A 576,716-nucleotide genomic window follows, 5' to 3' on the forward strand; every position below is an offset into this window, starting at 1 on the left:
TGGTTTTTCTTTCTCTCAGAGAGAAGTTCAATTTGTCCAATACAGGAAGAGTAAAGAGTTTAATTGAATCTGTATTAAAAACCTGACTTGCATAGGGACACTGCTGTGCAGAGGGAGGGTGCACAGTGCCCCTCAGTGGAAGCTGTAGTGTGACTTTCTCAGGTTTGCAGAGCTGACCTGGCAAAGGCTTCTTCTTGATCCCTTTCTCAGTTGATGGCCAAGCCCCTACCCTGCCCATCAAACCTCTTCATTTCATTGTAACCCCCTTTATATCAGGAACCTGCAAGACCTAACTGGTTCCAGCAACCCTGGTGTCCACTACTACCTGTGCCAAATACATTCACCTTGGCTGATCCCTCTGACTTTTAATTATTTATTTATTTATTTATTTATATTTTTTATTTTCTGTATTCTTTGTTTACAATCCAAAAGCTTTCCCCTTTCCCAGTTCCCCCCTCCCCATATGTCCCATAAGTCCTCTTCTCTCCATCCATTCTCCTATCTTTCCCCCTCCCTTTTCTCTGTCCTGGTATTCCCCTACTATGCTGGATCAAGCCTTTCCAGGATTAGGGCCCTCTTCTTCCTTATTCATGGGAATCATTTGATATGCTAATTGTGCCTTCAGTATTCAGAGTTTCAGGGCTAATTAATATCCACTTATCAATGGTTGCATTCCATGTGTATTCTTTTGTGATTTCATTACCTCACTTAGGATGATATTTTCCAGTTCCAACCATTTGCCTAAAAAAATCATGAATTCATTGTTTTTAATTGCTGAATAGTACTCCATTGTATAAATAAACCACATTTTCTATATCTATTCCTCCATTGAGGGACATCTGGGTTCTTTCAAACTCTCTGCACTTGTCTCATGTGGCCATTACTTTTATTAAGTAAATGTTGAACCCAAATTTGCTCTTGCTTGACCACAGTTTTGTCTGAGCACAACTTAGAATTTCCTGGAAAGCTTGGCCAACATGCAGATTCCTAGCCTTGACTGGCGACACCCCCCCTCCCAACATGAAAACCTTAATTCTATTTCTTAATTCTCCTTGATGAGTTCCTTTTTAAAAAATGCATATGTATGTGCCTGTGTGAATTTTTGTACACCATGTGCATGAACCCTCAGAGGTCAAAAAAGGGCATTGAATCTGGGAACTGGACTTAAGAAAATTGTGAGCCATCCACTGGGGTTACTGGGAACTGAATGCAGGTCCTCTGGGGGTGGTGGAAAAGCAGTGAGCATTCAAACACTAAGCTATCTCTCCAGCTTATGAGGACTCTTACAGAAATGGCCCTCTATGTTGTCTTTTCCATGTAACTATTGCCTGTATTATTTATTTCATTGAAGTATATGCAGTCATATAATTGGAATATATATGTATATATATTCCAATTATATTTATTGGTCATTTGCAATGGAAAATTTGGAGGGTGGAGTATTAAGTCTGCTGAAATGTTAAGCCACTTACCATCCTATTCCATCAACTCAATAGATGAAATAGTTTTTATATTCATTATAAGTTTTTTATTAGGACAATAAAACCATATTGCAGAAAGCTGGGAAGATAGGTAGAAAGATATAATTTCCCCCAATTTGATGCAACAACTGTTTCCATGCTACTATGGTCCCTCTGGGTCTCTGCGCAGAAGCATCTGTAAGTGTGTGCTTTGTCATTGTGAGCGTTCACACCATTTACTGTGATGTATAGTCAGAGAGCATAGGCCAAGATCACAGGCTGCTCTGCGCTCCATCCTTCTCAGAAGACCTAGCCCACAAGACTCCTAGGAAGAGATTTACTACCCATGGCTCATCCCAAGGCACCCTGAGCCCTCCTGCTCCATGCACAATAAGTTAAACCCAAATTCCCACTTTACCTAAGCCATGGGCATCCCTTGGGCTGCTGTGCATGGCATTTTTCAATTTTGCCCATGTGTAATGTCACCTCCTGCATGGCACAAGATGAACAAGATTTTGTCACTGCCCCAGAGCTCCCAGACTGGTTGGAGTGGGGGGGGGGAGACAGACACATAAACAACAATTACCACATGGTGAAAAATGTGTAACACTAGAGTTCGGCAGAAGGCAGATCCCTGGAGGCGAAGCCCAGCCGCTGGCTGATCCACATTAGAGTCTCGTGTTTCTCTTCTTCCCTCAGACTTACTCCCTGTGGGGGAGACATGGGACTTGAAAGGATTAAGATCCCAGAAACTCTGTTGTGTACAAGATACTCTATTACATGGGGGTATCACTTTGTTATGCGTGTCATACTCCCCCTTTGACATTTTATTATATTTTTGTAGAAATTCAGAAATATCTGAAATATGCAGAAAAGGACAGAAAAATATTAACTAAATTTATGTCCATGTACCAGAAAGACTTAAACAGGAATCTTTTTACTGCATTTGTTTTCTTTATTCCACTAGGCAGCTAAGAACCCCTGCTGTTGAAGTACACCCATCTTTGAGCCCCCTCTCCCCTGGACCACTTTTCCCTCCTTTTTATCCTTTCTTCTAAACTAAACAAAACACCATTTTGAAGTTGATATGGGCCCTGGCTGTACTATTATGCTGTCAGTTTTTAAGTGTCTGTTAAAGTGTTAAAAACACATGTGCATGCATACATGCATACGTAAGCATATGAACATACACAGTAATACATGCCTGTTCCTCAACTTACCTCTCCCCTGCCTATTCACAGTACATTCTGAAGGCTTGACCTATGGACCAAGTTTTCAGCTAAAGATTTATGTGTTGTTGCTTAAAGACAACCGTGATGCATTTATCCAATCTCGTTTGGGTAAACATTTCGGTTGTTAAAGAAAACATCCTTCTTCCAAGCTCTTAACACATATACATAACTGTTCTCTCACCTGGATCCCTAAAGGAAGACTACCTGAATGTTCAGAAGTGTGGGTTTTCAGTTTCAGTAAATGGTCCCAAATTGCTCTGCAATGTCTTTGCATACACTTGGACTCCACTAATAAAGTGACGGTGCCTGCCATCCAGCACTGGCGTTGTCACACAATGCAGTTCTATGCACAAGAGACACCATGTAACTCTGTAACTGAATTTTCTATTTCTCTTATCACTAGAAAAGATTGTCAGGTACTTATATCTTTACATGTAGAAATTATATATTCTGCATATGGCACCCTTTTTGCTTAGATCCATTGAAAATGTTTGTTTTTTTCTCAATCTTTGTCTATCTCTTATTGTTATGTTTGGAATATAAATATTATGGATATTTATAACCTTTATATATTATAATAAATTTATATTTATAATAAATATAATATACATAGTGTGGATATTTATAATCTTATCATGGTGTAGTTGTGCACTGAACATTTTGTTGGTAGAATTCCCCTCTCATGGGACCATAAATACAGTCTATCCCCTAATCCTTGTATTTTCTGACAAGAGATTTAAAGTTTAATTTTTAACCTTAGTTCAGCAATACAAATGGATTAAAATGTTTTAAAACTAAAAATCATAAAATTCAAGCATATACTTGATGCTATGATGCAACTTTGATGCTATACAATGATAGCTATGATGCAACTGCTTCTGTGCCAAGAATTGAAGCCTCGAGGTGAGAGAAATCCCACATTTGCTTGCTATCAATTATAAATGTCCTGCTTTGGCTAAATTCATCATTATTCTAATTATTATGGCAATCATATTGTTGCTTCTTTTTTTATTTTATTCTATATATTTTTATTTACATTTCAAATGGTTTCTCCTTTTCTAGCCCCCCACTCCCTGAAAGTCCCATAAGCCCCCTTCTCTCCCCCTGTCCTCCCACCCACCCCTTCCCACTTCCCCGTTCTGGTTTTGCCCTATACTGCTTCACTGAGTCTTTCCAGAACAAGGGGCCACTCCTCCGTTCTTCTTGTACCTCATTTGATGTGTGGATTATGTTTTGGGTATTCCAGTTTCCTAGGTTAATATCCACTTATTAGTGAGTGCATACTATGATTTATCTTTTGAGTCTGGGTTACCTCACTTAGTATGATGTTCTCTAGCTCCATCCATTTGCCTAAGAATTTCATGAATTCATTGTTTCTAATGGCTGAATAGTACTCCATTATGTAGATATACCACATTTTTTGCATCCACTCTTCTGTTGAGGGATACCTGGGTTCTTTCTAGCTTCTGGCAATTATAAATAGGGCTGCTATGAACATAGTGGAGCATGTATCCTTATTACATGCTGGGGAATCTTTTGGGTATATGCCCAGGAGTGGTATAGCAGGATCTTCTGGAAGTGAGGTGTCCAGTTTTCGGAGGAACCGCCAGACTGATTTCCAAAGTGGTTGCACATCTTGCAACCCCACCAGCAGTGGAGGAGTGTTCCTCTTTCTCCACATCCTTGCCAACACCTGCTGTCTCCTGAATTTTTAATCTTAGCCATTCTGACTCCTGTAAGGTGAAATCTCAGGGTTGTTTTGATTTGCATTTCCCTAATGACTAATGAAGTTGAGCATTTTTTAAGATGCTTCTCCACCATCCGAAGTTCTTCAGGTGCGAATTCTTTGTTTAACTCTGTACCCCACTTTTTAATAGGGTTGTTTGGTTTTCTGGAGACTAACTTCTTGAGTTCTTTATATATATTGGATATTAGCCCTCTATCTGATGTAGGATTGGTGAAGATTTTTTCCCAATTTGTTGGTTGCCGATTTGTCCTTTCACCATCAAAAAGACACCATATTGTTGCTTTTAATTGTAGTTATAGGAAATATCCAAACAGCCTGAAAGTGAGTAAAAATATTTACTATTTAAATATCTTTAAACTCTATTGTTTAATTTTGTTTGTATTTTTCAAGCTAAGTATGAGTGTAATTCTACAGTAATACTCTTCATTATTTCACCTTCCTCTTGCTTCCTCTTGTATCGAAATGTTTGAGACTTTGTGGCTTATAAATTGAAGAGGTTGTCAGCTCAGAGTTTTGGAAGCCAAAAGTCTAAGTGGGGTAGCCTTGCGTGTTTGGTCTCTGATGAAGGTCCCCTATCATGACAATTGACATCACAGCACAATGACATGTGAGGGGAGAGATTGCTAGGTGAGATAAGAAACCAGAATGAGCAAAAGCTGGCCTTGTTCTTTTCATAGTCCCAACCCTCTGAGTAGAACTAAGCATGGTCCCAGGGCAGTGCTTGTAATGACCCATCACTTCCCTAGATGTTGCCTCGTAAGGGGTCTACTGTCTCCACCCACTACATGGGAAACAGGCCTTTGACCCATGGAACTTCCAGGGATGACCTCAAACCACCACACATCAATCTTCCAGGCCAGCATTCTTCCCTCAGGTGTTCATCCTGTTGAGACTAGTTCAAGTGATAATGCATAGGCTGTTTTCAGGACAATGTGTTACACTGCCCTGTGGACACGCCACAGCTCATTTCTGCATCCTGCTGCTGTCAGACCCTCCAGCTGCTGTGGTTTGAGGGCACAGAGGGCTTAGTTGCATCTCTCTGGATCTCCAGACATCACTAGCCGTTTACCCCACTCTGTGATAGGTGGCATCTTGGTCATGGAATAAGCCTTTGCGGATGTGTGGGCTCTTTTCTGTATTTTGTTTTGTGACATTAATCTATTTGTCTCTTCTTGTATCATTGCTACTCTAACTTAATTAACCAAACTTATAATCACTCTCAGCCTAGGCAAGGCAAACTCTCCTCCTTTCTTTCTTCTATTTCTTCAAATTTCCTGGATCTTTATATTTCTAGCTTTTAATTAGCTTTTCAAGCAACACACATGCACACACATATATGCACACACACTTTTTTCTTTTAATTGGAAACCATCTGGGTTTAATTTCAAGTACATTATGAAGTTGAGATATAATTTTATTCTGTTCTAGTTTTCTTCTTATAGTGACAGTCAATTGTCCCAGATTCATTTATTGGCTGTTCATTGATTTATTAATATAGAAGCTGTACTTTTCTTTCACGTGTATAGTTGATCCTTATTATTCATGGATTCTGACTACGTCTACTCACTATAATTTATTTGTAGCTCCAGAATCAATACTCCTGGTGTCATTGTGGTCAGTTTCTGATATGTGCAGAACAAGGACATTTTTGAGTTAAATGATAAGTATTCTCCAAGCTCTGTCAAACAACTGGACTTGTGCCACCCTGCTTCAGTTCTCAGAGCATAAAAAAGTATCCCTTCTGGAATTTTAAAATTTTTTCAAATTTTATTTTTCATAAATATGCATATGAAGTGTGTGTGTATGTGTTGTGTGTTTGTGTGTGTGTGTGTGTGTATGTGTATGTGTATGTGTGTGTGTACATGCTGTGGGCACATGTGGAGGCTAGAGAACAACTGTGTAGTCAGTTTCTTCCTTCTACTATATTGTAGGTTTCAAAGGTCACCAACCTGTACAAGGATTTCACTTACCTTCTGAGCTATCTCACCAAATGCTTTTTGTTGGTAATTTTATAATTAAAATAACCTCCAAGCATAGTGTTAAAGTACCATGTAACATTTTATATATCAAGAAAGCTATACTGTGCCCTATGGAGAAAATTCATAAATTTAAATACCATTAAATGAATCTGTATCAAGATCCATAATGCTATGGGTTCAAAGCTAACAAGTCAACAATACACATTATAAAATTCTTTAGACGCACACAAACAATGCCATGTGTTGATAACCAATGAAGTTATTGTTATGCGCAAGGCCCTGGGTTCAGTGCCCAGTACACACATTCACAACACACACACACACACACACACACACACACACGATACAGTCTTACAGGAACCTACCTGTAATTTTTGCTATAACCAATGGCTCAGTTTAATGTTATGGTGAATTTATAAAACATAACTACAATCAATATAGAGAATTGATTGCATTTGATTAAAATGTCTTTTTTAAAAATCTCTTTACTTTCAATATTTCTGTGTGGCTTTAACAAACATCACATAGCTTACACCCCCTCCCCAATCTACTATGACAACATTTTAATTTTAAATGATAGTTAATGTGGTCATCAATAGTGACCCAGATTGACTCATCTCTCCCATTTCCTCTTGCATGTTGTATTTCCCTGATTGTTTTATTTTATTTTCCTGTTACATTCTCAAATTCTATTTATTGATTTTATGCTTTATGTTTACACTTTATGCATTTGATTTTTTCCTTTGGTAGAGGTATTGCTCTCAAATTTTAACATAGAGCTTTACACAACAAAGACTAAGAAACTATATTCCTTTCCTTCCTCCTCAAAATAATGAGGATAGCATATTACTTTTGCTTTAAATCTGACTGAAGATACAGCCCAATATTAAAATGCTTGCCTAGCATGTGCAAGGCCCAGTGCACACAGTCACAGCACGCACGCGTGCACATACACACATGCACACACACACACACACACATACACACATGATAGATAAATAGATAGATAGGTGGATAATACTAACACTTGGGAGGTAGAGGCAGACAAATCTCTGTGAGTTCATGGCCAGTCTTGTCTACAGAGTGAGTTCAAGGCTAATGCTATGCAGAGAGACAACATCTTGAAAACCAAACACCAAAAACCCAAACCAAACCAAACAAACAACAACAACAAAAAAAACCCCACAAAACCCCACCACTATCAACAACTGAAATTATTCATTTGAGTATCATCTCAGTATCTGTTATTGAATGGTCCTTATTAAAATTTGAATCTGACCTAGATCTGCCCCCATAGACACTCTGGTGCTTCCTCCCCCTTCCCTATCCAGTTCCACCCAGTTCCCTCCCTCTGTTTACCTCCAGCATCTATTTTACTTCCCCTTCTGAGCTGAATTCAACCATCCTCCCTTGGGCCATTTTTGTTCTTTGTCTTCTTAGGGTCTGTGGTTTGTTGCATGGTTATTTTGTACTTTATGGCTAATATCTACTTATAAATGAGTATAGCTCATGCATATCCTTTTGGGTCTTGGTTGTCTCACTCCAAGCAGCCACTTTGTGTAGCCAGGCAGGGTAGGACTCCCAGTAGAGAGATAAGTACAGAAGCCCACTTACAAACCTTCCACACAAAATGTGTCCTACCTCCATGATGTACAGGGACAAAGAACAGAGACAGGGGATGGGCAACCAATGGCTGGCCCAAATTGAGACCCATCCCACGGACAAGAACTAATCCCTGACATTATTAACAGTACTCTGTTAGACTTGTAGACAGTAGCCTAGCACAACTGTCTTCTGAGAGGCACCACCCAGCAGCTAATGGGAAGAGATTCACACCCAAACATTAGACGGAGAGTGGCAAGTCATATGGAAAACTTGAGGGAAGGACTAGGGAAGAGGTCAGGGACTCCACAGGAAGACCAACAGAGTCAACTAGCCTGAACCCTTAGGGTCTCCCAGAGCCTGAAACACCAACCATAGAGTGAGCACAGTCTGGACCTCGTCCCCCTGCACATATGTAACAGATGTGCAGCTGGGTCTTCATGCCAGTTCCCTAACAACTGGAAAGGGGGCTGTCCCTGAAGCTATTGCCTTTGGGTTTAGTTCCTGTAACTCAACCACCTTGCCTGGTCTCAGTGGGATAGGCTGTGCCTAGTCCTGCAGGGACTTGGTGTGCTGGGAGGAATGTGTGTGTGTGGGGGGGGGGGAGGATACCCAGGGGAGTACACCCTCTTTTTAGAGGAGAAGGAGAGTGTGGAATTGGGGGGGGGGAGGAGGATCTCTGTGAGGGAGTACTGGGAGAAGAGGGGGAGCTGATATTGAGATGTAAAGTGAATAAATAAATTTTTAAAAATTGAATCAGAAATGCCTCCCACAGACTAATACTTTGAAATCTTGTGCCAATCCACCTAGTCATAGTATTTAGGGCAGGGTCCAATTTTTAGAATACAGGGCGTGGCTGGGAGAAGGAGTCACACAAGGTTACAGACCCTGCTTCTTGGTCTGCTATGAACTGAAATGTCCCACCTTGCCTTCCCCTCTGTGACCAGACTGAGGTCCTCTGAAACATAAGCAAGTAGATCTTTCCTGCACTTAAGTTGGGTTGTGCGAGGATTTCATCCCATTGCTACTCACTGGAGTAGCCTTTCTAGGCTGTGAAGAATGAGTGGTCTCAGGCCAGGAGCTAGGTCTCAAGAGGCAGCTTGAGAGAGGAGATGAAGTCTAGTGCTTGGACAGAGTTGTATCTTCACCACCTGCTTCTTCCAGCAGGATGTATGGAGCTGATGCTAAATGCCAATCCCTCCCAGTGTCACACCAGGGACATAAAGAGAAGGCTGGCCTTCCTTGCCACCGCTGCTCTGTCTTCAGCATAGCACTAAGGGATTGCTGTTCTCCCAACTCTTTGCCCATCAGCTGATGGACTTGCTGACTAGGGACTTCGAAGTTTGAACATTTTAAGCAATTTTAAAAATGTGAAGGAAAATGATTCAAACTCTCCCTGGGAGTCCTGTGGGTCCTCACAGTCACTAATACCACTATTTAGAAATGATTGGTCACTACTACCCAACGCGGGGCCTCTAGGTCCTTTCCTTTCTGTTTTGTCTCTGTGGATTATGGATGAAATTGGCTCTAGAAAGCCTGCTGGTTCCTGCCTGGAGCTTTAGGTTGGAGTTAATTCCCCTTCAAGGGCAGTGCCTATCAATGAATGTGAGTTTTGTGCCAGCCCTTGGGCAAAATGCCTACACATTTGCCACATCACTTAAGTTGAAGCACACAAGGCAGAGCCCTTTAAAACCAATTCATTGTCTGTGTTTTGTGGCTTAGGAGACAGAGAGACTGGAAGGCCAGCGACTAGGTAGATCCTTGCTTTATTCCACATGGTTAGATTCAGCTCTGCACTTTTCTCCAGAGCAGGGGCTATGCTCATGAAGGAGACTCGGAATTGCCAGGGAGCTGCTAATACTGCATCCTGCTGGGTAGTGCCCATTTCCTTTTTCTGCCCCTCCATGGGAGTACCCAGGAATCTCTAAAATCACCCTGTTCCCCAGAAATTGCAAGAAATATGAACCTGACAATACAATCACCCTGACAAAACCTCCAGAGATGTTTAACTACAAAGGTCAAAGATCAAAGGTCAGTCCAGATAGGAAGTAACCAGAGCTAAATAGCCCCTCCCCAAGTCACCCTTCTTTCTCTGCTCTAGTTTGGCAGACTCAAGACTATGTCTCTGACCTGCTTCTTTTAGCCTCTCCCTTTCATGCATCAGATACTGTAAAACTGGAAGTTACCAGGCAGGCAAAACTGGCCCAAGGACCAGGTAACTTCCTGGAATGCTGGAAGCTGTAGTTCTTGGAAAATAACATAGCCACATTGGAAAATATGGTGACCTTATGGTTTTGTCCTTAAAAGCCCCTACAACACGTGCTGGGAATACCAGGAAGTGTTCTTGACCAAAGTCTGTCCTGGTCAGTATTTAATTAAAACTTGCTTCAGCTTGTAGAACTGGTCTTTCTCTTGCAAATCTCAGAATCAGCAATACATCTTTAGATTTTTGATTTTCCCAGGCTTAGGAGCTAGCCTGGATCGACTCTTTCCAGATGGACACTGAAGGAGAACCTGAAGGTCAAGAGTCTCTGCAAGAGAAGTGTTCAGACTGAGAAAGTGTGCAAGAGGATCAGTCAGTTCCTCGGGGGTCTGGTACTGCATCCTTCACTCCAGGAAGCTGGAGCTGAGAGCCTTTGTAGAAAGGACAACAAAACGAAGCTGAAGTAAAGTGCCTCCTCTCCCCTACCTTCCTGCCAGCTCTGCAAAAATCAGAACCCTCTTCCTGATTTTTTAAGTGCCAGAACTTTCTCTCTGCGAAGCTTAGCAAGGAAGAGACACATATAAGGGAGGAGGTATGCCCAGCAATGTAATCTTTCTGCCTTCTCTTCCTCGATGATCCAGAGCTCTAGGTGTAGTTGTTATATTGCATTAGTTGGGCTGGGCATCATTGTGCTTGATTGTTCTCTACATTTTGATCTGTTGTGGTTTTCTGTAATGATCCTCATCTGTTGTTTCTTTGATTGATGGGAAACCTATACTTATCTGACAGACAGAGCAGGTTATATTTATATATAGGAATATATATATAATATATACATATATATCATACACACACACATATATGTTATAATAGTTTAAAAAAATAGAAGCCATGAATTTGAAAGAGAGCAAGGAAGGCGGTTCCTGGGAAAGATGGGAGGGAGGAAGGGAAAAGGGGAAAACAATGTAATTATTTTTTAATTGCAAACAAACTTGAGAATGGGAAAAAGAGAGGCATGTACAGAACACACAGACAGGAGGGTTTGGGGGATATGACCAAAAATCATCCTCAAAACCAAACCAACCAAACCAAATAAGAAAAACAGAAAACCAAACCAAAGCAGCCAACCAACCAACCAACCAACCAACCAACCAACCAACCAACCAACCAACCAACCAAAAAAACCAGCCAGGTCACTCCAGAGCCTCTTGAATGTAATGCCGGCATGGTGGTACATGCGTACGATCCTGGCATTAGGGAGGCAAGACAGACGGATCCCTAGATCTCCTTGGCCATCTAGCCTACCCAACTTGTTCCAGTGGAAGTTCACAAGGTGCTGTGTGTGTGTGTGTGTGTGTAATCTGTCTGCAAGTATGTGTGCACAGGTGCAAAAATGAAACCTCTGGTGCTGTCTCTTGTCCCACCAACCACCTTCAGTGTGGCTCCTGCTCTTCATTTGCTCTTTCCCATCTTCACAGATTATGGCTGAGAGGCCAGTTCTTCATTCAGAACAGTGCTGCCCAGAAGGATATTGGGTCATGGTACATTTTATATTCTTGCTCTGAAAGACATTGAGGCACTCTATCTAAGACTTGTTCATAGATAACAGGATCTGGGTCTGGAGGCCCAAACCCTGTGCTTGCTATGGGTTTCTGGCTTTCTGGTTCATGTTCACACTATCTATGATTATAATGATGCCCCAGTCTGTATATCTAACCTGGAACAGGGTGGGAAAATGTAATGAAGGTGTCAGGAGTTTGGGGGAGGAAGTAATTCATTCTTCAATCCCAGGGAAGCTTCATGAGAAACTGCAAGTCTGGCTCTCCCTCAAGAGCTCAGAGCCCGAATATGGACTGGTTTTCCAAGGCAGGAGGGAATTCTACCAATGCCTCCTTTGTTTTAGAAGTCTCTGTATTTTAGAGATTTACAAGCCATTAGGGAATGGCTTAAGAAGTTAATAACCTGTTACCATTCTGGAGAATTGCTGTTGATGTTGTTTATGGCTGTTTGGCTTATGAAAGTAAATACATTAAGATCGAGGGGTAGTCCTTACTCATGCCACTTACTGAAGGCAGATCATCCAATAATAAGCAAATATCATTAATCTTAAACTCACACGGGGGAGAACTTAGTTCGTAAATATTAATTGTACTTGTGAGCTTGCAGTTTTTAGAAACCAAAGTGCAAATGACACAATAAACTTTGTGCCACTGGTTATTTGCATGGAAAAAAAACCAAATTAATTGGGAAAGGCAGCCAGAGAAAGTGACACAGGACACACAGAGCTCATAATTAGGGTAGCTCAGACAAGGCGCTGGAGTCTTCTCTTCTCCCACCAGGGAATGGGTACATTCGATTAGGTTTTAATTAGCATGGTAGTGTTAATTTTAATTTTATAGATGACTTTTAAGTCTATAGGACTTGATGCTGGAGTTGGAAGGGTTTTTTCCTTCTCTTTCTATTCTTCCTCCCCTTCTTCCTCCTCCTCCTCCTCCTCCTCCTCCTCCTCCTCCTCCTCCTCCTCTTCCTCCTCCTTTTAAGTACTTATCCTACAAATAAACAAGGTCAACTGTGCTGGGAAAGGAGTTCAAGGTTGCTGTGTGTGTGTGTGTTTGTGTGTGTGTTTGTGTGTATGTGTGTATTGTGTGAGTGTGTGTGTGTGTGTTGTGCGCGTGCATGTTTCTATGTTTATAAGTATGCTTCTATGGAAAAAAGAGGCTAGAAGTCAACCTCTGGTGTTGTTCCTCAAGAGACATTTTATTTTTGACACAGGACCTCTCACTAGGGCCTAGATCTCACCAATTTTCCTAGACTGCATGACCAGGGAAGTCTAGGGTGCCAGTCTGTCCATTTCAGTTCTCCAGAGCTGGGATTATAAGCACTCACCACTATATCTGCTAGAGCTGCTGGAGATTGAACTCAGGTCCTCATACTGAGGTGGCTGATACTTTATCAACTTAACCATCTCCCTATCAGTCCCCTCTTGACCCCTACTGTGTTTGACTTGAGTCAGAGAAAATTAGAAAATTAGAAAAATAGAAGAGAAAGTGAGAAATAGCCTCAGTGCATTGGCACAGGGGGCAGTTTTTCTGAAGTTTTTCTGAACAGTTTTTCTGAACAGCTCAGGCTCTAAGATCAACAATTGACAAATGGGACCTCATGAAACTGAGGGCTAATATCCAAAATATATAAAGAACTCAAGAAGTTAGACTCCAAAAATAAACAAACGCCCCCACAATTAACCCAATTAAAAAATGGGATGCAGAGTTAAACAGAGAATTCTCAACAGAGGAATGGCAGAGAAACACCTAAAGAAATGTTTAACATCCTCAGTCATCAGGAAAATGCGAATCAAAACAACTCTGAGATTCTACCTAAGATCATAAACTCAACTAACAGCACAGGCTGGCAAAGATGTAAAGAAAGAGGAACACTCCTCCATTGCTGGTGGTATAGCAAACTGATACAACCGCTCTGGAAATCAGTCTGGTGGTTCCTCAGAAAACTGGAAATAGTTCTGCCTGAAGACTCAGCTATACTGCTCCTGGCCATAAACCCAAAAGATGTTCCACCATACCACAAAGACACATGCTTCACTATGAATAACAGGCTTATTCATGCTAGCTAGAAGCTGGAAACAACCCAGATGTCCCTCAACCTGAAGAATAGATACAGAAAAATGTGGTTCCTTTACATAATGGAATACTATTTAGCTATTTAAAATGAGGACATCATAAATTTTGCAGGCAAATGGAACTAGAAAATATCATCCTGAATGAGGTAACCCAGACCCCAAAAGGCATACAAGGAATACATATCATGTATTCACTGATAAGTGGATATTAGCCAAAATGTACATAATACCCATAATACAACTCACAGACCATATGAAGTTTAGCAAGAAGAAAGACCCAAGTGAAGATGCTTCAAGGCCACTTAGAAGGGGGAACAAAATAATCATGATAAGCAGAGGGAGGGATGGATCTGTGTGGGAGGGGGAGGGAAAGGGAACACAATCAGGTATGGGGGAAGAGAGGAGGGAAATCTAGAGGGCCAGGAGAATGAGTGGAAATATGCAGCTGAGAGGGGTATAGGGGACAGGGGAACCTGTAGAAAGTTGCAGAGAAAGAGGATGTGAGAAGCTCCCAGGATTCAATGGGGAGTATCTTAGCCAAAATGCCCAAACTGGGGAGCTGGAGCCTCCTCCAGTAGATAGGCAAGGCCTCTAGTAGAGAGATGGGGCCACCCACTCATCTTCAAAGTTTTTTGACCCAGAATTGTTCCTGTCTAAAGGAATGCAGGGACAAAAATGGAGCAGAGACTGAAGGAAAAGCTATCCCCATGGGCATGCACCAAACGTAGACTATTACTGATGCCACGTTGTACTTGTAGACAGGAGCCTAGCATGGCTGTACTCTGAGAGGCTCTACCAATAGCTGCCTGAGACAGACACAGATACTTACAGCCAATCATTGGAAGAGGTCAGGAACTCCTATGGAAGAGTTGGGGAAGAATTGAAGGAGCTGAAGGGATTGCAGCTCCATTGGAGAACTGCAGTGTCAATTAACCCAGACCCTTCAGAGCTCCCAGAGACTGTCATCAAAGAGAACAGATAAGCTGATCTGTCACCCTCAGACACATTGTTTGGCCTCTGTGGGAGAGGATGTGCCCCATGCTGTAGATACTTGATGTTCCAGGGAATGGAGATTCTGGGGCCTGCTGAGGTGGGGCATAGGAGAGTTGGGGGGGCACCCTCTCAGAGGCAAAGGGAAGGGGGATGGGGTGAAGATCTCTGGGAGGGGGGAACCTGGAAGGGGGGCAACATTTAGAGTGTAAAATAAAATAATTTAATAAATAAATCAAATAAAAAAAAACCTATGAGGTATTCAGGGAAAGGAAGGCTGTGGGAATAGTCAGGAAGAAAAGAAAGCTGGGGATGTTAATGGCTTCTCAGTTCACTCACACACTCTAATTACGGATTCATCTCCCAGTATGTGCTTCCCTTCAGCCAAAGAAACCTGACACTGCTCCACTAATACCTTCTCCAGGCCCCCTTCCACAGTGCGACCTAAGCCTGTGTCATTCCTGGTCCACAGAGGAAGCCCTGGGCTGTCCTGGGCTGCCCTGTCTCCTGTCTTTCCAGGTTTGTTCTCCAACCTGCTAGCCCCATCTCTCCTCTGAGCCTTCACAGATGCTGTTCCTGCTGCCTGGCAACCTCCGTTTTAGAAAACCTCCATCCCGCCCCCTCCTGCTTGCTCCCAGAGTCCTTTGTTTCCTTATTCTGTAGTTCACTGTAATTTTATTCACTGTTACCCATGTCATTACTTGGGGGTGGGGGTGGAGTTGTATCCTTCATCCAAACCCCATAAAAGGAGGAATGATGTCCCTCTTACCCACTGGCAATGCTGTGACAGGCACCACCCAGATTTTTTTTTTTTAAGTTTTTAGAAAAATCGATGAAGGGGCAGATTCCAGAGGCCCTTGTGTGTCATGCTATAAGCTTTTAACCCGAGCCTGTGAACAATAGGAAGCCAAGAGAGAGATTTAACCAGGCCTGTGATGAGCATGGCATGGGTCTGCCTGACACAGAAAATTAAGTTTAAAATATTTTCAGTAATTTTACTCATTCTCTGACTTCCCTGGCATGCCTCTGTGGCAATGTGATGATGGGAACAGAAAACGATTTTCCTTTCTCCAGTAAAACATAAAACCCATTCCTGCAGGGCCTGACGCGAGCAGAATGAAAACGGAACCCACTGGCCCTGCCCAGACAGGCCTGAACTGGTTAGCAGGGGAGCAGTGGGTCACTGACAGCAGAGGGGACTCTGGTTTGCAATTTTAAGGGGACATAAAATGCTGGCTGGCTTTCACAGAAGACCAGGCTGAGCTGCAGAAAACTGTAAAATCTCCCTGTTGCAATATAAATATGGGATGAAAGTTGATTAACCAATTTTATGTTGTTATCTGAGCCTTCAATCCATTTGCACTTGAATTAAAAAGACAGAAATTGAGTTTTGGCTGGACAGGCATTTTCCTGCAGGCGATATACTTAGGAGAAAAAGATAGGCTTCAATTCTCTCTTTACCTGAAATCTTTATCTGGTGGAGGATTTTTCTGGAGTGTTGCTCTACTTGGCTTTTGTTAAAAAGCTACCAGGGCAGGGATTCATATATCATATTCATACCAGGGAAGAGATTACCAGGGTTTCATATGGGGCATGCAGATTTTTATAGAAAAAGGATCTGCATTGGTTTATTTCTTAACTGGATTGTAGCATCTTCTCCCCGAGGTACCTTCCATAGCCTTGGGCCATCACTGCTCCAGGTCCTCAAGGGTGTGCTTCCAATGTGCCCGCAAAGAACTTACTACCCTGCCAAAGTTCTCCATTTGTTCATCGATAAAGTTCACCCCAGAGTTCTTTGGCGGTCATCATCAAAGCCGTTAACGATCCATTTATACGTGGGTATGTTTTTGATCTTGTCATCCTATTCCCCTTGTCATTCTTCTGTGCTGACACACCAAGCCCTGCTGGATTTCCCAGGCTCCCTGCATAGGCATCCGAGGAACCACATATATATTCACTCCTGTTGATACCAGCCTATCATCCCCCATCCACCATCGTTTCCAGCTTTTAAATGTATTTATCTTTCAAAACCTGATCAAGGCAGCAGCAGAGACTAAAGCATCTTTATGTTTTTCCTAGTAGTGTGACTCACAAAATCTAGTACTGTATCAGAACAGGCCAATTTGGTCAGATGAAAGAGAAGAGATGAGAAGAGAGAGAGAGAGAGAGAGAGAGAGAGGGAGGGAGGGAGAGAGAGAGAGAGGCACGCTTGTGGAAAGACATATGGTCGTCTCTGCCCACTGGCTTCTGTTCTTCAGTTTTGTCTCCCATATGTTGTTTGATGTCTAGCCTCTAGACATAAAACTTGAGTGTGATTTGTGTCTCTGGTTCTGACCTATGGTATTGGCTTTAAATTCCAACATCTTGGAATTCTTGGAAAAATTTTTTCCTTATTTGCCTTGGACACTCGCTTCTTACTTTAAATGGGTGTAGTATTTGCTTTGCCCTCACCTTGAGAAGGGATTAATTTCATATAATCGAACAACTCTCAGTTGTTCCCCATCCACCATTAGCAGTCAGTTTGGCCTTTCAGGCTTGTGCCCTTGACCTCATGCCATACGTTAAAGTCCTGGACCAGTTTCTGTTCTTGAGCAGCCCATGAGTTTGACACCTCTGCCTAATTCTGTTATTCTGTAATGGGCTAGCCTTGGTCAGTGAGAATCCTTCATATTCACCTTCCCAAATTAGGAATCAAAGCCCAGCTCTCCTAAAAAGACATAAACGTGGGCATAGTACTCAACCTCAAGAAGCCTGCGAGAAATGAAATCGATGACTTTGGTTTTCATGAGAACTCCGCCGAGCATGTCCACTGAAGTGCTGGGATAACTTGACTGAAGCTTTCTTGCTCCTTTTCGGAGCTCGGTAGCAGTTAGAATTTTTCTGGTGTCCTGTCTGAGGTGCCATACATCTGATTCCCTTCAGAACCAAGGTTTAGAGGGTGGCAGTCCCTTCTTGACTGCGTTCACTCCTGTAGAGACAACACAGTATCGCTAAACGACAGCTGATGCTGTGATGAATTCAGATGGCCCTAGGGCTCTCACTCCATCGAGTCTTATTATAACGTGTGGACTAAACTTTAGAGTTTCCAACATTGTTCAGGGAATTTTCACTTAAAAAATCCTTGACCTGAGTCAACGGCATAATCCCGGGAAGGGGTCTAGGAATCTTTCATAGAATTCCCAGCAGCTTCTTCTCATGAAGCCAAGCAAAAAAGACTCTGGGCGGGTACAATGAGTGGGTCGGACAGCACCCTCTACTGGCCATCAAGACACCAGCTTCTAGTTTTGTTGCTGATGCTGATTTCCCAAGTGACCTTTGAAGCATCACTTCCTCTGCTGGTTCTTTAATTGACCAATAAGGGCACTGGGCCAAAAGATCTCAACTATCGTCTGAAATGCCTCTGTGGCCTAATTACTATTAGTGAGTGTCCCGGTAGCATTCCTCTACCTGTGTGCATCTTGTTGAGATGCTGACCTGACAACATTGTAAGATGCCCAATATCCTACCGGAAACACCGCACCAGGTGCTCAGTACCCGCCATGCAGCGTTAATAGTTAAAACCTGAAAACTTAAAGCACGCGTGAGCGTACGCTTTCATGACGTCTAACTCCAGGAGCTTTGCCTCACTAGAGGGCCACACTGACTTAGTTTGGATATTCCCCAGGGCAGACTCTGAAACAAGAGGAATTTACTTGGAGACTGCCTCGTGGAAGACATGATGAACAGGGGGAGGTGAAAGCCAGAAAGGAGAAGGGAGCGTTAAAGAGGAGGTCACTGTTACCAGCAGCTAGATGCAATACAAAGGGTTGTCTGCAAGCTGAGGGCACACGGATCAAAAGCATCCCACTGTGTGTATATGGGAACCTGTATGCCCACTCATTTATTGCCTCACAACCCTGGATTGCTGAAAATCTTTCTTGGCATCAACTCTCTGGTTCTTTAATATGCTATTGCTAAGGTTTATTCAAACTGCTATTGCCAGGAAGGCTCCCAGGCAGGCACACAGAAGACACTCAGACATAAGGCCCTGGGGATCAGTGACCGCTGGGGTATGTAGAGGTCTGTGGTATGCTGGAGTTGGCTCATTTGAGTTCAGGTTCTTTTTTTTTTTTTTTTTTTTTTTTTTATTTGGTTTTTTCGAAACAGGGTTTCTCTGTATAGCCCTGGCTGTCCTGGAACTCACTCTGTAGATCAGGCTGGCCTCAAACTCAGAAATCTGCCTGCCTCTGCCTCCCAGAGCGCTGGGATTACAGGCATGCGCCACCACTGCCCAGCTTCATTTGAGTTCTTAAGAGCTGACTGTCAACCTTTGAGCATTTTCTTTCTTTCTTTTTTTTTTTTGACAGCTGATTATTAAACATACACATTACTAAAAATTGCATTTAAAGATGTGTAATTAAGCAAGTGATATGAAAGGCAAAGGTAATAAAACCTCAAATCTCATCTAATTATTTTACTATGTTGTTACACTCTATGCGCCTGAGGCGGTTGTCACCTAGAAATGCCTTTTTGAGAGTTTTCCTGGGGAGACATAAACAAATATCTACCCACGTCAGGTGGGGAGCCAATGACAGACCAGAGAAATGATTCCACACCAGTCCAGTTTAATGAAACTCTTTATCGAGTAACTAAAAGCAGTATGAGGGAGGGGTTACGTACAGGAGCATGGATGTCTCTGAAAGGCAGCTGTATCACTGAGATGCCTACCCAGCCGTGAACCAGAGTGAGAAGTGCGGTTCTGTATCTCTCCACAGAACATGCAGGCAGCTCCTAGGTCAGCAGTCTTGAGGGCTAGTATAACCTTAGGAAGGACAAGCCTTGTGAATCTGGTCATTTTCAAAGATTTCCTGACACTTGTGAGTTGTTTATATCCTGAGTGTTAGGAAGCTCTGCCTAAGGTGGAATATTTCAACTCAGAGGGAGAACTCTTATACCACACATACTCATATGCTGCAAATGCATATGGATGTGTTGAGGCACATGGACATCAGCCATTTGGGGAATATTCAGACATGGAAAGTGGTAAATGATGATGTGGATTTTATTTCCTGTTAAATGACCACTGATTAAATGTTTGTCAATATCATTGGCTGAGCTGTTGCTAATAAATACAGACAGAGCACCTCTTGTTCTCTAGAACCAAGGCCCTAAAAATGCTGCTGCCCTGGCCATCGCTGGGAAACTGTAGACTTCCTATGGCCTATGGACTCAGGGAGGAAGCCTTCACACCCCCTTTTGTACTGGTCCACAACATTAAGAAGGCTTCTTTGAAGCCTGCCTCTTCTCTGACTTGACTCAGGTCTATTCCACACATGTAAAAGGGGGAACAGATAACATCACACGTGGAGTGTGAGAAAGACGGTATGTTAGCTGTTGGTCTCATTTCCTGCAACAAAACACCTGACCAAAGTGACTTGAGAAAGAAGGCCTTGTTTTGGTCCAGTAGTCATACTCCTCTATAGAAGTGAAGTTATAGTGTCAGGAGCTGCAGATGACTGGTCACATTGTGCCCACCACCAGGAACCAGAGGACTGGACACATAGACTTGTGTTCAGCTCCATTTTTTCCTTTTTATGCCGTATGGGACTCCAGCTCGTGTAATGGCCATGCCCATGTTTACGGTTGTTGTTCTCACCTTAATTAACCTAACCTGGCTCATCCCCCACAGTCATGCCCAGAAATTTGTTCCCATAGTGATTTTAAATCCTGTCAAGTTGGCAGTCAACAGTAACCATCACAGATGGGTGTTAGATTTTTGACTTCTGTAGAGCAGAGAGGAGTTGCAGTGCATGTTGGGAGAGATTTGTAAGCCAGCGACAAGGGGTACTGTCCCGAGGAGCTGGAGAATGGTGACTACATCATAGGTCTCTTGCGTTGTAACCTTGGACATCTTGAAGACCAGTGCAAAGCCAGGTACACAGTAGGAGTTTCATATTAAGTGAATGGCTTTAATCTGAAAAAGGAAATTATAGTTTTTTTTAGTTCTTCATCAAGAATGACCTCTCCATGAGATTTGGGCTCAAGAAGAAACATGCGGCCTGAATCCTCCCCATCGTCTCGGCTTCCAAGTCTTTCCCAAAGGCCCCAGCAAGACACTTGTCCTCAGTCTACAGCGCAAGCCCGTGCAAGGCATGCTTTTCCTCTTCCAATTACTCAGCTCCTCTGAGGCGATCCCTTGGTGCTGTGGAATTCTCAGTTCTGCAGGAGCATATCATCACATCTCAGGTCTGGTGTTAATGGAAAATATTCTCTAGGAAATGGCTTTCCCCTTTAGGGATGGCCTAGCTTCTGTCCTTGGGAACCACTGCATGCTCCGTACTAGGAGAACCTGTATATTTCCCATTCAGTGCACTCTAGGGCACTGCAGGCTGGAGAAGTTCATGTGACCCTTTCAAAACATGAAATACATGGCTAATTTGCAACATCATTGGGTCCCACTTTCCCTCACACCTCAGTTGAGTTCATAGTTTTTACCTATACACTTCCTTTTTCTTGTAATCCCCCGCGCATGCACGAATATCACAATACACCCCCACTTCCATTTCACCCCTCTTATTAGATACTTCCTTTATCTTTGTTTATTCATTTTGTAGACTTTTCAGGACTCATTCAAATGTCTCAGTTCTAAAAAACAAAACCTTAAAATGGATGTATGGTAGAAAAAGTGTATTTCTGTAATGAGAAATATGTGTCAAACCTAGGTCTGTCTAGGACTAGAGGGTACTATAGACAACACTTACACGTCTTGAGTTTGCATTTTCTTAGCCATAATATGAGAGTAAGGCTCACTAACTCACCAGTTTATTGATAGAATTAAGTGATTTACAAATATATACAATACATATTGCAGATGGTGTCTTCTATATAAAGGGGCTATCTTCAAGTCCACAAGAATCATTTTTTCTTTGTTTCCAGAGTGTTGGGATTACAGGCATGATCCACCATGCTCAAGCGAATCCACCATGCTCAACCAAATCCACCATGCCCAAATCATTAATGAAAATGTTCTGCAGGAAGAGACCTTGGAGTTGTACTGCTAGCACAGGGTTGTCACATTGAGGGTCTGACTCATTTTTTTCGTTGTTGTTCAGGTTTAAAGAAAGTTCTAAATGATCTCAACTCTACCTAGGTATTCTTTGGTGAGTATGAATACCCACTCTGCTAGGTCTCGAGATTTTCAGTCACTTGCCTACTTGATTTGATGAGGTTATACACCACCCTTCTGCAATAGTGGCACTCTCTGCATTGATAAAATACTTTGCATTACACCACCATTTTCCTGGGATGCCAGGGCCATTTCTAACATGCAGAGGAGGAGTGAGTCTGCCTCCCAGCATCCGTGTCAGTGGCTTACGACTGCCTGTAACTGTAGCTCTGATATCCTCTTCCAGAGTTCACAGGCATCTTCCTTCCCTTGTGAATGCTCCCCTCCCCCCATACACACAATTCAAAATAACATAAATCTTTTCTTAAAGGTTGCCTTATGCAGCACAAGGCAGATGGATTTCTTTTGAGCTCGGCTGCCTGCAGAGCAGGTGCTACATGTACAGAGGAAACATTTCTACCTGCAGCATCCACAGCAGGGCTCCGCAGGCCTTGCCAAGAAACCAAGAAACGGCAGGCTGCTTTCTAGTGTCCTGGTTTGCTCTTTATAGTGTTTTGTATTTTAGAGGATTGATATCATCATCATTATCAATATTACCATCATGACCAACATACATTGTCTTCATCATTGCTTGTTGTCACAATCAGTGTCACCATCACTACCATCTCTATCTTATTCTCTCCATCCTCCTTTTCTTCTTTCTCATCCTCTTTCCATTTCATCCTTCTCATCATTGGTTAGTCTGGACCATATAGATCCTCTTTTAGTTTTTCTTACTTTAGACATCCCCCCCCTTCATTTTTTGTGCCTTGAACATCATTTGTTCAGGTCTAGCCCCAAATCTTTGCTTCAGGTCAGCTTCTTAAATGCCCCAGAATATGCCCTGTCTACTCATTTTTATTGAACTCTAACATATGCTCAGGTCTGTTGTAAGCTCATGGTTTCTAGGAATCCTCTTCCTCTCTTCAGAGCTGCCTGAGCACCTGGCACACATTTGAGTTTCGGCATCCATCCATTCCACTCAGTACTCCCATGAGTCTGTGGGGTTTTGTATGCTGGGGAAACTGATATGCTCTCTGGGACAAGGAGCTAGACCTCTTGCACTTGTGCCTACTCTGGTCCACTCGGGTGCATGTGGTGCTCCCCAGTAGCTCACTTGACATCCAGAGCGGTGGATGTCAAACTCAGGTAGAGGAGTATTAGCAGGGGACTGTTTGATAACAGCATTGAGGAAGAAAACATTTCTATGTGGGGACCAAATGTGTACATGGTTTGCGAAGATCCTGGGTGATTATAATGGATCTGATGGTAGTTTGTGAGCCTCTAACTTAAGAGATGCACCCCTAACTTAAGAGATAGCAGTGTTAGTGAGGCTGGGAGTTAACTGGTGGTTTCTGGGAGTCTGATCTCCCACCAGACTAACCGGATGAGGATTTCCAAGGATGACTGAGCTCTGAAAATTCTAGCTAAACAAGTGTTCCAAGGGTGTTTTCTCATCTGGTTCATTTGAGACAGCTGAGTGAGCTTCAGACCCACCCAATTATCACTTATTGTATCCCAGGCTATCTTCTTCTCCAGCTAGTCCTGCATCAATTAAGCTCCTTAGAGACCCAAACTACAGCGCTTAATGTTGAATGGCCCTGAGAGCCGAGCTAAGGGTGACTGCTGACTGTAGTATAGAAAACAGGATACAGTTTTGTATGGTGAAGAGGCATTTCTGGGATGGAAGTGCTAGAACCTTCTTACGAAGCTAATACTCAGGATTCTTTCTCGTTCCTCAGCTCTATAACAACGGTCCTGTTGTTTCAGGGACAACCCAAGACTCTCTTACTCCATGAGCTCAAAGCATTGTTGTCATCAGGGTGTGAGCTCCCTTTACTCCTTCTCATGTGGCTTTACCTAGAATTAGTGCCATCCCGGAGGGTGAGTTCCAGGAAGTTCCTGATGCCGAGTACATGGGACTCTTGCTTTTTCTTCCCTCCCTCTTGAACAAGGGATTTATTTTATCCACCCAAAATGGAAAATGTTGACTCATGCATAATACCAGTTCAGTTCTCGGCAACACTAATAAGAATTAAAAACACTGGGGCTGGGAGATCTCGAAGTGGTTAAGGACACTTGCTTCTCTTGCAGAGAATCAGATTGGTTCCCAGCACCCATGTGATGATTCACAATCATTCAGTTCCAGGGATCTTGCGCTGTCTTCTGACCTCCATGGGCACCAAGCACACACATGGTACAAATACACACATGTTGGCAAAACAGTTAGACACATAAAATAAAGTTAATAATCTAAAAAATAATGAAAATGGCACTGCAAAGAATATGAATAGATGTTTGGTGTTTTTGCATAGATGTTTGGTGTGTGTGTGTGTGTGTGTGTGTATGTATATGTGTGTGTGTGTGTGATTCCTTTCTGCCCGAAGGTATACCTTATTCAATTTTTACTGACAAGATCACTGAATGTTTGATTTTTATAATTTTTTTCCTGAATGAATAGAACTATTAACTTCTTAGAGTAACTATCTTTTAAAAACTATATTCCAGACTTGCTCCAGATTTTTCACTGTTCTCTCTGCATATCTTCTTTCATTGTCATTAAAAATAGAAATGAAAAAAAGCATTGTTTTGTTACTTTAAACACCTCTGAAAAATATTTAATATAGTACACATATGCAGAGAGTTTGCTGTAAATTGCTAGCTCCACGATATAATGCAGACAATTTAAGACATAGACAGAAGACAGAGCATATATTTCATTCCTATCAGAGGAAAATCAAAACAAAACAAAACAAAGGAAATTATCAAAACCCAGTGTGGGTGGCATTGTGATGGAATTGGTGCACATATTTTGGGTGACTGTTTATCAGTGCACCCAAGAGTCATAAATATTTTTACATACCTTTACCACCAAATAGCAGTTTGAGGAATTGCTGCAAAAAGAAAGGCTTTTAGAGGGGAGCAATTCAGATGGAGCTATCCGAGTAATTTACAGAGCTGAGACTAAGAAATAACTTCAACAAAAAACAGGAGCGGGTTTATGTAAATGACTGTAGATATGTAATGGAATACCGCTGCAATTAAAAAAAAGCCAAAGACAAAGTCGAGGTGGAAAGTCTCAGTGATGGGAAGTATAACGCTAAAAACTATCCTGTGCACACTTGGACTAAAATGATACAAACTGATATCTCTACTTACCAAGGAAGAGAGGCCAGAATCAGAAAAATGTGAGTGTATTTGCTTTGCTCTGGTGGTTTTAAATGTGTCTTACCTAGGCAGAAGCTCCCCATGGTTTAAATCCTTTTAATAGCTCTGGGAGGCAGCTTCTATTACCTGCTTCTTGAATGAAGAGACAGTAAGTGTTTTGTCAAATCACATGCTGAGGAGAAAAGAAGAAACCTTCAGTGACCATGGAACCTTTAGGACCCAGGGTCTGGAGGGTGTCTTCAGGTCACTGGGCTATGCCATGGGAGCCTGGAGTTCTCTTTTTTTTAGATATATTCTTTATTTACATTTCAAATGTTGTCCCCTTTCCTGGTCTCCCCCCAAATAAAACCTCCCCTATCTCCCCTCCTCTTACTTACCAATCCACCCACCCCCACTTCCTGCTTCCCTGTCCTAACATTCCCCTAAACTGGGGCATCTAGCCTTCTTAGGACCAAGGACCTCTCCTCCCTTTGATGTCCAACAAGGCCATCCTCTTCTGCACATGCTTCTGGAGCCATGGGTGCCTCCGTGTGTACTCTTTGGTGGGTGCTTAGCTTCCTTAACCTGATGGGAGTTCTCTGATCCATTAAGTGCTCTCTCCACAATGCAGTGCTTTATCACAGGCCTAGGTTGGCAAAGCCCTCCCATCGTGGGCTGGGATCTCCAAAGGGTAACAATTATTCACTGAGGAATTTTGTTATAGCGATAGAAAAATGACTGACAGACACCACGAGGTGAACAGAACATGAGCTCAGTCACCTACGGGACTGCGGGGAGAAGTGTTTCAAGACCATAGCTGTGGAATGACTCGCTTGGTGGCAATTGATGACTGAGGGTCTGGAAGATAGACGTTTAAGTACCAAACAACTCAGCACGCAGTGAGTGCTTACTTAAAGCACGGGATGCAGAAGAGACATACTGCATCTTGGCACTGAGATGCTCTTCTGAGTTCCCTCTGTGGGGCCTTCTGCTTCAACAGGACAGCTTCTCTGTGGAAGTGGATTGATCTACAAACCTGGCCAGTGATCCTGACCTGGGAGGCCTTCTCAGAGAGCAGGCTTGCTGCTGCAGAGCAGAGTGGGCATTGTCCTCACCAAAAGGGCAGATCCTTTAGAAGCCAGGAGTTCCAGTCACAGGTTGGTAATTGCCCCGCCCCCTGTTAGTGCCTCCATTCTTGGCTTGCACAATACGGTTCAGTCTCATGCTCATTTTTTTTTAATCCCCCTCAATGGAGCCTGGCACAGGACGGCCATCTGTATTAGGATCTTAGCAACCATGACTTTCCCAGAGTGGCTATCCACACCTCCATGGCTTCAGTTCAGCCCTTCACCAGCTCTTCTTCAGATAATTACGATGCCCCGCCCCCAAATATATATATTTCTTTTACACATATGTATCTATATATCCGTGAACACTATGCTTCCTCTCTCACATCCAATGCTGGTATTGTAGCTGTGATCCACCACACCTGGATGTTTTACAAACCCTAATAACTGCCTGTTAGTCTTTCTATCCATTGTGCTTTTTCCTTTAGTTAGTGCTGGCCCTGTTACTTAGTGACTTAATAACTTAGTCAATGCTTATTGACCAAATGAGCACAGACTGGGGGAGCGTTCCTTATCTGAAATGCTACAGACCAGAAGCATTTTAGACTAGAGAGGAAATTTAAAAAAAAAAAAACAGTATTTGGAAATATTGCACAAATGTTACGATATTTGTATATGTATTTTGTGGAGGGGACCCAAGTTTAGTCACGAAATTCATTCATATTTTATTTAGACATCAGACACATTTGCTTGAGAGTAAATTCCTATAATATTGTCGATAATTTGGCACATAATTAAAAGTTCAGCAGTGTGCAATTCTCCATTTGTGGCATCATGCAAGGGTTCTAGAACGTTCAGTTTGAGGAGTATTATATATAGATTTATTCATTTCTTTCTATCTATCTATCTATCTATCTATCTATCTATCTATCTATCTATCTATCTATCATCTATCTAATCTATCACCTATTATCTGGATTTGTGGCCTAGATCAAAATAACCAACATAAACAATGTAAGGAAAGAAGCATTTATTTTCACTCCTGGTTTCAGACCATTCAACTGTCACTTGCTTGGTTTCATGAGCCCAGGAAGAACACCAGTGGTGTGGGAGTGGGAGACAAAGATGTTTTCCATCTCATGAGTAGGAGAGAGGCAGAAAGGGCCGGGAGTAGGCACTCTTCAGGACTACCTCCCAGGCCTTTCCTTGAGGGGCTACTCATACCTCGCATTCTAAAAGCCCCCAAAGCATTGTCTGTGGCAGAGAACAAGCTCCCAACACCTGAGCCACTTTGGAGACCCTTCAGATCCAACCTGAACTGAGAAACAGTAAGTTTTCTAAGAACCATTGCCACGGGGATGAAGGATTGCCCACCGGCAAGCACACCAATGGGCGATACGTTCTTAGGAGTCCATCCGTTCATTCAGGATCCATTAGTGACTCCCTTTCTAACCTTTCCCTCAGTTGTTCCCGGCAAAGCTGGCTCCTGAGCCATGACCATTTCTGGGAGCAAAACTACACCAATTTGACTTAGTCTTGGAGAATCTGGACTTCACAGTTGTCAGAAGGTTATTTTAAAGAAAGTTAAGTAAACTCCAGAGCTCTGGTGGGTCTTTCTGTGTGTGAGCAGATGGGGTGACAGAAGCTGGAGGAAGGGAGAGGGAGGAAGGCAAAAGCCTAGGCATTATTTGTGAGACAGCAAAGATGAGGGGATGTAGTGGCCTGTATCTTAAGCTCTTGTAGGTTTCTCTTTTCAGCATGGTTAAGGCCCGGCTACCTTGTCTGCCTTTGAATTATGCGTCTATTGTTACAAGAAACTTTCTAATCTCAGCTCAGCTTATTTGAAGGGGTTTTTGGCTTAGTGTTACCCATGCAGCCTCCACTGAACAACATCTAGTTCTTTCTCTCTGGGAAACCTGAAATGCCGATAGGCCTCTCCATATGCATCTCTGTCACAGCCACATTGTGAATATTAATGGAAATACTTAAGCAGGTCGATTGCACATTGAGAATATGAAATATGTGTGTCACTTGAAAACAAATGATTGTCAACATAGTGCCTGGGCTGAATTAGTCTCTCCCAGATTGTCGCACCTGATGGGAGGGGGGGTCTAAGGCAATGCATTTATGTCAGACTTTATAGATCCCAAGGTCAAGACCAAGATGTACAGTTTTAGGAAGGTGCTTTCCCACTAATGATTTGTTATCATTAACTTGACTCGCGGGTGGATTTATAGAGAGGAAAATGTTAATAAAAGGCCCTCGGAGCCCTGCTGCTGCTTTGCTGAGTTGTCATTTCATTAAGCAAATTCGAGACAACGTAATTGCTACAAGATTCTACATATCTGCAAATGAACTTGTGAATTTATTTGGGAAATGAATGGGTTTTAACTTGGCTTGTTGAATTAATTCTGTCTTTTCTTTTTCCAGAAGATGTTCTGACGACGAGTTTCTAATAGCTCCAGTGGGCGTCCCCAAACAGTTTATTCTCAAGCAGATTGCAGACGGATAAATTCTGACTCTGTCGTGTCAGGATGCTGTGACCATATCTGGGTCTTAGTCTCCTCACTCGTCCAATGGGATAGTAATACGTAATTCATGTGGCTACTCATAGGTCTGACGATGCATTTGAAAAGCGAGTTTGCAGCGCTGGAGAGAGAAGTCAGTAAAGTGCTTACTGTGAAAACCCAAGGACCCAATTCCCACCCACATTTAACAAAACAAAATGGGTGTAGTGATTTGCAATCCCAGAGCTGGTGAGGTGGACACAGGAGGATTCTCGAGGCTTGGTGGCCAGCCAGTCTAGGCAACTTGGTGAGCTCCAGATTCAATGAGAGGGCTCAGTACGAGAACAATAAGGTGAAGAAATGACTGAGGAAGATTCAAAGCCAACCTCTGGCCTCTCCCTGTCTTTATCAGTAGATACATATGCACCTGCACACTCATGTTCACATGCATATGTAAGAACATATACACATACAGAAAGGTTAGTGGGCAATAATTAGCACCAACTATTTCATAGTTTTTAGATTTATGTATGTGTGTGTGTGTTTGCCATAGCATGTAATATACCTGAGCCATAGTGTGTGGATTTCAGAGGCCAGCCTGTAAAATCTCAGTTTGCTTTTTCTCTTATGCTAGTGCTAGGGGTGGGACTCAGGCAGCCAGTCATTACCACCTGAGCCATTGTATCAGCTTTATTCTTTTATTCCAAAATGTCATGATTGCTGCTCTAAGGACAGAATACTTAAACACATGCTCCCAAGTGTGAATGTGTGACCACCATGTGCAGTGTGAGGGTCTCTGGGAGATGTGACTGGGAGAGAGAGGACAGATGTCATCGAAGCAGAGCTGCCTCAGGCTTCAACCAGACAGAGGCAAAAATCCAGATGCAACTCTGAACACAGTGGGACTACTTCACAATCATTAGTTCCCTGGATCACCTTGTGTTTCAAATATGGATATTTTTGACTGTTTTATAGTATTCTAATCCCGTCTTTTAAAATCTGAGAGAAGCAGCTTACCTTTGAGGGCAGCATGCACAGGGTTTGATGCAAACCCTTTGGCACTGTAGTTCCTTTGATTACTTTCTATTTGTCGTTCTTCTGGCTCATCTCCTTAGAACCTGGAGGTAATGATATCACCACTTCGTATCAATGCCCCCATTAACTCATTTATTCAACAAATTCAGCACTGAGGACTTTAGGACTCCCCCTCCAATGATGAACAACAAATATTTGCTCTCATAGTGTTTACATTTGATTGGAGGAATAAATGGGATAGTGAACATCTCAGAAAGTAAACTTCAGAGCGTCTGACAATGATAACTAGTACTGGTGAGCAGGACAGATTAGAGAAGGAGACCTTGATGTGTCAGTACCTATTGGGGACCATCCATCCATGCAAAGTAGACTGACTGGCCGGGAGCCATAGAGATGGCTCAGCAGTTAAGAGCAGTTCTTGCTCTTCTAGAGGACCTGTGTTGGGGTTCACACTGGAGAGTTCACAACCATCTATAATGCTTGCTCTAGAAGATCCAATGCCCCTGGCCTCCTTGGATACCTGTACTCATATGTGTACATGCAAACACCTCCCACCTCCCCCCCCACACAATTAAAAACAATAAAAATAAATACTTTGATGTAGTGTTTGTGGGTAGTATTTGAATGGAGACTAGAAGAAAACGAGGTGATACCCATGCAGAGATATGGGGGCTGGGTGGGAATGCATGTTCTAAGGTGGAAGAAGGTGAGGAGTATGAGCAACCTCGAGGAGGCTGAGGTGGCTGCTGTCATGCTACTGAGAGGCAGAGAGCAGGCGATGAACGCAGAGCAGGCAGCAGATGTGAATGGACCTCGGACCATTCAATGTTGAAACTTTGGCTTTGATCCTGCTGTGCTTTGGCTAAGTCCCCATCTGGTGGCATTACTTTGGAAGGGTATGGAAACCTTAGGAGGTGGCATCTATCTGGAGGAAGTGAGTCTCTAGGGGTGGCTTTTAGAGGTTACTTAGTACCCCTTCCTCTTATCTGTGCTTCCTGGCCACTTTGACCTGGACTGTTTTATTCCCCTGCCATAGTGGGTTTATGCTTCTGAAGTGGAGTCATCTTCTCTGTCAAGTATTTTGGTCCCAGTGATGCAAAAGTAACTAATTCAGGCCCTGAGTATGGAGGCGAATTAGGAAAATTCATCTACAGTGCTTGAGGGCATTGATTCAGATTGGCAGGGCCACCTTGACTGACAGCACTCCACCACTGAGCTACAGACCCCTAGGAATGTGACTAGGGAGACTGGAGTCGGGGTACTGAATCTTTCACTCTATTTTATTTGAATTAACTTAAATTTAAAAATCATTACTTGATTCAGATATTGGAAAACTTTCATAACCGCATTTAGAACAACTCGAATACATGAATCTTCGTTCTTTAGCTGTCAGTTTAGGGGTACCTAAATATAGACCAGGTATTTCTGATAAGAATTTACCATCTAAACTGAAATATGGCATAATTACTGAAGACATTGGATTGCAAAAGCAGAGGATGACAAAATTAGGGTTAAAAAACCCTCCATTGTATTTTTAGGCTAATGTTGAACTAATTATATTTTGAACACATTTGGGTTCAATAAAGTAAAATAACAAGGATTTTACCTGCTCCTGTTTGCTTTCTTAAAAATGAATCTACTAGAAGATTTTAAATTAAAGACATGATTCACATTCTATTTCTATCAGAGAGGGTTGACTTAGGAAAAGTATCCCACCTACCTGGTAAGCACATATTAATAGGATACTTAATTCATTCATCATTAATGTGTGGGGTTCTTACATGGGACAGAGCACAGTGTACAGAAAGGAAAGCAAAGGGGTTCTCTGACCTCGTGAGATTTCGAATGAAGGAGACAGAAAATTATATATTCTGCTTTTAGGGTTTGGATAGGAAGTGCCATGCATAGTCTCCTGGATGCTGACTGCTTGGTCCTCAGCTGGTGGCATTCATTTGGCAGGGAACAGAGACCTTAGGAGGTAGGCTCTAGCTCAGGAAATCATATGTACATGTTTATATACATACATGTATAAACATACATGTATAAAAAGAATTAATGAATAAGGAGGCCATGCACTTGAAAACAACGAGGCAGCAAAAGCTAAAACGATGAGCAACCATGATGGGAGAAAACAGCTCATTGGCCAGGGCCCTTGGAACTTGGGTGAGCAGGGAGGAAGATTCTCTGTGAAGGGGAGGAATTAATATTGCCACTATCGTGTTTGTCCAAATTGACACTGAAGTATTCCCTACCCACCCCTCACCATGCTGAGGACCCTCACTGATATCTCTGTTCTTCTGGGTAAGGCATTTAGCTATCTAGAAAACAATTTCCATGAAGAAAAAAAAAGCAAAGCTGGACCTTAGTCACAGGTTTATGTGAGGTTTCTGCTCTGGGTCGGGGCCACATGAGCTCCTGGTAAGGACTTGAAATGTTGGTCCTTTGAGAAATGGAAGAGCTGGACAGGTGCTGGTTTCAACAAGTTTAGATGGAAAAAAAGAGAAACAAAACATCAGGGAGACAAATAGGAGCTGAGTGTCCTGAGGTCTGGATGAATGATACCCATGGCAGAATGGTAATTAACCCCCAAGGGCAGAGACCCAGTGAACTCTTAGAGGTGATGAGATGCTTCGGTTTTGGCTGAGTAGAATGAACAGTGGAGTGCTCAGGGAAGGAAGGGAGGTGGGGACCAATTACATCACCAATGGGTCTGGTTTCTTGAGTTTTAATTCATTGAATCAAGGGTCTGAGCAATAAATGAGATCTAAAGATAAACCAGGTATTCCCAACAGAAGTCTCTCTCTCTGGAATTAAGATTGTCTGTAATTATAAAATCCCTCTGTGCCAGCATCTTATGAGAGACTAGACAAAGGAAAGGACATCTTCATTATGGTTTTGATGTTTATTATATGTTGAAGTCCTAATACTTTGGATGGTTAGGTTAATAGTATATATTGATATAAATTTTATCTGGTTATTTTTAGCTAGGGAGAACATGTAAGTGGATAGAAAATTTTAAATGACAGATATGACTCCCTTTGTCTTTTCCTGGAGAGCACTGTTGCTTGTGATCCTGATGTGTCTTAGGGTTTTACTGCAGTGAAAAGACATTATGACCAAGGCAACTCTTATAAGAACAACATTTAATTGGGGATGGCTTATAGGTTCAGAGGTTCATTCCATTATCATCAAGGTGGAAACATGGCAGCATCCAGGCAGGCATGGTGCAGAAGGAACTGAGAGTTCTACAGTTTCATCTGAAGGTTGCTAGTAGAATATTGAATTCCAGGCAGCTAGGACTAGGGCATTAAAGCCCACATCCACAATGACACACCTACTCCAACAAGGCCACACATCTCAACAGTGCCACTCCCTGGACAAGCAGATACAAACCATCACATGATGTAAGGTCTGCACAGCACAGTACAGCACAGCTTTCTTCTCTGAGAAGTCTTTAGAAGACTTTAGAGTGAGCCTTCTAGAAACCCATGTAGTAATGCTGTACACTGCAAGTACATCTAAGGTGTTGGAGCCGCATTGGATGCTCGACCACAGTTTTTTATGACATTAAATCCAGCCTTCTCCAAAGGGAAACATAGTTCCAAGTTCACGTGTGCTTGATTTCTTTCCTCCGACATCCTTTGTTTGCTACTCTAGTGTGAAGTAGAAAGTCTAACTCTAATTTTGAAAATCACATATGTAGAATGTCTGGTTGGTAGTCACATGGAATAGACAAGGTCCAACCTTGGATCATTAAAAAAAAAAGTCATTGTGTTGAATCCTTGCCATGAGTACAGAAAGGAACCTAGTTCTCTCGTGTAACACTGATGGGAATTGAGATGTAGAGAGAGTAGTGATTTATACAAGGTCTTAAGATCAACTGCCTTTTTCATCATTAGTTCTCTTCTAAATGGGATCCTATGGGACAAAGTTAGTCCTCATCCCTGTGAGGCCAGACAGAAATGAACCACCATTCTTATAGTTCATTGTTGAGACAATAAAATCAAGATTTATTAAACACTGACCTTGGGTCAAGAAAAAAGGCTGGCGATGTAGTCCTAGCCAGGTTAGGAATCACTGTTTTCTTCCTAAATCTGTAACATGCACGCACTTCTCTTCCTGGAGGAGAAACTTCCTGGAGGCCACAACTGCACATCTGGCTTTCTTCTTACAAAGAAGCCAGCGGCTACAGACTTTTGCTGCTCTACTTGAGTGTGGGCTGTGCTGGGTTAAGTTGTGCTGGGAGGACTCAGCCATGGATGATCTTCTCAATGGTTCAGAGCTGGGTAGTAGAATCTGAGGGGTCTGCCCTAGTTACAGGACCTCCCACATTGTATTTCTAAGCACATGTCTTGCCATCTGGGTCCTGTCCTCACACTAGCCTACATTCATTGGAGCCAAGTCATGTTACACACACACACACACACACACACACACACACACACATATTCAGGTCAATATTTTAAAAATGGACAATGGAGTACAGTGGCTGTGGACCAGGGAATGGAAGAACATGGGTATGGTAGCACATAGGAGGCCGGATGGGCTGTTGGTGCTCGTCTGCTGTTCCCTGTGGTTATAGGCTTGCTGACAGTGTTTCACATCCCTAAAAATTACATTCTTTATCTGAAAAGAAATCATCTCGAATGATAGCAAGAGTTGATATTTTGTGTGGGTCTGCAATCTATGAATGATTTTTATTGCTAATTTCCATTTTCTTATACTAACCATGTTCTTCACAGTGTTAGATTAATTTATAAGAATATAGTTGAACAAAAATATTTTACTTCCATGGGACAGATTGTCAAACTGGAGCTAAGATGGTCTTTTCTAACTCAGCTGAGACCACGCTACCTAACACTACATCCTTTATCCTCTGATCCCACATCTTCATCAGAAAACAAACAAATAAACAAAAAATCCAAGATTGTGTGTAACTTATTTTATTTGAGTATCTGTGCTGGCTAGTCTTAGGTCAACTTGACACACAAACTAGAGTTTCTAAAGAAAAAAAACTTAATTGAGAAAATGTTTCCATAAGATCCAACAATAAGGCATTTTTAAAATTATTGACCTACGAGGAAAGGCCCAGCCCATTTTGTGTTCAATCCCTGGGCTGGTGGTCCTTGGTTCTATAAGAAAGTAGGCTTAGCATGACATCAGAAGCAAGCCAGTAAGTAGCACCCCTCCAGGGCCTCTGCATCAGCTGCTCCTCCAAGTTCCTGACCTGTTTGAGCTCCTCTCCCGATTTCCTTCAATGATGAACAGTGCTTTGGAAATGTGAGCAGAATAAATCCTTTCCTCTCCACCTTGGATTTTGGCCATTGTGTTTTTGACAAAGCAATAGAAATCCTATCTAATAGTCTATCAGAAAATAAATCAGTAAACTGGAAAGTAATAAAGGGAAGGATAAGAGTTCTGTGATTCTGCCTCTGTGGTCCCTACTAACACCCCACAGATCCACATTGAGTCTCTGTTCCATCACCCCATGGTCCTCATGTCACACCACGTACTCTGTCTGCATGCAGATCCTCCACCTGTGGAATTTACTTTTCCTAGACTCTCTAATATATGACACCTAGGATTCTCAGTCCTTGGATGGGAATTCAAATCTCTGAACTCATCATTTTCTTCGCCTCCTTTGTCCAGAGATATTAGAAGCAACCAAGTCAATTTCATTGTGTCCATCAGTTTGCTGGGATGTTTGAAAGTATCATGCATACCACAAGCCAGCCAAACAGTTCCTTGTATTTGTAAGCAGATGATGAGGAGTATCTGATGTGATATTTTGTATATCTCCATTGTTGATCATACCATGGACTACCAATGCTCTCTTTACTACAGGAAATGGGTCATTAATATCTTAGAACAGAATCATAATAGAGAGTTAATTCGTGAGCCATAAGGGTTAATTCAGAAGAATTGTCTTTAAATTCTCTAATTCTTGATAAAAAACATGTAGTACAAGGAATGAATGAGCCCTTGAGGACTTTTTTTCTAGCTATATAACATATTAGTCAAGACTGGTCCCACAACTTTTCGCTAGCTGTGTAGGAACTGGAGGGTGAGGATCAGAGGTGGGTAATGTAATCCTGACTTGTAACAAAGAAAAAGAGAACTGGGTGTGAGTGAGCACAGGGAATCTCTATCCCAATGTTCATGAAAGAGGATTCACAAATCATCAGCCACTGCAGGAGAAGATGCCCAATAGATAACATCTCACAAATTATTAGTATCAGTGGCAAACATTGGCAAGGATGAGGGATGTGTGAAACCTTCTGCTCTGTTATTTCTTATATACATTGATGCAGTCACATTTAAGAGCAATTTGGGAACACTTAGATGTTATGTTTTAAGCTTGTAGTTCTACTTCTAGATATATGGACCTAGAATAAGGAGAGATATGTGCAGGAATGGAGATCACAGCATCATTTATGGTAGCAAAGTTGGTACCCACCTAAATACCAAGAGGAAGATCCATGGCAGAAAATTGATATGTATTGTGCAATAAATCTCCCCAAATACCACTTAACAGCAGGGAAGCAAGTCACTGAGGATATATGTGGTATGATATAATTTATATGATAATTAAAATGTAGGAAATAGAACCATAAATTGTCTTTATGTTCATACTGTATTCTTATTACCTTCAGGTGTGTTCATTTAACTGCCATATACAAGTCCTTGAGTTTTAAATTTCAATAATTGTAAATTTTAAATCCTAGAATTTCTACTTCGTTCAATTAAACACCTGCCTGTTTGTTGTCTTTATCTTTTGCTATTTTCCAAAGTGTTTTCAACTTCCTATTTTCCATTTCTTTCAATATTGTCTCTTTTATATGTGCATATATTTATTCTATTTTGATCATTTTGCTTTAATGTGGAAAGGATTGACTATTTCTGCAATTTTTCCCAGGCTTTCATCCCCAGTGTTTCTTCTTCCCCAATCATAATACATTAGATTTTTGCTGTTTTCTTTCGGTTTTCACTTCTTAATTTTATAACTAAGGAGCTTCACTGGAAGTTCCTTTGTTTTTCCACAGAAAGTTTTGCATTCTTTTCTTCAGGGTACCTAGAGGCAGACACCATCTCTTCAGGGTACTCAGACACCATCTCTGGCTTTGGAGTGTGTACATCTCTGAGGAGGAGCACCTTCAGAACTCCACAGTTACATTCTATAGTGAAAGCAGTCAGTACCTCCCCAGGGAGACACATTCAGAGGAGGGAGGGAGGACTAGTGATTCTCTCCCCACCTCACGCCCATCCCTGCAGCCTAAAGCAAATACTTTCCCAAGGTCATTGCCGGAGTGATTGTTTCCTGGCTCAGTCTGTTTTGGAAGGTGCAGTCCTGGAAGCTCTCCACGTTCAGGGGAGTTATCCACCTTCTGTCTGATCAAGGCCACCACTTCTTATCTCCTTTCCCCCTTCCCATCCACATTTCTATTTCCCCCTCCTGTTTCCCCATTCCTCCTCCTCTCCTTTCTCATCTCCTCCTCCTCCCCTCCTCCCTTCTCACTCCTCTTCCTCCTACCCCATCTCTTTCACCTCTTCTCCTTGCCCTCCATTTTGCCATCTCCTCCTCTCCCCTCCTCCTCTTCCCTCCTCCTCCTCACCCTCCATTCTCATTCTCTCCACCTCTCTTCCTTCCCCACTCCATTTATTTAGCTTTCTGTTATCCCATTTTTCCTCCCCTCTATTTCTCTCTTCCCCCTCCTCACTCTTTTATTTTCCCTTCTTCTCTTCCTCAACCTCATTTGCTCCATCCCCCTCCCGCTCCCCCCTTCTTCACCACTCCTACTCCCACCCTTATTTTTCCCTCCTCTTTTTTCTCTCCTAACTTTTGCTTACTCAGGGTCTTTTCTTGTGGTTTTCAAGGACACTGTATACCAGTACATTAGTATGGTCCTCACTCTTGTTTGCTGATTTTATTTCACTTTTAGCCACTGTACTGGCTGGTTTTGTGTGTCAACCTGACACAGGCTGGAGTTAACACAGAGAAAGGAGCTTCAGTTGGGGAAGTGCCTCCATGAGATCCAGCTGTGAGGCATTTTCTCAATTAGTGATCATGGGGGTAGGGCCCCTTGTGGGTGGTACCATCTCTGGGCTGGTAGTCTTGGGTTCTATAAGAAAGTAAACTGAGCAAGCTAAGGGAAGAAAGCCAGTAAGAAACATCCCTCTATGGCCTCTGCATCAGCTCCTGCTTCCTGACCTGCTTGAGTTCAAGTCCTGACTTCCTTTGGTGATGAACAGTAATGTGGAAGTGTAAGCTGAATAAATCCTTTCCCCCCAACTTTCTTCTTGGTCATGATGTTTGTGCAGGAATAGAAACCCTGAAGAAGACAGCCACTATGACTTCCCCTCTTTTAAAAAAGGAGATTGTTGATCATGGTGGTGGGAGATTTTTGTTTTTGTTTTGTGGTAAATACTTTGTGTGAACTGGACTTCCTAGAAAAAGCTACACCTGTGCTGATGACTCTACAAGACTGTCTGACTGGTGAGAACTTGGATTGTGGGGAGGTTGGAATGTTGTCCATCTTGAGTCAAAATGAACCTCAATCTATTTTTAATTCCCTTAAAGGTCATTTTGCACCTACTGTCTTTGTCTGGCCCAATATCCTTAAAGCTATTAGATGAGACCTTTGGTGCTCATTAGCTTAGCTAAGAATTTCAACAGATAGCGTAGGGTTCTATAGCAGAGAATTCCTGGCTTTGCTATGCTCTACCAACATGATGTTTCCACGTTCATGTATGACCACCTTCATGTATGACTCTCCTTTGTCTGGGACTGTGGCAGTGTGTGTAACTGCTCCCATGCTGGACCATATTACTCAGGGCAACACTAATCCAGGGTTTCAGGTGGGATTCACTCAGATTTAGCTAAGAATAAATTCTTTCACTTTCCCTTTGAAGCCAGAGATGTAGTTTTCATTGATGTTTGTAACAGGACATTTTAGCTTTTCATTATATCTGTTCTCCAGATTATCTAAAGCTGAATCCACCCATCTATTCTGTATAGTGTTTATATTTATAGATACATATATGCACAAAGTTATTAAATTTCAGATATTTAAGACATCTGGGCATAATAGAATATTTAAGACAGAAAGTTGTTCTGAAAAGGATAAAAGTAAATGGGTTTCAGAAAGAGAGATATAGAGGCTTCAAAATTATCAGTAATACATTTTTTAAAAAGAAATCATAAATAAAGATAATAGAAGCTACCAAGATGTCTTATGAAGCTGTGCCCTTGTGTGTGTACCTTGGGCTTATTATATTATTTGGAATATGATTCATTAAAAATGATACACAGGTAGATAAATAAGGGAAGGAAAGACAGAAGAAAAGAAATACAAACCAAGGTAGAGGTGGGAATGGGAAAGTGGTTGGTGCCATCAGACCCGGGTGCTAGGACCCCTCTGCTGCCACAGCCCCCCTCCCAGTGTGTTGCAAGCACTGTCACCACTACCCACTGCCAGTGCAGTCTTCATGTCATTCTCTGCTCAGCTGTGTGCAGGGACAGTCACTGGCAGAGCCCCAGTGACACACTTCACCTGTGACACATGGGAAAGGAGGGTATCTTGGTATTTGACTGTGCATACTGAGACTACGTCTCACGAAGGGAGATCTTTTCAAGGACACCGAGAAAATAGAGGTTTAAATAACAGATAATTCATTAAACCATTAAACCCTAAAATCTACCCTGCCTATGACCAATGAAGCTTTTGCTACAAGATCTTGACCACTGACAAGATCCTGCACAAGACTCCCTTCCTTCTTTTCTGCCTATTCTGCTTTGTGCCAGATGGATAACTATTCTCACCCCTACAGTATGGGTGGCAAAAACTTGGACTCACTGATTCACAAGCTAGAGAGACAACTCTAAGATTCAAATTCAGACTGAGTTCAGATTGACTTGAGTCTGGATTCTTTCTTCTGAGGCTTTTTTTCCCCCCAGACAAAACTAAAGAGAAACATGCTCCATGCACATGCCTGCTCCTTTCTTATCTTTTTGCCCTCATGAGCCGTTCTATTCTGTACTAGTGTGTGCTTTGCCAGGAGGGCAAGGTTAAAGAAAGGACTGTCTTTTTCTTTGTTGTACTGCAGCAAGCTTACTTGATAGGCTATCTGGTTTTAATAATGGGGATGTACTAAGAGATCTCCTTGGATATCATCACAAATAAAGACTTATGTAGGAGAGGCATTTTCCCAAAGCCAGCTATAAAGTTGTTTTTTTTTTTCTCTCTCTCCTGATATGGTGTGAATGAGGGAAAACATCTTATCTGAGACGTTAGGAGCTTTTCAGATTGCTCTGTTTAAATATATAATTCAAAGTTTCACAAATAAGATAGGATAGTGATCTGCTGTTTATGATTATGAATGTGGAAGGGGGTGTGGCCATCATGGGACTGTTCCTGGGCAGCCAACCTGTGTTTTAATGTCATAGAAATAGCCTGTGTTAAGCACTCAGCCTTCTTCATACTGCTTTGGCTCCAGAAATTGGTTCCACATTCTCAAAATTAAAATTCAATAAGGAGCATCTTTTATTTCTCCCGCTTTTATGTTGCAGACAGAATATACTCCGGTGACAAACGCAGGTGAACTGAATTTTGTTTGGCCCTGTAATGGCCACATCCAGTAGCAAAATAACGTCTTGGCGATCAGAGATGAAAATAAGTATAATGTCTGATCCTGAACTTGAAACGGCATAACAGTTGCCAAATGTCTCTCCATTTAATCACATACCTGCTTTTCTTCCTTCTCTTGCTTCTTATTTCTACTAAATCTTCATTTACCTGTTAGAATCATAGGTCATTAGGGGGCTGCTTCAGAATATTCTGAAATGAAAGGGGCCATATTTCATTCATCAAAATTCTACCCCCAGGCTCTTAAACACTCATTTGAAGCCTCTAGTGTTTGTATCCTAAAAACCCAAGCTGTAGGATACATATTAGCCTACCTCATTTTTTAATGGAGAAATCCACAATCTATGGATCCATTCCGGAGAATGGGATCTTGCCTAGTTTATAAGTCACAGTAATAATAATAGGCCTGTGCATTTTTATGTCCCTCAAAATTCAGTATCTGGATAAGTTATTCCAATTAAACTTATTAGAAGATAGATTTTAAATAAAATTACATTTGTTTATTGGGTGTGCATGTGTGCCAAGGTGCATGTGTGGAGACAAGAGAACAACTTTTTGGAAGTCAGTTCTCTCTTTCTACTTTGTCAAGCCCCGGGTCGAAACTCAGTCCTCACAGTAAGTTCCTTGACCTGCTGAGGCTTCTCATTGTCCTCAGAAATGAAGGGAATCTTAATGAAGATGATAGAGTGGATGAAAGCCTGAACGTTTAGGGCCATGAGAAGGTAGCTTAGTGTGGGGGTGCTTTAGGAGAGTTGAACAAAGGGTTAGCTCAGGAATTTTGGAATCTGAAGGCCTCTCTCAGAAGCCAAGGTGAAAACTTAGTTGGAGAATTGATGGAATTAAAGGGGACAAAATGGGAGGTCAGTGGAACTTAGGCCAACCTCAAAACCGCAGATGGGCCACTTTAAGAAGGGTTATACCTTATTGAAGTAAAAAGAGGGTGATTCATACACACACACACACACACACACACACATGGTCCTTCCTCCAGGACTTAAAGAGCTTATTTAGGGGAAGATATCCCAGGTAGTACCAACTGGTCAGGAGAGTGAGTCCAGAGGCACTGGAGCCTCTAAGAAATAGGACCCAAAGCCCCCAGATGGACACCCACCTCTGGAGCTCTCCTACCCCTTTGAAAGGATCTTCATGTTCTAAAAAGAAAAAAAAATGGTTCCTTTGTTCTTTTTTACTCTGTGTGTGGCTGGAGCTTCCCAGGTCCCTGTCAATCTGTAATTTATTTTCACTCTGTCAGCTGCCCTCAAGATCTGTAACTGCTGGGGACTTGCACTCTCTGGTGGCTGTCTTTCAAATCCTTACCTCAGATCTCTGTCACTTTCTGTCAGGAACCCTCGCCATGACTACTTGCTCTCTCTGGATCTGGCAGCGACATTGGCGAGAGATCTCCAGCTGTCACTAGTCGGTGGTCCATTTGTCTTTAATGGTCATGTCACCTCTTTGTACGAATGACTCTGTTTTCCAAGGGCTATTTGCTCAGTCTACAGAATGAACTAGGTGGCGAGTAGCTGAGCTGACAGTCACCTATCCCCCTGTATCTTGGGCTCCATCACCTATAGGTTGAGAACAGCACACCTAAATGCTTAGAAGGTCACTTTTCATTGTCTCAGCCTGGACTTATCTTAAGCATCACTGTTCTCCTGCATCCCTAAGGGCTTTGATTCACAGTTTCTCTGTGTGCTCTCACCCTTCTGCCCACAGAGGAAGATATACAGCATTCATAGACCATCACTTATTAAAAATCTATTACAGACTCAGAAGCCAAGCCAGACAGACATCCTTGAGCTCAAGGCTAGCCTGATCTGCACTGTGAGTTCCAGGGCAGCCAGGGCTACATAGTAAGATCCTGCCTCATAAACAAAACAAGACAAATATCTTATGCAGTCGGTTCTGTAAGTGAAGCAAGGGATTGTAAGGATCGTCCTCTGGCTGGTAACATTAACAGTGGACTGGTAACTGTTCATCAACACTTTTAGTATAAATTAGTCATTTTAGTGCAGAGAGATGGGATAGCCAGTTGGTACCCCGTCTTGCTGCTGACTACGAGAATAAGCTGACTGATCAACAGGGATGCCAAATGACATGAGCCTACAGTGCGAGAATTTGTATGAGAGAAGATGAGAAATGGAAATAACTTGGAGATGTCAAGCCAGGACCAGGATACAGGTGTGTGGGGAACATACTTTGACTTACAGGACAGAGGTCCTCGAACAGACTTAAAGGTATTAAGGAATAGTCAAGGAGGTTGATGGATGTATGGCAGCGATAGAAGCTGGAATATAGTCTTGAAAAAAAAGAGCAAGAGAGACAGAGTTCCCTTGAGAAGAGAGAAATAGTGTGAAATTCTGTGATGGGCTGCAGGTTGAGGTATTTTAGATCATTTAATCTGGGAACATTTGTCTACATAAGAATAAGACATTAACAGCACATGGGCACATTTGCATGGGGAAGACTTGAACTCCAAAACAATGCTAATCTGATCCCTTTATTGCTTTCTCTGGAATTCTTGCTCTGCCTCTAAATCAAAGGACTTGTCAGGCTGGTAGAGCCCAGTCATGTCATGATTGGCTTCAATACATTTAGGCAGTTATTAATTTTGTACAAAACCCAAGAACAGGCATGGGGTGCCATCTACCTGTTATCCGAGTACCCAAGAAAGTACAATTAGAGGTTGCTAGTTTGAGGCAGGCCTCTGTGCCATAGCAAGAGCTTCTTTCATGAACAAGGGCAAAGCAAAATTATAAATCAAGCTTGAGAGTGACATACAGGGTCCTGACTAACATGGCCTTGTCTCCCCCAACTCATGTCTACTAGATCACCTCTGGTTTTCTGCCCAACCATGTGGGCCCCCTCTGCTCCTAGCTTTTCTCAGAGCATTGGATGATTTTTGTTCCCCATTGCCTGTGCATGTCTCACTTGGTAAACCCCTGTCCTTCCATGCAACTGGTCCTCTGTCCCACTGCTAAGCAATTTCCGTTGCTAATCACTGTTCTTTCTGGCCCTGAGTACCTTCTGTCTAGAAGCCTACCTCCCATCTTCAAAGCTCCAGAGACCATGATACTGAAGAAATGATACTTTATATCTAACCCAGAAGTGTCTTTAAGAGTCCTTATCCAGTGCCATTCCAGGGGACCCCACAACTCTGGCTTCTGTCAGAACCACTGTCCAATTGGGAAAGGACTACAGGTAAACTTGGAACTTTCCAGATAAACTGGCAAGTGTAGAGAATCTATGGAAAACTTACTTTCAAGAAGGAAAATGACAAGTCCTGGCCAACTGTAGTTGAATAATTGAGAAGACAGCCATTGGACTGTCTTTACTTAAGCTTACAGGACTTGGGAACTTGGCTTCTGTGGCTGTGTCAGCAGAGGGAGACAGCCAAAAGAGACTGGATGCATCCAACGAAATCCCAATTAGGCTCTGGCCCCAGTTCCAGAACTTCCCCTTAAAAGGTTTGGTAAATGGAGACTCAACAGCCCAGCCACCTGTCTCCATAAAAATACAGCCTTATGCCAACCATCCATTTATTTCCATTTTTCATACCATTTGTGCCATGCACCTGCTCTGGGCCAGATTTCCTGGAGGCACTATGCCTTTATCTCCCTGAATCCAAGGGATACACCAAGAGTCCGAGAGTCTCTCTGGATGCCACACTTGAAATCTGACTTCATGTCTGCTCTTTGTAGATAAAAGGGAATGTGTGCCATTGAGATTACACAATGCAAGAATACAGAGAGAGTTTTCAACAACAGAAAGGCCGTCGTACAGCCGCCTCCTGCAAATTGAAACATTCTCTCTTGGCGGCAAGACAGGAGCTCGGGAGATTCCTAAAGTTTTCGAATCTTAGAAGGTTCACAAGGGCCTTTCCCAGAGTTGCATAAGTAATAAGTGATCTCTGAGAGAGCAGAGACCCTTTCACGAAGGCGCCTGCAAGCTACAGGGAACTCAAGTTGGACACAGCTTTCGTGAGTTGTCACCCATCCTGTGGTGGGCATTTTGATGATTCAGCTGCCTTTGAGTGACCACTTGTTAGCAACCACAGTAAACTTAGTAGCTCACCAAGTCTTATTTGGTTGGCATTGTTTCTTTGATCTGTCATCAGACCTCACATGGGGGATTACCAGATGCTTGTTCGTGTCTTCCATAGAAAAATTATACAACATAGGCAAGAATTCAGAGTCAGATGAATATGCCTATAAATGCCGAAACTTTGTGCTTGTAAGAGACCTTTTATCAGCCAAGCTAGACCTGTAGTCTGGATCCTTTATGTAAATATCTCCTTCTTCCACCTCCAGGATCACTGTCACCTTGCATCCTAGCAACCAATTGGAAATGATGATGTACTTGGTCCATTTGTAGAACAAGATGGATACAAAACCACAGAACCCCCCCCCCCCCAACTCATATGGTTAGCAAATGCTGCAGCTGACATTCAATTAGATGCCAAAGCCTCGCCTCTAAAATACTAAAATAAGAGGGGGATCTTGCAAATTTAGAAGACCTGAATTCCCTTCCTTTTCTATCCCTTTCCAATTTTGTAACCTTCCATGAGCTCCTTCAGTCATGTAAAGCTTAAGGCTAACATTCGGTAAGCAGATGTCTGCAAGTGTCCTGTTCACAGTCTAACACTCTAATAGTCAGTTTGTATCACAGTCTAGATAGTGTGCTGGGGACACTGGGATGGGGTAAGTATGGAATGTGCAGTCAGGTGGCCAGAGGAAAACAGGTAGAGAGAACCGTGGAGAAAAGCAGTGCGTGGTTCCATGGGGCACACAAAAGGGGCCGTCTGTTATCCTTGAAGATTTTGTGGATTCATCCAAGAGGATGGGCTGATAGGTGTTGGTGATCAGGGTGGTGCACTTCCCACCGATGGATCCCTGCTGACATCACACCTTTCCTTTTTTGCAGGTTTTTCTGATTTCTCATTCTTTCGGGCTTTGCGGTGACTCGGTGGGGGAGGCAGGAGGGACGTCTCCTTTCCTTTCCTAAGAAGCTGATGGCAACAGAGATTTGTTTCCTCCACTCATCATGACTGTGCACATGAGCAAGACTGGTACATCTTGTTGCCCATCATGCACTGCTGCACAGCCAGATGCTGCTGAATCCCAGGTCTCCCAGCTGCCTCGGCACAGGCTGCAGTCACGAGGCAGGAGTGGAGCCTCCTGGGCTTGTGCTTGTAGAACGTCACCTCATTTGCCCACCAAAGATATCCCTTGGGGCATCCATCTAACTTGCCATTGGCCCTGTGAGTTGGAGGAAAGTTCTACAGATTGTAAGATTGTCCCCAATGGGTGTTTTCTGCCTCTGGTTGCTAATGCATGGGGCTCTGAGTGAATGGTTTCTCTGCTTCATCAACATTTAATATTTAGGAACAGGAATATCTTATTTGTCTTGCTAAATGTGAATTTGGGAGGGAAAAACCTATCCTTGGTGTGATTAGATGGAAGGTTCCTGGCAGGAGTGGGCAGAGAAGGAAAGAATTTTCTCACTAGACTCCTTTCCTTTGAAGATGATATGCTGATATTGCCCCAAAGCCTTTCTTGGGAATTAGGCAGTGTGCTGATATAACCCACACTGATGTCAAGAACATGGAGCCTTTTAAGTTTGGAACCAGAAGATCAGGGTTCAGCCCAGAGTTTAATTGATAATTAGCTTTGGTACATGATCTCGAGTGCAGTGTATCAGTTTCCACGTTTGTCAATAAAGCTAATCATGCCTTCAGCACAGGGTACCACTTGCAAGTGCATATGACTCACTTCTGCAAAGGCCACATTGTATTTATCATTTCAGAAGGGTATCCCGTTGCTTTATAAATTAGAATAAGAAATAAGATATACAGACAAAAATGAACATTTTAACTACTTAAAGAGAGATTTTAACACTCTTAAGCATAACCATCCTTATATAACCATCACCATTGTTCTATTTTAACCCTTTTCTTGTTCTCAGCTGAAAATCTGCACCCACCCAGTGGTAACTGTCCACAGTTCTAGTAACTGTTTTCTGTGTCCTCTCTCCATGAATTCTGTTCTTACACACAGGTGGAGTTCTCATAAAGCATTTGCCCTTTTATATATATTTTACCTGAAAGTTAATTCACATTGTAGCATGGACAAGAAATTATTCTCTAAAGGTTGATTCATACCTTCTTGTCTGTATGGGCCCCATTATGTTTGTATAGTCTTCTGTCAATGCTATTTGAGTTGCTACTATAAACAGGGACCCACAAATAGCTATTTGAACACATGCTTTCAATTCTTGAGACATATGTCCAGAAGTAGTAATGGGTCAGTGGTAATCCTAACTTTAATCCTTGAGATGATTTTTCTTCTCTTGTAAGAGGTGTCATCAGAGTTATGAAGTATCTAATTATGATCTGATTTGCTTCTCCTTAATAATTGGTGAAGTTGAGAAATTTGCCAAGTGCTTACTGACCTTTGCAGGTCTTCTTTGGAGGAATGCCTATTTGACTTACCTCATTTAGCTACATAAAAGAGAAAGTATACAACGTGTATAGCAAGACTTCTACATCTTACTATTTCCCTCATTTCAGCCACTGATCCTCTGATTTATTAGTCAAACTTTTCTTTTCTTTTATATATATATATATATATATATATATATATATATATATATATATACTCTATATTCTTTGTTTACATTCCAAATGATTTCCCCTTTCCCATATCCCCCTCTCCATATGTCCCATAAACCTTCTTCTCTCTACCCATTCTCCAATCACCTCCCCCCTTTTTCTCTGTCCTTATATTCCCCTCCAACGCTAGATCAATCCTTTCCAGGATCAAGACCCTCTCCATACTTCTTCATGGGAGTCATTTGTTATGCTATTTGTGCCTTGGGTATTCAGAGCTTCTGGGCTAATTAATATGCACTTATCAGAGATTGCATTCCATGTGTATTCTTTTGTGATTGGGTTACCTCACTTAGGATGATATTTTCCAGATCAAACCATTTGCCTAAAAATTTTGTGAATTCATTGTTTCTAATTGCTGAGTAGTATTCCATTGTGTAAATATACCACATTTTCTGTATCCATTCCTCCTTTGAGGGACATCTGGGTTCTTTCCAGCTTCTGGCTATTATAAATAAGGCTGCTATGAACATAATGGAGCATGTGTCTTTATTGCATGCCGGGGAATCTTTTGGGTATATGCCCAGGAGAGGTACAGCAGGGTCCTCCGGAAGTGTCATGTCCAGTTTTCTGAGGAACCACCAGACTGATTTCCAAAGTGGTTGTACCATCTTACAGCCCCACCTGCAGTGGAGGAGTGTTCCTCTTTCTCCACATCCTCGCCAACACCTGCTGTCTCCTGAGTTTTTGACCTTAGCCATCACCAACCCCTACATCTGATAGAGGGTTAATATCCAATATATACAAAGAACTCAAGAAGTTACACCCCAGAGAACCAAATAACCCTATTAAAAAATGGGGTACAGATATAAACAAAGAATTTTCACCTGAAGAAATTTGGATGGTCAAAAGGCAACTAAAGAAGTGCTCAACATCATTAGTCATTAGGGAAATGCAGATCAAAACAACCCTGAGATTTCAGTCAAACTTTTCTTAAGTATCTACTGTGCATCAGACCCTGGCTAGAATTCTGGGGACATTGGAACAGGGGACAGTGTGGTAGGCAGTGTATGGTGAAACCATACAGGGAAAAGATGCTGAGAGTAAGTAATAGACAATGAGAAGAAAGGGCAGACATTCTAGGCAGGAGGACAGAATGTGAAAAGGTCTGCTTGTAGGAATCTAGGAAAATGTCATTTATGTGGGAATCCAAGTTCATGTAAATAGTTTCCTCCAGGTGGATACCCATGAAACTACAATTATGTACCAGATCAAAGCTTCACTGAGCACAACATAGATCTGTATGGTGATCAATGCTGATTAAGAGAGTCCTGTTCCACACCCAGATCTGCCTCCTCCAATGGGCATGTTGCTGTTCAAAGTCACCTTAGGCACTCTCATTCCCAGAAAGCCTGCAACTCATTCCAGAAATGCTAGAGAGAGAATGAGGAGCTATGTGCATAGGTGAGCCCTGGTATTGAAATCTATATGATGGGACCATGGAGGTTGCCACGGCAGCTGCCCTTCTGTGAAGCCTTGTTCTACAGAGCATCACTATCTGTGAAATAGACTCAGCACAGAGATAGGGCTGTTTGCTTCTGACTGAAACTTCACTCTCTGGACTGATGCCTCTGTCTACTTCCTACTTCCAACATGTAGGATTCTAATTCCCTGGGAAGTTAAATTGATGATCTGAGTTTCTGAGAGCACCCATGTATTGAGTGGAAGACAACAGTTCAGGTTCCATTGCTGAAATGATCAGGCCTCTGCTTTGGACAAGAAGAGCCAATATTACATTTCTACCCTCTGGGACTGTAAGCCAATAGAGTTGTGTTGTTTTATGGCACTAAAGTTTTGGTAAGAGTTGTCATAGCAGCAATAAAAAAGCAGAGAGTTGGAGTTGGGGATCTTTAAATGTCTCTTTAGTTAGAAAAATCTAAGGGATCCACCATTCTTGCAATGACATCTTTGCTATGAAAACACCAAATAGTAGCCATGTTTTCTGTGCAGGATGTCACAATGACAAGTTGAACATTCTAGAGGCACTGCAGTTTCAAAAAAATAAACATTTACTGAACAGTTAGTTACCTAGTGTCCAGAATTTTACTAGACAATTTCACAAGCGCCAATACACCATTTCGCTGACATTCTAAGAAATGCCACTCTTATTCTTAAATACACTGCTCAGCTTTCTGCCTTGGGGACATAATACTTGAGATGGCCAACTTAAAAGGAGGAAATGTTTATTTTTGTCACAGTTTCACAAATGTTAACTTCTAGTTGTTTGGTTCCATTGAGTTGGGTATGTGATCGGACAGAACCTTGCTGTTTTAAAAACAAAAATCCCAGTCATTCTATTTTACCAATGAAGAATCAGGAACCAGATGCTGGAGTGAAATGTGTTAGCTCATAGAGGCAGAGAAAGCACCCAGTTGACCTTCCTGCTCCACCAACATCCCAGAAGGAAATAGCTCCTTCTCCTTCTCCGTGCTGTCTAAATACCCTCAACGGATAGCCCCTTCTTTCTCTTTTCTGGGTTTTCTTATGTTTACTCCCTGTCAATTGGTTGCTTGTTCAGGCTCTTCCCCTATCATTGTCTTTATTTAGTTCTTGATCACAGAAAGCTCTTGAGTTAAAGGTGTGTCATAGGGCTGAGCTACAGAATGTATGCTGTCACATAGCAGTCTACCTCACAGTAGTCAGAGAGCAAAAAGAGGAAGGGTTCAGAGTTCTAATACATTTTCAAAGGTATATGCCTGTCACCCAACTTCCTTCTGCTACACCTTATAACCTGAAAGGTCTACCACCTCCCAAGAGTCCATGGGGTTTTGACCTATGAGTCTTTAGCATATGAAACTTTGGAGGTCATTTAAAATGGAAACCATCAATTTACACGTGAAGTATAAAATAGAGCCTTGTCCAGAGTATAACTTGCATTTGAAGTGTTTATCCATCTTCCAAGCTCTAGTTTGCCCTTCTGCCTTGTGAAAATACAATATAAAAGACATGAATTATAAACCAGAAAACAGGTCTTTGCTGGACTATGCAGTAGGCAGCACCTTAATTTTAGATTTCCTAGTTTATAGACCTGTGAAAAAGTAATTTCTATTGTTCCTATAAGCCTCCTACTGTATGACATCTTGTTATGGCAGCTGGAACACTAAAACAATGGCTCTCTCCCTTGAAGCCATTAGAGAAACCAACCCTGCTGACACTTCATTTGACTTCTAGACACTTTTTTTTTTTGTGGGACAATACATATTTGTTTAATTACCTCATCCGTTGTGCTTTGTATTGAAACTCGAACAAATACAGTATCCAAAGTAGCAAGGGACTAGAAAGAAGAAGTTGGTAAAGCATGTTGGCTTCAGAAGGAGATGTGAGAGGGTATCTCTTAATTGTTTCTCAGCATCAGGTGGACTTCATTTCTACCCAGGCAGAGCAAAGGATGCACACAGGACAGATGAAGGAAGACCCTTCTTGGTCAGATAAGAAAGCCTTTCTTCAGTGCCCATTTCTCTTTGTCTCCTCCCAACTGCCTAATATTTATAAGCATCTCGAGAGCTATTGTCATGGATCACTAAAGTCCTAGGTCACCCAGTTACCTGTGGCTTCAGACGCAAGCCAACAGATAAGCTGCCTACAAACCTTATTGGCCCAAGAGACTACTGCTGTGCTCAAGCTTTCATAGCCCAAGCTTATGTATCAACCTCCATTGCTGCTGTAATAAATGACTACAAACCCACGAGTCCCTCACCTCCTGTCCTTCGTTTGCAGAGAAAGCATGAGATGCTATCCCTCAGTAATTTTCGGTCACAGGGCTGCTTTGCCAGCCCTTTACAGGCAGATCTAATTTAAATCACAATTGACGGATCCTGGGCAGTATTCTCACTCTCCCTTACCACCCTTGATTTCCCTGACATCCGTTATGATCTTATTGTGGTTAATGGGAGGGGGAGATGAATACCACACAGCTTAAGAGAATAAGGGAGCCTACTGATAGGAACACAGGAGGGTGTGGTAAATATTGGTTCTCCAGAAGCAATGAGGTGGCTAAGAACAGACAGCTCTGAGAAGACACCGGAGGCTTACTTCTGCTATCAGCATGTCTGCAGGAACCACTATCCAGGACACATAAGGAGTCCATCCTCCTTTATAATGAGAGGACTGCCTTGGCTGTAGTGGCAGCTCCTGTAAGTGGCTTCTGGAGAAAAATCTGTGTCTGGGAAGAAGAGCATGGGAGGCCTGGCAACAGGAACTCACTGGTGTGGGGCTTCCTTCGTACTCTTCTCTGCAGATTCTGAGTGTGCTGAGCTCTTGGCCTCCCTGAAGTCCCACCACCACTATGAAAGGTGTGCTCAGCCTTTTCCAAAGATTTTGACCTCCATGATTTATCTGGTGTTCTGATGCTCTTCTGGGCTCAGCGTGGGAGCCCTGAATTCCAGGGGTTCAGGATCCTCCCTGGGTGAAGAGTACCATCCCATGCAAAAGGACAGGAAGCCTTCCTGTGGCCAGGTTGAGGCTAGTCACCTCAGGAAATGTTGAGCAACCCTAAACTAAAGAAACAAATACATTCTCTAAAGCCCTAAAACTTGGATCTCTATACATAGATGAGAAGAGCTCACACAGCCTAACAGCAGAAAGCCTCCTGCCTCACCCCAGTTGTCTGCCTCCGCTTATTTCTCCTTGATGGGTGTCCATAAAGCTCCCATTGTTTGGGCTGTCAGCTCAGATAAGACCTGGCTCTCGCAGGCTCATTCCCAACTCACGTTTCCTTGTAAGAGAAATAAGTCCGTAGCCACTGTAGGCTTTCTAGTCATGGAGAAGCACTCACTGCTGCTCTGCTCACTTACTCTACCCTACCTGGGACATAAAAATCACCTTCAGCATCTCCTTCATCCAGTGCTAAGATGCTGTTGGTTATCCTTGTGGGGAAAAATGTACCCACATTGCCTACTCTGTCAGTTTTCCTATTTATCACTGAAAAGCTGGGCTGGTACAGTTGGTTGGTCTGTCATTTATTTGACCCAACACACATTTATTATTCTTCTACCAGACTTGCCTTGTCTCTCCAGTCTTAAAAGTATATTATTGTATGGGCTAGAGAGATCGCTTAGCAGTTAAGAGCACAGCTTCTGTAGAAGACCCTCATGGGATCCAGACAGCAGCACACATCTCTCTGCGACCTCAGTTTCAGGGCATCTGATAACCACTTTGGCTTTCTTCAGCATCAGGGACACCGGTAGTATACATACATATATAGAAAATAAAAATAAACCTAAACATGTCAAAATATTAAAACATATTAATAATACAAAATGGGCTTCACGGTGCTATTTCGACTCCTGCATAGCACATACATCACACTGTTCACAATTTTTAAATATTGCAGTCTGAGCATATTCAACCTCCATCACCAAGACACCCTACTTCTCAAAAGCTAATCACTTCCTGTTTCCTGTTCTCTCTCCCTCTTTTTCTCCCTGCTTCTCTCCTTGCCTCCCTTTCCACTCTCCTGTCTCTTTTCTTCCTATATGGCTTCTGCTGACACTCCCAAATATCCTCAAGTTTTTGCTTTGTTTTGTTTTTTGCCTTACCCTTCCCTCTTCAGTTAAAATTTGTGTGTGTGCCTATTTCCTCTTGTGTCTAACTGAAAACTTCTCAGCAAAAGTTATTAACTTATTTCACATAAATATCTATTTAGAACAAGCCATGCTCCAGGCACGGATGGTATCCCTCAGACACCCTGGGATATGGGCGTGTGAAGTGTCATCATATCCCTTTTCTCTGACATGACATTGGGATGGAGGACATTCAGAAATTTTCCCAAAGATAGTGATATTTAAGGACTGTCAAACTTGAATTTTAAACCTTGATCTAACTCTAAGCTTTATGCTGTAGGTTCAAAAAAAATGTTGAAATTCTGTCACCAGGTCTCCAATTCCAGTCCATTGAATTTTGAGTTTTTATTTTGCTAATTAATACCCGTGTGATCCACTTGTTCACCTGTGATTGTTTTCTGGAGGACATTTCTCATCTGAAGCTTGCCTGGCTTTGGAAGCTTCATAGTCCTTTGACTGGAGGATACCACAGATAGCAAGTTGGCCTCTGGGTAAATTGGGGTTTTCAGACACCTTTAGCTTTCTAAAAATCTGGCTTGTAACAGAAACCAGACAAAGTCAAGTTCTCATGCTATGCTGGCCCTGGAGGGCCCAGAGCTGTACCTCACACAATCTAGGGCTACAGAAACTTCTGTGTGGTGACAAGGCCTTGAGTGCAGCTGGGATCGATCTAGGTACAAGTATCTTATCCTATGAGGAAGAGCAGCAACACATGAATGTGCCCAGTGGGTTGTCCATAGTAAAGTAAGTTGGGAATGCTCTTGGGAGAATGAATTTCCCCATAAAGGTCAACTTCTCAGCTGTTAATGCAGTATTGTGTTATAAGTCTAGGATACATTTGTCCCTTTCATTTTCCAGCCTGTGTGAGGCAGAGACTTCAAAACAATGAGAGTGTGGGTTAAGGCTACAGATCGTTTGGAAGAATGCTTGAATAGTAGGCCTACAACCCTGGGTTCAATCCTGAGCTCCATATACATGACTTGTGGTGGCCCACTCCTTTAATCCTGAATTAGGGACATAGAAATGGGAGAAACAGGGTCTTCTTTGGCTACCTAACAAGGACAGCCAGACAGATACTGACTCATTAAAATATAATTTAAAAACTACTATAAAGCTATTGTAAAAGAGGAAAAACAGTAACAAATATAATGATAATTGTTATTTATCAGGTAACAAATTAATCTGCATGATGCTACAGTATAAATCCAACAGATGCAAATCACCTGCAGTCATGGGGATGACATGGGAAGTGACATGACAACTCCTCATCCTTTGTGCTTCTCTAAGGCATAGAGTAAGATAATCTTCCCAATCAATGGCTCCTAATCCTGTTCTTCTGAAGGCTAGGGCTTCCAAACCATAGCAAATACACTCTCTTTGTGTCATTTACGATCCACTTTCAGAACAAGTCACAGCTGGATACCCAGAACCCAGTATTGGCTTCCTAGAGCCCAGGTTTGGGGCACATCTCTGATATTTACAAACTATCCTGTTAGGTCAAATACCAAACTTTTCTGTTCCCAGTTTTTATTTATTTATTTTACTGACCACAATGATCTTCACACCACAATAATTTTATCAAGAGATAAGATGGATTAATTCGTGGGTCAGAAGGTTTTCTTTTTCCTATAAAAAGTCAAACAAGAAATACAGGCTATTCAGGTTAAATAACCTTGGTTTCAATTACTAAACTCTGCTATTGTGACTTTAAGTCAGTCATAGACTATGCATAAATGAACACCTAGCTGTTTCAGTAAAACCTTTTGGAAGAAGCTGATGTCCTTTGTTGGCAGACCCCTGCATCACTGCCTGTAGAGCACATAAGACAGAACCTGGTACAAGGTATAACACAAGAAAATGTCTTTACTAGTAGTCCTTTGTGGAGAACTGTGAAAATCCTCTGCCTGACTGTGAAGATGTCCACAAATGTGGAAGAAGCCCAGGGGACTCTGAAAGTCATCCAACACCATTTTTTAACCATTACATGGATTTGTGGAGGATGCTGATGTTCAGAGGAACTAAGAAAATACAAGAGATGCCTGTAGAATAATACAAACCAGACAGAATACCCTCGTTCTCTCTCTCTCTCTCTCTCTCTCTCTCTCTCTCTCTCTCTCTCTCTCTCTCTCTCTCTCATCACACACATATGTATGCATGTATGTGCACATCCTTGTGTGTACTGGGAAGGTGGGCACATTGATATTCTTGCCCTGAAATATCTCTGCCAAGATATAATGAACTAGTCATCATTTCTCACTTAAATTCTTCACCTGTAGGTGGCAGGGAAAACCCATCACCATTAGACAGGTCCTAGTTGAAACCATTACCCTGACGTAATTACCATGTGTTTGGTCTATACATGACTAGGATTTTCCTTTTGCCTACTTAAAGTCCTTTGGGTAGAGGACCCAGGGAAGGGATTTGTGCAATAGTTCTCATCATCTGGCTCCTTCTCTACCAAGGTATAGAATGTTTCTCTAAAACCTTTTCCTTGGCTTTCAGAAGCACTGTTTGCATATTTCTGCTAAACTGTATAGCTTTGCATTCCCTGTGTAGCCCTCAGGAAAATCTTATCAGTTCCCACAAGACAGCATGTTGGGGGAGGGAATTAAGATGTCCCTTCTACATAAGTGTTTAGGACACCCACCTGGGGTGACGACTTAAGATCTAGAAGAAGAAGGTCTTGGAAGAAGAAAATAGAGACAAGAATTCTGTGCTGGCTACATATGCTTACCCAAATAAAAAGAAATAAAAAGGAACCCCATTCTTCAACAAGCCTCTAGAACTGATTCCTGAATGAATGACAAGTCCTCATCCTTTCAGGATGAGGACTGAGCTTCTCAGTGAATTCAGAGTTCTAGATCCTTTTATTTTTCACTGCGGTTTCCTATATTTTCATTTTGAAGCAGAAGAAATGGAAGGTCAGGGTAGAGGTCCCTGGCTTTGAGTCCTGCAAATAGCAAGGGACATTTCAGGTCTGGAGCCAGAGCTCCCATCTAGTCCTGTGCTGCAACACTGCATCCCTTGCCCATGCATCATGCTCCAGTTATATCAGTCATTGTGGCATCTATCTGCACTTCTTACAGCTGCATCCCCAATCCTCAGACAGTCCTGGAACACAGGGGGCTGTTGTGTGTACTTGTCAAATGGATCACTGCTCTCAAAGGCAATTTCCCCTAACCAATGGGTTAGATCGGTCTGGAGTACTGGGACAAGAGTAGTCTATTGTTTATTATGACCTGTGATAAAACAATAGCTAAAAGGGGAAAGGACAGAACATCCCACTATACCTTGTAGACATTGTGTAAGAGTTGTTCTTTAGGCTGGATGCTCTTGTGAGCTGAATTTGAATGCAAGAGGTTGCTTTGGGATGCAATCAGAGATGTCACATTGAGAAAACTGAGATAACAAAGAGAAGACAACAGCACACCTGTGCATGAACAATGCTCTGGCTTAGTGGCTCTGCCCCAGGGGGGCCTCTGAGAGACTTAGACATTACCCCATCCAAAAGTGATGTCTTAATCTGTTTCACATTTGTTATTACAGAACCACGAAGTATTAATTACTGTACCATTAATCATTCTAAGCTAACTGGGTTCAAGTTTATGTTGACTCATGCTCTAGAATCTGAGAAGGACATAGTCAAGCAGCAGCATCTATACCTACAGAGGCTTTTTGTAGTTTTAACTCTCGGTGGAAAGCAGAAAGACAAGTGGGTCATGTACAAAGGGGACAGGACAGGGCAGCCTTGAATTATAACAACCTACTTTCAGGTTAACTATTCAGCTGTGTAAGAAAGCTAGAACTCATAAGGAGAGAAAGACATGGACCTGTTCATGAGGACATGCTCCCACAACCACACAATTTCTCCTAGGCTCCAATGCTCCTTCAAAGCCCAATCTTGAGCCCAAGTGTTAGTGGGAACAAACCATATTGAAAGTACAGTGGGTGAAGAACAAGATATTGAACCCATCACTATAAAAAGGCTGGTTCTAGGGATGATACCTTCTAAGCACAATGATCTACCTGGATTAGAGCTGCCTGCCATGATGCAATCTGAGCTGATACTGCCTGAATGTCCATTAGTGTGCCTGAAAATAAAATCTATGGACACTGACAAAATTAATGCTTTCCTCCTCCTCCTCCTCCTCCTCCTCCTCCTCCTCCTCCTCCTCCTCCTCCTTTTCCTCCTCCTTTTCCTCCTCCTTTTCCTCCTCCTCCTCTTCCTCCTCCTCCTCCTCCTCCTTTTTCTGTTCCTCTTCCTCTACTTCCTTTCCCCTTTCTTCTTCCTTTTTATAGGTTCAAGGTGGTTGAGGACTTTCTGGTAAGTAGACAATGGGTTGGATGCTTTCTGATAAACAGCAAATAAGTTTTACCTAGCTACAGACCCAGGCTCTTTCAGTTGGGAGTTGCTGAGTTCCTATCACTTGTGTGCAGAGGTGTAGTGACAGAGAGTCTCCTTGGTGGTTGTAGCCCCTTGGCATATTGCTAGGATATTACTGCTCTAGTATATTCCATTACAATATTCTGCCTTCTGTTCAGAGCCGTTAACTTTGCCTCATTATTATTTCATTGGGCTGAGCTTTCGTGAAACATGGCCTTTAATTTGTTTATTTAACATTCCTAGTCTGCACTTGCCGATAGAGTATAACTGATTAATTAATTAATTGTGGCTGGCCGTGGCTCATGCTGGATCATGACAATATTTCAGACGCTAATGGGATCTTAGGCAGAAGGGGGTGGAGATGGAGGGGTGTCAGAAGCGTGGTTGGAAGCTAAGGGCAGAGCTGGGGTCAGGTTCCCCAGATCTATGCAGTCTCAGTGTTAAAGTCAACTGGGCTGGCTGAGGCAGGTGGCAGGCCAGTAGCTGCAGCCTTCAGGAATCCAAAATGAATCTACTAGTCAAGTCAGGTGATCTTGGGGCTGTGAGTTCCACAGAAGGTATCAGTGGGGAAGCCAGCTTGTCCTGGAGATTTTTTTGACTGTTTTGCGCTGAGGATTGATTAAATTATTGGCCATTAATGATCAGCCCAGATTTCTTTCCCTATGCCTAGGGATTGGTGCAAGTTTCCTTGGCCAGATGTCATTTCCCTAATGCATAAAAAAGAGCCTCACGATTTGGAGATTAGGAGCTGTGTACAATAAAAACAGGACCGAACACCAATATTTATTAATTCACTGCAATTATCCATGAAGATAAAAGAAGTATTTGGAGCTATCAATCAATGTAACAGGCCTCCACAGTTTAGCATAACTGATACCATGTTAGAGCTAAGATTATGACCTTAAAATCCAGCATGTAGGCCCCAACACCTGTCAAACTGTAACAAAGTTCTAATCCATCAAAGACCCAGTCCATAGTTTCAGGCACATCCCTAAATGTACTAACTTTGCTTTTTGACATCTATAGTTCTGCTAAGTGAAGTGAGACAACCAGGATATCAATGCATGAAAGACAATGAGCTGTAAAGCTTGGGCCTGCATGATTTGGGTAGGTTCCCTGGGTAGCTGTTGGCTGGCAAGAAAGGCTATCTTTTGGCTCTAATATTATCCATGTGGTGGTCTCTGGAAGGCTTGTCTTGCAATACCAGGACTTTATTTTATATCCCAGTTATATATCAATTCTGGGGCAGAATAAAATGGCCACCACTTAATTTTGGTTTCTATGTCTAGAAAAAAAATATAATGATTGTACATAGCTTCCAGAAGTCATTTTGCCAAACAAGTAGCCCAAGTAGATGCCTTTTATAGAGACGGTTACATGTCAAAGGACAGGCAACATGGCCATGGTAACCACTGCTATCACTAAAGCCATGTTTGTCTCAGTGATGAGCTGCTCTCCCCATTGGGACTAGCTGAGAGACTGAGTACCCTTCCTTGACTGTGCTGAACCTATTGATCATTGGGGTCTGTCGAGGAAGCACATATCATGATTTATGACATTCTACCTTGCTGTGTGGTTCAAGAAGTAGTGGTCAAAATATATCCCTCTCTTGATGTACAACTATATAAAGATGAACCAGGTTTTGATTAAAACAAGCAAAATATTAAAAAAGGTATTTGGTCTACTTCAGACAAGAAGAAGGAAGAGGAGGAGGAGGAGGAGGAGGAAAGGAGGAAGAAGAGGACAAGGAGGAAGGAGAGGGAAAGGAGGAAGAGGAAGAGGAAGAAGAGGAAGAGGAGGAGGAAGAGGAAGGAGAAGAGGAGGAAAAGGAGGAGAAAGAAGAGAAGGAGGAGGAAATAGAGGAAAAAGAGGAGGAGGAAGAGGAAGAAGAGGAGGAGGAAGAGGAAGGAGAAGAGGAGGAAGAGGATAAGGAGGAGGTGGCAGAAGCAGCAGCAGTAAGAATGGAAGACAGAAAACTGAGCCCCACCATGGTCATGGCCAACTCTTCCATGCAGAATATGCTTTTGTTTCACATGAGTATTCAACTATTGAATTTATGTTCCCAGTACTGGCCTGAGCCCCAGCATACTACCCTGAATTTTGCTGGTTTTGTGAGGATCCATGGCAGATGGAGAGAGCAGCTTCTGGTGCACAAAGGAGGGAGATATACACTATGACCTGGGGACAGAAGAGGCCCTGCTGAGAGGTATAAAAAAGAGATCTTAAAGGAAAATCTGAAATGTCATCGACAGCAGGGAGAGGAAAGCCATGTCTGAATGAGGGAATAATGAAGAAAACGTCTGAAGGAGATGGGCAGGGAGAAAGCCTGTGGTTCTGGGGCATCCTTCCCAGACTTGGGAAAAAGAGAAGGTCTTGTAAAACCATGTTTAGTGAACCTGTAATTAACTTCACCTCAGGAAAGAGGGAAATGCCAAAATGAAAGCGATTTTTCCAGGGCACAGATTCCTCCTTGGACTCAGCCCCAGAGACTCAGCATGTCCTGTCTGGCTAGGACATTCCATTAAAGCCCAGCTCTGCAGGGATACTGACTTTTCCCAGTGGCCCAGCTTCTTAATGGGCACAGTGCCTGGCACAAGGTCATTCTGAAATAGATATTTGCTGAAGAGCACATCGAAATGAGTGAGTCCATTGCTTTCCAATTTTGCAGGAGCCTTGAGCAAGAAATTCCAGTCCCTTAACTATGAGATTTGCTGGCTGGAAAAAAATGGAATTTGTTACGTATAAGACTGTGGGGAGAAGAGCAAGTGAAATGTCTATCCACACTGGAAAGTTCCTGATACACAGAAGCTGCTAAGGCAAGTGCTCTAAAGTCAGGTACAGGCAAAGATGGACAAAGACCATCAGAAAAGTGGTGTTCTCTCTACAACACAGCCATCTTTCCATCTGTATTCATCTTCCCTGAGACTGCAGGGCTGTAGTTTCTGATGCCACTCCCCTCTACAGCTCTGGAACACTTGTCCTGTCTGTCCCCAGTGTTTTCATCCCCAAAATGGAGACATAGACTTGTTTTCCAGAAAGTTCCATTGGGCATGGAAACCCCTATCTACCCTGCAAGACCTGAGAAAAGAGCAATGTTTATTTCCAGTGTGCTGGGCAAGAGAGGGGTGGAAGTCAGCAGGGACTAACATAATTATCTGTTTATCTCTGAGATGTGACCTGTGGATGCTTCTTTTCAAACACTAGTATTTAGCAATGCTCAGCTGGGCATAAAACTTCCATCTGCTCCTTGGGTTGGTAGTGGACAAAGTCTGGAGGGGACAGAGCCTCTCAGTCTCAAAAATGTCAATTGTTTGGTATTATCTGGAGTAATTCAACTGGTGGATAAACCAAGGGTAACTCAAGGACCAATTGATTTGTCTTCTGCTTTTTAATTGGCACAGATGGAGGCATTTTTAATCCTTATCAGAGAAGTCAGCAGAGACATAGTAGGATCTAAAATATGAATTTAGAAAATCATGAACATATCAAGGGATACTAAGTAACTGATTTGCTTTGGGTGTTCTTGCACAACTAGGAAATGATTAAAAGACACTGTTTGTGGAGTAGGGTCAACTTAAAGTATCCAAAGCATCTGCAAAGCTTTAGAGATTGTGTATTGTTGGAAAGGTGTTATTGCATCGACCAGGGGAGAGGTGAGTGACTAAGTGGAGGAAAACTGTGATCAGAAGGGTTTTGTTTGGTTGGTTAGTTTTTTTCTTTGTTTTTTGTTTGTTTGTTTGTTTGTTTGTTTTTACCTACATCAAGTGAGAGAGACTCGTTGTGGACATAAGAGAGACACCAATCCCTGTGAATAGGCAGCGACAGACAATGGAGAAGACAGGAAGTCTTTATGGGCTACTCAGCTGGGGTGGTGGGAGGTTGCTACATAGAGGCAGCAGAGGTTTGAATAAAGAGAAGGGACTCAAGGTGCAGGGAAGGGTACAAAGTGGGTCTAACATGAGAAACACTGGACTGTAGTTGGCCCTGCCATGGGGGGTTGGGGCTGATCAGTAAACCATCAGCCTGGCTGGGCATCAGCTGGTTAGATAATCCCAGATTCCACTTCCATCTTTGTCACAGAGTGGGTGGGCCACCTGCTGTTAATCACCCTCCATCTCAGTCCATCAGTTGTTTAATTTGCAGTTTGTTCCCTGTGTCTGAGTGAAGACAACATGGAATAGAAAAATTAAACATTTTCGTTTGCCTTCCTCCTATTCTAAACTTTTTGGAAATGACTCGCCATGGCCAAGTAGCATTAGGTATATGCTTAGGAAACCTCCAGAATCCTACGAACATAGTACTAGATGTGACGAGCCAGCATCATTTCTGTTCTTCCCTCAAATTGCTGACTGCAAGTGTGCGTCAGAAGGATGGCAGCATGACACAGTGTGACCGCAGCTGCACCCACTAGGTCATGCCAGGAAGATGAGCCAAGTGGGCTCCTGTTCCTGTGATCCTGAATCACAGTTCTGACATGCTGCCATGGAGTCAGGGGCGTGCTACAGCTGCTCCTTTTGTAAAAATGTTCCTATGAATGACAGGGAATTTCTTGCAGAAACACACTTTGGTGAGCCGATTGACCCCCCAAGGATGTCTTTTCTGGAATCCCTGGAATCCATGATTATGAGACCCTATGTGGCAATGGGGAACTATAGTTGTGGGCGGCACTTAAGTCAACAGCCCTTGAGGAAGATCATTCTGCGTTACCTGGGTGGGCCAGGACTGAGGAGAAGGCTTGGTGGGTAAGACACTTGCTGTGCAAGCCTGACAACCAGAGTTCAAATCCCCAGTACCCTCATGAGATGCACATGGGTCTGCGATCCCAGTGTGTTTCTATAGGAAAATGGGAGATAGAGACAGTAAGAAGTTGGGGGCAGGCTAGTCTGGTGTGTATACAAGTGAACAATCCCAGAATTTGTCTCACACAAGGAAAAAAGGAAGGCCTGATAATTGACGTTGTTCTTTCTACCTCCCCATACACATTTTCTGCCCCCCCCCATATACATACTTCAAAATGATGACTATGATGATGGTTGTGGTGGTGCTGCTGGTGGTGTTCGAATGGGCTTAAAAAAAATCAAAAAACAGAGGTTCTTTAAAGAATAAAAAACAGAGACAAGGGCAGCACATTAGAATGACTTGGTTTTCTTTTACTGGCTTTGGATGTTTAAACCAAGGAAAGTGAGTAAACTCCCAGCGAGAAAGGGAAAGAAATGGGTTCTCCTTATGAGCCACCAGAAAGGGACACAGTCCCGTTTCACCTTCATTTTAGGCTAGTGAGATCCATATTGGGTTTCTAACCTATAGAAGTGTGTGATACCAAAGGCATGATGCTTAAAGTCATCGCGACGGCTGTCACTATAGCAGTTCTAGGAAAGTAATATACTTACATTCCACCCACTATACTTGGTTCTTCTTGAATGCCTTTAACTCAATGCACTCACTCATCTGTTCATGCCTTGATGTCTACATGTCTTTATTCATCCATCCTGGCCTTTAGGTTGCTAACTTGTAAATTGCAGGGAAAAATACTATTGGATGACTTTGAGGGTTAAATAGATAACTAAAGGCTTAGTATGTTGACAGCCATCCTGCAAATGTTTGTGAGTGTTAATTGCCTCTATTTTTATTGTTCCTGTTGTTCAGTCAGCAAGAGTCACTGGCACCAGGCTTGTGCCAGCTGTGTCTGAGATCAAGTCCTTGTTCCTGGGCAGAAAAGCTAAGCTCTGAAGGATGCTCTCGCCGAAGTCTCACTCAGTAATGATTTTAGTCTCACTGGTCACTATTCCCTTTAAGGCAGACTAGTAGATGTCACTGGTTAGTCAAACTTTAGGTTCCCTATGAATGAAAACAAAGATTTTATTTATTTTTTTAAATTGGGAAACAAGGAAGATGGAGTCTCACTAGGATATTGTCCACAATTTGTCAAGCATTTAAACCAAAGAAGGAAGTTGTAGGGGAAAGGAAAAGATAAATTATGTTGTCTCACATAATCTCTCCACCGTACTACAATTTCAGGAGTTTCACTCCCACATCAGTGTGATGAAACAAAGATATGAGATCCCGATATTGATATGGGGAGAGGCAAAATAGAACCTGGAACATTGAGTCACAAATCTACATGTATCTAGCCATTGCCTCATGCCCGGTGTTGGGGGCTGGCTGTACGCAAAGGCAGCCAACTGAGGTCCTTCAGAAGACATTTATGCTTTGTCCCCAGCTTGCCTGCAAGCAAATGCCTCACATCCAGCCTCATAAAGTGTGGAATCCTCTGCTCTTCCACCTCCAGCCTTCCAGTAGAATGGAAACAATATCATCTTACCCATCACCATTCTACAACCTGACCAACTCCATGGTACAGGAAGCATTAATCATTTCAGGGAGCCTCTTTCAAAGGGAAAACATTCTTCACTTCCTCCTTTGAGAAGTCCCCTGCTTGGCTGACCTTCACTGTACAGCTTCAGAAGGATACAGGGGCTGCCCTCTGCCCTGCCTGTCATGCACCTACGTCTTCTCACCAGTATTCTGTAGGTCACAGAAACCCCTTTGGATGTTGCTGTCTACATTTCAGAACAATGTTTTGATTCCCAAGAGTTCCCTGGAGAGGTGTCCCATAGAAAAACAAAATACCCTGAGTAAAACCAAAAATGCTGAGACCAAGGATTATCTCTGGAGATTCCACTGATCTAAGTCAAGGTCTGCCACCTCTTAACTTATATGATATTGAGAGATACTAAGAATGAGATAAAGAGTGGGTCAGAAAATAAAGTAGGGCCTTTACTATCATATGAAAATAATTAGCTGACTTAATAGTAGTCTCAGCAGTTGAGGTGAGACAGACATCTCTAGAAGACAGTTTTGCTTTGCAATGCCAGCAGTGACTGAGGACAGAGAAAAGCCTCGCATATGTCTGGAATCACAGCACAAAGCACAGGTAAGAGCTTCACATGCCTTTTCAGAACTCACAGCTATTTGGGGCCAGAGTGTAGGATCTTGAACTCCAATGCTAAAGGTTCACCAATAGCTTTGTAAGTAGAAGAAGAAACTCTAAAGAACCGTCATTTAAACATGATCTCAGGATCCTAGATTGGCCTCTGTAATCGACCTGTGCTCCTGACCACAGGAAGGCTGTGACATGATCTTGCCAAGCTGCAGACCACTCCCACACATCTTCTCTGCCTTCCTTTATGCATAACCACCCAACACCTGCTTCATAAAGGTCTTCTCCATGAGCAGCTGGGGCTTCTGTAATTTTCCCTGGCTGGTCTTTTGCATATTTGTTTTTCGTGGAGCTGAAGCAGAATTGAAAGGAAAGACTGGAGAAAATAGAGTTGACTTGATTAAGTATGTACTCTGAGTCAGGCAGGCTTGTGCTAAGGGCTTTGTAATGATTATCCGATTACCACCTTAAAGCAAAGCTATTATATCAAATTTACAGATTAAAAAAATATCTAAGGATTAGATTATTTTGCCTGAGTGTAGTCGGCTCCTAAGTCTACAGTCAGGGTTTAGCTCAGATCTGTTAAACTATGAGGATAGCCTGTGTCATTTTCACTATCTAAATGAGAAACCTCCAGTAATTCCAGTAATCCACATATTTGTCCTTATAAGTCTTGGAAAATGGTTGTTTTTTTTTTATAATGCCTTTGAGGCAATACAAAAACCTACTATTCCTTTACAGCTATCAGATAAATATTAAATTATCTTTGATTAAAATTTGGTTTGAAAAACCTTTGCCACATTCTGATGCTGAAAACTAGAATTCTAGGCATGCAATATCTGGTGTCTCCCTGTTAAATAAAGCATTTAATTAGCCAGCACATTAAGGTCCTAAACATTTTAGAGGAAACAGTTTTCCCTATAAAAATGTAAGGAAGACCATATGGAGAAGAATTCATAGTGTATTCACAGAACACTTGGAGGCTGAGACTATCCAGTGATGGTGGATGACTTCTAGACTTCATTTTGCTCTTGTTTTCTCTCTCTCTCTCTCTCTCTCTCTCTCTCTCTCTCTCTCTCTCTCTCTCTCTCTCTCTCTCTCTCTCTCTCCCTCTCTCCCTCTCTCCCTCTCTCTCTTTCTCTCTCTCTCTTTCTCTCTCCCTCCCTCCCCTTCTCTCTCTCCCTCCCTCCCCCTTCTCTTTCCCTCTCTCCCCCCCCCCCTCTCATTTTTAATGCCTTCTTTGAGAATTGGAGAGGAGATGAGTCAGGGGAAGGGCTCAAATTATTCCTGTGTTTTCAGTTGCCCAAGGATGATAAATGACAGAAAAGTCACTGTGTGTCTCTAAGGCCACAGCAGAAGCCAGAAAGGAGAGGTGCGTGCGCCGTGTCTTTCATTTACTTCTTCCCCAGGTAGGCTATTTGAGGGCCAGTCGCAGGAATTCCAAACATTGAACTGGAGATGCATTGGGGATGTTATAGTGAGGAGGATGTTCAAAACTCATGGTAAAGGATCAGCAAGTCATGGTGATGGGAGGATGCGCTTCAGTTCACTGGCAACTTTCTTTTTACTCTCATTTCTCTAAGGGACAAAGATAAGGCATGAGTTAATCTGCCTCCTGTTGGTTGGGTGTATGACACCCAAGGCAGCTCTTGCCTTTCATAGGGAGGGCCAGTGAGGGATGAAGCACCCACACTTTATACTGCCTCAACACAATTCCTACAGGGTAATCACAATGTCATCAAACTTAGAGATAAAATAGCCAAAGTTCTAGAAATGTATGACTGCTTAATAGCTATATAGTTTAAGTGATAAATGGTACAGCTAATCTTTAAGTCTGGGAAGATACTTTCCTATCAGAAGGTAGGGACTTATAGAGGCCATAATGGGTTTCAGTTCTTATAGGAAGCACAGCTGTTGATCATTCTTCAAAGAACTCTGTCCTGATGAACAGGCAACATGATGGATATCCTGCTTCTACTGAAGACTCCCAGCCATTGCATCCTCAAGAGAGGAAGTTGTTATTTGTATCATTCAGAGAATTTCCTGTTTAAAAAATAAGTGTTCTTCATCCTTCAAACTTCAAGGGAAAGAGGATTGAGTGATTGAATGTAACAAAGTAAATCCCTCAGAAATAAATGAACATTTCATATTGCGCTTCATTTCAGTTTCATGAGCTCCAAATAGCACTTCAAGTGATTAATGTTTTCTTCATTAACCGTAACTAAGCCTGAGCAAAGCCTCTCTCTTTCCTCTAACACATTTTTGTAAGAAATTGAGGGTAGTTCCTTTCTAACAGTAACCCTTTGGCACCTGCTCAGAGAGTAGAGAGAGTATGGGGCTTGCTGACAGATTGGCATGGGATTCGTTGTTGGTCCTGTGACTTTCTCGATGACCTTAAAATAAAGTCCCCCTTCTACATTATAATAGTAGGATATTCATTGGACCCTCAGAGAAACCTGTTTGACTCCTACATTGTTTGTTCCTCAGGAACTGTGTCACTTGGTATTTATATGCATTAAAATTGGGCAGTGTGTAGGACTTTCCATAATCAACAGAATGTACTAAAACCTTTTGAGAAGCTACAGTGTAAAATTTCCAAAGTAGTAACTTCTCAGCAGGGCATGGTTGTTCATCCACAGGGACATGATGTCAAGTTCAAGAGGTGCTTTGCTCCAGGATTCCCACTGGAGGATTGGCTAGTGAATGGGGCACAGGGTTGTCACTAAATGGTCTATTATGCAGAAGATGGGTAGCTACCACCCCTCAGTAATTGTTCATTTTCCAGTATTCATAATGTTGAGATAAGAAGCTGTTTTAAATCCTTGAGCTCTGATCTGCTTCTCAGACTCCAGCTGCCTTCCTGGAGAGCTCAAGTGAGGGTACTCTTTAGAGATGACACACTGAGAAAAGACCCTGAGACTTCTGGAAAGAACTTGAATAGGGAATCTGTGTTTGTTTGTATGTTTGTTTTCCAGGCAGCTGTGGCTACCTGGCAAGAATCAATTAAAGGAAGGAGAGCTTTGTTTAGACCCACAGTTTCAGAGAGTAATAGTTCACTATGGCAGATGTATGGGGCAGGTTGTAATGAGCATTTTGGTTTCTTTAAATACAGAAATATTATGAGAATATGTTTTTGTTTTAATCCCAGGTGTGGGGATATGGGACTGCTTCACAGCAGGTGATTATGATTTGCCTAATGCTCTACCAGGGCTGTAGGCTTGCCAGCTATGGATAGGTTCTGCAAGTGTGTGACATTTGACATTCTGGGGACTTTGCAAAGGATACATAAATTCTAGAAGGAGCTGGTTGGCCAGTTAGTTGTTGGATGCTGTTTGCTGCAGTTTCTTTGGTTTGTCAAGTAGCCATGCTCAAAGAAACAACAAGAAGAAACTAGAAATCCTGACAGCAAAGATCAAGCTTGCCCCAAGGATCTCAATGTCCCTAATAAGCCGGATGTCATCTAATGATACAGTTGCTCCTTTCCTCTCTATCATTTTTTTTCTCTCCTCTCTAGTGTTAGGGTGTTGAAAGGGAAGAAAAAGAGGGGTGGAATATTTTTATTTAGCTTTTCTTTCACATTTCCATACATGTGAACACTATATCTTGATCACATTTCTACTCCCCACAAGAACGAAGACATATCACTACCTTCCTTTACATCTCCTCCTCCTCCTTGTAACCCACTGAGTCCATCTGTTGCCTTTTGGGATGGTGACTAATCTTGTTGGCTTGATCTAATGTAAGTCCTATACAGCACAACCATATCTGTGGTAAACTCGTAGTGCAGTGGCCATGTCATGTTTAGAAGACAGCACTCCACAGCACTCCTACAATACTTCAGCTTATTATTGCTCTTTCAAGCCACTAATGTTTGAAATAGTTAGTAATAATTAGATCAAGAGCATCCTCTAATGGAGATAGAGTCAATAAATAGGGTTATTCTGCAGAACCCCCACTGCTTTATCACTCAGGTCCTCTCTTTGGGTCTGGGGTTTCAACCCACTACTCCCTGGGTGAAAAGTAGTTGACAGTTGATATTAAGTGTCTGAAAGTTCTCAGTGGATTCCTTGTTGAAGTCTACTCTCAGTTGACAAGAGTCATCCAAACTCTTAACTCTTAAGTCATCCAATCCCTTCCCTTAAACAGGTGTATAATGGCTAATCTATGTGGTTGGAAAGAGAGACTTCACCTCAAAATGAGAACTCAAAGGGTCCTTGCACTTCCCTTGCTCTTCAGGGTTGTTGAGACAGCAGCTGTGAAACACTTCCCTTTGTTGATTCAGCATCTTGTGGCCCTTCCAGGGCTTGATTCTGTAGAAAGATGCACCAACAACTCCCTGGATATGATATGAACCTCAGTCTCAAACTCTTCACTGGATAACCAGACTTGGCATATCCATCTTCCCCCATCTTTTTCAAGTTACCTTAGGGTTTTAAGGTTTTGGTTATAACGAATATACTTTGGCCCAGAATGTCATCGTTGGTGCATGCACTAAGTTGTGGTCTTTGCTTTATCACTGTCTTTTGGTCTCTAATCTTTGTTATTAGTTGCTTTGACAATCAAGGTGAAAACAATAAGCCTTGCCCTAAACATAAAGAGAGACACAAACATTTGACTGTAACTCTAGGAAACTTATAAATAGCAAATAAATATGGGGAAACATTAATCTTCATCAGATGCAAAAAAATCACAAATTAAATCCACCTTGAGATACCATTTTACACTGACTAAATTAGCAAAGCAAAGTAAAAATAAATTTGAATCCACAGTACTGGTGGCATTGTGGTAAACATTGGTCCTTTTAATCTGATGATTTAAATATAAATTTCTTAACACTAGAAGAAAGCAATATGGTAATACAAGGTGGAAGCTATAAATATGTTCCTGCCTTTTGGCCTATTAAAGGTATTATAAGAATCTATCTGAATAAATTCATTTAAGAGAAGAGTTGAAATGTAAATGCAGATCTCATGAATTTCACCAGGTTACGAGTCCTAGATGTAGCATATTTAAGTATATAGTGGATAACAGCAGCTTAGAGCAGAGTCGGAAGATAGAGCTATCAATTATTTAAAAAAAAAAGAGTGAAATTGGCATCTCTTAAAACTTTGCATTCTGAGACATCATCCCAGGATCCAAGGTGTTATTAAAAGTGCAACCCTGCACCTGAATCCCAAATCATCCTGACCAAATTGTGTGTATTGAACTTGCACACTTGTATTTATGAAAAATCTCTCAAAGTAACTCTGTGCCTCCCAAACATGATCACCCTTGTCAAAACTTTTCCTGTTTATCCTTTTAAAGAGAGGTGGAATTAATTAGAAGACAGTATCTTTTCAAGTTTTCCAGTGTCGTTCTCTTATGTTTTTATAATTGTTAGGAGAAAAAAAGTCATCTTCCTGGAGCACTCCAGATAAAAGTCATTTTAATTATGGGTGTTGTAATAGACTCAGATTAAGGTGCATGGCTTTAACCTCCTCTCTGTGAGTAGGTTAAGTATGAAGATAGAAACCTTGGTTTTAGAAAAGGACAGTCATATCAAGACAAATCTTTCTGGTAGTAGATATTTATGGCATATTTAAGAATCTAAATGTTCCAAGAGCCCATTGCTTCCATATGTACAGCACTTCTAGTTCCTGTCTTGAGGCTGAGATGCCTAAGGTGTAGTTGTAACTTTGTCTTTGGTTTTGCAAGGAGCCTTTCTAACACCTGACAAAGAAATACTAAATCTCAAAGCTTAAAGATACTGATTGCCCTTTTACTCTGAAGAGAGGAACATACAAAAAGGCTACTGAGTCGACTGGGAAGACAGGCAGAAATTAACAGCTGGTGCTACCTCAACCCATAGAGCTGTAGGCATAAATGAACCAGATGCAACAAAAAGTTATGAATATTTTAGTCTCAGAAGTGTGTTTCAAGGATTAAGCATCTATGTGATAGCATAGGGCATTTCCTATTCTTTAAGGAAGAAAAGGTCCTGCCATTAGCAGAAGCATGTTTAACTACAAATTCTGCATTGGAATGATATTGGACAAGAAGACTTTTAAAGGTTAGCCCTTGATGCTAATTAGTGTTCACCTGATACTTATTCCAATTACTGATGGTAAGGGCTAACCACTGAATTAGAGAGCAGGTACATGTGCACATTTGCGCATGCACACACACACACACACACACACACACACACAATCAAAGATCTCAAAAATGGCAAATAATTAGTCAGAAGGAAACATTGCTGAACTGTAGGAGGCATGTGTTGATGTGGATGGAGCCTAATGGCAGAGACAGGCTTCTTTTCTTGTCTTTGTCATGTCTGGAGAAGATGAAACAATATTTTATCCATGGTTTCCTGAGCATTGGGACCAGGTCAGCAGAGGCTGGATGCCTGTGGTGGCTTTGACTTCAAATAAAGTTGTGCCAACTGTGGTGTTCAGAGCATTCTCAAAGGTCTTAGTTTTCCTGACAAAAGGAGCAGGGATTTCAAAAAGATATTCTAATTAAGAGTGACTCTGAAGACTGAGGCTTCACTGAGTGGATTAAGAGTAAGAACAGATGAAAAGGGACTGGACAATGAAGGTAAATCTCTTTAAATGTCACCCTGTTTATAGCAGCAGGGTAAGCAGGGTAGCAAGTGCTTCTAGTTAAATGTGGCTAAACGGCAAAAACAAAATGTCGTTTTATTTTTACATTAGACCATGTATTTGATTTTATAAACTTGCCATTATTTTCTGAATATCTAGTAAAATGCGAGCCTCATTTAGACTGAAGTTCCCCTAAGTATGACCCTGTTATTCATGTGGAAGAGATAGACAATCACATGACAGCTGTGCCATGCTCTTCAGGTCATTTACGTGGATAGGCATGCATGTATGCCAGTATCTTCTCCTCCGTGTGCTTAGAGAAACTCCAACTTCTTTAAAGACCTACTTGCGATGCACTATTTTGTATCATAGTATAGAACTGAATATTAATATCGGGTGAAACTAGGGAAATGAAAACACCCTTTATTGAGTTTGTGTTAGTTGATTACTCATGTTTTGGTGTCTCTCAAAGCTTTGTGTTCTGATTGGCATCACCCCAGTAACTGGAGTTGTCACTACTTCGTGTAACCTTGTGCCCGAATCCCAATTCATGAAATGCAAACACACAAGCAGAAAATTCCTTTGGGCCAGGACTATATAAACACACTGTAAGAGAATGTGCATGCACACCCATGTATCCCACAGGCAGTAAGCAGAGAGAATATACTTTTACAGAGATTGGCACACATGCCTGAAAAAGACCAAACAGGAAGTAGTTTTATAGTGATGGACTATATGGTTTTATAGTGATGGTTTATGTAGTTGTCCTGTTGTATCTGCTCTACTTTGCCACTCAAACAAGAATGAAGCTGTAAATGAATTAATCCCTAGACAAGGCTGTATTTGAATAAAGCTTTATTTATATAAACAAATAATAGATAAGATCTTACACTGCCTAGTCCTAGTTTAGAGCATCGACCAACCGATGTTATCAACGAACATGTTTTTTCCATAGGTCTGTAGAGATGGGTCAGTGGATCAGAGAACTTTCTAGGCAAGCATGGTAACCTGATTTTCACATAAAACGTTGGGTGTGGCTTCCTGCCTATGTCCCCAGTGCTGTGAGCAATAGAGTCAGGCTCTATGGGATTTCTGGTTGACACCCTAACTGTAAATTCTATGAGAAACCCTTTCACAGAGGAATGAAGCAGACTGTGAAAGAGCAGAACACCTAATGGTACACCTGAATACATGCACAGAGGCATGGCCACCATGACACTAATGTGGTATGTATAACATGCACACATGAACACACACACACACACAGACACACAGACACACACACACACACACACACACACACACACAATCTCCTCCCAGTCAATGTTTTTCTTAAGGAGAATCTGCCCTAAGAGATGAACCAAATAACCCCAAGATACTCAGCAAACTGTGAACCAGAGTCTGATGGCAATGGTGCTCCCTAGATCGTGCATATCTTATAGACACTGAGCAGTAGTTCACTGGCTGCTTGCTCTGCAGGCTGAATCAATGGTGCTGGGTGGGGAGGTAGAGAAGTCTCCAGCAGTAATAGAGGCTTATCTGTGCTTCCCATGGTTTCTTGTGTGTTTAGTTTTCATAGGTGGAAGAACTAAGAGTCTGGTGTGTGTGTGGGTGTGTATGTGTGTGTGTGGTGGTCTCTTCACAGCCATAAAACACTAATACTCAATATTGCCTAAGGATGAAGTCACTCCCTTGGGCTGGTTTGGTAGCTGCAAACTTTTTAGTCTAGAAAGATTATAAACTTCAAGGGGGGACTTAAAGGTACTGAATATGTTAAAATACAGCATGCTACTTATGTCTTGGGTATTCAGAGCTCTAGATTTTGAAGCAACACACACCTTTTTCTGGGGTTCTATTTTATTAATAGGAAAAAGAGGGACTTAATTAGAGGGTCTCACATGCCCATTTTATTCTCAAATCTAATGCTTTTTCTAGAGCATTCCTCTCAGCGTAGCACTTCTCTCATTTCTGTACAGCTTCAGGAGTTGTTTAGAACTTGATCAGGCCCTGGGTTGGGTGGGGTCTCACCTGGGTACCCTTATCACACTTCTCACACTTCTCGGTGCTCAGATAGCAGTCTTACCTCTGTCCCTGGTTCTGGAGTGACCCAGAGACACGAATGGCTTCCATGCTTGTTGGATTCGTTGTTGATTACTGTGACAGAATTGTTCACCTGTTCATAAGGCCTTTCTATGTTTGGTAACTGAGTGGTCTTGATTATAGATTTTTCTCTCCCTGGATTTTCCACCTCTCATCAAACTTCTTAGAACACATTTTTTTTTAAAACAAGTCGTGCCTAGGTTTGGGCATGTGCAAAGATAGGAAGATGGTGCTCTTCCTTGGATGTATCTTAGGAATATGTATTTCTGCTATCTATTGAGAAGTTCCCAACCACCAGGACTCCTACTGTATTTTGGTTCAATTTTCTCTGCAGAAGACATGTCATAGAAAGTATGAAACTGAATCTCTGGATCTGGCTTCAAATACCAATGGCCTTGCAACTCTGGCACATGTATTGTATATACAAGGTCTGAATCAATATTTTAACACCTTGCCCGATTCTTAACAGAGAAGACAACATCTGTGTCATCTTTCACATCCTTCTTTAGATGGTCTAATCTCAGAGTCTGCACGGGAAGAACCTAAGAAGCAAAGCAGTCCATATATCTGAGGCCCTCTCTGGATCTACTAAAGCAGATCTTTGGAGTAATGTTTAAGTATCAAGTTATTACATTCTTCAGATGATTTATTTTTACTTCATTAAGTATGTATGTGTGCGTATATATGTATATATGTATGTGTGTATGTACTTGTGTGAATGTACATGTGTATCTGTATATATATTTGTGTGTATGTGGTGTGCATATGTGTTCCCATATATATGGATGCATGTTTGTGTACAAGTGTTCATGTGCCTGGAGCACATGCTAAGCCATTTCCCCAGCCTGCCTAGGTCATTTTAGTAAACCATAAGATCATAGTCACAATTCTTAATAATTTAATAATATCAGTGTGCATCTTATAATAAAATTACAATAGTGTTATTATTTTGATATTTCCATTTAAAAGAAGCATATAAGAATTCTGTATGAAGAAATCCCAAGTGCAATAAAATAAGAAAGTGACTAGGATGAAGCATGCTGTATTTCTTTCTTTTTTTATTATTATTATTATTTTCTAAGTTCTTTGTTTACATCCCCAATGCTTTCCGCTTTCCCGGTTCCCCCCTCCCCATATGTCCCATAAGCCTTCTCTCCACCCATTCTCCATCACCTCCCTCCTTTTTCTCTGTCCTGGTACTCCCCTACAATGCTGGGTCAGGCCTTTCCAGGATCAGGGCTCTCTCCTTACTTCTTCATGGGAGTCATTTGATATGCTACAGGAGACAGCAGGTGTTGGCGAGGATGCAGAAAAAGAGGAACACTCCTTCATTGCTGGTAGGATTGCAAGATGACACAACCACTTTGGAAATCAGTCTGGCTGTTCCTCAGAAAACTAGACATGACACTTCAGGAGGACCCTGCAATACCACTCCTGGGCATATACCCAGAGGATTCCCCGGCAAGCAATAAGGACACATGCTCTACTATATTCATAGCAGCCTTATTTATAATAGCCAGAAGCTGGAAAGAACCTAGATGTCCCTCAATGGAGGAATTGATACAGAAAATATGGTATATTTACACAATGGAATACTACTCAGCAATTAAAAACAATGAATTCATGAAAATTTTAGGCAAATGGTTGGAACTGGAAAATATCATCCTAAAGTGAGATAACCCAATCACAAAAGAATACACATGGAATGCAATCACTGATAAGTGGATATTAATTAGCTCAGAAGCTCTGAATACCCAAGACATAAGTAGCATGCTGTATTTTAGCATATTCAGTACCTTTAAGTCCCCCCTTGAAGTTTATAATCTTTCTAGACTAAAAAGGTTGCAGCTACCAAACCAGCCCAAGGGAGTGACTTCATCCTTAGGCAATATTGAGTATTAGTGTTTTATGGCTGTGAAGAGACCACCACGACCACAGCACCAGGAAATTATTTAAATGGGGCTGGTTTACAGTTTCAGAGGTTTAATCCAATGTCATATTGGTGGTTATCATGATAACAGGAAGACAGACATGGTGCTGGAAAAGTAGCCGAGAATCTACAATTGGATTCACAGGAAGCAGGAAAAAAGCAATGCTGTTCCTGCCTTAGGCTTCTGAGACCCCAAAGGCCACCCCCAGTGACACACTTCCTACAAGGCCACACCCACTCCAACAAGGCCACACCTCCTACTCCTTCTTAAGTAGTGCCACCCCTTGATGACTAAGCATTCAAATAAATGAACCTATGGAGGCCATTCTATCAACCACTACACAGTGGGAGAGAAGCATAGTGATGACTTTTCTTTTAATGAAGCAACTATTCCTTGGGGAGGAAAATTACATTACAAAAATTCCAATGCCTTGGAAATGTGAGGTAACAAATGTCAAGGGAAAGGCTGTTATCACTACCTCTTAGTTTCTTCCTGATCTTAACAGACACAACTCAAAAACCTATAATTTTAAGTCTCAAATGACTGGAATAGAGCGATCATCTTTCATGTTGTCAGCTCTGTCTGGTGGATTTTAGAGCATTATTGCATTGAACTGTTCACTAAAGGCTGTGCTCTATTTAATGGTGAACAGGGCTGCAAAGGTTTTATTATAGCAAGGCTCCCAAGGAGTGTTTGATATAAGCTCATAGTAGGAAACTTTCAGTCATTCCCATTGAAAAAGAGGTGGCGTCAATGACTAGATAAGACATTTCCAGAAGGAACAAAATTCTCCCAGTGATATAGCAATTTTGCTCCCAGAGATTTTAAAAGCCCAAGAGATTTTAAAAGCTAGGTCTATACAAAAACATGAATATAAAAGGCTAAACACATAGCTTTCAACAGGTGACTGGGAAACCATAATCTGATATGGTTAATCAATAGAATATTACTAGGCCATGTAAATGAATAAAGTACTGATGTATGTTATAGTAAGGCTAAATTTTTAAAAGAAAATGCTAAGTATAATAAACCAGATGCTGAAGACTATAAGGTGCATTGTTCTATTCATATAAAATCCCCAGACGAAGCAAATGCATAGAGGTAGGGAAATAGATTGCGGAAATAGATTGCTTGGGCCTGGAAGTAATGGTGATTAATTATTAGTAAGCACGATATCTTGACTTAACAGAAATGATCTAAAATACAATAGCCCTTTTGTGTTCTCCCTACCTTTCAGCGTGAGTCAGCAAGGCCCATGAGACTATCATTCAATCACTGACCTCTCTTCACACAAAGACTTATTTTGCAGAATTCAGGGGAAAAAAAAGAAACCATGTGGAATTACAGGAAACCAGACTCAAGAAACTGAAGTTCAAACTAAATTTTGCCCTATGATTTTACCTGGATCAACTTACCTCCCCGAGAATAACATTCATGTCACTCACTGTGGCCTCCTCTTCATGTTGTAATAATGCCTATAGATAGGTTGTCATCAGGAGGCCCTTTTTTTCTAGCTATGGAATAAAAGATGGTGAATGAGGGATGTCTTATACTCACCACTTAAACCAGCCAATTGCCATATATACCCACTGTGGACCATTTTGGTGACAATATTCCATATTTGACGATTCTTGACCTAGATGTCACAGACAAGCCAGCATCAAGTCTTTATCTCTTTACCACGTCGCATGCAGATAGCTCTGTTTGTACAGCCTTTCTCCAGCCAAGAGTTCTGTGTGCTCTCTTAGTCACTGCATTCTTTTGTAAACCTTATAGATTTGTAATGTTGAAATTTTGATTGTTTTGTACTGACTCCCCTCCTTCTTGCAAGTCAGAGGAGACTACAGGCAGTTGATATGGCTATTACTTTTTAAAGGTCCTATTCTTGTCCCCTGATGCCTAGCGCCCCTGTGTTCTCATCCAGAAGTGAAGCAGACATTAGTTTAAACTTCAAATGTTTCCTTCCTATTTTCTTCCCTGCACATTAATAAGAAACTATCTTTTCAAGGAATTGGCACAATACCAGAACCCATCTTGCATTCTCTACTTGTATAAATCTCAAATCTCCCCATGTTATCCTTGAGGAAATGAGTCAAATACTGGATAGATTCCTTGTCCTGTATGCTCCAGATGTCTGATAACATGTTCCTGGGAAAGTGAGTGGCTATGAATGAGACCATCTTCTGATGTAGATGTTAGGACACTTCTTTTCTTCTTTGAAGTTCAGGAATTTACACAGGTGGCTCAATAGTGGTGGGGTTCTGTACACATGCACAAAACATTTAGTGGGCTGTGACCGCACCAGTACTCTTGACCAAATCTCTACCTTGATACTGACCAAGTCATAGCTACACTACTAATTCTACTCTTGAAGTTGGATGATCTCCAATATGAATGATTGAGAAGACTTAGCTTGATGGTTAGTTAGGACACTGTCATTGAGGAAGAAAAGATTATCTCATCTTCAACAACATTCTAGATTTCATCTCAGCTCTAATGCTGTCAATCACATTTGCAAATTTCATCCAAAGAGTCATTTTTGGTTGTTGAATGCTTAGTCTACCTCATGTCAGGATAGATATCATTTATCTCTCAGTAATCTAAGCTATCAATATATCAAGTGCTAAATTAACATTGTTTGATCATCTTTTCTATATATATATATATCATATTCTCTATAACCAATACAGGATCTTTCACTGTTAATGCTATTAACTTTTGGGGTTAAATAATCAGGTAGATGTTCTGTGCATTTTAATGTCTATAGTGACATCCTGAGCATTTAATTTGATAACACCTTCCAAAACTGTGAGGATTATAAAAGTAATGCCAGCCTGTTCCATGGGACAGAATTCATGCCTGGTACTGTAAATGTTCTCACTGCCTCTGGCTAGGGAATTTAAAGGCCCCAGGAAAACATAGTGCTCTTGTTTGACTTAATTATCATGTGGTCAAACTGTTTTCTGTTATCTGTAGATTTGTAGTTTTTCCCTCCTTTGTCAGAGAGGATTCTTATTGTGTTGATTGACAGTTGATATGGAGATTTACAGCTGTTCAAAGTGCGGAGAATAAGCCACACTGAGAACTGAGCCGAGATGGAACATCTGGTCAGCCTGTGGTCCCAACTCCCAGAGGTCATCTGGGAAGAGGGGGAGAAACCAATGTAAGAGGGAAGAGAATGAAAAGAAGTGCTATGCACCTGTTCCCTGAATAGGACATGGCTGTTGCACTAATGAATTTACAGCACAAGATCTGTATAAGATCAAATCACTTATAAATTCCAGCATGGAGTCCAGAGAGTCTTTGGAATCTCCAGCTCCAACTGAGGAGCTATTTCTGGGAGAGGAAAAATCAGTTGGGTTTAAACCCTTACGTTGGAGTTTGGCCATTGATAGGCTGTCCATGCTCTGGTGAGTGACCTCACATGAGACCTCTATTTGGACTCAGTGTGTTAAGTTGACTAAATTTACAGTACCAGGCACAATTTCCCTCCTGATAAGTAAAACTCCAATTCTTAATGATTGAAGTGTGTCCTAATTTTCATTTTCTTTAGGACAGACGGCAAGAGTAAGTAAAGTAAGTAAAACTAAATAATCTGGGAAGAGTCCCCAGTGTTAGTTAACCAAACCTGTGCAGTAGAAAAGCTCTTTCCAGGCTTCCTTCTAGTTAGGGCCAGGCTTCCCCATATTGCACCTTAAGGAATACCAGTGGTCCCATATCCTGTGTGAATCCACTACCTGCTACAACCCCAGGAGCTTGGCTATTTGGCTCTAATTTGCTCATTTCAACTGTGGTCTGGAATCTAGGGATGTTCAGTGCTATGTCCAAATACATCTTCCAAATTTATATGTTGAAACTGAATTGCCTATATTCTAGTGTTAATAGAGGAGGGTGTTTAGAAGATGGTTAAGTCATGAAGAAATTAGGTCCATCTAATTCTGAAAAGACTCATCTCTTGCCTTTGCACTAGATGAGATGATAGCATCCAAGGTCCAGTGTATAAATATCTGGCCCTTACAGCTACCCTACATCCAACTTGCTAGTGTCTTGACCTTGGGCTTGCTAACCTCCAGAACTCTAAGAAGAAAACACATATTATTTGTAAATTGCTGAACTTCAGGTACATCCTTTTTTATTGGTTGTTTTATTTATTTACATTTCAAATGATATTCCTTTTCCCGATTTCCCCTCGGCAACCACCCTATTCCATCCCCCCTCCCCCTGCTTCCATGAGAGTGCTTTCCTATACACCCACCCACTCCCACCTTATCACCCTGGCATTACTCTACACTGGGGCATCCACAGGATTAAGGACTTCTCCTCCCATTGATGCCAGATAATGCTATCCTCTGCTACATATGCAGCTGAAGCCATATGTACTCTTTGATTGGTGGTTTAATCCCTGGGAGCTCTGGGGGGGGGGGGTTTACTTTATAGCATTACAACTGGACTACAACACTGAACAAATGGAAAATGGGTGGGTTTTAGAAAGTTGGTTGGCTTTTCAGAGTCTGACATTTCAGTTCAGCTTTTACATGGTAATTTTGGTTTCTGTCCCAATCCTCTGATGCCCATTAGATGGCTGACAGCGTCAGGTTTCTCTGTCCAGAATTCAAACAGTGAGAGACATCCTTATATAGCAATTAACAGTGATGCTTGGAAGGGGTAGCAGAAAGCTGAAAAAAAATTAATTGAAAATTTAACCTTCAAATCAGAAAGTGCTTAGACCTTAGGTTTCCATTTGTAAGCAGCTTGGGTTGGCCGTGAACAGCTTCTCGTGTTATTTAAATGTCTACACCATGTCTGATGAATACAGCAGTGTTATTTTCCAGTCCAGTCTCCTTAATAAATATATGTGTCAAATATCTATTCCTTCCCTTGAATGCAAAGACTTTTAATTCCCCTTGTTTGCATGTGCTAACTAGTTGTATAGCAAGATTAACAGCTCTGTCTTTTTTCTTTCTCAAATTTTATAAGAAAAGCCAATGGGCTTCCAGACAGAGTGAAAAAGGTGCCTTCTTTAATTTTGCATATTGTTAGCTGCAATCCAGTCGCTAATGTTTGTTTTATTTCCATCTGTCAAAAGTAATGCCAAAATACGTTGTGTTTGCCTTGAGTTGGCTCAATTAATCCTCTGCTGGAGACAGTTCTGTCATTTCATGTTTGGTTAAGGCCCTGATTCAGTAGCCCCCAAACAGAGAGCTTGTCTCTGCCAAAGACAGCCAAGATTCATTTCATTACAATGCTCTGGAAAAAAAAATCCACTTGACAAAGACAAAGCAAAAGATGGTAGGGCCCTTTAGTGGAATGTCCACCTGGGGCCAGCCTTAGCTCAGCTTTGAGTGCAAATAACAGAGTCCTGGGCTTTCTCCACTCAGCTTGCTCTAGGGACACTGGAAGAATTGCTACAGGGTCAACCTAAGCAACTGAGTTTGTCAGGATCCAGCTTGGGACAGATGCCCAAGTCTGCTGTTGTTATGCAAGTCCAATCATGGTGTGTTAGTTTGCTTGGGCTGTCAAGACAACTGACTGGGTGGCTAAAACTAGGAACACTTGCTTTCTCTCAACCCTGAAAGCAGGAAATTAGGGTGAAAGTGTTAATGGAGTTTGGTTCTTTGCTCTGTGTGTGTGTGTGTGTGTGTGTGTGTTTGTGTGTGTGCTTTGAGGTACTTCTATTCTTGGCTTGTATGTAACTGTTTTCTCTCCTTCTATAATGTGTCAAGTTTTTTTCTTTCATAAGGGCACTATTCAGTCTGAACTAAGCCCACCCATATACCCATATTGTGTTTTAATTACCTCCTTAAAGGATCTATCTCTGGATATAATTATATTCTAAGACACTCTGGATTAGGGATTCAACACATGAATGGTTGTCATAATAGATGGTGAGCAACATAAAGTAAAATAAAGTTAATTAATTAAGCTAAATTACAATGAGGTGGGAGGAAAAGATATTAGGTCAAGAAATTCTAAAAGGATCTGTTGCTTTCTTTCTCTGTGATACTGGAGATTAAATCCAAGACTTCCTGCATACTAGGCAAGCACAGCTACATCTCCAGCCCAAACTCTATAGCTTTTAGTCGATCTTCTAACTCCTCTTCCATCTCTAACTGAAGTCGGAGACTGTCACCAGCTCTGAAGTCATCAGCTTTTAGAGGCTGTAGGCTTTTGAGTGGGTATCTTTGGCATTCAGATCCCAACTTGACATTGTTTTGGCAGGGTGGCCTGTTGTTCATATCATGTACATTTCAGGTGCCATATACTGGCAGAGATCAGAGCGGCAACTACTGCATCCTATGTTGTATTGCTAGGGATGCTGTAGTGTAAGAGGTAGGTATCACGAAGGTGAGTGGCATAGCAATGCTGGGTTAATATGGTGTGCCTGCCCTGAATATGGACATGCTATCTGTTGAGAATGTGAAAGTAATAACAAAACTGATGGTCTGTGGTAAAGTTGCCCTTGATCCACTGCCAATGGCTCCTTCCATCTATGAACTCCGCGATCACATGCCTCTCTGTCTTCTCTCTCCTATCTCTCAGGACATCCTGAAATGAGTTTCTCTGCCAAAAGATATGTCACATGACCGCACATCTTAATTTTTGTTTATTTTGTTCACAATTGACAAACTTCACATAAATTATATGTGACAGAGGAGATTCATCTATTAATATTGCTTTAAAATCAGAAAGCCTACTGGTCTGTAGTTGGAGAGTTCCTTTTTCCAAAATGTATTCAAGTTACTACCAGTCAGAAGGTTTGAACACCTCAGGTCAGCTCCTAAGGCTGAACCATGCTGGAAGACATTCTTGGAGTGAGTCAGCAACTAGGGAGTCAGGAACCAGGGGCCTCAAAAGGAAGGTGCTTGGCTGAGTTCATACTATTTGCTATTCTACATCCTTTCCTAAAGTAGTCACCAGTCCCCTGGTATCCTTATGCAAAGGAGCTTCCTATAGAAGCATGTCTAGATCCTGCCTGCAGAAATGCGGACTTACTAGAATCAGAAGAACAGAGAGTTGGTTTGTTGTGATCAAAAGCACAACCAAAAGCAGTCCTAGCTACAGAAAGACAGAACTTGGAATGCTGTGTGCTTTTTTATTTTCTCAATGGAAGATTTCTGTCTTTGCCCAGTTTCAGAGTCCTAATAACTCAGCTTTTAAGGAGAATATTCTAGTTGGAGATTTTCCAGATGACTTATTCAATCTAGATTTCCCACAACAGAATAGATACCAATGGTTTGTAACTGCCAGGGTGACACTCAATGTCCATGACCACTTAATATAATGAGCATATTTGTGAATCTGAACATATAGTAAGAGAAGAATATGAGTTATTATAGGTTGTATAATTGTACTAATATGCACAAGAACTATACTGGAAAAACACATCATATTGTGTCTAATTACTGTTTAAAAGCTAGCACGGTCACCTAGGAATACACTGGGGAAGAACCCTTTTCTGTATGGTGGGTGGTAGGTGCTTCATCTACTCTGCCTACGTTACTGAAATCTTCTACCTGCATCTCATTGGATTAGGCCTGAAAGTTCCATAATTAACAGAACAGATTTTATGGGAGCTGAGGGTGAAGGGTGGGATCTAATTTAGGATTTAATGAAGGTAATCAAAGGATGGTTTAGCACGGTTGAACCTAATCTGAAATGAAAACTTTATGGAGATTTCTAGACAGTTGCCATCCTGTAATTCATATAACCTTTGAATAGTACAAAGCAGAGCCTTAATAAAAACCTACCTTTTTTTCAATCTCTCTAACAAAGACATGGTAAAATGTTCAATTTTTACTTGCCAAGAAAATTGTTTTCGCTTAGCTGGATTTTCTTTTCCCATCCAATATCCCTCTTCTCATCCTGTTCTGGACGTACTGAGAGTCACCCCATGATAACATTCCATGGGGGGTCGGGCTCATGATTATAAGTTGCATAGCTTTGTAGGCTTTTGCTAGGACAGATCATTAAATTTGTAAAATGTGAATAATAACATCCTTACAGAGCCACTGTTAAAGGGCATTCTGTTGGTTCCAGCCTGCTCTAGGATATGTCTTCTCCTCTGATTTGTTCAGAGGAGCTGTCTGACCCCTGCTCTCTTTAGTGGTTCAAATTTCTCCTCCACAGCTTGAGGCATGGTAGTATGGAGGGGTTTGCCTAGCAGCTATTATTTTTCAAAGTGGGAGGACACAAACAATAAGAATAACATCTTCGCTGCACTCCTGCAGAATCCATGCCTTTTGCTGTTTCACAATCCAACCCTCACCCAGGGCTTTGGCTGGAAAATGGCTTCACACTCAAAACTGCAAAGAATCCACTCTGAAAGACTCTTCGGAATGAGCTGGGGTGGATGATAGGAATTGTGTGCAGCTTTGGGATTATGGGAATACCCTTCCTTATTCTATTATTCTACACATGTCCTTTAATGGTTTGCAAGAGAAAGGAGCACGTTTTCAAAGCCTCAGGAATCATGCCATCTTCATGTATGTAAACCTGACCTGCAAGCATGTCAGGAACTAATTCTGCTCATTCCAGCAGTTTTGACACCATGTATGAGAAATTAAAACATCAAAAAAATACAATGAGGGGTTAAAAAGTAAATTCTCCTTAAAAAATATCCCCATATAGTGGATCCTGGGTAGAATGATTTTTCTAATTCCAAACTTAAGAAGCATAGACTGGCAAACCAATATGAACAGGATAAAAAGATGCCCTCAATGTTTTAAAATATGTCTGGAGTGAGCAACCTCAAACTTTATTTAATCACTCATTTATTCCCTCTAAATTGTACATGTTCTGGGCCACTGGGAAGTTTGGCACGCTAAGCACACAGTCTTTGTCCTCGGAGTGTTTGAATCTTCAATTCATTTTCTGTGAGAAGTATATTTTTAGGCTCAATAGATACTAGTTTAAAAGAAAACTAATAGACAAAAGAAAACTAATAGTGAAACTTTTACATACAGGAAAGAATGCAAACTTACCTTTAGCCAATAAACATACATACACACACACACACACACACACACACACACACAGAGAGAGAGAGAGAGAGAGAGAGAGAGAGAGAGAGAGAGAGAGAGAGAGACAGAGACAGAGAGAGAGACAGAGAGAGACAGAGGCAGAGAGACAGAGACAGAGAGACAGAGACAGAGAGAGACAGAGAGACAGAGAGAGACAGAGAGACAGAGAGAGACAAAGAGAGATAGAGAGAGATGGAGAGACAGAGAGAGATAGAGAGAGATGGAGAGACAGAGACAGAAACACAGACACAGAAACATACACACACACACACACACACACACACACAGAGAGAGAGAGAGAGAGAGAGAGAGAGAGAGAGTTTATACAATTTTAGCCAATCAAGATCTCTAACAACCATTAAATGTATTTATTTAATGGTCAATTCCCACCTGGCTATTCGGTTTTATGTTCTTGGACAGGGCAGCCAGCCATTGTCCTACTTAGCTGTCAACTGGGCACAAGCTAGAGTCATTTGGGAAGGCGGTCTCAACTGAGAGATTGGCCTGTGGCGTGTCTGGGGGGATTGATTACTACTGATGTAGGACTGGGACAGCCTATTCCTTAGCGAAGGAAAAATAGAAGGCAGTCTTCTGTGGGGAAGTGTAAAATTACTAGATGAGCAAAAGCCCAGTGAGCCATCAAGCCGCACTTCTCCATGAGGCCTGTTTTAAGTTCTTGACTTTAGGATCTTCTATCAACTATGATCTATAACCTGTAAGCTGAATCAAACCTTTTCTTCTATTAACTTGCTTTTACTCAAGGTATTTTATCACAGCTAGAGAAATGAGCCTGTAACAGCCATCCTGCTTCCTGCTGTGTGTTCTCTGATATTCATCAGATAAACTCGAGCAATGATAGGACCTCTACGTCTCAGAACCCAGTCCCCAGAGGGAAAGAACCATCTCTGGAAGGTGCAATGATGGCGCTGGCATCAATGCTTATAATAAAAGGTACTCATTATGTTATTAATCTGAAATGCCAAAGGACATAACAGAGCCAGGTGCAGTGGTAGATGTCTTTTTTTTTCTTCTTTTTTTTTTAATTTATTGATATATTTATTTACATCTCAAATGATTTCCCCTTTTCTGGACCCCCACTCCCCGAAAGTCTCATCAGTCCCCTTCCCTCCCCCTGTTTTCCCACCCAACCCTTCCCACTTCCCTGTTCTGATTTTGCTCTATACTGCTTCACTGAGCCTTTTCAGAACAAGTGTCCACTCCTCCGTTCTTCTTGTACCTCATTTGATGTGTGGATTATGTTTTGGGTATTCCAGTTTTCTAGGTTAATATCCACGTATTAGTGAGTATATACCATGATTCATCTTTTGAGTCTGGGTTACCTTACTTAGTATGATGTTCTCCAGCTCCATCCATTTGCCTAAGAATTTCATGAATTCATTGTTTCTGATGGCTGAATAGTACTCCATTGTGTATATATACCACATTTTTTGCATCCACTCTTCTGTTGAGGGATACCTGGGTTCTTTCCAACTTCTGGCAATTATAAATAGGGCTGCTATGAACATAGTAGAACATGTATCCTACATCAGATAGAGGGCTAATATCCAATATATATAAAGAACTCAAGAAGTTAGACTCCAGAAACCAAACAACCCTATTAAAAAATGGGGTACAGAGTTAAACAAAGAATTCTCACCTGAAGAACTTCGGATGGCAGAGAAACACCTTAAAAAATGCTCAACTTCATTAGTCATTAGGGAAATGCAAATCAAAACAACCTTGAGATTTCACCTTACACCAGTCAGAATGGCTAAGATTAAAAATTCAGGAGACAGCAGGTGTTGGCAAGGATGTGGAGAAAGAGGAACACTCTTCCACTGCTGGTGGGGTTGCAAATTGGTATAACCACTCTGGAAATCAGTCTGGGGGTTCCTCCGAAAACAGGGCACCTCACTTCCAGAAGATCCTGCTATACCACTCCTGGGCATATACCCAAAAGATTCCCCAGCATGTAATAAGGTAGATGTCTTTAATTCCAGAATGAGGGACGTAGAGGCAGGCAAACTCCTTAAATTTGCAGCCAGCCTGATCTATGAAGTAAGTTCTAGGATAGCCATTGATACACAGTGAAAACCCTCATCTGGCATCAATAGGAGGGGAGGTGCTTAGTCCTGTGAAGGCTTGATGCTCTTGTGGAGAAAGAAGATGCTAGAAGGGTAAGGCAGGAGTGGGTGGGTAGGTGAACACACTTGTAGAGGCAAAGGGGACGGGGAGTTCATGGAGGGGAGACTGGGCAGGGTCCAGGGTCCATAATATTTGAAATGTAAACAAATAAAATGATCAATAAGTAACAAAGAATAAAAAACAAAGCAAAACAAAACAAAACTTCAATGCCACAAACAAACAAACAACAACATACAAATAATCTCCCCCCGCCCAAAAATCGACAAAAAAGAAAGAAAACAACCAAACAGATGAACTGCTTTGTTCTCAGTGTGTTAATGGAAAGCCACCTGCCACAGGTACTCACAACTGTATGCAGTACAACTAGGCAATGTCTATCTGGGAGTGGAAATATGTTTGTGGCCATCGAAGACACGGGATGCTTGATAAGATGCAGGAGGTTAGAATACAAAACACTATGGAAAACATTTTGCAAACAACAACCATCAAATGAATTGATAAGAAAGCTAGTGCTGACGGGTTCAGACGCTCAGTCCATTATCATCAAGGCTGGAGCCTGGCAGCATCCAGGCAGGCATGGTGCAGGAGGAGCTGAGAGTTCTGCATCTTCATCTGAAGGTTGCTAGCAAAATACTGGCTTCCAGGCAGCTAGGGTGAGGGTCTTAAAGCCCACACCCATCCACAGAGCCCAGCTGCCAAGACAGACTCAGCGGAGGTGAGAGGCAACGGTGGCAGAGGGCTGCCGCCAACGGAACCGAGGCAATGGGGACCAGGTAGGTCCTGCACCTGCTATCACTGGCCACAACCGGCTAGCCAGGCTGTGTGCGGCTGAAACCCCATTAGACCTCTGCCTCCTGCCAGCCAGTTACTAAAGGTGCTCCTCCATCTTGGCTCCTGGACACCAGAGAGATCTGACAGCACCAGTTAGCAGACATAGTCCCAGGCTAAGATCCCTTGGGTCTAAGCCTGTCAGGCTTTTGCCTGCACCCAGGCCCTGGGCAGCTAGGTGGGCCATCTGTGCTCCAACCTGGTTGGGGGGGTCGTTTGCCCTGCAGACTGCCCAGCACTTGCAGGGACACACCTTGCCATCTTGGCTACCTGACAGAACCAGTTAGCAGACATAGCCCAAGGCTAACATCACTTGGGCCTAAGCCTGTCAGGCTTTTACGTGGATTCAGGGCCTGGGCAGCTTGGTGGGCTGTTTGTGCACCAACCCGGTTGGGGGATCTTTTGCCCTGCAGAGAGATCAGTACTTAGAAAAGGTCCCCACAGCATCCGCCATCATCACTCCGTGAAGGAGCAAATGAGCAACACCAGGTTCACAGAGACAATTTGGGGCAGGACACACTAGGGCTCCAAGGGCACCCAAGAGGAGGGCAGCATATCAGCAGTCTTTGCCAGGGGAAACCCAGTCATCCAGAGGTGCTGAAATAGCCTTACATAAAAAGAAAAATAGTGCTTGGTGATATAAGGAAAACTGCAAGGCACTCACATTACGTCATAGGATTAGGGGATCAGCCACCCAAAGTAAAGACAGAGATGGCCAGATGGTCCACAAGAAGACTAGGGCCAATGTGAGAGCCTGTCCTGAATGGATTTCCCTTCTCTTCCTCCCCCTCCACTCTCCTATCTTTGTATCCCTCCTTTCTTCACTGTCTTTCTTCCAAGAGACATGCATTAAGTATATTTGTCATAGGCTGCAAAGGAAAGGATAAGAGAAAGGAAAGAGAAACGGAGAAGACATGTGATTTACTTCAAGTTTAGTTGTTTTTTTTTCTTTTAAACACAATGTCTCTGTACCCTAAACCGGCATGAACCTCACTACATGGTCTGGGCCAAACTGTGAGTGAGTTTTCTGCTTCAGCTCACCAAGGGCTCCACTTGCAGGTGTATATCTCCATGCCCTGTTTTAATTTTAGGTACGCTTGAAGACGAGGAAGGAACAGTTGGAAAAACACTATCAAGAGTGTCATTAGTCTTGAGTAAGGCTGGAAAGAAAATTAAATAAATAAGATTAAAACCATCATTGTGTTATAATGGAAGGTAATAAAGATTCACAAACAGAAGGGTGTGGGATACATTAGAAAATGCAACAGCATGTATGGTGTCTTCATAGGAAAGCATGCAACCAAAACCACTTGCGGTCAGCCACCTACTAAGGTTTGAATATGGTCCCCCTTTCCCCTGCCCAATTTCAAGTATTGGAAAGTTAATTTCAATAATCAGATTTTAAAGGTATTTGGCAGTGAGGCTTTTTGGAAATCACTGAGTCATGAGAATCCATGCTCATGAACGGATTACGGCACTCAAGTATTAGTGGGTTATCACTGGACTTGTTCTCTTGTAGAAACAAAAATGTATTGTCTCTTATTGTTTTGACATGGGAGCTACATGTCTGTGCCATGGTACCACAATCAGGACCTTTCCAGGGGAAGAGAAGATGCTAACATCATGTGGATGGTCTTCCTAGGTTTTAGAAATATGAACTAATAAGCCTTTGACATTGAATTATCCAATCTCTGCTAGCTGGGACAATGAATGTGAACGATGCTGCTGATGTTGTTTCAGTATAAAATGTCCCTTAGTGGTTCATGTGGATGACCAAGGAGTTCTCCACCAGTGACACTCGTTAAAAGACTGTGGAAACTTTAGGCTACAGAGCCTTGCTGGAGAACATGAACCACCAGGAAGGACCTTGAATTTTGTCACTTAGCTGCATTTTATGTCCATCTTTGCTTCCAGACTGGAGACGTCACCTCGGCCTCCTATTTCTATGCCTTCACTGCCATGACAGACAGTATCCCCTCAACCTGTAAGACAGCTTGAATCTCTCCTTCCTTACATATTCCCTTTGCCAGAAGTTTTGTCACAGTGATTAGAGAAGTAACTAACAAACTGTCCTTATAGGTAAAAGACATATACACTCACACACATTCACACATATACACACATTACATACATACTACATACATGCACTCACAATACATATACATTACACACATACTACATGCATGTACTCACACATATACAACATTACACATACACATGCACACACATGAATACATACATAAATACATTATACACACACAACACACATGTGCACACATACACACACATTACACACATATATGCACACACATTACATGCACACTCACCACACATCCACAGACGCTAACACACACCGATTACACACACAAACACCACACTTTGCAAACAGCATCTTGAAAACCTTGCCAAGTAGGCTATCCATCAGCACTTACTTGAAGTAGGCAGAACCTCCCATGAGCTATCCATGAAAAGGAACTGATTCAAATGAGTGATTGGAGAACGGAGACTATGGTATGAGGAGTTCTTCTGAGGAAATCATACAGTGACCACAACGGTAACTGTTCATCCAGTTGGAAGACTTGTGCCTACGTCATTCTCGAGAGATGATGCTCAGTCACACACTGACACAAATGAAATGATGAAAGACAGGGCACCAAACCAGCAGCCTGCTAAAGACTCATCTTAATGAGTTAATAGGAACTCTGTCAAAAAAAAAAAAAAGAAAAAAAGAAAAAGAATTCCAATATAAAATAACTAATCCAGTGTCAAACTTTTAAAGAGGTACATTTCTTGCAGATGGCTGAAAAGTGTAGATCAGAATATAAACATAATATATATAATTATGAGAGAAAATCGTCACTGCAGTTAGTGACTCTTGCGTTGGGAGCTATGTATTGAGAGATTGTCCCTGGTTTTTTTTTTCATGTGCTCTGTAATCTCAGCCTTTAATTTATAAAAGAGGAACCAAGGTACATGTGTTTAGCATTCATAGATAGCATGTTCTTAGTGCAGATCTGTTCACACATGACAAAGACATTGGCCTCAAAGACCTTGTCTAAACCTTCGTTGCATAAAAGGATGCATCTAAATCTATAATATGGGTTTCTTAGTTTTTCCAATATATTCTTTTATCATCCCATTATTATATAAAGTAAAAAAAAAAAAAAAAACCAAACAGAAACACATGTGGCATATAAAATTACTTACTAATTCAGGTGCCAAGATTATTCAGGGCTATGGCCTCTTACTGGTCCTTCTAGTATTCGCAGAGTACTTTTGTCTGTACAGCCTGAAGGCTAAGCTTCACTGAGGCCTTCCACACTGTTACCAGAAGGGACAGAGACCAAGAGCTGCGGCTCAAGCTCTGCTACCCAGAGGAAGTCATGCAGATGTGGCTATGGCCAATTCTAGGCTGTGTTTCTAAAACTCTGACAGTATTTCCTAACAACTCTCCATCTTAAGATTTCTATATTGTGTTCAGTATTAAATACTAGCACTGAAAAAAAAACTGAAAGACACAGGAAGCTGAATTTAAAATGTTATCCAAGAAACGCAAGAACACGGGAAACAGGGCTGGAAACATTGGTTTAGAATTTATTCCAAGCCAAATAATATTAAAGGAGACGAAGAATGTCATTTTACAGTTCTCAGTGAGGATCAAGCAGTCATGAAAATTTATGTGCTGAATAATACTACATCAAAATATATAACTCTAGAAATGTTAGAAATAAAAGGAGGAATTTACAGAACCATGTTTACTTTAGGAACAAAACAATCCTCTAACTGAAGCAAGTAAGAGAGATTGGAAGAATTAAATATGTGAGTCAATCTATTGTTTATTTATTCTTTTTATATCAAGTCTAAGTATGTAGCCCAGGTTAGCCTCTATTTCACAATCCTCCTTGCATCAGCCTTCCAAGGGTTGGAATTGCAGGTGTGTGTTTTACTAAAATAATTAGCTAGGTTTATATAAGGTAAAATGTTCTTTAAACTCCCATCAACACTTTAGAAACGTCTACCTTCTTCTATGCTGCAGAATGAGCATAATGAATTTTTGCTGTTGTTGTTTGTTTGTTTGTTTGTTTGTTTTCAAGAAAGTTTTTCTGTGTAGCCCTGGCTGACCTGGACCTCACTTTGTAGACAAGACCGGCCTCAAACGTAGAAGTCTGCTTGCGTTTGTCTCTAGAGGACTGGCAATAAAAGCATGCACCACCATGCCCGGCTGCATAACAGATTCTGTAAAGTAAACAGTTTATAAGATGGACTATGTAAATAACTAAAGGTAAAAGCAAATAACAATGAACACAAAAATTCACTCAAAACAATACTCTAGTTAAAGAATAATGGTGTCTACGCTACCAAGTGTTTAGACCTAAGAAGGTAAGAATATGTTCTAGTGATACATGCAATACTGTCTGAGCTGCTCTTCAAGGGGAAAGGCAAGACAGTTTCTTAATATGTGGGAAACAACAAAAGTAAACTCTCCAGTCAATTTGAGACTGAGAAACCCAAAATCAACTCAGGGGAACAGATAAATGCAAATGGAGGAGATAAGAACAGAAATAAATTGAAATAGAAAATAATTAGAGAAGAGACTAATGAGATAACTATTGCAGGAACTGGTATGTAATCTCTCTCTCTCTCCCCCTCCCTCCCTCCCTCCCTCCCTCCCTCCCTCCCCCCCCCCCCCCTCTCTCTCTCTCACACACACACACACACACACACACACACACACACACACTCTCAAGGGAGTTAACTGGGAATCTGGGAGGAAGATGTTAATAAAATTAAGAATATCTTAAAAAGGGACATATATTATTTTATAAGACTAATTTACTAATTTAATAAAAAATCTTATACGTATTTTTAAAATATGTATAAGAACAGAAGACATTAAAAATCATAGTAGAATTTCAAATTTGCATTAAAGTCAATAGAGAACAGGAAAGATATTACAGAAGGTGGGATCAAAGATTTACAGGGAAAAGTAAGAAAGACTTTGGGATCTTCCACACCCTCCTTACTAGAGTATTTGGAACATTTAGTTTTGATGATTCAGAATCTCTTTTTAATTCCCCCCTTACAATATAATGTTTCCTTAAAAAGCCACTGAGCACATACTGGTTACCTCTGTGTACTCAGGCAGCCCAGCCTGCCACACTGGTCTTGTATCAACCTTAAAGCATAACTATTGCCCCCACCCTAACCTCCATGGTTTCCTTTTAAGCTAGCTCTGCTCCTCATCTTCCCTTCCAGATAGTACCCTTTAAACAGGGCTCTTCTGATCTGATACTGAGTGAAAGGCACTAAATGACAGAGCTTAAACACGTGACCCACCCACCCCCAGAGAAAGTGCGGCCCCTCCTGCTGTCCAACAGATCAGGACTGTTTTATTTAAAGTTTATACCTCTTATGAACCTTAAATGAAAGTACAAAAGGAAAGTCTATAATGGGACCTCCTACTCTTTGGGTGGTAATAAAGAAAATAATTGTCCCATACTCTCTCACAGTCAGGTCCTCAGCCTGAGGTATACATCCTTAGAAAGCAGGTGATAAGAATACAAAATTGCAGAGTCCTCCATATAAGTAGCACCTAGCAGCCTGGCTTCTGATGACCCACATTATAATACTCACTAAAAGAGCAACCAACAAATTTCATTGGAAGCATATAAAAATGATTGAGAGCAGATATTAAGTTATAAACGGTGCTGTCAGAGACTGTGAAGAATCCTCTCTCTCTCTTTTTTTGAACATCAGTTAAGACTCGACAAACCTTACTCTAATACCTCAAGGGTGTTTTTCTCTGTTTCTTTATCATTATTCACTTTCTCTTTTTACATGATAGATTGATTTAGTCATTTAAGTGTTCCTGTATGTAAAATCACCTTAATGAGTATCGACCAAGGGACACATTCACACAGCCAACTTTGGGGTGATTGGTAGAATATCAATGTGGTGAAGCCACTGGGTTTCTTCTGGAACAGATCCTGAAAAATGGGTAAATATTACTTTCAACCACTAGCACTAATGGTCTATTTAAAGGGATAACTTGAACAGTATATATGAGAAACGAAGACACTTGTTTGTAATTCTCGGGTGCTAATATGACTCTCATACAACCAGAGTTCTCCAAATCAAGGAAAGCCAGTGTTTGTACCTTCTACCAAACTACCTTTTCTACATCAAAGAAGAAGTTCCATGGATACTGGAGGCCTGACATCTCTGTTTGGTACTTTCCATGACAGAAATGTAGTTTCTATAGAATTGTCATGACAGTCTGGAGGAAGAATAGGATGACTTCTGCATAGAAGATTGTTAGCTACTAAGAAGAAACCTTATTTTTATTTTTATTTTTATTATATATATATATATATTTTATTTACATTTCAAATGATTTCCCCTTTTCTGGTTCCCCACTCCCCGAAAGTCACATAAACCCCCTTCCCTCCCTCTGTTCTCCCACCCATCCCTTCCCACTTCCCTGTTCTAGTTTTGTCTTATACTGCTACACTGGGTCTTTCCAGAACTAGGGGCCACTCCTCCATTCTTCTTGTACCTCATTTGAAGTGTGGATTATGTTTTGCATATTCCAGTTTTCCAAGCTAATATTCACTTATTAGTGAGTGCATACCATGATTGATCTTTTGAGACTGGGTTACCTCACTTAGTATGATGTTCTCCAGCTCCATCCATTTGCCTAAGAATTTCATGAATTCATTGTTTCTAATGGCTGAATAGTACTCCATTGTGTAGATATACCACATTTTTTTGTATCCATTCTTCTGTTGAGGGATACCTGTGTTCTTCCCAGCTTCTGGCTATTATAAATAGGGCTGCTATGAACATAGTGGAACATATATCCTTATTACATGCTGGGGAATCCTCTGGGTGTATGCCCAGGAGTGGTATAGCAGGATCTTTTGGAAGTGACATGCCCAGTTTTCTGAGGGACTGCCAGGCTGATTTCCAGAGTGGTTGTACCAACTTGCAACCCCACCAGCAGTGGAGGAGTGTTCCTCTTTCTACACATCCTCGCCAACATCTGCTGCCTCCTGAGTTCTTAATCTGAGCCATTCTGACTTGTATAAGGTGAAATCTCAAGGTTGTTTTGATTTGCATTTCCCTGATGACTAGTGAAGTTGAGCATTTTTTAAGATGTTCTCTGCCATCCGAAGTTCTTCAGGTGAGAATTCTTTGTTTAACTCTGTACGCCATTTTTAATAGGGTTATTTGGTTTTCTGGGGTCTAACTTCTTGAGTTCTTTGTATATATTGGATATTAGCCCTCTATCTGATGTAGGGTTGGTGAAGATCTTTTCCCAATTTGTTGGTTGCCGATTTGTCCTTTTGATGGTGTCCTTTGCTTTACAAAAACTTTGTAAATTTATGAGGCCCCATTTGTCAATTCTTGATATTAGAGCATAAGCTATTGGTGTTCTGTTCAGGAACTTTCCCCCTGAACACAAAATTCAGCATCCTTTCATGATTAAAGTCTTGGAAAGAACAGGAATTCAAGGCCCATACCTAAACATAGTAAAAGCAATATACAGCAAACCGGTAGCCTACATCAAACTAAATGGAGAGAAACTTGAAGCAATCCCACTAAAATCAGGGACTAGACAGGGCTGCCCACTTTCTCCTTATCTTTTCAATATTGTACTTGAGGTACTAGCTCGGGCAATTAGACAACATAAGGAGGTCGAAGGAATACAAATTGGACAGGAAGAAGTCAAACTATCATTATTTGCAGATGATATGATAGTCTACCTAAGTGACCCAAAAAACTCCCCTAGAGAACTCCTACAGCTGATAAACAACTTCAGCAGAGTGGCAGGTTATAAAATCAACTCAAGCAAATCAGAAGAAACCTTTATCTGAAGCCAGAATGCTAGACTTCTTTTGAGCGAGACTCCTCAACTTTACATATCAACTGCTTGCTTTCTAAAGCCATAGACCAGGTTAAAGATGTGAGTTTGGGAGAACTACGAACTTGACCTTTTACCACCCAAGAAGTGCTTCAGTTCCTGCCTTCAGATTAACTGCCTTGCTCAGTGGTGGTGGCACACGCCTATAATCCCAGCAATCTGGGAGGCAGAGGCAGGCGAATTTCTGAGTTTGAGGCCAGCCTGGTCTACAGAGTGAGTTCCAGGACAGCCAGGGCCATACAGAGAAACCCTGTCTCGAAAAAACCAAATCCAAAACAAAACAAACAAAACAAAAAAACCAGATTAACTGCCTTGAGTTTCTGCCCTAACTTCCCTACAATTAACTGAAAGATGTGAGGTGAAATAATTGCTTCCCTTCCCAAGTTGTTTGTGTTCATGGTCTTTACCACAGCAATTGAAAGCAAACAAAGACAAAGATGCTTATTGCTTTGGGGGGAGCATGGATTTTGATGCAAGGACTCATGGTAATCTGACACACACTCATAGTCTTGTTTTATGGTCTAGGCAAAAATTGAAAACACAAAACCAAAACATTAGCAAGTTTCCTTGTCTTGAGTTAGGAAGGATAGCACACCAATTTCTAAGGAATGAGTCCTGGCTTGAGGAATGTGACACAGCAGCGACACTGTAACTTAGGATGGGTTTTGAAAAACTTCTAAGTTCAGTCCCAACTCTATGACAAAGAAAAATCCAAACTTTTCCAGTTGTTTCAATCTGAAAGAGTAGAGTCAATGCTCTCTAAATATGTCAACCTTTCAATACAAGGGCAATAGCAAAGAGAGTTGGAGTTTGGGATGGGTTTGGTATTTTATAGATCAATATTAAAGTCTCATGGAAGTTTAGTTTTCTGAGACGTTGAGCTTCCAATATCATTAACTGTAGAGAAGTTTTACTCCAGCAACATGCTTGTTCTGACAAAGCATAATCACATCAAAAAATATGATTTGGCCAGAACGCAGACATGCTCTGAATTTTAGTATGATCTGTACACACCTTTAATCCCTAACAATGTAGGTAAAGTTAGTTTGGAAAAGGAAGCAGCCATGATTTGAAGTGGTGAATCAGTGAAACAGCAGACAAGGTGAAAGAATTAACAGAATGAGTCAGAGATCGAATATGCCCAACCCTCAGGAGAACAAAACAGGGAAGAAAGGCAAATTAAGGGACTAGTGCAGAAAGCACGAGAAGGAGGAGGAAGTTTGACTGGGACAGTTTTAGAGACAAGTTGCAGTTTAATACAGAAAGAGCCAGAGAATAAGAAGGAATCAGTAGCTTAGAACAAACTGCCAGTTAGTCTGAGGTGAAGCAGAACAATTTGGTGAGAATCTACGAGAAGCCAGCTTGACTCAGTCATCTTGGAGAGGAGTTTTGAGACAGAACAGCTGAGTTAACCCAGCCAGCTGGAGTTCCAAAAGAACTAGAAAGGGTGACCTTACTCAGCAGTAAGCCTCTGAGACATCAATTACATCTGGAGAGTAAAAGTTACATTTACAATGAACCGTCCAATCACAGGGATGGTGAGAGGAGCCAGTGGAGGGAGCCAGAGTACTGACTTCTGGCTTGTGTACAAGACCAGCAAGAAAGGAACAGTCCAGCCCCAACATCATGCTTCCTAAAAGCCATCAACCCCTATCTCCAGATATAATCTACCCACTGGGTAAGAGATGCCCCCGTTTAAGAACAGCCTAGAAGCCTATTTCTCAGAACCGCTGGTGACATGTGGCCTTTACAGAGCTTAAATAATAGCTCACGAAACCCCCTCTGACTATGCTGCATGTCACCCAAATCATGACACTTTCCATCATTTGGTTCTGGTTTCAAATACTAGAAATCTGTCTTCTTGTGTCTAAACTGAGTAGCCATTAGCTGCGTGGAAACTGTCTCCAACAATAGGTCAATTAATGGCTGCATTTTAAACAGCTTCTTTTAAAACAGCAATTAATTTCACACCGCATTTTGGATATTTCTCCCATGTACCTTATCTATTTGAAATCACTGTTATTCTGGGAAGATACGGAGACTATTATTTCTGAAAGCTTTACCGATCATATTCTGTTTTTTTTTTTTTTTACCATAATGAATGCAGAGATAGAATTAGGTTTTAATTATGGCTGGCACCTTTTCACTGGTAGAAATAGACTTTAAAAGGCTGAAAATGAGAAGATTCCGTCCTGAAAGGAGAGTTGATAAATGCTCAGAAGGACTATTTATCCAAACATATCTTCAAATCCAAATGCTATCCAATCAGAGAAAAAGAACAGACTCCAAACACAACATGGGCTATTTCTGTTTACTTATTAATATTCCTTGCGCTTTCCTAGTCTAATGGGTTCAGACTATCATAAGCCTTTTCCCTGGTGAAAGAGAAAAATATCAAGGAGACCGTTTTCACCCGTTCTTTAGGCATTACCTCAGCTGTAGCAGCATTATCTTTGACAAGCGTCAGATCTTCTGCCCTCCTATTTATTTTCCCAACAAGCCGCAGAGAGAGCATGAGCTACTTTGGTCCAAAGGGCAACGAGCAATAATTTTTCACTGCTTATATTATCTGAGTTTAGGAACTGGGCAAATCTTAAGTTCAGAGACCAAAAGGAAACTGGGTACTTTATGCTGACCTTGCCTGGACCTTCCTGAAGATATCTGATTTCATGTAATTCCTATAGGTATGGTCTAAGGAATCTCTCAATGCTTTTATCAATTTGGACTGGGCAAATCATGTGCTCTAAAGGGTTGTGTTGTGCACTGTACAGTATTAAAAGCATTGGCCTCTACCCACTAAATGCCAGAAGTAGCCCTCTTCCTTCAGTTTAGATGACACAAAATGTTTTCAGACATTGCTAAACATATCCCCAAGGAACAAACTCACGTTCAGTTAAGAATCAGTCAAATATACACAACTAGTAGAGACAGTAGATAGTACCATGATAGTTAGGTAGGCACATGATCAGGGAGCCTTGAGTTTAACTATTTATTTATAACTGATTGTAAGAAATAAAGTGGTCAGGAAAGAGAGACTATGTATGTTTTAAATTTTAATTATAAATGTCACTTTGTTCTCCAAGGTGGATAGAGCCATTTGCAGTGCTCTCAGCATTCTGTATCACCAGGCCAAATTTATTTTTGGCTAATCTAATAAAAAGAAAAGCAACAATTTTCTTGCTTAAAATTGCATTCCACTGATAGCTGTTAAGATGAATATGTTTTCTTATACTTCTTGACTGTTTTTTTTTTTAAAGATTTGCCACCTCTTTTCTCCTGACTCTTTCCTTTTCTTTATTGACTTGTCTATTTGATAATTTCTGCATACAAACATGTTATATTGTTACAGGAGAATATTCCTGGAAAAATATATATTCCCGTAGCTTTTGGACCTTCGTGTGTGTCTCTAAGCACATCCAGATTTCAGACCAAGGGTTGTTTCCCAAGCAAACTGATGCATCCTCATCTGCAGACTGGATTGATTCTGAACTTGCAAAGTCTCCTGCAATGAGTCTGGTATACAGCATATACTTTAGCAAAAATGGCTTTTTCCCCCCTCACATGCCGACTTGGCTGGCACTACATGTGACGCTTAAGACCCCTTTCAGCCATTCACAGATGTTCTATACTCTTTATTTCCTGTCAGCTGAAAGACAAGTCTGACTCTGCTACACCATATTCTGATTTACTGCTTCACTTAAAATTGCTTTGCTTTATAAATCATCTTAGCACATACAAAGATGCTCTCGTTAGAGAGCTTCAAGTATCAAAGATAAACTGTGGGTCTTTCTTGATGCCGTAACTCCAAAGCTACTCCATCCTGAGGCAGTTTTCGACATTAAAGGCTTTCCCTGCGGGTCTTTTTCTTGTGATTTGACACAACCATTATTTTGTGTGTAAACACATGTTTGGGTCTCTTCCATGGTGATTTGTTATTGGGTCTCTCTGCAGGGTTAGGATATGCACACCTGAAAGCCAAGCATTTAAGTGGTCATTTGGCACTTCATAGTATGCAAACTTTGGGTCAGTTTTGATTTAGGGCAATCACAAACAATGCTGAGGGGAACATCTCTTCTTGATTGGTTCTTGGATGTTTCTCCAGATGCCATGTTCTAGAGACCTGGTCCCCAGTATGCAGTGCTGTAGGACTCAGTGAAAGTGGTACCTCAGAGAAGTCAGACCATCTGAGGTATGCATCTGAAGGAGGCATTTGTACCCAGACCTTATCCCATGATGCCTTCCAACTATTATGATGAGTGTCTTGCCTCACTTTGAATTCCCCGAAATAGTTTTCCTGGTCATAGGCTGAAGAGCAACAGAACCAAGGACCATGAGCTGAAACCCATCAAGGTGCAAGCCAAAATAAGCGTTTCTTCTTTAAATTTGATTTATCTCGAATATTTTGTTACAATAATGCAAAAGTAAGACGACAGCCTTATACCTTCCTGTTCATTTACCTAAAATAGGACTGAATAAGTGAAATGTTTGGCACAGAAGTGTTTCATACAGTTTACATTTCAATGAGCACATTATTCTCCAAAATGGCCACATAGGCCATCTTTTAACACTACCAGTATTCAATGGAATGCCAGTCAGAATTACTTAGAGTGGTGACAAAATATCTGGGAAAAATAATCAAAGATTTACAGAGGTTCTGGTTCATCCCGATGTATGAAGTGTGGTAGAGCCAGGCAGCTTCAATCATGGGAAGCAGGATGGCTTCCACCATGGTTTAGAAACCATGGTAGAGCCAGGCAGCAACCGTCATAGTGTGAAAAGCATGGGAGACTGCCAGCTCCCATCAGGGGCAGCCAGGAAGCAGAGAAGGCAAGTCCTGTCAGGCTGTCTCTTTTCTCTGGGTTATTTTCTGCCATCTCCCCGGCCATGTAACGGAGCTACTTTTCACTCACATTTGGTGTTCTCCCTTTATTCCATCTCTGGGAGTGCTCATATAAATGCATGCAGAGGTGCACTTGACCCATCTCCTGGTGTTTCTTGATGCAGTCAGGATAACTATGGAGACTCACCTTCACCAGTTTAGAGTTCTAGGCAATTCAATGGAAATATTTTAAAAATTAATTTATATTCCAGTGATTATTGTCAAGATGGGTATATTGTCTATATTTCTTGTGCTTGACTTTTGTCTCCAATTTGAGATTTGCTTCCTCTTTTCTTGTTCCCACTGCTGCATCCGTTGTTTTCCTTATTGATTTATATGAGTTTTTAATATGCCCTGCATATTAATTCTTCATCAGTTATACACGTTGACTGAGACTTGAAGATGCCACGCAGCAAGCATTTCAAAGGGCATCAGGTTAAAAAGCTGCTGTCTGAGATAATTAGTGAGCCCTTCCCAGCTGCACTGTTCCTGTCTCCTTGTCTCTGTTCTCTCCATTAGGATCTGGACATCCAATTACATGTTAACATCGTCCCTCCTCAGTGATGGTGAGCCTCTCTGAACCTCAGGATTTCTAGCATCCCAGAGTGTGCCCCACCTCCCTGCCTCTGAGCTCAGAGATCATGGCCTCTGTCTGCTCAAAAGAAGGACAACAATGGCCTTTCTTCTGTCCCACCCAAGCCTCTCCTTCCCCAGGGAACTAACTCCAAGTATGCAATACAAAGCACTGTGTGCACAGAATATTAATAAATCTTGTAGGCTGGGAAAAAGTGGACACATAAGTTTGCAGCACACTTAACTGAACCAAATGAAATAACTTTTTTCATGGCAAGCCATTGTTTTTCTCTAAGAGCCTTTGTTATGCCAACCTGCTAAGTGACCCTCCAAGAGGGGTTGGCATCAGTACATCTCCCAAATGCATTTGACACGACAGGACTTCTCCCTAGAGCATCTCTTAAGACCAATCACCGTGGAAGATGCTTCAGGGCATTTTGTTGTGATGCATGCAACAAGGATACACTTTGACAGCTGTCTTGTGTGCTCTCTGGAATGTGTTTAAGGGGAGGAGGGCATTCTGTGTCGTATTTGCCTTCTGTATGCACAGGGTATGGTGGGTAATTTAGAGGGGGTTTTGTATGTGCTTATATATGGATGTATTGTGTGTGTTCGTTCAAATGTGTAAAGATGTGGGTGTATGTGTTTGTGCCCATGTGTGTATAACCTTGTGGACACCAGATATTGATAGCAGATACATTCCTCAGTTGCTCTGTTTTACATATCGAGGCAAGGCCTTTTATTTGAACTCAGAACTCAACAGCTTTTCTTCTTCTTGGAAATACTCTCTTTTTTCCTGAGCACAGGGCTGCCATGCCTACTTAACTAACACTTACATGGATGCTGGGTATCTGAACTCTCGATCAACTATCTACTACTGAACCATCTTTTGAGCTCATTTTTGCAAAGCCCTTGATTGTATTTAGAATTCTGAGCATGTCAGTGAGGACATCTCTACAGAGCATTAACTAAGGGAGAAAAGACCCACCTTGTATGTGGGTGCTGCTGTCAGATAAGCTAGAAACTCTAAATAAAGTAAAGGCAAAAGGGAGAAAGCTAGAATGTTCAATGGACCCCCTCCCTCTACTCTCCATCTGTCATGAGGTAGAGGACTTGCCTCGTTTACCTGCTCCATAGTGTTTTACTAAAAAATATGGCGCCAAAAAACCATGGAGTAAGCCCTCTAAGTCTGTGAGCTGAACTGAATGCTTCTTCCTTTAAATTGTTTTTTATTTTTTTCAGAAGTTTTGGTCACAGTCATGGTCAACTAACTGACACAGGGGTCCTGGAGCATCACACATAGTAGACATTTCCTGGTAAGTGCCAAGTGCCAACTTCTGTCAAGACCTGTGTGTGCACTCGGGTGAGGGCTCCTTGAAGATGGGGTGAGGTGCCTTGTGTGACCCTAGGCAGTCTTGGGCACTTCTCCTCTCAGGGGGAAGTTGGCTGATGATACTAGAAGGGAATGACCAGAAAAGTTGAGTAAGGTAATAGGTATGTCAGCACAGAGCAGGTACTCAGATGTGCAAAAGCTGTATGGGTTGTTTGTAATTGTAGAGTTGGCACACTGCAAAGTGTCAGAGAAACCCCAAATCCCAAGTGCTCTCTGATGCCCCCAGAGAGTTTTCAGAGAAACAGGCAACAAACATGTAATGTGGAAATGCTTCAAGAGAAGAGACTCCAGTGCTGTACTTTTCCCTTTCTCTGTGCTTTCTGTCAGCTCCTGAAGTTGCATCCTCCCTGATGGAGCAGCTCCTCCCTCATCAGCCCCAAACACCATGCATTTTCTTTGGTATTTGCAGAAATGCTCCCACCACTACCTCTTGAGATGCCTGTCTCAGGAGGTAAGTATCACCTCTTTAGTCCAAAGCTTTGGGGTCCTCCTGACTCTTCTCTCTCTCAGCTCTTGCAGTAACAACTGCTTTCTGCAGCTGAATCAATGTGTTACTGGCTCTGTTCCCAGTGTTAAATCCTCCTGTTCAAACAAGTAGTGCTACAGTTCAGATCTTCACTGTCTCTAGTGACCCATGGGCTTAAGACTTGGAGGCCAGCCTACAGCACTTCTGGGATATGGTGGAACCTTTAGGAGGAGGGCTCCAGTGGAAGGAAGTTGGGCAGCTGAGGACATATTGAAGGGGATCTTGTGACCTTACTGCATTGTTAGCTGCTCTTGACTTCTTGGTTGCCATAATGTAAGTTGTCCTCTCCATTGTGGTACATGGAGCCACCAATGGCCCAGAGCAATGAAGTCAATTGACCATGGACTGAACTTCCAAGACTGTTATCCCCTTTTTTTCTTTTCAAGATGATTATTTGAGGCATTTTGTCACAATGATGGAAAGCTGAGCAGTGGGGGCAGGGGGGAGGGGAACTAACCAACCAACCAACCAACCAACCAACAACCAACCAACCAACCAACCAACAACCAACCACCAACCAACCAACCAACCAACCAATCAACCAACCAACCAAAAACCAAACCAAAGAGGACCTTTATTGTTAAATGAGGAGGCAGAAATGGCCTTGGAGAAAGGAATAGATCAGTGACAGTCTTCTGAATCTAGATACTGGTTCAGCCAGGCTGGACATGGATGACCTGCACGAGATCTGCAGGAAGTCTGAGCTCTCAAAGTGTCGATATAACCCATTCCCAAGCACAATAACCTACTTATATGGATTGATTTATTAATCATGATACATCTCGTCTGTGTCCTCCTGGGATTGCCTGTTGAGATGTGTTTTCCTTTAAAGCAATGGAAAGTCATCAGTAATTCATTAAAGTGTTCAGGTGATGTTGATTGCTGTTCTAACGATCATTACATTATAACATTAGCTTATAGGTATTAACATTGTCTGTTTTATGGGATGTTGTTAATCAACTACACACAATTGCAGAAGAAACTAAACCCAATAGCTTGATGCTTGGTGTCTGCTTGCTTCAGGAGTTTGGATGAGGAAAGAGGACGTTCCCAGGATATGGCCCAATAATGAGGAATTAGACACTTGGCTCATCTTTTACTTACTGTAAGCTCCTGAACCATTCTGATAAACTCCCTGATCATGGTACCCAGTTCTCCGAACTGTGCATAATAATAATGCTTCCTCATAGCTGCTTGGCTGATTAAACAATTTAATAGAACTTAGTTCACTGTTTTTGAGAAATACCTACCATTGTGTCCATAAAGACTTCCAGATGCTACACATTTCCATAATCTCTTTATTTATGCCCAAGTCCCAACCTTTCCCCTCCCCCTTTTTGGCTCTTATCCTAATTGGTATCTAGAGAAACAAGGAGGTAGAATTCAGCTTGGTATGATGATATAAGCCTGAACCATTCTTGGCCCCGTGGAAGTATTTCACAATTATCTGCATAAATCTATTTGTTGGCTCACAGGCTTGTGAATAATAAAGACTGGAAACTGAATTTGTACACCAGAGCTAGCTATATAAACTGGGCAAGGTGGCTGTGTTCCGTGGCCCTCTCATCAGCTGGAGGCAGGGACAATGACCTTCATCTTACTCTAGTGGATCTCCGGCAAGCTTGTTGACTTGTAACCATAGTCTGAGATCGGTCCCTAGGGATTCCCATCCAACAGATCTGGGATAGGACCTGATAACTGTGTTCCAAGAAGCTCCCGGGGAGCCTGGGTACTACCTAGGTGTCCTGAGGAATACACTTTAAGAAATTCTGTATTCATATTCATTGAATCATGGCTCTGTGTGCATGGTGTATGGCTAGAGTGCATTCAAATTTGAATTCATCCACTGGGAGGCCTTTGTGGTGGGATAACATGATTGATTTGATGTCAATAAATTTAGGCTTGAATTTGGGGATTTCTAAAGGCAGTTGTGGGAGGTTAGAGTCATGACATCATTCTTTCCTTCGGTGCATATCTGTTTTGTTTTGTTTTGTTTTGTTTTGAGAGTTTTATTTAATGCGTAAGTGTGTTTTTCTAAATGTATGTCTGTATACATGAACATTCATGCTGTGCTCTGAGGCCAGAAGATGATGCCAGATTTGGAATTTCAGATGGTTTGGAGTTGTCTTGTAGGTGCTGGGAATTGAAGCCAAGTCTTCTGGAAGAGCAGCCTGTGATCTTAGCCAGCAAGTCATCTCTCCATCCCCTATATCCAGGTTTTAAAGGAACATTTTAGGAGAGTCTTCTGAGAAGCACCTTGCAAACTTTCAAATATCTTCTGAATGCTACATTTTTAAAGTAATATATTGGTCTTTACATTGTTTTTACAAGGTCCTCATTTAATGTTTAACAAGAATTTTTTTCTAAATAAAAGGTAATTCATAAGGGGTTATAATTAAGGGAGCCTACTCTAGGAACCCCTGAAAACTACAAACCCAGAACTCAAAAAGGAGGAGAGGTACTAAGACTCATTTTGAGCCCTGAGGGGACAGATGTAAGAAATGAGTTCTGAGTCTCAGTCCCTTAACTCTCCCAAGTGTCTCTTCTACTAACTGCTCCTTCTTGATCTCCAGTGAAAGGATCCAAGACTCCAGTCTCTGCCTATGCTTCTATTCTCCTATCTCTACTTTCTAGGAAGAGTCAGGAAGTGGTTCTCAGCCTTTCCTTGTTCCATCGCCATATCACTCCCTGTAATGGGAACCATCCAAACTTTCTGGAGCTCAAGCCTTGTGATTTTCAAGGGGTGGATAACAGGAAAAGCCCACAGTCACTACATCAGACAGCAAAGCTCAATGTTTCAGAATACCTGTCCTCAGTAAATCCCCATTGTCTCTCACCTTCTCCCACTTCCTAGTATAGAAAGGGTGCTAAAGGGAATATGCCTTCTTGGGTGATGTAACAAATGTGTGTGACCAAGAAGTAGAAGAAACAATCATCAGTTAAACACCCCTGTGTTTCTGCCCTTTGGCTATGTTAGCCTATAGGATCTTCATGGAAGCCCAGTCCATCAAGGTTCTTGGTGTGTTCATCCTACTAAATCTAAGCATTAGAAATTCAAGAGTGCTTCTTCCTCACTGGAGGACTCTGAACCCTTAGAACAGGCAGATATGCAGCTATGTTGTCTCCCACTGTCTGGGAACTGATCTTACTGGAAATGATGGGTGTGAGATTACCACTCAGCAAACAAACTCATATGGCCTGGAGAGGAGAGAGCAGGCACCCTGGCCCCGCCTTCCTGATTCTGTGATCTGTTCACACCACACTTGCGTGTGGATAGCTTCTTTCTCCTTTCAGGAACCAGCTGAGCCTCACTGGCCTGCAGGAAGGGAGCTGGTACTAATGGCTACTCCCTGCCTTTCTTTCCTTTGCTTTGTTTTGCTTTGCTCCCTCTCTCCTGACTGTCTCTGGGATTTACACTCTCCTCATTCGAATCCAATTGCACGATTCATCAACATTATTGGAGAAAGCAGTTAGATACAATCGGGGTTGGGGGGATTAGTATTTGCAAAGACAAGTGGTATTGAGCTTTCTACCTCATCAAGGGGCTAAATGCACACATGTTAGCCACACACCTTGACTTCCAGAAATCCCCTAGAGCTGACTCTGGTGGTGGGTTTTTCTTCTCGTTCTCTTATATGATCTTTACATTTTGCCCACACTTGTGAAAACTAACGGCATCATTTTCATGCATGGACATGGGCCCACCAGCTGACAGTGGTTTGCAATTCTTATTACAAATATATCTTCTAATTCCCGAGCTGGAATTGTAAAGCTTTTCTATAGTGACACTGAACCAAAATATCGAAATTGCTGAAGCCTTTAAAGAAAGCCGGCTAAAGGTTGCAGAACGCCTTTTCAGTAATGCTGCGGAGAGACTCTGCAGAATACAGATAGATGTCTTCCTGCCTTTGCCTGTCACCTCACATCACCCGGGGACTCAGACTCCAAACTTCCACTGCCCTTGGCAGGGATTGATCCAGGAGCAAAAGAAATGAGGAAAAAAGAGACAGGGGTGGGGGAGAGAAAGACAGGCTTCTTTGAAAAGAAACTTCTGCACTGTTTTGATGGCTTCTACTCTCTGGGTATGGCAGAGACTTTGTAGATTGGAAACGGAAAGGATAAGGAAGGCAGATGTGTATCAGAAGCAACCCATGGGTCTCTTTGATTGTTTGGTTAGCTGGTTGCAATAATGGGGATTGAGCCCAGGACCTCATGCATGTACTATAAACTGCACCAACAGCCCTAGGCTCCTCCCTCTTTGTTGTTTCCCACTCCCTTTTCCCCCCTCTGTCTTTCTCTAGCATCTGCATTCCCTGGTCCTGCTCAGTGTGGCATCTTCTCCAATATACTGTTCAATAGCTCACTATAACCAATAGCTCACTATTCAAAACCAATAGCTCACTATTTGTAACCAATAGCTCACTATTCATAACTAATATCTCACTAATCATAAAGAGCATCTCTTCTTCCACTTGTCTCCTTCGGGCATCCACTTCTCACTCCCGAGTGTCTATCAAAGAGAAATAGATGCAGGAAAGTGATACAACTTGGATTCAAGGTTGACCTAGGACTTAGAATTTGGGGCATGACATTTTTTGCTCTTAAAGGATCACTGGTTTTACCCATCGAATGGGTAAATGGTGTGGGTGTGTTTCCTTTTTTGAACTGTCTGTAAGTTTAAGGGACTGACCGAATAAAGATAAATAAATGAGTATAATTTATGTGGTCTAAGAATTGAATCTAGGACCTTACATTGTGTTAATGTACATTCATAGTTCTTGATTGACTTTTAAATTACTGCTATCACTATTATTATCATTATTATATCTTTCTCTAGCATCTTCATTCCCTGGTCCTGCTCACTGTGAGAGGGAAAAGGGGAGAGGGAGAGGGAAAGGGAGTGGAAAACAACAAATTATTACTGCTATCATCATATTATCATTATTTAGAGGTAAGATCTTGCTATGTAACCCATGGGGCCCCAAATTTGTGAATCTCTTCTTTCAACTTTCTGGATGTTTGGACAATGCAGGGTGCTACCACACACAGCTTCCATTTGCATTTATAACAAATAGTTTCATTGAGTGCCACCTTTGATGGCTGTCTTCTTTGAAGATGGGGCTTTTTGGGAGACTACTTGGGTCCATGGATTTTGGGGGAGGGGAGATCCGTTAAATGTATGCTGGAGTATCTACTCCCAATGTTTCCACTCTACCTACTCTAAGTAGGTGTGGGAAATGGGTGCTGGCCCCCTTTGAACTCCAGAAAATGAAAAACGTGTTGCTAACTCTAAATTAGAATGAGATGCTAACACTTTCAAATGGGCGTGATTCTTGGGAACTTAAAGTCAAAAGCTATGCAATGTAAGGCCAAGCATGGCATAATGAATTAAAAGGCAAGTAGTTAGATGATAGTGGATTTGTGCAAACAACCTAAATGTGAGGATAGGGAGAATCAAGTTCATGTCCCAATGTCTCTATAAATGCAGACGGCTTTATATAGCTTTTGACTTTGTCTGTCTGGGCTGGATGTCCCTCCTGGGCTATAGAATGTTCTGGTTGGATTAGGATATCTCCAAGGTCCCTTTCAACTTTACATGCCTATTATCTCATGCTTCTGCTCATTAAAAAAGAATTGTAAGTTAATTGAAACAGGGCTCTATTGGCAGGCTCTGGAGAAAACAGTATAGATATCTATAGGTTAAATAGAAGGGAGAGCAATGGCAGGCTTTCCCCCCAGCTTATATTATGGCAACTGTAAATCAGAGCATGGAAAATAGGTAAGAGTAGCCATCTTGCTCACAACTGTTTTGTATACTCTTTGAGATACAGATAGGGAGGAACATTCTGCAAATTGGCTGTATGAGGATCAGTTTATTCTAGAGAAAGCATAAGTTAGGGATGCTGGAGACAGGGATAGGCAGAGAGAGCACACTTTGGTTCTAATCAGGATTAAGCTATCCATATAACTCAGCATTCTGTTGACTATGAGGAAAATGCCAATTCAAAAATGAAGGAACTTGCTGTGACCTCAGTGTCTAGGATCATAAACCCCTTTGATCTCTTCTACTGGTCTGGGCAGTGCATGCTTTACCAAACATTTGCCTTGGAACATGGATGGGCCAACCTGAGGATGGATAGCCAGTGTTTGGTCTCTCCGTGTTCAATGTCCAACCTGAAGATGGACAGCCAGTGTTTGGTCACTCAGTGCTCAATGTCCAAGCAAGAGGGAGGGTGGGGCAAGGTTCTTGCAGGTGAAGTAGAGAGGTTGTTTTTGGGAGCTCAGTGTTCAATTTCTCGTCCCTGCACCCTTTGCATACCTGGTGTGTTACCTTTAGTGTCATAGCAGAGCTGAGTATCTTAGAATTTCCACAGAGTTGAGTTATGACGATGAAAACATTCACTGATATTAATGATGATGAAACCATGTGGAATATGAAGGCTGGGGGGGAGCTTAAAGCCTTGGGGAGCGCTGAGGGCACTCTCTAACTTTTCTAAGTATTTCCTGGTTCTGGAGGCCTTCTCTTTCTCCCTTTGTCTCTGTTCTCTCTCATCCTGGGTCCACCTTGTTCATTTATGTCTTGTGATTCTGTTTGCTTTTCTGTTTCTCCTTCTTTCCCTTCCTATCTTCCACTTTCCCACATTCTTGCATCCTCAAGTTCTCCATTGCTGTGACTTGCCTCTGTCTGATTTGTTACTTCCTTTATTTGGAGCAGCTGGCTTCTCTCAGCTCTCCCTGCCAGGTCCATATCCATTCCTAGCTTAGGACAGCTGTGCTGTGACCTCTAAGCCCTGCGGTAGCTGCTGCCTGGTATCTCAGATATGAACATCAGAAGGAAGTTTTCACATCTGTGATTGGCCATTAACCAAGCCCCATCCCCTACATACCACACACCACATACCACACACCACACACACAGCACTAAATGAGGTCCACTTAGCCCAGAAGCATTGATGTCTCTATCATTCCCAAGGTGACACTTTGAAGAGTCATGGAAGCTGATGGGCAAGAAGCTTAGATTTGTGGGCTGAACTCCCTTGATCTGTTGTTGCCTTTCCTCTCCAGGAACTCAACTTCCTTCTGCTGACAGAAGGTGCATGTGAATGCCACAGTGGCCATCATCCATACTGCAGTTCTTAGTGAATGACAATCTTGTGTGTCCCAATACCAATTTCTTCCAGGGACACCCTTTGGTCACAATATCTATTCCTGCTCTCTGTATTCAGAGAGCACATGGAGAGCATTTGCTGTGCACCTGAGATAGTGATATTGCTATCTAAAGACCAAGACTATGGAAATAGGCTTTCAGTACTGTGCTCTGTTCCCTTGGTAAAAATCATACAGGCAAGAGACATCTGATGATACCAAGGGATGTGTGGGCTATGATGTCAGTATTATGATCAGGGCCAGGTACCCACCCAGAGCCAAGTCTGAGAAGATCTGCTTTCAAGCAATGGAATCAAGGGAGGCATTTGATATCCTGTTAAAGAAGTGGATGTATCCAAGGGTTAATGGGGGAGGTCTAGAATGTTCCTCCCTTTCTTTCCTCCTAAGAGAACACAACTTTATCCTTCAGAATCCAGCCTTGTCTTGAGCCTCCCTTTTCTACCATTCCAGGAAGACCTTTCATCTGGCAGAAGTTTGGTCCCTTCATTAGACAGAAGCTGTCTTATCTTTGACATCACATAGCCTCCACTTGAATTACAACCAACTATCAGTAGGGGCTATTTATTGTAGTGCCTAGAATCCAACCACATGCCAGTCAGAGTTTATACCACTGGGTGCTAAAAAACTCATAGTAGGAATTGTTAAACTCTGATAGGTGGATGGATAAGAATAAATATACAAAAAATGTGCCAGGGATTATCTGAGCTCTGAGGTGCCGAAGCTTTCTTTACCCACACAAGTTCCCTTAAGAAAACTATGTCTACACAGTGTCCTGGGAACATGCTCCACCAGTCTCTTAGACTGGAAGGAGTTCCTCTTTTCTCCGGGGAAAAAAAATCAAACCCATCCTCAAGTTGGGTGTGTTTTGTCTATGTGTCCTGCAAGCTAAGGCCCAAATTTTGAGACGTAATCAATTCCAATTGATTGGCAAAATCTGACTCGTATGCTCTGGGCCAACTTTGGATGGGAAAGTTCATTAAAAGCAGGCCTCTGGCAAGGCCGACACCCCTCGATGCTGCAGTAATCAGGGCTTCTTCATGCCAAGTAGCAGGATCTGCCCTGAAGAGTCCCTGGCATGGTTTTGTAGGGACTTACCCATCTGCAGCAGAGCTTTTTGTAAATGAGTAATTTGACCATGATGGAAATCCATGAGAAGATTTCCAAGCACGGCTGGAACTGGATGGAGGGAACCGATCGCCGGGAACAGGTTGCTCTTGCTTGTGGGATGTGGAGATCTTCTTACTTCTCCTTCCTGTGCAGATGCTGCTCCCTAGAGCAGAGTTATTTCTCTTGGCATCACACTGAGGAATGCACTTTCGCCCCTGGCAGGCAAAGGGACTCATTGGGAACAAACCTTAAGATCCTCTGAAGAGGAGATACACATATCTTTCCCCTGGTTGTTTGCTTTCAGGGGCTCCAAGGAACCAGGAAGGTGTAAATTTTCCATGGAGCAGCAACTTCTGGAAGTCATCAGCTCTGGAAGCAACTGACACAGGGCTCCTGCCTGAGCTTGCCAATCCCAAAACAACAGGCTAATTTTAACCAATACTTATGGGATGCCCACCACGTGGCAAACACTGTACTGGGTCATTAATGCATGGGGGCACGTTCACCTGCTTCCCAGCACCAACCAGAGCTGGTGTCATCGAAACCATGCTTTAAAAACAAGACATACTTAATGAAATGCACTGAAAGTCCTAAATGGAAAATTTCAAAGTTTATACTTTTAAGAGGTAAGGCTTGGGTTTGGAAGGAGTGTTCAAATTTTCATTTTACATTGTAAGCACTCGAAAATTTAAAGAATGGATATTAAAATAGTTCTTATATAAATTTCAGAAAATGAAGGTAAGAAAGAAAAACTACCGCCAAATAGATATGATTAACATTTACATTTTTACCTGTAGAGCTACGTTACAGGGCAAGCATGGCTTTGGCCTAGAGTCAGTAATACTTTCTGCCCTATTTGGATTTCCGAAGCCATGTTCCATATAAACTTGGTCATAGAGGGAATGAGGAGATCCAAGTTTAGGAGAGGTTGAGATATGGCATACGGTGAGCCTTCCAGAGCTGATGGTTTACAGTCAACTCGTTCATGTTCATGGTGTTTATTTGCTTATTAAAGTCTCCGAGAACTTGAGCTATCTTACAGAAACAAGTGAACTATCTCTCCTTCCTTTTTAAATGACCTTGAAGATGCATCCAACTAAATTTATTAGGAAAATAAATACTTAACTTCTTGTTTTCATTTGGTTCTCTCTAATCTGTTTGACTCTCAGAACCCAGATGGACAGGTTTAGTCCTATGACGGAAGGCAAGGGAAGAAGGACTATTAGAAGTATACAGAAATCTCTTTGTCTCTGTCTCTGTCTCTGTCTCTGTCTCTGTCTCTGTCTCTCTCTCTCTCTCTCTCTCTCTCTCTCTCTCTCACACACACACACACACACACACACACCTTTTAAAATAAATAGAGTATTGAAATGAAAGCACTTCATTTGACTGTGGAACAGTCAAAGTAAATGCAGAATCATGATTTGACAAAAGGCCTCCACATCTACCAGATGTGGTTTTGTTTTGTGATTTTTGTTTTTGTTTTGTTTTGGTTGTTTTGGGTTTGGGGGTTTTCTTTTATATTTTGGATTACTTTTTTTTTTTTTTTTTTTTTTTTTTTTTTTTTTTTTTTTTTTTGCAGTTGCCTGACTCAGGAGTGCTTCTGGTATGAGGCAGTGCCCGGATGGTCTGGATATGAAGCATTGTAACTGTTGTGAGCAGGATTCCAGCAGAGACTCATCAGGAACTCTGGTCCTCAACCCCAGAGCTGCACTGAGCTGTCTGCACTGAGTGTTGACACAGAGCAGAGATTATCTATGGCCCTGGAAAGTTTCTGTTATGTTTCTGCCCAGGTTTTCTGTCACCTGCCCTCTTTCCCCATCCACAGTGTGTTAAGGTTCCCTGCAGCGGAATGAACCTTTGCAGCTTTCTACATGCTAGCTTCCATATTCAGGGTTCCCACTCTCAATCTGCCTGCAACCTTTCTTTCACACTCCAGAGTGGTTCCTCTCTGTACTTTCACAGCCAGGAGTCCAGGCCCTGGAAGTTCTTCTATATCATTCATGAAGTCCCACCTGCAAACCAGTCCTGACTGTTATCTTTGGTTTGTATCTTTAACCTCCCAATGCTTTTAGCTTCCTGAAGAATTAGAAATCTCCAACTGTGGGTTTGGTTTTTTTTTTTTTTTCTGTCTTTCACTGAGTGTGAACCAGACTCTAGGAAGCATCTAGACATAGTGTTGCTTTTGACCCTTACCTTGTGGGCAGGCATAAGAAGGTGTCGAGTCAATGAGACAGACTCAGGGAGTCAGGCAAGTGGCAAAAGTAGACTCATTCATCACAGCAACTGGGCAAACTTTTATATCCACCTCCTAGAATCTCATAGGCTCTCAAGTAGCCAAATGTGGCACTGTATCTTTCTCATTGGCATGTTCTATCACCTGATTCAGCGCCAGCAGTCCTAGTCATGCTGGCAGATTCTAGGTTTGCACAGGGAAGAGGTGTCAGAGGTACATGCGCCAGCATTGTGACTGGGCCAGCTTAGCTAAGTTCCTTCTACATTACATAGGGATCTCAAGGTGGTAAGACAGCTAGTATCCCAGAGATGTATTGAGGTAGAGATGCTCATAATATAGATCTGAGGCATTAGAGATCTCAAGGCACTCCAGGGAAGGAGCAATGAAGATAGGGTTTGCAGAATGATGAAGGGTTACTATGATGAACATAAGTATATTGATTTGCAATAGAAACCAATCAGCTCAGCAGGTGGTTGTGGTTGAACTGAACCTCTAGGGTTCAATTCCCTATCTGAGGAATCTATGGCATGAGGTGGGTTTAAAGTCACAATAAGATGAAACCTGAGAGATGGGCTGGGGTTAGAACCTGAGCAAATGGCACGAATAAATGCAGACAACAAAGTTTCTCTCTCTACACTATGGGAGCATGAGCGGAGGTTCCCAGGGAATAAGGAAGATCTTGGTATAAGACAACTGATCAACCAGAGGCTTCCTGGGATTATGGAATGTTGCTGAGACTATTCTGAGATAGGACATGAATGGTTGCTGGCTCCGTGGACTTGGATAGGACACTATCCAGTGGAATTGTGTGATCGAGTAGGTTTTTAAACTTGTAGCAGACAGAAAATAGAGAATATAAGAAGCTGAGAGGTCATGATACCCTAGCCCTAACCATAACCATAACCCTAACCCTAACCATAACCCTAACCATAACCATAACCATAACCATAACCATAACCATAACCCTAACCCTAACCCTAACCCTAACCCTAACCCTAACCCTAACCCTAACCGTAACCCTAACCCTAACCATAACCATAACCATAACCATAACCGTAACCGTAACCATAATCCTAACTCCTAACCCTAACCCCCATGGGCATGCAGCACCAGTGACCTGCTTCTTCCAGCCAGGTGCTCTTCCTACTCCTCACTCACCCCCCCCCCCATGCCAGCACTGCCACCAAATTATATTTCTGTAAATATCCATAGACTGATTAGATAAGAGTCCACTGGACCTGGCTGTGTTCAGAAAGGCCCTCAGCCACTCCTAAAGCCGTGTTTTATTAATGTCCCAGGTTCTTAATACAATCAAGTTGACAGATCAATGAGCTGACAGCTACATCCTTTGATGTCTTGTCTCATACATGAAATGAACAGTGGTTTATTTTGTTCTGTTTTTAAACCAGGTCTCAAATGAAGTAGAAAAGAAACAAAGTACAGGGCAGTCAGAGTAACTTACTGTCAGTGCAGACTAGAGAATACTGTATCTGTAGAGAATTTAGCATCAGTAGCAATAAGAATATTTTTGTCAGTAAAATGGGTTTACACATTCAGCCATCAAGATTTCTGACTAATGAAGGCTATTGCCATTTGGAGAGCATGCAAGTTACTACTTGTATTGCTTCTTTGAGTGATCTGCTTAGCATAGATTTGAAGGCATTTGAGCTACTTCCTTAAGAATATCTTTAAGGTCTTCAGTACCTTCTTGCCCAATACCCCTATTCTTGGCCTGGACATTCAGATTCCAGAATAAATTGCTTTGCAGTTTGGAGAGAGCCTCGCAGATTCTTGCCAGCCAATCTTCCAGCACATAATTGTCCAGGCCTCTAGCCAGGAGGAGACATAGCTTCTCTCCACCAGAGGGAAGGCACTCCTAGGCTCTAAATAAACCTCATAAGTCATGCAAGGCTCCTTGCTGGAGCCAGAAATGCTTGGCCTTTCTCAGGGATAGCAGGGATCTTCGGCTCCTGCAGAAGATAAAGTATGACTCTTGTGGGTGCTGTGTCAGGGCCTCTGGGTGTTCAGGCCCTGTAATGAATGGAAGGGGTTTGGGAGAGCAAGGGAGGGCAGTCCTTCCTGCAAGTATCATTAGATGAACTTCCTCCAGGTTGAGCATAGAAGCTGGCAGTTGGCCCTACAGAACTCAGGGACAAGGATTTTCTCAGCAAGGGCACTGAGGCAGGACTATAAATTGCCAGATACTCAGTGTGAGGGGCTAGCAACAATGGCTTTACTATGCTTATAGCTGCAGACCTCCTGCCTTCTGCTGATCACTCAGATCCTGATTTTGCCTTTGGTATAGGGATGGTGGTCAACAAGGTAGGCAAAGCACCCAGATACAGTGCAGACACCCAGTGACATGGTACCCACCAGGAAAACATTCCAATGTTCTTCCTCTGTGTACTGGCTGGTTTTGTGTGTCAACTTGACACAAGCTGGAGTTACCACACAGAAAGGAGCCTTCCTTGAGGAAATGCCTTCATGAGATCCAGCTGTAAGGCATTTTCTCAATTAGTGATCAAGATGGGAGGACCCATTTTGGGTGATGTCATCCCTGGGTTGGCAGTCTTGGGTTCTATAAGAAAGCAAGCTGAGCAAGCCAGAAGAAGCAAGCCAATAAGTAACAACCCTCCAGGGCCATTGCATCAGTGCCTGTTTCCTGACCTGCTCGAGTTCCAGTTCTGACTCCTTTGGTGATGAGCAGCAATATGGAAGTGTAAGCTAAATAAACCCTTTCCTCCCCAACTTGCTTCTTGGTCATGATATTTGTGTAGGAATAGAAACTCTGACTAAGGCACCCTGCTTTTAACTCTGCCTCCTGCACCAAACAGTGTTGGTTCTCAAGAGAAAGTCCTGACCTGGGGCTGCAGCTTACCTAGCATTGACACATCTAACCTGGATATTTAGGCTGCAAAATAAATAGCTTTGCAGAATAGGAGAACCTTGAAGCTCTACATCCATCTCTCGGATGCCACGTGGACCCAGTTAGAGGTCAGAAACAATGGCTGTGCCACATTTTTGTTGCTCTAGTCTGTACCTGCAAAACCAGCTACTAAAGAGAAAAGGTTCATTTGGGTGTGCAGTTTTGAAGGTTCTGTCCCCAGATCAGGCAGCGACATTACCTATAGGCTTTGGGTTGAGGGAGGAGGCAGTATGTTGTCATGCAAAAGAACATGATGGAGCTAAAATACTAGAGATGATACTTAGAAAAACCAACCAAGCAAACAACAAAAACAAACAAACAAACAAACAAACAACAACAACAACAACAACAACAACAAAAGAAAACCAAAAGAAAAAAATGAAAAAGAGGGACTTGGGTTTCAATATCCTCTTCTAGGACAGGTCTCCAATGATTTGAATGTCCCCTTACAAAGTCCTGTCTTTCTGAAGATTCTATCATCACACAATATTGCCCAGCTGGCGACTAAGCCTTTACACATGGTCCTCTGGGAGGCACTCCAACAGTTTGTGGTCTGCAGATGTGGCATTGGCCTGTGATGGCTAAACAGGAGTCATCGTTGGATCAGTCTGTTTCTGCGGCTGTTCTTTCTGATAGTCCGATTGATTCACACTCTTCTCTGTCAAGCAGAGATTCCCTATCTCCTAGCAAAAGCTTGGCCTTGATCCTAGTATTTTGGCCATGGCAACAAAAACAAAAATGGCTTCTCACAGTTGCTTGAAATTTTGTGTCCTGATAACCGGTGAAAATAAATAGGTTTCAATGTCACCAGCTATTTATGCTCCCCTGTGTGTGAATTGCCAATGTGAATCCTCAGGTCATTTTTCTGTTGGTGTGTTTGGGCCTTTGCTTATCGATCGAGGCATTTTTTAGGTGTTCCCATTATCAATCTTTGGACAGCTATGTATTTTGAGTATGTTTTTTTCATTTAATTTTGCAATCCAATATTTTGTTCTTTCCTTTCATAATATTTGTGTTCCAAAGGTCTGATGTTATTCAATGTTATAAATACATTCCTCTTTCTTCTAGCCATTCAATATATTAACTTGTTCAATATTTGACACTTTAATAATTCTGGAACTTTGTGAACGGTATTAGGTAGGAACTAGGTAGTAATCAAATTGGTTATGTCAAATGAATAGCCAGGGGCTCTCAATCATTCACTGAATTGTCTAACATCTCTCAGTTGATTTGAAACACATCCTTAATAATGGAATATGTTTCTGTATGTGTTTTCTATATTAAAGGGATACAATATGTGTGTGTATATGTATACAACACTACAATACATGACTTGTAATTTTATATATCAATTCTCAATTTAATTATAGTGGAAATGTATATAGGAGATGGGTGATACTGGTGCCATTTTAGGCTTTCCTATAGATTAATAACATGCATTATCACATATTTTTGCTAAGTCTATGTTACTTAGTAATATGAAGTGGACATGGCTGTCTGCCACTTGACGGTCAATATTCACGAGCCATGTTTGAGAGGAGAGAATCAGATTTGTTCAAGAGCTGGCAATGTTGCAACTATAGAAAAGGCCACTGCCTCAAAAGTGAACATTATGGAATGAATAAAGGAGCTTGAAGGACCTTTTTAATGAGTACATATTAATTATCATGATGTTTTGTTGTAATTTTTATCTATATTAATTCATATATAATGCATTTTGATAAGACCCCCTCCCTGTTTCTTTCTCTTATCTTCCTCCTCTGCTGATCCCTTTCCCAACTGGCCCTAAAGCTTTCATGATGTTTGTCTTTATTTTTAATATCCTGTGAGTTGGAAGAGGAAGAAAATACATCTAAACAACAGACTACAGAGCTGCTGACTGAACAGGAAGCTGGGGGATAGGGGTGTCTTCATCAGCAGGGACTTTATCAGGGGACCCAAAGGCCCTTAATACTTATTCTATGAGACATGACAATGTAGCCTGACTTCTTGATGTTCAGTCTTATATTTTGCACACAGATGCTTTCAGAGAACTGAAGACTAAGGAGATATGTTATGAAGTATTTATACATCCTGGGCTCTGTAGCTTAAAGAAGGGTTCAACAGTTACCGTCATAACTGTGTAGGTAGGATAGGGTTGGGGAGCCTTGGCAGCCTATAGAATTCTATTAGTGACAGATTCTCAAAGCAGCTGATCTATTGTACATATTTGGTGGTCACATAGCTCCTGTTTATTGCCGGGGCTTCTTGCTTTCTGGAAACTCACATTATCCAGTAAGTGAACAAACAGTGTTTCAAATGTCTTAAGGCTTAAAATAATTAAATTAGTATCTCCTAGTCTAGATTGCATCCTGGACTAGGACAGAAAATGTGTGAGTAGAAAAGTGATTGATATCCAAGTATAGCCTGTAGCGCGGTCAGCAGTATTATACTGATGTTAATACCTAAATTTTTTCCAAGCCTTCCACAGCTCTAGAAGATAGTAGCATAAGGGAAAACTGGGTGCAGGGCCTGTGAGACCTTCCCTGACTGTAACCGCAACTTTTGAGTAAATCGCAATTACTTAAAGACAAAGGATTTAGTCAGACATTTTGTAAAATGGCATGTAAATTTCATGTGACAATGGGTATGCAGACATAAGCTCACTTCCGAGGTCTGAGGGTCTCAGAAAGGGCAGAATTGGAAGTGAGTGGCTGTCATGGTTTGGCCCAGGGAGTTTGGAGGTGTGGCCTTATTGAAGATGTGTCACTATGGATGTGGGCTTTAAGACCTTCTTCCTGGGTGCCTGGCAGTCAGTCCTCCACTAGCAGCCTTCAGATGAAATCATAGAACTCTCACCTCCTCCTGTACCATTTCTGCATGGATGCTGCCATGCTTTTGCCTTGATGATCATGGACTGAACCTCTGAACCTGTAAGCTGGCCCCAGTTAAATATTGTCTTTTTAAGAGTTGTTTTGGTCATGGTGCTGTAAGACCTAACTAAGACAGTGACTCCTGTAAGACTCAACATTGCTTCTTCTTTTAAGAGCTAGTGGAAGGTGGACCGTGACCTCTCACCTCCCTCCCTTGCTTTGGAGATCTGGCTGTTTGCTCTGGCAGGAAAACCTCAGACTCAAGTTTCTTCACTCTCCTGAAACTCACCTGCTCAGTAGATGCTTAACAAATTTTCCTGCTGAGCAGGCATGAGCAATCGATCCATGATTGTGAACAAGCAAGGGCCTTGGCTCAGAAGAAAATTGTTTGAACCAACAAACTGGCCAGCTTCTATCCTTTGGTACTTAAATTCTCAGTGTGCTCCTCTATAAAGTAGGGATTACAAGCTCACTGCTGCCAGGGCTACTGGGAGAGCTGAATTCAGAAGCATGTATGGAGAGCCTTCCTTTGGGTATTGGGCTGTTACCAGTGCTCGGTGAGCACAATTCCTCCCTCCCCTTTTGCTTCATTTAAATCCCATTCGCGTGGATACAGCTGCACACCATCCCTAGCAACCACCTGAAATCTCATTTCACCTTCATCATCTTCTTCTTCCTACTCTCCTATCACTTGGTGCTTACATTTTGTTCTGGGTACCAGGACAATAAAGAAAAAAGAGATACTTTCTCTGTAATTCGAAGTATAATTCCTCCAGGATGGTACTATATGTGGAAGAATTATTAGTAGGCTCACTGTTGCAAATAAAATGATGGGAAAGAAAACAAATAGTAGCATCAAATTTCCTAAAAATGTGGGCACCGAGTCCTGGCAAGCACTTGAAGATGCCTCTGCTCTGTGTAACGTGCAAAGCAAAGAGTTAGAAGCAGGAGTTTATAGGTCCCACAGCACATAGCCCTGGAGAAAGGGCACCGATCTTCATATGGCAAAAGGAGGCGTGGGCTCCTGGAATTGTATAATGTACCCTTTCCAGGGGCAAGGATAACCCAGGTCCATATCCTGGCTCTGCTAAACACATGTTGACAGAGTGATTTATTTTAATCCCTTGAGGCTTAACATCTATGCCTGCGAAATGGGGACAGGAGTCAATGAATCACTAAGATCTATAGCATCCAATGAAGTATAATTTTTTAATGAATTTCATTAAAATTAGTTGCATGGACTATATTGCTAGGAGTCAAACTCTGAGAGAACAGCGTTCAGAGTCCAGCATGTTAATGACAATCTACTTCTCAAGGCAAGTGGTCTTCACGTGGGCTTGGGTTTTATGATTTTGTTTTATATCTTGCCTATTCCTCATGTATATTTCATTTTGCAAAATCTATTACATAATTTAAAGAAACCCAAGGCAATCGTTCTGAGAGCAAGTTTATGTTAACAAGCTTATTGAATGGGGGGAACAGAGAAACCAAAACATCATCAATCAGCAGATGTACCAACAGCAAAAGACACAAAGACTCCATGCAACATTAGGCTTTTGAAATCCATTTTCAGCTAGGTGTCTTGGTGCACAACTGTAATCCCAGAACTTGGGAGAATGAGGCAGGATGACCACAAGTTCAAGGCCAGGCAACAACAATACCCCATTCACAGTCAAGTGAGCAGGTAGTTAGCATGTCCTCCTATGTCTACCCCTGCCACCTTGGCATAGAGATGAGGTTAAAGTTCAGCTTTGCAGTGTCCCCAGTATGCTGCTATAGCTCTGGTGCTGGGACAACACTAGAGGTATTATTTTGACAGGTAAACCATCATGTAATATTTACTTTTTCTGCCTCTAGAGGAAGAGCAACCTGGCCTCTCCTCTAATTGTCTTTCTGTATGCTCAATGCCCAAGCTACCAACTTTCCTCTCCTATTTGTTTCTGTTTTGCAGGGTCTTCTTGCTTGTGTTCTCCATTCTCCACAACAGCAGCCACTCAACACATGCTCCAAAACTCTTCCCTTTTCGGCATGTTTAGTAATGGCGATAGCACAGGCGGGAGCTGATGTGGGTGCACATGCCCTTTACCCTGCTTCCTTGGCTTCCTGGCTCTTGAAAGCCATTTTTTTTCTTTCAGGGCTTCAAGTGTCCCACCCAGTGAACACACATATTTTTTGGTTAATGCTATGGATCTCAGTGGGTGTCAAAATATCAAGACCCTTGAGAACATTGCAGAGGAATACCAGGAAGCCTTGTGTATAACTGCCTCTCTTAGAAATGACTGTGTAAACAAGACCTGAGCAATGACAATGTCAATAGACATTCTATCACACAACGGTGAAAATCTCAGGGTCCCACCCCCCAGACAAAGAACTATAGGCACTTCATGATGCTAGGTGGAGCAGAATTAGCCTGCCCCAGGGATGAGCTCACCAACTGATTATTCAATACAAAACTGTCAGTCCTGAAACCCTATATGCACAAACCGGGTTTCTTCTAATTGTGTTCCCCATTCCCCTCAAGAGCAGGCACTTGACAGCTGTTCTAACACGGTCTTTCCTTCTTTGGCAATGATTAGTCTCAGTTTCTCAGTCCTTAAAACATACAAAAATATAGAATTAAAATGAATTTAGTAGATTGTCTTTATATATTTGCTTATATCTATCTCTATCTTTATCTCCATCTCCATCTCTCTCTGTCTAATATATATATTAGATATGTTTTAGATAAAGCAAAAATAAGCAAAAACAGAGGCTATCAATTTGAGAGTTGGGGATACATGATAGGTGTTAGAAGGAAGGGACATAAGAAATACTGGAAAGGAAGGGGGAACTAACATAAATATATATATATATATATATATATATATATATGGAGATGTAGAGGAGATGTATATATATGCATATATATACACATATATATTAATATGAAAACCAGAAGCACCCTGAACTTCTAGCATAAGACCTAAAGACCCAACCATTTCAGAACTTCTGTCCACAGAACTTTCTGATGTCCCTCACTTAGTTCTGGATTCATCGGCAGAAAGGAAGCAGTTTCACATGCCCCCATGTCACCCCCTTCCCCTGCCATGGTCTATACACATCCATTTACCTTGCCTTCTGCTCAGCTGCTTGGCTTCTAGGTAAAGGCTGAGCTCCCAGGTACAGCATACAACTAGACAGAAGTGCTCTGGGGAGTCTGTCATTTATGAGCCAAAGGTCAGAAGAAGGTCACAGCCTCTTTCTCCTGCTTCCTCTCAAAGCCTCTGAGAGCAATCTTCCTACTTCTATTGCTGGTCCCAGGTCACCAAAGCAGAGAATTCTTCTTGTTCTGTGCCCGTGACACTTGACACAACTTGCGACATATGGAAATCAGCTTCTGCCTGCCTGCAGAAAGAGTTTTCAGTTTTCAGGTCCAGCCAGTGTTGGAATGCAGACAGGTCTCTCTCGTGCCCTGGAGAGTAGGTTGTGCTCACAACAAAGCTCTCAAGTAACTTGTCAAAATCAGAAAAGGGGGGGAGTAAAAGACCACCTGGGGCTTGTGGCCTTAGGAAGTGGAGAATCCACACAAGTGCATGCCTGGGAAGATGGAGTCTGCTACTCTTTCAGCCTTTCCATTACTGCCTGCAGGATGCCTCACTAATTAGACTGCCTCCCTGTGGCCTGCCATATTCGTTTGATCTATCTGTTCTGCCTGGGCAAAATTTAAGCTGCGTGACCTTGGACTAGTGACCTCCTGCTCTGAACCAAATGGCATCACCTGCTAAAAGAGAGAGGGTGGGGGAGAGGATAAGGTCTTTTGAGATAATGGAGAAGTAAGAGCTAAGGCATATTGTAAGGGAAGAAAAGCCATTTCGTCTGTCCTTTGCTTCACTTGTGTCTGTACAGAGACTTCCTAGAACAAAAGACAGGTTAATATGAGAAAAAATAGATCTTTAATATAAGACTATGTTCTATATGCATGGGAAGTAATGGCGTGAAATGAGTAAATCACTAGAATAGATCTCTAGGAGCTATCTTAGACTTCAGGCTTGAATACATTCCTCTTTGAAGCACAGGGATGGGGAGGAGGGGGCAGGGCAACCCTTCATTGAGACAAGATGACCAGGAAAATAAAAGTGAGGCTTGTTATGCATTCCTATGCTCATACCTTCTCATGGATTCACGGTCTGCAGTGATCTAGTTCTTTCCTCCAGTGTAGAGAGGATAGCATCCTTCTGGTGAGGTCCTTTATACATATAAATATATCAGCCAAAGGAGTAACTTTCCCAGGGCCTATTGTGTGGCATTTCAAAACAGAGGCTCAAAATAATCTATATACCAGTGATATATTTACAGAGTCTCTGGAGTCATATCATGCCAAGGCATGCTTTTAAAGTTGGCTTTCATTTTCTATCTGCCCACACCTCTCCCATCCCCACCTTGGCACCACCTCTTAATTGTTTAGCCAGATTGACATTGGCTACTTTGGGGGCATCATGCTAGATTCTAAGAAAGATGTTAACTGCTAAATAACTTTAGCTTTTTCGAACCTAGAGCATGTGTTTTTATTCCCCTGTTTGGTCTTTGGTTCTGTAAACCAGTGTGCGGTTTAACTGGTAGAGAAGTGATTTAAGAAAATACAGAACACAATTGTAAGAGGTGAAGGTCCATTGCAGTGTTTCATCCTGTCAAAACAAAGACAAAACATACCAGTGATACAAGCCCTACTGTCATATGCTCCTTCCCATTCCCACTGGAGGTCCTTGCCACCCTGAGACCCCAAGATGCAGATTTAAAGTTAAGTGACCTCCATCTCTACAAATTGATGGTCACTGGAATGAATCTCATGCTTTACTATTAACTTGTCTCCAGTCTGTGTTAGGCTTGGGGAATGGAGAGGAAAGTTGCTAGATAAGAGAGAAGGGTGCTGAGGTGAATCTCTTCCAGGGTAGAATTGTTAACACAAGGAGTAATACAGAGGAAGACATAGAGAGTGGAAGCAGATGTGTGGGAGAGATTTCAACTGTACAATTAAAGCATAGTCAGCTTCTTACAGGTTTTCAATAGATAGGAGAGGTCCTGTGCCACGAGGTGGCTTCAGGCTAAGTTAATAAATAAGTCATAGTAGGTGATTGGGTTGAGACTGATTCCCAGGCCACAGAGCAAAGGATGAAATATTTCAGTGGCACTGCATGTGTTCCCTCTCAGCTCTTCATATCAGGTGGAAGGGCAGAGAAGATGTAGAGTATGGCCAGCCTGTGGATGTAACTCTAGCAACCACATCTTTGGGTAAGACCCTGATCCTGATTAATGTGCAATGTCTAGTGGCTTGCCCAAGACTTAGAATGCTGGAGATACTTCTACAGTTATTACTTTGTGGCATTGTTATATTCCCCAGCACATGTGGCCTCTCTTTGTGGACACAATGTAGGTATTTGATGATTCATTATTGTTGTATACATTTAAAAATCCTAAAGCAGGGAGGTACGAAGGAACAGAACACAGGGGACTAAGTCTCTTTGTGCTTTTTGAATTTGAGACACAGTTTCTTATTTTTAAGATTCATAACATTAAAAACAGTAGTCTGACGCTCCTGTCATGGGAGGTAACATCTGTTCTTTGAGTGGGCTCTTAAAGGCAGCATCTCCTTCCTTTGTTAATCTCCCCATTGCAGACCCATCGCAAGCTCACCCATCTGCTCTGTACACCCCAACCCAGCGGACAAGCTTGATGCAGAAAGCCTAATAACCACACATCATCAAGGTTGTGCTCTTGTGGCTGATAGATGAGGTCAGGGCACACTTTGCATATTTATAATGTGTTTTTCCTAACTTGCTACCTCATAACAAAGGAAAGACCAAATCACATCCTCATTAGCTTCAAAGAGAAATACTGATGTTTGGGTTTTTTTTTTTCCTTCTTTTTCTATGTTTCTTGCATTGGCAGGAGATTTAGTTTTGCTTAAAGGAAATTCAGATGACGCTAATGAGACCACAGTGTCTTAATTTGCATATTAGATGAGATAAATATTGAGCTAATTAACACCTAGGATGAATTTTATTGCTTGGTACGTTGTTATGTGGTGATAGTGACTCTTTGCAACTTACCCAGGAGGAGAACAATTTCAAAGGAGACTCAAATTTCTGCACAAGTACTTGGGGTCAACCAAGAATCTTTTTAGGAAATCCCACCTAGGATTTGTATCTTTTACTTCTAATCTATCATGAGTCTTCTTTTGGGCCAACTCCAGGCCTATTGTCAAGTGACACCAACTGAGGATCTGCGTATAGACCAGAGACTTGCAGGGGGCTAGGGCTAGAGATGTTTGCTTCACCTTGAGTTCTGGAGCAAGGTATAGAAATGTATAGATAGGTTGAAATGTTTACTGATTCTAATAGGAAGACAGACTTGTAGACTGACGAACTAAAGAAAATATATCCATTGCTGTTTGTCATAGCCCAGGAAGATATATTATTGAGAACCATTGGAATGGCATAGAGGACCACTGTGATAGAGCTTTATAAGAGAAGAGATATACAAGGTACAACACTTAACCCATCATAGACAGCAAGGAATTAATAGTAAAGAAGCAGAGTGGTGAATAGGCAGACAATTACTATTTGGAATGGTTAGAAGAAAGAAGAGGTGCTAGTTTGCTTTGTTACAATGATAAGACACTGATCAAAATCAACTTGGAGAAGAAAGTTGTTTTTGTTTACAGACCATCATCTAGGAAAACCAGAGCAGGAGCTCCAGGAAGGAACCTGGAGGCAGGAACTAGAGATCATGGACACAGGCTACATGCTAGATCCCTCCCAGGCTCAGCTTTAGCCAGTTTTCTTATATAACCCAGCCCACCTGCCTAGGGGTGCCACTGCCCACAGTGTACCCCCACATCAATTAACAATGAAGAAATTGTCCCCACTCACATGTCCATAGGCCAACCTGATGAGGCAATTCCTTAATTGAGGTTTCCTCTTTCCAGGTGTGACAACTTGACAACAAAGATTAGCTGTAACAGAGAGATTCTAGCTAAATTATCTTAATAGGATTCCTGCTGAAGACAGGCCAGGATGATCGTCAGCACTCGAAAGATGCTGTTACAGATGCCCACCAGAGTTTCAAGGGTATGGACTGGAGTTTCCAGGGTATTAAGTCCAAGGGCAAAGAACCGCACAAAGGATAGATAGTTGGGTATACAAACAAGAAAACTGACTAAGAAAAGGGAAACCACTCTGAGAACAGGAGCAGGTAGGTAAGCAAAGGAAAAGGCATATATTGTAAAGAGCTGGGTCATGAGATTAATGACCACTTATAGGTCGTGTACAGGATACCTGCCACCTGCCTTCTCTCATGTTGCTGTTTTGTTAGTTTTGTTTTTCTGGTTTTTGTTTTTGTTGTTGTTTTGTTTTGTTTTTACAGGAAGTCCAGGTGAAAAACAGTTTGCAGTATTTTTGGTCGACTGTCTTCTTTCATATGTTAATTTGACTCTGCTCTCTCAACAGTATTTCTGACACCGTGGTATAGGCTTAGAGACCTGACCAGACATCAAGGATGATCGGATGTCAAGGATAGATGGTTCTTGCTAAACTGACCAGGTAAACTTCTTGCCTGACACTGAATTTCAAAAGTTGGCTTAGGAGAATATTCAATAGTTTACCCAGAGTTTGGCCAAAGCAAGAATCTTCGATATTGTAACTTAAAATGTGGGTTCACTGAAAGAAACTGACAGTGGTCTCCAGAACAACTCTGGGAGGATGTGAGGACTTGAAGAGGGTGAGCAGGCCTTGAGGTCCAAATGGAGCTCTATTCAGGGAGATGGGGACACTAAAGGGAGAGACACTCTCTACAGTTCCTTAACTAGTCAGGCTACCATGGCCAGCAGCATCAGTGATGGGAAAGAGAAAGCCTTCCCTCTCAACCCTGAAAACAAAAGGAGTTACCTGTTATAGCTGTAGATTTCCAGGAGCATGGGAAGTTTCATACCAAGTTATCTAGTCTGACAAATCCTATGTGCTAACGGAACGGAGACACAAAGATGTAGGCCCACTGACTCATTTTACAACTGTAACAGGAAGGATGGAAAGGCCACACAGCACAACTTCTTTTCCTTTCAGTTCTGTGTGCCAGAAGGAAAGAGAGGAGAAGGAGAGTCAGAGCAGCAGAGGGGGAGAGAGGGAGAGAGAACGACTACATGTGTAAGGGGGTCATGTCCAGATTGCTGGGAATGGAATAGAGACATAGAGGGTCTTCGATCTAATAATCAATGCTGGGTGTTGATTGTGTGCTCATGCAAAATGGAGGTACCGGGCCCTTTGAGTGGAGGAGGTTAATTTCAAGAAAGCAATAGTACAACTTGAGATCAGGTTTGGGGGTCCTTGCAAGCACAGCCCTGTTTCTCTGTGGAGTGTACATCCTTGTGAATGCTGGTCCTGTTTAAAATATGAGCTTTGCTGAGGGGGAAAAATAACCAACCAGAGATAATACTTCCTGTTTAGCTCCCTCCAATGAACTGAATGAATGTAACTGAATTGAAATAAAATTGAAAAAAAAAAAAAACCTAAATGCTGGGCACCAGGCTTGAGGCCTAGTCAGTCTGTTTGCAAGCTTGCTTTTCAATCCCTACTTCCTGTATTGGTTCCCAGCCTTCAACAATGCTTGCTCAGCTTTCAACTTCCTGAGTGTTAATCTTTGCACTGCCTTTTGTATTTTAATTGCTTTCTCTCTTGCTTTTAATGAGCAATCAGGGCTATTTCTTTATTGAGGACCTGCTGGCAAATTTCAAGGCAAGAGTGTGTGTATAAAAGGACCAGGTGAGATCTCAGGCTATGGGTGTGATTAGCTGTGGGAAGGCCCAGAATAGCCATCCATCTAAGGGGAAATGTCCACTTAACTCACAGCCTTAATTCAAAGGAAATGTCAAGTCCTCAACTATATACTCTGTGGCAAATGAATGAGAGATTGGAAGGAAGGTTAGAGAAAATTACTGAGACGACAGCGACAGCAGGGAAATTAGCTTTAGGTAGGCGTGTATGCCTGTGTGTGTCCATATGCGTGTGTGTTTAGTGTCTGGCAGTGTTCATTAGAATCATCTCCCTAGCAACAAGTAAGCAGGGAATACAGGCAGTAAGTATTGTAGATTAAATGGGAGGAGAATTCTAATGGGTTGTATTGGTGCAGGCCATGCTTCATAGTAAGATTGTCTAGAAGAAATGCCCAACCCCCCCTCCCCCATATCTTGTTTCTTTTGGTATTTGTTTCTTCAGATTTCTGTGCGTTTCTCCAACCACTCTTGCTGCTCCTCTGCGATTAGCTACTAATACTTGTGAATTGGTTGACTGACAAGAGGCATGGAGTTGTGTGGGAGGGTCCTCAGAAGAGTTTCTTCTCTACAGGGCAGTCAAGCACATGCCTTCAATTAGTACCTTTCTCTTGGCTGGAGATGGTCACTATGACAAAGGTATCAGGCTACAAAGGGACACAGGGAATTGTCCTAGCCACACCACAGATGTCACACATAGCCCAAGCTCTCAAAGACAGCTGAGGTCATTAAGAGCAAGCATGGCTGGGTGTCTGTGCCATTTTTTATGAAGCTCCCCAGTGCCCTGAAGGGCAAACTTCTTGATATAAAACTCTTAATAGCCATTGGCTCAAAAGGACAATTTGACTGCTTTGATCAAATGAGCAGATATTTTCTATGAGTTAATTTTAAACAAGGGAAAGAGAAATCAACAAAGTAGCAAATTATAATATTTTATAAAGGGAAGTTCCCTACTTTCACTATTCCAGAGCTATAGAAAAATGAATTACCTCTTTACAAAGAAAAATGGACTGGACATTTGGAAAGTCCAAGTATCCTATTATACCAACTGCCAACTTGTCACCTGTAGGCATGTGGATGCCATCACAAAGTACCATAACCTGGGTGGGTCATGCAGAGAAACTTTCCAAAGTCTTAGAGACTGTAATCCCTGACATCAAGGTATGGGCAGGGTTGGTTTCTTCTGCGCCATCTTGTATTGGTTTACACACAGCTCCTTCTCTCTGTGTCCTCAGCTGTCTTTCTATCTCTGAATGCCAGTGTACTAACTGCTTCTTCTTAGAAGGACACCATCAGATTAGTTAAGGGCGTGCCCAGTGCCTTATTTAGGCCCTTATACATTTAATTACTTGTTTAAGATTCTATCTGTGAATATGCCACATTTTGAAGTATTGGAACTTGAGGACATTTAACACGTGAACGTAGAGAACACGATTTAACCTATAATCACCATCATGCCTTCTCCCTTCCCATCTCCAAATGTAAGTTGTCCAGGAGTAGAAAAACATTGAGAGATGGTTGCAAATTCATACATCATGAGACACACCTGTGGTCTCGCTTCCCAGAGGCTCTGCCATTTCCCAATACTGTTTTAACATAAAGGACCCTTGAGTTAACACAGTAAATGACATCCAAACCATAACAAAGGCAGAGCCTCTCTAGGCTAAAAAGGCTCCAGAGAGGACAGAAAGGCAGGCAGGCAGCTGAACTTGCACCCAGACCCAGACCCACCCCTCTGCTTTGCTAGCTCTCTCCATCCATGCACATTTCCCAACAGTCCATGCCCAGATCCATGCTGGGCTTAGAGGGTCAGTCTCTATAAACTGAGCATCAAATGAACTGAGTGAAAATAAAGACCTAGGAACAAAACTCACACTCAACCCCAGTCGGCTCATATGTTCCTGTTTGAAACAGTCCCTCCCCTCAAGATGAAAATTCGTATAGCCTTGTATCATAATTTAACTTCCATAGGTATATTCATGGGTATTCATTGTCTTTATGGTCATTCTTTAGTAGATGTGGAACCTGTGAGCCTTTGTTTCTTACCAAAGCAGTTATCTCTAAGAGTGGAAATTCACCTCCTGCTGTCAGGCCAAAGCTGAGAAGAATTAAAGCTCTTGATCTGCAAATTGATCAACTATTAAAGTCACAGCGTGGGCTTTGTTTAGTTTAGTATCTGCTTTAGTGGTGGGAATGGCCGTCCTTCACTTAAGCTATCTGAAAAGTGCTTCTTGATGAGTTATGGCATAGAGAGTCCAATTTGTGGGAAAGATAACAGGTGCTCTTGGGGAGCATTAAAATGACATTGTTGTGAAATATTTATGCTAATGAATGACTGCACTGATCACTTAGCTGGTGGCTTAGGGATGGCTGTTCTTGTTTAAAGAGTAACCTTCTTCATGACTTTTTTTTTAAGGCAAGAGAGGCTATGGCTTCTCCCACTTTCTTCTGTTGTAGATGCTGTAATACATTAGTTCCGTCCTCTAGCAAGCTGCATGGAGCCACAGCTATTGCCACTGTGGAGATAAGGAAAGAAGCCCAGAAAGTTAAGTGAATTATTTGAAGTGATCCAGCTATTACATAGCTTGAAAAATGGGATGTTCCCCCCACCCAAAGAATACATATTCCCTCCTGGCCATTTGATTCTACTCGAGGGTTGTCAAGTGTGTTTTCTGTGGTAAAGAGAGGGAAAAGACAAAGGGTGGAATCTAATTTAGATATGAGGCAAAGTAGGGACCCATGGTCCTGTCACCATCCCATCTCTTGACACACCTGATTTCTAAAGATCCCCATAACAGCATAGTAGTAGGGACTCATGAAGGAAACTGGGGACAGTTAGTATGTGGTAACCATTGTCCTATGTGCTATTTAAGGACTAGCTACTAAAATATATATTTATTACTATTGCTTATTTTATGAACATGGATGTTTTGCCTTCATGTATGTATATATATATATATATGCCCAGTACCCTCAGAGGCCAGGAGTAGTTGGATCCCATGAAAATGGAATTACAGATGGTTGTGTGCTTCTGGGTGGTTTCTGGGAATCGAACATGTGTCCTCTGGAAGAGTGGCCACTGCTCTTAACCACTGCACCATCTATCCATCCAGCCCCCATAACTAGCTTTTTAAACTTTCAGAACAACCCAATAGAGAACATTTTTTTATTTTTAAAATTTAAAGATGTATTTTTATTTTGTGTGTGTGTGTGTGTGTGTGTGTGTGTGTGCATGCGTTGGCAGGATTGGAGGCCAGAAGAGAGTATCAGAACCTGGAGCTGGATTTGCAGGTGATTGTTCAGTACCCGTAGTGGGTGCTTGGCAAAGAACAGCAATGCTGTTAACTGCTGTGCTAAGTCTCTAAACCCTAGTGTGGAACATTCTCGAGAGGATGAAATTGTTATATAAAGACATTAAATGAATCACTCCAAGTCATCAGGTAGCCAGAGAATGAACCTGGGATTTCAGATTACTCGCATCTCCAATCCAAACATTTCCTGTTGGATTGCCATGGTAGGGACAAAGACGAAAAGAAAGAAACTTCTTATCCAATATGTCCACATGCAAGTGATAGGGAGGGAAAGGAACTACGGAAGGACAGTCCATGAGCATGTCTATCTAGTGTGAGGGTGTCAGAGACCACATTGGTGTCCAGTGTGGAAGGAAGGCCACACTCTAAGATTGAAGGGAGAGTTAAGAGGCTATCTCATTTTGTGAGGAACAATAAATACTGTATTCCATGGAGCTCTGTGCTTTTGAGGGTCTTACACACCCCACATATGAAAGAATATAAAATGGTCCTGATATTTTTCTTAGATATTATCCACTCTTTTCTGTTTAAGCCTGCCTTCCAATATCTTGGAACCAGTCATGTGTTTGTTTATTTTATGACAGTCTGCAATAAAGACAAGCTTGGATAGCAGCTGATGTAATCTACTTTGAAAACTATCATGGGAAAGCAAGAGAGTTTATGTTGTGTTCTATTGCCTGATATTTGAGAAATAGCAATCATAGCTTAGATCATGGGTCACATTTTTGGTGGGACATTGAATACTGCTCCATGTCTACCTTGGGGGAAGTACAACAGTGTTACACACAGGCTGGGGCACAGCTCTTTCAAGGGAAATTCAATAGCGTTAAACAAGATAGATGTAGCCTCTGTACTGGAGGCTTCTGATAGAAGACAAAGTGATTCCTGCTATCACAAAGGACTATAAGTGGAAGGCAGAGGCAGAAAGAGAAAATTACCCCTAAGCTCTTATGAGAAATACAAAATGGTACTAATCTTGAGATTAGCCCCAAACAAACATAAACAAGATGACCATAGATGAAATGTTCAGTAATGAGCAAAAAACATGATGCCAGAAATGGAGTGTCTAGTACTTATGCATCACAAGGAACATGCATATCAGGTGTAAACATTCATTGAAACTTTGCCAAGGCCTATTAAAGTTGGGGTAAAAATAATGGCATTGCTTCATAGAGCCCACATTCTAATGCCTTAAAAGTGGCTGGATAGGAGCTGTAGTCCCTGCTGTCTCTCCCCAACCCCCACATGGTTGCAGGTTACAGAATGCTCCCTGGAGCAGCAATTTTCAAATGGGGGACTTGTTAGAATGCAGACTCCAATTCAGTAAATATGGGGTACTCGGGAGAGCGATGCATCTCCTACGTCCTAGACCATGCTGCTGATTGCTGGTCACACTGTCCATTCTACTGGCTCATCTGTTTCAATGTGTGAGGTTGAAATCATTCCAATTCCTCTCCACAGACTGAACCTTGCCATATGTAACAGCTCTATGCATCCTCTGAGAAGCCGGATGGAGGTGAAAACAGCTGACTAGAGTATAGACGAGAGTGAGGCAGAGTCTTCTCAAGTCTTCTCAGAGTCTCCTGAGTCAGACTCAAGTGCTGGCTCAGGAGCAAACCTTTCTCTAGTTCTACCAATCCATTTTATGCTAGATTTGAGGGATAGCTTCAAGTTACATGGAACATTGAACTTGGTCCAATTCAACATTTTTTTCATCATTTTATCCTTTCAGGAGCAACCTTGTAGTCCTTGCCTTCCTCTGTATCTCAACAAACACGATTGCCTGTGTTAATGTTATTACATGGATATAAACATGGATGGCTGTCATTATTCTGGCTGACCTGAGCATCTTGGGAGCCACTTCCATCCCCAGACTCCCAAGCACCTAGCTACATGCTGGGATTTAATGCCTAAGCCTTCAGCCAAGGAGGATTGAAGCACATGGTTTTACACATATGTGTTCTGCTCTTCACCATCTTGTGAACCCCCTGAGGTCACCTGCAGGTGGATCTGAAAAAAGTGGTCTCTGGGACGTGGAAACCTGTCTGAGATGAGGAGCCTCTCCCCTTTCTCTCTTAGGACATGCTCTGGAGCAAAATTGTTCTAGCAAAATTACATTAGTCACATAGTGTAATGGACTATCAGAAGGAGGCTGTGTTTGGAAATTAGATATTGATGCACAATGAGGGGAGAAAATGAGAGCTTCTGCCCGCCCCCCCCCCCCCCAATTTGGCCAGACACCAGAAACTTCTGTTCCCTAAGAGGGACCAGGAGATCAAATTTCAGCACAAAGAAAGGGGACACACATACCCCTAACAGATGAGTTTCCCAGATGACAAATGCTGTCTAGGGTAAATGCTATTTGATCTAAAATATGGACTACGAGGACAGTAATTGTTTAATCATCTGGGGCCTTTAAGTATTCAGTTGTTGCTGCTCTCTTCACTCTAGCACCATTACCTATGAGCTGTCCACCTGTTCCTTTGCCAAATGGGCATGTGTGACCAAGTTAATGAGGCGCTTAGCCCAAAGACCACATAGAAAATAGGGGACACTCAGGCTGCAACAAGGAGAGGACAATAAACAAGATACTGGGATTTAAAAAGTACTATTTTGTGAGCATTTTTATTTTCAATAAAATGTGTCTCTGTGTATATGTGTGCATGTGTGAATGTATGTATGTATGTATGTGCACATGCATGTGTGCATGCATGTGTGTGCATGTGCATCATGACATTATAACATCAATGGTAGTAGCACACAAATACCACTTGTTTATTTCTCCAATGAATACAGCTGCAGGGCATACACATGCTGGAAACCAGAGGACTCTTAATTAAATGTCTGCGGATCTTTAGATTTCTCCATCGTTAAGTTTTAATAATTGGCCTGCATTGTGCCACCAGAGCAAAGTGGCATGTAACTTCCTGTGCTTGCACTTCTTTTAAAGTGTCCCCAATAGTGCCCATTTCATGTTCTGCTTATATAAATGTGGTTGTTGGAAACAGCATGACAAATCTGGCTTTCCCCCACCCCCATCTTTAAGAGAAACTCTTAATAAAACCACTAAACACTTCAGGATGCCTGAGCTGTGTTTAAAAGTCATTTACAGATAAGGAAGAGTCTGTCATCTGAAGGAATAGAATAAATACTGGATACCTTTATTAACTGTCTATATGTTGGGGAGAGATAATGGCTTTTACCTGAGGTAAATGGTTAGTTATCCGGCCCCGGGGACACCTTCATTGTGACATACCAGGAGTGATTGGTTGTGGGGGAGGGATGTTTGCATCTCTTTATTGGCAGTATCATGAAGATCATGCTTATTCATTTGTTCCATTATTATATATAAGACGTCAACCACCATATATACATATATATGTATAGATATAAATACATATATAAATATGGCCATGGTTGACATCTTATATATAGTATATAGCATATTTAGTATATAGACATGTTCTGGGAGTGCATGGGAGACCAAATGACAGTCATGACCGTAACAGAGGCTGTGTCTTTTCAGTGATTTCAGTTTAACCTGTGGACAAACACTGAACAACCACGTGAGAAAATCTAAGGTGCCAGCATGGCAGTAAACAATAGTGAGTTGGTACTAAAAGATTGTAAAATAGTGTGTGTTGCCTGGGTTAATGACTGGGGAAGCTACTGGAGTAATTATAATCATTTTTATTGTTTTTTAAACTGTCGAAGGATATCTCTTCACTTTCCTCACTGTCTGAGTATATCATGACTTACTGTTTCTTTTGTCCTCTGGTCTCCTCAACAGATAAGCAGGGATGAGGTGACTGACCCCATGTCACAGTCGCAGACAATGGAGCACAGAGAGGTCAAGTGGAGCCGCGTCTCTGGTGCGCGCTAACATTTCTGATGTCACTCAGCCTTGTGGAGATGGCTTCTGCTTCTGTTTAATCCTTCTGGGGCATGCTTCACCTATACAGTCTGGTCAGAGATAGCTGTGACTAGCCTTTTGAGCGCTCAAACTCTGAATGACTGTAATGAGATACTTTTTACCTGCTTTGTCAGCTGCCCCTCCCCCCAAGTCCCCATTTCTAAAAGTTGGAATCTGGCTGTCTCTACAGGATTAAGTACATCCTCTTCCACGGAGGCCAGACAAGGCAGTCCTCTGCTAGATATGAGCCCGGGACCTCAGACCAGCCCTTGCATGCGCTTTGGTTTGTGGCTCTGTCTCAGGGAGCTCCCAGGGATCCAGGTTAGTTGACACTGTTGGTCTTCCTATGAGGTTGCCATCTCCTTGAGCACCTTCAATCTTTCCCCTAACTCTTCCATGGGGGTTCTAGACCTCCATCCAACATTTATCTGTGGGTATCTGCGTCTATCTCAATCAGCTGCTGGATAGAGCATCTCAGAGGGCTGCTATGCTAGGCTCCTGTCTCTGCAGGATGTCCCAAACAGACTGGCTAGGGTGGTGGGTGGGTCTACCTGGAATAGGTGGCTGGGTAGGGTTCCAAGCTGATTAGTTTTGGGGCCCCTGAAAGTTTAAAGAAGGAGGCAGGACACTCTCATGGTCCCACAAAGGGATTTCAGGGACCATACATGTCCTTCACCTCTGTGGCCTGTCTCAGGTGGACCAGCTGGGGTGAAGAAGAGTGAACCCAACTAACTCTCGGACATGGATGGAGCAAGCCCATGCAGATGAGAGCTTCAGAAATCTGAGACAGTTAATAAGCCACTTACAAGTGCTTACAGGGGGAACATCTGGCACAGTGCTCCTGAAAAGTCCAGACTTTTAGTGCTTTGGGACCTCAGCCTTGTTGACACTCTGAGCTGGGTCATTTACTGTGAGTGCTATCTCATGTATTGTGTATTACAGAATGCTTAGCTATCCTCTACTCTAAATCTAAGAACAACAATGACAGCAACCAAAAAAAAATGTCTTTAAACATTACTGAACATCCCCCAGGAGCAAAATCACCTCTGTTTAAGATTTCCCTCTAAGTCAATAAATGTTCTTGGCAATGTTGCCAGCGGGGCTCTGCTGTCCTCTCTGTTGGTGGTGAAACTCGGGCTAACTGTTACAACATTGGTGGCTGTGAATATGGAGTTTAGAAATCACATTTGTTCCAAGTCTATGTAAGAGTCTGCCCTATTGCCCAGGGCTTGGCGGGCTAGGGAAGGCTCTTGGACTGGTTTGCTGAGAGCTTTGATCTGTTCCCTCATGCTTTATTGCTTGCCCTTGGCTGGCGTGGCTTATTCAGACGGGCAGAAGTGCCCCGTGCAGAACATGAGCGAAGTGTTGGATTTAAATCCCTTTAGGCACGCCCTATTAATGCTCTTGTGTGTCACACTGTGAGCAGATTCATTCATTCTCTAATGTTTGCTGAGCCCTGTCTATGTCCTGGCCACGATGCTCAGTGCTGGGTACAGAAGGGTGAACAGATGACACCCTACCTCCTGCAGCTCTGGATTTGGTTTCGTAGCATGAGGCAGACAAGCACAGCAGCAAGATCACAGCCATCGACAGCTGCTTCAGATGCCAGCTGTGTGTGCTGGAGACACAGAATGAGAGAGGCTCCTGGACGAACTGAGGCCTGGCGGTGAACTGAGGTGGCTGTGGGACTCTGAAGGGAAGAGATATTTCAGGCAGAGGGGACAGCCAGCATGAAGAACCTCAGGTGAGAGAGAGAGAGAGAGCTTGGGTCTATTTTAGGAAGGGAGCAGTGTCTTGGGGCTGCATTTGTAGAGATCTTTCCACTGTAACCTGTGGTGATCATGAGGAGTTCCACATTCACTCCATGTATAGATCTTCAGTATAATGATGTCTGCAGCCTGGGAAGGATATTTGGTTTTCTTTTTCTTCCTCCATCCTTTCCCCTTCCCTTTTTCCTTCCCTTCTTTCCTTTCTTTCTGTATCATCTCATGTATCCTATGATGATCTTCATCTTTCTATGTAGGCGAAGATAACCTTGAACTTCTCGGAAATTTTTATTTCCTTGTTGAAGCTTGCCTCCACTTTCAAGTGTTGGAACTTCAGGAGTCCATGAGCGTGCTTGGTTTATCCAGTGCTGGGGATGGGACTAAGGGCTTCATGTGTGATGCATGTGTGCTAGACATATACTATATTCTTAAGGCCTTTTCCGAAGCCTTGTCTAGGATACTTCTCACAACTTTTAAGTCCATGTGTGGTGTGAGCATCTGGAGTTGTGGCAGCATCTTCATGCCTGGCTCTGGGACACTATCCTCCCAGGCTCTGTGTCATTCAAGGCTTACCTTTCAACCACAGTGCTTGGGTGTTCAGACTGGCTTTTGCCAGTGTAAGTGGACATACCTACTCATGAGTAGGCTCTCTCACTATCTCCATTCTGTTGAATGGATTTCTGTCTCTGTGATTCCATGCCATGGGTATGCATTGGCCTGGAAAGGCCTCTTGTCTTAGGCCTCCACACCAACGTTCCTCCAGAGACACAGCCTTCATACCATCTCCCCCTTTTGTGTTGCTCTTTTTCTTCCTACACCGCATACCTTTCCCTGGTCTTATAGTTTACATAGAATGCCACCCATTCTGTCATGAGAAGTTTCTTTAATATGAACATTTTTGAACTGAGCTAGAATACTGGTACCAAGCTATAGAATCAGGGCTCTGGGAGATGGCCCAGCTGGCAAAGCGCTTATTAGTCCTGCAGGTAGAACTGAGTGAAGAATGTCAGCACCAATATAAAAATCAGGTGTGGTGGCTTAGGTGTATAATCTCAGTGTTTAAGAGGCTAATGTAGAAGGGTGTCTGAATCTAGCCCAGTTCTGGAGCTCCAGATTTAGTGAGAGACTGTCTATAATAAATAAACATACAAACAAATGAATGAAAGAAAGAATAAATAAATAAATAAATAAATAAATAAATAAATAAATAAATAAATAAATAAATAGAGATAGCCAGTCGTGGTAGTGCATGTCTTTAATCCCAGTACTTAGGAGTCAGAGGCAAATGAATCTTTGAGTTTGAGACCATCCAGCTCTACATAGTGAGTTCCAGGACAGTCAAAGCTACATACTAGAGAGACCCTGTCTCAAAACTATTAAAATGATGATACTACTACTGCTACTACTATGTAGTAAGACTAAATGAGAAAGGCATCCAACATTAAACTGTGGCTTCTATGTACATCTGTACACACACACACACACACACACACACACACACTGCTTCTTAAATATGGAGCTGTTGAACTTCAGGTAAGACTATGGGTCTCCTGAGATATGTTGTATCTGTGTGTACTGTGGTGTGTGGTGTTTTGAGAGCCAAAGATAAGATAGAGGCCACAGCCTGTGCTTGATACTCAGAGCATGGTGGCAGAATTATGTTCTCTTTCCTGTCCTACCTTCCAGTCTTCTTCATTCCCTCCTGCCCTTTCTCCCCTTTTCCATCTTTTACTTCTCTTGCCCACCTTGCTGAGTAAATCAGGCCCAGATCACTTGAGGACATGCATCCTTTGTCTCCACGGGAGAGCCTCCACTCTCAGCTTCATGTAATTGTCAGCAACGAAGTTGGAAAATACAGACGTCTAAAGCAGCTCTCCGCACCGCAACATCTGCACCAGACAAAACTCAAAAAGCCCTCAATCCCCAGTCATGAATGCACTATAAAAACAATGTGGCAGAAATGAAAATTGTTCCATCATAATATTTCACAGTTCTTTTTGACAAAAGCCAAGCCGCCCTCATGAATACACATTTCCCAGCACCTTATGCATTATGCATCAGCCTATAGCAGGGGACCTGGGAATTGCCAGTCCCTAGTAAAGGGCCTTTGAAAGTGTCTATTTTGTAAACAAATGGAGCCCAGACCCAGCACTTGGGCTCTTTAGGTAATTTAAGACTGACTCCTGCTGCCCAAGTGGGGATAGACTCATTTGTGGGTTGTAAATGGCAAAAGAAGCTTCAAGATTCTCTAGATGGGAGTGGTGATGTTTCAACATGTGGGCTTCTAATCTATAATTTCAGAATATCTAAGATGTGCAGGCAGAGAGGCTGGGAAAAGTCCTGCTGGAGCCACAGTTAAGCCAAATGTCACCAGAATGCCAAATCGGCCTGCCAAGACTGTCACTGGCTGTAGGGTCAAACAAATTAGTTAAGATGTCTCACTCTCAACCAGGTTGAACTTCTGAATGGATCTGATGCTGGGGTGACTAAGGCTGTGTGGGCACAAATATGGCTGAATTGTCTTAGAAGGGCTTTCAGGAGACATTTTTGTTTGCCTTGAGCCAACATATTGGAATTTTACATTGCATGTAAGATTGTCAATGGGAGTCCCTTAAGTGCCTTAATAAGTCCCTGGGTTTCAAACATAGGGAGCCTGAGGCCCTAAAATTTTAAGGAATGTGTTCAAGGTCAGGCAGAGAGTGAGCTGGCAGTTTGGGGACTGCTGGAAGCCCTGTCACTTTTCCCCAGTACCTCCCACTGTCTCAATCACGGATTGGCAGTGCCTGCAAAGACCAGAAGCAAAATGGTTGCTGATTGTGATGATTTGAGAAAGGGCAGATTGGGATTCTTCAAACAGCTCTAAAAAAGAATATCATCCAGGGCCATTTTGTGTCATTTGCAATCTGTCCTCCCTGGTAGACTCGTTTTAAATAGCGACAGACAGAGGACAGATATTGACTGTGTCCATTATATCTGTTGCACTAACAAGATGGTGATTGATTCCTAGCTATGTGTATTTATTTCATAAAAAATATTCTGTTTCCATTAGGATACAGAAGGGTGTGAATAGAGGGCAGAAACTCAGAATTACAATGTGTACTATTCCATGTCCTTCTTCTTAGTGGCAGTCACATGCTGAGTTCTCCAGAGTTCAGGAAGTGAGATGTCTGGTTTGCAGCCCAGTTGAGTCATTCAACTTTCTGTGGGTATTACAGGTACAGGGTATAAGACACAGTGAAACCAGTTAAGAAGCCTGTTTCCCTAGTGAGGGCCCTACAAGCCCAGGCTTCCAGATGAGGGCTAAAGGGAAGCAGGGTAACCCCAGTGAGAGGGAAGAGGGAGGTTCCTCATTATTGCTCTGGTGCTCGATGCAATCCAGCTGGAGGACCCACTTGCAGATTGATGCAGTTTGACTAATGAAAACATCAACACCCAGAGCATTCTCTGGCATGCAATAAGGACACATGCTCCACTATGTTCATAGCAGCCTTATTTGTAATAGTCAGAAGCTGGAACAAACCCAGATGTCCCTCACTGGAGATATGGATACCAAAAATGTGGTATATTTACACAATGGAATACTACTCAGCAGTTAAAAATAATGAATTCATGAAATTCTTAGGCAAATGGTTGGAACTGGAAAATATCATCCTAAGTGAGGTAACCCAATCACAAAAGAACACACATGGAATGCAGTCAGTGATAACTGGATATTACCCCAGGAGCTCTGAATACCCAAGACACAATTCGCACATCAAATGATTCCCAAGAAGAAGGAAGGAGAGGTCCCTAGTCCTGGAAATTCTTGATCCATCATTGTAGGGGAATACCAGAACAGAGAAGAAGGAGGTGGGTGATTGGAGAATGAGAGGAGGGAAAAGTGCTTATTGGACTTGGACTTATGGGGAAGGGGGAACCAGGAAAGGGAAAATCATTTGGAATGTAAACAAAGAATATAGAAAATAAAAATTAAAAAAAAAAAACATCAACAGCTGAGAGCTGATTAAGAAGAAGTAACTTGGTACTCTTCTCGGATACCTGCAAAAATATACTTAGTCAGTATGGCTGCACCCACACTCTTTACTGACCCAGAGAACAAACAAGCAGACAGGGTTGAGATGGAAGAAATTAAGATTGCCCATCTACCGTTAACATTGAGAGCCTGCCTACAAGTCTCTAAGCCTTGAGCAAGTGGTTTTCTGGCTCTCCATTTGGTTTTGTTAAAACTTCCTATTATCTCTGACTCAGAAGAGGGGTATGCCTGTGTGTGTGTGTGTGTGTGTGTGTGTGTGTGCGCGCGCAAAAAGAAGCACGTGTGTTTCTGTTTTTTGTATGCTGCTGCTGACGTAGGAATTATACTTGTAAAGCTACTGGGCAAAAATAGTTTGTGTAAAAAATTGTCCATTTTCATATCTCAGCATCTTCAGACTATTCAAAAATGCTCCCAAGTATTTGTAAAAAGTAATTTAAATTTCTACAACTGGCTCAGTAGTGAGTAAAGAATGTCCCTGGGTGTCATAAATAGTTCTTTATTTGGTTGTAAATCAAGAAACAATTTCTTCTGAATTAGGAAAGTAAAATATTCTATTTGGGTACATTAGAAATTCAAAAAAGTATACAAATGAAAATAAAGTGGAAACGCATTCCATAAAGATAATAGCTGTTTATAGCCACATTCCCTGCATTTTTGACCAATGAATTGTGTCTATGGATTATCTGCTCTGGGCTCTCAACTTATGCTGTTTTCTTAACCTTGTTATTTGTGATGTTACCTATTTTTTCAGCAAAAACAATAACAATAAAACTAGAAAGACTAGCAATACAAAGGGTGTGTTGTAAGATTTATCCCAGGTAAAAAAATCTACAGAAAATACCCTAGCTAAGATGAAGAAAATTCAACTGGAGTACTTAGTCTCTCATGGGTACTCATTATAGCAAATGTTGTTGAGTAGGATGCTCTTCAATGCCTTCAATGACCCCACTACAACTCATGCTGAGGTTTAATTCCCATTTTGGGAAATTAAGAGAAAGGCCCAGGTAAGACCTCTAAGAGGCAAGAAGGTCATGGTAGTTTTACACTCACGGATGCATTGATCAATTCATGGATTAGAAGGTTAATGGACTATCTTCAGAGTCACTCTCTCAAAGGAACCAGTTGGCCCTATCTCATGAGTGTATTTTTCTTACTACATAATGACCTGTATTAATGAGGGATGCTGGAGAAAGTCACCACTAACAAGATTAGCCTTACCAGCTGTGATGGTCCATCCTGATTTTCAACTTGATAGTGATTTAGAATCACCGTGGAAACAAATCTCTGGTGATGTTTGTGATTATACTGGTTAACTTAATTGACATGACAAGAACATTAATTGACATTAAATGTGGGTGATACCATTCTGTAGGTTGGTGTTCAAGACCAAATAAAAAGTGAGCTGACTATCATTGGTCCCTGTTTCTTGCCTATAATCCAGCATTATCAGATTCCTCAATCTTTTGCCATCATGATATATTCTACTATATCCACAAACTGTAAGTCAAATGAAAACTTACTTTCTTAAGTTGATTTTGTCAATTTTGTTGTAGCATCAAGACAAATAACTATTACAAGAAATTGGTATCAGAAGTAGGGTTACTAATATAATAAACTCAGCTCTATGGTTCTTAGATATTTGAAAATGGCTGTGGGAGGGATACGAAAGAGTTTGAAATGTTGGGAAAAAGAGCTCTAGCAAAAGAGATCCACAGGGTATTCTGGTGGTAATTTGCATTACCAGAATTTTGAGACAAATTCTTTTAGCTCATTGGATTTCAGGGGTGGAGGAACAAGATTTCTGTTGGGAACTGGACCAGGGAGCATTTGTGTGATATTCTGGAGTCTGGCAACATTCTTCCCATGTCTTGAGAACCAGAGTAAAGTTAAATGCAGTAATAATGAACTAATTTGTTTGGTGGAAGTAATTTCAAGACAGGAGAGCACTGAGTCTGTGGCATGACTACTGTTTACTGCTCTCATCAAGAGCAAAAAGTTTATCAGAAAGATGCTAATAATGTGAAGTTTAGAGAATAACAGAGTATAAATAAATTCAAGCCTATAGATAAATCAGGTTTGAAAGAATCTGTAATGGTTAAAGACATTTGTTCCGTTAAAGATAAACTTGACACACTGTATTGGGACACCAGGAATGATGTCTTGAAAGCAGATTTTACTCATCAAAGACTTCATAAGTGAGAATGCAAATTCATTTGAAAGCAGAGAAACTAAACAGAGTATCAACTGAAAGTGCTCTTTGTTCCTCAAAAGCAGTTGTCCAAGGAAGTGTTTCTCCAGAGCTACTGAAATTGTAGTCTCTGAGGGTCAGGCTGCAAGCCAAGCTGACAGCAGAGTTTGGAAGCAAGATTTATAGTTAAAAAAGGATGCAGATTGAGGAGGTCATGAAGTCTTGTATCATAGTTTCACGTGTAGGAGGGTCAGAGACCCTGTAGAGAGGACATAGTTTAAAGTTGTCAGGGTGAAGCTTAAGTGATTACAGAATATTGGAGATGCCAAATCATGGGGCCTTCAGTGAGGAAAGCTTTAGGCATGGAATAAAGCCAGCCTAAGATGAAGGCTATGAGTGCTGTAGGCAGGAGAGCTGGAAGGGTGGGTCTACCTAAGCCACTTGGAACCCAGGTGATTGTGTCATGATCCTCGGATGCTGAATGTAGAGCTTTGGGTTTGATACTTTCTCTGCTTTAAAGAAAGCACAACACAAGTGAAATAATTAGTGCAAGCATTGCTCATTATTCCTTCATTCTTTCATTTTAGAATAGGAATGCTTATTTTGTGCCACTGTATGTTGGAAGTAAGTATATAACTTGGTCTTTCTTTCTTTCTTTCTTTCTTTCTTTCTTTCTTTCTTTCTTTTCTTTCTCTTTTTTTAAATTTTGAGGTTACTGTTAAGACACTGCCTTGCATCTCAGTTGAAACTTAAATTATAAACAATATTGGAATTATTAAAGACGATGGGAACTTTAAGTGTTGGACTTCATGCACTTTATGAGATGGCCATGAGCATATGAGCACAGGGGGCCAAAGATCCATGTAGCATAAAAATAATGTATTGGGGCATCAAGTTGTGAGAGTTCATATGGATTGTCAGCTTCGTAGGATTTAGAATTACCATGGAATAAATCTCTGGGTATATCTGTGAGGAGTTGTCTAGATTAAGTTCATTGACATGGGAACACACATCCTAAATCAGATTTATGTGATTCAATGGGATGTGGTCCCAGCCTGAACAAAAGGAGAAACTAAGCTAAACACTGGCACATGTTTCTTTCTCTTTTCTGACCATGGATGTGATGTGACCAGATGTTTCAAGCTCCTGTCATCATGACTTCTCCTTATGGATTTTACCATTACCTTATGAGTCAAAATAAATGCTTTCTTCATTAAGTTGCTTTTTCCAGGTGTTTTGTGTTAGCAACAGGACAACTAACACATCAGATGTGATCTTGGGCCTCTCAGCCTTCAGAAACCTAGACAAACAAATTTAGGGGTGAGTATACCAGAGATTGGACTTACAGCCTTTTCATGTTCTAGACATGTACTCCAAGACTGAACTACAGTACTAAACCTTTAATTTTTACATTGTTTCTGCTAAGTTCTCTATTTGGACTTGAACTTACTTTGTAACCAAGGCTAGTTTTGAACTCATGGTCCCTCCTGCTTCAGCCTGTGTAGTACTTGAGATTGGAGAGTTGAGCCAGTATCACAGTGTCAGATTAAATTTTATCTTCTATGAACAGCTCAATCTGCTATATCCAGTGACAGCAAGAGCAAACAGAAAAGACAGCTCCTAGATAAACTTCTCCATGTCTCTTGTTCTCCCCCAATTCTGCCCCAAGATTTTTAAGGGGAAACTGCTATGAGAAATGCCAAGAGAGTTGAAAGAAATTTACTATGTATATTAAATAGTACATGGTGTAAATCTGCTCTCATATCCTTCAGTTGCTCTTTTTAGGGTTTCAAAAATGGGATAATTTATTTTGTTAAAAATCCAATAACTGAGCAAGAAATGATTTTTTCCCATTATTACCTTGAAATTCAAAAGACATCCTCACATGCTCTATGGCTTTGACCTGTGATATCTCATGAGTTGTGAAGTGTGTATACTGATCCCTGCCCAGATGGCAGCCTCCTTGAGAACAGAGTTGGTTTTGTCTAGGTCTCTGTTTTGAGCATCTGACAGCAAATGTACACTAGATGTAGTAGTGGGCTGTCTTCCTCTATCCTTCCTCCTTTCTTCTCTTCCCCACTGCTTCTATCCTTCTTTCTCTGTGTTTTCTATTGTGGTAGCTATAACTGAATATAATCCCATATACATACTAGGGAGTGTCTTTACTAACAAATTGTATCCCTGTCCTTTATTTGTTTTAAAATTCGAGATAATGATCTTGTTAGGTTGCAAAGTTCATAACATCTGCTTGAGAAGCTGTAATGAACCAAGATCTATGGAAGTCCTGCAGGAATCGGAGATATTTCAAGGTCAGGGAATGATTAGATGTGATTGTAAATCTCCCTTAGGGATGTTCAAGGGGATTCTTTTCTGCGTGGTGAAACTTTTGCTTAGTATAAAAACACCTTGAACATTTGCCCTTTGATTGTGGATGAAAGCTCTGATCTGTCCATCATCTGAAGGTCCACACTGACAACGTTCCTAACGCATTGCCTGGGCATACCCAGAGATCCTTTGGGTTTCTGCAGAGGGCAAAGGAGATATCTCCATCGAGTCTTTACCTAAAGCATTCTCCATGAACATTTCAGGTCTGATTTTGCTGAGACTCAATTACCTCTAGCCCTCTCATGGCCCTTCAGACTCAAGGATCTAGTATCAAGAGGTAATTTCATCAATCAATGCCAGGCTGAGCACTCTGTGATCTTGTTCTTGCTTTACATTCAGATGATTGTACCTGCCATAGCTTCCACTTCACAGTCAGAAGGGAGAATAACTTGTGAAAGTTTTCTTAGCTCCAGAGAATTTGAGGGCTCATGTGCTCTACCACATTTACCCTGCAAATGAGATCCCCAAAGTCCCCAAAGAAAACACCCTTTCCTAGTGGGATTCTATGTCCATCAGTAAAGGCTAAATTCAAGTTGGGAACCAAGACGTACTTCTGGTCATCACTGAGTTTGAGGTCCCTCAAAGGCCTTTGGGCATTTCAACATTCCCTTCAGATATAGTTTGTTAAAACAACAACGACAACAATAGCAACAGCAACTAAACTGAACTTAGGCTTTTAGATACAACCAGCTAGTTATTCTGAGTTCACCATTTTGACTTGTTTAAGGTGTTTTGAATACTGGGTTGTTGATACGCTGTTTAAACTCTTGTGGTTTTGTTTTTGTTTTTTGTTTTAATTTGAAGAAAATAAGTTCTTGTCCCCATCAACTTTCTCTTGAAGATTTTCACACTGTGTGATTTTGCAGGTTTGGAGTACTCCCTGAACTATCCTGTCTGACCAAAAACTGACAGGTATTTGGCTGGGTTATTGCCATAATTAGACACACCGTGTGTGAAGTGCCCAGCAGAGCATCTGACACACAGAAAGCACTTGAGGATAGTTGTTATTTATCAGGTAATGAATTTGCATTCAACAGCGGCTCTTATAATGAAACACAACCAAGTGAACAGTGCTGTTTCTGAACTCTCACACTCTTGTATGAAGTCTAATTTGCTTGTAGTTAAAACGCTAGATCCACATTACTAATATTCTTAAGACTGGTTCTTTTCATCCATGGTCATGATCTCTAGAGTATACTTCTTAGCACAGAATTCTTGGGTTTCTGTGATAGGTGATGGCTCTGAATTGGCATTGGGTTTGGCTAGCAAAGAGTTAAACCCATAATATCTTCAAAGGATAGAGACTTTAGTGATTACCAGTAAATCACCATGCAAGACAGGATAAGGTTCTCATTTCTCTTAACCCTTTGTGCTTTCATTGCCAAGATAAGAGGGCACAAGGAGACTATTTGTCACTGACATAGGAAGTGTGGAACCCCCTCCTCCTTTCCTTCTCTTCTTCCTGGCTCTAGATACTTCCAAATGGCTCAGTTCCAGGCATGGCAGTTCACCCAGCCTTATGGGTTTGGGGAACTCAGGTACCATTTGTCAGGCTTCCCGAGGCAGCAGCTTTCCTTTAGCATGCCTGATAAAATGAAGCATCAGGGTCTGGGTGGCTTTTACAGCATGCATTTAGTCCTTACGGTTCCACGTACTACAAAGTCAAACATCAAGGGTCCCTAGATTTGACTCCTAGTGAAGCAACAATTCCTAGTTTGTAGCTATTCCAGGGCCTTTCTATGGTACATGCTATAAAGTTATCTGTACTTTTTTCTTTTTATGAAGGCTTTAAGCCTATAGCAAGGGTGCTATCCTTAGGATGCTATCAAAATCCAATTGTGACATTTGCAGTTAGGATTTCAGCATGTGACTATCCCATTTGGTTGATGGGAACAGCAAGAAACCAACTAACCTTGATGAGACTGATCGCATCTGTGGAAGAGAAATGGTTGCCCCCACAGAGGTTCTAAACACTGACTCCAGCTGCTGTGAATACATACCATTCGTGCCGCCTCCCTGCTCTCTCTCAAAGGATCCATTCCTCCTGCCTGGGATAGTTTCTTTTACCAATCATTCCCCATTCACCCATCTCAGTTTTTCTGGTCCTTCAGGTACAGCAGCAGTTATCCAGAGCAGGCTCTTTACCTCTGCTTAATCAGTTGCCACATGGTCCCAGTTCCCCCTTTCCCTTGCACTGGGCTGTGGGGACACAAACTGCATACTCCACCTTGTGTTATTCCTCATCCAGTTGTCTGAGTAGAGCACACTCTGAGCTCCATGGGTAGTTGAATGATGAACATAGGGTACAGAGGCAGGAGACAGAATGAATACACTGCTTCTACTTCCAGTCTATAACACAGACACAAACCAAGAGAGAATATAAGGACTCAACCCCCAAAAAGTGAAAACATTGCTCACAAACGCTCAAATGAATATTTCTACCACAGTGGCTTGAGGGCTCAAATCAAGGAAAAGGGGGTTCGGATGGCAGTCAGCAAAACAGGTGCTCAGAACGCTGGGTGTGCTGCGAGGGTCTTCCATCTGCTTTGCCATTCTCTGTGCACACACACACAGGTCCTGGTGGAGCCACTATGTCTGATGGATGCAAACTTGCTACCTACAAATCACAGAGTTAAGCATGAACCCGAGTGGCTAATGATCATTTTAATTAACCTACAAGACTTTATGCACGGCTGGTATTCATGCAACCTTTTGATCCTAGACAGGAATCTATTAAAGCCTGTTGAGAGAATGAAAAGACAAAATCCAGTGAGCGTTTTTACCTTGGTGGATATAAAAGTTGGCAGGTTCGATAACTCTAAAAGTGATCTATTTGCCAATAGCAATATTACATTAAGTTGGGGAAACATCATTCTCTTAAATGCAAGCCTATTGAGCAGTATGAATAATGTCTTAAAATTACATGTGTCCAGAGCCTGTTGAGGCTGGAAAGAATGGAATCCACATTCCTGCTTTATAAGGAACACATTTTCTGCAGAGCAGAAGCACCAGATTTGTTTGGAGTTAGAAACTATCTCGAGAACCTAATAAAAAATCATGGACTCCTTCCTAGAAAAATGCTCATGACTGGGCATAGAATGCTTGATGTCTCTCAGGGGGTTCACAGACCTCTGAGATAGTTGTCTGTGGAGTCTAGTCAGGAATTATAATGCTTGGGATCCTTGATGGTATCATGCACAGGTTTCTAATTGTGAGTGTAAGCAGCCTTACCGAACAGCCTATTGAAGTTTTTCAAAGTCCTCATTTCCCTGATGTGGAGTGTATGTAGATCCTGGCAGCCATCTAGGAGGAGGACCTTAGCAAAGGTGAGACTGGAGAATTTTGGAAGATACTCCCTGATTTTCTTTTCTCTCTTCCTCCACCTTCTCCATAAGCAGAATTGTCAGGAGGAAAGGCAGAACAATGAGACTGGATCAGAAACATGAATGCCAATTCAGAAGATTCTTATTCTATTAGCTTGGGATCTTGGCCAGAAGTCTTTCCTCTGTCAACCATTTCCTGACTTGTATGTAGTCATTGCTAAGACCGGAATGATATGATGGGTATGCACTTTTTCTTTTTCCTTTTCCTTTCCCTTTTCCTTTTCCTTTTCCTCTCTCTCTCTCTCTCTCTCTCTCTCTCTCTCTCTCTCTCTCTGTCTCTCTCTCTGTCTCTCTCTCTCTCTCTCTCTGTCTCTCTCTTGTAAAATAGGAAGGATAAGGTGGAGAATATGGTTTGATTCTAGGGTTCCCTCACAAAGGAGGTCCCAGACACTGGCTGCACCATGTCACTCCTTAATACCTCATACAAGATGGTCACAATTCTCCATGTTGTTCTCAAGGGTTGGACATTCTGCTAAAGTGTTACTACATTCACAAAAAATCTGCTAGAAGTGATTACACCCCATTGTCTAATAGATCAGAGTACATGGTCACTTGCCTGGTTTGGCTTCTAAGGAGATTCTGAGTTAACATAAATGTCCTCAAATTGAGGTGTTGCTTTGATTTTTCTCTTTTTCTAGTTAGAATTGGAATATGACCCAGGGGGGAAGGTGCTATAGAGCTCTAAGGTCTTATGTTAACAAGGGACCAAAAATGGGTCTCATGGGACCTGACTCTCCCAAGTCTCAGTTTCTAGTCTCTACTATGAGAATGTTCAACTACAGAGTAGAGCTAAATTTAGTACTGGATACTGGTACATACAGATTGTAGTCATGGCTGTCGAAGACTCATAGGATGACTTTAGGCCAATGGGTAAAGGCCCTGGGGGTAAAGGGTCTTGCCACAGAAGCCAGCCTGGATACCCAAGTTCAGTCCCTGAAAGCGAAAGCATGTAAAGGGAGAAGGAGAGAACCAGCTCCACAGAGTTGTCCTCTGATCTTCACACATGTATGTACTAGGGCATATATGTCCATGTGCTCATTTCTAAGCTATGTCTGTCTGTCTGTCTCTCTCCATCTTTTTGTCTCCCCCTAAAAATTCTGAGAACAAACCAAATTAAATATTGTAGGAGACCCTTCAGAACTAAAGGGATAGAAGCCAGAATAATGGGAGAGCAGCCTAGAATCAAGGTGGATGCAAACTGGAATGGAGCAAAAGCACAAGGCCTGCCTTAGGCATTATGTGCATCTCTGTGCACTTTAGCCCCACCAATGTCATAGGATGATGTTCCCCACCTACAGCAACTAGCTTACCTGGAATGTCCCCGTGTATTCAGAGACACATCAGTTCCTCCAAAGGCAAATAATAGGCTTCCCTATTTTCATTTACACTGCAGGTACCTCAGTCTTAGGATAATCCCCATGAAAAGACTGCAGTGATTCTTATAACTCTTATAGGGCTTTCTCAATTTTAACCATCTCATGCCCTTATGGTAATCTTTGAGGGTATCCAAAGAAGCTTCAATTTTAGATCTAAATCAATAGGTTCCTTAGTAGGTTCTTGCTGAGAATGTAAGAACTGTGATCCTTTTCTCTTTTTTTTGTGTATGTCTGCATATGGTGAGTGTGTGTGTGTGTGTGTGTGTGTCTTATGTCATTCTCCATTGCCCTCCACCTTAGTTTCTGAGATAAAGGCTCTCATAAAACCTGATCCTCATTAATTTGGGTACAGTAACTGGTCAGCAATCCACAAGGCTCCTCCCATCTCTCCTTCTGCAGCAATGGGACCACAGGCACAACTGTCACCATGCCTGAGGATTTTATGAGAGTCCTGGGAATCAAATTCAGAGATTCAAAATTCTATGGCAAAATTTTTACCAGCTGAGTCATTTCCCCAGCCCCTAGTTGTGGTTTTGAAGCTCATGTAAACAAAGCCTGGCATTCCAGCTCATAGGGCTTCTCAGAGGTACATGCTGAGTGAGTACATGCATGGGGTAGTGCTCCAAATTTAACTATTCTTGATTAGAGCCTGAAAGGATTCCTTAAATCTAAGTAGTTTTCCTAACCTCTCAGAAAACCAAAGCATGATTTTGGGGTCTTGCCTCACCTAAATGCATCCTGTAGAATTATCTTTTTCTCATGTCAGTAGCTGCATGAAGTATCTGCAGTTTCCTTGAGATTCTTTCAGAAATAATTCAGCCTATCACATTTTTGCACAACACATAACAAAGGGAGATTTCTTTCTGTTTTTTCCTTTTGGAAAATTCAGCTACATTGTGCCTGAAGCTATCCAAAGTTCTGAGAGATATAGTGGTCAATGTAGCAATATTATGCCTTAAATATTTTCTATCTTTGATGCTGGCATCCACTGGTTTTTCGGGGTTGGCAAGTGAACCCAGTGTAGCCTTCATGATACACAATTGTCTGCTACTGAGCTATATTCCCAGTCCTCAGCTTCCATACTTATTAGAGGCACATTTGCTCTTTGTTGGGCCAGGACAGAAAAACCATGATACATTTTTGGTGTGTGACATGGGGATTTCATTAGATTGGAAGTTCCTAGGAGAGGAAACAATAACATTCTCTTTATTTCCATTTCCAACTTTTGAAAAGACCTCTTATATTGATGGGTAATATACGTACTAGAGTGACAAGATGCTGGGCATGCCTGAGATCCCTTCAGTCATGATAGGAGTCTGACCTAATGAGTGGAGTAATCCCTTGATTCATTCAGCATGGAATGGCTTTCTTGGGAGGTGGTAAACATTATAGAGATGATTCAAAAATGTAAGGAGGCAGGGCTTAGTTGGAGGGGGTGGTTCTAGGAATTGTGTTCTAGAAACAAAGGAAATGTTATTGTTTCCTTTTCTGTAATTTCCTTGGATTCTTCCTGCCCTCTCCTCCTCTGCTTCCTTTCCACTATAATGAAAGCCCTTTATTATGAGCTTCTGTGGCTATGATCTACCCAAGCTTATGAAGGCAAGCAACTGTGGCCTGAATCCCCGGAAACCAGGAGCCAAAATAAATCCTCCATCTTTAAGCTGTTCTGTCAAGTGTTTTGTCACCGGGGAGAGCTAAAGTAACCACACCACACACTGAAATTTAGGATAAGCTCCCAGTTCATTGGTTTGTGTCTAAGCTCTGCAGGATACAATCTGCTTTTCCCACCCTCTCACTGGGCTAACTGTGTACTGTCCTCATTGTCAATTGCTTGTGTTGGCTGCAGACACTCGCCTGCCTCAAAGATCTCCCTCTGTGCTCTTCCAGACTTGACTCCTTGCTGAAGGCTCAGAACGGAAGTCCTTTCTCTGGGGGATACTCTTGCTATGTTCTCTGTGTGTTGTCAGGTTGCTTTATTTTCTGTCTAAATGTCATCGCTGTCCAGGCTGTAATATTTGAGAAAAGAGACTGCATTGCCCCTTCCCGTTCCTCTTTAGTGCTGGACCTACAGTAGTAATGTTTGCTTCTGGTTTCTGCCGGTTTGCTAGGCAGACAGATCTGCTCCCTGGTGAGGGTATGCCCTGCCTCTCTGCATAGTTTTGTTGAAATTTCCAACACATTTCAGATCCTGAGAAAAGGTACTTGTTTTAACAAGGCTTCTGGGCAGAGGTCATTGCTTTAGACGAGATTCCTTTTCTTTCTTTTTTAATGAACTTAATCTGTTTTAATATCTTTTCCAAAGCAGACTACATTAAATGACCCTGACTTGGCTGAAAGCCTTTTCTTGAGTGCTTTGGGAGGATTAGAGGAAGTTCTTTTACAGCCTCTTAGCATGATTGGCTGCCTTTTCTTTTCTTTGGGTTACCAGGGATTGAGAGTTGATCCTAATTAATGAAGGTAGAGCCTCCAGCCTTGCAGTTTTTGCTTTTGGGGAAAGAGGTTCAGGTTGAGCTCTTTAGGGAAGTGAATATGCTCCCTTCCCAGTACCTCTTGATCTCAGCCTGGCTGGCCTTCAGTTTGAGATTCTCCTTTCTCTGGAGTGCTAGGATTACAGGTGTTCAGCCTTGAGACCCTTGCCAGAATGTGTGCACAGGTGGAGATGCTGATGCTCCAGTTGGGAACGGCAGCAAGCACCAGAGAAGGGGAGAGTATGTCACAGACTTGACTTGAAGGAGAGTAATGCTATCCTAAGAGTCACCTCTGGCCCCAGAGGCCATCTTTAACTAAAACCAAGAGGCATGCCATACTGTACAAATTAAAACTCAGCAGTGACATTTTTTATTGTCCAAAGATCATAAAAAGGGAGCAAAGCTGGGACAAACCAATTAGCAGAGTAATGACAATGGGAAGTGCTCCAAAATAACTTTGTTCCTTATATTGCAATCCGATTCCTGGCTCAGTCTTTTTGGGGGTGGGATGAATCTGTTTGAACTTGGAGAGAGTCACAGGGAAAGGAAAGGCCCACTTTAGGTTGTGTCCACTGGGTCGTCTGTGGGTCTCATTAAGCTGAGGTATGTTCCCTTGTTATTTCTGGTCTTGGAATATAACTCTGCTGACAAGAATAAGAGAAAAGGCGGGGTGGTGGTGGTGGTGGTAGTGGTGGTGGTGGTGGTGGTGGTTGTGGTGGTGGTAGTGGTGGTAGTGGTGGTGGTGGTGGTGGTGGTTGTGGTGGTGGTGGTGGTGGTGGTAGTCTTTTCCTTTTGTCTTTCTCCAGTGGCACACACTGAGGTGCTGGTGGTGTAGTGCCTATAAGGACTTTAGAGGAAGATACAGTCAGCAGGAGAGCTTCCCACTGGATCAGGATTAATAGATGGAATGGCTGAGGGTGACTTAGACCCACTCCTGATTTCAGCAACTGGTGAATCCTTTTAACCGTAATATGCTAATTTCACAAAGCAAGCAGCAGAACCGCACATATCCTGTCCCTGGTCTCAGAGAAGGAGCGCAGAGTACTGAAAGATTTCAGAACAGAAAGCAGAATGTTTATGTCCAAACATTACAAGGCCAGCTTGTCCTCAAGGCTTCGCTTGCTGCGTTGCTGATGAAAGGCTTCCTCAGAACGTAGCATTAAAATATTCTGTTCGGCTGCCCTGTGCTCCAGGAATACAATCAACAGCAGCACTATTTTTAAAGGCTCATTGGGCTTTATTAAGTAAAGAGAGGCTCCTTCTTGACATGATTTTGAGGATTTGCTGTCTTAGCAGTGGGCTTGGGTGTTGCTATCCTGGCGGAAGTTTCTCCATGTATATTAATAGACTTGGTAGCTTCTGGTTCTTAAACAATACTTTAAACATCCTTTTCAGTCACTTCAAGCTCTCTAACCCTCACTTTTTCTTCTGGATAATGGTGATTAAAAACTTGCCTCCTAGTTCACTGTGAGGATGAAATGCTCTGCTATCATAGAGAAGTGTTCCCTGGCTCCCATTCATTTATTCACTGAATTCACCCAGGGTCAGACCTTCCATGCTGTCAGAGCATATGCTGGGGACTTGCCATCCTAGCGTCTCTTTTGGTTTGTAGACACCAGTAAGTTCTAAGACGATATTGACTGATTAAAAATCGACATGCTGAGATCCAGGTACTTTGATACACTTTCTTACACACAGTCACATAATCCATCAGCTCATGCCCAGGATTAAGAAGTAGATACAATGATCCCTCGATGGAAATGAAGAACAGAGTCTTGGCCAAAGGAGGAATCTTTGCGTCTGGATAGATTTATTCAAATCCCAGATCCATTGCTTACAGGCAATGTGTAGTAGGCAAGGTACTTACTCGCTGAAAGCCAAATTTCTACCATGTGTAAGGAAAGATAATCCAACCCATTGCAGAAGGCTGCTGGAAGCAAAAAGCACCATACAACCTAGACTACGCCCAGAAGAACATTGGGCTTATGCACAAGGAGTGTCTCTCATCAGGAGTGGTTGGCATTGAGGTACTGGTCTCATCTCTAGCTTGTCTTTAGTTCTCTTCACTCAGGGATCTCTCTACTTGCCTTAGGTCCTTTTTCAAGCTCTGTTGAGACACAACGATCAAGGCAACTTATAGATGAAAGAGTTTATTGGGGGAGTTAACAGTTTCAGAGCCTGGGTCCATGACCCATCAGGATGGAAAATGTGGCAGCAGGCAGGTATGACACTCTGCTGGGACACTAGCTAAGATCTTGCATTTGATATTGTGATCTCCAAGTAAGAGCCAAAGAGAGGAGGGGGAGAGAGAGAGAGGGGGGGAAAGGGAGGGAGGGAGGGCGGATAGTATTGAGGACAACTGAAGAGAAAGGGAGATTCTTTTATATAAATTTTGATTTAGGAGCCTGTGTTCTCCCAGTGACAACTTTATAAAGTAGATGAGAGTATCCTTGTGATGCACATGACCAAACCATAGTAGACCAAGCTTAGATATTTGTCTGCAGCAGCATCCCCAAATCTAGATTCTAAGTGAGATTTCAGCTTTCCCAAAGACACTACGTCTTTGCAAAATTTTATGAAACTCACTTTCACTGGTGGTTAGAGGCAAATAGTTTTATTCCAAAGTACCTATGAAGAAAGGTTTGTCCAGGTCGTCTCCATGGGATTTCATTACTCATGGGGGCTATAGGACAGTGAATGAGAATTAAGACAGGTTGTAACTTTGAGAGCTCCATCTATTACTTCTGAGCTATGTAGCTTTGGGCAAATCATGGCTTTTCTCTATGCCTCCGCTTACTTGTCTATAAAACGAGGACATTGCAAGTTGCTACCTCAAGAAAAAGTGCTGTGAAGATTAAACAAAGGATATATGTATAGCAACCTGCATAGCATCACGTATGGAGATGATATTTCTTGAGCACTTAGTGTTATAATAAAATCTAAACCCTTTGGCAGCTCTGACATTCTAAGAGCCCGGTCCTGTCACTTCAGCCAGCTCTTTGAATCAAAGATCTTCAGCAGCTTCTAAATAAACGTAACACGGCTGCTACCACTGCTACTCTTTTTGGAGATGTCTATTAGAATTATGATTCAATTGTCAGAAACAAAATATTCTTAAGATGTCTTCAACCATACCCTCAAATTATATGACAGTGTCTGGCTTTAATACCCATCTAAATAGTTATACTGTTGACAGGTTTGGAGAGCCACGTTTGCTCTTCCATTCCTCTCATTAACTTACATAGCAACATCATAACTCTCTGAAAGGATTTAGGGGGGAAAAAGCACGCTGGCATATTCCATCTGAATTCATTTCATATAGTGTCTGTGTCAGAGCGTTTGCATATGAATGAGATGCCTTGCCTTGATGCTCCCTCATTAACATGGGAGCTTCGCTGTGACATGCTTAAGAGTTCAGGTTCAAGAGTTTGAGGGGAGAGAGGGAAGAAAGACTGGAGGCTCAGTCCATTGGAGATTTAACTGTAGCAGCCTGGTGGATAATTCCAGTCTTCATTAGGAGTAGAAGAAGTTCCATCTTTTGCCTTTTGGGTAGAAACCCAACCTCCCCTTTCTCCCACTCTCCGCACCAAATAGAAACCTGCATTATAGCAATGTGGCTTAGATTTTTTTTCCCATTAGTACTTTGTGTACATAAATGTTTCCCTCTAGCCAACAGGGCCTTCTTTCCTGTCTGGCAAGTCTTAAACAATTTAGCTGAATCACAATATCTCTCAATCTTTGCTCAATTTTTCCAGGCATCTATAGCCATTTCTTTCTTTTTTATTTTTAATTTTTTTATTATAATTTTTTATTTTCTATATTCTATGTTTACATTTCAGATGATTTTCCCTTTCCAGGTTCCCCCCTCCCCATAAGTTCCCTAAGCCCTCTTCCCTCCTCCCATTCTCCTATCAACCCCCTCCTACTTCTCTATCCTGGTACTCCCCTACAATGCTGGAACAAGCCTTTTCAGGATCCAGGACCTCTCCTTCCTTCTTCTTGGGAGTCATTTGATATGTGAATTGTGTCTTGGGTATTCAGAGTTTCTAAGCTAATGTGCACTTATCAGTGACTGTATTCCATGTGTGTTCTTTTGTGATTGGGTTACCTCACTTAATATCTATAGCCATTTCTTCTCTGGGCCCCAGCGTCAAATGGGCACATATTCACTGACCGTGTACTCCATGTTCTCCAAGTTACATGCATCTTTTGTTTTATTTTATAATTTTTTTTCAGAAAGCATATGTAGCCCAGACTAGTCTTAACTCTGCTTTTTAGCTGAGAATGGCCTTGAACTCTAGATCTAATTTAACATCCAAAGACTTGAGACCAAACGGGTGAGCTACCACACTTAGTTGGGTCTTGGGTACTTTGAAATGTGAAAGACCGCGGAAACAAGCTACCTTCCTTATGACTCCAGATCCATGGGTCAGCATAGAGTAGCAAGGATTTAATAAATGTCTACCAAGGAAATGATGTAAAAAGAAGAAAACTACTGTTAAACCGTGGCTTGTCAGGCAGTTGCATTTTAGAGCACGCGACTTGGAGGTGAATCTTATCTATGTTCAGCTATGGCTCTTGTCAATGTGTTCTAAACTGAAAGGACATTACTCTCAGTGGTTAAAGCCTAGGGAATGACATAGCACCAGCTAGAGCAACAACAGGCAGGAGGGATGGCACCTTCTCTGGATCCAAGGGACCTGTAATGACTGATCATTGTATTCTGCTGTACTTAGGGCAGGGACATGAGATAGTAAAGGAGGTCTCTGAAATGGAACTGTGTAGGTTTTACTTTCATCTCAACCACCTGTGGGACCTAGATCAGCCATGTCACCTTGCCTAAATTTTCAAACCTTCCTAGAACTCAGCATTCTTATCTGTACAGTGGGTATAATAAGGATGACCCGAGGCAGAGGGATCCTTTGTGTCCTGCCACACAGCAACTCAAATATGTCATAGTCTGTAAGTGTGAATATCTTGATCCTACAGAGGTTAATCATTGTTAACTACTTATACAACTTAATTGTTTTGCTTCTCACCTAAGTCCTGAAAAATTTTGCTGTCTTCATTTGGAATATGTGAGAATCTCTGCTGTTAAAAACATAGGTGTCTAGCCAGTGTTTACTGAGATCCTATTTCCTGTGCTCTGAGTGATTGAATTCCCTGGTCAATGTCACATACTGCACATCTCTTATGCTTTAAACACTTGGATATAGACATTGTACCCTTTTTCTCCATGATGTTAACTTCTTTTGATGTCAGCTGGGCTGTCCCATGTGGGCCAGATCAGTCAGTGTAGGAGATCAGTGGAGTCTTGGGGCTTCAGTAGAAACAATAGCAAAAACAGGATATAGGCAAATACATGAACAATTGAGTCCTGTCTAATTGTATTAATTTCATGTGGTTTCTATAACAAGTATCTACAAATTTGGTGGCAAAACAATGCACATTTATTCTTTTCCAGTTAGAAAGTAGAAGTCTAAAACCAGGTTTGCCAAGCTAAAATCAAGCACAAAGACCTGGCTCTTTATGGAGACTATAGTGGCAAATCGATTCCCCTCCTTCTCCAGCATGCAAAGATGGCAGCATGCTTGTCCTAGCTCCGGCTGTTCCATGATCTGCAAGGCACAGCATCTGGCTGTGGCCATCACACCACTTGCTTTCTTCTGTCTCTGCAGTTCCATTTCTTGCACACCTTGATAGTAAAAATAAATTTCCCATTACAAAAGCTTTAATGTAATCACACCTACAAAAATCCATTTTGCCATTTAAGGAGACATTTATAAGTCCTTGGGATGAGGGCGTAGATAACTTGGGGACCATTACTCAGCCTATCACACCAGGTAAGACACTTCAGCTAAAAGCTAAGGACCTCTGACCCATGAGTATACACAGACCACTACAGCAGATTCTCAGTACAAGATTTACTGTGGCCAGAGACTACCTGGAACATTTTTAAATCTAGTTTATATTGGATAAGGACAAAGAGACAAGTTCTGGATTGTCTTGTGATCATTATCTTGAAGAGGGAAAGGAACAGAGCGGCTTGGACTGTTTACCAACCCTTTGGTCTGAGTGTGACTGTTTGGCCCAGAGATAACCCCTACCAATTGTTGACAACAACACCATTTTGAGAACCCCCCACATTTAAGACCACAGAACAGGACAGTTGTGTTTCATTAAGGGTAGAAACACCTCGTCTAATTGAAAGCTCACAAATGTTTTTGGAAGTGACGTTTCTTTTCCTGGTGGTTGGAGAAGTGTTCTGAGCCTCCTAGATCTCCTCAGCATACTCAGCTACTGTTGGTGATGATGCTGTCCTAGTCACAGGCTGCTGTGACACCTTGATTGACCTCTGCAGTTTGCTTCTGGACATAGCAGCCCCTCATTGAAGTTTCTGAGCAGTTGGAGACCACAATGTGTCTTTAATGTCTTGCTTGGGATAATGGGAGGACTTGGAGTCCAGCTGGCTGCCTGTGGGAGCCGGCTTGCTCCTTTACAGATGCTGCAGCTAGGTGACTTTGGAAGTATCTAGCCGCTGATTTGATTACTTCAAGACCACACAGAGGGCTCTAACTTCCTCACCGAGAATTTCAGACAATTAGTGGACAGGAAGTGCTCCAAATTCCACTTGGCAAACCTCCCTCTCTTTTTAACACTTCCCTGAGTGGAGTCCTGGGGGACTCAGTCCTGAGACATCCACTATCAGCGTGCAGAGGAGAAAGAAAAATCGCCATGATTAAACAAAACCTTCTTTATATTTCTTCCAGATAGAACTGTTTGGGGATCTATTTGTTCTGCCTACTTGAGCTGATATCCCCTTTCCAAAGGTTGTGTTTTGAAATTCCCCCGCAATACCCCCTGCTCTTATCTTATCTGCAAAAGTAACAAGACACCTCCCACAGCAAGGGTTCCTTGAAACAGGTGTCTCTCTGGCAGTGCAGGCTGGCACATCTGTGAGAATGCCAGCGACTAGGCATAGCCAAGTTAAATAGTCACACACGGGCCCTTGCTGGCTGGGGTGTAGGTGGGCAGTGGGGTCCACAGATGAAATCTTGGTAATCTCTTTCTGCTCAATAGAAAATCTATTAAAGCCGTGGATGCCATCCATTTAGCTCACTGAACTTGAAAGCATCCTATCCCTTGTCGCAGCTTGTATGCAATAGTGGAGCCACAGCAAGATGTGGAGGTGAGGGCAAAGAGCCGGGCTAAGTATGTTCAAAAGGCTTTTAAATATGACACTGGCTACAAAGCTTGGTAGGAGATGCTGGGTATGTGGCTTTAAGTAGGCATGCCCCCCCCCCCATTTTTTTAAGTGAAGAGGCAGAGGCTAACAGGGTTTAGGGAACTTTTACTAGGAGTCCAGTTTGCAACACGCATGCACTGTGCCTTAAAAATCTCTTCGGCTTTGCCACCATGCTTTTCCACAGTGCTGTTTCCTGTCCGTCTGTCTGTCTGTCTGTCTGTGTACGTGTGCACTTGCACGAGCATGCATGAACTTATGTCTATGTGTGTACAAGCTAAGGCAAGAGGTAGACTTCCCATGTCTTTGTCAATTCCTCCCTACCTTATTTTTGAAACACATCTCTCTCTGAACCTGTGACTCATGGTTTTGGCTATAATGGCGAGCAAGCCCCAGGGATCTTTTTGTTTCTTCCAGTCTCTGCCTCCCCAGTACTGGGATTACAGCTATGCTTTGTACCTGGCTGGGATCTGCACTCAGGCCTTCACCTCTGTGGGGCAAGCGCTTGCTTTATCAACTGGTTTATCCCCCTGTACCTGCCACCTTCTCTTCCAGTCTCTTTATGGACAGATTTAAACGTAAGGCCTGAAGTAAGACCTGCATGTTTCTGTTCTGACCCAAACATGTTGGGATGCACATTTGAGAATGGAGTCCTTCTTGGGGCTATGAGTCTGTTCGTTGCTTATGGGGTTTCCACATTCTTGGGGTCTGAGATTAGATACCATCACAGGATCTGGTTGATAAGTGGACAATCACCTGGAGACTCTGTCGAACAGAACAGAGGTTCTCAAAGGGCAGCCTCTGATCCAGCAGCATCCAGCAACTCAATGGAACTCAATGGAACTGCAAATCCCTTTGTAAATCCGCTATACCAGCACTGGGTACACCCGCAGAATCACCTACATATCAAAAAGCTCCAGTGGCAGGTGGTGTGCACTCTAAACAGTATCCTCCTAGTTCGTGCTCTTCCATTCTCAGCAGCCCCTAAATCATCCTCAGCACACGTGAGACACAGCATGGATGGAAAGGTGCAGGACCCTGTGGAGCCTCCTCCTGGCCTGTCGAGAACCGCGAACCCCGCGAACCCATCAGCAATGGCATGCATGGGTGGAGGGCATCCTTCCTAAAACATACACTTGTCGGAGAGTGCCCTGCATGCCTTGAGATGCGTGGGGGCATTTCTGGCTCCAGGTTCTGTTCCTCGCTCCTCCAGGTACAGAGTTCCTGGCTGGCACATCCTAGCTCCCGGATCTCCGCTGCTTTTCTCTTTTCCGGCTGTTCCCCTCCCCCTCCTGGAAGCCTTCTGACTTAGGGAACGCTTGTCCAAGCCCTCCAAACATGTGATTCCAATCATTAGCACCTTGTAGTTGGGATCCTTGCCTGGTAAATCTCTTTGTTCTCTCAAAGTTCAGGAGAAGGGAGGGGCCCCGGAAGCCTGAAGGAGCTCTGCTTTCAGCCTGTTCATCTGCTCTGTGTAGAACAAAGCTGGAGTGTGGGGAAGGCGCTTTGATCCCAGACAATGAGAGCGGCTGGATTAAGTGTTTGGAGAGACCAGACAGCTCTGGCACAAAACAGATCAGTTACTTCTCTCCCTCTTTTTTTTTTCTTTTTCTTAAAGATCCAATTCATGTTCTGGAAATAACACTAACAAAGAGAGCTGAATGTTTGGAAAGAGAGAGTTCTTCTCCCCCCTCCCACCCCGAGTTTCAGGTGTTACCTGAGGCAGGTGATGATCAATCCTGTATTCCCTAGCAAGCTCTGCTCCTGGACAGGAGGTGCCTTGATAGTAGACGGCCTGTATACGGGGACAGCTCATGACATTCAAAGGTCCCCAGGGATTCTGAGGACACAGAATGGCAGCTGGGACTGAAAAATGCTAGAGGCTGGAAGGGACCTTGGGGAACTTGTCCACATGTGTTCAAGATAGCTGCTAGGCACAGAAAACTATGAGTTTAAAAATAAGCAGAATAAAATAAACACTCCCCTGGGCCTGGAAGATGGCTCGGCAGGTAAACTTACTCCAAGCCTGATGAACTGAGTTAGCTCTCCATCACCGGGATGACAGAAGGAAGAAAATTGACTCCTGAGAGTTATCCTCTGACCTCCACTGTGGCATGTTCACACCCACTTATAACACACACACACACACACACACAGACACACACAGACAGACAGACAGACAGACAGAGAATAAACTTAATGAAAAAGTTAAACATTTCTGCACAGAAGACTTACAGCATGGGTATGTTGCATAACAAGGAATCTCTGTTATTCTGGGGCATCGATTTCCCTACAAGATTCACAGCAATGATAACACTCAAGATGAGCCGGGCGGTGGTGGCACACACCTGTAATCCCAGCACTCTGGGAGGCAGAGGCAGGCGGATTTCTGAGTTCGAGGCCAGCCTGGTCTACAGAGTGAGTTCCAGGACAGCCAGGGCTATACAGAGAAACCTTGTCTCGAAAAAAAAAACCAAATCCAAAAGACCAAAAAAACCCCAAAACAAAACAAAACAAAACAAAAAACCCAAAAAAATCAAAACAACAACAAAAAAAAAAAAAAAAAAAAAAAAACCCACTCAGACCCCATATTTCAGATGAGAAATATCAAGGCCCAGGGAGGCTAGTAAATTATTTAAGTCACAGAATTAAGTGTCAGACATAGAAGGTTAGCCAGGTGTCATGGCTCCTGGTACAGCCTCTTCATCACAGAAGAGTCCCAGTCTACAACTGTCCCAGACTATTTGAGGCAATAATGGAGTGGTGTAGGGAAAGCCAACGTTTTCTGAGACAGGACACTGTCTTCACCGCAGTTTTACTTAAGATAAACTGAACACAGTGTGACAGGGCTGACAAGGGCTGGCTGGCGGGCGTGGCAGGGAGTAGGCATTGCAAGGGGAGACCTGCAGGGCTGAGCTGCCAGATAACCAGGCAGAGACAGCCTTTCTCACAGATAAGGGGATCTTCGAGTTGTGTTTGGAAGCACCAAGGACAGAGGAGAGAGAGAAGCGGATCAGGTTGAGAAGCGTGCCGTGTGCAGACATCAGACTATGAATGGGATGAAGGGGAATGGGGGTTCAAGGATGCTTTTGATTTCTAGGGTTTCAATTCTGGCCTCTCAATAACTGCTGCCTTTACAGAAGCCTGGAGTGTTTCCTGTGCCAGATAATGGAGAGAGAATGAGAAGTGAACATTCCCGGGGAGGCTCTCAGCCCAGAGTCTGGGCTCTGAACAAAGTCACCCACAGAAAGCACAGGCCGGTCACTAGGGGTCTCCGTTTGCCGCTCGGTTCTTCTATCCACCTTTAACTCTGGAAGACTCAGTTTCTCAGAATGCCCTCATTACCCTTGGCCTGCGTGCTTCGTGCTCCTCACCGTCCAAGTTTGACCACTCCCATTCGTGATGCCCACAGCGCACCTGCTTTCAAGTCTAGTTTCCATTTCCTCCAGGAAGTCGGGCATGCTTCTCCAGGAAGTCAGACATGCCTCTTCAGGAAGTCGGACATGCCTCTCCAGGAAGTTGGACATGCCTCTCCAGGAAGTCGGGCATGCCTCTCCTTGAAGTCGGACATGCCTCTCCAGGAAGTCGGGCATACCTCTCCAGGAAGTCGGACATGCCTCTCCAGGAAGTTGGGCATGCCTCTCCAGGAAGTCGGGCATGCCTCTCCAGGAAGTCGGGCATGCCTCTCCAGGAAGTCGGACATGCCTGTCCAGCTGGCATTGATTACCTCTTCCTCTCAAACCCCTGAGGCAACGGTGGCTTCCTGCCTCACACTGTGTATAGGTCCTACCTCCATGTGGAAGGAGGAATTCCTTCCAGGTATAGATCCCTGGTAATTTGGCATCTCTAGCACCTTGCGTAGGAGCCAGCCATGGAGAAGCATTATGTAGCTGAACGTTTAAATGAACATACTAGGAATCACTTGTTCAGGCTCCAGATCTGAAGTGTGTGTGTGTGTGTGTGTGGTGTTAGGGATTGATCCTAGGGTTTTATACACACTAAGCAAGTGTTCTACTAGTGAATTTACACCTTCAGCTACTTAAAAGGGTTTTCTTCTTCTTCTTTTTAATGGCTGGTGAGATACAGCAAGTGAAGGCACTTGATGCACAGGCCCGGGGACCTGAATTCTATCTCTGTAACCCACATAAAGGCAGAAGGACAGAACCATCTCCACAGTTGTTTTTTTGACCTCTGCATGCATGCCATAGCATGTGCTTCCATGCACACAGGTCACACACACACACACACACACAGTTTAAAACTGTTTTCAGAGATTCTTCCTGAGTTATCCAGGTTGGTCTCAAGCTGGTTATCCTGCATCAGCCTTCCAGCTAGCTAGGATCTCAGGTCAGCACCACAGTAGCAGCTCAGACATTTTGTCAAGTGGGCAATTGTGTCAAGAAAATGAATCACTGGGAAGAAACTCCTTGGAGAGCTCATCTAGACTTTAGCTCACCTGCAGAAGAGATCTTTAGTTCTGGGACACTGGCAGTGGTCCATTTCAGGTTTCCCTATTTGGGCATGATGAAGATTTTTAAATACTCATCTCTAACACTTCTCTCAAAGCAACAATTAAACACACTTTGGACCTTATGAATAGTTAGGGTTCATGACATGCTATCTTCAAATATGGCAAGGCATTAAGGAACACATCAGAATCAGGAAGATCACACTTATCTTCCCCTTGTCCTGTATCTTGAGGCTAAGAGCATCTTCACCTCTGAAGACACAGGGTAATAGAGAAGATTAGGAACACAGAGACTTTGCCAAATGCCTCCCACTGTGTTGCCGACCAATCTACTTCTTCATCCAACACAGCATCAAGACGCATAGGCTCCTTGGCTGCTTTGTTGCTTCATTTGTAAGTCTCCTTTGTCATATAACATGTTCAACATGGTACGCTTTTCTCCTCTTAATCTGTCTTTTGTTACAGGAGCCTCAGCCATGAACCTGAAATGGGATGCAAAGATATTATTTTCCTCCTCTTCAGTATGTTCCCCAGCATCTGATCAGGAAACACCCAGAATGTGGTCCTAAAACATCTAAAAAAGGCCTGGATTCAGCTGCTCTTGAATTCCAAAGGCCTGATAAGCCTGTGATTTTTTTTTTTCTCTTGGTGCCAAGTCAGCTCTGCTTATCGACTGCTATTTTAATGAAACCTCCTGGTACCAACTCAGGAAGGATATTTTTATTAGATACGACTGGGTGATTCTCATGTTGAAAGCATTTGGTGTAAAACATGAACACATCCAGTCCTCAGATATCCTTCCAAATATTTCCTTTGAAATCGGAAAATTACCAAGGAACTTGTGATAAAAAGATGAAAAAAAGGAATTAAAAGGGGAAAAAACAAAACCACCCCACAAAGATGACGTATGTGATTTGCTTCCTCTTCGCACTCCTACATGGGTTGGGCGGTGGATATCAACATATGGATATAGGCGTGTGGATATCAACATATGGGATATGAGATTGGGGATATCAACATTTGGAGAAAAGGAGATACCTGGAGCTCCACAGTCCTAGCCTTTCCTATAGACATGGAAACCTATAACACAGGCTAGTTGCATTCTTGACTTCTCTTCTCCTAGGACTTCTTCTAACTTCCCATTAGGGCTTGAGTCATGTGATACAAGTAAGAACAGGTGTGGCTCACAAGCAAGTCCTTTGTGCTAATTCCTGATGTATTGTATCAGAAGCTCTACATCGTGTAGGACATTGCCAGCTATCCGTACCAGATTTTGGTCTCCCTTTGGACAAAAATAGTCTGTTAAAATCATTTGCCTTCTCTAAGAACACAGTAGCGACAGAGGATTACAGTCTGGCTTCTGTGGCTACCAGGCCAAGTTCCAATACTGACTTTATGTTTTAATGGCTGGATGTCCTCCGGAAAGTTATTTTAATCATTGTGCCTGAATGTCACTCATTTCATAGGGCCACTGTATGAGGATAAATCATGTACTATGTGTAGCTATATCTGGTAGGTCTATGCATAAATGCTATTATTGCTGTAATGGTAATTATAAATTATCCATCTGTCTGGACAGGTAGGGAATAGAAAGGATGGGGTATTAAATATTTTCAGAGCTCTTCCGCAGTGTTACTACCCTGTAGGGAGAGACACTAAGCTTTATGCCCTCTAGGTGAAGATCACTGTGCTATAGTGCCAGATCAGGTACACCTCTATATTGCAGCTCCTTTCTCTCACTCCTCCCTCCATTCTAGACTGCTCATCTTTTATCTGGGCAGAAGGAAAACAGAGGTTGTTGTTGTTGTTGTTGCTTTGTTTTAATTGTTTTTTCTTCTCTGCTGAGCTGAAAGGATTCAATGCCCCATGAGAAGGAACTTTTTGCTACTTTTGAATACCTGATATGGTGTAGCATAGAATCAGAGGCCAGAGAAGGGACAAACACAAATGGTTTGGGGAGTCTACTTATAACTAGCTCTGAGATAGTTTATTTACGATGCAATCTACAGTGTTTCTAAATTCCTGAATCCTGAATATGACAAGCTTAATCAACTTGTCTAGTCTGGCCTTGTGGAAGCCAAAGGAATTTCTCAAGGCTTTTGTGATTTTTTTTGTCAAAGAGTTTTGGTCTCATGACAGAACAAAAGAATTCCTCTTTTTAGGATCAAATGCACATAAAAGGCAGCTGGCGTTGGGAAGACATTTTTCTTTCTTTTTCTTTTTTTCTCCCCAAGCACAAACACTTTGGGGATGGATTATGATTCTCAACAGATCCAACCTCACAAACCCGAGCATAGATATTTTCAGTCTCACTTTACAAATGAAAACGAGGTTATATTAAGGGCGTTAGTGCTTTCTTCTCCCACACAGCAAATTACCGAAAGACTCATTATTCCAATGTATGTTGGTGGGGCAACAGACCCTGTTCTTTCTTTTCATTAAAGTGGATTGGAGTACTCATAGTCAGACTCAGGCCAGTTTGTGAAACTGGCATAGGCTCATCATTGTTGAATTGCAGGGTTTTTGTTGTTGTTGTTGTTGTTTGTTTGTTTGTTTGTTTTTGTTGTTGTTGATTTTTGATGACATCATAACTTGTAAAAGGTAACTAGAATTTCAACTTACTCACTCTAAATTTTGACCCCAAGTTTCCTACAGAATAGACATAATGGAACACATATCTCAGGAGCATTTTAAGGCTTTTTGCAAACCTATAATGAGTCAGGGCATAGAGGTATATATGAAGCTGCTCTTCCTGGAAATATATGTTCTGGTACCTTGGTTAAAATTTGCTAGACTCCAGATCTTATTAGGAATCTGCTCACAATTATGCACTGTCCCAATTTTATCTTCAGAATTGAATTAATTAGCCCAAAAACATTTGCATGTATAATTTGTTTTTTTCTTTAGATGCACTGTGATAACAAGCTATTCTTTTACATCATTAAAATGGAAACATATTATATTTTCATGCAAAGCAGAATCTGTTATTTTTGAAGTGTCTATTCCTCTTGTCTTTAAAATATTCAAAAACTAAGAGTGTGTCAGACAGTAGGTGCCCTGGGCCTTTAGAAGTCAAACTTTCAGCTCATGTGGCTGTGGGTGGTTTCATCAGCAATGGGTTGAAGTTCCTCCACAGGAGTTACAACTTCATTAATGCACTCACAGAAGGCTAGTTCTTGATTTGAAAATGTTAGATATAATAATGGAAAGAAGGAAGACTGGAAATTGTCTTTATGATGTCATTTAAAACCAAAATTTTATGTTTGATTTCTGTCTTTTGACCTTGGAGACTGGAGAAGTCGTAATCAGTTTAGAAAATGCACCCACTCTGATTAACCTCATTGTCTATAAAGTTATAGCCCATGAAACAGCCTCTTCTGATGCATTTTATTAGAAGACATTATCATTAAAGTAGATTTTTAAAGATGTTATTGATTATAAAATGACAGAGGAGAAGTTTATCTAATTATTCAATATATATTTTTACTCCTTGATAAATGAAAGGAAATAAGGTTTTATTCTCCAAAAACTAGGGGAAGTTCTCACTTTGACTTACAGATATACATCACTGATTTTCATTTAACTTCTAGAACAACAAAGATTTTTTTTTTTTTTTTTTGAGTCAGGACATCCTGTCCTCAGGATGACCTTGGTCTTGAATTTCTCATCTTCCTGCCTCCACTTTCCAAGTATTGGAAATATGGGCACCAGCTACTTCTCCTAGCACAAGAAGGTATTTTATATGATGGCATTTTAACTATGCCTCTGACTCAACTCTACTTGTATCCTAAACAAACAAACAAACAAACAAACACAGAATTTTTTTGATGCTGGGCATTGAAGTCAGGATTTCACAAATACTAAGTTTATGTTCTACCACTGAATTATACCGTTTCCCCTGTAACTGCCCACAGTTACATCGAACAGGTTACCTGGAAGGGAAGCTGGAGATGAATGGGAAGGTGGCAAAAAAGAGACAGAGACCAAGATAACACCTGCTATTGAAGGTCTCAAAGTTTAATGAAGAACTCCCAATATATATTGGCAGGGGGAAAAGTCTGGAAGTTTCCTAGTAGAATCAGTTCAGGTGCTCCACAGGTGGCTAGTGCTTTTCAGGAAACTGCAGGCCCTTGAAGAACAATAGGCTTCACCTTTGTCTGAGCACTCCACCCTAGGTGGAGGGGATTATGGCTGATACAGGAGTTCCCACTCAAAGGCTGGGAGAAGAACTTCACATATGGTCAATATCAAGTTCCTGCCAGGTGGCATGGTACCTCAATAAGGCTCTCTACATCTCCTCCCATTTTATTAGTTTTAAGAAGATAACCAAGTGAACAGTCATCTGTCAAAGGACGATGGGCATTAACCACAGTGGGGGGGGTGAGGGGGAGGGACGGTGTGGGGGGAGGAGTGTGGGGGAGGGGTGTGGGGGGAGGGGTGTGGGGTGTGGGGTCTGTGTGTGTGTGGGGGGAGTAGTGATCTGGTCCTCCTAAATACTCTATGGTATCTTTTTATGGAGGAGAGGGCTTAGGCTTCCTTGTCATTTGTTAGTCTAAGGAACGCCTTTAAACACCAACCTCTATGCAACCAGGTGGCCACGAGTGGTGCATCTCAGGTTCACTGCTCCTTCCTGCACTTGATTCCCTTTTTAGCTCCTGTAGTTCATTAGTCAATTTCTGCAACTTAATTTCAAACTCCAATTTATGTAGTTGCATCTCCATCTGAGTATCATCTTGTACAGTAAAGACCATAGGCGGAGCAGAAGGTGCGCTAGGAGGCCAATCCTCACCATAATGTTTGCCAGATCCTTTGTTTGAATGAGCTTTCTCCTCTAATGTTAGCTCATCAGTAGGATCTCTATATCTTTCTAATTTAGGGTTGAGAGGACCCTTTTCTGAGAAAGTCTTCTCTGGCAGGAGTCCTTCTTTAGATTCCTCAAGTTCTCCCTGTGTGCTAGCTGATGCATGTCAGTTCTCTTCATCAATAACATCTTTTATAAGTGAACCATGGCCAACAAGAATCTATCTGATCTATAAAACTTTCTAACCATTGTTTTTCAAACCCTTCTCCTTTCACCTGAAGCAGCTCTTGAAGGCTGTGGACAAATGCCTATAAAGTTCCTATCCTACTTTCCGCTTTCAACCCCTAAGTGAGCTCAGCGCTGGGTCAACACTGTCCCACTTAGCCTGTGTCCTTCTACACCTACAACAACAGCTTAAAAAATGAAATTTTAGACTAGCACTAGTATTTAACTCCTATAGTTGCTTACCGTGCAGTATACCATCTTTTTTCTGTTTTCTGCAAAGCTTCACCAAGGTAGAGTTGGCTCTCTTTTTGCCATGGTTATCGTGGTTATGGGTTTGCAGAAAGTAGAATCTGCACTTAGAGTTCCCAGGTACAACAGAGATTAAGCTGTAGGAAAGCTGTGTATCGTGGAATATCAGCAAAGGCCTCAGTCACAATGGGACACAGAAAGAAGGCCTCAGATACAGTTTCATACTACTTGAGAAGTCTCCAAATAGAAGGACTCCCAAAAGAGAAAAACACAGCTTACAAGAAAATAGCAGACTCTAAAGTAGAAGACTTTCCTTTACCAGATATTGCAGAGAATGCACAGAATAGTGTTTCCAGAGGGTCTCTGCCAGTGAAGAAGAGTGATCTATTCCAGAAAGCAAGATTGTCTGGTAGAAGAGATTGTCAGAGCAGTTCTGTCTGATTCACCACAGCTCTCTGAGATAAAAGAGGGCAAATTGGAGGAGCTAATTGACAGAGTGTTTTTTTAATTGTTTAGACTTCATTTCCAGTATTTGCTTTGCCAAAGTACTACTGTAATAAAATGCCAATAAAATAGGAGTGTGGCTTAACTTTTAAAAAAAGGAGATGTAGAGAGCCTTATTGAAGTGCCATGCTACCTGGCAGGAACTTTATCGACCAATGTGAAGTTCCTCTCCCAGACTTTGAGTGGGAACTCCTATATCAGCCATAATCCCATCCACCTAAGGTGGAGTGCTCAGGCATTGGTGAAGTCTAATTTTCTCCAAGGATCTGTAGTCTCCTGAGAAATACTAGCCACCTGTGGAGCAACTGAACCAGTTCTGAGAAGCTTCCAGACTTTTTCCCCTGCCTATATATATTGGAAGTTCTTCATTAAACTTTGAGACCTTGAATAGCAGGTGTTATCTTGGTCTCTGTCTCTTTTTTGCCACCTTCCCATACATCCCCAGCTTCCCTTCCAGTTAACCTGTTCGATGTAACTGTGGGTAGTTACAGATTGGCACCTGAACATGTGGCCGGACAAGGGAAGGTCTCCTGAGGTGACCCTGTCTTGGCGAAGCTTCGCAGAAAACAGAAAAAGATGGTATCCCACATCGTGAGCAAATACAGGAGTTAAATACTGGTGCAAGTCTAAAATTTCATCTTTTTAAGCTGTTGTTGTAGGTGCAAAAGGGCACAGGCTAAGTGGCACAGCTTTGACCCAGCACTGAACTTGCTTAGGGGTTGACAGTGGAAAATGGGATAGGAACTTTATAGGCATTTGTCTGCAGCCTTGAAGAGCTGCTTCAGGCAAAAGAAGAAGGGTTTGAAAAACAATGGTTAGAAGGTTTTATAGATCAGATAGATTCTTGTTACCCATGGTTCCAAGAAAAAAGAACTTTAGATAAGAGAACTTGGGGAAAAACTGGGAAAGTGTTAATAGCCACCAAGGCAGATAATACTAACTTCTGCCTCTGGATGGTTATAAAAGATGTTACCTATGAATTAAACTGACATGCATCAGCTAGCACACAGGGAGAACTTAAGGAATCTCAAGAAGGACGCCTGCCAGAGAGGACTTTCTCAGAAAAGGGTCCTCTCAACCCTACATTAGAAAGATATAGAGATCCTACTGATGAGCTAACATTAGAGGAGAAAGCTCATTCAGACGAAGGATCTGGCAAATATTATGGTGAGGATTGGCCTCCCAGTGCACCTTCTGCTCTGCCTATGGTCTTTACTGTACAAGATGATACTCAGATGGAGATGCAACTACATAAATTGGAGTTTGAAATTAAGTTGCAGAAATTGACTAATGAGCTACAGGAGCTAAAGAGGGAATCAAGTGCAGGAAGGAGCAGTGAACCTGAGATGCACCACTCGTGGCCACCTGGTTGCATAGAGGTTGGTGTTTAAAGGCGTTCCTTAGACTAACAAATGACAAGGAAGCCTAAGCCCTCTCCTCCATAAAAAGACACCATAAAGTATTTAGGAGGACCAGATCACTACTCCCCCCACTGCCATCGTCCTTTGACAGATGACTGTTCACTTGGTTATCTTCTTAAAACTAATAAAATGGGAGGAGATGTAGAGAGCCTTATTGAGGTACCATGCCACCTGGCAGGAACTTGATATTGACCATATGTGAAGTTCTTCTCCCAGTCTTTGAGTGGGAGCTCCTGTATCAGCCATAATCCCCTCCACCTAGGGTGGAGTGCTCAAACAAAGGTGAAGCCTATTGTTCTTCAAGGGCCTGCAGTTTCCTGAAAAGCACTAGCCACCTGTGGAGCACCTGAACTGATTCTACTAGGAAACTTCCAGACTTTTCCCCTGCCAATATATATTGGGAGTTCTTCATTAAACTTTGAGACCTTCAATAGCAGGTGTTATCTTGGTCTCTGTCTCTTTTTTGTCACCTTCCCATACATCTCCAGCTTCCCTTCCAGGTAACCAGTTTGATGTAACTACAGGCAGTTACATTCCCCCATTGTTTACTGTTACTCCCTGTTGTCAATGCGTTCAACCATCGAATGAAAGATGTTCATTATTTTATTTTGTGATTTGGTCCTGTCAATAACAACATTGTCATACTTCTACCAAAGGTCAACATCTTCAGGTTCAAAAAATGATCTGCTTGTCTCTTTCCCTCCAGCTAAGTTTCTGTGATGTTACTCATGTTCTCTGTCTTCTCTCTGGTCTAGAGGAACTCAGAGTAAAAAGCTTGAAGGAATATGACTTGACCTCCAGTTGCCAGTGTGTGCAGTATGCACAGAAGAGGTGGTAAAGGGTGATTTGGGGGGGGTGTTATTTGGAGAATATGATTCCCAGATGCTAAGCATTTGTGTATTCCAAGAACATGTATAGAGAGGAAATAGTTGAGCTTGTCTTATCTGTTTTTCTTGAGCTAGAGTTGAGATCCTTTGGAATAAGGCACAGAGTTACCACCTATCTTGATTGGTCCTGGTATTGGAGGAAGTAGACTTGCCTGTCAAGAGAGGTCATCAAGCAGGGCTGAGCACTTCCTGGTGTTGGGTGTTGTGGGATGTCAGTGTTACATAGATGATCAGACCAAATGACTCATAAATTCCTTTACAATTTTTCAAGCTATTAGACCCACTGTTGTAGAGGTTTCATCTCAAATCAAAACCTTAGGATCTCTGGTGTCTTATGCTCTTCACCTCCAGCAAAAGATTTCCCTACTTTTTTTTTTCTTGCTCATTTGATCCAACTGATCTCCAAAGATCTCCAAGGCTAGATAACCTTGATAACTTTATTCTGTCCAGTCCTATACCCTGAGCTCCATCCCTCCTTCCTCACTATTCCATGTACTACCCTCTCCTTTCCTCTTTAGACTTGCAGCTTTTCTAAGATTATGGATCTCTGCCTTTGATTGATGCCTGATTGATTCATTGATTTGATTGATTCACTCAACTTAACTTCACTTCTTCAAATAGCAACAACTATTGTAGAAGTCAAATCTCAGACTTAGTTCTTGCTCTACTGGCTTTATTTAGAAGTAGACTGTGGGAAAGAAAGTGAATTTGTTTGTAGACCAGCCTGCAGATTCTGTCTGTATCATGTGCTAGCTATGATATTATAGTTAAATCTCATTGGGTTTCTCAGTGTCTGTCTCACTATGCTACAGAATAACCTGCCCTTTAAAAACCCTTGTAAATAGTAGAACATTAAACATTTTCATATGGATCTAGGAGATTGTACTGAATGCTCAGTAAATGGCTGCTTCCAGCATTCTCTCTTGCCTTCTTGTCCTAGAATCACAATTAGAGTAGTTGTGCCTTTAAAACCATCTCTCAGCTTCTTGCACATGTAGTCCCAAGGAAGTGTTCATGAACCATGAAAGACCACTCAGGAGTGGACTGGTAATAATCATACCACAGAGTTTGTTCAAGCCAACCTGGACTTACCTCATTGCTGTCTCCCAGGACAGTTCCAGTGGAGGAAAAACCCTGAACATTCATCAAGACAAAGTTTTATAGAAAGCAACAAGCAAGGGGAGAGGGTTTCTAGCCTGGCAAACATCTAATTGGTGTGCTACTATGGCCTTTAGTACAATTGGCTGGTGTTGGGAGCCAAACCATAAACTTAACTTCTGAGTTCTTCCTAAATTGTGATTGTTAGGTAGAGGGCAGGCTTGTTGGGGGTGAACCTGGAATTGCTGGATTTGTTAGAGAAAGCTAACCTGGAGATGCTGGATTTGTTGGGGTTAGCCTAGAAACTAGAGCTAGGCTTGGGTTTTGTTGGGGGTAACTTGGAAACTAATGCTAAGTACTGGCCTTGAGTTCAAACTTAAATTCTCTAAGATAGAGTCCAACCCTCAAAATTTGGCCTCTCACATGTGCTTTAAGCATTTTGAACATTTTATATGAACCATAACATGAGAAGTTTATACCAAATTATACCTCTTCCTTAATAGGGAGAGTAGAGTTCTACTCAAATTAATGTCTGTGTTGTTCTTCAGAAGAGAAAAAAAAAGGCAGAAAAGGCTTCTCATTGTGGTGTGAACTGTAGCGAACCATCTGTTTTTGAGTGCCTGCCCCACACTAATATTCTTGCTGCTGCCAGTAACTGTTGCAGAAAAAGTTGCTGGTTTGTAAGAATGTGCTTGGGTCACTTTGTGGGTAAGAGTGAACAGACAGACTGCCTTGGTTAATCCATTCTTTATATAATAGAACAGAAAATTTAGACTGAGTTAGAAAATCAGCCTTGCCATCACAGTTGTGCGCTGCTGTGGTCTAGATGTGGCTTGGCCCAGAGGTCTCATGTGCTGTCGGCAGGGCATGTTAGTCAGGGTTCCCTAGGGGAGCAGCACTGATAGAATGAATGTATGGAGGAGATTTATTAGAGTGGCTTGTAGGCTGGTGTACAGCTAGTCCAACAATGGATGTCTACCAAAGGAAGGTCCAGAAGTCCAGTAGTCATTCAGTCCACGAGGGTGGATGTCTCAACTGGTCTTCAGTAGATGCCAGAATCCTAAAGAAGTTGGCTCTAATGCCAGTGAAGAAATGGTCTTGCTAGTGAGAGCAAGAGCAAGCAGGCAGAGAGAGAACACGCTTCCCTCATCCATGTCCTTTCTATACGCTGTCAGAAGAAGGTGTGGCAGATTAAAGGCAGATCTTTGGTCTTAAAAGATCCAGCTTAAAAGTGGGTCTTCACATTTCAAATGATTTAATTTTAAAAAAGTAGACCCAGACACTTAGATTTTTTAGTTACTTACTGATTTTTGTCAATTTGACAACAAAGACTAGCCATTATAAGGTTCTCCATTGTAATGGTGTTAAATAGTGAAAGAATCTTTGAGAGGCAGAAAAGTGGTTAGGTCAATAGGCCATCACCCTCAGAAAGGATTGTTGGTTTCATGGACTTAACTCTCACTGGAGCAACCTGATATTCAAAATCCCATCTCCTATTTACCACACTATCTTTCCTGCAGATGCAGGCACCATTGTGAGTCTATCTCTATGAGACCCTCAGCAATGTCCAGCAGAAGACAACATCATGCTTGAACTTCCAGAACTATAATTTAACTACAACTCTTTTTTTTAAAAAAAAAATATGAATTATCCAATACAGGTATTTTGTTACCATAGAAAATGTGTTGTCTGTGGGCATAATATTTTCTAAAACAAGAATTAGCAGACTATTTCTTTTAAAGACCAGATAATCAATGCTCTAGTCTTTATGAACCTGATGATCTTAGTGGTAGCCATTCAACCATGTTGTCCCTTGAACGTGGTTGTGAATGGGATCTTAGGGAATAAGAATAGTTGTCTTCCAAGAATAGTCGAATTACAGGAAACAAAAGCCAAGCTCAGCTGTGGCCACAGGTAGTAAGTATATGGCCACTGTAGCAGATATTTATTCAGATTTAACATGAGTATAACAATTTCAGGGAGATTAAATAGGACAGGGTGTTTGAAGTGTATAGACAAGCCAACTTCTGAAAGTGCCTTACAAAATTCTCCTTTGTGTTACATGTTCTGTATCATGAGGAGCTAGGAAAAAGTGTACACTAGCACCCACTTCCACTCCTCTAATTTTTATGAAATTGTCCTTTGGGGGGAAATAGGCAAGAAAAAGCATGTCAGAGGGAAAGGGGGAGAGGGGGAGAGGGAGAGAGAGAGGGAGAGAAGGGGAAAGAGGGAGAGGGGGGAGAGGGGGAGAGAGGGTGAAATGTATTTGCATTCTTTTTCTCTGCAAAGTCCAACCACAAGGAGCATTAAACAAATCAGATGACAAAGCAGAATATGAAAAAATTGACTTGGTCTGGTCCCAAGTATGCAGGAAGCCTGTGGTATTGGGATCAAAAGCAGAAAAACCATATAAATAACGAAAATGTTTTCTGCACATATATGCCCTGGCTAGTCTGTGACTCCCATATAATTTATCACAGGCCAACTTGAAGTGAAATAAACATTTCCTGAGTTTCATGATTGCTCTGATCAAGAACAAAACCATTATAAATGTAGTAACATAAATAGTGGCAACTAGTGATGGTTGCAATTGCTTCTGTCTCAGTGAGTTAAACTCATTACTCTTGCTGGTCTGGTTAAGAAGGAACCTAAAGAATTTTTGATGGGGTCATAGTGGGGCTTCTTCTTGAACAGTTCCAGCTCACACAAGATGGGAAAACCCTCATTCAGAAAGTTCTGGAAAACTGAATAAGCAGACTTCATCTTTGCAGCTTCTTGTTTCAGATGTGACTTCAGTCAATGATCAAACACCCTGCATTTCCCTCAGATTTCCTTATGCAAAGCTAATATGGTTTCTCATACCTTTAGAGACTTTCTCTGTACCCACTGGAGGAAGGTATCTGGCTTGGGGCGCCACATTGAATGTACCTGCAGTTCATTTATCTGCCTGGCTCCTACTGAGTCTTTACTGCTAGCTCTGTTTTCTGCCTAATAAACCACAGTGGACCCCAGCAATGCTCAGTTCTTCCCTTTCTCTCACCATAGCCTCCCATCAATAGCCATGACCTGTAGGCAAGAGCTTCTAAGGCATCTTTCAAATCTCTTCTCCCTCCTGTATGTCACACTCCAAGTGACAAGAGAAATACTTCATCTTAGTCTCCCTGCCTTTTCCTCCATCTTACCTTTTCCTTCTTCCGCTTCTGCCGCTAGCAATTTGGAGGTGTCTATTTTCTAATGAAAGTAGCATTTTCAAACCATAAATACGTCCCCAAAATCCCAGAATCCAAGATCCAGTGTGGTGACAGGATCGCACTGAGAGGTAGAGATTCAAAGCTTATGAGCTGACATGTGCAGTGCATAATTTCAATAGGTTTTGCCCCCTCTGAAAATCACATTGAAATATGATTGCTTTGCAGAAATGTTAGGAGGTAGAAGCTAGTCAGGGCTGGGGGGTAGAGCCCTCATGAATGCATTTATGGCTTTTTGAGTGATTTCTTCCTCTTATGGGATTGAATTGGTTATCAGAAGAGGAAAAGGTTTGTCATAAAATCAGGCTGACAGTTACACTCTTTTCAAATGTCCCCACTTGTCTTTTATTCTGTTATGGGTTGGGGCAGCAGGAGGCTCCTTCCAGATGTGACCATTTCATCTTGAGCTTTTCAGCAGCTAGCATGATAAGCTAAAGCCCCCTCCCCTAGTTTTTCTTTCTCTTGTGTATGTGTTTCTAGTGTGTGCCCAAGTATGTATACGTCTATGCATACCCGTGTCTATGCATGGGGGCCATAGAAGGGTATCTAATTCCTACTTCTATCACTTTCTATGCTATTCCCTTAAGACATGATCTCTTACTAAATCTACAGCTTGCTGTTATTCAGGTAGGCTGACTGCCAAAAGACTCATAATCCTCCTGTCTCCACATCCCTCAGTGCTGGGGTTAAAGGGACCTGAGTCTCTATACCTGGCATTTTGAGGAAGTAAGGAGGATTCAAACTCAGGTTCTCAGGATTGTCCAGTGAGCACTCTCATCCTTCCAGCCACAGCCATAGTTTTTCTTTATAAATTTTCAGCGTCAGGTATTCTGTGATAGCAACAAAATTGGCTAATTCGACAGCCAGATCTAATGAAGGCAAACTTGTGCTTTCCTGCTTTCGGTATATGGGTGTTTGTTGAGTGAATTCTTGGCTATGGAGAAACAGTGATTCAACCTTCAGACCTTCCTCCTTGTGATTTCCAGCCCAATCTGCTTTTATGGAATGCTGGACAATGGAGCAGACCAACGATGCACTAGAGAGAAGACATCTTTTCTTTTTCTTCTTGCTACCCCTTCTTATCAGATTTTCTATATACCCCATAAATTATTTCTCTCTCATCAGCAGACAAGTGATAAAAGTAGTCCAATATACATTAAAATTTATCAACATTCATCTGTCTCCCTTTTGGGGGGAAAACATCCCACTTTGAATACCTTGGAATATCTAGGTGTCAATATCTAAAGTGAAAAATGGTAGAAGCACCAATAGCTAAAGAATAGTAGAAACTATTTTCATAGCTAAAGAAATCAAGAGTTGATCCTGTTTTCATCTGTAGTCACATGTGTAAGTGTGTGTGTATGTGTGTGTGTGTGCTGACATGCATGTGTATACATTTGTATGCTGAAAGCAGAAGACATACTTTCCTGTCATTTCTCAGGAACGCTCTACATTTTTTTCTTCTCCTTGGCCTGGTACCAATTCAATTACACCAGCCGTCTAGCAAGCACTATGCAGGAATCTACCTGCCTCTGACTTTCTCCTAGTCTTGGGATAATAAGGATGTGCCATATCACCTGGCTGTTGTATTTTTTAATATGGATTTTATGGATTGAATTCAGCATGGCAGGTCCAACATCAACTGTCTTCTCAGCCCATGGGTAAAAATTTGAACTCTAGTTTATCACAACCCTTTTCTTTATCAGTTAAATTGAACCCCACTTAATAACTTTCTAACTATTCAAGATAATGATGTCACATTCTTAGTGGAGTCTGGAATAAAATATCTATTCTTAACAAGTCTATTTCCTTTCTACAGGTTCTACCTGTTTAATCTACATCTGTACTAGCAGGGACATAGCTCCCAGTTCTATGACTTGGCCACTAGAAATGAAATTCAAAGCACTTCTCAGGGTGATTGCATTGGTCTGACGGTCACTCACCTGTCTGAGTGGCCCTAGTCAGGCTGAGATGTGCTCTGGCCTTCGGCTGGTGACATTTGGACCTGTCTCCCTGTCTATCTACTCCCAGATACTAGGCTTGCAGATGCCAATCACTGCTCCCTGGGGCTGATCGGCATGCTGTGACATGTGCCTGCAGTCTCTCTAGACAGACGAGGAAAGATTGAGTTGACCCAACATCATCTGGCTGGATGGATGCTCATTTTTCTTTTCCTGACTTTCTTGTTCCTGCCCATTGCTTCAGATGTGTCTCCGGGCACGTCGCCCCAGCGTGATCTTTCCACTCTCTCAGACTCCTCAAGGCACTTATAAATGTCAGTCCTGACCTTAACTTCAGTCACAGTGGTGCGTGCTCTCCGTCCTTCTATGGCGCCACTTCCTCCATCTCCCTCCTCTCCTCCCTGTAAACAGTTGTCTAGGACCCGCCGTGTGCCTCATTCTGAGATATTTCTGGGCACAATTCTTGATGAGCGAGGTTGCTTCTTTCACCCTGAAGATATTTAAAGCATTGCAGAGAGCTTTCCACGGGAATCATTAGTCCTTGGAAAGGGGTCTGGGCTGGGTAAATGAGAGATTGTTTATTGTACGACATTTTTGTTTCTTTGCTTAAAGTCTAGTTTTGCTTCCAGGTTTATAATAAGCCATACACCCCATTTCTCTTGCAGGAACTCCAGCACAGGCATGGTTCGGTGCAGTGACACATGCCATGCCTGCATCCATGCTATGCACTACCATATGGTGATCCATGCTTCTGTTGCCTCGCCCTTAAAATCACAGCTACTTTTTGACCAAGGCTGGAAGAAGGGAACTGCCATTTAAGGTCACTCCCAGGATGTCTCCTTCACATCCTGTGCACTGAGCCCTTCAACAGCAGACTGAGGCTGCGATTTTCTTTTTAGCCAGGACTGCTTTCTGATTATGGATTTAGCCATGTGTCCATCTATTTCAAACAGTTTCCCTGTCTTGGTGACAGACAAAGAACTAGTCAGCCCTGCCACTTACTTTATGATGCTTTGTGCAAAAGAAGGCCATCTTTGGAGCTTCTCAACATTTCTCCCAGGACTCCTAAGGATACTCAGGAGTTTGCAAAGGATACTTACCTGTAAACCTTCCTGGACATCCTAGGATTCTAGAGATGCTTATGCAAATGAGCCTCCCCTGTGACTCTGAATCACTATACTACCAAGGAGCTTTTCTCACAGTAATCAACATCTCATCTTAATTGCTTTTGTTTATGGTTCAATAAGTGCATCATTTTGGCAACACCAGCTCACAGCAATATTTTAAATTACCCAAGGCTGCCCACTTTCATTTATGAACTCTGCTTTGCATCTGATGAGCACTTAGGTTTTTAACTATTTATTTCCTCTGCCTGACAGGGAATGAAGAATATACAGCTTATGGGAACAATTAAGTGTGTGTGAGGGGGGAGGACACTGAGGACTAGGGAACCATAACCGAAGTATGTGGTATGCAAGGCCAATACAAAAGCAATGTGTTTTTAATAATCAGAGCATGCAATTCATCTGCATTCCCTATAAAATCAGTTATTGATTATTATTGAATCTGCTATTTCTCAGTTTTCTACCTCAAATCAGACTGGAAAAAAAAACCCTGGAGCAATTAAGAAAACTTTAAATGCTATAATAATGGCAAATTCAGCAAAAAATTAAAAATGTAAGTTGCCTACTAAGTTAATGTTTGACACATAACCCTTTCCAGAATCTGAGGTGGGGGTATTGGGTGCAGTGATTACTATGAATATAATCTGAGACAACACTGTGAATTTTTGCCCTTGATTTGAGTAATTATCTTGCTTTGAAATAAATTCCAGATGTCATTATGCAGGCAGAGGAAAGTCAGAACATGGAAGGCCACTGGGGATCTATGGGTTATCACTAGAGCTATGCTATTAATCATCTCCATGAAACTGCTCATGTTGCTATAATAAACCATGCCTTGATTTCCCAATCTGTCCAATTGACTACTTATCATCTTATTATTACATTCATTGTTATGATACTGGGTTAGGTAGCTGAAGCTGGTGTTACCAGGTTCTTAGCCTCTTATTCAAGAATGAAACAGAATCTCACACAAATTGCAAAGCAGTCTGAAGAGATTTTATTCAAAGTAAAACAATAGAAAAGATCAGAAGACAAGTGCCAGGGGGCAGCCGCCCACCAGAGTGAAGATACTCAGGGGCTCTCAGGTTTCGCCTCAGGCTTGTTTCTATAATGTCTAAAGGAGGAAGGGACTGGTTACCATGGGAATTTATTTTGGGTCATATAATCATTGTTATAGTTTGCATATCCTTTTCTATGGTTCTTATTATTTCATATTATGCCCAATTCTGTGTAGGCATTAGGTGAACTCCTTAAAAGTTCACTTGAAGACAGTTTTACCTAATTGATTATGCACCCCACATCAATTCAGAATGGATTGACTTCCTATCTTCCCTACAAGGGGATGATTGGGCAGATTCTAAGTTTCTAGCTGTCAAGAGGAGAAGAGATGTGTCTCGTGTGGCTTGGTGCATGTGGGAGTCTTAGACTGGCAAGCGCTTGCTAGATGTGATGTTCAGAAGGAAGAGTGTGAAAAACTCAAGGCAAGTAGAATCCTACTTTGTTAAACTGTTCCTTTTGCCTACCTATCTTGGTTATATTTACACACAGGAGAATATTAGCTTGTGATTGGTGAGTCATAAAATCACAATTGTGGTGGATTAGAACAATTTGCCTTTGTACCAGTGGTTTCTATGATAAAAAAAATTTGTGAAGACATAGTAACTGAATCCTCTCTTTCAGGGACACAGAGGGATAAATCAAGGTGTTTAATGGAGAACTAGCTGAGACTTGGGAAGGATATGCATCCGAGCTTCCAAGCTTCTGTGGTAACTGGCAGAATTCTGTTCCTTGCAGTTGTCTGAGGGTTTCATGTTCTTGTTGGCTGAGCAGGAGGCATTGTCAGTTCCTAAACAGTTACTGGGCAAGAACTGCTTCAGTTTTGTGGGATGAGGGCCTCCTTGCCTTGACCAGTGCCTTCCTTACAGCAGGTAAAAGAGAGAGAGGACATTGAGAGGGGGAACACACTGGTCTGGTTTGTTTGTTTGTTTGTTTGTTTGATCCAAAAGTAGTGCAAGGAATCAACTGCAGTGAAACTCTCCCTTCAATTCCTTCAATTCACCCTGTTTTCTTTTGAAGTCTTGATCCATTTGAAGTCTTTTGAAGATTGATCCATTTCATAAGTATGAGCCAATGACACAAGCAGATAGCATGATGTATGTATAGTGATTCTTTCCTTCCTAGTTCCCAGGCTAAGAACACTGAATCAAGGAGTCTTCAAGGCCACATCTTCACTGGGGCTGGAGAGAAGGGCTCTTCCTGGTTTTCTGGACTATCCTGACTTAGTTTGAAGCTCTCACTTCAGTCTCTGCTGCCAATGGCAAGTGGAATTTCCCTAGCCTGTGTCTGTGTCTCCTCTTTTCCTTATATAGACACAAATCATCAGGTTTAGGATCTGCCTAATCCCATATGGTCTCATTTTAAATGGCCACATCTGCAAAAAGTGTTGCCACATAGAGATTCGGGGATAGACATAGCATTTTTGTGGATATTGTTCATTTCACTATTGCTGTGACTTTTCCCTTTGGCCTTTGCTACCTTACTCTAAATGAAATATGCAAACCACCCTTTTTAAGTCCCCATGGTGAAAGATAAAGCTTCTTAAAGGCAGACATGGAAGTGGTCCACTAGTCAGAGGACCAGGCCGATATCTGGTGTCTTTTTGCTGCAAGTTTCTCATCTGTAAAGTACTACTATGATACTGCCTAACATTTAGTATTGTTTGAGGACTCAGTGACATATATAGTATGCAGAATTATGAGAGTAATTTCTGGCCACTAGCAAACACTCCAAAGAGGTATGAGTCATAATTCAGCTTTTCTTTTATCCTCCCCTATCTGTTTATTAGTTATTAGTAAATATCATTAGTAAATGTTGTGTTTAGTGCTTGTTTCTCAAATTATATTTAAAGCTATTGATTAATAATTTTGACTATAGTCACAATCAATTATGAAGATGAAACAGAAACAAATATCTATAATAGGTGCTTTCATATACTATAGTTTATGATAAATAAATTAAAATGGATTTCAATTATGTATTAAATTATTTAGAGCATATAGATATGTGAGAAGTCTTTATTGCTTAATATATTTATGTAGTGCTTGAATATTTTTATTTTGTATGAATAAATGAAATAACTTCATATAGTTTTGGTTATCTACCTCTATCTTTTACAGCTATGCTATTTCTCTTTTCCTCCTTGGTGTCTGTATTTGCTTTACATGACTTAGTTCTGATTGGCTCATCTATATTTCATTGAGTGACTAACAATGAAAGGACAGTAATTGATTGCATGGGAAATCACCTATTAACTGTATACATTATTATCATAATACTCATGATACCGCTTCATATTTGAGTTCCTATCCTCAGCAGGATTCTATTATTTACACCTGGTGTGTCTCAGCTCATTTAATCTCTGGGACTTGGGTGACATTTCACTGATAAGATAACAGGAGGTACAAAAGCTAAAGGAATTTGTGCAAGGCCACAGAGCTTCTCCATGGCACATGTGATGTTTGAGAAGTCTCTGACTTCAGAATTCTTGTCAGAGCCAGTTCATTCTGTGGCCTCTTAGTGTCCATAAACACGGGTAGACTGCCACACTGTACATGGATCCAGTGATTGCCATAGATGGGACATGGAGGGAATGAAGGAAGGACGGTCACATGGGTACAGACACAGAATAAGGAGGATTGGGGACTGGGCTCTCTCTGATAAAGAAACCACATCTGACAGGGCAAGCCTGTGCAGATATTCCTCTATCTTGTATTCTTGAAGAGGCTGTCTTAGGTTTAACTACAATTTGATTTCCTTGATGTGAAGCCCCATGGAAAATTACCCAACTCTATTCTAGGACTCCAAGGTCAAGATGCCCTACTAACTTAGCTTCTGTCAAACTGCCTGACTGTGTACACCCCTCCCCCACTTCTGGCTAACTGCTTATGGTAATGTCTGCTATACTGCTTGCTTGAGCAAATCCTTCCCCTGAAGTTGCAGAGTGTGATATCTAGATGTGGCTTTTGCCTTTCCCTAAATACCCAGTACTATGCTCGAGTCCAGAATACTGGAGAAATGCTGAAATGAAGATTTTCAACAGGTTGTAAACTATGTGGTATTCTCTTGTGGATTTCCCATAACAATAGCACCTCTGAAGTTCTGTGGGTTTATTATATACTATGGCACAAGGAATTGAGGTTATTGCACGCAGATGATTAAGGAGGCAGGATTTATGGTATACAGCACATAGAGGACTAAGATTTAGCTAGTCTCAGTAGAAGAGGTCTCTGTAGGGAGCAGTCTTTAGGCAGAAATAAATGGTCAGGGGCAAAGGGGAGAGGAAACTATGGTAGACAATTTCTGCCCATGCTGTCAATGTTCACACATGGACCAGAGGAAGCATGGTTATCTCTCTGAGCCTCACCCAGAGAAGACTTTGCCACTCCTATACTGGTGAGTCATTGGGGGTCTTGACATCATGGCTCTGCTTATGTCAATGATATCTATTCACTCAACACTGTGCTTGCTCCCTACAGAGAATCTTGTTGTAAACCTGGACTCAGACTGAAGGACATGTAGACGCTGTGTAACTACTGAGTCACAGATTCGGTGCCTCTGAACTCATGCCACCCAAAAGAACAACAAAAGATGATTAACACAAAAGAAATGCTTCCTTTGTTTATGTTCAATGAATACTACTTACTTGTGTCTGTATCAAACTGAGGCCTTTCCAGGCATTGGGTTTTCCCAGGGGTCCCTTTATTATTTCTTATTGATTGAGAGCACAAAGCCATGCCTCCATCTTCCTATTAAGAAGTTACAGTGCCTTCTTCACACATTTCCAATGACAGAAGCTTTTCTCCTGTAGAAGAGGTTATTTCTGGCACCTCCCGACTTCCTGTCCCCATTTGGACTGATTGCTTCCTTGCCTCAAGCTTGTCACCCTGAAATCTTTCTTGATTGCCCTTCTGGGTTTACATTCCATTTCCCCTTGGCTCTCCTGGACTTCTTTTCTATTTTCCTCGGATTTCTTTTTCATTTGGCTCAAGTATATTTTCTGTTTTATTATTGTTTTGAGGAAAGCACTCTCTGCTGAAACATTGATGTCCTTATATGTATGCAGGTAAGGTGTATAATTGAAATATGCTTTCCATCAAAAGGTAGAAACCGATGTGAATCTGATTACTGGCCCATTGAAGATAACACCTTCCGTCTCTCTAAGCTTTTGAGGATTTGCTCATAGTCTGGGCTGTTTTTGGATTCTTGCCAAATGTCATTGAGAGTTGCTCATCCTCTGTGACACTTGGAGTGAATCTGTCATTCAGCAACAACCATTATTTTATTTCTAAAATATAAATCCTCAGGTCCTATCCCCTTCTAGGGCAAAATCTGGATATTTTTCATCATCTCTGAATATACTGTTTGTTAGTCGACAGTGTCTCTGAGGTGCTAGCTAAACAGGGATCTGGGGAGTTTTTATCGAGGCCGTCTTAATGTGGTGTAGTGTGCCCAATAGTACTGTTACCTGGACCTATGCTCCCCTAGGTTTCAATCCCTTCAGCAGAAGACCGGCGTAGATTGTAAAGCAAAGCCACCCTTCCTGAGCTCCTGCTATCCTTTTTGTCACAAGCAATCTTATTTGTAAGAACTGGCTTGGGACATCCACCTGTTGGAAGAAGTTAATCCGTCAAGCTGCTGTAGACTCTGGCAAGGCTCAGTGACCTTCAACAGACCGAGCCACTTGCTGTGACAGAGTGGAGGAAATGTTTGTCCTTAGCTTCCATTTTGGCTGAATCTTTTTTGTCATATGACATGCTTCTTGGTCCCTGAACGTAGATGTCTGTCCAAGATAAAGCCATCTATTTTAATTTCTTCCACTGGTGTTTCCTCTTCTGATTCTGTTTGCTGACTTAAGTATGGAAGCAGGCTTGTGCTCTTACTCACTGAATGACAGAGTCTGTTGCAACCATTCTATAAATCATTATTAATAATGAAGATAATAATGATCATGCTAAATAGCACTCAGATAAAAAAAATTCTATTACAAAATGCTCTCAGAAATAGTACCTCTGAGCTGCTGGTTTATACAGGAGGTACAGAAACTGATTGAAGAAGATGACTGTTCTATCCAAACTGTGTTTGCTTTTCTGGGTTGAATTCATTTGTTTGATTGAAAATTTCACAAGGAAGGTAGTGTGTTCTAGAGGGCTAAGATTGTGAAAACTAGCAGAGTTCTGAGCCTACGAACAACCCAAATGCTTGGAAGCAAGGGTATACTGTCATCTTATTCCTGAAAAGTGAGGTCATAAAGATCTCTCAGATTTAATGCCTAAAATAGAAAAACCACGCCCATATTCCTAGAAGCAGTCCAGTGAAATTAGAAGACCACCTAGTTCAGTGGGGCCTGGTTTGTTCCTGTTGCTCTGAGGAGCAGCATGATTAAAAGCCAGATGTCGAGAAAAGGTTTTATTTTCTCTTCCAGGTTAGAGCCGACCATTGAGGAACTGAGGGAGGAACTCAAGGCAGGAGCTTGAAGCTGAAATCATGGAGGAATACAGCTTCCTGGCTTCCTCAGTTCTCCAGCACTTTGGCCAAAGCAACTTTAAGAGGAAAGGGTTTCTTTGGCCTACACTTTCAGGTCATAACTCATCATTGAGGGAAGTCATAGCAGCAGCTTAGAACTGTAGCATAAACTACAGAGGAACACTGTTTAGTGGCTTGGTTAGCTAGCTTGTTTGCACAGCTCAGGATCCCCTGCCTAGGAATGGTACCACCACGGTGGATGGAACCCTCCTATGTCAATTAGTAATCAAGAAAATCCCCTGGAGACATTCTTGCTTACCAATCTGAGACTCCTTCACATTACTGTGGGCTCTGCCAAGTTGACAATGGTGTCTAGGATAAAGAGATTCCTGGCTTCTGGCCCTATTCTACTCAGGACAAGCATGATGTTTTCTATCTCTTTACTTCCTTACCTATAAAATAGGATTTATATTCTACCACAACAAGACTGTTGTCAGAACCTACCAGCTTCTACAGAGCATATGACATTAGCATTCCAATATGGAAAGCATTATTGTTGTTACTTTTATTAAAATTGTTACAATGTTGTACAATTGATACTTCAGTCCTTCCTAAGTACACATGGAAAATTGGTTCCAGGATCTCCTATATATAACAAAATCTATGGATGCTCAATTACATTACATAAAATGGTATTTGCATTCAACTTACACAAATCCTCCCATATATTTTAAATCAACTCAAATTACTTGTAATATCTAAAAGGAAAATGTAAACACTATATAAATAATCATGCTATGCAAAGAATAAGGACAAGAGAGGGAAAGTCTACATCAGTTCAACACTATCACCGTTTTGTCTTCTGTTTGTATTCCCAACACACAGAGCCTGGAGATACAGAGAACAAACTGATGACAGAAGCAAGAAGTTCTAAGATCTACAACTGGCAAGTTGGAGTCCCAAGAGCGCTGATTGTGTGGTTCTGATCGGAGTTAGAATGCCAGGGAGCTGGATATGCAATGAAGTAATTTCCTGTCAGAGGAGAGAGAAGACGGATGGCCCAGCCCCTGGAGCCAGGCAGGTGCTGCCTCTTACTCAGCCCTTTCGTTCCACTCAGTTTTGAATTGATTGGATAAGACCTCCCCACATTAGGCAGGGCAAGCCATCTCCTCTACTGATAAGAGTATGTTTCCATAGTTAAGACTGGAATACATTTGTATACAACTTTTCACACATGTATACAACATTTATGAAGTGAACATTCACACTAGGATGGCTGGAATTTGCAGCCAGCATATTAGAATGCATCCTAGAAGTACCTTGGGTTACTTGTGAGGCTTAGTATAATGGAATGATATAATGTGAAATACTTTTTATCTTATAGGTGAATGTAGAGTTGTTTTATTTTTTTTCATTCTGGCTTGTTTTTGAAAAATTCACTAGTGCCAATGTCTTTTGCCTAGGATACACTTCCTCATACGGACAAGTGGTATTCTTTTGTGTCATGGTCACTGGGTAATATGCAGGGGACCTATATGAAGACTACTGCTGTAAGTGTCCCAGAATATTCTGCAGCACAACATCACAACCTTATTTCTCACAGTGTAGAAAGACAGGATGTTGTCCCTAACCCTCTCTTCTCCTCTAATTGATCTCCAATTAGATCTCCAAGTCCTTCCAGCTGCTTACCTGACCTTTGACCTTTTCAATCATTGATTGAACAATTACAATAATTATTCCCAAGTTTCCCAATATTGCAGATGAATCTCAGTACTACCAGAACTCAACCATATATTAATTTGTAGCACTTCCCAGCCCAAAGCTTTCTGGTATTTAGTGGTAACAAACTATGTATCACCTTTTCAGTATTGTATTTAGTACTTGAGGCAATCATCTGCTGTAACAAGTATTTGAAGTGATTAAGTAAAAAAGAGGAAAGTGGCTTTTGCTTATCACGTTGGGTATTTTACCCATGGTCTGTTACTTGTGGACATGTGGTAAGCCAGACAGAAGCCTGTGGTAGAGCAAATCGCTCTGTAGCTTTAAGTGAAAGCAAGAGAGAAGATGGGATGAGGTTCTAACATCTCTGTTCTAATATCCAATGCTCTGACATCCTCCCTTCAAGCCCAATCACTTATAGGCCCCACCACTTTCCAATATAGCAGAGATCAAGACCCTTAAGAAGTGATCCCATCAAGGACACTCAAGATCTAAACTCTAGAACAATCTGAAAAGCATAGCTCTGAGCTTCTCTTACAATCAGCATCACAGAGCAAGGTCCTACTAATTGACCATGATTCATCATTGATCTCTTCTTTACCTGCTTGTGCCCCACTGGAAGTCCTGTTTCAGCTTCAGTGCTTTCTCAGCCTGGTGTGGCCATCAGAGAATGTCTTCTTATGGATGAATTCCAGCTGATATCAACAACAGCTCTATCTCTGGTCTCCGTGCAGTCCAGTGCAATAGTTTTGGATTCATGGTTTCTATCTCATCCATCCCTATTCTAGGTCTGAGAATTTGGATCAGCACTTTCTTCACTGCTCTGTGCTTCTTTGTTTGGTTCTGATAATAAGGCTGCCTCCATGGCTCTCTGGTAAACTGTCTACATCCTCATCAACAAAGAGTACACATCAGAAGTGTCTCTTGTCAAGAACACTTCTCCCAATTAGAGTAAATGGACCTCATTTATTGTTCGTGCTAGTTATTTGAAAAGTGAAGCCTGGTAATAAGTTAAAATTGAAAAACAGCTTTTATTCATGTAATTATACTTGTCCTCCAGACAGTTGAATGTGTAAAATTTACTTCTCTTACCACAAGAAGCCATTTAATTGTTTAACACGTCTCTGAAACATCATTTGGCTTCTGCCAGGTCCCCTGGCCTAGGGTTTGCTTCATTTTCTATAATGGCTGAAGTAATATAAACCCAGAGAATCCCCCTCCCTGTTGGGCTAGTCAGTCAATAGATCTAGCAGCAACAGGATTGATGCTCTCTCTTCCCTGAGTCAATGTTGCTTACTAATCAATATGGGGCACTATCTATTTATAAGGGACTTTTCTTTCATGTGCAAGTCCTATCCTGCAGTCTATCCCACATGGCTTCTTATGTGAAGTGTCTGCATACACCTACCATGGAGAGGATTCTAACAAATGCCTACTGAGAGACTTCACAACTGTTTCTGTTGCTGAATGGACGCCTAAAATTATCCTGAACTTGGAGATGTCTTCGCTGTTGATGTTTTTGTTATGCAAACAGAAAGGAGGAATTGAAGTTGATTTTATGAGCAGGTATTTATGGCTGTTTGATGCATATCTGTAGTTGTAAAGGGTGTTTAAACTAACCATGCCTTTTAATGTGGTCATGTCCAACACACTACCCTTGCTTGTTTTTATTCAATTTTAAGTGAAATTTATCATGATTTCATTGTCAAACAGTATGGTATGTGATCTGCATGTCTTTTCCAATTAATCCCCATATCTCTTGTGCATGGATCACGGAAAATTCCAATCCTTATGTACTCAAATATGTAAGCAAACCCTTCAACCAAGGTGGGTATGAAACTAAGTCATGAGAATTTATAAAGACATAAGAGGTATCATGATATGAACTTATGGTGATTTTGTAAATAGTCCCTTGTATTAATATGGCATTCAAACATTGTATCTGACAACTTACTTGGCATCTGGGTGAGTCACCTAGGGTGCATTGGTGGACCAATGCTGATTTCTTTATTTTCCAGGGACATATTTGTCTCCTGGGGATGCCAGGATAGGCAGGAGAAGGCAAGGTAACCAGCAAATGACTTAAAAGCTTCCAGAATATGACAATAAGACCATATATCATTGATTTTTCAAGACACATTTCTTTTTGCCTTTTAATATTGTTGAAATTGTGATGTGTTAAGATGGGAATGTGTGTTTAATATATTGTTTTTCCCCCAGAGAAGTTATTAAATTGATGCTTTGACTTCCGATCGATGGTGTCTCTGGATGCAGGAAATATGGAAATAATAAAAGCTCACATTTATTGAACACTAACTATGAGTCAGGCCCTGAGCAGTTGGCATTGCAGCACGATCTCTTTTCTTCTGAATAACAAACCCAAGAAACACATAGGAACATCATTCCTTCAGAGCTGAGGGAGATGTGTCTCAGGGAGGAGAGGTGCCTGGTTTATTATTGTGAAATTGGAGAACTCAATATTTCTACCCTGGTCTGAATGACTTTCCTCTTCGGACCACTCTGTTTCCTAGTCCTCCATGCTTTGATGTTCTGTAAATTAGTCTGGAACAAAACACCCAATGATGTCTGGGTTTCATCAACAAGGTCCATGGATGATACAAAGGAGGTATAATCCAAGACCTAGTGCTGCTCAAGAGGAACACACAGCAATAGCTGTAGAACAGTGGTTCTCAACCTTCCTAATGCTGTGACATTCTAATACAGTACCACACGTTGTAGTGACCCCCAACCATAAAATTATTTTGTTGCTGTGTTATAACTCTAATTTTGCTACTGTCGAGAAGTATAATGTAAATATGTGACATGCAGGATATCTGACATACTACCCAAGTTGAGAACCACTGTTGTCCAGCTGGTCTTCTCCAGTTAATCTTGAATCCAGAATTGGGGCCCCCCACCTTGGTGGTCAATCCTGGGGTCTCTTCATCTGCTTTGATGACTCTTAGACAAGAGGCCAAAGCTTCCTGGGCTACCCAGGGATGCCTTTCCCAGCATGCTCTAGTAAAGATGCACTAAAAAAGAAAGAGAGCTCATAAGGAGGTTGCAAGGGAAACCCCTCAACATGGCCAATCCCAAAGAGGTCAAGGGTCTTGCTTAGAACCCCTGGGAGAACTAGAAAATCAGTGTAGGTCTCAGTCCCAACAGAGTTCAGCCTTCTTCCCTTGTTTCTACCTCCTTTCCCCAACCTTTCCTTTTCTTAAGGCACCTCCTCCCTCCCCTTCCACTTCTTTTCTGTCATTTTCCCATCCTGTTTCTTTATGAAGGAAGAACTGATTGAAAAGTCAGTAAATACTCCCCAGGCCCCCTGCAGACCCAGTGAGCAGTGGTAGCTTAAAGTGGAAAGTTCTGGAGCTTGTGAAACTATGACGAAAACACTAAGATTAGTTTAGGATTGATTTATGTGGCTAAATACTTAATATGCTCAAAGGGGTTTTAAAATATGAGGCTTGCAATTAATATTTATAGATCTAAGCTATGAGAAATGACCAAGAAGCCTGTTGGGATGGCTTAGGAGGCTGAAAATCTCCAGAGATAAGGGGCTCTGGCCTGTTAGAGAGGCACACTTCAAACTGCTAATGCAGAAGGAATCCAAAACAGGAGCTCTGAGGGTGGGGGTGGGGCTGTATACTTCAGGGGAGCCGTGGAGGACTTAGAAGCCTTTTCCACACTCTTTGAATTCATCTCACACAAGCTGGACTGATTTGGGTTACAGTGAGCTGGCAAATCGACAAGTGTGCAGAAAAAAATCAGGCACATGAACTAGTAACCTATTTAGAAAAGTTGTGAAAGCATCTGAGTCGTCAGGCCCTGGAGTCTGGCAAAGCAAGACAGGGAAAGGAAGACAGAGGCAGAGGGATTTCTGAGAAAATAGGTGCTTGCTCACTGTGCCCTGCGGAGCATCAAGGAGCCCCGACACCATGACACCCACACACTCCCTCACGGCCCCTAACAGAAGAAATGTTTGTGGTTACAAACCTGCACTTGATAATTCATGTTCCTGGAGACTTCATCTCCCTTGTGTATGAACAATTCATGCACACTCCCTTAAACTGAATTCCTACCAGCATGTAACACACTGCCTTGGAAATTTCCAGTTGCTAAATGAATGTTTAAGAGGCTGCCATTAGTTTATAAGCATAGATGCAGAAGGAGAAACTCCTTTTTAACGCACTGGTATTTGGACGGTAAAAAAAAGATAAGCGACGGGACAGTTAGTCAAGTCTAAAAGAATTTCTATACTTAGAAAAAATAAAAAGGAAATTCGGCACAAAGATCGTTAAGCAAATAAAGAAACAGAAATGTAGAACTTAGAGTGAAAGAAAAGCAGAAGCGGAATCTCCAAACTATTTTTTACTGATACTGTCAGCAGATAAACTGAGGCTGTCTGTTCACACATGCGGAAGGAATGCTGCTCATTGGTTCACTTAGAACGCCAGAGACCGTCAGGTACAGCCTAAATGAGAACAACAGAGGAAATAATGCGTTAGCTTTCACATAGACGGAATTTGCACTCTTGCATTCATTGATTGTTATTTATTTATTTATTTATTTATTTGTTCTGTTTTGTGAGGATAAAAGCACTTGCCGAAGAAGATCTGGAAAATATAAAAGTGATTCGTGAGGAGGAAGCCAGATACGCCAGTGATCTTGCTTCCCCAGAAATAGTCACAGTGGGAATATTCATCCATTTCCTTCCTGTCATTTTTTGGGAGTGTGCGTGACTGTGGGTGGGCACGCAAGGCTGAGAACAGGATCTGAGAGAAAGGAGGGCGGGGGAAGTAGGCCCAACATAAGCAGAGACAAGAGAATTTTTCCTGAGCTGGTGTTTTCCCTCTGCTGATTGGGCTATATGAATGAATCCAAAGGTCAGAGAATGGGGCATTTTCAATATTCAAACTCCTTTTTTCTCATCACTCACATGAAAGAGGAACTAGACTTCACTGACAGGATACAGTCTAGAACATAGAAACAACAGTCAGCAAAGGTCTCTTAAGATTGTGTAACACCAGTAGTACTGTTATTCAGTCCCTGAACGCACAAAGGCACTCTAGTTGAGGTTTTAAGAGGTGTAATACAGGAGAGACAGATACCAAAACAGAACGTTCCAAACAGGGAACACAGGACTGTGGTTTAAGACCCAAGTTGTTTTTAAAGGTTTATGATTGTTGCAGACAAGCAAATCCATAAATTCCTAGAAGATTGGCCAACAGATCCCAACTTTTTTTTTTTAAGATTTATTTATTTCTTATATGTAGGTACACTGTAGCTGTCTTCAGACACTCCAGGAGAGGGTGTTAGATCTCATTAAGGATGGTTGTGAGCCACCATGTGTTTGCTGGGATTTGAACTCAGGACCTTCGGAAGAGCAGTCGGTGCTCTTAGCCGCTGAGCCATCTCTCCAGCCCAGATCCCATCTCTTAAATGTATTTTGATCTTTCTGATGACCAGGCATTCCAGCTACCAGTTGACTCTTTAGCATATCTATATATCTATATATCTATAGATATATACTGTACATGTATATGTATATTAAAAAAGATATAACTCTAGCGATTTCCAAAGAGCTATGTGTTAGGAAGGGGTGATGGTGGGAAAGTCAAGAGGCGTGGGGAGTGAGGAGAACACTAGACACTGGTTTCTGAGGCAGGGGGATGAGAAAGAGTCCCAGTGAGGAGGCCAATCTGGATACGCTTATGCATTAAAACACTATGGGGAAGACGGCCTTTATTCAATATAAGAAAAGCTCAAGGGAGACCCAACACTTCCCCTCCCCCAGTGGCCAGCAGCAGCCAAAGAAATATGAGGAGGAAACCATGGTGAGATCCTGGCCTGGCCTGCCACCAAGGGCCATGTCTTGGCCATTGGTGTTCTGCTGCAGGTAGGGTCTATGTTTATATCTGGGGATTGAGTTACCACCAAAGGCCAAGCAGATGCCACCAAACACCATGTGAATATCTGATGGTAGTGCTGCCATGGAGAAAATGCTGATCTGAGTGGCCTACACTCCCACCCTAGGCCAAAGGGACATCTGTGCTCACGATCCTGCTGGGGGCTGCTGTGTCTAGGTCTGTGATCCTATGGCAGCTGTGATCTATGTTGATGTCCCTGGCCTGTGTTACCACCAAAATCCATGCAGAGGACCCTGGTCAGGACTGCTGCCCGAGACGCTGAGCTGAGCTGGCTTCACCCCTTGCCTGGGTAGCAGAGCGCTGCCCCTTCTACCAGTGAGGTACCTTGGTTGAGGAGCGATACCCTCCTTCTCACAACACTTGTTCAGCCTGTGCCAGGCAGGTGAGGTGGCATCATGATAGTGTCAAAGCTGGCCTTGTCCCTCATGGATTGTAGCCCTGAGTGAGAGCAGGCCCTGCACCCTTACCTCAGCAGCCCGGTAGAGCTGAGTCTGGCAGAGGCAGGGTTCAGGAAAGTAGTCCCTGAGGGCAAGAGTGCAGGAGAGCTGGCCTTGCCCCAGGTCTGCCTTCAGGTGACATGGGATGGGTGAGGGAGAAATGCCCTCCTTCACAAGGCACACGTGAGATGGCCCTGAGGACATGCGAGCTGGAGAGCCATCTCTGCCTCTTGCCTGCTGTGGCATTGGGTGAGCTAGCCTGGGCAGTGCTAGAGAGCTTGTCCTAGTGGTGGTGGCAGTGCAGGAGAGCTGGTAAGCTGACAAATCCAGCTACCTCCTGGGCGGAGATCCAGGGCTTTGAGTTGGCTCACTCCAACATCTACCCTATTTATGATCTCCTGGGATGAGTCAAAGGTCTGGTCCTGCAGATCCAAAGCTGTAAGATCTTTACGACATAGAACATCAGCAGAGTATCTGAAGAGTCCCCGTGAGGAGACATTACTGATAGTGGAGCACAAGCTAAAGACCTCAAAATAGAAGAGTAACTCATTGCAATGAACATTTGCAAATAAAGATGTATGGACAAAAGGATGTAGTGTGGGACACACTGTGACACACTATAGATTCCATGAAGAGATTTTTTTCTTTCTATGTTATTTTGTGTATGGGGGGCGGGCAAGGGGTTGGTACAAAGCGATGGGGAGATGATTGAGATTGTAGTACATGTTGTGAAATTCACAAAGAATCATTAAAAAGTTTAAAAGAAAGAAAGAATGAAAAGAATAACACAAGGACAGTAAGTTCCCAGACTCAGAAGCAGGAAAGGAGATTGCACTAAGAAGGTAGTGGCAAAGAGCAGATGTGGACCAGAGACTGAAGAGCAGTAGAAGCTCTGTCAGCCAAAGGACTAGAACAATTTCACCTCTTGTTACTGTCGTGGCACTGCCTACCTATGGTAAGCTCTCCCATGGTTTAGCCATTAAATGCTGTGTGATTTTGAGATGGATGTCTCTGGTTCTATTTCTCATAGTTGTAGGTAGGTAAGGGGTTTGGATGGTTTGCAGTAATCTTTCCAGCAATACCATCTCTGGCTCTTACATGGTTTTCTAGTTTCACCTGGAAAAGAGGGTCTGCCCCTTCTTTGTTTTCCTAGCAAATATAAGCTGTCCTCCCATTGACTTCTTCAACGCAGCCTTCATGACTATACCTTCACTGGCCCACAAGTCAACACCAGTCTTGACCAAAACATTCCATTCCAGGAAGACCACTGAACAGATTAGAGGAAGAAGCAGAAATTAGAAACAACAGGCTTGCACATTCCGATTGTTCTTAACTTGATTTCAACTTTTGACCTGTAATGCTTTCCAGCTGTTTTGAACTCACACAGCCCATCTTGATTAGACTCACCCCCTAAGTGATGCAAACAGAGGAGACAGCTAGAGAGAGCCATCACCCCACCCAAGTGAGTCTGCGGTTTGCAATTCTTGGATGGGTATGTGGATCCAGACCCAAAGCCTTGGCTTCCGAGCACAGTCCGACAGGAAGGGCTCAAGCAAGACAACCTCCAACACCACCCCCCCTCCCAAATCACCTCTTTTACAGTCTGTTTGCACAGTGCAGAGTGGGAGCACCAGCATCCATGCCCCACCCCCCCCCACCCCCCCACCCTCCCCACCCCCGTCAAAATAACACATCCCAGGTGGTGGGAGTTAACGGGAAGGCAGAGAGTGCTGCTTCCAAAGTACACATTGCCACAAATGAGAACCAACTGGAGTGAAGCTGGGCAGAGGGAGAAGAAGAAAATTAAGTCCTGGGTAGGCTTGCTTTTCTTTCTTTCTTTCTTTCTTTCTTTCTTTCTTTCTTTCTTTCTTTCTTTCTTTCTTTCTTTCTTTCTTTCTTTCTTTCTTCCTTCCTTCCTTCCTTCCCCTCTCTCTCTCCCTCTCTCTCTTGCTCTCTTTCTTTCTGTCTGTCTGTCTGCTGCCTGCCTGTCTTCCTTCCTTCCTTCTTCTTTCTTTCTTTCCTTCCTTCCTTCCTTCCTTCCTTCCTTCCTTCCTTCCTTTCTCTTCTTTCTCTCTCTCTCTCTCTCTCTCTCTCTCTCTCTCTCTCTCTCTCTCTCTCTCTCCCCCCCCCGTCCTCTTTCTATCTTTCCTTCCTTTCTTTAGTAGAAAATGCTAAATGGCACATGGTTTTTAAAAGATGAGCTTCCTTATATGGTGAAAAATGAACAGCTTCAAGGAAGCAACTCTCCCCAGGCTTGGGGGTCAGTCCTACATAGTGACATGCAATGTGACCTTCCATCCATTCAACAGGCCTGGAGGCCATCTGTCTGTGACTACACAAGTTAGAAGCTGAGCTAAAAGTACCTAAGGTTCTCAGAGTTTATCATTGAATTGAAATAAGCAGCCAACTTGAGTTTTCCTTTTTATGACTGTGCCTTCAGGGAATCCTTTTGTGTTCAATGCTTTTGCTAGATTCCTTAAGAGAGACAATCCAGAGACTCAGAAATGTCATCAGAAGTTGGTTTTCCAAAGATGATTTTCAGGGGGGAACTGGAAGTTGACACAGGCCATAGACAGGAGACAGTCACCATCATGAGTGAAGCCAAGGATTCAGTCAGCACAATTTGGTGTTGGGGACATCCATCCACCCAGTACATTCCTATGGTGTGGTTGCCCCATTTATTTATTTGTTTTCCATTTGGATGTGCCTCATCTTGTCAGAGCATTTTTGCTCATTAATGCAGAGAAATTCATCCTGTGGTTAGTTCTGAGGACAAGTTTGAGGTCTTTGTTGGGAAAACTTAAGTAGGAAAATTAAATAAAAAAAAACATTTTTTTAAGAAAGGAGAATATAAACCAGCAGTTTTAATTATTTCAGTCATCTTGGGGCCAGGGCATTGGACAGCGAAGGAATTTTAGGTTCTAACTCATTTCTTCATCTTGATCCTCTTGACAAACATTCTCTTTGCATTCAGAAGGAAGACTCTTTGCCCAGTGCTGGCCACATGTGAACTTTGGGATGCTTCGCTGCCTACTTCCTTCGCTGGATGTAAGGCCAGACAGATCTGAAGACTCACTAGGCTGAGAAAGTCTTCTCTGACTCCTGTCAAGTACCAGCTGTCTTTGTTAATTCATACGGGACAAACACAGATCCCTGAAAACATGAGGAGCGAGGGGCTCTGCAGCAGGAGTTATTGCTGGGCACGGAGAGTCTACAACTGGGTTAGGGAAGATTCACGGAACCAGACGGTGACTTGTAGATCATTTGTTCATCTCAGAGGTTGCAAACTTGTTTGAAGCAATAAAATACCTTCCGCTGCAAAATGTTATGCAAAGCAAAATATGCAATGTGGATAAACAGCAGGATCACTGTGCTTTCTTTGTGCAGCCCTAAGGAAGCAAGAAACACTGGCCTGTCCACCTCCCTTCGCCCCTCTAACGCCTTCTTTTTATTTTCCTCTTCATTCTTTCTTCCTTCTTTTTCTCTTTGATTTTCCAAAATTGGAAACTCAGAACTAGCAAGGCCAAGATCCTTAAGATAGAACTGGTTTCCTGGAGCAGCCCAGTATATAATCTTTATGTAAAACATTACTCTATTTATTAAAATTCCCAAGGTTCCTATGACAGAGCTCTTCAAAGGAAGTTGTTTAAAATCTCTCTCCCTAAGGACACCGTTGGTGGATGGGTACCACCATTTGCCAAATCTCCTGACTGTTTCTATTTCAATCATTGTGGCAACACTGCTCATAAATTCAAAGCAGGACACTGGAGACAAAGACAAGTGTGTGAACTCTCAGGCCAGACACTGGAAAAACATTTTCATGCATTATTTCATTCTTCACGAGACTTCTATGAAGATGCTATTTCTAGCTCTACAGATATGAAGAATTAGATTCAGGGATTTAACTTTCTGTCTCAACTAATATATTAGAGAACAGGGGAGGGCCCATAACAAGTAGATCTCCAAATATAATTGCTCTAACTTTCTCACATATTTGTCTATGGGAAAGTGATTGGGGACAGCTGGATGTAGGTGGTCCTGCTTCCATGTCTGCATCCACTGTGGAATTTCTAAATTATAACATGACCCACTTCCCAGAGAAATGAGAGAGCTAGTAAATGATAGATCTAGGGCTTAGAAAAAGGCTCAGGCAAATCTCAAATGTGATGGTCACTAACCACTGAACAGACCTGCTTCATTACTCCAACTCCCAACAGCAGGACAAATGCGACTTTCTTTTGCCCTTTTTACCATTATGACTTATGGTAGCCAGAGTCCAAGATGGCTCCTAATGACCTTGTCTCCTACCATACTCCCGGCCATATTCCAGAAGGATGATACTGAGGTTATGGTAGGAGAGGCTAAGTCACAGAAGACAGTGCATTTCCCTACCTTGGGTCATTGTCTGTGTGGAGCATAGGAGCCATGCTTTTCAACAGCCCTATGTGGAGAGTCCTACAGAGCGAAGAATCCAGGCCTCGCTGAGTTTGCCATAGTCACTTGCCAGCCATGTGAGCAAGCCACTTTGGAAATAGATTCTGCCCCTTCCACCCTGCCCCTGTCCCCGCCCAATCAGTCCTTAGAAAGGCAGAGCCTCGTCCCGTTTTTGAACACAGCTACAGAATCCCGGAGTTAGACCTAGATAAGAAAATAAACGCCTATTTTTATTTCTTCCTGGTTTATAATGTAGCACAGGAGACACCAACTCGAGATGCTATGTTTTTAACATATGAAACTCAGGGCCCTTCTTCTGGAAAGCCCTCGTGCAGCAGAAAGTTCACAGTACTTCCTCAGATGCCCCGGCTCCTTTGCTGCACCACCTGTCAATCAAAACTCAAATCTCTGTTTGCTGCAAGTTAGCTTCCTTCTGTGGAGTTCCCTGATAACAGTGTCTGTGTGCAGATTAACCCGAGGAAGCCCAACAGTGCTAAGTCCTCATTTAAGTGACTGACTAAAAGCAATGTCTCCATTGCCTGTTCTATAACTTCATGCACAGTTGTCCTTTACGTGCGAGCACTCCACACATGGAGCTGCCTTTTATGTGAAATCACTCCGTCTCTTCTTTGTCTCAGTAACAGGCTTTTAAAAATGTTCTGTATAAATAAAAGATAAATCTCCTCAGGGCCAGAGAGAGTGCTGGCTTAGGAGCTTTACAAAGAGTTGGCATCTCCTTATTCTTGGAAATCAGGACTGAAATCTCATCACAACAAACATACCCCAGAGAACCTCAAAGATGGAGTGATTAAAAAAATATCCGATCTCATGTAAGAGGAGAGGGGAAGATCAGACCCAGAGTCCTCCCTCTCAATTGCCCAGGTGCCCCCACTTTATGGTGAACCCCAGTGTTTCTGAAGTGACCTTGTCTCCTCCACATACTCAAGTGTTCTTCTAGAGATATACATTAGATCCATCATGGAAATTTCCTTCTGATGTGCTTAGCATGGAAAGACTTTCAAGGATAGCTGTAGCACTCTGGCTACCCTGTCTAAAAACCTACACGTTGTTCTCAAGCCCCAGGCCCTAGGAGATTTGATGAATTCATGTATGTAAAGTTTAAGTTCAGCAGTTGAAATGTTTGGGGGCATATCTTGATTTAACACAGAAGAAGAAACAATGACTTTGGTGATCCTAACTGATTCTTTCTCTCATGTCCACACATCTGTGTCCCTACCCTGATGGAGCCTTTGGATAGTCTCCAGTTGAGATTCATTCTCATGGGTCCCACCCTTGACAGCATGAAAAGATTGTTGCATTTATATTATGTTATATTATAGTATATTATTTTATACCATATTATATTAAATAAGAAGAGAAGTTTTTTTTTCTGTTTGTTTTTCATAGGGACATTGACTAACTCACATGGAATGGTAAGTATGTGGTAAAGGCCAGAGTTACAAACAGCCAAACATTAATGTATCCTGTGAGAGAAACAGTACAAGCTTTATCCCCAATATCCTTCCCCCAAACAGTCTGCAGCGCCTCCCAAATGGGAGGTCTTCATATCTTGAATATAAACAATTTCTATACTTACTCTTATTTGAGACTGTATCAATCTACACCATTGACTGACTGACTGATTGATTGATTGATTGACACCAAAGATTTTGCTGTTTTGTTATCTCTGGTGGTTGAGAGGAAACAAACAAACAAACAAAAAGCAAAACAAATGAAACGTGACATTAAGTTTCTGCATCAATTGTGAGATGCACCCAGATTTTCAACACATCATGAACATGCAAAAGAAATATTTACTCTGTGTTAAAAATACTTCGCCAGCCCTTGGTGGGGTGCAGATCCAGCACCTTGTTCCTGGATGTGATTAGGTGGAGCTGGTAATGGAAGTCGGTGTTCTGGGAAGTGGCTGAAGGGCTTACCTGTGTTTCTACTTCCAACATATAAGACTCAGACATCCTAGAGAAAAGAACGGTGCTGTGTTTGTGTTGGGACCCCAGTCCTACCTCCATGCCTAGCACCTGGACTTTCTTGATGATAATTACTAGGCGATGATAACTATTATAATTTTTATAGCGTGTTTGCCTAAATGCAGGTGTGTGTTCCCAGTGGGCACTTGTGTGTGGGTATGCATGCAAATGTGATCACCAGCAAGAGGCCACAGGACAACCTTAGATGTTGTTCTTCAATACTGTCTACCTTCTTTCCACTAAAAAAATTCTATCTTTATCTATTTTATATGTATTTGTGTTTGGGCTATATGTCTGTCTGCACCAAGAAAAATCCAGAAGAGGGCATCTGATTCTCTGTAACTGGAGTTCAAGACAGTAGTGAGCTGCCATGTGGCTTAGGAAAATCCAACCCATGACTTTCGGGAGACTGACCAGTGTTCTTAGCCACTGAGCCATTGCTCCAGTTCCCTTTCATTTCTTTTCTTGTGTGTGTGTGTGTGTGTGTGTGTGTGTGTGTGTTTGTGTGTGTGTTGCATTTGGGTATCTTTCTCTGTCACTTTCTGCTTTATTCCCTGGACACAACATTTGTCACTGAATTGAACCAAAAGCTCAGCCAGCCTGGCTAGTTTCCAGGATTGGCCTCTTCCTCCCCCAATACTGGCGTTACAAGTGCTCACAGTCAAACTCAGTCTTTTACTTTTATAATAGAGATTCGAACTCAGAGGTACTTAAGCACTCAGAAGGCTCTCTTGTTCACTGAGCTGCATCTGGAGAGTCTACCTTGTTTGGTTGAGACAGAATCTCCATTGGACTGGAGCTCACAGAGACACCAGACTGAGTAGCTATTTAGCCCTAGGGTTTTGTGTCTCTGTTTCCCAGCACAGGATTATGCCTGGCTCTTTAAGGAAAAAAGATATTTATTTATTTAGTCATTTACATTCCAAATACTGTCCTCCCCCCTCCTGGTCCCCCTTCACAGAGTCCCACATGCTCCCTCCCGTTCACCTCTGAGAGGGAAGCCCCCTCAATATCCCCCTACTCTGGCTTATTTTTTTAAACAAGGTTTCTGCCGATCAAACTCAGGTCCTTATTCTAGAAATGGCAAGGATTTCACTGACTGAGCTATTTCTCCACCTCCTTGATGATTATGTATTGAATAAATAGAGTATTAGAGATGAACGGACATCTCTGGTCCCTTCTGCTTCTCACTCATGCCCTTAACTCTGGGAATGGACGGCAAGCATGGGCTGGAATCACAGCCTTGAAATTCCTGATGTGGCATAAATTCTCCATAAACAGATGTCAGTGCCTTCAAATTTTTCTCATGTGCCTTTTCCTCATAGATTCTTTGCCTACTCAGGATCCTTCAACAGAAAATTAAACTTTGCTGCCAAGCTCCCCAGGGCCTTACAGAGGACAGAGTCTTTCTGTGAGAAAATGAGTTTATTGACTTTTCTGCCTCCGAAAAGGATAAAGTACAGGTGTTGGTGTTGTGGGGATATAGTGTAGGCACAGCTGGGTTAGAGCCTAGAGTGCCCTGTGCCACAGGGCTGAGGGGGCAGGAGAGCAGCATCAGACACCACAGCGCCTCAGAGTTTCCCAGCTCCTTCTCTCTGGGACACCCTTTACAATGGATTGAGAGCAATCTCTATTTCTGCCGATGGACTCATGTCACCTTGGTGAAGTTACATACCTTTGGAAGCAGTATCATGGTGCTTCATATGGATCCTTTGCTTCTGCTATATTTTCAACTAGGGTCTCAAGCTGTCTCTGTCATTTGCCTGGAATTTTCTTGATATATTCACAAGGGGAGTATTCATTATTTTTCCTCCTGAGATGCAGATTACCCACTTTATTCACTGGTGATCTTGGGAACCAGGGCAGCTGTGGCCTGAAGGCCACCTCTACCTTTCTCTGAGCCTCATGTAAGTGTTCTTCTGCTTTGTGCTCTCCTGCAGCTGGAGGGCCTCCACTCACCAAGGCTAGGCCTTCTTGGTCACGGATCAGCATAGTACAGCTACATGACACACCACCTCCTTCCGGAGGCCAATAGATGGCCCTTTTCAGAGGCAGAATCTTATTAGTAGCTTGGATCTGGTTTAAATCAATGGAGATAGAGATGAAATTTGTATATTGTATTGGAAGTGAGTCTTTCCCCATACTATACTGAGTACTGCATATGATTGTAAAAGAGAAAATGACAATCTTGGACTTATGTTTTGGCTAACACAAGGGACAAAGAGGGACTGTGAAGAAACAAGTTAGGAATTGGGTTGAATTTCCTTTGATCTTTGATCTCCAGTTTCAGGGGGAAATGGATTCTCTCTCTCTCTCTCTCTCTCTCTCTCTCTCACACACACACACACACACACACACACTGTCTATTTGTTTTTCTCTCTCCCCTCTCTGTCTGTCTGTATATGTCTGTGTCTGTCTCTTTTTCTCTGGGTCTCTGTCTCTGGGTCTCTGTCTGTATCTGTCTGTCTCTTTTTCTATGTCTCTGTGTCTCACTGTGTCTCTCTCTGTGTTTCTGTGTCTCTGTCTCTCTCTGCCTCCCAATCTCACTTCTTCCTTTATTCTTTCTTCCCCGTAACCTCCTCTTGTAAAATGCATCTGCATTGGTTTGGGCTCCTACCATATTGTTCTAGATTCCAGACTGCAATGATGGCACCAATCCCTCTGTTCCTGAAGTAGGAGGAAGATGTCAGCTCTCCGATACTTCTTGTGTCTTCATCTTTTCATCAGCTTGAATTCTGAGTTCTTTCAGTATGGAGAAAGCCAAGTTTCTGCATTCTGTTCATCCTGTTTAAATACTTCAGGTTGATTTAGTCATTCCAAAGTCATTTCTCAGTCTCTCATTGAGACGACCACAGTCCTTTCTTCTTCATTCATTTTATCCTTCCTTTTTAATAGTTTTCTGCTTCCTTTGAGGTATGATATCACGTAGTCCTATATAGCCCAGGCTGGTCTTAAAACCTTGATCCCCCTGCCTCCATCTTCCTAGTGCTGAGATTACAAAAATGTGCAAGCATACCTTTCTACTGTGTTCAGGCTTATAAAAGATGTAAAAGCACAAGTAAGGATATTGCCATAGGGTGGAAGAATAAAATATTCAGAGATATAGCTTATCAAAACTCTACCAAGAATTTCAATTTCTTATATTTTTGGTCAAATGATTTCTTTTTTGCCATTATAATGCACCAAAGTTAGAATATCATTCAGTTATCACTGACTTTTAAAGCTCTGTTGTAGAGTATTACTCAGCTTGTTGAAAATGGTGCTTAGAGGTACCATAATTTGGCTCTTTGTTATTGTTATAAAACAGTGGCCAAAGCATCTTTGGGGTAACAAGTTTAGTTTTTCTTACAGGCATCAAATGGGAAGCTCATGGAGGAACTTAAGGCAGGAACCTGGAGACAGAAACTAATGCAAGGGCCATGGAAGAACATTTCTTACTGGCTTGCTTTTCAGGGCTTACTGAGTCTGCTTTATTATAGAATAGAGTAAGACCTGCCCAGGTTTGACACCACATCAAGTATGCAGGCCCTTCCATATCAACTATTACTCAAGAAGATGCTTGGGCCGGAGAGATGGCTCAGCAGTTAAGAGCACTGACTGCTCTTCCAGAGAACCTGAGTTCAATTCTCAGCCATCCCATGGTAGCTCACAACCATCTGTAATAGGATCTGATGCCCTCTTCTGATGTGTCTGTAGACAATGACAGTGTGCTCATATAAATAGGCAAGTCTTTATAAAAAAAAATGCCCCTATGGACACACTTCCAATCTGATAGAGGCAATTCTTCAATTGAATTTCCCTCTCCCCTAGTGACTCTAATTTAAGTCAGGTTGACAAAAACCTCCCAGCAAATCAAACAAGCAGAGCTTAATTTATGAATGCCTTTCATGTCCTATGAAAGGAGGCACACTATAGAGTGTGTCACACAATAGTCCACACCAGAATGGAGAAGAGCAAAAAGAGATGAACACAGAAGCTCATAGACCAAGGAATATGATTTCAATGTTCTTTCAAGCCCCAGCCAAAATCTACCAACCACTCGCTGTTCTCAATGGACTTGCTCTCTAGGCCAGACCATTATATTAAAGCCTATTTAGATGTTACTAACCTAGTTTCTCTTTGAAAAGCTATGAGAGTACAGATGGATTTTGCAGGCCCCATCTGAGCTTTGCACCCAGCAAATCAAATATCACACATTAAATGTCCTTGGCTCGTGGTGTAGTCAGAAGCCATAGCCAGACATGTGGGGAAGGGTGGTTTGTTCACTATTGAGCAGTTCAAAGTCAGATCCTCTGTTTGTGAAATGAACCAACTTGGCTCCCACTGTCTGTATTCAAAGATCCGGGATGGTGTACTTTTATTTCCATGTGCAGCCTAATCTGTTCCAAGAAATGTGCATTGGAAACCAGCAAAGAAATGTCATCCCTTCAGCTGGTTACCTTAAGCTACCACTAGCCATTTTCCTTTATATATTTTCATAAATTTTATATTCTCCTAAAATATACTTTTATTTATCCGTGCTTTTCTGTCACTGAGATAATGGCTTTATTATTAAGCTGACTGACATTAGGTGACTGACACTGGAGGTGGTGGCTCTTACTTTGTTCAGCCAAATCTCACTGGAAGCTTAGAACTACCCTTGCTCTTGACTGTTAATTTAGTCATTTGTTTATATTTTAATGGCAGATAAAAAGCATAGTCTATGGTAGACCTTTTGCTTGACTTTAGGTTTTTCTAGGATTTAAATGAACTCTTCTTGTGAGGAAATCCAATCTGGTAGAAACAGAAGGAAACCGGTGTGTTTCGTAGTGACATAATGACTATTATTCTAATATTGCTGGACTTCTATCCCACACCCATCAGTGACTCTAGACTTCCTTTTGTCCTATTTAGCCAAAGAGTGCCTACTAGTGGTCACAGTTTTATTGCAAGTATAGCACCAAGGAGGAGAAAGAAGGATGCAGGAAAGGGTTAAATCCAAACTTATCAAACTTTTAGTAAAAAGAATCATTTCATTTATTTTTCCAATATGGGTATTTATTTGCAGGCTCTAAACTAGAGATACCAAACGGTAACGAACTTTCTCCTTGGGCCTGGCAAAGGATGAACTCGGATGCATATGAAAGCTGTCCCAGCAAAGAGGCTGAAAACATCCAATGGAAAAAAGATAGCCTTTTCAACAAATGGTGCTGGTTCAACTGGAGGTCAGCATGCAGAAGAATGCGAATTGATCCATCCTTGTCTCCTTGTACTAAGCTCAAATCCAAATGGATCAAGGACCTCCACATAAAGCCAGACACTCTGAAGCTAATAGAAAAGAAACTGGGGAAGACCCTTGAGGACATCGGTACAGGGAGAAAGTTTCTGAACAGAACACCAATAGCGTATGCTCTAAGAGCAAGAATTGACAAATGGGACCTCATAAGGTTACAGAGTTTCTGTAAGGCAAAGGACACCATCAAGAGGACAGATCGGCAACCAACAAATTGGGAAAAGATCTTCACCAATCCTACATCAGATAGAGGGCTAATATCCAATATATATAAAGAACTCAAGAAGTTAGACTCCAGAAAACCGAACAACCCTATTAAAAAATGGGGTACAGAGCTAAACAAAGAATTCTCACCTGAAGAACTTCGGATGGCGGAGAAGCATCTTAAAAAATGCTCCACTTCATTAGTCATTAGGGAAATGCAAATCAAAACAACCCTAAGATTTCATCTTACACCAGTCAGAATGGCTAAGATTAAAAATTCAGGAGACAGCAGGTGTTGGAGAGGGTGCGGAGAAAGAGGAACACTCCTCCACTGCTGGTGGGGTTGCAAATTGGTACAACCACTCTGGAAAGCAGTCTGGCGGTTCCTCCGAAAACTGGGCACCTCACTTCCAGAAGATCCTGCTATACCACTCCTGGGCATATACCCAGAGGATTCCCCACCATGTAATAAGGATACATGCTCTACTATGTTCATAGCAGCCCTATTTATAATTGCCAGATGCTGGAAAGAACCCAGGTATCCCTCAACAGAAGAGTGGATACAAAAAATGTGGTATATCTACACAATGGAGTACTATTCAGCCACTAGAAACAATGAATTCATGAAATTCTTAGGCAAATGGATGGAGCTAGAGAACATCATACTAAGTGAGGTAACCCAGACTCAAAAGGTGAATCATGGTATGCACTCACTAATAAGTGGTTATTAACCTAGAAAACTGGAATACCCAAAACATAATCCACACATCAAATGAGATACAAGAAGAAAGCAGGAGTGGTCCCTGGTTCTGGAAAGACTCAGTGAAACAGTATTTGGCAAAACCAGAACGGGGAACTGGGAAGGGGTGGGAGGGAGGACAGGGGAAGAGAAGGGGGCTTACGGGACTTTCGGGGAGTGGGGGGGGGCTAGAAAAGGGGAAATCATTTGAAATGTAAATAAATTATATCAAATAAAAAAAAAAAAAAAAAAAAAAAAGAAAGCTGTCCCAGGAGGCACTTTTTGAAGTAGCTTTAGATAGCACTTCTGGAAGTTATTCCAACAACAACAACAAATTAAATTCTGTTTAAATTTTCCAAACAGTGTCAATGTGAACTTTGGTGGTTAGAAAACTCTTAAGCTTTTTCTTTTTCCACTTTCCCTTTTAGATTATCATTACAGTTGAAGAAGTTGCTAATCTCACTGAGCCCAAGTATCTCTGAATCCTTCTGTACTATAAGCATGGTGACTGAGTCCTCAATCTCACAGTTCCCACATCATTCTTTCATTCCACATCCTTGCTACATGCCTGAGGAGGTCTCTCCTTGGGGTCAGCTTTTGATTCCCCTTCATCCTCTTTGAGCCACTGGGTGGATCATTCCTCCTTAAGCCCTTCTTCCAACTCTACCTGGAACTCTTATTCCTCTTTGGACCAAGGTTTCCTATTCTACAAAATAGGGTCATGGCAATGGTAAGGACACAGTATGGCTTTCTATGGGGGTAGCAGTGAGAAGATGTTGGGGAGGGTTTGTTGGGGGTGGAATGGGAGCTGGAGGGTGTGATAAGGGATGGAGGGAGAATGAGGTGGTGGTGTTGTCTTCAACTTGATGACTTGCGGGCTAGACTCCTATTTGTCGGGGGAAGGTTTTATACACACTGAAGGACTTTTAAATTAGCATTCTTAGATTCTACCTACTAGATGACAGTAGTACTTTTCTCTCTACTTGAAACAACCAACCAAAAATATTCCTAGATATTGTCAAATGCCTCCCAAGGGATGACATTGAGAAATGTCACCTTTTGCTTATGACTTCCTTGGCATATTTAACATCTCTGTTGTCAGCAGTAACACGAGTTCTGGATACAAGTGGGCAGATATCTCTAGAGAAACTATGTCACTCATGTCTGGTTTTATCCAGAACTCTCTTCTCCACCTATCCATATTCAGAGGCTAGGTGACAAGCTTCAAATGCCCAGCAGTAGCCTTTCCTATCAAGTGCCTTTAAACAGCCTGGGAGAATGAGAATTGGCAGCTGGCCACCACCAGGAAAGTCAGGGCCCCAAGTCTCATTCTGCTTTTGAGCCTCTGAAAACATGGGTTTTTTTAGCTTGACTCAGAGCCCACAGAGGGGAGGCAAGATCAGAAGAGCCATGAGAGAAATCAGGAGTAGGGTGAGGAATTTCTTTAGCTTCATTGGAAACAGATGCCCAGTGGAGGTGAAAGGTTGGGACCATGCTTTAGGCTAGTGTGCTTGGCAGGCTCTCCTCTCCACATCTCTCACCCTTCCCTCTCCTTCTTTTTACCCCTGCAGCAGGCACCACCAGACCATGGAGAGGAGGGCTGTGCTGTAAGTGAAGGTGGATTTGCTGTAAACCTGGTTTTGTGGGAACATGAAGATCATGTGTGATAGGATGGACTACACAAAGGATCACAGACTGATGAAAACGAGGAGCATCAGGGTAAGAAAGGCCTTCTAGGGTTGGAGTTTTCATCTTAAATATGAAAAACTGAGCTGAGGTCTAAAACTGAAAATAGAATTTAGAATGCAGGTCAGTCGATCTCCTAGGCTTCCACTGTAAGCCCCTAGCTACCAAATCGTCTTCTAAACTCATTAAGGCAAAACTGGGCACATCTGTGTGCTGGACGTCATTAATTGATGATGTGTCTCCTTCCGATTCATTCCATTCTTCCTCCCTCCCTTCCTTCCTCCCTTCCTTTCCTCTCTTCTTCCGCTCTATTTCCCTCCCCACTTTCTTTCATTCTTTTTTTGTTGGGTCCCACTATAAAGCCCAGGAGAGTCTTGAACCCGTAATATATTCTGATGTCTAATGATTATTTATTGACTCAACATACCAGGCAGGTATCACTCATCAATAAGCGACTGCACATATTTGCTCTTTCTGCCTGAGACTTGATCTGAGAGATGCTTCTACAGAAATGAGTTTGCCAGCATATTGGGTACTGGGCTAGTTAAGAAAATTGTGGTGAGTATCTTGAAGCAGAAGGTGAATCTGTCAGTAGTCCTGTGTGCTTGAGATTCTAAAGGTGCAAAGGAAGTCTATCATGGATACAGGCTATTTGAGAGCTCCTAAACTTGACTGTGCACATGAGTACATGGGGGATCATTCTAGAATTTTTCTATTGTTTGGGGAGAGCAGAAGTCTGCAATTCTATAGAGCACCAGGCGATGTCCATGTGGCCGTTGACTTTCACTAAGCACAAACTCAGTTCACTCCTCAGGCCAGGCACTTTTCCCTGTGGAAAGATGTGATTATACCAAGATGAGGAGAGTCTGGGACATTTTATTATAAGGTTTTCTGATGGCCTGATGTGAAGATTCCATCCCTTTGTCCCTCTTACATATGACTTTTATTTTTTAAACAAGCCTCTTACCTTCTGCTTCCTGTAATGTGTTGAATCTTAGGCATCTCAGAAATGACTTCTATTCCAAATGTGCTGTGCTCTAGCCCTGACCACAAGAAGGAATGAATATTTGCTTTCACATTGAAGATCCTTCTAGAACACTCTTAAAGATCCTGCTGGAAGTCACACCTCAATAAGAATTGAACTTTACCCAAGGATAATACAAAGCCCAAGTGGAGACAGATATTCTGTTTCCTCCGAGCAAGCCGCACTGCTTCACCCACAAAACTGTCCTTAGAAGAAAAACTAAATCTAAATCTATCACAGGACCTGGAAGGGTGTGTCTTTTTTTTTTTTTTTTTTTTTTTTTTTTTGGTAAGCAACCTGTGATTTGAGAAAGGTTTATAGAACAGCCTGCAGAACCAAACACAGAAAAGGCAGGGTGGGGTCTTGCTTCATTTTTCCTAAGTAATTGAGATATTTCACCTCACTTGGCATGATTATATTGTCAAATGGAAGATGCTTCAAGTAATTAGTACTGTAATTAGTCAAGCTTTCCTGCTAAAATCCTTGGACCCAGTGCCCTTTGAAGGGCAGGACAAATTTTAATGAGGAATACTTTATGTTTTTTGTTAATGAATGAAGGGCAAAGGAAAATGTATGCAAGGCTTACTGCAAAGGGAGGCTGCTGATGTAGCATCAGTTAACAGATGAAGAAGAGTTCCTAATCCATTAGGAAGCATAAGTGCCTGTGATCAGGACAGGTTGTTTTTTTTTTTTTTTTTCCTTTCTGTTGCTGCCACTGCTGCTGTATTAATAGCAATACTAACGTTGCTTCCCATTCATACTTTTCTCTACTCGGAGTTCACTGATGTCGTCTCTCCCAAACTTTTCATTCAGACCATGTCAGGCTGGGAGGAAGAGGTTTAAGAGCCACTGGCCAGGAGCATCATCAAGCCCTTTGTACACACTGCCTCCTTACTTCATCCTAGCTCTTGGACAGAGGGCATCATTATCTCTGGGATGGTCAGATTTCTTGTTTTTCTCAGAAAAGCACCTGGTGAACGCAACTTACGTAGAGGCTTTCTTTATTTCTTCTCAGAGTTTCAAAAGTTTAGCCCATGGTTCCTCTGCCTTTGTGAGCAGGGCTGAGCACTGTGGCAGTGGTGAAACTCCTTTGCAGACAGGAAGCAGAAGAAAGGGAAATGAAGGAAGCTACCAGGGTTAACATGAAACTTATAATGACCCGCCTTCGGTGGCTTGCCTCCTTGAACAGGCCTCACCTCCCACTAATAGCTATTGTGTTATAAATCTGCCAAGAAAACAACCTGTTGATGATTAGTCAAAGCCCTTATGATCTAATTGTTTCAAGAAACTTCATCAAAGACACTCCCTGAGATAGACCTCACTAGGCCCCTAGGAATTTTTTTTTTTAAGTTAACAAGTAAATAAACAAATAATAAAAAACCCACACAAAATTTTATTATTAAAAAAACTTGCAAATAAATTTGCATTTGTGTGTGTGTGTGTGTTTGTATCCATTGCCTGCATTCAGTCCTTCTACATCCCCCCTTATTTAGTCTTCCTTGTTCTCTTTTCTTCAAGCTATACTTTTCCACAGATCTATTTTTTACATATATATATTATTGGCTACATTCTCTATGTGAGAATATGCATTTTCTTTCTTTCTGAGATTGTTTGACCTCACTTAATGTTATACATACTAAGTCTAGCCATTTGTCTACAGTTTTTTAAACTTCAGTTTTCTTTAGAGTTGTATAGTGTTCATATATGGAGAACGAAAATTTTATTATCCAGTCATCTGTGGATAGACAACTAGGTTGATTCCAGCTCTTTTTCACAGACAAACTCACTAATCCCCTAGACATTCCTTGATCCAATTTATTTTTCAATAAAAATCAAGCATCATAATAACAATTTTTGCAAAATAAGGTTTAGTGGAGGTTAGTAACTAGTGAGCTTTGGATCCTTGGGCAACGCACAGTTCTCATTGGTGCCAGAGTTTACTCTCTGACTGGTACCCCAGTGCACGAGACTGAGGAATGCTGCCTCATGCCTTGATTCATGGGATTAGTGAAGCCCACACTTCTCTCTTTTCACCTAACTCCCACTTCTGTAGGACTTTCAGATGTACCTGTCTGTCTGAGCCAGGTGATTTTTGGTTCTTGGCCTCTTATCATAAGAATTAAAGGGCTCACACAAATCTGTAAAATTAGCAGTGTAACTTTATTCAGAGGAAAGTGATAGCACGAGGGATAGACATATTGTCAAGAGTGCTTGCGGGCCATACTGGTTAGAGAGCTACAGCCTCAGGTCTCTTTCTGTGATATCTCAGAGCAGAGGCTGGTTACTAACAGATATAACATGGTAGGTTCTCTATTTTGATTGATAAATCATGTCACATATCCATTTTTTCCTAATGTATATGTGCCTTCCCATAATACATCTGATTTTAATAATTTACATATATGATTATACATAGGCATTCAACAGTAAATAGGGAATTCTTCCTAAGATTTCACTTAAAGAACAAAGTTTGTTTGACTAAATTCACCAATATCAGTTCAGACAAGATCAGCCCTTCTTTTCTTCAAATTTGATACATTTGGGCTATGATTGAGTAGAAATTCTTTAAATTTTGCTTGTTATTATGAGTGGAGGAAATATATATTATTATTCAGAGATGGCTGTATGTATAGCCTGGTGCAGGAGAGGGGTCAAGAGACATCTGAGTTGGTTGTCTGCATTGTTTGGAGAGATGTGTGTATATAGAGTGCATGAAAGAAAAAAAATGCTCTGTCAATCAGTGCATCCTTACAAGATGGAGGTGTGCATAGGGACCCGCAGAGTCTGGGCTAAGCTACCTCCTGTACTCGCCTGCTCTATTTGTCTTCACATAGCTCTGTTCCATCTCATCCCTTACGTACACTTAAAGCTACATTATTTTAGGTTATGGGAAATGGGCCTGGCGCAAGCCCTTATCCCATGAAAAGACAGAAGACTCTGAACCTAAATTTATAACCTGGAGTCTAAAGCTCTCCTTGACCTAAGGCAAGGCAGCTCTTTTTTTTTTTTTTTTTTTTTTTTTTTTTTTTTTTTTTTTTTTTTGTTGTTGTTGTTATTTTTGTTGTTGTTGGTTTTTTTTTGTTGGATTTGGTTTTTCCGAGACAGGGTTTCTTTGTGTAGCCCTGGCTGTCCTGGAACTCACTCTGTAGACCAGGCTGGCCTCGAACTCAGAAATCCGCCTGCCTCTGCCTCCCAGAGAGCTGGGATTACAGGCGTGCGCCACCACCGCCCAGCTACAGCTCATCTTCTTAATCCTCCATTTCCATATATCTACCAAATGAGAATGAGTGTATAAACAGATGAACATATGAAAGAATAGGAGAGATGAGGATGGATAAACGCATACAATTAGTTGGTGAAAATAAAGGAGACCGGATAGGGAGGCATGTTAGCAGTAGCACACATATAGATGAGTAAGACTGATATATGGATTGCAGGAATGTAAATGATGCTATGTATCCTTCATGGTGAGAGGGTTCAAGAGTTCTGTAGCAGAGAGGTAAGGTTAAGAGCAAGCTACCATCTGTAGTCAGCCTTAACTTAGGCCGACATGGATGATGATTGTTTTAAGGATTGGGAGGATCCATAAGATAGGGTTTTATGCTCAATGGTGTTTTTAAACCATCAGTACTTGGGATGCAGAAGCAGGTTGATCTGTGAATTGAAGGCCAGCCTGGTCTACATAGTGAGTTCAAGAGCAGCCAGTGCTATGAAGAAAGACACTGTCCAAGAATATCATCATCATCATCGTCATCGTCATCGTCATCATCATCATCTGCTCGAAAACATTCACATATACAAGAGCATATGATACTGAGATAGTTGAAAAGTGAAACATTCTGGAAATCTTTCACGCAACCTTTATTTCCTATGTTGTATGTGAGCTCGGAGAGGACCTGTGTTCTGTAGTATTTGCTGTTTATATAACATGACCAATATCACATGGCATTGTCCATGCTAGTGTGTTAGTTAGTATAAGGCATCACACATGAGTCCTACTCTGTCTAATGACTCCACCAGATTTAGGAATGGAGTGACTCTCCATTCACAAGTGAATCAAAGGGATTCAGGCAGATGGCACTCTGATGACACAGCTCACAATGGACAAGTTACATTCTATCCTGGATTGCCCATTGTCACTGATATTCTCTTATGACCACACAAACCTCCCTCCTGTGTCCCCTGGGTACTTTGGTATCCATTCAGTTATATCTTGATGCCAGATCTGTTGAAACAGGTCTGGACAGCCTCGTGTACTTCTCTTTGTGTATGTAGAAAGCCTGAGTGCACTTCACCGCCCGCCAAGCAGCTCTTCAGCAGAGGATAATGGAGCAAGAGAGAATGATCACACTAACGAATGTAATAATTACACTCTCCAGGACTTGTCAAGCACTTTGCAGTTTGATGAGTGCTTTCCCATACACCATCCCTTCTCATCGCCACAGCAACCCAGTGTGCAAGCCAGTCTAGCAATTTTCATCTCCATCCTACAAAGAACACCGAGGAACAGAGAAGTTAGGACCAGCGCAAAAACCCACACTGAATGCCACTGAGCAAGTCAATTACCCATCACCACCACCCCCCTGGTCCTTCTGGACTGGCGTCTCATCCACCAGAGAGCTTGGTAGAAAGGAAGCTTTATCTTGCAGTAGCTGATGCTTTCCTTTTCTTCTTCATCCTCTTCTTCCTCCATTCTGTTCTTCCCAGTTAAGTTAAAAATATATGAATGTGGAAGAAAGGAAAAGTGTTAGCTGTAACCTCAACATCCTGAGGTAATCCTCAGTCACTTATTTCTGAGTATTGCTTACTGTAACTTGCCTGCTATTAAAACCACAACTTAATTGGGCCATACTTCCTAAAAGTGCCACTCCCTGGGCCAAGCGTATTCACTACTACCTATTTCTATCTATCTATCTATCTATCTATCTATCTATCTATCTATCTATCTATCTTCTATCTATCTATCTATCTATCTATCTATCTATCTATCTATCTATTATTTATCCATCCACAACATCCCTAATTAATCTCACCTGTGTGTGTGTGAGTGTGTGTGTGTGTGTGTGTGTGTGTTCTATATCCTGCTCCATGCCACTTGTGAAGGTGGAACAATACCTCTCAGGCCACCAGGCTGTGCAGCTGCTCCTGCTGAATATCATATTGGCTTCTCAAACACTCATTTTCTCTTGACCATTCTTATTTTTCTGGCTTCTAGATCCTCATCATGCTACTTGCCTGTTACCATCTACTACCATTTTCATGGGGTTATGGTGTTTTGTTTTCTTTTGTTTTTTTTTTTTTTATTGCTTAGAAGCATATTGAGGAATTAATACCCATATTGTAATTCGTACTTTTCCCTAGGTTGAAATCATGATTAGTTGAACACAATGAGTAGTGTATCATTAAGTCATGACAGAGTGTATCAGAAGGGAGATGTCATCCAAGTGTTAAGACATTTCTAGAGACAGAGGAAAGGATATAGGTATACAATTGGTGTTCATGTAAATAATCCCATTTCATGGGAAGGTAAGCCAAGATTCAGAGAGGTTCAGTAACTTACTATAAGTCACACAGCAACAGGTGTTCAGAACAAGACCTAAAATGGGATCTATTACTTATGTGCTGATCCCATCGTGTGGCTTCTTTGCATCCAAAGGGGAGGAAATAATCAGAGCAGCTCCACAGATGTAAATCAGTTGTTGGCCACAGAGACTCTGGGAATAAAAGAGTGAAGAGCATTTGGCTTTGAAGTTCTTCAGCCAGTTCATTTACAGATAGGAAGGCAGATGCCTGCACTCAAAACTAGGAGGAGAGGCTGGATGCCTAGATCACTCTGGGGGCACTTGGTGTTTTCTTTAAAACTGGAAGAGTCATTAGCATCTGGAACACTGGTCAGGTTAGAAATAGGAGTTCGGGAATATCAGAACTAATTATCACATCTGTCCTTACAGTCCTAGTCCTCAATAACCAGGGTAGTATGGCTCCTAGAAAAGCAGAATCTATAGGAGATGTTTATTCATTTGTGATTCCTCTCTCTTTCTCTTTCTCTCTCTGTCTCTCTCTCTGTCTCTCTCTCTGTCTCTCTCTCTCTCTCCTCAACCTTATTGGTTATAAAGAATCTGGCTGTTGTGATTGTGCAGATAGAGAAGGCACAGAATTGCAATTCTTTGAGACATTGTTCTAAAATGAATACACATTTCTCTATCATCTATCTATCTATCTATCTATCTCTATATCTATCTCTCTATCTATCTATCATCCATCCATCTATGAATGTCTTCTTGTTGAATGACTTCTCCATGGTGCAAACTTACCTCATGTTTCTAAAAATATTCTTTTCAATGAAGCCATCTTTGGTCTTTCCTCTTCTTGCTCCTCCTCTTATTCTACCTTGCAAATGTTGCCTCTGATGAGGATGAGTCGTGGATGGATGCGAAAGAAGGCTCAGTTATCCAGATGAGCATCTTGTGGGGAATGGGGATTTGAAAGGCAACATGGAGTACTGTGTCTCTCAGGCTACCTCTGAAGTGACTACACCATTTATCACACAAACCAGAGAATGCTAGTGTAAAAGAAGTCTTCCTCAGTCATTTAACTGGGGCCAGAGGTGTAATGTGTATCCACGAAAGCCATCATTGTGTAACAACCATCTCAGCCCACTCTCTACCCAGTAGAGTGCTGAAGTCAGCTGCAGCTTTCTCTTCTTTTAGATTTGGAGTGGTGTCTTTGTCCGCACTCAGGAGAGGTCATGAGATCATTGACAGGCATGCAGGTATTCCTGGCTCTCATCCCAAGAAGGCTTAACAACAAATCTTCAAATTGGTTAAACTTGACACTGCTGTGCTATGGGAGTTGTTCCCCTTCCCGGGCTGTTATTTATGGTGCAGAGAACGGGAAGCACTTTCATGATGGATTTGCTTTTATCAGATAAAAATGGGAGAGATGGCGAGAAGATCATGGAAAGGTGCTGTGTAGAATTTCATCGGGATACTTTAAAAATGTGTATTAGAGAAAATGAAATTTTCACTGGCTAAAGTAAATCCACTTACAGTCCAAGCATCCATATATTTATGAGTATTTTAGCCCTCAGAATAGTAACCTGAGAAAGAATAACAAACTGTCCCTCAATAGCCCTAATTTATCAGACTGAGTAGCTTAAAAAGGAAACACAAATGAGAGAGAGAGAGAGAGAGAGAGAGAGAGAGAGAGAGAGAGAGAGAGAGAGAGATGAGCTTCTGTGGGAGAAGGAACTGAAGAGAGGATACAATGTCTGGGAGGTCTCTATTTTAGGGAGCATTTAGCACAGAAACATCTTAGCCAGTTTAATTCACTTTAGTCCTTTCTGTTTGTTGACATTTTCCATTGACATGGATGGGCCAAATGAGTCTGAATGAACTCTTGAAATAGCTGTAAAAATAAAAGTTCCAAGAGATTGAAAACATTGTTCCTGTTTGTTTTTTTTAAGCGTTTTCAGAATGCCAATTATTATTTATATTTAAATATTCATGTTACAAAACATTTAATATTTATATTAAAACCATTCATTTTACAAAACTCTTATATTGAGCCCTGAGGGAGTGAAGATCACTTTGGCCCTTGGCCTGATGGGTATCATCTGGGTAAATAGAATTCCTGGAGTTTCTGTACTAGATTGATATTAAATGGGTGGACTGGTTACAACAGTTGGCCCTGGACCATTTGAGTGAACTTCATCTAATCAGCTGAAGGTCAGAATGGAGCAAAAGATCCAGACAGTGAAGGTTCTCTGCCTGTACTCCAGGTGGGAAGACAGTAGAATTCTCCAATTTCAAGCTGCACATTCCCATGTAGTAGCTCAAATGTAGGCTGGGTTACCGTCTGATAGTTCCCATTGGCCGTACAGCACTGGAATAAACTTGACCATGTCTTTTCATGGATCCATGTTGAAACTCATTGAATGGGCACCAGACACTTAGAGGAAAGTCCTAGAAATAACCGAGGTAGCTTTGCTGCCCAATAGAGAGCGGGTGGTGAATAGGACAAATTCACCAATTCAAAGACCAGTCAGGATCAAATAAACACATCTTTCAGTTCTGAGCATTTTTACAGGAAAATGTTGTGTCAGCCATGTGGTGTGTCATCGTTTAGAAAAATACCTGCTCAATGATTTTCAGCGGTATGGTGAAGACTTAGAAACATCTTAGCCAGTTTAATTCACTTTAGTCCTTTCTGTTTATTGAAATTTTCCATTGACATGTATGGGCCAAATGGTCCTTTTTTTTTTTTTTAACATTTTCAGAATACCAGTCATTATTTATATTTAAAGGATACTACCTTGTGTTTTGACATACATATAAAAGTGAGATGATTTATAGTCAAATTTATAATCACATTAACCCAGTTATCATCTCACACAACTGCTTAATTACTAATTCATACTATACTATAGCAAGATTACCTAAAATGTGGGGGTTTTTTGGTAAAAGTTTTGGATATGACATATATTATTAGCCATAATTTTCACATTGTATGTTAGATAGGCGTGGGGTGTTTTGGAAATATCTTGTCTTTCTTGGTGGTTGGTATATTAGGCAACAGGGGTCCTAGTTACCTAGTATCCTGTGATGATTAAATACGGTACATACTTGTGAGGCCAATTTACAGATAAAACCAGAAAGATGCATGCAAGGTCATGCAGCTTGCCAGTGGTCATGTAAGGGCATGGCTAAAATGACTTAAAAATGGATTTTAAAAAATAGTCATGAAATGTCTCCAGTGTACCAGGCAGCATACTGCAAGATCTAGTAGTTTAAGAAATAGACTTGTGGTCTCTTCTCACAGGGATCCAGCCTGGGGGACCAGCGAGGTGGTGGAAAGACTGGGAAGCATCTTCCACCCTGACAGAAGAATTAGCTCTGTGTGCAAAAGACTAGGAAAAGTAAGTTTAGGGAAAGTAGGAACTCCAGGGAGGAGGACCAGGCTGCGCTTGTACTTGGTGACTCTCGGTGTGCTAACATCCTGCGGAACTGTTCCTAGTGGGCCATTTGCCTGTAGTAGGCACCAGTAGAATCTAGGAAGGAACACAATGAACTCTTCTGTGTCCTAATGATCAGCTGGTCTTTACCTTAATTCTCATAAAATTTTTAAATTTTGTTTGGTAGTGATAGGAATCAAATGCCCGTCCTTGTGAATGCTATGTCAGTTATCTACCATTGTGCTACATCTCCAACCACAAAATTTCACTTATAATGTGTGGCGAAAAAAAAGAGTTCAAGTGTTTTTCTTCCTATAGTCAAGTCCAATCACATGGGTAGTGAATAAATGGTGGTATTGGCATTTGACATGCAATGGATCTGGGTCTAAATGACAGTTTAGAACTGGGCCTTATGATCTCCAGCCCAGAGGGAATTTAGGCTCCATCTGATTGGACACCCATCCTGAGCCCCAGCCTCATCTTCAGGCACTCTGGGTTGGTGAGAAGGCCAAGAGAAACTGAGCGGGTAGACACTGACCTGCTCAAGTCACGTGGAGCCACAGACAGCTAGTAGTGAGATTGTGAAGGCACAGCCTGATCTCCACTCCCCCGTGTCTTCATTCCTTTTATCAACATGTATTTAAGGATCATCCAAGCAGAGAAAACCACAGCTTTAAAGCAATTACTCGGCAGTGATCGGGAGGGGCTGAGGGGATTCTGCTTGCTTATTTGTGTGAACCTAAAATGTCTGATTTCTTAATTAAGCCTTTGACTCTAGGTCTTGCCACCAGCTTAAAACTATCTTCCCTTCTCCTTAACAGTTTTACCTTCCTTGACACTGCTGGCCTACACCCAGGAGGGCTTTGCCTCTGTCTGTCTCTCATACAAGCCTTCCACACCATGGTTACTGCTTTCGTTTTTGTCCCCAATCCCCTGCTTCTTTTAATTTAATAATTATCAGCTATGAGCAGTGTCATCCTTAGAGACCTGGGGCAAAGGATTGATGCAGGTATTTCCTTCCTTGTAGCTCAAGTCCCCTGCAGGGGACAGTCTTCCTTGATTAACACCGCGTTGGTTCTGATTGGTTCCCATCTGTCTAATATAGCCCTAAACCTTGTGGGTTTTACATTATATCTGTAGCAACTGGTGGAGCATCTGGTGCATAGGAGACACTTCATAAATGCTTGAGTAAATGAATAAAGGAATGCACATGATTACATTATCTAGACCTGATGTTTAGGTAGATGCAAATACCAAGAGAGGTAGTTAGTAATAGTCTTACCCTGTTGTTGGTGACAGTTATGTATATTTAGGTGTGGAGGAGTGTTTAATGATTTTATAGTCACTCATCCTGTTTTTTGAAAATACCACTACACTTAACCTTAAGGAGAATTGTGATGTAGACATCTTCCTTTGCCATCTCAGTTGTTGCTCAACCCTGTCTCGTATGATGAGACTTTGAGAACGTGGGTCTTGTTCTTGGCTTATGTCCTGGTCAGGCTTTTTGCTTCTTTGATAAATGCCTAAGAGATACAGCTTAAAGAAGGGAGAACTGATTTTAGATCACAGCTTTGCTTCCAAGGTGTCAGCCAGCCCATGATGATCAGCACCACTGTTTCTGGGCTGTGGTAAGGGAGAACTTTGTGGTGGGAAGGATGTGGCCTACAGCTGCTCTCCCCATAGAAACTATGAAGCAAAGGCAGTAAAGGCACCACCCCTAGGATGCTTCACCACAGTTGGCCTCACATAGCTAGCCTCTATCAGGTAAATTTTCCAGATATTCCAAGATAGTAATAGAGGAGGTGAATATTTGGGAGGACTTGTCATATTCTAACCATAGCAGGTCACAACTAACTCCCTTTTTATGGCTTATAATTATTTTACTATTACTCAGTAAATAAAAGTAAAACAATATCTTCTCTTTCATCTTCCCTTTTTATTCTATATATTCTTTATTTACATTTCAAATGATACCCCTTTTCCTGGATACCCCCTCCCCGAAAGTCCCATAAGCCCTCTTCCCTCCCCCTGCTCCCCAATCACCCCCATCCGGTTTCCCTGTCCAAGTATTCCCTACACCACTGCACTGAGCCTTTCCAGGACCAGGGGCCTCTCCTTCCTTCTTCTTGGGCATCATTTGATATGTGAATTGTTTCTTGGGTATTTCGAGCTTCTGGGCTAATATCTGCTTATCAGTGAGTGCATCCCATGTGTGTTCTTTTGTGATTGGGTTGCCTCACTCAGAATGACATTCTCTATAACCTCTTACCATAAATTCTAAATCTCTTTCTTGTTTCAGTTGATTCCCTTTGTGTTTTTCATTCACTTTCATGTTGAGAAGGCTGGGGGGGGGGGTGCGGGTAGCTCACAGGGGACACAGCCCCTGTGGTCCTCACAATGTTGCAAGCCAGAGAAAGTAGTATCTGAGATCATTCTGATGGGAGAGGGGTAGTTTCTAGAGGAACAGAATGGAAGCATGAACCGAAGAGAGAGGAAGTATTTAGGCTTTTAATTAAGTTAGACTATCTACTTAAGAAGTATATAGTCACCTGCTCTCAAACTAAATGGATTTAAACAATTATTTTGACTGATTTTACAATTCTTGCATTAGGAGGTCTGGGGCTTCTCTGTTTCATGTGGTGCCAAATGAGGTTAGGTGCAAACAAATCTGATTTGATTGGTTCAGAGAAGCTTCCAGCATGTGCCTAGTGTTTTGGTTGAGAAAGTAAAGAAAGTTATTTTTTCCATATGGTACCAAAGATTCTCCATACGTTCCTTCTTTTTTCCCTGTTAGGGCAGGCAAGATGTCTACTTGACTCATGTTTACTGAGCTCAAGCTCTGGGGCAGAGAGGAGGGAAGGGAACATATACCAGGTTCTTAACAAGCAGGACTTTATGACCCCTGGGTTTACTAGTTACAAAGGTCACACAGTTCCTGACAGACTGAACAAGAGAAGACACCGAGGCTTATAGATGGAGTATCAAAGAATTTGTAGCTACAGTTGATCTGCCATCTCAGAGGTTGGAAGTAAGGCCCACAGTTGTGGTTAGAGGGAACAGGACAGAACCAGAGCACTGGAATTCAGTCCTCAGAGGTTAAAGCTTTGCTGGCCAGCTGAGGTAATCGATGAGGCTACAGACAGAGATGGGCAGACATCAAGAAGAGTTCTGTTGAGCCTTCAGATTGAGTCTAGGATTTATCTCAAGGACAATGTGAGCCATTGAAGGATTCTGAGTAGGGAGGATATATGACTATTTTTCAGATTTAAAAAAAAAATCACTCTAGAAGCTATTTGGAAGATATGGGAGGAGATTTGTAAAGGTCTGACTGGAGCCACAGCTACCAGTATGGAGGAAAGGATCAAGGCATTCGGAAGAAAGATGTTGACGTTATCAAAAAAGGGAAGGGTGGTAACCAGACAGATGGCATGTTTGGGAAATATACACATGCAAGTGCTTGTGTGTCCACTCCCACAACTTTAAGGACCATCCTCTGTTCTCTCATTATCTCCAGAACTTTGGAGACCACACCCATAGCCATCAGAGATACCTTGGGGACTCTGGACACAAAGCCCTGTTCACGCAGCTATACAAACAGCCCTATTTTCATACTATGTTCTCAGTAAGCATCAGTCAGCTTCCTGTATGTGAAAAATGGGGACAATAATATTAATGTGACAAACATTTAACCATCTCTGAAGCCTGTGATCTCGATAACAGCTGAGAGGAAATGATAAAGTGGTAACAAGGACGGAAATCTGATTTCCTGTTGGGAAAGTGGATAAAGCATTTCATTTTTCTAAACAAAGGGAGTTTGGGATCAATCTGATTTATTTCAAGCTACCAGAAATGCAGTCTTCAAGCTCAGAATCTGAGAGGCCCAAGGGCTTCCTTGTCGTCAGCCTGGTCCTTAATTTCCTGAGATACATGTGACAAATCCCATGAAGAAGCATCATGGGTACATTAATGAGCTTGGACTGGGGACCCTCCCTCTCAGCTCTGAGGCTTTGCTTGTTTTCAGGGTGGGGTACGTGATTTCTACCACACAGCATTTGTGTGTCATCTTACCAGGTGCTTTATGGCTCTTTTAGTCTCTCATTAATGTGCAAACTGTGCAGGCACTTTGAGAAGTTAAAAAGAGGGGGGGGGGGGAGTCATGTAAAGAATAACTCTATATAAAAAGCAAGGGACATTTGTGTAAGACTGGCCACACTGAAAGCATTTTTTTTTCATCCCAACTTTTAAAATCTTGTGAACTAGTCATATGTTGTTCCTAATAGTCCCATCTTCTGCCTGAAAGCCAGGAAAGGGGGAGACATGATGCATATTAAGATCCCAAACCCTTCACTTCCCATTCTTCTTGTAGCCCAAGGCAATAGCCCTTTGCCACAAGACTTTACAGGGCCTCGTGGAACTTTCTGTCCTAGCCAGGCATACCCTCCCTATGTGTGATCCCCACTCCCTTTGTGATCTACTACAGGTACATGCATTTGGCCTTCAGGTGTCCTGTGCTCGCATCTTCTTATTCTTCTGACCTGATCAGTCTTATAAGGTAGTTCTACAATACTTATATTGAGTCTCTGGAGTCTGGGAGTCCCTGTGTTACTATGGCAACCGAGGACCAACTGACCCTGAATGAACTTGTATTTCAAATCTCTTTCTTCTTAGAAGACAAAGGGGTTAAAGGTTAACTGAAGGTTAAGTTTTAAGGGTGTTCCAAACATGCCAGATGGGCAGTGGCTGGCATTCCTTTATTCTTCTTGTGGCTTTCAGCAATGCTCCTGCTTCCTTCAGGAGCCAGAAACTCTCAGGCAGTCTCTACATTTTGTTTCTTTCCACCTCCCTGTGGATAGCCTCCCAAAGGCCTCATTAGACTGCAATTTCATTCTTTTTTTTATTGGTGTAAAATAACAGGAGAAGTCCCAAGATTGTGTAAAGAATTAGCCAAGTCTTCCCTAAACGCAGAGCTGCATGTCCTACTGGGAGAAGTAGCCTAGAGCTGGAGGTATTGCAATTTACCCCAAAGAGATAAGAATTCCAGACCCACTCAGTATGTGAAGAGTTGTATAAATACAAGATCAGGGAGGTGGGTCCTGGTTCAGAGAACATACTGTTCTTGCAGAAGACCTGGGTTTGGTTTCCAGTGTGCACACAACAGTTTAACGATTTATAATTCCAGTTTCAGGGGATCTAAAACTACCTTCTGGTCTCCAAGGGCACCAGGAGTGTATGTGGTTCATAGATACACATGTAGGTAAAAACCCATATACACAAAAGAAAAAATAAAAGTTGTATAAATATAACAGACTGTCTCCTCTTTCTCCTCTCCTCCTTTTCTATCCCTTACTCCTCCTTTATCTTCTTCAACACCTTTTTCTTCTTCTTGCTCCATCTTTTGAGATAGTCTTCTAGGTAACCTAGAAAGGCTTCAACCTTGTTTTTCTCCAGTCTCAGCACTAAGTGCTGGAATTACAGGCACATCTGGTTTTGTAGTTTTTCTCTGAGCTTCGATGTGCAGCCATGATAAGGAACATCGAAAATTAGGGCTCTATCTCTAGGATGAGTTTGCACCTAATCACCACATGGGCAGATGTTTTGGATCTTATCACTTGATGCATCTCTTTATCTTTCATCACTAACTTAAATCCAGCCACATCCCAGCTTTCAAAACTGAATCACAATGGCTCCGTTTTATGCCCATAATGCCCAGTGTCTAGCCTTTCCAAGTTATTGGTTCTTTTTTATTTTTATTTTTTTGAGATTGTAATTTAATTATAACATACTTTGTATCTCTTTCCTCCCATGAAACCTTCCCATATATCCTTTACCACTCTTCTTCAAATTCATAATCTCTTCTTTCATCAATTGTTATTGTATACATACATATGCATATATTTATATAAACATATATATTCCTAAGTATAACCCCTTGAGTCTATATAATGGTACTTGTATGCATGTTTTCAGGGATGACTACTTGGAAGTGGACAACCAGTTAGTGCTCCCTTCCCTGGGGCGGACCACCTCTCCCTGTCCCAGCTTTCCTCACCTGCCCTTAGTTCTTTGAGTAGGCCTGAGGCATCATGGGCTTTTCCATGTCCAGTGTGGCATGTTCTTTGATGTCTTCCTTGCTCAGCTCACATGTAGGCAGTCATACTGGTCACATTTTGTGGGTGTAGCTTCTGACATTACCAGGAAGCACAATCCCACAGCAAATTCTCTCTGATCCCTTGGCTCTCAAAATTTTCTTTTCCCCTCTTCTGCAATGGTCCCTGAGTCTTAAAGGGTCCCTGAGTCTTAAAGGATATGGGAGTATGGCATACTGCCCTCATAGCAAGTTGTACGCAGCTTTGGCATGTGCAGGTGTGCTATGGTGGCAAGGGTGACTTTGAGAGTGGCCGGTACTTTGCCTTCAGGAGAGAGTGGTGGTACTGCTCCTGGCTCACATCTCAGAGTGTAAGCACAGCACCCTCACTATTTGCTTAGGGTTTTGTAGAGGCCCTTGCCAAAGATGAGACCATAAAAACTCCGAGCGACAATACCATTATTCAAGGTACCCAAAGCCCTTCATGTTCCTTTAGAAGCTTGCTGGTGTTTTATGTCATTAAAATATATTGTGGATTAATATTTGAGCAGCCACTTGGAGCTTGCCTCTCCCCGAGTCCCACATTTCTCATCTACTTCCATCCCTACATCACTCTGTTCTTTGTACTCTGCCTTAACCCTTCCCCATCTGGTCTGCATACTCCCAATCAAAACACTCTGTGCAGGCTCTGTAAACATCACTAGAGGCCCTTCTAGGCAGAGATAAACAATCTCAGCTCTATCACATCCCAGGTTTACTGTGCTGTCTCTGATTACCTCCCAGAATGCTGGGCTATGAGAGAATCTTCTTTCAGGCCCAGTTTTTTGTTTTCCTTTGGTTTGCAGTCTGTCCACACTTTGGCCTATGGAGAGGATTCCTTGCTATTTTGAAAGGCACCTTGTCTGGCAGACCTGCTGAGAGATGTCATGTCCTTATCTGAAGGTGTCTTCCCTAAAGCCTTTTCATGGCTTACATCTCATTTTGGTCCCAGGAGGCAGTGGCTTCAACTCCAAAATTATTCCTTGCAGGTCGCAGAACCTCCCTGAGCCTCTGGATTTCTGTGTGTAAAATGGGGCTGGTAATGGTTCATGCCTTTGCGGGAACCTAACTGTGAGGATGGAAAAGGGTGTGCTCAAATACAATATGTTTCAGAAGCTTCAGTGCCCTTTTGAGCTTTATAAACTTCAAAAGCCTCATTGCTATCTACTTATAAATCTGAGCATGTGAAAGAGGAACTGTTTCCATTTTTGACCATCTGCAGTTTTTTTGTTAATTTCATAAATTTTTAATTTTAATTTTTATTTCAGTCAATATTTGCTATTGGGGCTACCCTAGGGGCCAAGTAAAAATGAAAAGTTAAAGACTTATTTTTTTTTTTTTTTTTGCAATTCACAAAAGTTTTAAATGTTTTAAATCAACTTTCAAATGATGTCTTCTTTGGATCCTTATAGTGTCCATGACTCTGAAGTTACTAAAGCTGAAAGCCTCACTCAGCCTATTTAAAGAAATCTGTTGTATTTATCACAGGGGACAGGCTATCTCATCATCTGCAGCTGGACAGCATCACAAGGCCTTTCTATGATTAGGATTCGTTCCCAAACAGCCAAAGTGTGGTTTGCTTGGCCTCTCTTTGCTACCGAGTCGTGGGCTAGATGGCTCCCAGGTCTTTCGTCCATATTGTATCCTTAAGTGGCTTTTCTTGGGTTCAGAAGTGAATGCTCCACTATCATCAGTATCCTTTGCCAAGTGACCTTTTCCTTGTGGGACCCTTTTGAGCCTATCCATTGATCTGTAGACTTCAGCAAAAAATGGGGGCTTTGGACGTGGGCACCTATAGAAGCGTCCTAGGAACCTTGTACCTGTGTTCCATTTAGACACTAAATTTCAGCTCATCTTACCTGCATCTTTCCTCCAATCTCACTCTGTTTGATTATAATTCCACCACCATTGAAGGGGCACATCCTTGGCAGAGATCCCTTCTTTCACATTCTTCCCATAGTGCCCACACTGCTGGACCAGCATTCATCCATCCTTTTGCACTTACTTTGGTTGTGAATTTTAAAATTTACATTCCAATACAAAGTCACTCAAAGCATTTATTTCTCCAAGAGAACTTTGACCTTCATGTTTCCCTCCCCAGTGTCCTCCTCTCAATGAGCAACTCTTGAATGTTCCCAAATTCGCTATCCAGTGGTATTCAGAGATGAGAGAGAGACGGAAAGATGTTGGGGAGAAAATGTTCTACCATTGTGTACTGGCTGGTTTTGTGTCAATTTGACACAGGCTGGAGTTATCACAGAGAAAGGAGCTTCAGGTGAGGAAAGGCCTCCATGAGATCCAGCTGTAAGACATTTTCTCAATTAGCAATCAAGGGGGAGGGCCCCTTGTGGGTGGTACCATCTCTGGGCTGGTAGTCTTGGGTTCTATAAGAAAGCAGGCTGAGCAAATCAGGGGAAGCAAGCCAGTAAGAAACATCCCTCCAGGGCCTCTGCTTCGGCTCCTGCTTTCTGACCTGTTTGAGTTCTAGTACTGACTTCCTTTAGTGATGAACAGCAATGTGGAATGTAAGCTGAATAAACCGTTTCCTTCTCAACTTGCTTTTTGGTCATGTTTGTGCAGGAACAGAAACCCTGACGAAGACTCATAGCAGCTGAGGCTTTAGCTATCTTGTCTGCATGGGATAACATGAAACAGCTTATCCTTGAAGGTTAAATTTCTGACATTCCGGAGTTCCTCAGATACATGGATCTGAATCTTCAGGAACTACATATGGGTGCTTTAGCTTACAAGGGATGCCTGATAAAGACTGCAGAGTTTGTGTAGGAAAAACGTGGAGAGAGGCCAGGAGAGCCTAATGGTAACACTGAATCGACGATGCCAGGAGTCAGGGATTAGAGATTCACTGAGGTGAAAATTCAGTGACTGATTCTGAAAAATGGTCAAGATGATCAATATGTAGTCAGCGGTTCTTTGGTGGGTCCTAGTTCCCTGGCATAGAGAGTTGTATGGGTGTTGATGTTCTAACAAGACACTGAGCAATGAAGAAGCCAGACTGGACCCCAGCCATCGATTTTAATAAGGCGGGTCACAGCAGGATGTGGTGAAACAGCTTTTGATTAAAAGAAACAAAGTACTGGCTCAAACAGAGGTGCTTAGAATAGTTTTTGTTAAAGAGAGGGTTAAAGAAGATTGTGGTTTGCAACGCTTTATACTTTGTCCACTTCCTGAAGGTTGTGTAAAAATACATGTGACCTTTCTGTAAACCTGACACCGCATAGCTTTTCTACCATGTTGTATGCACCTCACACACCTTCTGAAAGTTGACTGCCAAGAAGGGTACAGCTGGATCCACTGGGGTCATGTCAGAGAGAGCATGTGGTGTTGGTGGCATGGAACTGGGACTCTGGAGTAGTTCTTCGGGTTCTTTTCTTCTCTGTTGTACTGAAAGTCTTTTGCTTTTCTGTTTTGCATAAAGACTGTCCCATTTTACAGGTGGGCCAAATAAGGCTGAGCCCAGAAGCGTTGGAGTTGAGTATAGTTGGACTTAACTCCATTTTAGCAGAGACAGGAAAGCAACCAAGGCCTTGTGAGTTGCTTATTCTAATTAGCCTATAATTGAGTTTCCTTTCCTTCCTTTCAGGCATCACAGTGACATTAAATTACAGGATTCAAACATATAATTTCCTAAACTTAAATGTGATTTATCTTAATAGGACTCTGTACCAGGTCCCTTTATCATTCTCAGTGTCAGGGAGCAGATCTATTATTCCCAGGGACTATTATTGAACAGGGAATCTGGAGCCACAAGAGACCATGAGAGGCCAGTTATGCCTTAATCCACTGTCCGTAGCTCTAGAAAGCCCCTGCTGCACATGAATACCTATGTGTGGGTGGATACAACTGGGTTTAAATGGCAAGAAAACGAGGAAGGCTCAACATCTGTACTTCTCACACTGTACTATTGGTCCTGCTGAAAGCATGGATGATTTGAGCCACCTGTTAGTTTACAGGACACTGAGAAGGTTCGATGCTACACATATGCATATGCTATTTCTCCCTCACCAATAATGCTTCTGAAAATCCTGTAGGAACAGAGTTTTGAGCAAGACCACGAGTGGTATGTTACATGGTTTACTAATTCATCAATTCACTGATTCAGCTACTTAGCAACTTCGCGATGCCCACTTACTTTATGGACAGAGGAACAAATTATATTTGGGAAAGTGACTTGCCTAAGGTCATGTGACAGGGTCACATAAGTCAAGATTGAAACCCAGGCCTCTCCAGCCCAGCCTCAAGTTTTCTTGTCCTACCACCAGCTGCCAACCAACAGATGTGTTCTTTGATGATAGCGATACGGGAGTAGATAGGTGATGTTTATCTCCTTGATGAATGGAATTCCAGTTGGCAACTTGATCTTCAGCCTTTGCAATTTGGGGAAGGCAGAGAGTGATCAAAAACATATATTTTTCTAATGAAAGATGACTGTGGAAATCCAATATACCACTCTGTCAGCCTGGCAAGATAGGGGAGGAGGATGAAAAAGATCTGTTGTGAGAGAGCCTGTTGTTGACAAGTGGATCTAAATGTGCATGGGCTCTGCAGCCCTCAAAGCTCCAACAGAATCCAAATTGTGCTATAGGAAATTCATGCAGAGACATGGGGCAAACATGGAAGCTCTGAGCGCTGGCTGTTAGATCAGCCTGCTAGAGCTCAAAGCCCCCAAACCAGTTTGAATGCTTGGTGTAATTTATCTGGGCTCTTTCATTTTATAAAGCAGGGAAAAATGGATTCCCTTCTCAAGTTGTCGTGGGGGTTAAAAACAATGAGGACTGTAAACTGGGAGGGGCTTCAAAGCTACACTGGACTCCTCTCTGTGCAGTCTTCACATCTGCCTTCTTCCTTAGGATGATGGCAGGCTTTGGTTGCATGCAAGCATGATCAGTAGTGTTTGTCTTGGTGTGTGATGATCATAGTCATGAGACTCCAAGAAGAAGATGGGGTGAAAGAAGAGGTTGTGGGGCTTGGGTTCCTAGGGCTTAAAAGGGAGGAAGGAAGTCCTTTTATTTCACTTTTCTCATTTCCCCCTTCAAAATCAAGGGGCAATTCTGCATGCTTGGAGCCATATTAATGCCATGCCTGTGAATGGCTCTTTAATCAGAGACTAGACAAGGCTGTCCTCTCTCTCCATATCTTTTCAATATAGTACTTGAAGTTCTAGCTAGAGCATTTAGACAACATAAGGAGGTCAAGGGGATACAAATTGGAAAGGAAGAAGTCAAATTATCACTATTTGTAGATGACATGATAGTCTACTTAAGTGACCTGAAAGCCTCCACCAGAGAACACCTATAGCTGATAAACAACTTCAGCAAAGTGGGCTGGTTATAAAATCAACTCAAGCAAATCAGTTGCCTTCCTATACTCAGAGGATACGCAGACTGAGAAAGAAGTTAGGGAAATGACACCCTTCACAATAGCCACATACAATATAAAGTATCTTGGTGTGACTCTAACCAAACAAGTGAAAGATATATCCGACAAGAACTTCAGGTCTCTGAAGAAGGAAGTTGAAGAAGACCTAAGAAAATGGAAAAATCTGCCATGCTTGTGAATTTGCAGGATTAATATAGCTAAAATGGCCATCTTGCCAAAAGCAATCTACAGATTCAACACAATCCCCATCAAAATCCCAACTCAGTTCTTCACAGAGTTAGAAAAAGCAATTTTCAAATTCATCTGGAATAACAAAAAATCCAGGATAGCTAAAACTATTCTCAACAACAAAAATTCTGGGGGAATCAGTATCCCTGACTTCAAGCAATACTATAGAGCAATAGTGTTAAAAACTGCATGGTATTGGCACAGTGACAGACAAGTGGACCAATGGAATAGAATTGAAGACCCAGAAATGAATCCACACACCTATGGTCACTTGATCTTTGACAAAGAAGCCAAAAACATCCAGTGGAAAAAAGATAGCCTTTTCAACAAATGGTGCTGGTTCAATTGGAGGTCAGCATGCAGAAGAATGCGAATTGATCCATTCTTATCTCCATGTACTAAACTCCACTCCAAGTGGATCAAGGACCTCCACATAAAACCAGACACACTGAAACTAATAGAAGAGAAACTGGGGAAAACCCCTTGAGGACATGGGCACAGGGAAAAAGTTCCTGAACAGAACACCAATAGCTTATGTTCTAAGATCAAGAATTAACAAATGGGACCTCATAAAATTACAAAGTTTCTGTAAGGCAAAGGACATTGTCAAAAGAACAAAACGGCAACCAACAAATTGGGAAAGGATATTCACCAACCCTACATCTGATAGAGGGTTAATAGCCAATATATACAAAGAATTCAAGACGTTAGACCCCCAGGGAACCAAATAACCCTATTAAAAAATGGAGTACAGATCTAAACAAAGAATTTTCACCTGAAGAAATTCGGATGGCCGAGAGGCACCTTAAGAAGTGCTCAACATCATTAGTCATTAGGGAAATGCAAATCAAAACAACCCTGAGATTTCACCTTACAACAGCCAGAATGGCTAAGGTCAAAAACGCAGGAGACAGCAGGTGTTAGTGAGGATGTGGAGAAAGAAGAACACTCTCCCACTGCTGGTGGGGCTGTAAGATGGTACAACCACTTTGGAAATCAGTCTGGTGGTTCCTCAGAAAACTGGACATGACACTTCCGGAGGACCCTGCTATACCTCTCCTGGGCATATACCCAAAGGATTCCTCGACATGCAATAAAAACACATGCTCCATTATGATCATAGCAGCCTTATTTATAATAGCCAGAAACTGGAAAGAATCCAGATGTCCCTCAAAGGAGGAATGGATACAGAAAATGTGGTATATTTACACAATGGAATACTACTCAGCAATTAGAAACAATGAATTCACAAAATTTTTAGGGAAATGGTTTGATCTGGAAAATATCATCCTAAGTGAGGTAACCCAGTCACAAAAGAATACACATGGAACGCAATCTCTGGTAAGTGGATATTAATTAGCCCAGAAGCCCTGAATACCCAAGGCACAAATAGCATAGCAAATGACTCCCATGAAGAAGTATGGAGAGGGTCCTGATCCTGGAAAGGCTTGATCTAGCATTGGAGGGGAGTATAAGGACAGAGAAAAAGGAGAGAGGTGATTGGAGAATGGGTGGAGAGAAGAAGGTTTATGGGACATATGGGGAGGGGGGATCTGGGAAAGAAGAAATCATTTGGAATGTAAACAAGGAATATGGAAAATAAAAATATACAAAAAAAAGAATACAAGAGGACATTCTGTTTAAAAAATATTGAGCTGAGATACAGGCTTATCTACCTGGGCACATGCTTGTGAATAGACTTCTGTTAGAGGTAAAAGGGACCAGAGGGTCACCAAGATGTAAGGGAGGGACACGGTCTGGAGAAAGCAATTGAATAAGGTCTGGTCTGGGATGTGACATTCCTTTTGAGTTGATCCTCAGAAAAGAGAGTGGAGGAAGCTTTTATTTTTTTAATTCAATATGACGAAGATGAGAGAGTGGCTGGGGAAACTGCCTAGACAGTGGCTCAGGCATGAGAGCATCTTGGCCCGCTCAGAGAATAAGGACCTAACCATTTGGCAAAGGGCCGGGATGTGAATGCATGTCAGTAAGCTTAATTTTTTTCTATGAGGACGGGCAGAGGTGCTGGGACACAGTGGACCTGGAGAGAGGTGACATGGAGTATTTGGAAAGGCTTGGCATTTGCTGCCTTGAATCAACATGTCAGTTTAGAAGAGGCAGTTAATCCATATCAGGGATCAGGAGAGCTTCCTGCAAGGTGTGCTGTTTAAGCTGAGGGCTGAAGGTCTGGGGAATGAATGAACAGGGCTGAACGGACAGCAAATTCAGAATCCTGAGGGCTAGAGACGATGGAGGAGGCAAACAGACAGCCTTGCTCCCTTAAGCTGGGAGTTTAAGGAAGAATGGAATAGAAATCGTAGGAGATAATGTCCGTGGGCAGAAGTTAGGGCGACATTGCCCAGTGGTCAGTAGAATCCAAGGCAGGTCACACACAGGGTCTGACATGATTGGAATTTCAGCTCAGAGCCCTGGATACTTCCAGGAACCTGCGCAGTACAGCCTGGTTTTGTTTCTCATAAGAATCCCTACATCCACAGGAGCACAATATTTAGATCCTGTACAGTTTGGTCAGTTGACTAATGCCTGAGGAATGTTTACCTGGGCACAGAGAAGGCCAGCCATTATTTATATTTTTAAAAGCACATAGCAAGCCCCCTCATCTCTGATCTTAATGCAGATTTGTGGCTTGTTCTGTGGAATTCATTCTGCAGTACAAGAGTATGACATTACCCAATGTTTATGGATGGCTGAGTCTAAAATATCCATTCTGAAGTCCACTGAAGGATGAAATTCCTTGTTACTTTCATAGATTCTCTTGTCTTATTTTCCCCCCGTGGAGGAACTAAAGCATTCATATTTTTAGCCCAGAGCTGGGTCATTTTTCTAATCCCATCTGAGTAAGAAGGAAGGAATATTTGGGGGAGATATGGTTGGTTTGATGAAAACATTCTCAGTTTAGAAAGAGTACCCCTAAAACATTGCCCTTCCTAATCAAGGTCTTTATTTGTCATGTTTCGGACATTTTGGAAGGCTGAGGATTACAACCCAGCATGGTTTGGCATCTGTCAATGATATTGACACTTATTGGGACTCAGGATTTAAATACCAGGCACTGGCTTCAGCAAACTTTCCACCAACAGAAAAATAGAACTGGGGCTGGATCCTGGAGCCCTGGGTCCTGGGTCTTCACTAAACACAAAATTTCTGAAGGATTTTTATAAAGTAGCCAAACATGATCTGAGATCAGATTTATGGTTAACTTTATCCACTGCCCTATTGTCATATGTATATCATGATTTGTTGATGCCTAGAAGGTTTTGCCTTATTGACATACAAGCCTTTCCTATAGGGTCTAGGTTGAACTACACACACTATTCACCCTCAAGCTCTCTGTATACCTTGCCTCTCCAGGACATCACTTACTGTATTGTACTACACTCACATGCCTATATTGTCTGTATTCCAAATACTGTCAGGTTTCTGCTATCCTCTATGACTTTGGAGAGTGTACTAGAGCCTGCCACATAAAACACATGCTACATGGATGAATAAACATTGGACCTACTCAGAGACACATGTAACAATAGCCTAGAGCCAGAGGTGTGTGAATGACCACACCCATCACTTGCCTTTTACCCATGCGCACATCACATTCTCCCATTTAATGATAGTGTGATTAGAGGACAATGCTTACTGTTTTGTGGGTTGGTTGTGATAGTGCTTGCAATGTGAATGAAAAACACAGTCCTTGCCTTTTTGGAGTGTGTAGTTCTGTCAAGGATACCCAATGAAAGAATGAATGAAATGAATGAATGAATGAACTGAAAGAATGGCAATACAGAAGGAATGCCAGACACTGCAGGAGCCCAGGACATATCTAGGAAGATTCCTCCCAAAAGTGCAAGTTATAGAGAACCTGAGGCCCAATTAGAAGTTGGTCAGTCCAAGGAGATGTAAGGAGACCAAGGAATGCAGAAAGGGCCAAGACCTGCTAGACTCTGGAGTTACAAGTAGGAACACACCGAATCTCTTGATTTGTAGTCTATAGTAATCTTAGATATATCCACCTTATTTCTAGATGACATTTCATTCCAGAGTCTGTTCCAAGCAGGTGAGTATGGGACATTTTTCTCCCTGTCCATTATCTCTTCTAAGCATTGTCTAGGCCAAAGTCTGGCCCATCTATGGACTCCTAATCCTTCTGCAGTGTCCCTTAGGCCCTGGCAGAGCCAGGTATTCAGGAGGCAGGCACATGGGACCAAAGTCTTCTATTGATCTCAATGTGTCAGTTATGTTCTCCGTGACATCCAGCTTCCTCCCTTAGAATGATAGCAATGCATATGTGTCCAGAGCGTGTTGGCAGACTATTACATTAATAGAGCAACAGCAGTAGTTGATCCTGGAGCACACTTCATAATGTCACCTGGTTCTCTTCTTTTCCAGATGCCCCAAGCTCATGAACTGCTCACTCAAATCTATCTAATTATAATAGATCTCACTGGTATAGAATGGTAGAACCACGCCATGCATGTAACCATGTTGTTCTCTCTGGAAATGTCACAATGCCCACTTTGCAGATGAGGAAGTAGAGGGGCAAAGATGTAAAGTTACTTTGACAGAGTCCCAGTCTACTGATCTAGGAATCCAGTTCAGCAGGAGGAGTTCTTCTACTTTCCCCTTTGTTCTTTTAAGGTCTCCTCAGTGTGGCTCAGAGGACAGGGGCTACAGATGTTTCTGTCCCTGTCCCTTCAAGTCCTTCAGTAATAATATATGGTTAGCTGCTGACCTGTTGCACTGGGAGAAATATGGTTGTAGGTAGGCTCTTGAGGGTAGTTTCTGAGCCTATATTCTGACAATAGTCACCAGCTCCCCAGTCTCCGATTTCACTTGGAGGAACACGTGCAACCTACTCAGAAACAAATTTGTCACAAGATGCAGGGAACAGTCACAAGCAGTTGTTGGTTCCATCAGAACATATTCTCAAGCCTTTTGAGGAGGTGGGCAGACTTGTGTTGCTGATATGCTCAATTCCCATTGGGAAAAGTTCTAATGCCTTTCCTCTAGGAAATCCCAAGGAACCTAGATCAAAGTCCCATGGTGACCTATTTGCTTCTTCAAGATTCAGGACAGGCAGGGGGAATTCATCTATTCAAAGCCTCTGAATGCCAGGTGAATCCTATGCATCATTTCAACTTGTTATCCCACAAATCCTGCTGGGGAGGCTTCATTGGCAAATAAATGAGTCTCTGGGGGACTAAGTGATTTTCATTTAAGTATCAAAGCTTTGATTCAAACTCAGATCTGAGCTGCCTCTGAGCTGTAAGGGCTGGGAGGTCCTTTTTGGCACAGAATGGTGTCATAGTAGGTGGCAAGAAAAATTCAGAAGTAGGCTTCTGTCTGTGATTTGCATGTCAATCACAGAATTGTCTGTCAGATGTAGTGGCCACTGGGCTCATGGAGAAGGTTAGAGAACAGGATGGTGGCCTTGCTACATAGGAACCAGGAAGGTAAAAGGAAGCAGTGTTTTGTTTCCTGAGTTGGCCATATAGCCAGGGACTCAGTCTAGTCCCACAGTGGGGTTGTTTTGCAAATGAGGCAGAGACTGAGATAACAGGAGAAGGGAGCGGGGTAAGGGTCCAAGATGTTAAAGTCTTAGGCTGACAGTAGACAAGAATGGACATCAGGTCCTCTGGGAGAGGTCAGATCTGCCTCTAGGCATACTGCCGAGCCTCTCAGTTGGTGCCATCAGCTCCAGCTGTAGATAGCAGAGGTGACAAGACAGGCAGACAGAGCATGCTACCCACCAGCTGAGAGTTTGATTTCTTTCTGGCCTCCTGCCCACCAGGTGGCTGCTGACCTCTTCATAGACAGTGGGGGAGGGAGGTTTGCTTCATGCCTGCACTTTGCACAGTTTGTGGTTTATTAAACTCCTTCAGATAAAGAAAAAGATGGAACGAAGATGACCTTTGCATAAACTGCTGAGAAGAAAGGTTGGTTTGCCTGATTATCAAGAGCTCTGGATTTTCCTAGCCACCTTACAGAATGATCCATTGTCTTCAGTCAAAGAAACACACAAGATCTGTTGGGATCTGACGCTAAATGGGAAGAAGAAAACCAAGAGTAACAGCCATCACAAGGGCCAGAGCACTGGCTGCTCTATGCTAGCTGGGTGCACTCTGGCCTCTAGGGAGGATCATGGTGGAAGCTATCCCTGATCTACACCAAGCTGTCTCTTCCCTGTACATACTTGACTAACAGTTTCGTTGTAGTTTCTTCATACTCAGTATGAGGCTCTTCCATGATGACATAGAGAATGGGCTCCATGAGGGATGAAATATTTCCTTCTTTTTATGTAAAAGTCTCTCTCTCTCTCTCCCTCCCTCCCCTTCTCCCTCTTCCTCTCTCCCTCCATTTGTCACTTCCTGAGGATTATCTTTTCCCTGATCATCCTTCCTTAGCCATAAATTCTCACTGTACTCCTCTGTATAAGCATTCTTGCCTCTATTTGCAAACGTGCTCAGCTCTAGCCCAGGTTCAACAGGCAGCACCACCATGTTTAAATCCTGGCTCCTTTTTGGGCTACTCGTCTATGCCTAGTTCACATCCTGAACACTTGTTTCAAAAGAACAGACCACGTATCTGTTCCATCATATCTCATTCTATTCCTGGGTAATTTTTACAACTACAATTCTATAAAAGTGATTTTCTAAAAAATCTCAGGGAGCCTGCATTCAATTTAAGGACACACCCCTTCTCATCCTACTTGACAACAGTGGATGGAATTATCCATTACTTTGAGGTCTGAATTCTTTTCTACCTTTAGTTTGGTAGCTCATCTCTCTTCTTATCCTCCCAAGTATCTACCTTTCTTTTGGTGTTGGCCTTTGACAAGGTCTCTTCCTTGTTACTTTTTTTACCTCAGTATTTCCATTGGGTCACCTTCATATCTATGGCACCAAAATCTCCTTCTTTTAGTGCAGTGTGCAGCTTTATGTAGCCATGTGTTTGTGAAAAGAGTTGTTGATGCTTGTGAGCCAGCATTATGGATGGCCAGAGTGGATGATTTAGAAAGATAGATTAATACAGGAATCAAATGGGTTGTTGTGAAGATGAAAAATAATAGCCTTTTGGTCTTGCTTAGACAGGAAGCAGAATTAAATTAGAACCTCATGGTTGTTTAGCTTGATTTGTCTACTTCCTAACTTATTGTGGGCGCTTAATAAAAGGCAGCTGACTCTACTGTTGATTAGCTAGCTGTGAGTACATTTTTTTCTCCTATTAGATGAGAGAAAACAAGAAATACATATCTTATTGTGTATGGTTTGCAGAAGGGGTGTTGGGAAAATGCTATTGATTGAATGACTAGGAGAACAAATGGATAAGATAATTAATTAACACCAAGGAACTGAGATCTCGCCACTTTTCAGTAATTCATCTGGCGTTGTCTTCTTGAGAGCTATTCATGCCAGAGTGCCCAGCTCTCTCCGCCTTTTCCTCACCTTGACAGGCTTCCCTGATTCTTAATTTGAATAAAGCCAACACTGTTGGGATGAGTGAGTTTCTATTTAAACTTGAAAGTTAGTTTTTAAATCCCATTTTCCTCCAACAAGATAGAGAAAGTACTGTGTAACTCATTAGCTCCAGGGGTGGGACCTAAACTGTCAAGGTCAGGGAAGGCAAAAGCTCTGGGCACAAAGGCCCATTCTTAAAAGCCACTCAGATTTTTGGTTTTACAAAGGTTCACATGATAAGACATATGCATAAAACCGATTATCTTTATTATACATTTTTAGTCTTTTGGTGGTTATCACTGACAGATGGCTGAAGGAAAGCACAGTGAAGGTTGAGTGATGAATACTAGGTTGCTGTGTGGCTAAGAAGTGGCTGATGTGCAATCCCATAGTAGTTATGTGTAGCTAGCAATTACATCATGTGACTTCTGAAAAGCCAGAAGAAAGAATTTTGAAAATTTTTGGCCTTAAAAAATAAATATTTGAGATCAATATGTTTAAGCCAAGTACAGGATGCATATATTAGAAATACCAAATGGTATCTCATTCATATGGCTAACTTTGTGTTTTCCTGTATTAGTTCACACTGGTTTAATTAAAAGACATTTTTAATTGCCTGTATGCAATTCTTTATGTTGCTGAGAATCATCATTCTATCTATGAATCTTACTACGTTAGGGAATTTATGTGAACATTATCATGAACCAACTTCCCTTCTTCCCTCCCTGCTTGTCTCTTTTCCTTCTTTCCTTTCTTATTTCTTTTCCTTTCTTCTTGAGAAAGGGATTCACTCCATAGCACAGGCTAAACTTAAAGCCATACCAGTCTTCCTGCTTGAGCTCCCCAATAGACATGAGCTCTAGAGTTATCTCTAGTGGTGTTAGTGGGAAGCAAATTCAGTAACTTCAAAGGGACAAAAGAAAACCATAGCTAGTGGTTAGCACCACTGCTTTCTGATACTCTCTCATGCATGGGGCCACTCTATGACATTTGGTTCTGCTTTTTTGTGTGCATGCTATGTACCTGGGTATATGGCAGTCTGGGTGCTGGGTCTTGATATGTCCCAGTTTCTGGCATAGAGGTGAGAAGGTCTTCCTTAAACCACACTCATCCCCAGGAACCTTCCCTCCACAGAGTCAAAACCACACTTTAGACTGGTTGATGTCTTTAAAAATGATGGTGGTGTCCCAATTTCTATTTTAGGACACAATTTTTTCTTAAAATAATCTTTTTCTCCAAAATGTTTATTCTAGAAATGCTGGATGCAACATGGAACTTTGAAATTGGGCAAATTTCAGAGTCTGTAAATCTATTTGTAAACGGAGATGCTGTCTAAAAGTTGAATTTATATGAAAAGAGCTCCTATTATTTAAAAGAACTCATATTGATATATTCATATTCTGATCATAACAGTCTCTCTCTCCCTCTTTCTCCTTCCTTTCTTCCCTCCCTTTCTCCCTCCTTTCTTCTCCCTGCACCCCCCCCCTCACACATACACAGTCTCCACTTGAGAGAAATGACTCCTGACTCTTTTGCCCTTGTGCATTGAAAACGTGCTCTATGCCTGCTGGCCTTCTGGAAACCTTTCAGGCTTGCCTCCCGCAGCCCCTGCAACTAGCTGAATTATCATTCTTCACCCTCAGCTGAAAGCCAGGCTGTTAACAAAGCCAAGGAGCATGGGGGCCAAGAAAGGCAGCTCAGAGGCTGGCTGTACCACGAAGACTGCAGCAGGATTCTAAATGGCTGTTTCTTTTTTCTTTAAAGGAGGATTTTAAAGGTTATCAAGTGACTCCCTTTCAATAGAGAACAGAAATACCAGGGACCACAGTTGTTGAGGCAAGTTGACTGCAAACTTAAAATGGTCAAGAGGCTTGGGAGAGGGTGTTATTTGGAGCATACTAAAAGGGCACAAGCTGAACTCGGTCAGGAAAAAAAAAATGGGCCGCTCGGTTCAGATTCCAATACTTCACGGATTTACATTAGTGAAACAGAGGGAGCACTGCTTCCTGTCTTCAGCAGAGAGATGCTCCGTTTGATTTCAGAGACCCTTGTTATAGCTCAGGACCATCACTGGAACAATGGAACTTTGAGTACTATGCTAAGGTATCTCTGTCTCCTTCCCTTAAAATGAGCATAAAGTCCCATTCCTCAGGGGAGGTTTGGAAGAGAAAGCCTTTCGCTCACACAAGGGTAGTAGATGGCATTCTTAGACTCTCAAGATGATGGCAACTAAATGTCACTGTCTCAAAATCACAGATTCCTCCTGTGTGTGGACCCCCAGCACTGTGTAGTGGTCACATTGTAAAGGGTCTCTTAGAGCCCCAGTAGACCTGTGAGTGGTTTCCCATTTTGCCTCCATTCATTTAATCTGAGATGTACAAAGGCTTTGGCATTTTGAAACAGAACAAACTCCTGCTTGTCCTGGTTTCCTTGAATGGTTTTTATTTACCCAACATATATTCAGTTTTCTTGGAGCGTGCGTCCTTTCCCTGCATTTCAAGGTAGAGGAGCCATTACATGTAATGAGAGTGCCTCTCACACTGGTGTGCCACTTAAGATGTGCAGGAGTGTGCTTGAATGTTAACCTTTCAATGCATCTTTGTAATGGCATGTCATCCTTAAAAAACGAGGTGTCAGCTTCCTACAATAGGCAATAGACACTGATTTTCAACCTGAAAACCACCAGCTATCCTTTCTAGGTGCTTCATTCAGGTTGATGATGTTATAAAACACCCTGAAATGAAGAGTCAGGATGGATGCTGCTTGGGGAAACTTTCCCCATTCTGCTGGAATTCATGCTATGAATGAAGTAAATACCTTACAGAATGATAGATTCTCATTGCTGTGAAGCACTTCTCTGTGGTCCTGTATCACCTCTTTGGAAGTGTGTAGTTGTCAAGTCTATTTGTTAGGTGGCTCCAATTTCATCTACAGGAACTAATATCAACAACGAAGACATTTTAAGAATTGATGGATCAAAAATAATTGTCTTCTGGTTGCTCAGAAAACTAGCTGGATTCACTCTTCAGTTTTTGTCTTCATTGTGAAGGAATCAGGCTCTATATCTCTCTTTACATAATTACTAATTAGCATTCTAGAACTTTCTCTATCCCATGTAGAGTTTCTCATTGTCATTCATTCAGACACCCCAGACTCTTCTGACTGATGAAATCCTGCTCTCTTTTTCAAGACCAAGTTTAGTGTCCTTTGCTCTGTAACGCCTCTCAGGTTCTCTGGGACAGGAACTCCTACTCCTTTCTTAGAATGCACTGGTACCTTGTTTACAAGTCAGTAATGGTACACTCTATTACTAAATTACAAATAGATGTTTGCATATCTCTCTTCTGTAGCATTGTAAACCCATGTATAAATGAGAACACATTTTGTTGATCTGTAATCAGCATTAACTAGGATATATTCGACATCCATGGAGCATAGCTGTTAAATGGTGTCAAAGCTGGTATGTTAGTTCTTTTCTTATTCATGATGCAAAATATATGACAAAACTAGGTAAGGAAAAGAGTGATTATCTTCTTAATTTAGAAGAGGATAATTTCCACATTTTTTTTGCATCCATTCTTCTGTTGAGGGATACCTGTGTTCTTTCCAGCTTCTGGCTATTCTAAATAGGGCTGCTATGAACACAAAAAAATGTGGTATATCTACACAATGGAGTACTATTCAGCCATTAGAAACAATGAATTCATGAAATTCTTAGGCAAATGGATGGAGCTGGAGAACATCATACTAAGTGAGGTAACCCAGTCTCAAAAGATCAATCATGGTATGCACTCACTAATAAGTGAATATTAGCTTGGAAAACTGGAATATGCAAAACATAATCCACACTTCAAATGAGGTACAAGAAGAACGGAGGAGTGGCCCCTAGTTCTGGAAAGACCCAGTGTAGCAGTATAAGACAAAACCAGAACAGGGAAGTGGGAAGGGATGGGTGGGAGAACAGAGAGAGGGAAGGGGGCTTATGTGACTTTCGGGTAGTGGGGAACCAGAAAAGGGGAAATCATTTGAAATGTAAATAAAAAATATATCGAATAAAATTTAAAAAAAAAAAAAGAAGAGGATAATTTCACCATGGATGAAAGTGCATTGTGGTGGGAACATGAAATAGCTGGTCATATTGTATTTGCTGTCAAGTATCAGAGAGAAGGATGTCTTCTTAGCTGCTTTCTCTCTTTTACTAAGTCTAGAATTCCAGCCCACAGAATCATGCTGCCCACATTCAGACTGGGTCAGTGGATCTTCCTTTTTCAGCTAAGCAGTGCCCTCAGTTATGTTCAGCAGTGTGTCTCCTAGGTGACCCCCCAATCAGGTCAAGTTCACAATTAAGGCTAATTATCACAGAGCCCGGGAATGGCCCTACTATAAGATAATCAGGGTTGTAAGAAACATTATTGACTTTATGATGAATCCTGTATGATAATCCTTGCATAGAACCAAAGAAAGGCCTTAAAGGGGAAGTTACTTGGTTTGGACCATACATGATACAGAGATAGGGTCCATTACTCTAGACACTAAGTCTCTTTCTACAGGGTGAATTTTTTAAACTATTTTTAAAGATTTATTTGGTTTTTGTTGTTGTTGTTGTTAGATATATTCTTTGTTTACATTTCAAATGTTGTCCACTTTCCTGGTTTCCCCCTCCCCCCCAAAATCCCATAAGCCATCTCCCCTTCCCCAATCAACCTTCCCCCGATTCCCTGTCCTGGTATTCCTCTACACTACAACATAAAGTCTTTCCAGGACCAAGGTCCTCTCTTCCCTTTGGTGTCTAACAAGACCATCCTCTGCTGCCTATGTGTCTGGAGCCATGGTTAACTCCATGTGTACTCTTTGGTTGATGGTTTTGTCCCTAGGAGCTCTGGGAGTACTGGGTGACTCATATCATTGTTTCTCCTGTGGCACTGCAAACCCCTTCACCTCCTTGGGTCCTTTCTCTAGCTCCCCCACTGGGGACCCTGTGCTCAGTTCAATGGCTGACTGAGAGTGTCCCCCTCAGTACTTGTCAGACACTAGCAGAGCCTCCCAGGTGATAGCTCTAGCTGGCTCTGGTCAGCCAGCACTCGTAGGCATCCACAATTGAGGTTTTGTCCTGCAAGAAGTAGGGTCTGTAAATCAAATGCATGCATATGCTGGAGTCTCTCTAAATGTAAGCCTCCAACTCCCTCTATAGAGCAGATCAAGCCTCATGGACAGAAGCTCTGGAAAGCAAATGTCCATATAGAACCCATGCAGTGAAGGCAGTAATGGCGTTTTCTCTGCTGGTTGCTGCTGTTCCATATCTCATCCCCCCTATTTATGCCCCAGGAGCCCCCACTTTTCATTCATGGCTGTATGCATTAGTAAGCAGAAATAGATTATATGCCATGGTTGGAGTTATTCATGGAGATCCACTCTCAGTTATTTTTCCCCCTGTAGCTGCGCTAAAAGACTCTGACAAAAGCAACTTAAGGGAGCTTGAAGAAGCAGCTCACATCACATCTACACTACAATCAAGAAGCAGAGAGTATTGATTAAATGCTGCTCCTCTTTCTCCCAGGGGAATATCTTCCAGGGTCCCAGCTAGGGAATGGTGTTACCCACAGTGGGAAGTTCTTTTCACCTCAATCAACAATCAAAATAATCCCCCATGGTCATGCTTACTCATCTCTTGGATAATTCTAGATTTTAACAAGTTGTCAATATAACATAATACCATCACATGGGCCATTCTGAGAGCCAGTATAGGAAGAAGTTTCAGTTCCCATCAGCGGCCTATGATAGCCACTCATAATACCCTCATAGTAAGCAGTAAATAAACAAATAAAACATAAATTCAATGTATAGTTGCCATTTTTAACATAGAAAAATACCAGATTTCAGGTTCTACTTTAATCTTTTTTAACAAAAGGTAATTATTTAATGTGAATTCCTCTGTGACAGTTTGAAAATGGTTTGGTTCCCTAAAACTCATTTTGAAATTTGACTCTCAGTGTCACAATGTTGAGAGGTGGTAGGGTCTGAAAAGAGATTTAGTCATTAGTGTTACTCTTCTGGGACCGAGTTCATTCTTAGAGGATTGAATGAGTTCTCAGTCTCTTGAGATTTTATTAGTTGCTTCCATTTGTACTATTGTTAATTCTCTCTCTCTCTCTCTCTCTCTCTCTCTCTCTCTCTCTCTCTCTTTCTGTGTATAGGTCAGAGAACAACCATGAGTGACATCTACCTTGTCACTTTTGTTGTTTTTATTTTTTGTTTTATTTGTCTGTTTCCTTTTGAGCAGACTATATGGCACTAGGTTATACCTTGTCTTTTGAGGACAGGTTCTCTCACTGGATGACAGGCTCTTGCCAATTAGGTTAGGCTGACTGGCTAGTGAGCCCCAGGGATTCACCTGTCCTTTCTCTCCCCAGAGCTGGGTTTACAATCACTTGTCACAGCACCAAAGATTTGTCCAAGAATGCTAGTGATTCAGCTCAGTTTCTCGGGATTGTGCAGCAAGCATCACACTTGCGTAGGCTGTCTTGCTCCTTTTCCTCTTCTCCTCATTTCCAGCAAGCCTTTCTACTTTCCCCTGTGACTTTAAGAAGTATGAGGCTGCTCTGCCTCAGTTTGGACTCCCCAGTTTCCAGAACCACAAAGAAAATCAAATATGTATTCTTTACAAATTTCCCAGAATCTAGCAATGGAATATGGACTGAGATGACAGGGTGGGACCTGTGCAGTTAAATGCACTATTTAGATGCCCATGCAACTTTTATGAGATTTATTTTTCCTGAAACAGCCAAGCTCTCAACATGTTTGCTTATAAGATACATGGTCTAGGAGCAGAGTCACACTAAGTATATTAACCTTCTCAGAGATCAGATGCTTTGGCTAATGATAGAAATGTATCCATTAAATGTGCCTACTCAGCCTCCCTTCTTCAAGGCCTACTTAGTCTTAAGCAACAATTTTTCTGTTTTTCCCAATAGCATTATCCTGTTACTCAGCCTCCAGTAAACTTGGCTTTGTTGCAAGATGTCTTGTCATTTTTTTTCCAATCTGCTTGAACATGGGGCTATAGAAACAATTTTGAACTTATATGAAAATGTTGTTAGTGTATGCAGGAGGGCTAGTTGTCTTGAGAATTAATGACTGGTCAACCCTCTGTTCATTCTGTTACCTAGAAAATTCACTGTGATTGTCTCCTCATCTGCATAATAATTACCTGACTCCTAGGGTTCTTATGAGAATTAAAAAGAGATAAATCTTATTGACTGATGGGCGTGGTGATGGCATAGGGGCCTTGTTCTTCCAAGGTAACTCTCCTTCTACTTGTTCCTGGGGGCAATAGATTTGATGTGCTCCTCCAGAAGGCACTGTACCACACTCTTGCTGTGTTGACCTCCATGGGTCTCCATCAGGCTAATGGTAATAATGTCGGGAGGAGAGAAGAACAGACTCAGAGCCAGGAGGCCTGGATTTCAGCCCAGCCTCCCCGCTGCTTACAAGATAATGAAGATTGGAGAAACAAATTAAATACAGGAAACACAGCAACTGAAATGAAGTGACTGATTATGATGATGATGACGGTAACAAACACTTGTGTAGTTTCCATCAGTTCAAAAGCTTCTTGGGGGGAGATTTATATTTGATAATGAGACGTGAAACTGTTTACTTCATTCAATCAACAAGCCTATTTGGAACGCTAGGGTTGAGCTAAGCATCTTCCTGGGTATAGGGGTGTACAGATGTAAGTAAGACTCAGGCTTGACCTTAAGGAATATCCACCTAGGAGGGCAGATGGCTGATAAACTCTCAGTGGCAGCAGCATACATCAAGAGCTAAGCAGATGTAATACAGAGAGATAGGGGCCTAGATCAAGTAGGGGGTCCCATGTGTTTTGTTCTTTATATGTGAGCATAATATTGTAGCAGAAAGAAAGCCAGGCACATGAGAGCAGAGAAACGGAAGTGCCTGCGTTCAGGGCTTGTCTGATCAGCTTCTGATTCAATAGCAATATTTGAAACCAGTCTTAAAATTTCTGCCTAGGATTTGGGGCCCCTAGCATTCTAAAATCCTTCTGCTATTCTGATAGATTAGATCCAAAATGGATAGCTTTGTATATATTCTTACAGTTTCTGTAAGAATCTTTAAAGTATAATAAAATTGGATGTCATATTTGTGTCTAGAGTGTACAAATGAATAGCAATAGAGTTAACAAATGATTCTGCATACTTTGATTCAATCTTAAGGTTTAATCAATAGAAGAGAGGGAAATGTTATTCATGTAAAGTCCACTGATCAGATTCATAACAAATAGCATATCCTAAGAAATTAAAAATAAAAACAGAGGGCACATTTATAATGATTTTTCTCGATCTGTTGTCTCATGTTCATGTGACTAGGAAATTGGTTAACTCAGATGTCTTAACTGCCCAGAAAGAGTAGATGAAAAAAGCTTTATTTAAGAATCTTTTTTTTTAGGTTTTTTTTTATATTTTTTAGTTACATTTCAAATGATTTCCCCTTTTCTAGATCCCCACTCCCCAAATCTTAAGTGGGAGAGGCTAGCCTTCATGCAATCTTCCCAGGGTAAGAAAAATTAGTATAGTGAACTGTCCCATATTCATGGAAATGGGGGCCTATGTCAAGAATAGCTTTCCAAAGAATACATGAGAAAATTGTCTTTCATTCATTCATATATTTTTTAGGATAGTTTAGGCCCTGTACTGGCTGGTTTTGTGTGTCAACTTGACAAAAGCTGGAGTTATCATAGAGAAAGGGGTTTCCCTTGAGGAAATGCCTCCATGAGATCAGGCTGTAAGGCTTTTTTTTTTTTTTTTTTTTTTTTCAATTAGTGATCAAAGAATGGAGGAGGGCTCAGCCTAGGTAGTCCTGGGTTCTATAAAAAAGCAAGCTGAGCAAGCCAGGGAAAACAATCCCATGAGCATCATTACTCCATGGCTTCTGCATCAGCTCCTGCCTCCGGGTTCCTGTGCTGTGTGAGTTCCTGTCTTGAATTCCTTTGGTGATGAACAGCAATGTAGAAGTGTAAGCTGAATAAACCCTTTCTGCCTCAACTTGCTTCTTGGTCATGATGTTTTGGTTTGATTATAAAATGTCAAGTCACCGGGTGGTGGCACACGCCTGTAATCCCAGCACTTGGGAGGCAGAGGCAGGTGGATTTCTGAGTTCGAGGCCAGCCTGGTCTACAGAGTGAGTTCCAGGACAGCCAGAACTACACAGAGAAACCCTGTCTCGAAAACAAACAAACAAACAAACAAACAAACAAACAAAAACAAAAAAAAAAGAGTCAAGTTAAAGCTCATGTGTGTAAGCACTTGGTTTTCAGACAAAGGTTCTTTGTATTTGGAGGTCATGCATCTCCTGGGGAAGGAGTCCTCACTTATAGAGGTCAGTCACTACAAGTAGACACTGTGAATGTTTGTGTGTGTTATATTCATGACTGTATGCAGTTGTTAATACACATATATGTATATATGTCTGGAAGGGCCAGAGATTGATGTAACAGGTCTTTTTCAATCTCTCTTTACATTGTGTTTTGAGACAAGGTATCTCTCTCCCTAGAGTCTAGGGTTGTGGCAAGGTCTTGCTTCTGATCCAAACCCTCTTTTTCCCAATGTGAGGACCTTACAAACTCCTGCACTGCTCAGTGAGCCACATCAGCCTCTATAAGATGGTGAACTTCTCCTTTGTCAGGTTGTGCTTGCCAAGGGTTTGGTCAAAGCAATGAGAAAAGGTAACTAATATAGATGCTCTCTCCTGTGATGCTTCAGCAGACTAGACTAGATATATTTTTGTAGTTGTCTCTATTGATTTTTAGCAGAGTGGGTTGAGGCAGAGAGTTTTACTTTAGACATTTTTTAAAAGTTGGAGTTAGCATTCAGTGGGGAATAATCTATAAAGCTATATTTAAAACTATGAAGCTATTGATTATAATGAATATGTCTAGAAAAGGGTGTCTCAGAAATGGGTCTAAGTTTAAACTCTGGAAAATCTTTCTCTGTCTCTGTCTCTCTCTGTCTCTCTGCCTCTTTCTGTCTCTGTCTCTTTGTCTCTCTCTCTGTCTCTCTGTGTCTGTCTGTCTCTTTCTTCCATATCTATATGAATGTTTGAAGGAATTAAGGTGAGAATAAGCTAATGACCAAGGGGAAAACAATGCTAGATTTGAGTGGCTAATTGTAATGCTGAACTACAGGGACTCTTAAATGTCTGCGTGTTTTCACTCATTATTGAAGATGAAACTTCCCAAGGCAAAGTTTTCCAAGATGCACCGATATCTCCACTTTTCCATCTCCCCAAAGACTTTCCTCTAAATATTAATTTCTACAGTGTCATTAACCATGCCTTAAAGAGGAAGTCAACTGTGTTGTATTATACCAGCCCAGGAGTTAAAAAGCAGGATTGGAGGGCTAGCTCTAATGCTTCGTCATTAGGTACTTGGACAAAAAACAAATCTTGAAAATTACAAAGACTTTTCCTCAATATATTATTTTTAAATTTTTAAACAAGAAATAAGCAGGAAATAAATGCACAATGAACATCCAAACACCTACAAGCTAGATTCTATAAGTCAGCTTTTTCTCGATTTTATGTATGTGTATTTTGATGTCATATATATATATATATATATATATATATATATATGTACATATCTATCAGATAGAAATACATATGGTCTGTCTATCATCTATCTATCTAATCTATATGAAGTTGTACTGATTTAACAATTCATTTTATTCTCTTTATTCTCTTTTAATGGAAAAGAATAGATTAATGGAACAGAGTTGAAAACTGGAAGGAATTACATAGTTAAGTAGTATACGTTATGATAGTGGGTAGTGGGTAGTGGGTGTGTGTGTGTATGAGTATGAGAGAGAGAGAGAGAGAATGATAATAGCATAATTGTATGTTGATGGGAAAGATTAAATAGTAAAGGTGATATTAATGATAGGCAAATTAATATTTGAGCAGACACATTTTTGTGGGTAGAAATACATGTGAATATGTTGTTTATCCACAGAGGAACCAGCTTGGATAATACATATACAGAGGACAGAAACTACAAGATCTGATGCTTAACAATATCTGTTACAAGGTCTTTGACACTCAGAGTTCAAGACTGGATCTCTTGCCCTGAGTTCCAGGACATCTACATTTGCCCTGGACCTGACTTCTATTTCCAGGTGGGTTTTTGTTTTTTTGTTTTGTTTTGTTTTGTTTTGTTTTTGTGGTCATGCTTTTGTGAAACTCTGGGAGAGTCTCATAACCAACTTCCCAGGTCTTCTGGGAGCTCAGCTGCAAACTGTGCAGAGTGATGAACATTATAATTATAGGGAGCTTGGGAAATTATTCTCTGAGGGTGTAGGCTCTGTTGTGAATTTTTTATTATTATTATCTGCATTTTCCCAGAAGACTAACAGGCTGTGACAACTCTGTCTCCTGACATGTATAACATCTTCTCTTCATCCGGAGATGCTGGATGAAGAACTTATGGCTTCACAGGCTTTATCAGTTTCCATGTGTTCCTTCAATATTTAAGGGTGGGCTTGAGTATGTCCCTCTAAACTTCAGGAATTCACTTTCTTTTATATTTTTTTTCTGGTGTTAAAGTTTGAACTCTACCCTTGAACTACCCGCTTTGTCCACATTTGCCTTTTGTTTTTTAGATGAGGTCTAAATTTTGCAGACTGGTCACGAGCTTTAAACTTGGTATGGCTAGGACTCACATTCCTATATCAACCTCCTAAATAGCTGGAGTTAAAGGCCCATTTTACCAGGCCAGGCCTTGTATTAGAACCTTAATTGTGCAATGAGAGCGTGTTAGGGGTTGGTTCTACTGGGAGATGTTACAGTCTTTGGAGTGGAGCCCTCAGGAATAGGTTAGTACTTTTCTCATAGAAGTGCACCAACAATTACAGATCTTTACTCTTCTCTCCATTGTGTAAGTGTGTGTGTGTATGTGTGTGTGTGTGTGTGTGTGTGTGTGTCTTCTTATTTGTCCTTCAGACTTTCACCATATAATGGAGGGGTCTGAGGTTCTCCTTAGATACAATCTCCCAAACTTGGGTTTTCTAGCTTCCAGAACTAAGAACCTTTAAAAGTTTATTTCATTAATATTCCACTCTCAAGTATTCTGTTATAGCAGCAAAACTGCATTGAAGAACCTGTTGGACTATATGGCAGGACAGGGAACTTTAAGGTGTTACAGAACAGTTGAGCCCTCTCTCCCTGGACCCATGAATGATGCTTTTGGACAGCAACTGTCTTTCATTCCCTGTGCTCCTTCCTCTTGCCTACAGAGCAGAGTCTAAGGCTTATAATTCATTATTGACTGTGTTTAGTTCCTGTTTATTCTAGCAGACACTGACTTTAGATACTAACATCTCTTTGTTCTTTTTTACAGCAGTCCACACCTCCTTCCAGTCCTGGGAGTTATTTATGTCTTCAGAGAATATTGGTGGCTGACCTGCCACAAGTAACCACACATAGTAAAGAAAGACTGAAAAAAAACCCAGCTATATTTAGTGCCACCTAATTAGAATTCACTATCTTCAATTCCTTTTCCTTTCTTTAGGATGAGGAAGGAAATGAAACCTTTTAAAATGAAACCCTAACCTCTCTCTCTATGCTTGCATTTATTTAGATGGAGAAGCCCCAGGACTTAAAATCATATGGATTGGATGGAACTGCATTGCTGTCCAGGGTCTACACTACTTAGCCATGTTACACTCAAGATAATGTTTTCCATACCAGGCTGCTGTGGACTTGGAGATCATGAATTCAGATAACCTTAGATATTCTTATGCCTAGAATAACATTCATGAGACATTAATGCAACAGATCAAGGAAAGGCAGCAATAAAACTAAACAAACGAGCGTAGTGGTAGCCATGTGTTTCCTATGTTCTAGACTTGGGGTTCTGAATACCTCATGCGTTAATCAATGCCAATGAAGAATAGAATCTAGTCTCTGAAAGTCTATTCCCAGTAATGAAATGTATGCATTAATACCCAATCAAACTAGGTCTGCCATCTCTGTTTCAGTAATATAGTTAAACGAATGGCTTCTAGTTCATTTTAAAATCATGATTTATTATTCACTTGTTTTTTTTACTATTGTTTTAATTGTCCTGATTTATGGAGTGCTATGAGGTAATTTCACATGTATATAATGTGTAATATCTAAACAATGAGGACCTATGATAGAAATTGGTCAATGTGCAGAGACTCCAAAACAGCAGTGCAGAAAGTACCCTTGCTGGGGTAAGCAATGCCAAAAAAGAGCTCTGCTTCCTGTTTTCCCATTGTCTTCTAAATGAGCCCCTCTGCCTAAAGCACAAAGGACCTCATGCCTGAATGGGAGGAGGCCACTGGACACCTGGTCCACTGGACAGACCAACTCATCTCCTTCCCCACAGCTTACCTAGTTTCCAACATTGAAAAGACTCAAACCAGCTGTTGGACTGTATCCTATTTCCTACCCCACAATACTTCTTTCTAAGACTCATCTCTGTGACCCATGAATTTAATTCTGTGAGTTTGCAAGACATGAACCCCCAAACTACCAGCTCAGGGTGGCTTGAGTTTCCAAGAGCCTAACTCTCCAAAATGACGCTTGTTCTCAAAGACATCTCAACATTCCTGTATTTAAATTGGTAGTTAATATCACCAAGTCCCAAAACATTAAAAAAATAGTTTATGAACATGTGATAATTATATATACTTGTGAAAATTCACATTTATAATATTTTAATACACATAAATCATTTAGAAATTATTGAATAATTTCCTAGTAGGCTTGTCAAAACAAAATATAGGAAACCCAATCAAGTTTGAATTTCAGATAAGTATAATATAATTTTGGTAGAAGCATGACCTGTGAAATATTTCAGAGAAACTTTCTTAAAATACTTGAATTTCTGAAATTCTAATTTAACTGGAAGTTATATATTTTTACTTGCTTAATCTGTTAAGCTTAGCCTAGAGGAAACACAATACTCCCTGTGTATTGTGTATGCTTCCATGTCAATGGTAACAAAATCCTGACCTTCTGTGTATAAAATTTGAGATGGGTGTGCATGAATAAAGGTCACAGTAACCTCCTAAGAGGCTGCATGTTCAAAGCTCTGACATTTACCTCAGGGCTGGATATCGCCCACATGTAACCTCTGTCCCTCTTTTGGGTCATATCCTCCACTCTAACAGTCTTATGGCTTCTTTAGACTTCAGTGAGGTTTACTATCTTCTGGGTTATTAGAATTCCACTGGACAACTACGAGTGATGTTACATCCACTCTTCTTCCCATCTTTCTGGCAGAGGATCTGTAATATAGTAGGTGGTCAATTTGACCTCCTAGTTAAAGGTTATCATTGTTATTTCTTGTGTATTTGTCTTAGTCTTCCTGCCAGTTCTTTAATCACTCAATAACATTTCGTTGACCACCTACTAAGCACCCTGTCCTCTTTCAGGCCATGAGATATAGTTTTTGACTTTGAATGGTAGAAGTAGTAACTAATATATTATTCCCTAGATGAGGGATACTGATGAAGACAGGGGTTTATTATTTAGTGCTTCAATTTAGCCATCCACAGAACATAATTGAATCTCCTTCAAAAATTTACATCAAAGACAAATATGTGTATCTTTTTTTTGTGTGTCTATGCCTTCTGCTGTCTATTTTTCTGTCTTTATAGTGCATATGTGAGTATTTGTGTCTACTAGTAAGCATTAGATTTACTAGATAACTATTTTTTCTTTTCCTTTTGCAATGGCCAGTTTTATATGAACCTGAGACACACTAGAGTTACTTTGAAAAGATGAGCCTCAGTTTAGAAAATGCCTCCACCTGACAGGCCTGAGGGCAAGTGTGGGGGTCATTTTCTTGACTAATGATAGATGTGAGGGGCTCAACCCACTATGGGAGGTGTCACTCTCCGAACCTGGTTGTTATGAGAAAGCAGACTGAGCAAGCCATAAGGAGCAAGCCAGTAAATAGCACTCCTCCCCGGCCTCTGCGTCAATTCCTTTTTCCAGGTTCCCACCTTTAAGTTTCTGCCATGACTTCCGTGAATGATGGACCTCAAAATGTAAGATGAAATAAACCTCTCCTTCCCCAAAGTGGCGTTTGTTCATGGTGTTTTATCATAGCAACAGAAGCCCTAACTAAGACACCCTTCTACTGTATTAGAAAGCTGTGGCTGCTTTGACCTTGTTTTCATTCTTCTCTGTTTTCTTAAAGAAGCCTTGACCAGGGGAGGCTTGTGAAAGCACATGGAATGCATTTACTTATTTTTCGGATAAACTTTGCAGAATGCATGCCCTTGACAGCTGAGGGGCCTGATCATAGATGCAGGCAAATATTGTCTCTCCTGGCTTGCAGGAGGTCTCTGAAAATAGGGTGATAATGATCTAATAAAATCTCTCCACCTTTCCCTCGGAGTTCCCACAGTTTCAGACAGGCTTGGGGAGGGGTGGCAATGAAATCTTGCAGATGAATCTTGTTTATCATGGGACACATGATGTGCAAGTCTGGAGTCAATTAAAACCCTGAGACTGACTGTCAAGAGCCAGGGAATTTGTACCAATATTAGACTCCTTGCTCCTTGGGAGGGTGGTTTTGACACTTTGAAGGATCTCTAGGGAGTTAATAATAACATCTCCTAACACATTGCTTTTGTATTTCGAGCTCATTGCTTTTTTTTTTTAAGGAGTTCAAAGTCATTCCCCAGTTATATGTCTTCAGGATGAGACTAGGTATGAAATGCAAACCCCAGGGTAACATAATGGTTTGATTGAGAATATAAATAGTCAAAGATAGGATGATTCCCAGAATAAAGCCATGCTAGCTCATGTGTGTGTGTGTGTGTGTGTGTGTGTGTGTACATTTGTGGGAACATTGGGTGCCCTTGGGAAGCTATATAGCACCTGTGAAGTATGTGCAACATGGGCACATTCGTATTGCCATGGGAACATGGTCTCTTCATTCCACTTGGTTGTACGGATGCCTAACTCACTTGATCCCATGAAGAGTGTCACATTCTTCATAAGGAGTTAAGATCTGCAGCTGTAAAAGTGACATTCCTGGAAACGTCCTCATCCCTCAGGCCTCCATGCACATAACTAGGGCACATGGGTTTCTGAACCATGACTGAGGAAGACTCTGAAGATTCACCCTAGAGGAACCCAAGGGGAAATCAGCCCAGACCTGCCGCTTCCTTGCCTTTCCATGGTCCATCTGAGGAGGGTCCGAGATCAGGAACTCCTCAGGTATTTTGCAGACTTCTGTAGCAAGACCTTGATCTACAATATTGGATGCATTTGTTTCAGCCTTACTCCATCTAAATGACAGTTCAGTTTAATATGGCTTTTCTGTTAAAACAAGAATGTCTTTGAGAGCTCCAGTTCAGAGCCTTTAATTCCAGCTGGAATAACTACAGGCCCCAGGCATTAAAAATGAGATGTTTGAAACAAGATGAGGGAACACGGGAGCCGAACAGCAGATCGAGCCTGCTCAAACAGAATATGGTGTGGCATTGCACAGGATTGGAGATTCTAATAATACCAGAGATACCTTAGATATCAACCCAAATCCACGACCACATAGTTAAATACAGAGCACTCTATGGTGACATTATTATAGGAAATTCTAGAAGCTTTTGGAATGAGATACAGTGGAGTCAGTGGTTTAACTGCTTTTAAAAGAATATGGATCAGACTGACAGCAGACTTCTCAGACAAAAAAGGCAACAGAGGAGCAATGTTCTGAATGTATAAACCTAATTTCCAAATTTTCATGCCTAAGAAAGTGCAATGTGAGTCTGAGAGTAAAACCAACAGATTTTCTAATTTTCTATTTTTTTGCCACGATATATTCTTTTCATAAGACTTACAATCAAGAAAATATTAAATGTATGAAGTATAAGTAGGATTACAAAAGAAATGCAAGCCTGTAGATTTAAAAATGTATTTTTTAATTTTTAGTGTGTTCAGTTTTAAAATTAAAATTCCTAAAAATTCAGTGGATTCTGATATGTAATTTGTGGGGTCTGGATAAAGGGGCTGAAGAAATTTAAAATGTCATGGTCCTTCCTTCATTATCTGGGTGATACAGATGCCAATTAACTTTGAAGTTGGGCAGAATAACTCATGTTTAAGCACATTCATCAAAAACATCAGGAGAACTTCAAGCAATAAATCTTTTATGCCCAAATTTAAACATATTGAAGTCTCAGTCTAGAATGGAGATAGCAGAAGAATCCCAGTCAACAAAAGTCAGGGAAAGAATGAAGGATACAGAAATCACAGGATGAGTGCAAATAGATTTAACATCTAAGTAGAGCAGTTTCAGCAATATTGTGAATGGGTTTATTTCACTCATTAAAAGCCACTGGTTCTTAGATGGAGAGATAAAACCTTACTCGGTCCTATCCATACTCAATAGAGAAGTAGCAAGTGATATGGTAAAGGTTAGCTGGTATTAAAGGTATTAAAGGGATGTAAATGCTTCTATGAATCAGAGAACACAGAGCATGTAAGAAAGGGTCAAAGGGTAGTATCCGGGACAGATGACGAAAAGGACTTCAGGGAATGTAACATTCTTGAAATCTCTTCTGGGTGAAAACTGGCAATAATGTAATAATTTTAGTGACTTGACTACATTTGCATTTAAGAAAGAATTCTATAGCAGTTGGGAAGGTTTGAGGTAGGTATGTTGGGCTTATGCTCAGGGAAACAGGAAGCAGGATCAAGGGGTCTATTCACGAAAGACTGATTCCGTGAACCATGTTATCACAGTGACAATAGTTATTACTGAGTTTTAAGAAGAAAGAACCAACACTTGAGTGTGGGGAGGTGTGGAGTGGGACTAAAACCTGACAGATCAATTTATTAAATGGGTGGTTGGAAGGATTCTGTGACTGTGGGAGACACAGGGAGGAAAATACAGGAAGCAGAAAGATGATGGGCTTGGGTCTTGATACCCTGGGATTTTCATCCACCATTGGGTTTTGATGTGCAGCATCACATTGAAGAAAGGGGTATTTATGTGAATTCCTGAAGAGAAATTGCACTATAGGCCTAGATGTACTCACAGGAAGCTGTTAGCATTCTTTAGAGCTATGAGTTATGAAGTTAGAACTTTGTCCAATGTCCTAACTTTCTCTTTGTATACAATGGAGAGGACAGGTTAATGAAAATAATCACATCTCCATAGTGCCAGTTATGAACTTGGGCAACAATGAGGGTCTCACTCATCCTCTGTCTGCAAATCCTTATGCTTTTGTGGTCATAGGAACAACAATAAGGTTCAATAAGGAACGATGGGGATTTAAAAGATAAAGAGCCCTTTTATTGTTCTCAGAGGAAAAGCAGCACCTTAGACAAATGGTTGCTGGTTATTCTTATATTCAGTCAACAAATTGAACATATTAATGACCTCATAGATGAAAAATGATAAGCTTTTCTACACTTTTCCTGGCAAAGAATCTGCTTCTATGTCATGACATACCTTCAACCATCCCTGGAAATAGATATGCATGAGTCACAACATGATTTGCTTGAAAATCCCCAAGATCACAGACCCTAAAACCTGAGTCAGTTCTAGCACTCTCAACACTGTTGAAAGTATTTCCTAGACTGAAGTGTTTCTCTTTGAGATGCATCCTATGTCCTGTGAAACACTGGTATATATACATCTTACTGGACTCCAATTCTTCTTACTTTCTAGGTCAAACTGCTATCCCAACTCAGTTGGAGAAGTTTAGATAAAGACCCTGTTACTGTCTCTGGTCTCATTGTACCGTTTTAAGACTTTTAAATGGACAGGCTTCTAAGAGAAGGTGTATTTTGAGTCACTGTTTGATGATTAAAGGCTTTCATTTAGAATGATATCAAACCATCTCATGGAGACCTGGAGTCATGCTTCCCTGTGTCCCCCACAAAATTGTGAAAATACTTGCATAACTATCCATTTAAGCAAATGTTTGTACCTTTGCGTTTGGCATAAGTGAGTGCAAATACTGTAGCAGAATAGATGGAAAAATTGGTTTCATTGTAAATATTTCTCAGGCTTACTGTGTTTTTATTTTGAAGCTTTCATTTTAACAGATGTGGATGTGGCACTCACACTTCTCAGGATGTGAAGTAACATAGGTGGAATGGAGCAGCCTGTCTGAATAACGAGTTAATGAGCATGGATGAAAAAATAGGTGTTCTCTGTAATGGTGATAGGTAGCAGGGCTGGGAAATCGCAGGTAAAGAGAAAGGGGAAGAGCTCTGATTTGGCTTCTGATCATTCTTTGTTCTCCTTCTAAATATTTCATTAGTTAGTGTGTGTGTGTGTGTGTGTGTGTCTGACTAAGTGTGTATGCAGAGGTCAAAAGAGGACAACAGATTTTCCTCAAATTGCACTTCTGTAGTGAGAACTGATGTGGGTGCTGTGAACCAAATACAGATCCTCTGGAAGAGCAGTAAGCACCGTTAACTACTGAGCCAACTCACTAACCTCAAGTCTCTAATTCCTTTGAGGAAACAACTTTATTTCTATTTCTATTCTGTGTCTGAAGACACAGGTAGAAGACATAGGTTATCTTGAGAGCTTTTGCACAAAGCACAGGGATTGAGAAAGTGAGTCTGGAATACCGATGCCCTTTAATGCAGATGCAAACACATTAGAATGGGGCGCATTTTGCAGATGACCAGGGCATTTTCAAGATACTATTAAGTCTTTCCTGTAATCCAGATGAGAAGGACATCATAGTTTCTCAGAGAGGAGAGTCCAGAGCTCCTTCCCAACTTATATATTTATCTGGTCCATTTATTCCTCACTCAATGCAGCCTTCTCCACCTGGGAAACTTCTCAAAAGTAAAGAGGGGTGATTACCAGGATGGTGGAGTCAACAAACACTGAATTTCTACCCAGACTATTTACTGTAATCTAGGCATTGCATATAGGCATAACAGGAACAACACTGAATCTTCAAAGTATCTCAAGGTAAGGGGTATTATTGCTATCTCATAACAGGCAAGGGAATAGAGACTTACAGATCACCTTTCCCTGACCATGAGCTTATGGGGATACACATATCTGTTTGTCATGTAATTTTAGAAGCCCTATTTAGAATTTTAATTTGAGGAACTGGAGATGTAGTTTGGCTTTCTACTCTTTTAGTGGACCCTAATTCAATTTCCATATCTGGTGACTCACAACTGTCTGTAACTCTGTGTGTCTAGAGGAGATATGACACCTCTGGTCTCTATGAGTTCTTGCCCTTATGCATATATACCTTTCCTACTCCCACAAACTACAATTTAAAAAATATTAAAAATAAGTATGAAAAGGTTTTATTTGTATTGCTGTAGAATAAGTGTTTCTAGATAGCTCATCAGACTCGGGGATCTGATACGAGAACTGGGGTCACCTTAAGGAATTGGGGTGAATGGGTAATAATTGGGGACAGTATTTGACGAGATGCAAAGACCAAGGGTCCTTCGGACAGGAAGAACAAGTACTCTAGGCAAATGCTAAAGTCTTGAGTATTGTACCAACAACACAGCCTTTATTCAAAATTCTCATCTTAGGAGCTCTGAGCTGGGCTGGGAATCGCAGAGGGCAGTGATTTTCAGTAGAGCCACAAGTAAGACCCCTGTAGGTTAAAAGGGCAAGGATTGCAGCCAAGTATTGAAGCCTAGGGAAAAAGGATTTGTCCAGCTTTTCATACAGCCTTCTCAGTGTGTTTTTGAAAAGTTGTAAACTCCATTGTGATAGCTTGGAATGGAACAGATTATTATTCCACAGTGACAACAAGGAAAGCCCTAGAGGGATGATGGATGCAGTGTCCCATAGCTCAGGGAAGCAGCCTGTAATAGAGGAGGAGCTTAGAGCGAAAGAAAAGCATGTCATAGGTCCACTAAAGCAATCTTTAATCAGCAATACCGAACTGGTGTGTCCCAACTTGAGCTGCTACTACTGTTGCTACTATTGACCTTGGGTGAATCATTATGTATGATAAACACATTTTTTTTATAACAGGGATTATAATATTGGTCTTAGGTGGCTGAAAGGAAGGTGCCTTGAAGATTCAATAGGGAAAAAAAAATATAGGTTTTGATCTTCTACTTATTTTCCTAGAAACAATGACTCTGAGTGATAGGACATAAAAAAAGAGGAACATAGCAGATGTATACTTAACTGTAGTTAAGAGATCTCCTTTCGAAGACACCTCATTGATATCATTAACAATCTCCAGGCCTATCTAGTAAAATAAGTACAGGATTCTAGGACTTGTCAAGGGTTAAATTGGTGCATGTATAACCATTGGAAATCCTTATATAGGGAATACTATTCACTCATTATTCACAGATCTAGGCCGGATTGTGACACACCCAGACCCTATTGGAGATGTAAAAGAAAACACAGACAAACAGGTTAAAAGTAGCTTGTTAAACACACACACCCTTTTATGCAGGGAAGAGAGTGGGTGGCAGATCCCAGGGGAAAAAAGAGGGACCATCTGCTGGTCAGTTCTTGGGTCAGAGCCCTGCTTTACTGAGCACCTCACAGCTGCAGCCCCTGGGAGAAGCCATTTGTCAACTTTATACCTTTCTGCTTTATGGTCTGGTGACTTAATAGGATTCGACCTTCCCTGGATTCCATTTCAGTTGGGTCAGACACCACACTTCAAATTAAAACTCAGGCTCTGAGACAGGGACTGAGAAGCTGCTGCTGCTGCTGCTACTGCTGCTGCTGCTGCTGCTGCTGCTGCTGCTGCTGCTGGTGGTGGTGGTGGTGGTGGTGGTGGTGGTGTGTGTGTGTGTGTGTGTGTGTGTGTGTTCAGAGATATCTGTGGCTTCAAATGACCTCCAAATCGATGTCAACAATCCCTATATTCACATTTCAACTCACCTGAGCCCTAAATACCTCTCTCCCATCTTATCTTCCCTAGACCTTTTTGTGAACCTCAAAGTGCAATGTGATTCTACCACCCACTTACCTGCTGGAAGAAGACCTCATGTAGGAATGGAATGGAACTTACTGGGAGGGAATTTTGACAGTATAAAAACTCCCTAAATTGACTTCAGAGAGAAAATGATCTTCAACTAAGAGACCATTTGACAGAATGCAAGGTAAGAGTACACATCTTGTCCTTTTCTGAAATCCCTTATCATCTCTTTGGGTTTTGCTTTTAATTCTTTGAGATGGGCTCTTCTTTAACCACCTTGGCCTTGAACTTGCTATGTAGGTAAGGATGGCCTTGACATCCTGATTTCCTTTCTTCACCTCTCCATCTCTCATGTGATGGTGTTACAGGTGTGCAACACCAACGCCCAGTCTTCTATGTCCATCTGAAAAGACAGATATCCAGCTGTGTGGTTTTGGAAGGTAAAATCTGAACAGTGCTTGCATCATAATAATAAGCCCAGTGCTAGAGTGGGTGGGGTTACCACAATCTCCACAGAGCAAGTCACAGTTTACAAGTGAGGTGATGGGATTTTTCGTGTTTACATGTTCTTCCACTTTTCTGTGGTTACCCTTGGAGATTCCAGCCTTATTTTTTATTGTGCCCCTGAGAATTAAGGTGAGGCTCTGTATCTGTTTTTGAAACTATGTATACATGGCTTTCAGCCACACTTAAGGTTCACATAGACATGATAATGGGGTTGCTGAGTTTCTACAGAGAAGATGGATGAGTATCAAATGGTTCCACTAGCTGGTTCCACTCTGCAAAGTTCAGTCCATCCTTTTCTTGCTGACATTTTCTCTCTTTACTCTGGTAAGTTGTGGTTGAAGTTGTTTTCAAGGGAGACTCGGAATTTACATATTAAAACATGATAGATTAGAAAAAACATCTCTCTTCCTCTTTTTTAAAAGATTTATTTATTAATTATATGTAAGTACACTGTAGCTATCTTCAGACACTCCAGAAGAGGGTGTCAAATATCATTATGGATGGTTCTGAGCCACCATGTGGTTGCTGGGATTTGAACTCAGGGCCTTCAGAAGAGCAGTCAGCGCACTTTTATTTTTTTTCTATATTCTTTGTTTACATTCCAAATGCTTTCCACTTTCCCAGTTCCCCCATCCCCATAAATCCCATAAGCCCTCTTTCCTCTGCCCATTCCCCAACCACTCCCTCCCATTTCTCTGTCCTGTTACTCCCCCACAATGCTGGATTAAGCCTTTCCAGGACCAAGGAACTCTCCTTCCTTCCTTCTTTGGTAATCATTGGAGGAATGGATACAGAAAATGTGGTATATTTACACAATGGAATACTACTCAGCAATTAAAAACAATGAATTCATGAAATTTTTAGGCAAATGGTTGGAACTGGAAAATATCATCCTAAGTGAGGTAACCCAATCACCAAAGAATACACATGGAATGCAGTCACTGATAAGTAGATATTAATTAGCCCAGAAGCTCTGAATACTCAAGACACAATTAACATAGCAAATGATTCCCAAGCAGTCAGTGCTCTTAACCACTGAGCCATCTCTCCAACACTTTCTCTTCCTCTTCTTGTTCGTCACCAGTAAGGTATAACATATGGACTATCTACATATATCCCTCTAAAGGCGTGTTCCATACTACTCACAGTAACCATTGTGATGCCCCAGTCTTGTCTAGTCCATAAAACAAATATTGTGCATCTAGAAGAGGGGTACAAGGGGTGGATGGGGTGATTTTCATTCACACTAGTGCAGAATTATTTTGCGGCAAGAAGAAAGGTCACTGTCACACCATAAACCCAAAGCAGGTCAAACATTCATTACCAAGACATGCCTCACATCCCCTCCTGCCCCTCCCCCCTTACTGCATAAGAAAAGAGATACAGCCACATAGGAGAGCAAGAAGCCCCAGCAAGCATCACTAAGCTGTGGTCTTTCGGGAAGTGGCTTTGTTATGAAGTTCGATCGATGGGATTGATCCGAAGATGGGCTATTACTTTGCCAGTGGACCCGTTTTTAGGATCAGATGAATCTGGCTGAGATCTGGAGGCTTTTCTGGTAACTTTAAAGCCAAATCCAGCTCCAGCTAGTACCTTCCTAGAGCTTTGCTTCTTTCCCAGCCTGCCCCCATGAAAAATACAGTGTGGATATTGCAGTAGGTTTGATATATAAGTGTATGCTCTCTGGCTCATATTTCAGTAAAAATGTCGTGTTTTGGAATGGGAATTGGCTTTCATCTAAAAATCACACAGGTTATTTGTGGAAGAGCCAGGTGTTCTGGTTTCCTTATAATTATTCATGTTCCCTTCAATCAAACATAAAGATAATGCTGAGGCATCCACTCATGCTGCGTACTCAAGCACTGAGTACTCTGTCATGTCCTGGAGGAACAAAGATAGAGGTACAGTTTTCTTTGCTAGATGTGCAAGTGATACCCTCCAAGAACCTTATTTTAACCTAACCTCCGAATCAGGCATTCCACACTCTATGCAGAAGTCCTTTCAAAGGCTTTCTTACATTCACTGCTATATCTCTGAGACCTGGCACAGAGCCTGGTATCTGGTATATGATAGGGTGAGTATGCATTGAATGGTAACCCAGTAGACAAGCCAGTCAGTAAAGTCCTTGTCTTGCCAAGCATGATGACCTCAGCATCCACATGAAAAGAAAGCTGGAAATGGTGGCCTGCACTTGTAACCCCAGTGCAGAGATAGACGGGTCCCTAGAGCTAGCTCACCAGTTAGCCTAGCAACCTGGTGAGTTCCAGGCTGGTGAGAGACTAAGTCTTAAAAACCAAAGTAGACAAAACCCTGAATAACAAGAGTTGAATTTGTCTTCTGACTTCCAGGTGCAAACATATATACATGCGGTCTGGTAAATGTGTTCAGGTCACATGCGAATGCATACACAAAATATTTGTTAAGTGAATGTCAGCTAAAGGGTTGCATGATATGGTGTCATCTCGTCACAGCTGAAAGCGATTCTGTCTGTTCATAAAGTCAAAAGAATTGGGGTAAGTTTAGGAGAGGTTTCAGATTTTGGAGACAGTTGAAAGGAACAACAGGAGACTAGATTCCAGATAGAGAAGGCAGACCACCAGGGGGTCTGAGACTAGAATATTTATGGTGTTAGTAAGTTTAAAAAAAAAAAGCAGATAAAACAAATCATCTAAATGGAAGGAAGATGTTATGGCATAAGATTTCAGAGATCCTGGCATATGTTCATGTGGCACCATCGTGGTGAGAGTGGAGTAACGCCAAAGATTATGGCTCCAGAAGCACGTGAGGACGCAAGCTGCTAACATTATGGGCTGGGGAATAGAGGGTGAGAGAGGCAGGTTTCATTGATCTCTAGAGACCCACTTCTCCTACCTAGTACATTCAGCTATGAGCTTTTGAGTAGAATACTGATGATAATAATAGTGCTCTTGTGATCTCTCAATTGCACCGCTACCTGGAGACCAGCCCTTTAACACATAAGACTTGTGGGTAAAACTTCATAGTCAATGCAAAGCACATGCCAATGGCTCAGGAAGAGGATGATCCCAGACTTGTGTAAGATTAGAACCTCTCTTCCCAGTGCAGACTAAAAATCGCAAGGGAAGTGAAGGGAGTTGTAGGGTATGGGGATTACACTTTACTTTTTTTTTTTCTTTTTCTTTTTTTCTTTTTTTTTTTTTTGGCATGCGGGAAAGCCAGAAGGGGGATTTTTGCTGGACTTAAGCACTTCTGATCTGGGGAGATTGGGGATAAACTGAAGCAAACTTCTTGTTGATGGCTAAGATGTTTGACTCCTCTGAAGTAACATGTGTCTCAGATGAGAACCTCAAAGGAACGAAGCTAAATGTCTCAGTATGTTTTGTGGCAGATGCTGTCTGCTCTGGTGCCTCTGGTCCAATCTGGTTCCTTGGAATCCAAACAAAACTCAACATTCCTGTACTGCCTGCAGGAGGCTTAAGGAGTTCTCTCCCCTGAAACACTGGATTTCAGGGAAGGACTGGGGGAGTTGTGTGAGATGTGGGTACACATGATCTTTGCAGTAACTGGGGGAGGAGAGTGTATTGGGGAAACGAAAAAGAGATGAATATCTATAAATTTGGCGAAGGTAGTCTTGTGAAATAAAACCATCTGTAGGGAGAGTTAGACTGGAGTTTCACTCAGATGTTTTTCCTTGATATCTCAATAATATGGGATTTTCTGAACTTGTCTTAACCTTTAGTAATCTCATCTGAAAGATCAACACTAGATCCAGTCATATTGATATTATGATATTATGAGTTGAAGTACTCCCTACTAACACTAGTTCTTCTGCCTCCAATAATGAACTTGACACTTTAGTGCATGCCAAGAGGATGAGGAGGTATACCTGGCACTTAAAGAAGCAGACATCTATTGTAGGATGTTATTAGCTGTGGAATGAGGTTGGAGTCAATAACTAAGGTCTAGGTGTATGTAGGTCAATGGGTGCTTAGAGGATGATCTTTCTGCTGCCACTGGGTGAACCTAGAAAGGCCCAGGAAGACACCGAGAATTTTGACCTTTGGAAACTGGAAACACAAATGGGCAATAATCATCTAAAACCAACGTTATTCCTCTGTGAATACAGTGATTGTATGGTTAGATGGATCACACAGAGATAGAGGAGGGTAGGTTGTAAACCTTTCCACGTCCTAACACAGGGCACACAAACCTTACTGAGATCCATGGAATCCCAGCCAAGAAGAAATAAGAAAAAAATGTCTGCCTTCAGATTCCTTCCTTCTTTTCTTTTCTTCCCTCTGTCTTGGAAGGCAGCAAACTATTTGATTCCTAGGGATGACGTTTTCACTGGAATCCTCACTAGAAGCTGACTGGGTATGGAGATCGAAGCACAGAAGGCTCATTCCCATCTCGTCATATTCTCATCCTCCAAAACAATATATCTGGACAATTTCACACATGTATACAATGGAGTGATGGTCATATCCATACCCAATTCCCTATCCCACCCCCTCCCCCCGGACTTTTCTCCCAACACATTTCCTTCCCACATCCATCCTTTTCTTTTCCTCTTCCTTTTAAATTACCCAGAGTCATATTTGTGCTGCCCAAATACACAGAGACAGCCATAAACCCCAAGAATAATTGCTCCCTCCCCTAGTACACATCAACTCCTAAAAGCTTTTCAGCCTAGGGTGGAGCTTCATTATACTTTTTATTTCCTCTTTCTTTGAGTCAATGTATAGTACATGCGCTATGTTAGTCGGGAACTTACTTCTTAGCTCGGGCTTGCCTCAAACTCACGGTCTACCTGTTTTCTCTTCCAAATGCTTGGATTAAATGTGTATGACACCATGTCTGGCTCCTCTCCATCATTTTTATGACAATGGAAATCTCTCCTGTTATCCATGACTGACTCCCTACTTCATACTCTCCTGGACTGGGCCATCTGTGTACCAGAACCCATATATTGTGAGTTCATACGATCATACACCATTATATCCTAAGATAGCTATTTTTGTGCTCCTTCCTGAGGGGGTAACCTGAATTTTTGACCAGATCTTGCCTTCCAGAAGGTTGGGCCAGATTCCCAGTGGAAAGCCAGTGCTGACATTTAATTAAAAAGCCAAGATGTTACTTTGTGGTAGTTTGTGAAGTTTTATCTCAACTTTCTTTGCAACTAGAGCCTTCTTCTAAAGAAGAGGAGGGGCTTATGGAACTTTGATATACTTCTCTGATGTCTGTCCTGACAGTGGAAAACACATAAATAGTGTGATATCCATCTGCCTAAATAGAAGAGTGCTAAGCTAGAAGTCCCAAAGAACCTGTTACAAAGACACAAAGGACCAAATTGGTCAACAGACTCATTTACTCAGAGTGTGTTTGCTAAACACTTTCACTGTGGATGTTGTGATTCAAAGAACAAGGAATATAAGTAGAATTGAGTCTCCTCTCTGCTTAAGAACCATTCACATTCTTCCACTTTACTTAAATAACCTTACTAGGGTGGAAGAAATCTCACATATGCTTGCTTCAGCTTGGGGCTCCATACTTACTGTGTGCCCTAGTCCCACTGCTTATTAGACTTTCCAAGATATGCAAACACGAAGCACTCCCCTTGGCCCCAGGTCCTTCCACACTTCTTTCTTGAAGAGGCTCCTTTTTTTTTTTTGCTCTTCACACAGCTGACACTTCTTGTCTGCTTGGTCCTAAAATGTCTTTAGGGACACACCAGGTACTATTCATGTTCTTTTCTCTTCTAAAAAGCCAACTTCATTTCTTCCGTAGCTCAGATTATAACTAAATGTCATCTATTTACTTTGCGGAAAAAAAAAAAAAAACTTTCATTCATTGGATTATAAGCTGTGCTCTGGTAGATATTGGATCTGTTTTCTTGACATATGACTGCTACATTCCACATGCCCTGAGTATGAAGAAGGTATTACAAAAATGCATGTACACATACATTAGTATATGTGAAAACAGATACAGAGACTCTCTTGTGCCTGTCATGCGGTTCTTGGGAGCATAGTCAAGCATTATACTTTTAAGCCCATAATACTGTGGTCCTGAGGAGAGAGGACCTCTATTTTAGAAGACAGAGAGGGTTGTAGAAGGTTCAATTTTAAGTGTGTTTAGATGATTAGTTTCTCAAGACTCTATGTTCTCAAGAACACTTCAGCAAGGAGTATAAACAACACACCAGACTATATATATATATATATATATATATATATATATATATATATATACTGCAATTGTTTATAATCTAGGTGTGCTCCATTTAATACTGGGATATAAAAATTTTAACATGTTTATTGTTAGTCTGGAATTCCAACTGGTAAATACAAACACATACTATTGTATACCAATAAAAAGATAGCATAGTTGAGTTTAGGCAAAGATGAGGTGGGAAGAATAGACCTAGGATACCTTAGGATCAAGGGAAGGCAGAGTCACAGGTACAAAGACATTGGAACATAAATGTGCTCATGGGGACACAGACCATGGTTTTCATTTTGTAAACCATAAGCAAGAGTATGACCAAACCAGATCTTAAAATTTTTGATCAAAGATGTTATCTGCTCTTTGTCTAGCACAGAGAAGTCCCTCTCTAGATTAGAGATGATGATATACACTCCATTGAAGAAATCAGGATGTGCCTTGTTTAGGTGTTGATATATTATTATTGGTAGAAATATGTTTGGGTTCTGATTTTGTGGGAGCTGAATGAGTTCCTTCCCATCACTGGACATGGACCATCCCATCACTAAAATAACATCATTATCTTGATATCTCTAAGGCTTCTGGTTCTTTTACGACACTGAAGTCTTAAACTGAGATCCTGTGAAATACTCCTTTGTGCCCAAAGGATTGTAACACAAGGACTTTTCTGCCTAACCTCAGAGAATTTTGCTTCCTTAGAGATGGGGGTGAGTGTCATAGGATGATTTAGGAAGGGTGTGCTGTTTTAGGAAAAGAAAACTGAGGAAAGTACAATAGAATGAAAGAAAATAAGCCCAATACTGGTACTTACTCATTGGGAGACTCATTTGGCTTCATCTCAAGGAGCTTTGAGTTAAAGAAATGCTGCAGTTGTCCATCAGGAAGCAAAGAAACCCAAACAACCTAAAAATTAAAAAAGCAAAAAATGTTACATCTTCATTTTTGTTTCATGTGCACTGCATACCTACATACACACACACACACACACACACACACACACACACATGAACACACACACACACACACACACACACACACACACACACACACACAAAGTGCATATGCAGAGATCAAAGAAAAAGCCTTGGGAGATGGTCCTCTTTGCCCACCATGTAGGTCCTGAGGATCAAACTCAGGTCTTTGGACTTGGCAGCCAGCATCTTTATCTAATGAGTCATCTACAGGCTACACACCCTGCTTCAAACTTTCCTGCCTCTATACAGTCACTGGAAAAGAGCACTGTCTTTGCAGTTTACACAGGGTAGTGTAGCTTTCTGGCCCTCTAGTCATGTGGCTCCCACCAGTCTCAAGAATTTTGTGGCTGTAAGTCATGAGTAGCTAGGACATGGGCATGGTCTTTCAGGAAAGACATATGGCCGGGGTACTGAGAGCATCTCTTGTGGATAGTTCATTCTCTTAAGAAAGTTTGTGCTGTTGGAAGTGTTATGAAAGAGGAACACAAGACTTTTATGTATTACAAGAAGCATCATTTTGTCTAGGACTCAATATTTCTGTCTACAAAATGGGCAAACAGAGTCACATTTGTTCTAAGTAGTATTACTTTGAACATTTGCTCTGGAGTCTGACTACATTTCTTAAAGCTCTTAACTCTCCCAAGTACATGTTTATGCTTCCCCCAAATGAATATTTTCTGGTTTTCAGTAGTTACTGATGATATAAATACATACCACCTTACTATAGCTATCCTGTAAAATGGACTGATTATAGCACACCTTATGCACCATTACTATGGGGATTAAAAATTAATGGGACACAAAACTATTGAGTATGTATTCTCTTCCTTTCTCTAATATCAGCTATGTATACCTTAGTAAGAAAATTAGAGAATGCCTTAAGAAGCTCTATTTTTCTGGCTGAAGAATGAAGCTATATTCTCTGTGAGATGAAGCAGAGACACCGACAATCAAAGTGGGATATTAAAAGGTAGGGATAAAGTCTTCCTACATGGACTGTTACCATACTTCTAACCCTTGTGATTTTTGTGCATATTCTGACAGTGTCATGGGAGGCTTAAGGGACCTGGGTGGAACTTGTTCTTAGCATATTGCCTTAGGAAAACCATATGCAGATGGGCTTGTGCTGATCTGAGGAAACAGAAGGAAAATAATTCATGGTTTCAAAACTTGACATTTTTTAGCTTCCCACCAGATATGTCATGTGTACTATATTTGCTGTGCTTCTTGGCCTGACTTTCTAAGCTCAAGGCTCAGGAATTAGACTTGACATTTCCTCCTAACATGGGTGAGAGAGGCGTATGAAGAGGGAGGGTACTGTGGAACAGAAAGAGAATGAGATTTGGAGATGTCCAGACCCAGGTCCAAATTTGGACACTCGGTGTTGAGGGATATTGTCTGTTCTTGCTCAAGTCTCCTCATTCTGAGCCTTAGTCTATGAAATGGGATATTTTTTTTTTTTTAGTTCTCAAGGATTGTCCAAAGATTAAGTGGGGAGGGTGCATCTGTACAGCAAGCTCTCTCTCTCTCTCTCTCTCTCTCTCACTCTCTCTCTCTCTCTCTCTCACACACACACACACACACACACACACACACATACACACACACACACACACACACACACACACACACACACACATACATACACACACCTGGATGGACACATATTAAGTAACCCTGTGATAGATCCCTAAAAAACCTGTTCAGAATTAGCACACACTAAAGGTGGGGCACTGAGCCCTTTTCTCTTTCATCTCCTTCATTGATCACTCTCCTGCCCACCAGGCTTTACTTACCAGTTGTACAATTTTGGCCTTGGTGCCTCACGAACTGTTTTGCTAAGGGAGAATTTCTTGAATGCATGCTGGTAATCATCTTCCATAATGGTGCCTTGGAATATGCCTCTGACCTCCAATAGCCCTTCCCGAACAATATTTCTATCACTGACAAGGAAAAGCATCCAGAATTGGCAAGCTTCTAACTGATTGGCAGGTCTGTAAAGCAGGCTGACACATGGTGCTTGAACAGGGAGCCAAAGGTGGAAGAGTTGCTTCAATAGATTTGAAAAGGTCATACTTTGGGTATAATGTGAGAATTCTACGAGTCCCCACAGAGCCTGGTGGGTTAAAAGAGGCCAGAAAGAAAGACGCTTATTTAGGACAATGACCTGGGAAATCTACCCAATGTTTATGATTGGGTGTCAAGATGGTGACCTACATAGGATATGGGTCATATCCTTTAGGTCAAAAGAAGATTTGGTCCCATCGAGAGCATCATTGGTACATGGTGCTGGAAGAGGCTTAGGGGACAGAGACAGTGTCAACAAAGGCTTAGGTCGATGTGATTTCCCCATCATGGCTCTTTCTGTCTCTAAGCTTCTACTGGCCCATGATCTAGGACAACAGAATACAGAGGTTATTCTTGTCCTCCTGAAGGCAAGTGGAGTTTGCCATGTACAGTGTTGTGAGAGGCCATCACTAGCTCCCATGGTGCTGGGATGGTCTGTGTAGAAGACATGGGAATGGGACTCCCAAGAGGAGTTGGGCCAAGGCCTGAGGCTCACTCTAGGTACAGTGAGTTCTGATCTTGAAGGATAACACACTAAGTGATTGGTAGCTGATGAAATCTTTTCTGTATATTTCCATCTCGTGAACCTTCTATATTTCCTTTAGAGTAGCTTGGCTGCAGCTGTGCCAGTACACCTTGTCTCAGCTCTATCCCCCTTCCTGAGTCTCAGTTTGTAAAGTTTCCCCATTTCCTCCTTCAGACTCCTCTGCCCTGGCAGGTCCTCTTTGTGCCATGCTAGGCTCCATGGCTCACTTTCTTAAAATTTTCTTTATAGACAGAAAAAGGTCCCTCCCCTTTAAGTACCTTGGATTTTGTCATCTGTTCCCTAGCCCTCTTCAGGGATGCAGGTCCACACCTCCCCTCACAGCCTTCCCAGGTCGCATTCCCTATGTCTACCCCGAGGGATGCTGCCCATGACCCAAAACTGTCAGCTCTCTCTTTCACGCTCACTTAGAGAGCATTACAGGAACACTGTGCGAAGAGCTTCCATTTATGGAAAACATCTATGTGCGGTGTTGGTCTGTGAAGGCCCAGTGGCCTCTCCCTTTTATTGATTATGACAGGAGCTGCAGATTTCTTCCAGTCTAAGAGTGGGAGCTAAAGGCTGAGTTCTTCAAGGTGCAGGCTCACCAGAGGCCGATGAGCTGACTTTTGAACTGCTTTCTCTTGTTCAGGCTGTTCCCTTATCATTGTGTCTTCATGACCACTAGGCACCAGGACAGCCTAGTTCTATAGCGAAGATTCTTATTATAGCTCCATAGACATGTCCAGCTTCTTCAACATCAAAACACAGGACGTTGAAGTATCCTGGGATAGTTCAAGTTTAGAGCATTTAACATAGAGCCCTTTAGTCAGGGCCCTTTCAGATCTGCATGGTTCTTGCACTTGCCGTCCTCTGTGATCACTTGAATAAGGCTGTGTTCTGTGTCTTAGAGGAAGAGTCACTTCAAGGTCAAAGAGTGATAGTGGTTCCTTATCAATTGCATCTGTTTCAGCCCATTGCCATCTTGACGCTTTCAAGAATGGATCCATCCCCTTGCCTCTCTCCCTCCTGTCCCTCCATTTTCTCTTTCTGACATCTCCTTCTCCAGCCACAGTGACCAACCTGCAGGTAAAAGACTGACTGTGGATTCCCACTGCCATGAACTTGTTCATGATTTTCTGCTGAGCATTATTTCCACCCTTTCCATCCCCAGTTCCTTAGTTATTTTCAGGACTGACTATAGACCCTACCTTTCTGGCAAATCTTACCAAGAATCTTTGATTTGACCTTCCTCATGGGTGACCCTCCTCTGTGGTCACTTCTGTTTAGACGGATGGTGTGACAGTGATAGCTCGGACCACTCTGGGCATATTTGAACAAAACTCATAAATGTTTCCAGGGCTACTTCTTCATCTGTGTAATTGGGAAGTGACTAGAGCCTGCCTTATAGCCTGTAGTGAACCTGCGGCTGGGGAGGAGGGGTACAACTGTGGGTAGATACATAGGCTATGCCCATTTTCAGACATTGTTTTTATGTCTCGTGTTAGGGGATAGTGTGTGGCTTCTGTAGTCACGTTTATTTCCAGAGCTGAGTAGGGACTAAATGCTCAAAACAGAAAGAACAGATAATAATAAAGAAGAGCCAGAGAGAGGCTTAGGGTTTATGTTGGGAAAATACCTGAGATAATCAACTTAAAAGTCAAAACATTCATTCTAACTAATCTTTCAGAAGCCTGTAGAGGGTTCCAGTCAACGACTGATTAGCTCCTGTCAGGAAACAGCACTTAATGTCTAGAGTAAAACCACTCACCTGAGATCCAGGGGACAAAAGAATGAGGAAGGCTCCAAGGTTCCATAGACCCCTTTAAGGACTCAGTATATGAATATTTTGTACTTGCCCCATCTCCCAAAGACATCTTTTCCCAGTAGCGATTCTGAGAGACCCATTAAAATCCAAGATACAGTGTGAGTGCCAATAATTGTATGACCTGAACTCACAGCTGATTGAAGGCAGCAGGCAAGTAGGCTGTCTCTTCTGATGACAAGGTGGTAGATGTCACTTTGAGATCCTCCTTTTTTCAGTCAGCTTCTTAAACAGATGGATTATTTTACACTGTGAATATGTATTGTGAATATATGAGTGTGTATGGGTTGGGGGATTTCCCTGGCCTCATAACAGCAGTGGAAACCTTGTTTTCTTAGAATGTAACAGAAAGAGGGATGTATCCATGTGGGGGTGGGTTTAGCCTTCACAGGGGCTACTAAGAACCCATAATTCTTATGCAAGTGGCTGTGGGTTTGGAGTAAATGTCTGAGCTGTTGCTAGAGTCCCAGGATAGCTCAGGCCTGGGAAATGATGACAAGTTTGCCATATTCCTGAATAATTAAAGACCAATGTCCATTTGTGGGAATATACTCTGAAGCTATCACGATGTCTTAGTGCCCAAACAAGCTGCATGCGTGCTATTTTAAATAAAGAGCAAAAAACCAAAGCCAAGGAAATAAGGGCCAGTACTTTAAATAACAGTGTTCCCTACATATTAGCCACAGTACAAGAAATGGCATTTACTGAAGCCCTGTAGCTTTGTCAAGCCCATTTGCATATACACAGCACTTTTCAGCAGTTTTTTCAGCAAAGACATCCTGGAATGATCTGGATTACAGGGGTCCTTCTTGTGCCAGACGTGATGTACTTGTGTGATATACTTTTTGGTGTCAATCATGTTTTCCTTCTTTGTGAAATCATGGAGACTAGATTATCAGTTTCTTAAATGGATAACCCCATTGGTAAACAAGTCTCTTTTCCCCTCCCCTCCCCTCCTCTCCCCTCTCTTCTCCTCCCCTCCCCTCCCCTCCTCTCCTCTCCTCTCCTCTCCTCTCCTGCTTTCCCCTCTCCTCTCTTCTTTCCTTCTCTCTTCTCTCCTTTCCCTCCCCTTTCCCTTCTCCTTTCCTCCTAGTCCTTCCTCTCTCCCTCTCTCTTCTTCCCCCTCCTCTCCCCATTCCCCTCTCCCACTTCACCGCCCCTCAACCCTCTCAGTCTTTTTTTTTTTCCATCTTATTTTTAGTTTTCTACAATAGAATTGAAGGTGCCAGGCTTGTACATTATAGGGCTATGAAGGTGATTGGAACTAGAATATTACAGGGATATGAAGCTGGCAGAGAGGTGGGGTAGGGGACTCGAGTGGGGGAAGTTGGAAGTGGGTAGAGGGAGGAGGAGACAGGGGACAAGTGTGGTTAATATGCACATGCCGTAAGTGCATAGAATTTTCAAGGAGTAAAAAAATAGTATTAAAAATACTGTTTATAACTGGGCCATATAATAGATGGGGTTTTAGTGCTTTTGAGAGGCCTTCATGGTAAATTTCATAGAAACTGGGCTAGTTTACCTTCCATCCAACAGTGTGCAGATTCATTCTGACTGGGGAACAAAAGATTAGAAGGAGAAAGGGGGCAGGAAACTGGAGGGTGAGGAGATGTGAGGAAAATATGCTCAATCTAGGATGTACATTTGTAGGAGATCTTTTAAGTAAGAGAGAGAGAGAGACAGAGAGACACACACACACACAGAGAGAGAGAGAGAGAGAGAGAGAGAGAGAGAGAGAGAGTGAGAGAGAGAGAGAGAGAATGAGAGAGACACAGAGAGACAGAGAGACAGAGAGAGAATGAGAGACAGAGAGACAGAGAGAGAATGAGAGACAGAGAGAGAGAGAGAGAGAGAGAGAGAGAGAGAGAGAGGCAGGCAGGATATGGGAGTTCTCTCCTCCTTTAATTTTGAAGCTCACCTCTGTAGATGTTAGGCATTTCCCCCACCATGATTCAGTAAACAGGCAGGTTCCTGTAAACCTGCCCCATAAAGGATGATTTACAAGCACAGAAGTAAGCCAGCCGCCTACAGACCCTATTCTGAAAATTTCTCTTCGCTGAATATGAACTAGGCAAAGCTGGGCAGGAACAAGAAGTCACTTGGGATTCAGAAAGGTCCTGTTTACAAAGACAAGCCCCCAAACAATTCTCAGTAAAGAGTATGGCCACAGGTGTGATAAGGGGGAAAAAACCTAGCCAGAACTCAAAGGAGTGAAGGAACAATTCTTAGTGTTGATGAACACTGCCAAAAATGTCAGCCTCTACTTTCAGGGCTGATGGACAATTTTTATAATAAATAGAAGTTGCATATTGAGTAATCTGAATGTTGTTCAAAATGAATGTTCTTGGATTCAAATGGTCACAGACTGAATAGACAAATTGCTAGCTGGCAGGTAGGCAGGGATAAAATGAACTTTTTTTTCTGATGTGCCAATATTTATTTATTGTGCTAATATTTGATGTATTTATTATTTATCTATTTTGATTTTAAAGAGCATGAATGTATTTGTGTGGGTGCACATGTACATATAGGTATACTTTTTTGTCTGTGAGTCTGCATATGCTCATGTATATGCAGCAAAATCAAGAATAGATCCAGATTCATATGTGAGTGTCCCATCTTAACAGCTAAATTTGTACTCATAACTGGAGATATAACCAGAAGCATCTCAGTGTCTTGACCTGTGTCACAACCTGGCTAGTGGAGCAACCATCATATATTTTAATTATTGCAGAAAAGCAACTTCTTGATTGCATAGGTAGATTAAACATTTGGCAACTTCTTGCATGATTGCAAATGAAAAATGATTATATTAGGGTTGTTATTTTTTTTCCACAAGAATGACTTCCTTTGTGTGGCAGTAGGATGCTTTCAGAAAATCATTCTTTCTGGCTGTGAGGATGTTTAATATTGAGACGAACCTGCACTCAGTCTTCTAAAGTAACTTTGTTTTTCATGTTAATTGAATGAATTACTGTTGATATTTGACAAGGAACTAGAACATGGAACCTTCAGGAGAGTATTCCCGTGCACTGTATTTAAAGAGTCTGTATATTCTAGTTCATAGCACTCCAACTATCATTATCCAAAATCAAAGGTGATTTAGGGCAGACCTTGATAGGCTTCATGGGCTTGTCTTTTTCTCTATCCATGCAATACTCTAGTGTTTATATAAGTAATCAAAAGATGTTTTTCAAATTTACGGTGCAATCCAGTAAATATGAAACAGATGCCCCAAGTTTAACAACATCTCAGGTGAAACTTAATGATGCTACTTTTTACTAGACATATGTGTATCATTTATATTTCTGTTGATATCAGTATACATGTGGCAACTTGTTGACCAATAGCAATACTCATACCTAATGTGGAATATTGTTATTCCAGTACAACATGGCCACTGAACTATTAGCAGTTCATGCAGGAGCAAGTAACCATAGGTAAACTTACTGGTACATACTACCTGAGTGGGATTGTTTGTTTGTGCTACATTTAGGGAAAAACGATATTTGCCTATCTCTCTAGGAAAAGTTTACACAACAGTCTATATTTATATGAATAGAAAAAGAGAAAGTAAGAAGTAAGAAATAAAGACAAAAGAAGGCAGGCAAAGAGAAGGATAGAGAAAGGGGAGAAGAAAGAAGACAAAGGGAGAAAGAGGAGTGTGAACAGAGAAAGAAGAAAAGAGAGGAGAAGAGGAGAAAAAGAAAAGAGAAAGGAGAGAAGAGAAGAGGAGAGGAGAGGAGAGGAGAGACAAGAGAGACAAGAGAGACAGATGAGATTAGAAGAGCAGGGCAGGAAAGTAAATACTTGAACAGAACCAAGCTTTTGTGCTGTTTGCAGTGCTGTGCTTGGCTATTTTTGTACACTGGTCTACACTCTGCCTTATGCTTTAATTACAGTGAAAGCTTTCAAAGAAAATAGGTTTGATCACCACAGCTGTGATTGAGATCAGAGGTAGGTCAAGAGGATGTGAAACAGGATGCCCAAAACATCTGCCATTCTAGTGTACCAGAGACTGTCAGGAAGAAGGTCTGCATCTGGCATCTGTAGTGGCTACACGTGGACCCTAACTGCTGCATACACCAGGAATCCACAGATGTGTCCCTGAGACAGACTTCACTCCAGAAATTAGCCCCATGAACAAGTGTTCAGAAGTAAACAGCATGAAAGCCAAGTACAGATGGTTTGAAATGTTCATCTCTGTGAAGGTTCTTTGCTTGGCCTCTGGCTGGTAATTTGTCATCTGTATGTTTGCAACCACTGAGTCACCTAGACATATACTGACTTCTACCCGGGAAATTTCTGGGTTCAGTTTGAGGGCTGGAATTGGAGTTTGGGCATGGTGGAGATACTTTCTTCAGGGTCAAACATCCTTATAAATTTGAATTGAATTAACCTTTTATAACATCTTTACCTATCTATATGATAGAAAGAAGACATAGAATAGAAACAAGGTAAAAGAAAGGAGAGGAAAAAAGGGAGGAAGAGAAAGATCAAAAAAGGAAGGAAAAAATGGAGAGAGGGGGAAGGCTGGGAGGGGCAAACATACCACTGACTGGAGTTTCAAGCATAATCACAGCATCTTTGCTCCTGGCTGTTTTCTAGATTTTCCAGAGCTCTCCAAATACATATTTTTTCATTACCCAATCATGAACAGCTGTTGCTAAAAGATGGGCATTTTGTTATCACAGATAATTAAAAGCAAAAGAAGGAAAATAAGATTGTTGAATTGACATTCCAAATATAAGAAGTAACAGAAAGCACCAAACTGCAGAGAGTAATTTCTCTGACCTGAGGCTGTGGGGCCCAGAGGCTCTGCTCCCTCCCTCCTCAGTTGCAGGACTCATCAGCCAGAGCTCCAGAATGCCCCACAAGTAGGCAAGGCTATCTCATTTCTAGTTCTGCAATAGAGAACTTGGATGATTAACCATCTCTAATGAGCTTAATGGAAGACAATGACAGCTGTTATTTACCTTGGGACAAGTTAAGTGGAAAATGCGTGTTGGCTGGAAATCTCTTATGCAACTTGTAAAGGGGATTGTGGTAGAGGCAGTTGGTGGTTGAGAATCAATTAGGCCTAAATCTAACTCTCATTTTCTGCTCATATGTAGGGTGTCTGTATCCAGGCAAGGGTAGCTTGCAATGGTAACTCACAGTTGCAGTCAGAGAGGGAACTGACATTGAGCCTCCAGCATGTGCTTTGAGCTAATTCTTCTAATTATTTTACTTTCTAATGTGACCTCAAACAAAAAGCTTATAAATGGTCATTTTAGAAATAAACAGAGAATAACAACAAAACAATGACTCCATTTCCTTGAGCAGATGCTGATTTAGTGAGCATTGTGTTTGCTTAATCCTTCTAAAATAAGAAGTACTAAGATGTTTAAATGTAGATCTGCATGAACCCCAAACCAAAATATTATTGCTTAGGGCAGTTTAACACTAATATTTACTCAGAATCAGTGGGTTAGGGTACTTTTGATCATGCATGAAGACTTAAGTTCAATCCCTGGGATCCATGTGGTAGAAGAAGAGAACTAAGTCATATGTGTTATCCTCTGACCTTTACCTGTAAGCCATAGCACATGTATACCTCCTCACCTACCCACTCACCCAAACCTAGGATAAGCAAATGAAAATGGTACATTATAAAATGAACGCTTATTCTGAGTGCTCATTTCCTAACTCTGCTTCTGGAGGAGATTTGTGTTATTTTGAGCAACTGTACCATTACCACAGTCTTGTTAGGCTAAACAGAGAAATTTCTTTTCCCACCATTTTGGAAGCTGTTACCTTGAAGACCAATGCTTGCAGGGCAAAGAGGCTCTCTTTTTTGCATGTAACCCCCAACATTCTCCCTGGGTGCTCTTGGTTTTCGTGGGAACGCTCTCATTTCTCTACATCTTTATATAAATATATAAGTTTCCTTGGAACAGAGCTTCACCCTTACTTAAACTCAGTTACCTCCCAAGAAGATTTTCTTCAAGTCAACTCTAGGGGTTAGAGCAACAACACAGGAACTGCAAAGGAATGCAATTCAGTCCACGGAAGAGATAAAGGAAATACATGAAGAGTAAAAAAATATTTGTATAATTGATAAGGTCTATGAATCTGACTGACAAGGTATATTTAAAGTCTGTCTGCTTCTATCTTCTTTAGATTTAGGCAGCTAGCTCTTTAATAAAACATGGATACGGATGTATAAGTTTCTCTTCCTATAGCTCTTTCCTTCTTTTAAAGTCTAGTTGGTGCTCTGTCTCTTTTAAGATCGGCCTCAGTCCTTGGGGTATGGCCCCGTTGTCTATCTCACAATTCACATCCTACATTGCTCTCTGTGTGTCTTTGTTTTTCTTCATTTCCCTCCTGCTGTGTTTTCTTCCTGTGCGGCTGAGTTTTTTCCTGAGAACAGAGAAAACATCTCATCCTTCTTATGTCTCTATTACTGGCTTCGGTAAAGATGGATGGCTCACCTACTGTTGGCAAGCTTGTTTGCTTTCCCCCTTGGAGATCGGAGTTGGGCAAGCAAGCAAGCAAGCATAACTTTGGAGTGCACAGAGCATGAGCTACTTTCTTGATGAAAATTTAGTCTTCCAAAGAATCCTGCAAAGGAAATGTGATGACTGAATGGGATAAGAAATAAAAAGTAGAATTTCCTCCATACTGTACAGCCACAAGGCTGTGTGTCTAGAAGTTGAGTGAAAATGGTTCTACCCATTGGCCTCTCCACCATGCTTGGAATTTTAAATGTTACTTTGACTTGGGGTACTTAGATTTTCTTTCTTATTTTTCATAGAACCTCATCTTTCCTGTCCTGGTGAGGCACCCAGCAGGACCATTGCTCAGGTATGTGCCATTCTGAGAGTATATTCTAAATCACTTGACCTAAGATAACACCTCTAGTCATATTCTTTCACTCTTCTGTGCACCTTTTTTTCATAAATGCTGACCATGATCTTTGCTTCATGTTTTAGTAAATGGGTTGTTTTCTTGTTTATTGTTGAGTCTCTAAGAAATTTCACAACATCAGAGATTGTGTCTACCTTTCCAATATCTTCTCTGTCTGAGAATGTTATTGTGATATAAAAATAATACTGAAGAAATTGAGTAATGTGTTGTATATTAAATAAAAATTAAATAAAAAATAATAATGTCTAATAGGAATTATCATGTGGTCATCATCTGGGATGAGCAGCCACATACCACTATAGAAATGCTCTTTTTTTTCCTTTTCTTTTCTTTTTTTTCTTTTTTTTTCCAAGACAGGGTTTCTCTGTATAGGCCTGGCTGTCCTGGAACTCACTCTGTAGACCAGGCTGGCCTCAAACTTGGAAATCCACCTGCCTCTGCATCCCAGGCGAAGAAATGCTGATTCTCAAGCCCCGGCCTCAATAGGGTTGATCACGGAAATTGGGCATAGGCTGTAGTCATTTACAATATCTCCATATTACCAGGTACCTGTGATGTTTGCTCAGACTTGAGGGCTACTGGTTCAGCAATGCTTTTTAATTTTTTGATGTATAAATGAGTCATGTGGGATGTCTCAAAGAATAAATTCTTGTTCAGGCCATCTGGGTGTGGGGTTGTGATTCTGTATGCCTAACAAGCTCTGAATTGTGCTCGTGCTGCTGTCCACGAACTTGCCACTCAAGTAATCTTTGCAGCCATCTGGGGAGCTTTAAAGATTACTGATGCTAGTCCCATCCTCAGGCATGCTGGTTTAATCGGTCTGCAGTGCAGCTGTACTAGGTTTTTTTAAAAGCTCCGTAGGTGACTCTAATGTTCAGGCAGAACCAAGATTTCAGGACCTTCAAAAGCTGTCAGATGGGTGTATCCATATAGTGCTGGTCATTGTCTGCTGTCCACACAGGTGGATGCACTCTCTGGACAGGGGTGAGGGCATTTTGGGGCAGAACATGAAAGGATCTACCCTGAGAAACATTGCTGTATAGGCAGGTGGAGCTTCAGAAGACCCAAATATTCTGTGAGGAATTTGAGACAATGAAGGAGAAACTAGAAAATGGGTGAGAAACTAAATCTCTCAGCCTGCTTACCAACACAAGCACTCAATATAAGGATTTGATAATGCTCAGTCAATACAGACCCAATGAGTACAAAAACCAATGGTTATTTGCTCCTTGAGATAAAACTCCCACAAAGAACAAATGTTCCAGGGATTATTTATCTTGGCAGGTTAATTAAAAATGACTCCAATAATTAGTTTTATGTGTTCAATTTCTTTGTTATTTGGATAGCTTCTTTTCATAGATTGCACAAAAGCTTCTGAATGGAGCCCCCGCCCCGACTTCCCTGTGCCTCTTTTGAACTTGCATTCTGAAAAGCAGACCATGCATTCAGAGCCTTCTTTAGTTTGAAATAAACCCTCCTTTTGGCCACCAAGCCTCAGATACATTAGGTCACATCTTGAGATAAAGAGACACAAAAGTGGTTTCTCTTCCTAGCTTTTCCTCTTGTTCGTTTGTCCTATGGGGCTGCTTAAAGAAAAGTAACCTATATTAGGATGTTTCAGGAGTGCTGTCCCAAGTGAACAATAATGAAATAAATAAAATACCGTTCTTAACACATTAAATTGCAAAATAGAAGAGTATGTATGTAATAGACAAGACACAAGAAAATGTACTAACGCTCTTGAAAAGTACCACATCTCATGCACTATTTGCTCTATTGTTATTGTATATGCTAGGGTCTCAGGCTACTGTAAGCATCATGTAGGATGAACAGGAAAGCTTCTGGAGACATTATATAGATACACTACCTTTGATGAGTCTGGGGGCTGGGAGTCGCATAGTATCTGTGGGGGAATCTCATTTATTATAGAGGCCAGGCCCGGCTCAGATTAAATGAACTGATGCTCTCAGTTCATGGATGTCATTACAGAATCTAAACCTGATTCATCAAATTATTTTCCATGAAAAGCATAGCATTATAGTAGGAAGACTTATATCCTAAGAGTACAGAAGAGGTAGTTAAATATGTCAGCAGAGGGAGTTCTTTGTCCAGATCCTTTGTAAAGATGAGAGGTGGTTCCTGGTTAGGAAGCACTTAACCTGAGTTTCAGTTGCTTTGAAAATCTCATCAACCACCAAATAAAAATTTTATTTTATTGCAATTAATCACATTGAAATTTTTTAAATTACTTTTCCATTTATAGTTTATCCCCATTGGCTCCTGAACTAGATAGCATAGTTCTAAACTTAAGGTCTGTGAACTTGTTCTCTAAGAGAGATTTTAGAGTCTCCAAAGCTATCTCCCTTACCAAGTTCTGGAGTCCAATGACTAATGGACATCTAGGAACCTTTCAATAAAACCCCAAATTGATTTTTAGCTAGCCATCGAAGGCCTTGAATAGGATAGTGTCAATTACATAAAAACATAGATATTACTATTTTGTAGAACAAGGTATTTCCATCATATTAAAGCATTACATTGTGAAGACGTTGGGTTTTCCCTTGCCTATGAAGTGTTCAACCAAAGTAGCAATCGACAGAGGTAGAATTACCATTGGAAGCACATCTATTAGCTCAAGCTAATTATCTCACTGACTCATGGGGACACCTCATATGAAAGTGTAGCTGCAAATTTAGCTACACTGCTTTGGCTCCTGGGGGTTTGCACTTCCAGCCACCCATCAGAGCCCTCTGGAATTGCAAATGAAAGACACACACACACACACACACACACACACACACACACACACCAGTTAATTTTAAATGTCTTCATTAGCTCAAAGTCTGAGCAGTTCAAATCCTTCTGGCTGCTAACAAACACTCCCCTCTGGTACTTGTGAGTTAACATCTTTTAAAAAAAAAATCTATGTTTCATTTTTGCTACCCCAAACACAATTGGGTAAGTGGCCCATGCAGCCACTTAACCTGATTCTCACATGTCTAGCCTTTCTTCTTCCCCATCATGGTGATCACTCCTTTCTTCTTTTCCAGTTCCTAGCCCACACAAATCCAAAGGTCATGCCTCAGTCTACCTGTCCAGCCATTGGCCATTGGCTCTTCATTGATCAATCAAAAACCAATTGGGGACAAGGACCTTCAGCATTTGGACACAAAGATTCCCAATTTGGGGGAGGGAGGCTGGTTAAATTCGAAGCATTAGAATGAATACCCAACACGAAAGTAACATGATAAAGATGACTCATGCCTGCCAGACCCAACAGCATTAGTTTAGGGAATCTGGAAATTTTACTTTATTATGTTTTACCTTCTCTTTTTTTTTCTAGAAAAATGGACAAAGCTGTACATACACTCAGTCTTGATAGACTCACGACAATATAGAGTTTCAGCTAGAGTATTCCATAGCCCCTTCTGTTCCTTCTAGATTCAAATAACTAGGCACATTTATGATTGCTTCTGTTCTATTGGCTGTTGACTCTTCACACTACAAGGGATGAACCTGCTATTGAGGAGGGCATAGATAACTAAGTTTCTCAGATGCAGTTCAGTGAGCATGTAGCTATTTCTTCTTGAAGTCAGACCAGATATAGACCATAGGCTAGCAAATAATGGGTTATTTCATTGAAAGTTGTTACAATTTGACTTGATGTGTGGCATAGGTGCATTTGAGCTTCTTGACATCCCCATGAGCTTTGGTTTTCCAATCACGAGCATCAGTCTAATTGGATGTAGTGGTCTCACTGTTCCAGCCATTATTATGCAATACAGAGGATGATCTTCCTAGTAAACTGTGAAGTATGTGTGCCCTTGGCTCACCATCATTGTTATTGCCATCATTGTGACTACTGCCATTACCATGTCACTACTGTTCCATTGATGACAGAACTCCAAGCCTCTGCAAGAGGAGACACATTGATTCAGCACTCATGGTTACTAAGCAGGGGAGGCAGAATTCAGAGCCATGTCCTTTGACTATAAGTCCAACAATTTGGATGGAAGAACATCTGCATGTGTTTAAGATTTTAAGGGAGCAGATGAAATACCATATGCTTCATACTTTGGGGGAAATAAACAAATAGAAGGGCATTTGTTGGGGGGTGGAAGGGGTCTGGATTTAAAGGTGTGTTGTTGAGTGTCTGGTACTCAAATCACACCTATGGCTGAAACTAATATCACAGTTATAGAAGAAGAGAACCGTTCCATCCCAGGGATCCCTGGGGAAGGAGCCTCATCATGTTGGCAGGTTACTATTTTTCTACATTTGATAATAGTTAATTCTTCAGACTTATATGCATTCAGTTCTTCTTACTGACATGTATATAATTCTTTGTTAACATGAAGTTAGGAAATAAGGAAAAAAGTTGAGTTAGCCAAGGTCACAGACATAGAAGTTGGCCAAGCTAAAAATTCCAACCTGGATCTCTCTTTTTGCAGAGTTCGTGTTCTGGAGGAACTGACTTACTTCTTTCCTCTATGCTGACTTTGAATATTTAATAAAGTGCTACTTCCCAGGTGCTTCTTTCTATCAATAGTGTCATATGAGGTGAAGAAACCAGAATGTTTTCTGGAGGTAGCATAGAGCTTGCCAAGAGGAATGTGGTGGTGACAGAATCAAGAGAAACCCCAAGTCTGGTTTTCCCAGTGTCTTCTGTGCATTTCTTCTCTGTGTTAACACCAAAAGGCCAAGTAATTTTTAAATTTGAGGAACAGGTGAGAGTAAGTGCTTTTACACTCTTTTCTGACCATATCTACTGGAACTCTCTTTATTCATCTTGGTAGTTTGTAACTAAGCCCTGAGCCAGAGGGAGTTCAGTCCTTTGGGAACATGAATCATTCTGACTCCTAATATCATTACTAGGTAAGAGCACATGGAAGGTTCTCCAGCCTTGTTCTTAGTTTAATCTTCTATAAAGCTCTATTTATGTATTCCATGTACAGGATAGAAGAAGACAAGTGTGAGGTTAAGTATTACATTTTCCCATTAAAGGTTACAGTCACCTCTTACAGGAACACCAGTGATTGACATAAGTGGTTTAGGAAGAGCTGTGTATTTGGACTCAAAATGGGATTCCTTCCAGAAGGCTCTGGTGTATCTGAAACTATGGTGGTGCTGTAGTTTGAATATGGTTTCTTCCCTCTGAAATTTATACTGGAGTTTAAACCCCATTGTGAGATATAAAACAGGCATTTTATAGAGAGACAAATGGGGAGACATGGAGACAGGGACATGGGGAAAGGCAGAGAGAAAGGTAAAGGTAGAAGGAGGGAGACAGTAAGAGGGCATCTACCATATGTGACCTTTACACATATAAGGCATAGGAAACCTTTTTTCTTTAAAACTTATGGTATGGTACTGTACTATTAACAATAGAAAACACTACGGTCCAGTACAGGGACCATTCAAGGGACTTTTAGAATAGCCAGGTGAGCTTATATGAAGTCTATTCATAGTCAAAGATTGGGAGTGACATGGATGTGAGGAACCCCATAATTGCTTCTTAAAAATAATTGGAGGCTGCTGTTATACTTACTAGGAGAGGTGCTTCATTCCTGTGAAGATGATCATCCACTGATAATCAAATTGTTTAGTTTGAATATCAATGAATTAATATGAATAAATAGATGTGACATAGAATGATATGTCCCTCTTTGTGTGCCTGTGCCTCTGTGTGTGTGTATGTGTATGTGCTTATCTAGACTGAAAGTCTTTTGCAAAGACCAGAGCCTGTCTTTGCCATACATTCAGTGTGTGACATTGTGTCAGTTATACCAGACAACCTTAGCTAGTGTTATTTATAGCAATTAGACAATGTCCTAAACAATTATTAGACAAAGGAACTAAATTTAGACAAGGAACTTAGTAGGAATCATCCATAGTAATTTCCTGCTATGGTTGCCAGCACTGTGACTGGATGTTGTCTACCAGGGACCCTAAAGTCACTTATCAGGTAACCTGACCCTATGCGAAATGCCTAGGCTGCTATTTTTTCAAGCTGAGACAGTGTTAGTAAATAATGGACATGTTGTAGTTTAAAATCACTGGTTTTATCTGCCTTTGGATCTGATTATGTTAAAGAAGTGATTTTAGGGTCTGAATGGGAGAGTGACAGAACAGAAAAAAAAAAACTCACTTTGCAGGAGGATATAATAGAGTCAACTAACTTTAGGGACAGTTTGATTGTGACTCAATAGGCAAAATTGCTGTCACCAAGCCTGATGACCTGAGTTCAGCTTCCAAGAAACTGAAGAACCTACTCCCTCAAACTGTCATATCAATTCCATGTCTGTAGCATGTGCACAAGTGCATACACACATGTAGATACATATAATAAATACACATAATAAAAGAAAAATAAATTTAGTTTTAGATAAGTAAGTTTTATTGTTGTCTAGGAATCAAATAATGTTATTTTTTCCCTAGAATTTTCTTGTGTATTCTGCCAAGATTTAGTGAGTGATTATTTATTGAGTGTGGTTGGGACAAGAGAAGAGTTTCCATCTATACCAGATAGACATGGCTGACCTGACAATCAGAGTATTTTGTTAATTATCTTTCTATAGGTAAAAAAAATGCTTCTATTCCTTGAGTCAAAATTTCATACACCTTTAATGTGATTATAGAAATTCATGCATGAATGTATGTATCTCCATCCATCCATTCATCCATCCAGTCCCTTCTTCTTTCCATTGTTCCTGGAAAGCACACTGTAGTGGGTTCCAAATAATCTGTTAGAACTTCTATGTGTCTGTGTCCAAGTCACTTAACTCCTGTAGGGTTTGTTTAGTTGCCACAGAGTGTTCTTTTATTTTATATAGTATCATCATACAACCTCTATCACAAGTGCATGCAGAATAAGGAACACATCCATTTCTTAATCCAAGGGAAATATGGACTTCAATTTGGACAATCATATGAATGAAGATTAAAATCAGTAACAGAACTTAATGACTTAGAAGACAATGACTGTGTTTGAAGAAGTGTTAGCCACTAGTTCAAAGGTAGATAGAAATCTGATTTGCATTGTTGCTGGGTTTGTTTCTCTTTTGTTTTGTTTTAAAAACTAGCCTTGGTATCTTCCTATGGTCCAAGTTATTCAAGTGATTCTAAAGCAAGAATAACATGAGTTTAAGGGCTGCTTGGCATTCAAAGTGAGTTCAAAGCCAGGCTAGGCAACTTAGCAAGGCCTGGTTTCAAGCTAAAATTTAAAAAGGCTAGGGATACAGCTTAGTGATACAGTGTTATTCAATCAGGCACAATCCCTATAAATGCAATCCCCAGCATTGCACACCATTCCATCAAAGAAAGCTGAGTTTTTATGGGTAAGTGACAATGAATTACAGAACCAAGGCAGAGTGGATTATTAAAGTGGGCAAAGAAAACATGTTATGCTTTGCATCATAAGTATTGGAGAAAATGAAAAACAAATTAGTCTTTCTTTTCTTCATGGGGATGAGACATGAGATCAGATACGCGCCATTTTTGCATTCCAGGCCAAGGACATAAAACTTTCCAATCAAGGCAACTGGGAATCATCTATTGTCAAGGATGCCAATAGTTTATCAATAGATTTTAGGGAAAATACTCTGGCATCATTTAGGATTGTGAACTGATTGGACGGGACACAGTTTGCAGACAGAGGAACTAGATAAAAATGTCCTATATCTTGTTGGTTTTCATTTTTTCCTGCTTAAAAAAAAACCCCACACAAGCACATATTCACAAACAACACAACACAAAATTCTTAGCTTCCAACAAACTGTCTTTTATTACAACCCCAGAGCTATAAAAGTGGTGATGTATATAAAAGTAGTGCAGGATGTTTTTAGTAGCTTTATGAAATCAAAACAGCAGTAGATAGTTAGAAGAGGAATGCCCTGAATCACTTTATAACCATCTGAGTTCTGGAAGTTGCAGAAGCAATGTAATCATACTTTTATAGCTCTATCCTGATCTTTTTTACTCATAGCTGAAACCCTAGCAAACTAGCAACATTCAGCAGCAAAGTATTCCAATCATTGAATGTTGCTAGGAATTCAATGGTCCAAGAAGCTATATGTTTGATAAAAGAGTCATTACTTCATCAGTGGGCTGTGACTACAGTTGAGAGTGACCCTTCCAAATCAAGTTCCCAGACCAATGGCAATGCCAGTGAAAATTAGTCATACCACATACTTCAACATCTATGCTTTTACTTGATACCTCTCACAATCTGGGGCGGGGAGGGCGGGAAGTACTTTCACAAATTTTTAGGACGAGATTTTGGTGTCCACAAAAGCTGAAAAACCTGCCCATGATCAAGTGGTAAAGCTATTGTATTTATGGATATAGCCTTGGATGGATTATAAATTATATGCCTCATATAACTATGCCATACAAAATTTCCATAAGTGTTAATTTTTCTCTTTGCATGTTGTGTAAATCATTACTTTATGATGCTGTTCCTTGAGGGTTATAGAATGAAGTGTTTAATTAAGTTATTTCCCTATAGCTGAGGCAAATCATACACAGGGGTTTCAGTAAGGATGTGGTTCCATTTGTTAGCAAAATTGTCTGTCTAAGGTCTTTTGTAGACTAGAGATGACAACAAACATCCTAATGATAACACAGTCAGCTAAAGGGAAGTTTACTTGAAGTAAATTTGTTTGTTCCAAGATGTTTGGAGGGTCACCAGGAACATGGATCCTGATGGCACTACATGACACCTTCTGTATCTAACAATATGTCCTTTAACTTTGTTTCCTATCTTCATTCTAGCTCGGATTAGTCAAACACTCTGTTAATCTTTACAAATTATGTTAAAGCATAGATGAAAGATGAGAGATTTGAATACATAATAATCTTTTTCAATTAATTAATTTGTACTTAAGTTCTTATGGTTTAGGAAGAAATCCAAGGCCTGCAACAGTAATATTTTTGGATGTACAAATGTGCTCATAAAGGTTTGAGAAATGATCCAGTGAGTAAAACATTTAATATAGAAGTATGAATACTGGAGTTTGCTTCTCCAGAACCTGCATTGAAGTAGGGCAGGCCTGGTAAATCCCAACACATCTATCTAAACTGCTAAGAGTTGATGAATTCTGGGTTCAGTGTGCATCCATGACTAAATGCATAAAGTGAGGAGTGATCAAAAAAGATTCCTGATGTCGACTTCAGGGCTCCAGACACATGTACACACATTTGCACAGGTACACGAATACATGTGTGTCCACACCCTTGTGAATATCTATACATGCATGCATGCACATCACATACCTACAGAATAGAAAAACCTTCTGAAAATGTAAAGCTAAGTTGGGCTTATTTTCATGATCTCAGTAAACTCTTGCTATTCAAATTCTTATATGCATTCACAGAGATTTCAGTTTGGTAACATCTGTGAGTTACACTAATGAAGAAACTGATGACATCCAAATCAGCTATTACTTTAGAGCACATCAAACAAACTGTAATAAAGGTAGAAAATCTGAAAGAGGAGAGGCCTGGGCTTGAAAATAACTTGGCTCCTTAGTCAGCCAATGTGTGCCTGTTCACTCTGATTCAGTAGCTAATGTTAGTTCAACAAACCCTTAAAGATATTGTAAGTAAGAGTTAAATTCGATAGTATGTGTAAGTTTATCTCTATGCTTGGCACCTACTGAAAATTAAAATCCTGATTGCTATCATAAATAGTAATACTAACAATAAAGTATATACTGAACACTTACATTGCAATAGACAGTGTCTTCAGTGACTTATGTATGTAAAGTTATTCAGCCTCTTTAGGTAAGAGTTATAGTCTAAGAATTTGTAATCATATAAATGATGTCATTGTGATTTTTATTTTATTCTTTAAAAAACAAGTCTTGTTATATTAACCAGGCAGGTCTCAAATTGATAATCCTCCTGTCTTCTATCCCTAGCAAGGAATACAGGAACATGGCTCTGTGTCTGGTTATTGATTTCTATAAATATTTTTGCATTAAAAATTTCAAAAGAAAAAAAAGGAGTTATAGTCTTAATTATAAATCAAGGAAACTGAGGCTTAGAGACATTATGAAGTTTGTTCAATGACTCCTAGCCAGAAACGGTGACCTAAAAGTTGGGTTTCATAGTATATTTATATTACTATTATGATATGCAAGTATGTTTGTAATAGCAAGAGGCATTATACATTCAGCTATTATGTAGTAATAGCTAGTAAAAGGAAGGAAATGTCTAGTTCCTACAGTGAGAGGTCAAATCTGAATCCAAATTAGGGAACAACTTAGGGTACAGAGTAGAGACATTAGATATTATTGAGAGCATCAGATAAGATTTAAAAATACAGCCAGTCTGACTGGAGACTTGAGAGATGAGTCTCGATGTATACAAAGAATGAGGTAGCTTAATCAGTGACATGAGCTTTCTTTATAGAAAACCCACCTAGATATCTGCAAAATCTCTATCATCCCACTTCATGCAGACAATAAAATAGTAGCTGTGATGTTCAAATAAATGGATCTGTATCACATTTGTCCGATTTGTGAATTCTGGTCTTGACTTAGACATCCACATCTACCAGTCAAAAAATGGGGTTGTCAATCCATTTCACAGCAAGGTCAAAAAAATGAACGAAATGCATAAAGTACCAGCATGGCAGCTGCCTTACAGGTGTGTTCCAGTGAGTTTGGTCCTCCAGATGAGACCTATGGCTATTCGGAAAAACATAAGTGTGATGCTTTTGGATTTGCTCAGACAGCACTATCTTCCCAAGGAGCACTCTATTGCCAGCTCCGATTAGCATCTTTCACTGTGGACATCCATGAGTGTCAACACCTAGGTCAGAGTCATGGAAAATTATCCTAAAAAAACTCTATAGCTTTCAGTGCTCTGTGTTCTTCTAAAACTGTAAAAATAAGTCTCCTAGTCTTACTTTTAGGTTTCTAAGAATGTTTCAGGAAGAAAGACATGACTATCTACTTCTGAAAGGTGTGTTTTTATGAAGGTGCTTGTGAAGAGCCTTTGACATATCAGTCTCTGTCTTCTGTTCCTTGCCACCTGAGCCTCCAAAGGCGTGCTGTCAGATAAAACACAAGACGTACACATAAATTGGCATGGAAGAGAGTCAAGAAATACATTTTAAAGTACTCTAGTTGAGATATACTTATCCTGAAAAATGCATGCAAGCATATTTGCACAAAAACTATTTGTTGCTTAACTGAAAAGCAAGTTTAACTGGATATTTATTCACTTTACTTCATATCCATACTAAGATCTAGCAAGTTTAGTGGCATAGAACAGTTAAAAGAAGACAGATCTGGGGACTCAAATCCTCAAGTCACTTTTTTAACTATATGACCTTAAAGTGGCAATTTCTTGCAGGTAAAGGCCAGGATAAGGAGATAAGAACACATATCTTTGAGTTACTATGCTGGATAATATAGACTGCCAACTTGGTGGGATCAGATCTGTACCTGGGAGATTCATTGGAATGCTCACAAGGGACTTTGAGGCCTTGGTTAATCAAAGCAGGACTACCAGCCCTGATGTGAGTTGGCACTATTCCAATGGAGTTCCAGGGAGAGAGCTAGATAAACCCAGATCCCAATTCTATCCTTTTCTACTTACTGACTATAGGTGCAATGTGACCAACCACTTCATGCTCCTGCCACCAAGACGTTCCAACCCCAATGAGTCATGCCATAAAATTGTAAGCAAAAAAGCAATACTTTCTTCCAAATGTTGTCAAGTATTGAGTAACAGCAAGGTCAAAGGCGATTACTGCAAAGATAAAGTAAACTTGGAGTGCAGGAGAGAAATGTATACTTCTCCAAGTGATGTTCTGCTCTGTTTGTTGAAGGGCTTCATAGCTAGTATGCCTTCTTAAAGCCGCACAGGCCTGTAACTATTCCCATTTCTCTAGGCCGCCCAGTAGGTAGGTTCCTTTGTCTTTGAAACTTGCATACAATTCTGAAAGTTTTATGTCCTAGTTTCTCACCAGCAGCCTCTCTGATACAAGCAAGCATCTTCAGTCTATGGGAGGAAGACTATGGGTCTGTGATGTGATATGTTGCCATGGCTTGCTTCAACATATGGTCCCCCGGAGCTGGCTTCCCCAAGAAAGCATTTATTCATTTTGATTTTGTTTTCAAAGATGAAGGATAAATTTTAGGCTGAGGTATATTGGTGGTGAGAGACCCCCCCCTCCCAACTCAATGTTTTTAGACCTCTAAGCAACTAGCCCATCACAGAGTAACTTGTTTTTCTGCTTTCAGCTTGAGAAAGATAGCCCACCCCGTTCTAGTTCCAATGTTTAACTATAGAGTGCCCCAAGGATGTTTGCTCCAGATAATCTCTAACCTTACTTCCTCATTCTGTACTTCCCCATTCCTTGCATGTTTTGTCCTCCACCCCTTACCTTGCAAATTGTGTCCTCCAACCCTTGTCTTGTGATTTTTCCCCCTTTAAATACCCCTGGCTTCAGTTGCATGGGGTCCTCAGTTCTCTACCCCTGCATGGTGTATGACTGTGGGACCCAGAATTCTGGAATAAAGAAATCCTCTTGCTATTGCATCAAGACCGTTTCTTGTGAGTGATTTGGGTGCCGCCTTCCAAGGCGTGGGGTGCTGGGGCATCCTCGGTTTTTGGGGTCTTACAGTGGTGTTACTAGTGGTGTTGATATTGGGATTCGTTTTTTGCCCAGTGTATGGAATCAACCATGGAGTGGAAACCTCATGTTCGTCCGACCTTGAATATAGGAACAGTAGCACTCGAGATCCTTGAGCAAAGGACTGCATCCAGTTATGAGGGAAGCTATTGGTACTTGGTTGAATTAAATGATCTGTTCCCAGATTATACAGACTGTAAGTGGGCAGCAGGGACAAGATTTAAACTAAAGCCTGCCTCACATCAAAGAGCCTCTCTTTTCCTCCTCCAGCACTACTTTTGCATGTTTACTCCCATTTTATGTGCAATGATAAGGAAACAAAGCATCTGGTTTGTGAGCCAAGAACTTGTGTCCACTGACTCTCACTCCACACTCACTGACAAGGGAGAAATAAACAGGGTCTTGTGAAATCTTTGCAATACACTTAGGGCTAGTAGCCAGGAATGTTAGTCTGACTGGACATAGAATGCCTGGAGCCCTCAGCATTTCTCCTTTTACATTTCCTTAGCCACAAACCTATTCATTGCGACAGAGGCTGTAGTATAGCTGGTTCCTTGTTTCAAGCCTGAGAAAACTAGTTAGGGTCTTGCTTTGGTGGCTGCTGGGGCCACATGAGGCCATGCCTCCTGACTGCTGGGACCACAGGCATGCTTCACTGCTCCAATCCAGATTTATTCATCTTGACTGCAGTTATGTTTTCAACTCTACGGTCCAATGCTTACATTTTCTAGGAATGAAATATTCTCTCTCTCTCTCTCTCTCTCTCTCTCTCTCTCTCCTGTGTGTGTGTGTGTGTGTGTGTGTATGATGAATATATGTTCATGTGCTACAGATATATCCATATATGGTGCAGAGGACATATAAGGTCAGAGGACAACCTCAAGTGTTGTTGCTTGCCTTCCTCCACTGTGTTTGAGACAGGGTTTTATGGGTGTACTCAGCTTTGTGTTGGTTAACTGGCCAGTTCACTTCTGACCCTCATCTTAGTGGTGAAGCACTGGACTTACAGACTTGCGTTATCATGCCTGGTTTTATGGCAGAATGGTAGGGAGCATCAGGGAGATGGCCCTGGATCAGAAAGATGGGAGCAGAGAGTTGCTGGTGGAAATCAGGTGGGGATAACTTGCTGTCAGAAATCAGTGAAAACAAACAGTTGTAGCCTTGTGCCTTGAGAAAGAAGGAGAGCGATATGATTCCCCATTCTATGCATAAGAACTTTCAGGGCATCCAGTTTGCTAGTAAATCTTATGCATTCCAGGATGTAACTAGAGGCTTGAGGTATCTGTTAGCACCAAGGGGACTTTCATTTTGCATGAAGAACATCAGATCTGGGAATCTGACCTATGGCCTTGACTGGTCAATGGCTTGCCAAATGTGGTTGTTAAAATGTCAGCAGCCTTCTTTTTTTCCGTGGGAATCCTCCTTCTTTCTCAGCCCCTGGCATGTGTGCACCCCAGGAGGGAGTCAAGAGGTCATGGGTAGTGCCACAGTTCCCACTTCCTACTGTTCCTGGGACTAAAGTATGGAGGCAGGAAATTGCAGAATTGGTGGATGTGAGTTGCACCAACTAAGACCAGAAGATGTGCAAGTAGAAACAGTGCTCCGGTCAGAAGTCTATCATCTTTCCAGATGTCAAAAAGTCTCAAGGATGATGTTCACAGTCCCTACTGTTTACTTCATATGCTTTGCATACCTGGCTCTATGCTATAGTCAGGGAGGGTGGTGGGAGTCAGGCAGAAGTCACAAAGGTAAGATTAGGCTAAGCCAAAAAAGTCTTTCATAATTTCCAGTGCCTGAACCCATTTACACTGAATATTTCTGCAACTATTTTTATCTTTCGCATTCAGCAACTTCAGTGGGTCTTAAACATGAAGGAATTTAACCTCCTATTCCACCCTGAAACAGATGGGAAAATTCGACAAAACCAAAGACACTTGATAGTTGCAAGAAATGGTGGGGCATTAGTACCAGCACCTAGTAGTGGGGATCTGGCTGCTGATATACACTTCAGAATATTCAGGAAAGGCTCTGGAACAAAGAATTATCCTAGCAAAAATGTCAACAACCATTGAGAAACCCTAACCACATACAGGGGACAAGGTGACCATTTAAAGAAATGTTTGCACACTGCAAGAATGGTAATTTTCTCCACCCCTTTTCCTTCCTTTCTTCTACCTCTGGTGGTTTGTCTGATCCAATTGTAAGGCTTTAGTAGTATCCCCAAGATAGGTGTCTTTTTGTAGTTCAGCATGTTCTTTAACCAGGAGTGAAATCACACCCTGTGGTTTTCACTAAGATGATCGTTGGAACATGGGCAGAGAACAAATTCCCTTATAGAACAATCTATTGTATATTTTGGTACTTTTAAAAACTTAGTTTGGGGGGACGGGGAGTTAGCTGAGAAGTCTACAGCAGAGGTAGATCTCCAGGCACCAGAGGCTCCACCCCTGTGAGATGGACACCCTAAGGAAATCAGTGTGATCCCAGAGAAAACAATTAGAACCATGTGGTTTTTTTCATTCGCTACTGTTTTCAGAAGCCCTGCCAAAACATTTGCTATGAAGACAAAAGGGTCATTCATGCCCAGCAGTGCACACTGGGGAAACCAGTGTCCCCTGGATGGAGAGAGGCCGGCAGTCTGCCGGCTCCCACCGCTAGGTTTTATTAGTGGGGCAAACACAATTTAAGGAATCAATGAGGGGGTCACAAACTACTGCTAGTTAGAGAGGAATCCTGGAGGGCAGCCCTCCCTCAGTGCTGGTGAGCTTGGCAAGGAAGGGCTCCCACCTAATTAGTGTCCTTCTGAATGTTTAAAAGCAGAAGCCTATGAGGAATTTCTATGACTATTTAATTATGGTTGGATCTCTTTTGTCTCAAAATGGGCTAGAGTCTGCTAGTCTAATGCAGGACCACAGGGGAGCTTTACAAAGGGCCCCAACTAGTTGGCCTCTCCATGTTTCTGCCATGCCCCAAGAGTGAGGGAATTGTATTTCCCCCAGAAAACTGTCGCATAGATGTTGCAAACGACTGAACCATAGGGACCTCAGGAAGTAATGAGATTCTCATCAATACAGCAATTCAAACAAACAGAATATATGTAAAAAGAACCGAAGAAAGAAATTGAGAAAGAAGAGGAAGAGAGGGTCATTTACATTTAAATAATCCCAGATTTGGGATTATTATCCTGTCTCTAAAAAAAAAAAAATGCCTGTTTCTGATTGGGATCATTTTGTTTATTAAGTGATTAATTGACTGAATGCATTGAAATAAGCTGTCGCCTCAAGGTTTGGGGGATGCTTATATATTAGAGAATTACCTATAGGAATACAATTCTTCCATGAGTTTAAAGAGTGTTTCAAATCTTCCCTATTTAATGTTGTTTGATTGTGAAAACAGTGCTGAATTCTAGGGAATCAGTGCATACTTTTCCATTTAAGGCTCTTATAATTTCAGGAAAGACATTTGCAAATAGTTGTTCTAAGATTACAGAAAAAAAAAAGTAAGACAAAGAAATCATTGCGGTTCTTGTTGTTAGAGAAGGTTATTAGGTCCATACTGTGCTGTTATAACTTGGATAAGAAACTGAATAAAAATTCCCAAACAAAGGGCAACCTAACCCAAGCTGATATGCAAGTTCAAGGAAGTTTCCTTGACTTTTTATTTAAAGCACAGTAGCTCAGAAGGGTGTACAGAAAAGTGAAGTTTAATGACCAGAAGTTCAGGGATTTACATCGAGGCACTTGCAAGGCACTTGTGTGTGTGTGTGTGTGTGTGTGTGTGTGTTACAAGGTGGCCTTGAAAAATGGCTTCTTCTCCAAAAATCCATTTCTTCTTCTAGGAAACTGAAAGAGTAAATTATGTTCAACCTATTGTTTTAGATACTTTTTAATACTACAGAAAATAGTGCCTGTTAGCATTATTTAAAGATGATATAACGCGATAAGAAATTAAGGGTTTTGTCATGTTTTATGGTTATATTATCTTAGCATCCAAACAAATATCAATTAAGTTCTGTATGAGTTTCATATTATAAGAATTCCATTATTCCATATTCAGATTTCTTTTAAGGTTTGAAGAACATGTTTTGTTAATATTATTATTATTAATGACGGAGCACTTACATTGTTTCTTTTATTTTACTTTTGAGTGTCCGATGAAATAGTCAAGTGAGGGAAGGGGCTCTCGACTAAGAGACAGAGAATGGCTGATATGCTGATTCTTCCCATTCTACTGTTCTTCTCTTTTCTTTTTTTATGTTCTTGTTAATTCATCTTGGCCTTCTCCCCTACCTCATATTTATACCAACAACACATATCAACAAAGGTTAGTGAGATGGACTCCTTGAGCTCGGGGCCTTTACAGTTTACCAGTGGTGAAAGTCTGGTTAATAAGAAATGAAAATAAACTATCAAATACTTTCCCCAGCAAGCCTGTACAGAATCAGTTGCGAGAAGAAGCTTCTTAGAAGACGGAATGTCAGGGCTTTGAGGGGTAAGTGAGGGTTTAGAGGATGAAAGGACAGAGGACAGAAGGGTGTTCTAGAGCACCTTCTAGGAAATGAGGCAAGGTAGGTGGGCCTTCTCAGCCATGGATCATTCTGATTTCACATGATGGCTACCTAGAACAACAGGCAAGCTGAAAAAAAATCAAGGTTGTGATATGATCTAGATCAGTGTATCATCCATGGGAAGCACAGTTAGAATGAGGAAGAAGGAGGTGGGAAGTATAACTTTGGGATGCACAGAATGATAGACCTTACCGGCAGTGGCTTGTCCTCAAGCTAAGGATGTGAAAAAGTGAGCATGGTCTTGAGGACAAGTAAAATGCCTTCCCAAATGGTACTCAGAGGGAGCCGATGGTCAGGGCTGTAGCAGAGCCAGGCTCTTTCTGGTTCTTTCTCACCTGAAGCTGTATGTCACGGAAAATAATTTTGTTTCATTTAACAGTACTTTTTCCAATCTGTAGAACAACCAGTTTATGTAGCTCATTTTTAGAAGGCAGTACATGTTCAGGGCCCATATGGCTCCATTATCTGTTAGAGAACATTCTAGGGAAAGGGATAATTACTTTGTTGTTCATTTGTTTCTACAGATGAGATCACGTGATAAGAGGATGAATTTGGCCATTTCTGTTTCTTTTTTTCTATGTTTGGAAGCAGCATCTCCATCGTTTTGTTGCTATTATAGAAGAACAGGTAAAGGATGGATTTTAGCCGGACACTTAGCCTTAAAATTTGCAAAATTTTGTTATTTTTCATTGGACAATGCAAGTATCTTGTCTGTAACTCAATTTTATGATGACACCTTCAATTCTGCTCTTCCTCTTATCTTTTCTTTAGTAGTGCTCTCATGCACCCCCACCCCCGCCTCCCACCCCCCCACTTCCCCACTTCCCCATCCTCCCACCCCCCACCCCCACCCCCTACTCCCCACTTCCTCACCTCCCCACTCCCCACCCCTACCTCCCTATCCCCCACCCCTCTACCCCCCACCCCTCTACCCCCCCATCCCTCTACCCCCCCCATTCCCTCACCCCCCCAATCCCCCCACCCCTGCACTCCCTCTGGCCCCTGAGGTGCTGTCACATCCCAAACACTTAACATTTTGGGCAGGTTAGAAATAGCTATAGCTCACTAGTGTGTATTTACAACCAGTTGTGCGGTTTATTTCCTAGAGGAGATATTTCTTTCAAAGATACTTCTTGTTTATTTAATGGTAATTCTTTTCAAACACTCGGTCTCTTACGGTCATTTTGTTGGACCTCAATAAGAAGCTCAAACTTGGGAGTATTGTGTGTAGAACTACCTTCATATTATGGCTCTATCTTTTCCAAAGATCAATTAATGAAGCTGGTAGTGGAAGAAATGATGGATGTTAGTCTGGGAAAAACTCAAAGTTGCTAACTAGAGAATCTAACCAATTCTCTAGCAGAAAACCAAAGACTTGTGTTCTCCAAGAATGTAGATAATTTTCTCCTTTGGTGCTTTTATCTCTAACTCATGGTGTGACAAGCACATGTTCTGAAACTCCAATTTATGCAGATGTAAAATATAAATAGTCATCCATCTACCTCTCAGAAATATTTTCCAGATTCAAACTTATACAAAAGTTAGTAGGCCTGAGTATCAGTCAGGATTACTTGGGTTCTGTTGCAGTAACAGTTAGGTACCACTTCTCAGTGGGTTTGAAAGTGATTATTTTTCATGGCACATGTCTAATCAGGTTTCAGTGGGTTTTCTACTTTCTATACTTTGGAAGGATCTAATCAGAGAGAGGTTTGACCATCTTATAAAGCTAACATCTCAATATAAGTCTTCAGAGTAACATAGATAATTTACAGTCATACTTCATTTTATAAAGTAGAAATATGATCATGTATTTCAAAAATCAAGAGAAACAATCTTTCCATGCACTTGGATATATAGGAGAAGTAGACACATTCATGTGTTCATAAATGCCTGAGTATAAATAATTGAGTCTAAATAATTTGGCTGTCTCTCACATTCAAAAATGTATCAGATGCATACCAACAAGAGAAAATGTCTTAAATTCAAACACATGTTTATGAAAACAGTGTTTACTGTATGTTACAAGTGTGTATGTGTATGTGTGTGTATGTGTGTGTGTATATGTGTGTGTGTGTATGTGTGCTGAGGGTATTGTGAGTTGTATATTACTAGGGGTGGAGGAATAAGGGTCACAGAAGAGACATATTGTTAACAGTTATTGATTTTCAGTTACATTCATAATATGCCAGTAGCCTATAAATTTCTGGAGGCTAATGGAGTAAATAATTAGTCTAAAATTTTACTTAATGATGCATTTTGAATATATATTAAAGTAATTCCAAATAAGATGCTTAACACGCAAAAGACACTTTGGCACCACAAGAGGAGCAGAAAGAGCAGGAGAAATCTAGCAACATTCCCATATTCCTTTTGTCATTATCAAGAGGGAAAGCAAGATTTTAGAACTGGACGGTGTTAGCCCACTGTGAACTGTATGTTAGGTAAATTGCAATATCTCTCTGAGAATAATTTTTCTCAGATATGAAGCAGGAACAGCAATACCCTATTTGGCTCCACATTCTTGTACTTAGTGCATTAAATTTCCTAAATATGCTTAGACTCCCAGGGTTGGGAATAAATTACATTGATAATAAGATACAGTTTAGTGCTGTGCAATGTGAACTCCTAGAAAGTTATTTCCTATGCTAAGCCAAGTTCTCTGCTTCATCCCTCATTCAAATAAGTAATGCATCTTTTGAGCTATGCCAGTCCTTCCAGAAGTATTTTAATTTTGCCCATGTACTATCTAAATGTGTCCATTTCATGTATCTTCCCTTGGTATGCATGACTTAAGACTAGTTCTCTGGCATGAAGATCATATGGATATTATATATGTTAAGAACCATGTTAATAAGCTTTATATAAGACAATGGGTGGAAAAGATGAAGAGAAGTATAAAACATAAATGTAGATATAAAAACACATGTGTGCACATGTGTCGTGTGTGTACAGTCTATTTCTGAACTCTCCTTTAAGTGCTATTGTAGGGCAGGGGCTAGATAATCATTGAATAAGTTCTGCCCTGAAAGGATTCAGTCTCACATTTACCCCTTGAATTCCAGACACATAGTTTGTGATTGTGGAAGTAATCCTACTATATATTGGTTGCTTGTTCAAAGCATATATGTTTTAGTTGAAGATCTCATACTCAACTGGTAAATACTGATTCCCAATATGTATCATAACTGAACATTTAACAGACTATAGTTTTCTTTTGAGTAGAGGACTTACATTGTCAAGCCATCATATTCCATAAGAATAAAACAAAAGCTGCATATCTTTTGTAAGCTGAGTTCCCTATTCATCTGTAATTCAGTGCGTTACTTTAAGGGTGCCTACAATGTTCTGTTAGCCTATGGATAGCAGTTATGACAGTACACAGGGGCAGGAAAGATAAATGTCTATGAAGAACATGCAGCTATTCCAATAAGGGCAAACCTGTTGTCCTTTCTTTAAAGTGAGAGATTTGACATAACAAATATGATATGACATAACTCTCTTGACTGTGATGCAATTAAAATGATAAAATAAAGCCATTCAGTTGCTGCTGTGAGAATCTTAATATGGTCATATACCTTAATCCAATAAATCGTGTGTGGAAATTTACTCTAAGAGAAATAAAATATAAGAAGTTTCCTCCTACCTAAAAGAATCAATTAAAGAATTACCTGCCTAGTCTCCTACTTTGGGGTGGTGCAGGTAAAGGGTTTAATCATCTACATAAATCGAGGAAACACTACACTGAATTTAACAGCAAGGAAGAAAGCAGCAAATATGGTATTAACACTAAGTCAAAAATGAATATCACAATAATTATGTACTTAAGGTAACATTATTAAGATAAAGAGAAGTCTATACATAAGCACAAATAAAAAAACTTAAAAAAAAGAAAGAAAATCGTGTAACAAAAATCAGTTCCTATCCACAGGAAGAACAGGAACAAAAATTGGAACAGACATTGAAGGAAGGGCCAAACTGGTAACTGTCCCACCTGGGGATCCATCAAGTCTGCAGACCAATCTCAACACTGTTGCCAACACTGTGGTCAAGAGGTACTTCCTGACAGGAACCTAGTGTAGTGGTTCCTTGGGAGGTCCAGCCAGCAACTGACTAAAGCAGATGTGGATTCTTGGAGCCAACCAACAGACTGAGCTCAGGGAACCTGATAGGGGAACTGGCAGATGGACTGGAGGATCAGAGGGATTACAACCCCATTGGAAGAAAAGCATAGGTGGGCCTGACCACCCAGTTCTCCCAGAGACTAGACCACCAACCAACGAGTGTATCTGGAAGGATCCATGGCTCTAGATATGTAGCAGAGGATGACCTTGCCTGACAGCAAAGGGAGGGGAGGCCCTTGGTCCTGGGAGGTTTGATGCACTAGAGTAGGGTAATGCTGGAGCCGTGGGGTGGGAGAGGGTGGGAGCGTAGGGGAGCACCCTCATACATGCAAAGGGGAGGGCAGATGTGGGATGGGGTCTGGTGGAGGGGGTAACCAGGAAGTACGATATCATTTGAGATGTAAATAAATGGAATGATTGATTTTTAAAAAAATCAGTTACTTATCATTTTCCTCTGTCTTTCCTCTCTTCTTTTGTGCATATTCTAACTATCCTGGGCAAGGTTATATTCTTCTACCAGTCCTACTTCAACTCCTACCAACTCTCATCCTACTGACAGAAACAGCCTGAGAATGGCGCTGCCCCGCCCCCCCATCCCTGCTGGCTGCATCCCTATTTAGATACATTCTCTATGATGTAGACAGGGATTGTTTACTTATTTAGACAACATATATTGCTCTGGCCCAGGAACACGCTATGTGGACAAGGCTGACTACAAATTTGCAGAAAGCCCCCTGCCTCTGCTTCCTACATGCTGGCCTTAAAGGCACGTGTCATTACATTCAGCTATATGGGATATGTTTAAAATACAAATTTAATTACATAATTTTCTTTGCTTAAAAACCCTTTATTGGTTATCCATTGCTTTAACAAGAAGGTATGCAATGTTAGTGTACTTTAAAAGACTGCCTATAGCCTTTTGTCCACAGTAAACATCTGTAGTGAATTCACTTTTAACCTATGTTTCCAATCACCCCCGGGTCCATATTCAGTTCCAAATTCAATCCATATGCCTCTGCTAAAAAGAACTAAGCCTTTAACCTTGACTGTTAGCATTAGTAAACTTTAAGTGAAAGACTGAATATTTTATGTCTTTCTTTTTACTATCTTGTTTTGTTTTTTTAAAATATTCTTCATAAGCTAAGAAGTGTGGTTAAGTCAAATATAATTAATACAAAGATAATGAGCATCTTTTAAAGGACGCATTCCATTTTCTTACTAGGCCAGGAGGATTTATAAAAGGCAAATTATTTCAAGAGTTGGCTAATCTGACTTTGAGTTTCAGGCAGAATGCCTACCACTGCCCTGAAAGAGAATGAGGGACAAGGTATCCATGTCAACCCCTTGTAATTATTTCATAATTGTAAAAGAAGTCGAGAAAAACATTACCATAAGTTGACAGGACTCAGAATAAATCAACATAAAAGAATACCAAGTAGTTTCTATGACAAGTGTGAAAGAGGGGTGTATCCTCTTCACTAGGTTTGAGGTAAAAGTGTTCTACTCCCACACACAGCTCCCCAGGGGTCCTGCCCCTGAGGCTTTCTGCCTCCCACTATTGCTTACTCAACAGGCATTCCTGGTGGTGACTCCCTAGGCTCCAAGAAAGGGGAAAAAAATCCTGGCTTGCTGATGACTGTTACTGCCAATAGCATTTTTGATCTGTAAAGGAAGTCTTTTTTTCCCTCTAGTTCTTTTTTTTTTTTTTCTTTTATTAAGTGGATGATTCTTGGATCTTGTCTTTTCATCTTATTTTAGTTCACTAGTATTTAAAGATGCTAGAAGTGCCTCAAGAACTTTAGTCCCAGACTTCTTCATCCTTAGTTGGTTAGCATATCTGGCTGTGCTTTCTCTTTCCCCCTTGTGGTGGTTTGTATATCCTTGGCCCAGGGAGTGACACTATGAGGAAGTGTGGCTTTGTTGGAGTGGGTGTAGCCTTTTTGGAGTAGGTGTGTCACTGTGGCCATGGGCTTTAATACCCTCATCCTATCTGCCTGGAAGTCAGTCTTCTCTTAGCAGCAGCCTTCAGATGAAGATGGTGACCTTTCAGCTCCTCCTGCACCATGCCTGCCTGAATGCTGCCATGCTTCTGACTTGATGATAGTGGACTGAACCTCTGAACTTGTATGCCAGCCACAATTAAATGTTGTCCTTTGTAAGAGTTGCCTTGGTAATGGTTTCTGTTCACAGCAGTAAACCCTAACTACAACACTCTTTAACTTCAATTAGAGACGTGTTAATTTGTAGAACTGGTATGGTAGATACATTTACAGGCCATGGCTAGAACTAGAAAGGGCTATGAACGAAGGCTTGTACCATACTATCAAGCATATTTCTGGCCTCTCTTGCAAGCACAAGCATAGGCAACTGGTCAACTAAGTGGTAGCTTCTGCAATGACCCAGTGGCAGTTTTAAATGCTAGCTGCATTCTTTTGCTCTTGGGTCATCTCCATGGATTTCTTTAATGGGTTAAAATTAGCCTGCTATAGGCTCTCGTAACCATATGTTTTCCTTATGTACGATTTTCATTACATGATGTTCCTCAGAAAGAATTCTATCTTCATTCACTTACTTCACTTCTTAAGCCACTAACGTCAGAAACAACATAAAACCATTGGTAAGTCTTTGCAGTGGTTTGAGTAATAATTGCTCCCATATGCTCATATATATTTGAGTGCTTAGTCACTGGGGAGCAGTGGAACTCTTTGATAGGATTGGACGGATTAGGAGGTGTGGCCATGTTGAAGAAAGTGTGTCGCTATGGGTGGTCTTTGAAGTTTCAAATGCCCATGAATCCTATTACTTTGCCTGCAGATTAGGATATAACTCTCAACTACTTCTCCAGCACTAGCCTGCCATGCCTGATGTCAGGATCCCTGACATAATAAAAGTAGACTCATCCTTTGAAACTGTAAGCAAGCCCCCACTTAAATGCTTTCTTTTATTAGAAATGCCTTGGTCATGGTGTTGTTTCACAGAAACAGTGGTTAAGTCATAAATGATTGTTGACTAAATTAACAGATAAACTTACTGAAGGAGTTTAAGTTTAGGTACCGATGCTCACGTTAGAGTAATCATTCCTCTGAAAGCAATAAAAATATGAGCATAGCACAAGTTTTCAAAAAGTGGATAAATTAAATAGTGAGCAAAGAAAGGAACAACTACTATGAATTTGATTCTTGAACAAAGTAAATGTCAAAGATGAGAAGTAAATGTATTCTTTCATGGACTGTATTGAGAGAAACAGAGTGGGAAGCTAGAACCCAGGCTGCAGATTTCTGGGTCTGATGAGTTAGAAGACAGAATCTTTCAATTTCCTAAGATCACAGGACATTCTGAGAAAGAATAGAGTGAGAACGAAGTATCCATATATGAATCACTCAGGGAATCTTTGTGAGATGTTTAAATATGCAGGTGTGGATGAGACCCTATAGATGCCAGAAGCAATATTAACAGTTTAAAGGAGGAAGGGTTCTTGCCAGATTTCCTCTGCTACCCACAAGGAACTTTGGGTTAGAACCGTGCTACATGATCGAATTTCACTAACATCTTTGGCATTGAAAATATACAGAGGCCAAATCTAGAGACTATAACAACTTCTGAGAATTAAAATATCTGCTCTGGGCTAAGAGAGAAAGCAAGATAGTATCAACCTAAAACCTTAACCTTAAGGTTAAGCAACCTTAGACTAAATGCTACAGTATCTAGGTATTAGTGAATATACTCACGTGCCAATGTTTCAAACAAATGAACAGAATTAAGAGTCTCTATAGCAGAGCCCAACAACAATGCTTAGCAGTTTTTGTCCCTCTCTTTTTTTAGTACTAAATATATGAAGACATAGGAAGATTTTCATCGTGAGGAAACAAACCAGTAAACAGATGCACAAAAAACCAGAGATTAGAGAAGTGCTTCTCAGCCTTTCTAATGCTGTGACTCTTCAGTACAGTTCCTCTTGAAGTGGTGAACCACAACCATAAAATTATTTTCATTGCTACTTCCTAATTGTAATTTTGCTACTGATATGAATCATAATATAAACATCTAATATGCAGGATATCTGATATGTGACCCCTCCCCCATGAAAAGTTCATTTGATCCCCAAAGGGGTTGCAACCTACAGGTTGAGTACCCTCTCACTGGGTTAGAGTTAGCAGACAATTACTTTAACTTACATAAAAATATCAAAGAAATAAATATACAAAAGAATTGCAGTTAGGGAGTCTTATTTGAAAACTGATCAATTCAAAAGTTGAGGTAGACATTCAGTAGTTGAAATGAAGATTAATTTGGTGGGATTAATGGCATATTGATTCCAATGAAAGTATCCATACAGTTAAAGACATAGTAGTAAAATACAGACAGATTATAGATAAATACAGATAAAAAATAAATGTTTGAAAAATAAAACAAAAACACAATTGAGTTCAAGAAAAGAGGGATAATTGGAAAGACCATATTTTTAAAATATTAGGCAAACAATTTTTGTGTTTGATCAGACACAATGACTCTTAGATTAAGCATCCAAAAAAAACTCTAGATATAATGAAAACCATACATGGAAGTATGTAGTGAAGCATCTGTTACTGAAGTAAAATAAATGCCTTAGAAACATCCAGCAGTCAGAATATGTGAAGAAAAATCACCAAAATTGTAATGTTTTAAAATAAAAAAATTGTAACAATGAAATTAAGAAGATAAAGGGATGATATCTTAAAATGTCAGGGGTGTAGGGGGATTGTGTGTGGAGAAGCATTATTTTGCAGATAATTTAGCCAGTACAAACAACTTTCAAGTAAAGAATAAAGCTTTCCCAATGAATAGAATCTGAATACACACACACACACACACACACATGTACATATACATATATGTATATACAGGCTCACACTAGGAGAAATACAAAGGGAAAGACTTCAGGGCCAATGTAAATAATGTAAAATGATCACTAGAGTCTAAAAAAAAGAAGGAGGAACTAGCAATGGTAGCTACAAAAAAGGTCCAGTTTTCTTTCAAATGCTGTAAAAATGTAGTGAAATCTAATTCCCTCTTCTCAGTGAGATTCAAGTGAGCTCCCTTGTGCCCACCTCCTTGTTACTGACCTTCTTTTAGTAATCAGAGCATGGTTGTCTTGTGCTTTATGACTAATATCCATTTATAAGTGAATACATACTATATTTATTTTTCTGGCTTTGGACTGCCTCACTCAGGAAGATCTCTTCTAGTTTTATCCATATGTCTGCAAATTTCATGATGTCATTGTTTTTAAGGGCTGAGTACTAATCCATTGTGTTAACGAACCACATATTTTTTATCCATTCTTCAGTTAAGAGACATCTAGATAGTTTCCAGTTTCTCGCTATGACAAATGAAGTTGCTACGAACAACAAAGACAAGCAAGTGTTCTTGTGGTACGGTGGGGAATCTTTTGGATGTATACCCAGAAGTGGTATAGCTGGGTCTTGAGGTAGACCTATTCCTAATTTTCTGAGAAACTGCAAGATGGTTGTACAAGCTTGTATTCCCACTAGCAATGAATGAGTGTTCCCCTGGCTCCACATCGTCACCAGCATGAACTGTCACTTGAGTTTTTGATCTATCCCATTCTGTCAGGTGTGTGATGGAATCTCAGAATTGTTTTGATTTGCATTTCCCTGATGACTAAGTATGTTGGACATTTCTTTAAGTGGCTCTTGGCCATTAGAGATTCTTCTGTCAAGAATTCTCTGTCAGATCTGTACTCTATGTTTTAATTGGGTAATTTGGTTTGTTGATGCCTAGTTTGTTGAGTTCTTTATATATTATGGATGTCAGCCCTCTTTCCGATGTGGAATTGGTGAAAATCTTTTCCCAATTTGTAAGCTGCTGTTTTGTCCTTTTGCTTTACAGAAGCGTTTTCAGTTTAATGAAGCTCCATTTATTAATTGTTAAACTTAGTGCCTGAGCTACTGGCATTCTGTTCAGGAAGTTCTCTCCTGTACCAATGCATTCAGACTATGCCTCACTTATTTTGTATCATATTTACCTATCTACCTTTATGTTGAGGTCTTTGATCCACTTGTAATTAAGTTTTATGCAGAGTGATAGTTATGGATCCATTTGCATTCTTCTACATGCAGACATCCAGTTAAACCAGTATCATTTGTTGAAGATGCTTTCTTTTTTTCCATTATATAGTTTTGGTTTCTTTATCAAATTCAAATGTGCACAGGTGTCATTTACTTCAGCCATTAAAAACAATGGCATCATGAAATTCACAGACAAATGGATGGAACTAGGAAAGATGATTTTGAATGAAGTAGCCTAGACCCAGAGAGGCAAACATGGTATGTGCTCACTTATAAGTTGATTATTAGTTACAAAGTACAGGATAACCATGTTGCAAACCACAGACCAAAGAAGGTAAGTTGCAAGGAATGTCTAAGTGGGGATGCTCTAGTCTCACTGCAAAGTAGAAGTAGAGTAGATAACTGGGTTGAATGGAAGGAGGGGACTGACTTGGGGAGTAGGGAACTGACTTGGGGAGGAAGTGGGGATGTGACCAGGAAGGATGTTTTGAGGGGAGAGGCAACTGGAGTGGGAGAGGGACATCTCTGGGACAAGCTAGAAACCTAGGAAAATAGAAACTCCCAGGAATCTATGAGGGTGACTCTAGCTAAAATCCTAGCAAGGGGGATACGGAGCCTGAAGTGGCTATCTCCTGTAACCAAGTAAGACTGCTAATGGAAGGACTGGGACACCAACCTAGCCGCAAAACCTTAAACCAAGTATTTGTCCTGCCAACATGGTGTGTAAGGGGAAAAGATGGCGCAGAATGAAGCAAGGGCCAACCAATGACTGGCCCGGCTTGAAACCATGCTACAAAAGGGAGCCTACCACTGACACTATTAATGATGTTCTGTTATACTTGCAGACAGGAACCTAGCATAACTCATCTGAGAGGCTTTTCCCAGCAGCTGATGGAAACTGATGCAGAGATCCACAGCTAAACATTAACTGGAGCTTGGGGATGCCTGTGGAAGAAGGGGAGGGAGGACTGAAGGATCCAGAGGGGCCAAAGACACCACAAGAAAGCCTCTAGAATCAACTGCCCTGGGTCTGTGAGAGCTCATAGAGACTGAACTGCCAACCAGAGAGCATGCACGGGATAGATCTAGGACTTCTGCATATATGTAACAGTTGTGGAGCTAGGTCTTTGTGTGGGATCCTGAGCCAGGAGCAGGGCTGACTCTGCATACATTTCTGGCCATTGGATCCCTTTCCCCTAACTAGGCTGCCTTGTTGACCTCAGTAAAAGAAGATGCACCTAGTCCTACTGCAACTTGATATGCCAAGGCTGGTTGAGATCCATGGGGGGCCTCCCCTTTTCTGAGGAGAAGGTGGGGAAAGGTGAATGTGGAGGAATTGGGGTGAGAAGGAGGGTCTGAAAGGATAGGAATTTAATCCATCAGGATGTAATCAGAATGTAAGGTAAATAAATAGATTAATTTAAAAAGAAAAATGCAGTGGACTGTTTCGAAGAAGATTTACAAAAATGAGGACAGAGCTGGGGAGAAGAAACACTAGAAGAGAAGAGAGAAAGAAATAGAAATAACTTAAAGCTCCTTCTGTTCATGAGAAGATGCAACGTCAACTCCAAACTGACTTGAATAAGCTCAGAATGTATTGTTATCTGTGGAACAGCCACTACTAACCACCAATAAAAACTGATTAAAACAAAAAGCCCACCAAGAAGACTGGTTAACCAAAGAAAATCTGGCTGGAAGTTAAGTGAAGAAAACAGGAAACAAATACAAAGTAACCAGATACTCAGCCCAGAACACCCACAGATAGAAAAGAGCCAGCCATGCTTTATGAAAGGTGAATGAGCCAACGTCAAAGGCAGTTCTTATATTGCTCTTAAAGAAAGATTCAACGAGGAAAGGTGTACTTTTCAATGACACATTTTAACTCTAGCATGTACGAGAGGAAAGAAAGGGGCCGAGATGAACCTTCACGGATATACTGAGAAAGCCAATGTTTTCTATCAGGAAAGCAGACTCAGGCCAGGAATTATGGCACAGGTGAAACACATTATTGTAAGGGTTTTTCTTGTGAAAGGGCATCTTGACCTTGGGAACCAAGAAGTAACACAAAGTCACACCCCACAACAAACCTCACACAAGAGATTGGTTTGGGGGAGGAGCAGAATGGTCTCAGAATGGGAAGAGAGAGAGAACAGAGGGCTGGACTGAGGGGAAGGATTTTCTGATAGTTTTTTGAGGCCATGCACAGTTAGTTTACTGGGTAAGTGTTATAGGATAAGAAATATTGCTTGACCATTAACAGATGGGGTGAGGATTTCAAGCCTCAAGCTTGGAGGCAGGATGGGGCAGGGTATTTTTCCTTTGGCCCTTTTACCCTACATTTGCCATTATTAATACAATGATTGTTCAAGAATGCTAAGGAAAAAATGTGTGTTCCATGAATAAAACTACTAGAAAATCCACAAAGAAAATCTAACAGAAATCAAGAGAAAAAATAGAGATTTAAACACCACTCAATTAGAACTGGTTAGTTCTAAAGTAAAGAAATATGTAAAAATACAGTGTAGCTGTGGGCCTTTCTATGCCTGTCCCAGGTCCCGTTGTTTCTGTTTCCTAACCTAATTATTCTGTTTTACTAATCTACGTTGTGCCACATTGCTGGTCAGTTAACTCTCCATCCTTCCCAGCCTGCTTCTTCCTCTGTGTTGCCTGGACCTGAATCCTTCAAGAGTTCCTATCCTCCCCAGAAGTCCCACCTTCTACTTCCTGCCTTTGCTATATAGGCCATCAGCTTTTAATAAAACAATCTGAAGGTGAGAGAGGCACTATTTACAAAACACTGAGACAGATGATGCTTAACAATACCAAAGTCTGCCTTGTAATCAGATCGCTATTGGTTCAGAAATCAGCATTTGTATAATATAGAGACAATCTTTAGACAGTGCATAAAAACATCACTCTAACAATACAGAAAATTTGGAAATTATTTTACTCAGCTCTACTATACTGACATTTGTAGATCAGATATCCAGTGACTAAAACGTACATATTATTACAAGTATATTGGGGACATTCATCAAGATAGTCTATATGCTAGTTTTAAAAATACCTTTCAGAAAATGTCATTTGTTGGAATCATAGAGTATGTTTGCTGGTAAGAGTAAAATAACATTTGAAATCAATAGCAAAATGGTGTCTGGAAAAAATATGTACAAATATTTTGAAAGAGAAGAAATAACAAGGACAGTTAAAACAGTTTCAAATGGATGGTAGTTAAAATACTAATAGTACAATCGGGGGTAGGGCAAGAGAGCATGAGGTCCCAAGTTCAAATTCACAGCATATATGGCTTCATATGCCTGAAACCTCAATCCAGGCAGAAGGGAAGCAGCAGATTACACGAATTCATCCATTAGCCAGTCTGGATAGCAGGCTTCAGGCCCAATGAGAGACACTGTCCTCAGGCAATAAGGCAGAGAAGAATAGAGAAAGATGTTTGATGTCCTGCTCTGGCCTCTTTATGGCTGCTCATGGTCATGTACTCATACAATCAAGGGAATGCAACACACACACACACACACACACACACACACACAAATATACAGACCAATTATAAGAAGTATCAAATATACATAAAGATAAACACATATTTCAAATGCTGATATGGGAAAATGTTTTAAATAATTGATCTCCGTCTCATCATACAAAATGTGAGAAGTTAATTTCATGACATACGAAAACGCCAGTAGAATCTGACACTGACCAAGAAAGCGAACAAGTTTGAGGCTGTTCTTTTAAAGTTTCTTAGACAAACAGGATAAATAGAAAATATAAATTACTAATAACAGTATGTTAGAGAAATAAGTTTGATTTTGCTGATGTCCACATTATCCTCAAGTTTGATGATTCACAGTCTACAGTACTCTATACCCAGTTATATTCAGGATTAAAATGTATTATTATTATTATTATTATTATTATTATTATATTTCTTATTATTACTGTGAGTTTTTATTTAGCATCTCATGTAAGCCACACTGGCCTTGCACTTACTATGTAGGATAGGTTGGTCTTGGACACCTGATCCTCTTAGCTCCACCTCCCAAGTGCTTGGACTACAGCATGTACCACCTTTGTCCAGTTGTGATGGTTTGCATATGCTTGGCCCAGGGAATGGCCTAATTAGAAGGTGTGGCCCTGTTGGAGTAGGTGTGTAACTGCAGATATGGGCTATAAAACTTTCATCCTAGCTGCCTAGAAGCCAGTATTCTGCTAGCAGCTTCAGATGAAGATGTAGAGCTCTCAGCTCCTCCTGCACCAGGCCTGCCTGGATGCTGCCATGTTCCTGCCTTGATGATAATGGACTGAACCTCTGAACCTGTAAGCAAGCCTCAATTAAATATTGTCCATATAAGAATTGCCTTGGTCATGGTATCTGTTTACAGTAGTAAAACCCTAACTAAGACACTAGTCGGTGGCTAAGATTTTTTTTTTGTTTTTTGTTTTTTTGGTACATGCTATGATTTGAATGTGCCCCCTACCCCAATTCATGTACATAAACTTTATAATAGGCATTGTGAAAATGAACCTTCAAGGAGTGATTAGGTCTTGAGGTTTCTCCTCGTATGAACTGTTTCCTTAAAAGAGCTTAAGTAAAAGGGTTTCAATTCAGAGGTAAAGCCCCGACTGACATGCATGAAGGTCCTGTATTCAATTTCTTGCCCACACATGAATATACCTATGCACCTGGCTTGATGTAGAGTCACTCTTTGGCCATGTCTTCTGTCTTATTATCATGCAAGACACCAAGGAACTATGAAGGATGTAGGAGCTCTACGTTTGAAAACAAGTATTCGAGTGAGAGACTAATGTTAGAATCAAAGGTATTCAAAGTTATAGTCAGCATTCCTATGATACATAGAATGAGTTTTCATATATATCCGTATTCATGGTTATGTATTATTATCGTGTGTGTGTGTGTGTGTGTGTGTGTGAGAGAGAGAGAGAGAGAGGGGGGGAGGGAGGGAGAGAGAGATTCAATGGAGGAGAAAACGTCTTCAAGAAATAATTTTGAACCAACTAAATATTTGTTTGGATAAAAAACTGGTCTTAAATCTTGACAAACCATTCATAAAATTATTTTGATCTAGATTATAGACCTAATCATAAAAATGAAAACAATACAATTATACAGGAATGCTTGTAATAGCTTTATTGATAAGAGCTAAAAACTTTTATGAAGCCCAATATCCACTATGTATGAATGGATAAACACACTGTGATTCATTTATGTAATGGAAAACAAAACTAACTTTTATGGTGACAGCAAAGAGACAGGTTACCTGAGACAATCAGACATGAGTAAACTGTACTACGTGGTTTTTTTACTTATATGGAATTCCAAAACAAGCAAAAACCCATCTTGTAGTGATAGAAACCAGAAAGGACATCTTCATGTATAAAGCAGGTGAAAAATTTTTAGGCATTAAAAACCACCAAGGAGGGTCTCAGAATGGAGCCTACCTGGTAGAGTGCTCACCTAATAGGCAGAAGACTTCATGAACCAGAAGTCTGTAGTCTCTGCATCTAGAAGGTAGAGTGATGAAGATCATGAATTCAAGGTCATTCTCAGTGAGCGAGGCCAGTCCAAGCTACATGAGACCCTACCTCTAAAAACCAAACTAAACACACACAATACCAAATCAAAACAATACATTGGGCTTTAAGAAAATTACGTGTTGCTTTTGAAAAGCAATACCATAAGGGAGGACATGTGTAAGAAAAATTGAAATGGAATTATAATATATCTGTAGTCATAGTCTACCAAAAGCATATGCGATGCAGTAATAACATGTGATCCAGTAAGAAAGTGGACAAATTGCTTTCCAAAGAAGGCAGACAGCTAGCAGTAAGCATACAGGAAGATGCAGCATGTGAGTAGTCTGCAAGGAGTTGCACATTAGAACCAAGCAAGACATTGCCTTGCAGATGGAAGACTAAGCAAATGAAATACCCAGGCCGAGTGAGCCCATGGTATGGCCTGGAACTCCCCCGCTCTGCTGCTGGGAATGTGAAACAGCTCTAATACCTTGAGAAATGAATGACTTGGTAATTTTATATAGAATTAAACCTACCTTCATTTACCTAAGTAAAATGAGTGCTCATTCTACAAAGAGATTAGACAAGAGTCCAGGCTGGCAAGATGACCTAGTGTATAGAGGCATAGCTTTATTGCTGCCAATCTAATCTGTGTGACCTGAGTTCTATAACTGTAGCACACGTGCTAAAAAAACTCTTGAAAGTTGTCCACTGATTTCCATAGAGGTGCCATGGCTTGTACACACACACATACACACACACTCACACACACAAGCTACAGAGATGCCTTAGTGGGTAAGCTCTCATTCTGCTCCCCCAGAAGACCCCAAATTCTGCTTTCAACATTTGCAACAGGTGGCTCACATGCACCTATAACTCCAGCTTCAGGATGCCCCCTTCCTCTTCTGGACCTTGTGAAGGCAGTCATGAACATGCATAGGCCCTCTGGCTGACACTACACATTACACATGATCTTGAACACTACACACACACACACACACACACACACACACATTTATTAAAACTAATGTTTAGAAAATAATAAATATATATTAAAATTGAATGTTCATAATACCTTCACTGATAATAGCTGGAAAACCTCTTTTTATCAAGTTCCATGTCCACGTACAGATAAGGGGACCGAGCACACTGTGATTTAATCTTGTAACACAACAGATAATTGAACTAACTTCTGTGATCCACAACAGAGACAAATGTTAAATGCGCTCTGCTGCATGAATAAATCGTACATAAACGATAGCTGCAGTATGACTTCATTGAGATGGAGTTTCCCAATAAACTCAAGTGACCCTGTGGTAATGAGAAGCCGAAACAGGGATTGCTTCTAGCAAGGAGATGGGGTGGGGCGGACACCTACGAGGCCAAAAGTAAACTTTCTGAGATGATAAAAATTCCTGTCCATATTCTGTTTGAGACAGTGTCTTTTGGGGGGGGGGTGCAAATGTCAAAAATTCAATGAACTGCATACTCAAAATTGGAGAATTTTGTTGTGTTTAAACAAAATTTCTGTAAGAAAAAGATCATGGCAAAAAGGGGTTATCCCTTTGGAAGTCGACTGGAGGAGTTGGGCCAGGCTCACTGAGTTGGATTGCTGGTTCTTAATACCGTGCCCTTTTTTGTGTGTGTCTTAGGGTTCTAACCTCCTGCCCTACCCCTCCTGCCCTACCCCTCCTGCCCTACCCCTCCGGTGCCTCGGACTTGGCCAGCACTCATGTGCTCCCAGACCTCTTTCTGGCCAAGCCCAGTCTTGCGATACCCACAGAATACCGGTTCTCTGCCTCTGATTTCACAGCAGGTTGATGAAGCCACTCTGCTCAAGCAATTCCCTGCCTTTCGCCCATATGCTTGCACAAATTTGCAGCTGATTTCTCCCCCGGGAACAATCCCCACTTAAAGTCAAAGGCGCCAAGGGGCTTCTCTAATCTCCAAGCATTTGCAGAGCTGAACAGTGCTTTCAATTCCCAGAACATCCTGCCTCCTGCATGCAGACAGGTACCCCAGTACTCCCATTCGCTGTACTGGGTGATTCTGAGCCTCTGCTTATAGGATGGTGTTTCTCTCTTTAAGAGAGAAAAGCCACAGGCTCCCCTCTCACTCCTCCTCAGCTGCAGCTAGGGCTGAGGATTTGACATTCTGAACAGTCTACTGGGGCAGACAGCTTGCTCCCTTCCCAGCCCTGTACAATTTGTTGCATCCTTCATAAACAATCACTGATAATATTTTCCTTTTGGACTGGTGCCTGCCTTATTCAGAGCCTGCTCCACTCAGTGACTGCACCTGAGCAGGGCCCTCAGCCTCCAGGCTGCCCAAAGGCAAGCTAATCTGAATGAGGGAAATGGCTTAGAAAGGCAGTTTGGGAAATCAGAACTGGGATGCAGAGGCTTCTGAGTGTATGTGTCCCAGAGGGAATGTCTGACGATGCACAGTATTTTCAGAGTCACTCACTTGTGTGTGTGTGTGTGTGTGTGTGTGTGTGTATTTAAGGGAAGGGTTTTTTTTTTTTTTTTTGCTAGCCTTTGTGTAATGCAATACAACAAACTTTCTTGCTTTAGGCAAATGCAGTTTATGTTTTGGGGAGCTCCTTCCTGCAGGCAGAGATGTCCATGAGCAGGGGGTTAGTTTGGAAGTCAACAATCAAAGCTGAAATTGGGCACGATGGTAAATACTTGTGATCTTGATCCCACCAGCACTCAAGAAGTTGAGGTCGGAACGTTGTGAGTTTGAGACCAACACAGGCTCCATAACAAGCACCCATTGCATCCAAGACTATCTATCCCAACAAAAATGTTAAGGGAAGACCCACCTTATTCCTCTCATCTGTTCTTTAGAGATGAGTGTAGAAACTCAGAAATTGTATGACTGCCTGAATCCGAGGCAAGTTCTTTGAGGGCAGGAAATGCAACCTGGTGTTCATAGCAAGATGATTAGACAATCAACCAGACCCGTCACCAGACACATTGATACTGGAGAAACTTGGGACATCCTGGTATCTGACGTATTTTATTCCAAGGCTGACAAACCCTGGAGACCCAGTCTATGGACACAGAGGGACACAATATGTAGCCAGGCAGAAAGAATGCCAGCTTCCATCTGACTATAAAGTGAGATTCCCCAGCAGTTACTTTTATTACTGCTATGACCAAAGCAACTTCAGGAGGAAGAGTTCATTTTGTTGTTTAGTTTGAAGTGATATAGTTCATCTTGGCAAGGACAGCACAGTAGTTGGGGTGTAAGGTATCTGGTAATGTTGTACCTGCAGTCAGGAAGTAGAGAGTTGGGGAAAGGGACAGAGCATTTAGCACTCCCCACCGGTCCATTTCATTCAGTTTATCATCTCAGCCCTACAAATACTGCCACCTGCATTTACAACCTACCTAATTTAGAATGAACCTAATCTAGAAACTCCCTCACAGGCATCTTCAGAGGTTTGTTTCCATGGTGACTCTAATTCCCATCTACTTGATAATTGATATTATGCATCATGGGTCCCAAGTGCCAATTCAAACTCTGTGCCCATTGCTCGGCTTTGGAAAGTTCCACAGACCTCTGCTAACTGCCCGTAACATTCAGTCCCTGTGGTCCTTGCCTGCTCACTAAAGGTATGGATGCAATGGGCTTCCTATTACCAGGAGGGGTTACAGAGTGGCAAGTAAGTAGCTTCAGAAACTGAGGTGAGGAACAGTGAGAAACACGGAACAGTATATCCGAGGAAGCCCCAGCTCAGGGGTAATGCAATTGTGCATTTGAGATCCAGATGTGCCACTTTCTAGCAGTATGCTCTGGAAAACAGTAACCGTACTGTGGGTGCTTCTTCCTTTGTAGGTTGAGGAAAATATATCCTGTAAGTTTGTTGTGAGGATCCAGACACATGCTAGATAAAATACATTCAACTCTAGGCTTGTCATAGAGTTCCTATGAAACACATGGTGGTGATCTTCAGTTTATTTTTTATTAGATCTATTCTTTATTTACATTTCAATGATTTCCCCTTTCCTGGTTTCCCCCTCCCCAAAAGTCCCATAAGCCCTCTTCCCTCCCCCTGTTCCCCAATCAACCCTCTCCCACTTCCCTGTCCTGGTATTCCCCTATAATGTTGCATCGAGTCTTTCTAGGACCAGAGGCCTCTCTTTCCTTCTTCTTGGGCATCATTTGATATGTGATTGTGTCTTGTGTATTCTGAGCTTCTGGGCTAATATCTACTTATCAGTGAATGTGTTCTTTTGTAATTGGGTTACCTCACTTAGGATGATATTTTCCAGTTCCAATCATTTGCCTATTAATTTCATGAATTCATTGTTTTTAATAGCTGAGTAGTATTCCATAGTGGAAATATACCACATTTCTGTATCCATTCCACCATTGAGGGACATCTGGGTTCTTTCAAGCTTCTGGCTATTATATATAGGGCTGATATGAACATAGTGGAGCATGTGTCCTTATTACATGCTGGGGAATCCCCTGGGTATATGCCCAGGAGTGGTATAACGGGGTCCTCTGGTAGTACCATGCCCAGTTTTCTGAGGAACTACCAGACTGATTTCCAGAGTGCTTGTACCAGCTTGCAATCCCACCAGCAGTGGAGGAGTGTTCCTCTTTCTCCACATCCTTTCCAGTACCTGCAGTCTCCTGAGTTTTTGATCTTAGCCATTCTGACTGGTATAAGGTGAAATCTCAGGGTTGTTTTGATTTGCATTTCCCTGATGGCTAAGGATGTTGAACATTTATTTAGGTGCTTATCAGTTTATTAGATTTAATTTTGGGTCATTAAGCTTGCATTGAGGCCAGCCATGATACTTGGGATACTAATACAGAACACTCCCCCACCCCCTTTATATGTCTGTGTATGTGTGTCCATGTATGTATATGCAGATATAGAAACCTAGTTGTTGACTTACAGAATTGTGTTGATCAGTTTTTGTCACCTTGACACAAACCTGAGTCACTGGCGAAGAGGGAATCTTGATGGAGGATTCACCTCCATTATATTGGCCTGAGAACCTGTAAAGCAATAAGAATTCTTCCATGATCTCTGCTACTGTTCCTGCCTCCATGTTCCTGCTTTGAATTCCTGCCTTGGCTTCCGTGAGTGATGGGCTGTGATCAGGATGAACAAGCTAAACAAACCCTGTCTCCCCAAGCTGCTTGTTGGTTATGGTGTTTATCACGGCAACAAAGAGCAATTCAGAAACACAATCTTCTTTCCTGTCCTTCCCTACTTTTGATATAGCATCTTTTCTGTAAGGCAAATCTGACTCTTTGTTGACTAGCCTGCCTAGGCTAGCCTCTGGGATCCATCTGTATTTGTCTTCCCTTCTTGCTCTGGGGTTATAGGGAATCATTGCTAGGCTTTGATCTTATGTGGATATTGGGGATCCAGGTTTAGATTCTCATGCAGTGAGCACTTGACCACCTGAGCCACCACTGCATCACCCCAGAAATATTTCAAACCTCACTTTTCTTACTTAAAAGATGAAAGTGTTTTATCTTTGCAATCATAGAACTATTGTGTCTATAGGAAACCTTCTACCAGACCTTCATGTGTGGATGGTGGCTTCTCAAACTTCAGTATACACTCTTGATTCTGTGTCTGTTTCTATGTCTGTATTTTGGCATTTCGAGCAAGCATCCAGGTAATACTGATGCTACAGGTCTGTGGACCATACTTCCTTTGCATATACTTATATCCCCATAGTAATCATGTGTGTGTACATATACACATCTTTTTCTAGGTCTCCTGAATCTGTGAGCACCTACGGGTGATGGTACAACTGCATCCCTGTCTTTAAAATGAATATGCTCATTGCCTCAGGCCATGGAGTTATGAGTCACAGCTTCACCAAGGAATGGGTGAAGGGGCAGGGAAGAGGTACAGGAAGAAGTGGTGATTGTTAAGGAAGAGAGAAAGAATAGAAAGGAAAAGGTTCTCTTGAGATGTGCAAGGTGCTCCAAGGGTTGAGGAGACTGGAGAGAATGACTTCCAGGGTTAGGGAAACTTTAAAATACTGTGACTCATGCAAGACTGCTTTCAAATTGCACAGCCCCCTGCCCCAAATAAAAAAATACTCACACATATGTGCACACCCATACCCACATCCATACAGACTCACACCCATTTACACATATTTGCATACACACATACATACAAATGTTGGGCACAACACACACACACACACACACACACACACACACAAACACACACAGATATACTTATCTCCTAAGCATAGCATCAGGCTCAGTCTGAACCAAGACCTGTCTTCTTCTGTCTCTGTCTCCTGGTTTATCTAAAGCCATCGGTTCCTTGTTGCCCTCTGCTTTTTCTCCACCATCCTCTCCCTCTGTCCTTCCTGTCTGTGTTTCTCTGATTTCTCCTTTTCTGTGTTTGTCTTTCTCTCCTCTCCATTCTCTCGCTCGATCATTTATTTCCCCATCTGCCTGCCTCTATATCATCCCCTTTCCTCTCCTTCTCTCCCCCTCCCATTTCTCTCATTTCTTCTCCCAAAACTTTGAAATTCTCTGCTTTCTATCTCTCTTTCTCTCGTGGGGACTACACAGTGTATCTACATATCCAAACAAAACTAAGAAATCAGAGAATAGTCTGCTGGGTTCTTTTCTCAAAAACCTAAAAATCTGGCCATGATCTCTGAAGTTGTCCAAACTGTGTGCTGAGCCAGCAGGCTGCATTTTTTTCTTTGCTATGGAGGAAGTTAAGGCACTGCCTGAACACTCCTCTATCATGCACCCCCATTAAACACGTTCCATTATACAACCCCCACCCCCAACACACACTCCATTATACAGCAGGAAGTAGGTGGGATTCAGCACACAGCCATGAGGCAGGCAGCTCTGAGGCACCCATTTTCCTCAGGCTTCTGCTGTGCCCCCTAGCATTCACATCTTCTACACCTTATATTACTCCCTCAGAAGGAGGAGGAAGAAAATCTTTCCTTTGCTCTGACTTTACCATCAGCACCTGAACTGGTGTTTCTGGAGGAAGGGCTTCCCTCTGTTTGTTTCACCCTTTCCAAATGTGTTTATCAGTCATGGTGCTAAATTCCTGAGAAGCATATTTAAAGGAGGGAGGAGTTGTTTTGGCTCACAGGTTCAAGGTTTGAGTCTAAGCTCTGCTAGATGGGTTGCTCTGGCCCTGGGATGAGGCAGAAAGAGCTTAGCAATGAGACCATATGGTGGAGGGGCTGCTTACCCAGTGACAGACAGAAAGGAGACCGCAGGAATGAACTAGGGACAAGATACAGCCCACAAGGACACGCCCCTGGGGAACTTACTGCCTCCAGCTAGACCTGACATACTAAAGTTTCCAACAGTTCCCAAAATAACATCAGCAGCAGGGGAAGCAACTCTTCAGCGCAGAACCCTCGGGGGATATTTCATATTAAACTCATAACAAAATAACTTACGGTGGGCCTGACTTTTCTTCAAAAGAAAAATAAGACATGATGAAATAAATTAAATGAGTGATTTGAACTAAGTCATCTTTGGGGCCCATCCTTATGATTCCACTTTCTGTGATGTTTCATGAGTTTGGAAACTCCTAAACTCATATGCACAAGTACACACACACAACACACAAACACACACGCATGCGCGACACATACACACACACACACACATACACGTACATGCACACGCACACATATGGACACATATACACATGCAAATACAGCATTGCAGCCAGTTTAACTCTCTACAAGAGAAGCTACACAGAGAAGTACTTCAGCTTTCTTTGATGCTTAAAAGGAAGTATGTAAGATTTGTGATCAATACTTTAAAGAAGGGATAGCCAACCAGTGTATGATTGCCTCCTGGCCTTAAAATCATCCAATTGCTCTTAGCTTTTCTCCAAGAAGTCCCAAAGCTGTTGTATTAGGGGGTGTCACAGTATTTAAAAACCTACCTATGTCCAGAAAAATACCTGAAGTCTGTAGGTGTTACGGGCGACATCAAGAATACTGAAGCTGAAGATGTTCAGTATTCAAGAAGACTTGCTTTGGTTTCTTAGTCATTGCAGAAGAGAGGAGCAATGCTTATAGTATTTGTGGACACATTCTATTGTATTCTTCATAGCATCATCAAAATAAAATGCCCAGTCTAATTCTCAGTGCTGTACATTACACTATCCCACAATTAGCACAGTGACGGGTGATCTGGCAGCCTGAATAAAATTGCTGCGAGTGACCTATTATTACCCGCAGATTACATTTTACATGGAAATTAAATGAATTCTGTCAGAGCTCTTGGAGAGAAGAAACTGCTGCATTGTTCAGCTCTGTGAACTGGAGAGACTGCACGTGGCGATAAAGAGACCTGTGTTTGTGCAAACAAGGCGTGGGCTTCCACTTCGAAAGATGCATTTGTTACACCAAAGCTTGAAATAGGAAATATGTGTGGGCAGAAACCACGGAGATGAAAGGGGAGAAAACTAATTATTATTACCAGAGCATTTTCAGATTGGGGTATTTATATAATGTGTTAAATTTCCTCTGTCGGGAAAATGTTTGTCATACCAGTTAGAATGGAACTCTACCTTACAGGGGGTATTTTAAGGCTTTAGCACTTTTAGTTCAGTTCGATTTTCTTTCTTGAAACCATCTCTTCTAGTTTTCTTCGATGAGTGGTGCCTTTAAAGCATTGTCTCGCTTTTGCAGTCATAGTGAGCTTCTTTTTCTCTCAGCGAGCATGCTTTTGACTTGTCTTATTTTCCTCAGGTCTGTTCCTTATGTATCAGCACTAAATAAACCATGAGGGGCAACCAGAGCACTGCCATCTTTGGGGTCCTCCTTCTTAGCGGTAGAGTGCAAACCTCTGTCTAGTCTTGGTGGTCTTGTGCTAATCTAGTCTGTGATTGGAAAGTAAAATTGGAAGCCTTAGTAGCATGGCTTTGGGAACTCGGAGTGGATGCTTCAATGATAGGAAATACTAGGAAGGAGGTAGAGGGTCCTTCTGCATATGTTTAAGTAAATTCTAGTAAAAACCACATTTATAAACTCAAGTGATGACCTAGACACTCTGAGGTTACATGTCTATGGTGTTTCTGGTTTGGGTTTTGGGTTTTCTCTTGGCTTTTCTGGTGTGTCGTGTGTCATAAGCAATATAACAATCAGGTGTTAGAGAAAGAACAATAAGAAAATATTTCTTCATTTGTAGTGGAAATATTAACTGGGAATGTCATTATGGTCATTGGATGACTGGGACTTTGGGGAAATCATTGATGTTTTAGACTAATCCTCCAGAAAGAAAGTACAGGGGCTTCAAACTTCCCGTGAACCATAATCACTGGTAGAAATGGGAAAGCACGTAGGTTCTGGGAACTCCTAAAGGATTTGGTCTGAGACATCTGTGTACATAACAGAGAGGTGGCACGGTGACCTGACAGCTATGTAGGCTGAGGAAAACTCTGGTATAGAGGAGAAATGCTTAAACTTTGCCTCTGATTTGCTAATGGATTTTGTATAAGATTCTGAAACTGTAAGCCTAAAATTACACCTATAAGACGTCCCAATATATTCTCCATGATAAATGCAAGCCCCGCCACCTCTACAGCAATGAGAAAGCATCAGATGGCTTAATTCAGATGAAACCCTGCAGTCTCAATCAGCAGTTTTGAGATACAGAGCAACGTAATGGATTGATTAGTTTTCGGAGGTATATTATAACTCTCACTGACAGTTCCTGGGCATAACACATCATCACTGCAGAAGACTATGTTTGGGAGTCTCGCATGAAAATGTGAACCAAGAGCCCAGAGCAATGATAGCTCTACATCAGGACTTCCAGCTTTAAAAAGGAGGGAAACAATTGAGGAGAAACAGCATCCCTAACAGGGAGCAAGAAAGGTGCAGTGGTCTTTTATGAGTTTCAGTGCGACTTGGAGGCATGTTAAGGCCATTTAATGTATTCAGAAAACACTGAGAGTTCAGATACTCCGCACACGTAGTTATGGACTCTAGATATCTCATTTACAAATCACTGCTGGGGCTCTGTGTCCCTTCCTTTCTCTATTATTAGTTACCTAGCTTTGCAAAACACTTCTAGTAAAAGTTTACATGAAATGGGGTAACTATGGACTAGAATTTATTTCCAAATTGAAAGAACTTATGTTCAACTTTAGACTGTTGAGACCCTATAGGAAATCATGGAGTTAGGTTCATTTTTTTCCAATGAGCACATTTCATAATGAAAATTGTATACACAGATGTATGAGTATATAGATATCTGGGTAATACATATACTTTCAAAGATTGCATAAATCATTTTATAATTAATTTCCTTAGTTTGGCACAAGATCATACATGTCATACTGGTTTTCTATATTAATTTCATTGTTTTTAAAATCCCCAAACATGCTGCTTTTTAGCTGGTTCTATCAATTTGGGCACAGATATACCATTTACAACGAGAAATTTCCATGTAGTCTACAACAGAATGACAATTTTCACAGTTTATTTTCTATGGAAGAATAAAAGGCTTAATTCTCTATTTATTAGTTTCTTTTTTTTAATGAATATTGAGCGCAGGGAATGAGCCTGAAGCCTCACAGGTATAAAAAGATGTTTTCAAAATACCAGTACCTAAGTGTGGGTCCATCTGGTGCATCCTTAGATTTTCAGCACCTTCTATCAGGGGCTTAACGGCTTTGTTTATGTATAATTTCCATAGCAGTCATTTTATTCATACAAAGTACACAATGCAATAGCTACAGAATATTCATAGGATCCTGTTGCCCTCACCATAATTTGATTTTCAAAAATATTTGTCACGGCCCAAAGACACCTACATTTACCCAACCACTGACACTGACCAGCTTTCAGTCTCTATACCAGTTATTCTGAACAGAATCAATGCTTATAGACTTCACATTCTGCATAATGTTTTCAGCTTGTCTCCAAGTTGCAACACAGACCAGAGCTTTCTCCTTCATCACTTATTTGCATCTTAAGAGGATTCCTCACTTTCCTTGTCCCTTCCCTTTCTGGTGAACATTTGGGTTGTCTCAGCTTTTGGGCCATTATGAATAATGCTGTTTTCAACATTTGCACACACATTCTTGTGTTTACATCTGTTTTCGTTTCTCTTAAGTATATACCTAGCTGTGGAGCTGCTGGATCATATGGTAATTCTGAATTTCACTGTGAGGAGTTGGCAAACTTGTATAAAATGGCTGCATTGTTCTGCATTCCCACCAGCATTGGGTAAGGATTTTAATTTCTCTACGTCTTTGCCAACTTTTTTTTTTTATTTACTTTCTTTTCAAAATTAAACCATCTTCTGGCTACAAATGGGATCTAATTGTAGGTTGATTTGCATTTCCCAATGGCCAATACTGTGGAACATCTTTTTCATACAGTTGTTGCCCATTTATGTATCCTGTTTAGATTTTTCTCCCAACGATCTAAAATAGCTTTCAGAACACTGAAATCACTCACATGTGAATGTAGCTGATAGCTAGGCTTAAACTTCTTTTTTTTAATTTTGAGGTCTTTTTTGAAAGATTTTTATTTATTATTTTTAGTTTGCTTTGGTTTCCCTTGAGACACTTTCACTAATTAGCTCTGGCTTGCCTCAGACTCCCGAATGCTACAATTATAGGCATGTGACACCATTTCTAGCTTGATATATATGTTTTTAATCTCAGAAAACATGACTAAACTATTATTGTATATACTTATCTCCCACTATCTGCTCACCAATACACATATATGATGTATCATGATCAAATAACACTAATTAACACCTCTCATCTTTTAAATGTGCCTTTAAATATTTTGAATTGTGCAATAGTAATTATGGTAATGCAACAATAAATAATATAACTTTCTATTATTATGCTAATTTTGATCATTTACCTTTTAAAAGGAAATCATAAACTTCCATTTAGTTTTAAACTAATTTATTAAGTTGTATGTATTATTTCCTTTAACTTCTTTTCTGCCTGTAGTAGGTCCTCTACACAGGAATTCTTATTCTTTCCATAACTAACTTCCTTATTTGTCTTCTTTTTGTCTCTCCAAGGAAATAGATTTTGTATTTCATTATCATTATTGCTTTAAATTTTTAATAATTATAGAGATTATTAATTCCTCCTTCACTCTGATTTATGTAGCTACTTCTGCCTCTTTATACAGACGAGTATTGTGTCTCTTAACATTTCCTTATACTTTAATTATGAAAGGAATAATAGTTTTGCCGAACTAGGGCCTCACATATGAATTTGAAAATTTTTGATCTGTGAATTTACTTTGTGGTGTGTGCCTTGAATTCAGTTTTCAGCTGACTTTCATAGAACTTGGCATGGAATGGTTAGCTTCTTCTCTATATTTTAAGTTTATTACCCAGTTATTTGAGGCTATAGTTTTTGACTTTTAAGTAATTTTAGAAATATTTGGGTAAATATTTCTAATTGGATCGTATTTTGCTAGGACAGTATAACTAATAAAATGTTCATTTTTAATTTGAGGTGAAGTACATGCTGGTAGTACTGGCAAAATAATGTGAGGGAACAATTTGTCAGTGTCTAACAATACTTAAGTCTAGATGTAATAGTCTAAAGTATATTCCACTAATGGTTTTATATGAAAATCATCCATATGTACAAACAATAAAGAAATGTATGTGAATATCCACACAAGAAGTGTATATATATATATTTATTTGTACTCATTTGTGTATATATGTATATATGTACACACACATACATACACAAACTTATATGTATATATGCAAAATTGTAATTTTAGGAATCTTAAGCAATCTAAGCTATTTGTAAGTCTTTTATATAATGGGATTGGGTAAGTAAGCCATGGTTAACTTACACACTGGATTTCTGTACAACTAAAATGAGCTAGTATACGTGAGTAGATATATCTTACAAACAAATGGAAAGTGAAAAGTAAGGTGTCAAATGTATGCATGTTGTGGTGGCATTCATTTAAATATTAACTGATTGCCACAATATTACAATGCTAACTGTGGAAGTATCTATTTAGAGTAGAAAAACCTGTACAGAAATATTACATATCGGATTCCAGGTAATCCTTTTTACCTTTGGGGTGGAAGCAAGAATTAAAGGGATGTGGTAGGATTTCAGCTTTCCAAACTGTTTATTCCTTATCATAAAATAGAAGCAAACAGCAGAACAACAATATCCGTTGGATCTGAGATTCATGTATCTGAGTTTCTGTTTACTGCTGGGTTCCATTTTTGCTCAGTTATTAGGCAGAAGAACGGCTGGATTTGCCTACCACAGTTTCTTCCCCATGAAGTAGAGATATGGATGACAGTCAGTTTTAAATGGAAAGTTTGGAAGTAACCTTCAAGTTAAACCATAGAACAAACAAATGAAAGACTATGATTATTATAGCCTGGAAGACAGAGTTGATCAGGCTAGAATTACCTTCTAATAAATTCAGAGATTTTTATCCTTCTGAACGGAGCTTGAGAGTTTGAATTATCTTATGTGGCTGTGAATCAAATGTAGAAGTAGAAGTTGGGAACTGGGAAACTGTAGAATTGAGGCCGCTGTTGTGTTAGATCAACCCAAAGCCTGAACTAAAGAGAACAAGATCTTCTTGTCAGTGGTGTTTAAGCAGAAACAAAACAATTCTTCCAGTGGCATGTTTAGCATGGATTCTTGTTAACAGATGCCAGCTAATACTGTTTATTAAGGAGTGTTTCCATTAGGGTTAGTATTACTGTGATAAAACACCATGGCCAAAAGCAATTTGGGGAGTGTTAGGTCTCAAACCTAGGACAAAGGGCTGAGGTGGCTATTTAACTATTAAAGCAGACATTGGCTGCCAGGTTTTCCCAGCATCCCTCAGTCCTTACCTGTTACAGGGCACTCTTGGCTAGCATATTCCACTGGCTCCCAGCCTTAAATTTCTTCAGCCTGGGGTCTGGGCTACCCTTCTCCCAGCTGCCCTTCCCTTGGCTACCTGTCCTTTTGGTCTGCTCTTTTGTCTACCCTTTACCCTTCTGACCTCTTGGTCTGGCTCTCTTTTTCTCTCCCCTCTACCTCTTCTCAAATGGTCCAGCTGAGTCTGGTCACATTCACTCTAGACTCTCCCAGATGTCTGCCTCACTGTCTTCCTTTTCTTTACAACCTAAAACCAAACCAAAACAACTTTTTTTTTTTTTTTACCAAATCTAGAGACAGTCCTTTCCTTTCCTTTCCCTTTCCCTTTCCCCTTTCCCTTTCCCCTTTCCCTTTCCCTTTCCCTTTCCCTTTCCCTTTCCCTTTCCCTTTCCCTTTCCCTTTCCCTTTCCTTTCCCCTTTCCCTTTCCTTCCTTCCTTCCTCCCCCCACCCCCTTCATTCATTTGGTGCCAAAACCCAGGACCAATCATGTCTTTTCCTTTTTTATTTCTTGTTTTTATTCAGGGAAAAAGGTGTTCATGTCACTAATACTTCCATGTAGTTCCATGGTCAAAAGCAGTGAGGGCAGGAACTCAAGCAGGGAGGGAAGCTGGAAGCAAGAACAGATGGATGGAGGCTATGGGAGGGCTGCTTCCTGGCAGCTTGCTCCCCAGGGCTTGCCTAGCCTGCTTTCTTATAGAACTCAGGACTACCAGCCCAGTGGTGGCTCTACCCACAAAAGGCTGGGCTTTCCTATATCAAGCACTGATTAAGGAAATGCTCTAAAACCTTGTTGTCTACAGCCTAATCTTATGGAGGCATTTTCTCAAGTGAGCCGCCCTCAACTCTGATGTCTCTAGCTTGTGTCAAGTTGACTTAACACTAGCCAGCACAAGGATTTACTAGGTTTTTAAAAAGTATTTTAAACTTTTTTTAAAATATAGGAATATAATGACTCTTGTTAGTTATGGAGCTTGAAAATAACACCAGAGATGCATGCAAAGCCACACACCATGGTCTCTCATTTTTAATATCTCTCAAGTACCTAAGTTATAAATGTTTGATTTCCAATCCTGGACGAGGAATTGAAGTGTGTATTTTGCATATCAAAGCAGACCTGGCCTCCAGGTTCTCCCACCATCCCTCAGTGCCTACCTGGCATACTCTACCCTCAACCCTGAACTTTCCAACCCAGGGCCAGGGCTGTCCTTCCCCAGAGGCTCTTTCCTGTACAATTCAGACATTTTGGGGGCTCTCTCTTTTTTCTCTCTGCATGTATGCCCCATATCTCCCCCAACTCTTTCTCCATGGCAAATTCCCTGGCCTCCTTCCTTAGAACCAGTGAACTTACTGGAAAGCAGCTCCCTAATAAACCTGCTGTTAATATAGTCCAATCAGGCTTGAATTGGTTCATTTCACCTGTGTAGAAATAACCTATTAATAAAAAGCTTTATTAGATATATTTCTTGAAACAAACGGAAAGGAAGAAATACTGGAAGGAAGAAAACAAGCAAACAAGCCAGAGAAAGAAAGAAAGAAAGAAAGAAAGAAAGAAAGAAAGAAAGAAAGAAAGAAAGAAAGAAAGAAAGAAAGAAGGAAGGAAGAAGGAAGGAAGGAAGGAAGGAAAAAAGGGTTAAGTCAATCAACTAAAGGATTAGAACAGATCAATTCAGAGAAGAAGTCTAACCATAATTCCTGAGCAGCGGTCATTTTTCATATGCTCCAGATAACTTCTGCATGAGATAGTCAGGGATAGAAGGAGCAGGGATGAATGTGATTAGGTAAAGTTTGGTATTCAGTGACTATTAAAGTAAACCTAGGTTTGGGGAAAGAGCAAGGAACTTATAAATATGCAATGCAGTGGTAGTAATGTCTTAGTCTCCTTTCAGAGTCTCTATGTCTCTGTCTGGACAAGTATGTTGGTGTCACTCCATTGTGTGTCTCCTTTTTCTACAAACTGATGTTCAGTCCTCGTGTGTGGTCTGTGTGGTACAACCTTAGAAAATCAATGATCCAAATATATTTAATGGAGTTAGCAAGTGATTCTTTAGTTTAACACTGTAAGATATTCCCCGGTATTAATCATCAAAGTGATTGATACATTGCATCATATGTGGCTGTGTCAGACATAGCTCTGAGTTCATCAGGTCATGGAAAGTATTTGGGTATATAATATCTACTAATTATGAATTTATTTTTTCTTCTTTTTTCTTAGACATTTTCTTTATTTAACATTTCAAATGTTATCCCCTTTCCTAGTTTCCCCTCCCAAACACCCTATCCCATCCCCCCATCCCCTTGCTCACCAACCCACTCCAGCCTACTTCCCTGTCCTGGCATTCCCCTATACTGGCCATCAAGCCTTCTCAGGACCAAGGGCCTCTCCTCCCTTTGATGTCCAACAAGGCCATCCTCTGCTATTTATCCAGCTAGAGCAATGGGTCACTCCATGTGTACTTTTTGATTGGTAGTTTAGACCCTGGGAGCTCTGGGGTACTGATTGGTTCATATTGTTGTTCCTCCTATGGGGCTGCAAGCTCCTTCAGCTTCTTGGGTCCTATCTCTAGCTCCTCTATTGGGAACCTTGTGCTCAGTCCAATGGTTGGCTGGGAGTACCCATCCCTGTATTTGTCAGGCACTGGCAGAGCCTCTCAGGAGACAGCTTTATCAGGTTCCTGTCAGCAATCACTTGTTGCCATCCACAAATTTCTAGTATGTGGCCCACAGTCTCTGGTGATGAATCAGGCAGCTAGACATTGGGACTTTTGATCAAGAGCACATTTCTATATCATGAAAAATAAATTAGAGGAGACAAATGGTGTCCGACGTTTAATGGAACCTGGGGAAATGGCTAGGTGATAGATCTTTTTTGCTAAGAACAGCCCCCTAGACAGAATGACATCAAGGGGCGCCCAAGAGAGTTCACAAAATGTCATTGAATTTCTCCTTAACACTCTTGTTTCCTTCTGCATTTACCTCCTAAGTGTTTCTAACCTCTTCTTTGATGAGAATACTACTCATAGCAACAGATGTGAAAAGCTCTTCAGGGTCAGAGACACCACAAGTAGCATAATTAAACAACATATAGAAGGATAGCTGTTGGGAGGTAGTATTCTGCTCTCATCATGGTCCTTAATACCCAAGGAAGAGTTATTAGAGGTAGTAGCTATCTTCACATGAGAGATGATACATCTAGTTTGTCTTTGGCTTTGAAGTCTTTGCTTTCGCCAAAACTGGAGAACATTCCGACATTTAGACAGTTGATTCATATCATACTGGGGACGAGGTCAAGGTTTAGACTCCAAGAAATTTGGACCATTTCTAGTAACATTAGTATTTGCTGATACTAATACTAGAAATGAGATTGATACTAGAAATTTGGACCATTTCTATTAACATTACTATTTGCTGAGTTTTCAAATGAATATTCTAGTTACACGGGATTCATTTATTATTTCAGTTAATAATCTCCCTACTATGTAAGTTCTAATATTCCCATTTATGGACGAAAGCTCGAGGCTTGGGAGATGACTTACCTCTTGAAATGGCTTGATTGGCAGTAGTGTCAGAAAGTTAACAGTCATGCTTATAATCCTCATGATTGCTAATGCTCACACAGCTCTCAGTGTCTGCTATGCTGCTGTTCAAGAGTGCTTTGAGATACGAATTCACTGCATATAACAAAAGGGAGGCAAGATGGCATTGCACTTCACATTTCTTCAACAAGGAAGCTGAGGCAGGAAGGTTATGTATTTTGCCCCAAATCAGGTAGTTTGAATCAAAAGATAAAGAGAATTGAAACTTGAACTGTGGCAGGTAGCATTAGCTACTGTATGTATAATGTCAGCTCTAAAGTGAAACACGTGAAGGTAGGTGGAGCACATCCTTTCCCCGGGTTCCACTGAGTGCTCTTCTTGACACACTTGTACCTCTCTAAGTCATTGAAGACTAAAGATTTCTCTCAGCCTCAAGGGCACCTTGCACTGAGTTTGGCGATTCTGCAATCATTCTGCATATTTCCTGCTCCTCTCTGAGTATCACATATGGTTGAGCTTACTTAGCTAACATTTTGCCTTTGTTTTATACCATAGGCTACAAGAAAGCAGGTAGAGGTGGTGGAGCTTCCTTGTTTATCATTATACAGTCCAGGTCTAGAATAATGTCCATACAAATCAAACTAAACTTGCAGATGCTTGTCAACTATATTTCATAAAATATTCAATAAGAATATTAGAAATTTGGAAGACATGTTTGGGATGCTCTATATTATATTTTAATATATACTATTTTTCAAAGTCCAAAGCTCCTACTGATTTGCTTCAGGGGGTACCATAAAAAAATATAGGCAGCCTCATTCCTGAGTTGTAAACATTGAAATGCAACAAGATGCCCCAGGACAGCTGAATGAAAGAGAAAATCTCTTCATCCTATGTGGTATGGAAACAGCAAACAAACTGTGCTTTCTCATATAAGCTCCAAATCACAAGGCTATGTGCCTTGACTCACAATCAAAGATTCTCACCATGGTAATTCTATAAAGCATGTTTAGTGCTAAGTAGAAAGTACCGTGTATTATTAATGATAGTGGAATGACCATCTGCAGATGATGAAATGAGGATACGATCAAATAAGTGGATGAAGATAATGAAGTCAGGTTTCTCTGAAGCTGAGTAAAAACTGAAACGATGCTTTCTAGATATGGTCACATCTAATGCGATGCTGATGTCTCTGTTTCTGAGGTAACTTGGTGTGTGTGGGCCCCTAGCTCAGAGCAACCCTATGTTCTGAGGAGGAGCATGCACCATGGTCTTCATTTCACAAAAGGAAAGGGAAGGGCAAAGAGGTTAAGAAAGTTTTAAAACAACGAACTGTTATTTTGCAGTTTCTGCTTTTCAGCCTTCAAATTCTGAGTACTTTTATGTTAGGCCCTAGAAGAACAAAGAAAGTATATATCTGGTGTTGAAAGGACTGAACAGTCTACTAAAGGGGGTCCAGAAACCTGGGCTAGCTGAAGAGCAGAAGCTGAACCGGGGGAGCACTTACTAAGCCAAGATTCCCAGCACTTAGAACAACTGTCTAGAATGTTCTCAGAGCCTCAGTGCTGACCCAGTTTCTCTTGCTGGAACTTCCCATGGCAGGTTTGTCTCCCCATGCAACAGATCCAGGACACTGGAAGATATGGATAAACCCAGCGGCAATCTGCTGCTTATAATTTGCCTTTGACAGGGAAATCTGTTTCATTAGACATGGGTTTGTTTATTCCAGTTTCATCCCTCTCTTACATTTTCTTAATGACTTTTAAGCTTAGACTATTAATCTTCTTGCACAAGTTAAACCTTTCTCTCAATATGTTCTTTTATAGATATCTCCACACTCAAAGGCTTACATTGTTTTTGCCCTCTGTGGGCTTTCTTGAGGACAATAATTAGATAGAAACTCTTGTTGTCAGAAATATAGAAGAAAATGACTGTGAATTAGGTGTGATCTGGGGCTCCAAGCCTCCTAGAATATTTGTCACTTTGAAGAAGGCAGAATCAAATAGTTTTATTCAGTTTTACTCCAGTAAAAGAATTGAGTTCCTTTCAGCCTTGCTCCTTTGTGTGCTGGGAAGTTAAGTACACTGAAGTCGCCATCATACAAGGGGCAGAGTGGAGAATCGTCAAACTAGAACCAGATGGGCACGATGGTAGTTTATAAAAGAGTTACAAAGAGATCAAGAATTTCCATCAAAGCAAATTATAGGAAAACTTCAGAATACAAATAAACATTAACCCAGGTGTATGGTACAATGTGGAGAAGAATAACAACATTTAAGACCGAATGAATAATAAGGGGCAAAGAAGACAGAGGGAACTCTGTATATATTGTGATAAGAAGCTCCCTTCTGCTACTGTTCTTTCTTTTGCATGGATGTAACAAGTTCTTTTTCAATGCCTAGTTCTTTTTCAATACCATGATTCCTTCTGCTCACAACAGCATCCTTAAGGCCACTCTGCTCACTTAGCTACTGATTCCTTTAATTTTCAGACTAAATATCATATTCTCAAGGAGGCTTGTCTTGGCATGCTAGACATAGTTTTGTTAAGCTGTGCTTCCACAACACTTTAACAGTCCTCTTTGTTAACTCTTATTCTTCTTGCTGAAGTCATGCCTTCCTCAGTCATGTGTGAGGGTGTGATGGCTGAGACTATCTATTTTGTTCTCTATGTGTTTTCAGGACCAACCTGAGACCTGATATCTAATGAACTCTTCATTAATTTGTATGCTTAACCAGAGGAAGGGTGGAGTATTAATTGTGTCATGAGATACAGGTAAAGAGGCTAGAGAATACAGAGAGGGAAGAAGAAGAAGAAGAAGAAGAAGAAGAAGAAGAAGAAGAAGAAGAAGAAGAAGAAGAAGAAGAAGAAGAAGGAGGAGGAGGAGGAGGAGGAGGAGGAGGAGGAGGAGGAGGAGGAGGAGGAGGAGGAGGAGGAGGAGGAGGAGGAGGAAAAGGAGGACGAGGAGGAGGAGGAGGAGGAGGAGGAAGAAGAGGACAGAAAAGGAGGAGAGAGAGAGAGAGAGAGAGAGAGAGAGAGAGAGAGAGAGAGAGAGAGAACACAGAGAAACAGTGAGAGGAGAGGGACTTGGTACAGACACTTTGATTTCTAAGAGAAAAGCAAGAATAGGGAAAAAAAGCACATCAATTTTTCAAGCTTTGAAGGAAGATTTTTAGGAAAGGAAAATAAGATAAAAGATTTGTAGTTGATAACATACATACATTGGTAGCTATTTTCTAGGAATTCATCAAAACAAATAATTCCTCCCTTCCAGAAAGCAGGGAACAATTTTTCAATATGGATACTGTAATAGCAAAAGGGGAAAATTGGTGGTGGGGGTGGGGGGTGTGGGTGGGAGTGTGGGACAAAATAGGAATACGTTGGATTCCTATTTGCTATAATTCAATCTAGACATAGACATGAATGAAAATGCATGCCACGTCACATTTGATAGATTTAGTACTGTAACTACTGATTGATTGATATTAATTTACTCAGTGAAAGTTTAGGAAACATACTCACTTGGAATTACCAGAAGTCAGTACAAAAGTTGTAAGCTTGACCTTCTCAAATTAATCACCACCAAAAAGAAAGTCATCAAAGAATTAAGGCAGGATCAATTTACCACCATGGCAAGGAGTACTTTGAAGAAGAAACCCAGCTTGAAGGGAGCCTGACCAAGTGACCATGTCCCTTAGAAGGTGTATGAAGGTTTCTTTGTACCCGGCATCAACAGAGGTAAGTCAACCACTTAGCATGTACTTCTCATGGGGTTTCACTGGCTCACTTGGGTGAAGCCTATAAACCAAACTTTAGAGAGGCAACAGTGTAATTACAAGATTCTGGCCTTAGAGGTGTCCACAATATGTCTACCAATACTCATACATCAAATGTTTGTTCATTTTTTCAATTCTCTTTGTGCTATAAATGATTTTTTGCCATATCTAGTGGGGTCCCTGCTTGAATATGAAATGTCTCCTACAGACTTATGCTCGAAAACCTATGGAGGTTGGTCTGGTACTGCTATGTATTCAAAGACTTACTACTGGCCCCCAAGATCTGGTTGCTCCCCTTCCCCTCCCTCCCCACCCCCCTCATGAGGAGATCCTCAAGGACAAAGAGATATTCATGTATAGCACCTCTTGTGGTATAAACCTTGTCTCTCGAGTTATCTGTGATGGGTTAATAAAGATGCCTATAGCCTGGACTGGGCAGAAGAGATGGGGTGGGGGGCAGAGTGAGGGTTTTCAATCTTGGGGTTCCAGGCAGAGACAAGTGAGAAAGAAGGAAGAAGTTGGCATGAGGTAGTTGGATCCTGAGGACTGGCCTGCTAGTACGAGGTAGAGCAGTCTAGGCAGAATATTTCTAGTGATAATTTGGGATTTTGACAGGGAATTAGACAAAATAGCATAGAGGGCTGCTATTTGCCAAGCTCTACAGATTCAAGGCTTATTATAAATATAAAGGCTTCTGTGTCTTTTATTTGGGAACTAAATGCTCAAAGCAGGGTAGAAACTCCAAAATAATATTTATAACAAAATCGTACATCCTCAGCTGGTGGGGTTATTTGAGAGGAGCTGGGAATTGGTAGCTAGCTGGTTCCTGGGGCCAAGAAAACATGGGTTAAACCCTCTGAAGCTGTCAAGTGAAGTGCACGAATCCCCCTCCTCAGGTGTCTCCTCAATCTCATTGGTTGTAACTATGCAAAGTAATCAGTGCAGTCTTGATGCTTCAAAATGTTCGCTACAGTTTACAGAATTTTGTGGAATGGATGACATCCTATGGAATCAGGATGTCACCCACTGTAAATATGAATTCTCAGTGGCCGTAGGACATTCATTTCCTGAGTCTGGAGTCTATGCCATGACCTTCATATGGGATTTTTTATAAATATGATGGCTTCCCTGGGCCAGAGTAAGAAAAGCAGTCTGAACATACTGACTAGAGGTCTAGATAACCTCAAAATAGTCTTTTAGCCCCAAACCAGAGGGGCAGTCCGATCATCCTTATGTTCACTGACCTTGGGGCCAAAACTGGTGTGAAAGATGATACCCTGTTATTACTTGTGATGATCTCCAGCCAGTGTGTCAAAGCTGGGGGCAAGTGCTGATTTCCTGAGCTAGGGGTGGAGTCCTGGCTTCTGCTGATCAGTTCATAATTTGTAATTTGCCTTAGTTTTAATTTGGAAGTGAGACTAAATTATAGACGTGGGTTCTGAGGGCCCTAGAAAGCTAGTTTCGGGGCTGTAGGTGCATCTAAAACCAACTGAGTTAAACCATATCCGGGTCAGACAGACAGACAGACAGGCAGACAGGAAGACAGATGGACAGACAGACAAAATAAAAGGGAGGCTTTGGCCCAGACTGCAAAGTCCTTTTTGGTGGAGTACCTTCCTGTTTAGGGTATGCCACTGGTCACAGGAAGGCCTGATGCCTGATTCTGGGAAGGACATAGTACTACAGCTTGTGGAGGAAATGGGTCTTAGGTCTATGCTCTGGTGAGCATCATAGGTACACAGAGAGCAGAGAACTGGGAAATGATAGCAGGAGGCACTCATGCCTACTGCATATGATATTCCTTTATCTGACGTGCTTTGCAGCACAATTGCAATCCATTTTCCTGTGTGGATCTCAGTCTGTTGTGCATAGATATTCTACACACAGACTGCTGCTTTTCTTTGGACATTTGGAAATATGCTCTGCATGTGTCAATTCTATATGTTCCTGTAGCTCAGCTGTTCGGTCTGATACTAGAATAGTTGTTATTGTAAGGGTGTGTGATGCTGCTGTTTATATTCAGATTGCTTTAAGAAAGAGACCCATCTCCATCACCTCAGTGAGCCTTACCTGCTTGCTCACTTGAAACCTCAAGAACAAAGTTGCAGGTTTTCTGTGAGGTGGGGATTCTCCCCATGAGGGGAACAGAAAGAATCCTGCTGTGGGGGTTTCCAGACAGATGCACCGTGGAATTTAGTCTCAAGACTGCAGCATCAACTCTGACCTGAATCTGGTGGCTTGACTTATACATTTCAGACTTTCCAGGCCTTGCAGTTTCAGGAGCCAAGTCCCTAAAACTAATCAGTCTCTCAACCTTGCTCCCTTTTTGACTGTGTGTGTGTGTGTGTGTGTGTGTGTGTGTGTGTGTGTACATACAGATACTATGTCTATACCTATAGATGATCCTCAACCTATGAGCCCAATGGGATTAAAGCCCAATAAACCCACCATAAATGGAAAATATAATAAGAAACTAATGCATTTGCTCCAGCTAACCTATTGAATATTAAGTCTTAGCAGTAGCTCAGACAGTGCAGTGTCCAATGCTTATTACTCTCATAGTTGCATGGCTGACTAGGGCCTGGGGCATTTTACTACCAGAGAGCAGGGTGAGAGAGTATCCTTGTGCATATGAACAGCCTATATGAAAGGATCAAAATTCAAAGTCTAAAGTACAAGTACAACTGAATGTGTACCACTATAAATGTAAATCATATGGTGTGTATGTGTGTGTGTGTGTTTGTGTGTCATTTTCTGCTTTTCTAGAACCCATTGGCATTTAGGCCTCCTGTTTTGGAAAGCTGTTCTGTTTTGCTTTTATTTCAAGTAGTGAGGACCTAGGATGGTGTCTCTGGAGGTGGTCTTAGGCCATTTGGTCAGTAGAAATGAATTGGTGTCTCCTTGCAGTAAAACTCTAGGACAAAGTTTTGTCACAAAAGAGTGACAGTCCATCTCTCCTACAAATGCATGCCAGCTAAGCTTGTCCCAGAGTGTCTGCTCACTCACAGGCTGCCCAGGTGGCTCTCTTCCCCAACCTTTCTGGCCCTCGCCCCTGTTTGCTGGTCTGACCTATCTGTCATACCTCTCTGGTCAAAAGAGGGATTCAGGGAAGAAGGGAGACTTTCCCAGCTCTGCCCTTGCAAGCCTTTAACTTTGTTAAACTTGGGAGTTTAAGATGGCAGACTCTCTCCCCACAGATTGGCTGCAGAAGGGAGCCTGGAGAGAGGCAATTAATGGCAGATCACTAACAGCTCAACGCAAAGGCCTGTGTCCAGAAATTCCCCCTGCCAGAGGTCCTCCCAGCATTTGCTGGAGAGAAACAGAGTTTGCAAATAAGCACTTTTCTTTGTGAAACCTCTTTTCCCAAGCTCTGTGAGCTCCCAGGTCTGCTTTCAGCTGGGAGGGCTGTCTTTTCATCTTGAACTTTACATATTCTTCTAGTTTAGCTCAGTCACACGGAGCCCTTTGGCAAGCAAGCCACTCTCTCTCCCGCTGTGAATGGTTGGGGACTGCGAGGGAGAGTGAAGTTTGAGTCAAGCAGCTTTCCCTCTCACTCCGCCTCTCTTTGTGTTCAAAAATGGAGTCCAAGAGGGGAACAAAAGTTCCAAACAAGCTGAGCAATTGAGAGAGAGGGAGAGAGAGGGAAAGAGGGAGGGAGGGAGAGGGAAATGGAGGGAGGGAGAGGGAGAGAGAGGGAGAGATGGAGGGAGGGGGAGAAGGAGAGAGAGAGGGGGGAGAGGAAGAGGGAGAGGGAGAGGGAGAGGGAGAGGGAGAGAGAGAGAGAGAGAGAGAGAGAGAGAGAGAGAGAGAGAGAGAGAGAGAGAGTTGGCACAGTCTTGCTTTTCTCTCCATTTCCTGGTTAGCCCTGTAATCCCCAGCAATGACTGCCATTTGACTTAGTGGTTTGAACAGAGTTCCTTCCAACTCCTTCCTGGCATTCTTAACCTCTCATTTTTTTGCGGAGACAATCAAGCCAAATATCCTTTGTACATCACCCTCAGACCTGACTTCTGCGCTTACTCTCAACTGGCCACAGCGAGTAACCCTGGCCAGTTCCTGTTCTTTCCTGGACTGTCCCAGAGTAGCCTGCCTTTTCTCCTCTTCCTTGTCCCCTCCAAGATACTGTTTCTGTTGCAGCTTCTATGCTGCTCATTGTAAACAAGGAAGTGTAGGCTTCAGGAGCAGGCTTGGGGGTTCTGACCCCGCCCACTTCACTCCTCAAATCATGCTCTGAAACACTTTCCCACTGCCACTTTGAGAAGTGTGCGGTGCCCATCCCTGCTTGAATTCTGTAGGTGGCTCTGTTCTCATCTCAATTCCATTTCTCCCTGTATTCCCCTGAGTTCTGGTCAAGTCCCTCCACCTGGAGATAGTGAGAAGTTTGATGTCATCATTGCCCTTTTCCTTCCTTACTGCATCACCTGGACTGCTCCCCCTTCATGAGTAGCCTTATAACCTGGCAGGGGACATAGCCTATGTGTAGTTGTGCTTCTGAATCACAGGGAGGCATGATTCAGTATGATCTAGGTGTTATGTACCCTGCCTCTGTAGCAAGAGTCTTGTTTATTTTCATCTTGGTATTCATCGTCTGAGGCTCCATCTCTAGCCTGTGAAATGGACAGATGTATATCAATATCAATATCAATATCAATATCAATATCAATATCAATAAACTGATGGTTCAAATGAGCAAGAACAATGAACGCTAAGTACCCAACTCATCGATAGCACAGACCAAAACCTCCAATAGTGACTAATTAGAAACAACTGCTAGTCCCACAAGCCTGTGTCGCCCGCCACCCCTCTCTTCAATCTGCCTCTTTCTATTCTCATTGCCATCCAGCTTGCCCATCCATGATGCCGTTTAAGTACAGGGAAAGGAAAGAGTTAAGCTTGCCTCTACTCACCGCAAATCCACAGGCAGTAAATATGGCTCCGGCATCCAGGCTTTAAGTATGGGCTGCAGTTAACTATAAACAGCTGTTGGAAGATAATAGCTTTCTACTGGTAACATAAGGCCAGCCCCCTCCCTCACAAGGATGTTTCTGTACAGAGCCTTCAAGAACTGATGGATCTCAGGCTAACTGTCCTCAGAATCAAGAGACGGCCATGAAACATGTCACCAGGCTTCCCAGATCAAGCTGACACGTATATAGCAATACTATTTCTGTTTTCCAAAGCATTTCCCTGTGTCTTAACTGCTATCCTCAGCTGTTCTTAGGAACAATCGGTGCTGGTCCCCACTGCTCCCTTCCTCTGCACATTAACAAAGAACTGGACAAAGGGTAAACCTTAGCCAAGGGGGCACATGTGCCTCTCCTTGTGTTACCGATCTTTTTCCACCCGATCCTCCCTGCCCACATTAGGAAGCTAAGTGTGAGTCAAAGCTGAACAGTGTGACTCCACATGGATTGTAGGCACTGTTAGGTCCATTTCAGAATTTGACAAAGGCAGAGTTTTTGTTCTGTTCCTCCCTTTACTGGCTGCACTCCTGGGCTTGGCTTCCGTGACTGGTAATGCAAAACACTGTTTCAGGATCTATGCAGAATTCGTTGCCTATAAATCTCATGCCGTGCACTTTGTTGGTAGCTAGTATGCATGTGTTCTTCTGAGCACAGGGAACACTGTGTGTGTGTGTGTGTGTGTGTGTGTGTGTGTGTGTGTTAAGGAAGGAATGATTGTTGGATTCAGAATCTTGGAAATGAGAACTTTCAGTATGTTGCCTGTCTGCTATAAATGTCCTCTCTCCATCCCTTCCTTCTTCAAAGCAGATTGATGAGGCCCAAGAAAATGAAGTATATCTCAAGAACAATGAGGTACTTAGTGGTAGAGACAGGGAATGCACTAGTCTCAGACTCCTGAACCATAATTTTAATTAGCCCATATTAAAAACTTACTAGACTAAAGAAAAGGTCCCTGAAGCTTGAAAAAAAAATATTGCACAGTAGGAATATTTGGAAGCAGCAGCAACCGGAAGTTTGTGGTTATTGTCTCATAAGTAGAGAGTAGTTGTTGCCTTCCTTTTCTAGCTCAATAATAAATCTCAGAGAGCCTCACAAGGTCTGGTAAGAAGTGCAGCTCCTTTAGTGACTGAGTGGTGACCACGCCCACTGCTCTGAGGTATACTTTACCTCTGAGACCTTGCAGCCACTTTTCCCTGGCTAGTTCAGCTTAATATAGACAGACTGGGGTGTAGAAAGATTGTGAGCCTTACTTATTATCACCTAGATCAGATTCTAGAGCCAAGTTTCAAAACTTTATTTTAGCGGCCTATGATGATGACTCAGCCTTGTGGTTTCAGCATTTTTCAACCCCATGGCAGGATTATTGCTGTGAGTTCAAGGCTAGCCTGAGCTATATACTACTGTAAGCTCTGGGCCAGCCTGGATCCCACAGAGTGAGATCTTATCTCAATAAATAAATAATAACTAAATTAAATAAGAGCAAACCAACAAACCAACAAAGGAACCAACCTTCTGTATTCTGACTAGAGCTCAATCTGTTGACCACTGAGAGAGATGCCTTATTGGACAAGGTAACTAAATAACAATAACCACAAAGCAATTCTCTGCTTACAAGTTATGCAAGCCATGTACTCACATGTTCAAAATTATGATCCCAAGATGTTTTCATCACTTATATCCCACAAGGATGAAGGATGAGGTGGTGTTAAGATGCACATCTCGTTGGAGTCCACTCAGCCCCCTTGATAAGAAGCAGAGGCTTCTAAAACCAGCCCAGTGCTTTTCATATTATTCTTTTATGGCGGCATTACTTTCTCCCTGGAAATTTCAATCTATATTTATGTTCTATTTTTAGCAAACAGAGGTTTGCAAAAGTCAGGGTCACTTTTCAAAAAAATTAATTAAGGTATTACAGGCATTACAGTGATTACAGAATTTCAATCAATGAGCAAGAGTTCAGGAAAGGGTGTGTCCCTGGGCAAGTGCAATTGGTAACTCTCATCTATCTGGAGGCTGATGTTAGACTGCTTGGGAAACTGTTCTGTGTTAGAATGGATAATGTCAGCTCAGATGAATTGGCCCTGTTTGCTATTCCATGTGATGATGATGATAACAATAAGAGTAATAGTAACAACAACAGTAATAATAGTAATAATAATAATAATGATAATAATCTTCCTTTGTACTTTGCTCGCTGTCCAACTGGCCTCAATTGTCTAACCAGGGGCTTCCCTTACTTATCCTCTGGTTTCCTGGTGGATGTGGCATATGCATTAGACAGCTAAGTAAAGGAGAAAGAGACATTGGCTGTGGTCTCTACTTTCCTGTCTCTCTGTGTGTGAGACCTTGGTTTGATTTAGCCTACGGATAATTACAACTCCTGTCAAGAGAATCCTCGCTCTCAATTTTCTCTGTATGGATTCCTTCCTTCCTGAATATATGAATCCTGTTGCTTCTTCTCAAACTTTAAGGCTTAATTCAATGCTTTTTACCTCCAGGAGCCCCAAAAGTCTCATAGAGCAAGAAGGATTTAACTATCAGCCTTTCATGCCGTAAAAAAAACTCGGCGATCCAGATCCCTAGAGACAAACTCTTAAATTAGATGTTGAGTTTCCTGAAGACAGGGATCAATATTGTTTATTTCTTTCTCCTAGGTTCCTGATGTACAATTTACACACAGGAAAATGTTATTGAGTTAATGAATTATACTGGGCTCTTCTGCTTTCCATTCATCTATGATTTTCCTAAGATAAATGCTGAAGCATTTACTTATTTTAATTATTTAGAATAAAACACAACTTAAAGGCAAACAAATGCAAAACAAAAGGGTCATCCATAGAAGGAAAACATAGACAACACAATAAACTTGTTCTGTAAATTAAGAAATAATTTGGTAACATTGTTTTCAGTACAGTTTAAACAACAGTGCTTAATACTTCCAGGGAAAACTTAGGCACACAAGCATGTTGATCCTAAACTACTATCATATGATTTTATACTTGGAAACCTCAATGCCTTGTTTTTGCATTGTGTGCTCTATCTTCCCTGCTTCCTGTTTAGTTACATACTATGAGATATCAGGTAACCATAGACATTCAAATTCTTTGTAAAAATAAGAGCAAATATTATCTATTATGTCTAAATACTGAGAAATCTGCAGAGACACTGCTATGATGTTTTATACTTTGCCTTTAATGGTGGTCTGTATGCTAAACATCCTCCACAGACTAAGGCATTGGAACACTAGTCCTGTCTTATTAGTGTTGTTTTCAGAAGTTATGGGAGATGTGACCTTGTTGTAAGTCATTAGGAAGGTTTTGAAGGTTTAAAACCTTGTTCCACCTCCAGTTTCCTCTCTCTTTCTGACATTACATCTGTCTGCTCTGGGTACCATGCCTACCTGCTTCTCATGACCCCCTGCCGGGATGGATGCTTAGATCCATCTGGAAACATGAGCCAACTGTCTTAGGATTTCATTGGTGAAATTCTTAGGTGATGAGATTCTTAGGTGAGGAGACGCCATGACCAAGGCAACTCTTATAAAGGACCACATTTAATTGGCGTTGGCTTACAATTTCAGAGGTTCATCACGGAGGGAAGCTGGACAATATGCATGCAGATCTGGTGCTGGAGAGTAGCTGAGAGTTCTACCTCTTGATCTAAAAGTAGCTAGGAAGAGACTATCCCACACTGGGAGGAGCTTGAGCACTGGGAAACCTGAAAGCCCATCCATATAATGATGACACACCTACTCCAACAAGGCCACACCCACTCCAACCAGGGCACACCCACTCCAACCAGGCCATGCCTCCTAATAGTGCCACTCCCCATGGGCCAAGTATTCCTAATACATGAGTCTATTGGGACGAAACCTATTCAAATCACCACCCCAGCATAAATGTTGCTTTCTATTCCTTGCTTTTGGCCATGGGGTTTTGTCAGGAAACGAGAAAAGTAACTAAGACTCTTTTAGTTTCTAGATGTTTCAAAATTGAAACATTGTCACCTCAGAATGTCTTGGGAAAAGAAAATGATCAAGCATCTGCTTTCCTGGCTAAAGATGCTCACCTGGGCCTATAAGAGCTTTGGGAAGTTTTAATGACTATATTTTTATCTCAGGTCCTTCAACATAGATACATACAGGAATCAGAAATGAAGAAGCCCATATACATTGCTTTAGATTGTCACCTGTCATAAGAGCATTTAGGGTGCTGTTGTCATGTAACTAAGAGATGGAAATGGTAATAATCATTATAAGGGAGAGGAGGGCACAGCTGGGTCCTGGAATTTAGTTCCTTCTTTTTAGGGCATGTCAGATGTAATTCATGGCCTCTTTGACCCTCAGATTCTGCTCTGCAAAATGGAAATGAATGAAAAACTGGCTTGAGAATTCCAAATGGTCATAGGAATGAGAAAAATAGGCAGAAGTGTTTTATGAGCATATATGTAACATGAGGTTTTGTCTCTCATGGTGATGGTGATGAAGAGGCTAATATCCAGTACTCCGAGGGAAGGTCATAGACTTGTGTGGACCTCTGGGGAAGATATTTCCAATTGATACATTTAATTAACTAAACTCTGAGGCACATTAAGCATTTCTTAGTTTGAGTAACTAGGGCTCTCACACTTGGCTTTGGCTGAGGTAGTTCATCAAGTTCCCCTATGTTTTACTATCTTGAGTTCTAAGAAGCAGGAAATAGCTTTAATTATCTTAAAGCTTGATGCTTTTTCTTAAGATTGAACAAGGATGCTCTCTCTCTCTCTCTCTCTCTCTCTCTCTCTGTGTGTGTGTGTGTGTGTGTGTGTGTGTGTGTGTGTGTGTGTACCTGTGTCCATTCACCCACACCTGCACATGCATGTACTGAAGAGTAAAATGGTAAAGCATCATCACTGTCACAACATAGCAAGGGAGGGCATGTATTCTGAATGCAATTCATGCTGTTTTCTACTTGAATTCCAGAAAAATCAAAAGTGACTTTGTGACACAAATGAAACAAGTAGGAAGTTATGCCCCCCTTCCTAAAGACAGAGTATCTAGGAAAATCATATATATCATCTCCCCATGAAAGACCCATATTCCCTCCTCCATTTATTAATTTAGTCAACTATTTACTTAGATGAGTAAAAACTCAGAAATATTAATTTTATAATTGATGGTTTCATCCAATAATGGCTGATTTTGATGTTCTAATTGTCACAGACTGGGAGCTCCTTCCAAAGAAACAATGTGGAATCCCTAATGCCACTTTCTCTGGTCTTAAGGACTGTATCCGCACATGTTCTTCCCACTGGCGGCCAGAGGCAAACTCACACAGTGCAGACACACCTTCCTCTAGTTTCCCGGATGCTTGGGGCACACTATGCTGCATGCTTCTTTCCATCCTTGTGGCTGTAGGAGACTCAGGATGGACTGGAGCTCTCAGCGGAGCCATTGGATCCTAATAATCTCTAAGTTTCCACTCATTACTTTCTTCTCTAGATCTTTTTTGTTGAGTTTGAGTCTAATGCGAGAGTCGTCTTCTAAATTTAAGCTAGTTCAGCTCATCTTTATGGGTATGAAGTAGGAGTGAATACTGAATGAATGAGAAATAGGTGAGGAACATGAATAGATACAACTCTAATTTACAACATGTGACCGTTAGTGTATATACTTAAAACTCAACTTAGAAACCATCCCAGGAAGGCAGTCAGGTTGAGACAAAAAAGTATAGCCACATCGTAAGTTCATACATGAACACCACTGAAGAGGATAAGAACAGATATGAAACAAAGCAATGTTGGAGATGAGCAGTCTATAAGAATCAGAGCACTAAGAATCTCACATAACCACTCACAGAATCGGGTTGGCAGTGTTGTTCTGCAAAGGGCTATAGGTTAAATTTTTGATACTGATGTATAGTTAACCTGGAATTGAACAATTAAGCAAAATCTGTTACAGATGGTATAAATCTGCCAGGTTGCCTGTTTTGAAAGTAGAAACTTACAGATAACTGAGAGAGTTGCCTGTATAGACTAAGAGAGAGTTAAATGAATCATGCTGTAATGAATTAGAGTTGGAGACTTCAGTATTTTTTAGCTTAATGCAAATATAATATAAATGTATATGGAGATGGGTATGTATACAGATCACGTACATACAGATACATACATACAAATACATACACTATATACACACACACATGCACACACACACATGCACACACACACACACATACACATGTTTTCAAATTTATTTTGCTTTTCTTAGCCAATTGAGAAGGCCTGAAAGAAATAACACTTCAACGCCAAAGTGAAGAGCTAGGTTCAGATCTTGGGTTCTAATACTATACTCCTTTAAAAGTTAAACAGGACCGCTTGAATGAACGGATGCCTCTAGGATTGAGGCAGGAAACATGAAGGATGATCCTAGAGTAAAATGTAGGAAAGGCTTAAATTATGTGTGTGTGTGTGTGTGTGTGTGTGTGTGTGTGTGTGTGTGAGCACATGCGCACACGAGCACTTGTGAGCATTGCAAGGCATCCAGGAGCCCATTGAAGTAGCTCCCAATGGCCAAGTCTGTGACAATTTGAATATCAATATCAGCCATTATTGGATGAAAACACCAATTATAAAATTAATATTTCTGAGATTTTACTCATCTAAATAAATAGGTGGCTAAATTAATAAATGGAGGAGGGAATATGGGTCTTTCATGGGGAGATGATATATGTGATTTTCCTAGATACTCTGTCTTTAGGAAGGGGGGAATAACTCCCCACTTGTTTCATTTGTGTTGCTTTTGCAAAAGTTACTTTTGGATTTTCTGGAATTAAAGTAGAAAACAGCATGGATTGAATTCAGACTACATGCCCTCACTATGTTGTGATAGTGATGATACCTTACCATTTTACTCTTCATGCATGTGTAGGTGTAGGTGAATAGATACAAGTACACACACACACACACACACACACATACACTCTCACACACACAAAGAACATCCTTGTTCAATCTTAAGAAAAAGCATCAAGCTCTAAGATAATCTAAGCTATTCCCCGCTTCTTCTTAGGACTCATGATGTTAAAACATCGGGGAACTTGATGAACTACCACAGCTAAAGCCAAGTGTGAGAGCTCTAGTAACTCAAACTAAGAAATGCTTAATGTGCCTTGGAATTTAGTTAATTAAATATATCCATTGGACATTAATTGTTAGAAATGCACAATAACAACACAGTATGCTACTCACACTGTTATCTCAATTTCTTTGGAAATCTGGAACTGCTTTTTAAAAGCCTCTTTCTAAAGATAAATGAATAACTAGTTATTGATTTATCTTTACAAACTATTGAGCATCCAATGATTGCCACATTTATTATGTTCCCTGAACTGTTAAGTTCGGAGGGTGGTTGCTATTTTGATTTGCCTGTTCATTTAACTTGATATGTTATCTGAAAAAAAAAATGTGTCATGGGAATTTATGTTCTGTCGGCTGATAAGTGACATAGCTGGAATCAAGTGGCCATTCATGCTTACTCGGGTCTACAGTGAAGAGAACGATGGTGATGATGGTACTGGGGTTTCTCTGTGGATCACCTGTGTTAAGGAATATTCAGCTTGAAGGTGCCACGAAGGCCCACCTGCATCACACTAAGAGTGGTCCAGAAAGTATTTGAAGGCAAGGCATGAAGGGTGAAAAAGACACCATTCCAGTAAAGGCATCCATTGAATCCTAGGTCTTAAGGCGTCAGACAGATTTTCAGGACGGATTCCAGGTACCCAGGATCTGCCTTTGTTAAAGACAATTATGGGTATCTACATGATGGAAGAGAAGCAACACTGGGGTTGATCCACACTAACCAGGTGAGAGAAGGCACTGGGCCCAGGTGCCTGACATCCCTGCTGGTGACCATAACGTAGAAGAAATGCTGAGAGTCTTTTCTCTGGAGAGAAGGAGTTTGCTATTTGCTTCCTGAATAGGCTCACTCCAGCTGTGGTGTGAAGTTGGATCGGACAGTGAGCAGGTGGGCTGTTCACAGCCCACAGCACCTGAAACTGTTTAAAAAGTTTCACATTTTCTTGGGGGGGGGCAGTTATCCCCCCCTTACTTCCTAAGTCAGCCACACTTTTGTGAAGTGCCGTTTAAATATTCCCTTTTTGAGTGCTAGCTAGAAAGGTAGAAGCAGCTTTGGCATAGAAATGGATCTGCAAGGCTGGGTGAGTGAAACGTTTCCTTTTATGACTAGATCTTGTTCCAGCCTTCTTTGCCAGGAAGGAAGAATGCAGGCTAGAAATGAAGAACTGGTACCATTTCAGAAGTTGCCATTTCAAAGCTCATCCACTTTTAGACGGAAAGCTATTGGGTTGTGAAAAGACTGAGGTGTTGGTTTGTCTTCCCATACAGGTTTACCATGGCTAACCAGAAACTGAACGTTAGAAACAGGCTATTCACTTAGAATGATGGGAGGGACAAGAAGCTATGCTTGGTGGGTAAGCATCGGGTTTCTTACAGCCATTTCTATCCCTAGAACAGCCGGGGATAGAAATGTTTTCTCTAGATGCTTGGTAGCCAATTTAAAGATTTCTTAAATACAAAATGTATCCACTCACCCTTACCACACTCACCCTTACCACACCCACCTTACCACACCCACCCTTACCACACCCACCTTACCACACCCACCCTTGCCACACCCACCTTTACCATATCCAGCCTTACCACACCCACCTTACCACACCCACCCTTACCATATCCAGCCTTACCACACCCACCTTACCACACCCACCCTTACCATATCCAGCCTTACCACACCCACCATTACCTTATCCAGCCATACCACACCCACCTTTACCACCTCCACTACCCTTACCACATCTAACCTCACCATGCCTAGCCTTACCTTACCCACCCTTACTACCACCATCATCCTCTTGTGTACCACCACCACCATCACTGAGACTAACATCACATTCTTATTTATAGATCCGACGTATTAAAAGGTATAAAATATAACTATTAATACAAAAAACTGAATTTCTCATCAATAGAAATGATATAATGACATATGAATAATCCTGAGGATTACAGTTATAAGTTTAATAAACTTAATGCCTGATACATAGTAGGTACTTAGATATCTGCTGGGTGGAACTCTGTTGATATTTTTGTTTTACTGTGCATTCCTCTGTATTGTGTGTATGTTATACTCAACAGTGGGTAAACAAGGTATCCTAACTATAGATGTTTCCCTGACCTGTAAAGTAGCATAGATTAAAGAAATTAAGTAGGGTTTCACGAAATGTTGAAACAATTTCAATTTTGTTATTAGGGATTCCATGGATTTGGCTCATTAAAAATTAAATCTACTAGATAATAAGGAGGTTTCTTTATGAAATATCTGTCTATCATCCATATATCTGTTCTCAATTAATTCTATCTATCCATTATCTCTCATACAACTAATCTATTTACTTTTCTTTTTCCAGCTATAATTTCTATGTTGTCATCTGCGTGTCAGGCCAAACTGTTTTCTCCATCACAGATTCTACATTTTGTATTTAATATCCATAGTTGCTATGTGTTAAAACTGATCTCCTTTTCTTTTCCATGTTTTCCAATGTTTCCATCATTGTTGTTCTGGTCTTGTTTAGGCAGCCATGTTGAGAAGCATTTGTGGGTGTACCTTCTATTAATATTTCTAGAAGATACATCCCAGCTAACTTCATGTTCCTCTGACTCTTACAGTTCTAACCCTTGTTTCTCTACTGATACCTGAACCTTAGGTGCAGAGATTGTTTTGAAGATGTATCACTGTGCACCACACTTTGATGCATCCACATTTTGATCAGTGGTGGTTTTCTATAATAGTCTCTGCCTGTTGCAAAGAGAAGGGTTTCTGAAATTATATATACACAGGAAACATTATAGAGACTAAGCAGTTATGTTTATGTATTTAGAAATATAGATGTATATATGTAATAACAAAGAAGAGATTTGAGAGAGAGCATGGAAGAAATTGTAGGGAAGGGAAGAAATGATTCAATTGCATTAAAATTTCCAAACTAATTGATAAATGTCTCAAAGCAATTCTTCTTTCAATGTGGGCTACCTGAGTCCCTCACTGGAAATGGCTTTCCCCCTGTCAGAGATGCCAGGGGTAGTTTCAGCAGACTCTTCCTTCCAACAATAGCGAAACCAAACAAAATTTCATAATCAGGTTTGCAAGCACAATTTGAAAAAAATGGTATGCACAGAATGTTTTTAGCAACATCTCTCAAGCCACCTGGACCGTAGATTAACTCCGTTCTTTGGATATTTGGATTATAACCTACGAGGCAGCATGGCTGCTGCTCAGGAATTGTTACCAGGGCAAAATCCCATGACCAAGTTTGACCCTAATCAGTCACAGCCTTCATTTTCACTAGATGCAGGTGATTCATTTGAGAATCACCGATCATGTCCAATGCTTGTAAACCTTAGTTGGAGACTAGGATAATCTAAAGAAGTTTAAAAAAATATCAATACCAGGATTCCATAGCTAGAGATTTAGATGTATTTGATCTGAACATGCTGTCTGAATATTGAGCATTTCCAAAAGCTTCCCACATCAATCAAATAATAAGCCAAGGTTGAGAATCATTGATCCAGCCCAACTTTCTCATATAAAAATAGTTAAGTCGTTACTTCTCCAAAGTCAGAGATTCACCTCCGAGCTGCCAGCAGTGCCCCATAGAGAATGGGAACCAAGCAATGTTTACTTCAATGCCTCAGAAATATCTTTACGTTTCTCTTCTTCCTCGGAGGATCAATTTGTGCTAATAACGTAAACTTCTCCTACCTTGCATTGATGACCCACAAGAGCTTCTAAAGGCTATTTGATTCTCTGTTATTCCACTCATCAGCCAGAGCTGGTTAAAGCAGGTATAGACTCCAGCTGTGAGAATCAGATTTTATTCTCTAGGTATTGATGGTGGACCTTTGGGTTGGTTCTCCAATGGGTACTGTGGGGCTATCTATTCCACCATGGGGATTAGGAGCAGAGAAAGGCTGCTAAAAGGTGCAGATGAAACAATGAATCAAGCGCAGTAAACGGGGGTGGGGGGAGGATGGAAAACAGAGACAGTCAATTATGAACCTTATTTATGCCATTAGTCCCAGGCCCTTTCCTGGTCCCCATTGCAGTTGTCATCCCATTATTGAAGGCAACATCACCATTCATGACAGAACACCGTATTCTTCCTTAAATCAGCTCAAATTAGGTGTGGCCTAAATCATTTTTAAAAGTCCTAACTAATTCACTCCCTTTATCTTTTTCTGCTCAACTCCCATTAGCACGGATGTCAGGTCATCAATGAAACTCATAGTTAAATGATGAGATTCTAAATCACCCAACCTAAAGAGGGAATGAGGGATATCCACACATCAAGGTAGCTCTTTCTCCCCCCCCCCCCAACCCACAGAGACATTAACGAATCTGAAAAAATGCCCATGACGGAAGCTCTGAACTATACTTTTTTTTTTTTTTTTGTAAATGCTTAAGTTTAATTCTTTGCAACATTCTCAAATGTTATGGAAACAGAAACTGGGGCTCAGATTGGCTAACTGGATTCCTCTGGTTATGTAGCTAGAAAATGGCCACTCTGGGACTCAAGTAACACCACTCCCCTAAATATTTATTTTTACTCTATATGTATTAATGTTTTACCATGCCTGTAAATCTATATACCCTTCGAAGGTTATAATAGGGCACAGGATCCCATGGAACTAGGTGGTTTGAGACACCATGTGGGTGCTGGGAATCAAACCTGGCTCCACTAGAAGGACACCCAGTGCTTTTAACCACTCAGCTGTCTCTGCAGTCTGACATAGATTTTGATTTAAATGCAGATGCAGGATGTAGCAAGGTTAATGAGTAGGGGGGTGTCATAAGTAGGCAGAGGAGACGAGCAAGGGCCATGGATGGAAGATCTCAGCATCAATTCGAAGCCTGATCGTGCAGATTAACCAAAGCGTCTTAAAGATGCGCTTGCCCAGGTCTCTTTGGAGGACATGCTGACTTTTGAAGATCTACAGGATGACTTGACTATAAACAATGAGTATATTCAATATGTTTGTTCTGGGCAGTGAACCAAGTTGCTTTTCCATTACACTTTCAGACTGAACATTGTAAGAGACCCTTTGCAGAGTATAGCAGTGAGCCATTACCTTCCTGATGCTTGATTTTCAAAGAATATTTATGTTTTAAAAAATATTTAAATTGATGTCACCTTAGACTATACTTTATCCCTTGAAATAGCCAGTAGCAAACTTCTATAAGAGAAGTTCAGATTGATTTACCATCGTTTTTTACTATTTGAGCAAAAAGCTTTTGAAGTCCCAGCATTGTACCTAAATGGGCTTTCCGTGTCTCTACTGTTTCAGTCGCTGGGCCCTGCTGACTTGCTAGGCAGGCAGACATAGCTAAGGGGATGCACCAGTCATGCACCCAGGACCAGATGTTTATAGAATACTATGGCCATGACACGTTTGCTTCCTTGGAGTTTGAACAGAGGATCCAGATTTCACAGGTAAGGCTAGGATCCATGAAAAGCTATTTCAATATTTATATTCCATTTAGGTAATTATGAAGAGAGCAGATCTTATTTTGGTTGTGTCAGTTTGGGAATTTGCTGTTCATGAACCTAAACCCTTTGATTCCCCTGGAAGCGTTTTCTGAGGCCTGACTCCCTGACTCTGACTTTGTTCAGGTTTGGATCTACAAGGGTTAGTGTTCTGCGGAGCATCTCAGGTCATGCTGCCAGGCATCCATCCGCTCTAGGGGATTTCACCTTGCCGGACAAGGATGCTTGAGTAACAAATGCTGGCTTTGAACTTGATCCTCATCTTGTTATTTGCGCTTTCAATGGACAGTGCATAGTCAATTGCACCGTGATTCAGTGCTAGCAGATTGCTGGCCTGCTCACTCATCGTCAGTCTGGGCCAGACATCATCTTTGTGTAAAGACCTGAGAACCACGGAAGTGGGGAAGGCTTCTGTTTTCTCACGGTTTCAGAGGTTCCTGCTCATTGTGGTAGGGATGGAGGCTCTTAGCATGGCATCAGAAAAGGAGAGTGCATTCCTATACAAGCACTGCACATTGGAAATGGAGAGAGAGAGAGAGAGAGAGAGAGAGAGAGGAGAGAGAGAGAGAGAGAGAGAAGGAGAGAAGGAGAGAGGGGAGCAGAGAGGGAGACTAAGAATTAGTTATTATACTACAGGCTTTATTCCCTTTCTTCCCACCTAGGATACCCCCTTACAGGACAATGCTATCCAAAGTCATGATTTGCCCCCTCCTCCCTTTGTCAATGCTTTTTCCAGTACTCTCATCCCACACTTACCTGGAAGGGTGCTTTATGAATCTCCTAGGTATGCTTCACTCCAAACGAGTTAAGATCACATTGCCAAATTCATGGAGAAGAATAGCACTTACCTTTAGTCTGAGAAGGATTTATTTATTTATTTTTCTATTTACTCATTTATTTACTTTTGATTTTTTACACATTTTTTTGTTGTTGTTTTGTTTTTTTGAGTAGCCCTGGCTGTCTTGGATCAGGCTGGCCTTGAACTCACAGTGAAGATGCCCCTACCTCTACCTCCTGAGTGCTGGGATTAAAGGCATGCACCACAACTCATAGCCCCTTCAGGATTTTTGATAAACAAGGGTATAGGAACACATGCAGCCTTCTCAACAATGTGTGTGTATATATACATATATGTATGTATACACATTTAAACTTTCTAATTATGAATTGGCTTACAAGTATCTAGGCACAGAAGGATCTCTCTCTCTCAGCTGTACAGATTACCTATTGCCTGTGAAGGAAACTAACCAGGAGTGCCTAGGTCCTTAAGGAAACAGGTGTCTCCTCTAGCATGCAAATCTATATCATGCTTTTTTTGTTAAACACAACTCCTAAAGACTGTCTATATGTCTGTTTATATTTTTAAAAAAAAAGAAAGGCAAAAAGCCATTATTTTAACTAAGTAGATTCTGAAAAAAGTAGTATATTCTGAAAAAATAATATATATCTTTTTGGTGAATATTGAAAATCATAGATAATAGATATATTTTCAGGCTGAGATGCTTATGATAGTAGCAAAACTGTGTTATTAATATTCAGTGTATTTTTAAATGTTTTAATTTATTGAATGCTATTAAATTCTAGTAATTAGATCCATTTTACACAAGGAGAAAAACAAGGCCAAGAAAGATTACAAGACTAACGTGTTCAAAAATCCAATTACACATCAGGAAAGCTAGAGCTCAGCACTACAGAGAAAGTGTAACGTGCTCGCATCATGGGTCATCTTAGGAGCCACAGAGTCTCTGGGTCCCAGGTCTGCAGCCTGTGAATGAGCAAATGCGACACCGGCTCAGGATTGAGGACCCCTGTTCTCGGCAACTCTGCTTACCCTGCTCCTAAAGAAACTGCAGCAGCCTATTCCCTGTCCAGAGAAAGAGCTTGGAAAGGCATGAAGAAAATATTCTGAGTTGTCGGAACCCCCAGACTGCGTCACTTCCATTTTGGTTGGCTTTGAAGGTTAACAGGAGTCACCAGGTAAAAGGTTCGTGGACCATTTTATGATTAGATTTTATTTTTCTGTATATTTTTTGTTTGTATTCAGTCAATAATACAGTAAGGTTAATCAATGCATGTTCTTTTTAAAAAACCTCACTGGTAAATATAGATGTTACAAAAGAATGGCAGGAAAAGCCTCCCCAGCACTGAGCTGTACATTGTGTCTGCCATGAACGATGCTAAACAAATGATTCTTTCATCACCCAAGGAACTGCCCCTCCTCTCCTTAAATTGCCAGCATCCATCACCGTCTGCGCAGACATGGTAGCTTTTCAATTCAGAGCCCCGGTGCGATAATTGGTATAATTTCCCTGAGATAATGCCGAGGTTAATGAGGTGCACGGAGCTCTAGGCCATCCACTTTCATTTGCAACTCAGGACAGGAAGCAAGAAAGGCCTGGACTCGGAGGAGAATGGGAAGATCAACAGAAGGAAATGCGTTGCAGGAGCACATTGGGTGCCAGGCTGGGCCCAGAGAGAGAGAGAGGAGCCTCTAGCTGGTCAGTGATGGCCTCTCCACTCCACAGGGGATGGCCCTGCTTCTCTCAACCTAGGAAAGTATCCATGGTTTATCTCAGGACAGTCTGACTCTGTCTCTTGTCTAGTGTCTGATATTCTTGAAGATTAAAAACAAATGTGCAATTTAAAAAAACACACTGGTTTCTAGGTCTGATCCATGCATCAAGGGAAAAAAAATAAACTAAATAACTACCTAGCTAAATAAATAAATAAATACCAATAAAGATAAATTAATAATGAGCTTTATTTTAAAAGTTTGGAATGTCTACCTTTTAGGTGTTCTTGAAAGCAGTTAGGATACATAAGTCTCTTGCAATCCACTGAATAGAAACATGCTGACTGTTGCTTAAACCAGCCATGTGAACTAATGTACCTATGGAAGCCTTTTTTGTTTTGATTTTCTTCTTCCTGAAAAATTCAATGCACTTTCTCATCACTTCTAATAGAACCACTGCGCTGTAGTATATTTATTGTAATGTTACCTGAGAAATTCCAGCATAAACAAAAGCAATATCTCTAAACTACACTGTGGAGCTCATGAATTCGTTCATTTGTCCAAGTAACAGAAATTGGTCCTGTATGCTGTGCCCTGGGGCAGGTATTGGAGTTAGGGACACAGATCTACTAAGCACTGTATCCATTAAAGACTTCATAGAAAGGGAAATAGAAATGTAAGCAAACAGTAAGGGAACAGAATGGAAGGTCTGAGGTAGAGGTACGCCTTTGTCCTTCTGAGGGCACAGACTGGAGTTCCTCTTACAGATGCAAACAGAGGACCTGACTCTCAGGAAGAGAAGTCTCCAGAGAACTGGGGAATGACCTTCAGATCAGGTGGCAGAGCTCTGAGAGTCTAGGGCTCTGCATTCGTTCCTCTGATTGATTTGTGAGTGGAGGCCAGTAGTGACAGCTGGTTTGCAGAGGCTGTGGGATAACTGTAGTAGTAAGCCACTCGATAAGAGGGTGCAGAGGTAGAGAAGAGGGCGTGGTTCTCAGAGGCTTAAGGAGGTGCAGGTGAGCCACCATGTGGGTGCTGGGATTTGAACTCATGACCTTCAGAAGAGCAGTCTCACCTGAAGAACTTCTGATGGCAGAGAAACATCTTAAAAAATGCTGAACTTCATTGGTCATTAGGGAAATGCAAATCAAAACAACCCTGAGATTTCACCTTACACCAGTCAGAATGGCTAAGATTAAAAATTCAGGAGACAGCAGGTGTTGGCAAGAATGTAGAGAAAGAGGAACACTCCTCCACTGCTGGTGGGGTTGCAAATTGGTACAACCACTCTGGAAATCAGTCTGGCGGTTCCTCCGAAAACTGGGCACCTCACTTCCAGAAGATCCTGCTATACCACTCCTGGGCATATACCCAGAGGATTCCATACCATGTAATAAGGATACATGCTCTACTATGTTCATAGCAGCCCTATTTATAATTGCCAGATGCTGGAAAGAACCCAGGTATCCCTCAACAGAAGAGTGGATGCAAAAAATGTGGTATATCTACACAATGGAGTACTATTCAGCCATTAGAAATAATTGAATTCATGAAATTCTTAGGCAAATGGATGGAGCTGGAGAACATCATACTAAGTGAGGTAACCCAGACTCAAAAGATGAATCATGGTATGCACTCACTAATAAGTGGATATTAACCTAGAAAACTGGAATACCCAAAACATAATCCACACATCAAATGAGGTACAAGAAGAACGGAGGAGTGGCCCCTGGTTCTGGAAAGACTCAGTGAAGCAGTATAGAGCAAAATCAGAACAGGGAAATGGGAAGGGGTGGGTGGGAAAACAGGGGGAGGGAAGGGGGCTTATGGGACTTTCGGAGAATGGGGGTCCAGAAAAGGGGAAATCATTTGAAATGTAAATAAATATATCAATAAATTAAAAAAAAAAGGAGGTGCAGGTGACGCAGTATGTGGACGAGGAAGTGGAGCATAAGCAAGCTAAGGAGCCACCCAGGGCAAGTGAGGGGAGGAGACAGGATGGGTTTGCTCACTGAACAGTGTTCGCTGTTTTCTGGGTTGGGGCAGGGGTAGGAATGTGATTAACTTTATGCTGTAAGAATTAGACATATTTATTTGCATCTTTAAAAACTGTGTGTTATACCTTGAACTGGAATATCTATGACAGTTTACCATTGCTTGGGAAAGGGTCCTTTTGATGTAATTAGTTAAGATGGGGGTCATTTGGGTGGGCCCTGAATCTGGTGATGGATGGCTTCCTAAACAAACAGGAAGCACATAGAGACCAGGGAAGAAGGCACAGGCAGATTCTAGGGCGAGGTGTTGAGTGCCAAGGAGCAAGACAACTGCCAAGAAGCCTGGGGCTGGGGGGGGGGAGAGAGAGAGAGAGAGAGAGAGAGAGAGAGAGAGAGAGAGAGAGAGAGCACAGAGTCTCCTGAAGAGCTTCCAGGACAGGAAGCGTAGCCAACTCCGTGGTAATGACATAACCCGTATAGGGTGCCTTCTTATGCAGTATTTCACAGGGTTCTCAGACTGTAGGTGAAAGATGTGATTATCTGATGCTCTGGAAGATTTTGTTTGTTTGTTTATTTGCTTTTGTTTTTTGTTTTTAAATATAGTGGCCTCCAAACCCTGAATTCTAATAGTGCTACCAGGTACCTTAGTTGTGCCAAACAAAAATGTCCTAAAATATTGACAGGTATTCTCTGGGGACAATCTCTTCCTTATTTATTACCACCGTATAGAGACATTACTTATTCAGTCAGTTGCTCCTACACTCAGGTATTCATTCATGCAAATATTTGCTTAGCCCCTGTTCACTTTATACTATTTTTAGATTCTGTTAATGCCAAATAGAGACAGCTTTTAACTGTTATACCTCACTTTACATTTATTTATATTTATTCATCTCTCTCTCTCTCTCTCTCTCTCTCTCTCTCTCTCTCTCTCTGTCTCTCTCTGTGTATGTGTGGGTGGGTTTGTCTAGGTGGGTGGGTAGGTAGGTATGAAGGTATAGGTGTATACTATAGTGTGTGTATATGTGTGTGTGTGTGTGTGTGTGAGTCAGAAGAGAACTTGTGGGGATCATTTCTGTCTTGTGGATTCCAAGAATGGAGCCTAGGTCTTCTGGCTTGGTAGCAAGCACTCTTCTCCAGTGGGCCATTTTGTCTGCCCAGTGGAGGCAGTCCTTATGTTCACAAAGCTTGCACTGGGGATGAATTTCTCAAGTTCTAATGAAGCAAGCATGAAAATTTATTTAAGTGTCCACAGGCAATGGAAAGAGTTCTAGGGATGTGTATAACCGAGGAGGCCTACCCAGATAATAGGAGGGAGCTCTGCCTGGGATCCTAAGACCATTAGGGGTGACGTAGCACAGATGGAAGGCAGAGTAGTAGAATGTGCAAAGAGCCTGTGATGAGGAGGATCCTGGAGAGCCCAGAGGAGATGGAAGGAAGATGAAGGAGGTTATGTGCATGCCCAGAGAGATAGGAAGAAAGAGTGAGACCACAACAGAAGGGGCAGAGAGGCCCCTGATAAGGTGTTTATTCACTCCAAAGACTGCATTCATAAACCATTAAAAAAGAAAAAAACAAATCAAAGCAAAACCATCTCTTCCACAGGGCTGTAGGTTCCTGGTTCCATCTGTGAAATGGGTGCATGTGCAGTTTCTGGTAGAGGTTGTCTGTTTATTTTTGTTTTTGTTTTCTTTTGTTTTAGTTTAATGAAAAGGTATCTAGAGGCCACCATGTTGCCTTATTAAAAAATGTCCAGAACTCTTTCTTTACACCTGGTAGCTCTCTGAAGAAAACAGCACATTTTCCTACAAGATAGATGCAGCCAATCCTTCCACGGTGTATGGTTTTCCCTGGAAGGCCCTTGTGGAGATGGGTGCCCTGTGTTGCTGCTACTTGAGAGAGAGAGAGAGAGAGAGAGAGAGAGAGAGAGAGAGAGAGAGAGAGAGGGAGAGAGAGAGAGGGAGGGAGGGAGAGACAGAGAGGGAGAGACAGAGAGGGAGAGAGAGAGAGAGAGAGAGAGAGAGAGAGAGAGAGAGAGAGAGAGAGAGAGAGAGAGAGAGGGAGAGAAAGGGAAAGAGAGAGATGGGAGAGATAAACAGAGAGACAGGAAGACACAAAGAAATAGACTCATAGAGATCAAAGAGACAGAGAGACAAGAGAAAGAGGAAGGGAGAGATAGTTATAGAGATATATATATGATACATATGATAGAGAGATATAGATATATATGATAGAGAGACAGAGAGACACAGAGTTCAGAGAGACCGGGAGAACACAGATGAGAGAGAGAGGAGGAATCATGAAGGAGAGAAAAGGAGAGAGAGAGAGAGGGAGAGAGAGAGAGAGAGAGAGAGAGAGAGAGAGAGAGAGAGAGATCAGAGAGACAGAAATGGAGAGAGTCATAGATTAGAGAGATGGGTAAGGGAGATGTGGAGAAACATAGATAAGTGGATGAATGGATAGATAGATAGATAGATAATAGAGAAGCACACAGAGATGAGAGAAACAGAGAAATAAGAGAGGGAGACACAGAGGGAGGACAGAGAGAGGGAGGGAGAGAGAAAGAGAGAGAGAGAGAGAGAGAGAGAGAGAGAGAGAGAGAGAGAGAGAGAGAGAGAAAGCTTTGTTGTCTAGTGGGGGACTGGAGTATATTATGTCCAGTTCTTACTGTCCAACTCTGCAAACTCTGCAAAGGCCTCTCAAGCAAGGGTTTCCCTCTGAACGTTGGTGATCTTTCTCCTTGCTAGGAAGCACCTGCTCAGTGCAGATCTTTGAGGATTGACCCCACAGCATCTTAGCTTCTCAACTTTAAAACAGGGTGAAATGCCTCTGACTTAGCAGCTTCACAGTTCTGTTCTCAGGTCAAATGAGAGTCCCATGTGTGACTATTCTAGAAAACACAGCAATCTTTGCAATACATGGTTCATTCTGGGGACTGATGCAAGCAGAGGTCGAACAATAGACCCACTATTACATTTTAAATGTGCCTTACCATTGTGAGCCTCAATTTTGTCACCTGTAGAAAGAAAATATTCCTTATTCCTATAGGAATGTACTGAGAGGCTTTAAAATGTGTGCATGCAAGATCCTTAGTAGCACACCTGATTGGATGAATAGCTGTAATTACCAAGGATACTGCGAGATTTAGGGAGACATACAAGAGAAAATGGAAAGCAAGTGGCTTTGGAAGCTGAATGGTCTGCTTTTCAGGCATGGGTACATATTGGTCCTCGTTCTCCTGTCTGGGCCGAATGCCCTGTCAAAGCCTCTGTATACCTAAAGCATATAATACCACATCTGGCTCCATCCCTCAAGGGATTCTTAGCCATGTTTCTCTGGGATAAGGTTCCCCAGCTATCCCAATGGATAGAGACCATCTCTTTTGTGCCTCTAGTGCCTTGGGATTTTACTCAACCCATTCTCACACTTTTTTTAACCACTTCTTTCCATTTCTCACCTGTGTTGCAGCTTGCTTGCTTAGACCATGAGGTGGTCCAGGCAAGGGCTATGAATGAGGGAACCAGCTACATCCTTTTCATGGCCTTGGAGAGCATGCATCCCAGAACGTCCCTAGTGGTTTACCTGTACCAAAGCTCATCCTGTGTGGTTTAACAAGCTGAATTCAGAAGCAGCCAGCATTCAGGACCATGCATGGCCTCAGGAGAGCCAGCATCTTACAATATGAGATCAAATACACAGGATGAAAATAAGTGTAGTCAGGTACCATTCAAGAAAATAAAATAGAATAGTCCCATAGACGCTGTTAAGAGGTAATATTTTAGACTAAGGAGCATAAGCATCCATGGGGAGCTTGACATGATGATTATGAATGGCTATTCTATTCTTCTTCTTACATCTTGGAATCTTTTCCTTTCCTAGAAATCCAAGCCAAGGACATCTGGCCTCTGCAGCATGGGAAGTGGCTTCCTTGGGTTGCTATATGCAAAGACCGGAACCTGGAAACATAAAAGAGTAAACCATAGAGATTTCTTCTCTCACAGTTGTAAAAGATGAGTTTTAATTCAAAATTTCACCTGTGATGAGCTCCCCATGAAGACACACATGGAATGCCCTCCTATTCTTCTGTCTTCCAGGAGTACCAGGATTTCCTTTGGTGTGCTAGCTCCCTCTAAATATCTGCCTCTACTGTCATATAATTTATCTATGTCTGTGGGTTTTCTCTAGCCTTCTATTTTTTTTTCAAGACAGGGTTTCTCTGTATAGCCCTGGCTGTCCTGGAGCTCACTCTGTAGACCAGGCTGGCCTTGAACTCAGAAATCTGCCTGCCTCTGCCTCCCAGAGTGCTGGGATTATAGGCATGTGCCAGCACCGCCCAGCTTTCTCTAGCCTTCTAAATATTTGATAATAACAGTTGCCTTTGGATTTAAGCTATTTAGATAGCCAAGGTAACCTCACCTGGAGATTTTTAATTATGTCCACTGAAACATATTCTCCTATTCTTGAAGACAGGAACCTAGTGTGACTGTCCTCTGAGAGACTTCACCCAGCAGCTGAGAGGAAGAGATTCAGAGACCCACAGCCAAACATTTGATGGAATTTAAGGAATTCTGTGAAAGATGGGCATGAAGGATTGAAGAAATCAGAGGGGTGAAGAACACTACAAGAAACCCTGCAGTATCAACTAACCTAAGCCCATAGGGGCTCACAGAAACTGAATCACCAACCAAAGAGCATGCTTGGAACAGATCTAGGTTCCCTACATATATGTAATAGATATGTAGCTTGGTCTTCATGTGAGACCCTTAAAAATTGGCTGTCTCTGACTCTGTTGCCTGCCTTTAGGCCTATTTCCCCAAAATAAACTGCCTTGTCTAAGCTCAGTAGGAGAAAGTGTGCCTAGTCCTGCTGCAACTTTATATGCCAAAGCTGTTATCCATGGGATACCTCCTCTTCTCTGAGGAGAAAGGAAGTGGGGATAGAGGGAGGGTAGGAGAGAGGGAGGGGCAGGGAGGAGAGGAGAAAAGAGAGGCAGAGACCTGGATATAAACAAACAAACAAACAAACAAACAAACAAAAAGACTGTCTTTTCAAATGAGGTCAGAGTCTCTGGTTCTAGAGGGGGATTGTGATGTTCAATCATTATCAATCTGATTAGGTTTAGAATAATGTAAAGAATTTTCTAGAGTCTCTTGTAAGACCATTCCCAGGGAGATCTAATTAAGTGAGGAGATCTATCCTGGATGTGGGTGGAAACATTCCATGGGCTGGGAGATCTCAGGTCAAATATAAAGGAGAGAGTGGGTGAAACCCTAACATTCATCTCTTCCCATTTTTGACTCTAGATGCAACCTGACCAGACAGAATGTGTTCCTGGTACCACGGCTTCCTTGTCAGGACAGGCAGGAAGCCAAAATTCCTTAAGTTGTAAGTTGTTTTTCTAACCTTTCCTTTTTACAACAAAAACAAACAAACAAACAAATCTCAGAAAATTAGTGCCAAAAAGTAGGGACATTGTTATTATACATCTAACCAGGAGACTCTTAAGCTTTTGCAACTATTGCTTTTGGGGAGTATGGTGGGGGTGGATTTGGCCCTTGAGCTAGAGAAATCCTAAAGTTTTTAACTGGAGCTTAATGGGCCATTCGCATGGAACCTTGGAAAACTGTGATATTGAGAATAATCCTGATAGTACGAACACAGTTCATGAGGTTTTTAAGTGCGGGGGGCGGGGGGGGGGTCAGATTTTATTAAGAACTGGACTAAAGGCTATTGACATTGCATTTTGGCAAATTATATATATATATATATATATATATATATATATATATATGGATGTATTCTTTACATGCTCTAAAATTTTGACTGAAGCTGATTTTAAAGATAACAGACTAAGTAGTTGACTGAGACAATTTCAAGGTAGCATTGACATGCAGACTGTGGTATGGATGATGTTCACTGCTTTTAGTCAGGTCTACAGTGGACAGGAGCAGAAATAGGTGAAAGTTGTGTGGTTCACGGGATAAGAAAGGAGTGTGAGCAAGTTTAAACTGAAAACAGGATAGGTGCGTAGTAGCAGCTATAATTATTTTAAGAGTATCATTAAAACAAAACCTTGTGCTGGGCACTGGGGCCATAAGAAACTTATAGAGAGAGTTTGAGAAGAGGAGTCCATCAACTGATAACTCTGACATATGGAAGGGCCAATTCATTAAAGAACCAGGAGTGTACTGGGAATACCACCATAAAGCTCACCTGCTCCCAAGCATCCACCGAGGGAAATGGTCCCCTACACTTAACTTTGAAGGCATGTTGATACTGCTGCAACTGGCAACTGTGGTCCAAAAGAAGGCCAGGCTGCATCTTCAGCTGGCAGCAGAACTTGTCAGAGGTATTCATATAGCACTGGTTTTTTTCTGGGGTGGGGAGGACTTGCAAAATGTAAGAGAGAAAGTCTTACTTCCCCTGAGATCAGGCATTGAATAGTAGAGTCAGATTTCATGAAAGGAAGCTATAAGGGGTCCTGAAGCTAGGGAGGAAAACCTAAGCTGAGAAAGATACTCTAGGATGTTAGAGATGCCCAGAAAATGAGATATCTCAAAAAAGAAATCTTCAGGCACAGACTGGAGCTGACTCAAGAAAGTGATCATGTGTGCTGTGCGCAGGAAAGCTGAAGGGTAGGTCTACCCAAGGCCATGAAAGCCAAGATGATTCCATTATGAATCCCAGATGTCAAACACTGAATGCAGAATTTCATGTTTTCCCTGCTGGGTGTTAATCTTGTTTTGGCATCATTTTTTGCCATGCATTCATTCTTTCCTTTTGGAATGTAAATGTTTATTCTGTGTCATTGAATATTGAAAATACATAATATATTTATTAATTTTAAATATCATTTTATTATTTGATAATTTAAAGTGCACACCCAATATATTTTGGTCATATTCGGCACCCACTTTTCCCTTACCCAGACACACTCCTCCCAAGTTCACATTGCCTTTTTCCTTTACAACCCAATCACAAAATCCATTCTGTATTGCCCATATTCATAACTGGTCTGTCAGAGGCTATCACCAGGAAGAAAACCAACTCCTCTTCCCTAGTGATCATCAGTTACCAATTGGTCATCACCTAAAGATGGAGGCTTACTAGCCCTTCCTCTTCCATGCTAGGCAGTCAACTGGATTGATCTTGTGAAGACAGCCAGCGGCTGTCAGGAAAAGTAGCAATCTTGTATCTAGAGACAGATTTTTATTCTTCCTTGTAACCTCTGGCTCTTGCAGTCTTTCTGCCTCCTATTCCACGATGCTTCCTGAGTCTTGGAGGGAGGGGGCTATAATATAGTTTGCCACTTATGACTGAGGGCTCCATGACACTCTTCTCGGTGTATTTACCAATAATTTTCCAGGTTAAATACTGTTCATTGATAAGGTCTAAGAGTTGCAGCAATCTAAGTATATAAAGATATGAATTTAGAGGGCAGTTTCACACTATGCAAATTTATCAAAATAGCAGCAGTTGATGCACCAGTGGGCCCTATGGGATCCTCAACAGTTGGTTCAAATTTACAGTACTAGACATCTATTTCCTCTTATGGAACAGGCATCAAATAGAATTTAAATAGGCAGTTATTTACTCCCATAGCATTTATGCCAGTATCATATCTATGGGCATATCTCACCATGATGGTCATTCTTGTAGTTCACATGGTTCATAGTTGGTAAGATCATGGATGACTTTTCTCCACCAGTAGCCTGTATCTTTCTGTACCATGAAAGCTAGCAAGCAAGGCGAGAGTTTCCTAGTCAGTATCAACTTGATTTCTTCCATAGCCTGTTATTCAGTGTGTGGTGCCTTCAGCAATAGGGTCTTACCATCAAGTGCTAGTAAATATCAAGTAGTCTGTATGGTGGTTAGGAGGTGTGCAATATCTCTGACCAACAGCTCTAGAGGAGGTACCTCATATCTGAGCCTGGGTTTTTTATTTGGCATCTGGAAGAAATATTGTCCCGTGTGTAGGACAACTCCAATGAAACTCATTTCTATAAAAAGAATATGAAACTAATTAAAATACTTTTCTCTATGACTCTTATGAACATCCTTAGAGTTAGTTACTCTCCCCACCCCTCTGCTCTGCTCCCCATTCTCATCCTCGTAGACTTCCTTCCTCACTATTCCAACCTCTTCTTTTAAATAGTCATCAGTAGTGAAGAGTTTATTGAGCCTCAGAAGAAAGACACGCTGGCCTTTTTGAATACCACTGGAATTGTTCAGAGCTATGGGGATATTTTAAATGGACTCAATGCATTTTGCATTAAGTGATGAACACGAACCTTTGGGGGAATTTTGAGTTGAATATTATAATTTAAAAGTGACTCATTTGGGTGTAAAATTGACAAGGGAGTAGATATTGATGATGGATAATCCTGTGTGACCACTTGACTGGATTTAGAATTACATAGGAAACAAACCTCTGCCTGTAGGGTGAGTGTTTCTTGAGCGGTTTAACCATAGTTGGAAGACCTAGCCTGAATATAGGTGTTAATATTCCATATGTTGGGCATTCTACACAGAATAAATGTGAGAAATCAAATGGAGTACCAGTGCTGATTTCTCGTTGCCTCTTAATTTAGATGCAATATGACCAGCTACCTCATACCATTGCTCTTTGTCTCCTTACCAGAACGAATTATCCCTCAGTAGCAAAATAAAACCTTCTTTCCCTAAAAGGTATCCATACCAGCTGTCTTGTCATAACAACAAGAATATTAAGCAATACACATATAGATGTATCTTGGGGACTGCAATTACTATCCAATACATTACAGCCAGTCAGGGCAGCGTGTTTTTCCTTCCCTCAAGTCAGAATCTATATACCCAGAGGATTCAGGCTTCTATGACTTTTACCAACATTTCATTTGGATTTAATGTATTTCTGTTTTTATTTAAAGTACAAAACTTTGGCACCATAACACATCTGTTTCCTTATCAGGAACTGACAGTTCCTCTCTACCTTCTTAAGGCTCCCTTACCTCTCTGAAAGACACTTACCCATGCTCATCCTTGAATACAGCATCCCTTCTTTAAGGGAGGGTGGATATCTTTCTACAGAGCAGGCCTTTGGCCTCTGGATGGATATGAGCTCTGTCCAAGATTGGGGCAAGAAAATAAAATGATTTCCAGCTAGAAAAACAGCCCTGCTGCCAAGCTATCCCAGAACTCGAAGATGGGGCTCAAGTGTCAGAGTCAGATCTGCCTTTGCTTTCCTTCCTGGTTTAACTAAAATTCCTTTTATTTCTGCAACACACATACACACACACACACACACACACACTCACACACACACTCACACACACTCACACACACACACTCACACACACACACACACACACACACACACACACGAGAGAGAGAGAGAGAGAGAGAGAGAGAGAGAGACAGAGACAGAGACAGAGAGACAGAGAGACAAAGACAGAGACACAGATATCCAGAGAACATTCAAACAGTAAAGACAACTATGAAATAAAATATAAAATATAAAATAAAACAGCAGATAATCTTTGTTCTGGTTTGTTTCATATTATATTCTATAAAATACTTGACATATTCTACTCTGGAAGCCTCATATACCTCCAAGCAAGGACTTGTTCATTTACATACTTAGCTGGAGGTTGTTTTTCTTGTTTGGATTTTACATTTTACACACACACACACACACACACACACCACACATGTATACATATTTATCCATGTGGGAAACTATCAGAGCTCATGCTTTATCAGAGCATTCACATTTCATTTCCATGGTCATGGGAAAAATGAAAAGATTTTTTTATTTGAATGTACACATATGCCTCATTTTAAACAGTTATAGGGAACTTCATCCCGAGGAGGGATCAGAGTCTGTGCAACCGTCTTAAAAAGCCTTTGATAAGGCTTAATTGTCTAATTCTCACCCAAATATTGTCTCCTCTGTTAATTTTTCACACAGCAAACCTAATTGGAATGCTGAAAGCATTTATAATAGTATTTATACACATGACAATCCATATGATATAAATTATTTAACAACATATTATACATAATAATTTACATACATCTTAAGTACTTACTGTGTTTCAATGTGACTATAATCATTATTCACAAGTAATCAAATTCTTAGTGTAAACAAAATTCATAGCTCTGAGAAGCCTTATTAAAAGTTAAGGACAGTCAGACCCATGTCCTTCACATGTGATATTGTGCCCAGTTTCATTGGTTTATCTTTTTCTTGGACAATTAGGTCCAGAAGTATACTCTTTTGTCTGTCTCCTAGCATCTTCTCATTTTCTCTGGCCACATTTTTCTTTTCCAAGTCAGTCCTCCATCCTTAAGGACCAGCAGGAATGTAAACATCCTATGGCTGAGTGAGCACAGAGGGATGACGTGTCAGGCTTGGCTGGCTTCTCTGTGGACTGTGACCCCTGCACCCTTGGGGCCTGTGTGTGTCTGCAGCACTTCCTCTGCAGTCTTCTCCTCCCACTCTCACACTCAAAGGGAAAAGGAAAATAAACTTGGCACAAATTTAGCCTGTGTTGTCTCCTGGGTGGGCTTGATAGTTGTGTGACTGAAACCAGTCCACTCCTGACACCACTTTACCATCTCCTCCTGCTCTTTAGAGTGGGCATTGGAGGGGAGCCACTACACGGTTCCCACTGTGACATAAAGTAGGATTTGGTAGCATTTTGAGAGCTGGGATGGTATAAAACTCTGAGTCCTGTACTCTGGAGGTCCCCATCTTTGTAACTTTGTAAATCCTCTGGTTAATGTGAGCCTCTGTATTTTAGTCATCAACCGAGTGGCCAGTATCACCGGTGGGATTTTCCTAGCCTTTTAAGCAGTTTGCTGAATATAGTTCATTTGAAAGCAGAAAATAAAGACTAGGAAAAGAAACTCTGTGTCCTGTGGGACTGTGCTTCAGTTCCCTTCAGTATGGTGCATGCTTAAGTCTCCGAGTGTCCCTTAAAGCCTGGAGTGTCCCTTTCTCCTAATCCAAAGGCACAAAAGAGACCTTCATGAACACATGAGAACAGCACAGGTTTGTTGTAGAATGGCTAAGAGAAAGGATATCAAAGCTGGTTGGTAGGGTAGCTGCCTGTAATCCTAGCACTAAGTCAGAAGCACACAGGAAACGATCACGAGTTTGAGGCTACACCGGGAGAAACCATTTCTAATTCATATGGCGAACCTACCTCAATGGCCACTTATTCTTCTATTCTGTATAAGATCTTTGTGAACAAACACCCAGTGTCCAGGTTTAGCATTCTATCTATCTATCTATCTATCTATCTATCTATCTATCTATCTATCTATCTATCTATCATCTATCCCAATCTCCTGCCTGCACACCACTACCCTTTTCCATTGCTAGGAAAACCTGGATATGGGGTCACATGTTCCACAAAAAAATGAGGAAAACAGCAATCTGCACCCACACACACACACACACACACACACACACACACACACACACACGCGTGCGCGCGCGCGTATGAGAGTGAATGCATGCACCTGTACCTGTAGGCATCAACAAATGTTTGCAGATATTGAATATATATGTGGCAGGAATTACAGACTGAGAGGGGGACAGGAGGAAATCCCTTGTACAAAAGGAGATACATTATAGTATTATGATAAAAAAATTCTACACTAGAAGGTGCTTATCTTTCATCATCATCATCTTGATCTTCCCTGAAAGACATTGTTTACTCTTGGTGTATTAGTTTTTAAGGAGAATGAGCATAAAACTGAAGGTTAAAGTAAAGATTGGAAGCAATACAAGTAAAGTTTTCAGTGCAGTATGTACTCATTTAATGTCATATTATTATTATTATTATTAGTAGTAGTAGTAGTAGTAGTAGTAATAGTAATAGTAGTACTTTTGTTTTACGAGACAGGGTTTCTCTCTGTAGCTCTGGCTATCTTGGAACTCACTCTGTAGACCAGGCTGGCCTTGAACTGAGAAATCCACCTGTCTCTGCCTTCCAGTCTCTGTGCTGGGATTAAAGGTGTGTGCCACCACTGCCTGGCTTAATGTCATTTTAAAAAATCATTATTATACCAACCCGTTCAGCAGTATTCATAGACTGAGAACCTCAGAAGAGCCATCTCCCTAGCAAGCAGCAAATTTCCATTCAAAAGTGTTTATGGATGAATGGAACTAGGCTGTATTCCATACACGGAGGGAATTTTTGACGAATAAATCAGTAAAGACATAGGAAGAGTTGGATTAGAAAAAAAAAATCTGGATTTTGACAGTGCCATCCAGGGAGAGGGGCATGTGTTTGAAAGCAAGTACAAATGGATGTGCTGCGCTTTATTAAGAGAAGGAAAAATGTTGCCAGTAGCTCTCACATGTGATTTTGCCCAAAAATGGACAGAAGGATATGTGGACCTGGAAAAGAAACCACCTGGTTGCTATTAACACAGTCTTCTATGTGACATTAACTGCCTTAACTGAAAAGCTCTAGTGGGAGACAAGAAAAAAAAATGAAACAAAAAGGGTCTTTTGGGAAAAGGATTGAAAGAAATTTACAACTTCTTTAAATGCCATGAGCAGATCATAAAACTGCAGTAGCTATTCAGTAGTGTAAGCACACTAGACTGGTATAAACATCAGTGTAGTGTTCATGTATGCACTTGACCACATACTAGTCACTCAGAGTAAGTCAACAGTTGGACACCAGATAGGTCTCAAAGCTCTTGTGTCAGCATCCCAAAGAACCCTCGTATTCCCATGACATCCTATCCAGTCTCTAGTGCATATATGAAGAAATCTAGATTCACTGAGGTCAAGTAACTTAGTCCAGGTACTGATAGTTAGTTTGAATTTATAAGCCCTGAATCTATTGCTTCAGAATACACTGACAAAATTTCAAAGCTATGAATCAAGCAGAGTGGACATTGGAAAAAAGGTATCTTAGGTCCCAACATGTGTGAGTTCCATGTTAGGAGACTCCTGTAAAGTCCAGTGTCTCTCTGATCAAAGGGCTGGCATGAATGGCAGAGCCAAGATGAGGTTGGGAAGTGGGGCTTCACGAAATGCAGACTGGGGGTCAGTTTCCTTTTCTTCCTTCCTTTCCTTCTCTCTGACTCAAGCTCCCCACCACTTTCATGGTAGCTTGGTTTTACTTTCTTTGGCTTGAGAGCAACGTCTGGAAGACCTCAACAGTCCGGAGACACGGAAGACAGTCAGCCAGAGGAAGACAAACAAAACTGACACCGAGCAAAAACTGCAAAGGCATTGAAAATGTGAGCTCTAATTTTCACTCCCCTGCATGAAGCCTGCCAGACACAGGGCTCCGAAAGAGAAAAGAGAAAATAAATCTGATTTGCTCTAAAAGGGGGCCAAAAATAACCTTGCTTTATCTTGCAGAAAAATACAGAAAATCTTTCCTTTCTTTCCATGTGGTTGCCCTTTCTCCTAGGCTGGGACAGAGAGTGGGAGCCCCAGGCTCAGGCCTAGAAGAAGACAATGGACCAAAACAGTCTAAGGGACAAAGGGATGCTCCGGTGTGAGCAAAGCTGTTGAGGAAAAGCCCTGAGTTTGGCTAGGGATAGCATGCTTGAGGAAGAGGCAACTGCTGGGCTAAGAGGTTCTCATTTGCATATGCTAATTACAAGTAATTTCTGATCCTCCCCCACCCCAGACCCTCCAAAGTGTTTTCTGTGTCCCTGCTTCCCATTCTCACTGACCCTAAGAGTTTCTGACTGTTTTGCTAAGTTCTCTTCTCTGGACTCTGCTTCCAGGCTATTTCTATCTTCCTCAGGTTTTCTAAAACACAACTGTGATGTCCCTGTCTTCTGGTGACACGTCATCAAGCCCAGAAAACAGTCTCTATTAAATCCAGGGCAGCATTCGATTTGTCTCCCTCTGACCTCAGCCCCTCAGCCATCTTTCTCAATTTAACCACCTGTTTTATTTTATTTTATTTTTTTCTTTTTGGGTTTGCCCATAAACCTTCTTCATTCCCTCTGCTCTGCGTCCAAGCCCCTTGTTTTATCTCCCCAGTCCCCAGGACATTATTTCTGCTCCAATCGTAGTTTTGCTCCGAGGGAAGAATTCTTTCTGCAAATGATATCTCAGTGTCTTAACATTTCATTCCTGGGGGGGGGGAGTACGATTTTCAGAAACCTACTGATAAGGAACCCAAGGTCAGAGAGGAGACAGACCATATTCAAAGTCACAGGCTCATCAGAGGCAAAATAGATGCACACACGCCATGGAACTGGGATGCGACCTCCTGTGATTGGCAGCTGCCAAAACTACAGGTATGAGGTTCCCTCAGTTCCTGAACTCTCTAAGTGGCATGTTGTTGCCGCTTCTGGAATAGCAATGCTGTGAGAGAGTCCAGGTGTTGCTTCTTCTGGGAAGAGAACTGATGATGTTGACCTGCGCTGTCTTTGGCCTCTTAAATTTCTCCACAATACAGAATCTAATTTTAGCTCAGAAATCAAACACAGTTTTAAGGTTCTTGCCAAATTTCTTTTCTTTCTTTTCTTTTCTTTTTTTTTTTTAAAGAAAAACAAACATAATATCCCATTACTGTGTAAAGGAAGAAAAAAGTTATGACTATGCCAAAGAGAGTGCCCCTGAAGACCTGGGAGTTCAGGAAAGAGGTGGAGGCTCCACAGTGAGTGTGTTCAGTGTGGAAGAGGGAGCTGGGATGTATGATGAGAAGACTTTATGGGGAAGACCCTGTTAAGTGGCTGTGGGTTCCTGACCTGAAGGAATCATCTCAAAGTGAGTGAGTCTCACTTACTCAGTACCAAGGCACGGCAGAGCCACTGGTTTGAATACACAGCATAGAAGCCAACCCTTCTGAAATCTCCAGCCATGTGGATATATAGCTATATATATTGTAATATATGTAGCATGAAAATGAAAATTCTAAAGCCCTACTTTGGACCTGCCAAGTCAGAATGCCTAATACTGAACTGAGTACTGCCTGTATTCTTTTTTTTTTTTAAATATTTTTATTTTCTATATTCTTTGTTTACATTCCAAATGATTTCCCCTTTCCCGGATCCCCCCTCCCCATATATCCCATAAGCCTTCTTCTCTCCATCCCTTCTCCAATCACCTCCCTCCTTTTTCTCTGTCCTTATATTCCCTTCCCATGCTAGATCAATCCTTTCCAGGATCAGGACCCTCTCCATACTTCTTCATGGGAGTCATTTGTTATACAATTTGTGCCTTGAGTATTCAGGGCTTCAGGGCTAATTAATATTCACTTATCAGAGATTGCATTCCATGTGTATTCTTTTGTGACTGGGTTACCTCACTTAGGATGATATTTTCCAGATCAAATCATTTGCCTAAAAATTTTGTGAATTCATTGTTTCTAATTGCTGAGTAGTATTCCATTGTGTAAATATACCACATTTTCTGTATCCATTCCTCCTTTGAGGAGCATCTGGGTTCTTTCCAGCTTCTGGCTATTATAAATAAGGCTGCTATGAACATAATGGAGCATGTGTCTTTATTGCATGCCGGGGAATCCTTTGGGTATATGCCCAGGAGAGGTATAGCAGGGTCCTCTGGAAGTCTCATGTCCAGTTTTCTGAGGAACCTCCAGACTGATTTCCAGAGTGTTTGTACCATCTTACAGCCCCACCAGCAGTGGAGGAGTGTTCCTCTTTCTCCACATCTTCACCAACACCTGCTGTCTCCTGAGTTTTTGACCTTAGCCATTCTGACTGGTGTATAACCCTATTAAAAAATGGGGTACAGATCTTAACAAAGAATTTTCACCTGAAGAAATTCGGATGGCCGAGAGGCACCTTAAGAAGTGCCTGTATTCTTAATAAGATTTTTCATGGACCCTGATGCTGTTTTGTTTTGTTGTTTATTTGGGCTTTTGTTTTGTTTTTGAGAATGGATGCTGAAATGGTGGGAAAGGGACAGATGGAGAGTGAGCATTCTACTCTGTTCCCCTGCTCCCAACAGGAGCCTACATAATATTATACACTGTCCCTTAAACAATCCTGTCCATCCCATCTGATCTACACACAACCCTATCTTCACAGAATTTGTACAACCACAGAGGTTTTGCACGTTTCAACCCTGACATCAGTTCCCATGTCCTCCGGGAACTTCTCTCATAAAGGCAGCTCAGCCTTTCTTTGCAAATTGGACATGAAGTGCCTTGCATGCACAGTATTTGCTCAAGAGAAGTTTCATCCTGCAAAAGGGCAATGATGTCCATTTTCAAAGAAGGGAGTGTCTTGCAGAAGGGGCAGGACACTGTGTGGTACAAGATACGCACCATGATACAGAAATACATGGGGCACTGCCTTGTTATAGCAAAAGGAGTCAACTTTGCCCAGCTGACAGACTGAAGAGGAGAGGGAGAGAGCAGCTAAGGGAGACAGAGGGTGAGAAGGAGGAGGGTGAGGGGAGACAGAGGAGTGGAGTGAAGAAGGAAAGAGTGGATCGAAAATAAATAAGGGTGCAGGAAAGAGGGGAAGGAGGGAAGATTATAATGAATAAAGGAAACAAGACAGAAGGAAGGAGAGAATTGGCTTTCACTTTACTTCCCTGAAGCCCTACATTCTTTTATAGTCACCTTCAGGACTTAGGAAGAATTTTGAGACACAGTTTATAGCTAAAGGAAAATCCTCAGTGCTCCCCAAATGCAATTTCCTCCAAAATAATATACTCTATGGCTCCTCCCCATACCTGACTGTATTAGACTGGGGTGGAGAGAGCAGCCCATCCTCTTATGTCTTGTCAACACTGACTTCAATTTCTGACCAATGGTTGTCTACCCAGACTGCATGAGAAAATAATCCACAGAGCTCATAAACTATGTTCTCACAGGGATAATTTGTTTGGGATCAATTTCTGTTCAGTGAGACAGAAAAGCAGCTATTCTAAATGGCTTTTTCATTCTTAGCACGAGCGAACATCTTTTCTGCTTCAAGACATAGTCATCTTGTTGGTGTTTCAGCAACTCTTATTGGCCAAGCTGTCTCCCTGTGATGGTGGAGCGAGATGATGGGGAGAGGTTAGACCAGTGAAGATGTCAACAAGGCTCCTATCAGCTCTGAACTCCATCTTCTGTATTTAGGAGTCACGTGTCTTTTGAACATGCCAGTTCTGCCTCATTTTCTTTATTTGTAAACTCAGAATAAAAGTACTCATCCTGGGTGTGGAGAGGTGACTCAGTGACTAAGAGCACTTGTCGCTCTTACATAGGAGTTCAGTTTGGTTTTCAGCTTCCTCATAGTGGCCCACAGCCATTTCCAACTCCAGTTCCAGTGACTGAAACACCCTCTTCTGACCTCCGGGAACAGTGGTAACTCACATCCTGCCAGCATACATGCAGGCAAAACATTATTACATAGAAAATAAATTAATCTGAAAAAGATACTTATGGTGCTGTAAGGACTGTGTGGGTAAACTGCCAATCAATTCATCTGAAATCTTAACAACATTCCCAGGACTGAAAGACATGAAATGATACAAATATCATTTAACTGTTAACCTGTGCTGTTTAACCTGTGCAGTGTGGGGTACAGTCATCGCTCCCCAAGTCTACAACCTTGCTACTCCACTTCTTATCATGTAACATTGAGATTGTATAAAATTTGGCTTGTTTGGGAGCTTTGGATTCATTCTTTTGACTTTGTATGATTTTATCTCCTTTTAGTTCATTGTTGTTTGTTTTTAATCTTGGGTAGCATCAGAATAAGACTTTAGCACATGAACTTTTCTGAAGGAAGGCAGCCCTCATTTCTTCTGCTCTCCCATGAAGGTATAACTAGTCCTAAGTCTGATAGGGTGCTGGTGGTCCAGGCTAGGATGGGTACTGCCCACTCATTCACTTCCCATGTCCTATTAATGAGAACTAGATATGCCTCTTATTGGTAAAAATGGCGATTGCATATGAATCCCAAGAGATGACAGCCAGACATGTTCCCACTAGAATTATCTTCGAATACCTGTTTCCTTCTCTACAACCCACGAGGGTGCAATTTTTGTGGTCCTTCCTTCTTACAGATATCTGGGGTACATCACAAATACCTCCTCCTGATCTGGAAGGTGCAGAAATCCTAGTGGAATTGCCAATGAAATGCCAGAGATGAGTTCTGTGGCTGAGTTTCCTCCTTTATGTTTGCTCACTTCTATCCTAGGGGAGTTCATCAGGGTTTGGATGTTTATAAAGAGGCTGTGGGATTTTTAATTTGCAAGGTTCTTAGATTCCAAACTTAACAGAAAAAAATTGTTTCTCAAGATGGCAACTCCTAATTTATTTATTTTCACATAAAGAGGTTTCTCCCAGGGTGAAGGTTCTTAGTGTTTGAATAAAATAAGTTCTCTTCTACTATGCCACATTTTTTGTAACATTCAATTGTCTTCTGGGCTGGATGAAAGTCTTCAAATTTTGCATAGCAAAGTTTGCATCAATCTTTTATTTCCACCAGATAGCTCAAGGTTATGATGTTCTCTTGTCTTTGAAAGAAAACAAGGCCAGGCTGAGCAGAATATATGAATCAGGCTCAGCTTTTCTCTGGGAGGAGTGGCCTTTTTTGTTGTTGTTCATAATTCATTATTAGAAAGATTTATAAAGCCTTTTTGTAAGTGCTTCAGGAAGCAAGTTGGGACAGAAACACAATCTAGTTAAACCTACTAAACTGCTGATATAGGAGAAAAGTTAGGTTGGGCTTAAGGACCCAAGTGTGATCAATGATATTGTCTTCAGAGTCTGTGTCTAGAACCCTGCTCTCTCGGGTCCTCGTCTCTTCTGCTCTGAGTACCAGAGCAATGACTGGAGTGACAAAAATCTCTATGGCTCTCAGATCCTGTTCTGGGACTGACTCTTTCTAGGTTCTTCAAATCAAAACATTCTCAATTCTTACCTCCATTCCCTTGAAGAATCTTTTAAAGATTTATTTGTTTTTCTATGCATGTATGTGCATGACTGTGTATGTGTGCCATGCACATACAGGTGCCAATGGAAAGAGAGCACCAGATGTCCTGGAGCTGGAATTATAGGCAGATGTGGTAAGTGTAGGGGACAAAACTCGGGACCATTGGGAGAGCAGCGATTATTCCTAACCACTGGGCAATCTCTCCAGCACCTCTGTTTAACTTTTGATAGCATCCTCCTTAACTCTCGGTTTAGATTCTTTTAATTCTTTCCTTGTTACATGTATCTGAGAAATCTTTTTTTGCCTAGATCCATTTCCATGTTTTGAAGGACCTTTATATGGCTCCACCGTGTGCTAAACTTATCTATCCACTCATCTATGAGTCCTTCCATAGAACGGCATGTGGGGAGAATATTAGGATAGCTTAATCACTCCAGTTTACTTCTTGATGGGGAATTTAGCCTGATATGCTAGGCCAGGTGTTAAAATAAATGTGTCTGATGAACAAGAGTTTCCACATTCATACTTTCCATCTCAAAGTGCCCCCACTGACGATGACGGCCTTTCTTCTCCACTGTAGGGATCAACTCTAGTCTGTCCCTTGTATGAAAAATAATCTCTGTCCACCCACCTCTTTCAATTCACCTCCTGCTTTTCCTTCCCTCTTTGGACATCATACTTCCACATGCTATAGTTACAGGCTCAGGACTGATAATTTTGGCCAGGATCAATGGCAGAATAGTAATGAGTATTAACACTAATTGAGCTGACATCAAATTGTATCTACCATGTCTCCCTGAACAGAGGCACTTTTTACAGTTCCCTGAATTTGGAATTAGAGAGTACTAGCTTCCCTTTTCCTCTTTCCTGCAGCTGCCATCCATCATTCATCCAACATGAAGTCTCCCACAATAGTGTAGAAAAATAAATCCAAGTAGCACTTCAGTCAGGTTCCCCAATTCTCTTCATATACTCCTGATGATCTACTCTGCTAAAGTATTCTTTAAAGTAAACTTTTGAGATTGAGATCGCCTTCACGTTCCATGATCACCTAAAATACTATCCTCTTCATTCAAAAGGCACAGTGTGATAACTACAGCCTCTTGCTCTTCCAGGAAAAGAATATGGTCCAACTGGTTATAAATTTTGCACTCATTTCCTTTATATTTACGAACATTCATGAAAAATTGAGAAATCTCATGAGCTATATGGATGGGTCACTGTATAATTGCCTACAAAGAGTGAAAAGCATTGAGGATATAGAAGTGAAAGAATGATATATAATTCATAGTACAGAGATGAAAGGAGGGTGAATATGAAGCAGCTCTTCCCTGGAAATGTTTAATCATTTTTTAATATCAACACACCTTATTATAAAGACAACATGGCTTATCCAAATACAATCAGTAAAAGTACTCCTGTCTTCAATCCAGTGATTACAGAATTCTCAAATAGTCCCTAGGATCAAGTGTTTTATGAATATGGTGTGAATATCAGTTAAATACAGATTTCTTAATAGTCAAGCCATTATGTAATTAAAGAATATTTGTATAATGACAATTGTGTATTCCATAAGTGAAAGTTGGATTTAATGAGACATTTATTGGCACAAATGATTAATAATGAACTTCTCTGTGCTGAAAGTAATTTATACACGTACGATGTGGCCAGGAAGAAAAGCTCATTTTAATGCTTACCTTGCGTCCCATGCTGCCTGCCTTATATCCAATTCAAATCAATTCATGGTTAAAAAACCTTACTCTTAAGACTTAATTCATTATGAGAGAGACAATGGACAAAGGTACCTTTGAAAACACACTGCTGAGGTTATGGAAGATTTGTGCCAAGATTTACAACTGGCATTACGTTTTGCTAGTAAATTGAACTTTAACCCCAATAATTTAAGTAAAAGTGTCTCAGAGACCAAAATAAGAAAATTTCTTTCTTTCTCTTTTTTATTCCTTCTCTTCCTTCCTCTTACCCTCCTTTCACTCCCTGTTTCTCATTTTCCTTTCTTTTATTTTTCCTTCTCCTCCTCAACCCACCCCCATCTGTGTCTGTCTGCCTCTGTCTCTGTATCTCTGTCTGTCTGTTTCTCTGTCTCTCTGTCTCTCTGTTTCTCTCTCTCTCTCTCTCTCTCTCTCTCTCTCTCTCTGTTATACACACACACCCACACACCCACACACACCCACACACACCCACACACACCCAAACACACCCTGTCATTGAAAATTAGATAATTTGATTTGGTATCATGACATCATACATAACAAATGTCTGAATATATGATATGCACTAAGCCCTTGTGAAGCACAAAACATACTGCTGGCTACTGTAATGTGCCTTGTCAGAGGCAGAGAAAACCTAGGATTATTTTAACTTTATTAATGGAAGAGCATCCTTACTAGACAACTGTCAAGCAAGTGATGTCAGCCTTATACTAGGTAAGCCATATTAAGTACAGTGGGTCTTGGGGTATTCCACTGTTTATGTACATAATTTATGTGTAACCTTTTCTGTGTCCTAGTTTACATTACAAATCACTAAAATGGGCTTGAGTCTTGGACTGACTATTGTTCTTTGCTGTTGTTTCATTCAGTTGTAACAAAATACCTAAAACAAAGGTTATTTTTAAATAATTTAAATTGTATTCTCAATTTCCAGAGTTTGAGAAGTCCAAATTCAATGTGCTGTTTTGTTTTTATGTTGACCTGACATCTCACTGGTGGTAACGGGTTCATAGAGGAGAAACATTTGTGTCTTTGTGTGGTGGAAAGTGGGGGAGCAAGAGAGTCAAGGAGTATGTAGACTTCTTTCAAAAAAGACATTAATCCCATACACAGGTAAAGAGCTCTCCTTGCCTCATCAAATTTACAACCACCCCCTTTTACTACTGTTGCATTAACCATTGAATTTCAGCACTTGAAGTTTAAATAGATTCCATTCAAACTAGCACAGCTGTAATTTACCTTCAGTAAGTCTCTACATGCCTAACAGGATTGGTTACTTTTTAGCAAAGTGAGAATTACTGGTGTTCCATTCTCTCTCTCTCTCTAAATACACACATACATGCACACACACACACACACACACACACACACACACACATATATATATATATATCTTTGTAAGAAGAAATAAATAAGTCAGTGACCCCAGATTGCATTCCCATTGCCCATTTCTTGGCTCTAAATGGAATGTAGAGAGCAAGATATAATTTATCTGTGTCTTAACCTACATGTAGCACAGTATTTCCACAAAGAACACACATGTAAATATAGGGGAAATTATTAAATATATTAGTTGTACTCTGTCAAATGTATTACGTAATCTCTGCAATTCTATGGCAAGAGAGAAAGGAGAGTCCCCGTGTTCTGAGACACTCTTCTCTTTGTGACTCTGTCCCTTTCATAGAACTGACATATTGCTAGGACATCAGTCTTGGCCACATCCCCTTTCCTGAAGTGAGGAACAACAGCACTGAGTTCAGAATTGCCAAAATTTACTATTTTGCCACAGCAAACAGACTTGTCAGTGAAAGCAAAGGTTAAACTTATCCTGATAGTGGATGAATTTCTCCAAAGTATGAGACTAAGGAGTTCTTGAATAGGATTCTGAAAAGGAGAAACAGACTAGTCATTTAATAATGTAGCAAAGGAAATTTATGGAGAAGGAATACTTGTATGGGTGAGTTAATTATTCATTTGCATTTTTCTAAAAATCCAATTGTAGTATTAGTTGGACAGACAGACTAAGGATTCTTATTTACCTCATTCCAGATATTTCAGGCAGGCAAATATAATATTTTCAAATAGATTATGTGCATTTTAGGAGTCAGCATGTTCTCTCTAATGCCAAATACTGTCAAGAGTTTTGGGACAGTTTATTTTGGAGCAAGGCTTCTACATTTGGTTTCATTCAAAGAATCTGTTTTCTTTCTTCAGAGAGTTTCTACAGAGGAACTATGTGACCTTGGAAAAGTCCTTAATGCCTTCCAGGGTTGGTTTGCTCACCTAAAAATATAACAACCAAATGTGGTTACTGAACTTAGAGCTTCAAGTCTGTTCTAAATAATTGAATACAGATTCAGTATTTCTAACTCAACCAACCATTCTAAAACAAGTGTTAGGAATGATTTCTCTTTTGTTATATCCTAACCTTTACACACACACCACACACACACACACACAAACACACACACACACACACACACACACACACACACACACACACAGATAAACTAAATTAGCTTGCCTCCTTTTGGGAGTTGAAAGCCATCTTATATTAAAGTCAAATGAGATTAATTCCTATTTATGATTGAATCTCTGTTTCTTAAAGACAGGCCTATACTCCACCTAAAACTGTAACTACATATGATTCTGTACTGCCTATTTCAGGAAAGGACAACCATGCCTTTGTTTCCAAAAGTAGTTATTACCACATTGTAGTGACTTCTTTGTAACAACCACCTTGCAACCATGTCTTTGTTTCAAGAGGTTGTTATGAGCAACTTGTTGTGCTATGTTCTGCTTCTGTAATGCCACCTGCTTGCTTGCCAATCACCCATTTGGAAACTCATTGCTTCTGAAATTATATAAAAAGTTTTGTCTTTCCCATGACCAAGGTTGATCTCTTGAATTCTTCCTTTGGGGAGAAACTGCCTATGTACACATATTTAAAAAAAATCTTTCTTTAATTAATTTGGTCATGATGATTTAGGTCTCTTCACATCTATGGGATAAACAACAACAACAACAACAACAACAACAACACACACACACACACACACACACACACCACTGAGGTGGGGAATAAAGTTTACTCAAACTCAAAGATTACTCAAACTGATACATCCCTAGGACATCAGTCTTGGCCATATCCCCTTTCCTGAAGAGGGGCTAATAGGAACAACAGCACTGAGCTTTTCTGGAAAACTCAAATATTACTCAAACTGATACATCCCAGGACATCAGTCTTGGCCATATCCCCTTTCCTGAAGAGGGGCTAATAGGAACAACAGCACTGAGTTTTTCTGGAAAACTGACATCATTCACACATCCATGAGGAAATCCATTCCTTAAACAACATTAAATTTTGGATCTTGTATCATTGCAAATGCAAAGGGATGCAGATACATCCGTTCTAGTAGACTTTAGTATCAACATATTTGTCCATCACATTCCAGGTCAGTAGGTCCAGACAGACCCAACTCATTACTGTCAGTTGAACAGCAAAAAAGAGAGATGATTTTATTAAGATATATAAAGATATATTGCATTGTATGAACCAGACAGGAAATGACATCTGTGGGTACCTTGTCATGACTGCATCCTTTTAAATCATGCCTGAAAAATGTGGGGAAAACCTCTAGATCTTCATAAACTCTGTTTCTTTTTCTGTCTGGGAATGTTGCTGACCCATGTTTCTCAGACTGCCTAAATGGAACTTGGTTCTAAGTTGACATTAATAATGATCTAGGAGCAGAAAGCAACGAACCATCTAATTCCCAGCAGATACAACCTCCTATATAACTAAGAAGCCTCTAGTTCCCTAGCAGGGTACAACCCATCAACATAGCATGAGATCTAAGAGTAGGAAAGCCACCAGCTTCTCCTGGTTTAAGTCTCTGACTTTGGTACACAAAGGGCCACTACTAAACACCTGTTTCTACTTTATACCTATGCAAGAAATAACCCACTTTAAAATATTATATACTTTTTTAATTAGATATTTTCTTTATTTACATATCAAATGTAAAATTTCCCTTTCCATGTTTCCCCTTTGAAAACCCCCTCTCCCATACCCTCTTCCCTGCTCACTAACCCACACATTCCTGCTTCCCTGCCCTGGCATTCCTCTACACTGGGGCAAATAGCCTTCACAGGACCAAGGGCCTCTCCTCTCATTGAAGTCCGACTGGGCCATCTTCTGCTACCCATACAGCTGGAGCTATGGGTCCCTTCATGTGTACTCTTTGGTTGGTGGTTAAGTCCCTGGGAGCTCTGGTGTTCATATTGTTATTCCTTCTATAGGGCTGCAAACTCCTTCAGCTCCTTGGATCTTTTCTCTAGTTCCTCAATTGGGGACCTTGTGCTCAGTTCAATGGTTGGCTGAGAGCATCCACCTCTGTATTTTTCAGGCACTGTCAGAGCCTCTCAGAAAGAAGTCAGGAGTCATGGCAGAGCCTCTCAGGAGACAGCTATATCAGGGTCCTGTCAGCAAGCACTTGTTAGCATCCACAATAATGTCTGAGTTTGGTAACTGTATATGGGATGGATTCTCAGGTTGGGTAGCCTTTGGATGGCCTTTCCTTCAGTCTCTGCTCCACATTTTGTCTCTGTATCTTTTCCCATGGGTATTTTGTTCCCCCTTCTAAGAAGGACTGAAGTATCCACACTTTAGTCTTCCTTCTTCTTGAGCTTCATGTGGTCTGTGAATTACATCTTGGGCATTCCAAGCTTCTCTGCTAATATCCACTTATCAGTGAGTGCATACCCATACCGTGTGTGTCCTTTTGTGATTGGGTTACCTCAGTCAGGATGATATTTTCTAGTACCATTGATTTGACTAAGAATTTCATGAATTCATTGTTTTTAATAGAGGAATAGTATTCCATTGTGTAAATATACCACATTTTCTGTATCTATTCCCCTGTTGAGGGACATCTGGGTTCTTTACAACTTGTGGCTATTATAAATAAGGCTTCTATGAGCATAGTGGAGCATGTATCCTTATTATATGTTAGAGCATCTTCTGGGTATATGCCCAGGAGCAGTATAGTTTGGTCCTCAGGTAGTATTATGCCCAATTTTCTGAGGAATCACCAAACTGATTCCCAGAGTGGTTTTACCAGCTTGCAATCCCACCAAAAAATGGAGGAGCATTTCTCTTTCTCCACATCCTAGACAACATCTGCTGTCACCTGAGTTTTTGGTGTGAGGTGGAATCTCAGGGTTGTTTTGATTTGCATTTCCCTGGTGACTAAGGATGTTGAACATTTCTTTAGTTGCTTCTCTGCCGTTCAATGTTCCTGAGCTGAGAATTCTTTGTTTAGCTCTGCACCCTATTTTTTAAAAGTGTTATTTTATTCTCTGGACTCTACCTTCTTGAGTTCTTTGTATATACTGGATATTAGTCTGCTATTGGATGTAGGATTGGTAAAGATCTTTTCCCAATCTGTTGGTTGCCATTTGTCCTATTGACAGTGTCCTTTGCCTCACAGAAGCTTTTCAATTTTATGAGGTCCCATTTGTCAGTTCTTGATCTTAGAGCATAAACTATTGGTTTTCTGTTCAGAAAATAGAAATAACTCACTTTAATATACTAATCTATTGGGGTTCTGAGCTCGTTGGCTATATAGTATTCAGGTCTACTAAGAAAAGGCAAACCTGGATTTTGCCCAGTGATAACAGAAGCTAGATATTTTGGCAAATTCCTTTCAGAGTTAAGCACATTTGCACATGAAAACAGAGTTCATTGACAACTGTAGGTCAGGGACTTGAAACACCAAAATGGACTTCAGAACTCAAGAGCTCTCTGCCTCTGAAGGCATCTGCTCCATAAGCAAGACTCCCAGGGTCTTTTGGGGGCTGACAAAGCTTTGGGAGACAGAAAAGATCCAAGAACAAACCCCTGCCCCACCCACACTACCACTGCTGTCCTAATCATTACTTTCAGAAAGCAATAGCACCTCCACTGAGTATTTTTAGATCAGCTTAATTTCTAGAGCAAGCTACATCTAAGTTCCCACACTCTGATGTGTTCACTGCTGTTGCTGCCTCTGCTTCTTAATTTCCATTATTAATATTTACCACAATATGATTAGCCTAGTTCTGGGCTCTGAATTAGAGCTTATTATTACCTTTTCCTCATATGATGCTCATGAAGAAAACATTTTTCTTTTTGACTCTTCTCAAAAACTCTATGGGATTTGGATATGGAAGACTTCTGCCTCAGAGGACATATAATTGAGAGAGTGCCATGGTATCTCTTCCCCTGGAAGCCTTCACTCATTATCCCAGGGCTGGCGTTTACCATTTTGCAGTATCTGATGGTAAAAAAATAACATTTATTTCAGTGAGAATAGATTATAACTGTTTTATTCTCCCTTTTCTAAGCCTATATGCCTCTTAAGGGCAAGAGCTTGGTAATAATGTTTTTCTTTTTTTGTCCAGTGCCTGAGATCCAGCTTGATGTGTCTTTTTAAACATGCTCCAAATGTATTGAGCTCCTGCCATGTGTCCAGCATCGTGCTTTGCACCAGGAACTGAATAGATAGTCAAGTATCTTGTTTTCATGAAGCTAACAGGATAAGAGTTATCAAAGATCTGTTCAGGCAGCCAAAACATCACAGAGGAGTTCAGTGATCTGGGGGGGAAAAGTATGATTCAGTGAACTATCTTATTGAAGTGAAGGCTACGTGGGTTTGGCCTAATGCTGTTTGTGTTATAATGTTAATTTTGCTCCCCAAAAGTACTTCTAGGAGTGTCAGCAGGTGAGACATGGAGGGACCCTGCTCTCAGTTGGCTCCAATTGGTAAATAAAGAGGCCAGCAGGCCAAGGGCTGGGCAGGGCAGACAGAGGCGGGACTTTAGGACTCTGGGACCTGGGAGAGAGAAGGGAGGAAGACGAGAATCACAATGCGAGGAGTGTAGGAAGATGACTTCCTCTAGTGGCCACCTCCCTGATGGGATCTCAGGTAACAGAGATAAAATAATAGATTTTAGAGATGTTACCTCCAGAATACTCAGGGTGTTGCTAGCCACAGGAAGGATTAGAAATGCCAAATCATTAAACTAGTCAAGGCATACTAAAATTAACTGCTGTGTGTGTGTGTGTGTGTGTGTGTGTGTGTGCTTCATTTGTGAATCCATGTAGCTCTTGGCCAGTTGTGCACACGAGACTAGAGCACAGAGTGGGTTAACTAACTACTATCTCTTATAGTAACATCTCCAGAATATACCTTCAGGAGACTTTGAGTGCACCAGTACTTAGGCAATGATTTCAGGAAGTCCAATGAAAAAGCAGAGAATTATGGCAGGAAATTGAGGAAAGCTAATAAAGTTGATAATAAATAACAGATTAATGTTGTGGGTGACAGAAGTTCAGCCCTACTAGGGTGGAAAAGAATATGCCTGAGAATAGGCCTATTGTTGGGACTGATTCAAATGCTGTGTCTTATTCATTGAAGAATGTTTCCATTTGTTGAACTTCCTCACATCCCTGCTTCTCCTGTGTTGGATAAGCATGTTCTTCCAACCACAAAGACACTAAAGAGAAAAAAAGAGATGCAGAGGGTTTCTGAGGGAGAATTCTGGCATAATCCATACGCAATGGAGAAGCTCTTCTGTGATGGACATGACCAGAGTCCCTCCTGGGTCCATCATATGCCTGGGGGAAGCACATAACATTCATGTCAATGAATGTGGCCGGAGACTGAAGATGTCCTGCGTCTGGTGTGAATAGTAAAGTTGAGAAGAGATTTGAAGGAGCTTATGGATAACCCAGTCTTGTAGCCCTCCTCACTAAGAGCAAGGGAGGGAAAGGAAGACACCGAAGGTCCTAAAGCACAAATTAAGTCACATGAAATGATTTGTATTTGACAACAGTACTGTTGCTACCATTTGGGAGACAAGTTAGTATTGCACTGTTTAAGTGAGAGATTAGAGAAAGTGTAGAGGGTAACACCTCAGAGATGAATGCAGAGGAAGAAAAGTTCTAAGGACAAAGTATGTCTGCATAAAATAGTAAAGGACAGTAAAGGTCCCTAGTGTCTGGAGAATCAGAAAACCCTGGAAGGAACTAAACTGGACTGATAATCCAGGATTTGATCCTATTAATCCTAAAAATGCAAGTTTTAAATTAGCCAACACGAACTACTTCAAGTAGGCTTTTTAAGTGGTTTACATGGTATATACCAATCAGACTTCATTGTGAGAAATATGTGTGTGAGACCTTGGGTCAAGGTGACAGTAATGTGGTAAGGAGCCATCACCAAACCATGGAGGAAGCCTGGGCTGTAGTAAATGAGAAAAGGGTCAGGTATTTTTTCTCATTCTCCTTGGCTGTCTACTTTATTTCTAATTTGATCTGAATCCTTAGGGACAGATTGCAAGTGTTCTGAGTGTCTGTTCCTACAGTTCCCACAGTAACTAGTGTGGGTCTTAGGGGAAAAAGTCAGAGGCTGAGAAATGCAACTGGATGGGGAAGTGGGGAGGTGGTTAGATAGATGAGTTGATAAATCTTGAATGCTAGGGCCTGGAAGATTGATAAATTCAGCGCAAGAAAGCAAGTATTGAAGGATGAATACCATGTAGGTATATACATTAAAGAACACAATGTAAGGTATTTGACTGTTGCTCCAGCTATGTGTTCCTACACTAAAAGCTTCATCAGAATACAAATTTCCTAAGTGTCACGGAGCAAGATACAGACCTTTGATGGAATATTCTTATGCTGTGAGTGGACTGTTGAAGAAATTTCAAATTATTCAGGAGTGATTGCAGTTCAATGATGTTATACCCAGTATGATCCTTCTGGTCTGTAAACAAAGTCAGTGTTTCAAATTTACCCATTCTGAAGGTTCTTTATCTTTCCCAGAGGTGCCAGCATGGCCCAGTTAAGCCTGTAGATAAAAACATAGTGGGAAGTGAGCCAAGGAGTATCACAAATCTGCCCTGGCTCTCTGGAGAAGAAGGTGAGATATAGACTGAGATGTGACTATTTAAATACAGCTTTTATATCCTAGACTTTCTCATCTCCAAATATCAAATAACTATACATTAATTTTATTCACTTAATATGTATTTATTAAGCATACACAAGTGACTTAGTGTTGAGATTTCCATAGAGATCCCTCCATAATAAATGATGAAGATGTTCTGAATCTATATAAAATTATGATACCACAGGGGACAAAGAGAGACCTTTGACATGACTCATCTGAGAACTTACTGTACTGGGGAGAGGGAGAGGGAGAGGGGAGGGAGAGGAAGAGAGGAGGCTTCTGCAGATGGCATGGGTGTTAAAGAAACAGCAAGTAAAAACACAAAAAAGTTTAACCAGGGACAAAGGAAGTAGATGAAAGTACAAGAAAAATAGTGCTCTATTTATTTAGAGATGAGGCAAGAGACTTGGAAGTCAGGAGAAAGAGAAGAAGTAATTAGCCTGGCTGGAGAAATGACAAGGGTACAGATATTTAATATTGTCTGTACACTGTTTTATTACACATTTCAAAACTTACTCATTGGCTGAAGATTAAACAGATTTTATGAATTAGAGTCTCAAAGTTCAGAGAATTCTTCCATTAAAAAATCTTGAAGGCACTGAAGGAATTTCCTGATTTTGCATTCAATTGTCTTGGCAATGCATATTACTGACTGAGTGCGCTGTGCATGGTAGTTCATGGACAGGCACTTGGGAAAGGGAATAGATTGGGAAACAGCACATGGAGAAGAGATCTGGTCAACACTGGATTCTGGAAGCAATGCATAGACTCCAGACTAGATGATTTGGGAATGTGACTGGCTAGAGATGCCCCATGTGTTTTCTCCTACTGTATCCTTGGTCTGTGTAGGGTGGGCATGAGAGGAATTTAGATCTGATGATGCTTTCCTGACCAAGGGGGCCTCTTATTTTTCATCTATAGGGCATCACTAGCTTTTCCAAAATGGGAATAAGTCTGGAAATCCTTATACCATATAATCTTTATGGGACATTCCAGGGAACTGCTTACTGAATGTATATGTTAGTTAATATGAACATATAACATTTAGTAAATGTTAGTTAATATGAATGTAGATAATGGAAGTTTTTCTTGGGAACATGAAGTACATAAGCAGGGCTAGAAAAGTATAGAAAGGTAATACAAGGAAGATTGTTTGCAAGACTCACAGCAGCTAGCCAAGGTAGCACATGCTTATAATCCCAATGCTTGTGAGGATGAGGCAGGGGGATTGCAAGTTTGATGCCAACTTGGGCCACATAAAGAGAACCTGTAAATAAATGTATAATTATAAATATACACATATATGAGTCATAAATTTATAAATATAAAACCACGATATTGTGAAGTAAAGAAAAGGAAAAAGCATAGCCCTACTGGATATCCTGGTGGAGGGGATGAGATTTAACCATTTAATCTCTTCTGTGTCTCCCCCTTTCCCTACTAGCATTCATTCTCTGCCTCTTCCCTGTAGCCATTGGGGAAAGGCCCCATGATAACTGCTTTTTCTGTCTGTATATCATGGGAGCTTTAGATGCCTCAATTTTACCTGAGTCGACTTGTCAGCTCGAAGAGGCCTGAAACATTATGTCGGGGCTGGGCTGGAAATGGTTTCTCTTAGTGGTCCAGTTATGCTTCTGGGCAGTGGATAGCTTCAGTCAAGCAAGCTTTCCTGCTCTGTGCTGACCACTAAAGTTTATGCTCCATGTTCATCCTGAATCGTGGTCCTGCTTTCAAAGCTGTGATCAATGGATATGGACTCCTCCCTCTATCCAAGGTAGCTCAGCTAGGCAGAAGACCAGAAAAATCTGCTCTGCATATTAGCCTGGCATACTAGAGAACAGCCATAGGTCTGGGGATATTTAAGGTATTCTTGCTTGGAATTTTTGGATTCTTTGGGTTTCTTTATGGATTTTCCCTAAGGATCAAGGTGATGAAATGATACCCTGACTTTCTCTCCTCTCTTCCAATTGTAGATCACACACCCTGATAGTTTAGAAGTCTAATGTTCTCTAAGAAGGTTCTATTTGTCTCGTGATGTCTGTCCCAGCAGAATACATGGTCTTTTTAGGATAAAACATTGCTAGGTAGTATTCTGCAGGCAGAACAGAACTAAGGAGCACAAGTACTAGCTTTGGGACATGGGCTTTGGAAGGACCTAGTGCTAGGGTCCAAAATAGAGGCTGCTACTGAATACCTCCCTCTCCATATCCAATACTATATCCAGTACTATTCTGGTAAGGGATTATGGCAACTTGACTATATTTGTGTTGTTTGTGTTTAGATTAAAATATTAGCACAGCCGGGCAGTGGTAGCACACGCCTGTAATCCCAGCACTCTGGGAGGCAGAGGCAGGTGGACTTCTGAGTTTGAGGCCAGCCTGGTCTACAGAGTGAGTTCCAGGACAGCCAGGGCTATACAGAGAAACCCTGTCTCGAAAAAAAAAGAAAGAAAAATAATATTAGCTCAGATATTGATTCAGATACAATAGTTTGTGGTCCTTCCACCTTCCTTCCCTGTAAAGAATAGTTTTTAAATCCTAATTTTTTCCCAGACCAGAACATTGATTCTAAGACTAATTAGTTATTTTCAAATACTTAGGCCATTCCCCAGCTAGCTGTTAACTTATTTAACCACTTAATCTATTTTGTGTCTACCACTTAGTTGCCTGCCCTTCAGTCCCAGCCACTTCTTCCTTCTTGTCTCCTAACTGACTCCCTCAGGTCACCCTCAGAGTCTTTCTGACTTCTTTTACCTGCAGGTTTAGTACATTTTCTCAGTCTGTTTACCATCTAGTCTCTCATCTCATCCCTGACGGCTCTCTTCTCCTTTATCTCTTACTATTTCCCAGAATCCTCTCTTCTTGCCAATGTCCCACCTCCTATTTCCTGCCTCAGGTTATTGGGTATCCACTTGGGGGGCAGGGGATGGGATAAAACCTCTTGGAAGGGGGGGGACCAGGAAAGGGGGGCAGCATTTGGAAAGTAAATAAATAAAATAATTTAAATTTTATTTATTATTACAAAAATAATTTCTATTATTATAAAAATAGAAAGTTCATTAGTTAAAAAAAAGAGTCCCTCTACACTTCTCTCTCTCTCTCTTTCTCTCTCTCCCTCTCTCCCTCTCTCCTTCTCCCTCTCTCCACCCCTCTGCCTTTCTTCCTTTCTGTGACAGAGTCTAGCAGTATAACTAAGCCAGACTTAGATACTCCTGCTTCAAGTCTCCTGCGTGCTGGGATGATAAACACAAAGCAGTAAGGCCTGCCTTGTCCTTCCATTTCTTTACCTATAAAACAGGATTAACATTTTGGCTACTAGCATAAAAGGCTATTAGAAGAAACAAATAACACTTCGTTCAAAAGATTCAAAACATTCAGGTAGGTGATGCATGAATATGTAATTTCCTTTGTATTCTTCGGTGTTTTGCTTGAATTTACAAAGTGCAGATCTCTTCTGATTGTTCATTTGTCATTCCTTCAGCACCCATTGTCTTGTGTCCCCAGCATCCAAAGCCCCAAGCTAAGGAAAAGAGATGAAGCCAGCCTCCCTGACCCTGCAGACAATTTTAGCCTTGGGCTTGTGGTTATGAAGAAATGAGTCAGGTGTCAGAGATCTCGTTTGCTCTTGTAGTTTTATGACTTTCAGACTGTTCCCTCAAAATTGCACTTAATTTTAACTTCATTAACTTCCTGTTCTGTCACAACAGTTGAACAAGGATTTCTCCATGAGCAGTATTCAAATCAGCTTTTAATGAGCTATTTAATTAAAGGCTAATTGAGGTGAATTCATTAAAGATTTCTAAATTATGCTTATCAGGCTAGCTATGTTTTAAGATAAGTTTTAAATATTTGTTTTATATTGCATTGTTTGATCATAAAAGTATGTATAAAATTACTTTTAAAAATTGCTAATTAGAATGTGGGTACATTTTTTTCTCCCTTTACCCTTAAGTGGGACACTTAACTAATCAATGTAATGTATGTTCAGTGCTGGGATGAGATGAGGAGAGATTACTTATGACTGTGGTTGAGATTATTTATGACTGGGTTTGGCCCATGAACCATTCCCAGGTCCCCTGAGATAAAGCACCGCTGGGCAGCCTTTGGTGTTATGTTCTAGCTGCTGTGCAGATTGGGGCTGCTTAGGCACAGTTTTCACCAAGCTCTGGTGGATTCTGAGTTTTCATTTGCCTTTGTAGGGAAAGGACTTGCAACATTCTAATGAGCAATGTCACTCAGGAAATCAATGTGTGAGATAGAATATGACCTAGAGATAAGAGGTAGATAGATAGATAGATAGATAGATAGATAGATAGATGATAGATAGACGATAGATAGATGATAGATAGATAGATAGATAGATGATAGATAGATAGATGATAGATAGATGATAGATAGATAGATGATAGATAGATAGATGATAGATGATAGATAGATAGATAGATGATAGATAGATAGATGATAGATAGATAGATAGATGATAGATAGATGATAGATAGATAGATAGATAGATAGATAGATAGATAGATAGATAGATAGATAGATAGGTGATAGATAGATGATAGATAGATAGATGATAGATGATAGATAGATAGATGATAGATAGATGATAGATAGATAGATATAGATAGATAGATATAGAGAGATAGATAATTAGATTTGCCAGCATAGTCCTAATCTACAGGGTCCTGTGGTTGGGAGGGATGAGAGTTGCTCAATAAACACCCATTGGAACTTACCAGCTTTCTAGATGCTGGGTACTGAGAATTTCATAGAGATCCCTTACTTGTAGAAGCTGCAGATTCTATACAGATCTGAATCTATACAGATTTATGATACTACAGAGGAAATAGTAGAGAGTCCCTTGATATGGCACATCTGAGTACTTAATGTACACTGGAAACACACACATGGACACATGCACACAGACATATGTGTGCAGGTACATATACACACATAGACACATTGTCAGGCACAAGTACAGAGAGAGAGAGAGAGAGAGAGAGAGAGAGAGAGAGAGAGAGAAAGAGAGAGAGAGAGAGAGGAGAGAGAGAGAGAGAGAGAGGAGAGAGGAGAGAGAGAGAGAGAGAGAGAGAGAGAGAGAGAGAGAGAGAGAGAGAGAGAGAGAGAGAGAGAGAGAGGAGAGAGAGAGAGAGAGAAGACCTGGATCTTCAGGACGCTGAGTAACTAAGGCCCATGATTTAATTGGAATTATGTTGGTCTTTACCTAGTAGCCTCTTCTCTGCAGTTTTTTTTTAATAGTAAACAGGCCCATGTTTAACCAGAGTCTAAAAATGTTTAATGGAAAATTATACAAATTATTGGATTTAAACCATGGGCTATTCTGAGTGCTATGATAGAACCTTGTGCTGTCCCATACTGTCTGTTCACTACTACCCTGGAGGGATAAATGACATCCTTTGTCTGAGTAGCCATACTGCATAACTCTTTGTCTATTATTTAGTGTCTTAGCTGGGTAACTACAGGAGTATTCGGTTTCTGTGTTCAGGGAGCCCTATGGTTATAACACTAGGTCACTGCAGATCATTATGTGGACATTAAATCACTTCACACTGGTACAACAAAAAGAGGACATTGTCAAAAGTCATTCTAAGGAAAGAAGAGAATGGATTCATATTTATATAACATTTAGTATAGGAGACTATTATAATTATAATACTTTATTACCTTTCATTGTCAATATTTTATTGTACCTAAGTCATAAAGTTTGATAATAGGTCTATAGGAAAATGTAATATATGGATATCATATCTAGATTCCAGTGCCACTTGTGTTTTTTGACAAGCATCCACGAGTTTTTGACAAGCTACTAGAAGCCTTGGAATATTATCTTGTGGATAGCAGAGGACCAACAACAACATCCTACACTCTAATGAGCTTGTCCTTTAAGGCAATTTCTAGGTCTTATGAGATTCTGTTAGTGAAGTGCAGTCAGAAAGTCAGAACCAGTCCTTTGAGAAATAAGACTGTCAACATTGCTGGGGTAAGTACGTGCCACCCAGCAGAAAGGTGGGGACGATATGCTTCATGGGAAAATCAAGCCCTGTTAGAAGGAAAACTGACCAAGTTTAAGCTTATATAAAATTCACAACGTTCAGGACAAAGGCAGAGATGGTAGATGGATCTAGGGCGGAAATTAAAAACTAAGGAGGAATCCTCAGAGACAGGAAAGGGAGTACATAGAGAAAAGGGGAAGAGATGGGAAAAATAACACTAAGGATATCTGAAAAAGCCAGAAGAAATAATGTTACTATGAAAATAAACATACTACAGTACATTCAGCTCCATGTACATAGTGACATATATAGTTTTAATGAACTTTTCTCATCTTGATTGATGGTGCACTCTCCAAGACCCATAGGCTATCTAAATCCCAATAAAGGTACGAAAAGCTTTCCATTGAAGTAACCAGGGTTGTTCAATAGACTTGCACAGCATAAGGCCTGTTGCAGTTGCCCTTGGTTACCACATCCTAATGTAGAATTTAAGTCCTTAATGCTTAAGACCCCATACACTTCAGACACAGGGTTCAGAGATACCTGAGACTTAGCCAACCTGAATCCTCCCTTCCCTGAGGACTAGTTTCATGGTAAAAGAAGGCGTCATCAAGCTTCCAAAGCACAGAGATTACCAACACTCCTATCCCGGCGTGAAGTCTATGAACTCCATCAATCATCAATATGGCACAGTAACCCTAAGGGTGCCATGGTAGCACAAATACTTTGATAATAAACAACTGCTTTCTAATTGGGCTTAAGATCTGATCAATGAGAAGCAGCTCGTACCTAGCATAGAAAACCTCGCTAACTACTCAATGGTATTGAACTCATGTTTCTTGGAGAATGTCTTGGTCACTGTTAAGAGACACCATTACCAAGGAAACTCTAATAAAAGGAAGCATTTAACTGTGGACTTGTTTACAATTTAAGAGGTTAGACAATTATCATCATGGTGTGGAGCATGGCAGCAGACAGGAGGATGTGGTGCTAGAGAAGTAGTTGAGAGTTCTACATCCTTGATCCTCAAGCAGAGACAGACTCTGGGGTTCTTAGCCTGGCCTTTTTAATCTCAAATTTGATTCCCAGTGATGGATGTCCTCCCACAAGGCCATACCACCCAACCCTTCCAATCCATTCAAATAAGGCTAATCCTGGTGACTGAGCATTCAAATACATGAGCTTATTGGCATTGTTGTTATTATTCAAGTCACCATGAGGATAATTTATAACCACTAATTTACTAAACCAATATAATCCATGTGTTGATTTACATAAGAATGCCCCCATGGACATATATTTGATTGCTTAGTCTCTAGGAAGTGGAACTCTTCCCTAGGATTAGAAGGATTAGGAGGTCTAGCTCTGCTGTATATTACTGAGGGTAGGCTTGGAGGACTCAAAAGCCCTTGCCAAGTTGAGGTTCTCTCTCTCTGCTTGTAGATCAGGATGTAGCTCTCAGCTACTTCTTTAACACCACTCCTGCCTGACACCATGCTCCTTTTTATAATGATAATTGACTAGGCCTCTGAAAATGAGAGTTGGATCCTAATTAAATGCTTTCTCTTATGAGTTGTCTTTGTCATCATGTCCCTTCACAGTGATGAGAGTTACAAAGCCAGTCCTTAACAACAATCTGTAGACATTTGCTATTATACCAAATGGTAAGTGTAGTCTTCACCTCTCATCAAGAGAATCTTTCTTTGTAACAGACAGTAACCATTACAGAAAAACCACAGCTAATCAAAATGAAGAATTGTGGAGCTCAGGCCCAGTGAATACATTTACAAATCACTCCTTCACTTAAGGCTCAAGGAACAGTGTAGAAACTGGGGCAGGGGAGCTAGGCAGAAACATCATAAGATCCAGGGAATAAAAGAGTTTGCTGTGTCTCCTAGCAATATTAGAAGCTTCATCCATAAAGTCTCAACAACATTACTGCCTAAATGTAAGCCTAATGAGGATGACATTAGTGAACTAAAAATAAAATAAAACAAAATAAAATAAAATAAAATAAAATAAATGAAAAGCTCATGAGGCCTCAGCTCTATAGAAAGAACAATATGTAACAGAGGAAAGCTAGGAATGGGAAAGGGGTCTTCCTGAGTGGGTCAGTACTGGGATAGAGGAGAATGTGGTGATGTAATAAGCATCTCCTCTGAGGAAGGATAGAAGATAGGTTGGAAAATGACTTTTTAAAAGGAGACTGTTGGTATAAATGATAGAGCGTGACTGGTGGACTTGCATGTCACAAGGCACATCTAGTGCTGTAATCGAACCGTACTGTGGATCCCTGATTGTACTACTTACTCAAAAATTTGCGCCTCTCTCATGGGAACTGGATCTATTTTCTTATGCAGCCATAAATGAGATGAATGGGGAACAAGTACGGTATAAATACTATATTATACTATACAGCACTATAAATACTATACTATACAGCACTATAAATACTATACAGTATATACAAATACTATACATTGGTTAATGTCATAAGCCAAATTAAATAAAATTTTGTTAAAAAAATCAATCTTGAATTTACATACTGAGATACTCAAAGAATGGAATGTTTGTGTAGGGAGTAGAAGAATGGATTATCTAGTATGTTGGCTATTCTTAGTAAGACATTCTACATAGTGATCTCTTGTCACTTTCTTACTTGACAGGGTCTGATGAGTGAACAGGAAAACATGCATGGTCATTCCCTTACAAATAGTACAAGAGGCTCTTCACGGCCACTATACCTAAATTTTATGCCAGGAGTTCTCTTCTTCAGGGGACAGACAGAAAAAAATGGATGATTCGCATCATTTCATCACCTTGAGGACAAAGTGATGGACATGGTTCTTACAGTGATTACCAGCCCAGCTTCTTTCACTCTGTGCATTTTACTTATACATTCACACATTTATTGATCCAGTCTTTCCTTATATTAGTGCACTGATGGCTTTCTGTCTCCTATCCCATCCCAGCCATATGCCTATAATACTGTTCTTTTTAACTTCACTCTATTATATTCTCTCTCTCTCTCTCTCTCTCTCTCTCTCTCTCTCTCTCTCTCTCTCTCTCTCTCCTTCCTCCCTCCCTCCCTCCCTCCCTCTCCCTCTTTCTCTCCATGTATCTCCCTCTATCTATCTCTACGTCTACGTCTACATCTACATCTACATCTACGTCTATCTCTACCTCTATCTCTATCCTTTTCTCCCACTGAGACATAGTCATACATATGTACGTATGTAATCTTGACTGGGCTCTAAGTTGGAATTTTTCTGTATCTAACTCCCATCTCCCAAGGGATGGGTTTAGAAGGATCACCATGCCCAGACCATTTGTGTCTCTTGGTTAGACACTACAGCACTTTCTAACTGATCTTACCACATCTATTTTTGCCACCCTAATGTATTCTCCATTCTTTCCTTGAAGCGTTAGTTTTAAAAGCAGGCTTAAAAGCCTAATGACTGGTTTATTACCCATGAATGCCTCTGGAGCACTTAGAGAATCCAACCACTTTGGCCCTTCAGGAGTGTTGCGGACAGACTGTGTCCTTCTAAAATTCATAAAGTCAAGGCTACCTCCCAAATCCATCCTTGCAAACAGGTTGTTTTGAAAGGTAGCTATGTTAAAACTATGGCATTAGGGTAGTTCTCAATCCAATATGACCTATGTCTTTTTAAGAGAGAAAAATCTAGATACAGTGGAAAGGCTAGCTAAAGATGCATGGAGATGGGTATTTTTAAGCTTAGCAGAGGGCCTCAACAACCCTGACAATATCTTGACTTGAGATTTCTACCATCCAGGATTGTGAGAACATAAATCTCTCTTTACAGAGCCACCTAGTCTCTGGTAGAATTGAGGAATAGTCTCAGCTAAGAGAGATGTACCAATTCCTACCTGAGCAGGAATTTTGTGGTTCCAGGAATCTTCTCCTCTACTCTGTCCCTATCCCTCTAGAATCACTGCAATGTCAATTTATCAGGAATGCTTTTCTAACCCTGAGCTGAGGGAAGCCCTCTCTTCTAGTCTCTCTACCTCACAATGCCTACTCCTTTTCCTTTTCTTTTTAGCAATCTTTATTGCTATGTGTTCATTCAGGTTGCCCTTGGGAGTGTGTGCTCTGTAAGGACACAGCTTTGGATGTTTATTACTAGGGAATATGAGTTTATCCTAGTACCTAGTTCATGGCACATAACCTCTTGACTTATTGAAATAACAAATGGAGGACATTGTACTTAAAGGCGTTCTATGGCAGCCCATAGCCTGCTGTGAGGAAAAGGAAGGTGGGTAAGCTAGACTTTGTCTGCTGTGATTTTGTAGGTAGATTGACATAAATAAGTAAATATGATGAAGTTCAATGGGGGTTGACTTAGAGGAAATATCCAAGATTTCACTAAGGAGGACATCTTTGTCTGTCTTACTTTTATGTGCCAGAGAGATTTTGCTGTGGACTGGGGAACCATTTATTTATTCCTGATGAATGTGGATTTATGAAATAGTGCAGCTCTTGATAAGCTACCTTCTCATAAAGAAACATTTTGATTTGAAACTGGTGGAGATGCTTTTGTATACCCCACATTCCTTTTGAGGTACATGTGTGAGAATTTAATTCCCAGAGGAATTGGCAAATGAAAGTGACACAAACCAGAGAAGTTGACTTGTTGTAGCCACAAGTGTGTGAAGGGAAAAAGGAGGCCAGAGAGAATTTTACTTCCCTGAGAGGCAGACTGATTTGAAAGAAGTGTCAGGTGATTTCATTTGCATTTTTGTGGGAGTGGATAGAGTAGAAGGAGAGATACCTCTCAGGGAGATTGGCCTTATCATTTTTCTACTACACCTCAATCCAATTTGTCTCCTTGCTTTCCGAAGTAACTACCTTGCATAATCCAGGAAGAGAACTAATCAGTTCCCTGGTTACATTGGTTTTGCTTATTCCCTTGGTAAAAATGGCAAAACCCACGTACAAAATCCTAGCGTTCCTTTCTCATTAAATCAAGCCATTTTTATCTCCTTCCATCTAACCAAGTTATGAGAATGGAGTACTTTTCTTTCTCTTGTTTTCATCTACTTCCATCCCTTTGCTGATAAGATCCCAGGCACTGTGTTCTTTCAGAGTTTTACCCAGCCTTTGCCAACTGCTCACCAGAGATGGACTTGAATTAGCATCAGTCATCATCAGATGGAAAACTGCCACCCAAGGGAGAGCCATGGCCCCATGAAAACGAAAGTTTCTTGGGGATGCATATGGACACAAGCATTTCTGCACGTGTAGGCCTTAATTGAATAGTAAAACAATTAGCTTTTAATACTTTTGAAGTAACAGAGGGAAGCACTTTTATTGGATGACTGGGAAGAAACAGCCATATGCGGCTTCATTTTTAATAACACTGAGTTGTGTTCATGCTTAAGTTTATTAAAACATGAAAGTAGAACATAGCAGGGCACTAAAATGCCATTCCACTGATTATTTGTGAGCCACTTTTGTTCCTTATTCTACACTCAGATGCAAAACACACTCTAGAAATGTATAGGGAGGGAGGACGGGAGGCGCACTTGTGTGTATCAAGCAATTCCAGCTGTTGGTCCCACAAGACTGTACACCCAAGGGCTTGAAATTGCCAATGCAAACAGATTTTTAACACCGTCTGTGAATTGACCTATCTGTCTGTTAGGTAGTTTACAGATATATGTGCTGTTCTGGTTCTTTCTCAAGAGAACATGTATCCAAAATGATTGCAAACAGATACTTGAGCCTCCAGTCAGCCAACCTCTTTACAATTTATATTTAATTTTCCTTCACATTCAGGAGAAAGATCTTTACATTCATCATCACACAATCTATCCAGGGATTCTTAAACACTGTAACACAGCTGATTGATAAATCGCTCCAAGAAATGGGTTCAGCTCTCATCTCTCTTCATTCTCAGCCCACTCATTCCCAAGTCATAGCCAACCTCACTCATTGCCTTGTGCTGATTTTATGGCCTCATGTTTTCTGCTATTTCCCTCTTCTTCTGCATCGTTCTTGCTTATTCTCACAGGTTCTGTTAAAGACATAGCCGCTTTTTAGAACTCCCCACTGGAGATTATTTGTTTCTTTCCTGAACTTCATTTGATTTCATTCTACATTTCTGATTGCTTCTATGTGAAGTCTATTTTGGACTACCTTGAAATATCTTGGAAGCAAAGGTCTTGGCTTAGGCATCTGGCATGCTGTAGATATCCACCAGGATCCATGAGTAAAAATGTAAGTTAACGATAGGCCACTTCTCAGTACTCTATGGAAACATCAAGCAAAGGAAGTACTGGGCAGAGGCCAGGATATTGTGGGGAGTTTCATCATTATCTATATCGCCATGATATGGTCAAAGGACCACATGAAGAAGCCCATTTCATTAGTTATTTATTTTATGTGACATTAATGAAAAAATAGTAATGAAATGAATGATTTTTCAGTAAAAGCTGAAACCCTGGAGAGCCTTGGAAGCCATGGAGATAACATTTCTAATGTTTCTCTATGGAAATATTTTTTCATAAATGTTGTTAGCAACCACACAAATTAGAGCACTTCGGTCTCAACTTTAAAATCTTTTTCTTGTTGTTGTTGTTTTTCTTTCAATGTTTACTTAAAATGAACCTTAAATTATTATTTATCCCCATTGTTATACTAGAGGTCAGTGTACATACAGAATCAGAATAAAAGTTACATCATATTTTGAGTTGTAATGTTGCCTATGGATCTGTCTGATGATGAAGGCTGTAGAGTTGTGACATTAGGCTGGAGTCTGTTCATTTTTTTTTTGTATATCAATATATGTTTTTTTTTAAATTTTATTCGATATATTTTTTATTTACATTTCAAATGATTTCCCCTTTTCTGGTCCCCCACTCCCTGAAAGTCAAATAAGCCCCTTTCCCTCCCCCTGTTCTCCCACCCATCCCTTCCCACTTCCCTGTTCTGGTTTTGCCCTATACTGCTACACCGAGTCTTTCCAGAACCAGGGGCCACTTCTCCATTCTTCTTGGACATCATTTGATGTGTGGATTATGTTTTGGGTATTCTAGTTTTCCAGGCTAATATCCACTTATTAGTGAGTGCATACCATGATTGATCTTTTGAGACTGGGTTACCTCACTTAGTATGTTCTCCAGCTCCATCCATTAGCCTAAGAATTTCATAAATTCATTGTTTCTAATGGCTGAATAGTACTCCATTGTGTATATATACCACATTTTTTGCATCCATCCTTCTGTTGAGGGATACCTGGGTTCTTTCCAGCTTCTGGCTATTATAAATAGGGCTGGTATGAACATAGTAGAGCATGTATCCTTATTACATGCTGGGGAAACCTCTGGGTATATGCCCAGGAGTGGTATAGCAGGATCTTTCAGAAGTGACGTGCCCAGTTTTCTGAGGAACTGCCAGACTGATTTCCAGAGTGGCTGCACCAATTTGTAAACCCACCAGCAGTGGAGGAGTGTTCCTCTTTCTCCACATCCTCACCAACACCTGCTGTCTCCTGAGTTATTAATCTTAGCCATTCTGACTGGTGTAAGGTGATATCTCAGGGTTGTTTTGATTTGCATTTCCCTGATGACTAATGAAGTTGAGCATTTTTAAAGATGTTTCACTGCCATCCAAAGTTCATTAGGTGAGAATTCTTTGTTTAACTGGAGTCTGTTCTTGAGTCAGTAAAACAGAAACTTGCACATACAGGCTTGGAGTCAATGATAGACAAATCTTGGCCCATCTGGCCCTTATTTTTCTTTTTTGTTGATTTTGGTATGGTGATGGTAGGCATGGACTGTGGTGGTGGAGGTGGTGTATATATGCAGGTATGTGTCCATATATGAATGTTTAGGCGTATGTGTGCATGAATGGAGGCCAATGGACAATTTTAGGTGTCTTCCCCAATTGATCTTAACCTTGTTGTTGTTGTTATTATTATTATTATTATTATTATTATTATTATTATTATTATTTTGATAAAAGGCTTTTCATTGAATCTGGAAAATACTGATTTGGCTACTGATTTAGATGGCCTGGTCACCAATCTTGAGGGATATTTCTGTCTTTACCTCTACAGATCTCAGATTACAGGAATCCCCTGTCATGTATAGGTTTTTTGCTTTTAATTTGACTGTGGCTATCTGAGCTCATATATTCTTCTTTTTTTATGGCAAGCATATTACTAACTGAACTATCTCTACAACCCTGGATCTTGGTTCACCTATCTAAACACCATGATGGTGAATGTGATGACATGTAGAATCAAATACAAATTTCAGGTCGATTTATTTCTCCTCAAGTCTATCTTAGTGCATGTAACAAAGATATGCTTTTCCTTTGGGTGCCCCTCCGACCCAATGTACATCGCAGAAAGAAATCATTAGTTGAAATGGTGATCATAAAATCATCTGAAGTTCTATCATGTTTCCACAGTGAAGGAACAATTAGTTGTACATAAAAGTCTGAACCAGTTTAATAAATATATGTTTACCCCCCTACCCCCCAGATTTTCTGCTGGTACTATAGTGACGTGAATTATTCTAAAAATAATCAAAGTGTTTCATAAAGGATTAGGCTTGATAACCCAGGAAGACATTTTTGCAACTATACAGTTTAGGAAATCAAGGCTCCTTCCTCACTGTGGACAGATGTGCCATGTGAGGAATTGCAACAATTACATTTTAATTGCACTTGGACATCTCCATTTTCACCTCTGAGGAAGCAAAAGCAGAGACTTGAGAGCACAGACACTACTGGCTTGTTTCTCTGCAAAAAGTTCAGGGCATGCGATGTCATAGATCAAGTCCGTGTATTGGCCTTTCAGTCTGCCACTCTTTGGGATCTATGCACCAGCCACCTGCCCTGTAGACAACAGTGAGCCATTATGGTGCTAAAGTTCAGCCGCTGTCAGAGCCAAAGTAAAGAAAAGCAACTGTGTTTATTTTAAATACATGATCAATCATAACCCCGTGAATAGCTACTTTTCTATTAATGCCTTCATATATCATCTAAAGCCCTCTGGCTTCTGTATAACTCTTTTTCTGTCAGGTTCCTTGTCTTTTAGTTTTCAGTTTCATTCAGGGATAATGTAGGAGTGCTTCTCCAAACAAGCCTTTGCTCTGTATTCTGTCTTTAAGACTGGTGTTAGCAAGAGAACCTTTTTCTATAAATAATGCAGATGGAGAGCTGGCTTGGAAGCACTCAAGCTGCAAAGGATTTGTGAGCAGGGGAAATAGTAGATGGCTTTTGAGGAAGGAGCCTAGGGTCTGGGTGGTAGTGAAGTTGCCATTTAATATCTCTGTGAGTGCAGGTGATTCATTTCCTTTCTGGATGTTGCCTTCCTCACCTATAAACAGAAAATATGGAAGACTACAGGTGATGATCCTAGGAATTGATCATAGTGTGGTTTGTGAGTCCAGTGCTTATAGAAAACTCTGTTGACATGATTTTTTTATTCTGAGTGGACCCTATGCAAATATTTTCTTTGAAGTGGGTCATTGACTGACTGATGTCCTCAGGTAAGTGCATGGCAGGATGAAGAGGTGAAAACGCATTTCAAGACTCTATGACAGCAGTTTAAGTGGGTGATTTGGTTTGAGGAGGTGGCTTAGAAGAGGAATGGAGTAGCTGGCTTAGCTGAAAATATCACTGTGTGGTAAGAGCTCATTTTCCCAAGCAGATCTCCAGCCTCCGTCCCTACACCACAAGCAAAATAAAACCAACAGCTGCCTTAAGGTACAGATAATTCCAACAGCTTGCTTTTCCTAGTACTGGGATTAGTCTAAGAAGGGATAGTCCATTGTTTCAAGGGTTATTTCAGGATCCAACTATGTATCCATTCACAGACTGGTTGCCTTGAAGTTTCTAAGATTTGGCTGACTTTCATGAAAGTGGTTGAGAATTCCAGAGAGATCCACAGAACTAAACGTAGTTTCTTACATGCAAAATCCATGTCTCTTTTCATAAGGCATGACAACTTCATGGTCTTCATCATGACCAAGATAAAAGCATCTCATTATTACCCATTCTACCTAGGTGGAAGAAAAGGTATGGGTTTCACCACTGTCTGATCCCCTGCAGCAGACATTGAATATCATTATTTTACCTTCTTGACATCTGGTGTAGGATCAAGCACAGGGGAGGCATTCAGCAAATATCTGTCAGAAGTATTCATGAATGGATATCCCTGACCTAATTGCATCGAATTACACATTTTTCAAGCAAAGGAGAATGTGTTATAGTAAGAGGCAGCCATTTTGTTTGTTCTTTTAAAAAGCCCATAGCTTTTGAATATCTTTAAAGATTTTTTTTTTGCCAATATTATTCAGCAGACAACTATCTGTATTTCTGACATAAGTGTTTTAAGCTGAAAAATCAGTAGTTTGGGAAGATCCTACTGTTTGTCATAAGTTAAAATGTTGGTCATCAGCAGATAGGACAATAGCCCTAATGAGAATGTATAGTTTTTTGTGATGAATCCGGTTTGCCCAGTACATTTGAAGCTAAGTTGCAACATCTACACATCTGAGCCAAGCTTCTGCGCTGTAGTGGTTATCATGTTTGCCTGACAACTGCACACCTGTCTAAAACACCGGGATGATTTTAGTGCTATTATTTATAATAAATTCCCAACATTTTGTGTTTATAAACAGATTGAAGAAAAAGGAAGCTTCCAGAAGGTACAATGTTAATATCCTTGTATCAGTAAGTTTTTATGAGGCACCGAGGCAGATGTTAAATTGACTGAAATCTGTGAGTTGATTTTCCATTTCCCACAACTGGGAGGCAGTTTGTTGGACCCATGCTGGTCTTCTCCATCATGTGGAAAAGCAGGGCTCCCAGACTGATCCAGATGTTGCTTTTAGAATGATCTCTATCCTGTGGTGTCTACTTCAGTGAGGAATCTAGAAATAACCATCAAATAACTTCAGATTAGACCTCCGTAGACCCACAACCAACTTAGAAACAGATGCAGAACCTGTGGAATACGTCATGCTTTCCTCTCCATAGGCTTAGCAGAAAGAGAAGTGGGCATATTCTCATCCATGATGGGCTTGCAATGGGAGCCTTCTCACACACCCTAAAGCCATTTAGAAGAGAAGCAGAAGGTTGCTCATGATGGAAAAGCGACTTGTGTTGTTTTTCTAGTGACAGGGTGCCCACTGATCCAGCCAGGCACTGGCTTGTGAAGAAGCAACGGTGAACTGGAGTAAAGGAAATTTTGGAGGACTATATGTTACTTACTGAATTTCATAAACGTGTAATTTCTAATTGGTATGTCGTGTGCCTTTCAGAGTTCACTGGTAAATCCAAGAGTAATTTTCTGTCTTATTGAGTCCCATTGGCCTGAAAAATCCTCCACAAAAAGTGTGAATGTTTTTTTTCTTGGCTACCCGCAAAAGAAAATTTGGAAACTCCACTGCTGGCCTCACTGACCCAGGAATTCTTAGCAGGAAATTAGGCAGGATTAAGGAAGGCTAGTTTTTCTTGTGAGAGAAGGGGAAGGCGGTGTGCGTGTGTGTGTGTGTGTGTGTGTGTGTGTGTGTGTGTGTGATTTGTTTGTACTTAACAGAGAAAGAAATGGTATTAAGGGATTTTGTGTCCTCCTCTTTTCCCTCCTACCTCCCTTTCTGTGTGTGTGTGCATGAGTGCATGCATGCTTTCATGAGTGCCTGAGTGTATGTGTGTGTACACATATGTATGCCTGTGGGTTGAGATAAAACTATCATAGACCAGGAGATAAGGCACTATTTGCGTTTTCCTTTTCTGTTCTTAGCAAATACTTATGAATGTACTTTGTATGTCTTGTTTCAAACACTGAAACCAGAGACCCAAACAGGAAAGTTATTTCTTGGGAAATAACTTGGAATCTATTTAGAGATGCATGCCATGCAATCACCATAAATCTAAAACAATTATGATGACTTCTTCTATAGAGTATATGGAATTTCCAGCCAAGGAATTTTTTATATATTAACAAGTACTTGGTATTTTTCAAAGTACATGTGAGATGACCCTGAGTGATAATACTGAGAGACAGAGACATATGCAGTGTTCAAGAACAAACTGCAAAGAAGAGAACCAGGCATGCTGTGGAGGTTTTGGAGAAGGGGTGTTGGGTTTGCTGAGGGTACTTCCTAGAGGAGCTGGCATTGATTTGAGTCCTGAAAGATGGTAGACTTGAATTAAAAGAATGAAAATGTCTAAAGACAATTTTGGGGAGAATGCTGGCACAGGCAGATGCATACTGTCAGGAAAGGAGCCTGGGATGTTAGGACACCAAGGGAAACTTTGTATAATGATGTAAGTGTTGGAGCATTATAAAAGTAAAGGCAATGGATGAGTTGAACTTGTGTTGCTGAGTTTGAGCTATTTAATGAAAGACACAGGAATGTGAACTTTCCATGCTGGGCAAACGGGTGGGATGTCGAAACATCCTTACCTAACGGCAGAAGTAAGCAGAAGGAGATGACTCATTTAGAGATTTAAAGCCGGAATGCACAAAGAATATGAATACAGCCTGACATCAGTAACCTTAGTGGTTTTCCCCTGCTCATCCTGATAGCTTAAAGCCCAATGCCATGCTGTTTCAATTTCTAATTGACACTAATTCCCTTTGCTGCATCATCGGAGACTCTTGCATGTCTGAAGTGTGTGACTGAAGCATTGTTTCATCTCTCTTCATGTGCCTTTCATTCGTGTTTTCAGCTTGGACACTGATGCTTCTGCACAGTGTCGTTTTATTCAGCATGGTTAACTTGGGATCCCTTGCCTGGACTCCCTCAGCCCTTGGCCCTTCTCTGTTGAGGTCATGTGTCACATTATAAGACACTGCTTGGATAGTTGTCTGTAGTCTCCCTTCTCCCTTCCTCTCGTCATCTAATTATATAAACTGGCTGTGAGCCCAGAAGGATAAAGACCTGGTGATTAAATAAGGAGGTCATTTCAGTTGACCTATGTTCTAAGATTCATGAAGTTTGGTTAAAAAAATGGACTTTTTAAAAAAGTTAACTTTGGGATTGGAGATGCATGTCAAGGGTGAAGAGCTTGCCTCCTATGTGGAAGGCCTTGGATTGGCTCTCTAGTATATCACACACACACACACACACACACACACACACACACACACACACACACAGAGAGAGAGAGAGAGAGAGAGAGAGAGAGAGAGAGAGAGGAGAGTCAGGTAAGTATTTATTAGAGTGAATGCATGAAATGACTTGCTAAGACAGACTGTTAAAATGTACATAAGATATATATGTTAGACAGATGGCAGTGTGGATTTCTTTTTTAAAATGTCGCCAGCTTTCTGATCCTAAATGGTAACAGCTGTAGGGCCATGTCCAATCCCTTCCCAGCCTGGCAGTTTCTTACATTCCTGCCATTATGATAGGATTTATAAGGATCCCTTTCAAAGGAGGGGAATCAGGGAGAGATTTGAGGGAGATATAAAAATAGTCTCAGAGTTAAGTGAACAGAAACTTCCAAACTGAACTGCTGTTGAAATACAATGTGCAGAAGGGAACTAAAGCCAGAGAGAGCATTGAGGCAATTCACCAAGGCCTTTGCACCCCAGCCATCAGCAGAGTAACTCCAAGTCTGAGTGCAGCTACTGGGGGTCTAAAGCCAGAGAGAGATTTAGCTGGAGCCCTTGGACACTTTGGGGGAATTCTATGGAATTATTGAACTATCCATCCAAATTTCAGAGGCCACATCCAGATAAGGCAGAAGGGTCCCAACTCCACAGGCCAAAGAGGCAACCAAAGCTGAGATGTGGAAGGAAGATTGGGCTTCAGTTTGCAGGGTATTAAAGCAACTAGAGTATAGTTGCTATTTTATAAAAAAAAATGCTCTAGGGAAGGTTTGATGTTGTTGTTTGCCTGTTGTTGTTTGCCTGACTTTGTTTTTGTTTTTCCTTACTAACTGTGGCCGGCTAGAGGCCTGAATTATTTTCCTTTCATGCCCTGTTTATTTCTGTACCTTTGCTACTGCCCTGGCAATCTTCTCCCTCTTCCTCTCTGTCTCTGACTAAATCTGTGTGTGTGTGTGTGTGTGTGTGTGTGTATGTGTGTGTATGCATGTGTATTCACATGTGTGTTTTTATACACACACATACAAACACATAGACAGACTCATACACACATAGATATGGATGCATGAACTTACAGATTCAAATGTACACAGACATAGGCAGACAGACAGACATAGAGGCACACACACACATACAGAGACAAAAAGAGAGACACACACTCACAGAGCCAGACAGTCAGACAGAGAGAGCCAGGCAGAAAAATGCAGAGAGACAGCCAGACACACACAAACATATATACACACAAACACACATGCACACATATATGTGCACACATGAATGCACGTAAACATTCATATACACATAGATACAGGCAGACAGACAGACACACAGAGATAGACAGACACATATACACACAGAGACAGACACACGCATGCACACAAACACACACACACAGAGACAGACAGACAGACAGACAGACAGACAGAAACACACAGGTTAACTCTAACAGCTCTTCTTTAACTGCTGGTCCCTGGGTCACTGAGAGTTCAAGGTTGGTCACCATCAAGCCTGATTATTATGGAACAGGAAACATTCCCAACTCACATTCTGCTGCAATCATTACTGAGGTCCCCAGGAAAAGCAATCTATAGTGACAGTAATCAGAAGAAGTCTGCAGGAGGTCGAGCGGCTAGGCAAACCGAGTGAGAAGTCCTGCCTATGTGAATCAGAGGTTTCCTGCAATTGCTTGATGTGATTTCCACACCAGATATAAGGATGCAGGATGGTTGAATAGTATACAACCCCAAAGCCAAGACAGTAAAGCACATTTTCAGCAGATGAGACATTGTGTTCGTCAATGTTCCCTCAGAACTAAAAAAAATCTCTGGGCCATTAAAGAGCTTAGAAATCTTAGGATTAGAAGGGTCTATCTACTATACTTATTTTATTTCTGAATCAAATTTTATTATATTTTGTTGTAAAACATCTTTCTATAGAAATGTAATTACATAAAAAGCTCTTGGGTCATAACTAAGTGATAAGTGGCATCTTTGTGTCTTACTCTCTTTCAAGTGTGTGTTCTTCTTCAGGCCATTTCTTCATCTTTCCCTGCCAATGTTACTAAAGAAGGAATGTAGACAGCAGAATAAACCCCCTTTATTAAATAGTAAATGGTGTACTTTATAAAAATCAGACAGTTTAGGGATTGAAATGCCTTATCAACTCTAACCTTTGCTATAAGCACACAAATGAGAAGATTTCTGCCAAGTAGAAACTTACACCAAATGCCAGGTATTTTTGATGGTTCTGAGGACATTGGATCCTTCATCTAGTATAAATGTCTTCCTCTTATAGGACAGAGCTTAGAGATCTTGATTGGGGATGACAGAAGATCAAGATTCTTGGCATAGAGTGGCTGGAAGAGGTTGAACAAGAAATGATGCTGTGAACTAGTCAGAAGTTCCCCTTTGAGAAATGGGAGATCTCTGGGTAGAGAAAACGAAAGCCAAAAATCATGAAGTAAAAAGAATATTTAACCTGGCATTAGGAATGGAGGCAAAGGAAAAAGGAGATCGAAGTGCCAGTTCTCAGCATCAAGTGTCTTCTACGGCGGCTTGTTATCAGATATTAATTAAATACATGCACTGGACCAAGCTCAGCTCAATAATGAAGGCCCCAATCTCTGCAGTAATCAGAAACATCTTCTGATACCCCCCCACACACACCCAGTGGCATTTTATGTTCCAATAGCACAGCATGGGAGGTTATAGTGAAATTAATATTTTGTCAACCAGCTAGAGCTAGAGTGACTAGAACTAGGTTCAAGTCTTAATTTTTTGCCACTCACTGTTTATACACTCTATAGTGTGGTGTGTGTGTGTGTGTCTGTCTGTCTGTCCTTGTATATGATGGGAGGAGAGAGAGAGAGAGAGAGAGAGAGAGAGAGAGAGAGAGAGAGAGAGAGAGAGAGAGAGAGAGAGAGGGCAGAGCTAGAAAGCAGGCCACTGCATGCATAATAGAGTCAGAGGAAAACCTGTAACATTTTTTGTCTTTTTTTAAAATTAGATATATTCTTTATTTACATTTCTGATGTTGTCCCTTTTCCTGGTTTCCCCCCCACACACAAAATTCCGTAACGCATCCCCTCTCTCCTGCTCACCAATCCACCCACTCCTGCTAAACTTGGAACTTTTCTGTTCTTTGGTTCTTTTCTTCCACTTTGCTTTGAGCCAGGGTGTCTCTTCCTCTTTCTCTACCTGTGCTCCATGTTCTAGGCTAGCTGACAGGCAAGCTTCCAGCCCCTTTCCCATCTCTGCCTCCTAATTAGTCACTGCAGATGATCTGCTGGTAGCACTCAAGTATCTTTTCCTCCTTCCAGGAAGTGGGTTTTCATGCTCTGGAAGTCAGAGAGGCTGGTAGGTAGAAGCATATACAGCAAAGCTTCCGGGTATGTCAGTCACAGACCGACAAGATCAGTTCTTCCTGATCAGTTCATTAAGGAAATATGCACGGCCATCTTTACTCTGCTGCATGATTTTCTAGTGATGATCATTCCATTCCCCTGATGAACATATTAAGGGATTTAAGTACACTGCTTTGCCTATTGGCATTACAGATGTTTGTTGACCCAGAGCTATTTATTTTAATAGTTTTAATTTTGGCTGCTTTTATGCAGAGGAAATGTGTCCTAAGCACATAATATCCAGCACACTAGCATTAAGCCCATTGCTGGTAGCCACTCTTATTCTTTCTCTCCAGCCTTTTCTTTTTGGCATTTTTTTATTGATGGCATGTAGCAACAGCAGAAGTAATTCATACCTCCCTGATTTAAGAAAAATTTTACTGATCCGGGAGTAACAGTTATGAGTACGCAAGTGGACATTAGTGGATGCCCTGTCTGAGTAGGTTATCAATTGTTAATTGTGTCATTTTGTGTAACTTCATAACCTTCTTTTGGATGGAGTCTTTATGATAAGTGTCCTTCTTGAATTTGAAAATGGAAGAAATTAAATATTAGACCGCTATAACTTAATTTTCCTCTAAACATATTATCCCTGTTTTGAAAACCTATGTCTTAAATCTTACTGTAGAGACCGAAAATGATTGTTTCCCAACCCAGCCTCACAGCACCCCTACAGGGGCAGGTGATAGGTCTAGGCTGAGATACTGTTCAGCACACATGTCCGGCAGGCAAGCAGATCCAGAGGAGGCAACCTTAAAGAGCATCTGAGGCCATCTGCACAGGAGCCTCTCGTCTGTGTTTCTGTCTGCTTGCTGATGACTCTGACCAGCACAGGGGTTTTATCAGTCCCTCCCTGTGCCTTGAATTTTTAATCTGCTCTAAGCTAATGCTGTGACCACATCACTGTTGGAAGCGGAGGGCCCGAGAGCAAGCTAGAGGCCTCATTGCTGTGAGTGATGGGGCCAACCTTCCAAGCTGCCATTAATAAACTGAGTTGCTCACATTTCTCTGTGGCATAGCTTGACATTTAGGCAGAGCGTTTGTAATTCCAATAAACAGCTCAGGAGGTGGTGTGTGTGTGTGTGTGTGTGTGTGTGTGTGTGTGTGTGTGTGCTGCACAATTAAAAGCTAAGCCAGGAAGGCTAAGGTTTTCATTAAAAGCCAGCAGATTTAACTTACTTGGTGTTTCAGAACCTGGAGAGAGTAGGAATCAGAATCAGGCCTCCAGGGGACAGCTTTTTACATAGAACCTGATGGATACCCATCTGACCATCTGACTATGGCTCTGTAGGCAGCATGACTCTTAGGTTAGGAAAGAAAAAAGAAAAAGGGAAAAAAGAACCCATGAATATGGTCATTTGAAGAAATCAGACGTGTGATTATTTTTCCCTTGCTACAAAAGTACCCAAGAGATCTCCCAGTCCCTTCTTTGATTAATATGGCTTGCGGTGGTTGCACACTACTCAACTTGGCATTGCATTTATCAAAATTTGCCAGAGCAGACAGGCATTGCCATGTGAGAAGAATGACTGTAAAGGGTCCATGTGCCTTGCGGGGAATATCTGAGCACCAGGAACGCAGGAGGTGGGCATGCCAGGGTAGTGGGCACACAGCCTGGACTCTCGTTCTCTTCTTTCCAAATAACAAGTTCCAATTTCCAAGTCCCAAGCAGCTCTTTGGCTTCACTCCTGTCTTTCACATTAGGTGACCTGCACTAAAGGTGGCCTTCAGGGGTCCCAGTCCTCTCTCATTTGCCACATGCTCAGGAGGTGCTTTCTAGTGCAGATCCAAATTCTCTGCTTTTTGATTCACCGGAGGAGTGAATTTTAAACACACTAAAACAAAACAAGATAAATAGGAACACAAGGCATTGATGGGTACTATCTCCAGTGTTTCTGAGTTAGAATCTAGAAAGAGATGTCACATGGAATTTGGGTGTTCAATTGGCTTTGTGAAACACCTCTTTCTAATCTCTCTGTTGCCTTGCCTATTGGTACCATAATGTCATCTAGGCTGACCCTGACCCAACGGGCCATTCCTTGGAAAGCAGCAGGAGATGGGGACTTTTCAGTGTTCTTATTACAAACCTGAAACAAACCAATCTGGCGCTCACATGGCTGCTGCTACTGAGCTGGATGGTGGCCAGTACTTTTAGTTATAATTGAACTTTATTCTAAAAGCTAAGAGAATGTGTATAGCTTCAGCATTTGTAGCAAAATCTGGTCAGTTCTACTGACTTTCCATTCACAGTGTCTAAAGTTTCAGGTAGAAATTGAACCTCTGCTTTAATGCACCCCTGTAATCAGAATGACTTCTCTGTTGTCTTCTTGGATGCAAGGGAGCTCAGAATACTGTTTTATATTTAAGCTCACAAACATTTTAACTATGATAAAATCTATTGTTTATTTTTTCCACCTTTGTTACATTTCTTTTATAATTCCCCATTCCATGGGCTTGTGGCATGGTCAAGAGCATGTATTACTCTTGCAGGGGACCCGATGTAAAAGTACCTTTTATTTGCCAGAGGCGATTGGCATCTCTGAAGCTTACTGCCTTAGTTTGCTAATCTAGGCCTAGAATGTTTTCAGCCTCTGAGAAATGCTGCTAAAGAAGCTCACTCCTTCGTAGTTCTTTCTGATCTCTGGCTAGTTGGTTCACTCAGCTCCTCTGGCTCAAACTCTTCTCCAAGCTGACTGATTCAATCCGGCTTCTTTTTCAGATTGACCAAATTGCTCTGCTTGGTCTTATTGACCTTAGCAATATGTTGTAATTTTCTGGCTTCTTCTGTCTTCACCTTTGTCTAGCTTGTTCTCTCTCTGCAACCAGTCTTTCTGTAACTGTCTCAGTAAAGAGTTGCTTCTACTCTGCTTGCATTGCTCTTAAGTAGCTTCTCATTCTTTTCTCTTGAGAGTCGCACATGTCCTCCTCTGTCACATCTTTCTCTGGTTCATCACTTTGTCTGCCACTCAATTTCACATCACTTTTAAGTATGCAAACTAACTTTACCTTCATTGTTTAAGATTAAAGGTATACACTAAATGTGTATCTGTATCCCAGCTAGAAGAATTGAAGGTTTGGACTAAGGTTGAACAACACCACAACTAGAAACATTTTTCTTTTCAGTAACTAACACAGTCTCAAAGTTCACAGTGTAACCAGATGTTCTGTAATACCCTGATTCTTTTTTTTTTTTTTTTGTATCTGAATGGTAGCTCACTACTATCTTTAGCCTCCAAGGGAACCAATACCTTCATCTGACCTCCATCGTATGTGTGCGTGTGTGTGTGTGTGTGTGTGTGTGTGTGTGTGTGTGTGTATTCATAGTCATAAAATAAAATGTCAAAAAGGAATGGGTAAGGTGGTAACTGCCTTTAATTCTGGGACTCAGAAGGAAAGGCGTGCAGACCTTTGTGAGTTCATGACTTGCCCAGCTTACAATAGCAAGTTTCAAGCCAGCCAGGGCTACATAGATCCTGTCTTAAATAAATAAACAAATAAACAAATACAACTTCCACACTCTCTGTATAAATTAAATAGGCTGCTCAGAAACATAAAGTGGGGATTAAAATCTGAGGGTTTTGAGAGAAGAGTAAGTCAGTCATGGAAAGAGTGGTAAAGGTTTTCAGGCATCCTTTTGGAGGTAAATGGGGAGAAACTTGATGATCCCAGCCTTCTTCTCTTTGTTTTGTCAGTTTGAATACATGCCCTGTCCTTGGCTTCTTCTCATGTCCTTCAAATAACTGTTTGAGACCATCTAGCCCAGCACCCTATCCAGATCATAGATCTTCTTCCACCATGACTATTGTGCATCACCATGAACTACATTCCTAATATTTCCAGTTCCATGCACATAAAACTTTAACGTTATATAGGCCTATAGATTTTTCTTATTACTTTTTATATTCAAGTCCATTAATATGAAAAATTTCAAAGCCACCATAGATTGGAAGTAATTCAGGCAGATGTGATTCAAATATGAAGTCTGATTTTGGTTGGCTTAGAAATATGGAGGAGGCTGCATGAGACTGAGGCCATTTCTTAAGCCAGGCTAGACTCATGACTGCCTTGTCCATCTTCTGCAGAAACACATCACTGTGACCCAAAGTGCCCACTTAGTGTGAGCTTAACACCGAACCCAATAGCTCGTCTCACTTTTGCCCAGATAATTTTTCAATGCAAATAAAAATGAATATGTATAATAAAGCAAAGAAAGAGAAAACTAGAACTAAACTCTGTCAATGAAATTTATATTTTCTAAAAAATAAAAATGTAATAAGCACAATTTATAGGCCTCATATAGACCCAAATTGGTGTATGGGTCTACACCAATTTAATTCTATTTGTGGAAATTAATTCTAATAAATTATAATTACCAAGGATATCATAAAAAAGATTAGGGGATAAAAACAGTGCAAGAATATTTCATTATAGTGATATTAGCCATCATAGTTGTTACCAGATTTGGCTTACTCCAATTGCTTGGTACCTAACAGCAATTTTATTCAGTAAATAGTGTTGTCAAGATGAATAACCTTTTAACCCACTATTTATCAGAAATGTTTGTGAGGAGCTGGACATTTTGTTTTTTAATACTTTTCTCCCAGAAGCAAAAGTAAAGATGGGTTTGTAGCTTAGAAGTTTCTATTAGTCTTTAATTATATTAAAATCTTGAAATTATTCTATCGTGCCCTATGACTTAAATCTCTAACTATACTGAGAAGGACTGGAGTATCTACTTCAGGATGACATCTTCACAGCATACTCTGAATCACGATTAGGCACTGTCACTATACTCGGTGTAAAAGCAGACTCCTGCATTTTCTCCCTGTGTTATGAATCTTATGTGTAGAAAGGTCAGTGTCTTCAAAATCATTCTAAGCATTTCCCAGGAATCTTCAAAAGTAGTGTATGTATCCAGGTGGGATGCCCTGGCAGACAAACTCAGCTCATGCAGTTGGTACCCAGATTACCTATGAAGGATGCTGCTGTGTGCATTGTTTGAATAAGATCCCCACAAAGTGGTATTAAAGGAGCCTATCCCTGACCTGGAGCCATGATTGCCTGTGTCTGCTGAAGTCATGAAGCCTGAATCTGTCCATACTTCCTGGATATTTGAAGCTAGCAACTTCTCCTCCTAATCTTCATAAGCTTCCCCTTCATTCTCCCCCTCTTCAGTCTATTTTCTTTTTATCCCAGTGACTGGAATGGAACAAAGACCTTCTGAAACGTAGGGTGACCACATTCTGAGCACAGCTCTTTATTTTTGAGAAATAGCACATACATTGAGAAATAGCACAGAGAAGTAGGTGAACCCTAAGTACAAAGAAGCTTCACAAAACCAGAAACAAATACACGTCTAATCACAATGTGCATCAGCAATTATAACAACTCATCTGCCTTTCTTTTCCATGGACTATTTTGGCTTCCATGATGGTTAAACTCCATTGGAAACTATACTGGATTTAGGGTCACCTGGGAAATATTCACCTCGGTATATCTTTGAAGCTATTTCAGAAAGGTTTAACTAAGGAGGGAAGACTTTCCTTCAGTGAGGATAGAACAGAATATTGAGTGCCAGCACTCATCTCTTTCTGTTCTCTGACTATAGATGCCATGTTGAAGTGAGAAAAACATATTTGCTAAATCTTGACCCTATGTCAAGCTAAAACTAAGTTGAGCCTGGCCCCTCGGGTATTCACAATACTTTCTCAGAACCATAACTCACTTGTATATTTCTACTTCTTTAGCAGCAAGACTTCCTGCTCCCCTACCTGATCAAAAAGTGATACCATGGTAACATGGCTATATTTGTTTGGGTTTTACTGCTGTGAATAGATATTATGGTTCAAGCAACTATTACAAAGGATGACATTTAATCCAGGCTGGCTTACAGTTCAGAGGTTCAGTCCATTATCATCATGGTAGGAAGCATGGCAGCATTCAAGCAGGCATGGCACTGGTGGAGCTGAAAGTTCTACATCTTGTTCTGATGGCAAGCAGAAGAAGACTAACTTCTGGGAAGCTAGGAGGAGAGTCTCAATGCCTAGTCCCACAGGGACATACTTTCTCCAACAAGGCCACACGTCCTAATAGTGCTCCTAGGGTCAACCATATTCAAATCCCCACAACAAACATGCCAAGCTTTGAATGGAAAATTGCTCCACTATGTTATCAGAAATTGCCCTCTTCTGAAGCTTAACAAACCATGACTTGGGCTGCCATTTTGAATGCAGAGAGGGGTCTCCTTGGCTATGCCCCAGTGTTATAAAACGTTCATATCCTTTCATGCTGGTCAACAGTCTTAGTGTAGTGTGCCAACTTGTGTTTTTCCCCCTTCATATCTCCCCAGTTTTATGAACTTGAGGACCACCTCTTTACTCTTTAGATGTGTAGTCAGAAGATTGTTTGCCACTGACTGGGTCTGTGTGACTCAATAAAAATATAAAATTCATAAAGACCTCATCATGGCTGACTTTCTCATGGTTGAGAACAGCTAGGATATAACAATGTGACCAACTGTCTCATGTTCCTGTCACCATCGCACCACAGTCATGGTAGTCTAGACCTTCAAACTGAATTAAAAACAAGACAAAATGAAGAAAACAAACAAAAATAAGCACGTCTTTTCTTTTTTCGATGTATTTTTATTTTATCCGATATATTTTTTATTTACATTTCAAATGATTTCCCCTTTCTGGTCCCCCATTCCCCGAAACTCACATAAGCCCCCTTCCCTCCCCCTGTTCTCCCACCCACCCCTTCCCACTTCCCTGTTCTGCTTTTGCCTTATACTGCTACACTGAGTCTTTCCAGAACCAGGGGCCACTCCTCCATTCTTCTTGGACATCATTTGATCTATGGATTATGTTTTGGGTATTCTAGTTTTCCAGGCTAATATCCACTTATTAGTGAGTGTATACCATGATTGATCTTTTGAGACTGGGTTACTTCACTTAGTATGATGTTCTCCAGCTCCATCCATTTGCCTAAGAATTTCATGAATTCATTGTTTCTAATGGCTGAATAGTACTCCATTGCGTATATATACCACATTTTTTTTTGCATCCATTCTTCTGTTGAGGGATACCTGGGTTCTTTTGCTTCTGGCTATAATAAATAGAGCTTCTATGAACATAGTGGAGCATATATCCGTATTACATGCTGGGGAATCCTCTGGGTATATGCCCAGGAGCGGTATAGCAGGATCTTACAGAAGTGACATGCCCAGTTTTCTGGGGAACTGCCAGACTGATTTCCAGAGTGGTTGTACCAATTTGCAACCCCACCAGCAGTGGAGGAGTGTTCCTCTTTCTCCACATCCTCACCAACACCAGCTGTCTCCTGAGTTTTTAATCTTAGCCATTCTGACTGGTGTAAGGTGAAATCTCAGGGTTGTTTTGATTTGCATTTCCCTGATGACTAATGAAGTTGACCATTTTTTAAGATGTTTCTCCACCATTGAAAGTTCTTCAGGTGAGAATTCTTTGTTTAACTCTGTACCCCATTTTTTAATAGGGTTATTTGGTTTTCTGGGGTCTAACTTCTTGAGTTCTTTGTATATATTGGATATTAGCCCTCTATCTGATGTAGGGTTGGTGAAGATCTTTTCCCAATTTGTTGGTTGCCGATTTGTCCTTTTGATGGTGTCCTTTGCTTTACAGAAATTTTGTAATTTTATGAGGTCCCATTTGTCAATTCTTGATCTTAGAGCATATGCTATTGGTGTTCTGTTCAGGAACTTTCCCCTGTACCGATGTCCTCAAGGGTCTTCCCCAGTTTCTTTTCTATTAGCTTCAGAATGTCTGGCTTTATGTGGAGGTTCTTGATCCATTTGGAGTTGAACTTAGTACAAGGAGACAAGGATGGATCAATTCCCCTTCTTCTGCATGCTGACCTCCAGTTGAATCAGCACCATTTGTTGAAAAGGCTATCTTTTTTCCATTGGATGGTTTCCGCCCCTTTGTCAAGGATCAAATGACCATAGGTGTGTGGGTTCATTTTTGGATCTTCAATCCTGTTCCATTGATCTGCCTGCCTGTCACTGTACCAATACCATGCAGTTTTTAAGACTATTGCTCTGTAGTATTGCTTGAGGTCAGGGATGCTTATTTTCCCCAGAATTTCTTTTGTTGTTGAGAATAGTTTTAACTATCCTGGGTTTTTTGTTATTCCAGATGAATTTGAGAATTGCTCTTTCTAACTCTATGAAGAATTGAATTGGGATTTTGATGGGTATTGTGTTGAATTTGTATATTGCTTTTGGCAAAATGGCCATTTTACCTATATTAATCCTGCTGATCCATGAGCATGGGAGGTTTTTCCATTTTTTGAGGTCTTCCTCTATTTCCTTCTTCAGAGTCTTGAAGTTCTTGTCATACAGATCTTTCTCATGTTTGGTAAGAGTCACCCCAAGGTACTTTATACTGTTTGTGGCTATTGTGAAGGGTGTCATTTCCCTAATTTCTTTTTCAGCCTGCTTATCCTTTGAGTATAGGAAGGCTACTGATTTGCTTGAGTTGATTTTATAACCAGCCACTTTGCTGAAGTTGTTTATCAGCTGTAGGAGTTCTCTAGTGGAGTTTTTTGAGTCACTTAGGTAGACTATCATATCATCTGCAAATAATGATAGTTTGACTTCTTCCTTTCCAATTTGTATCCCTTTGTCCTCTTTATGTTGTCGAATTGCCCGAGCTAGTACCTCAAGTACAATATTGAAAAGATAAGGGGAAAAGGGGCAGCCCTGTCTAGTCCCTGATTTTAGTGGGATTGCTTCAAGTTTCTCTCCATTTAGTTTGATGCTGGCTACCGGTTTGCTGTATATTGCTTTTACTATGTTTAGGTATGGGCCTTGAATTCCTGTTCTTTCCAAGACTTTAAGCATGAAAGGATGCTGAATTTTGTCAAATGCTTTTTCAGCATCAAATGAAATGACCATGTGGTTTTGTTCTTTGAGTTTGTTTATGTAGTGGATTGCATTAATGGATTTCTGTATATTGAACCAAACTTGCATCCCTGGAATAAAGCCTACTTGATCATGGTGGATGATGTTTTTTATGTGTTCTTGGATTCTGTTGGTAAGAATTTTATTGAGTATTTTTGCATCAATGTTCATAAGGGAAATTGGTCTGAAGTTCTCTTTCTTTGTTGGATCTTTGTGTGGTTTTGGTATCAGCATAATTGTGGCTTCATGGAAGGAATTGGGTAGTGTTCCTTCTGCTTCTATTTTGTGGAATAGATGGAAGAGTAAGCATGTCTTTTCTTAAGTTTCTTTGTTAGGTTTTTTGTTTTACAGCAAAATCATAATACAGTTTAGTTCTAAACTATATATAAATGCAATTAAGTATTTTATTAACCATGCTACTGATGGTGAACATATATCTAGTTCAGGCTCCTCCTTATGATTCAAGTTGGTATAGTCAGTCTTCCACTCAACTGTTTCACTTGCAGTAAGCTTCATAAGATGCCTCTAATCAAATAGCAAACTATCTTTCTACCCTACTGCCAACTGTGAACCTGCTCAAATACATTGGTATTCTAACTACAACCATGCTGGTTTTTCTTTGGCTGTAATTCATAAAAGCTGGAAAACATCTTGCTTAGCATGACCTCTGAAATAGTCTCCTGGGAACTGCTCCTCCCCATTGGCTTCTGATGTGTGCAACTGAAGAAAGTCAGGCTGGGAGGTATTCAGAAGCACAGGCCCTGAGCTTTTCCTCCAAAGCATCCATCCTCATTTGGGAGCGTGCTATCCCCTTTAGGGGCTCAAGAAGGAATCTGAGTTTCTTATAGCAATGAAACCCTCAGCTTTTGCAAGAAACAATGGTTCCGATAGCAATCACGGTTACAGTTATTAACTCACATTTGCTGTCTTTAAGCACTGTTAACCCCTGACATGCAGCTATCACACTCCTCCCAGGAGCTGCATGAAGGATATGCCTAACATCCCTTCCTAGACAAAAAGCCTGAGGCTTTAGGAACTAGACTGCTTTCCTGAGGCTACTCCGCCGGGGGCTGGGGGTTGGGGAAGCCAGTATTTAATAATGGATTTTTGTAGCCTCAGTGATCATCAGTCTGCTCTCCTTGCTGCATTGTTTCCTATTGAGAGATGCCTACTAAAATGACTCTTCTCATAATGAGATGTAATGATGCCAAGCACTGGGGTCTCTGGAACTGGCACACACGGCTGACTCTGAGAAGAGAGTTGTAGTGAGTGATGTTTGCCTGGTTATGTTGATTTTTTTTTTGTGGCTCCCAGTTTCTTTTTGCACCTGCTTTGTGCTGTACAGTGGATGACAGCATGCTCGTTTGTGCCAGGGTTGAAGGAGGCAGAGTCCATATTAATGGGATCAGAGCACCTTCTCAGCAAAGTCACAGCAATAGGCCTGGCCTGTGCTGACCCAGCAACACACAAAGTCAGACTGCTAACGGGGAAACAGGGTAATTTCTAACTTGCTTTCAAGTCCACTGTCATCCAATGTCAGGAGTGAACCTTATTACCATAGCAGGGACAGAAAGGACCAGCTCGTCCTTCTTTTCCCATACCACTGCTGCAGAAGGTAGGCTAAGAGTCTTTCTTCTCAGGAACTGATGATAGGAGTTTGTCTTTCTGGGGCTTCCAACCATGCTAGAGCAGTAGCAGCTGGGACCAAGAAGCCCTCCTGTTGTTAGTGAGTCAGCAGATTGCTTCCGGGCTGCCCATGTTTCTGTACTTTTCTGCTAAATATATTGATTTGGGGGCCTTCTTACATGTGGTCCAGGACCCTAACTGGACTGGGATTGGAAAATGAGGAGGAACTCTGTAAAGAGAGGAGCTGCCCAGCAGGTCTGCGGCACAGAGCCTTAAGCTCTCCGACGCTGCTGATTTATTTTTATTTATTTAACAAATGTAATAAGACATCGATGCTTCTGGGATGACAGCGGAAAGTCAGTGGGAAGAGAGACCTAGCAATGAATCAGTGGGGATGGGGATTACATTGACAGCGGACAGAAATAGAGGTTGGCCTAACACACAACAGCAAGAGAATTAGATTTATGGTAAAAGGAAAGATGGTGTTACTTTAAAGATCAAGGAAATACCAGCCTGACCTAGTCAAATTTCACTCCTGAGGCCACCTCCCCTTGCTTTTGGCTTTTAACCCTCTCGCCTGGACTGCTGATGTCATCTCCGTACACTTCCTCCACCCCCCCTTAATTAACTTCCCCTGCAACTGTCCAATGACTTTGTTTTTTACCGTAGTAAAGTAAATATGATACAATATTTAGCAGCTCAACCATCTTAAGGCACATAATTCAATAGTATTGAACACATTGACAATATTTTGCAACAATCACTACTGATTCCATTACTTGAATTTTATTCTCTTATTTGTCACCCTAAAAGGATAATTAATCAGTCACTCCCTCCCCCCCCCAAGTCCTTGCTTGTAGCCTTAAGCAACTGCTAATCTGTTTTCTGTCTCTATGGATTTGCCTAGTTCAAATACTTCACGTAAATTGAATACTATGTGATATGTGGCCCCGTATCTGCCGTTTTCACTTAGTGGAAACACGATCAAAATGCATCCATATTGAAGTATGTAGATAATAAGAAGAAATTAGACATATCACATATTGGTTGCTGGAATCTAAAATGACAGCCTCATTGAAGTTTGACTTTTCCTTAATAAGCTAAACATATCGTTATCACAAAACCACAGAAATTCACTACTAGATATGTGCCTGAAAGCATGAAGATACAAACAAAAGCTTGCATATGAACTTCACATCAGCACCATCCACAACTGATAACATATAGAGCCAACATAAACATTTCCCATATCCACTGAGTAAGACATGCCCCAGATCCATGAGATGGGACAATTTTTAACTTATATCTCTTCCTGTTCTAACCTTCACCAGATTCCCATTGAATTTCATATTAATTTGAATGAACCATTGGTAGGTATACATTATCTGGCTATGTTGGTTTGTCACTCATCCTACAATAAGGAAGAAGATCATGGGTGAGAGTCAGTGGTGGAACTGCTTGACAGCAGCTGAGAAGCGGTTTAGGCTTTCAACATAACTTTAGAATCACAACCGCACAACTCTATTTCTTCCTCTAGGCTCCACATTCTATGCACCGCTTCCAAGTGATGCCATCTTCTAAGACAAAGCTTCCAAGACAGGGGTCTTTGGTAGGGGTGCACTTCCAAACTATAGAACTGTGCATCTGCTTTAGCATCTTCTTTTAACTTATTATTAAACTATTCATCCATCCTCTCACTATTCTCATCTTTGTTTACTTTCTTTCATTGTTTTTTGTAACAGATACCAAAACATTCTGACTTGTGTACCCTTGGGAAATAGTGTGCCTTGCTTTCTGATTTCTGAGACTAAGCTAAACCACTGCTTCTGTTATTCTGAGTTTCCTTGTTTGTTTCTCTCCAAAGTACTTCATAATATTAATTCATTTAAAAGTAAATTATCCATTCCTGTTTTGAACTTTCTATGATGACCTTCCCAGTTTTGAACTCACTAGGTAGACCACTGCATTTTTAATTCATTTTAAAACAAATTATTTAAAACATTGTGGAACTCATTTTGTAGGCCAGGTTGACTTCAAACTCATGAAGATCTTCTGTATGTCTCTTAAGTTCTCTTTCTGTTTTCCACTATTTCTGTCTCTCTCCTCTTTATGTTTGTCTCCTTATACTTGATTTGCTTCTAAGATGATGTGGGTCTTTTCAAGTATACATTATTTGGGACAGTGCTAGGCAAATAACTACATGCTCAACAAATACAAATAGAGCGTGAGTGCATATTTTGTGTAAGTTTTAATGTGTGGATGATTTGTCAGGTCCTATTTTCTTGATTACATGCAGACATCTACAATGTTAAAATTAGTGGAGGTTAGAAGTTGTGGGTTATCTTGAAGAGAGGATCAACTTTAGTGTACAGGAGCAAGGATATTCAATCCAAGGGGAATATAAAAAGCCACCATCTTTTAACCACTTATATTTGCTACAGACTCCAATGAAATATCAGGAGTGGGAATATTTAAGTAAATGGACATGGTGGGGAGTGCATCTCAGGTGGACAAAAGACATCACATAAGTTGAAGAAAGGACTGAGTTTTCTGAAATGAAATCTCAGAAATTGAATCCAGACAGTTCACATGGTATTCCCTGCTGGTGAACATCAAGTCTTTGTTAAGCCTCTTTAGTTTAAGTCAATGTCTACTCTTCATTTCAACTGTTTCTGCAGTTCCAGGAAAACAAACATTGCTTTCCTCAATGCTCCTTGCGCAATTATTACACTGAGGCAACTATCCAAATCCAGTGGCTAGCAAATGTCTATTTGTTTATTTGCATGGAATCTTTTATATGTGAATTTGTCTGTTTATTAGTACCAATTGCCTGCATAGTGTGTCTCAGACCACTAGAAATAAAATTCTTGATGCAATTTAAGCCATTATAGAAGATTCTTGATCAGTGTGTTAACCTCTGTTTTTTCTACCAGTACTTTGGGGGATTTTTATTCAGAGCAGAATTTGGGGAGCATCGAAGGCATTCTGTATGTATGTCATAGGACATCAGCAGTGTCAAGTAGGAAGACTGCTGTCCTGTTCTGGATGCACTTTGGCCTCTTCATGTCATTTCCTCACCATATGCTTCCTATTGTGTAGGGGCAGGATTTGTCTATAAATCCCTTCAGTGGAGGAAGCCCTAGTATCCCTTCTCCATCTTTACATCCCTCTGTGAACTCAGCACCTCAGACTAGACTTGACTTGAAAGATGTATAAAAAACAGTGAACCCACCAAGCCATCAATAAACAAGAGAAAAATCAAACAGAGAGGGTTGAATGCAGCAGAAGAAATGGATGTCACACACTGTGGGAGAAGATGATGACAATTAACAGAGGTAGTACAGAAATCTCAGCCAAGAAAACACCTAAGGTGGACAGATGAAAGAAAGAAGAAACCAGCATTACAAAGCCTAATCCCTTGTCACTTTACAGAAGAATATTCATGTCTGGAATACAACTGATCACTAGTCCTACTCTTAATCTTTGCCCCAACACAATAATCCATTACCATATGTGAGAGCTAAAGATTGGGAAGACCAGGGCCCAACTGGACAAGGTTCTATCATCATTGCCCAATGGCTGAGTGACAGCAGCACCATGATGTGCCCAGCTCAGTTTCTCCTTAGCCTGCAAGATCTGTTAGCTCGTATTGCTATTAGGTTGATTATATTCAGAACCTTATAAGGAATCCCCAGCCCTTGAATTCAGGCTCTCTTCTAACTCTCACATTTTGCTCAGCTTCTATTTGACCTGTAAGAGGATCTTTCTGTGTTTCCTTTTACTCGCTGCTACAGGCTGATTTGCTGATAATCATGCATTTGTATTCATGCCCAAGGCTTCCTGCTTTAATTTGGTCTTTACCTTATTTTCAAGTTCAGGTAGTTATGTTCTCAGTTCTGGGTTTTCTTTCCCCCAAATGTCTTGTGAACAGTACATGGGGAGGGGAAATGAGCCCCTTGTTACAGTCTCTGTGAACAATAGTAATCTGAGCACAAGCCTGTTTAGGTTTTTCTTTTTTTAAATGATGGTGATCTGGTCTTGCCCCTTTTGTCACTCTGAGACTTTTGTCCCTATAAGGGTTTGCCCTCACCATCAATTTTGAAAACTGGGTGATCTCTGATTTGAAAGAGCCCAACATTTGAAGAGCCTACCAGATGGTGGCTTTTTATGTTTTGCCCAAGTTTGTGCATTTGGAAAATGTCCTCAGCCATGAATCAAGAAGAGACAGAGAAAAGCCAGATAGACTATTCACCAGAATTGAGAAAAGATTCATCTAAAGGTCACAGAATGCCTTAGTAGCCAAAGCAGGCTTCAAGGGTGGGAGTTCAATATTCTTCGTTTCATATGGAAACCTGATGTTTTCTAGTCTAGTTCATACAGAAGACCAAGGCATAGAAAAATGACGAAAGATGCTCACTTACTCAATGGCCTATGTCTGGCCTCCATTTAACTTTCGGACTCTTAGCACTTTTATCTGCAAGGGAAAAGTTGTAATTTCTACTGGATAGGATTGTGGGAAGAGTTAAATACTGTGAGGTTTAAATGAGATTATATGTGTAATGCATTTTTGCCTTATCATAGCATTGCCATAAACATTCCTTTATTCTCGATGATGGCTACTAATATTAATAACAATGTAAGTAGGTATTCATCATAATTACGAGTAGCTCCAGAGACTTCCAGGGCTGTAATTCATTACAAATTGTGTTCAGCTTGGTTGGAATTCAAATCCAGCCACTCAGCAACTGACAGACAGCGAGTATGTTGTATGCCCATTCTTCCTCATTCCTCTCAAGAGGAAACTAGGATTCTTAGTTTGTTTCTGGAATTATAGAAACATCCAAGGAAAATTGCAGTTATTTAATTACCCTCTGTTCCTCCAAACTTTCTTTCAAAGCTTGGCACTGAAAGCCCTAACTTCAGAATGAGCTTTCTCTGATAGTGCTGCTAGATGAGGCTGTGTTACTTCGGCTGGTAAAAGAGCAAACTCTGCCCCTGTTATGTATGTTAAACCACCAGACTAGAACAGGTATTTTTTTTTCATTTTCAGAAACAGTGGGGAGTGAGAAAAAACAAAAACAAAAAAAAAATGTTAGTACTCCTTGGATAATAGCATCCTCCAAAGGGTTGACAAAGGTGACTTGCTCTTAACATTGGTCTTATTGCTTCTGCAGGGTTGCCTGCCCCCTTTGAATCTTTTCAGGGACATACTGTGGGCTCAAGTTCATTCTCACTCAGGGCCCTCCATTATTGCTAATAGGAAGAACTTACTGGGGTTGAGTAAGTCACCATTTGATTATTCCATTTTTTTTAAAGTTTCTCCCGCAGTCATATCAGGTGCTATACTCTCCCCCAGAGGCCCCATTCCATTCTTTTTTTTCTTAATGGAGTACCTAGGCAGAAAAATTGCTTCCTTGAACACTTTTTTTCCTCCTCCATAATGTTGAAATAAATGGCTCAGGGTCTGGAGGCATAATTTACTGACTTCATTTAAATTGGACTGGAAGTGGTGCTGTTTACACTGCTAGTTCTGCACAGTACCTACTCGCCTACTCCGTGACACATTACATAAGGTGAACTCCAAGGTACCAAGTCCCAGGGCCCTTATTAGGAACTGTATGTCTTTTCTCACCTTCTTCATCTCAACATTGTAAGAGAATGAAAGCAAGACTGGTCAGTGAGATTGACTCAGAAAAAAAAATCAACGAGCCTGGACTAAGAACAAGGGAGTTCATATTCTGAATGTGATTATAAGACAGAGGATTAATCATCACACCATCTCAGTTCATTCCTTCTCTTTCATTCATCTGTTTAAAAGATATTTATCAAAGCAGGTCATTCAGACACCAGGGAAATGGCAATGGATGGGAAGAGCAAGATCTCCATTTTTTGGATTTTCCAATATATTTAGGCAAAACCAAAAGCATATAAAAATCAATAAATTTATGGTTATGGTTGTAAAACATTCACCTGAAGAGATAAACCAGTGGGATGTATGAAAGATGATGAACATGACATTATGTGAAATAGTCAACATGTGTTCTTAGGGGGCATTTAGTCTAGCTTCTGAAGGATGCTAATGACAGGACCACTGAGAAAGTTGCTGAAGCAGCATCTTTGATGGAGAAACAAGCAGCAGGTAGAAAGGCTTGGGAATGATTAAGTTGTTGAGTAATAGAGGAACAAGAAGAAGGCAGAATGCAGATCTCTGGAAGGAAGTTTTGAACTCATGAGCAAGGCTAGACATTTGTTGAACAAGCTAAGTCAACTGAGATTACTACAGAAGTCATTCTTAAACATGGCTGTGCGATAGAACCAACCAGAGATCATTGTTTAAAAATTCCAAATACCTGCCCAGGTATTTTAATGCAGTTGGTCCAAAGGTAGTATTTGGTCATTAGGTTCTTATGCCTCCCTGGTTAACCAAAATTGAGAAGCACTGTTGCAAATGAAAAGCCACTGAAGTTGAAGAACAACTATGACTATAATTGCAGTAACATTAGAAACAAATATCACCTAATTTTCTTCCTTGCCATGGTTCTTAGTACGTGCTTATCAAAAAGTTGGCGATTTTGAAAGCCTTTTTATGATACTTTGAAGTTTTAAAAATACTAGTTAGCTCATCTTTATGTAGCTGTTTTAATGGGATTATATATCTCTAATGGGTGATAAGTCTATTTGGATATCTTAAAGTTACTTTCTTGCCTGAAGTCAAATGGTTTCAATTGAATATAGCTTCCCACATTGGTTGAGTTTACACAGATTTTGGGATAGACGCATGTGACTCTTTAGAGCAGAAGTAACAACATCCTGGTCTCTCTCTCTCTCTCTCTCTCTCTCTCTCTCTCTCTCTCTCTCTCTCTCTCTCTCTCTCTGTGTGTGTGTGTGTGTGTGTGTGTGTGTGTGTGTGTGTGTGTCTGTGTCTGTCTGTGTCTGTATATCTGTCTCTGTGTCTCTGTGTCTCAGATGTGGCTGCTCTTAAACCCTAGATTTCTTATATTTACACTAAGGAAATCTGTCCTGCTTGATCCTCAGTGTACGACAGGAACAAGAAAAGCAGAGTTTCTAAGTATACAGTAAGAATAGATCTGCATGGACTTTGCACACTTTCAATCAGTGGTTCTTAGATGCACACATGTATTTAAATCACCTGGAGGGGTTCTTTCAACACATCTTTGATCTTGACTACCAAGATAGTCTTTGGTCTTGGACGAGAGTTTCTGGTCCAGATGGGGGCTAGAAGCTGAAAAGGCACAATTCTAGGGATTTCATGGGCAATATTTACTGTTGTTAGTATTCTGACAACACTGAAAATCATAGCAATAAAACACAGGCTTTTATGAAAAATTTTTATTGCACTATCCTACCTCTCCTCTGTCCTTAAACCCTGGAACCAGGGATTGTGAAATGTTATTCCAAATGAAATAGTCAAGGCAAGCTCTTGCTCTGGTGACCATGGTTCCCAAGCAACCATAGTTTCCTGGGCTTACAATCTCTCACATCATGTTCCAGGATCAGCCACAGTCACCCTGTCCTGTGCTCAAGAGGTCAATGTGACAGTCGTCTGGGAGTATATCCATTTGAAATCTCTGACCCAGAAACAAATGGAATAAAAACCAGGATTCTCCATGTTTTAAAGCTGGGTAGACATCTTGGTTCTAACATAGACATTGTGTCTTCTGAGTATTTACCCTTGTGAACTAGTCTGTTACCTGTAGCATCAGAACAATAGAAACTGTGGACTACATTGAAATAAGAATCCCAGTGCAGATCTGAAATGTAGGGAAAGGCAAACAACAAACACAAATAAACAAATTATTCCCCTCTCTCTTATTTTCCCTTCTGTCTCTTGGATATGTAGTGGATGGGACTTGGAATTCTGGTCTGCAAAGCAAGCAGAAATACACAAAAGCTATATAGAATTGATAGGTTTTCCTATCTTATACTTCCATGAATTCTAGAGTAGCAACCAATGCTTCTCTGATTGAACATCTCTCTAAGAAAGAATGGGGCAACTGTAGTTTTTCAACCATATGATATTCCAGCAAGGGTCATTTGATGATCCTAGAATCGGGCAGAATCATCACACACACATGCCCACAAAGTTGAGTAAATGTCTGCAGGTAAAGAATTGGAAGCCACTATATACGCAGTGGCAGGAAATGAAGCTTCCAGAGAAAGAACAGGAAGCAAAAGCTGGCATATATAAAAAGGGATGATTTTCAAAAGATATGCCATCCTGTTGCTCTGGTCTAAAGCTCATACTTAGGAGCTAAACAAACAAACAAACAAAAAACATAAATGTGTTCAGAAGGCTGGTAAATGAAACAGGATGGACAAAAAAGACAGAAGTACCAATAACACAATTAAATTAGTAAATGCAGCATACAAAGGTTGTTAAATATACAAAACATCTTTTAAAAATAACTTTGGCTCAAGGGTTAGTTTAATTCATATACTTGTAAGTAGATCCTGAAAGGAGGATTCGTTCATTCTTCTAATTTTTTAAAGCATAACAAATATAGATTCAGTAATAAGGAAATGTTGTGAAGGTGTGGGCTCTTCTAGGGGAGGAACACTTTGCGAAATGAGGAAGCCTATGTCCCTATTCATCCCAACACTATTCTTTAGCTGATATGTTCATAGGGCTTTAACAGAATTACTTTGGTTAATGTGCATATGGAAGGCTTTTATATAAGTAGGGTAGATCTGTAATTTTTATTACACTTAATTGCAGAGAACAAGGCTGATTCGGTCTTGAATACCTGTATAGACACAGAATTAAATGTCCCTGTATCACTTAGTGTCCTCCATCTGAACAGTACTGAATTTTTAAAAATTTGATGCCTACCATTCTTGTATCCTCTCGGTTGTTCTTATAAAACATTCTGACCAAAATATACTTCTAGGGGGGAAAGGATTTATTTTGCTTATACTTCCAAGACATAGTCTGTCATTTTGAAAGTCAGAGCAGGAGCTCAGGGAGAAACCATAGAGGAGCCCTACCTCCTGGCTTACTTGCTGGTTCATGTTTACCTGGTTCAATTATAAGACCTGGGAAAACCTGCCTAGAGATGGTGTTACCAACAGTGAGCAGGACCCTCCTACAGGAATTAACAATCCCCTGCAGACATATTCATAGGCCAATCTGATTTGGACAATCCCACCACGGAAGTTTTCCTCTCAGATGACTCCGGGCTTTGTCACATTGACAACTAAAGTTATTTAGAATACCCCTAATGTGGTTGGATTTAAATAAAAAGATACAGCCATTATTTTATTATTCTTTCTATTGCTGCTGTTCAGAAATTGATTTGACAATGGAATTTTTTTTCCCCAAGGGCTTCAGGAAAGTGGAGTAGTAGATTCTGAGAGGTGATTGGGGCCCACTGAAACAGTTTCATCTATGAATCCATGCCTTATCTGGCCACTCCAATAGGTTAGCCTTCCCAGAGCTGAGCAAGACCACAGCAGGGAGGTTCGAAAGAAGTATGGTGCCAAAAGAACACAGTGTCTACAGTCTAGGGATGCTATTTGTGGGTTTATATTTAATTGTGTAGCATAACTCCCTAGGTGCTGGGAACCTTTCAGAACCTGGTCTCAGCTGTGCTTTGAGGGATTAAGAGAGCACCTGATGTTTACCCCTTGGGCTAAGCAGAACTGGCAACGTAGACTTTCGTGAAGGAGCTGTTGGAAATGATCAGTGACTGATCTGTGAATAAAAGAGCCACTTTCAGAAGGCAGGTTGAGACAAAGAAGGAGGCCTGACACTAGACTATGTCACGTGACCCGTGATTGAACAGAAAACAAGTGTGCTCATTATGCTTGTGGGAGAAATATCAACCAACATCCCTTGATAAAGAAAGAAAAATCATTAGTGCACATAATTGAAAAATATACATAACGATCAGGGCCAATGACATAATTTGAAGATTCAGCCCATTAGAGGAAGGGAAAATTAGTTCCTGTTTCCCAGAGTCCTGCTATCCAAACCCATGGTAGAAATATTGCCCCAGGCTTGGCAGCCTCCATTCAAGACAACCGTAATCCTGCTGAGCCAGTCATCTTCTGTACAATCTTGAGGTTCACATTCTGGGGCAGAAACAGTTATCACTTGCCTCTCTTCTATGTTTTTACAGGATATATATCATAACTACCCTACATCTGAGACATCCAGAGTCCTTCTAGGGATTGCTGCTGATGGTGGATTGTGGCCACCCCTTGCTGCCTGTCATGGAAGCTGTCCCCTCTCAGATTTTGGCCAAGAGAAGCAGCTCTTTTGAAAAGTTTCATTATAGCGACAGCAGGTGACTGAGTGGGACCCAAGGCCCAGAGAGCATAAAGTATTCTGGGAAGAACATAAGTAACTCTTGGGAGTTTGAACTGTGTGTAAGCCCTAACTAAAAGCCCATGGCACATGTTACATGATCTCAGTGAACTTTAGCTATAAAGCCTTGCTTTGAAGATAAACTGATTGATAACTTTAGCACAGAGACTGTGGAAAATTAAATTTCAAGTGCAGAGCCAAGTGTGATTGTATTAACTGTGGACTCAGAAAGCCACTCCTGGTAATAGCATGCAGAGGTAATATTTCCAGACATTTCCTACCACCAGAGTCTGTCACTCTTCCATGCTCAGAGCTGCTACTGCCTATGCTTTTTAAATTATCATATAATACATGCTGAGAGGATGGCTACTCGCTCCCATCTCTCTGGGCCCCACAACAAAAGTAAAGAGGACACAAACTCCACACCTGTTTAGCCTGCACAATTGTGACCATAGAATCTGGAGTTGAATAAAATGGCATGCCCAGGTTTTGCACAGGTTGTAGGGGGGTTGACACAACATTTATACATATTTATGAAGTACAAGGTGGTGTTTTGATTCATGCATATATTGGGAGGTGATCACTGGGGCTATTTAGCATATCTGTCATCATAGACTTTTATCATTTCTTTAAGGTAAGTACACTAATATGTATTCTATTTTTGAATGCTGCTTATGAGTCAGTTAACATGGCCAGAGACTACCAGTCCTCCAGACCCATTTGAATAGTACCAAATGTACTCTAGTTTGAAGCTGATGTAGTTTTGTTGCTAAAAACAAAGTATAAATTACAAAAGTTTGGAGCAATTCTGAGGAGGTGGGCTGGGTCAAGTATTCAATACTAACCCCAAATCTCAAAATAACTGGAGGCTGAAAAGAAACAGTCTCTCTAGGAGAGACAGAGAGCATCTGAGATGCTTAAAGTGAAGAATTTAGAGATTACACAGAGAGGGCATCCCAGATTGAAAAGGTTGTTGAAAGGTAACATGTTATCACCACTTCACATTCTGCTAAAATCCTGAGGGTAATTCCGGTATGGAAATCAATCCTTCTGTGGTAGAGGCTTCATCCGCCAAGGTCAGTGCTGTCTATGGGTCTATTCATAGATGCACACTGAAAGCAACATTTTACCTCTGGGATTATGAAGAGAAAAACAAGGCCCAGCCAAGCCAGCATGAATAATAGGCTGTAGAAATATGGCTGTTCTTCTGAGAATAAAGTTCTGAAGAACATGAAAACAAATTCTGTTCTCTGTGTGTAAATACACTGCCTCTGCAGAGAGGTTTAGCTTTTTCTGATTATTTTATTCAAGGTCTTAACATTCTAGGCCACTTTTTAAACAGCTTATTAGGAGAGAAAGAATTATTAAAGAAAAGCCAAGTTGATTTGTCTTTTGTATTTTAGGAAGGGATTGTATTGTTCTTGTTTTTAAAGACATATTTGCCCCCCTTCTCTCCCTTTCATCTTATTCTTCCCCCTTCTTCATGTGTGCATGTGTATTTCCTTATTCTTTTTTTTTGTATTTTTATGTTTTTACTTTACCCATGCCTGCATTGATAGGTTGTTTGTCTTCTTACATGAAATAAGGCACAGTCTGAGCACGTGGGCATGTGAAGCATATGTTTATGAATTTGAATTTCATTCTGAATCTTGGTAGATGTGTGACTCTGGGTAATTGCCTCACTGGCCCACTAAACCCCATTTCCTCATTTTTTTAAAGGGTCTATTAAAAAGATCCTGTTTAGACAATATTTTATTTATAAAATTCTTTGCATGCTGCTTTTCACAAGACACCTGATTCATATCCAGTTTTTATGCATATGGGCTTACATCTGCTCTTTGAAAATTTCTCGACTATTATCTTTTAGAATCAACCATCTTTTGTTCTCTGAGCTCTGACTTACTGAGGTGTCCCACTTATGGTCTAGGGAGGGATCTCTGAGAGGCCAGAATAAGACCATTCTCCTCAAGTGTGACTCTATGAAACTGACAAGGCCATCCCTTTTATTGATGAGGGAATTAAAGTTCAAATGATTCTGGGGATGAAGTCATTCTGAGAGGGAGAAAGGACTTGGGCATGCCTTCATGATCTAGTTGTAGGGTTATTTTCACCCTCTTCAAATTTCAGCTGTTTGTGAGTTATGAAAATAGGTTATTAATTAAATTCTTATGTGTTAGAAAATACGCAATGCATTTTTGACACTTATTTCAATGTACGGCTCAATGGCTTGCATATGTCCTTATTGATAATGTATACACAGCTTCTCTTCCCAGATAAGAAATTTCCACTTACAGGGATTGTTACCCAAGTTTATGGGTCAGTAAAAAAAGAGTTTCTGGACTTAAGTTTTGGGACGTATTATTGCTGAGTTTCTATCAGCTTTCTTTACTTCAGATGATATACTTCATGTTGTTGGTGTTATCACTATGAGTCTGTTGTTTATGGAAGTGTTGATTCATTTGAGAAAACTGTACTGGGGATAATTCTTTAATTTTTTTTACTTGGTTATTAATAGATACTTCTTCAAGAAGTTAAATTTTGCCATATGAACTAGTTCAGCTGAGAAGGAACATATGACATCATGTCCATATATACATTATAAAAATTTATGAGGAATGTAAAGGGTTCATTAGGAGACTTGAGTTTATTAAGTTATTTTAGAAAAGCTTGCAATAATGCCTTCTTTATGAGCATATAAAAAGAGAAAAACATATTAGCATAACATTTATTCTTCTCACAGTGGAGAAATAGTTCTAAGATCCATTCAATGTCTTTTCCAGCCTTTCATTCAATATTATTTTTGACAATTATGAAGACATTCATTTCTCTACAGGCTATCCTCACTACTCTTCATAGACCAACCCACCTATACACAACTCATTTAGCAGCCAATGCAGTGGAAGATTTGGTCCTCCAGTACACATCCAAGTACGTTGTTCCAAGAGTAAAAATGAATTTTATTTATTCCTTTCTATAACCTTGGCATGTTTTTTTTGTTGTTGTTGTTGTTTCCTTTCCTTACCATTCACTGGCCCTTCCTTGGTAATTCTGTCTTAGAGTCTGTGGTATTATGCTTGGTACTAAATGCATATACCTAAAAGTAGTTGTGTCTTCAACAATAAAGTGTTATTTGGGCTGATCCTTAAGCCATACCTCATTCTTAGCACGTTGTTTAACTGTGGGTTTCTGAATTCAACTTCATTCCCTGCAGATAGATTTCTGTTTAAGGTTGAGGCAAGTCTTTGTCTGTGGATATAAACAGAATATTCAGAAAGTTGTTTGACAGCATGCCAATTTAGCTAAGCAGCACTAATAGTTTTTTCCCTTGGGCCCAAGTCCGTCTTTGTCATTCGTTTTGACTGGTTTAACAGTACTAGGCATGGATAAGTCTGATGAAGTCAGCTTTAAATTAATCAAGGAGCAGTTGTTTACATTATAATAGCCATCCCTGATTGCACCAATGGTCAAATGTCAACTGGCTACTTGATCTTAGCTTCCTGTTCTGGCTTATGTGCTTGCTGTATGCCTCCCCATCAAGATGGACTCATCTCTCTGAAACCATACACCATAAATAAATGCCTCCTTCTCTAAGATGCTTTTGGTCATGGTGTTTTAAAACAGCAAGAGAAAAGTAAGTAACACAATGGCCGTATTTCTAGCCAGTCTGTATAGTACTATATAGCCCCATGAAAACTAACCAATAGGGAGGAAGCTTCCAGCTCAGGCTCAGTTTGATTCTTGTATGCCTTGCATCTAAGGTTAGTAGTAGCTTTAACAATAAAGTCTTTTTTTTTTTTTTTTTTTTTTTTTTTTTGGCTTTTTCGAGACAGGGTTTCTCTGTGTAGCCCTGGCAGTCCTGGAACTCACTCTGTAGACCAGGCTGGCCTCGAACTCAGAAATCCACCTGCCTCTGCCTCCCAAGTGCTGGGATTACAGGTGTGCGCCACCACCACCCGGCTCAACAATAAAGTCTTATTAACTAGCTCTCATGGCCAATCAAGTGGAATGAGAAGCAATTATATTATCTTCAGGACCGCTGACCAAGTCTTGGCACTAGTAGGCCTTTTTAGTAACTTATTGCTTCTACCTCAGGCATTACCTAGCTTTTATGAATGTCTGCCTTTATCCATTTTCATGTTTTTATCTGAGTTACCAGATAAACGGCTTCCATGTGGTCTTTCATATACCCTATGTTTTGTTTGGCCTTCCCTATCCTGGCCCCTTGTCTCACCTCTACTGTACCCCTCTTCCTTTAAGAGCTTTTTTTTTTTTTTTTTTTTTTTTTTTTTTAGAAAAATTCAGACAATTCCTTTTCCTGGAAAACCAAACAGGTCACGTTAATTTATGACTCCCTTGTGCAATTATGAGAGGTAGGGAGGGTGAGGGCAAGGTAATTTTATGAAAGACCTATTCTAACCAGAACAACACTTGGCCAACAGAGGCTTAGTAAATAGCATCTTTTTCCTAAGTTAATAGGGCTCACATGTTTTTCCCCATTTTTCACATATTGTCTGTCATATTTCTCAATCTCCAGTACTGATGCATGCTGAAATATAGTTTTTCATGTTCAACAAGTAGAAGACAGATCAATCCCAAAGACAAGACAAGATTCTGGTGATCAGAAGTGAAATTGTGCATCCACTTTGAAAAACTGAGTTTGTGTCCCTTTGCTATGTAGAGCTCTTTCAAAATGAGCTTTGGTCATGGGCTCTGCAGCTGATGATCTTAAAATAGGGATTCTGAAATGTGTGACCAAAGTCTGTAGGAGAATAGCAAAATTTGTTCCTTCTCATTATAATGCCAACCCAGGCTTCACACCATCTTCATTTGGAATATCAATTAAAAAATTCATTTTCAAGGTCACAGAATGTGGTGACCTTTGTAAGAGGCATTGTAAATGGTAACTAAATGGTGAGGTTAAAATGTTCCCAGGATTTAAAGATATGACATCTTGGGCAATACGGAACTTCACTGGAGAGAGTGATGGTGAATGAGTGATATCAAATGCTTCAGCAAGTCCCAGAAAAATGATGGCTGAGAAGAGGCCATTAGTTTTCATGAGCAAAGGGTCATTTGTAATCTTTGAGACATGGATTTCAAGGTTGCAGTAGAAACTAATAAACAATTGCAAGCAATTCCAGAACAGTTTTACGTACCATCTGCACTCAGGGCTTTGCTAAACTCTGGGTAAGATATTTAGCACAAGGAATAATGGCAACATTAGAGATATTTTGCATGCCAAAAGCAGAGTGTGAATTGATCTGTGTGTAACCCTGGACAGAAAGAATCCACAGTGATTCAAAAGACAGCATGTTTAGCGATACAACTGTGACTATGCAATTAAGAATATTGTTTTGAATCTCATAGCTCTACGCATAATTATTAAAGATCATATCATAAGTTATACAAATACTTTCCCCTTAAAGATTTTACTCTTTTTTTTTTTTAAGGATTCAAGTAAATGTGGTATATTTACACAATGGAATACTACTCTGCAATTAAAAACAATGAATTCATGAAATTTTTAGGCAAATGGTTGGAACTGGAAAATATTATCCTAAGTGAGGTAACCCAATCACAAAAGAATACACATGGAATGCAATCACTGATAAATGGATATTAATTAGCCCAGAAACTCTGAATACCCAAGACACAATTAGCATATCAAATGACTCCCAGGAAGAAGTAAGGAAAGGGTCCTGTTCCTGGAAAGGCTTGATCCAGCATTGTAGGGGAGTACCAGGACAGAGAAAAAGGAGGGAGGTGATTAGAGAATGAGTGGAGAGAAGAGGGCTTATGGGACATAGGGGAAGGGGGGGACTGGGAAAGGGGAAAGCATTTGGAATGTTAACAAAGAATTTAGAAAATAATAATAATAAAAGGATTCAAGTAATTTCAAGTCACCATAAATATGAATTACCGAAAAAAAAATGGTTTTAAAGAAAAGTAAAGCAAGGTAGCCTAAGTATTTGCATTTCAGAGAAAATGACTGCCCTGCTTTCTCTGTCTCCAGAGACCCTGCCATTTGTTGCTGTGCCAGTCAGCTTGTAGTATAGCCTGTGACATCAGTACCAAATTCATTGGCTTGTAACTAGGTGACCTTGAACAAGACTCTTCCCATCTCTAAGCCTCAGTGTTTCTATATGTGTGAAATGAAAGAAATTATCCTCATCCCCACATAATACAGTTTATGTATGTTTGTGATTGTGTATACATATATAGAGAGATATAGAAGTAGATATAGATGTATATAGATGCAGCTATATGGGTATAATAGATACAGGTTACCCGGAAAGTCTATTTTGTTCATTAAAATCCACAGTGAATTTATCTGAATGACAAATGCAGGTGGTCAATCAGGAACCATTTTAACATTATGCTGATTTTGAGGTTTTCAAAATTGGGTGAAGTCCTTTGAGAACAAGAAAGAAAACATTTCATATGTAGCTTTGTTCTTATATTTCCTTATTCATCTGTGTCTCTGCAGAAGATCCTTACTAATTCATCTTTGTCTTTGCAGAAGGTCCTTACTAATCTTTACATTGCAAGAAGTCCTTTCTTATCTCCTAAGGGATACTGCCAAGCCAAGAGTCATGAGTGACCTCTCTGTGTCTTCATTTTTTCTGTGAATTAAGAATACTAATAATGGCAGATTCCTTATAGTTTTGATATAAGAACTGAGTGTTTAATATAGATGAACTGCTTAGCATGAAGCTTTGTCTTACTATTGTTAAGTAAAAATCGTTTTATTGTTGTTATGATTATTGCCATTATTATTTTTGAATGACTAACAAAAGACATGATAAAAACTAATGAATATATACAATAATGTGTCAAGCAAATATATAGAGAACATTCATTAATAGTGTCACAGCTGCTAGAGCTGTATTCCTCAGGTGATGATCCCTTTGAATTGAAATTTTAATGTTGATGTGTAATTGTGATAGTAGAAAATGATATCCCAAAGTGGAATTATAGCAGTTGAAAATGATATCCCAAAGTTAGTAATAATTAGAGAAAAATCACAAAAACATGAGAAAAAGAGGTTTTTGGAAGACAGAGGGTTAGGGTTAGGGTTAGGGTTAGGGTTAGGGTTAGGGTTAGGGTTATATATCTTTATATATCTCACAGGCCCCTGTGACCTAGCATGTTGAATAAAAAAAATGTTGTATGGAAGGAGAGATATGTCACTGAATGGCTAAATAGGTGGAGGGATGTGAGGAAGAGAGAATATTTGTGTACATAGACCAGCCCTACTCTTGCCCAAGCTTCTTTTCATGGTAGTTAATGGGGGAGAAGTTGAGGGTGACTATGTGTATCTTATGCTGGTTTCAACACCTCTTCCTAGGATTCCCCACACTGTCTCCAGAAGAGCTAAATTTAATCAATTAGTAAACTTGATCCTTCAACCTTTAAAAGCCTGCAGTGTGAAGAGCATCTTTTAGTTTGAGGTAATACCACAGACCTCGAAATCCATGTAATGAATCTGTCTGCCAAAGTTTAGTGGTTACTAGAACTATTAGCACACAGGGAACCTATGCTTAAAGACAGTCTCAGTTCAATGTCTTTTCTACTTTCAACACATCAGCAAAGGCCTAACCTGGTGATATAAAACAATAAGCTAGGATCCCTGCCTTTTGATGTTGCTTATAGCCTGAAGCTGCAACCACTGTTTAAGAAGACCATTAGTAAAGGAGTCACTGGCTGGTCTGAGATATTTTGAAACTCAAGCCCTTAGAAAATCCTTCCATGGTGGACAGCCCTAAGTATAGCAGTAAGGTACATACTTTCCTCTTCTTGTTTTTCTCCCACTTTTGTTTTTTTTTTTTTTAAAAACAGTCCTTTGGATGTTTGGTGGCAAGTTGTTTTCTTGTTTTTAATCAATAAGCCCAAACATTAGAGCTGTAAGCTTAATATAGTTCACATTCCCGGAATAAGCCTCAGGGAAAGCAAGAAGCATCATGTTGAAATGGTGCTCAGCTCACCTCTCCACTGGTGGTTGGAATGGAAGGGATATGTTCAGCAAGACCTTGATACTTTTAGATGAGATGACATTGCAGGACTAAGGCTTGGCTTGAAAGAGTACTGAGGCATTTGTGTCAAAAATGTTACCCCAATGAGCCCTGATATCCATGAGGTGATCTACCCAGAACACTGGGAGGAGCTGCCTGTAGTCAGTGGAGTCTTGATAAAGGTTGAAGAAGAACCAAAGAGTGGCTAAGAAACAGAGAAAAGATGACCGCATCATGTTCCTAGCATCATGCGTTCCCTTCTGAAGCAACAAACCATGGGATGAGCTGTGCTGTTTTTCTTTTCTCCTTTGATGGAAGTTTGGTAGGAGTTGAATGCATGCTTAGTACACACACTGGTGCTTCCTATTTAAAAAATATAGATTTGGAAAGCCAAATATGTTGTGTCTTTTAATAACTAACTGTACTGGACACCTTTCATCCACCCATTCACTAGCTCAGGAAACATTCTCTCAATGTCCACATCATGTTCAGCTTTCTACCATGTGCTAGAGATGCAATGATGAGCAAGATCAGATCCCCTCTTGCCTTTCAAGGGCTTTTGGTCTGAACAAGAAGACAGGCAACAGATCAACGAGAAATCACAATTGTGCTAAATGCAAACAAGAATACAAATTGTGTTCTGCCTTTATTGGGAAACTGCTCCCTGCTTTACCTCATGTAGTATCTCTTAAGAATTTAATCCCATCTCTGTCAATTAGATGCCATATTCATTGCAACCATTTCAGAAGAAGAGATTTTGAATACAAAATACTATGGTTTGGATATTCAATATTCCATAGACACTGTAGCCTGTAACTTGTCTGATAGCTATAGCACCTAATTATTTACTAGTTGCCAATGGTTTACAAGGATCTCAAAAATCAGCAAACAGGAGATGCACATGATACTTAGCTCCTTGCCTCTATATCCTAATGGAGGAAGCATCCGGAGTTCAGGAATGGATGTAAACACCAACTAATCAAGAAAACTTTTTCTCTGCCAGACTAAGTCTCTACTGGATGGAAATCAAAAGAAATGTGGATACAAACCTACAAATAAATGTTAAAAATATTTGATCACTAGGCTTATAATTGATTATTAGTCTTTGCTAAAAGGGTATATGGATATAGTATTTTCTCTGCAACCTGCTGTTATTCAGCTTGAAAGAAGAGGCTCTTTGTAAATAGGAGGCTCTATCACTAGGTTCATTAGCTGTCCCAGCTCTCTTTGTAATAGGCATTTAATAAATCATATTATAAATCATCTTCCGAGATGTTAATTAAGTGGTAAAACATTTGCTGAAAGTTAAAAGTTACCAAGGATTTAATTACAACCTTGTGGCCACCATTTCTAGTTAATTACACACCCTTCTTATATACTTGATAAACCACAAAATGTACCCAGTTAATGATCAGTTGGTATTAAATTAGCTGGAATTAGTTTTTATTAAAACCAAATTAGATTTTTTATTTGCAATACAATAAAATAGTGATCCCAGCCCTTGCCATGATGATTTGGGATATTTCGGTAGAGAGTGATTACCAGATGTCTAATTGGGCAATTAATAGATACAGTTTCCAAATTAATATAATTGGGGGACCTAAAGAGAAAACAAAATAATTATTCAGCCAGCAGACCATCTTTTTGAATCCTGCCATTTTATTTAGGGGTGTCAACCAACACTTTATTCTTTTAGGACTCTCTGCTCTTCTGGCTGGAGTTACTGAAAGAGTTCCTGGGACTATGAAATAAACCACTCAGTTGTGGTGCTCCAATGTGGAGGTGTCAAAAGGCAAGGCCACACAGAAAGGCTTCTCTTTCCTCGATATGCTCAGTCTGTGAGTAGGTATGTTGAGCTTGCATAGGGTTTACAGAACCTTGGAGGTAACTAGCTAGATAATGGGATGTTTACACAGCTGACAAGTGTCCAAATGCACAAGCCCATTTCTTTCCAAAAACAATTTGCCAGATGAGTTTGGCTTGCTGTTCCAAAGCTTTTTCATTTTACCACTTAATACGCCACAGAAGGGATAGAGACTTAACCTCTCTATTTCTGCCATCGACTTAAATCCCTTTATAATTGCTTTTCCCACATGTTCAGCACACAGTCCTGGAGAGTGTCCTCTGCCATCTGTGCTTGCTGAAGGGGTGGTCCTGCCCCTACATGTAGATAGGTTCTGTTTAGAGCCAATCAGGACGAAGTGTCAGCCGGTCTTCACACTGTGTACTAAAGTATGTCACTCTCTTCATCCATATCCCACGAGTCTCTTCAAACTCAGGATGCTGTGGCCACAGGCACACAAAATTTGAAGGGGAATTATCCAAAGCAAAGTGGATAGTAAGCCTTAAGGAACTTTTTATTGTGAGGATTAGGAGTATTTATTGTGATGTTTGCACATGTGCATGCAATCTGACTGGATCATGTCTAACTGCCCTTATGCTCTTTATATTGTCTTTACAAAAGCTTCAAAATAAAGTATTATATAAAGATTATGAAAAGTCTGTAGACACTAATTTCTACCAGTTCCTGAGGGCCTCATAATGCCCTCTCTATGAACCCCTTCCTTCACTAGGCTTCTCTGATACTCTTGGTAGGATGGGCTTGTTCCATTGGGTGTTATTTTTATAATCGTTTTCTTTTGGTATCTTCTAACTTGATGCTGAGCCACACTATTCTTGACTAATCCTCTGGACCTATGGATTCATTTATTCATTTAGCAAATGGCTGCTCAACACCCAACTCCACAAATGAATAAATTAATGTAATAACAATTTTAACAATTTTAAAGACAAGCCTATGTCTACTTCAAAGTTATTATAAGTTCTATATATAGCAAAGAAACAGCACCATCTTGACAATATCAAGGACATCTTCAATTTGTTGGCAGGATTTCTCCTTGAAGACAGTTTTGGTTTAGGCAGAAACCTAGGAAGAAATTAAATGAGTTCTGAGCAGCAAGAACAGCATGGAAATGGTCCTGGAGGTGAAAGGGGGTTTGAATAAAGAAGAAACATAGCCAACAGGAAACAGAGAAAGGTGATCGCTTCATGACTAATGGGAGGAAGGGCTGTGGCATGAGTAGAAAATGGGGAGGAAATAGAAAGTGGCAGCTAAAGCAGGTGATTGAGGACCACAATAAGGAGTTGAAACAGTTGGAAAACTTTGGCGTTAAGCAGCAGAATGAACTGGTCTGATTGGGCTTTAAGATCATCAATCTTGCTGATTGGTGGAGAAGGCATTCCAAGGGGATGAGACAAGGGAGAACTGACTGGAGGCTGTTGAATTTTTCCAGGCAAGAGAGGTAGAGGCCTGGAGAGATGGGTAGGGAGTAAAAGGAGCTAGATGAGGAGAATTGTAGATATGCTTTCAAAAGAAGAAATGATGAGTTGGCTATGAGATTGGGGTTAGAGAACACTCGAAACCCTCTGAGATTTCTGGCTTCAACCCTTGAGTTTGTTCATTGATTTCACATGTGGTCTTTATTTCCTGATCATTCAATATATGCCAGAAGCTGTATACTATGAAGGTGAAGCAGACAGCAAAGGCTCCTATTCACGTGGTGATAACATCTCTTGAGAATAGTTGGTAGTCTACGTGCAGAGAATTTCTTCCCTCTTTAGCCATTTAAAATTAACTTTGGAGGTTATACAACTTTTATCAGCTATACTTATATATATAATCTGCTTGGTCAATGACCTATTATCATCTGATGGAATTGTGGTCTCTTCCAACATGAGGGACTTGGAACCACATTCAAGGATGAATCTGATGCTCATATCACAAATGATTGTCAGGTGTAGAAGACACCCGAGGTGGAACAATCAGGATGCCCCTGAAGTTTAGGGAAAACTGTAGAAGCCTTAATCAGTCTTTTGTCATCATAAGAGATTTTTGTCTTAAATGAAGATTTCTTTGTGTTGTTAGAGCATTTTAGTTTGCCTTTCTACAAACTGGAAAACAAAGTAAAACTTAAAGGCATTGATAATCATTCAGGACTCCATTCTCAGTTTATTAGCTAGTTTTATAATGAATCATACAGAGACACAAGGATAGTTATAGGAGAGGAGATGGTTATTAAGGGTGCTTATGCAGAGGAACATAGAGGTATGGTATGACATATCTGTTGACTGGTTCCAAAGAATGAAGTAAAAGGACTAAGATAGATGCCAGTGACTATTTATGGGTCATCAACAGTACCAGACACTCTCAGATTAGTACAGTGAAAGGGATTTCTAAGCATGCTCCCTGGTTCCAGTGAAGCTCAGACAGACTAAAGGCTTCAGGACTTCTGCTCCTACTGCCCTCCTCTTACTCATCCCTGGGACCTCCTCCTCCATTGTTTTCCATTTTATTGTCTCAGTAACTATAATTCTTTGTAAATTATACATATCTCTTAATGAAACTCTTATTTTAGACTCAAGAGTAACAAAAATTTTAAAACTATTCTTCATATATGTGTCTCGAATTATTTGGTCATTTATATCTCAAGTGCAGGGATATCATAATTTAATTTTAAAGAAAACTTTTTTGCATGAATTTCTTATGTTACCCAGGACATGTTCTATTTTATTTGTATCTGAAAGCAGTGTTAATGGATCAAGTTGGAGCTGTTAAAAGGCTCTTAATGCGTATTGCTTAATTGTTGTACTAATTGGTACTCCCTAGAGCAATGCAGGAAAGACAGTCAAGCCAAACGCCTTCAAACACAATTTTTTTCCTCTTACATCCTTTAATTTTTAATTTGTTTCCATTGGATGAGTGAAAATTGCCTTGATTTTTGTAGTTGTATTTTTCCCCATTTTTCTTACAGAGGTTGAGAGTGAACCAGGCCCTCCCACAAGTGTCTGTTAGTTATTTTGATTCCTCTTTTATGAATTGCCTTCTTCCTGTCTCTTATCCAGGGAAGTTCTATTCCATCCCCCATGTATGACCAATGCTTTATTTATTTGTGTGAACTCCTTAGATCTGTAGGAAAACAGATATTGAGACTCCTTTACTGATGTTGTCCCTTTATAGACTTATGTGATAAAATTTGACCTCGATTGCTTTAAGAAATGATCAACAAATTAAATGATGTCCAAAAAGAATGGAGGAGTGGCTCCTGGTTCTGGAAAGACTCAGTGCAAGAGTATAGGGGAATTCCAGAACAGGGAAATGGGAAGGGGTGGATGGAAGAACAGGGGGACGGAAGAGGGCTTATGGGACTTGCGGGGAGTGGGGACCCAGAAAAGGGGAAATCATTTGAAATGTATATAAAAATATATCAATAAAAAATAAAATAAAAAAGAAATGATCAACATAATCTAGAAACTTATTTTTAGCAGATTATTCCAGTATACTAAACAAAACATGTCCCAAGACTACACTACAGTAGACTGTAAGGTAGCACAAGCACTGTGTTTGTTCTCCTAAACTTAGTATCCTTTGACTAGGTTCTAGTAGAGCATTTTATGGAGCCTAAGAATGCTTATAATTAGGTGAACATAGATATAAAAGTGGGGCAAGATCGTGGCCTCAGGGTACATGAAACCAGTGAAAATCAGTCAGTAGCACTGTGATGCATGCACAAGGAGGCTAAGACTATTCTATACTGTCTTCCAAGCTTTGATCCAAATTTTTCTCTAGAAATTTATAACATCCAGAAATCTTTCCAAGCATGTACCCACAGTAGTCCTCCCTCCCCCTTATTTTGGTCAAGAAATAAAGGAAGATCAGCAAGTCTTAAATACTATTTTTATTTGTATGCATGAATTGATATCAGTGCCATCATTGATTATCATCCACTGTATTTATGGAGTTTGGGTATCTTGCTACACCTGGGCTTTACTACTTGCAGAGCATCTAGTTTGCATGCTTGCCCTGGCCATGCCCTGTTTCTGTCTTCTATGTAAATAAGATTGCAAGCTGCTACCATGGATGTATGCCAGGATTTTATGTGGAAAGTGGGGACCCAGATTCTAGTTCTTATACTTGGGAAACAAACATTTAAGTCATTGTTCCATTTCCTCAGCCCCAACATATCCACTTATTACGAAAGGTCTCCCAAAGCTCCCTAAATGGAGACCAATTTGCTGTTCTTGTTGCAATCTGTAATTGCATTTTTATGCAAGCCAGCAATCTGTCTGTCTGTATTGGGTTGATTTTCAGCATATGGCCTAGGTGTAGTCATGTGGCAGTTGTATGATAAGCCTCTCTCTCTCTCTCTCTCTCTCTCTCTCTCTCTCTCTCTCTCTCTCTCTCTCTCTCTCTCTCTCTCTCTCCCTCCCTCCTCCCCTCCATCCATCCCTCCTTTCCTCACTTACTCCTTCCCTCTCTTCCTCCTGGTTAACCTTTATTTTTTTCTACTTTACACTTCTACTACAACCTGCTCTCAAATGTACAAAAGCAATGACAATCTCCTATTACTCATCGTTTTCAATAGTAAATGTATTTATAGTTACATAAAAGAGTATTCTAACATGATTCCCCTTATCCCCAGTCTTCCAGAATTGGAGTTCTGGCTATGTAATTCAAGTCTTTCTTTGTCACACTCCCGGATTTATCTTTTCCTCTGCTATGGTCTCAAATGCCAGGATTTGCAGTTATAATTTCAATCTTGCTATTCCTGATGCTTCCTCAATTATACCTTCTCCTAACTCTGCACAGTACCAGCTTATCCATAGCCCAAGCCCATGAGGCAGTTGTTCTTCTAATCCATTTTCAGTTTCTTCATCTGGGCATTTTTTTATTAGTCTCAGAATGCTTTTAAATGACTTAGACACAATCACTGGGGAAATGGATGGGCCCTCAACTATACCATTTAAGTGTATCTCCTTTCAGATATTTAATAAATGTTTTTGATCATCTACAATGTCTCTTACATGGCCACTGTGAATGCAGGCTGGGTAAGACCACACCTGCTTACAAGTAGATGACCATTTAGAGAGCACATGTGCTACTCTTGAAGAGAAGTTGACAATTTTATGCAGTCTTCTAGGAGGCATAATTGCCTCTCAAAACCCTAGAAATTCCTGAAGGAAACAACCATGTCCTTGACTTCACAACGTTCATATTCATTTTCATGAGAAAATATTATATAAATGATAAACTTTTAGAGGTTATGATAAGACAATTGACTCCTAGTATCTAAATATAAGAAGATAAAACATACATTATTGAATTTATAAGTTCATATATATTAAAAGTATCTCTACATCAGGAATACAGCCATATATGATCCCAGGATAAAGAATAGAGATACTGATTGCCTTAAAAGCATATGGCAGCCAAAGCTACCAGAAAGACATTTGAGAATACCGTCTTAGTGCATCGTTGTCTTAATCAAATAGTTCTATATTGATTCCTTACAATTAAATTTTTTTGATGTGCCTGCATAACTGTCCCAGAGAAAGGGTGCTAGCTGCTTTGGCTTTATCATGTCACTATGCAAGTCAACCTTGTGATATAGATCCCAACACAATCATTTTCAAAAAAAAAAAAATAGGAATCCAAAATTCTGATCAACAAAGGTACAGGTGTTTACATTAAGGATTTTATTATTCAGAAGTTATTAGATAATTTTGAAAGCCAAAAAGATGAAGAATGGCATTTGTGACAAATGTACGCAAGAATACTTCTTATTTCTTTTTAAATACAAGTTCGCTGCCTTTGAGTCCCGTTCCCAATCCTGAGAATCTTCTCCTTGCTGTTATCACGGGCAGTATCCGCAGGTAGTATTTCCCTATTCATAGAAGCATTTATTTTGAGCTCAGATAACTCACACCTAGTAGTTTGAGAGAAATCTAAAGTCAACTCTCATTTTTCTGCTGTAGTTCTGTGTGTTCATCCAACTTTTTTTTTTCTCTGTAACAAGTATCTAAGATGGACACCTTAAAGAAATATTTTGGCTCAAGGTTTCAGATGACGATTGTCTAGCATTATTTTGGGGCTGTGGCAAGACTGAACATCATGCCATGGACAATATAGTACAATAAAATTAGCTTTTATCATGGTAGATAGGAAACAGGGACAGAAGAAGGGGCTGTGATGAGATATATCTTTCCAGTCTGTGCCTCTATTGTTCTTCCCCAACCAGGCCTAAAGTCTCAACATTTATCACTCCCCACAAAATATCATATTATAGTCCATCAAAAGATGAGTTCATTGGTTAAGTTAAAACCCGTAGCAACTGTCTTACTTGCCCGCCTTCTATTACTGTGCTAAGAAATCATGCCCAAGGCAACTTATAGAAGAGTTTATTAAGGGCCTTTGATTTCAAAGAGTGAGCTGTGACTGTCATGGGAGGGACCATGACAGCAGGCAGTCAGGCAGGGCACTAGAACAGTAGTTGAGAGCTCACATCTACAAACAAGGAGCAGAGAGCCAACTAGAATGACTTAGATTTTTGAAACCTCAAAACCTATACTCCTGTGACATAACTCTTTCGAAAAGGGCCTACCTTCTTCCCAAACAGTTCTACCAACTTGGAATCAAATAATTTATGAATGAGCCTATGAAGGGATTGTATTCAAAACACCATAGGGCATAATTTTTGCCATAGTTTATCACCTTCCAAACTATCTTCCAATTCATGAGTTTTTCAGTGACATTCCATAACCAAAACATCAGATATTCAGAGTTGCTCTTGGTCTCTCTTTAGAAAATAATATAAACAAAGCCATCAATAGATAGCACAGTTTTATAATAAACATTGGAAATAAAATATTTATAAACCAGTAATAGAAATTAAGCAAAACAATGCTCCTAACGACGCATGGCCCTCAAAGGGTAATGCCAAATGCTCCAGAACTGACGACATAACATGAGCTGATCTTCCATGGCAGCACAATAGTCTCTGTGAGTCTTATTCGGGTTAGAGACATACTCTGAGAATTAGTCAGTGAATCACGGTGCTTCTATCCAACAGAGCATCTCACCACAAATAAAAGAGAAACTTATGAATACTAGCCTCACATTTTATTTTATAAAATTGTACATTTCATAATACAAAATAGCTGCAAAGTCAACAGATGCCATTTGGTTTTAGCATACTAGCAGTAAATCGTTAATACACTTTATTTTTATTAGTGTGCTCTACTGGTTCATGACAATCAAACTCAGTAAATATTTAATTATAAGTATTGATGAGCAGTTACATATTAAAATTCTGTATGATTTTTAGACATTCATATTTGTCTCACAATATGACCCAATATATATTATCTCTGAAAATATCCCTTTTCTTTTCTCAGACAAGTATGAATATACATTCTTATGTAGTCTATGAGTGTATTTAAGTAAATTGGTATTAAAAAGCTAGAGATGAATTTCAGCTAAAGATGACAGATTAAAGATAAATGCATTTTCTGCCACTTTCATATTGTATTAACATGATTGCATAGAGGTTTTTCTCAAGGGGTATAGGTAAAGAGAACAGAATGAAAGAAGGAATATTGGTGACAAAATTTTGGGAAAAGGAATGTGAATGTCTGTGACTCCATAGAAAATGAGAAGAACTAGCACTAGGTGACAGTGGGCAAAGGTGACAAGGAAAGTCAATTTAAAAGCACAGGACTAACTGCAGATTAGACCACACCAGTACATCCGAAAAGCAAGGAAGAGGTGGTGCTTTTCAGAATCTCGACCACTGCAGAATGTGTACCTGAGAAACAAATTGATTATCAGATTGTTCCCTCCCTTGTTCTGATGAGCAACTTCCCTCCCTCTCTCTCTCACTCCAGCATGGGGCCCTCATCAGAGTGTCCAGAGAGAAGAGTATGCAAGGTTAGAAGTTGAGTTACATCAAGAAAACCAACTTTAAGATTATCAGTATATTTGTGAAAGCTAGATGCTAGATGACAAACCATTTAGAGTCAGACTCTGTAGAACGATTTACTTTTTAGGAAACAGAAATTAGAGGCTGTGGTAATTAATTGGTTTATCTGAGAGATCAAACAAATAATGGAGGATAACTCAGATTTCTGTGTTAGAGCTCCACATGTTCTGTCGCCATCTTTCTGTCTCTTGATCTCTCTCATTATCTAAATTGAGCTAACATTATTTGCAATTCTTGGCAGCTTAGGTCTTGTAAGAATCCCAAGAGATGGATTTCTGCTTCTCTCTGAAGCATTTCTACCTTGCCATCTCAGTTTTCTAAAGTAAAATGGAAATTTACCTGATTCATCATTCCACATCTTAAGAATTCATTCTTGAAGATGATCTGTGGCCACCACCAAAATCATTATAAAACACAAAGTTTCAAATAAATTAAAATAACCCCTCCTACCAAAAACAAAACAAAACAAAACAACAACACTCCAGCCCACACACAATTTTGTAAGAAAGTGCAAACACACATATATTATAATTTCTCCACCATCCCCCTACTATGAACTCTGTAATAGTAATGGGTTTCCAGAAAGAGGTAGAGGAATGGAGGGAGGGAGAAAAGGAAGGAGGGAGCAAAGAGGGGGGGGATTTGTGTGAGGCACTTACAATCCAATAAGGCAGGTAGTAGTAATTAAGATTTCTGTGTATTGGATATGTAAATGTAGTGTGTTGCTCTTTTCTATGCAATTAGCTTGTGCCATGGAAAGAAACGATTCCATTTGATTTTGGCATTCACAGCAACCCACACAGGCATCAAATTCATCCCCAGTACATTTTCCCTTCCGTATTGGTGATCTTAGTTGATAATGTGGCTGAAAATCTGGGCATTATAGAAGGAAAAATTAGAAAAAGTGTTCAATTTGCCATGCCTGGGCAACATTTCCCCGAGATGGTCCTGAAATGGTATTTGGCAGTAGCATCATCTGCATTTAATGCCATGAAAATTGCCTTCACATTCATGCATTCTTATGTGTGCATATATGCATGCACCTATATGTGTGCATATGTGTTCTTGCATGCATGCAGGCTTGTGTGTTTGTGTGTATATAAAATCTCAATGTGTTCTATTTATGTTCTCTACAATATGAAAGATCAATAAATATAGTGACATGACAGTGGCTGAATATAGCATCTCATCTCAGTTCATCCATTACTGAGGTAACATAAGTCATTACTTACCACCATTAGGGACACTGTGGTATCTGTGCTCACTGCCTAGGAGCAGCATGCAGCTGAGCCTTTTTCTTTATTTTCTTTACTTATTTAAGGTAAGGTATTTTGTTTCTGTTACGGCCAGGGAACAACTGCAGAGTATCTGGCTGGATAATGCCACCACATCTTTTTTAGAAGGACAGCTGGCAGCTCAATGTCTTCCTTTTGTAAAAAAGAAAAACAGTATGTCTCTTGCTCCCAAGTTTCAGAAAGAAACCACTGCACCATCAGGGAATCATGGCACATATTTTATAGCACTAAACCTTGCTGCAGGAGTTGAGAAACAAAAATGAAAGAAAGTCGATATCCTATAGGAATTGGTACCAGTGAACAGAAAATGATGGGTAGACATAACACTCTGCATGTACAGAAAGAAGGTAAGGGACTCCCAGTTACCCGTGACATTCAGAATATCAGCATTAGAACCATTTCAGATACCCATTCTTACATTAGCCTTAGGGTCTTCAGTAATGGTGTGATCTGTTGAGGTTCTTGGTACATTACAGGGGTCTCTGGTATGGAAGAGAATCAACTCAGTTGAATAGAGTGGGTGGGAAAGCAGAGTGGAAATGTTATTACTGGATCTTTAGACACAAGTGTCGGCTGTGACACTTTCTATATGGTCAGAGGCCCAAGTACAACAAACCACACCTGTCTGTACCACATAAGAGGTGAAGGAACTCTGATCCCTGATTTTAAAAGTGAAACTCAAGCAGAATATTTAGTGAAAGAAGGTTAATGCCACTTCTGTATAAAGAGTCTGAAGATAATTAACAAAGATTATGAAAGACCACTCTAATGACACAGTGAGAAAAGACAAATACTGAACATTACAGACAGGCTAAATGTAGCTGGTGTTATTTACCAGCTTTCGTGGGGGGGGGGAGGGGTAACACAGAGAGCTAAAATGGAACAATTGTGAGCTGTCATTTTCAATGAAAAAATGGGACCTTGAGATTTATACTTGAAATGGTCAATGTTTACATTACTGGTGGTAGTCATTTTTTTTTATTAGCTGCCTTTTAAGAAACAGTATGTCAACATACGTAAGTGTGTTATCTTTCTTGGTTTTGATAATCCTAAAGGCAGTAAGTAGAGATGTTAGCTTGTATACCTATTCAAGACATGGATTTTTGAAGGCTTCTTCTTCTTCTTCTTTTTTTCTGAGACAGGGTTTCTCTGTATAGTCCTGACTGTCCTGGAACTCACTCTGTAGAAGTTTGAGGCTAGCCTTGAACTCAGAAATCCACCTGCCTCTGCCTCTGCCTCCCAAGTGCTGGGATTAAAGGCATGCATCACCACTGCCCAGCTTGAAGGCTTCTTAATGTCCAACACAGGACAACTTAAATAAACACTGACACAGTTACTGCATAGATGAATTGCAATACCTTGCAATTGCGGTGGCAATGACATAGCACCATGAACATGGCTTAGGGTATCTAATTAGGTAGAAAATATTGAAAGACTATTCCACAGGAACCATAATCTGATTACCACTTCCTTAGAAAGGATAACTACGATTTATGCAGTCATCTTATTGCTGGACAATTTGTTAAGTATTTTCCAGTGGTTATTGTGTTGCATCTTCATCATAGATCCTCAAGATTAGAGATTCCATGCTGAGTACTGGAGGAGAAGAGATACAAAACAAAGATATAAAAATTCTTGGGAAAAGAATACCCCTGTGGATTTAGAGCAGTCCACGGAACCTGGTGAGTTATTTAAGAAGGTAATCTACCTTCCCTTTACTTCCGGGACATTTATGAGGCGGCAAACACAAAAAACAGGATTTTATTACCCTCCCCCCACCCCCAAGTGACAGTTTAGCAGCAATACCATGAAGTATCATCTTTTACAATCTATACATAATTTTTCATGTTTTTAACATCATTAACATTTAACCACCTGGAAACTGATTTTGGATGATTAACCTTTAAGAAATGGATGGCCTATTTAGCCATGTGCTTCAAAGGTCTTGGCACGTCCTGACAGCACAAACATGTTTAAAGACACATCATCTATTAGAGAAACAAAAGAAAACTAAATAAAAGAGGAAGAAGTAGAAACTACAGAGTCAGATAAATGTTATCATACAATGGGACATGGTGATCTGAATGCAGACAGTGAAGAATAACGTCCCAACTCTCTTAATTCTTTTCCTAAGGGGAGAGACTCAGACTTTCCCTCTGCAAGGCATCCATGAAGAATCCACATAACGTAAATGGCATGTGTTTAACATCTGTGCCGAAGTTCAGGGTGCCGGGAGGAATTCCTGCATTTCAGGCTAGATTTCAGCTTGGGTCCAGTCCCATTTGCTTGAGAAAGCTTGGCTTTCTCCATCCACTGGGAATTTAAATGGTGGTTTAATTCCAGCAACAACCTGGCTCAGTGCAGGAAGTCACCACAATTTTGATCATGGGAATTATGGCAGAGTGGTATGCGAATTGAATTGTTGTCAGTAGAAGAAAAGAGCACTGAATTTGAAAGAAACACTCTATGAGTTCTGTCTGAAACAGAAATCTGCATTTCATGCATGCCCATACTGGTGTCTAAATGGACATAAATATACATATAGCACATGTTATGCGTAGATGTGTTAGCCCCCTTAAAAATACAGCAGGTTTAATATTAGACCCCCAAAACTAGAAGGACTCACATTATTTGCCAGATGCTATGCTACATTGTTTTGTGTACTTGTTTTTATTTGAGTCCTTCAATGATTTTGTTAGAATCACTTGTTTTCTAGTAGAAGTGAAGTTTCCATGCAGTAAAAGAATTTCCCTTTCTTGCTTGCATGAAGTCAGAAGGTTCAAACCCAGGACTGAATCTGCCTCTTTCTGTTTCTTTTCTGTTATACCTCCCGGCTGTAAAATATATTGATGGCTTCGTACACCACAGCGATGGATTTGTGTCTCCAATCCATTCATTCTCAGCAAAAAAGCCACAAGACACCAAGAAGCCAGGCTAAGTTTTATTTTTCATTAAGTGGAGTTATGAGAATAAACAAGAAATACTGCTAACATAAAGCACAATGGACCCCTCTGCTCAAGAATGAAGAAGAAATCCAAGGAGAAACCAAATTAAGCCACCAGTAATAACTAGATTTTTCTTTTGGCTAAAGTAACAACACAAAGATTTCTTACTATTGATGCTCTGTTCTTGGGTCTGAGGCAAAGCCTAGGGAACTTGTGGATATTTTATTGGAACAGTGATTACCCCCATAGCAGAGCAGAAAGATCTTTTGTTGTTGCTGCGGTTTATCTGATAAACTACTTGGGTTACTCAATAACAACCTTACAGTATGCTTTAATAGAATTGTGAAATGAAGATGTAATTTGAAGCTACTCCATTATGTTGCACAGTTCCCCACCACATTACTCAAACTATTTTACGAACAGTAACTAAGTTATTTAATAATTGACAGAAATTCAGTCGTCATCTTTTTGACAAATTACCTAATCCAACTTTCTAAAGAAGTCTCTGGCCATTGATTAAATGGATGGCAGCATACTGAACAGGAAGAGCCAAGCACTTCCCAGACATTTCTACATCTTCTGAAGAACAGAAATGAAATATAACTTCTGGATGAGATAAGATACATCTGAAATCTAATTCTGGACTATGAGGTTTTTGCTTAGCTTCTTTAGTCTTGGGTAATGGTATCTTTTTATATTCAAGGTCTTGTTTACAGTATTCACAATATTATCATCCATTTGTGTTTTTTCCATAGTATGGAAGCCTTTGTGAGGACCTCAAGTCTATCAGTGCAATGTATGATTTTTAAAAACCCACTGGCACCATGTTTCTCCTACAAAGACAAAGAAGATAAAATCTTGGAAGTAAATGTATTTCTGCTAGTGAATATTTAGTGACTGATGACAAAACATGAACATTTTCCTAGCCATTCCTCAGTGGGCTTCACTGTTTTGAAAAAGGAATGATTTCACTTTTAAGTTTACATAAATAAGTTGTTTCAAAGTCTCATAAGAATGAGAACTGTTTGTGATGCTTTATAGCAGTCCTGTGGTCTAGAACACTGGTGCAGCAAAAGCATCAACTGATCACTCCATAAATAAATATGTGCCAATCAAAAGCACATGTGTGAGGAAAAAGACTGCTTTATACATTCATCTTAAACTTATTGAGATCTGATTTGCTCCAAAAGGGTCATCTTTATGTATATAATCTTATGGTATGTAAGGATAAATTTTTTAAAAAAATCATATAGAAGTTTATTAAGTATGACCACGGTGAATGCTTTCTACTTCATGTATATGATAGCAGAAGGAGCTAGTGGATAGCACACTAATCTTTGAAGACCACCAAGGACCACTACTCTGTGGGCCTTATAAATTCAAAGGTAGATATGGCTTTCTCCGAGGCACAAAGACTTGACAGACGAGGTGAGAACCAGTTAATATGATCTCATGAATAATCTCTTTAGAAGTAGAAGAGAATAAAAATCAAATGGTCTGCTTGCAAGGGACCTGTGGATACCAGAATGATGACAAAGGAGCGACACGTAGCTGTCCTCCAGAGAGGGAGCGTTGACACCATTGGAGGTCTTCCTCTGTCCTGTTAGGCATTGATAGATGGCTCACACAGCATAGACCTCCCTGTCTCAGCAGCTTTGTGATGGCCCACTAGCAGGACTCATCAGAGCATGCCCTGCATATGACAGCACCTCTAAGACTTTTGAAACATGAAAATTGCCATTTCCAACCTTTTAAATTGTTTTCTGTCTCTCAGGCTTAAATTTGCATTTATCATTGTAGCACTGTCTCCCGTTCCAGTGACACACTTCACCAGGTGGAATAACTCTAAGCAAGTCCCACCCGAGTTCCTGGAGATAACTGAAAGTTTGTTTCACTTGAATGTGGAAGATTCAGGCAGAGAACAGCGTCTACACTCCAAGGTCTTTTTGTCACTGGCCATTCTGTAGGGTGTTTTATGTGTATAAGGAAGATGTCTTTTCAGTATGTACACTAATATATTTGAAAGATAGAAGAGATTAGACAGTCTGTATTGCTACACACATAGGGCACTGCAGTAAGGAAATGCATTATTTACAGTGAAAGCAACATGGTAGTGGATTAGACTTGTTATGACAATATGAGTCATGCATTTGGATTTGTGAAATATGATGCCATTTAACATCAAATAAAGATGGCATAATTTTTATTGCTTATTTCTGTTTTATTCTTCTTAACAAAATATTATTACTTGAGAATGCCACATATGTCTACAAAGTATTTTGATATTTTCCCACCATTTCCCCTCTTACTCCTTAGTTCCCTGCCCAACTTCATGTCTTCTTCATATTATTATTTATTTGTTTCTTCTGAGGCTAGATTCTACTGCTCTTGTGAATGTGTGTGAAGAGCTGTCCAGCAGAACATGGGAAATCTACCAGTAGTCGAACCTCTCAAGAAAACTGTCCCTTATTCTTCCAGGAGCTCTCAATTGCCTCTATCCCCTTAGCTGGAAGTTGCGTGTCATGAGGTCTCCATCCGTCCAAGTTGGTTTGCATCCCTGAAAGGTTTGTGCAAACAACCACAGCTATTGTGTGTTGCGGGTGCATCAGCCATATCATGTGGATATGATAAAAAAATTATCAAAGAATAATTTTTCACAGCTGTCCTCTAGCCCTTAAGATCTTTCTACTCACATTTCCAGAACTTTTTTGAGTCTTTGAGATCATGTGATATAGATTTCGCATTTAGTAATGAGAATTCTGTGGTTAGTTATTCTTGGCAATATGGCTAGTATGGTCCTCTGTATCAACCTCCATCCATAGCTTGTAAAAAAATGTCTTCTCAAATCAGTGGTGAGAGTTACACTAATCTATGGATTTAAGGATAAAATCTAGACAGCAGCTATATACATTTAGCAGTAGATTCTTCCCTAGGTCACACAGCTTCCCTAACTTTAAATCTCTGGCCAAGTTTACAGAAGCTAGCCTGAGTTCTATCTTATAAAGTGGACTTTACATCCAATATGATTCTGTTGATTACTCCCATGATCCTTGTGTCACTACTGAACCACTAAGCATATCTTGTCTGCATGGTTATTACTGTAGCTTCCAGGATTCATATCTGAGTAGGACTATTGTTAAATTTTCTCCTCAGTCTGCAGACCACCTTTGAACATTATGAAAATTACCAAGGAGGGAGACATCTTCCAAGTCAGTACTAGCTTGATTTCTCTATATCTTGTGGACAGGATGAGTGGTGTCTTCAGTAATAGGGTCTAACCATCAAGTTCTAGTGGACACCAAGTGTGGTAGTAATATCCAAAATTATTTTGTGGACATCCAGGGTCCTCTTGATTAACAACTTCAAGGAAGCTATCATATTTCTCAGGAACTTGGGTTTGTGTTTGAGAATGTATAGCTTTAGGGAGGAAATTTTTTCCCTGTGCCTTTATGTACGTCATTCCAACTTAAGATTGGGTATGTGTGAAGGAATGGGGAATAATGAAAAGGGGATTTAAGTTTGAAGGAACATAGGAAGGTCAGGGGAGGAAATGGGAGGGGAAGGATCATTAACACTAGGATGCTTGATAAAACCACATGGGGGCCTACAATTATATTTGTATATGTATATGTGTATATTATATGAATATGTATACATACATAAACATATGTATACATACATAAACATATGTATGTATATACTATATAAGTTATGTAGTTGGCTTTTTCTTTGGTCCAGGTTACTCTGAACTTGCTATGTAGCTCAGAATGGCTGCAACCCCCCCAATGTGGCGCCATTAAATATATGCTCATTGCTATTTTAGTCCCCTCATAAAAGGCTGTATGCACAATCAACTAAGAAATAGAATTTTAAGCTCCATGATGGGCTGTTATGAGGCCAAAGTGGAAGCACATTTCACCACTCGGGTCCTTTTTTGCTATTATGGCCTGAATCTGAAGAGTAGACACCCTCACGTTACTGTAGAGAGAGGCAAACTGTCCCAATATATAGTCACTACGAAGTAGTGGACCCTTGAGTTAGCACATGTCAAGCCCTCATTCTTATGATGGATTTCTATATGTTCCATGGTACAAGTTTGAAGAGATGACTTGTTTTTCTTATTGTTTTCTCTTGACTCTTCCCATAAAATTATAAATTCTTCAGGGGGAGCGACTTTGTCTAATCAGTAGTCAACTAGTGTAGAGATCTTGTTTTGTATTATCCCTAGTCCAGTGTCTGCCTATAATATGCTTAATAAACGTCTTTTGGCTGAATAAAGTATGTGGAGGGATGCAGAGAGAAGGTTGGCATCATTCTCTGAGTACTATTGTTCTTGTCCTCTTTCCCTAGCATTATCCATGATACTCATACACCTTGTAATTCAAGCCTGCTTCCTTTTATGTGGGGACAATTCTCAGCAGCCTATTTCACAGTTATGCCTCCACTGTGGCATGGTCCAGCTTACTCCATAGGGAAACAATCAGAAATCATATAAATTCTATTTCAGGATTCAGTTCTGCATCATGAGCTACCAAAGCCAGGAAAATAATATCATAAAAAGTAAGGGGTGGGAACCTTAGACTATCTCATTAATTTTTTTCTTACCAAATAACCAGACTTTATCTCTAGCATTACTAGCAGACAATACTTACAGTTATTTATTATCTCTTTGGGATAGGCATTATTGTTTCACTCGAGATAATAAGATCATAATATAATAATAACACCACTAACAATACGGTCCTTGTACATTTGGGTATTGCTATTTGGCCTCTATATACATGATCATATTTAACTCTTAAAACATGGAATCAGGTAGGGATACTGTGGCCATTTTAGATTAAATAAACAAACTGAGGATCTATGGAAGTTGTCAATATGCCCTTCCTTCAGCAAGGAAGCTTAAGGGGAACACGCACATTGCATGTGTCTGTAGCTTACAAGCTCCGTGTCATACTGATTGCATCGGTGCAGGGTCCCAGCTTTCAGTGGCAGGTGACTAATGGGGGACAGGCGGGTAGATCAATACTCACAGAACACAGACTTGGGAGATGGAGGAGGCAGCAGGAATGAAGACAGCTGAACCCTCTAAGGAAACAGACAGGTTTTGTAGCAGGAGCAAGGCTTCTGGGTGATCACAAAAGGAATAGATGAATTTTATGTGCTCTATGTGTTTGTGTGTGTGTGTGTCTGCCTGTCTGTGTGTCTATCTGTGTGTCTGTCTGTCTGCCACACAGCTGAAAGGAGAAAGGTTCATAGGAAACAGCCTTTCAAGGACAGAGGGGGTAGGGGCACAGCTGCTTCCAGTGCCCCTGACCCATTGTGCATGCATGGAAAACTCAAGAAAATGGAAGGAAAGCAGAAAAGAGGGCATTGATGAGACTATGCTGAGACTGGCTCACATGGTAATGCTGAAAGGAACATCTTGCTTTCCTTAAGTATGGGTTGCCTGTGCTTGTACAAACATCGAAATCACCTTTGAAGCTACAGAAAAAGCAGCAGCATATCCAGCCTCATTAGGTTCAGGACTGAGCTCAGGAGAATACATTTTGGTCCATGTTCCAGATGCTCCTGATGAGATTGTGTGGCTCACACTGGGAGAAATGTGGCACTTATGATGCGGAACCATTGAAGCTGTTAAAGAAGGGATGAAATGAGGAACGTGATCACACCTGTGGTTTACAGTATCCTGTGTCCCTCTCATGAGGATTACAGGAAAAACTCTATCCAGAATGAGGATGATGCAGTGGGGTGAGCCAGGCTCGGCTGGAGTGATCAGAAGTGTCATAGAACCTGATCCAGACCCACAGGCATCTACTCCTACATTCATTCTTTTTTTTTGAGCTTTGGGGTGATGGTAATGGCAACCCCAAAGCAAGTGTCTGCTGGGAAGGGAACTCTGTCACAAAAGAGATTCCTAGGGAGAAACCAAGACTCACATTCAGAGTCATTCAACCTGAAATATTTTGAATTGCACTGTTATTCCCCCATGATACTTTTGCCTTTAAATAACATTTTTGGGGGCTGTTTCATAATCACAGATGTCTTTGTTTAACTCAGCAGTTTCAAGGCTCAAGATATGGCAATTTGAAGGGATAAGAGGGTTATCTTCATTTATTCTGTGCTTATAGAGAACTTGCCTCTTACCTCCGCAGGTAGGAACAGAGGGATGGGGAGAAATGGCTCAGCCTGTACTTTAAGCTAGGAGGGATGGAATAGACCCACAGACTAAGGATGTAGCAAGGCCCTAGGAGAGGCCTGGTGCAAATCTGTAAACATTTAGAGCAGGGAGAGATGGTTTCTGCTGGGATAATAATCCAAAAGGCAGTGGGCATCTGCAGAGGGATGAAACTGTGCATACAGATATTAGATATGTACAAAATTTTAGGGTAAGAGAAAAGAGAATGACAAGAGAGAGCTGACTGGGGACTGAAAACATAGGGTATTGGCCTTCAAGTAACATACTAGAAGAACATGAAGATCTATAAATGGTTGAAAGATTAGAAACGACAACTTTTAAAACAAACTGCATTTACTGGATATTTATCAAGTGTCAGGAATGTTCCAAGAACCTTGAATGTTGAAGGAACCCTAGGGGATGGCTTTTAAGTCTGTCAGACAGAAGAGCCTTGAATATTAGGCTTAATGAGCTAGATTTATTTCACAGACCAGAGTTTTTAAACAGCTCTGCATAGGCTCTTGGTTCCACACATAGCCTCAGAGGGGAATTGGATGATTGGTATTAGAAAAGAAATACAGGGGACAGAGGGTCCTTAAGAATAAACTTAAGGTAAGCTGTCAGTCAAAGACAGTCTTTCCTCATCTGGTTGGGTTGTTAAGTTGGTAAGGAAGGCTTTATTTGGAGACTATTTTATTTTCTTAGTTTCTTAAGAAAGTCTGTGAAACCTCTGGAGCAGTAAAGAGTTATGACAAAAGTTGAAAATGTAAACTCCAAATTAACCCTGGAATTCATGCAGGGTTCTATACAGAGGGAATTCTGTTTTAAAACTGCTTCATTTGGAACTGGAAAGATGACTCAGTGGTTAAGAGCCTTAATTGTTCTTTCCTAAGGCCAGGGTTCGGATTCCCAACTCCAACATGAAGGCTCACAAGTGTTTTAAGTGTCCATAACTCCAGTCCCATGGACCCAACACCCCATTCTGGCCTCTTCAGGTACCAGGCAGAGACATGCACCGGGTACAACACCTGTACACATAAAATAAATATAAAGGCTCCAAACACTTAAGAGTTGCATAAATCTTCTAGGCTACAGACAATGGGTCCCAGTGTGGGGACACTAGCAATGTTTATAATGGTTGCACTGGCGAGGTGTGAATGGCTCTCAGAGGGAGAGCAGTGGTAGACTCTGGGGACTTTGAACATTGGGCAGAAAGAGCTTGTGGGTAGTAAGGAAGATAGTGTGGGTTTGACAGGCATTCAGGCATAATGGCATACAGTCAAAGCCTCAGAGTCTTGGAGAGGAGGAGCTCAGGTCTGGGGTTGGCTATAATTAGGTTCTAAATTCTCCCTGTAGTTGTCTTTCTATCTGTGTGTGAAGGAATTTGCTTCCGGTAGGAAGGACACCTCACACAGCATCTCCAATGAAGTAAGACTTTAATAAATCTGTACTGATTTAATTTGATGATCCCATGACATCATCTCAAGTTCAAGTCAGAGACAAGGTGGAGACAGAAGATGACTTTGCTTTGACTGTAAGTGCTCAGAAGGAATAAGGGGAGTTTGTAGACAGCTCTTTCGTTGTATATTCAGAAGGCAGAGTTGTGTCACGGGCAAAGCAAGGATTATTTGCCATTAGAGAAAAATGTGTTCAAATCCTGCCTCATCTATTTCTAGATGCTTTGGAAAGTTTCATTTGTAAAATGAAAACAGTAACATTGGGCTGCTATGTGATAATTTTGTATATTGCTCTACCATCACAATGCTTTGGAATTCAGTGTGAAACATGCAAACCACCCAATCCCCAGACTACATTAAAGAAAGGATTACTCTTAACACTCCTTTCTGTGTCCAGAGTCATACACTTTAATAACCTTAACGTGTGTCTTTGTATGACAGGCAATTTAAGTCAATTAGTGAGAACACCTGTGGTATTCTCTAAAGCTTATACAAAGGTGACAAATTTAGTAGGCTGGGCTATGGAGGAGGGCTCATTTTAGTATAGCCCAGGGAAAGTATAAACCCATTCAGTTAGAAAGGAAAACACTGCAACAGGGCCTTGGCATTCTATTTAGTTGGCATGCAAGAGGCGAAAAGTCAACACAGCTGAGGTAATTTTATAAGATGTGTTGTCTTTTTAAAAATAATGTACATAAGGAATTATTTATTAAGGTGCTCTGGGTATCTCTGAGTCTGATCCCCCCCCCTTTTGTTGGGAGAGAAGACATGTGTGTGCAGTCTCCTGCACACACACACACACACACACACACACACATTTTAAATCTTTTTTTTTTTCATTTGAAAACAGTAACTGAAACACTTGGAATTGAAGTCAAGCAGCAAGGATTTAATAGCAATGTCATTTGTAATTTGCATAGACTACAAAAAATAATCAATCTTACATTGTTTTAAGTTCAATGAGTACACAGCAGTTGATGACTCTGCCTGGGATAATCCCTTTCAAATGATACTCTCAATTCTAAAGGGCCTGCTGAATAATACTGACTTTCCCTGGTATGACAATAGGATTCTGCCCACAGAGGGTGTCTCTGCCACAGGGCTGGAAGGCAGTCAGGAAAGCAGGCAGCACCTGGGATGTCTCCAGGTGTTCCTCCTAAATGGCTTAGGGTGACAGGCAGCTACAGTGAACCTTGTGGTTTGGCTTTCTTTGGGTATAGTCAATGGCATCAGCCAAGCAGGAGAGGGGGACAGGATCTGAATGTGTTCTTATTGTTTGTTGCTAAACTGGCTTATATTGGCTTACAAGATCCCATTATGACCTAGGCAGACATCTGGGAAGCTAGCTGCTGAGATTTGATGGCTCAAAACAGGCTGTGGTGGGAATATTTACATCATAGGAATAGAAAAAAATTTCCCATCGTCTGTGTCAGAGGTCAGAGCTAGTTTGCAAGGATACCATCAGCAGGGAGGTTTACAATGGTCTATGTTTTCTAGCATTAAGATACAATAAAATGAATCATTGCCATTTCTTTCTATGGTCCTAGGCCAGACCTAGGATCATAACATGACTTAAAGCAGTTTGTTTTGATCAAAATGTCAAGTCTCTACTAGGCATACATCAGACTTAAAACTCCAAAGTGGCCTTTGGGTGAAGAATGTGTTACCAAGGAACTCTCAGAGAATTCAAGAAACGTGCCTTGGTACAGCTCCATGACTCCAAAGTGGCTAAGAAATGGCAAAGCTTGGTGGTAGCTAAGTACATTCTTTCTAAGGCTTCCTTCCTTCCTTCCAATAATGCCCAGTGGTATCAGGCTGATAAGATATAAGATGTAAGGATTCCTTTCTGACCACGTGGGTCTTATGTATACATTCTTATTTGCTTTTATTGCATGTTGTAATTTCTCACTGGAGAAGTAATTTTCAAGGAGATGCTTTTGGGTGCCTGGTGGCATCTAGGGCCAGTTTCTGAATGTTGCTGAATTCTCTCCCTTTCTCTTGAATATAGAGGAACATCTCTACTTCCTCCAGCGTCTCAAGAAGGGGAAGTGAGAATGAAGCCCTAGACTTCCTGTGCCTAGCCAGCTCATCGTGAGAAGCAGCCATAGCCATTCTGATGAGTTATTTCTACATTTTGACAGATTTTTCTCAGAATATGATATACCTCTGAAGAGCGATAGCATCCCAGATGGCATCTTCAATGAGGTATCTGAATGGCCGTTAATTCCAAATCAATGTGATTACTCAGAGTATGTTGTGTGTTTGTAGAGTGCATCTGTGGGTGTTCCCAACAGTCAGCTCCTGTGATTCAAAAAAAAAAGTGTGTGGGGGGGAAGAGATTCAGAGATTCTTTAGGAAAGCAGCTGCAGGGTGGAAGAACAGAGAACAGGATGGGAAAGCTTAGAAGGATAAACGTGACTTATCTTGCTCTGCACGGTCCCCACTTCATCCCCAAAGCAGAAGCCAGGGAATCATTATCCATTCATTCACTGATTCCTTTTCTTGGCCTCACACATATTTTTAAGCATCAGTGGTACTGTATCATGTGCTGAGAATAGCGAAGTGGTCAAATTATTGGCAGCTCCATGCCCTACTTAGGCAATTGTCAGGAGGCAGTTATCAAAATAATGGTAACACACAATGATTTAATTTCAATGGTCACCAGTCTTCCAGTGCAAAATTGCAAGATGCAATAAAAGTAAATACCAGTGTTTACATAAGATCAAGTGTACTGAAAGGAATTCTTACAGGTAACTAGGCGTTATTTGAAGGACATTTGCCTAGTTAAAGAAAGGTCACTAACTACCTTCATACTGGATTGAAGGCCATGAGATAGAACCCATACTTGACACTGCAAACCTGTCTAAGAACCTAACCCTAGATAGGGCATGAGCCTAGGTTAAAAACCTACTATTATTATTCTGCTAAAAGCACATAGCAATAAAGTGACTCCTAGTGTCATGTTGCTATCCCCATAGATCAGTGCCTCACTCAGCCCACACCAGAGAAGCTGCTTCTTGCTGCAGATGAATCAAGACAGAAACACATAACTGGACAATCGTGAAAGCACTCAGTTTGAAGCACTCAGTTCTACAGAGGATGTTGCCACCCCTCAGGTCTCAGGGACCTATGCAGGAGAAGCAGAAGGATTAGAAGAGACAGAGGTAGAGGATGATTCCAAGAAAAGTATGTTTTCCAGACACGAGTGGACTGATAAACAAAGAAACTCACTGAGATGCTGGTGTCACAAACACAATCTGAATATGTTCAAGTTTGATTGGGGTTTTGGAACTTTGAAGGGAAGCAAACATTGGGTCGCAATCTTAATCAAGAAGCTATCTGCAATTGATACCCACAGCAAAGGGAAAAATCAGTGTTTTCCAATAGATTTGCATCTCAGGTTATTAGACAGGTCATTAGATAAGCTCCCCAAGGACAAGGAACACCCTTTCCTAATCTGTCCCTAATGGTGGCACAGATTTAAGTGGACAGCTCGTGTTAATAGGCAGAGGACATTGCTTGGATTCTGAAGACTGTCCCCTCTACAAACAAAAACTCTTTGTTTATTTTGAAAATCATTTTGAGAATCTCATCCATGTTCCTGGTCCTTAGGGAGCTTATCTAATGCCCTATCTTATAACCTACGATACAACAATAAAGATGTGGCGATAAAGAGAAATATGAGGTCCTCGGGGGACAGAGGAGAGAATGCTAGTAACTCAGCATTGAACACTTTATGGAAGAAACACTAACTGTTCTAAAGCTTAGTTTATGAGCAGACACTCATAATAGAGATGGAAGGGAAAAACTGAGTAACAACTTAGCCATGGTGTATACTGTGGAGGTTTCTGAGGTTCTTTCCATACTGCTAGGATGAAAACCTGGGCAAATGAAAATGTCCAGAGGAAGGACTCACTCACAGTGTGAGGGCACAGTCCATTATGGCAGTGAAGTAATGGTAGAAAGAGCAATGGCAGTTTGTCACACATTATCCACAATCTACCAACATGGATGAATGAATGGGATACCTAGCTCGCTTCTGATCCAATCCAGGATCATACCCCATGGATATGCCAGCTACGGTTATGTTAACTTTTGCCACTTCCTAACTTTATCTAAATAACCTGTCACAGACATGCTCAGAAATATTTCTCCTAGATGATTATAGATCTTGTCCAATTTGTCAATATGAATTATCATAAGAAACTTCCAATATTCAGATATCCTGAAACATTCAAACAGGTGCTATGTATTCACATTTGTCTTTCCCTGGAGAATGCTGTTTTGAGAAGAACACATCTCCTAGTGTTCTTTAGTAAAACATGTTAAAATAGAAAGACATTGGTAGATTCCACAGAACTTGAATCAGCACCCACCTCATCTTGTCTTTGTGACCTTGGAGAAAACGATCTTTAGAACCTGTTTTTCCAACCCTGGCTGGCATTAGGCAATAAGAATTATGAGTACTAAGTTACTTCGGGTACTCAGTATGCTTTCTGCTGCAAGAAGCCATTCTTTGGATGTTAAAGCAGGCTGAGAGTCTTCAACATCCATCACCCATTAAATTCTTATCTGTGTATTTTAACTTGGGTTAAGCACAGTCTTATATTGAAAAGGAACTTGTAAATGACTTAAGCATCAGAATTAACCTTAAGACAATTGCTTCGTCTTAGAAAGGAAGAGCTCCGTTTGACCAGCTACTGTGGTTTAGGTCTGAAATAGTGACTCAAAGCTCACATGCTGAAGGCCTCATCACCAAGGATAATGATCACTGGGGCTGCAACATCATCCAGAGATTATTGCATTCATGGGAAGTGGTAGGGACACCTTAGAATGTCGTACATAGTCAGAGAAAGTAGATTACTGAGGGGTGATTTTGAAGGCTATATTTCATATCAGCCACATTCTCCACCTGTCTCTCCTTCTACCATGAGGTGATCAGCTTTGTCCACCATGTGACTGTGCTTAAATTTCATAGGCCTAACTGCCAGATGGCTGGCACCTGAAACATGTGAAACCATGAACCAAAATAAGTCCTCCTATCTTTAAATTAATTTCTTCTGGTATTTTGTATACATCAGTGGGAAGCTTTTTAAGATAAAGTCTTTTAGATATGAAACACCAAGATTGACCAACCACGGGTAGTACCTTCCAACTGAGGAATGAATCTATGTGGTGGTATGAAGATAAGTCTTAACACATCCTCAGGTAGGATTTCAGTATTTTTTCAAATATATCCATTTTTTCTATAGTTTTAATTTTCTCAATGGAAGTAAACACTTAAAATATTTCTATCATAAATATAGAATAATAATGAAAATTACTGACAGAGAGAGGATTTAGTTGCCTACCGAATTGATTTTGTATAATTGATTTGATTTGGCGATTTATTTTATTAACCTGAATTTGAACACTTACATTAGCATTTATTTCACGGTATCTAGAAACTATCAATGTAATGGTATACCATAATTATATGGAAGACTAACAAAGAAAAATGGTTGCCAATTAAACTGTAACAGAAAAGTATATTATCATTATGAGTTTTTAAAACTCATTGAAAGAGATCATTTAGACATATCTGATGTGGATTTGTCATATATAATTCTTATAGTTTTAGAAATGAAATTCAATGGCTATGGTATTAATTCAATTTCTTTTCAGAGTTGAAAGTCTCAGAGTCAATTGTCACTCAGACCTTGTAATAGTTGCTCACTTTCTTATACCCTGGAAGGTAGTCTTTCCTTCTTTCTTTCTTTCTTTCTTTCTTTCTTTCTTTCTTTCTTTCTTTCTTTCTTTCTTTCTTTCTTTCTTTCTTTCTTTCTTTCTTTCTTTCTTTCTTTCTTTCTTTCTTTCTTTCTTTCTTTCTTTTTGTTTTTTTGGATTTGGTTTTTTCGAGACAGGGTTTCTCTGTAAAGCCCTGGCTGTCTTGGAACTCACTCTGTAGACCAGGCTGGCCTCGAACTCAGAAATCTGCCTGCCTCTGCCTCCCAAGTGCTGGGATTACAGTCATGGGCCACCACTGCCCGGCAGTAGTGTTTCTTAAAAGGATATACCATCATTGTATTAAAGATTTTCCTTATATTGTAGTTGATATTCTTATTGCTTTGATAAAGATATATTGACAAAAGCCATTAAAGGGAGAAAAAATCTATTTTGGCCACAGCCAGAGATGTCCTGGCAGCAGGAACTTGAGGCAGCTGGTCACATTGCAGCCTCAGACACCAAGCAGGGAATAGTGGTCACTGGAGTTCAGATAGTTTCCTGCTTTTTCATGCAGCCTAATAATACCTAGGCCTAGTGATGGTACCAGACACTTTTAGGGTTGATTTTCCCTAGCTGAGTCAAGAAAATCTCCCATAGAGATTCCTAAAGCTTAACCTAGGCTAGACAATTCTTCATGTGACTTATCTGCTAAGCGATTTTAGATCCTGTCACCTTGACCATCAATATTAACCATCACATCTGCAAGGGCTCACTGGGCAACTTTTAATCTATATGAAAAGTTTGTTAACATTTCTGTCTTCTAGACCAACAACATTCTGCAATCAAAGAACTAAAATTTGAAACAAGATAAAGTATGCCAGAAACATCTATAGATTTGTGAGAAGCATTAAGAATATAAGTTTTGAATACACCTGACCCCAATCAGCTAGTCTAGGCATGTTTATATCATACAGATAGCATAATTGTATAGAACAACACTTTTGACTCCAAGACAAATATTTTACTTCCTGAAGTTGTAAACTGTTCATAGTGACTGCTTTATTATCCCTGTTTTAATTTCATCAAGGACCCCAATCTCCATAGCATCACTTACTGCTGATTAAATTGCACCTTAGTGAGATGCCCAGTGTCACACTAAGTGTCTAGGAATATGGGAATATTTAGTAATTTAGTAATCTAGTTTAGTAATAACAGCAACTTCAAGAGTCATACGAAACAAAATAAAATAAAACACACACACTCACACACACAAGCAGAACACACAAAACCAACAACAACAGCAACAAACACACACACACAAAGCTTTCCCCTATGATTTTTCTATTGTTCCCATTAATTTCTTCATCTATTTCACTTAGCATCACTGCTCAGATCACTGGTGGAACTGTGCCTATAAAGACTTTCTGCTCACTCTGAACTCTTGCAGGATACATTTTCCATTAGGTACCTGACCTTCCAGCTAAGTAGGAATAGAGGAGGTACCCTGAGGACAGCCTTCATGTCGTATGGTACAGTGACACAAAGATTATACTAACATGCCCCATGTTTCCCTTGGGAAGTTATACACTAGTTTGTTAGTAACAAGCTGACATTTATTGTTTAGTCATATGTTTTTTCATGTTCAAAACACATATGTATAAGCTGGTATAATATAATTTCCCTACCTGCAATGACATATAATATGTATAAACCAGTTTCTATATCATTACCCTAGCTGCAGTGACATATAACATAATACAAGCCAGTCTCTATAAAATTATCCTAGCTGCTGTGACATATAGGTAATATTATTGCCTTCCAAAATTTAAAAACAAAGCTATACTTTTTCCAGTCACTCAATACAGTGTTCTGAATGCTGAAGTCAAACTGAATTAAAAAGTTGAATGGAATAAAGACTAGGTTACTTCCATAGGAATAGGAAAGGTAAGGGAATCTATTGCTTTTAGGGGGAAAGGAAAGTAAAAGGTAAAAAAGGAGTTGGCCATGGTAGATTCTATAATCCCATGTCTGAGAAGAGCTGGCAGGAAGATTATTATTCCAAAGACATCCTTGGCTACATAGCCAGTTTGCAACCAGCCTGGGCTATATAACACCCAGTCTCAAAACAACAGCAATAACGTCCAATAAGACTATTCATTAGGCTTAAATATAAGCTTGATGAATTCTAGTGAAGTTTATTTACACAGTTTTAATTTTGCTTGACTGGTAAAGTCATTATCTTTTGCAGGTTTTGTGAGATTCTCATTATGATTATTAAATATGTATAAAGATATCACTTTAATTTGTTATATCACAAATACCGGAAAGCTCAATATTAAATGAATGATTCATTTGTTTCAGAATGAGTTTAGCCCGGCAGTTTAAAAATGTTGAAGGCATAACCCCATAAACCTCCATATTTCTACTTCCATCTTTTAATACTAGCTTAACATTAACAAATGGCTCATTCTGACTGCAAGAGACCTTCTGAACTATTAGAGATTCTGTATACAGGTAAGAAATTATATTTCTCCTTAACAAAGAAACAACTTCTGGTCTCACATAGATTTTCCAACAGTCCTGAGTTTGCCATGGGAATGATGATTGTTGTTTGTATGTGCTGTTGCCTGATAAATGGGAAATTCTTAGGCAATACACAGTTGGAGCTAACCACTGTAGCAAGGGCCAGAGGATCTTCACCTGTGGGATTCTGAGAGACTGATGGTGGTGTTAGGAAGAAAATGATGGGGCATGACCCTACTTGTAGAGAGAGAGAGCTGCCGGTATCTATCACAGTGGCCCTGGCTTTGGCTTATCTGAAGCCAAGCAAGTGAATATTATCAGTGGACCTTTCTCAGTTCAAAGGAAACAGGATTCACTTTAGGACATTTTTATCTAGAGAATCCCTAACAACATTATTTAAAGTCCCCAAAGTAATAAATAGTAATAGGTCAGCTGCCAGAACATCCTGTCCCTGAAATATGCCCTTCTTTCTTCTTACCTGATCAGTCATTTCTTTTCCAAGGCCATCATTAGTCAGACGTTTCAAAACCACTTTGCTTATCCACCAGTATCTGCCCTGGGCTCGCTCTCTCCTGTGGGTGTGCCCCTTCTTCCAATGACTTCTAAGCTCACCATCATGGAGGAGACTAGAAGTTATTTCCCCTCTGTCTCTGGAACTGGTGAGAGCCACAGAAACCATTAAGTTGGATCCATTTACTTGGCATATGATTGACCACAATCCATGCCAGGTTTAAAAATAGGCAGAGGTTTGTTGATAGAACTTAGGCTGTACTACAGAAACTTGGTTCACATCCCATGTGTTCTCCCTAAGATATACTCTGCCTGTCCTATACTTGGCTATATTCTGCATTGGTTTCAAAGCCTAAGACTAATCACAGAGCTTATTTTGCCTTCTTGTCTTGATAACATAATTTCACACACATGATAGGTAGTCATCAGATATTCAGACAAACAAGCTAGAGATTGCAAAATATCATGGTAGATTCTCTCTAAGGAAGTAAGTTCAATATTTATTGACTGTGATGCCCCATCTGCAGCATATATACTCATATTTGGCCCCAGGAATTCTATTGTCACAGAATTATTTTCAAGGTGGAATAAAATAAGCAGAGAAAATTTTCCTGTGTAAACTGTTTAAATTAACTTTATAAAGGATAAGACAAAAATAAAATATCAGTGGTCTTGGTAGATTTTTCAGTACATCTGCAAAGGTCCCTGTGTGGATATCCTTAGTATGGGTATGTTAAGAGCTGGTGGGGCCTTTAAGATGTGAGGCCTATTTGGATAATTATTACAAATAAAAAAGTGTAACTCTTTTGGTATCAGCATCTATACATCCAAACAGAAAAAATAACACTTAGACAATGATAGTAGATTTCAATGTTTGTAAATTTTTAATCTCTTCAACATGCTTCATGAATAAAAGTAGCTCCCCAACAAAAAGAAATAAAAAAGAAATAAATAATGTGGACCCTAGTGGAAAGGTCACTGGCAACATTTCTCTTCACAGAGATTAGAATAGTTCTCACAGGAACCTGGTTAATTTTTATGACAGGGTTGTTACAGCCGTATTAGACTGTCCCCTCCATGGTTTCTGACTTCCTGACATGGCATGTGATTCTTTCCTCTTATACTCAGTCCCATCCCTGTACTGTATACTACGACACAAATGCAGATGTGATCTCAGCAAATCTTGGTGCCATGCTCTTGAATACTGAAATCTGTATGCTATAAAGATACCTTTGCACTGTAAGCTACTCAACTTCAGGTATTTCATTGTAGAGGTGAAAAAGGACAGAGACAAGTCCGATGGAGTACGGAAGTGTCTCCCAAAGGCCCATCCATATGTTAAAGGCCTTGGTCCTCATCATCTGGTGTTATTAGGTGTTGTCAAAACTTATAAGAGATTTCTCCTTCTCAGAAGTCTTCTGTTCATGAGAACATAGCTTGAACAGGCCTTGGCACCTCCTTTCCCTTTTGCTTCAGGGTCCAGCTACCTTGGAATGTGTTCTCACTACAATTCACTGCTTTTCCACAGCCACTGTCACAGTTACAGGGCAGGAAGCAACTGAGTTTAACTTCTGAAAATATGGGCCAAAATTAATCTTCCATTTTCAGAAGTTTATTATCTCATGTAGTTCCATGGTAACAGAAATGTGATAAATTCAGCAAGCTCCTTATATTGTATTTATTTGATAAGATTTTTATCTTAGGTCAATCTCACTATATACCATTCCTGATCTCAAACTCAAGATTTGCATGCTTCAGCCTCCCATGTGATGAGCTTATATGTGTATGCCTCCATACCTGGTACTGATTCTCCTCTAAGTGTTTTCTGCCAAAATAAGTTACTGCAATGGTTGCTCAAATCTGAGGGAGTAACCAACCAATATTTCATTTGACTTAAGGCCCCTTCCATGAGATGGAACCTAAATCTGACACTGCTTGTATAACTAAGTCCTATAAATAAAGGGAGATAAGGGCAAGATTTTGAGGATTCTCTGGAAAGAAACACAGAAGAGGAGAAGAAAGGAGTCTACCATAGGGCCATAGGATTCCTGCAGAGCCAACTAAGGGCAGGCTTTCTTTAGCCTACAGAACATTGTATACAGATTTTTTGAGTAGCATAATTAGCATGAGAACACAAGCTGATACCAGTAACCATAAAATGACTCCTAATGATGTTATACTATACCCATAGATTGATGCCTTAGTCAGCCACCATCAGAGAGGCAGCAGACGGGAACAAATGCAAAGACCCACAGCAAGACATTACACAGAGAAAGAGACCTTGGAACACACAGCTCTAAATGAGATATCTCCATCAAATCCTTCACCTTAGAGCTCATGGAACCAAGGATAGGCGAATAGGAGGCAGAAGGAGTAGGCAAGAGAGAGAGAAGGTGGGAGGACACCAGAAGAACGAGGGTCTCTTTAAAAAAAAAACTGAGTAAATCTTATATGAACTTCCAGAAACAGAAACAGCAAGCACCAGGCCTAGAAGCGTCTGTACCAGGACTTCTGCAAATAAACTATAGCTGTCGGTTTAGTACTTTTATGGTACTCCTGAATGTGTGGATGTCTCTGATGCTTGTGCCTTCTCTTCCAGATCTTCTATTTTCTGTTGGCTTGGCTTGGCCAACTTCAATATGATGGCAATTGATTTCACATATATTTTATTTTGTTAAAAAAAAAAGAAATTAGCTAAGGGGCCTGAGGACAACTCAATTTACCTGTGCTTAGTTCTCAGCACCACATATCTGGAGCACATGCTGGTAATTCCAGAAATTGGTAGATAACCACAGATAGGATAATCATAAGTTCAGGGTTATTTTCTGCTACATAGTGAGTTTGAGGCCATGATGTGTGTGTGTGTGTGTGTGTGTGTGTGTGTTCATTCAACTGTATTACTATTCAATTAGACTATAAATATATTCTACCTAATTTCAATTGATTTCAATAAATTTGATTCAATATATATGAATACATATAAGTAGGCAAATTATTATCGTGCCATGTGTAGTTCAGATTACAGTTCACTAGTAGTGTATACTTTCAAATTCCTCCTTCCTAGTCATTTTAGGATTGCCCATTAAATGTTGAATTAAGCAGTACTTTATGTCCAGTATACCCAGGTAGCATTTAGCATCCTTTATGGAACTATAACCTAAAGCTGGCCTCTAAGCTGTCTATGATTAAGTCCTGTTTTATACTTTGGAAGACACACCCTTTAATCATTAGCCTCTTTAAATAAATGGGCATCACTCAGCATCCAAACTGTAACATACCATCTTTGTGGGAAGAAACGCCTTCAAACCTTAGTTCAACTATTTACTAGCCTGTGGGAATTTAAGGAAAGATTCCCTAACTTGTCCAGTGGCCTTTAACCTCCAGTGCCCATTGTAGCAAAACTAAATTAGCAAGTGGCAGCTTGATAGTAGACAGAGAGGAGGACATCTATTAATCTCTTTACAAACTGAATGGTACACTACAGTCTGTAAATGAACCATTGTTAAGTGCAGTTGATGGGTTTTGATTCACACATTATTTTGTTTGTTTGTTTGTTTGTTTCACTGTATGAATGTTGTATTCCATAGCTGCCTGCAGCTATTACAAACTGGGTTGCTGGAACAGAAGCTGGGGGATAGATGGGGAAGGGGCAAAAAAGAAAGAAGGGCCAGGACAATATTTTACTGATTGAGGCTGAAACTTTAATGTCGGTCAGACCTTTTAACAGTTTGGGCAAACTCATCCCCCCAGACTCTGGGTTGAGTTCCAGTGGAAGTTGTCTAGCTTCTCCTGGAGGTCCTTGTCTTGACTGCTCCTGCAGCGGGGTGGGTCACCTGCTTAATTCAGGAATTCATAGACCTGGCGGAACAATGAGCTTCACCTTCACTCAGAACTCTCCACCCTAGATGGAGCAGGATCCTGGCTAGCTGGGAGAAGTTAACCTTGACCACCATCAAGTACACTCTTAGCACTCCACCCAAGGATAAAAATTCCGGCCTTAACCTACTTCCCTATTATGCCCTAATGGCAGATTCCTGCCTGAAGCCAGGGATTGTCCTTGGCCAATGTCAAGTTCCTACCACGTGGTATGACTCCCAAATATGGCTTTGTACATATGACTTGCAGTCGCCACTCTTATTGTTCTTGTTACAAATTGCAAGGAAAAACAATTTAATGCCAGCAGTGGTGGTACCCACTGTACTCTAAGACCTTTTGAAACTAAGGTAAGAGTATCCCAACTCTGACCCTTGCCTTTTCTACATAGTGAGACTCTATCCCAAAATCCCAAAATCCTAAAACAAAACAACATGAAACAAAGACAAAAGCCCTGAAAAACAAAATAAATAAACAAAATCTTATGGGGGGAAAAGAGTTGTTTAGGCTCACTATTTTTGTTCATCATGGTGGAGAGGACTTGATGGGAATTCATACAGTAGAAAGAAGGCACATGATGGCATTGGATTTCTTCTTTCCTTTTATTATTCTATATAAGGTAGCAGCCATGGGATGGTGTATCTCATATTCAGAGTGTCCTTTCCTTCACAGTTAACTCTTTTTAAAAAAAACCCTCACAGATATACTCAGAAGTGTTCTAGTAATCTCTTATATGATTCTCAACTCAGTGAAGTTGATGATCAATGTTCATCACATCCACTGACACCATCTGAGTTGAGATTGCTATATTAACTATCAGGAAAATGCTCATGTACTCCAGTAGAAGGTGACTGGCCTTGATATTAGGCTAGGATCTGTATATGAGCTCTTCCATTGGCCAGCTCTATAAGCATACAGAGAATTTTCTCTGAGTTTTATTGCAACAAAGAGGTTGCAATAAGCATCACCTGCAAAATGGTATGTACTTGTGTGGTTGTGGAACATGGTTCTATTTGTCATTAACATTATATTCTAACTTTCTTGATCTTCAGCTGTTTGTGAAATGATGTGATTTTTAATTCTTTATCTCTTTGGATTGGAATCTGTCCAAAAGATTGCAAAATCCTTCACACACATTTATTCTTCTCCATGGCTTTGTGAGCCTCTCAGAGATAACTTGCCTGAAGTCACACAGGTAGGAAGTGCTGAACCAGATCTAATCTTCTGTTTAATGATGTCAAATTTTGTGTTCTTCCTATTGTACCCAGACATTTTCCAGGTGCCAAAGGGGTTGTCAAAATTTCTTCTGAGGAAGAGAGATGAAATTGCCTCGGATAATTTAGGGCAGATGAAAAGAAACCTTTCAAGTTTATAACACAAAACCTGGAATGTGACTTTGTCTCCTTCAGGAGCCCCCAGGAGCATCTAACAGTGATATTGAGTTTTGGTTTGGTTTATGTGTTTTCTGTGACACAGAGCGAATGTTTTTTGTTACTTTTCCTGTTCTCTTCCAAGTAATCTGTTTGGTCACTCATTAACTGAGGATATATGGCCTGTGTCTCTTTTCTCTTCTCTCTGTTCAGTAAGAATGGGTAAGACTGAAAAGTACCTACATATAGATCACTTTTTGGTTTCTTTGAAGAACCCATTGTGGGGTAATTAGCAAACAGCCTGGCAAATGTTATTGGATACAGAGCAAATTTGTAGCAGACAACAATTACTTCTTCTAGTTAAGAGATCAACAATTTCTGGTGTACATTCAGGAAGTGGATTTAAACACCATCCACAAATGTTCCTTGTTGAGTAGCTATCTAACAGCAAAACACCAGGTTTTTCATTCCAGAAGTACTGGGAGATGTTGCTATTTCATTTGTCCTGTCTTCATTCATAAAAATGATACCTCTACCACACATAGTTAGTTCGAACTGGAATGTGTTATAAAATATATTCTATTCTAAGCATCAAGTCTCAGAGACAATCTAGGAACACACGTGAACTGGAATGAAATTCTATTGTCCATGTGGCCCTGAGAAATCTTTAAAAAAATCTCAGATCGCCCATTAATATTCTCATGTAAGTAATATAGTTTCTAATCTATTAGAGTGCCATTGTGATGATATAAAAAAGGATAAATTTCTAGTATATAATACAGTGGGATTTCTATGACTACAATAAAAACTCTTTCTTCCTAAGATGTATTTATTCATTTCCTACAGGCACATGTGCCTTTTTTAAAGGTTTATTTATATATTTACATTCCAAATGCTGTCCTTCCTCCAACCCCATCCCCTCTCCTTTTCACCTCTGAGAGGCAATGCTATCTTATCTGATTACCTACTTAACCAATTTTTACATTTTGTATGGCCCTAGACTTCATGGCAGTGAGGCTTAACCTGAAAGCTGGACTGACATCTAGGGAGGGCACCTGAGACATCTGTGGAGTTCTTGTATTCTAGATACTTGTCTCTACCTAGCACTGGACAGATGGGAGCAATAATCCATCTAATTTTCCAGTTACATGGAAGATTGCTTCACAAATCATAAAGCTGTTCAGATTAAGTTTGTAGTTGCTTTTCCATAGATTACAAAGTATACATCTGTCTTCATCCAATACTGGCTGTGTGAGTAGGGTTTTGGGTAGCCTTAAAGGCATGCTTAATTATAGTTGGTATGGAAAAACATCAAGATAGAAGAAAAGCCATTCAGGACAATAGAACATGCAACTAAAATGGGGTATAGAAAACACCAGTTGGAATTACAGTTTTTGGAATACAAATCATTAATTTTTTTGAACCTCTAGACAAATCTCACTACCATTTTATACCCAGAGCATCTATCTCTCTAAGTCTTCCTTAACTCTTTTCCCCTCAGATCAAACTAGGGGATTTATTGATCTAGACCCATAAACTGATGGCATTCATAGAGTTCTCCATACACTCTGATAAATTCTTAGATAGATTTGAGTTTGACTCTACCAGTCCAGAGTTATGTTGAGATCAATGCTTATTGTCTTGGTGTCCATTCCAGTATGTGGCACATCACAGGTGTTCAATATTGTTTGGAAGGAAGAAAAGAAATAAGAAAAAATGGGGAACCACCTATTAAAGCTTTATGCTTTCTAACAAGAGAATTTTTTTCTGCTGTGTGACATGGAATTTGATCATGATCACTTCTACTTGTCTCCATGCCTGACACATGCTGCTGCTTACAACCTTTAAGGGGGGCAAGTCATAGTATTTTATTTGTTTGCTTGTTTGTTAGTTATATATGAGAGAGAAATAGAAAAGACATGGCCTGGGGTATCAGAAAACTTTACTTCTAGATTATCCTCTTGGATGTAAAAAAATACTTTAGTTAGAATTAGATTTGACTATGTACGAAGTGTAAGGTTGTGCTATTGTCTCCTTGGATGGGTGTCTGCATCTCATCCTTTAACACATCTTTATATCATACAGTTGTCACTGGCACTGCAGCTGGAAAACTCAGGTTTTAATGAGGGAAGGAAGAAATTCAAGACATCAAGATGGAGGTTTTCTTTCCAGATTAGAGGTAATCCAGTCTAGTAAGGAATCAAATCACATGCTATCCATGTGCACCTTTATGGCTAAGTTCAAGACTAATGACAACACTTAGCTAAAGGAGAACTAGAGAAAGGGGGTCTTCTACCACTTTCTAACCCCCCCTTTTTATTGAAAAGTATTTTTATAAAATATATTCTGATTATACTTTTCCTCCCCCAACTCCTCCCAGATCCTCCCCACCTTCCCTTTGACTCAAGCCTACACACTTTCTTTTTCTCATTAGAAAAAAAAAAACAATAAATGACTAAAAAAGAAAATACCAGAATAGGACAAAACAAGCAAACAGAAAACAACGAAAGAAAAAAAGTATAATAAACACAAACAGACACAGAGACACATTTGCATATACAGAAATCCCATAAAACTACAAAAATGGAAACTATGATATAATAATAAAGGAACTATAAAGTAGATTTTAAAAGTCAGAGAGAGCATTATAAAACAAAGAACCTCCAAAAACACCATTTAGTCCTTTAGTCCTTTTTATGTTGGCCATCTCCTGCCAGGCCTGGGGTTCACTCTGAAGTTTGGTTTCTATACCCTTGTATACCCACTGTAACTCAATAGGAGAAAATGATTGTTTCTATTGCAAGCAGTTTTCAACTGGAGATATCTCCAAGGTTAGGATAGGGGCTTAAGTCCACTCACTGTTCTGGTGATAGAACCCCATCCGACTTAGTCCTGTGCAGGCCCCTGTGCATGATGCCTCAAATCTCTATGACTTAGTATATGTATCAGTTCTGTTTTGTCTAGTTGGCCTTGTTTGCTAGTTGTCTTCCATCCCCACTGGATCTTACAGTTATCATCCCACCTCTTCCAAAGAGTTTGCTGAGCTGGCGTGGAGTGTTGGAGGGATTGAGACATCTCATTTCAGAAGAGTGCTCCAAGACCACTCATTCTCTACATGTTGTCCAGTTATGTGATTTTATTTTTCCAACCCACCACAGGAAAAAGCTTCTCTGATGATGGCCGAGCAAGACACTGACCTACGAGTAAACAGAATGTCATTAGAAGTCATTTTATTTCTATGTTCCTTTAGTAGAACAGAAGTATTTGCTTTTCTCCCAGGTCCACTGGGATAACCGGCATCCACAACTTTATGAAGAAATAAGGAAGGAAATAAAACAAGAAAGTGAAAGGAGTTACATTTCCTTTTTCTGGGAAGACTCAAATCCCTGAATGCCATTTCTCCTGGCAACTATATTTCAGATGTCTATCTCAGTACAAGACAGAGAAAGGGAGGGTGCTTGCTTCTTAGTGTCAATGAAATAGCTCAAAGAAACCTACCTTTCTTTGTTTGTAAGAAAGAAACAAATAGGCACTAATTTCGTGCTTGCCCCAGGCATAGATACACATTTTATCTTATTCTGTTCTGGCAATGTCCCTGGGAGGTAACTGTTATTTCTTCTACTTTATGTATAGAGACTGTACTGTAGAACAGTTAACAGACTTGACTAAGTTAAGGAGATAGCAAGGGATGAAGAGAAAACATAAGCTAAACTCTAATGTAAACTACCTCCTTCTCCAGACACAAATATAGGAGAGGAAAGAAGGAAGACATGGCAGCATTTCTGATACAAAGGACAAAACGCCCTTGGATTTGCTCTCTGTGTTTGGTGTAGAATATTAAATGTTCATGGCTTCTTTAATGTACAGGCATTTGTCTGACAGACAACATTTTCTGCATACATGAATTTTGAGACTATTTTGAATATCAGTCAAGAGCTTTGTATTGGTGTTAGAGGAGAAAAGAGGAGAGCTGATTGCAAAACTTCAAAGTCTGACTTGTGAGTAGTCCTGCTGCCCAGTGCCTTATGAGGATTTTTCCTATGCTAGTGCAATGCTAATGCTTTCTGGTCTGAGAGTAGAGGCCTGCTGGGCTTCTTAAATGTAGGCCATTAAGGGAGTGTGTTATCTTGCTTCTTGTGGTGACAAAAACCAACTTCAGTAAGGAAAGGTTGATTTTGGCTCATAGTTTGAAGGTCTAATCCACCATGGTAGGGAGGATGTGGCATCAGGGAAAGAAATATGAGGTGACTGATCCCATTACATCCTTGGTCAGAAAGCAGTGTGGAAGAGTGAATATGTGTAATCAACTTGCTCTCTCCTTTGTCTTTGGTCCAAGATGTAGCCTGTAGAAAGATGCCAGTCATATTTAGCTGTACCTTTTTATGTTAATATGATGTATATAATCCTCAAAGATAAGTCTAAATACTGGCTCCCATGGTGATTCTAGATCTTACCAAGTTGACAGTATAAGCCATCACATAGATATGGTACAGGACACAATCAGCCATCTATGCAATCCTTAAAGATCAAAGGGAACAAAGCATCTTCTTGTTGGCAGAACGGTCCCTGCTTCCCTCATAAACAGACAGCTGGACTTTAGAGGAAGACTTTAAGTAATAGTCCTGTTGTTCTCCAAGTCCAGGAATTGGTGGGCTTGGCATCTATTTCTTTTTGTGCAATTAAAATTAGTACAGTTTATTTTATTTTTAGTGCATATATGTGAGTGTTTGACCTGCATGTATATCTGTATATCAGATGCTTGCCTGATGCCTTCAGAGGTCAGGAGAGAGCATAGGCATTGGAATTAAGTTTGGTTATGAACTATGGTGTTGGTGCTTGAACCACACCTGGAGCCTCTGCAAAACAGATGGTGAATGTTTTTAACCATTGGGACATTGTTCTATCCCATCTTATACTTTAAATAAACCAAAATTCAGACTCCCAATTTTTTTCAGTCTAGTGAAAATAAATTGCTGATCTCTGAGATTTCTTGGACTCATTTTTTATATAAATTATCTTTAATAATCTTAATATTGTGCCTATGAAGCATACTACTGCTTTTTTCGGTAAATTACCTAAGACTACAAGGCTCTTCAGAAATGAAATGGCTAAAGACATGATCATCCCAGTCTTCTAACTTCAGAGAGGTTGTTGGTTTCTTGCATTCTTGTTCTGGCTTAACATTTTTGCCTTTTGGTCCATAATAAACTAGCTCTAACTGTCAGAATGTTAATGCCACCACCATCTCTTTCATATAGAGGATCATATTCAGGCCTCTAATCATTCAATTGACTTTCCTAAGAGACAGGTCAAGCTTTTCAATGATTTTCCTAACCATGATATTCAGAATCATAGTTACGATGAAATGGGATTTTCACTTCTCTTGAATTTGAAAACCAAATGTTCCATCTGCTGATCCTGTTCTTCAGTCACAAGTGCTGTGGAACAGCTGGGTCACTTACACTAATCCATAGCAATTGTGGACTCAGTTGGAAAACCCAAATTAAATGCCCGAGCCTGATTTCCTAGAGCTTCATCTCATGCAACATAAACACATAGGCCTTTCCTTGTTTTGTTATCAGTTAGGGCTTCATTTCTCTTTGGTTTTTCTTTCAGAACTACTGTTACCATGTCAGACTTTTCCTGTCCAGAAAGCAATGAGACATACAGAAATGACAGTAGTGTTAAACCAATCAGGTTTTCTCTTTTGCATAACAAACCATATCAGATAGTGACTTATTATGTCAATAGTCATTTATTTGGTTACCATTTGGATACAACTCAGGAACAACAGGTCATCTGCTCCATGCCCATAAATCATAGATAGAATTGAAGGATCCAATATCATTCAGTCACATGTTGGCATGTTGGTTCTGTTACCTGACCAGATGTGAAACATCAGGTGTCTGTTAGCATATATGTTACCATGGATGTCGCTGTCATAGCATCACATCTGGGTCCCAATGGAACCTCCCATGCTAGCCTAAGAAGTAACATTGTCACTTCCAACATATCCACCTGATTGATCTGGCACTCATCGTGAGAAACCGCCAATGAGTAGAGATAGATCCTCCCTGTTGTGCAGAGTATACCAAGTAGTTAATGGTCCTATTTGAAATCTGTCCTTAAAAGCTACTCGGGAAGGCATCCAACATTAAAATGTAGTTTTGACTGAACTGTGGCAATGACTTAGCAATCCTAACCTACCTGTTTCCTTTCAGTGACTGCAAAGACTTGATGTTGCACAAATGGTAGAGTCTAGATTATTGTACTATCCCTTCTCTCAAATGCAATTGGCTCTCTTCTCTACTTGCAGTCATATTTTTATTCAGTTAAGGGTATTGGATATGCGAATTCCTTTGAAAGGATCAGCCTATTTACTATAAACTTCATTTTTGTCAGTTTTTAAATAACATTTTCAAATACTGCAAAGCTCTGGCCCCATTCTTTAAGGCTCCTTCTTAGACTGACAGAATTATTCTGGCCAAATGAAATCATTCAGACCACTATGAATCCTGTTACTACCTGATGTTTATGTGGTTTTCATAACTGTTCTCTTTTAAACACATCATGCTTAAGAAGGCAATGATGATTGAGTTGACAAACCAATGGGACATATATGGATAAGCAAATCCAATAATAACTCATGCCAATGAAGTCAGGTCATAATTTCAATACAGGTTAAATATTTACTTTCAAGGAAGTCAAATTATATGAGTTTATCTAGGACAATTTTCCAGGGAAATGGCTGAAAAATATTTAAACAATTTCCACCCATACAACCAAATTATACTGCCTTAGAAAACATACTTAGTTTTGGGAGGACAGTTGGCTCCATAATGGACCCTATCTCAAAACATATGGTATAAGCTATGGAGAAAAACATCCAACCCAGGTGTGGGCACCTGTATGCATATACGGCCACACATGATGACGAGATGTGACGAGAAATAGGGACCTAGTGGTTAGTGGTGAGTTGTATGTAGGCTGGGCATGAGCATAAAAAGACCCAGAGAGTTATGAAAATGTTTTAGGCCTTGATATTAGTACTGGTTAAATAGTACCTTTATCACACACAAACATGTCATATCCTAGAAGCAATGATGACCAAGGAATATGCTCTCAGTAGACTATTTGCATATGATTTGCATATGATCCTCTTTTCATTTGCAGAGTTCTAGATACCACCCCATTTGATGCTTGGAGTACTTAAAGTGGGTAGGAATCTTCAAGGAAATATTTTATATATTTGAATAAAACTGTTAATTATTGCTTTCTGTTGTGAAGGCATGAACCAGGGAAAAGATAAAAGCATCTTTCAAATTTAATGTCCCAATTAATTAATTTTTACTTATAAAACTGGAGCTTTTGCCAAGGCTTCTGGAAGCATTATAAAAGATTGATGTCATAAAGATAAGAATTTAACTAGGTCAAGCCCAACCATCAGATAATTCTTAATTAGGAATGAATCTCTCTGTAATTTCTATAAAATTGGCTGAATAACAGATGACATGCTGAATTACTAATGTAATTTAAGGAGTATATGATTTTAAATGGCAAGCTCCCTTCTCCCGGCTTATTTCATCAATGGTGCTATCTGCCTTGATTCATTCTGCAGGTTGTTGTTTATTTTTCAAGTTCGGAAAAAATGTCATCTTTAATTATAGATGGTGGCTAGAACATGCATCCCCCTGCGTGCCTCCTCTCAGTACGGAATGTAAAATATTGGCTGGGAGAGGAAAACATGTGCTTGTGTCAGAAGAGGCATCATTTCCCAAAGGTCACATTTGAAAACTTGTTCAGTGAGTCAGCCTGGAACTTGCGGGGCGGTGTGCCATGGTTTTCAAGAAGCAGAAAGGTCAGCCCCTCTAGGCTACTCTAGATCTTGCTGCTAAGGAATGGGGCTCACTCTGTGTGGGTGGGGGAGGGAAAGAGATGTTGAGGACACATAATGAGCATGGTATCACGTCATGGATTACTTGATACAGATGCCTAGCACCTGCTTAAAAGCCAGGTGTGGTGGTGTGTGTCTGTAATTCAGTCCTTCGTGGAGGAAGGGAAACGCAACAAGATACCTGGTGCTTGCTAGCAAACCATGATGAGGAAAACCGTAAGCTCCACAGTCAGTGAGAGAGCCTGTTTCTAGACATAAAGTGGAGTGCCATGGGGGAAGGCTCCTCATACCCGTGTGTGCTCCGCATGCAAAGGTGCGCGCGCGCACACACACACACAATTGGGGTATGATGATAAACATGGAAATAGCGGGTACTGGTAAGTCCTGTGGTGGCTGCGCACAGAGAGAAGGAAGCTCAGTGAGTGATAGGAATGTTTAGTCCTTAATGGTAGTTGTAGCTAGACAGGTATTTACAGAATTACAAATATCTGCAAAATTTTGTTTCCGAACTTTTGACCAATAGGAATTACACGGTAATATAATGGCATGTACCTCTAAAGAATTAATGTGACAATATAAAGTATCCATCAATTGATCTTAACTGTGGTTAAGTAATAATATTCCAATATTAGAAAGAATTTCTACCAGCCTGTGTTTGGTTCTTACTTCTGCATCAGAATCAGCTTCAATACTTGTTAACATTACAATATCCTGGGCTTACTCTCATCCAACTGACAAAAAAAGAAATCAGGGAGATGAAATTTGAAATTTTGCTTTTTTTAGGAAACTCTTCACATATCCTCCTATATCTGAAAAGAACATCCTCATTAAAATTATCTCCTGGCTGGAGATGTAGGTCAGTTATTAGATGTAGCTCGGTTATCATATGCCCGAAGTCCAAGACTCAGTCTGCAGCACCACAAAAACCAGGAATTTCAGTGCTTATCTCTAATTCTAGCACTTGGGTGATGGAGATAGAATGATCTGAAGTTCAAAGGTATCTGTGGCTACAAAGGGAATTAGAAGTCAGCTCTGGATACACATAACACTGTCTTTAAAAGAAAGTGGGACCCCTTGGCTCAGTAACTTAGCATTTGCTTTAAGTATGGATGAATTAATGATAATTATTCAATTGAGTCCAGAAACATCAATTTAGATCTAGTGGACAAAGGAGATACAATCTCTCTTATTCAGCATTTGTTGTGTCTTTATTTGAACTCTCTCTTAATTTTTTATAGCTATGAAATGATACATTGATGTTATACCATATTCAAGACGTGCCGAAGTTAAGTAGGATAAACCAACACCCACAGTCAACACCTACTAAAAGGCAAATCACCAAAATATGTATGACATCACAGCTTTGCCTTTCAGGCACTGTGTCTTCCTAAATAAACTTAAGATGCTCTGAGAAAACAAAACAAAACAAAATAGATAAAACCTGATTACATTAAGACAGTATACTGGAGTGGGATGCGTGTACGGTGCAATCAGATGGAAAAAGTGGTTCTTTATGTAACACTGAACAAAATCTTACTCCCTCAATTTTTAGTCTTTGAAAGAAAAATAAATTTCCTACTTCTTGGGTACTGCAGTACTTTTCATGAATAACTGTTTTTTTCAGGTAGTGCCTGCTTATAGGGCTCATAACATACCCTTCTTCAGAATAACTACTACCACTTGGCATTTCAATGTACAGTTGATGAGAACCATTGCCTTGGCACCCTGTGAGAGTATTTGAGCATCTACTTTCATATGCACCAACATAGATACCCTAGTGAGGGATTCTCAATCAGCCTGTACAGGTGCAGCTGCTGATGAGGGCTGGAGCCAGAGAACCGGAGATCATAGAGCAGTGGTTCTTAGCCTTTCTAAGACCGAGACACTTAAGTAGGGTTCCTCATGTTGTAGTAATCCTCCAGCCACAAAACAATTTTGTTGCTACCTCATAACTCTAATTTTGCTGCTGTTATACATTATAATATAAATATAAATATAGATATCCAGGATATCTATATGTGACCCCTAATGGGATCAACATCCGTAGCTTGAGAACCGCTGCTGTAGAAGATTCACTTTGAATTCTAGAGAAGGGGGATACAGAGAAGAAGTGGAACTAGCCCAAAAGTAGCAAGAGAAAGCTGCAGAGACTTCCCACAAGCATTTGCATAGGAATATAAGCTTCAGTAATGATGGCTAAGCAGTGGATTTCAAAGGAGATGGAAGAGTCATGCATATAGATAGTAAGGCAGAGATAGGCAGGTAGGGAAGGATCCAGAGAGCCACAGTACAAGGTTAAAACTTCTTTAGTAGAAGCCTGAAAGGATGCAAATGATACAGAGTGAGGTCACTCAGGCCATCCTTAAGAATTTATTGATGAACCACTGTCCCTGACTTCTCTGACCTCTATTTGAATATATTGTCTAGTTAAATACTCATATCTTCTCTTCTTATTTGTATTAATTTCTTATTTTTCTTCTCACCTTATAAAGTAGGACTCCCCCTGCCCAGTAATGTAGTATTTTAGTCTTTTGAAACCAAAAATATTTACTCTGTGGCTAAATCGTACTTATAGATAGCATCCTGAGCCATTCAAGTATGGACTGAATGTTGATGTATGCATATCACATCTAATTTGATTCAACGCATTGCTATTTATATCAGTTTTTGTTGGGCATTCTTAAAGCTATCTATTATTCTGTTGGATATGTAGGTAGGTGAGGTTAGCTCCTTTTGCAATTCAAAAATGGGTTTAGTTATTCATGTGCTCATTTCACTATAAAATGGTGAATTTCTAAAAGAATCCAATGGGAAGAATGGAAAGCCATCTTTGGTTTCGAGTTAGCTGGGGCACATTTAATTTAGCCAAAGCTCGGGTCAAATTTAGAATCTCTTACCTTGCTGAATTGTAATGTTGCACCCAAGGAGTGTGACAGGCCACTGAGAGCTGGGTAGGAGACGGAGCATATCCTGGAAAGAATTATCTCCTATCCTAGAGGAATGACCTATGCAGAATTTCCAACTGTAAAATCTGACCTTATGAATCATGCACCATAATGGCCACTGGGAACAAGAGATCTCATATCTGCCTTCCTGACCTCTGTCTGTCCAGTTATCTTTTTTCCTTCTTCTTTTTTTCTAATTGAAATGTACTATATAGCTTTGTCCATGCCCTTTTAAAATGTTCTTTCTTTCTTTCTTTCTTTCTTTCTTTCTTTCTTTCTTTCTTTCTTTCTTTCTTTCTTTCTTTCTTTCTTTCTTCTTTCTTTCCTCTCACAAATTTTGGTTTTAGTTGTAAGCAGAGTCTTGTTTAAACTTTGGTTTGTGGACTCCTGCTTTTCTCTGATTCTGCAAGAGCTCTCAGCCTTTCTGGAAATCTCCTATATGAGGACTGCAGAGCAGTGTAGCGGAATCCCAAGACAGGGAAGTGGGAAGGGGTGCATCGGGGAACAGGGGGAGGGAAGAGGGCTTATGGGACTTTCAGGGAGGGGAGATCCAGGAAAGGGAAAATCACTTGAAATGTAAATAAAGAATATATCAGGAAAACAAAAGAACTGCCAAGAAATCACCCAAGGCACCAGTAACCAGATGTTCAGGTTTTGTGATCACATTTTTCTGGGATGGGGGAAAAGTCATCTGTAGCTATTGTCCAATCAGAATGGGCTACCAAAGCAGCTGTAGTCATGTGGTTTGTGGTAAGAACATAAGCAGTACATCTTGGTTTTGTACAAGGTGTGGTCACCCATGTTTTATGCAAACATAACGTGCCTTCCTGTCATTTGTATTTTAAAATGGAAGAAATGAGGCTCGGACACCAGAGATGATTTGTGCAAAGCTCCAGGGGGTTTTAGGCAAGTGAATATGTGCAGGGAGGAAGTAAGAATGGCAATAGGAAAATTAAGGAAAATGGCAAAGGCAGCTGTGAGCTCCTTTGAATACAAATACAAGCAGGCAGGATGGGTGGAACATTATTGAGAAAGAGGCTGAATACATTGACTATGGAAAGTGTAAAACCATCAGCATTAACCATTTTCCTTAACAAATAAATCAAGTTTGGGAGCATGGCAATGAACAATATCATACTATGTCTTGCTGAAGTGGAGCATCCAGGGGAAAGTAAGGCTGAGAAATGTCTGTTAGTCCATTTAAAGCACTTTGGGATGCATCTTTAAGTCCTGAGGCAAATGAGAATGGTACAGTGAACTTCTTTGTAAACATTATTTGAGTAGATAGTGGTGTGCCTTCCCTGTTTCCTTTCCTATATTTGCTTCACCTCCCAATCAGTACATCAAAACCTCAGTGTCCACAATTTACCTCTGGTAGATCTATCCTTAAATATGCACCTACTGTGGGGGTTGACCTCTGCTCCTGACAACTTCATGGCCAGAAGGTAGCTGAGCTCTGAATCTCATTCAGATGGCTAGTATCCTATCTACCCATACCTTTCCCGAAAATCAAGAAGAAACAAAGGTTAAATTTTGGGGCAATATTTGTGTTCAAGTCCCTCCACTGGAATCCTTGCCTGGTTACAGAAGAAGACTCCATAACCTTTTTTACAAGGAATCTTTGCTAGGGTGCTAGGGAGTAAAGGAGGCATAGAACTTGTAGGAGTAGCCAACCAGTGACTGGCTGGTCCAACTTGGTACTGAAGACACTCCAGGAGAAGGAGTCCATTCCTGTTACTTCCTGGGTGCCAGGAACCAGAAGCATGATAACCTGTAGACCTAGGATAGATGCAGACACAGCTTGAAATAAAAAAGTCAGTAAAATGATTCTTAATGATAGAGCAGAACTTAACATAATCATTATCAGAGAGGCTTCATTCAGCAACAGATAGGGGCAGATGCAGAGACCCACAGACAAACACTATGCAGAGCTTAGGGAAGACCCTCGACCCCACCAAAAGAAAGGGAGGAAAGATTGTAGAAGCCCAAGGGGTCAAGGTTAACACAAAAACATAGCCCACAGAATCAAACTAACAGGGCCCATAAGGGATCACAGAGACTGAAGAAACAACCAGGGAGCCTATATGGGGCTGACCTAGGTCCTCTGCATATACATTACAGTTGTGTATCTTGATGGTTCTATGGTTCTCCTACCTGTGAAAGCAGGGGTTGTGTGTGACTCTTTTATCTGTCTAGGGGACCTGTTTTCTCCAACTTGATTGCCTTATTCAGACTTGATAAAGAGATATTCTCTGCCTAGTCTTATTGTATCTTGCTATGCTGTGTGTGTTTGCTTGATATTCCCTTTTCTGAATGGAAATGGAAGTGGATCTGGAGAATCGGGGAGTTAATGGGAGAAGGAATGGGAAGAAAGGAAGGAGGGGAAACAGTGGTTGGGAGTAATATATGAGAGAAGAATAAGAAAAATAAAAAGAAAACTAAGAAGAAAAAGAAGAAAAGAGAAAAAATGTGCCCTCTCCATTTATCCAGGTCCGGATGTTTTGTGAACAATACAGCATTTAATCACATCCACACTACTAATTTTTTACAGATAGTTGTATTTATTCTGTGATTAATGAGTAAATATATAAAATGTAAAGTTCATGTCTGGATACTTGGCCCCAAGGTCTGGAAATAACTAACATTAAGCATCTCTAAAAGAAAAGTTTGGGTTTTCAGTGTGGTGAGTGATTTATCTTTGGGGGTTTTCCAAAATGCTTTAGATGAGTGTTGCTGTATTTTTTTCAATAAGAACTTTGTGTAGGGTCTTGAAGTCTTTGTCTGAAGTTTGGAATGGAAGCCTTGTGTAGTTCCACATGGAAATCGGCATTTCTGCTATCATCTCTGGTCCTAAAATCTGATTTTTTTTTTTTCATTTGACCCACATGTACCTTAGAAGAGCAACCAGTCAAATAGCTAGGCACCATGCGGATCTTGGAGGTAGGGCTGATGGCAGTACTTGGGGCTGGAAAAATTACTTTGAATAAACTAAGTGTCATATTTGATTTCTGCATGGCCTGGCTTCAATTTCTATGTTGAGCTTATTTCCTTATATTTTTTTAATTTTTTATTTTAGAGTTTACTTTAAACTTTATTATTAAAAAATTGAAAACAATAATAATCACACATTGGAATTATTCAGACCCAAAGACCTTAATTTTTTATTAGATATATTCTTTATTTACATTTCAAATGTCCCCTTTCCTGGTTCCCTTCCCCTGAAAGTCTCATAACCCATCTCCTCTCCCCTCCATTCCCCTATTAACCCTCTCCTGCTTCCCTGTCTTGGTATTCCCCTACATTTCAGCATGAGCCTTTCCAGGACCAATGGCCTCTCCTCTCTTTGATGTCTAATAAGACCATCATCATCTGCTGCCTATGCATCTGGAGCCATGGGTAATACCATGTGCACTCTCTGGATGATGGTTTTGTCCCTGGGAGCTCTGGAAGTATTGGGTGGCTCATATTGTTGTTCCTCCTATGGCACTGCAAACCCCTTCAGCTCCTTGGGTCCTTTCTCTAGTTCCCCCACTGGGGACCCTGTGCTCAGTTCAGTGGCTGGCTGAGAGCATCAAGTTCTGTTTTTGTCATGCACTAGCAGAGCCTCCCAGGTGACAGCCATATCCAGCTCTGGTCAGCAAACACTTGTGGGCATTGATAATAGTGTCTGGGTTATGGAATGGATCACTAGGTGGGGCAGTCTCTGGATGGCCTTTCCCTTAGACTCTGCTCCACACATTGCCAAAGACCCTTTTTATACAGTTAGAATAGCCATGGAGAACAGAAGCTGTGGAGCCTTGCTTTGGTTTTTGTATTTTCACTATCAAATATTTCTATGCATCTTTGCCTCACCAAAACCTAATAATAATAATAATAATAATAATAATAATAGTAACAATAACAATAACAATAACAATAATGACTGAATTAAAACTAGAAAGACAATTAGTCTCATACTTTCATTCATAATTCATGCTCATTATGTGTATTTACCACTTTCTCATCCCCTAATATTTAGCCTGTATTGAACCTGGCCAACTGTGTGACATTAGACAATCATCTTCATGTCTGCATGTTTGATATGAAGTAAAGACCAAATATCTAGCTTCTGTGTACCTTATTAGCAGAAGAACATGACACATGTTGCAGAGAAATTTAAACATCCCAACCTTTCCCTAACAAGCTCTGATGTCAGTACTAATTGCACACATCCCCAGATCCCTGGTATCCACAAACCCAGCAAGTTGCTGCTTAGAGCAAGCATGGGCGTAAGTGACCGGGGACATCTTTCCCTAAGAATATCCTTCCAGAAACTGTTAAAATTCTCTCAATAAGGCTCTCAGGAGAGCAGGCAGAAACCTTGTCAGAACCAAGCACATGGTGAGCAACCAACACATTTCACTTTAAAAGACAACTCGGTCCCTTGTTGCACAATTTAAGAGAAACAATCTGAGCATATTGGATTTGATTTCATGGAAATACATACAGAGGTATTAGAAACGGGGCCTGAGAGAGTGTATAGGAGAGTTCTTATGGTTTGTGGGATTTTATTTTCAATCATTAAAATAACAGGGCTTTCATGCATATATTTCTTCAGGGGGCTGAGTCTCAGCAAATATGTGAGTCTAGAAAAAAATAAGGTGGAAGCCTCAAACAGATAGAGCATATGCTATTTTTAATAAAGAATGAATTATTTTATATTGGGGGGTACTGGCACAGCAGGGTGCTTTCTATTTCTTTACAAAAACATGATTTTAAGTTCATGGATATATGGTCTTCATCAAGCATATATGTCTGTATTTTCATTTACATGTAAATTCTTTTCTGAATATTAGGAAATAGGTATGCCCACTGCTCACCCTTTCTAGAGAAATGCTAAGAACAGTAAGCTTTTCTAATGAATATTTTTCCTTAAATTATTTTTCAAGACTCTCAGGACCATCTTTGTAATTAATTTCTTTTATAATTTAAACTTTTTTTCTGCAAAGAGAAAGAAACAAATAACACTGGAGAAAGTGCTCTGATTGTCAAGACAGCACAATGTGTCACTAGCTGGGGAGACATTTGCACAACTTACAGAGAGATATAAATATATTAGTTTGGGGATTGTTGCTTTCAAAGCAGATATTACATTGTCGCAAACATCACACCCTCAAGCCAAGGTATATATTAATGGCTTCATTATTAAAATCTGGTTACTGTCTCAGAACCGTAATTCTGTCAGTTATGGTAATTTTATTAAATGTAACCATACATATTAATAAAAGTTTTCAGTTCAATAGAGCATCAACAAAACCACATATTTTACATTCTGGGTAAGTCAGAAAGCAATATTTTTTAAGCTCGAGAAAATGTTTCCTAAGTTAAAGGTGTGTGTGTGTGTGTGTTCTTGTGTGTGAGTACATGTAGAGGTCAAAGGTCATTGTTGAGTACCATCCTCAACTGATTCTCTACCTTTTCTTTTTACAACAAGATGTTTCATTGAGCCTGTATCACACCAACTCAGTTACACTGGATAGCCAGTAAGCCCCAGGGATCCTGTGTCTCTAATCTCCCCATGGTGGGAATTACAGGTTTGCATTGCTATGCATGGGTTTTTACTTGGATGCTGGGGATTGAACTCTGGGGATTGAACTCAGGTATTCATGCTTTATACATTGAGTGATCTTCCTAGCCTTCCAGAATGTAAAGGTTTAACTAGAATTTGCCAACACTAACCTAGTCAGTATATTTGTTCTACTCTCTACCCAACTGAAACATAACATTTGACTAAAGGAAAATACAGAGAATTGTCTACAGAATAACGTCCATGCTTTCTGAGCATGTTATGGGAGAGCATTGTTCTCCTGGTCCATATTACTTCAACAAATGATTTTGCTACCCACCCCACCCCTGTCATCTTCTAATTTATGTTTATCTCCAAAGCCTGTCTTATTTATGATGTTGCATTGTGTTTCCATTCTGCCTTACCTGTACATATCCATGTCCTATTGTCTTAACAATAAGATTGTCAATATATCTCAGAAGATCAAGATCACATAGGCTGGTATAGACACTACTTAACTATCTGCGGAATGAGGGCTATCCCTTCCTTCCTTAAAGAAATTCTTGGCTAGCATGAAATGATTTCTGATGAGTAGCCAAATCAAATTTTATTTGGGGTTTCAGATTGTTTTTTCATGATAGACTCTTTTTTTTTAATATTTTTATTTTCTATATTCTTTGTTTACATTCTAAATGATTTCCCCTTTCCCGGATCCCGCCTCCCCATATGTCCCATAAACCTTCTTCTCTCCATCCATTCTCCAATCACCTCCCTCCTTTTTCTCTGTCCTTATATTCCCTTCCAATGCTAGATCAATCCTTTCCAGGATCAGGACCCTCTCCATACTTCTTCATGGGAGTCATTTGTTATGCGATTTGTGCCTTCAGTATTCAGAGCTTCTGGGCTAATTAACATCCACTTATCAGAGATTGCATTCCATGTGTATTCTTTTGTGATTGGGTTACCTCACTTAGGATGATATTTTCCAGATCAAAGCATTTGCCTAAAAATTTTGTGAATTCATTGCTTCTAATTGCTGAGTAATATTCCATTGTGTAAATATACCACATTTTCTGTATCCATTCCTCCTTTGAGGGGCATCTGGGTTCTTTCCAGCTTCTGGCTATTATAAATAAGGCTGCTATGAACATAATGGAGCATGTGTCTTTATTGCATGCCGGGGAATCCTTTGGGTATATACCCAGGAGAGGTATAGCAGGGTCCTCTGGAAGTCTCATGTCCAGTTTTCTGAGGAACCTCCAGACTGATTTCCACAGTGGTTGTACCATCTTACAGCCCCACCAGCAGTGGAGGAGTGTTCCTCTTTCTCCGCATCCTCGCCAACACCTGCTGTCTCCTGAGTTTTTGACCTTAGCCATTCTGACTGGTGTAAGGTGAAATCTCAGGGTTGTTTTGATCTGCATTTCCCTAATGACTAATGATGTTGAGCACTTCTTAAGGTGCCTCTCGGCCATCCGAATTTCTTCAAGTGAAAATTCTTTGTTAAGATCTGTACCCCATTTTTTAATAGGGTTATTTGGTTCCCTGGGGTCTAACTTCTTGAGTTCTTTGTATATATTGGATATTAGCCCTCTATCAGATGTGGGGTTGGTGAATATCCTTTCCAAATTTGATGGTTGCCGTTTTGTCCTTTTAACAGTGTCCTTTGCCTTATAGAAACTTTGTAATTTTATGAGGTCCCATTTGTCAGTTCTTGATCTTAAAGCATAAGCTATTGGTGATCTGTTCAGGAACTTTTCCCTTGTGCCCATGTCCTCAAGGGTCTTCCCCAGTTTTTTTTCTATTAGTTTCAGTGTGTCTGGTTTTACATGGAGGTCCTTGATCCACTTGGAGTGAAGTTTAGTACATGGAGATAAGAATGGATCAATTTGCATTCTTCTACCTGCTGACCTCCAATTGATCCAGCACCATTTGTTGAAAAGGCTATCTTTTTTCCACTGGATGTTTTTGGCTCCTTTGTCAAAGATCAAGTGACCATAGGTGTGTGGATTCATTTCTGGATCTTCAATTCTATTCCATTGGTCCACTTGTCTGTCACTGTGCCAATACCATGCAGTTTTTAACACTATTGCTTTGTAGTATTGCTTGAAGTCAGGGATACTGATTCCCCCAGAATTTCTTTTGTTGTTGAGAATAGTTTTAGCTATCCTCGGTTTCTTGTTATTCCAGATGAATTTGAGAATTGCTTTTTCTAACTCTGTGAAGAACTGAGTCGATTTGTTACTAAAGTCTTCATAAAATAAATTTATTTCAGTTTGGATATGGCAGTCATAGATTGTGTTTGTGTGTGTGTGTGTGTGTGTGTGGTGGGGGTTCAGAAACATAAAAGAGCCTAAAATCTCATTATGGAAATTTGACCAAAGAAATCCAGAGAACAGGTTGGATTGTTTTATGCCAAGGAATTGCTTCTCCTTTTAATCAAGCATGTGGCGATTCATGCAGTGATTAAGTAGCTGGATTGTTTGGAAGGATTTGGCCATTCTCCTTCAGACTAGAGTCCCTTGAGCATAATTCGTGCATCACAGACTGGACAAAATTGAACTTAGCTTACAGATGGAAAGAAAGACCTATTTTCCTTTCTAAATTGCAGCGGAGTCGGTGTTTCTACTTTCTATCTTTCTCCTCTCTCCAGTCCTTCTCCTTTTAGCCTCATTTGATAAGATTACACACAGGACCATAACAAAACTGCACGCCAAACACACGCCGACTTCATCATAAGTATTTCAAAGTACACTATTAAGGCAAAAAGAAAATCGAATCTTATTAACAGGATTAACTTCTGAACAACAAGTCTCAAAATCCATTAGAAAGGGAATTGACAGTGTCAGCAATAAGGCTCTGAGAAATCATTTCATTAAAAGTCCTTTATTTTTAAAAGCTGATTGCTTCTCCATGCTGTCAGATCTAAGGATTAAAACCTGGCAGCGTGCAACCTCCACAGAGGGCCACAACCCCTTCTTGTTCATTTGCTGGAGACAGTTTCTTTGAGTCACATAGGGTGCTTTGTTTACCTCACCCTGGTGGATTGATTTGCCTTCTGGAGAAAACAGATACAAAGGCCATGCATGGAAGAGGTGGAAATGAATACCGTAAACCTGTCAGGAGGCATTTCGAGTCCAAAAGAGATCTTGTGAGCATGGAGTCCTTAACTGAGAGCAGTAGCTGTATCAAACCATGCCACACAACTCCCGTGATTCATCAGTGTTCAAGGCTTTCTGTGAAAGGGACGTTTCCTTTGGATTTGATTATATTGTTTTCACCCTTCCCACTACATCAAATTCATTCATTTCTTTTACATTTAGCAAGCATGTGAACCATGGGAAAAGCTGAAGAATGCGAAGAGAGCAAGACAAGACCTCATGCCCCAGGAATGAGATGTGTTCTTCATAGACAGAAGACTCAGGTAGCAACCTTTAACCAGAGCAGAGATGCCAAGTGGCATCAGTGTGTCTGGCTCATCCCCAGTGAAGAAAACAGGGGGAATTATTATGAAAACAGCCTTTGAGAATGTCTATTTCATTAGCCGTTTACTGGATGGCAGGTTGTTGTCGTTGTTGTTGTTGTTGTTGTTAGTCTTTGTTGGTTGGTTTCTACAATCTTGTAGCACTTTCTGTATTCTACTTTTTAACCCTCCATGTGAAGTAGAGCTGGCAAAATTGTTCCCCACCCCCATTCCCACACGCTGTGTGCTATCTCTTCACTCTACTGATGCTTTCCTTTGATGTGAAGAGATTATTAAATTTTGTGTAGTGTTTGCTAGAACACCAGGGAAAAGGGGGTTATTGAGTGAAGATGGTCAGGCAACTGGACACAGATGACATAACGGTTGTGAATGAGACTCTGTGTGCATGATGGAAGAGCAAAGTGGACGCCAGGAGCGGAAGGAGAAGGATGGAGGACCCTCGGCAACAACAAGAGCTGTCTGAAAGTGCCACCCGGATGTCTAATACTGTGGATGCTAATTAAAAATACAAAAAGATAAAAAAAATCTTACATCTTTATGCTTATAAATTCTGTGGTTAGAGTAAGAAGGTCTGATCTTTCCAGGTGATTGCCCAGAGCTTCTCTTTATAAGATGTCAATTTGGTGGAAAATGTTTACTTCATTCATAGACAACTATTGAAGAGAAGTCCGGGAACCATTGCAAACTAACTACAAAATTTGCAATTGTGTTTAAATCAGGCTATTTTGGACATCTGAGGGGCACAGAGATATGGCCCACAACACCACTGGCAAGGGCTAAGGCATCCCCACTCCATGGAGAGAATGGAGCAAGTCCAACACAGCCTGCAGCTTTGTCCTTCCTCAGAAACAGGTAGAGACTGTGCTGAGAGGGCTCTAGACTCTGTCTCTGTCTGTCTCTGTCTCTGTCTCTCTCTGCCTCTGTCTCTGTCTCTGTCTCTGTCTCTGTCTCTCTCTCTCTGTCTCTCTCTCTCTCTCTCTCTCTCTCTCTCTCTCTCTCTCTCTCTCTTCTCTCTCCTGGAACTAAACATAGAGTCACTGGCCTGGAACTAGCTCCATTGCATAGGCAGGACTTGAACTTATGACACTTTTGTGTTAGCCTCCTAAGAAGCTAAGATTCCATACCCATTTCATCAAGCTTGGAAGAGTTAATTATTCCTACGTGAAATTCTAGGCCTTATTTGATTAACAAAACCATTCTAAACACTAAAAACAAGTATTATTTACAACATTTTAATATTATACTTCTCAGTAACCCATTCCTTCTTTCTGAGGGAACAAATACTTTTAAAAACTCACCTTCTATTCCATTGCTCCTAATAGAAGGCAAGCCTTTCTTCACCAGTGATTGAGGTTCATCAGCTGGCATCACACTGACAGTTTTAGTTCTCTCCCTGTCCATATTTTACGGTCCATTTAATATATATATATATATGCATGTATACACACATATATACATATACTGTGTATATAAGGTCTCTCATTTAAAGTCTAATATCATTCATCTTTTATTATAACCTATTGAATAAAATGCCAATTAAAAAAGAAAAAGTAACAATGATTGCCATTTTGTATATGCTTCAAGAAATGATTCACTTTTTTGTTTGTCAAACTCTGTCCAATTTGACTTACAATTGATTTGTATCCACATCTATAAGCTGTCTCTGTCTGTCTGTCATTGTTTTGTACTCCCCCCCTCTCTCTCTCTCTCTCTCACACACACACACACACACACACACACAAACACACACACACACACACACACACACACACACACAGAGAGAGAGAGAGAGAGAGAGAGAGAGAGAGATGGGGGGAGGGAGCTTTTTTTTTTTTTCTTATGCATTAACTAACAAGCTAAGTTTGGTCTTGATGGGAAAGTTCTATCCAAATTTAGGGCCAAACTCCAAGTTCACCAGATTTCTGAACTGAGATTCTAGGCTCAAACCCGACCATCAGAGCATCCCCACTTCTGTGCTCTTCACGAGGCATTTATTATCTTTCTTAGAAAAAAAAAAAAAAAAAAAAACAGGAAGCATCTTCCAGAGCTCCAAGGCACTAAACTACCATCCAAAGAATACACATGGAGGGACCCATGGCTCCAGCTGCATATGTAGCAGAGGATAGCCTTATCTGGCATCAGTGGGAGTGGAGGCCCTTGGTCCTGTGCAAGCTCGATGCCCCAGCATAGGGGAATGCCACAATGGTGAGGCAGGCAGGAGTGTGTGGTGGAGAACAACTCATAGAAGCAGGGGTAGGGGATGGGATAGGGGGTTTTCTGAGAAGAAGCCAGGAAGGGGGATAATATTTGAAATGTGAATAAATAAAATAACCAATAAATAAATTTTTTTAAAAAAAAAAGAACAAAAAAATAGGAAGAAGCAAGAGTATGGAGAAAAGAAGCAAAACATTTTAAGTCTGAATAAAAGCCTCTGGATCTTAACATTGCTTTTGACTTCTGATTTTTCTCTTGGAGTCAATGCCTGCTGATCATACCAGATTATATGTAGCTCTTGACTGGGATGCCAGGCGGGTTAACTCGGCGTAACTGGTACTAATTCAAATCTGGTGTTTGCCCTGGATACTGATCATAGTAGCCACTCCGCTCTCAGCAGGCTCCGTGAACTCAGCTTTTGAAGGTTGAAGATCAGAGAGCTGGAGGTAGAACGGCTTTGGGCCACAAGTGGGAATTAGCTTCATGTGAAATAGGGAATCTGACCTTACAAAATGGTTTGGGTTCCAACCATTGCTCTCTTTTGAGGCATTTCCCTTGAATTTGATCTTGCTTATTGGGTTTTGTGATGAAAGGCTTTTATTGATTAGCACTGAGCACTTGAAGTTAAGTGGCTCTGTGGAAGATAGGGAATTAGATGATCATTATTTTTTATCTTTTCTGAAATGTGCAGTTTCTAGTTAGACATCGACTAAATAAAACCCGGGGTGTCTTTAGACCGGCGAACGAATGGAGACGTGATACAGAGAATCTCAAATGTAGCACTTCAGTGTGATTGGATCTAATTAAATGGTTCACAGGAGTCTAGAAGGAGGAAGTTAGTTCTACAGGAAATGAAGTGGCAGTCCCATTGACCATTACAGTTTCCTTTCTCGGCGGGCTATCAGATCCTGTGAGAGATTTCAGCTAATTCTTTGTGTGCCTCTCTTTCTGTTCCCAGATACTCTGTACAGGTTTAAGAATTTTCTCCAAAGCAAACCTTGCCCCCACTTCATCTTGAATTCAATTTTAAGAAATGTCTACTGAGAAACATAAGAAGGGGAACTGATATTCTCCAAGATGGGAGTCCTGATCTTATCATGCTTTGTTAGGAGTCTTTAATCTTTTACTCCCTGTTACTAAATGATGTTCCTATGCTTTGCCATTCAATGCCTTTAGTGCTAACAATGCCTGTGGCCATGGCACTTTTATATTTGTAAGGCCTGTGTGTAAGAAGCATCTCATATACAGGATGGGTGAATGGGTAGCTAGGGTTGTTAAAACAATCTTTTCTTGTTTCCATAGACAAGTCATGTAAGATCCTGATCCCAGGCATACACTGTGGATGGGAGAAATATATATTGAAATAAAGGCATAAATGCCCCAAAGGAATTCTACAACATAGCCATTTGTATATACTTCAAGTGAATTTGGAAGGACAGGGAGGCAACTTCAAGCTCCCTCAAAGTTCTTTATCTACCTCACAAAGCAAAAGAAATTCTAGCACCTGGGAAGCTGGTGGCACAGACCTGAAGGGCATAGAGAAATGGTGAGCTTGTTTGACACTTTCTGTTTTGAAATGATGTCCCTAGCAGAATTACTTGCAGCCTCATTCCCTATCCATGTTGATTGAAACACAGAGGTTTTTTTTTTTTTTTTTTTTTTTTTTTTTTTTTTTTTATTGCAAATGATTGAGAAAGACTGAGAAGTAAAACAAAATTTGTCATTGTCTGTGGGTTTTTTTTTTTTTTTATTTTCTGGTTAGATAATCTACTCTACTTTGAAAAGCAATCTGGGTACTGCACCTCCATCTACCATAGAGGATGCCTTTCGGTTGCTGAAAATGATGTAATCTGTTCCAGGTTGTCTTCTGACTATGGAGAGTGTGACCTGGTATACTGGATTCTTTTTGCTCATTCTGTTGATGTCTGGTTAGCTGGTCCCTGGATTGGTTGTGATGCTCCTGTCTAGACCTGTAAGAGAGTAGCCTTCAACAAATCACTATGCTATAGCTAAAATTAATGGACACTACGCTATCACATCCTTGAAAATATATTTGCCAATAATTGGAATAGAAGAAAATATATGTAATTAAAAATGCTTGCTTAAAATGGCGCTAAACGCAGGCAGGAACACACACAGGATGGGCAGAGTAGAAAGAAAAAACCACAGTTTAGAATACAGGAATAAAAATATGAATGATTGATTAAGATTTTGTGAAAATGTAAATAAACAACAGGCTTTACTAATTTGAAACCAAAATAGAAGAAACAATCTTTTCTGAATATCAAGAATCAAAAAGCTTCTAGTTGATAAATCTCACATTTGCCAGGAAACTAAACCTTTTAAGCATAGAGAAGCATGGTTCAGGAAAATGAAAATCTCAAGAAATTATTTAACAATAGTTGTATTGTTATTTTAATGGTTTGTTTTATCATTATTAAGTGTGTGTGTGCACACGCATACGCACACTCAAGTGGGTAAACGCATGCCCCCTCTCTCTTTCAGTGTGTGTGTGTGTGTGTCTGTCTGTCTGTCTGTCTGTCTGTCTGTCTGTGTGTCTGTGTGTGTGTGAATACAGATAGCCAAGAAGGCCAGCACTGTTAGACTCCATGAAGCTGCAGTTACAGGTGTTATGAGCTAGCCCACTTGGATTCTGGGAACGAAACTCAGATTTTCTATTTGTATGTGCTGTGCTCTTAGGTTATGAACCATCTATCCAATTAAATATTATTACCTTTTTCTAATTTTGAAATTTAAACAAAACCAAAGTGTATTCAGGAAAATCATTTCTTTTTTTATTGATATATTTTTATTTACATTTCAAATGATTTCCCCTTTTCTGGGTCCCCACTCTCCACAAGTCCCATAAGCCCTCTTCCCTCTCCCTGTTCCTCCATCTACCCCTTCCCACTTCCCTGTTCTGGAATTCCCCTATACTTTTGCACTGAGTCTTTCCAGAACCAGAGCCACTCCTCCATTCTTTTTGGACATCATTTAATATGTGGATTATGTCTTGGGTATTCAAAGTTTCTAGGCTAATATCCACTTATCAGTGAGTGCATACCATGATTGATCTTTTGAGACTGGGTTACCTAGGAAAACCATTTCTAATTGATGTGTTTAAGGTAATAAAAACCATGTCCAAGAGGGTAGAAAATTCCCTACTATCTATAAGAAGAAAACCCTTTCCTTCCTTATTTATTAATTTATAAGTTACTTTGTTAAAGATACTGACTTACTATGCAGTCTAGGCTGTAAACCCGAGATCTTCCTGTATTCATTCTTCTCAAGTGCTGTCATCACCTGTGTTCCAGGAAGCATTTCTAATCAAAATTGCAAATAAAATGTATAGGCAATATGTGAAATTGATGTGTATATACAGAAATCAAAAAGAAATTCCCGCAAAACAGCCCAATGATATTTGAGAAAAATAAAAAGCTGAATCACAAAGACATTCACGTCTATGTTATACTAATACCTACACATGTTAAGGAAATGAGATTGTACATTTTTAGAGTGGTATAGTCATAGACCACATTAATGAGCAAAAGATAAATTGCTTAATATATTGTTAAGGGATACAAAAATACAATTTATACAGAGGAAATCAAAATGGATGACAAATATGCTTTTAAATGCTCAAATTTAGTAGTAGTGAATGAAATGCAAATTTGATGACAATAAATTATCGTTTTATATCCATCAGATTCAAACATCCAATTTAGTAGTTGTTTTATATAGACAAAGTTTACTTTATGTAAAAGAAATGTAAAGAGCTACCACCCAGTTGGAAAGCAATCTGCCAGCAGTAATTAAACTTTAAAACGATTTACTTTTTGTATGGAAATCTGACTTCTGAGAATCTACAGCCAGGAAATCAAAGCATCCATATGTAATGTTCACCATGGGAAGGAGTGTGGGCTAAGGAGACCTGGTGATCATAGAAATGGTATGTAAATTGCAGCCTATTCACAAAGTGGAATGTAATGAATAAATATAATAAAGTTTAACGATATATAGGCAACAGCTGGTATTGTAAAATACATACAACTAAGGGAAATTACATTGTCACCTTAGTCTACAGAGTACTTTTCTGAATGTGGAGGGAAATTCAGTAAGATACCAACCTCGGCATTGATAATTGTAGTGATGGTGAGAAATGACAGGCACTGATTAATGCAAAATTATATGTGTAGTCTTCATGTGAATGGTGGAGAAAAAGAATACCACAGAGTGTGCTATGGTATGTAGGTTTCCAAAGGTAAAATGCCTTCAACTTATAATAGTAATCACAAGGGATTCAATTCCTTGTATTCCAATGCTCTTAGGGATTTATACAAAATGCAGAACCACCACATTTACCTAGAGATGAAGATTCATCCTCTCAGCTTTAATAAACCTTGAATAAAGAAGCATATATAATGCTTCCAATATTTTGCTGTCCAAGATAATTCTTGCAAAATAATTTTAGAATGGCCCTTCCCAAGACTGAGAATCCTTTTTCTTGGAACCGTGGGGTTCTGACAGGGTTTAGAAATGGTTTGTTTCCTATCTGACCTCATCCATGATAAAAGAACTAGAAGGACTTCTGATTCTTGGCAAACTGCATGGGGTGTAGAAGGCTCCATCAGGACTTCCTGGCTGAAACTGTGAGTGGATGGCTATCAAAGGAAGAGCCACAGGTTCTAAGCATAATGGCTGCCAGGAACCCTGCCCCATTCTCACAACGTGATCACCATGTGAATGGAATCATGGGACATCTTTTGAAGCCTGAATGAGATAATGAGAGCTGACTTTTAAAATTCCTATTCTGATTCAGATTCAAATGAAGGTTTGTGAGGATAGCAATACAGTAAACATTATTCCTGGCATTCTAGTGAAACAGAAATAAATAAAAGTCTTCATGGCATTTCCAGTCAAACACTTAGCTTCAAAGTCCAAGCCCTTGCATGAACGTCTAAAATTGTTGAGTCATTGGTCATCACTCTTATCTAGACATAAATGGACACAGACACCTTGCCCTAGGAACTGGTGGCACTGAAGGATCAATATTTAGTATTATTCTTTTGCAGAAAATGCGATACAACATTCTAAAGAAAAGAAATGCGTCGGCCCCCATATGACAAGAGTAAATGAGAAAATGCAGTATACAAAAGGAGTCTTCCAGGAGTAGGTTTGAAAGGTTCTAAAGCCAAAGGCCACTAACTGGCAAACAAAACACCCTGTCAGCTTTACCCATGATGCTGGTAAGGAAGTTATTAATTAATCGCCAGCCAGCCATAAGGTGTTACAGAGCCAGCTCAGTTTAAATATGCTTTATTGTGTGACATCCAACATATGGCGCATGGTTATGGTGTGGATGGCTCTAGTTTTAAAGGTCATCGTTACCCAAATGAGCATATCTGAGATGGAGAAATTAGTTAATGCTCTCATCAGCTGACTTAGTGTGAACACATCCAACAGAATGGAGGCACTCCAGATGGCAGGCAGCAAAAATAGCTAAGAAGGATGATGTGTGTTAACTATTCCTTAATGACACCAGTGGCTCACCGGGGGAGGAGAGGCAAGGGAGAGAGGGAAGGAATTCTTCTTCAAGTACTGATGTAGCTCATGGGCAAAGCAAAGATCTCTTTATATAGTTCCAAGGAAATTAACTCCCAGTAGCAACAAATGGAAAAACCTGTCTTGCATCCATAGTGTTACTATAGTTATGGTGGTTTTTCCCACTCATTGTTTCTGTTAATATTTGATGAGCCTTTCCATATGCTAGTGCTGTTTTGTGTTTAAAGATCATTTTAGTAATTTTTCTCAACAACTTATTGAGGCAGTTATGGTGAAGAATGAAGGCTAGGGAGCCAGACTTTATGGATCCCAATCCCATTTCTGTGACTTTCAATATATGACTTGTCTGTAGCAGTTTGTCTGTAAAGTGGTGGTGACATTACTACATCCCTTACAGTTATTTGGAAAGCTCTTAGTGAGAACATTTAGAAGGAATGTCTAAGTAATAATGAGTATGTAACAGATGCACACCCAACATCAACAGGTAAATAGCTTCTTTGTTCTCTATAATGAAAAGAATGTTTCCAGATATTTAAAATCATGCCAAAGAACTCATGACACAAATGTGAAGTCATGTCCAAGGCTGACTTCTGAGCTGCACCATTACACAGATCCCCAGATGCAGAGTGTGTGCCCTCAGTGCAAGTCATTTTCTCAGGTACAGAGCAAATAATCCTGTGTAAAGAAGAAATGTGAATGTCATTCTTTAGATAACTACAGTGCCACAGTAGGAACATACTGGAACCCAAGCAGAACCAGTTCCAAGTCTTTTGGTCTCCTAATAAGACCAAACAATCAAACAAATTAGCTGGGAGATTGGGGTGGGATGTCAAGATACACACACATACATACATACACACACACACACACACACACACACAGAGAGAGAGACATAGAGACACAGAGAGGAGAGAGACAGAGAAACAGAGAGACAGAGAGACAGAGACAATAAGAGACAGAGACAAGGACAGAGAGTTAGAGAAGAATAGTAATATTAAATATTTAGCCTTAATTCAGGTTGAACACTGATCTAAACATCTTAATCTCAAATCTTCCAACCTCTAAACTTTTTATATGCTGATATGCAAAATAGAAAATTCCCCACCTGGCCTTCTGTTAGAGGTCATACTCATAGTATGGATATATGTTGTAGATATGAGTTATGTATGAAACATAGATGCATTTCATGATTAAACCTACATCCCTTCCCTATGATATCTCATTATGTGTATACAAAAGCAATAATCTTCAGAGGGTAAAATACTTCTGCTCCTGCACATTTTAGATTAGGAACACTCAATTTATAATGACAAACATCCACTTAACAAAAGGCTTTACAACTTCAAGACTCTGAAGAAGGAAATGGAAGAAGACCTCAAAAAATGGGAAAACCTCCCATGCTCATGGATCGGCAGAATCAATATAGTTAAAATGGCCATTTTGCCTAAAGCACTATACAGATTCAATGCAATACCCATCAAAATCCCAACTCAATTCTTCACAGAGTTAGAAAGAGCAATTATCAAATTCATCTGGAACAACAAAAAACCCAGGATAGCTAAAACTATTCTCAGCAACAAAAGGAAATCTGGGGGAATCAGTATCCCTGACCTCAAGCAATACTACAGAGCAATAGTGTTAAAAACTGCATGGTATTGGTACAGTGACAGGCAGGAGGATCAATGGAACAGGATTGAAGATCCAGAAATGAACCCACACACCTATGGCCACTTGATCCTCGACAAAGAGGCTGAAAACATCCAATGGAAAAAAGATAGCCTTTTCAACAAATGGTGCTGGTTCAACTGGAGGTCAGCATGCAGAAGAATGCGAATTGATCCATCCTTGTCTCCTTGTACTAAGCTCAAATCCAAATGGATCAAGGACCTCCACATAAAGCCAGACACTCTGAAGCTAATAGAAAAGAAACTGGGGAAGACCCTTGAGGACATCGGTACAGGGAGAAAGTTTCTGAACAGAACACCAATAGCGTATGCTCTAAGAGCAAGAATCGACAAATGGGACCTCATAAAATTACAAAGTTTCTGTAAGGCAAAGGACACCATCAAGAGGACAAATCGGCAACCAACAAATTGGGAAAAGATCTTCACCAATCCTACATCAGATAGAGGGCTAATATCCAATATATATAAAGAACTCAAGAAGTTAGACTCCAGAAAACCAAACAACCCTATTAAAAAATGGGGTACAGAGTTAAACAAAGAATTCTCACCTGAAGAACTTCGGATGGCGGAGAAGCATCTTAAAAAATGCTCAACTTCATTAGTCATTAGGGAAATGCAAATCAAAACAACCCTAAGATTTCATCTTACACCAGTCAGAATGGCTAAGATTAAAAATTCAGGAGACAGCAGGTGTTGGAGAGGGTGTGGTGAAAGAGGAACACTCCTCCACTGCTGGTGGGGTTGCAAATTGGTACAACCACTCTGGAAATCAGTCTGGCGGTTCCTTCGAAAACTGGGCACCTTACTTCCAGAAGATCCTGCTATACCACTCCTGGGCATATACCCAGAAGACTCCCCACCATGTAATAAGGATACATGTTCTACTATGTTCATAGCAGCCCTATTTGTAATTGCCAGATGCTGGAAAGAACCCAGGTATCCCTCAACAGAAGAGTGGATGCAAAAAATGTGGTATATCTACACAATGGAGTACTATTCAGCCATTAGAAACAATGAATTCATGAAATTCTTAGGCAAATGGATGGAGCTAGAGAATATCATACTAAGTGAGGTAACCCAGACTCAAAAGGTGAATCATGGTATGCACTCACTAATAAGTGGATATTAACCTAGAAAACTGGAATACCCAAAACATAATCCACACATCAAATGAGGTACAAGAAGAAAGGAGGAGTGGCCCCTGGTTCTGGAAAGACTCAGTGAAACAGTATTCAGCAAAACCAGAACGGGGAAGTGGGAAGGGGTGGGTGGGAGGACAGGGGAAGAGAAGGGGGCTTGCGGGACTTTCGGGGAGTGGGGGGGCTAGAAAAGGGGAAATCATTTGAAATGTAAATAAATTATATCGAATAAAAAAAAGAATGAAGAAAAAAAAAAAAGGCTTTACTTTATGCAAAATGTATCATTACTATTATGCATATGTGTTTACCATCCTCTGGGCAGTTAGCCTGTCTTGACATTATACCTTCCTTGTATAAGAAGATAAGGAGCAGGCTGGGTGGTGGTGGCGCATGCCTGTGATCCCAGCCCTCTGGGAGGCAGAGGCAGGCAGATTTCTGAGTTCGAGGCCAGCTTGGTCTACAGAGTGAGTTCCAGGACAACCAGGGCTACACAGAGAAACCCTGTCTCGAAAAAACCAAAAAAAAGAAAAAAAAAGAAAAAAAAAAGAAAAGAAAAGAAAAGAAAAGAAAAAGAAAAAAAAGGAAAAAAAGAAGAAGAAGAAGAAGAAGAAGAAGAAGAAGAAGAAGAAGAAGAAGAAGAAGAAGAAGAAGAAGAAAAAGAAGAAGAAGAAGAAGAAGATAAGAAGCATGCTCACAGCTGCACATTAAAAAGGGGAATGTCTGCAGTCTGACCTGCATGGGACATATCCCTCTGATGTGCTGGTTTATCGCTCTGATCTAAGGCAGTAGTTGTCTCTAAAGCCAAAATAGGAATTGCAGAAATTTGCAGGTCTTGTTAACCCAAAGATTATCAGAATCTACACTCAAAGTTTCAGCTTCCAGGTGGTTTGGTAAGAAGAGGAGGAGAGACCCAGACACGGGCATTTATAACAGGCAGGTGATACTAATGTTGTTGGTGTTGAGGTCACTCTTGAAGAACCTGTGATGAATTAGACTTTAAAGCTTTGAGTTAGAGATATGGAAAACTTATTTGGGTACCAGAGCACGACTAGGCAGGTGTGAGACAGTGAGCAAATCTTATCTCTAAGCTTTGTGTTGTACATCAATTCAATAGAGGTACAAGTCATTACAGTCTTATTGGCTGTGTAAATAGTCATTAGAGGATGCAGTTACCAAGGCACATCTCCTAGAGCTGTGCTGCGGTCTCAGTATTTTCCAAAGTTCAAATCTCCCATGCAATAGTGTTGAGAGGCAGAACCTTTGAAACACAGTGAACAGAGTTCAAGTGAAAAGATTAATGTTATGTTTGGTCTCCCCCCCCCCCATGTCTCTATTCCTCCTTCCCCCTCCCCCTTGACCTGAAGCTTTCCTATCTTCAGAAATTTGGGTAACAAATATCTTTATATATTACCCAGTCTGTAGTGTCTCATTATGTCTACAGAAAATAAACTAATCCAAGATGGAGCAGGTATTAGATATGATACCACCTATAAAGAAACTAGTAGGTAGCCAGGATCTCAGTAACAGCTCTCACAGTGGTAAATAAATAAAGTTGTCACTAAATAATTAAGTTCATAGCACCTTAAAAAACATGGGCAGGAAGAGTATGAAGAATGGAGGAGAGGGGAGGGAACAGAAGAAGGTGGCAAGAAGAAGTAAGGAGAGAGAGAGAGGTGGGAGAGAGAGAGGGGAGGAAGACAACAGAGGGAGTCTGAGACAAATAGTTAGGAACTGGAATACTCTGAGATAAAACATGAAGAGCTAAATCAGGTCCCAACACACACACACACACACACACACACACACACACACACACACGCACTCATGTGCACAAAAACCCGCATATGAAATAGCATATATGTAAAGTGGGACCATGCTTATTCAGGCTCCAGAAAGAGCATCAAGGAAGTCTGGAAGTGAACACAACTCTGAGCTGGATAAACTATGAGCTGTGCATGGAGAGAGGGCAATCTTGCTGGCTTGTAAAGTAGTTTATATTTTAGCAAGGACAGAACACATTGACTGCCAGGCATTGTGCTTGGAACCTTGCACTTAATTCTTGTAAGGTTTGGCTGCCTGCAGGCTGAGTGTTGATGTTTTCCTGATACAGAGAAACAAGGAAGGCTGAAAAGATGAAGCAAGTTGCCTTGACCATCTTCAAGCAATTATAATGCACTGGTACATGGGGTGGGAGGCAGGTGGGCAGGAAGTAGTTTCCATGTACGTAAGCCTCAGGGAATAGTCCTGTCCTTCTACCCCACAACGTCTTCTAGCAGAGTACCAGCAAGCTGAGCTCTGCAACTTCAGATTCTCTGAGTCCTCCTTTTAAACACATTGCCCAAGGATGACAGAGATGCTAGGCTTAGGTCAGAAAAATGAGCTCAGAACACTGACCAAAGTAGGGAACCTTCTTGGGTATCTGGAGGAGAAACTACTGGAATCCATTTTAACTCTATCCTTGGATGACCCGCAACCTCAGATCCACTCAGCTCAGTCATAATCTTTTTCTGCAAGCACTCATGGGAGTCCTGCTCCTCTGTTGACACTTGGAATTTCTCTACAGGGACCACTGGATAATTGCAGGCAAGGAGGCTTGTGACTGCTTCATAGTCCATGTGAGTTTACCTATCCTATCGACCAGAAGCTCTTGATGCATGTTTATCCTCTGCAAATAAGATTTTGTGTGGATCAGGGTGCAAATGTTCTTTACCCAAGACATAGAAATAAGTTGATTGAATACCCCTAGGTCACAATACATATCCAGTGGTCACCATGGAAATTTATATCACATGATTCAAAGGACATTGGCTATTTCTGTCAAGCTATTCTCTATTCTACTCCATCCCAGACTTCTAATAACTTGATCCAAATTAATCTTCAAATTATAAAATGGGAGAATGAACTGAGGACCTAGGCTAGCTTGGAGGTGAAGAGAGGTCATTTGAAGAATCTATAGCACTGGAAGAAGGACTCACCTACCAGGAGAAAGATGAGCTTCATATACAAGGGTCCTCCTTTTTTGTATCACTTTTCCTGGACTCGTAATCCTGCTACAAGCAAGACAGACACATGTTTTCTTTCTTTTCAGTATGACCACAACTTTAAATCAATTCTATCATTTTTTTTCTGGTTATATGAGTTATATCATTTTCTCTTAATGCAATGACTCTTCAGATCCATACTAAAAACTTATGGCTGTGTCCTAAGTAAGAACTTCAGTTGGAGATAGAGAAAATTGGCTCAAAAGTGTGCACAAGAATACACACACACACACATTCACATACACATACACACTGATACACATGCTCACACACTCACACCCTCATATATACACTCTTCACATACACTTGAACATATACAAATGTACACACAAACACACATTCTTTTATTTAACTGATTAAGTTATTTATTTACTTCATATCCCCATCATAGCTTCCTGTCCCTAATCTCCTCCCAGTCTCTCACTTGTCCCTCTCATCCCCTGCCCCCATCCAGCCCTCCTTCTATTCTCAGAAAAGGGGAAGCCTTCCATGGATGTCACCCAGCCTTGGCAGATAAAATTGCAATAAGACTAGGTGCATATTTTTCAGTTGAGGCTAAACAAAGCAGCCTAGGTAGGGGAAAGGGATCCAACAGCAGATAATGTAGTCAGAGATAGCCCTTGGTCCTGCTTTTAGGGGACCCACATAAAGATGAAGCTATACATCTGTTACATATGTGTAGAGGGCCTAGGTCTATCCCATGCATGTGCTCTGGTACACAGTTCAGTCTATATTATCCCCTATGGATCCAGGTTAATTGATTCTATAGGTTTTCTTATGGTGCCCTTGACCCTTGTATCTCCTTTAATTCTTCTTATCCTGCTTCCACAGAATTCTCCAAACCCTACTTAATGTTTGGCAATGGGTCTTGGCATCAATTTCTATCAGTTGCCATGCAAAGACTCTCTGATGATGATAGGTATAGGAGAATAACATTAATAATGTCAGGGGTGGGTTCTCTTTCGTGGCATATATCTCAAACTGTTCCAGTTATTGGTTAGCCCTTTTCTCAAACCTGGTCCAACTTTTACCTCTACAGATTCTGTAGGCAGCAAAAATTGTGAGTATAAGATTTTGTGGGTGGGTTAGTGTTTGAAGTCTTGTCTGGTTATTGGAAAGGGCCTTTTATTTATTTATTTATTTATTTATTTATTTATTTAAATTTATTGATATGTTTATTTACATTTCAAATGATTTCCCCTTTTCTGGACCCCTACTCCCCGAAAGTCCCATCAGTCCCCTTCCCTCCCCCTGTTTTCCCACCCAACCCTTCCCACTTCCCTGTTCTGATTTTGCTCTATACTGCTTCACTGAGTCTTTTCAGAACAAGGGGCCACTCCTCCGTTCTTCTTGTACCTCATTTGATGTGTGGATTATGTTTTGGGTATTCCAGTTTTCTAGGTTAATATCCACTTATTAGTGAGTGCATACCATGATTCATCTTTTGAGTCTGGGTCACCTCACTTAGTATGATATTCTCCAGCTCCATCCCATTGATAGGAGTCTTAGCTAAGTCACCCTCATAGATTCCTGGGAGTCTCCATTGTCTTAGGTCTCTAGCTCACCTCAGAGATTCTCCCCACAAGTCTAGCTATCTTTCCAAGTACTCTCTCCCTCTGTCCCTCCCTGTACCTCATCCTTCCTATTACCATCTCTATCACTTCCTCTTCCCAGTGCCCTTCCCTTCATCCTGATTTCTAATATATTTCCCCTTTTCAGTGAGACTCCAGTGTTCCTGTTTTGGGCCTCCTTGTTACTTAACTTCTTTGGGGTTGTGTTTTGGATCATGGTTATCCTGTGCTTTACAACTAATATCACCTTATATGTGAGTACATACCAAGACAGACACATATTCTACAAGGAACGTTTAGACCTTCCAGCATATGTAGACTCTAACTGTACTTTTATAATAACCTTTTTTATCTGCTTTCCAACCTAGAGAAGACCATTAGGAAGGGCCATTTGCTGCTTGTCACACTGATAATATGAATCTGATGAAGTGAGTAACCCGCCAGTTTAAACAAGGAACCCTTCCTACAAAGAATAAGGAAATTGTCTTTCAAAACAATACTCAAGAAACTAACACAAAATATTGGCGCATGAGATGTGGTACAAGAAGTCACCACAACTGACCTTAGGACTGACTGAATAAAGAACTGATGGATTGGGAGGTGGTAAATTTTACATAAGGCTAGTAACCCCAAGAGCTTAGAATGCTTTCTTGAACTCAAAGGCTCAGATAAACTTTCTGTAAGTTTGTGGCTTGGCTTTGAATTATCTAATTCTTATGGAATAAAAGGCTAGACTGTCTTCCATGAACAGCAAGGTACCTTGGAGTAGACAGTCTTCACAGGAGGACATTTAATGCATAACTTGGAAGAAGAATATAAATAGATTCAATTTTTGATGGCCATTTCTCTTGAAGAACAGTCTTTGCTTTGTGTTGATCTAACCAAGTAAGTTACACCCAAGAGTAGCAGTTTGACTCGTGCATTTGTAATCTCTCTTTGGGAGCACTCCTCTATGTGAACCCTTCTGAATCCACACCCATGTCCAGAATGTATGCTTCTATTTCCCTCCACGCTGTGGGTAAATGATCAAGAACTGTGATTTTTCTAGCGTTTTCAGCAGAGATATAATGGAATCATGGGTGAGACAGATGGTCAAAACACACAGAGATTGAACGCAGGAGAGATGGGTAAAGAGAAAGCTGTGTGCCACTTCTCAGGACATAGAATGGACTTCTTCCTGGGTGTGGATTAATTTACTGGAATCCTGCATCCTGAATTTGGATAGGTTCCAGGTGAAGGAGATCTCTGGTATCATTGCAGGGGAATTCTGGGCTTCCTGGGATTAACTCACCATCTCCCTCCCCTACACTTCCCACTTTGTTGCAGATATCAAGAATCCTGTAAACAGTCCCCAGTTCCCTGGTTTGTTATTGCCACTGAGAAGCTTACATGAAAATCCAGGCCAGCTGTGTGTATTTCAAAAGGCTATGTGGAATGCTTTCATGATGACTATGTCTCTTGCCTGAGGATTATCTCTTTCTTTGGTCAGGTAATAGATTTGTCTTAGTTGCTTTGTGTCAGTGTGATGAAAATACCTGAGGTAGACAACTTAGAGAGGAAGGATTGATTTTCCACTCAGATTTCAGAACCTTTAATTCTCCACAGTGGAGAGGGCTTGGCAAAGCAGAGGAAAGCAGTTCACAGCATGGAGGAGAGAAGGCAGAGCAGGGCTGGGCAGTCTTGTAAGTTTCCAGACCTTTCCCAATTAGTATTATCAACTCTGTACAGGCATTTAAGCCCTGAGCTCACGGCAGATATTGTATGTCTAAGTCATAGTAAGACTCATTTTTCCAACTGTAGATATAGACACTAGAAGAATGATATCATATGTGTCTGATGAAATTAGTTTGGATTACATTAGACATCCCTCTAGTTGGGTAGTGATCTGTGCAGGAATGTCTTTGTAACATAAGCTGGACAAATGCCGAGGCCCTCATTCCCAAAGTGTAGAGAAATGCAACATCTTATATATCATATATGATATATAAGATATATATATATATGTGTGTGTGTGTGTGTGTGTGTGTGTGTGTGTGTGTGTGTGAACTCACCCTATGGTTTGTAATTTGTAGAAGGGTGGAGACCCAGGGCTTAGAGAAACAGTATGGGAAAGCTATAGAGGGTCTTAAGCAATGGTCAGTCCCTCAGGCTGGCCGACCTCAAGGCTGGTTCTGCTGTCCTTTGTTGCTGTATAATTTACATGCAGCAATGAACTTCTCATTTGCTGCTCAGGTGACATGCTGCGCCATTTCTCTCTGTTCCTATATGTAGGGTACTAAGCAGAATTCTTGTTCTCCTCCCCAGTATCCTCTTTGGCTTTCACACTTGCTCAGGTGTATTTCACACTCTCCTTAATTCCTTCTATTATTTGTTCTCTTCCTTTTGTATTACTTATAATTTTGTAAACTACCTCAAATTCTTTGTGAAGAATAGTGAAGAGAAAATATGTCCACAACATCAAATAACTTCAAACACTGTTTTCTTCCTCTGCCACAGTTGATAACGGTAGCTTGTGACATCAAGAAAAGGTTAAATTGGTTTTTCTATTCCCAAAAAACCCAAAGAGGTGTGTCATCCATGAAATCATGGATTCTAGCTCAGATGTTAGGGAAAATGGGAAAAGTAACTCAGTTATTTGGAAAAAAAGTCTCTCATGTGGAAAAAAGTATACTCCCTAACTCAGTCAGACACATATAATATCATGTTTTAAAATATATCCAGGCAAAATGATGACAATTCACAAGACAACCAGAAATGACTTAATCACTGTTATTTCCATGGTGGCATTTCCTTTAGATATGATTCTCGATGCTACAGAAAATTTCTAAAGAATAAATGTATTTTATCTGAGGCCCGAGTTGCCTAGAAATCATTGTGTACAGTAGTTTAGTATGTATGCGGCTGTGAACTTTACCTAGTCAAGTAAATACCTCCAGGCAATGATGTCTAACTTGATAGTGCCATGTAAGGAATAGTAGGGCATGTTTCTGTGTTGATCAACAGCTTTAAGCACAAAACACTCCAGATTTTTAAAAATTACATTCATTTATATAAAATGTTAGCAAGGTATGCTCACTCTGGAAATATATGTTGCATCCAGCCTACTAATAAGCTTATGATGATTTTTTTATTGTCATAATCCAAGTGACTGCTGATCAAGTGACAGTGGGGATGAAAGTTTAGGATGACCATCCTTGTCTACTAGAGTCTTTGTGTTTACCTCAGAGAATTTAAAAAAAATCTATCCTTAAGCCAGAGTGGCTAGAATAGTGTACCCCTCCGTTGATGCATACACCATTGAGGGTGATGGTGTAGAATTGGAGAACACAGCTTGGAAAACCCAGAGAACCTTCTTTAACCATTCAAATAAATATAGATGGTCATAGGCAGGGTAATGGAGATGCAAACCACTTATGTAGAAAGACTCTAGACATGAGCCAGGGAAGCAGGATTTGCACGCGCGCATGTGCGCGCGCGCACACACACACACACACACACACAGAGAGAGAGAGAGAGAGAGAGAGAGAGAGAGAGAGGAGAGAGAGAGAGAGAGAGAGATACTTAACAGATATAGTTGATAGATTATTTTTCTGCCAATGAAATGATACAATTAAAACCAGCTTAGATTATATTGAAGACAGATTTATTGGGAAGCTGCTCTCGGGCAAGTTCACTGTCCCCAAGGATTGAGGCCAGGGGAATTGCCATAAAGGAGGAGAGAGAGAGAGCTAGCAGGCAGAGAGAGAAGAAAGGGAGGCCAAGAGAACCAGACTAATGTTTGGATTATATAGGGAAGAGCCTCTGGGGGAAGGACAGCCCAGTCTATGGACTGGAAAGTTCGGGGCTGAGGACACAGTATGCCAGATAGGGACTAATGTATGCTGAGAAAACCTGGAGGCCAGGTCTGATTTGGTATGTCATATAAGCATCCCAGTTCCTTATTGAGGGTCTGAATCAAAACATCCCAGCCTTCTGATGATTATAAATGAATAAGGGGCTCTGTAATCAATCATCCATGATTACTTCCTGATGACATCAGGGCTCTGATTTTGGGTGTGGGCAAAAAGCTAGAATGTTGGCCTACTCAGGAAGAAGCTGGTTGTTTTACTCCTGTCCATAGGATGTAGGACTATCTGGGGGTAGATGTGTTTAGGCCTGTTGTAAGCAGTCTGTGAGGCTGGGCCAGAGCATCTTTAGGTAACTGTTTGGAGCTTTCCTGGATGCAGTTTCTGAAAGAACATCTAGATGTTAGAAGCAGAAGATAGAAGTTTAAAGAGAGAAAATTGCTGTGGTGAGGGTGGGGGGCTGGGGAGAACATGGGAGACAGACATTTGAAACTTTTTTTAATTTTTTTTTAAATTTTTTTTATTCGATATAATTTATTTACATTTCAAATGATTTCCCCTTTTCTAGCCCCCCACTCCCCGAAAGTCCCGTAAGCCCCCTTCTCTTCCCCTGTCCTCCCACCCACCTCTTCCCACTTCCCCGTTCTGCTTCACTGAATCTTTCCAGAACAAGGGGCCACTCCTCCTTTCTTCTTGTACCTCATTTGATGTGTGGATTATGTTTTGAGTATTCCAGTTTAGGATTCCCCACCATGTAATACATGCTCTACTATGTTCATAGCAGCCCTATTTATAATTGCCAGATGCTGGAAAGAACCCAGGTATCCCTCAACAGAAGAGTGGATGCAAAACATGTGGTATATATACACAATGGAGTACTATTCAGCCATTAGAAACAATGAATTCATGAAATTCTTAGGCAAATGGATGGAGCTAGAGAACATCATACTAAGTGAGGTAACCCAGACTCAAAAGGTGAATCATGGTATGCACTCACTAATAAGTGGATATTAACCTAGAAAACTGGAATACTCAAGACATTTGAAACTCTTAAGCCCATGGTCTTTAGAGTTGGAGGAGGGGGTGGAAAATACCAGGACCAGGGAAAGGGAAATACATCTCACCCTGAGGAATAGGCAGGAAGGGAGAGAAACAGGCTTTTTTGTTAATTGACAGTACTGACCTTGAGTCCTTTGACACGTGAGAGGCAGATTCCAGTGGATTCCCTGATGTTTGGTTGCAGACCCTGGGACAAGGGACTGAGGTGCATATATACATATCAAAGCAGACCTGAGTTCCAGATTCTCCCAGCATCCCTCAGTCTCTACCTAGCATATGCTGCCTCCAACTTTGAACTTTCTAGCCCAGGGCCTGTGTTGCTCTTCCCCAAGAGCGCCTCCTTCCTATGTAATCCAGACATGTTGGTGTCTCTCTCTCTGTCAGTCAGAGACAGATTAGATTAGTTAATCTAATCTGTTGTCCTCCTCCTCCTCCTCCTTTTCTTCTTTTCTTTCTCTGCTCGCATCCCCTTCCTCTCTATTCTCTTCCCCCTCCTCCCCTTTGGAATTTCCCTGGTCTCTTTCTTCAAGGCCAATGAACTTGCCTGAAAACAGTGTCCCAGTAAACTTGCCTTTAATCTAATCTAATTTAATCTAATCTGCCTTGAATTGACTCATTTCTCCAGTGGAAAAATAACTTATCAATAGTGATCAAGAGTTTACCAGCAAGTATGCCTGTCTAAAAGGAAAAAAGAGATCAACATCAGAAATGGGTTTAATAGCTTTTATTTTGTTGAACCTATCTTATTTCAAGTGAAAGTTCACAATGCTTTTTATCTACTCATGCAGCTTTTATGAAGACTTGATTTCAATAACGGGCATAGGTTACACAATACTCAACATGCAAATCATCGAGTTATACCAAGGAACATGGCTTCTTCATTTGTACCACTCAGGTCAGTCCTTTGCCGTGAGACCTTAACAGGCAGCCTAACCTTTACAGATTTTAAATCATTTACATTTAAAATAGATATTAGCAGTATCAATTAACGTTTTGTGAATTTATGAGATATATGTAAGGGGCTTGGTTCAGTGCCAGGTGCATTTAAATATTCAATACATGTTAGCTGTGATTTTATTATTACCATAATTATCACTAGTTTCATTAACAAGATTATCATGTTCCCTTAAAGACTCTGTCCTTCTAGTTACTTTGTTACAAAGACGGAAAAAACAGACATAGGAGAAGACATAGACAAGAAAAGAGAAAAGATAGAATGAGGAAAATAAGGGAAAATAAAGAAAATGATGCAGGAAAAGGAAAGGATTAAAGAATGGAGGGAGGGGAGGAAGAGAAAGGAGAGGAAGGAAGAGATGAAGGGAAGAACAGAGGGAATCAGTAAGAAGCTGAGGATTATAGGGCAAAGCAGAGCTTTTCTGTTGCGGACTTGTGCATTGGATCGTCCATGTTTGGACACACTGAGCATCAGAGTCGTCTTGTGGGCTCTGTTCCTAGAAGCTGTGCCAGAGTCTGAGTGGCTAGCGAATGAATAAATAAGAGGGAAACACATCTAAATTCCAAAGGTAATATACACAGTTAAGATCAATCTCCAATGTGCAAAAAGGCACGATCTTTGATTGTGTGAGATTGCTGGACTTTTGGGAAGAGGCAGAGAAGAGATTTTTACATAAATACTTTGAATGGGATCTGAAAGAATTTTCTTATTCATTCCCCATGTTATTGGTTTCTCCAAGCATGCTATTCTTAGGATCTTTCTTTTCAATGGAAATGTTTCTGCCTATTTCTGTGTGAGAGCAGCTTTGCCTTAGCAGTCAGGTTTCATCTCCAAATCCATTTCCTTAAAAAGAAAAGAAAAGAAAGAAAGAAAGAAGTTGTCCACTGTAGAGTTATCCTTTCCTGCGACATATTTACTTCCTATAGCCCATTCACAGCAGTGCACATTTATTTCAGTGTTGTCTGTCAGTTTCCAGAAGCCATCCTTGTTCTGCTACCTTGCATTCTACTATGTTCCCCAGCACCAAACACAAGATCTGACAATAGAAAGATAATTCAAAAGCGTTTATTGATGAGGCAGATGGAGACACTGAGCTGCACAGGTCCTGCAGACTTGGCATGACGTTAGCCTTGGAACCTCAGTGCTCTAACTTTGTTAGCATCATCCCCTAGCTCACTAGCACCAAGCATAGGCAACCAGGTAAGTTCTCAACTCATTCTTGGCTTGACTTCAGGTTTCAAGGTAAGGAAACATACGTGGGGAACAAAAGCAGAGGACTGGAATACATTAGTGTTCTCCAGGACAGAAAGGGATGTGGCAAGCAGGATATGGATAAGGAGAAGCAATTAGGCCACACGTGTACCTGTAGACAAGATGAAGGGGAAAAAAAAATCTGCTTTCTTGTGTCATTTTAGAAATCTTAACCTTGTGGAATTTGAGGAGTGGAAAAAGACCACTGCCTGTCAGAAGAGAATTGGACAGCTTTCTCTAAGGACTCACAATGATCTGGGATGGAATGGGAGGGCATATTTTTAAAATATAAATCATTTATGAATTTCCAAGTTGTTGTTGTTGTTGTTGTTGTTGTTGTTGTTGTTGTTGTTGTTGTTCTTCTTCTTCTTCTTCTTCTTCTTCTTCTTCTTCTTCTTCTTCTTCTTCTTCTTCTTCTTCTTTCTCCTCCTCCTCCTCCTCCTCCTCCTCCTCCTCCTCCTCCTCCTCCTCCTCCTCCTCCTCCTCCTCCTCCTCCTCTTCTTCTTCTTCTTCTTCTTCTTCTTCTTCTTCTTCTTCTTCTTCTTCTTCTTCTTCTTCTTCATTTACTTTAGAGGATCAAGGGATTTGCTATGAGACTATAGAAAGGTGAGAAGCTATAACCATAAGGCTATAACCACGACTGCCTAACCATGGGCCCCACAAGACAACAGTATACAGCTAATGTGGATCTGGAAGGCTCATTAGGCTTCAACTCTACGCAAAGAACTATGGGCAACAAGGGGATACTGAGATCCTGAGATATAATGCTCCCCAGGAACAAAAATGAATTTTAAGAATAAATACATTAATACCACATGAATTTCATCTTGATAACTCATGAAAGAGCTTTTATCCAGCCTGATTTTAATGTTTTAATGTCAGTTTGTTAACCAGCCTCTTTTCTTTTTTGATTCTTACAAAGGAAGAATGGGGAAAAAAAAGAAAAAGAAAAAGAATTGTTTTTATGGGAATTCCCTGTATGAGAAATACGGCTTTAGATTCCATCTGGAAGCGTGGAGACGGGAAGAAACACGTGGGCTGAATAATAAATGTTGTGGACAGGAAAAAATATCTGAAAAACTTTTATCTCTACTTTTGTTTTGGCTATTCAGTTTACACAAATCACTACCTAAGCATTAATATTTATATTCCTAAGCATTTTTTCTACTATGCCCATCAAACTGTCACATAATCAGGGTAGACAGTATATCACATAACACAGGGGGAGAACAACTTGCCAGCCTTAGTTCCTGTAAATATTTTCCTTTTGTGCTGGATTAAGATTATCCTCATGGTAGGGGTCCTTGTGGAAGTGAAGTTTGCCAACATATTTTATGATTTAGAAAAATATAAACACTTCAAGATTCCACAGTGTTGGTGTTTATGTTCTGCATGAAGAGACCTTCCTGACCTAACCACTGAAGTTTTTGAAGTTTATTCAGTCGGAATTTATTCTTGAGCAAAAGAGAGGGCTATTTTCTTCAGAGCAATGTTGCTTGGTTGAAAACACAAATACCAAGTTTATGCCTGGATTTTAGCTTATTTGAAGTTTTCTATCAGCACCTTAAACTTTCCAGAGTAGTAACACACATACACCAACCATAATTGTAGGCCTATTTTATGACCATCAACACCAGTCCAATAATTTACAAGTTTGTTTTCAACCTTACCTTATGATGATATTTATTTCCTAGTGTTTCTTTGTGCTATAGAGAACAGTGCTATAGAACTCATTTGAAAAAGTGGGGTCAGGAAAACTAGATTTGCATCTTATTTCAGTACTTAGTATTTGTCTCAAATATTTCAGCTGCAAGTTTTGGGTAATAATGGACACAGAATGTAAGAGTAACAATGTGCTTTAGAATTCTAGCTCTGCAAAACACTGCTTGAACTTAAGTGCTGCTGGCTTCCTGAGATTTAGCACAGATGAGTTAACTCTACTAAAGCTTTAGTTGTTCTGTTTTCAAACTGAAAATGAGTAATAAGACCTAGTCCACAGTGTGCTGTGAAGAACATATATGTATCAGCTAGCTGGTTGCTTCTGCATAACAAACAGGCCCTTAAACTCAAACCCTTCAAACAGTGAACATTGTCAACACAATGAATTCATTGTTTGTGGCAGCCCTTCTGTTTCAGCAAGGCTCACTTTGCATATGTGTACATGTATGTGTATATGTATGTGTATGTGTGTGTATATGTATATGTGTGTATATATGATATAGAAATATATGCATATGTGGGCAGCTATCAAATAAGTTTACATCTTTGCTTCTATTATTTCAGATAGCTGGCAATTAGCTGACTTAAGATAAATCAAGAATATTCTTGGCCAGAGCAACAGGGTTCTCTAATCCTTCTTCGTGATGTATCCTGATCTTTTCAGTGAGCCACCTAATTTTATTCTCCTGGTTGTTGGACAAAGGATACACAATGTGTGAGTGAGAAAGAGGGTCAACTTATTGGGGCTTGGGGTAAAAAGTATATAAATATATCTCTTTCACAGGGCATCAGAGATGGACAAGGGTATAAGAAAACCAGTGACTGAGATAAATGATATAATAATTATACCAAACTATGCAAAAATGTCAGCATAAAGGTGGTCATAAATAACTGCTCAAAGGACGTTACAAATCATGATAGCTAATATATTATCCAATGGTATCACTATGAGGATTACATTGAGAAATGACTATGAGCAAGGTACTTTGAAATATGCTTATGTTGAATGGCAGCAGAGATGGTCCCCTGAGCTCAAGATCAACAGCAAGCACATCTATTGTTTCCTCAGATAACTATAATCTGGACTTGTACATACCTTGAAATATTGGGTGGCTAATTTTATGTGCCCTTTCCTTAAGATGAGCTGTATCTAGATAGCTTCAGATGCAGAAGTATTTCTGGTTGAGATTGATACTTGTGTTGGTTAACTGAGAGAATATCTGTTCTCTCTTGTGTAGATGGGAGCTATTGATGTCATTGTCATTCGAACAGAACAAAATTTGTGCCTGATCTTTCAGCTTGAGCTAGGACATTTATCTTCTATTGCCATTGAGTGCTGCTACTCCTGATTCTCTGGCCCCCAGACACAGATTTGGACTTGAACCACTGGGTTCTCTGATTCTTAGACTTTCAGATAGAGTGTGAGATACTATCAGCTTTCCTGGGCTGTGACTTCCATATAGAAGGCTGTGCAACTTTGATTCCATGTTTGAATGACCCATTTCTTCATAAGTGATGTCTCAATATATCTATATAGCTTATATATGATGTTTCTCTAGGGAACAATGACCAACTCAGCTGCCCTTTCCCTGAAGGTTGAATAGTGTTTATAATATCTTGTTTCTGATGGCTTCTCAGCCACCATCGAATGATCTTTTCAATGATCCTTTGTAGCTCTTTATATCTCATTGTGCTGTTCTATCACAAGCCTTAAATACTTAATGTTGATGGATTCTTTTTCTGCCTATCTCCTCATATCTTGAAGGTAAGAACGATTTAAAAATCATAATTTATTCCTTTCTATATATGACAAATGAACAACAAATACTTATATTAGGGAACTGGGATGTGAAAGAGAGAGTGACATGAGAAACTAAACGCATATATTCCTTCTCAAGTTAAGGAATAAGAGCCAGTCTGTTAGAACATTGAATTAATCTCGTGCCAAGAACTTGATGGTCTTCTTAAAGGGCTAGGAATACTTACTGTTTCATAACCTGTGTTGTTTCTGTTGGGAATGCTGTGACATTTAACAGCTCATCATTGGAACTTGGTTGCTCATGTTTGCACATTTCTTCGTTAGACAGCTAATCTGCAAATTACTTTCTTGACAATAAAGGAAAAGCTTGATATTTCCTTTTTATATATCAAAATAAACTTAGGAACTCACTGGAATATCAGCCTGCTCTCTACATACTGTTGGTTCTCAGACTTGACCTAGAGTCCATTGAGAGACATGGGGCATGGAAACTTTTTCAAACCCCAGTAAATATTTTCTTTTTGCATTCAAGACGTAGGTTCATCTATATTTACAGACTTTGCTTTACAATTAGGGAATATTAAATGGTTTGGTATACCTTTGAAAACAGCTTTCAAAACCTTCTTTTGGTTGGATTCTATCTTCTCCATTCATGAGACTCTAATAGCTTTGCCTAAACTTTCCTGTGTTGTTACTGCCCTTCTCTAACTCTACTTTTTTACAGAGTTGAAGTTAATACTGATCCTGAGGGTAAGAGTTTAGAATAGTCATGGGTGACATAGACATTATCATCATTCTGTAGGCCAAATGTTCATGCTTTGCAAAACCATTCACTTCCATGCTATTAGAAACGCATTTTCAGGAGTACATTTTCAGGAGTTTGGGGTATGTTACATTGGTAGTTAATTCATGGGTTCATTTTTTAATATTGATGCTAGATTTACTTCTCTCTGCCAGTGCCTCCAAAGAAAGTCAGAGGATAAATACAAAGCATCGATATTAAGTATTATTACATTGATGTGTAAAATATAACTATTATTAGTGACAGCTTGGCCTGTTAGAATTATATGTTGTTTAAATATTTCATGCCAGCTCCCAACACTGTGATTTTGCCAAACCTTTTATACTTTCAGCATTTTAAGACAAAGACATAGTCTGTTCTACTGGAGCAGAGAGTACAGTGGACTGGGCAGTGTATGGCTTGTAGGGATCAAGGTCTTAATCATACTCTCCAAGTTCTGCATGGAGGCCTGTCTGAATGGAAGTCCCTGCAGAGGTACAGACTCTGTTTTTGGCTTCATGATCTGCCTGACCAACATCATGACACAGCTCAGAAACAACAGAGAAGAGAAGAGAAGAGAAGAGAAGAGAAGAGAAGAGAAGAGAGGAGAGGAGAGGAGAGGAGAGGAGAGGAGAGGAGAGGAGAGGAGAGGAGAGGAGAGGAGAGGAGAGGAGAAGGGAGAGGAGGGGAGGGGAGGAGAGGAGAGGGGAGGAGAGGAGAGGGGAAGGGAGGGAGGGGATGGGAGGAGAGGGGAAGGGAGGGAGGGGATGGAGGAGAGGGAAGGGGAGGGAGGGGAGGAGAGGGGAGGGGAGGGAGGGGAGGAGAGGGGAAGGGAGAGAGGGGAGGAGAGGGAGGGGAGGAGAAGAGAGGAGAGGGGAAGGGAGAGAGGGGAGGAGAGGAGAGGAGAAGAGAGGGGAGGAAAGGAGAGGAGAGGGGAGGGGAGGAAAGGAGAGGAGACAAGAGGGGAGGGGAGGGAAGGGAAGGAGAGAAGAGGACAGGGTAGGGCAGGGCAGGGTAGGGCAGGGCAGGGCAGGGCAGGGCAGGGCAGGGCAGGGCAGGGCAGGGCAGGGAAGGGAAGGGAAGGGAAGGGAAGGGAAGGGAAGGGAAGGGAAGGGAAGGGAAGGGAAGGGAAGGGAAAAGAAGGGAAGTAATGGATGACAAAGCCTGCCACTATGGTCCTTCTCTGCAGTGGGATATTTCATTTGAATGGCAAGCGAAGGAATCACATCATTCTCCTCAGGGGAGTCATCTATTCTACTAGAATATTCAAGGCAGAGAGAAGATCTCAGCAACTTCGATGACAGCAAAGTGACAGCCTTCAATTATGGGGGGGAAGGCACCTGAGAAAGATGATAGCTCATCCTTTCATTTAAGAAGCAGAGGGGAACCAAAGTGAAGACTGTTCTAGAGCGGTTAATTTGGGCTCATAAAAATACATTCCCAGAATTAAAAATAGATCATCTAGAAGCAGAGCTTGTCTCAGAGCATTGAGTGAGGGCTCTATAATTCCTAATCTTGGAAGAGAATGGAGTTGAGGCTGACCGTAGATGACCTGATGAATCAGGGAAGACTAAGAGTTTATCATCATGTTGAGATCTAGAAAAAGTTGACTGTGGTACTGGAGCTCTAGTGAAGCCTAAGAATTCCACTGATAAAAGACATGAGGGGAGAGTGATAGGAAAAGTGAAGGTTAGGAGCATTGTGGAAATGGGCTTGTGTGGAGTACCAGGTGGGACTAAGCCACCAACCAAAGAGTACACATGGAGCATCCCAAGGCCACATATGTAGCAGAGGGTAGCTTTGTTTAGGCGTCAATGGGAGGAGCAGCCTTTGATCCTGTCACGGTTTGATGATGCTCCAGTATACAGGGATTTCCAGGGCAGGGAGGCATAAGCAGATGGGTGGGTGGGTAGGTGGGTGGGGGAGCACCTTCATAGAAGCAGGGGGAAGGGGGATGGGATAGGGGATTTCCAGAGGAGAAACCGGGAAAGGGGATAATATTTGAAATGTAAATAAATAAAATATCTAAGACAGAGAAGAGGGAAGAGAGGAGAGGGAGAGACAGAGAGACAGAGACAGAGAGACAGAGAGAGAGAATTGTGTGTGTGTGTGTGTGTGAGAGAGAGAGAGAGAGAGAGAGAGAGAGAGAGAGAGAGAGAGAGAGAGAGAATTGTGAGAGAAAAAGCTCCCTAAATAAGAGTGTCTTGAAGAGTCAGTGGAACTCTAGGGTTTACTACTGATCCTATAGGAAACAGAGAACCCTATTTACATTTGAGTCAATAGATTTGCAGCTGGAGAGCCTCCAGCATCTTATGAGGGAACCGAATGTCCTGTATTGAATCAGCCCAATTTTCATGGCTCTTCTCACATTGTCTCTGTTCCCTATAATACTGTACCTTGCTTTATTCAGGTACTTGACTTATGACTAATGTGTTCACAATCTATTGAAGACTGAAATGGGTAGCTAGTAGTCATCTGGCAAAGGCTGGAGGAAGAGAGCACATGGAGAATCAGTTGTAGATGTTGGGACATGTAGCTTTTTCAGAGACTTATGTTAGTCATTCTGAGCCAGAGGTGAGACCTAACCTCTGTTTTCCTATTTTTACTCTTTTTTTTTTTTGTATGTGAGAAGATCTCAGTATGTAGCCCAAACTAGCCTTTAGCTCATTAACCCCACCTTCTGAGTGCTGGGGTTACAGGTGTGTTCCACCAACCTTGCAGCTTGGACTAGTGTTTATCTTTTTCTAAACAGTTGGTGCCTTCCTCATTCCAGAAAGGTTCTAAGAGCTCTGTTTTATTCACCACCATATATATCTAAAATGGAGCAGAAATAAAAAAGAGTAACCAATGTGGCGTCTAAGAAGACCAGAGTATTTCAAAGTTATGCATTACCCAGTCATATAGCTAATATAGAATGGGAGTATAGTTGTTTGTTTAGGTGAAGCAATACATTTTCCTTCATAGGAAACCATGGCTAGAAAACTGGAACTCTAGTCAAATGGGAACTGGAAATTTGTGTACCAGGTGTAGGGCTAAGGAGCCAAATTCTCAAGGCAGGTGAAAGTGAATGGAGGTGAAATACCTTGTCCTATACCTGAAAATGGAATTCACTCTACATGTAAGTCTACCTGACTTCTTGCCCTCTCTCCTGGGACTCAAGTCAATCTCAAGGACATTCTGTAGATTAAGGTCTTTGTTCACTGGGTTGCTATGTGTGACAATGAGGTTCCCTATGAGATTTTGAGGAAACCATTACAATTTAGTTGCCTCATCATATCCTGGTTGGAAGATTCGTCCACAGGTTGTCTTTCCTGTAGATTCACTGTCAGGTTCAAGGCTGAGCCTGTATGACCCATTGTATATTGTTCAGATGACCATAGATGAGAGATTTTATAGGAAAGACATGGATGTGAAGGCAGATTTTGGGTTTGATTTGCAACTTCACCACTTTGTAACTAAAAAAAAAAGTATCCTCAATGTGGAGTTAATCAATTAATATGCCAAATAAGTATACCTTTAATTTTTAATAATTTTTTATTTTATGTACATATGGGTATCTTGGCCACATGTACGTCTTTGTACCATATCTGTTGAGGCTAGGAGAGGCCATTGAATCCTCTGGAACTTGAGTTAGAAATGGTTGCATGTACAATGTAGGTGCTAGGAAATAAACACGGGCCAGAGGATCACCAAGTGTTCTTAACCATTAAACCATCTCCCCAGCTTAAAATAAGCATACTTATTACACTTAAATGTACACTATATACACTTAAAATGCATGGAATTTTAATTCTTAAAATACATAGCATCTGATGCACAAGGCGACTTTTGTGAAATCTTCATAATTATTATGTATTTACCATTAGAACTACAGTTCATATATCCATTTAAAGAACCCACCCTTTTTCAAACAGTTTCTTATGACTTAATCACAGTTCCACCTGCCACCTAGTCAGCCAAAGGCAAGATGATAGACCAGAACTCATGGTGCTTCATTAACTAAGTTTATACCTTCCTTCCAACCTGTGTTTCCCAAAAGGAGGTAAACCCGAGTAAAGTCCAGCAGAATGTAGATGCTATTATCTTCAATTATTTTGTCATAGAGACTTTCTCCTAAAAAGTAAAAAAAAAAAAAATTACTTGCTTAAGGTTTCATCCAAAATATAAGGAAACCTAATAATTTGAAAAACTAAGGAATCTTACCTCTCAGAGCACTGTTGGGAGCACTGATATACTCTATGATTTATAAGGTATATTATTTCAGAGTCACCTGCACAGCTCAAACCCACAACTAGTCTGTGTTTGGGTGACTAAGAATATTCTATAATGAGTGGAATCAGTATCTCATAGAAGATTCAGCTCCATCTTCTATTGAGTGTACACTTTAGAGCCTAAATATACTACAAGAATTTAACAAAAGTATTTAACTCTCTTGAAATTTGATTTTCTAATCAGCCAAAAAGGGTTTGCTATATCTAATTTCACCTCTCCCCAGTCAGAATGGCTAAGGTCAAAAACTCAGGAGACATCAGGTGCTGGCGAGGATGCAGAGAAAGAGGAACACTCCTCCACTGCTGGTGGGATTGTAAGATGGTGCAACCACTTTGGAAATCAGTCTGGAGGTTCCTCAGAAAACTGGGCATGGCACTTCCGGAGAACCCTGCTATATCACTCCTGGGCATATACCCAGAGGATTCCCCAGCATGCAATAAGGACACATGCTCCACTATGTTCATAGAAGCCCTATTTGTAGTAGCCAGAAGCTGGAAAGAGCCTAAGTGTCCTTCAACGGAGGAATGGATCAAAAAAATGTGGTATATTTACACAATGGAGTACTATTCAGCCATTAGAAACAATGAATTCATGAAATTCGTAAACAAATGGATGGAGCTGGAGAACATCATACTAAGTGAGGTAACCCAGTCTCAAAAGATCAATCATGCTATGCACTCACTGATAAGTGGATATTAACCTAGAAACTTGGAATACCCAAGAAATAATCCACATATTAAATGATGTCCAAAAAGAACAGAGGAGTGGCCCCTGGTTCTGGAAAGACTCAATGCAACAGTAGAGGGAAATACCAGAACAGGGAAGTGGGAAGGAGTAGATGGAGGAACAGGAGAAGGGAAGAGGGCTTATGGGACTTTCAGGGAGTGGGGACCCAGAAAAGGGGAAATCATTTGATATGTAAATAAAGAATACATTGAATAAAAAAATAAAAATAAATAAATAAAAAAGATGTGAATGCAGGGTTGGGAAGATGGCTCAAGGGTTAAGATTGACTGCTCTTCCAAAGATCTTGAGGTCAATTCCCAGCAACCACATGGTGGCTCACAACCATCTGTAATGGGATCTGATGCCTTCTTCTGGTATGTCTGAAGACAGCAATAATGTACTCATATGCAGAAGAAAAATAAAATGGGAATGCATTATAAAATATGGGTTTTATATGTTAGTCAATCAATACCTACCACATAAAAACAAAGACATTTTGTCACCCACTTTCCTCTAAAGGGTATTACTTGCAGACTATGTGTAGTTGACAGGTCAGTTGCTGTGAGGGAGCCTTTACCAAGAAATCAAACCGAATCACCTCTTTTACACAGGCTTTGAAAGTAAAGCACCAATGACCAACCCAGGCAGCTCAATATATTTGGCATTTCTGGGTGTCAAGACCCAGCCAGGACTATGATTGATGATGTGAGTAAAAAGTCTCTCATTGTATTCATCACTTTCCAAAGCAAGGCCACAAGGGACAAACAAATAAGTTAATTAATAGGCAGAAAGACAAGAAAAGGATGCCAGAAGAATGGGTAAGAATTCAGGGAATGAGGCAGCTCTGAGACAGGGCTACACAGGAGAAGGCTCACTGGATAAAAAAAAGAAAAAATAAAAGAAAGAAAGCTCACTTTCCAAAGGCTCAGGGAGGTGGCTGCTGTTTTCTGCGTCAATGCAGTCACACCAGGGCTTGACAAATCCCTTTATATCTCATACTGAAAAGTGGATTCATAAGCATTGCCCCCTTTGAAGGGAATTTAGAGATAGTTCTTTCTAGTGATCAGACATCAAAGCATGGATGACATTTCTCTTGTTCTTAAGTGAACCGTTATTAGCCTACAAACTGTATCTGTAGAGGGTCTTAGAGGAGAAATTAACATTTCAGTTTCAGAAGGAAGAAAGAAAAAAAGAACATCTTCTGTGGCCATGTAAGTTTACTGCCTGGAAGGTAAGCACACCTTGGCTCTTTTTTTTTTTTTAATTATTACTATTTCTACCAGGAATGAGCAAAACTAATTTTAAGTTAATACTGGGGGAATCTGGAGGACTTTTCCCTTACTCTACTGGAACCTAGCTCTAAAATTACACTAGATATTCTCCTGTGTGAGATCCTGTCTCTCAAGGAGAATATTAAACATCAGGAAACAATTTGATCTTTAAAATGGGCATTAGCATACCACTATGCCACAAATCTTTTAGTTCTATGACCCAAGGCCAGCAGTTTGCCTTCACGGTTTCACTTTTCCTCTAGTTAGATGGAACTGTTGGTAGCACATATATACTGCCTCTGCAGTCACTTACAGGAAGGAGGAGTAACTTCTTCTTTCTCCTGACAGTAAGAAAGTTATCCTCTGAATTTTGTTTCTATTCAAACCACACACTGACGCTTTGAACTTTTGTGTCAAAGAATGTGACCACTTTATTTGGAGGTGGTGGTGGTGGGGAGATTGACTATACTAGAGGTACTTTAATCAACATTAAGTCATTTGAATGGAATCCTGTCCATCATGACAAATATCCTTATTAGTAAAGGCAGCATGGATTTGAGCAGAGATAGACATGAAGAAAAGAGGCTGTGAAAACAGAAGCGAAAAAAAATGGAATCTGAACACAAGGACCACCATCCAAGGAAGCCAAGGAAGAAGAAGACTTGTGTCCCTCCCCCAAGTTAAAGATCTAAATGGGAACCACCCCTGCATACCTCTTGATTCCAGGCTTCCAGGATAATAAAAAAGCAAGCCTTCTGTCTCCCAGTGTAATTTTACCTCCCATTTTGTGGCACTTCAATATAGAAACATTAGGCAACTACTGTAGACGAAGGGGAAATACATTTGAAGCCTCCTTCTGAGAGGGGTGACTGTGACTTCAGGGATCAGAGTTGTGCATGACTCTCCTCCATCAAAACCTTCACAAGGAGTGGATCCTCCCAACCACTCAAGTTAGTAGCTAATTGTCTCAGTAACATGGTTGTCATGACAACTGGTTTTAAAAAGTTGCACCACCAAATCTGGAACTAAACATGTTAAAATCTCCATGGGATATTTTCTTTTACAGAGAGTAGATTAAGCAAGCAGGCATACAGGCATACGAATACCCACACATACACACACATACACACGCAGAGACATGCAGAGACACGCAAACACACACACACACACACACACACACACACACACAAACACTTAGAAAAGAGGTCGGGCAAGGGAAGTCTTGATTTCTCTGACTTACACCTCAGTGTTTTGGGAGAGGATACATTCATTACCTATCCACTCACTTAACTAACATTTTATTTGTTCAATTGGCATTTACTGAGCAACTACAATGTGCCAAGAAGGAAAAATTTTGGCAGATGAACTGATCACACCAGAGAAAAGCCTGAGGTTGTTTTAATATTGAAAACTGGCATACTTACTTGTGAAGGTTAGGGAGCACTTTCAATTTCCCAAGAAGGACAGCTGTGCTTTGCTTACTCACTATCTCTTCCTGGGGATGTGACACAGTTTTCAGTATCTAAAAGATGTTTAATGGATATCTATTGAACACATGAATGAGTCAGTAAGTGAAATAAAATTTTAAAAATTACTCTAATCAATCTGAGACTTTAGAAGTAGAGAAATGTCTACTTGTGTATGCAATAGTATGTCAGCTAATGTCCATTTGACACTTGCTACATATTTGGCACCAATATCTCCTATATGATGGTTTTCATATAGTATACACAGAAGTCTTTGTTGCAATGAATCATATGCCCTATGGAAGAACAAGTGGGAACTAGGTGAAGGACCTATGGTTGTACAGAATGACCTATGGTTGTACAGTCTGTAGTGACGTTCATGCAATTGCAACTTCTGGAAGCAATGTACTACTTATCATCATTGCCAGCCCTTACCAGTCAGGGTTTTCTAGAGGACCAGAACAAATAGAATGAAGATATATCAAATGTGATTTATTTCATTAGTTTACAAGATGAATTTGGAGTAGTCTAACATTGGCTATCTCACAATGGAGACGCCAAGAACTTGGTAGTTGCTCAGCTGGGTACCTTCGAAGGTGCTGCCAACATTAAGTGTGGATCTTATCACATTAGTTAAGGCAATCAACTCTCCATCTCCATCCCATGCATGTGCACACATGTATCTACTCCACACATACCCGCAGACCAATCCGATGTAGATAGTCTTCTCTTGGAAATCACTCTTTCCATTTGATCTCAGGTTATGTCATGTTGATAATTAGAGCTAACCATTATAGTGCTCCACTTTCCTCAAAACTCTAAGCACATCACCTCCTCCCCAGTTGACAGCAATCCTTCCAAGAAAGAAAGGAGAAGAGGTAGGAATAGATTTCCAAATCTTTCATTAGTTGCTCATTCATATTCTATTAGATTTTTTTTTATTCATGTTCAGAAATCAAAACCCCTAGGAGTTCTTGGAGTGTCTATTTGGACTTTGATTCTTCTTTCCTCTCTAGGGAAACTATCTTGCAAATTTTACTCTACCTAAGGAAAATAACTTACTTTGGTTTGCTGTGTATTTTATAGCTCTGAATTTTTGTTATCTTTTTTAAGAATTAGCATATAAAACAATGGATTTCATTACGACATTCCACCACTGTACTTGTTGGTATCTTCCTACTGGTACCCTCCCTTGCCTATCAATCCTACTGGTCCATTTTCACCTTCAAATAGTTTCCTGACTATTTAGTTTCCTGACCAACTTGACCTTCCTGACTGTGGCTGAGGAAAAAATATAAGCACACTCTTATGGTCAGTGTGCTTGACATAAGTATTGACACTTCTTACAGGACCATATCTGGTTCCCAGGAATGTCCCATTTGGCAGAATCTTAATAAGAGGTCCAAACCATGACAAGGAAGGTCACTGGTTTGGATTTAAATAATTGATAAAGTGGGGTATTGATTCATGTTAGTAAACCAGAAGTCTTGAACTTAAGATAGTACTTAATTGGGGTTAAATGGTGTCATCTTTTGACAACAAGGAATGTTGTAGCCTGACTCTGTAGAATGCAGAAAATCATTGCTTCCTTCCCATCCTTGCCATCCAAAGAAGGGCCTTTCTTTCTGCAATGGCTAAGAGTGGAGTCAGACTGACACAAGGCAGATTGGATGACAATTACAAAAGAAAAATACTAAACGCAGACCAACTTGACCTTCCTACAGGTACACTGTTATGAATAAAGAAAAATTGGTCTAGACTTAAGGTGCATGTGTTAGTAGGTTGTATATAGAGGAATGACTGACAACAATCTACTAAATGCTGGTGCATGTTTCAGGCACAGTATAAACATCTTTTTGAGTCACTCTCTATGCATTGTGAAGTTGGCCTCTTTTCATGACACAAGCATGCTTTTATTCATATATTCATGCACCAGTCCAACACTGCATCTGCTGAGCCCAACTCTGTTCTTGGCAGCCAGTATAGTGGCAGACAATACTGAACAAGTTATAGACATCCATGTGTGTTGGCACACAGTAACATACAGGCAGCTCAGCTTGGGCAGGTGGAATTACATTCTGCATTAAAAAGTGACTCATTCAAGAAACCTTTACATGTGACTAGTGTTGAATATTTGAGGAGCAAGACCATTCTATCCAAGGGGTCAACATGGATGAGTTCAGCTTGTGTTGGGAGTTAGGATTCAGGATGCTTAGTGTGACAGTGATGGGTCATTTACATCTTTTACTAGCCCTTGTCAGAAGTGCAAATACTGGATCCTGGGTGATAACAGGGCCTGTCATCCCCTCACTCACAGGATGAGTTAAGAGGAATAAGAATTTGAAAGGAAGTAGCTAAGTAAAAGTAGACGAAGTGGAAGGACCTTGTACTTTTACAAAAGAGCATGTTGTAAGTTATTCACATGATTGTTTTCATGGGGTGACAATACCCTCAAGTGGGGTGAATATTCCAGAAGGCTAGGACTTTGAGCTGCCTTACCTCCAGTTTGTACTCAGTGTGCTCAATAATTCCTCTTTCTGTGTTGATGTGTATGTACATGTATGAATGTGTATGTACATGTATTGAGCTACTAATAAAGCTTCTTTCAAATCTTGGATATACAGCATATTTATTGAATGAGTGAATGAATGAATGAATGAATATTCAAAAAGATGACGAGTCACTGAAACAAACTTGAAATTTTGAAGTCTACTATGAAAACCCAGGATCACAGGTATAGCAAAATTTGTTTACCCAAAGAACCCTTATCAGGAGCTGATGATGTGGGCTTCCTGGTATGCTTTTCATCATTGACTTGAAGAAAACCGAAACCAAAACCAAGGCTTTTGATGATTCTCTGCTGTAAGTATTTTGAAATATTCTAGAGTCTTCTTTACAAGAAAATGTCTCATTTTCCCCCTATGGAATGTAGTGAAAACCAATATTTACCAAAATGATGAATCATGTCTTGCTGACAACGTGTGTACTTGTTAGTAGAATAAACTATAGAACCAGCTCTGAGCATATCTCTCTTTGCTACAATTCAGAAAGGCACAACAAGAAGGTCAAACACAGCCCCTTCATGTTCATGTGTCACTATGAACATAGCAGAAACTTTAAGACTTATTTTTAAATTAAAAAAATTAAAAGATTTTATAGCAAGTGAAAGTATATTAAATTATAAAATTTTATTAGAATTCAGACAGAGCTGTTCCTATGTTGCACATGGCTGCTCTGCTGTTATCAAGGCAGACATGAATAGTTGCTCCAATATGTCAAACCTAAAATATTTATTGCCTGGCCTTTATGGAAAAAAAATATATAGACTGCAGCTGTAAATTCCATTCAGTTGACAAGGTTTTCAACCAGCATGCATGTTGGTGACCTACACTTTTAGAGTTTCCTTTTCCCAAATTAGTGGCTCCCAGTAAATTTAAATGTGACTGCATTGGGGAATTTCATTTCCTACTTCTCAAAATGTGTGCCTTGCAAATGATGATTGATTATGCCTTTGATTTGGAAGCGAGGGGACATACTGCTTAGTACAAAATGCAAGGCTAATTTAGGTTAAGTCAATGCAGCAGAGTTGAAACAATGGCAGCTTATTCATTTACAAAGCGGATGTTTTATCTTGCAAACATGGGCAGTTTGTAGTGTTCCCCATCTGGGCTCCAGGCCTCCAAGTTATCAAATCCTGAAACCCAGACTCACTCTACAGAAACAAGAGTGTGTAGTTCTGTAAGTACAAACCACTATTTATACTCAGTGCTCAGAGTTAGTAGTTAGGCATTTTATAAAGGAAACACTCACTGGCCACTAGGTACATTTGATTATTTACATGTGCTGAGTTAACAAGGCTTTCATGGGAAAGAAAGGCAGGCAGGAATTTCCAATCTGCAGGAAACATGGGAACAATTAGGGGTTTGCATTTTATCTTGAAGCTTTGGGATGCATTTTACTCTCCTCGTCTAGATGGTAGGGACTCAGAAAGAAAGAGGCTTTCAGAGGAAAAGATTCAGTTTTTTAGGAGGAGAGATGATTACAGTGTATAGTTCAAATATCTCCACACCACACAAGTTTCTCTATGATTAAAAAAAAAAAAAGCCAATCTCTTCCCCCTCTTAGCCCTGTGCTAATCATACATTGATGTCTCTTAAAAGCGTAGGAATGGGGGCAGAATGATAGCCAGGGCAGAATTTAAACACTGGAACCTCTGTGATGGATGGCTGCGCACTGCTACGTGGTGCAGTTGAGCCCCAAAGTTATCATTCATGCTCTTCTCTTTGGAGCCCAGATTGTTGGTAGAAATGTTGGAAAGGTGCTTGCAAAATATCAGTGCTTAAGTGACTGCTTCAGTTGTTAAATCATAATACAGTGTGATTTTGCTGAAATGAAGTAATTACAGGGGGAGAGAAGAAAAGTCAAATGATATAAAAACAGGTCCTTTGGATAGTGTAAGTGCTAATGTGTTTTCTGATGCATATGCATTATTCATCTGCTTCTGCCTAGAGCATGAGTTTCAACTAACTTAAGGGTGGAGGTAGTATTATTTTGGCTCAAGTTCTTATCCTTAAACTTGGGTGAAGATGCTATGCTTGCAGGTCTTCAAATATTTTCTACAAGTAGCTGTATTTATTATAAGTCAACACATCTGCTGTTTTAATATTTTAATTTGGAACCAACAATTTAATCTCAGTCCTTCCACTGCTTATTTTACGCCGATGGATTATGTTTAGGCCTTACTTCCACCTTGTCTTCACTATTGGATTGTTACCAGATTGCTCAGAGCTCCTGATTCCCACTTTCCATGTGGTTCGAAGGAGAATATAAGAACATGGCACATTTGAAGGCTTCTGTCATTGCTGAAATTAGAAGCCCCTCCCAGTGCCTGGCACACTGGAAGCATGTAGCAGATGAAAGCTGTCGCTCTGTCGTTTGAAGTTAGGAGTTACTCACTGGGCACTTATCCATGCCCCTCCACCTCCTATGGGCTGGTGAGATGCTCTGCCCTTTAGCCCCTGGTTTATCTTTCTTCTACTACCATCTCCATAATGCATCAGCACCTGCTCTCTTCCCTTTTCTCTAAACATGGTTTCCTTAAGTTTGCAAACTTGTCTGGTGTATCCATGCTTGGCTTCCTTCACAGAGACAGACATAAATCTTTATTCAAGAAGCATTATGTGGAGAGCAAGGTAAATATAAGACCATTGAAGAATGGTGGTGCAATATTTTTTTATTCTATATATTCTTTATTTACATTTCAAATGATTTCCCCTTTTCTGGCTCCCCAATCCCCGAAACTCCCATAAGCCCTCTTCCCTCCCCCTGTTCCCCCATCCACCCCTTCCCACTTTCCTGTTCTGGTATTCCCCTATACTGCTGCACTGAGTCTTTCCAGAACCAGGGGCCACTCCTCTGTTCTTCTTGGACATCATTTAATATGTAGATTATGTCTTGGGTATTCAAAGTTTCTAGGCTAATATCCACTTATCAGTGAATGCATATCATGATTGATCTTTTGAGACTGGATTACCTCACTTAGTATGATGTTCTCCAGCTCCATCCATTTGTCTAAGAATTTCACGAATTCATTATTTCTATTGGCTGAATAGTACTCCATTGTGTAAATATACCACATTTTTTGTATCCATTCCTCCATTGAGGGACACCTGGGTCCTTTCTAGCTTCTAGCTATTACAAATAGGGCTGCTATGAACATAGTGGAACATATGTCCTTATTGCGAGCCGGGGAATCCTCTGGGTATATGCCCAGGGTTGGTACAGCAGGGTCCTCCGGAAGTGTCATGCCCAGATTTCTGAGAAACCGCCAGACTGATTTCCAAAGTGGTTTCACAGTCTTGCAACCCCACCAGCAGTGGAGGAGTGTTCCTCTTTCTCCACATCCTCACCAACACCTGCTGTCTCCTGATATTTTTGATCTTAGCCATTCTGACTGGTGTGAGGTGAAATCTTAGGGTTGTTTTGATTTGCATTTCCCTAATGATTAATCATGTTGAACATTTCTTAAGGTGCTTCTCAGCCATCCAAAGCTGAGAAGCACCTTCCTTCTTCATGTGAAAATTCTTTGTTTAGCTCTGTACCCCACTTTTTAATAGGGTTATTTGGTTCTCTGGGTTCTACCTTTTTGAGTTCTTTGTATATATTAGATATTAGCCCTCTGTCAGACTTACGGTTGGTGAAGATCCTTTCCCAATCTGTTGGTTGATATTTTGTCCTTTTTACAGTGTCCTTTGCCTTACAGAAACTTTGTAGTTTTATGAGGTCCCATTTGTCAATTCTTGATCTTAGAGCCTAAGCTATTGGTGTTCTGTTCAGGAACTTTTCCCCTGTGCCCATGTCCTCAAGGGTCTTCCTCAGTTTCTTTTCTATTAGTTCCAATATTTGATACCAGGAAAACAATGCAAGTTACCTTTGGAAACCTATTGCTATTATAATATTAATAATTGTGAAACACGCGCGCGCACATGCGCACACACAGAAACACACACACACACACACACACACACACACACACACCAGTATGGCACTTGTTTGCATCTTTCTTTAATGTTAGGCCTCTTTTACAAACATTCCCTTTCTTTAGATATGGAGAGATGTCTCAGCAGTTAAGGACCTTGGCTATTCTTCTAGACAACACAAGTTGCGTTCCCAGCATCCACACAAGGCTGGAAGGTAGGAATTAAAAGCCATTTACAAATACTTCTAACTTCAGCTCCAGGGGATCTAATGGCTTCTTCTGGCTTCTCCAGGCTCCAAGATTACATGTGTTGTACATACATACATGTAGGCAAACACTCAAGATGCATTATACATAAATATGTTAATAAAAATGTCCCTTTTTTTTTTGTTTCTACCAGTTCTTCATACTCTCTTCTATAGCATAACTCTTTAGGAGCTTCTTGTCACAGTTACTTTGCACATGCTGTGCCTTAGATATGCATTTTCATCAACCACCCCACCTTTCTGATCACAAACCAAGTCTTACTCTGTAGGGAAATTTTAATCTCCTTTTTCAGTCAAGGTGATAGCTGCTTGTTGCTTGAACTCAGAATAATTTGTTTCCTCATTTAAGGTTTAATCTCAGCTTGAGTTAATTATTTAAATTTATGATTATTACATTAATGTCTATCATTCCCTTGGTAGATAGCAAATTTCATGAGAAAAGGAAGCGTGTCTGCTTTTACTCTCTGGTATCCTAGTCTCAAAGTCAGTCCCTAGCACAGAGTACACCATCAGTTTGTCTTTGTTAGTAACTTAAGGGATGTAGAGCCTACAATCTCCATTTTAGAAGTATATATGAGATAATATAAATGTTTAAGAAGGAAAATATTTTTTCTCCCACCGGTGTAGCCAGGGGCAGACTTTCTACATGGTTACATCATCTTCTTCACAATGTCAGGCTTATATTGAAGCTATATTGCACTTTTCTTGCAAGCAGCATTTAGGACACAAACATAAAATTATTTGGAAGAATCCACTTTTACCCTAATAAGGAGTCAAGCTAACAGACAGATACCAACCTTGACCTTGATCTTTATCAACATTTCTAAAGCTTTTCACTACTGGTTTCCTGGTTCACCTAATGTATCTTCATCCCAATTATAATTGTCTTAGCAGTATTTCTCCTAGTCACAGTCTTTGTTCCTCTACTCTGAATAACTCTGTTTTTCCTCCTCTATCCTATTTACTCCAAAGTATACACATCACACACTGGCCATCTCTGCTCCTCATGTTGATTCTGTAACAAACAACAGAAGAAAGTTAATTGCATGGATGGTAAATTTCAGTTACTGATTGGCTAAGAGACCCAATGTATTGAGTTAGGGAGGTAAGAGTAAGTATGACATAGCCTCCTACCCCCTTTATTAGTTTTCCAGCAGTAGTTACTATATCCTTGAACTGTTGGCCTCTACAAAGCAATGAGGTATATGACCCTGAAGCTAGTTACAGAAAATATGCAAGTTCGTGTTTGTCTGTCCCATAGTGAAATGCTAGCCCCCAAGCTGAGGGTATGTTTGAAAGGTAGTGGGACCATGAGTGTGTGTCCTACATTAGTGGGAATATTGCCCTTGTGAAAAGTATTCAAGAGGTCAAACCATCTGTTTCACAATGTAATGGTGCCTTCAGACAGCTCTGTCTCTGAAGCAGAGAGTAAACCTTTGCTAAATGCTCAGTCTGCAGGTAACTTGCACTCCAAGACACCAGAACCGTGAGACATAAAAATTTCTGTTGTTTATAAACTACTGGGTTAATTAACAGTATTTTATTGTAGTAGTGTGATCAAACTAAGACTCCCATCTCTCTTTAAAAACCATCCCTCTTATGTGGTTACATGTGACCTAGACTTCTCTCCTGTTTCCTCAGATACTCTACTCATATTTGTCAATGGTCCAGCTGTCTATATCCATTTTAAATGAACTGGGGTATAGCTCTAGTTCTCTTGAAATCATATGACTTTTAATTAATACTGAAAAAGCTTTCTCGCAAACTTGATATCTCCTCCTAGTATCCTGTCTGGTCTCCACATAAATTCCTTTATCCTCAGAGGATCTTAGTGACCTTCAGTAGCCTCACCTACCTTCATTCTCCTTTATCATAGTCTTGGTCTTATCATTTTATTCACAGCAAGGAAGTCCCTAACTCACAGATGCTTCTCTCCATACTTAGGTTAGACTTACAAAATGGCATAAGACTCATTGGTAATGCAAGGCTCTTAGCAACAGCATCCTCTGGTTTCTTTTCCTCCATCAGCTTCACTTCTTGTTATAGATCTGGAACCCCAGCAACCTGGCACTTTCAATCTATATGTTACCCAACCTCAGGCCTTTGAAAGTACCATTAATTTCAGATGAGTCTCCCTTTCATTCTTCCACTGGAAAATGCCCTTTTGTATATCTTTGAAGAATCAGATTCAAATTCATCTCCTCTCTGAATTCATGTCTAAATTACCAGATAGAATTAGTCAGGATGCCTCTTACCAAACTACAACTATGTTCATCTCTAAGGCTAAAAATATTTAGAAATAATCATTGCTCATATCTTTTCCCTAGTGGGATGATGGGGTCTGGAGGAGGGAGACTTAAATGTCTTGGTCCATGAGTTTCCTTAGTGCTGCTGAGCACAGTATCTAGTGTGCCCCATGCATTGTAATTCACTCAGTGAATAAATAGAGGCTAGCTTAAAATGCCTCTTTTTTCCCCCTTGATTACAAGCATTCACTGTACAAAGGAAATATGTTCCCTGCTCGACACTGAAATGGTATTTTACTGAAGCGGTACACAGTTGAGAAATATAGACTGTGAGTAACATCTGCATCCTCATGTGTGTACATCTGTAGTAAATTGTCATTTATGATGATCAAAAAGAAAGGGAGGAGAAGGAGTTTGTATTTTAAGACAGACTATAAAACTAACCTAGATCGTCATGCTGACACTTTAATTTTTATCTCTGCTTCGACAAATACCTCTCGCTAAGAAGATTTGCCCACCAAAAGAGAACTAGTAAGTTCTCCAAACAGATCTCACAGCTCTGTGCCTTTCTAAACCTTTAACTGGAACTCCTAGGGAATGCTAAGAGATAAGAATAATGGACCATGGTATTTGAAGTTTGTAAAATATTCCTGTCATCTTGTTTTCATTTTCACTGACTTAAAATGTAAGAGGATTCCTGTGGTTCATTTCAACGTTGTTGTTTAATTTTTTAAATGACTTATTTATTTTATATATATGAGTGTTTTGCCTACAAGTATGTACGTGCACTCTATCTGTGCCTCGTGCCCAGGGGGGGTCAGAAGAGGGTGCCTCATCCCTCAAGCTAGAGTTACTGGCAATGTATACCATCAAGTGGGTTCCTGGAACCAACCTGGATAATTTGCTTTCCTTTCTCCCTCCCTCCCTCCCTCCCTCCTTCCCCTTTCCCTCCCTCCTTCCCTTCCTCCCTCCTTCCCTCCTTCCCTCCCTTCCTCTGTTATTCTCTCCCTCCCTCCTTCTCACTCTTTCTTTCTTTCATCTTTTTTTTTTTGAATTACAGTCATTACAATTGCATGAACTTTAGTTGAGAGCCTACTGCATCTCAGGTTTTATAATGAGTGCTGGTGATTCTAAGGGCTTTTTTTAAATATTTTTATTTTCTATATTCTTTGTTTACATTCCAAATGATTTCCCCTTTCCCAGATCCCCCCTCCCCATATGTCCCATAAACCTTCTTCTCTCCATCCATTCTCCAATCACCTCCCTCCTTTTTCTCTGTCCTTATATTCCCCTCCAATGCTAGATCAATCCTTTCCAGGATCAGGACCTGGAAAGGACCTGGAAAGTCATTTGTTATGCAATTTGTGCCTTGGGTATTCAGGGCTTCTGGGCTAATTAATATCCACTTATCAGAGATTGCATTCCATGTGTATTCTTTTGTGATTGGGCTACCTCACTTAGGATAATATTTTCCTGATCAAACCATTTGCCTAAAAACTTTGTGAATTCATTGTTTCTAATTGCTGAGTAGTATTCCATTGTGTAAATATACCACATTTTCTGTATCCATTCCTCCTTTGAGGGACATCTGGATTCTTTCCAGCTTCTGGCTATTATAAATAAGGCTGCTATGAACATAATGGAGCATGTGTCTTTATTGCATGCCGGGGAATCCTTTGGGTATATGCCCAGGAGAGGTATACCAGGGTCCTCCGGAAGTGTCATGTCCAGTTTTCTGAGGAACTGCCAGACTGAAAATCGAAACTAGAAATTTAAAGATGATTTTCATATTGCGTCTAGTAAAGGAAGCATGTGAGTGGCAGGGGTTAATTCAGTAAACGGCAATATTTGAGCTGGGAATTGAAGTATGAATAGGAGTTTGCCACTGCGTGGGAAAGGAAAGAAATTGGAACAGTTTAATGATTCTGTAAAATGATATTGCAGCTCATTTTAATCCAGTTCAACCATGGCTATTACAGAGGAGGGAAAGAGGGAGGACAGATAAGAGAGATGATGTGATTTGAAAAAAAATTCCCCTTCTGGCCTTTTTGCTGTTGTTTCATTGTCTTTGAGGCTGTAGGAAAAATACTTTGTGAGGGCTGCTTTGATGTGTATGAATTATTCATCATTAAGAAGTCAGGCAGCTGACACTAGTCTTTGTTCAAGCTGTGGAGGGTATTAGAGGGTATTAGAGGCCCTTGGAAAAGCAGAACATTTTGTTCTCCTTTCTGCCCTGTGCAAGGGTCCACTGCAGGGGTGTGAAGGTCTCTTGTCTGCTTCTCTCCAATTGATGCAAATCACAGGATGTCAAGCCTTCCTGTGCTTCCATCTTTCTCTTTCTCCACTCTATTTTAGAATGAAACTGTTTGTCATTGGTGATACACACTTGCCTTCCCCACTCTCCGTATCTCTCTCTCCCCCTCTCTCCCTCCCTCCTTCCCTCCCTCCTTCCCTCCCTCCTTCCCTTCCTCCTTCTCTCTCCTTCCCCCACTCTCTGCTCAAGTCTGTGGACAGCTTGCTTCATTAAAACCCCAGTGCCTAGCCAGATGGAAATACACAACTACCTAGTCCATTAGTGCTCTTGCTCCCACATAAGCAGCCTGACCTGGGAGCAGCCAGAGCTAACAGGATGTCTCATTAAGGCAGCTTTTGTCACAGTCTTTCCCTGCCATTTAACATTCTCCTGAGCATTATGTGGATTTTTGCTGAGAGTCAGCTGTCTGCTCAGTGGTTGGTAATGGGAAGCCTCGGTCTGCTGAAAGCCCACTATGTGCTTGTGAAACACATCTTCCTTGATTTCTCAATGTGCTGTGTTGCACACAGACAGGATGAATCAGAGCCCAGAGAGTATAACTGTTACGACTCTCCACTGCTGTAGAAAGGACTTCAGATACAGGACCCCATTTGCTCCTAAAATCTCTGCATTATTGCTGTTCATGTTTTGCAAGTGAAAATCAGAAAGCCTGCACACAAGTGCAAACTAAGTAATTTATTTAGGCTTAAGAAATAATATATAGGAAAGCCACACTCAATGCCTAGCCTATTTCTACTATAAGGTCACTGATGGCTTGAACCAAAACTAACCCCCGCTCCCCCTCCCCCAATGCTCATGTGTTGAAAATAATACAACAGTATACAGAGGTGCGGCACTTGGAATTTCTCAAATTGCTAGGGGTCCAACCTCATTCATCAGTTGATCCATTAATGGGTTCACAGGGTCACTAGCTTTGTTAGAAGAGCCCACTTGCTCTCTTTACAACTTGTCTTTCAAGAGGTGAACTGCTTTGCTCTCCTGCATGTGCCTACCAATGTTTAGCCTCTTCACAGGCCCAAAACGACCAGGGCAAGCAACAGCACACCAAAACTTTTGGAACTGTGAATGAAAAGAAATGCTTCATCATTTTAAGTTGACCATGTCAGGTTGTCTTTCATAGTAACAGAACATGTATAAATAACATTCTACTCTGAATACAGTACTTTTTTATCTAAATGATTAATACCAATAACAAGAAGATGACTGGCACGCTGACATGCTGCCAGTGTTATTACCAAAGCTAGCATTTGCACGAAATTAGCTATGTGCCCTACCTTATGGTAATTATTTGCATATCACCTTTAATTTTATTTGTAAGTCTGTGGTGTAGCCACACTGTCTGTCTTCATTTCATAAATAAAGAGATAGAACCTAGAACTAGTTCAATAAGAAACGACACCTGGACATTGATTTGACTTGATCTCCAATCTGTCTGACTTCAAATCTGAAGTGAGCCTTGATGGTGACATTGTAGGAGGATGGGTGAAGGCACATTCATGGCTGTGGAGGAGAAAACTTGGTTATGTGGTGTTGAAATGTAGTTTAATGTAATGTTCTACATCAGGAAGAATGTACTGTATCATCATGTTTGTGCCCATGCAAGTACTGTGCAGTCTCTTGTCTTTATGATGCTGACAGACAAGAAAACCAGTGAACACATGACCAAAGTCATGATGCTTTCATACATAAGTTATTATATACTTAGATAATGATCACAGCAAGCACATATCTCTCGCCATATACCTGGCATACTTTTAAGTATGATTTGTATATATTAACAGATATGTGTGTATGTATATGTGTATATGACATATAGTTGGTTTTGGGATACAGGGTTTCACTCAATAGTCCATACCAACCTGGAATTCAGTATGTAATTTGGGATGTACTCAAATTGAAAGCAGTCTTTTTGGCTTACCCTCCCAAGTCCTGGATTGTAGGTGCAAGTCACTATACTCAGCTTACACTCTTTAATATCAAAACATAGGTGTGATAGATATTGATGCACTATCCTTCTCATGTTACTGCTGAGGGAAGAAGATGGGAAGCCAAGGGAAGATCAGCAGCTTCTGCAAGATCCTAGACTCAGCCACATGCTCTAAGAACACACACACACACACACACACACACACACACACACATGCTTACAAGTACTTCCATTTGGCTGGAGGCTTGTGAAGACCTAGTCTGGAATGAATTACGCAGAGAAATAGAATCTGAAATGAGGGAGAGGAGAACCACTCTTCTAGTAATCTGGAAAATAAGAATTTGCTACAAATTCTTAGACACATTGGAGTTACCACTGAATAGCACTACAGAACTAATTTAAATATTTTTGTAGTTTAATTTTAAATTAAGATTCTTTTAAAATTTACATATTTTTTGCATATTTCATTATATAATGTTTAAGTGAGGGTTAGCATATCTATTTCCTCAAATGTTTAGAATGTATTTGCCGCATTTGACATGTCCTTTTTTTTTTTTTAAACATCTTGTCTGTTCTCACCATACTGCATAACAGAGCATCAGAACTCATACAGATGGAGTTCAGTAACTCTTCACAATCTGTCTTCTTCCATGTCTTCTTCCTAGTCTTGCCTATTTGGCATTCTATTTTCAACTTCTATGATAGCGTCCCTTAGATGCTATGTGTGAGTGAGATCATGTGATATTGGTGTTTCTATGTCAGCTTTATTTCCCTTACTGCACTACTTTCCAGTTCCATCCATGATGTCACAAATGACAGGACTGTTAATTTTATGACTGCATAACATTCTATGGGTGTCACTTTTTAAAATCTGTTCATCAATGGATAACATTTATATTGAGTGAATAATTTGACCATCGATTGTATTTGTTTTGTACAACGTACCATGTCTCATTCTCATCATATAACAAATATCTATATGAATACCTATTTAATATGGTAAAGTTGGTTGTAAATATGATAGAGGAAAGAACAGCCTCAAGAAGCCTTCATGCTGGGGGCGGGGCGGGGAAACAAAAGTCCTTCATGGGACACAGTTGTTCAATTAATATTAATGTTAAAGCTTCTGTGATAAACTTCCCAACAGCCTCTTTGCTGGAAATGTCATTGTTCTAGTAAAAACAAAACAAAATAAAAAGTTCCATTTACAAATAATGAGAAAATTTCTGCTTTCGATAAAGTGCTCTTAAATCCTCAAAATGACCTGGTTCGAGATCATCACACTCTGGGGCAACAGAGATACAATCATTTATGACTGCCATTGTGAAAAGAATTGGCCAGTGCATCTTGATTCAGAACTGATTCTTGCTGTAGGGCTTGCTTCTGTGTAAGCCTAGTCACTCATTGTAGTGATGTTATAGCTCAAGTATTTTTCTTTGTCAAATCTTTCTTTCCTTTCTTCCTTCCACAGGTCTTGGTTCTGAAGATACCATCAGTACACTCTTCTTTCTAACCATCACTGAGTCATATCATGAGTGTCAGAAGACTAGGTAAAGATATACAATGAGCTACACATACAGTTTAGCACGTTAAGATGCAAGAACATTGCCAATATGTCAGAAAATTGTTTTACAGGATACTTACCATTTGATAAGAAGCCTTATTATCTTTCTCCTATAAAGGGTCCTTCATTTAAAATGGCAGTACACACCCATTTTGTACATGAGGGAGAAGACTATTGAAGGCATACAGTTGTCAGTGGTGGAGGTGGCTGGCTCTTGTCTTTAGCCCAGTGGTCCTCTCAGGACAAAAGCATCCCATCATCATAGCCCAAACTTGTAATTCCTTCCTGTCTAGAATTCTCTGCATCTCTTCAGATCTGCAGAATCACCACAGAGAAACATGATTTCCTACCTTTCAGGACCTAGGAGTCCAGAGGAATGTCTTTCCCACTGTCCACATTACATTTTGTCTTTAAAAGCTGTCTGCCAGAGATGGCCACATAAGTAGTGAAGCTTTAAGAGGTTAATTACCATTAATTATTATGAAAAGGTGGCTTATTACCAATTCATAAATTCAGAATAGAATACATTTATTTTGCTGACAAGCAAAATGTCCCTGTTGCCCTGTGAACCTGGTTTCCATTTTGTAAAAAAAAAAAAGATAGATGATTTTCTCTCTTCTAGATTAGTGTTTGTATAAACCACCATGTCTTCCAACACACCATGTGGATATAGGCTTAATTAAATTCACAAAGTTGGTTAAATTATTCCATACTTAGCAAAAGCCTTTAGGATTATGTAGGTATGCATATCTCCAAAGACCAGATGCTCAGGCATATGTGTACAGATATAGATGCATAGAACTTGTTAACCAACACCTTTAAAGTGTTAAACAGGTGACTCATAGATGAATCTTAGTGTAAAAGTTCTCTGAAACTCTTCATGAATGATGATCTTTGTAAACATGGAATTTAAACTTTTTAAATTGCAACCCATAGAACTTAACTTAGCCAGGACACTCGTAGCAACTAATGCATTAAGAAAAGACACCTATCCTCTTCATCCTTTAGAATTTATTTATTGAGGGCTTATATTTTATGAAAAGAAACATAAAGCTTATAAAATAAAATCTTTCAAAATATTCCAAATTCTAAGAATTAACTAATATCCACCATTTTTGATCTCCTATCTTATGAGAAGTGTGATCCTATACTGTGATACTATACTATACTATACTATACTATACTATACTATACTATACTATACTATACTAAACTATACTATACTATACTATACTATTGTATGTTTACATATGATGCTAACTGGGCCATAAAATGCTGACAATTTGCCAAATATTCTGGCTGATTCTGTATATATTTTTAGAAAAAAATAACATATAAATTAGTGAGTGTATATAGCGCCTTGACTTCTATTATTTCTATTTGCAGCCTAAATAAAGAAGTGACTATCTACAGAACAAGAGAGAATTCTGTCTCCCAGACAGCTTGCAACTTGTGTATCATTTGTTTAAATTCAATTTTCACACTCAAGCAAAAACAGTCCATCTTCAGTTTGGAGCCTGCTGGCCTTCAGGTAAGGATGATGCTATCAAATTGACCTTAGTTTTCAGCCTTCCTCAATATAAATCTTGTTGACTTAACCTTTAAATATTAGGTTATTGGCCTCTTCAATAGTATTATGATAAGGAAACTTGGTTGTCAATGTGATACACCTGAGAAGAAGAAACCTGCTTTCCTCCATTAGATGGGCCTATGAGCACATGTATGACTGGTGATTGATGTGGGAGGGATTGGCCCTGGATGGTATAAGAAAAGCAGCTGAATATGATTCTGGGAATGAGTCAGAAAGCAAAGTTCCTCTGTGGATTCTGCTTCAAGCATTTGAGTTACTACCTTGACTTGATCATAGACTGGAAGTCATAAGAAGATATAAACCCTTTCCTTCCCAAGTTGATTTTGGTCAGTGTTTTATCACAGAAAAAGAAAGCAAACTAGGAAATGGATCATTAAACAATGATTCATAATAATTATTTTTGCATCTAGGTACACTATTTAATTGTTCTATTTCTTAGTGAACTTCAATGCATTTACTATTAGAAACTCCAAGTAGTATACTGACATGATATAATGATATTTATAATGATCTGATTCTACTATCCACTCCATAGCCGCTTTGCCTCCAGCGAGTCCTTTAGCTGGTTGCTCTGGACTGGTTGCAGCTGGTGGAATGATCCAAGCTTTTATTCTGAGGAGTCTAGGCCATTATTATTGGTCCTTCCTGGATTGGACTGTAGTTTTCCATCAACCCTACTCACAAGGAATGATAATGTTGGGATATTTAAATATCTGCCCTACAGAGATGTTTTCCTGGCCGCCACTGTGTATTAATGGTCTCCTTCCCTCTGACACTCTGTGTCATTTATCCCAATCAGCTCATCAGCCCTACAGTTTTCTTCTTTGCCAGGTATTACACAGAATGGAGGCATACAAGGCAGGCATGTACAGCCTCTGCCTTTTGCCTAAGGGGGCTATTGTTCTGCCTCCTCATTGATATACTCCTCCTTTTTGAATCAAAGATCCCTATGCCAGTAGAATAAGTGGCCATGGAAACAGGAAGCAAGAATAGAATGTAAAAATACAAAATATATTATTCTATGCATACCTATCTACTTAGAAGTACAATCGTGCCACCTATGCTTATGCCTGGCTTCCTGTTCTGGGAATTACAAGGCAAGTCAATATGTCAATGAAGACCACCAATGGAGATATCTGCCTATGCTTCCCATTTGTAATAGTTGATTGTTTAGGTTCTACCAATCATCTTAAGTAGTACTTCCTCCCCTTTTGTTCAAAAGGAGATAGAACAATGCCTCTCTGAGAATAATGAACTCCTCCAATATCTGTACTCACTCTTCATCTTAGATGACAAGAAGGCTGAGCTTGGTGGTAGGAGTAAACAATTGCAGCTGACATCTCTGTTTAAGCTGTGAGGAGACGGGGCTGGCCACCATAGGAAGTATTTCTGCGTACATGTAAGTGGATTACTTTTTCACATCATCAGCACAAAATTATAGAAAATATAAAATTATAGCTCCACTCTTTCTTCTTCCTGACCCCAGTCAGAAATGAAAAAGTACCTTTTCTAGTGTTTGTTTTTCTAACTGGTGAGAATCAAATGAGTTCTTTTCAACTTCTACTTTCTAGAAGCCAATCTCCTATGCTTCCACAGTACCTTGGGACTGACACCCGTCCTCCCATTCACTCTTATCCAACTTTGAAAGTGTACATACTTAAATATTGTAGAGAGATTTTAAGTATGCATTAAGTATTAACTAAAGTAAGTATTAATTATAATGAAGTATTAATATGGCTTAGGCAGCCTGAATGAGTCTGCCAAAGATTCAGGAGTTAGAGATTTGATCCCTAATAATGCTGTGCTGTTAGCAGGTCAAACCTTAAAAGGAAGCATGCTGAGAAGCCACTAGAAACATCATTCTCAGCAAAACTAATGATGGTATGCTGGGGATCTGCCCCCATAGGAGTAGATTAACTCTTCAAAAATATAAGACTACTCTCTGTATTCTTTGGGGCTTTGTCTTCCATCTTATCTCTGCATTATGATCTCCCACCACAAGGAGACACATCAAGTAGACCTTCAGATCAGGCAAACCAATGAGGCTGTCCCAGCTTGTACTTTCCAAAACTGAGTTTATAAACATTTAAACTTTTTTTTTTTTAATGATTTTGAGCTCTGTTATGTCATGATGCTGCAGATGTAGAAATGGACTACTCCAAGCAATAGGTTCCTATTGCTTTCACATTATAATGAAGATATTTGGACATGAATTTAGTGAAATGGCAGGAGGGAGAGTCCCTGAATACAGTAAGTAACGTTGGCATGCTTTCTGGTGTTGGCATATAAAGTTCTTTGAAGGCCATTTTTCCAGGTGTTTCTAAAGTGTTACCCTGCTTACTTTGGCGGAAGACCTTGTTTAAACCTACAATAACAACAGGTGTCCTTTCCTATATTGGCTCGCCAGCTAGTCCCATCTTTACTTCCTGTGGGGACACAGGTGCTGACTCCATAAGTAATCCTTTTTAAAGACTGGATTGGTCTGTCAATTTTCTGGAAGGAAAATGCAGTCTACAGGAAGAATAATGAACAAGGAAGATCACTGGGGTCTCAGTTCTTTCTTGATTCATTCACTTTGTGATTCTAGAAAAATAATCATTTTTGGTATCCCTGAGGTAAGATTGTTAATTCTCTAAAAGAAACAAGATTGTTGAGAACTTGAATTCTTAAGTAAATTAAAGACTTAAAGTTCTGTGATGTCATATACCTGTGCTCCAAATTAAGTTTAATGTTATCTTATTTACATATTTACCTCACTAAGAAATATTTAAGGATCTTTCATTTATAACCTAAGGGAATAATGGGACCAAATGTAACTGTGTGATAATATATTGAATATTTTTAAATTGTTTAAACAGCTACTAGGGAGCAGAACAGCAGTTGACCATTTGCTTAGTATGTGCAAGGCCATCAGAACACCACACATACACACACATACACACACACACACACACACACCACCTCCATACACATCACACAACACCAACCCTTACACACACACACACACACACACACACACACACACACACACAAACATACACAACATGAAAATAGAAAATAGATGCAACTGTTGCTGGAAGGTGAGATTTTGAGTGCTCTTAACTTTTTGCAGGGCTGTTCAAATTTCTCTAAGTTCTTGTGTATTCCGATCAGGGACAAGAAAGAGTGCTACACTCTGAAAGCTGTTGTGATTCATGTGAATTGAGTTAAATGAAATTAGCACATCACAGAAAGCCTACCATTTTAGCTCTTCTATATCATCCCTTTGAGATCACGTTTGCATGAGAAATGTCCTCCACCACATTGTAGTGACTGGTGATCAGAGGTATATGTTTGCAGCTACTTAGGTGCTTAATTTAAAAACCTCTGACCAAACTGATTTCTGGACTTCTTGAAAAAACTGAACATATATGTGACATCTCATGGACCCCCAAATGATAGTAATATGGTCAGTTCTATTCTTTGTCCTGTGAGGGAAATGATAAAACATCAGTGACCTTGATTTTAAAAGTTCATTCTTTAAAAATGTAATTGCCTGAAAATTTCTTTACAGCACAAATTCCTCTACTGAAAAGCTATCAGCAATTAGTGTTGCTTGATACTCTTCATGGTCATTTACCTACCTGCTGACTATATGGTGTAATAATACACAGACTCACACTTCTGTTCCTACCTTTGGACATGACTCCAATCTCAACCTGATTCCAGAAAAGTTGAATCACATTTGATAAGAGCTACATGTTCAGGAAGGAATCTGAGGAAGAGATCAAGATCAAAATAGAATCTTGCTTTGCACCCCCCCCCCCTTTTTTAAATTTAATATATTTCTTTAAATTCATTCCTGTGCTGGGAAAGAAAGATAAATTCAGAAGAAGCTCTTAAGGTGATAAGAAAATATAAATCTTTTGGCTGATAGTGGAGATGTTAAAATGACCCAGAGAGAAGCTGAGTTTGGAATCCAAGCACTCTCGGCACCCTTTCACCATTCTTCCTCTGAGATAGCATGCATATTTTCAAAGCCATGTTTTGCCCATTTGTAAAGAAAACAAATCATTTCTTTTCTTACAGGATGGGAATATGGTTATTGAAACTATGCTCATAAAAAGTATTGGACCGATGTCCCATGCAGATATCATGAGGTCTCAGGACTGTGATCAATTACCTGGCCTGAAGCCAGGAATTGAAGAACCTTTTGCAGGTGTGGACGGAATGATGCAGTATGTTTTATTCATCCTGTATAACTGTCCTGGCTCTCCGGAGAGAGGCTGTTCAGCAGTCTAGGACCGTCTAGTGTCTGAACTATGTCCCTCTAGAAGTACAATGAAATGGCTTAGGTCAGTGACTTTCTTTTGGTGTCTATGAGAGTCTAAAATTCAGCTTTCTGAGAAAATATATCTTTGAGAAAGGCACATATACAAAGAGACCGTGTTCTGAAATGGGCTTATTTCCAGTTTTCTCCAGCTTGGTTAACCTCATCTATTTGGGCCCTATTCCCATATTTGGAAGATAAAGTTCATCAGCCACAGTTCCTATTCACAGTATCAAAGTCCCACTGTCTTCTATCACTTAGCTTGCTTAGTTTATCTGAAAGCTAGGCCCATCAGCCTTTGTGCTTACTCTGTTTCACTTTGATGGGAACCTTTCTAAAATCCATTGTCTTTTCCATCTGGTCCTGTGTTCATCAGACAGTGTAGCAATCCTGACTCATTGACTTGTAGCTGGGAGAAATCAATCAGGCCATCAGTACACCATACACACACACATACAGACACACACCACCACCACCACCACCACCACCACCACCACCACCACCACCACCACCACTACCACTACCACCTCCATACACATCACACACACACACCACCTCCATACACATCACACACACATACCACCTCCATACACATACACAATGAGTCAGTAGCAATCCTGACTCATTGACTTGTAGCTGGGAGAATGTAGCTGGGTGATTGTAGCCATTGTTACAGAGAATGCAGCCATATCAAAGAGTACTGTAGAAGGGAATTTGGTGTGCTTCTGCTGCCTAGGTAGATGGAGTGAGCTATTTATTTACTCATTTATTTGCTTCATATCCTTTCGTTCAATAGACATTTACTGACTCCCTTCATTAGGTCAAACGCTCTGTTAAGCCCAGAGAAAGTGAAGTCTCAGCCAGTCTCTTACCTTATAATGGTACTAGGATGATTGGCCCAGTCACAGGCAGTTTTCATGCTAATGGTAAATTGTATGAAGGATGAACAAATTCTTCAAACAGAAAACATGTATCTATTTTCTGAGGGTAGCTCTTGACATATTAAGTCCTCTTTATACACAGGCTTCAATTCATATAGGTGCCAGTAGACACAGCAAAGACAGAAAGAAAATGAGGGTAAAGACCAAATAAATAGTTTTCTATAAAACCAGGGCATTCAGTGTGGCTGGAAGTTTGGAGATATGTAGGTATTTGCTAGAATAATAATAAAAAAAGATACTTAATTTTCAAGGGTAGAAATTCCAGCTGAATTCCTGCTTTTGAGAAATTAAATTAGTGTCTTTCATTGGACAAGGTGTTAGGAGATCCAAGGGAAACAGATAGATCCAGAGGGAAGAGGAATTTTTAAGTCTTGCTGGATACACAGAATATCTGGTATAAAACTTACAGGCAGTGAGGCAGGAAGGTCACCTCACTGTGTAACCCCATTTGAAAAGATTATTTGGAAGCATCCCCAGGGATCTGAGTATAATTTTGTTCAGTCTTTACTTAAAACTTCTCCTCTATGACAACCAATTTTTACTGGCCCCTTAGGTGATATCTTAAGACACACTTTTCTTTAATAGTTTTATAACAATTTAAGTGGCAGGCTCATTCATCTTATTTTATTTCCCATATCCATAAAAGGAGTTTAGAATTTCCACTAGGGAAGACACAAAATACTATGTAGGAGCCATGCTAATTGTGTATAGCTTTGTCTAGATCTGGGTCTCCACAAAGCACCTGAAACTCAACATTCTGACTGCAGGACTTCCAATCCAACCAGCAGATTCAATAATTCTACTTAAAGGCTGTATTACCTTGAGATGTCATTAGAAGGATCAGACTCCCTTTTGATATTATGGAGGTAAATATTTTAAATCCATTACATGTCTCTGAGTTCTTCCTCAACATAAGATCTCTGAAAAAATACATGGTTGGTACTCCCTGATAAGCGGATATTAGCTAAGAAGCTTGGAATACCCAATATATAATTCATAGACCACATGAAGCTAAAGAAGGAAGACCGAACTGTGGATACTTTGGTCCTTCTTAGATAGGATACAAAATACTCATGGGGGGAAATACAGAGACAAAGTGTGGAACAGAGTCTTAAGGAAAGACCATCCAGAAACTTCCCCATCTGAGGATCCATCCCATATCCAGTTACCAAACCCAGACACTATCATGGATGCCAACAAGTGCTTGCTGACAGGATCCTGATATAGCTGTTTCTAGAGAGGTCCTGTCAGTGCCTGACAAATAGAGAGGTGGATGCTCTCAGCCAATGATTGAACTGTGTGCAAGGTCCCCAATGGAGGAGCTAGAGAAAGGACCCAAGGAGCTGAAGGGGTTTGCAGCCCCATAGGAGGAACAACAATATGAACCAACCAATACCCCCAAAACTCCCAGGGATTTAACCACCAACCAAAGAGTACACCTGGAGGGACCTATGGCTCCAGTCACATGGGTAGCAGAGGGTGGCCCTTTCAGACATCAGTGAGAGGTAGACCCTTGGACCCATAAAGGCTCCTTGCTCCAAGGTAAGGAAATGCCAGGTCAGGAAAGCAGGAGTGGGTAGGTTAGTGAGCAAGGGGAGGGGGAATAAGATAGGGGGTTTTCAGAGGGGAAATGAGAAAAAGGGATAGCATTTGAAATATAAATAAAGAAAATATCTAATAAAAAAGAAAAATGAAAAAAAATAATACATGCATGTGCAGGAAGGCCAAAGTACCAAATGAAGAAAACACTACATTTCCACACTGTTGTGTGATTTTTCCCATATTCAATTAGCAGCAAAAATTTCTTCTTCCTCTTTTCTTTCTCCTGCATCTCTTCTTCTTCATCCTCTTCTTCCTTATCCTCTTCTTCCTCCTCCTCATCCATCTTCTCTGTCTCTTTATTTCTCAATGAAGGCATCTGTTTCTGAGACTGTCAGGCAAATGAGTGTCCTTTTGACATCAACTTGGTGCACACACTCATTTGAAAAGCAGAGAAGAAATTAGAGCCAAGTTCTGGGAACTTGAGAACCTAGAAATGTGAAGAATAAATGAAAGACACTTTTTTTTCCCAGCCAGCAAGTGTTGCTCAAGGCTGAATTTTCAAACACTTTCAACCCCAGCTAAATATAATTCACAGGTCTGAATTACTATAAACTCATATTACATTTATCTATAGGATGAAGGTCACATATTAAGTGCTTTTCCAAACATGGAAAGGGTTCCAGGGCGTGACTTCATTCTCTTTTCAATACATTTTGACAATAGATTTTTAGTTGTAAATAATGGTGATATTTATATTGAAAACATTTTCTAGCTTGATGCCAACTACTCCAAATATGATCTCATTATCTGAAAGGAGGCAGATTCCCACTGGACCTCCAAATCAGGCCAGCAGTCTCACTTGCTTTTACATTTTAAACACATTCACACATGGGCAGTGCTACGTTGTCCTTTGCTGAGCAGAGACACTGCTAGCAACCACGCTACAGAAGATCAAGAAGAATGGAGGTAGTATTTCTTTGTCACACCCATATTTACAACCTCACCACAAGCAACTCTTCTGCTCCCCTCTTTGATGGACGCTAACAGAGCAGATGTATTTTGATCCAAGTACAGTTTACTGTGCCCACAGATAAATCTTGTGCCTGCTATGTATCAAAAACATCCAGCGGATCTAGATAAATTATCCACCACCACTCTAATTTTGTCTACTAATTATTTAATGTACCTCCAATATCCAGGGAGATTTGTGAGGCATGCAGTACCTCTCATGAATAGATCTTGCCATATCCATTGCTGAAAATACATTTTTCTCAAGGCTGTCCACATCTGTGGTGCTGAGGCTTTCTAAATAAGCTAAAGGTACCTCAGAAAAGAGCACATAGCAAGATGAGGCATAAGAGCCCCTGGCCTCTTTCCTCTTCCTTTGATTCCTTCTTGCCAGTGGCTTGGGGAGTGTATAAAATCTCCATGTTTCCCTAATATTCCAAAACAGGTTTGTGGATTTAGAAGGATAGAAAATTGGGTGCATGGATAATTGTTTGATCTAGAAGACTACTCATATACCTGTGTACTAAATAACTCAAGTTTATAAATAGTGGAGTCAGGCCATGATCTTTAGGAACTTGAGCAGTAAGTACCATCATACCTTATAACATAACTCAAGAGATGCATAGAACAGGTTTATATGTTCAGAAACTGGAGTTTGGATTCCATTGTTGCCAATCACTGTTAATTACATCTAATATGCTGCACTTCAATTCTCCAAATCTCTACTTGTTTTCCTTGGGAAATCATTGCTTTTCTACAGTTGTTCTCATTCTGTTTGTATGTGTGTGAATAGTGTATGTGAGTCCGTTTGTCATGTAAATGTGTGCATCAGTACACATGTGTACATCTGTGTGCATGTGCGTGTGTGTGTGTGTGTGTGTGTGTGTGTGTGTGTGTGTCTAGGCCAGAGATTTTTTCTTAAAATATCTTCCACTATGGAGCTCCACTTGATCTTGTGAGAGGTCTCTCACTGAAGTGAGAACTCATAGCTAGCCAGCTAGCTCGTGAATCTGCCTGCCTCTGCATGCTCCCTGCCTGTAGCAGCAGTGTTACAGACATGGGACCACATCTGACTTTTCCACAAGTGCCAGGGACTCTGAACTCAGATCCTTCCACTTTTAGGTCAGACACTTTATCATTTGACCCCTAACACAAGCCTCTCAGTGGCTTGTTCTGAGATTTAAAACCCTGAACATTTTTACTCAGAACATTGATTAATTCCCTTCCCCCACAGTTCCCCTGTGGAATGACTCTTCCCACTGCATCACCTAGCTTTGCCATTAGAAGAGTTGTCACATAGGTGGGCAACTTGACAGGGCATTAACACTGTTCATAGAAGATGCTCAGGGAAGTGTTCCCCAATGGATGCATTAGCATTCTCAGTAAAGAGAGGAAGTACTGAGGTTATGGTGGTCAAGGTATTTTGCCAAGAGCACATCTTCATAGTGCCACAGTGCCAGGGTTGTAATGCCAATAGCACACTGCCCCAAACTGTCAATTCTCTTTCAAACATGCCTCCTCATTGTTCATCCAATTGTTTGGCCTTTCCCTTACAGAAAGAGGAAACCCTCTCTAGGTTATAATATCTCCCCTTTCTCTGTTTATTGCAATTACAGACGTACTTAAGGTTATTCCCGATGCCTGTATGTTTTGGGAATACCCTATGGCCATCCATGATACTTATTTTTTATTAGAAATTTTCTTCATTTACATTTCAAACATTATCCCCTTCTCTCATTTCCTTTCTGAAAACCCCCTATCCTATCCCCCCTCCCCCTGCTCACTAGCACACCCACTCCCACTTCCCTGTTCTGGCTTTCACCCTCATTGGGGCAATGAGCCTTCCCAGGTCCAAGGGTCTCTCCTCTCACTGACATCTGACAAGGCTGTCATTCTCTGCTACATATGCAAATGGAGCCATGGGTCCCTCCATATATACTCTTTGGTTGGTGGTTTAGACCCTGGGAGCTCTGAAGGTACTGGTTGGTTCATATTGTTGTTTCTCCTATGGGGCTGCAAACCCCTTCAGCTCCTTGGGTCCTTTGTCTAGCTCATCCACTGGGGAGCCTGTGCTCAGTCCAATGGCTGTCTGAAAGCATCCACATCTGTATTTGTCAGGCATTGGCAGAGCCTCTCAAGAGACAGCTATATCAGGATCCTGTCAGTAAGCACTTGTTGCCATCCACAGTATTGTGTGGATGAAAGTGAGACAACTCTGGAGATAGAAAAAACCAGGAAAGAGATTAGGAATCATAGATGTAAGCATCAACAACAGAACACAAGAGATAGAAGAGAGAATCTCAGGCGCAGAAGATACCATAGAAAACATTGACACAACAGTCAAAGAAAATACAAAAATGCAAAAAGCTCCTAACCCAAAACAGCCATAAAATCCAGGACACAATGAGATGACCAAATCTAAGGATAAGCAGTATAGAAGAGAGTGAAGATTCACAATTTAAAAGATCAGTAAATATTTTCAACAAAATTATTGAAGAAAACTTTACTAACCTAAAGAAAGAGATATCCACAGCCATATAAGAAGCCTACAGAACTCCAAATAGATTGGACCAGAACAGAAATTCCTCCTGTCATGTAATAATCAAAGACCATGATACTTCCATAAGTTTCAAAAGCTGCACATTTTTTCAATGACTGGATATTTCTTTCAATGTGTCAACAATGTCATTGTTTCCGCCCTCCCATTTTTTTATTGTATGTATTCTGTTCTAGCCTTTTTAATTTTTTTTAACATCCCCATGCTTATTGTTTTACATCCCCATATTTTCAATGACAGCTTTGGATTTTAGTATCTTGCTTTATCGGCCACTTATTCTTTGCTTTATTTAGCCATTTATTTTCTTCTCCTTCTACTTCTATTCGTCACTGAGTGACTTCTCCTACTTTTCCAGATGCATTAAGTTATTAACTCCATCCATTTCCTTCCTGTCTTCACCTACACTAATATTGCTCCCTATATTCATTCCTCTCCAACACTGTCTACTTGAAATCCAATATCTGTGGCTTATGTTTTCCCTTAGCTGCAGTATGCTCTTATTTTTAGCCTAATTATGAACATAATAAAGTTTTGATCGTAATTTTCCACATTTCCCTTTCAGTGACTTGACTCATAACCTCTCTAGTTGCCAAGTCTGTACTTTCACTCCTCCTATATATGAATAAAATATTAAACCAGGAACTAATCCTTCTCTGTATCATCAAATTCACATGGCCTCTGCTCATTTTTTGTTTATTCTCTGCAATATGATCATCTCTTGATAATTAAAATTGATCTAGAATGAAGACTTCTATAAATTTGTTTAGGTAGGAGCAGGATTGACATTGTACCAAGTTTCTAGTTGTGCTGGCCACACCCAGTCTTAAAAGTCCTGTAATGTATAAATAAAGAATATGAGTTCTGGAATGGTGTTCAGGTACTGCTCTGCAGCATGGGTGGATCAGCATGTGTGTACAATTTCAGGCACATGGCGTCTTCCCAAACAAAAGCCAATTCAGCCATGTATGTGGTAGTGCCCATCTGTAATCCATCACTCAGAAGTGAGTAAGAGAAGAATGGTGAGTTTGACAAGTCTGGGCTACAAGGGAGACAGTGGTTTCATAAGACACAATCAGGAACAAAAACAAAATAAATCAACAGCAAAACATGAATAGAGCTGTGGGCATAGGAGGAGGAAGACCTGAGTGTGGCAGCATGTATTCAGAGCTGGACAACAGAGGAAGAGGAGACTGGGAGATCTCTTAGGCTTACTGGCCCACCAGCCTAGCATACTAACCAAATTCCAGGCCAGTGAGCGAGTCTGTCTCCAATAAATGAAATTAATAAAAATGAAACCAAAAGGTATAAGGTATGTGACAATTGACATACTAGAGGACAACCTCTCACCTCCACAGGCACACATACATGTGTATATATGCTTTCTCTCCTCTCTCTCTCTCTCTCTCTCTCTCTCTCTCTCTCTCTCTCTCTCTCTCTAACAACAAACAAACAAAAAGAGCCACTTTGCTGTAAAGCTAGTAGCTGCATATAACTGGTTCCCATTCATCTTTGGATATCAGAACCTTAGGGTCAGCCTATCTGTATTTGATCAATAGAAATGTCATGAATCCCATAAGCTTCCAGCTCTTTCTTTGTCCATAAACATATGATGCTGACTCTAGAGAATTCTTTCAGTATGGGTCAAAGCTATCTCATAGAGTTGTTTATTCAGAATCGGCCTGTATACAGAGAGCTGACATTTGACTCTGTCCAAACTTCACCCATTTACTCCTGTATATCTCTTCTATGCAGGAGGTGAGAGAGGGCCCATGTTCACCACATACAGAAAGAAGCTTCAGCTTTGTGAGTCGAATTCCCAAGTACTTCCTTAGCACCTTCAGCAATACCACATGGTTTCCATGGTTTCTAGTCCTCTCCTGGCATCATTGTCTCGCCCTTCTGCTTTATTTAACTATATCAGGTCCCAGGGTCTCTGACCTGAGTAAAATAATTCAAGAACAATCTATATCATACAGGCCAGAACAAGAGTACTACATTCCTTGTTCTTTATAGTTTATTTCCTTCTGCAGAGCCTAAGATATACGTTACTGCTTTAGTCACACCCATCAGTAATCCACTTCAATTGATGGTCTGCTAGAAGAGCCCTAACCTATTCCCAATTTCATCTATACTCAGGAAGCTGAGGTTAGGATTCCAGGATAAAATTTACTCCATGTCTAACTCTTTTATCCAAGCGTTGCATTGTGGGTTTGGATGGTGAGTGATCTCTCATGGAACTCATCTCCCCATTTTACTAATGATTTTAGAGGTCTCAGTTTTAGATACTGCTTCATGCTTTCAGTATGCCTCAGTGAACAAGAAACATCATATCATGCATTAATAGAACTTAGAATTTAGCAGTGTAGATAATTATTAAACAACTTTTTTAAATAATAATGCTAAACGTGGTATCAAGGAGACTTAAGGCAGGAATCTAACTGAGGCTAAGGCCAGATATAAATGTTTTTTCATACATAAAAACTTTGATCTCTATGCGATATTAACATGATCAAGTTTAATAAAGGAATGGAAGTGTTCCATGCAATGAAAAGATATGTAGAAAAGCTTTGAAGACAGAAGAGGGATAGACAAACTAAAGGGTCTACAAAAACAATACTAAAGTATTCAGTGAAAACTGAGACACATATGCCATGTTCTTATCATGGAGAATTATGTAGGTACTTTAGGAATTAGGTTACATGTGTGTGTATGTGTGTGTGTGTGTGTGTGTGTGTGTGTGTGTGTAAGTTCACAGGTGTGTAAAAATACACATGTGCATATTTAGAAGCCAGAGAGAAACCTCAGGTACTCATCACGTTGATTCTTGAGACAGGGTCTCTTCATTTTCCTGGAAGCCACCAAGTAGGCTGGGTTAAATGGCCAGTGAGTCTCTGGGATTCAACTGAACATACCACCTTTGAGCTGGGATTACATGTATATGGCACTATCCTGGATTTGGAGGGTCTAACTTAGGTCTTTATGCTTATGTGACAAGCCCAATACTGACTCAGCTGTCAACCTCCTGGGTTGGATTTTAAAAAGCAGTAAGTAGCTACATAAGATTTTAAAATAATGGTGCAATGTGGCAAAGGTGAGGAGATTTACATTTTAGAGGGATAATTAAGCATCTGTAGTGTGGAAAGATGGATTGAGGTGGAAACAAGAAGAGAATGTAAGGTCATGTTTTAATTGATTGTTATTTGAAAATCTAGAGCAATAAAATGTGTTGGATGGAGATGGAGGTAACAGAAATGAGTGGATAGAATTTTTTTTAAAAATATTCTTCTGGAACTATATTGCATAAAGTATAGAAATAGAATACAAGAAAGAGAAAAGATTTAGGTGGTATAAAAGACAACATATATCAGTTATAACTGTAACAATATAACTGAAGCCTTTAACTTCTATAGAGATAAAAGGGTCATTGAGATTCATGGTTCTGGGAGTTCCACTCTATGATAAGGTAGGCTTCATTGGTTTGCACCTCTGGGAAAGACAACGTATTATGCTGGGGAGATGTGCCAACGAAGACTACTTACCTCTTATGCCAGGAAGTAGCACAAGACAAGAAGAGGTCAGGGTCCATATTCTTTTAAGGACTTGTCATTAGGACACACCTCATAAAACCCCAGCATTTCTCCTAGGTACCACTCTGGTGCATAATCTTTAATGCATGGACCCTTTGGGGATGTTCACCCAAACCTAGCATTACCTACTATGGTTTGTAGTTTGACTATCCCTCATAGACCACATGTAAGCTAAAGGCTTTATTACAGCTTGTGTTACTGTTGGGAGTTGGAAGAATTTTAGGTAGTGAGACCTACTGGGAAAAAGCAAGGTCACTGAGTCACTTGTGCTCCTTGTCATGATGGCCTCATACAAGGCCAGGTGACCATGGAACGAAACATCTAAAATTACAAATACCAAAACATTTCCATCTTTTCAAGGTCACAAAATGGGATAGGGGTTATTTGTGATGGGGAAGCATAGAGAGGGTGAACAGGTTTTGAGTCTGACATGCTCTCAGCCTGACAGGGATGAATTGGACCTTCTCTGCACTTCCATGTTTGCTTTGATTGGCAATTGCTATCACTTTCTGTCTCCGTATCCACCTTAAGTCTCAAGAACCAGTTATGTTAGCAAAGCAAAGATAATGCACTTGGTTAGTTCTTTGAGAGTGAACTTTATATAGCCCAGGCTCTTCTTGAGCATGTAGCACGACAGAATATGAAGTTAAGCCCCTGATTTTCCTGCCTCTACCCTTCAAGTGTGTGTGTGTGTGTGTGTGTGTGTGTGTGTGTGTGTGTAGGTATGTATGTGGGAGAGAATGAATACATATTTCTTTGCTTTTATTTCATTTTTTCTTGAGAAGTTATCTTATCAGCTCTATGCTAGAATCTGTTTTTCCTATATTCACTCTACCTTTAAAAATTCTACTTTAATGAGTTTATGCTGTAAACCAATCTTGCAGGCCCGCACCTGCTGAGTTGGTTTAACTTCCGGTATCTTGATAAAGTAACTTCCAATTACCTGCCTCTTATAATTGCTACATAGAGGGGCTGAGGCTGAGAAACGTGCATGTTCAAGACCTCAGTGCCTCCAATATTTTTCATTCTTCCACTTGGAGTTTGAAGAATTGGCATGAAAATTGTTTTCTGACACTTCTTTTGAACCCTTAAATTATGTATCTATGACTAATAGCGTTGTCTCAGGATGTTCTCTTGGAGAGGAAATCTAGTTTGAAAATCTGTCTTTTGTTTTTCAGTCTGCAATTTCCTAAAAAGATCAGTTCAGGGATGTTCTTTGCCCCCCACACCTCCTCCCAGCATCTCCCAGCACCCTCCACTCCTAAAATGTGCTTTTCTTCATATATTCAGACAGGTTATTTTTGTTCAGCATTTCCATGTGTTTGAAATTAAAGCAGTGGCAAGGAAATTGGAAGAAGATTCCACGTGGGAAGAATTCACAATGGAGTTTTAAGTCAAACCAAGGGTATATGAAGTCACACACATACACTGTTGGTATGCATAGTCAAGATCAACTGTTAGCACCCTCTAGCTGAAGCCTGTGTTTGTCCTGCTCAGCATGACCTGCCTCATAGCTCTCTATTAAGTAGCTACTCACAAAATGTTGAATTGTCTTTAGCCCCAAATTCTCCTTCCTGCCTAGGCTTTATGCAGGCTCTTCAATTTCTCCAATATTCCATGTAATCTCTGTGGATATTATTGACAATGCAAAACTACCAGCTTCTTTCTTTCTTAAGCCCGGTTCTTAAGCAGTCCTGAGGTGAGATGGGATCATTTGTCCCCCAACACAATGCTCTTTCAGCATGAGTTACAACATCTCAGGTTGGCGCCTCTTATGACCATGCCAGACTCTTACCTCCCATCGTGGTCTTGAGCTCAGATGCCACTTGTCTTAGATTATTCTCCCCATGTATCTCACAGTGAGATTCATACCCTGTTTCAATGTTTAGCCCCAGATTCCAGTTTAAATTGATTTTTTTTAAGGTAAGAATGAGGTGCTTTATACACTAGATCACTAATGGCCTCTTGGAGTTCACATCAGTGAGTTACTAATACTTTGTCTCCTACCTGAAAGAACTCCACAGGTTACAGTCATTTTATTTTCATAGTTTCATGTAGAATTATTCTCTCTCTCTGTCTCTCTGTCTCTCTGTCTCTCTGTCTCTCTCTCTCTCTCTCTCTCTCTCTCTCTCTCTCTCTCTCTCTCTCTCCATCTGTGCACACCAAGGCCAAGATTGAATTCAGATGTCTTTGTCAATTACTCTTCACCTTAAATTTTCAGGCAGGTCTTCTGCTGAATCCATATAGTTCAACTGTTTCTGCTTGTCTGTCTGATGAGGTATCTTTGAAGTTTCTGGCTCCATCTCTTGTGTGCTGTGGTAACAGGCAGCTGCCATATCTGCAGCTTCTTCATTTTAATTTTTATTGCATATTTTTATGAGGCACAGTGCGATGATTTAATATATCTATACAGCATATAACACTCTAGTCAGGGTACTAGGCATTTCCACTCTCTTAAACTTGTCTCTGTGTTAGGAGTCTCTGGATTCCTCTCTTCTAGCATTTTATATACCTGTAATAAACTGTCACAAACAAACAATGCCTCAGTGTGTTGCAGTATACAAGTCCTACCTATGTAATTTGTTTGGCATAATTACCTGCTTTCATCTCCCCTTTGCCCTTTTCTTCTCCCCAGCCTTAATAATAATGACTTCAATATCTTCTTAAGGGAAACTATCATTTTCAGCTTGTGTATGTGAGTGAGAACACCTGGCATTTGACTTTCTGAGTAACTGTCTCTCATTTCCCTTAACACAGTACCATCCAGTCCTGTCCACATTGCCATTAATGGCAGCAGTTGATTCATTTTGATGACTAGATATTAGATGTACTTGTATACATACATCCACTGTTGGATACATCATTTGAATAAATGTACTATATATTGTAAATGGTCTGTGATTGCCAAGAAGCCAAAGTTTCACTTTGATAAATGGGCACTACTTCTTTAGGATAGATACTACCAATAGGATGGCTGCATTATATTCTAAGTTTTATTTATATCTTCTTGTTCTTCCCAATTCCAAGTGTGTATGTATGCATGTGTATATGTATTTTTGTATCTATATATTGAATAAACACCTCAATTAAATAAATGAGATGTATTAAGACGTAATATGTTTACAAGAAACATAAGAAACAAAATACAGCTGGGCAGTGTTCGTGCACACCTTTAAGCCCAGCACTTGGGAGACAGATGCAGGTATATCTCTATGAGTTCCAAGTCAGCATGGTCTACAGAGACATTTTCAGGAATTCCAAGCCTACAACAGAGAAACTCTGTCTTGAAAATAAACAAACAAATAAACAAAATGAACAGTTATTTTCTAATTTCCATCATTATAATGATACAGAAAATAAATTTTTTACTTGTTTAATGTATCCCTTTTGAGATGTCCAAAGATACCTTTTTTTCCATTACATTCAAAAACTACTTACATTTCACATATGTCACCTAAGTATTATCATCCACCTCTATTTTATCTTCAGCTTTAATTAAGCTCTTTTAGTTCTTTTCACCTTTGCTCATAGTGTGTCTCAATGATAATCAAATTATCTCTTCTCCAAGGCCCCTGAGAAAGAAATTCTTCTTTATTCCTTTGTTTATCGATGGCAAAGAAAGGGCATCATCTTGCAATGGATGTCTAAGGGAACTTTCTATCATTTCTTATGTATGGGATTTTTAAATTAATTACTTTTTATTTTTGATTAGCACTAATTAATTGCATGTTGCTTTGATCCAGAGTAATATATACACTCATGCAAACTATGCATCAATTAAATGTAACCTTCTTAGATCTATCCTTCTTCCCTCTGACGTCACTATCCTACATTAGTCAATTTTTTTTTTTTGATTTCTACATATAAGAAACATAGTAAAGTTCTTGTCTTTCTGAATCTGGCAAGTTTTAACTGAACATGTTGATCTATGATTCCATTCATTTTGGTACAAAGTAGCAGGATTTCATTCTTCTTTATGATTAAACTTTCTTCTACCTTGCTTCATCATGCAGTGTTGATGGTGGGACATGGGCACTGTGAATGCTAGGTAAGTACTCTTGTCACTGAACTGTGGTGTATGCATACTAATTTTTCTTTACTCCTTTCTCTATTGACAGGGAACTTGGTTAATTCATATCTTTAAACACTCCCTCAATAAACACTGGGGTGCTGCCACTTCTTTGATGTGTCTTATTTCCTTTTTTTATATGCCTGGAAGTTGATCATAGAACAGATTCACTTTATTTTATTTTCATTTATGAGGGAAGTCCATACTATTGTTCCTAATGGTTGAACTAGTTTCAATCCTGCTCGCTGTGTGTAAGATTCCTTCCACCCCCATATATATATATATGATAGACAAAATCCTGAAAAATGAATTTGTGTTTTGATCTACATTAGTCACTATGAACTTTGCCTAATGTAGTAAGTATGCTATTTTCCAGGCTCCAACAAATTCACAACTTCTGCCAACCACTGACACAGCAACATCACTCAAGTTCACTTTCCTGTTTTACACACAGCAATGCTGTTCCAAGCTTCATTTACATTGTGGTTCTGAGCATTTCTCTCCACTTCAATTTCCTTTCTCTGTCTTCACTCTTCTTCTCATTTTCCCTTCAATTCCCCCATGGCTGGTCATATACTCCAGGCTGGAAGGCTCAGAAAAGGTTGCTTCTGGTCAGTTTCAGTCATGTGGTGAACAAGATCAGATTCTGGTTGATGAGAGATGCTAGGTTTATTTCTTCACTTTTTCTGGCACTGGCTGGGTGATCTGTAGCATGTCAGATAGAATGCATGGTTGCATCATCTGAAATGTCCACCCTCTTGAACTGAATCATGACCAACCACAGAGCTCAAATCTGTCATATGATACACATATTTACAGCAAGAGGCTGGTTATACACTTTCTTAAATGCCTGTTAAAAGGTCACTTAAAACATAGATTGGACATTCATGTGGAAAAATCATAAGATCTTCCTGATTTACAAGAATGTCATCTATGGCTATAATTCTACCGTTTTATGGTCTTTGTGAACTACAGTGAAGAAAGAATTGAAACCCGCTAAGTACCAGGCTTTACCTCCAATCATTTTGCAATTTTTAAACTTGAACTTCACAAGGGCTTCTATACAGTAGTTCTTGTTATCTTCCCTTTTTTGCAAAAGGTAAAAGAAATTCTCTGAGAACTAAAATAGCTTATGATGTGAGATTTCAATGCTTGCAACTGTCAGACGGAAGCTCAGACATGTCTGTCTCCAAATTTATGTTTTGTATCTCCCCCAAGAAATCTGATATTAGGGATAGACTAAGGTTACCTTTCATGAAGTATGTATTCTGGATGGCAAAAGGGATCACAAATTGGAGATAATTTTTTAGTGATGATGTTAGTGTAGAGAATAGAAAATTACACAGACCAATAAAATATAATGTTCCCACCTTTGCAGGCTTTCTCAGAATCCAGAATGGTGACTGTAGTTCAGTGATCTTTGACCATAGAAAACGTACTGGATTGTATCTTTTCCTGTAGAAACCCTCACTGGGGAAATGATCACTCAGGTTAGCATCTATTTGTTCTACCAAAGAACCCACTATTTCAAAATAATAATTGAAATTTAGCAAAACTGATGCATGTAAAATCCAGCAAACCAATATAAGTTAGATCTACACAAAACATGCATCTTCCAGTTGCATCTTATCTTATTCTGCCATCAGTGACTCATGGGTACCAGAACCCCAGATACCCAGCTACTGTAAATCACCCGAGAAAGGTGATCATTAAATAGATTAAAATGCATGGAAATTACCTACATGTGGACCATTAGATTAAATGAAGCAGCTATAGTATAATGCCCTGATGGCTCCAGAAACTTTATTTAGATTATAACTGCACCACTGTTGAGCAAATCACACCATTATGGAAAATATTACAAACCTTATCCCATCCCCCCTCCATCAAGGGTTTGCAATTGAAATCTATCCTGTCCCCAGCTTAATAAACAGTTACCCACAAGAAGGCACTTTGGAGCTGACTTTCTAGACAATCTGCATTTCCATGTGGTTCTGAGCAAAAGCTTATCTCTATGTGGCATGTTTGAAGGAATAACAATGTTTAAATAATGTCTGAAATGGAGCATAAAAATCCTTTGTAACTCAAATGGACACACTGAGAAATCTTGAGCTTCAGCTCACATTACCTTTTTGATATTTCTTTCAAAGACTGACACTGAGACATCACTACTTTCAGAAAGTAACTCTCCAAGAGCCCTGTGCACATTTCTCATGGAGTTCTTGCTCACAAACGACTTTCCTGATGATAATAAATGCCAATTTGAGAAGCAGGAGGCAGGAGTGGTTAGGGTTCTAAATTTTTCATCAAATTGCATGGGAAATGGAATGTCTGTCTGTTTCTATCTCACCTGACCACTGAAAAGGGAGAAAGTTTAAAACAAAAAGCAACACTGTCTCTGTGGGTCTTTAAAACTGACTTCTTAATTGGAGTCACTTTGGAAGCTGCGGATGAAATTTTGTGGGAAAAGAAAACAATCACAATCAGCCAAGGTTTTCCTTTCTTCCTTATTTCAAGTAGTATTTTTATATTCTACTTGCTATAAGATATAAGTATTGCTATATCTTATAGAGGAATGAAGAAAGAAGGAAGGAAGGATAGGAGGGAAGAAAGGACAGAAGGACTGGAGAGAGGAAGAAAAGGAAGAAGAGGTAAGAGGAAAATGAGGGAGGGAGGGAGGAAGGAAGTAAGGGAAGAAGGAAGGAAGGAGGAAAGAAAGGAAGAGAGGGAGAGAGGGAAGAAGAGAATATGGAGCTTAGGATGATTCAGTGTCTACACAGTGAACCAGGTGTCTTGCCTGTTATTTACCATTTTAGCACAGTGTGTGGCATTTAATATTCAGACAGACACTACTGACTCATCTTGGTTATTCAAACAGCAATTTGAAAGGATTCACCAACATGTCATCAGGGAAGAACCAGATATGGAACCTCCTCTCTTCAACAAGCCTCAGATCTTCCAGCTGTGATCGGCTTTGTTGAATAGCACACACGTGTCAACCAAGATAGCATCAACAGTAATCAAAATCACGAGGCACTGTGACAGCTGTGCAGTGGGGAGGAGCATTGGTGACAGATGTTAGCAAAGGCAGTCATGACTGAGCCTGGATCCCATTTGCAAAATAGGAGAAAAATGGAAAGCACATAATCAAAAAAATTCTTAAGTATAAAGGGCAATCTGTGAGTCGTTTTAGGTGTGTTATTCATTCCACAATGCAAACTTACAATATAGGCAATCTATGTCCATTTTAGAAATGAGAACAACAAAAGATGAGAGATATGAGCTGCTAAAAGCCATAGGTAATGAGAGTCAGATCTGTGACCAGAGCTGGACCAGAGGATCCACAGCCTACTTTGGTAGTATATTAGACTGTTTAAATGCTATATAGAAAAGCATGGGTATGTCTTATTTGTGTTTGTTGGCTGGTCTATTTACCTGTCACTTTTAAGCAGTATTAGTGAAGTAATTCACTTTCTATATACAACATTTTACATTTAAGTTTTAAAAGTATAGAGCAAATTCTTTGAATTGTATGTCAACTTAAATTTTATGAATTTTTTATACTTCTAAAATTATACAACACAGACATTCCTATAACTACTGCTGTATTTTGTGTCTTTTGATGGCTATATTCTACAGGTCAGACAAATGGGCTCACATAAGACATAGCTGTCTGTGAATATTTATTGTCTATTCTTTTGATTTTAGACATGCTAGGGTATACAAAGTAGTATCTAAATACAATTTTAATTTGCATTTTTATGACAACCAAGAATGTTATTGATGTTCTTACATGCTAATTAGTCATCTGCATATCTCATTTTATTGATTTGTGACTATTACTATTATTATTGATTTGCATTTTAGAATTAAATTTATTTTTTTATTTTTAAGAATTTCATACATGCACATCATGCATTTTGATCAAATATATCTCCCCTGCCTTTTCTCCAGTTCTACATATATTCTGCCCCCCAGTCTCCCAATTTCATGTGCTGTTTTTAAAGCCACCGAGTCTACTCAGTGATACTCATATGTACATTGTTTTGTCTTCATATATACTGTAACGTGTGTTGCCTCCCAGGGATCATATCACTGAATAAAACAGATTCTCTTTCTTTCCTGGCTGTTATCAATTCCTAAGGCTCTTTAACTAAGGGTGGAGCCTCTTGAATTCCTCCCTCATTCATACTGGGAATTTCTCTGACTTGATCTTGTGCAGGTCTTGTGTAAGCAGTCATGCAAACAGTTAGTATAGCTGTGCCACAGTGTTGTTCTGCACTGTAAATACTGCTGACCAGATCATATCCACTACACCTGGCTAAACTGTACCTTACCTTTTTGTGCAAATCAATAACTTTTGCAACACAGATATTTTTTAGTTTAGAGGCTATTTTTGTTCTTTTTGTTCCTCCTGTGCTTTTAATGTCATGGCCATGAAGTTCTTGTGTAAGTGAAGGCCATGAGGTTATAAAGAACTGATTCTTCATTAGATACTCAGTTATCTCACCATCATTTGTTGACACCTATGAGAAGGTGCTATTATTGGCTTTTCCTTCTATATTTAATAGTAGTGGGGTGCATACAATTCTTCAGTTTCTGTTTCGTATCTGTGAGACTAATGGTCACCATAAATCTCATTGCTGCTGTAATGAAGAATATATTACAGAATCCCCAAATTTTAATAAAATTCCCTATTTTATTTCCAGCAGGAGGTTATTATTTAACACACCTCTAATACCCCTCTAATTCCTCAGTATTTTTGCTGAAATAAAATGATTAATTTTAACACCGAGTTTAAATAAATAAGGAGCAATTCCATACGTTTTATCCCTCAGTGCTTAGGGGAGTCACTGTATATGCTTCAGCTGAATCTTTAAGGATATTGATAGAGCGTACTTATCAGAGGTCAGAGACTTAAATATAGCACGACCAGGAAATAGACAGCACTACTATTCCATTTGTTAGAATAAAAATCCAGTTCTCCGTACAGCATACACAACCACACATTAAAAAAAAAAATAGATGTGGAGAAGATTCTATTTCCTGAGCAGCATTGGGATTCCTATCTCTACTGCATTTCTTGCCAGGATTCATTTACTCTGACTATTCAGTTTTACCTTTTCTCTGATTATTTATTTTCTAAAAGAATTCTCTATTTTGCATCTAAATATTGAGCTACATATTTTTATCTGTATTCAAAATGACTTACTCTCCTGGCTATCTAGATGAATAGAATAGAGTATTATTAGACATCAATTTTAAGTCATTGTCAACAAGCAGAGAATCACCTGCTTATCAATGATTCCACGTCTTTGGGACACAGCATGGGTTTCAAACTCACATCAGTCATGAGGGAGATGTCCTTCTTCAAACTGAGAAACACTTGTCAAGAGCTCTAAGTGGGAGGTAAAAAAGTCTCTCCTGAAAACTCTCAAACCACAAAACCCTGAGCCCTTCCTTCATCTAACCATGTTTCCCACAGATTTCCCACTCTCTCCCTCTAATGGAATTTTACAACCATGACTCAGTATATTGTCTGTCTCTAAACCTTCTTTGATCTACACCTAAGAAAGTTTTGAATCCTACCCTTGGAGGGGAGGAAGTCTCCTATTTCCTTCTTCTCTTGAAGAGATAAATTCCAAAGACTTATCATTTAAAAAGATCAATAGAGGTAGCTATATTTTCGAAAGAAGTGAGGTTTAACCAATATGGGACAACAACATGGGATGCTTTAGATTTTGAAAATTTTCTCCCATCCTTTGGTAACCGTAGATATGTCACTGGGAATTGTACTATCTTTCTTCTCCACTAGCTGAAGACAGGGTTCCCTGAACCCCACTGGTTTCTTTCTCCTTTTAGAAGATCCTACTGTTTCCTAATCTTATACAAACATGCAATTCATACAGGCCTGCGTACACACAGGCTTATCTTGCGCTGTCTTAGTCTGTTTTCATTGCTAGTACTAGGTAATTTTTTATACGATAGAAATCAAAACTCGGGAGCTTGCATGTGTAAGAACCTGATTCTTTCATCTGTTCAGTGCCTGTTGAACACTGTCTTGTGTTCCAACATGGCAGAGGGCATCATAGGCAAGGCAAAACAGAGCAGTAAATATTCTAGATCCTATTGAAAACCCACTGATGCCTTGGGGATTCTCAACTGTATCCCTTCATGAACTCTTCCAAACACCAACAACCTGTAATCATGAAGATTGCATTTCTAAAACATGTACTTTGGGGAGTATATCTAAGCCACAGCTTTTACTAATACCAAACTGCTAGGAGTTTTATACGGTGCCAGACATTTCCCACTTACACAGCATGCAAGTGTAATTTTTACTTCCTGGGATTCCATATCTCCTCCCATTTTCAAAATGCAAATACATTCTCTCCCTTTCTTCAAAAGTGACTCAAAGTTTAAATATTTAAAAGAGTCTTCCATAAGCAATCTTTCTAACACTCACAGCTGGTTTTTCTTGCTGCTGTCCTCAACACACTTCTTTAGAATTAGATTTACTACACGGTGTGGTTGTTTCTTTGCTATATTTCTCTCTTGCATTCCTATACTCTATTCTTTGATGGAACACGCTCATTTATTTCCTTCTCTTGTGGCAGTCTCTACTACTTGGCATGGAGTAACAGCTAATTAATACTTCATAAGCCAGTTTAAATAGAAAAGAAAAGAGAATCTTGCGATTCTGCGCATTCATTTTAAAAGAAGGCATTCATTGAAATGAGTTAACATAAACACTTGAACTTCCTGCTGTAAGATGCCTTAGAAATTCACTTGCACAGTGCTTACCCATGTAGCCCATGGAACCTTACAAACCATGCTCACTGGTATAGACTTACAGAAATGAGCATCTCTTCTCCGGGCATCTCTGGCAGAAACATCAGGTACACACATTACCAGAAATAAAGAAGATGTAAAAGAAAAATGTGATCAGAGAAAGAGAGAGGCTTGTTTTAAGTCATCATCATATGAGCCCTGGCACCTGGTTTATTGTGCATTAAGGACTACTGATGCACATTTTTTTAAATGACTTGGAACTGAAAATATTCTTTCCGGTTTTACTCCATCTGACACCACTCTTGTACCCTGCAGACATCTTGCTTAATTCTTACGCAATGTTTTTTTTTTCCTAGAACTGTCCTTTTCTATTTCTTAAGTGATCAACTGGGGCCTCTTCATTCTCAATTGCTATTGCTGAGACATTAAATCTGTCTTTCCTCAGAGACTGTCAGGCCAATCCTCCTTAATCAACAGGAAGCACTAAAACCAAGGAAATGTCAAAGGGTGCCGGCAAGCTTCCTTTGAAGCTCATCATCCTTGTAGAATGCCTTGACATATAATGGGCAAGCAATTACACCTAATAACTTTCACATTTGTCCTTCAGAGTCATATATCTCTCAAAGCACTAACCATAGGACCCTAATAGGGCGTCTTACACTAGAGTGGACCTAAAGGAAAGTCTTGATACATTCTTATAATTGGTTCTGTTTAGTTTAACTTTCTATAATAATAAAGTAACAATGATAATATAATAATAATAATAACAGTAATAAAAGATAAAATTACATTATCTGAACAAAATAGGAAAAAAATCACTTTACAGCTAAGTCTATACAGATAGAATCAAATAGAATGTACTTGATGATTTTCCAGGGTTTTTCTTCCCTTCTGCCAAAAGCTAATCAGTTTTAAATCACCTCTTTATTTCTCCTTTTTCTAATTTGTATCCTGGAAGGGTAGGCCCACAGAGTTTTCAAAACAATCTTTGGACCTCTGTCTTCCTTTGCCAAACCCCCTGGGGTCTGTCCGTTCAATGTCAGCCATCCATTTCCTTTTTTAAAGTAATGTTATTTTTATATTGAGTCTAGAGCCAAAAAAAAGACAGAACAAAGAAGAAAACGTTAGATGTAGAAAGATTAGGTAATATCAAGCTAAGCATGGGGAAGGGAGATAAAAGACAACAATGGTAACCTGACTCTTCTGAACTAATGATCATGTCCAAGATTATCTTTATATCCTTTAGGGAGCCTGCTTCAGCTATTCTTCATAGGCAGTAATGTCACTGATATCGTACTTTCTCTTTTTGAATACAACAGCATCAAGGATATATTTTCAATGGAGAGCAAGACTATACACGGTAGTCTGTGCCATTTCTCCAAGACAAATTATGGGAACTTCAGGGACCTCAAACAAGCCTACTGTCCTGAAAGAAGTCTGGAGTTATGGAGTGTTTCATTGGACTACTTTTAATGGAACCCAAATAACTGCTCTCTGTCCCTTGTTGTTCCCACTATGAAAGGTGATGGGTGTCTGCTAACTCAAATATTATTGTCATCCGGTGAGAACTAAGGCCATCATAGTACTGCCATGATTCTATGTGTGTGTGTGTGTGTGTGTGTGTGCGCGCGCGCGTGGTCATTTTGAAGACACAGGGACAAAAAGAAACAGAAATAAGTTGAAAGGGAAGGAGAAGGATAAAAGGATGGAAAAAGAAAAAGACCAAAATAAGAAAAAGAAAAAACTCCCAAAAAGAAAAGAAAAGAAACAAGAAAGAAAATGTGGAAACAAAGGACAAGCTATTCCTTGCCAAAGAATTTGTGTTTAGCTAATAAGCTATTGTCTTCTTTGTCTGGCTGCATAATGTCAACAAGTGATTCGTATAGTTTTTCTTGGCACTGAAATGAGCACTATATTTTATTACTAGATTTCCCAGTGGTTTTGTCCCTGTGGAAAAAAAAAGAATGCTGTTCCCTACCTCTGCTTTTTTTTTTTTTTTTTTTTTTTTTTTTTTTTTTTTTTAAAAAACATGGCCTCAGCAAAACTGTTCAAACAGAGCGAATATTTCACTGGATGTTCTCCATGTTTTCTTTTGAACACTCTCCATGTCTCAGCTTCCTCCTTCTACTCAGTGGGAGCCTGGGAGTCCAGTCTCTCAACTTTGATCCTCCAGGGAGAATTACCTTCTCTTAAACTATCTTCTATTATAAAAGCCACCATTTTGTTTTGTCCTTAAGGAGAAACTTAGTGATAAGAACAGTCTTTGCTCTCTCCATCCTCCCCCAGAGATTGTTGATTTCTCTCTCTCTCTCTCTCTCTCTCTCTCTCTCTCTCTGTTTTTCCTCATTCTTATTGCCCTCCCTCCCACCTTACCTCTCTCCACTTACTCCTCCTTCCTTCCAGTCCCTTCATGCCTTTCTTCCCTCCCTACTTCCTTTCTTCTCTCTTATTTGAGAGTTGCTTTAGATAAGTCATTTGATCTTCCTGGGTTTTACTGTTCTCAGATGAAAATACCACATGTAAGAGTTCAGAGTACCATTTTTTCTTCAAAATCTAACTTCTAGGCTTATCTCCAATCCCCATATCTGTGATTGATCTCTCCATCATTTTAATGTAGAAATTGTGGTTTTCCTTACTACCTAGACTCACTTCATGTCATTTCCTTTGCTTCTCATAAGTGCCACTGTGGTCTATCTAGGCATAATTATATTTGTGTTTATCCTGCTGGAGATTGGTTTTTACACCCATGACGTTCACTGAATTGGAAAGTCATTATCATTTTAAATGCTTATTTCTCCCCAAATTCTTTCTTAACTCTAATCGTTTTGCTGTTGTCCATGGGTTTCTAAGCTTCTGTCCTCTCCTCTACACTATCTTGGTCTCTGCGTCCTTTACTTTAGATAATGTTATTGATTCATCTTTATGTTTACTAATCTTTTTCTTTATCATCTATATTCTGCTATTGAGTTCATCCACCTTAATTTTTGAGATACTGTATTTTTATGCTTTAAAAATATTATTTGTACGTATACCTTGAGGGCGGACCACTTTGTATTGGCTACATAATAATAATAAACAAAAGGAGGTTCTCATTTCAAGAGTGGAGAAGCATGGAACAAGTCGAAGGGAGAAGACTTACAAGCATGGTGCAGAAAGGTAAGGGAAGGGGAGAAATGATATAATTGAATTTTAATTAAGATGTATAAAATGTAAAATTTATTTGGATTATATTCATAACTCTTCATTTCATTTAAGACATATTCTTTTTCCATTTATTCCAAGAGTATTAATCCTGATTTTTGGCAATGTAGCTGACTTGTAGAGAACTGGCCTAGCTTGCACAAAGCTCTAGGTTCAACCTTGCCATTGTGTATGAAACACAGACATGAATCGTAAAACCCATAGGCTGAGTGCAAGAGAACTAATCATCATCTCACTGAACACAGTTGGCATCTCTTCATCAAGCCCTCATCTGACTCCTATACCTAGCTTTTCTTAGATTGGGATCTATTCACAATAGATTTGTTTGTTTGCCCTTATCAGAAGTCAGCTTGTTTATTTATTTATTTATTTATTTATTTATTTATTTATTTATTTATTTATTTATTCATTTATTCATTCATTCATTCATTCATTTATTTATCTATTTATTTTTCTGTCAAGCCTCAAGGGTAAAGATTGCAGGCTTTGTGACCCATGAGGTCCTTAGTGCAGCTATTCACTTCTGCTCTTGCAGCCTATATGCTGAAGACACTACACAAGGGATTGAAGTGATGCTTGTTGGTCCTGCAACACTTTAAGGATTCTCACTTAAACTTGAATGACATACAGTTTTCATGTTTTACAAATATTCCTCTTATTTTTTCAATCACTTACATATTTTAAAACATTATCTTATAGTTTTTTAAACTTTGATTTTGGGGATTATGCTATGAATTAACCAAAGGCCAGAGACTCACAATATAGCACTGGTTAGTACATATCATAATTCAAACATAAACTGGCCTAAAAGGAAATCATGAACAATTCACTAGGGCAGAGGCAGCATTGAGACAGCATGGCCTATGATCTATAGTGCTATGTGTGCTGGTGTGGCAAATAAGAATGTTTTCAAGTGACAGGAGAGATGTCCCAGTAGTTAAGAATGAGAGAACAATCTTTTTAAGTTCAGACTCCATTTTAGAGAACTGGACCTAAGTTTGAACTAATGTAAATTAACAGGCTGGTACCTAGCATTAGTTTCCAAAATACTCCCCAGCAAAACCAGAGCCTAACTCCAGTCTCTCAGCTAATCCCCAACAAGACCAATGTTTCCAGGCTACATCCTCAGCAACAGCAGCCTTCTCCAGGCTATTCCCCCAACAAACCTGCACCCCAGGCTACAAGCCTACCCCCTGCCCAACGATGACCAATGCAGAGGAGAGCAGAAATTAGGTTTATGATATGATTTCCAGCACTAGCCAATTATGTTAAAGGCCACAGTAGCTTTCCAATTATATGATTGCACACATACTCCCTGCTTGCTGCTTACTATAAAGCCTTGCTCTGATAGAATTTCAGGGCTCCCTCACCACCAAAACCATCTTCTGTGATAACAGTATATTGAGGGGAGAGAATAAAGACCCTGTATGAGTTGCATCAGATTGTCTCCTGTCTGTTTTTTGGGAATCACTACATTTCCCTGGCACAGCAATGAATTTGTGTGCTTCCTACCAAGGACATGAGTTCAGTTCCTAGCATGGGCAGTTCTGCTGTCTCTAACCTCCTTGGGAACACACTCAGATGCACACATATAAACATACACATAGGTAAAAATCATGAGATAAGCTACTGGATATTTCCACACACACTAAGCTGACCTGACAGAAGAGTGAAAAATATAGAGAGAAACAAAGTGGGTTTCATCTCAGTCTGTTCCTAGCAGAGGGTTCTGACCTCAGAGAGCACTTTTTAGTGGGGTCTTTGTGGTCCAATCTCTATCAGTTGTCCTCATAGAATTGCTATAATGTTGCCTTGGGCACAGCCAGAATTAAAAAGGAAGAGAAAGGAAAAGAAAAGAAAGGAAAAGATAAGAAAAAAAGAAAGGAAAGGAAAAGGAGGGAAGGGAGGGAGGAAGGAAGGAAAAAAAGGAAAGAACACTGGATTTCTGGTTCACAAGGTTCCCTTTTATGGTGAAAGAAATTTTGTAGAAGAGTTTTGCTCTCCAAGTCTTTTTTTTTTTTTTTTTTTTTTTTTTTTTTTTTTTTTTGTTCTTCACTCAAAACTGGGAGCCAAAGGAGCCAAACAACCCACTGCCATATTGGTCATTCCTTAACTTCTGACTTCTCTTCTGAATAAACCTATGAGATAAAGTGTTAATGGATCTCAGAGTTCCTTTCTGTATTCAGTCTGTAGATTTTCATTACAGTCATTAGCAGAGATGGGGTGTTGGGAAGTTATTGCATTTTGGTTAGAGCAAGTAGATCTTGCTTTTTCCTTTAAGTTAATGAGAATATTATAGTGTGCACCTTAAATGTTTCTCAGAAGCTCATTGTTAAAGACTTAGTCCACAATGCAACAGTGCTTAAAGTGAAGGGTTTGCTTGGGGGATGATTGGATCATGAAATCTCAAACCATTACAGCAGATTAACGCATTCATATATTCATAGATTAATGGCCCTAGTGTTTGTGCCTTTGATATAAATCTCTGTCTTTGCATCTGGGATCCTTGGTCACATGTTCTTGCCACAACAATGTTCTGCCTTGCTACAGTTTTTAAAAACAGTTGGGCCAATCATGGAAAGAAACCTTAAACTGTAAACCAAAGTTTTCCTCCTTTTACATTATGTTATTGTGACACCTCAATGGCAAAATGACTAACCGAGAAGACAAGGTTTCAGATAGGGAAGACAGGATCAGAAAGTAACATAGTAGAAGATACAGATCTTACGTTTTCTATTGCCTTGGAAGAACATCTAAAACAAAGGCAACTTGTGTGGGGGGGGGGGGGGAAGAGTTTATTTTAGCTTACAGTTTTATGTCACAGTCCATCTCATAGGAAATCAGAACAAGAACTAAAGCGGGGCAGGAACATGGAGTAATGTTGTTTGCACTCTGGCTTCTGCTTTTTTATATAACTCAAGACCACCTTCCCAGGTGTGCCATACCTCCCATGTGGTGGGACAATCTATATCAGCCATCAATCAAGAAAAGGAACTGCAGACTTGCCTATAGGCTAATCTTTTTTGTTTGTTTATTTGTTTTTGTTTTTGTTTTTGTTTTTTTGATTTATTCGAGACAGGGTATCTCTGTGTAGCCCTGACTGTCCTGGAACTCACTCTGTAGACCAGACTGGCCTTGAACTCAGAAATCCACCTGCCTGTGCCTCCCAAAAGCTGGGATTAAAGGAGTGTGCCACCACCGCCCAGTTTATAGGCTAATTTTATATAGGACTTTTTGAAAACACAAATTTCCTTTCCCTAAACCTAAATTTTCTTTAGGTTTGAGTAACATTAATAAAAACTAACAGTACAACAGGAGCAGAATATAAGACTTATGTTCTTTTTGGAGAATATGGAAGGGTATGTGGCTCATAGTGAATATTGAACTTTCTTCCTCCAAGTTATGGATGCATAACCATCCGCATGCACATAACCATATACCCATTGTATCTCATATCTATGGTAAAAGTTCTGTGGTAAACAATGGGACAGAGTTACAATAAAAGATCACTCAGTCAGTCCCACAATGGTAGTGGCAGTCATGGTAGGGATTATGTTTTTTTTTTTTTATTTGTAATCCTATCTTTGTATGAACACCTGGGTGTGCATTGTTATTTATACGTGCGTGTTTGTATTTATTTCTACAAGTACACGGACTCCATTTATATAAGAATCTAAGTAGTATTTAAGAAACCATAGTATTTAACACCTACTTGGTAATTGAGAAAACATTAAAATTTGGGTAATTTAAATAGTTTGTTAGTACAACAAAACTGAATACCGTTTTTGACAATGTATTATAACATATGAACAACTGTACTATATTGGAGACAATATAGTACAATTGTGTGGGTGTGCATTGTTATTTATACATGCGTGTTTGTGTTTATTTCTACAAGTACAGGGACTCCATTTATATAAGAATCTAAGTAGTATTTAAGAAACTAAAATATTTAACACCTACTTGGTAATTGAGAAAACATTAAAATTTGGGTAATTTAAATAGTTTGTTAGTACAACAAAACTGAATACCGTTTTTGACAATGTATTATAACATATGAACAATTGTACTATATTGGAGGCAATAATGTATATATATATATATATATATATATATATATATATTCAGAATTAAAGAAAAGAATTTTGAGTAAATTAATAATGTAAAAGCAGTCACACATTCATATTTTAAATGTTTTTTTCTGAACCTAATGAAACTCTGCATCATACTAGACAATAATATGTGTCTCTAGCCTGGTGCCTACTCTAATTTTCTTTCAGAATGGCTCATTGGCCCAAGCTATATCCATAGATCTCTTTTAAAGATGTTTATATTCTTATCTTCTCATATTGAACTTAGAGAATACAGACCGGAATTTATAATTCTTCTTACCTGCTGTGGGGAAGAAAAGTGATTCTAAGTCACATCTCAAGAAAGGAAATCTTTTCCTCTGAGTAGATCTAGAAAGGACATTGGAAGGTCATTTCAGACTCACTCCTCTAACACTCGGGTGGCAACCCTGGAGTTTTCATCTTTATGATTAAGACACTGTTTGATAATCATTTTGATGTGTTGAACAATCTACTTACAAAGTTCTGTCTTGCAAAAGAATGGTAGTTTATCTGTTAGCATGTTTAGAAGGTAAAAGAGTCTTCTCATTACTTTGCTTTTATAATAACCTGGGAAAAGAGAAATTTTACAAGGGTGGTGCCTCTGCATACCAGAACTAAGTGGAAGAGTTAATAAACAGGATCTCATTTGGTTTAAAGCTCAATTTGATGCAAGAATAGGATTACTATTCTCTTACAGTGGAGACAACTCAAGTTCAATGAGTTAAAATAACAAGCTGAAATTTCAAAGCTAGTTTTTGCTATCAATCTTTAGGATGAGATTTTTAATTTATTATCTTTTTCAACATGGCAAACTATCTAAACTTGTATTAAATTATATTCATTTACTCATTGGTCTTGCATTTTGAGCTATGTAGGTGACTGGTTATTTGAGACTTTCCATGTATATTCATGTGTGTATTTACCAGGTGGCCCAAGTAAAGCTACCTGCTAAATGAGAGAGCTTAAATTCCCATGTCTAGTAGGCTGTACTGTGAGGGGGAGGTGGCATACTCCTTCCAATAGAATAGCCTCCCATGCATAAAGTAACAGACTTCCAAGAGTTCAAGTTTGTCTGAAAGTCTGTCTGTATCATTGGATAATTGAAATTCACATTGTTAGTTGATATTCAATCTGAAGGGCAGAGATGTATGAGAACGATCTTGATAAAACATGGGTTTTAGGAAATATGATTTATTGCAGGTCATTAATACAATAATCTATAATGGTGATTTTTCAACCCAGGTCTGTTGGTTTTGAAGAAAATTTCCTTTCTTCTTATCAAATCAAGTTGATAAATAATAAAGCCTTATTTACATGCTCATATAGTTGATGCTTTTGTTATTCATTTCCTTTCTAGACCTAAAATGCATAAACCAATCATGTAACTTAAGCAGGAACAAACTTTTGGATTATTTCTTCATTTCCGTTTTAACTTCCCTCCCTCACTTTAGGCTTAAAAAAGTGAAGAAGAGATTTCAATTTCATACCATATAACAATAAAAACATGTTCTATCTAACTGGGAGAAGTTTAATCACTGCATTTACACTTACCTATATTAAATTGACTCTTTAGAAAGTAATCATAGCGGCTATGTAGGATTTAAGACTGGTCCAGCAGAAAGGCCATCAGCAGTGGAACCAAGAAGCCATATCAGAACTCTGCCTCCCGCCAGTCAGTTACAAGAGTCTCTCCGCCATCTTGGATCTCGGGCACCAGAGAGATCAGACAGACTGAGGTACTCAAATATAACCCAAGGCCAACATCACGGGAGTCTAAGCCTGACGGGCATTGGCCTGCACCCAGGCCCTGGGCTGTTCGGGGGTGGGGGTGAGGGGCAGGCCAGGAGGTTGATTGCCCCGCCATTTTGACTACAGGACACCAGAGAGTCCTAGCAGGCAAAGACAGCTAAGAGTCATAGCCCGAGGCTAACATAGCAGGGGGTCTAAGACAGACAGGCCTTGGACTGACCCCAGGCCCTGGGCTGCTCTGTGGGCCATCTGTGTGCCAACCTAGCCAGGAGGTTGTTAGCCCAGCAGACTCGCCCGGCACTTTCAGGGAGCGCACTCACACACACGCATGCACACTGCCATCCTGGCCACCTGACAGAATCAATTAACACTCATAGCCAAAGGGGAACTTTGCTTGGGCCTTAGTCTTCCAGGCTTTTGCCTAGACTCAGGGCCTCAGCAGCTAGGCTAGCCTTGTGTGCACCAACCTGGTTGGGAGATAGGCTGCCCAGCAGAGTGACCAGCACTCAGAAAAGGTCCCAGAGCAGCATAGACCATCAGCACTCACTGAAGGAGCAAACGGGCACCCCTTGGCTCACACAGACAACCTGGGGCAAGGCATGCTAGGGCTGCAGGGACACCCAAGAGGAGGGCAGCACATTAGCAATATGTAACAGGGGAAACCCAGCCATCCAGTGTTGCAGAAATAGCCATATAGCCTCACAGGAGGCACAAATACCAGCCAGAGACAAGACCAACTAACTCCAGAAATAACAAGATGGCAAAGGGCAAACGCAGGAATGCTACTAACAGAAACCTAGGCAATATAGCAGCATCTGAACCAAGCTCTCCAACATCAGCAAGCTCTGATTATGCAAAAACACCAGAAAAACAAGATTTGGATTTAAAATCACTGTTCATGATGCTGCTAGAAGAACACAAAAAGGACATAAATGAATCTCTTAAAGAAACACAGGGGAACATGAATAAGCTAGAAACGCAATTAATGGAAACACAAAAATCACTTAAAGAAATTCAGGAGAATAAGGCTCAAGAGATAGAAGCCGACAAAGAAGGAACACAAAAAAAACTTAAAGAAATGCAGGAGAAAGTGAGTCAAACAGCAGAAGTCATGAAAGAGGAAACACAAAAGTCTCTTAAAGAATTACAGGAAAACACAAACAAGCAAGTGAAGGAGCTAAGCAAAACCATCCAGGATCTAAAATCAGAAGTAGAAACAACTAAGAAATCACAAAGGGAGACAACTTTGGAGATAGAAAACCTTGAGAAGAAATCAGGGGCCATAGATGCAAATATC

This window comes from Apodemus sylvaticus, chromosome 21 (assembly GCF_947179515.1).
Source record: "Apodemus sylvaticus chromosome 21, mApoSyl1.1, whole genome shotgun sequence".
NCBI classification, from domain to species: domain Eukaryota; kingdom Metazoa; phylum Chordata; class Mammalia; order Rodentia; family Muridae; genus Apodemus; species Apodemus sylvaticus.